A 576,716-nucleotide genomic window follows, 5' to 3' on the forward strand; every position below is an offset into this window, starting at 1 on the left:
AGTGTCCTCTGATCATATCTTTTTTTCATTCACTTGGGCAATACGACTCTCTTTCACCTTGCACCTTATCCCTTTTATTATTTACTCTGTCCTGCTTTCCACCCTATTACACAGTTTAATATAAAATCAATATGTTGCAAATGCTGGAAATCTGAAATAAAAACAGAAAATGCTGGAAATACTCAGCAGGTCTGGCAGCATCTGTGGAGAGAGAAATAGACTTAACATTTCAAGTTGAATGTTACTCTTCTTCAGATATGACACATTGCCATTTGTTCTTTCATCCCTTTCTCCTCCTTTCCCAGCCTCTGTGTTTGCTTAAAATGTGTCACACTTCTAACTGCTTTTAGTTCTGCTGCAAGGTTATTGACTGAAATGCTAACTCTGTTTCTCTCTCCACAGATGCTGCCTGGCCTGCTGAGTATTTTCTGTTTTAGTTCAGATTTCCAGCATTTGCAGTATTTAATAATTTGCCTTCAGCTTTAGCTCAAAGTCTCTTAAGAGGAACTTTATAAAATGCCCTCTGGAAGTCAATATAGATAACATCCAGAGACAATCCTCTGTCCTCTACTTTAATTATCTCTTCAAAAAATTCAATCAGGTTCATCAGCTTTGATCTACCTTTTACAAATCCATGCTGGCTTTCTCTGATCAGCTGAAAAAATGTCAATGTTTATTTGCCCTATCCTTAATTATAGACTCGTCATTTCCCTGACAACAGATATTAGGCCAACTGGTTGTAATTCCCTGGCTTTCCTCTTGTACATTTCTGAAATAGTGATAATATACACAATTTTCCAAACAAAATATCTCATTATAACCTTGGTCCAAATATGGACAAAAGAGCTGAATTCCAGAGGTGAGGTGAGAATGACGATCCTTGACATCAAGGCAGCATTTGTCTGAGCTTTGAGGAGTTCTAGTAAAATTTAATTCGATGGGAATTGGGAGGGAAAACTCCCCAGTGGCTGGAGTCATTCCTAGTACAAAGGAAGATGTTTGTGCTTATTGGAGGTTTTTTTCATTCGTGCTGGCTAGTCCAGCATTTATTGCCCTTGTCCTTCTAGGTGGTAGAGGTTGTGGGTTTGGAAGATGTCTAAGGAGGATTGGTGAGGTCAATCACCTCAGCCGCAGGACATCACTGCAGGAGTTCCTCAGGTCAGTGTCATTGGTGCGTCGTCTTCAGCTGACTCATTAGTGATCCTATCTCCATCACAAGAACCAAAGTAGGGATGGCCACTGATGATTACAGTGTTCTGTATCATTCGCAACTCCTCAGATAATGATGGAGTCTGTGCACTCATGCAGCAAGGCCTGGGCAGAATTCATGTGTGAATTGATAAATAGTAAGTGCCAGGCTGGGACTATCTTCTACAAGAGGGAATCTAACTACCTCCCCTTGATAGCACATCAATCATTGCTATGTCCCACACTATTGGCATCCTGGAGTCACCATTGACAAGAAATGTATATGGGCCAGCCAGCTACAAGAGCAGGTCATGAGCTGGGCATTCTGATGCAAGTGAATCACCTCCTTGCCCTCCAAAGCCTGTCCACCATCTTCAAGGCTCAAGTCAGGAGTGTGATAGAATACTCTTCACTTGGCTGGGTAAGTGGAACTCCAACTGCGCAAGAAGCTTGATATCATCCAAGACAAAGCAACCCGATTGATTGGCATCTCATCTATCATGCACTCCTTTCAACATCAATGCACCGTGGCAACAGTTTGTACTATGTACAATATGCACTGCAGTAACTCACCAAAGGCTCTTTGATAGCACCTTCCAAACCTGTGACCTCTACCGCCTAGAACATAAAAGTGCAGGAGGTGCTTGGGGACACTTGCCAATGGATCAGATCTAAGTTCTGCAGTCCTGCCACGTCCAGTCGTGAATGGTGGTGGACAATCAAACAACTAACAGGGGGAGGAGGCTCCACCAATATCCCCATCCACAATGATGGGGGTGCCCAGCACATCAGAACAAAAGACAAGGCTCAAGTGCTGAGTAGATGATCCATCTTGGCTTTCTCCAGAGGTCCCCAACATCACAGATGCCAGCCTTCAGCCAATTTAATTCACTCCACATGACGTCAAGAAATGGCTGAAGGCACTGGGCCCTGAGAATATCACAATAATAGTTCTGCAGACTTGTGCTCCAGAACTAGCTATGCCCCTATCCAAGCTATTGCAGCACAGCTACAACACTGGTGGCTATCCAGAAATGTGGGAAATTGCCCAGGTATGTCCTGTCCATAAAGAGCAGGAAAAATACAATGCAGCCAATTACTGGCCCTTCAGTCTACTCTCGACCAACAGCAAAGTGATGGAAGGGGTGATCGACAGTGCTATTAAGTGGCAATTACTTAGCAATAACCTGCTCACTGATGCTCGGTATGGGCTCTGCCGGGTCACTCAGCTCCTGACGTCATTACTTCTTTGGTCCAAACGTGGACAAAAGAGCTGAATTCCAGAGATGAGGTGAGAATGACTGCCCTAGATATCAAGGTAGCATTTGACTGTGTGGCACCAAGGAGAATAAGCAAAATTGAAGTCAATAATAATCAGGGGAAAAACTCTCCACTCATGGGAGTTATGCCTAGTATGAAGGAAGATGGTTGTGGTTGTTGGAGGCCAATCATCTCAATCACAGGACATTGCTCCAGGACTTCCTCAGGGTAGTATCCTGGGCTCAACGATTATTAGTTGCTTCATCAATGACCTTCCCTCCGTCATAAGGTCAGAAGGCGAGATTGGAGCGTGGCAAATGTAACTCCACTATTTAAAAAAGGAGGGAGAGAGAAAACAGGCAAATTGGCCTAACATCAGTAGCAGGTAAAATGCTAGGATCTACCATAAAAGATATGATAACAGGATAGCTAGAAAATATCAACGGGATTAGACAAAGTCAAGATGGATTTATGAAAGGGAAATCATGTTTGACAAATATAATGGGTTTTTTTGAGGAATAGATAAGAGAGAATAGCAGAATAGATGAGAGAAACAGTGGGTATGGTGTATTTGGATTTTCAGAAAGCTTTTGATAAAGTCCCACATAAGATGTTAGCGTGCAAAATTAAAGCATATGGGAATGGAGGTAATGAATTGGCATTGATTGAGAATTGGTTAGTAGACAGGAAACAGAGTGGTAATAAATGGGTCTTTTTTGGAGTGACAGGCGGTGATTAGTGGGGTATCGCAGCGATCATTGCTTGGGCCCCAGCTATTCACAAAATATATCAATGATTTAGATGAGAGAACCAAATGTAATATTTCCAAGTTTGCTGGCGACATAAAACTTGGTGGGAATGATAGTGGTGAGGAGGATGTTAAGAGGCTTCAAGGTGATTTATAGAAGTTGAGTGAGTGGGCAAATACATGGCAGATGCAGTATAACATGGATAAGTGTGAAGTTATCCACTTTGGTAGGAAGAACAGAATGGCTGAATATTATTTAAATTGTGATGGATTGGGAAATGTTGAAGTACAAAGGGACCTGAGTGTCCTTGTACACCAGTCACTGAAAGCAAGCATGCAAGTGCAGCAAGCAGTTAAGAAGGCAAATGGTATGTTGGCCTTCATTGCTAGAGGATTGAGTACAGGAGCAAAGATGTTTTACTGCAGCTGTACAGAGCCTTGGTGAGACCACACCTGGAGTATTGTGTGCAGTTTTGGTCTCCTTACCCAAGAAAGGATATACTTGCCATAGGAGCAGTGCAATGAAGGTTCACCAGACTGAGTCCTGGGATGACAGGATTGTCTGATGAGGAGAGATTGGGTGCACTAGGCCAGTATTCACTGGCATTTAGAAGAATGAGAGGGGATCTCATTGAAACATATAAAATTCTGACAGGGCTGGACAAACTGGATGCAGGGATGATGTGTCCTCTGGCTGTGGGATCTAGAACAAGGGATCACAGTCTCAGGATATGGGGTAGGCCATTTAGGATTGAGATGAGGAGAAACTTTTTCACTCAGAGGGTGGTGAACCTCTGGAATTCTTTAACACAGAAGGCTGTGGAGGCCAAGTCACTGAATATATTTAGGAAAAAAATAAAGGAGTCAAGGGGTAAAGGGCGAGAGTAGGAGTATGGCGTTGAGATAGAGGATCAGCCCTGATCGTATTGAATGGCAGAGCAGGTTCAAAGGGCTGAATGACTTCCTCCTGCTATTTTTTATGTTTCTTTGTGCAATCATCAGAATATAGAAACAATATTCAGTACCATTTGCAATTCCTCAGATACTGAAGCAGTCAGTGTCCATTTGCAGCAATATATGGACAACATTCAGGCCTAAGCTGATAAGTGGCAAGTGACATGTGTGCCACACAAGTACCATCTCCAACAAGAGAGAATCTAACCATCTCCCCATGACATTTAATGGCATTACCATCAGTGAATCCACCACTATCAACATCTTGGGGGTTACCAGGAACTGAACTGGACCAGCCATATAAATACCGTAGCTACAAGAGCAGGTTAGAGGCTGGGAATTCTGTGGAGAGTAGCTTCCCAAAACCAGTCCACCATCTACAAGTCAGGAATGTGTTTGTTACACTCTCCACTTGCCTGGATGATTGCAGCAGCTACAAACCTCAAGAATCTCTGTACCCTGCAGGACAAAGCAGCCTACTTGATTGGCACCCCATCCACTATCTTAAACATTCACTCCCTCCACCACTGATAAACAGTGGCATATATAAAATGCCCTGCAGCAACTCACCAAGGGTCCTTTACAGCACCTTCCAAACCCACTACCACCTAGAAAGAAAAGGACAGCAGATGTATGGGAACACTTCCCTTGAAGCCACACACCATCCCAACTTGGAACTATGCTGCAGTTTCTTCACTGTCACTGGATCAAAATTCTGGAACTCTCTTCCTAACAGCACTGTGGGTGTGCCTACACCACATGGACTACAGCAGTTCAAGAGGGTGGCTCACCACCAACTTCTCGAGGGCAACTAGGGATGGGCCATAAATGCTGGCCGAGCAGTAAAAGCCACAGCGAATGAAAGAGAAAAGAACTTCCAGGTGTACAGTGCAACATTTTAGCTTTTGTACAAAGTGAAACTGCTTGGAATTGATGCTTGTTGTATAAATGCCTTTGGACTAACTACTAAAATGTGTTTTAGATGGAGAAATAATTACACTGGGAATTTCCTCCAGGTTTCCACTCACTATCATTACAGCGGAAATCCCATTAAATTCCACTCAAATCACAGCAGTGGCATGGGACAAACCCCAAGAAAATTCTCAATTTTCAGGTCATCGAATTTTATACATTTAAAACAAAGCCAGCTATTTCTTTGTTAATTTGAAAATGTGGAATTGCATTCACAGTCTGACTGCTGCAGTTATCAGAACTGCTGGAGTGAAAATTAAAATTAAAGGAGGACAAAGTGGTTTATTGCCATTTCCTAAATCAGTGCTTTGCAAAACATTATTTCTCTAAGGATTGTAAACCTCTGTTTATAATTCATTTCAGTGAAGTTGTGGCAAAATGTGCATAACACCACAATTTAATACATTTAGCTTCATGGAAGTCAGTTCATAAATAGCCCCCATCTAATCTTTGGTTTCCATGGCAGCATTTTCAGGTATTTAGATGGAAAGACAATTTGAGTTTTATTTTGCCGCTGGAGGGTCAAAGGGCTGAACATTCAGCAGAAGATTCTGATAGGATACGCCCAGAATGCCTTCAGCTGCCTTGGCCCTTTAACTCAGTAATTCTATCCCTAGCCCTCTCTGTTATTCAACCTCTCTTTACTTCTTTAAGATGCTACTTAAAACCTACCACTTTGCAGACTTTGATCAAGCTATTGCTCACCTGTCTGACTCCTTATGTGGTTATGTGTCAAATTTGGTTTGATAACGCTTCTGTGATGTGCCTTGGAATGTATGTTAAAGATGCTATATAAATGCAAGTTGTTCTTTTTTGCAAACTTTTTTGCTTTTCCCAGTTACACCCATCAAGCAAAACACAGGAGAAAAATTTATTTGTGTCGCACTTCTTCAAGTGGTTTGCCACTGACTAGATAGTTTCCTTGGGAGCAGGCAGTGAGTTTCTTCAATGATCTCAATGAGGAATGCTGTGTGGGCTGTGTACTGAGTGGCCTGTAGCACTGCCTGTCCCTGGGGAATCGATGTTAGTCTGCATAGCAGCGCTCTGTGATTAAATTTTCCCCTGACAGTAATCAGCAAAATGAACCAGTGCCTGAATAAATGTTATCCACAAACAAATCACCCTTAATAGCTTTTAACAAGTGTCAGAAGGTTGTGACTCCAAATTTCACTTCATGATATAATCACATAATCCGCACTAACTAACTCTGTGGTGCAACGGTGAAGCTTAATCCCGACAGCAATGTGTAGTCCAGCAATATTACAGCCTACTTCCACCTCCAAAACGTTGTCTATTTCCATCCTTACATTACTGCTTGAATCACTGAAAGTCTCTACTGTTAGACTTGACTTTTCCAGTGGCTTTTTTTGCTGGCCTCTTGAGCTCCACTCTAAACTGCAAACCGGCCACCTGCACAAAATCCTATTCCGACAAAATCCCACTCATTCATCACCCTGATCAATTGTAACCTCCTTTGATTTCCAGTTCACCAGTTTCCAATTCCTCACCCTCATCTTCAAATCCCTCCATTGCTTTGCTTCGCCTGACTTCACTAACACTGTCAAATGTTCCATCCCAACTGTCTCACTCTGATCTTCCAACTCCAGTCTGTGGCACGTAAGTTTCACAATTGATTTTCTTATTGTTACACTTTATAAAATGATATGAACTTACCATTAAAATAGATATAAATGATTAGTTAACTTCACTTGGAAAACATGAAAGGCCCAGCTAATTCTTTTAACTAGTCAATTCAGATAAGTGGTGTCAGTTAAACAGGTTGGTTTTTAGCAACTTGGGGTGGAATTTTCCATTTATGAAACTAAGTGCGCTGGCACTTGGCTTTGAAGGCATCCACCCCGCTGGCTGGAATGGTGGGAACTTGCATCTGATTCCACGTTTGAAGGATTATTAATTATGCACAGGCGAGTATTGGGCCCAATCACCTGGCAGGCTAGAAGCTGATTCGTCCGCCTGCTGTCAGCTAGCGGGGTCCAAGGTCTGGGCGCCATATTGAAAGGCCAGTCCAATGCACAATCTCACTCTCTCCAGTCACCAGAGATGTCCTCCTGCCAGAAGAAGGCAGCCTAGAGCCACCAGAGGAAGACAGCACCCTGCTTCACCCACCAGGCCCTCCAGGCCTTGATCACAGGAGTGCAGCCAGACAGGCAAATCCTGTATCTCAGGGATGGCTGCAGGAAGTGCAGCAGCCTCGCCTCTCCAGCCTGGGAGGCTGTCGCAGAGCAGGCCAGCGCAGCTGGCAACTGCGCCCGAAATGCTACCCAGTGCAGGAAGAGGGTAAGTTATCCTTCAAGTCCCTCCAATTTCAAACTCTCAACATGGCATCATGCACTCAAACAGCTACTCTCTTCAGGGGTCTCACGCAACCAATACAGGGGACACATATCAGCACTCATTCTCTCACCAAGACTTTCATATCTCCACCACCCCATCTATCATGTTGCTCACACTCCATCTTCTGGCCCTTCTGGGGAGGGCTCACAACACACAGGGGACATGCATCTCACCCAATCTCTGCTCCATCCCTGCTCATCAATTCCCTTTCTTCTTTATACAGGCCAAGCTGGCACACAACAGGCACGAGAGATTGCAGAATGGGTCAGGGATAGCCAACATCATTTCCCTCACTGAGTTAGAGAAGGTTAAAGCCAAGCTGGCTGGGGAGGATAGGAATCGCTCCTGTGGGGAAGGGGAGATCCGCCTCTCCCAGCAACCTAGTATGGATCACACCTCCACCACCTCATCAAAACCTGACATTCACAGTGAGTCACATGCAGTCTTGTATAGCTCATGCTCAGTTTAACTGAAACTCTATGTTCTATTTTTTTAGGCACCAGTAGGTAAAGGTCCCCAAGCCAGTCAGGCATCTGTCCGATGAGGAAGCTCCAGAAGAACCATCATGGCAGCTGAGAGACACGCACATCGGTGGGGCACAGAAGTAGATTGGGCTCAGCTTCACTTTCTGAGGAACACCTCACTGACATGTCCTGCAGCAGTCGGAGGCAGGGACAGCCCAGGTCTCTGGCACTCGGAGGGATGCTGGAGACCAGCCACCCGCTCAGTCTGAGTGAGATGATGAGCCTTTGGAAGTGGCCACCAACTCACTGCTGGAGATGCAACGACAGATGGCAGAACATCAGGCGGAGATTCGACTGTCACTCAGCAGACTAAAGTGAATGATGGAGGAGTCCATCCACGTTCTGTCTGAAGTTATGGCTCCAACATGCGAGCACCTCGAGGTCACCAAGGGAAGGCTTATTAATGACCAATCAATTGCTCGTGGTCAGTGGATGCCCTTTGGCCCATTAGGAGTGTCAAATCTGGTGAACATGTGACAGGCCTTCACTGATGGAATGCCATATATGATGCAGCTGTGCCTCCTTCACTATCGCCAGCACTCCCAAATTCTACATTTGTATGTGTTACGCTTGAGATGCAGTAGCTGTGAAGTGAAGCCACTGAGTTCTGAGTAGCCCTTTAGCAGCGCTAATGAAGCAACTGGCTTTCGGTGGCTTTCTTTCTAAGCAGACTCTGGCGGCAACAAGAAGTTAGAGGGCAACCCCAAAAAGGCGCAATTGTGTTCGCCCTTGCCCCTCACTGCCTTTCCACAGCCTTCCTTCCCTTGTGATCGTTGATCCCTTCCCACCCCCTCTGCTTCACAGCCCATCCCTGTTTGAAGTGCAAGTGTTTGAAAAAGGAGTTCTGCCTGACTACTACCGCACAGTGGTGTCCTTGTAGACAACAGTCTCAGCTACAGTCTCTGCACTCCCCAAACCCGGCTACAGCACTGGTCACTGTCCGAAAGTGGAGGGCTGCATGCAAACTACAGCATAGTGCTGTTTTTCGGGACAATGTAGGTAAAGAGCAGGAGCAGACCAACCAAGACCTACAGCCCCAGCAGTGTGTGGCTTTCATTGCAACAAGACTGGTGCCCACGCAATGGCGGGTAGGCTATGTATGTTCCACTCACCTTGAAGTTACGAGTGAACTGAGGTCCAACTTGTGCACGACATCCTTTCCAAACGGGTTTGAGGCCGACGTAATTTCCCGTGACGCAAGATTGGAAGATTGAACAAGATTCCAGCGAGCAGCTGTTTTAATGAGCATTCGTGACATGTTAATGAATGCAAATGGCGTTCTACACCACGAGTCGGCGGAATACCAGACTCGGCATAAACCCGCCATCGGGAGATTGCAAATTGTTTTTACGACAACGGATTTCTGACGTTTTGTTAGCTGCTGGATCCTCTGCTCCCGCCCACCACAAAACCCACCACAGGCGGGATGGGAAAATTCCGCCCATAGTTAGAAACCTGCTGTTAAATTCTTCTGATTTTTGTATCATGCTGTTTTAATTTACCCTAATGACTTTCAGCATTTTGCTTTATTAAAATGATGTTAGTTAAGGATGATAATGATTGAGCACAAACACTGACATGCAGTTTGCTCTTTACCAAATTTAAATTACTAATGGCAGCAAAGTATGTAATAATAATTAGCAAGGCAACACTTAAGTATCATAGACAGAATATTAAAGTAGGCTGTTCAAAGCCATGTTTATTCCCCCAAAGAGGCACTGCTTAAGTTGAAGGAGAGGTTGATGATGAGGAGAGGAGTTGTAACACTTGTGTACAATTTTTATCATAGCATTGGCCTGGATTTTGTGGTTAGCATCAAAGGAAAAACATTCATGATTCAATATGCTGGCAGCTGACCAGAGAGCTTTTGTGGGCTTGTGAGCATAGACTTGTTATCATTAGGTGTCTGACCCAGTATGAAGCTCTCTACAGAGGACCTGTGGCTCCTGGGAACAGGGAAAATAACAAAAAAGCTCTTCAATCAATCAGATTTACAAAACTTTAATGATATTCAGGCTGGGAATATATGGAGCCCAAGGGATCATGCTGAGAGGTGGGGATAGGGGTGGGGGTAGGGTGTAAAATCAGGGGGCATGGCGTGGGTTTGTGTGCCTCTGCATTCCCACTGCTGCTCACATTTTACCAGTAGCAGGGACAATGATGGATGGCCCTCATGTCAAACGAAGCCCTTAAGTGGCCAATTAAAGGCCTCTTGCCTCCACTGCTGGTATTTTACCAGCAGCAGGAGGCCACTTTGCCACAAGAGGAAATTGCCAGTTATACCCTGGCAGCTTCCTATCAGGCTCGGGGGGTGGGACGCTCCTGCTTATAGCAGGAGGGTCCCACCCTGTGACACATGAGGGATCCCCCACCCTGCCAGCAAGGACAGCCCCAGCTGAAAGACCCACCCTCATGAGTTACCCCATCCCACCCCCTTACCAGGGTCTGTCTAATTGCCCTGGGTGATACCATCCTCACTTACCTTAATCACATTGTCTTCAGCAGGTAATTGGCCCTTGCCAACTGGAGTCCCAGGAGTGGCCACCCATCCCAGTGGCACTGCTGAAACTGTAGAGCTGCTAGGCCTTTGATTGGCCAGCAGTTCCTAGGGGTGAAACTTCATCACTTAAAGGGATGGAAGCCCTGACTGCTGGCTCTTCACTGCTTGATGAATGTATAATACATTTAGGGTTTCCATGACTGGCTGAGGCAGTATTGCCCTGACTTTCTGGGTGGTGAATGGGGCCACCACCATCTGATAAAACCCTGGCCATCGTGTCTGAATGAGGAAGTGCAGACCATGAATTATAAATTAAATTTAAATCATGCACAGAAAATTGAATAAAACTAGGAAAGGAGGATGGAATTGAGAGTGATAAAAGAAACAGAAAAGGTTAAAAAATAGTTTTAAAGTTTGTAATACAAATTAAATTCTGGAGGAATGAGACTCGACATATAAAATTATATTTTCAAGGCCAGAAACATTGTTCGGCAATAATTGTAACCTACCATGCCATTAAAAATTCACTGGCACCTAAATGCACCAGCCTTCATTTTTCTGGAATCATTGTTGGATAACAAGAGGTTAAGACTAAATTTCAGCCTCTTCTAATGATTTCAGTTTACACTTGTAGGAGAGACTAGAACGAGGGGGAAGAGTTTTAGAATAAGGGCCCTCCATTTAAGATGAAGGTTAGTAGGAATTTCTTCTCTCAGAGCCTTGTTAATCGTTGGAATTCTCTACCCCAAGCGCAGTGAAGTCTGGATCATTGAATACTGTAGATCATGGCATATAGGTCAACCTCATGTATAAAACATTTTGGAGATAGTGACCATAACTCAGTTAGATTTAGGATAGTTATGGAAAAGGAGAAGGTTGGGCCGGGAATAAAAGTTCTAAATTGAGGAAAGGCTAATTTTACTAAGATGTGATACGATTTGGCCCAAATGGACTGGGAGCAGTGACTTGCAGATAAAATTGTGTCAGAGCAGTGGGAGGCTAGGTACTTTACAGTCTTCCGGACTGAATATTGAATGCAACAACTTTAGGTCTTGAACTCCCTCCTCCATCCCCACCACCTTTCTGTTTCTTCCCCCTTCCTTTTGTTTTTTCCAATAATTTATATAGATTTTTCTTTTCCCAACAATTTCCATTATTTTTAAATCTTTTATGCCCCCCCACCCCCACTAGAGCTATACCTTGAGTGCCCTACCATCCATTCTTAATTAGCACATTTGTTTAGATAATATCACCAACTTCAACATCTCTTTGTTCTTTTGTTCTTTTGTCTGTGACATCTTTTGATTATCTGCTCCTATCACTGCTTGGTTGTCCCTACAACCACACCCCTCCCACTCCCCCCCCCCCCCCCCCCCCCCCCCCCCCCCCCAAGCCAGCTTATATTTCACCCCTCTCTTTGGATTCACCTAGTTCTGTTGAAGGGTCATGAGGACTCGAAACGTCAACTCTTTTCTTCTCCGCCGATGCTGCCAGACCTGCTGAGTTTTTCCAGGTAATTCTGTTTTTGTGCAGGAAACCAACTTTTATTCTTCAGTACAACCGGTTAGTTCTAATTTTAACTCCATTCTGAATATTAAGTATTTAATATGTCTAAATTATCCAACAAGATTTTAAGTGAAATATTTTGAAGGGGGTGCAGGAGCAAAAGGACCTGGGTGTATATGTGCATGGATCATTGAAGGTGGCAGGGTAGGTGGAGAGAGCAGTTAATAAAGCCCAGGATGCTATATGCTTTATTAATAGGGGCATAGAGTACAAGAGCAAGGAGGTTATGCTGAATTTGTTGAAGACTCGTTAGACCTCAGCTGGAGTATTGTGAACAGTTCTGGGTGCCACATTATAGGAAGGATGTGAATACATTCGAGAGAGTGCAGAAGAGGTTTACAAGAATGGTTCCAGGGATGAGGAACTTCAGCAATGAAGACAGATTGGAGAGATTGGAACTGTCCACCTTGGAGAGAAGAAGGGTAAGAGAAGACTTGATAGAGATGTTCAAAATCATGAGGGGGCTGGACAGAGTAGAAGGGGAGAAGTTGTTTCTGCTCATAAAAGGACCAGGAATGAGAGGGCACTGTTTTAAAGTGATTTGCAAAAGAGACAAATGTGACATGAGAAAACACTTTTTCACACGAATGGTTCGGGTCTGGAATGCACTGCCTAGAATTGTGGTGGAGGCAGGTTCAATCAAGGCATTAAGAGGGCATTAGATGAGAATTTGAAACAATATGCAGGGGTACGGTGGAAAGGGCAGAGAAATGGCATTAGATCATAATGCTCATTTGGAGAGCTGGTGCAGACACATTGGGCTGAATGGCGGCCTCCTGTGTCATTAAAATTCTGTGATTTAAAACATGTTTATAAGACATTTAAATCTATCATATTAAAAATGGTAGATGGATCAGGTCATTCCATTTCAACATTAAAATTTATATGTCAAGCTGACCCAATGGAAAATACAAAACTGAACAAATGCATATCTACCTGCAATATGCTTGTGGGTGGCTCTCTGGTGTTTTCTAAAACACATCAAAATAACTTAAACCATTTCGCTGGCAATGTGTAGTTAAACATTTTTTAATATTTACTTTGTTCATTCCTGGAGTCAGTATTCAGGTCAAAATATTTTTTTCTCTAACAATCAAAATATTTGAGATGCATGGCTTTTATAAACAATTCAATATACTCAAAACACTACTGGACAAAGTAATTTTGCAGTCACATGGCATTGAGCCATGTTCTCATTTTCCTGAGCTGCTCTTTATCCCCCATGTTACAAGTACAGTTTTATTTATTTGTCTTATTGGGAAGTTAAAAGAAAATAAAACATTATTAGCTGTCTGCAGTGCGAAAGGAAGACACCACTTTCCCAGAACCAATCATCTATACTTCTTTAATTGCCTTTTAGAGGCCAGGATTGCCTCCTTGAAACAGACATCGCTTCTGTGAAAAACATCAGGGGAATTTGCTTGTGCATGCTTTTTAAAAAAAAATCCATTCTTCAGTACGGGACACAGCCCATTGCTTACACGTTAGAGTGCCAGCATCTCCTAAGTGACTGGAGAGTCACAAAGTACGTATTATTTAATAACCTCTTGCTTCCATTTTATGGAAAATCTTTTGAGCTCCTAGACGTATATCTGCAGCACAGAAGGAGGCCATTTGGCCCATCGTGTCTGTGCCGGTCAACAAAGATCTGGCCACACTCATCCCATTTTCCAGTGCTTGGCCCATAGCCCTGGAGGCTATGGCAATGCAAGTGAATATCTAAATACTTTTTAAATGTTATGAATGTTTTTGACCCAACCATCCTTTCAGGCAGTGAGTTCCAGACTCCCACCACCCTCAGGGTGAAAAAATTTCTCCTCAATTCCCCCCTCAGTTTTCTACCTCTTACCTTAAATTGATGCCCCCTGGTTTTGACCCCTCTACTAATGGAAAACGTTCCTCCCGATCCACCCTATCTATGCCCCTCATAATCTTATACACCTCTATCAGTTCCCCTCTCAGCCTTCGCTGCTGCAAGAAAAACAACCCCAGCCTATCCAATCTTTCCTCATAGCTCAGACCCTCCAGGCCAGGCAGCATCCTGGTAAATCTCTGCTGCACCCTCTGCTGTGCAATCACATCCTTCCTATAATGTCATGACCAGAATTGCATGCAGTACTCCAGCCACAGGCCTCCAGTGGCCTAACCAGCATTTTATACAGTTCCAGCATAACCTCCTTGCTCTTGTATTCTATGCCTTGGCTAATAGAGGCAAATATCCTATATGCCTTATTAACCACCTTATCTCCCTGCCCTGCTACCTTCAGGGATCTGTGGATATGCACACCAAGGTCCCTCTGATCTTCAGTACTTTCCAGAGTCCTACCATTCATAGTGTAATCCCTTGCCTCGTTAATTCTCCCCAAGTGCATTACCTTACACTTTTCTGGATTGAATTTCATTTGCCACTGCTCTGCTCACTTGACCAGTCCATTGATATCTTGCTGCAGTTTATGGCTATCCTCCTCACTATTTACCTCCCTACCAAGTTTCATGTCATCTGCGAACTTCTTGATCATACCCCCTACATTTAAGTCCAAATCATTTATGGACACCACAAACAGCAAGGGCCCCAGCACCGGGCCCTGTGGAACCCCACTGGAAACAGACTTCCAGTCACACAAACGTCCATCTACCATCACCATCTGCTTCTTGTCTCTCAGGCAATTTTGGATCTAAAGTGCCACTTTGCCAGGGATCCCATGGGCTCTTACTTTCTTGACCAGTCTGCCATGAGGGACCTTATCAAAAGCCTTGCTAAAGTCCATGTCGACCACATCAAATGCAATACCCTTATCAACACTCCTGGTTACTTCCTCAAAAAATTCGATCATGTTTGTCAAACATGACCTTCCTTTAAATCCATGCTGCACTATCCCTGATTAATCCGTGTCTCTCTAAGTGCAGATATATTCTGTCCCTCTAGAATTCTTTCGAGTAACTTCCCCGCCACCAAGGTTAGACTGACTGGCCTGTAATTTCCTGGTCTGTCCTTTCCTCCCTTTTTTAATAATGGGACAATGTTTGCAGTCCTCCAGTCTTCTGGCACCTCAACCTGTGGCCAGAGAGGATTTGAAAATTACTGCCAGGCCCCTTGATATCTCTCCCCTTGCCTCCCTCAACAGCCTGGGATACATCTCATCTGGACCTGCGGATTTATCCACATTTAAGGCCGTTAAACCTGCTAGTATCTCCTTTTTCTCTATGTTAATTTCCTTTAATCGTTCACAGTCCTCCACCCTGATGTCTATACCTGCATTGTCTTTTTCCATTGTGTAGACCGATGCAAGGTATTTCATTGAGGATTGTACCCACGTCTTCCGGGTCCACACATAGATTACCTCTATGGTACCTAATTGGCCTTACTCTTTCCCTAGTTATTCCCTTGCTCTTTATGTATTTAAAAAACCCCTTTGGGTTTTCCTTTATTCTACCCACCAATGCTTTCTCATGCACTCTCTTTGATTTCCTAATTTCCTTTTAAAGCTCCCCCCTGCCCTAGGGACAGTGCCGTATTGAGCCCTCGGTATCTGCCAAAAGCTTCTCTTTTTTTCTTAATCCTGACCTTTATGTCCCTTGACATCCAGGTTTCTTTGGAGTTGGTCCCCCACTTTATCTGTACAAGAACATATTTTCCTTGTACTCTTGCTATTTCCTCCTTGAATGCCTCCCACTGCTCTGACACAGTTTTATCTGCAAGCCGCTGCTCCCAGTCCACTTGGGCCAAATCGTATCTCATCTTAGTAAAATTAGCCTTTCCTCAGTTTAGAACTTTTATTCCCAGCCCAACCTTCTCCTTTTCCATAACTATCCTAAATCTAACTGAGTTATGGTCACTATCTCCAAAATGCTCCCCTGCTGATATGCCTTCTACCTGCCCTGGCTCATTTCTGAATATTAGGTCCAGAACTGCCCCCTTCCTTGTTGGGCTTTTTATGTAGTGGCTAAAAAAGTTCTCCTGGATGCAACTTAAGAATTTTGCTCCCTCTCTACCTTGCACATTAAAACTATCCCAGTTAATGTCTGGATAGTTAAAATCCCTTACTATTGCTGCCTTATTGTTCTTACACTTTTCTGAAATTTGATTGATCCTCTATCTCTCCCTGACTGTCTGGGAGCCTATAGTACACACCCAACAGCATGTTTGCCCTTTTTGTATTTTTTACTTCTACCCATATGTCCTCATTTGATGATCCTTCCAGGATATCATCCCTCCTCACTGCTGTAATTGATTCGTTGATCAATATTGTGACCCTACCTTCTCTTCTATCCCCCTTTCTATCTTGTCTGAATACCCTATAACCAGGAATGTTGAGTTGCTAATCCTGCCCTTTTAGCCAAGTCTTGGTCATAGCTATGATATGATATACTCCCACATGCCTATCAGTGCCCTCAGCTCATCTATCTTATTCCTCAAGCTTCTTGCATTAAAATAATTTCCATTTTGCCTTGCTAAATTCACTTCTTTATTAGCCAGCATATGTTGCCTCTGCCTTCCAGACTCACTCACTAGCGTTTTAACTTTTAATTCCATCTCAGCTTCTCTCACCTCTGAACTACTTTTCAGAATCCCACCCCTCTGCCAATTTAGTTTAAATTCGCCCCAACAGCATTAGCAAACCTCCCCGCGAGAATGTTGGTCCTGTTCCTGTTCAGATGCAACCTGTCCAACTTGTAAAGGTCCCACGTCCTCCAAAAAGTTCCCAATGCCCCAAGAATCCAAAGCCCTCCCTCCTCCACCAACTCTTCTGCCTGCATTCATCTGCCCTATCCTTTTAATCCAATATTCGCTACTGCATGGCCCTGGGCGTAATCTGGAGATTGCTACCTTTGAAGACCTGCTTTTCAATTTCCTCCCTAACTCCCTAATGTCTGCTTGCAGGGCCTCATTTCTCTTTCTTCCTATGTCATTGGTCCCAACGTGGACCACAACCTCTGGCAATTCACCCTCCTCCTTCAGAATGCCCTGCAGCCGTTCCGTGACATCCTTGACCCTGGCACCCAAGGAGCAACATACAATCCTGGAGTCACGTCTATGGCTGCAGAGTGTCTTTCTACTGCTCTCACTAACAAATCCCCTACCATTATTGCCCATCCACACTTCTTCTTCCTCCCCTTAGCAGCTGGAATACCCGGAGTGCCATGGCCTTGGCTCTGGTTGGCCTCCACAGAAGAACCATCACTCTCACCATTTTCCAATGCTGAAAAATGGTTTGCAAACAAGATGCACACAGGAGATTCCTTCACTGCCTGCCCGTTCCCTTTCTTCTGTCTGGCGGTCACACATTCCCTCTCTGCTTGCACCCCCTTAAGCTGCGGGGTGACCATGTCCTGAAATGTGCTATCCATGAATCTCTCAGCCTTGTGAATGTGCCATAGTGCCCCCAGCTGCCGCTCAAGTTCCAAAACCTAGAGCTTGAGTTACTTGAGTTGGAGGCACCTCCTGTACACATGGTCATCCAGACCGCCAGGAGCATCTAGGAGTTCCCACATAGCACAGGATGTGCAAGTCTCAGGACTGAACTCCCCAGACATATCTTAACTAAATAGAATATGGACCCTTGCTTTTATTTTACCCTTACTCCTACCTGAGTATAGATTAGATGCTAGACCCTCTAGATAGACTAGATCCTCTAGGTGCTGCTGACTACCTGCCCCAGGGTGGTCCTCTCACACTCTCCTTTAAGTGCTGCTAACTGCCAATCCCAGGGCCATCCTTTCGTGTACTCTTCCTGTGATGAGCTGTGATGAAATAACAATAGAAGGTGATACTTGGCTATAACAGAAAAGCAGTAATGTGAAAAGGAGGACAAGGTACTTAGTATCTGTCAAATACACAATAACATAAACAAATTGCACCTGGATGATGAGCAAAATGCCTGTCTTTTTAATATTGCAAATAGTGTACATGGTGTGATCTTGTGGAGGCTCCTTTATGAGGATTGATTGCACAATTTAAACTTGGCATTGCTAATAGTTTAACATAGCATTTGCAATTCAAAGTCAGGTTGGGTTCTGCTGTTGCTATGGGTGATCTTGTAGACCATGTTAATATAGCCCCACAATCACTCTCATTGTCCAGTTTAATGGCACTACCTTTATAATAATAGAGGGTATGCAGAAGAGAGGTATGATTCTGTATTAAACTGCATTTTTGGTTTCAAAAAACAATTGACCGATTATGGAAAGATCAACGGTGAATGTTAACCTTTAAATATTCATTGAGAGGTGACAAAAAACAAGAGATAATGATATACATCTTCCATTGCTTTAGAAATGATGGGCTGTTTTCACCTGCCCTGATGGGCACAATTGGGGTTGTGATGGAGTATTACCTACTGCCCTGTTTCGTGCTTGAGTGGTGGTTGCTGCTATAATGACTTGGGTGCCAGACCTGCTGAGTTTTTCCAGGTAATTCTGTTTGGGTTAGGACCTGAGTTGGCTACTGCAGCACCAGCATTATTCAAATAAAGGCTCTTTACTGCAGATAAAACTGATTGCAATTTCCAGGGCTGCAGCTCATGGCAGGACCTGCACAAGAAACTGGGCATTGCTACAACCTGCTGGGCAGGCTGCAGGAATCTTACAAAAGAAGGGGGAGCATGGAAGTGACCATATCAAGCTCAGAACCTGCACTAAACCAGGCTCACAAACGTCAGCTTCTCAGGCTGTACTGGTGGAAGCTGAGGGTCAGCCTTGTGGCAATAACTGTGCTGTGCCACCTGCTGCAGTCTAAGCTGGGAGCCTAACTTGCGAGGGCATGCCTTGACAGTGGCCATTAATGCTATGCCCTAAACCCCATTGCCTTTAGATACTTCTTGAAGCAGGTGACATGGCACATATTAGCCAATCTGCCACCCATTGCTGTATTTGGCAAGTGACAGATGCCTTATTTTGAAAGGCCCTTGTTAGGCCCTTCCTAACAGTACTGTGGGTTTACGTGGACTGCAGTGGTTCAAGAAGTCAGCTCGCCACCACCTTCTCAAGGGCAATTTGGGATGGGCAATAAATTCTGGCCTAGCCAATGATATATACATCCTGTGAAAGAATAAATAAACAACAAAACTCTTTGACAACAGAAAGCAGGGACGAACATGAGCAGGCAGTTTGCTTCTTTGGAATTGCTGGCGTCTCTCACATACAAGGGCTAATGGATTGAACACATGTAGCCATCAGGGCTGCATACCATAGGTGTTCAGGAATTCACTCACCAAATGTCCAGTGTGTTTGTGACCAAAACATGAGGGGGGGCTGAGGGTTATAGGGGTATTTCTTGGTTCCGCTGAGGTAGCTGGATGCCACGATATTGTGGATGTCAAATGTGGCACCAGTGTTTCAACAGGATCAATGAGCCCATAGATGGCTGCTGGCTGATGCTACACTCAGACTCTGGCAGAACAATGTACACTCGGTGATGGCAGTACTCAGACTGTGATGAGGTTACGTGATTGGTGTCCGACTGGCTTCCACATGGGAATCCATTGAATAAACCATGCATGCTGTGGAGTTAAAACTCTACAGACCTTGCCCCCACTGCCCACCCTGCCTCAAGAAATCCTGTTCCAGTGAAGATGCCTGGATCATTTGGGAGGAGCCCTCCAATACAAGCAGCACTAAGATTCCCCCATGGTGGTGGAGGCATGCATGCAGTTGACATTCAGTGTAGCTAAAGCATAATGTGGAACACAGGAAGGCAGCCATGAAGAGGAAGATACTGAAGACAAAGATGATGACTCACAGCAGATTGCAGCATCAGCGCTTTTGTCATTTAATCACTCCTGATTATCACAGAGCTACCCTTCTATTCTTTTACTCCACCACTCACATCGCCATCACCTTTGCAACCCATTCTCTGCCTCTGTACTTGCTTAAAAACTGTTAAATCATCAACATCTTCTGGTTCTGACCAAAGGCCATCATCCTGAAACATTGGGCTGAATTTTACTGTGGGCTTCCCAAACCCAATATCGGGACCAAATGGTTCTGCACAAACCTGCACTTGCCAACAGCAGGACTGGCAGACCAGCTTGCCAATTTTACCAAAAGCAGCCTCCAAATTAAGGATAGCGGGTGGGCTCTTAATGTTACCCAATCAGCAACTCTGGAGTATCAATAATGCCACCAGGAGAGGTGGATGCTGCTGAGGAGGCCAGGAGACCCTGGGGGTGTCTTCAGATGGAAGTACCCTGGGGAGGCAAATCTAATTTAAAATTCTGGATGGCGAGGCTGGAAGACCCCTCTGATGTCAGGGCAAAACCACCCAGGGTGGGTGGCACTGATTTTGGGCATGGAGGCTGCCTTTTTTGCCTGCAGCCCTTGCTTTGGGTCATGGAGCCTCTTGCTCTAATGGTCCCCACACCCCGGGCAAGGATGTCCCTTCAATGAGGCTGTCAACCACCCCATGGGCTGCTCTGCCATTGACAAATTGCTGGTGGTGCTGCTTAATGGCTGCTGATACGGGCCTATGTTTTTTTAAATTCATTCATGGGAAGTGGGCTTCACTGGCTGGGCCAGCATTTATTGCCCATCCCTAATTGTCCTTGAGAAGGTATATATCACTTGCAGTATCACTTTAAGAGTGATGTCCCTTTAAGAGGCTCAACATGCAGATGAGTCAGGTACCTGGATGTCATCATGTGACCAGGAGCCATGGTTGGTCATTGCACTGTAATACCCTAGACATCAGGATATGCCTAGAGATTGCTCTACTGCTTGTACTCATTTAGCTGTTATTGAACTCAACACAGATCCTCAAGCAAATGGAATCCACATACCTAATTGTTTTACATTAAGCTGGCACATGGTGTCAAGCGGTGATTGTTCCTTTGAAGTGAAAAAGCAGAACAAAGGATACGAAACCAAGGGGAGAAATGGTAAACAAGGTTAAAAAGCACTCCAGAAATTCCATGATACAGAAAACATATGAAAATAAGCACCAAAAATGGAAGAAACAAGGCTCATGTAGTTTACAAACTGTGAGTACCTTTAGGCTGGGGCAAGTCTGGGCAAGCAGCCAGCTGTCTCGGGATCGCACTACTTAAAGGGCAGTTGGAACAGAGCTGAGGGTAAAGTTAAACACAGAATGAAAAATGGAAAAGGCATACCAAATACAGTGTTGAAGGCACACAAGGAATGAACAAAGTAAATTACAAAGCAAGAGTAAAAACAAAAGGCAGAGAACATAGCATGAACACTGCTGGAGGCACATAAAACATTTCTGCAGTTCTGAAAAGGCAAAAGAACAGCAGAAGAACATTCCTGCATGTCAATGGTTTCTGGAAAGAACAGCAGAAAGATGGATGCCAAATCCCTCAGCATGAACTGGAAGGCCACCAATGTCCTATCGAAATTCAAACTTTTTAAACAAAGAATGCAGCTATGCTTCATAGATGAGCAGTTGCAGAACCAGATAAGCAAGCTATGAAAATACTGATAGCATTTGGTAATGAGGGGTTACATTGAGTCAATACATCTTGGTTATCTGAAAGATCCCACAAAGATATGGAAAGTGCTAGAGGATCGGCTTCAGGTAAGAGTAAATCTTAGAATTCATCAGCTAGAATTGATGTCCTAGATGCAACAGCCACATAAATCAATAGATCAGTTCGTCAGCAGATGTCATTTGAAGGGCAACGAATGCAACTTTTCAGAGACCAAATTGTCGGAGCAAATAGTGGCGTTGATGATTGCCTCAACACCTATCGAAGCGTTCCAAAAAGACCTCTTGCAAAAAGAGGTCACTGCAGTAATGCGCAGCTAGAAGATGTCAGGAAGTACAAAACCATTGTAGCTGGGCAACAGCATCTGCAAGCGCCAGGTGCAGCTAACAGTATCGGCATGATCAACAAGCCACTAAAACCAAGCAAGCTCTGTGATAAGTGCGGTTTGTTGCACCCACTGCGAAGCTGCCTTGCGTTCCAAGATCTGTGCAAGGTGTGTGGTGCAAAAGGATACTGGGCCTGCCTATGCAAGAACCTGGCTCCAGAGATGCAGCTGGAGGACACAACAGGGCACAAACAAACAGAAGGTAGGTGCAGCAGCATGGCAAGAGCAGCAAAGAGAGCACCAGAGATCTGTGCAAACACAAGCTGATATGTGAAGTTCACTGCAAGGCACACCTGAGTCAAGCCCCAGTGTGGGAACAGCTTTCAACCAGAGGATGAACAGGCTTTCCACATTGTGAATGTAACACATTGTGTGGATGAAGTCAGGTCACTGGAAGCTTTTGCCACCATCAACGTCATATGCCCAAAGAAAGTTGGCAAACATAAGCTCAAGACCAAGATTGACACGGGAGCTAGTGCAAATATCCTACTGTTCCAAATCATGAAAAACATGTTGAAAATCAATGGTACAACCAACATTTGCTAAATTGACTTCATACAATGTGTCACCAATCCCCTGCATCGATATGCTAACAATGCAATGCAGCTATGGCAATTCGGCATGAAAACTACCAATATTTTATCTGGCAGACATGAGCAGACCAGCAGTGCCAGGACTACCAGTACGTACAGATCTCAACCTTGTTGAGATCATCAACGTACCAATGGCAGCAGAAGAGACCAAAGACACTCACATCGAGTTGGTCCAGGAGCTACAACAATTGTACCTGAACAGGTTTGATGCCATCGGAGCTTTCAAAGGTGATGCTGCACTGCACCTCAGAAGACGCAATTCTGTCAGTCGACCCTCCCAGAAAGTGCTTGTACTGATTTAGGTGTAAATAAACCTCACCAGAGATTCTCAAGTCCACATACCTCATTTGTATTACATATAGACAGCACGAGGATTATGAAAATCGCCTGCCTGTTTTTGTGCAGTCTGGCCCAACCCCTACTAGCCCTGAGAAACATCCATTGCTGGTGGGACTGTATCAGGGAGCCATCCCAACTGTTACACCAGACCCATGTCTCTGTTCCTGCCCTAGAACCAGTAAAATTCAACCCATTAATTAGCTCTTTTTTTCTGTCCAAAGATGTTGCTTGACTTGCTGAGTATTTCCAGCTTTTTCTATTTTTTTTTTTAATTTCTATTTCAGATTTCCAACAGCCAAAGTGTTTTGCCTTTGTTTTAGCAAGTAGTGGATGGGCTAGACAGCCTTAGATGTGTGGAGGGCTGTAGCATCACCAGTTTAGCTGGTTGTCTGAAGGTACTGCACCCTGAAAACAGATATAGAAAGAAAAGAGAAAAATGCAGCAATCCTGTTGCTGCATTCCTCTTACTTTTTAGATGCTCCAAGGGTGACCTGCACCCAGAATCTCTCAGGCTTTCTGCTCCATCGGTGAGAAGACAATGAAGGGAGACTGGCATCCTTTCTGTTTTCATCCTCTCACAACCATTGTGCCATATCTTGTTCTGCAGATGTATGGCTACATCAAAGGCATGTGAATTAACATGAAGCATGTTGATGTGTGCATGATGCCGGTGACACAGAACAAGCAGTGTAAACTGGCAGGAGGGTGAAATCGCCATGCAGCTGTAAACTGGCAGGAGGGTGACATTTGGTGTTAAGTACATAGTTCCCTAAGCAACCCTGTTACGACAATATGCTGCATGTGCTTGCTGTGAGGGGGACAGCAGTGCTGATGGGGCAGTTGGAGGTGGATAAAGGGTATGGTTTCCATTGTGAATAAGCAGGTGGGAAGAGTGGGGTAAGAGACATGGGAGTGTTTAAGGTGATGTAGGGAGGATGGGAAGTGCTACGAAATGACATAAGGAAGAGTAGATGAGATTGTAAAAAGTTAATCTTACTTTGGCTGAGTGTGTCAGATCACGAAACTTCTATCTACACTGCACCAGTGTCTTGAGGCTGGCTCTGTCGACATACTGAGCTCCCTTTCTCCTTCCTGACCCTCTACTTGTTTGCTTTGGGATGTGAGTGCCATTGGAAGGGAAGAGGATGTTTCTGCCGATCTTCATTTGCTCAGTCAACACTTTCCTCTAAATTTCTTTTTGCCCTTGTCTGTACCGTACCGATTCTTTATTATCTTGCATAGTTCTGAAGACGCTCACTGCAATGTGAAAAGGGAAAATGAAGGGGTCAGAGAACTTTGTTGCTCTGGTGACATCTGTGGATTGAGTAAGTATGAATATTTTAAACTCTGCAGAGTTACTGCATTCATTTCAAAATCTGTTCACAACTCAGTACATATAGACTGAGCAGTAAGTTTTGTAGTTCCATTGTAGTAAATCTTACCTGGTCTGCATCAGTTTTGAATCAAGGAAGAAATTCTTACTTCAAAAGGTTGCATCTAACTTTGAGATGCAACCTTTCTTAATACACTGGGCCGACTGGAAATCCTGCCTCCAACACATCTTTCAATGGATAATGACCCCATCACCCCATCCACTGTGACCAATTCAGCAGAGATATCCCCCAAAGGGTATCTATCTTGATGATTCTAAATCTTGTGCAGTAGCCTCTTCATTCTGCCAATCCCTTTTGGAGTCCTTTTGCTATAATGGAACAAAAAAACTTACTACTCAGCCTATATGTACTGAATTGTGAACAGATTTTGAAATGAGTGCAGTAACTCTGCAGAGTTTAAAACATTTATGTAGTCTGGCCTACATGTGACTCCAGATTAACAGCAATGTGGTTGACTCTTAAATGGCCTAGTAAGGCAAGGCTTAGCCAGGGACACCCACATCCAACATACAATTGGCTTTCTTAATTATTTGCTATATCTGCATGTTAACTTTCTGTGTTCCTTGTACAAGAACAACCAAGTCTCTCTAAACATCAGCTTTATAAGTTTCATGCCTTTTAAAAATATTCTGCTTTTCTATCCTTATGACCAAATTATCTTTGTATCAGCAGCAAATTTAGATACATTACTCTATGGTTGGAACTTTCCGGCCTTATTGGTGTTGGGTGTCATGGAGGGCGGAGGGGGGACAATATGGTGAGAAGACCAAAAATCGGTTTCATGCTGTCGTGAAACCAGTTTGCGATCATTTGCTCCACCCGTCAATGGCGGGCTGCGTTTCCCATTGCTGTATGTCGGGAACCTAATTTCAATACTTTAGCTTCTTATTATAGGCCCTGCCTGCCAGAATCATCCCCCCCCCCCCAAAATGCTGGATCATCCAGGCGCCACGCCATCATATATTTCACAACTGTACATGAACGACATGCATCTGGAAGCTGCACTTCACTCAGGACTTTGAGGTTTGTTTGCCCATCTTGCTTCAGGCAGCACTCACGATCATCAGCACCAGACTTCACAGGCAGCACCACCTCACTTTTAGTGGGGGCTCATGGTCAGGTCTCTACCTACCAGACCAACTGTAAGGTGGGGTGGCTTTTCAATGGCGGCAGGGTTAGGGCTTGCTTGGGGAAGGGGGTAGAAATGGCCACAGGCAAGGGAAGAGACTGCAGGGCAAGGGCTATACTGAGGAGGGTGTTGTAACCAAGGATGTATGTGGGGGCACATGTTGATCTGTGCCAGGTAAGATGATGGGTCAAAATCCTGTATTCCCTTCCACAGGGAGGGAGCAGTGGTTCAAGAAAGCAGCTCAACACCACCTTCTCAAGGGCATTAGGGATGGGCAATAAATGCTGGCCTAGCCAGCGATGCCTATCCCTGTAAAATGAATGTAAAAAAAAAATGAGGGCTGAGGAGGCAGTCTCCACAGGAGATGAGGCCAAATGGCGATGTGAGGGTGTGTGTGAGAGAGTGAGTGATGATGTCCCTTGAGCTGGTAGTGAGTGGGTTGCCAGTGAATGTGTGATGGCCTTGTGAGAGTGAGAGTTTAGAGTGATGAGATGGTTGCCTTACCCTGGCAGCATGGGTGAGATTATTCATTCCTTTTCTGCACTGCATGGCTGACCTCTTATGTGCAGCATTGGCACTGACCGCCTCTGCTATCGCCTCCCAAGCTGGAGTGGTGAGAATGATGGGCCTCCTGTGGCCAGAGTGGTGGTACAGAACATCGCAGTTGGCCCTCACGGCGTCCGGAAGGCCTCCGAGGGGCATATCACTGAATTGGGGGAGCTGCATTCTTCTTGGCTTTTGGGGCCATGTCTTCACCAGAACAATCATTGAGAAGTGTGTGAGTTGCTACAGTTTAAATATGGCACCCCATGTGAGGAAGTGGCAAGGTAACGACGAGGCGGGCAAAGCAGAGGCTGCCCGGCAGTGAGATGGCATATTTCCTGTGGTTGCATAATTAATAAGGTAAGAATGGGACAATAGAGCGTGAAAACCAGCCATTGCGGCCAGTGGGTAAAAAGACTTTTTCCCGCCCGCTACTGCACTTTGTGCAAATCTGAGACGCTTCTGCCCTATGTTTCTTCATCTATATCATTAATATAGATTGAGGCCCCAGCATTGATCCTTGAAGGACTCCATTAATCACAGCCTGCCAACTTGAAAATGATACATTTATCTCTATTTTCTGTTTTATGTCTGTTAACCAATCCTCTATACAGGTTAACATATCACCCCCAACTCCAAGAGACATTATCCTATGTGTTAACTTTTAGTGTGCCACCTGATCAAATGCATTTTGGAAACCTAAGTATGTTACATCTATTGGTTCTCTTTATCTACCCTACTAGTTACATCCTGAAAAACTCTAATAAATTTGTCAAACAGGATTTCCCTTTCATAAAACAATGTCGTCTTGTTCAGTTCATACTATGCTTTTCTAAGTGCATTGTCAAAACATCCTTAATAATAGATTCCAGCACTTTCCTGATGACTGATGTCAGGCTAACTGGCCTCTACTTCCTTGTTTTTGCTTTCCATCCTTTCTTGAATAGCAATGTTACATTTGCTAACTTCCAATCTGCTGGGACCATTCCAGAATCTAGGGAGTTTTGGAAAATCGTAGCCAGTGCATCCATTATCTCTGCAGGTACCTCTTTTAGAACCTTAGTATGTAGGTTATCAGATCCTGGTGATTTATCAGTTTTTAGTCCCTTGTGTTTCTCCAGTACTTTTTCTCTGCTGATATTAATTACCTTAACTTCCTCTTGCATCTTCTACTGTGCAGATAGACACAAAATATTTATTCAATGTTACTGCCATTTCTTCATTCCCGATAATTTCTCCTGTCTCTATTTCTAAGCGACCAATATTCACTTCAGCCACTGTATTCCTTTTCATATACTTATAAAAGCTCTTACAATCTGTTTTTATATTCCTATCTAGTTTACGCTCATTCGATTCTTTTCCTTTTCTATTAACATTTTGGTGGCCCTTTTCTGGTTTCTGAAACACACTGAATTCTCACAAGACTATTCTTTGCAATCTTATAAGCCTCTTCTTTTAATCTAATATTATCCTTGGCCTCCTCGGTAAGCCACAGATTGATCTTTTTTTACTGAGTTTTTGTTTTTTAATAGTGGATTCTGGAACAGCCCTGGCAGATTGGAGTATGGCAAATGTAACCCCACTATTTAAAAAAGGAGGGAGGGAGAAAACAGCAAATTACAGACCGGTTAGCCTAACATCAGTAGCAGGGATAATGCTAGAGTCTCTTATAAAGAATGTGATAACAGGACACTTAGAAAATATCAACGGGATTGGACAAAGTCAACACGGATTTATGAAAGTGAAAACATGTTTGACAAACCTACTGGAGTTCTTTGAAGATGTAAGTAGCAGAATAGATAAGGGAGAACCAGTGGATTTGGTGTATTTGGATTTTCATAAAGCTTCTGATAAAGTCCCACATAAAAGGCTAGTGTGCAAAATTAAAGCATATGGGATTGGGGGTAATATATTGCATGGATTGAGAATTGTTTAGCAGACAGGAATCAGAATAGGAATGAATGGGCCTTTTCCAGAGTGGCAGACGTGACTTGTGGGGTACCGCAGGGATCAGTGCATGGGCCCCAGCTATTCACAATATACATCCACGCTTTAGATGAGGGAACCAAATGTAATCATTCCAAGTTTGCTGATGACACAAAACTTGGTTGGAATGCAAGAAGTGAGGAGGATGTTAAGAAGCTTCAAGGCGATTTAGACAGGTTGAGTGAGTGGGCAAATACATGGCAGATGCAGTATATCATGGATAAGTGTGAAGTTATCCACTTTGGTAGAAAAACAGAATGGCTGAGCATTATTTAAATGGTAATAGGTTGGGAAATGTTGATGTACAAAGAGACCTGGGTGTCCTTGTATACCAATCACTGAAAGCAAGCATGCAGGTACAGCAAGCAGTTTAGAAGGCAAATGGTATTTTGGTCTTCATTGCGATAGAACTTGAGTACAGGAGCAAGGATGTCTTACTGGAGCTATAGAGGCCCTTGGTGAGATCACACCTAGAATATTGTGTGCAGTTTTGGTCTCCTTACCTAAGAAAGGGTATACTTGCCATTGAGGGAATGCTGTGAAGGTTGACCAGACTGATTCCAGGGACGCAGGATTGTAGTATGAGGAGAGATTGGATTGACAAGGTCTGTATTCATGGAGTTTAGAAGAATGAGAGGAGATCTCATTGAAACATATAAAATTCTGATGGGGCCGGACAAACTGGATGCAGGGATGATATTTCCTCTGACTGGGGTGGAGTGTGGAGGCCTAGAACAAAGGGTCTCAGTCTCAGGATGTGGGGTAGGCCATTTAGGACTGAGATGAGGAGAAATGCCTTCACTCAGAGGGTGGTGAATCTGTGGAATTCTCTACTATAGAAGGCTGTGGAGGCCAAGTCACTGAATATATATAAGGAGGAAATAGGTTTCTAGGCTCTAAAGGGTATGGGGAAAGCAGGAGCATGGCATTGAGAGACAGGATCATATTGAATGGCGGGGCAGGCCTGAATGAACTACTCCTGCTCCTATTTTCTATGTTCCTATGTTGACCATTCTTTGCATCAACCTGAGTTCCCTCACATCAGTACTAAATTAATCCTTCATTAACCTGTTTCTGTAATCTTTGTCCTAGTGTCATATACCTTTTAAATTGTATTCTGGATTTACCTTCTCTGATCCTGTTTGTAATCTTGTACAGCACTCTGAGGTTGCCATGCAGTCACTTCTGTCAACAGTAATTAGTACAGATTTGGAATTGCTCACAGCTATAAGTTTTTTTTTGATGAAACACCAGCAAATAATGATGAAAGGTTAGTTACTCAACTTTAGATATAATTATCAGCATTCATGTATGTCAAATAGGGTAGATTACACAACTAGGAAATCAAAGAGGGAGGTCTGTTTGTTTAATTTATTTCCATGTGCAAACCATACTATACGCTGTGTTCGAAGGGTTGGCAGCTACTAAAGTTAAAGCTCTTTTAGCCAGAGGACATGTTTTACTGCAGGGATCAGCGCCATAAATTTTAGTTTCCATTCCCAAAAGATGTTGATGCATTAAAGTATATAATAGAAATAAAAAGAAGCCAACTCATTTTTTTGCTTTAAACTTTTGAATTGTGTGTGGATTCGGCAACTAGGCCAGCTTAAAGTTACTTTCACGGGAATTTGTGGGGTTACTATACTACAATAAATGCCCTTTGGAAGCCTTGAATGTTAGGTGAAAAGTTCAATGTCTGTCAAATTGTATCAATCTGGATTGCTGTCTCTAATGATAAATCTAATGTGGAGTTACTCATTGTCAGAATTGACCCGCACGCCGAAGTGTAAAATGTCATGCAGTAACATCGGGCAACCATCCCGACGTCACCACGAGCCATCACAATATTCCGGTGGGCGGGCACGCGATGATCTCCGATGCACGCCCGCCATTAATTAACCAGCCACTTAAGGTCCTTGAGGCGCCAAGTGACAGTGATTTTTTGGCCCCTGTGTGATCTTCAGGTTGTTGCGCGGGTGCAATGGGCAGTTGGAAGGACGCATTTGTATAAACTTCATTGACGGGCAGGATAAGAGGGCTCAGTGGGGTCGCGAGTGTGCTCTGTCAAATATTGATATTTCAAAGTTACTGATACTTGCTTGTGTGAGTTGCAATACTTCAAAACACATACCAGCTGCTTGGTCTGGACTCACAACCTTCAGTTCAGCACTCTGCAGCGAGGAATCTTTTTTGGGCCTGCAGGTTTCAGGAAGCCTTCTCTTAGCCTGGAAATGGGAGTTGAACTCTCCACTGGAGGCAGCTCCCCAAGGAAAAAGGGAGGGCTAGAAGGGGGAGGAGGCCAGGAGTGCACATTCAACCTCCAGGGGAGCCACCTTTGGGAGGACAGGCGCAGGCACAAGGGGTGCAGGGCCAAGAGGTAGTCCAAAGTGGAAGGGGCCGCAGAAGATGCCACTATCCTGCTGCCAGGATATACAGGCAGCAAAGAAGCTACTGAGGTGCAGTGCCGAAGGAAGCTCGAGGGAGACAGTCAATTACATCTGTCGGATGATTGAGCCTGAGATCTCTGCTAACTGTGTGGGTGGACACCCTATACCAGTGACTCTAAAGGTCACAGCTACCCTCAGGTTCTATGCCTCTGGCTCCTTCCAGGGGTCGGAGGGTGATATTTACAGTGTCTTCCAATCAGCTGTCCACACTTGTGTCAAGCAGGTTACAGACATTCTGTTCAGGCGTGCATTGACCTTCATCCACTACCGTTGGGACCAGGCAAGCCAGACACAGTGAGCCAGAGGCTTTGCGGCAATTGCTGGCTTCCCCTTTGTCCAGGGTGCAATCGACTGCACACGTGGCCATCAAGGTGCCAGCAGGTAAGCCCGGTGCCTTCGTCAACAGGAAGGAATTCCACTCCATGAACGTGCAGATAGTGTGTGATCACAGGATGCTGATTCTACAGGCAGCACCCACGACACCTACATCCTCAGACACTCCCAGGTGCCGGGGCTCTTCAGTGCTCCAGCCTCACTTGATGGATGGCTGCTGGGTTACAAGGGCTATCCCCTCAGAAGGTGGCTTATGACGCCTCTCCGCCATCCAAGAACAGAAGCTGAGCAGCGGTATAATAAGGGCCATGCCTCCAGAAGGGCTGTGGTAGAGAGGGCCATCGGCCTTCTCAAAATGTGCTTCTGATGGGCACTCCAGTAGCCCCCAGATCGTATGTCGCTGATTGTGGTAACTTGCTGTGCTCTCCACAACTTTGCACTGGAAAGGGGGATCCACGAAGATGTAGATCCAGTGGCTGTGGCTGCACACAATGAGTCCAGCAGTGAGTCCGAGGATGAGCACGCACAGGGAAATGCTGAGGGGTTAGACGCTGACCCGGGCATACTCCGGGTGGCAGGGACACCCAAGAGGTTTTGATCCAATGAACCTTCAGCTAGCACATCACATATAGATCTCCAGGACAAGCCTGGGCTCTATACTTGATACCTCTGTGCAATATCTGCCATGTTAGGAACATTAACTAAGGACCTTGTTAATAAAACTGAATGTCCCACAAATCACTCATAACATTATTGGAAACCATCCACCTGCAGAAGAAAAGAGGCAGCCTCAGCCATGGTGACATGTCTGAATTTAATATTGTAACAAAAGGAACTTAAGGAAACAAAATGACAAAGGTGTTAAATATCATACCAACTCATAAAGACCTCATTGTGGGCCAACACAAAAGCACCAGTGATAAACCCATGGTTTGCCTAGGGTGCCTTATGTTTGTGTTTTCAGGTGCTACATCTTGGTGCTGCCCCATCACATGGAGTGACATCTGAGACAGCCTGCTCACTCTGCTGTCCTGTTGGCCTCGATGACCTTGGCGTTGTCCTCTGGTCCATGGAGCCTGTGCTAGCCCCGCCTGGGAGGGAGCTGCCAGTTCCACAGTTGACATCTCCCCAGTCGTCACAGTCTCACCGGATGCAATGGTCACTGGCAGAGGGGCGGAGGAGCTGCCGCCCTCATCCGGAGCACCCTGAGAGGAGCCCGCAGAGACGATAGGCAGCTGCTGCACTGACGTGAGGTCACTTCGGACCTCCCTGCTCACTGTAGGTGGATAGGCACCGAGCTGGGAAACTTGGTGCTCAGCCTATCTCCCACACTGGCACTGACCAGCTGAGGTCAATGCTGATGTGAGGGCTTGCTGGTCCGAGTGCATCCCCAGGAAGCCTTGATTGGTCTCCTGGAGGAGCCTCTCCACGAGAATCGCCACCTTCTCCATGGAGGACGCATGGCGCTCGGCCATGAGGCTCATTGCATTGATGATGGTCTGCGTAGACTCCTCCATCACGGACACCAAGCCAAGCATAGCCTCATGTATTTCCACCAGATGCTCCCGCACACCTGGCCGCGTTTGCTGTGTTGCTGATGACTCCAGAGGCACATCATCAGGTACCAACTGAGCATATGCCTGGTTTCTTGCATTCCTCCGACTGCTGGCGCAATGGGCACTCTCTGTCTCTGCCAACTCCTCCAGCGACTGTGAAGTGCCCTCACCTCCTGAAAAGGAGAGAAGAACATTGATTAGTGCTACTTGTACCTGGATTCTCTTTGTGGACTGCCCACCCCAACCAGAGTAAGACATTGCAGGGCTCCAGTGCCTCCTCACCACGATGCTGCCAGATACTCACACAAAGATGCTAGGCCTGTTCTCCCCACCCTTGGCCAAATGTTGCCTACATCATATTAGGCACCACACGGTCTAACCTTCCATGGCAAGGAGGAGGCGCAAGCATGTGGAGTGCAGAGGGCAGCAGATCGATCGGTGCCACACCACCTTGAAGCTCCCCTCCAAGCATGTCATCACCCTGACTTTGACATGTCCTGGAGTTCCAGCACTGCGCCTAGGTGCAGCTCCTCCAGGTTGCCCCCAAAACAGTAATGTGGGTCTCAGTGTACCACATGCTGCGGGGGCAGAACCCATCTCTTCACCATCCTCTCAGCATGACTCCGGCATGAGCAATATCTGCTGGCCCTCGCAGTGAAGGACACATGTCGTCAATGATTCAATGCAGTCACTACACTCAGACTTGGGGGGCGCCAGGGGGGAAAGACTACCTGCTGGGTTAAGTGACCAATGCCAACATGGTACTCACCCTTCCTGAGTGCAAGAGGTTGTTGAAGCGCTTGAGGCACTGGATCCACATGCGTCGCATCATGTCACGGGAGCTCACTATCTCCGCCACCTTCTCCCAGTAGGCCATGTGGGGGGCCCTCGTCCTCCCATCCTTGGGGTATGAGGACTCCTCGCCGTGCTGCCACCTCCTCAAGGAGGGCAGTAAGACAATCATCAGAAAAACGAGGGGCACAGTGCCCCCCTGCCCTACCCTCCTGCCTGGCCTGCTTACCAGCAGCGCTCTGGGGAGCCCTTCCACTGGCCGTGATTCACAGCCTTTGAAAGGCTGCAGCAGGTTTATAAAACCTGGGTGGCTATTGGACCCGGCTATCATTGCAGTCCTGCCACTGCCTGCCCACTCCCGCTGTCCTCGGGAGCTGCGATTCACGCTGGCAGGCTTTAATTGGCCCACCTGCGTAAAATGACAGTGCAGATCTGATCGTGGGCGGCGACCAGAAAATTCTGCCCATTATCTTATACCATAAATTACTACTACTCTCCTTTTGTCTTTTTCTGTCTCTGTCTCTTTTTCTGTGCAGGCAGACTGAAAGATGGCTCTGAGATATACAGTATAGAGAAGCATCTTCAGTCGGCCACAGATCAGAGTTATGGGTCAAAAGTGGCTTCAGATCATCATTAATCTAATTTCTGTGGTAATAGTCATCTCTCTCCCACTGCATTGACATATCATTCATTAATACTTAGGGCAAAACAATGAGATTGTGATGTGTGAAGGTTGATTTTTGAAGACACACATTAAAGTAACCATGCTGTCAACTCCCCAACAGAAAGGTTCCGGTACAGTACAAAGGCCTGAAGTAATTCATGCAGGGCACTAATTGAAAAATTGTATCATTTGAAGGGGCATTCCTGGGAAATCTTTGAGAATGATTGCAAAATTTCACAAGTTACCTTCAATACCAGGAAAGAATTAAAATGGAACTAAATATAATCCACATAAACAATGCCAACAGCAGGGAGGAAGAGAACTGAAGAGACTCAGCAGGGAATAGCTCTTTTAATGCGATTAGGGGGATGTCATGTAGTTCTTGCTTGAGAAACTTTTAAAGGCCAGCCATCAATTAAGTTTTTTTTAAAGCTAGCTTTTCAATTGAAAGCTACTTTCAGTAAATGCACAGAATGCATTACAATTAAGATGTCAAACCTACACTATATTACCCGCCCACAGGCTCCTTTTTTTTCAAATTTGCTGTTGGCTATTTGTAACGTACCCATCAGAACCTCTTGCTGAAAGTATAAGCACCTTCTGGTAAATCCATTCAATCACTTTATTCAGATAGACACTGCATTGTCTTGGACTTGATTTAGATTGTTGTTTTGTGATTTATTTATTCATTAAAATGTTTCATAGAATGGATGAACTAATTTTATTGAAAGAGACAGCTCCATTTTATCCATAAATTAAGAGTTCTTCATTGATCAGCAGGCATAAGCAATGGTTATATAGCACTGCACTGCTTATTATTGCTTAACCAAATTTCATGCAATCTGCCATTTTCAAAGTCAATCATGTTCAGTGTTTCACTAACTCAGCATTATAACCATATTTTGAACATTTTTATTTTTTAATGTCTTCACTGTAATGGATGTAAATTGTCTTCCTGTCTCACATTCCATTCACTGATTAAGCAGGTGGCTCAATACTTCAATGCTCAACTTTACAGCAGTCTGGTGATAATTGAGTAACCCCTCCATTCTGTGGGAAGCACTTTGTCGTGCACCATCTCTAAATTACCAGGGCAATTATCAGGAATTGGCTACATGCAGAAATGTGACACAAACCCATTTCCTCCAAGGTACAGCTTGCTGCTGGTGTAGGTTGCCGGAAACTCAGCACAAGTGGTATAATATTTGTGTAAGATAAAATTTTTTTTTAAAATTAGTTTAAAGATCAAACTGTATTTTTGATCAAAAATTGAAACTACAATAAAGTTTCTGCTATCCAGCACTCTACCAACCAGAATTCTCCATCAAATGGAATTCTGGGATTGGGTCTGTTTTTTGATTGGAGATGTCAAACTTGCTGGTAATAGTTATTGGCAGCCTGTCTTCACTCCAGTCTCAGCCTCCCATTGTTCTGCAGCATCATCTATCCTTGGCGCTATTCACTCAAATCCCATGCTCCTGCACCTCCCGAGACTTTAATACCCATGTGATCATCCCGGAGCTTTCTTGATGGATGAAAATGTGGAAGTCACCTTACATCTCAGTTAACTGGCAAACTGACCTCCCATTGCCAGAGCATGCTGGATAACAAAAATTTTCCTGTAGTTGAATTTTCTCAATTTGATTAGTAGCCATGTTTCTTTAATGTGAAAAAAAAACAGGTTTGCTCCATATTGCATAGATCAATATGGTTAGAGTACGAGAGTAAGCTTGCAGGGAACATAAAAACTGACTGTAAAAAGCTTCTATAGGTATGTGAAGAGAAAAAGATTGGTGAAGACAAATGTAGGTCCCTTTCAGTCAGAAATGGGGGAATTTATAATGGGGAGCAAAGAAATGGATGACCAACTAACTACATACTTTGGTTCTGTCTTCACAAAGGAGGACACAAATAACATACCAGAAATGTTGGGCAAGGGTTTAGTGAGAGGGAGGAACTGAAAGAAATCAGTATTAGTAGGGAAACGGTATTGGGGAAATTGATGGGATTGAAGGCTGATAAGTCCCTGGATCCTGATAATCTACATCCTAGAATACTTAAGGAAGTGGCCCTAGAAATAGTGGATGCATTGGTGGTCATCTTCAGAGATTCTATAGACTCTGGAACAGTTCCTACAGATTGGAGGGTAGCTAATGTAACCCCACTATTTAAAAAGGGGGACAGAGAGAAAACAGGGAATTATAGACCAGTCAGCCTGACATCGGTAGTGGGGAAAATTCTAGAGTCCATTATAAAAGATTTAATAGCTGAGCATGTGGAAAACAGTGCAGAATCAGACAGAGTCAGCATGGTTTTATGAAAGGGAAATCATGCTTGACAAATCTACTGGAATTTTTCAGGGATGTAACTAGCAGAGTTGATGAGGTGGAGCCAGTGGATGTGGTTTATTTGGACTTTCAGAAGGCTTTCGACAAAATCCCACATAAGATCGCAAAATTAAAGCACATGGCATTGAGGGTAGTGTATTGAGATGGAATGAAAACTGGTTGGCAGACAGGAAACAAAGAATAGGAATAAACGGGTCTTTTTCCGAATGGCAGGCAGTGACTAGTGGGGTACCACAGGGATCGGTGCTGGGACCCCAGTTATTCACAATATATATTAATGATTTAGATGAGGGAATTAAATGTAATATCTCCAAATTTGCAGATGACACAAAATTAGGTGGGAGGGTGAGCTGTGAGGAGGATGCACAGATGCTTCAGTGAGATTTGGACAAGCTGAGTGAGTGGGCAAATGCATGGCAGATGTAGTATAATGTGGATAAATGTGAGGTTATCCATTTCGGCAGCAAAAACAGGAAGGCAGATTATTATCTGAATGGCTATAAATTGAGAGAGGGGAATGTGCAACGAGACCTGGGTGTCCTTGTACACCAGTTGCAGAAGGTAAGCATGCAGGTGCAGCAGGCGGTAAAGAAGACAAATGGTATGTTGGTCTTCATAGCCAGAGGATTCGAGTACAGGAACAGGGATGCCTTGCTGCAATTGGACAGGGCCTTGGTGAGACCACACCTGGAATATTGTGTGCAGTTTTGGTCTCCTTATCTGTGGAAGGATGTTCTTGCTATAGAGGGAGTACAACGAAGGTTTGCCTGACTGATTCCTGGGATGGTGGGATTAACATATGAAGAGAGATTGAGTCGATTAGGATTATATTCACTGGAGTTCAGAAGAATGAGGGGGGATCTCATAGAAACCGATAAAAATCTAACTGGACTAGCCAGGGTAGATGCAGGAAGGATGTTCCTTTTGGTGGGGGAGTCCGGAACCAGGGGTCACAGTCTGAGGATATGGGGTAGACCATTTAGGACTGAGATGAGGAGAAATTTCTTCACCCAGAGAGTGGTGAGCCTGTGGAATTGGTTACCACAGAAAGTAGTTGAGACCAAAACACTATATGCTTTCAAGAAGGAGTTAGATATAGCTCTTGGGGTGAAAGGGATCAAAGGGTATGGGGAGAAAGTGGGAGCAGGCTATTGAGTTGGATGATCGGCCATGATCATAATGAATGGCAGAGTAGGCTCGAAGGGTCGAATGGCCTACTCCTGCTCCTAGTTTCTATGTTTCTATGGTTGACACAGTCATGCAAAGTATCCTTATCCTTTGAGATGTTCAGAATTGCATTTCACAAGATAATTATGGTTGAAGAAAATCTTTCAGCCCACCTTAGTTTACTCATGTAGAATAATCCTAAGCACAGTTGCCTACATTTCCTGTGATAGTTCTCCAGATCTTTGCCATAACTTTGACCTTGGAATGACCTTGGAGAAATAGCTACTTAACCTACTAATGAAGTTGTTTTGCTAATTTCCTGCTGTAGCTATTGCTGGAGATTGGGAGGCCTTGGTGAAAAATCTGTTACAATCCAAGTTGATTCTTAAAGAAACATTATCATCTACAAGATGCACTGCAGGAACTCACCAAGGCCCCTTAGACATCACCTTCCACACCCACGAACGCTAACTTCTAAAAGGACAAAGGCATCAGACATGTGGGAACACCACGACCTGGAAATTCCCCTCCAAGCCACTTACCATCCTGACTTGAAAGTATGTCACTGTTCCTTCACTGTCGCTGGGTCAAAATCTGGGAACTACCTCTCTAACAATCTGTGGGTGTAACTACAAGAAGGCAGCTCACCACCACCTCCTCAAGGGCAGTTAGGGATGGGCAATATATGCTGGCCTAGCCAGTGATGCCCACATCCCATGAATGAATTAAAAAAAATCAATATGTTGACAAAAATGGGAAACACAGAAATTTGAAAACATAAATTAGAGTTAAGTGAATCTCTGACTTAAACATATATTTAATGGGGTACAGTGGCAAGAGTTTTCTTTGAGACCTGGGTGTCATAAAAGCAACTCCTGATTTATAGTGGATGTACAACCCATTTATGGGAGTAATTAAAGGTAATTATCTCTTTTTGTTCATCTCCACCCCTTGTCCAGTTCATATCCTGTTGGAGATGAAGGCCAGATACATGTATCAGTGAGTAGGTAACATGATCATGCAGTAGTGCAAAGCTCATACACAAAAAATGCAGGAAACCCATAAACCAATATGCAACAACCCCTGAACAAAGAAATTAGGGATTGTGCAAGGCTCCTATAGTTTTGCTTTCTTGTAATTCCCCTCTTTTTTCCCAACAATTTCTTCCTGAAGCTTGGTTTTCATGCTTCTCATTCTTTATCTTTCTGCCATTCATTTTCTGGTTTTGCCTTTTTTGGCCATTCTTTCTGTTTTGTGTATCTCCTGTCTCTCTCTCCTCTGTACTGTCCCTTCCTCTTGTTCCAGTTTTGTTCTATCGCCCTTTCTTTCTCTGTTCTGTTCTTTTTTTTCTCTTTCAATGTTTCCTTCTCAATGCTACTTTGAGGTCAGTTTACTTTTAGGAGGAGTTTATAGTCTTCATGAATATTTAAACTATTTCCCCCCACTATCAAGTAGTAGATAAGACTTTTTCAATTGAGGAACTTGATCATTCTCAGTTGGAACTAAATCTGTTTCTTCTGTACTTCTGATTGATTTATTCACCTGTTGAATGGATTAATCTTTTTTTAAAAAAAATGGGTTTTTTTCTGTTTACAGTAGCATCTTGAGGGACTGGGTGGTGGGAGTGGGATGTTGGGATGTGGGTAGGGGGTGGAACTGGGGAGTGTTGAATGGTTAGTGAGGGTTGAATATTTTCAATGCAAAGTAAAAATGACCTCTGTGAGTTGCAATTATAGCACAAGGAATAACATTTCTGGTGCAGTGTCAATCCAGACATGCGTACTTCCAGAATTTTAAATTCTGACTTCAGATTTACAGCTTTTTATTTGCACCATATAATAGTGAGGACTCTCTATACGCATTGCAGTATTACAACCTCTATAACAAACACATTTTAATCAACTAATTGTTTCCCTAATGTTTAAGTTGTCTTTCTAACTATTTAATTGACAAAAAACTGTCTTTCTAATGACAGTTTGAGACAGATTCATATGTAAGGATCTATCCTTGTAGACAAAAAGACAGCAGCTCATCAACTGTGACAATTACTATTAAATGAGACCTCAGCTAGAAAAGCTTCTATTTTCAATCTTGGGTTGCAAATTAATTTGGTAAAAAAATCATCACAAGGCACGAAGCAATGGCACTACACATGGGGCAGAATTTTCTGCCTGTTGGGCGGGCGGGCCCGACCCAATCTCCGGTGGGCAGGGAGCCGATCCCCACCGGAGAAGTGGGCCCTGCTGCCATTTTACGTGGGTGGGCCAATTAAGGCCCGCCCAGCGTGACGTCAGGTGGGAAGCACTATGCGCTCCTGTGCAGGTGGTGGTGGAGGGGTGGGGGGGCGGGCGGGGGTGGATTCCCCAAAAGCGAGAGTGCGCTCTTTCGCAGATGCACATGAAAGAGCGCACATCTCCCTGAGGCAAAGTGCTGCCTCAGGGAGATCGCTGACACTTATAAAAAAATATGAAAAATAGAAAAAAAAAATTCCCTAACATGTCCCCCTCATGTGACAATGTCACATGAGATGGGACATTTTCATAATTTACATAATAAGTGTATTAAACTTTTTAAAACCCTGCATGAAACCTCATCCCACCGGTGGATGAGGTTTCATGTTTTTTCTATTCCCCGCTGGGGCTCCTGGCCTGCTTGCCAACCTTAAGGTTGGGCGGGCAGGTCCTCTAATTGTATAATTGATCCTGTCAATGGCATCAATTGGCCAATGACAGGTCGGCGGGCACACAGCTGATTTTGCTGCGGGCCCGCCTACCTGAAAATTTAAATGGACTGGGATGATGTCGGGGGCTCCACCTGATGTCATCCCGCGTCATTTTACGCATCAGCAAGTGGGCCCTGCCCCCTGCTCACCGACCATAAAATTCTGCCCATGGAATGATTTTTTTTAAAGCTGCAAACAAGGAAAATCTCAAATAAAAACAAACTGGTGGAAAAACAAAGCAGGTCTTTCAGCATCTGAAAAGAGAAACATTAGCTACCCCCACGAAAGAAATCAGCATTCTTGATTTGACTTATACCTGTTCTCTATTATACACTTTATAAGATCTAAACAAAGCAGTGTTGTCCAATGCGTTAGCCTCATGTGGCTAATTAGGAATCCAGATGTGGTGTTCTTTGAAAACTTTTCTTCAGCGACCTATTTTGCCATGAGAGTACCAATGTACCACTTAGCATGTGCCATGTCATGGAAGATGCCAAACTTCAATCAGATCAGGGTCATTTCAGCATCAAAAATGTAGTTTTTGGAAGAGTTACATTTGTATACAACAACAATCTGCATTTATATATTCCTTTAACATAATGTAAGGTCCCAAGGTGCTTCACAGGAGCATTATTAAACAGAATTTGAGAGTGAGCCACAAAGGAGACGGGGAGAATAGGAGATATTAGGAGAGGTGCAAAAGATGAGGCTGAAGCATTTGTAACAAGCGTCAGCCAGAAGTGCCGAGTGGATGATCCATCTCGGCCTCCTCCAGAGGTCCCCTGCATCAGAGATGCCAGTCTTCAGCCAATTTGATTCACTCCATGTGATATCAGGGAACAGTTGAAGGCACTGGATAGTTCAAAAGCTATGGGTGCTGGCAACATTCCGGCAATAGTACTGAAACTTGTGCTCCAGAATTTCTTGTGCCCTTAGTCAAACTCTTCCAATACAGCTACAACACTGGCATCTACCTGGCTATGTGGAAAACTGCCCAATTTTCCAATCCTATTTACAAAAATCAGGACAAATCCAACCTGGCCAATTACAGCTCCATCGGTCTACTCTTGATCAGCAAAGCGTTGGAAGGTGTCGTCGACAGTGCAATCAACTGGCACTTACACAGCAATAACCTGCTCACTGATGCTCAGTTTGGGTTATTTCAGAGCCACTTAGCTCCTGACCTAATTACAGCCTTGGGCCAAGCATGGACAAAAGAGTTGAACTCCAGAGGTGAGGTGAGATTTATTGCCCTTGACATCAAGGCAACATCTGACCAAGTGTGGCATCAAGGAACTCTAGCAAAACTGAAGTCAATGGGAATCAGGGAGAAAACTCACCACTAATTGGAGTCAAATCTAGCACAAAGGAAGACGTGGTTATTGGAGGTCAGTCATCTCAGTCAATCAAACTATTGATTGCTTAAATTTCTTTATTGGTCCCCATGTTAGTTGATATTGTTCCTTTCAAATTTACTGTCATCACCCCTCCTCAAAGAAACTTACAGGTTCTTGATCCCTCTGTACCTACAAGCCACCACCCCACTTGTAACCTCCTCTTCCTCTCCAAAACTCTTGAGCACAGTGTCCCTTTCCAAATCCTTGCCATCTTTCCCACAATTCTATGTTGCAATCCCTCCACTCAGATTTCCAGCTCAGCCACAATCCTGAAATACCCTTGCTAAAGTCACTGACATTCTTTGTGACAGTGAAAAACTATTCATTTTCATCCTTCTGGACCTGTCTGCAACTTCCAACACAGTTAACCACACCATCCTCCTCAAACTCATTTCCTCTGTCATCCAGGTGGCTGGAATTGCCCTAGATTGATTCCATTCTTGTCTATCTAATTATAGATACAGAATTATTCCCACTCTCTCTCTGTAACCTATGTTGTTTCCCAAGGATCTATCCTTGACTCCCTTCTAATTTTTATCTACGTAACTACCCCATGGTGATGTTAGCACATCCTTGGACTCCTCTACTGGCTCTGATTTTTCATACTGCTTGTCTGACATCCAATATTGGATGAGTAGAAGTTTTCTCCAACAAGATACTGGGAAGGCTAAAGCCATTACCTTTGCCCCCACCAAAAACTCCTCCCTGTCCATTGTTTACATCCCTGGCAACTCTCTTATATCTCTGGACTCTGACATTCTCTGAGTTGATGTGCTGCTGAAACCCTCATCCATATGCTGTTATCTCTAGCTTTGACTATTCTATTCTCCAGTTCTCCCTCTCATCTTCCACCTTATATAAAATTCTGCACATCCTAAACTCTGCAGCCTGTATCAAAATGTGATCCAAGTATGATTTACCATCGCCCCTGTGCTTGCTGACCTTCGCTGTCTGGCAACGATTCAGCTTTAAAATCCTCGCCCTTGTTTTCAAATCCCTCCATGACCTTGGCCTGTCCATCTATGATATGCATTGCAGTATTACAACCTCTATAACAAATACATTTTAATCATCTAATTGTCTTCCTAATGTGATCTATGATGCCTCTCCAATCTTGCAGACCTTTGAGAGACCGTAGCTTCTCTAACTCTGACATCCTACACATCCCTGATTTTCATCATTCGCAGTTATGTTTTCAGCTGCTTCGGCCCTAAGCCTTGGATTCCCTCCCTAAACCTTTCTGCCTCTCTATCTCTCTCTCTTCTTCTCGCTCCTAAAACCTACCCCTTTGATCAAGCTTTTGGTCTCTTTCCTGATCTCTCCTCCTATGGCTCTTTTCAAAAAATACCAAAAATTTTTTCATTGCTATTGCTCTTGTTAAGTGGGCTGGGATGTTTTACTACATTAAAAGCATTCTATAAATGTAAGTGATTGTTTTAAAGCACATCCTAAAAGATGAGAGAAAGGTGGGCAGAGAGGCGAAGAGGTTTTTGGAGAGAATCCCAGAGTCATAGAGCCATAGAATTATACAGCACAGAAACAAGCCCTTCAGCCGATCGTGTCCATGCCGGCCATCAAGCAACTATCTATTCTAATCCCATTTTCCAGCACTTGGCCCATAGCCCTGAATGCTATGGCATTTCAAGTGCTCATCTAAATACTCCTTAAACGTTGTGAGCGTTCCTGCCTCTACCACCCCCACAGGCAGTGTGTTCCAGAACTTAGTGTTCATTAGCTGAAGGCACAGACACCAATGGTGGGGCAATGAGAATTGGAGGACCACAGGAGAGCTCTAGAGCTGGGGGGAGGTTACAACAACATTTGCATTTAAGCCTAGTAAGAAGTCACAAGATGCTTCATGAGAGCATAATAATGTTCCCAACAAATGATGTTGCTCTGTTGGAAGGTCCTTTCGCTTTTCTCAAGCAAAAGAAAATTGTGAAGGTTATGTCATTATGGCCCGATCTTCCAAGGAGTGGCAGTCATTGTCGAATTGCCACTCTCTGCTTGACAATTCCTCCAATTCGAAGCTGCTCTGCATTTGGTCCAGGGCCTTCTGAGCTCGGTTTTTCCAGAACTTTGGAGTGCAACATCATTTGGGAACTCTGAAGCAGCGTAGAGTTGGGGGAAGATAGGACAATGCCTCCTTTTTATGGTACTAGCTGCTATATGGTAAGTTTAAATGTCCAGTGTTTGGATGAGTGAATGAGTGAGTGGGATGAATGAGTGAATGGGTAAAGGGGATAGGGTGGGTGTGTGGGTAGGGGGCTAGTTGGAAGGGGTCATCAGGTTGGAGGCTAGTCAGGACTGATCAGGGCAGGGTAGTCAGGTCAGGTTGGGGAATAGTAGGGTGGTCGGGGGGTAGTTGGGTGGTTGGGAGGGGTAATCGGGTCTGGGAGATCACTGAGTGACTGGGGAATCAATTCTGTTGTTACTCAGGTGTTAGACTTGGTTTTAATTTGTTTAACTTTTCCTGGGTAACCATTCAGATAACTGCATTAAAACTGTCAGAAGTCTTTGATTCATTAACTCAGAGTCAGAGACATTTGCGGAGGGGAGCAGGGGAATTGCCCTTCAGAAGTTCAAACTTCCCAGGCAATTGTATGTAGGTCCACGCATAAGGACTTCCACAGGGTCCTGATGCACATCTTTGGTCATACGTCTGGTCTCTGACAATCTGGAGACTGGAAGATTTGGCCCTATAATTCCACGTGAAAATTTGCAAATCAATTTCCTTGCTACCTCCACTGTAAATCTTGTGGCATTTTTTGCCCGCAGTTGATATTTCCATTACCTCTAAATGTAATCAGTTTAATTTCAGTGACACATTTAATTATCAATATAGCTTTCATTTTGCTCTTAGCATTTTTATGGTTGGCACAGAGAAGAAGGTTATAATTTAATCAATCATTCATTTCAGACAATTTCTACTTGAGCTCCAAGAGCTTATCCTCTACAGTAAATTACAGCCTTATGGCTTGGATTCATTTTCAATTATGAATATGCAATGTGAACAACCCTTAGCTGTGTTTTTCACGTTTTTGAGGTTACATTACTTTTGTATTCAGCTGCAGGTATTGAGAGGAGTTCCCATAACATCCTGTTGTCCTTAAACAAGTCTGCTGGAGACCCTTAGTCCAACCTCTGCTTGATACGTTCAAGTATCTGAGTGGGGCTGAAAATGGGAAGCCAACAAAATGGGGTCTTGCTCATAATGTCCCAGTACTCTGCTGTTCTGTTTGTTGGTGCTCCACTATGCTCTGTTAGTATTATTAATACATGTGCCCAGATAAATAAAGGCATCAGGTTATGGATAACATTGGTAAGGCTGCATTCATTGTCTTTCCTTAGTTACCCTGAGAAGATGATAATGTTCTTGTGTCGATTGCAGTATTCATGTTAGTATTAGTTAGGGAAGTTCAGATTCTGACTCAGAAATGATGAAGGAATGATACTTAATGTCCAAACCAGGGTGGTTTGAAGGTTATCTTGGAGGTAATGGGAATGCTATAAACTAGATGTTTTTGTCCTTTTTGATGCTATTTGTCAGAGGCTGGTCAGCATTTTGAGTGGTGATGTGCTGCTGTGCACCTGACACCAGCTGCAAAGAAATGTTTGTGTCAAGGACTTGTGCACTTATTAAATTGTTTTTGTTTCTGTTTTATGAGGGAACTCCATTTGCCATTTTTGCCCTTTTATAATTGGTGTCAGTATTTGCCTGTGGCTGTGCTAGTTTCTGCTGCATAACATTTGGACCCAGAATGCAAACTTGCAATTGCCTTCCATGTTTATTTTACTGAAACAGCCCAATTTAATCCAGTGGCAGATTTCTGAATCTATAGTGCTGGCAGTTCCTTGGGAGTATCGCAGATGAATAAAGAATCCTGTGACTATTGCCAAGTTGTAAACTGTTGTTCCAGTTTGAAAATTGGAGGAGCAGACAGAAGGAAATGTAAGACCAGTAAAGGATTTGAAGGTTAGAGTTCTAAATTGGAGGTATCGGGGGCCCTTGAGCCAAAATAGGTAAACCGTGATAGGTGGGTGAACAGGGTGTAGGCAGCAGACATTTGGATGATTTGAAATTTCCAGAACATGGAGGATAGGAGGCCAGCCAAGAGAACATTGGAATAATCAAGTCTGGAGTTAACAAAGTCATGGATGAGGGTTTTCAACAACCGACAGGCTAAGACAGGAGTGGAAGGAGACACTGTTATAAAGGGGAAAGTGGGTGATCTCTATAATAGAGATATTAAAGGGATTGTAGCTCAGATCAGGGTCAAGAAGGATACTAATTTTGCCAATTCAAAATTAATTGTGGGTAAGTTGCTTGTTCATTAAAAATCATAAACAAATGAACAATCAACAATGAAAATGAAAAGTTACATCATAAAAACTTGAAGAAAATAAATTGAAAGAATGAGCAATGCAAAATCCCTTGTTGCCACAGTGCAGAGCCAAGTTGCAAATCATCTTTTGATGTCATAGTGAAAGTGGAGGTGGTTAGTGGACAGTACAGTTGGAGTCAGATCTAGCGCAGAGGAAGATGGTTGTGGTTGTTAGAAGTCAAACATTTCCGTTCCAGAACATCACTGCAGGACATTGGACTGCTAATCCAGAGGCCCAACCTAATGTCCTAGGGACATGGGTTCAAATCCCACCACAACAGCTGGTGGAATTTAAATGCAATTAATAAAGAATACAAAGCTAGCCTTAATAATGGTGACAATAAGAACCATCACTGATTGCTGTAAAAACCCATCTGGTTCACTAGTGTCCTTTAGGGAAGGAAATCTCTTATCTTTACCCAGTCTGGCCCACATCTCCAGACCCACAGTGGTTGACTCCTAACTGCCCCCTGAAATGGCCTAGCAAGCCACTCAGTTCAAGGGCAATTCAAGTTACGCATCAATTGCTGGCTTTGCCAGCAACGCCCACATCCCATGAAAGAATAAAGAAAAGAAAAGGTCCCACAACATTTTTTGAAGCAGAGCAGGAAATTCCCCCAGAGTCCTGGCCAACTTTTATTCCTTGACTAACACTGCTAAAACTGTTTAATTATAGCTATTTTTCACTGCTGTTTGAGGAACCTTGCTGTGCTCTCTATTACTGTGTCCAACGATCCAAAAGTGACTAGACCTCAAAAGTACTCAATTGGCTGTAAAGCATGTTGGGATATCCTGAGAACTATATCAATGCAAGATCTTTCTTTTCTTTAGAAGCCTAAAGTCGTATCCCATTGTTGCCTCATTATCTTCATTACAAAAATTGCTGATAAATGTCTCTGTCTTGACAATAGAGAGTTTTCTTTTATGTCTTCATAAGCTTGGCAACAGGGAATAGCCTACCATGATCTCATTAACTTAGAAATTAGGAAAAAATTATTATGAGCTCATTAGTAAAGAAAATGAGAAAAGATTGTTAGGATCTTATTAGTTTGGAGACTGAGGAAGGCTCATTATTGGAAAATTCACTTGACAGCAACCTTTTATTTGGTTTCATATTACCCTTATTTTAACCGCCTGACTGCACACTACCACAATTTCGCGACCTCCAAATTATTTCCTGCACTTTGAATTTGACTTACTGGATGAACTAACTGATCTGGCACAACTCAGAACAGAAATCAGAACATGCAAGTTGTAATTCAGTTGGTTTGGGCAGCAACTAGGCTTATTAATTGTGTGAATCAAGGAATGCAGCACCTGCCCACAAAAAGCCTTAATTTTTTCCACTGACGTTTTGCTATGGCAACCGTATCCATATTACCAACACAGAACATTATGTGACAGGAAAGGATAGGCTATTAAAGTAGAGTCTTGTCTGAATATTATGGAGGATTTCATATTTAGCTGAAAATCAAATCCCAACGTTAGCCCGAGCATTAAAATATTTTGATATTGAAAAAAGGTCAAATTTGTTTCTGAAACGCTCATCTCTTACAGATTTGGACTTGATCAGAATATCGACTCTTCTGATGAATGTTATCAAACTGCGCTCCTTTGTGTATTCTACTCTTTAAATAAGCTGAAGGAAAAAGACATTCAATACCCAGGAGCGGCATAAGCAAAACTGACCCTGGCTGATTTTTCATGTAGTGATTAACTGTGGATATATTTCCAGGATACAGGAAAACTGAGTTTGCCATAAAAGGACAAATAAACATAAAATTAAATTGGAGTGCAAATTGCGTGCTCAATTTCTTTTTGCGTGGAACGTGAGGTGTTTCAGTCAAATGAACCCAATAAAACTTTTGGTGATTGATCCTTATTTTATAAGAATAGCTGTGCATGTGCTACTTCAAAAATAACACACAACTTTTTAAACCTCCCTGTTACTAACTCCATCTGTCTCCCTGGCAACTGTCTGAGACTGAACCAAAAAGTTTGCAACTTTGGTGTCATATGTGACCCTGCGATGAACTTCTGACCACATATCCATGTCATCAGTAAGAACACACATTTGCAGCTCCAAGACAATGCTCGACTCTATCTCTCCCTTAGCCCATCTGCTGTTGAGACCCTCATCTCATCCGTGCCTTTGTTACTTCTGGACTTGACTGTTCCAATGCACTCCTGGCTGGCCTCCCACATTCTATTCTCTATAAGTTTGAGATCATCCAAAACTCTGCTGCCTGTGTCCTTAATTGCACCAAGTCCCATTCACTCATCACTCCTGTGTTTGCAGACATGCATTGGCTCCCAGTCAAACAATGCCTTGATTTTAAAACACTCATCATTGTTTTCAAGTCCCTCCATGGTCTCACTCCCTTCTATTCTCTGTAACCTTCCCCAGCCCCATAATCCTCTAAGATATTTGCATTCATCTAATTCTGGCCTCTTGAGCATATCTGATTTTATTTGTTCCACAATTGAGGCTGTGCCTTCAGATATCTAAGCCCTAGGCCCTGGAATTCTCACCTAAACCTCTCCAGCTCCCTACTTCCTTTCCTCCTTTGAGGTGCTCTTTAAATTCTACCTCTTTCGGCCATCTGTCCAATATTGCCTTATGTGTCCAATTTTATTTAATATCACTTCTGTGAAGTGCCTTAGGATGTTTTATTACATTAAAAGTGCTATATAAATACAAGTTATTGCATCTCCAATACATCTGGAATTAGGCAACATCTTGGCACTGAATGCAACTTTGGCTACTATTGAGCCTAGGTAACAGTAACAGGCAGCTATAGAAAAGTCAAAAAACTAATATGTAAATAGAGAAAGGCAAATTTTATGTGGCTGTTTATTGCCAGGTGGTTAGAGTCTAAGAGTGAGGAAGGCTTGTTGAAATTATATAGGATCTTGTTGAGACCATACCTGGAGTATAGTGTACAGTTTTGGTTTCTTTATGTTAGGAAGTGTGACAATGGGTGTTGTTTTTAAAAAATATTTTGGAGGAACATTATGTTATTCTGTGAAGGAGGCTGTGTGTGTGTGTGAGAGAGAATGATATTAAGCTGGGGAAAAGTTACCAGAAGACAGGTCTGGGAGATTTAAGGCATGAAAGAATAGACGGGTTAGGTTTGCGCATTTGTAATAAGATATTATGAGGGGTTGAGATGCAAGTGAATAGGTTAGATCTAAAATTTGCATTTTTAGATAAATTGAGAGTTCATTTGAATATCAAAAGGAAGTCAGAGGTGGCAAGAAACATTTTTGCATCTTGCAGGAGTTCCACAGGTAAATGGAAGAGGGCATGTTACATTTTATTGACCCGAAAGCAGAGACAAAATAGAAATATGAAACATGTTATATTTGGAAGGATTTGAGTTTCAAAGAGATGTGAGAGCAATTGAATCTGAGCTGAAAGGTGGACAAAGGTATTGTAGAGTTACTGTGGAGAGCTTAGGGGAGCTGTTCGCTGAAGCTGTGGGTTATTGGCTGTGTGAAGAAGATCTCGTAGCAACAGCTGTGAGCTGGGAGAAGATGCAGTTTGAATCAGCCATCCAGTCAAGCCAGGAAAGCCTTGGGCTAGGATCTTACATCCCCTCCCGCCCAGTGGGATATTATGGTCCTGCCAAACTGAATGGAAATTTAAATGGCTCCTCGCATCCGCCGGGAGGAGACACACTGGAGTGGGGCCATAAAATCCTGGCCTTGGGCTGCAACAAGCAGGCTTGTTCTAACATTATGCATCTCCACAGCAGAGTGGGAGAAGAGATTAAGAGGTCGTGTGGTATGCCTTTATTAAAGCTACAGTAGTTTGCCTTGGGAAATATTACTGGATTTTTATAGTTAAACATCTATAAGGAAGTATTGCCTGGAAGGTGTTTACTTGTGGATCTGATCAATTAGGGAGTCTTTTAGGGGAATGTTTTGCAAAGCTAATTTTAACTATTTAACTGTAATATTATGTGCTTAAGTTTTCTTTTATTCTTGTTAATGAAACTTTTACTTCTGATTTTTAAAATCCTAGAAGTGTTACTGGGCTTCTTGCTGCTGAGATTAGTCCATTATCTTCGCATTTTCAGAATATGAGAAAAAAGCCAAGTTTCCTTCTGGGATTTAGTTTGCCCAGCAATTATCATATGCTGTGATCATAACAGGAAGGATACACATGCCTTGGAGGGGTGCAGCAAAGAGTTGCTGATTGATTCCTGGGATGAGGGGCTTGTTCGAGGGGCTTGTTCTATGAGAAGAGATGGAGTAGGATAGGCCTATATTCTGCGGAATTGGAAAAATAAGAGGTGATCTCATTAAAACTTATAAATTCAGAGAGGGCTTGACTTGGTAGATGCTGAGAGGCTTTTTCGCCTGGTTGGAGAGTCTAGAACTAGTGGTTATAGTTTCAGGTTGAGGGATTGGCCATTTTGGACTGAGATGAGGAGAAACATCTCCACTCAGAGGGTTGCAAATCTTTGGAATTCTTAATTCCAGCTAGAGAGCTGTAGGTGCTCAGTTTATGAGTGCATTCAAAACTGAGATTGATAGATTTTTGGATACTGAGGGATGTGGGCATAGACTGGGAAAATGGAGTTCATGTTGTAAGTTTAGTCATGATCTTATTGAATGGCAGAGCAGATCAAGGGGCAAGATGGCCTACTCCTGCTCTCATATTTTTATACTCTTAAGAACTTATGGTCTACAGCTTGGACCATTTCAGTGGGATGACTGCAAGTCAAATTATAGAACTTACTGGCAAATAGATTCTTGAACTGGCAGGCATTATTTTAAAAGAGAAAGTCTTGCGGTTATGTAGCACTTTTCATGACCACCAAACATCCTGGAAGTTCTCTATAGCCAATGAAGTACTTTTGAAATATAGTCACCGTTGTAATGTAGGAAACGTAGATGACAATTTGCATACAGCAAATTAAAACAACAATGTGATATTGACCAGTTTTTGTGACATTGATTGAGGGATAAATACTGGCCAGACACCAGTAATAACTCAGATAAAAACAAAAAACAAAAAAACTGCGGATGCTGGAAATCCAAAACAAAAACAGAATTACCTGGAAAAACTCAGCAGGTCTGGCAGCATCGGCGGAGAAGAAAAGAGTTGACGTTTCGAGTCCTCATGACCCTTCGACAGAACTCTGTCGAAGGGTCATGAGGACTCGAAACGTCAACTCTTTTCTTCTCCGCCGATGCTGCCAGACCTGCTGAGTTTTTCCAGGTAATTCTGTTTTTGTTTTACCAGTAATAACTCCCCTGCTCTGCTTGAAAATAGTGATCTAGGATTTTTTTGTTTTACATCCACCTGAGCAGGCAGGTGGGGCCCCAGTTTAATGTTTCATCCAAAAGGTGGCACTTCCAAAAGTGCAGCACTCCCTCAGTGCTGCATTGGGGTGTCAGTGCAGATCTTTTTTGCTCAAGCCCTGGAGTGAGACTTGATTCCTGTGACTCAGAGGCAAGCGTGCTACCAATTGATCCACAGCTGACACTTGAGGTGAAGCTTTGTCTTTTGGCTTTTTGAAGACAAAATAGTTTGCTGCATTTCTACTTTTTGGAGAAGGTATTGGTCTTTTATCTTTCATGACACAGGCCATGTTCGAGGCTATGCTAACTTCTGCCCCTTCACCTCCTCCATTTTACCCCTCAAATTTGCAATATGGCTGATTTAAATGCAGGTAAAACTCCCTTATCAGCTGCTTCAGTTCTTCACCTGGGCCTCTCCTGATAGAAGCCACAGTTTCCCCACTGTAGACAGGTCAGGGCCGTCCTCCTTTCCCTAACCACATTACTGCAGTAATAAAAAGTGAAACCCCGCAGGAAAGCCAGCATCATCTTTCTCTTCCCTCGACATCAGTCTTCATTCCCACAACTGTTCTCCCTATGCTTTCATCTCCTGCTTGTCAGCATGTTGCTGCCCTTTTACCAGCTCTCATCAAGGCATACTGCAGATGTGCCCAGATTTCTGCTTGTATTCTGCTGCCATGCCAGCCTGGTAGAACATCTCAAGCTTATTCACAGGGGAAGGTAAAGTAAACTAAACCAAAAGAGTAGAGAAATTTCTATTGTACTGTCTGCCTCGTGAACAATGGAATTCAACATCTCTTAACTGTAAAATTGACTGATCAATGAATAGTTTGTTGTATTGCTTCACTTCCATTATTTCGAACGACAGTATGAGAAATGTATTTGTTTCCCATTCATCATGGAGATAAATATTATGGAAGAAAGCTCAACAAACAGGTTGTTGCTCCATGTGTCCATCATCACACAAAACTTTACATAACTGTTTCCACAGCAGCATTATACTTGTATTAAAAATTCCACAAAACTCACCACACTCAATCCTGCAGTGTCCAGGCTTCCCTTCTGCCTGCAGCCAATATCGCACCGTACCTTACCCCTCCAAACCCCCCCATCCATGTGTACCTGGCGTAGTCGCCACATATTTAAATTACATCCAACAGGACCTATTGCTGCACTGTGCTGTGGTCAATGTCTGTAAAAGGAAGCCCAGCTTGCTGTTTAATTGTAGAAGAATCAAGAGTGAAAAATGAAAATTCCATGCTGATGCAACTGGAGATGCTTTCCTGAGCTGCATCATCACTGGAGCAGTGCCATGGCTGACCTTTGACCATTCAATATTACCATGCATAAAAACTAAAATAATGACCAATTTTCTCAACTTTATTATCCTTCCAATTGGCACAGTTTAAGGATTAAAACACAAGATGAAGTAAGAATTCCAGCTTGAAGTGAACTATTACATGAGAACAGAGCTCTGTACTGAGTAGTGTCTCAGGGGTGCAGTCGTATCTTTATCCACCTCTCTTCATCACTACCGGATGATGTTAACCAACTAAATAATGGGGAGAATTTTCTCCCCTTCGGGGAGGTTGGGCAGGAGCGGGTGTGGGCAGGAGCGGGTGGCGATCAGCTGCGCGCTGCCATTTTACATGGGCGGGCCAATTAAGGCCTGCCTAGCGTTGTGTGCTCCCTGTGTGGGCGGGGGGAGGAGGCTGAGTTGGGGCCTACGCTCTTTCGCACATGCGCAGAAATCTCCCTGAGGCACAGAGCTGCCCCAGGGAGATTAGTTTGAATTTGAAAATTTTAAATAAAGAAAAAAAAATTAAGACATGTCCCCTCATGTGATAGTGTCACATGAGCTTGGACATGTCCATGAATTTATTAAAATTTTTTTATTAAACTTGAAAAACCTTCATGAAACCTTATGCCCGCCTGTGGATGAGATTTCATGAAAAATGCAAAGGCCACCTGGGCTCTTTGCCTGCCCGCCAACCTTAAGGTTGGATGGGCAGCTTCATTAATTAGTTTAATTAATTATTTAAATGGCCCTAATAGGCCATTGACAGTTCGGCATGCACGCAGTGGAGTCTGCTGCATGCCCATCGAACTGAGGATCAGAATGACACATGGTGACGTTGTTGATGCATGCTTGATGTTACCGCGCATCATTTACGCCTTGGCGAGCGGGGCCCACCCCTACACGCCAACCCGAAGATTCTGGCCAATAGCTACACATTTCAAAGAAATATTAATGTAAAGGTGTATTTAGAAATAGTTTAAGAATTTGAATGTATTATGAAATTAAATTGTACTGTATTCTTGTTTGTCTTTATTGCTGACATGAAATAAATTAGAGCCCAAAGGACATCAAAACACTCTCTCATGTGTTGACATGGAGGCATGTGATGTGTACACATCTTTCCATGTTTGTGCTTACATCTGCTTCAGTTTGTATTTGTGAAATACGAGACCTGTATACAGGAGAACCAATCATGATGCTCTGAGACATCATTTGCTTACGGAACTGATTGTTGAACACTGTTAAGGTGAAGGATTTTCAATACAGGCAAATGATTCATTCCTGGTCTGGCTACTTTGGTGTTGATTACTCTCAGATCAGGCATTGAAATGGTTTGATGCTGCGTCAAGCTTCCTCTTCCTTTGCACCATCATTAATAGAGCACTCTAATCTCAACCTCAGAGCAGGAACCCTTACAGCATCATCTAATATTATTGTTATTTATACAAAGTTATGGACAGATGCTTTTTCCATAGGTCCTGAGTTCCACCACAGGTGTACAGTTCACTTTGTGACAGGCAGGCTATGGCCCTGGTAATTCTTATTCAGACTGAGCTTGTTGACCCAAGATAAATAGCTAAAATAAAATGGTTAGAATTTATGATGTGATTTACAGCCACATTACCACTACTGCCTTGAGCATCTGATAAATTGTCAAAAGTTTGTTTCATAACAAAGCTATCAATTATTTGCTTGTGTAGGGAGGAAATTCTTTGATAGCATATGTGGGCATATGAACAAGGAGCAGGAGTAGGACATTCAGCCCCTCAAGCCTGCTCTGCCATTCAATAAGATCATGGCTGATCTGATAGTAACCTCAAATCTGCTTCTCACCTAGACCCGATAATCTATCAGCCCCTTGCTTACCAAGAATCTATCCACCTCTGCCATAAAAGTATTCAAAGACTCTGCTTCCACCACTTTTTCAGGAAGAGATTTCCAATGACTCACAACCCTCTGAGAGAAAAAAATTAATCTCATCCCCGTTTTAAATGGGTGACACCTTATTTTTAATCAGTGACCCCTAGTTCTAGATTCTCCCACAAGGAGAAACATCCTCTTCACATCTACCCTGTCAAGACCCCTCAGGATCTTAAAGGTTTCAGTCAAGTCGCCTGTTACTCTGCTAAACTCCAGTGGATACAAGCCTAGCCTGTCCAACCTTTCCTCATAAGACAACCCGCCCATACCAGGTATTAGTCTGGTAAACCTTCTCTGAGCTGCTTCCAACGCATTTGCATTCTTCCTTACATAAGGTGACCGATACGGTACACAGTACTCCAGATGTGGTCTCAGTCATGCACTGTATAACTAAAGCATAACCTCCCTACTTTTGCATTAAATTCCCCTCACAATAAAAGATAACATTCTATTAGCTTTCCTAATTACTTGCTGTACCTGCATACTAGCCTTTTGCGATTCATGCACTTCTGCGTCTCAGAGCTCTGCAATCTCTCACCATTTAGATAATATGCTTCTCTTTTATTCTTCCTGCCAAAGCGGACAATTTCACATTTTCTCCTAATCAGCATGCCACTACCATCCCAGGAGTTCATTGGCTCCATCTTTAAACCTGAGCTCGACAGCTAGAAAGCTGAGTCATGTTCAATCCCAATTGGTCAAGTTATGTCAAACCATCCAGTTCTTCACAGCACAACAGACTGGATGCAGAGATGATGTTTCCTCTGGCTGGGGGGCTGGGGTCTAGAACAAGGGGGTCACTGTTCCAGGATATGGGGTAGGCCATTTAGGACTGAGATGAGGAGAAACTTCTTCACTCAGAGAATGGTGAACCTGTGGAATTCTGTACCACAGAAGGCTGGGGGCGAAGTCACTGAATATGTTTAAGAAGGAAATAGATAGATTTCTAACCTCTAAAGGTTTCAAGGGGTATGGGGAGAGCGCGGGAGTATGGCGTTGAGTTAGAGGATCAGCCATGATCATATTGAATAGTAGGCTTGCAGGGCCGAATGATCTACTCCTGATCTTATTTTCTATATTTCTATGTTAAAGCAGTTCTGCCCATTCACAGCTAGACGTCAGTACAGCCACATGTATGGTTCAAATTTGACAGTGCCAAGTCACTCTCAATATCAAGCAACTATATTGCCTTGTAATTGAATTCAAGAAATTTATGGATCTTCATTCAGACAGCAAATAAATTTACCTGGCACTAGCTCTACTTCTTGGCCTAACCCGATGTGACGTGCTACATTCTAATATATTTCGGTTAGTATTTTACAACTTCAATTTCACAATGGGGGAGTTGTTGTGTTCCCTACTCACCCTAACTTTGCACCTATGGATCTTAGGCACGACCAGCAAAAAAGTTCTTAAATAAGGTAAGTTCAGCTCTTCAGATTGGAATGGGTTAAACCAGGTCTGAGAGATGACCAGACAACATACTGATCTAATCCTTCACCCATTCCTTATATTGAAAGTTCTAAGTTCTAGCATGTATCAGAGCAACTTTTGTGTGAATGCTGATGACACCTACCCCTCACTTTCCATCATTTCCTGGGACCGTCTGATCATTCCTTTTCATTGTGTTAGACTGACTCAAACTATAGATGAGCCAAAATTTCCTTGAACTGATAATTTGGAAGACTGAAGCCATTGTTTTTGGCTTCCATCATAAACTCCATGCTTTTCCTCCAGTTCCTTCCCTTAGTACTTGCTGAAACTGAAACTGACTGTGGAACCCCAAGTGCTGAGTTTTCGCTCCCAAATTGGGTGTGCAGAGTTGGGAATATTCCTGGTCTCCCAAAGCCCTCTCAAGAGAAACTTACCTGGACGGGCGGATTTATGTTCTGGAGAGTTGGGTGTTAACTGGAGTTGGGCCTACCACTCATGGAAACAGTGCAGTGGCTGGTTAAAAGTCTTGCCTCAGTCATAATAAAAACAGTGAAGCCCTCTAAGACCTCACCCGTCACACCCCCTAACCCCCACACACACCACCTGCTCCATCCATGCCAATGCATGCAACTCACACACCTCACCAACCCCCATGACGCTTCACACCCTCCATGCCAACCAATGCTCTCGGCCCATCCCCATGGCCTCTCGTAGTGCCTATGCAAGTAGTGCAACTCATGCCAACCAACTGCCCCTGCTCATCACCATGGCCCCGTATAGCCCCTCTGCCAACATAAGGCCAATTTATGCCAACACATGCTCCTGTCACCCACCACCTTTTGCACTTACACCCTCCATGCCAACTCACCCAGTATCTACCATGGGTAGACCTCAGGAGCCATGCTGAGTGAAATTATTTTTATTTTAGGTATCTATGTATGAAATACATCCCACTGCTTTTTCCCAAAAGCCCGCCAAAAATGGTGAGTGCTGGATATAGGGGTGGGACTTCTAGATTTGGGGCTCCAGCTCCATTTTGACTAAGGCACAGAGCCCTCCTGTCTCCATGAAAATTTGGACCTTGGTGTCCTTTGCAGCCCAGAGCTGGCCTTCAACTTTCACATACTCTCCACCTCCAAGATTACTCACTTACACTGTTACTTCATCCTCATTGTTACTGAAATCCATGTCTACACTTTTGTTATTATTGTACTTGATTTCTTCAGTGTCTTTCATGCCAGTTTCCTATTCTCTACCCTTTATAAGCTCTCACTTGTTCAAACCTCAACATACCATAACCTGTACTGCTTGCTTATCATTCCCATTTGTAGTACTGAGGAAGTGCCGCACTCAATGTTGTAATATGCCTTTAAGAGACAGCTGCATGACATCACTAGAAGGGAAGGCTGTCATGCGATTCAGTCTAAGTTTCACTTTTGCATCTGAGCAGGACATATACACACAGCTCTGCTACTGATGTCTTCAAGCTTTCTACCTATGTATAAATATTCCCATGTGCCTAGTCTAAATAAATAAACCTGCAACATGTTTATACAATCCTTTATGAGCGACTGGTGCTGACATCATTATAACAAAGTGGTGGTCAACACAGCGTTGTAGCAAGATGAAGTACAGGTACAACATAGTGAACAGCCTTAGATCATGCTACATGTGAAGGCATGAGATGACCCTCAACATCCTGGTCAGACTGCAATAGAGTCAGAGAGTGGTGAAACTTTAGCATGGTGACTGCACAGAAAAGCTTTGAAGACACAGGGTGGAATTGTCCCTGATTTGCACTAATGCGGTAAAATGATGTTTCACCTGCTGGCCACAATGGGGCATTTTCACACCGTATCGTCCCAAACCCATCGCATTAATTATGCATTCCCGGGAAACACGCTGTTTCCATGGCAGTCTGGCTCTCATTTACCTGCCACGCCATCACCCTGCTGCTTCATCACGCCAGGCACCAGGTTTAAAGTACAGCCTCGCTTAGTGCTTCCAGCCCAGGACTGCAGCAAGGAAGACATGGTCCTAAAAGGCAAGAAGACTGCAGCCCATGAGCACTTTTTGGACTCCGTGGAGGCCAGCTCTAATGTCCTCTACTCTGACTCTGGCTGCAGGAGGGGCAGCTACATTACCAACCTGGCTTGGTAGGCGATGGCAGTAGTGATCAGTGCCAATGTTGCATAGAAGAGGTTGGCCATCCAATGCAGATAGAGGATTAATGATCTCATCCGTGCAGCCAGGGTATGGCAACCATCTCATCACTCTAAACTCACACACTCAAGCCCATCACACATTCACTGGCATCATACTCACTGCCAGCTCAAGAGACATCACCACTCTTTCTCACACACACACCCTCACATGCCCATCTGGCCTCATCTCCCCTGGAGACTGCCTCCTCAGCCCTCACCATCTTGAGGCCACTTGCACAGATCAACATGTGCTCCCACATACCCTGGGATACCCTCCTTCCCCAGTACAGCTCTCATCCTGCAGCCTCTTCCCTTTCTGAGGCCACTTCTGCCCCCTTCCCCAAACAAGATTTTGCCCTGTAGCCAATGAAAAGCTACCCATATATGGCTGATCTGGAAGGTAAGGACCCACCTGTGAGCTCTCCTAAAAGTGATACGGTGCTGTCTGTGAAGCCTGGCACTGATGACTGTGAGTGCTGCCTGAAGCAAGTTAAGCAAACAAACCTGAGTGATGTGCAGCTCATGAAGTGCATGCCTTATATATGCTGTTATGAAACATGCCATCGTGTTTTTCCACCGACGTAGGTGGACGATCCAACGGGTGGGTGAGCCTGGCAGACTGGGCCTATAATGATATGCTGATGTATTACAATGAGGCTTCCACCATCCTATGGTGGGGAACACAGCCCGCCATCGAAGGGCGGAGTGGATGATCACAAACTGGTTTCACAACGTCATGAAACTGATTTTTGGCCTTCTCACCATATTGTCCGCTCAATCCACCGAACAAGCCCGCGCCAACAAGCAAGGAAATCCCAGCCACAGTCCTGGGATGTCGCTCAAATAAAGAGCTTGTAAGCAGATGGATCTGTTGTGGTGAGATGGCAGCGCAGAGCCTGTCAGTTTAGTGAGTGGGGCAGTGTGTCAAGAGGACCAGCACTGGGTTAGCTCAGTTGGGAAAGGCGAGTGACCAGGTGCGGGTTGGATTGCTAGCAAGCAGTCAAACCAAAAAACAACAAAAAGACATCATAAAAATTGGGCCAGAGAAGGTTGAGGTTATAACGAGGGGAACTTCAGAACGGTGTATGAAAGCGGCTACAGCAACACTCATCCCAGGTGCTATAAGAAAAACGTCAAAGGGATATTGTCAGAATGTCCAAAAAGTCCCCAGTTTGAATTGGGATACAGCTGACCTACTAACCAAAGTCAAAATGTTTAAACAGTGTACAGCACTGTGGTTTCTTGAACCAGACAAGCAAGCTACAAAAATTCGCCTCACAATTGGGAATGAACATTCTACACAGGCTGAACATGTCAGGATTAACAACAGAAGAGCTAAAGGATCCCCCAAAGAAATGGACTATATTGGAAGACCAGAATCAGGTTAAACTTCTATGTTCATTGACTAGAGTTCATGTCATTTCGACAACAGCTTAGAGAATCCAGAGACCACTTTGTCAGCAGAGGCAGAGAAAAGGGTACGTTCTGTGAATTTTCAAACGCAGAGCTCACAGACAGAATTGTTAAGTTGGTGATTGCATCCACTCTCTTGGAAGTGTTCCAGAAAGAGCTGCTAGACAAACCCAAAATATATAAAATTGAAGAGCTACTCAAGGGTGGATGTAAGTATGAAGTGATCCATGCAGGTCAACAAAGCTTACAGGTCCTAAGCACCATACCAATTGTTCACACACTTACTAGAACACCCAAATCGATCAAGACATGTGAAAGGTGTGGCCTTTCGCATGCACCAAGGAAATATCCAGCTTTTAATCAATTCTGTAAGGCAGGTAGCAGAGAGGGCCATTGGCAGCAGCACTGCACTACAGCAAATGCTGATGCAGCTACAATGAGCCACCCAAACAAACCATACACAACGGGTGTCTTCATGCAGTAAGAATGATTACATGGTATCCCGTCAGAAACACATACATGAGGTGATTGACAAAGCAGAAATGACGATGATATGCATGACAAGATGAAGAGTGGCGAACACAGGATTCACACCGTCAATCTTTTGGAAAATATAGGTACCGTCACACCGTCTGACGTGTTTGCCAAGATTCAAATTATCTGACCTAAGAAATTGGTAATTATTCATTATTGGCCAAGATTGACATGGTGCAACTGCCAACATACAACCTCTGCAAATTCTAAAAAGACATGCATCCACCGATGTGGAAGGCCATGGTGCAATCTACTACAACGCAACTTTCAGCGCACAATGGTTAATTAATTCCACATGCAGGAATCTGTACATGTACCATGAATCCTTCTGGATGTCACAGATGTTTTATATTGTGGAAACAGAAGGCCCAGCAATTGTAGGACTATAGGCATGCTGTGACCTTGCATTCGTGACAATCCATGGGATCAGTCAGACCTCTCACAGCTGATCAACCTCAGAAATGACTGTGACCACCTCAGTTCATGACCCAACATTGAAATATCCAGAATGTTTCAACAAAATTGGCAGTTTCAAGGGAACTGCAAAATTACACTTGCAGGAGAATGCAAGTCCATCAATTAGTCCACCACTTAAGTGCAGCACCCACATACAAGACAAATTAAAATTCGCAATAGACAAAATGGAGAAAGATGGAATCACTAAAGGAGTACAAGAGCACACGGATTGATGTAGCTCAATGATGTGTCATAAAGAAGGATAGATCACTGAGAATATGCCTCGATCCATGACGTTTAAATGCAGCTTTGAAACATTGTTCTTACAAAATACCCACATTGGAAGAGTTAAATCTGAGATTTGCAGCAGCAAAATTCTTCTTGAAGATTGATGCCAAGCATGGATACCGGTCAGTACATCCTGCGGAGAAGTCCCAAAAGCTTACTACATTTCATACACGATCAATGATACTGTTTTCAATGACTTCCTTTCAAGCTATCTGTTAGGCAAGATCTCTTTCAAGCTCACGGGGGTTGCATCACGTGCACTGGGCCAGGATGCATCTGTATCGCTGATGACATTGCTATTGTGGGAAGAACAAAGCAAGAACATGACCATAATCTGCACTTATTGATGCAAGTGGCATGTCATGAAGGATTGGTGTTCAACAGTCTGAAATTGGACATCAACGTGCAGCAAATCAGTTTTGTCAGTTTGATTTATTCCAGTGCAGAATATGTCCTGATCCAAGTAAAATAGAGGATATTAAAGTCATGCCAACCCCTGAAGACATGGCTGATTTTCAAAGATGTTTAGGCCTCTTTAATTTCTTGCCTGCATACATTCCCAATTTTGCTCAAAAATTGTCATTGCTAAGAGAATTGTTGAGAAGGATATGCCTTTTTTGTGGCATGAAGGCCACCAATACCTCTTCAAAGCATTGAAACAGTCATTATCAGAAGCACCGCCATTGTATTTTTGCACCTTGGGGAGACAACTATCCTGGAGATAGATGCCTCACAGAAGAGTCTAAGAGCATGAAAATTATAAAAAGACAAACCTGTTGCATTAGCATCAAAATCTCTGGTAAAGGAATCCAACTACTCCATTGTCATGGGAAACATTAGCTTTAGTCTTTGGAATTGTGTGTTTTCATATCTATCTATGTGGCAGAAGATTTGTGATAGAGACTGACCACAAGCCACCGGAGATGATTTAGTGAAAACCATTGACCAGTGCACTGCCTTGATAAAGATTCAAGGTTATGACTGTAAGATTAAATACAAGCCAGTTGACTTGATGGTTGCACCAGATACACTAACCCAGCAAAAACAAAAAATATATCCATGGATCTGCAAGCTGACTTCATTGACATCGAACTTGTAGATGTTCTCCAAATTGATCTGGTACATTTTGCACAACGCAAATGTCAGCAGCTACGAGACAAAGTGGCAAAAGATTTCATACTATAGAAACTGTGGAAAACCATCATTGAAGGATGGCTTGATTCAATTCAACATGCCCATGAACACATGAGACTTATTGGCCTTATTGGGATGAGCTAGGCATCTCCTGGGGAGTCATTTTTAAAAGCAGGCAGGTCATCATACTGGAATCTTTGTGACCTGATATTCTTTGACAACTTCATCACACACATGGGCATAGATCAGATGGGAAGACTCACAAGAGAGACTGTCTGTTGGCTGGGTATAAACAATGACATTGAAGTCATTGTCAAGAAGTGTGAGGCATGTCAAGAGCATATGCCAAGTCAGCACAAAGAACTTTGATTCCATGTGAAGTTCCTATCCATCCTTGGACAAAATCACATCTGATCTCTTTCATGTCCAAGGCATTGACTTCATTGTCATCGTTGACTACCAAGTATCTCATCATTCGACAACTGCACAATACGTCAAGCACAACTATTGCACATACACTGGTATGATTTTTTTCAGTTTTATTTTCAGTTTATTTGGTGCACCTAGAGAGATCATTATGGATAATGGTCCACAATTTATTGTAAGCCATTTCAGGATATGTGTGAGAAGTGGAATATCTACCAAACTACTCCTCCTCTCCATTACCCTAGATCTAACGGCCTAGTTGAATGAATGATTCACACAGTGAAATCCCTAGTTCTGAAATGTAGACGGACCAAGCAAGATTTATACATTACAATGTTACATCCCACCTTTAAGTGCAACTATTCCATCACTGGCAGAGCTAATTTTTGGCATACCAATTTACCTACTCTTACCCATTCTACTCTGTCAGAAACCAGAAAGCAGCTTTTAAAACCACAAGAGAAAATGACCAGTGTGCATGATAAAAAAGTAGGTACAGAATTGCCAATTTTACAGTTGGTACAACAAGTTTGCATCTAAGATCCCACTGAAGGTACGTGACAAATAGCTTAAGTGACAAGGATTTGTTCGGAACTAAGGTGTAATGATGAGGCATAACTGAGAACAAATCAGATCCATTCCTGCTCCTCAACCACCTATTGCATAGAGGACAAGATCCCAAATTAAACCAGGAACAACATCCAAAAATGACAAACCCACAGATCACTGTGAGCATTTAAAGAAACCTCCAGACAAGGTTACTATTACAAGATCTGGGCGTACCAGCAGATTGCCTCTTGGCTTTAGAGACTCATAGATTCACCAGTCCTATATGCTGATCTAATGGTAACTAAACATGAACATGTATTGTAAATAGTTATACTCCCTTGGAAGCGGGGAAAGTATCTTTAAAAAGAAAGGGGGTGTGGTAATATACTTTTAAGGGACAGCAGCATGACATCACTAGAAAGGAAGTGTGTCATGTGATCCCGTCTTAGTTTCACTTTTGCTTCTGAGCAGAGCACACATACACACACAACTCGGGTCTGCTTGATGTCTTCAAGCTTTCTACCTATGTACAAATGTTCCCATGTGCCTAGGCTAAATAAATGAAGCCACAACATGTTTACACAATCCCTTATGAGTAATTGGTGCTTATACCATTATAACAACATCTTGTGGATAAGACATTAAACTAAGGCCCCATCTGCCGCTTGGGTGGATGTAAAATATCCCATGTCACCATTTCAAAGAGGAAAAGGGAATTTATTCTTTGTGTCCTGGCCAATAGTTATCCCTCAATCAACATCACTAAAGAACAGGTTATCTACTTACTATCACATTCCTGTTGGTGGGAGTTTGGCTGCCATATTTCCTGCATTACAACAGTGACTGTACTTCGCAAGTTCTTCATTGGTTTTAAAGCATTTGGAGATGTCCATTTTTCATGAAAAGTATTATATAAATTGCAAATATTTCTTTATTTGCACTGAGCTATGTTGACTTGTAACCCTAAATATATTGAACTTGAAATTTTCATCCTTGTCTGTAAAACTCTTCTCTGGCCTTGTGCAATGTATCTTTGCAACCTCCTTCAGCCAAAAAACTTCTTTCATGAAATTTGCACTTCTGACACTGGCCTTTCATGTAATCTTCCTTCATCCTTCATCTCCTCATAGGTAGCAGTGAATTCAGCAGGTAGGGTAAATATAGAGAAGACATTTCTGCTCATTGGGAAGATCAAAACTAGGAACCATGAATAAAAGGTAGTCACTAATCAATCAAATCAGGAATTCAGGAGAAACCTCTTTAGCCAGAGAATGGTTGAAATGTGGAATTCACTATCACTCATTGATGCAGGTCAAACAGTTGCATTCAAAGGGAAACTAGATAAACCTGAGAGGGAGAATGGAAAAGAAGTTTATACTGATAGAGTTGGAAGAAGTAGGGTGAGAGGAGATTTGTATGGAGGATAGATATCAGCTTAGACCTATTTGGGTGAAATGGCATGCTTCTGTGCTGTACTTCACATGTAATTCCATGTTATGTCATGTAATGTAACCTCCTTCAACTCACCATCTGCAAAAACCTTCTCAAAACTTTGTGGTCAATTGTAATATTGCCACCATGGGGGAAGCATGAAGCAGTGAGTTAGTCATCTGTTTTACACTCCGCCTGATTTTCCGGTCACTTTGACTTCAAAGTAATGTAACATAACCATTATGTTACTGAAACCCAGTATTGGTACACTGGCTGTGACTGATGGTGCAGACTTAATACTACTCATGCCCCTCCCTAGCAGAGCATGTGAAAGCTAGCACTCACACTGAAAAAGCAAAATCAGACGGCGATCATTCTCGAGCCCCTCTCTTGCATAACTGGTGCAGGCCTTATAACCAGGATATAGGGGTACCAAGGAAGTGTTGGATAAAATATAATGGAACTGAAAATCCTCAGTCTTTTGATCTGGCAAGTGCCGAAATTGGCCTGCAAGGAATCTCCATTACTTAAGTTGCCAAACTATCTGAGGCTGGAGGGAGTTACCTAATGTGTATATAGCCAGCAGATGACTGCACATCAGTCACATCACTAGCACTTACAGGAAGAGGGAATGGAAAATGTGGTGTTGGCTAACTGCTTGATCCACTGCAAGTACCATCAGCATAAAGCCTTTAAGGGAAGAGGTTGGGGTGGAGGGCATGGAGATGTGGGGCAGGAGTGCAGAAGTGGATAGGCAATCTTTGGAGTCTAGATCAGGAGCCAGGTCCACTCCCTTCCCTGGCCATCCCCCTGCTGATATTCACCAAGGCTCTTTAGAAAGCATCTCCCAAACCCACGGCCAATACCATGTAGAAGGACAAGGGCAGCAAATAGTAGGGAACACCACCACCTGGAAGTTCCCCTCCAAGCCACTCACCATCCTGACTGGGAAATTTATTGCCGTTCCTTCACTGTCGCTGGGTTAAAATCCTGGAACTCCCTCCCTAACAGCACTGTGGGTGTACCTACACTACATGGACTGCAGCGGTTCAAGAAGGCAGCTCACCACCACCTTCTCAAGGACAACTAGGGATTGGCAATAAATGCTGGCCCGGCCAGCGAAGCCCACGTCCCGTGAAGAATATAAAAAAAAGACTCCTCCCCAGATTTATACTTTTGTCTGGCTCAGTGGAAGGACTGCAAGTTTTCTTGATCCCTCTTTCAGAAACAGGAGTCAACAAAAGTAACAAATGCTGGGATAACAGTAGAAAATGATATTTACACTGAGAATATCAACAATAGAAAGTCAATTTCTGGCATTTTCATGCCTTTCATTGTTCGGTGCAAGACATAAACTGATGACTGCTGTATTTGTTGTGGAATTTACTTGACTCATAATGACAGACAATTGGGATTATCTTCATTTTAATGAGTTTTCTTTATTGGAGAAGAAAGGCCAAGTTATTATTCTGAGCCTTATTTATTTAGCGTGTCTAATTTCTTCAAACAATTATGGATGCAAACTTTGCGGTAACTTATTTTTATAGCCTCCAAAGCCCATGCATGTACATATGAAAGGCTGTTGATCTCAGAGTGATTCATTTTTCATTCTGCTTTTTATGTGGTAATTATTAATATTGTGCACCCAAAATCAGTTCCATTATTCATAATTCTTAATTTTGTACAAATATTATAATGACTTATACAAGCAGACATAGAACTTTCACCATTTATATTAATCATCAGTACTCAGGAATATACTTGAATACCAAAGGTACTTGCTGCATTCTCGGTCCTGAACATTATCATAGACTGTATGTCAGATTTAGAGCAGAATTGTCTCAGATTTGCATTCAGTGCAGTAGCGAGCGTGAAAAAGACGTTTTACCTGCCGGCCACAATGGCGGTTTTTCGTGCTGTTTCACCCCCTTCCTGCCTCATAAATTATGCAGTCACGGGAAACACACCAGATCGCTGGCGGGTGGCCTCTGATTGGCTTGCCACGCCATTACTTTGCCACTTTCTCACACCGGGTGCCATACTTAAACTACAGGTGTGCGCACACTTCACAATACTTGCAGCCCAGGATGACTCTGGTGAAGACATCGCCCCAAAAGCCAGGAAGATTGCAACCCCCCAATTCAGTGACACATCCCTGGGACACCTTCTGGATGTCTTGGAGGCCCACCATGATATCCTTTACCCCCGCTGTGACCGCAAGAGGCCCGTCAGTCTCACCAATCTGGCTTGGTAGGCGATGGCACTGCCAATGTTGCACAGAAGAGCTTGGCCATCCAATACAGATAGAAGATGAATGATCACATTCATGCAGCCAGAGTATGGCAACCATTTCATCACTCTAAACTCTCACACTCAAGCTCAACTCACATTCACTGGCATCTCACTAACTGCCAGCTCAAGGGACATCACCACTCTCTCTCTCACACACCCTCACATCTCCATCTGGCCTCATCACCTCTGGAGACGGCCTCCCCATTCCAACTATGACTCTGGTCAGTGCATATCCATGGCTGGCATTCTTCTAATTTGGCCTGGTGTGTGCCTTGCTCGCATTCTCTCCATCTGTCTTTACGCAGGACAACATCATGCACAATCATTGCGAGAGGTCCCAGACCAGGGGTGGAGATGGACATCAAGGTCCTTGCTCCGTTCCAGAGTTGAGCGTTGGAGCTGGCTGGAGAGGACATGGACCATTCCTGCAGTGATTGTGAGGTCGGCAGTGAACACCCACATGAGGATCCTGCACCATCCCTCTATCAGTGACACTCTGAGTCCACTGTTCTGTGTTCAACATGGCTGTCAAGCACTAATGATCTTCACTTTCTCTCTGAGGCACATCAGATATGTCACCCTTAGGCAGCCTTGATGCTGACCTCAGCGCTGAGAGCACATTGGATGAGAACCCTGTGGGCAGCACAATTGAAGGCCCATTACATCGCTCACCCACACCTCCCACCGGCGCAGTGACACACACCTCAGTAGAGTAACCTCGGGATCACAATCTGGTGGGCATGCCACACAGTCTGTTCCACAGCAGGTGGAGGCAGGGACATCCTTGGTCTTGGCACTCAGGGGACTGCTGAAGGCAAAGCATCTGCTGAGTCCAAGTCAGATGATGGACCTCTGGACTCGTTCATCAATCAGTTGTTGGAGCTGCAAAGACAATCTTGGGAACATCAGGAAGCGATGTCCAGTGCACTCCTCAGATTGCAAGGGACGTTGCAGGAGTCTGTCCACCTTCAGTCCAAGGTAATAGCGCTGGCATGCTGATGCACCAAAGTCACTCTGGCAAGATGACGGTGGCATGGCGACCTTGGTCCAGGATATCAGTCCTGCACTGCTGCGTGGGCTGAATCCCATTGTTGACACCATAGTTGGCCTCCAATGGTGTCAACACGAGAGGGGTGCAGAGCAGCTTGATCTCACTCCAGCCCCCCCCCCCCCCTTCTCCTCAAGGAGTCCTCAGGGGCCCTCAGGCAGCCAGAAAGGGGACAACCAGCACCTCGACAACCTGGGGCCATCCACCAGGTGACTCTAGGAATGCCCGGCCGATCCAAATCCCCTCTTCCTATGACCCCAACATCTTCAGCTCCACTAGCTGAGGAGGGTGCAACTGACCCACAGCAGGACAAGCAATGCAGGCCGGGGCCCTCGGACCTCGGCCCTCCAAAGAACGCCTGCCAAAGTCATCACGGACAGGGCGTAACAGTCAGCAGGCTCCCTCCACCTCCACTGTGGATGTTGGGGGAGCACCAGGATGTAGCAGTATGCTTAGGAAGGTTAAGAAGATGTAGTTGCGCAGCCTGGGCATGGGTGCTAATCACATGTACATGATGTTCACTATTGTAAAGAAACTCCCAAGAATGCCTCCCTATCTATGGCTCCTTGTTATGATGAACAGTGTTCGTGTCACTCAGATGTGAAACCTTGGTTCCTGCCCAAGATAAAGGCAGGTGTCTCAGTCCAGGGCCTCTTCCCTGTGTAGTGTGTAACCTTCAGACCAAAGTGATGGTCTGGCCTCACACTCACTGGACACATCAGTGATGCCTGCACCTCGATGGTGCTTGCCATTGCTGTCAGAATGTCCTGGGCAGGCAGCACAGAGTTCCGCCATTCTCTCTATGTGTTCTCAGCACCTTTGAGGGGCTGGCCCCCATCTCTTCAGCATCTGAGTACAGTGCTCTTGCTTCCAGGCTTTCCTGATCCAGGTCAAAATGCATGAAGTTCTTGTGCCTTCGCGAAGATGCTGTCCGTGACCTCTTTAGATACACTTGTGCGTGGAGGCTTGCGAGATGCTGTACAGCTCACCTGTGGAGCCCTGGAAGGAGCCCCTTTCATAAAAAGTGAGCACTGTGGTCACTTCCACAGCCACTGGCAGTGGATGCCCTCCATGTTCCTGTGGTGCCCAATTCTGCAGCAGGTGGCATATGTGACCCACCAATTCCCTAGACACACGCATTCTTCGGCGACACTGGTTCTCGGTCATCTGGAGGAATGTCAGGCGCCATCTATAGACCGTATATCTAGTGAAGCGCCTATGACCGATGGCTTTCTGTGAACAGCAGGCCCTGCCACCCCTTCATCTTGAGGGAGGTGCTCCCCCCTTTGCCGAGCCAGGTGCCTCCACCATTTTCCTCTTCTTCTTCTCTGCTCCCTGTAAGCCATGAGGCACACTGCTAAATCACCAGGCTCCATGATCCTGATGTTCTCCTCCTGCAGGATCAAAGACAGAAATGTGTGGGTGAGCATAGATGTACTAAGAACCTTTATTGGTTAAGTGTGAAAGCCCCTTCGTGCATGCAGGAGAGTGCTGGCCACCACTTGGATGGCCAGTGTGCAGTACGCTCATTGGCTGTCCAAAACCCCACCCACCTCCGCCCTGCTCCACTTGACTGAGTGACAGCAGCTTTGCCCACTGGACTGCATGCTGTGCTCTCAGCTCAGGCACAGGCATTCTCCTAACCCACACCGCAAGGCTGCACTGTTAGCTTGAACCATAATGGATACTGGTCCAAACAAGGGGCTGTGAGCGCCTCCACCAGTGACTGCGCCATGGCCGCCTTTTGCAAGGGGGTTCTACAACTTGCCCAGTCAGCCAATTGCTCTGCTGCCCCTAAACTGCACATTCATTTGCAGTCTGCACCTGAGGGGTGAAAAGCTCTGGAAAATTTGGTGGCACTTCCATGCTTTTGTCAATGGATGTCAAGCATGTCGATGGAGCTGCAGCTGAACGGTCTCAGCTGTGGAAGAATGCTCACTTTTGACAAGCTTTTCCAAGTGCATGGCTGCTTCCCTCACCCTTCCCCCCCACCACCCACCCAATATGTGTACTTCCTTCAGTCTGTGCTGCCTTGACCTTGCCCCCACCCCCGGCCTCACTCGCACTGGAGCCCTTGCCCTGACATTGCACTGAATGCCAGCTGGGAAAAAGTGACATGACTGTGCACCGGTCCACCTCCCAAATGCACGATGCCTCTTCCTTGACATCCTACAGGTGATGCTCACGAATGCTGTGTGCAATCAGCTCCGAGCTCCCCCTCGCCAGGTGCGTGCCTTTTAAAGGCAGTTGTGAAGCACGCTGTTGTGAAGTCATGCCGATGTGTGCGGAAAATATGCTGCTGGGGGTCATTCCGGTGAGCAGGAATTGAGATGCAAAAGCATTGAAATTAGGTTCCTGACATGCAACGGTGGGAAATGTGGCCTGTCATTGTGATGGAGCGGAAGATTGCAAACCGGTTTCACGACGGCATGCAACTGATTTTTGGCCTTCTCACCAGATTGTCTGCTCATGCCTGCCATGACGACTGCTGCCTAAGGGACCGGACGATTCCACCCTTAGTCATTGTTCTAAGTGGGATCTTCATACTATCAGTTAGGAATTCCAATGGGAAAAATTCACACATGTAACATGTTCATATATTGTTCCTGTGCATCCGATTTGCATTCAGGTATTGACTGAATTTTTAAATGGATTTGTGCATCCAGGAAATATTGCACATCGGAATGATAGACAAAGTTGTTAAATATACCACTATTTCGATTCCAAAGAGCTATCATGTTAAACATGAATATTAAGCAAACCATGGTTGAGAAAGAATGAACTTGCATTTCTCTTGCTTTGGTATTGCTCAAGATGTATTGGCTTTGTGCAATAACATTGTAAATATGCTTAACAATTGTGCATTCTTCCCTCTAGTATGTTTAAAAGCAGATAGAATTGTGTAATTTTATCTTTTGAGAAGTTGAAAATTTTACATTCCCTCTTCCGTTCTTGCCAAGGTCAATGGAGTTTTGAATGACTCTCCACTGTTTACAGCCCTGCCCCCGCTGTGGCATGGCAGTAAAATTCCACCCATAATGTTCCAATAATGGACAGAGTTTATGGGCAAACTTTTATGGCCATGTTGCGGCAGGGGCGGGGCTGGAAAATGTGGCGAGCCGCTCACAATTCCATTGACCTCAGTGGGGCTGGAAAATCCCACTGGCGGGAGGGGCAGTAAAATTCCACCCTATGTGTCTCTTAATACCCGAAATCAATTTTGTACAAAAAAAGGTATGTGTTTTCGTACTTGTGGAGTATATATTCCAATCAAATAGTTCAGCAGCAAGCTTTCATGGGTTTAAAATACAGAAGGTTATTTATTCTCACACACTTACCCCGAATTAAATGCATTGTCATATGTACTCTGTCTCAATCACACATCCACACACACACAATCATTGACTTTCACAGATTAGTTATCTCAGTCTCCAATTTACAGGGCAGGCCTGTGGTCTTTTGAATGGTTTGATGATTTAAAGTTGAAGTGAGAGCATTGTAAAGCGAAGGATTCTAGGCAGGTTGTGAGGTTTCTTGTAGTTGAATAGCGAGGAGGTTGGTTCTCAGGTAAACTTTAAACTGGAACAGGTTACATATTCTGGCTACATGATGTCTCACAGTTTGTTTCCGAGTCTGTTTCACAGACTGGCTGATCTGATGCTTCTCATGGCTTTGGTGGAACTGCCATGGCTCTGAGCTGATTTTCAAAAGCAGACCAAAACATGGCTACCTCACCATGAAACTTTCCACAGGCTCAAGTCATTTTCCAAATAAGGGGTGATGTTTTTGTTGATGCCACATCCTGTGTTGTGGTTAAGTACCTCTGCAGTCTACCCAATCTAGTTTGAATGGGGAAAAGCATCATGAAACAATGGGACGGTGATAGGGGCTATTCATTTCCATCTGCAACCAACTGAGTTTCAATCTTTCCTTTCGTTCACTACGAAACAGGCAATCTGGAAAACTCAGTCTTTTGTGTTGGCCCTTCCTTAAATGAAGAGATGTGTGAAGTCCCCAGAGGGCTATGAATATCCAAATTTAATTAGGTATTCATTGAGGCTTGGTACTGTCTGTAGCTCAAACGTCAAAGATGATTTGCAGCAGCTATTTTAATACTTGTTTCTGCCGAGTATTCTTAAATGTACAGCCTGAAAGTTCATAATATGATGTCTCTGTACTAGGCATGATAACACCCTTAAGATTGCTCACTGAGGTTTATAGACCATGTGTTAGTAAATGCACTAGTTTATCCATGACATTTTATTTTCTATTCTGCTTTTCTGCTGTGGTATAAGAATTGAAACCAGTTTCACTTTTTTTTAAATGACCAATCTGCATAATTCACAATTACCTAGCAACAGAGACGAGGGGGGTAATTATCTATCTGACCTGAAGTTGATGGTATCGGATCAGTCGCCCCGTCTGATTTACTAATCGCTTGGGGTGTAGAACAATTGGCTGATTTGACCCCATCACCTTCCTATCGGAGGGGTAGGAGAAAATGCAACTAAAATATTTTTGTCTGTTGGTTCAAAATACATTGGCAATGTTTCAATATACATCCTTGTTCTTTTTTTGAAAAATATACTTTCCAAAACATTTCAAAATCACCATCACAAAAGTGCAATCAGATTCAACTTTTACACATGGAACACGAGGTGCACCGATACAATGAATGAATATTACAATCATTTCAATATGGTCAATGCAGACAATCAGACAATGGTATTGGAGTTATCAACATACATCATGTTGCACATTGAGGTGCTTCAATACAATTATAATACAACTATTATTCAATGCATACATTCATTTTGAGCTGTACAGCCTGAGGGGCTCTAAACAATTCCCAGTCCCTCAGTGCACTATGGCTGAAAGGTCTTAGACAGCGACCTTTCACCATTGCGCCTTTGCAGCGGCTGCTCCAAGCTTTAGTGCATCCCTCAACACGTAGTCCTAGACCTTGGAATGTGCCAGTCTGCAACACTCGGTTGGGGACAACTCTTTGCGCTGGAAGGCTAACAAGTTTCGGGCAGACCAAAAAGCATCTTTCACCGAGTTGATGGTCCTCTAGCTGCAGTTGATGTTTGTCTCGGTGTGTGTCCCTGGGAACAGCCCGTAGATCACAGAGTCCTGTGTCACAGAACTGCTCGGGATGAACCTTGACAGAAACCACTGCATCTCTCCCCAGACCTTCATTGCAAAGGCACAATCCATAAAGAGGTGAACGACGGTCTCATCCCCACCACAGCCACCTCAAGGGTAACGTGCAGAGGAAGTGAGACTCCTGGTCTGTTGGAAGTATCTGATGGGGAGGGCCTTTCTCACCATCAGCCAAGCTACACCTTGGTGCTTGTTGGAAAGTTCTGGCGATGAGGACGTCCTTGTTTACCTGCTTACTTTGTTTATTAACCTTAAAAGGCTGTTTCATTTGGATTGAATTGGATCTGGCAAGCTGGGCCATACACATCATGGTTTTAAAACTATGGCCTGAATTTTCGCTGAGACAGAAGATCCTTGTAAATGGCAACAGCAAGCCATGTCCAGCAGTTGCTGTCCAAACAAATAGTTGTGGTGGTTATAATCCAAAATTGTTGAACTAATTGATCCTGAAAGTTGTGAAGTAACCAGATTGAAAGTGGAGGTGCTGAACCTCAAGCTTCTGTTGAACTTGATTGGGTAATTGGCCTCCACGCTGTTCCAAACTGCATTTGCTCTCCCCGGTGTAAAGGAGGCCACATTGTGAGCAGCAATTACAGTGTATTAGATTGAAAGATATACAAGTATATCGCTGTTTTACCTGGGAGAATTGTTGAGGCCTTGGAAGGCAGGAAGCAAGGAAGGTAGAATGTCAGGCATTGTATTTCCTGCTTGTTCTGCACAGGAAGATGTCGTGGGAAGGGGAGCAGTGTTTGGTTTTCTAAAGAGTGGATCAGAGGGTTGCGGGAGGCAATGTTCCCTTTGGAATACTAAAAGGGGAGGGGCATTTGGTGGCATTGCATTGGATGTGATGAAAATGATGGAGGATGATCATTATATTTGCTTTCTATCTGTTTTGTTTGAACTTCAAAGGAGTTGGAACATGTATTTAAGTAAATTCATTAGTGCTTCTGAAACAATGGCTGGACTCCTATGGAGAGAAAATAATCAACATTCAGGACCATGTCTAGGTCCTGACCCTACTGGTATCTGACCTCCTTACAGCGTTCTTAGGGGAGGTGAACAATTAACTGGTGCAGCATTGCAGGAGACCCAATGAGAGGACCCATAGCACTGGATGGCACTTGGAGGGGTGGTCCTTGCTGAGGCAGGCAGCTGAATCGAGGGTTCCTCAAAATGGACGCACTCTTGGATGGCTGTGGAACATTTGGAACAAGAAGGCCCAGAGCTGTTGAGCCATCAGTGTGAAGGGGGTACCCCAGCAGGGCTGATTGCGGTCACGGCTGTGCCCCTTTCATCCAGACAGTTCTGACATTGGGGGTTTGAGAGGAGACTTTGTTGGCCTTCCTACCTGCCACTGGGTGTCCAGCTCTAAGCAGTTGCTAGGCTCTGAATTCAGCAGGAAGCTCATCCAATGCTGCGAAAGTTCTACTGGCATGGGATAATGGGGATTAATTGAGGCCTTAATTGAATCGATTGGCTGCCTGCCTCCTTGAAGCAGAGGGTCCAGCCAGGAAGCGGGACATTGTCAGTGAGTTATTCAGACAGGACTTTCTGATACTCTCCTGCCCCCCTCCACCTCCATCCCGTCCCCCCAACCCCCATCACCTCTAAAGCCAGAAAACAAGGGACTAGGAAGATTCTGCCCAGTCAGCGAGAGACAAAGAACGGGCTCCATGTAGGGAGGATTACACATCAAGCTTCATGTAAAATCAAAAGATGTCATTGGGCTCACTTTAACTAAGAATTTCAGTGCGGGAAATGTGACTTTTATCTTCATTCCACAAATAAATAGCTCTGATCTATAAATCTGCTGTTATTAGTCTTTGCTACTGTGTTTTTACCAATTTTGAGAGCAAATATATTCACAGCTAGAATATGTGTATATGTTACCACTTTCTGAAATCGGGAAGATGATCCTTTTAGAGCATGTAACAAATCCAATACATTGACTCATCAATATGACCTCCATAGTTATATTTCAGAATTTTAGTCTATACTGTCATGAAATTACCTTTGTAAAAATGACTAATTCTTGGGATGTGGGCATTGCAGGTGAGGCGAACATTTATTGCCCATCTCTAAATACCCTTGAGATGATGGCTTTCTTCGTGAACTGTTGCAGTTCATGTGATGGAGATGCTGTAATGTAGGAATTCCTTGATTTTGACCCAGCAATCATTAAAGATTGGTGGTATATGTCCAAATTGGCATAAAATGTAACTTGGGAGGTGAACATGGATGGGATTCTGCCCTTGTCCTTCTAGCTGTTGGAGGTACTAATGAAGAAGCCAAATTGTTGCAGTGTAATCTATGCATAGTATACATATTGCAGCCACAGTGAAACAATGGTAGAACTAGTGAATGCAGTACCAATCAAGCAGACTGGTTTGTCCTGAGTGATGTTAAATTTCTTGAGTGTTGTTTTAGCTGCATCCACTAGGCAAATGGAGAGTACTCCATTACGCTCCATTCTGCCTTGGAGGTGACTTGACAAGTGAGTCACTTGCTGCAAAAAAGTGAGCAGCCTATTACCTGCTCTAGCAGCCTTGGTATTTATGTGGCAGGTCCAGTTGAGTTTCTGGTCAATGGTGAATCCCCAGAATGGTGATGGTGGTAATGTCATTTGATGTTAAGGGGAGATGGTTAGATTGTTTCTTGTTGGAAATGGTTATTGCCTGCCACTTGTGTGGCATGAATCTTATTTATCAGCTCAAGCCTGAATGTTGTCCAGGTCTTGCTTTGTTCAATCATGAACTGCTTTATTATCTGAGGAATTGTAAATTGGGCTGCACACTGTGCAATCATCAGTGAACATCCCTACTTCTGATTTTATGATGAAGGGAATGTCATTGATGAAACAGCTGAAGTGGGCTGGGCCTAGGACTCTACCTTGAGGAACTCCTGCAGTGATATCCTGGGTCTAAGACCTCCAACAACCATGACCATCTTCTTTTATTGCCACATAAGACTCCAACTAGTGGAGAAATTCCCTCTGTTTTCCAATGACCAGTTTTATGAGGGTTCCTTGGTGCCATACTTAGTCAAATGTTGCCTGATGTCAAGGATATTTGTGCTTGGCTCTCCTGTGAAATCAGCTTTTGTTCCCATGTTTGGACCAAGGCTGTAATGAAATCTGGAGTTGAGTGGATCTGATGGAACCCAAATTGAGCGTTGATGTGTAATTGCCACTTGATAGCACTGATGACTACTACCATTACTTTCATGATGATTGAGAGTAAGGATGATAGGGTTGGATTTGCATTGCTTTTTGTGGACAGGATATATCTGAGCAATTTTCCACACTATTGCTTCGATACCATTGTTGTAGCTGTACTGGAACAGCTACGACACCTTTGTGTAATATATACTATCATGCTTAAATTCAATGACTGTCAGTGCTGATCACCGTATATTAGATTTCAAATGGGGCATTTGATCCATCTTGCTGGCACAATACTAATTAATTCGATATCAGGACCTGTGCAAACACAATGCTGCTGTAACAATCCTAATCATATGAACTCAGCTGTGGCCATCGTTAAGTTAGGCTGTGGATTCTGCTCTTATGGTGGTGATTGTTAAGTTTGACTGAAAGTGACATTGGGGTCAGAACTTTAAAAAAAGAGAAAGCTGTTAAGAGTAGGAAACAGTCAGGTGGTGAACTGCTATGACAGGGTTGAAAAACAAGTGGAAGAGAAGGTTTTTGCCTTGGGTAGTAGGGCAAACGGCACAGGAGGTATTCAATTTGAGTTAAATAAGATCACTAAGGAAACCTGGATGTAATCAAATAGATGTAAATGATTCCATGACACTTTACAAAGAAGAGCCAGGGATTCTCCTGATATTTTCAGCAATATTCCTCTTTCAATGGGCATCACAAAGAAACAAACAATTTTTTTATTTGTTTATGAAATATAGACACGCTGGCAAAGCTATCATTTATTGTCCGCCCCTAATTGCCCTTGAGAAGGTGATGGTGAGCTGCCAGCTTGCATGGCTACAGGGTATATAGTTATGGCGCTCCCAAAATGCTGTTAGGATGAGATTTCCAGGATTTTGACCCAGTGACAATGAAGGAACAATGATATTGTTCCAAGTCAGGATAATGTGTGATTTGGAGGGAAGCTTGCAGTTGGTTTTGTTCCCGTATGCCTGCTGTCCTTGTTCTTCCGGGTGATGGAGGCCGTGGGTTTGGAAGATGCTGTAGCAAGTCCTGCATTGCAACTCGTAGATGATACATATTGCAGCTATGGTGGATAAGTAGTGGAGGGAGTGAAAGTTTAAGGTGGTAAGTGGGGTGCCAGTCAAGCAGCTTGCTTTGTCCTGGATGGTGTTAGCATCTTGAGTGTTGTTAGATCTGCACTTATCCAGGCAAATGGAGATTATTCCATCACACACCTGCTCTTGTGGATTCTAGTTTGTGGAAAGGTTTTGGGGAGTCATTTACTGCAAAATATCCGGTCTCTGACCTGCTCTTCTTGTCATAGTATATATGTGTCTTGTCCAGTTATGTTTTCGGTCAATGGTGACCTCCCAGGATATTGATGCTGGAGGATTCAGCAATGGTAATACTGTTGAATGTCAAGGGGAGGTATTTTGAATCTCTCTCATTTGTGACAGTCATTACCTGACACTTGTTACTTGATACTTATCAGCCCTAGCCTGAATGTTGTTCCGATCTTGCTGTACACAGGCACGGACTGCTTCATTCATTTCTTGTTTGTGGGGCTTTGCTGTCCATTAGTTTATTGGCACATTCACCAACATAAAAACAGTGGCTACTTCAAAAGCAAGTTACTTAATGATATAGGACATCCAGAGATTATGAAAAGTGTCAAACAATTGCAAGTTCTCCATCCTTCCTTTATCTCAAACTGTCTTTCACGTCTAACACAAAGTCAGGATCCTGACTCCAACAAGCCATGTGTCAGATATCTTTTGGCAAGACTGCATTAAAGAAATATTTTTGATTCCATTATGAAAACTAATTTGGTCACCTGGATTTCCTACTGTGTGTGTGCAAAATTGGCAGATTGACAGATTTATTTCTGGCATATATTGTTTCTGCCTATGAAGGGAAAAGTTCATGACTATTTCAGTGCATTTTCAGTTCAAATTTCAAGACTTGTCTGAACTATTTTCATCTCCATCTGCCCTTTACACCAAGCTTCTATCATTGACTTCCTTGTTGAATCAGGCATCTTTCTCTCTTTGAACACTTCAACCACTAGCTGGCAGGCTACTCCAGCAATATTTGTCATGAAATACTTAACTCTTCAAATTACCTTTTGTCAGCAGTTCCCTTATATCCCTTAGTTTTGCACCGGTTTTTCGGAGTTTTTCTACATCCACCTCAAGGTCTCCTGCTGGAACCCCGTTCCCCCATCTTTTTTTCAATAGGGAACCAATTTAATTACACAAGCTTGTATTCATATTTCCTGGGCTTTAAAACTGGTACAGTTTTCGTTGGTCTTCTTTGAACACCTTTTGGTGCCTCAACATTTGTTCATGATGACATGAAACAATAGTCCAAGTGTGGTGTCAGCAATTATTTATAGAGTACCTACATCACTTCCTCATCCTCTAGAAAGTTATTCTGTATGGATTTATTATGAACCTAATAATCTTCATCTTGCCCAAGGATACTGTATAAACTGATGATGCTTTCAGCAGCTCGTCAGTAAAATCCAAATCTATTTCCTGTCCTACTTTTTGTATTTCATATAAACGTTATTATAAAGTCATAATTGACATTTCTCCCATTATAATATATTAGCTTCTATTCCTCAATATTGAATTTCATCTGTGTTTTTTATTTAATGGCATTTCACATCTTGGAACATCTTGCTTACAATATTGTTGTTGTTTGTCATTGAATATTGTACACAATAACCCCGTGGTGGGAGTTGGAGTTGAGGCAACAAATCATCATTGTACAATTTGCCATCCTCTGTTGATGACTATGCAGTTGGGATCATCCCTGGGCCATCTGATATCATGCCGGCCTGTAGCCTGCAAGCGGCACTCATTTTGGGCACTAAGACCCTTGACAAGAACTGGACCTACCTCTTGAGGCAATGGGCAGCCAGCCGGACTGAGGTGGCATGTGTCCCTGTTCTTCCATCCAACAGTTAAGATCCACTTTAAAGACTCCCCTGAGAAAAAGAATTATAATCATGTAGCAGTAAACAGTTGTGAGGAGAGAATCCCAGGCTTGTATGGGGAGTGAGCTAATTTAGACTGAATGATCTCCTCATCAGTACTTCCCTTTTATGAATCAAAACTGACAAAATGTTACCACAGATTCTTAATGTTGTAATCAGTTTATTATAATAAACTACATGGATGATGTGAAATGTATGGGTTGTAGATAAGCGTTTGATGAGATACACATGGATTACAAGGACGCCCTCATGTGGTCAATCTTCTGCCATGCATTTGTTTGTGCAGAATTGTTCAAGAATAGAAGCAACAGCTAAGATAAAATCTGAAAGGTTTTATTCTGACAGCCAGTCTGATGGATTGAGAAAATAGAGCTTGCCATAGAAATTTCCATACAAATGGACATCATCGTGTCTGTGCCAGCTCTCTACCTGAGCAATCCCAAAGTAATCTCGCTGCTCTTTCCCTTAATCCTTTATCTTTTTTTGCTTCAAAGGTATATCATTTTTTACTGAACAGATGCAACAAAATTTTGCACCAACTAATTCTTGTGGAAAATCATTCCATGCTCGAACAAATCCCTGTGTATGGAAATTTCTGTAGCTTTCCTTTCCCTCTGTGACCATTTTAAACTGCTGACCTCTCATTACTGATTCTCCTCTAAGAGGAACCAGGCTTTCCTAGTTACTCTTGTCTTCTCTGAAATTTCCTGTTAATGGAAATGGTCTTGAGTTGCTGCTCATAATTTCAGTTTCTTATCTCTTGCGTCACCTTGGTGAATAGAAGCATTCGGCAGAATTGTCTCAGATTTGAACTAAGTGCAGTAGCGGGTGGAAAAACCCACGTTTTACCCACTGGCTGCAATGGCGGCTTTTCACGCCTTATCGTCCCAAACCCGTCGCATTAATTATGCATTCGCGAGATACACGTCACTTCAATGGCGGGTGGGCTCCGATTCACCTGCCACGCCATCACCTCGCCGCTTCATCACATCAGGCACCACATTTAAGGTACAGTGCTTCCAGCCCAGGACTGCAGCAAAGAAGACTTGGCCCTAACAGGCAAGAAGGCTGTAGCCCTCGGGCACCTTTTGGACGCCATGGAGGCCCGTTGTTGATATCCTCTACCCCCACTCTGGCTGCAGGAGGGGCAGCAACATTACCACTCCCTTGGTAGGCGATGGCAGTGGTGATCAGTGCCAATGCTGAACAGAAGAGGTTGGCCATCCAATGCAGATAGAGGATGAACGATCTCATCCGAACAGCCAGGGTATGGCAACCATCTCATCACTCTAAACTCACATACACAAGCCCATCACACATTCACTGGCATCTCACTCACTGCCAGCTCAAGGACATTGCCACCCATTCTCACACACATACCCTCACATGTCCATCTGGCCTCATCTCCTCTGGAGACTGCCTCCTCAGCCCTCACTGTCTTGAAGCCACTTGCACAGATCAACATGTGTCCCCGCACACACCCTGGGATACCCTCCTTCCCCAATACAGCTCTTGTCCTGCAGCCTCTTGTCTTGCCTGAGGCCACTTCTCCCGCTTCCCCAAGCAAACCCTAGCCCTGCAGCCATTGAAAAGCCATCCACATATGGCTCATCCGGCAGGTAGAGTCTTTCCTGTGAGCCCATCTGAAAGTGATATGGTGCTGTCTGTGAAGCCTGGCGTTGATGACTGAGAGTGCTGACTGAAGCATGGTAGACAAACAAACCTTGAAGTCCTGAGTGAAGTGCATCCCGTCAAGTGCATATCTTATAAATGCTGTTGTGAAATACGTCAGGGTGCTTTCCTGCTGATGTGGGCGAACAATCCAGTGGGTGGGGGAGGATGAGTCCGGCAGACTGGTCTTATAGTGATTTGCTGATGTATTACAATGAGGCTCCTGATGTCCGATGATGGGGAACGCAGCCCGTCATCAATAGGCGGAGCGGACGATCACAAACTGGTTTCATGCTGTGCTGAAACCGATTTTTGGGCTTTTCGCCATGTTGTCTGCTCATGCCACCAGACATGCCTGACGTCAGTGGGCATGGAAAATCCCGGTCATAGAAAATAGGAGGAATAGGTCATTAGGCCTTTTGAGCCTGCTCCTCCATTCAATGTGATCATGGCTGACCCTCTAACTCAACGCCATACTCCCGCTCTCTTTCCCCATACCCCTTGACACCTTTAGAGTCGAGAAATGTATCTATTTCTTTCTTAAATATATTTCATTACTTGGCCTTCTGTGGTAGAGAATTCCTCAGGTTCACCACCCTCTGAGTGAAGAGATTTCTCATCTCAGTCCTGAATGGCCTGTTCTGCATCCTGAGACTGTGACACCTTGTTCTAGACCCCCCATCCAGAGGAAACATCAGCCCTGCATCCATTCTGTCCATCCCTGTTGTAATTTTATACTTTTCAAGGTGTCCCCTCTCATTCTTCTAAACTCTACTGAATACAGGCCTAGTTGACCCAATCTCTCTTCATACATTCCTGCCATCCCAGGAATCAGTCTGGAGAACCTTCACTGCACTCCCTCAATGGCAAGTATGCCCTTTCTTAGATAAGGAGACCAAAGCTACACACAATACTCCTGGCATGGTCTCATCAATGTCCTATACAGCTGCAGAAAGACATCCTTGCTCCTGTACTCAACTCCTCTTACAATGAAGGCCAACATACCGTTTGCATTCCTAACTGCTTGCAGCACCTGCATGCTTGCTTTCAGTGGTGTACAAGGAGACCAGGTCCCTTTGTTCATCAATATTCCCCAATCTATCACCATTTAAATAATTATCTGCCATTCTGTTTTTCCTACTGAAGCGGATAACTTCACACTTATCCACGTTATACTGCATCTGCCATGTAGTTTCCCACTCACTCAATTTGTCTAAATCATCTTCAGAACCTCTTTACATCCTTCTCACCGCTCACATTCCCATCAAGTTTGTGTCATCAACAACCTTGGAAATGTTACATTTGATTCCCTCATCCAAATCGTTGATTTATATTATGTGAAGATGGATGTTGTTGTTTTAATATTTTGGGAATAAGGTACTATTTTGAAAAGAAGGCTGTGTGTATGTGTGTCCATGATTAATTAAACTGGGGGGAACAACAGCTTGTCTGTTGGAACTGAGAGATGAAGGGTAAAGCAGCTAAATGTATACATGTGTACTGAGAGGCTCTGGTGGAGTTGGAATTAGAAGTAAATAGGGTGGGTTTTAAAATTTGCAATAGGTGATAGGTAAGGACTTGACTTTTCAGCTGATAAAATTTCAAAGGGATTTTAAGGGACTTTTACAACTTACAAAGGTTTCATAAGTAAACAAGGGAAGGTTATTAAATTTTATTTGACCCAAAAGTGGAAGCAATGGGAAGACATGTAAGATTTTTATATTTTGGAAAAGTTGAGTTCAAAGAGATGCTGAGGACAACGGAGTCCAAGGTGAAAGAAAAAAGAGATATTTAAGGTAAGATGTTTAGTTGAGTTGTGTTGGCTGTGTGGGTGACCACAGAAGCATATAATCCCAGTAATAATTTTAGGATTTTAAAATTAAAAGATTTATTAACAAAAATAAACAGGAATTTAAGCACACAAGATTAAAATTACACAATTAAAACAGTCTTATAAAAGATTCCCTCAAAAAATTACTTGGTCAGAACACTAGTAAAATTCTTGGCAACAGGTCTCTTATAGATTTTTAACCATAAAAAGCCGATAATTTTAACCAAGGCAAAAACTGTTGCTACTTCAATAAAGTATACCAAATGACTTCTGAGACCAGCTCTGTTTGAGAAATGTTGTGAATTTGAAGCAGCTATCCAGTTTCAAGCCAGAAAAGTCTTTGTTTTCAGAAAGCAGTCTGATTCTGAACTTCTTTGGAGTTCTGCAGCAGAGTGAAAGAGATTGAGAAGTCGGGTGGTGCATGCAATGCATGCATTCATTCCTTAAATATTAGCCATTGCCTATCCACCATCATGCCTTTTAATGAAGTTCCCCAACCTATTGTAGCCATGTCACCTCTCATACTTTCTTAATTTCCGTTGTTTGGATTACCTTAGTTTCAGATTGGACTACTTTACTTTCCATCTAATGAAGAATTCTATCATGTTATGGTCACTCTTCCCTAAAGGATCCAGCACAACAAGATAATTAATTAAGCCCATCTCATTGTACAGTACCGAATCAAGGATAGCCTGTCCCCTAGTTGGTTTCTCGATGTACTGGTCTAAAAATCAATTTCGTACACACTTCAGAAATTTATCCGCCACAGTATTATTGCTAATTTGGTTTGCCCAGCCTATATGTAGGTTAAAGTCACCCATGATTACTGTAGCACCTTTGTTACATGCATCTCTAATTTCTTGTTTAATGCCACCCCCGACCTTACCACTGCTGTTTGAAGGCCTATAAACAACTCCCAGTAATTTTTTCCACCGCTTGTTGCTTCTTATCTCCACCCAGACTGATTCTTTATCTAGATTTCTGAGCCAATATCCTTTCTCACTATTGCACTGATTTCATCCTTAACTAACAACGCAACCCTCTCACCTTTTCTTTTTGCCTGTCCTTCCTAAATGTTGAATACAGTTGGATATTCAATGCACAGTCTTGGTTACCCTGCAGCTATGTCTCCACAATTATATCATGCCCATTTACATCTATTTCCGCTGTTAATTTGTCTACCTTACTACGAATGCTCCATGTATTCAGATACAATGCCTTTAGATTTGTGTTTTTAACATTTTTATGCATTTTTTTGTACTATGGCCCTATTTGCTGATAGCCCTTGTTTCCTCTGCCCTCCACTTTTGCTTCCTACTTTTCTGTCTTTCGTTTCTATCTTTGTTTCCCACTCTTGTGTCTCCCTGCTCAAGCTCCCATCCCCCTGTCAGTTGAGTTTAAACCCTCCCCAACAGTACTAGCAAATACCCCTGTGAGAATATTGGTCCCATTCCTGCTGGGGTGCAACCTGTCCAACTTGTACATGTACCATCTTCCCCAGAATCGGGCCCAATGAGCCCAGGAATCTAAAACCCCTCCCTGCTACACCACCTCTCCAGCCCCACATTCATCTGGCCTATTCTCCTATTCCTGATCTCGCTAGCATGTGGCACTGGGAATAATCCTGAGATTATTACCTTTGAGGTCCTGCTTTTTAATTTATTTCCTAGCTCCTTATATTCTGCTTTCAGGACCTCATCCCTCTTTTTACTTATGTTTTTGGTACCGATATGGACCATGCCCTCTGGCTTCAGAATGTCCTGCAGTTGCTCAGTGACATCCTTGACCCCGATACCAAGGAGACAACATACCATCCTGGTGTCATGTCTGCAGCCTCAGAAACATCTATTTGTTTCCCTTATGCTAGAATCCCCAATCACTATTGCCCTCCCACTCTTTTTCCTCCAACACATGCGGCTGAGCCACTCGTAGTGTTATGGACTTGGCTCTTGCTGCATTCGCCTGAGAAACTACCCGCCCTGCAGCTACCAAAATGGAAAATCTGTTAGAGAGGATGATAGGCACAGGGGGGATTCCTGCACTACCTGCCTAGTGATTTTACTCTGCCTGTTGGTCACCCATTCCCTTTCTGCCTGTGCATCCTTTACCTATGGTGTGACAACCTCAGTATGTGCTACCTATGAAGATCTCAGTCTTGCAGGTGTTCCACAGTGACTCCAATGCAGCTCCAGCTCCGAGATGCAGATTTTGAGTAGCTGCATGTGGAGACACTTCTTGCACATGTGGTTGCCATGGACACTGGAAATGTCCCTGACTTCCCACATCGCACAGGAGGAGCATTCCATATGGCCAAGCTGCTCTGCCATGACTTACCCTTAATTCACTTCCTTTACTTTCACTTTCTTTAGTTTAACGAATATTAAATATATGCTGGTGACCTTAATTTACTTATTATACTTTAAACAGTACTTAATTTAAATTAATCTTATTATGAAGACAACCTTACAGTTACCACTAAATTGTACCAGTATTAAAAGATAAATAAGCAAAACAAGTAAAATAAAAAATGAAAAAACAAAACATATACTCTGTGTACTTTCTTTGGTTTCAAATCCTTGGAAAGTACCTCGGCATTTTCTTTATTTCAAGTTGCAGTCTTAGTAGAGTCTTCCATTGTTGTAAGAAAACTTTGGGTTCAAGCCCCTATCCAGAGATTTGTGTATAAATGAAGGAGTGCTGCACTATTTGAACTCCTGTCTTTTGGATGAGGTTTTAACTTGGGCAGATATGAAAAGTCCCACAGAACTATTTGAAGAAGAACTGGGGAGTCTTCCTGGTTTCCTAGTGAATACTTCTCTGTCAACCAACATTGCAAATCATTTTTCTTATTGCTGTTTGTAGGGTGTTGCTACACACAATTTTACTGCTGTATTTTCCTACATTGCAATATGACTACAATATAAACATGCTTTATATGCGCAAGGTGTTGATTTTAGATCATTGTAAAAGAGAAACATTCATCAATTATATGAAATCAATTGAAAAACAGCAATAAACAGTGGGTGGAGCAGGGAGAGCCACACACTGAGCAAGAGATTGCGAGGAGTGGAAACATGCATCAGGAATTTTCCCGGGGTTTCTCCAGTCCTGCATGAACATCATTGAAAGCCCTGTTTGCATAGGTAAACAGATATTCTGTCAAAGTTACAGTCATGGAGCAGGGGCAACCACTGAGAAATTCTAGCGGAAATTTAAAAAAAAGTGACGATGGGCATAGATTTATACAAGTAAAACAGAGATCTGTGACATGGTGAGGTTCTGCTTGAAATAGTGGAGAGTGGCAGGGGGACAAAAAAAAAATGTAGATGCGTAAAGAGAGCAGAATGAACCAATAGGACAGGAGTTTCTGTGGGTTGTGCTGGTGTCTTCAGTGAAATTAACCCAAATTAGGGCCAGGGAGAGAAATCATGGATCCTGGTCCTTCTCCTGTTTCTGGGCCCTTTATCCCAACACCCCCCCCACACACCTTTAACCATCCTGCTGTAAGAGGGTGCCCCTTTCTCCCTCAGAGACCCTCCTCACACTCAAGTTTGTGACACCAGATTCACAAGTGTATGGCTTGAACAGAATGACCAACAAGACAACTTTCTCCTGATAATTCACAATCGCTTTATTGAATTACCCACAAGCCTCAGAGAAGGGTTGCATCCAGCAATCACGAAATACAGTTACAATTACAGTTACCCAGAACCCTGTTCCATCAGAGACTAAACCTCTACCTTGTTCCTAACTTAATACTTAAATCTTTATATCCTAACTTTATTCTTACAATCACCCCTGGGTTGCTCTTCCAATGGTGTTGTAGTTTCCTCGGTGGAGTTGACCAGACTCTAGCGACTTCCTCGAATGCCTGCAGAAAACAACCGGGTCCTACGGTTTCTGTCCCCAGTTAGACCATTTCTGCTGCTGGCCTGGCCAACTCATTCCAATAGTGGTTAGCACTCTTATTCTATGCATAGTCCAGATGAATATGATCAGCTCATGCTGGCTGAAACAATAGTCTTTCCATGGACAATATATCCCAGATGAATATGATCAGCTCTCACATTGTTTAAACAATTCTCCTGCTGTTTTGAGGCACTTGGCTCCAAGGTCGATGAAGGTTTCAATATAAATGGCATATTCCTTGTGCCATTGTATTGTGTAATCAGTCCCTTAACCGTGTTAGTCAATGGCAGGTAATGGCATTTCCCTGGTACCATTGTTCCATGTTAGCAATCTGTCAATGTCCAAACCCCTTTGATGAGACACTTTTACTAAATGGCCGAATTAACCCCTTGCTGCTTAGACCTGTGCTGTTAGCTGCAGGTTGGTTTCTCTATTATGCAGTAATAAATATGAGGTCAAAACATGTCCGTGGGTTTGGGTTTTATACTCCATAGGTTTCTCAGTTGGTGGGGATTCCGACCCTAAATCCCTCACATCCTTCGGGTGCCAAGAATTGGGAGCCATAGTCACAGAGGGGTCGAACTGTTTCATATAGGTTTAGTAAAACATCTTGGCTTTTGTACTCCATGCCTCCTTTTATAAAACAAAAACAAAAATACCTGGAAAAACTCAGCAGGTCTGGCAGCATCTGCAGAGAGGGGCACAGTTAACATTTCGAGTCCGAATGACCCTTCAACAGAACTAAGTAAAAATAGAAGAGAGGTGAAATATAAGCTGGTTTAAGGGGTGATGGGGTGGGGGGTGGTGGGTGGGACAAGAAGAGCTGGATAGAGGGCCAGTGATACGTGGAGATAACCAAAAGATGTCACAGACAAAAAGACAAAGAGGTGTTGAAGGTGGTGATATTATCTAAAGGAATGTGCTAAATAAGGGTAGAAAGCAGGACGAGCAAGGTACAGATAGCTCTAGTGGGGGTGGGATGGGGGGAAGGGATCGAAATAGGCTAAAAGGTAGAGATAAAACAATGGATGGAAATACACTTAAAAATAATGGAACTAGGTGGGAAAAGAAAAATCTATATAAATTATTGGAAAAAACAAAAAAGAGGGAAAAAAATCGGAAAGGGGGTGGGGATGGAGGAGAGAGCTCATGATCTAAAATTGTTGAACTCAATATTCAGTCCGGAAGGCTATAAAGTGCCTAGTCGGAAGATGAGGTGTTGTTCCTCCAGTTTGCGTTGAGCTTCACTGGAACATTGCAGCAAGCCAAGGACGGACATGTGGGCATGAGAGCAGGGTGGTGTGTTGAAATGGCAAGCGACAGGGAGGTCTGGGTAACAATTGCGGAAAGACCGAAGGTGTTCTGAAAAGCGGTCACCCAGTCTGCGTTTGGTCTCTCCAATGTAGAGGAAACCGCATTGAGAGCAAGGAATGCAGTAGACTAAGTTGAAGGAAGTGCAATTGAAATGCTGCTTCTTTTTCTTTTCCCACCTATTTCCATTATTTTTAAATGTATTTCCATTCATTGTTTTATCTCTACCTTTTAGCCTATTTCGATCCCTTCCTCCCATCCCACCCCCACAAGGGCTATTTGTACCTTGCTCGTCCTTTCTACCCTTAATTAGCACATCCCTTTAGATAATATCACCATCTTCAACACCTTTTTGTCCTTTTGTCTGTGACATCTTTTAGTTATCTCCACCTATCACTGGCCCTCTATCCAGCTCTTTCTGTCCTACTACCCCCCCTTAAACCGGCTTATATTTCACCTCTCTTCTATTTTTACTTAGTTCTGTTGAAGAGTCATACGGACTCGAAACGTTAACTGTGTTCCTCTCCACAGATGCTGCCAGACCTGCTGAGTTTTTCCAGGTATTTTTGTTTTTGTTTTGGATTTCCAGTAGCTGCAGTTTTTTGCTTTTTACCTCCTTTTATAAAGTCCATTGAAAGCTCAGATTTCAGTACGATATACTTTACAACCACTTCTTTGTCAGACAATTACACACAACTTGATTGTTCATATTATGCAACTAGCTCTGCTTCTTTGAACCTGGCCTTTTGCATTAATAGGGCAGCAATACCCAAAAGACTTGAGCCACAAGTGCTGCAATCAACAATCCTATGTACAAATGAGAATATCTTGAGCCAATACTCTATTGGCGCAGGAATCTGGTTTCACTTCCAAGTTTACAAATGGCGAAACCTTCCAGCAAATTAGCAGCAACCAATTCATGCAATGAGGTGGTATTTCTATCAACACAAGTGGGCTTTGTTAGCAGAAAAAATACAATTTGCATTGAGTGATAAATATTTTCTCATTTTAAATTGAAACTAACCACCCTTACAAATGCCCAGCATGGAGTATGTGAAAGGAGAGCAAAGTCCTGGAGATGCTGCAAATCTGAAATATTAACAGAAAATTCCGGAAGTACTCAGCAAGCCGGCAGCATATGTGCAGGGAGAAACATGAGTCAACATTTCAGGTCCACAATCTTCACTAAATCTGATGAAGGGTTACTGACCTCAATTTCTCTGCACAGATGCTGCCAGATGTGTTGAGCATTTCCAACACTTCTTGTTTCTACTGGAGCAAAAACAGCTCCTTTTCCCAGCCTCCAGAAAGCAATTGGACATTTTGTCAGCCTCTCATTCCCCTCAGCAAGAAACCCAGCAGCAGCTGCCTGAGATTTGGTTTGGCACGGCAATGAACATAAATTTAAACAAAAAGTTAGGTCTGAAGAAAGCAAAAACAATGTCGATGTCAAAGCAATAAATTGATAATTTGAAGTATGAGTAAAATTAATTAAAATGGCCATTAAAAACTGCCAAGCAGCAGAGCTAACTAATGGAACCTTTTTTGCCTATTTACTTAAGAAGTGGAGCTAGAGAGACATGGATGAAGCCCCATGTCCTGGTCACCAGGGAAGGGGCAGAGGACATGGGCCAAGCTGAAGAGTTGGGTTTAATTAACATTGTGTTCACCACTGATGGTGCACACTCCAAGCTGGCCTTGGTGTAACTCATACAAAAGTGGAGTTCAGAAGTGAGCTGCCTTTCAGCCTGGGTTTTCCTCCTCACCCAGCCCGGAGTGTGGATAGGTTTTTAGAGAGGGAAGAGAAGGAGAGGAGGACATGCGTGTATATGTTCCTGCATCGAATAGCCTGTGGGTGTATGTGTGTCTGGCTCACTCCCGGTATCAGGGTTCTCTCTCTCACACACGCTGACTCATTCTCTCACACACACACACACACACGCACACACAAATACACACACACACACACACACACACACACACACACACACACAGAATGAGCTTGTATGGGAGAGTGAGTGAGTGAGCGTGTGAGAGAGAGTGTGTGTGTGAGAGAGAGTGAGTGTGTGTGAGAGAATGACTCTCACACACTTGCTCACTCTCTCCCACACACACTCATTCTTTGCCGCTTTAGTGAAAAAGCCCAATCCTCTCAAGATTATCTTCTTAACTCGGCCTCTTTGTTCTTCATAATATCCTGGTGAATATACAATTCCCCTTTCTATTACTTTGATAAGCATTCTGTTTGAGGATGCTCAATACTGCACGGTCTACGGTCTTTCACAACTGACATTTACTCACCCTGGGCCCAGGAGGTTTGTAAATTCTCCCACTGAGGAGGAGTTTGAGATGGCTGTGAAGGTGGCAAGATGCGTTTCCTCTTGGCGCTGTCTAACCCTCCAGTTGCCCCGGGACTCACTGTTGCTGAAACCACCACTTCTCTTGGCCTTCCTGACCGGTTTGGTCAGCTTGATGCTTTTAGTCATTTAGTGGGCTGGCACCTGCACATGAGGGTGAGAGCATAGCTAAGGGTCAATGAGAATGCACCCTAGCTGTTAAAATAAAAATGACCACATGGTCTCAGGCTCTCACCCCAATAACCGCTTCTCCTACAGAACTTTGTGCTGGAGCAGAGCGTTCACCGCGTGCTTGCCTGTGAAAACATTGAGGCAGGCAGGCAGTTGAGAGAGGGGCTAGCACTGTTCTAGTCCGGGCTCCCCGAAGGCTTGGGCCCTGGTAATTAGCACCGTATGCACCCCGCACCCCTCTTTCCCATGCCCTGACCCAAATCAGTGCAAAAGGTTGAGAAATTTCAAGCTGTCATTATATCCAGTGCAAATTGATCTTTTCCAGTTGTTTAGAAAAACATTCACTAGAAACCAAACTCGCCCATAGAACTGACCACATCCTGGATCAAACTAATCACTATTGTGAGTTTCAGCTGATTGTTGCTCTTTGTGAGCCTTCAAGGAAGTCTTACAATTCAGCTGCTTTTTTGTGCGTAAGGACACTAATAGCATTTCCTATTAATTTACTAAGAAGCTGATGATGCTACACCATTGTAACTAGTAAATGGTTCTATGTGGTTTTTAAAAGTTATCTACGGAAGGTTTACTCATAGGTAGTGCACTAGGCACTGATTATGATGCATGTTTCGGCTGTATGAACCCAACTGCAACAAGTTACCACTCTTTAGTTATTTATAACACCACTTTTTAAAAAAAATTATGTTTTAAAATGCTGTCCAATTGCGCTGGTTCATGACAAAAGTTAAATTTGGTGATATGCAAATGAGTTTGAATGGAAACTTAAGGGACAAGAACACTTTTTAAAATGAAAAGGAATTTTGAGGGCAATTTATGCCAATTGCACTCATAGTGGAATCTCAAGACCTCAATGTTAAGGACTGTGTTTACCAAAGCCTTAATAGACATTATCTGTGTAACCTCACGTGACAAATTTGTGACTAAGGCTAATAAATTTCTAATGGCTTTTCATCAGGTGATTCTTTTTCCCCCATAAAGAACAATTTACAAGCTGTTTATTAAACACTATTCAGCTATGATTTCGTACTGTAAAAGTTTTGTGGTTCTACGTTTAATCCTGTTTAAGTATAGAATGAAAATGTAACTTTTCTTCTCATTGATTTAACTTGTCTCTTAATTGAAATGTAGCTTTAAGAAAGAAAGATTTGCACTCGTATCACACTGTCTTGCTACCTTAGGACACTGCTAAGTGCTTCACAGCCAATTTAGCATTTTTTTGAAGTCTAGTCACTGCTCCAATGAGTTTTTCTTGATCAGACGCAGTAATTTACATTGATGCAATGGCTGATATCTACTGTGAATACTTTTCAGTCTTAATGGTGTCAATCACTCCAGCAGTGGTCTGATGTTCATACTTTAAGACAGAATTGCCTTGTTCCCTATTTAGTTGTATCAGAGCATATCCTGAGAGGGTAACAATAGAATCCTCTAAATCAGAAATTTGTGTCTTTTGCATACACGTTTCTTCAATTTCTCTGAAGGTGGACTGCATTAGCATGAGATAAGATGAGATTTAGTTTGAATCCTAAACATATTTACTCCTCGGGATGGTGAGGTGTAGAGTAATAGGAAAGATTCAAGGTACTTGTCTCAACTGATACCACTTGACTTTGTACTCCCCAGATTCTGAGGTCCCATTCCAGCATTCACACTTCCTTAGATCGCAGTGCCAGTGTTTCCTGGCTCTGGGATTGTCCCCAATGCTCCAAGATTCTGAGACATCCCTCCTTACTTCTCCTAGATTCTAAGACCTACCTTAGTGATCCTAGAATTCGCCACCCCACCCCACCCCCACCACCCATCACCCGTTCCCACAATTCCCATATCCAAGGTGCACTCCAATGTTAATAACTTCACATCTCTGACAATACCACCTGGCATATCACCTCATTTGGTGTAAAATCTGGGGCCTATTCCAAGCAATGTTAAGAGAGATCTGCTAGTGATATCATAAGCAGATAGTGTCTGATTAAACTACCATGTGAAAGTATAAAACCCCAATTAATCCCTGAAAAGGGTTATCGATGTACTTAGTCTGGAAACTATGTTAAATTTGACTGTTCAATTTTATCAACACAATCCCTATAATCCATTTCGTAACCCATGTATCTAATTTGTAGTTGATCACAGCTGTGTTTATTTGTTTAAATGGGTTTGCCTGACATATTTAATTTAAATGCTTGCAGAACTCCAGGCACACTCATAGGGCTGAGTTTTCTGGCTGATGTGTGGGTGGCGGAACCTGCACATCAGCACTTAAAATGTCTCGCAAGCGTCCCGACGTCAGCGTGGGACATCGCGATGTTTAGGTGGGCGGGTGTGCTATGCAGCGCAACGCGCATCCGCTATTAATTAAAGGCCTTGTTAAGGCCCTTAAGTTGGCATTTGACGAGGATTTTGAGGAGACTGTGCGAACATCGGCTCAGCGCACGGGCCCAATGGGCAGGCATGTAAGTGATTTTTTTAACAAAACTCATTCACTGGTGGGATACGTGGGCTCAGAGGGGTTGTTCGTGTTTTTTCTGAAGTATTTAATGCAGAAAGTGTTTTAAACTTGCCTGTGTGATTGTTACTAGTTCAGATTGATTTTCAGCTTACTCTGTACTTTGAAGCTTCAGCTCACCAGTCTGCAGACAGTAATCTTTATCGGGCCTACAGCTTTCCGGAGGCCTCCATTCAGCCTGGGTATGGGTTCTGACATCTCCACTGGAGGCAGCTCCTCTGAGGAGGAAGGGAGGGATATAATAAGAAGGAGGCCAGGAGTGGACAATCAGCCTCCAGGGGAGCCACCTTTGGGAGGCCAGGCACAGGCACAAGGGGCCCAGGGCCAAGAGGTTGTCCAAGGTGGAAGGGGCCACAGAAGACGCCACCATCTTGCTGCCAGGGTATACAGGCGGCAAAGCAGCTACCTCAATATGACTGAGGTGCAGTGCCGAAGGAGGCTCCGACTGTCAAGGGAAACAGTCAACTATATCTGTGAGATGATTGGGCCTGAGATCTCCGCAAACTGTGTGGGTGGAACCCCATGCCAGCGACTCTGAAGGTCACAGTTGCCATCAACGTCTATGCCTCTGGCTCCTTCCAGGGCTCAGTGGGTGATCTTTGCGGTGTCTCCTAGACAGCTGTCCACACTTGTGTCAAGCAGGTCACAAATGCTCTGTTCAGACGTGCATTGACCTCATCCACTTCTGCTGTGACCAGGCAAGTCAGACACAGCGATCCAGAGGCTTCGCAGCCATTGCTGGCTTCCCCCATGTCCAGGGTGCAATAGGCTGCACACATGTGGCTATCAAGGTGCCAGCAGATGATCCCAGTGCTTTCGTCAACAGGAAGGGCTTCCACTCCATGAATGTGCAGATAGTGTGTGATCACAGGATGCTGATTCTACAAGTCTGTGCAAGGCACCCAGGCAACTCCCACGATGCCTACATCCTCAGACACTCCTAGGTGCCGGCGCTCTTCAGTGCCCCAGCCCAGCTGGATGGTTGGCTGCTGGGTGACAAGGGCTATCCCCTCAGAAGGTGGCTCATGACCCCTCTCCGCCGTCCAAGAACAGAAGCTGAGCAGCGGTACAATTGAAGCCAGGGCACCACAAGGTGTGGTGGAGAGAGCCATCGGTCTTCTCAAGATGCACTTGCGTTGTCTGGACCGCTCAGGGGGTGCACTCCAGTATCCCCCAGATCACGTCTCTGTGAAAGTGGTAGCATGCTGAGCTCTGCACAATCTTGCGCTGGAAAGGGGGGATGCAGTTGACGTTGAAGAGCTTGACGCACTGGATGAGGCTGCACATGATGAATCCAGCAGTGGTTCAGAGGATGAGGAAGCACAGGGCGGTGATGAGGGGCAGCACACTGACCCGCTACTACACCAAGGAGGCAGGGACACCCGGGACAATTTAATGCAACGCACCTTCAGCTAGCTCCACACACATCGATCAGCAGGACCAGCATTGCCTGGCACTTTCACACGTGGCACTTAGGTGCTACATCTTTCACCTCATCAGATGGAACTAAGGGCTTAGTACAGAAATATCAATGTCCACTCAAACATTCATGAGATGTCTGTGAAACATACAAATGCAGCACAAAGGAAACACCCTCAGCCATGGTCAGAAAAGTGGACTTTATTCAGTCCAACATAAAACACAAGCGTCGCTCTGACATACATAACTATTTTTTCCCTAATCTAGGGCCAACACAAAATTACCAGTGACATACCTGTGGAGTGCCTAACGTCCCTTATGCGGGTGCTATGTCTAGATGCCGCCCCATCGCTCGGAGTGGCTTGTGAGACAACCTGCTGACTCTACTTTCCTGTTGGCCTTGATGACGTTGGCGGCCGTCCTCTGGCACGTGGAGCCTGTGATGGCCCCGCCTGGGAGGAAGTGGCCAGTTCCAGAACTGGCAGCTCCCCAGTTGTCGCAGCCTCAACAGATGCAATGGTCACTGGCAGAGGGGTGGAGGAGCTACTGCCCTTATCTGGAGCACCCTGAGAGGAGCTCACAGTGACGACAGGCAGCTGCTGCACCAACGTGAGGTCACATTGGATCTCCCTGCTCACCGCAGATGGATGGGGACCCAGCGGCAACACTTGGCGCCCAGCACATCTTCCACATTGGGAATGACCACCCGTGGCCAGTAGCGCTGTGAGGGCTTGCAGGTCAGAGCGTAACCCAATCAGAAGATTCTCAATCCGATTGAAGTCGCTCTCCATGAGAGTCGCCAATCTCTCAGTGGAGGAAGCCTGAAGATCTGTCCTGAGGTTCATGCCTTCACTGACACTCTGCCTGGACTCCTCCACCACAGAGACCAACTGAAGCACACCCTCATGCAACCCTGCCAGATCCTCCTGCACATCCTGCCGCTTGTCCTGCAGCTGCTGCATTGCTGACATCTCCAGAGGCACATCACTGCCGGACTCAGCATGTGCCTGGTCTTCTACAGTCCTCCGGCTGCTGGTGCCATCGGCACTCTCTGTCCATGCCATCTCCTCCAGCAATTGTGAAGTGCTCTCTCCACTGTGCCCCGGGACACTCGCCAATGTTATGTTCCCCACCAGAGTGTTTGTTGCTGCACTGGTGTGTGGTTGGCTGAAATGATGTGCCGCAAGTTGCAAGTCTTGACCCTCAGGTGTGGAGGGGAGCTCTGGACATGTTGGGGGCGGCCATGCGGTAGTGATGCTGAAATTAACAACAAGGACAGTGCATCAGTTAGCATTCCGTCAGTAACGCCTTTCATCCCTTCCCCCCGCCCCCAGCCTCATAAGTTACTCACTCTTCAAGAACCTAAGGAGATGAACATTGGTGGGGTGGTAAATAGTCAAGAGGAGGCCCAAACATTACACGCGCATACAAACAGGCTGGTCGGATGGCCTAAGGAATGCCACATGGAATGTTATGTGGATAAGTGTTCGGTTAAGCACTTGGGCAAGACAAACAAGGTACGGGAATACATGAGTAATGGTAGGACCGTAGGAAGTCACAACGATTACAGGGACTTTGCAGGGCAGACCCATTAAGGTAGCAGAACAGGAACATAAGGCATTTAACAAGATCGAAGACAGACTTGCCTTTATCAGCTGAGGAATAGAATGTCGGAAAAGGGAGATTATGTTGCAAGTGCAGAAAATGCTGTTGAGGCCACATCTACACTTCTGCATTCAGTTTTGACCTGCACTTCATGGGAGGGATGGCATTGGAGTGGGGAGAGTGCAGAGCTACCTGACCTGGATGCATGCTGGCCTGGAGAGTTGGAGTTATGAGGAAACATTACATACACTTGCGACATTTGCCATGGATCACAGGAGATTGACAGGTCACATTATTGACCTTCATACCGTTATGAGGGGCCTAGAATAGGTGGACAGAAGGCAACATTTCCCCTTGGCGCAGAGTTAACTAACATGGTGGCATTTATTTAAGTTGCGTGCCATGAGGTTGACGGGTGAGGTGCTGAGGGCCTTTTGGATAGAGTAATGTGGGACGCACTGGCTGAAAGGGTGGTGGAGGTACAAACCCTCCTAAGGTGCAATAAGTCTTTGGATGTGCAGCAGCAATGCCATGGCATGTTAGGCCATGGGGATAGTGTTCACAAATGGGATAAGATGACTTTGGAAGGTGCTAGAGACACGCATCCTCAAGGGGCCACGGGACCTTTGTATATGAGCCGCACGTCGGAGTGTATCTGTCTGTGAATGAGCAGTGTTGCTGCATTAACGATTGCAGCAACCATCAGTGCTTTGGATGGCAGGGAGACAGAGTGGATGGGACTGTGGGTCTCAAATACCTGGCCGCTGCACCCCAGCCTCTCTGACACCTGCCGACCTGGCCCCCTGCCTCCTCCCCAGCTCCATGGCCTGCTCCTCGTAGGTGGTGAGGTACTGCAGCACGGCATGCCCACCACCAGTCCGCTGGTGCTCTCTTAGATTGTGCTCTGTTATTTGCCTGCAGAACAGGGTAGAGGATTTATTGGAGCTGTTTGCTCATGTACTCCACACGCACACGTCGCACCCCAACCGCAGTGGCCCATCTGAGGCCTCCAGCAGCTCCTGTCCACACTACTGGTGATCAGTCCCCAGAAGATAGTACTGCTGGACCCAACCCCTTCCCCCAACGGACACCTTGGACACATTTGGCGTCCATCACTTTGAATAACACACGGGTCTTAGAGCCCACAGCAAGGAGGCACAACTAGGTGCAGCGCTAAGGCCAGCAGATAGCACATGGCCACGACACCTTGAGGCTCCCCTTCCACCATCTCATCACCATCAATATGACATGTGTTGGAGTTCTGAGTATGTGTCTAGCTGCCTCCCCTGCAGGTTGCCCCCAGACTACTCAAATGCCACAAACACCAACATATGCTGCAGGGAGAACCCATCTTCTCAATCACTAAGGCTGGTGTAAGCATGGTCACTATCTGTTTGCCCACCCAGCATGTGCCAAATGCCCAATGCAGTAATGACACTAAGGCATGGGAGGGGGGTGGCCTCAAAGGCTAAGGCTACCTGCTGGGTCAAATGGCCAAGGCTGACATGGTACTCACCCTTCCAGAGCGCAACGAATCATTGAAGTGCTTGCGGCACTGTGCACCGCACAGCGTCTTGGGAGCTAACAGCCTCCACCACCTCCTGCTGTGCCTGCTTGGTGATGTGGGGGGCCCTCCTCCTCCCATCCTCTGGAAACAAAACATCCCGAAGTTTGGACACCTCTTGGAGGAGGACAGCAAGGCAGGCATCAGAGAACCGAGGGGCACAGTGCCCCCCCCCACCTGCTGGCCTACCCTGCAGCCTGCCCCCTCCTCCTGTGCCCTCAAACCAGCATGTCCTTCTCTATGAATGACCATGGTGCACTGCCTCATGGAGGCTGCCTGGTCACTCTTTATACAGACTGCCAGTTCCCCAACATGCCTGCTGCCGATTTGATTTTCCCATTGTACACGGGAGTTGCAAACCCGCTGAGCGGGCCTTAATTGGCCCACCCACGCAAAATGGCTGCGTGGTCCGTTTTGGCGGTGGTGGTCGGCTGCCCTCCTGCCGCCGAGTCGGTTGGGTCCACCCACCCGCCCGTCAAGGGCAAAATTCAGCCCATAGTCTGATTCATACCTTAAATAAAGAGATGTGATCTGACTGTTTAACAGATGAGTGATAAAATCACAAGCTTGACTGATCTACCAGTGGTATAATAGTGATAGTGAAACATGGAGAGCCTTATTGTATTTATGGGCAGGAATTTCCCGTCGGCAAGCGGGGGCAGGGCCCACTTGCTGATGTGTAAAATGACGTGCGGTGATGTCAGGCGCAACTTCCGACATCATCGCGCCCCATTAAATTTTCAGGTCAGCAGGGGCGCAGCAAAATCAGCTATGCACCCGCCGACCTGTCAGTGGCACATTGAGGCCATTGACAGAGTCATTTAATTAATGGACCTGCCCGTCCAACCTTAAGGTTGGCTGGCAGGCCAGGAGCCCTGGCGAGAATTAGAAAAAGCATGAAAACTCATCCACAGGTGGGATGAGGTTTCATGTAGGTTTTTAAAAATGTAATTAAAGTTTCTTTAAAAATTATGGACATGTCCCAACTCATGTGACAGTGTCACATGAGGGGTCCTGTCAGGGATTTTTTTTTTCTATTTTTAATATTTTGTTAGCAGAGCCAATTTTCCTGAGGGAGCACTTCGCCTCGTACACATGTGCAAAAGAGCGCACTCTCAGGTTTAGGGCGCACATAGTGCTTCCGTGGGGACGTCACGCTAGGCGGGCCTTAATCGGCCCGCCCACGTAAAATGGCGCTGCGCCCCCCAATCGGTGGCGCCGATCAGGGACGTGCCTGTGCACACCCACACTTCAACTTCACCCCCAACGGGGGGGAGAATCCTGCCCTATAAACCAAATAAGTAATATTAGTTTCTATACCTATAGTTGTAAAGCATTTCTTTTAAATAATTAAGAGAACTTATATGATGGGAAATATGCCTTTTATGTGAACAAAAGCAAACTGGTGGTTTTGAATTTGCTGGCATTGGCTATCAAACTTGATATTATATTGGCTTCTTATAAATAAAAGGGCTTTATATCAGTTACGTTTTGTGTACATGCAGGAGCAGCATAGTATAATACTATGGCAGTTTTTTTTTTGATTTGTTGAATATGTTAATTCATTACAAATCCTAATTTTGGATTAAGGATTGAATACATTCTATAGATATAAAAACAAAAAACTGCGGATGCTGGAAATCCAAAACAAAAACAGAATTACCTGGAAAAACTCAGCAGGTCTGGCAGCATCGGCGGAGAAGAAAAGAGTTGACATTTCAAGTCCTCATGACCCTTCAACAGAACTTGGTTGAATCCAAGGAGAGGGGTGAAATGTAAGCTGCTTTAAGGTGGGGTGGGGGGGTGGGTGTTGGGTGGGGGGAGAGAAGATCTACACTGATCTAAAGTTTGCAACCAAAATAGCCTTGCAGGAAAGGGGGAAGGGAAATAGAGGGTCTGATAGGAGAAGGGGCAACAGGGTTTTGGTTTAACATCTTGAGTATTTCTGTTTTCATCAGCAAATGCAATGTTCATATTACCGAAAATTGGACAGCTAGTGAATGAGGCAGATGCATAGCCAAAGATAAAACAGCAATAAAATAAAGATGTTAAATCAAAAACATCTCAGTTGGGTTCAAAGGCACAAAAGCATTTTATGAATAATAGATGTAGTGCAATGAAAAGGTGCTTATTGCTATTCAGTGTTTAATTATTTTTTTCAACAAAACTTTGGGTTGCTCTAGCTACATGTCCTTGAAAAGATGGCATTCTAATCAAAGTGCTAGTTAGTCCTCTGCTAAATGGAATAATGTATCTATTTTGCAATGGGAAGACTTCCTTGTTCCTTTCGGTGTAAAGTTTGATTGATCAAAAAATTCCAGATGGAATGAGTGAAGGCCGATTTTAAATTGATTCTGCAATAATGCCAACACCACCGCCTCAGAAGAAAAACTCGTAATAATCTTAAAACATAACCCAATATAAATTGACAGTTGGTTTAGAAACCTCATTAGTGGCTTATTTAATCTCTAATAGGTCACATGAATCTACACTTGGACTCACAGTTTACCTATGGGCCAGAATCTTCTGGTCGGTGTGCAGTGGGTGGGCCCCACTTGCCGATGCGTAAAATGATGCGTGGTGATGTCGGGCATGTGTCCTGACGTCACCGCGCGTCATTCAGATCTTCAGTTCGACAGGCATGCACTGGAGTCAGCTGCACGCCCGCTGAACTGTCAAAAGCCTATTAAGGCCATTTAAAAACTAATTAAAGTAATTAACGGAGCTGCCCATCCAACCTCAAGGATGGCGGGCAGGCAATGAGCCCTGGTGACCTTCGCATTTATCATGGAACCTCATCCACGGGCGGGATGAGTTTTCATGAAGGTTTTTAAAGTTTAATAAAATTTTTCAATAAAATTCATTGACATGTCCCAGCTCGTGTGACACTGTCACATGAGAGGATATGTTTTAAAATTTTTTTTCTGTCTTTATTAAAATTTTTAAAGATCAAACTAATCTCCCTGAGGCAGTTCTGGCGATCAGCTGCACACCCGCCCACACCCGTTCCTGTCCAATGTCCCCCAACAAGGAGAAAATTCTCCCCGTGGTTTTAAAAGCAGACCCATAATGTGCTGCTGCTAGATTCTTGATCTCCATCTTCACATTTAATTTTGTTCTTGCTTCCACTCCAAATCAAGGCTGATTAACATTCACGTAAGGAAGGAAGCTGAGATCCATGGTTTTATATTTGTCAGTTTTGCAGTTTTGGTCATTGGACAATGCACTTTGCGCACTGACTCCCTAGGTTTACATTGCTATAATCCCTTATCCAACCAGCTTTTTCCCATCCCACTCACGGCGAGTTTTTTGGTGAGCGGGAGCGGAGAATCCAGCCGCTGGCAAAAGGTCAGAAATCCGCCGGCTTAAAATCAGCCTGCAATTCTCCCGTTGGTGTGTTTATGGCAGGTGGGTTATCCCACCCGGTAGTGGCATGAACGTCATTTGCATTCATTAACATATCATGAATGCTCATTAAAACAGCTGCTCGCCGGAATCTTGTCAGGCCTTCCAATCTTGCGTCACGCCAGCGAGAAATTACGTTGGCCTCAAATCCATTTGAAAAGAGGTGGCGTGCACAAGTCGGACCTCAGTTCACTGGTAACTTTGAGGTAAATGGAACATAGGGCTGCACCGGTCTTGTTGTGATGAATGCCACACAGCTGGGGCTGTAGGGTTGGTTTTTCCTGATCTTTGCCTACATTGTTCCAAAGAACACCACTGTGCTGTGGTACTCATGCAGGCCTCCAATTGCAGAAACACTTCAACCGGGCATGGGCTGTGAGAAGAGGGTGAGGTTGACGAACGTGAGGGGCAATGGGGAGGAAAGGCTGTGGAATGGAAGTCAGGGGGAAGGGCGAATATGAGGGGGACAATGGGAAGGGAAGGCTGTGGAATGGCAGTCAAGGGAAGGGCGAGGGGGGCCTTTCCTGGAGTCACCCTTTAACCTCTTGGTGCTACAGAAGTGAACAGGAGCCTGCTTAGAAAGAAAGGAGGAAGACCCCCTTGTGCCGAAAGCCACTGACAGCCAAGGGCTTCATTAATGCTGTTAAAGGGCTTCTCAGAACTTCGTGGCTTTACACCACAGCAGTTGCTTCTCAAGAGTAACACATAGGGAGGAAATTTAGGTCAGTGCATGGGCGTGATTGGTGAGTCCGGGATTGGCCAAGGAACGGACCGACAACCTCGATCAGCCCCCGGACGCAATTTCATGCTGGTTGGCCAATTAACACGTGTGCTGAAAGGTTAAGCACTGCCGGTGTAGGGCTGCTGATGTAAGCACGGGCCCGTGCTGAATGAAAGCTCCCTGAAGGCAGAGAACTGCCTCAGGGAGCTGATGACTTTAGAACCAATAAATAAAGTTTTTAAAATCAGGAAAAAAATGCCTACACTTCACAATCGGTCTCCTGAACATATACATGATAAAAATGCTGTCCATAGCTTTTAATTTTTTTAAATTTAATAACTGAAACATCATCCCACCCTTGGATGAGATTTCATGAAAAATGCTAAGTCCGCCTGGCTGATTTGCCTGTCCGCCAACGGTAAGATTGGATGGACCACAAAAGATCGGAGACAATTGCAACTTTAATTACACTAATTGGTCTCTTAATTGTCGGTGCCTGCCGACTGAAATATCACGCGATTTCACATCCGATCAGGTCGGGTGCATGTCTGCATACCGACCTAAATATTCTTCCCATAGGAATGTAGAATTTGGGAATGCAAGCAATAATGAAGGAGGCACAGCTATATCATATATGGCATTCCATCAATGAAGGCCTGTCACATGTTCACCAGATTTGACACTACTAACGGGCCAAAGGGCATCCACTCATTGACCATGAGCAACTGATTGGTCGTTGCTGTGACACATCAGAGATTGGAGCATAGAGCTAGGCTGGGTCATTCATCTCAATTAAACCTTAGCATCCCACACAGGGCTCAAGATGTTACATATCTGTGTTGCCATCTTGGTCACCTCGATGTGTGTGCTAGTGTCTCAGAGGCAGGGCGGCATCAGCCACCATGCAAGTCGGGCAGGAAAAGCTATGGACCCTTACAGTTTCCATACGTTTCATCTTCTGAGTTTCCTTTCCTTTCAGAGAGAAGGCAAAAGCACACATGGATCCAGAGCTCAATGCTGCCTTTGTCAGGGTCCGAATGCAATGGAGGAGGTGAAGGAGGGAGAGGCGCCTCCGCGCGCAGTTTCATCAGGAGGCCAAGCCTGAGTGACATGGTCAAGCGGAGCCAGAGCATGAACAGATGGGTCAGGTGGATAGACCCAGACAACGGGGGTGACTTGCCAGACCTCGGGTTTATGATAGAAGAGCCCCTTATTTACAAATGAGTGAAAGGCCAATGCTGTGCACTTCTCCACTTGTCCTGAGCTCTGGTACATCACAAACGCCACATTTTTCATGAAGACCTGATGCCATGTGGATTTAGAAGGTATCCCCTGCCAGTGGCTCTGAAAGTGAACGCAGCACTAAATTTCTTTGCCTCTGGTTCTTTCCAGGGATCAACTTGACCTGTGCACCATCCCTGAGTCAGCAACACATTGATGCATGAAGTAGGTCACAGATGATGCCCTTTACAGAAAGGCCCATCATTATGTCAGGTTTGCTCTGGATGAGGATAGCCAGGCTGCAAGATTCACCAGCTTCACCACCATCTCAGGCTTCCCAAGAGTGCAGGGTGCAATAGACAGCAACCATGTGGCCAAACAGGCTCCATGGCAGCATGTTGCCATGGCAGCATAATGTTTATAAACCGCAAGGGCTTTCATTCCATCAATCTACAACTGGTGAGTGATCACCGGAAGCACATACTGCATGTTTGCACACGGAACCCTGGGAGTTGCCATGACTCCTACATCTTGAATCACTTCCAGGTGCCTGATGATTTTGAGGGGCCAATACGTTTGTAGGGATGGGATGGCTGCTTGGGGATAAGAGGTACCCACTGAAACGCTGGCTGATGACTCCAGTGCATCACCCTCAGAGTCCTTCTAAGAAGAGGTACAACACTGCTCACAGCTCCACACACTCCCTTATAGAGCAGACCATAAGGCTTCGGAAGGTGCACTTCAGATGCTTGCACCACTCAGGTGACTCACTCCAATAAACTCCCACATCATTGCTGTTTGTTGCACCCTTCACAATCTGGCTATGCAAAGAGGTGATCCCCTGCCAGAGGATGACCTGGAGGAGGATGGGATCTCATCAGAGGATGAAGAACTGGTTGCCCAGGAACCTCAGGAGGCTGATGAGAGTCAGCACGAGTGCAATCACGCCATGGAGGAAGGAAGACGTGGGAGATGTCACCATGATACGTTAATTGCTGACAAGTCCCAGGGAGAATAAATTTAAGTGAGGTCACATGGCCATATCTCTCCTAGCACTCAATGCCATTTACTTTCATCTTGGGATGTCCACCCACTTGCAGCAAGAACGAGTTCTACATTCACACTTGCGCATTCTGGCCTCATGAATCGCCAGGCCATGGTCTTTGCTTTGGTTTGTGGGGCCTGTGAGTGAGCTCATTCTGGACTCGACTGGCCTTTAAATATGGCGCCTGGACCTTTGACCCCGCTAGCTGATGGCGGATGGAAGAAGCAGCTCTCGCCCTGCCAGGTGATTTGGCCCGATACTCGCCTGTGCATAATTAATGACCCTCAAAGTGTAGAATCGGGCACAAGTTCCTGCCATTCCGGCCAGTCCAATGTGGCCGAAACCGCCTGCCACTGCACTTAGCCTCACAAATGGAAAATTCCACCCAGCCTTTCAGAATGCTTGATTCCATTGCTGGGCTACAGTGCTAGATTTTATAACATAAAAGCAGAAAACCAAATCATAGATGTAACTCTCCTATCACAAGAATTCCAAAAGCACCAAATATAAAAGTACATTTAGTTAGAAATGAAGGCCTAATGACAGCATCAGTGTTGGGTCTCCAGAGAATGAGTCATTATATATCAAATGCCATCAATCCTTCCCATCAGTATAAACCATCCTAGTAACAGCCGTATAAGCAGATAGAATATGTTTGCTTCCAGAATGTACATATTAGGCTTAACTTGCTGTCTGATCCACTGTAAAATGAGATTATTCCAGCATCAAACCCCACACGCTTTCTACTTCAATTCGAACAGTTGATCTGCAATATTACTACTATGCTGAACTAAAACTGTGTGACACTGATAAACAACTCCAAAAATTATTGTTGTTCCCCGAGTATGTACTCTATGACTTGCTGTTCTCTTCGTGCAAACACTCTTTATCCCTATCCTTTCACTTGATGCTGGCACAGCAGACGGTAAATGCCCCTGTGCCTGCAATTGTCACCTCCCAATAAGCATGACCACTGTTGACTCCTCCAGAGCAGAGCAATTGCCCCCAGCAGTCGAATCTTTTCCGATTAGTGGGATAGCTTTAACATGTTCCCTAAATGTTCAATTTAAAGTGGTGCATCTACAAGTTATTTTCCAAGAAGACTTCTGTCTGAAAGCAATTTTTCATATCAGTGTAAGTGGAAAATGTGTTCCCTGAGGAAATTGTCAGTCCTAAGGGCCCTCTCATGAGATTGTGAAGGAGGCTTAATTTTACTGACAAATCACATCTCTCACATATAATCACATCGATCTATTGTAATTAAAATCATGAGAGTTGGTGTATCTGGTTCTACTTGGTGCCCTGTTAAGATTAGCAGTATTCAGTGGGTCTGCAGTCTGCCGATCAGAAAATAAACCCATCTTGTCGTTGGGCCAGTTTAAAGGCATCATGATGAGAATGCTTGCCACATTTTTGACTTTGTAAGTTGTAAAAGTCCCTTAAACCCCCCCTTGAAATTTAACAGATGAAAAGTTAAGCCCCTACCTATCACCTAATGCAAAATTTTAAAATCCAACCTATTTACTTGTGAATCCAACCTCACCAGAACCTCTCATTACAAATGCATGCATCCAGCTCCTTTACCCTTTTATCTCTCAACTCTCACAGACAAGCTGTCTCTATGAATCTTCCCCCGCAGCTTAATCAATCATGGACACACACACACACACACACACACACACACACACACACACATCCTTCTTTACAAAATATCACCATAATCCCAAAATATTTTTAAAAGAAATAACATCTACCTTCACAGTGTGTTGTATGGGTTTACCTAGTTGAACAATAGTCTTTAAGCTTTTCGTCATGCTGATGTGCATCTAAGCTCTCTGGAGTTGGGAAGTGTGGTCTGTCCCCACAGGGAGAGTGCAGGCCTCCTGTTGGTCAAGCTTCACTGGTAGGGCTTTTTCAGTAGCTTGGTTTGAAGACTCTTCAGTGTGGTGATAGGTTTTTCCTGAACTAAAATAAGGGGCAGAATTGTTTACATGGTGATTCAGGATAAGAAAGCAAAATAAATCAGTTATGCTTTTTCTAATAAAAACAAAAAAACTGCGGATGCTGGAAATCCAAAACAAAAACAGAATTACCTGGAAAAACTCAGCAGGTCTGGCAGCATCGGCGGAGAAGAAAAGAGTTGACGTTTCGAGTCCTCATGACCCTTCGACAGAACTGTTCTGTCGAAGGGTCATGAGGACTCGAAACGTCAACTCTTTTCTTCTCCGCCGATGCTGCCAGACCTGCTGAGTTTTTCCAGGTAATTCTGTTTATGCTTTTTCTAATGACAGGAATAAGAAATATAAGTTAAAGCTAGCAGGGAGCAAATAAAAGCCTGCTAATATCATTGAAGAATTTGCTTTGCTTTTACCTGCCACCTCTTTTTACTCTAACACGGTTAATGTTAAATATGAAAAAGCCCAAATATTTGTTCAACCAATATAAAAGCGCTATTTTCAGAATTTATGGCACAAAGCCCCATTTAATGGGAGAGCAGATCAAACAATTGGGCGTGGGGATCAGTGCTCCTCATTTTCTGGTTGTTAACTTTAATGATTGGAAAATCAGAGGGCCACAAATCAGCCCCTGTGACCTTTGCACCCATTCACCTAATAGGCCTCCCATTGACTAAAGTTCTGCAACATGCATGTTAATTTATAAAATCTAGCCCTAAGTTTAAGTTTCAGCACAGAAACTCAACTCAACTTATTTGGGTGCATTTCCTTTTTTAAAAAAGTAAAGGTTGAAAATTCCAATGAAGAACATATGCTGCATTCCTGAGAGTGTTCTTTTTACACAGGTGTAGAAATAACACACAAGAGTATAGGATGAGCACATTAAGCTCTGAACAAAATACAACAGCAGCTTTAAAATAATTGATTGAGGTTACAACACAAGTATTCTAGTTTGAAAGGTTAAGAGTTGAAATATTAACCTGTTCCGTCCGTGGATCATAGCTGATTTGCTTTAAATTTGGAGAATTTTCTGTTTTTATTTCAGAATTGGCATTTGCAGTGTTTTCCATTTTATTTAATACAAGGATTCCTTTGTTCATTTATGCTGCTTTTTCTGGTTTCTGAGGGTGATGACTAAGTAAATGAAGAGGGCAGGTTTGATTTGATGAAACCACTAGTTTCTGACTTGATCTTTAGAATTGGGTTCTGGACTAATCTAAATCAGTAGCATGCTTTGGTGATCAGCTTTGTAAGTAAAAAACGTGGATTCTTTATTGGAAGTTAATTCTGTAAGAATCAATGTAATGCGCAGCTTTTTAGTTCCACATCTTGCAAATCTGCAAATGACCCATTTATGCCTACTCTGTTTTCTGTTAACTAACCCATCCTCTTTCCATGTTAATATGTTACCCCCTACATCATGAGCTCTTATTTTGTGTGGTAACCTTTGGTGTGGCACCTTGTCAAATGCCTTCTGGAAATCTAACTACAGCACATTCGCAGGTTCCCTTTATTCATATTGCTTGTTACTTCCTCAAAGAAGATGAAAGGAAGGGAGGAACTTAAAACTATTACAATCACCAGGGAAAGGGTACTGAGAAAATTATTGGAACTAAAAAGCTAAAGGTCCTGAAGGACTTCATCTTAGGGTCTTAAAAGAAGTGCAGCTGAAATGATAGATGCATTGGTTTTGATTTTCCAAACTTCCCTAGATTCTGGAAAGGTCCCAGCAGATTGGAAAATAGCAAATATGACTGCCCTATTCAAGAAAGGAGGGAGACGGAAAGCAGGAAATGGGGACAACATACATATACCCCCAGGCCTCTCTGAGCTGAATGATTAGCTTGTCAGGCGGGTGCGAACATCGGGCAAGCGATACCGGATGGGCATGTGCCGGATTCGCAGCGGGCCTACCAACAATTAAAAGGCCTATTAAGTCAATTAACAAGGTAATTAAAAGAATTATTTTGCTGCCCATCCAACCTTACAGTTGGTGGGCAGGCGAAAAGACCAAGCAGCCTTTGCATTTTTTTGGAAACTTCATCCACAGGTGGGATGAGATTTTCAACAGCAAATAAAATAAACATTTTAAAATTTAATTAATAACATGTCCCTGCTCATGTGACAGAGTCACATGGGAGGGACACGTCTTATAACATTTTTAATATCTTTATTTTGGATTTTGAAAACTGTTCATCTCCCTGAGGCAGCTCCGTGCCTTAGGGAGATTTTCAAGTGCGCACTTGCAAAGTTCCCCGCTTGCCCTCCTCCCCTCCATCACAGAGGCAGCTCTGAGTGCTGCTGCTCGCGTTTCACACTGGGAGGGCCTTAATTGTTCCACCAGTGTGAAATCGCAGTCTGGCCCAGATCGCGGGGGTGGGGGGGCAGTTGGCTTCCCGCCCACACCCACCGAGCCCACCCAACAACAGCAAAATTCTGCCCTCTGTTTCTGAACCCCCTTTAGATTTGTACCATTTTAAAATTATTGCTGCCCTCGTTCTCCCAACCAAAATGTATCACTTTGCACTTCTCTGCATCAAACTTCGTCTGCCATGTGTCCATACATTCCATCAGCCTGCCTATGTCCTCTTGAAGTCTAACACATCCTCTTCATATCCTCATATCTTCACAATCCTCATAGTTCACAATACTTACAAGATTTCTGTCATTTACAAATTTTGAAATTGTGCTTTGTAAACCCAAGTCTGGGTCATAGACCAAGAAAAGCAGGGCTTCTTGTACTGGCCCTTTGGGAACCTGACTATATGCCTTCCTCCATTCTAAAAAACAACCATTCACCACCACTCTCTGTTTCCTGTCCCTCAGCAGGCTTTGTCTCCATGCTGCCTTTTATTTGGCAATTTCTCTGCTTAATATATGTTTTGACATTGTTAAATATTAAATGAATTTATGTAATACTGAATTCTTTCAGTGCATTTCTGGAAAACTAGACCTTCCCACCCACTGACCTATTCTTGGCAATGTTGACTGTTACGGTTTTGCACTCAGCCTTGAGCCTAATAGCAGTGTTTAGAAACTGTTCAGCCTGACTGTATCAGGATTACCCTTCATTTTAGTACGCCTCAGCAAGCAGCAGGAAGCAGAAATCCAGCAGAGAGGGTCATTGTTATTGCAGTGCCTGGGGATTGTGTCCACCTTGTAAACATTTGCTGAAATGAGGGAAAGTAACTATCGGTAAGAGTTATTTCAGCTCTTTTATACTTTCACTTTCCTTTGTCCCACTGTCTGAGTGCTGTTTGCATTTTGTGTATTGCACAGACAGAAAATTACAGACTGAGTGATGTGTTTTGTAACAGCTGGGTGCTGTTTCCAGGATAGTTGCTTTGTTTGTACCACAGTAATTTTAGTTGTGGGCTGTAATGACACTGCAGAAGCTAAATTTGTAAAGATCAGTAGAAAGAGAAATTTTCGGGATAAATTGAAGCTTTAAATGGATTAGAGTGTGCTTTTGGTAGATTGAATTATAATGGTTCCAATGCACTGGATTGGAATGGCTCTCATGAACTGGGTTGGAATGGCTCTCGTGCACTGGATTGGAATGGCTCTCATGCACTGGATTGGAATGGCTCTCATGCACTGGATTGGAATGGCTCTCATGAACTGGATTGGAATGGCTCTCATGCACTGGATTGGAGTGGCTCTCATGCACTGGGTTGGAATGGCCCTGGGGCACTGGATTGGAATATTTCTGGTGTATTTGATTGGAATTGTTCCAGTAGATTGAATTGGGAATTTCTAGTAGATTCGATGGGGTATTTTACTATGTTAAAAGTGTGATATAAATACAAGTTGTTGGTGTAGTCATGAACTCGACTAGAATAGTTTCTGCCCTTGTACGATGGAGCCTTATCTGTTATCCATAAAACATATTTGTTTATTCACTTGTGGGAATGGGGTTGTCAGAAATTATAACATTTGTTGATGGTAAAACGCACGATCGTGGATCAGATTGCCCAATTTCTGTTTTGATTGAAATCAGGTTTAACCGAGCAGCTGACCTGATATCACCTATATTATCAAAATCATCCAATCACAGAATCAAATTGGTCAGCCTAGGATGCTGCATATTGCTTTAACAGTGCTATCAACATAAATTGAATTTGTTTCCAATGTAAGCGCTCTGTTCTGGTGCTGCTGCTGAGTTGTTGTAGTTGAATGGGAAGAATAAAAATCATGCAACGCTTTCCACAAAAGTAAGGTCAGCCAATTTGTAATTTTGCTGCCCTAGTATTCAGTTATTGTATAATTAGGATGAATGTGCCGTTATCACCCTACAAGGAAACACAATTGTATTGTGAAAGAACTTCAAAGTGACTCATTTAAGTGGAAAAGCAGCTTTCATTTTGAGAGCTTGTATAAAATTGGAGTAGAGTTGCTACCAGTTACTTATTGACTAATCTTCATCAACATGACATAACACAACCACTATTAACATACACTGCAGGCATGCTTTTTGTTAAAATAAATTTGGATACAATCTATATTCCACTGTAAGGAACAAAAAAAACACATTACTCAAACCTATATATGTTTAAAGCAATTTTGAGTTCTTTTCCCACAAAGCATGTGAGTATAAAATAGTTTACTCCATAATGTTTGCACCAAGGGTATATTTTTAAAATTTTTCTTCTTGATTCTGATTGGAAATGCACTTTTATGTGAAAGGCACTATGTGATGTAAATTTATTCTTATCTTTTGCCTGGCTACTTTATAGTCCTTTGATCTGAACAATAACTTCAATAACTTCAGACTTTAGCTCATTCATTTTTCAATTTATAATGCTGGAAGATTTGAACTAACTAAAGTGCGGGAACTTTGGGAGAGTGCTTTAAGCCATTTTCACCTCCAGGTTAGAACTTTCCTAATCGCTTTTGCTGCCTTGTGCTTCACACAGCGCACTCACTCAATAGAAGAGCCTTGTCCATTACACACTGAAGCATCATTCCACTTACAGCAGAATGACAGGCTGAAGTGAGTACTTTCAAGTCAAGTCTACAAGTCATGTCCATTGGGAAAACTCGAAGCCCGATTGCTCTTCCCCAACCAAGACCATCGAACTCAACACAGATGAGTGATGGCGTCTGCAGCCTTCCTGATAAAAATGCTTCAGTATCACTCCACCACATTAAACCAATAATAACATTCCACATATAGAGGCTGGATTTTCTTCTTCGGGGCTATTAGTGGGAGTTGAGAAATTACCCGGTTCAGCACGGCTGCTTTGGGAGAAAATGCCGGCAAAGGCAGGATTTCTATTGCATGGGAGCAGGCACGGGCTACATTCGGGTCAGCTAGCCCCGGAAAGAGTTCAGAGGCAACCGCAGGGGCTGTTGGGTGCCGAGGCGGGCTGTGGGAAAGGGCTGTCTCGATGTTGTGGGACTTCATCCCTGTTATGATAAATACAGTAAGGCCCTCTTGGCCTCACTATTAACATCCCCATACACTCCTAATGCCCCATCTCATGCCTCCCACCCACCCGCATGCCCCCTCATACCCCCCATGCCAAGCTATGCCTCCCACCCATGGCCCCTTATTTCCCCCGTACCAAGTTATGGTACTTCATGCCCATTCATCTACTCTATAGAACCAATAAACCTTGTTGGTTTTACTATACCTATAGTGACCATAGGATATGTTAAAAAACTTTAAAATACAGTAATTCGTTTATCACTTCCCACTTTCTTGAAAAAAAGCTCCTTTCACTACAGGTAAATTAAAGTCTCAATCATCCTGACCCTTTAAACTATCAGTAGCAGTAGCTACAAGCAGTTGAAACTTTTCTACCTTGGGTAAATAAACATTGTGTAATTGACAGAGGAGATCAGAGTGCCTGGGCTTTCAGCCAAGCCTCATTGTGTATTCTTGGCTGAGAATCCGAGAATCCAGGGATCCATTTGATTGTTGAAACAGTCGAGCCCCATGGAAAACATTACTTGGTTGACAGCTCTGGCTCTCTGGTCTCTTCTATCAATTGTGACAATATTAGAAATGCTGGTCCCTTTAAGAGCAAGCCAGACCAGCTTCAGAGTGAGTTGAGAGTAGGTGATGCTCATTGAAGCCTGTACTTAAGAGCTAGGATTTTCCCCAGTGAGGGGGATTTTGCTTATGGACAGGGAAAGGATCCAGAAGAGAAGTGTGGAATCTGGTATTTGTACTGAACTATAGATTAACAACAAAACAGTTGTGATTCACTGAATGTTTTCTGTCGCCTGACCTAGTAATTGGATATCCACCTATTAGACAAATTGCGCAATGTTTATTTACACAAGGTAAAGAGGTTTCAATGCACAGTTCCTGCTACTGATACTTTAAAGGGTCTGCATGATTGACATCTTTGTTGGCTTGCAGTGAAAGGAGATTTTTTTTTAATAAAGTGGAAAATTATGAATGAATGCTTTTTTAAAACACATCCTATTGTTACTATAGCGTGCATTGGTTCTATACAGTGAGTGACTGGGTATGGAAGTACCATAGCTTGGCATGGGGTATGAGAGGCCATGGAGGGTGAGTAGGGGTGCATGAGGGGGCATAGCTAAGAGCTTCTGAATTCTCTTTTAAAAGGTTCCCTCATCCAGACTATGGTTCACATTATCTCTGAGATGCCATAAACTACGAGTCCTTTAAAGGTTGGCCTCCATGAAAATTGCAGAGGACCAGGACATGCCTATCCCCACAATGGAGCTGGCCAGTTTGGGCATTCAGGGTGCAGGCTTGCAACCTGAACCAGCCTGCACTCTTAAACGGCATTGTCAAAGATCAGAAACCCCAGGAATGGGGTCAGGAATCCCATAATCATGTCCCAGCCACCATGTTCACCCCACCATGAAACCAGCCCAACTCCATGAAAATCCAGCCCATATTCTCTGCAATGACAGCCTTTGACAGTCAAGTTGCAACTGGGAGTGAACACACAGATGTCACAAATAGCACTGACTTGCCCTCCCTGCAGCTCAATACAGTAAAAGAAGCTGCTGGCTTTCACTATTTAAGCTCACAAGTGAAGACTGGCCACTCAAATTAGGCACAAGAAGTCTTCTAGCAATATTTCAGGTCTGAAATAGAGAAACAGAATTGGGGGTTAGTGGATGGGGGTTGAGGAGGAGTATAAGTTGGGTAGTATTTTGGTATTAAGGATGTTGAGTTTTATGTCCAGTGTTTTTCTTGAACTATTGCCTATTGTTTCAGTGGTGGAAAACTATTCAAAACACTTTTGAATTTGGGGGTCATGTCCTGGAAGCTGCTTGACCATATATGTTCATTAACTTCAAGAAATGCTCTTGCTAATTATCCAGTCTGAGGTTGTTGGTAGAATATTCATTTGGAGATTTTTTGAAGTTGGCAGAACTCAATACTACAAATGCCACCATTGAGATCCTGTCCTGCAGGTTAGAAAACTAATAACGACCATGTTCTGACCCAGGAGTAGGATCATCAATTCTGGTTGTACTTACTCCTGAAGGTGTCTTCACATGATCTCCTGACTCCAGAATGGCCACACCCACATCCTCGCCAGCAATCATCTGACATGTTCATTCTCTTGGTAAGCTGCCTTCCTATCCAATCAGAGAGGAAACAGCTTCTTGAATGATTCTTGACTGTTATTCAATCAGCCAAGTGCTATAACGTGCAGGGCTATGGACCAAATGCTGGAAAGTGGGGTTAGGCTGGCTGGCTCAATTTTTTCCGGCCGGCGCAAGCATGATGGGCCTAATGATCACTTTCTACATAGTAAACTTTCTATGATTCTAAATAGCACTGAAATAAAAATACACATTTTTTTTTATTCCTCTGTGATTTTTTTTCCCTTTGGTTATACACAGCAGAGACCTGGAGTTAAGTCATTAACAATCCTGGAGGGTTGATAACCCTACTTAAGGTAATAAAATAGAGATGTTGATTTATAAACTTTCAATTTAAAGTGCCATTGCAGACCAAGTCTCTGGCTCTACTGTTTCAGGAGTAATCCTGATAATGAACTCTGGCTGGCTTCCAAAATCCAGTCATGTGTGACATTCAAATGTTTTTATCTGCATGAGGAAACATCAGAATCTTACTGGGGAATATAAATGTTCAGTCACCTCAGGCATGGAAAATGCTATTAAGTGAGTATCTTTGATGGCTTTCATGTATTTTTGAGAAAGGTCCCCAGGATGGCTTTAACCCAGGCATGCATTATATGAAGTTACACTCACGCATGAGCTGTAGAACATAAAAAAAATCACCTCAGCTCATTGAAGTTTCCAGGAATTTGGGGATTAATGTAGAACAAGGTAAACCATCAATGAGAAGAATGAAATTGAATCAATGAGAGCCTCAACTGAATGGATTGTTTCCATTTTGTGAATATATCTGTCCTGAACACAAGATAAATTTTACTGTTGTGCCTTTTATTTCATTTTCTTGACCAGTAGTTTTCTGGCACAATGGTGAAGGAAGCATTGCTGGGCCTAGTTCTGGGAAATGAGATGGGTCAAAAGGACCAAGTGTCAGGAGGAGAACATTTAGGGACAATGTCATTGTATCATAAGGCTTTCATTAGCGATGGAAAAAGACAAGGAACAATCTAGAGTAAAATACTTAATTGGAGGAGGGGGCAATTTCAGACGGGTTGAGAACAAATCTCCCCCGAGTAAATTGGAGCGAAATATTGGCAGTAAAAACAGTAAGGAAACAATAAGCTACCTTTAAAGGGGAGATAGATTGGGTACAATTGAGGTACATTCTAGGGAGGGGAAATGTAGAGCAAACAAAGCCATAACCTGCTGCATGATGAAGCAGAACAGGGGTATATATGACAGGTTGATATCACAAGTGAGAGCCAGGCTGAATGAAGAAAATTCAGAGGGCACAAAGTTCAAATTGGAGACAAGCTTCAGGGAGAGTGTGGAAAAAGCAGAGGATGAAAGACATGACCAGATGGCAAAAAAGGAGAGCTCATGGAAGGACAAAAACATCAGTTGACCTCAGGTCATGCTATTCATCTGTGCCAGCTGTGGAAAGGACTGCCACTCACGAATTGTCCTCTAAAGTCACAACGGACGATGTTCAATACAGAAGAGACATACACCCTGGACACAGTCCATCATCTCCTGAGACAGATGGATGCCATTACTGCTATTACAGATGAGAGCCAGACTGAATGAAGAAATTTCATAGGGGAAATGAAAAAGAAGATCGGAGAGGCCAAGAAAGAGCATATGAGAAAAGACTGGTGGCTAATATAAAAGAGATACAAAAGTCTTCCATGGGCATACAAATAGTAAAATGGTATTAAGAGAAGGGTTGGAGTTGAACAGGGATCTAAATAACAGATCTGCTCATGGAAGCAGAGGGCACGGCTGAAGTGCAAAATGAGGACTTTGCATCTATCTTTACCGAGGTCAAGGATGATGCTAGTGTCATATTGAATGAAGAGTTAGTCGAGATACTGGATAGGCTAAAAATTCACAAAGAAGGAGATATTAGAAAGGTTGGCTACTTAAAGGTGACAAGACACCAGGACTAGATGGGGTGCATCCGAGTATACTGAAAGAAGTAAGGGTTGAAATTGAAGAGATATTGGCCATAATCTTCCAATCTTCTTTAGATACAGGGCAGTGTCAGAGGACTGGAGACTTGCAAATGTTACACCCTTATTCAAAACAATAATCTGGGACAAAATTTAACAGTCACTTGGACAAGTGTAGATTAATTAAGGAAAGCCAGAACAGATTTGTTAAAGGCAAATGGTGTTTAACCATGTTTTTTGGTGAGGTAACAGAGAGAGTTGATCAGTGTATTGTGGTCTAAATGGAATTCTAAAAGGGGTTTGACAAAGTGCCATGTAATAGGCTTGCCAGCAAAGTTGAAGCCCATGAAATGAAAGGGACAGTGGCAACATGGATACCAAGTTTGGGTGAGTGACAGGAAACGAAGTAATGGTGAATGGTTCTTTTTCAGAGTGGTGGAAGGTAATCAGTGGGTCAGTACGAGGACCGCTGCATTCCTTAATATATATTAATGATTGGACTTGGGCGCATAGGACACAATTTCAAAATTTGCAGATGGCAGAAAGCTTGGAAGCATTGTGAACTGTGAGGAGGAGAGTGATAGACTTCAAGAGGACATAGACAGGCTCATGGAATTGGCGGACACATGGCAGATGGAATTTAATGCAGAGAAGTGTGAAGTGACATAATTTGGTAGAAGAAAAAGGCAAGGCAATATAATTTAAAATACATAATTCTAAAGGGGGTTCAGGAACAGAGAGATCTTGGGGGTACATAGCACAAATTATTGAAGGTGGCAGGGCAGGTCAAGGAAGTTGTTAGGAAACTATATGGGATCCTGGGCTTTGTAAATAGTGGCATAGAGTACAAAAGCAAGGAAATTATGATGAACCTTTATAAAACACTGGTTCTGCCTGAACTGGAGTATTGTGTCCAATTCTGGGCACCACACTTTTGGAAGATGCAAAGGCAGCAAAGAGGGCACAGAAAAGATTTAGGGGAATGGTTCCAGGGATGAGGGATTTCAGTTTGGTGGATAGATTAGGGAAGTTGGGATTGTTCTCTTGAGAGAGAGAAGGCTGGGATGAGACTGGTTTTCAAAATCATGAGGGGCTTGGACAAAGTAGATATAGAAAAACTGTTCCTATTGGCAGAAGGACCAAGAATCAGTTATTGGCAGAACAACTGAGGTTGGTGGGGAATAAAAGTTAAAAACTCAGTGCACACACCTGAGAATCTCTCAGTTGCAGCAGGGAATCTCTTCCTCTTTAGAATTTTGATATTCTTATCATCATAGTTTGTGTTTTGTGTCATCAGATTTGAATCATGGAGAAGAGGAACAGTACTTCAGTGCAAGTTCAGGCCTGACAGTGGCATGCCTCTCATTCTGGTGCACAAAGCTAGCAAGCTGCAGATTCAATGGTGACTGCTACTGGTTTAGAAACAGGACACTTTGACAAAGAATAGCAACCATTCCATCCTTATATTAGAAATAGACCATGCCCTTTACAGTCACAAAGCTATTTAGTGCAGAATCAAGCTCTATGCTTATTTAATGTGAGAAGCAATCCTGCCTGCGTTGCAGCATAAGACAGGGAGATGTAAAGGACTTGTATAATAATTCCGCATTCCAGTGGCCCAGAATTGTGAATGAATATTTTGCTCTCCTCCGTAAGGAGTATTTGCAGTATGTTGCAGAGGAGTTAGCAGCTGGAGGCAGCAGTGCCATGGTCTTTACTTTCCTTCAGTGACTTTTACAAGGCTGGGTGACAAGGTTAGATTACTTCACTCAGCAATGTACAAGAGAAATGTGCTTCAACCAACATTATTAAAAAGATATTATTTATTCATTTTCTCATTGTTTTTTGTTGAACTATACTGTATGCAAACTGGCTGCTGTGTTTCCTACATTACAACAGTGACTACACTTCAAAATTTGACTAGTAAGTACTTACTTCCTGAGATCATGAAAGACAGGGTTGAATTTTCCCAGAATTGCACTAAATGCGGTAGTGGGCGGGTAAAATAGAGTCCTATCCACCGATGAAAATGGCGGGTTTTCACATCGTATCTGAGCCCACCCCATTATTTATTCACTCCAGCAAAATTAGCCATTTTCATGACGGGTGGGCTCTCATTCGCCCGCTCGCCATCACCCCGCTGTTGCATCATGCCGGCAGCCACCAGCAATGTCTCTCATCGCCACCAGCTCACTGCCGCTGCCTGGGAGACATGGCCAGCAAAGGCAAAAAGACCGCAGCCCCCCACTTCAATGACGGTCCCTCAAGCGACTGCTGGATGCCGTGGAGGCCTGCCGGGATGTGCTGCACTCCAACTATGGCCGCAGGATGGGTAGCAATGTCACCAACCTAGCCTGGGAGGCAGTGGCAGTGGTGGTCAGTGCCAACGCCCTTCAGAAGAGGACAGCCACCTAGTGCTGCAAAAGGATGAATGATCTCCTCTGTTCCACCAGGGTAATTCACTCTTTTCATCATTCCCAACTCCCACATTCACAAACCCATCACACACTCACAGGGCCCTCACTCACTGCCAGTGCAAGGTACATCACCATTCACTCTTTTACACACACCATAAATGTCCTTATCCTGTCCATGGGACCACTCACCACCCACACTGGCCAGGCATGCTTAAAATCTGGCCTGGCAGGCGTCCTGATGCACTCTCCCTATCTCTATCCATGCAGGACAAACTGGTTCACAACAGGAGGGAAAGGTCGCAGACAGGTGGAGGGATGCCGGAATTCAAAGTTTGGACAGAATTTGAAAAGCCATCCAGCTGGCCAGCGATGACTGGGACCGGTCCTGTGCTGATGGTGAGGTCAACGCTGCTCTACCAAGTGAGGATCCAGCAGTGCAACATCCATCAGGCAACCATACTGTGAGTGATGTGTCCTCTTTCACAGGCCATTGCCATACACTAATTATCTCCCCTTGCTTTCACAGGCACATCTGGGAAGCAGCAGATGGAGTCCACGACCTAGAGCAAGCTTCAAAGAAATCTCTGAAGAGGAATCTGAAGGCACACTCCCTGATGTACCATCACAGAGCTCACTCACACCCTCCACCAGCGCAGAGACACATGCCTCGGTGGTACCTAGCTTTACAGTAGCCTCAGGACCACAACCTGATGAGCACATCACACTGTCTGATCCACAGCAGGTGGAGGCACTCGGAGGACTGCTGGAGGCCAGAACATTGCTGAGTCCGAGTCAGATGACGAGCCTCTGGACTCAGTCGTGTCACAGTTGCTGAGGCTGCAAAGGCAAGCTCAGGAACATCAGGAAGGGATGGCCGCTGCACTCCTCAGTTTGCAAGGCATGTTGGAGGAGTCCGTCTGCCTTCAGACTGAGGTGATAGCGCTGGCATTGCAATGCACCGAGGTCAACACTGATGGGATGGCGGCCGCCATGGAGACCTTGGTCCAGGACCTCACTCCTGCACTGCTGCATGGACTTAACTCCATTACTGATGCCATAGTTGCCATCCAACAGTGTATATGTGAGAGGTGTGCTGGGCAGCTCGATCTTACTCTAGCCCTTCCATTCATGGAGTCAGCCAGGGGCCCTTGGGGCACCCATAGGGAGGAGAATCAGCAGGGGCACGCTCTGGGGCCATCCACCCAGGTGTCTCTGGGAGTGATCGGCCCATCTGACTCGACCTGTGACCTCCGCAGATCCAGCTTCACAGGCTGAGGAGGGTGCCACTGCTACACAGCAGGACCCCGAAAGCAGGCTGGGGCCCTCCAAGTCTCGGCCCTCCAGAGGATGCCCGCCAAAGTCATCACGGACAGGGCAACACAGTTGGCAGGCTGCCTCCACCTCTGCTGTGGATGTCCAGAGAGCACCAAGACATTGCAGCAGGTTTAGGACAATTAAGGAGATATAGTTGCACAGCCTGGGCGTGGGTGTTAAACACTTGTACATAATGTTCACTATTCTCAATAAACTCGTGAGATTGTCTCGCTGCCTATGGCTCCTTGTTCTGATGAGCAGTGTTCTTGTCACTTTGAAACCTTTCAGCACAAGATAAAAGGCAGGTGTCTCAGTCCAGGGCCTCTCCCCTGTGCTTTGTGCGGCCTTCAGACCACAGTATGGTCCAGCCTCACACTCCCTGGAAACATTACTGATGCCTGCACCTCGGCAGTGCTGGCGATTGCTGCCAGAATGTAGAGGGCAGGGAGCACAGAACTCTCTCATACTCTCTGTGTCCTTTCAGCACCTTTAAGGTGGGGCTGGCCCCCATCACACAAGCATCTGAGACCAGTGATGTTGTGCACCAGCTCCTGAAGGGCTAAGGTGCTGAAAGCCGACACAATATCAGATGCATCTAAAGTTTCATGGCTGTGTTTCTGAGATGGCCCTGATCATGGAGCATAAACGAGCTGCCCTCGGCCAGACAGGAGTCAGACATTTTCAGAGACTGTGTGAAGATTTATGGAGTGTCCTCACTGCATGTTGTCATCATCCTCCTGTGATCTAGCGACTATTAGGGCCCCCACTGCATTTCCATGAGCATTCTAACAGAGGGTATCGGCGCTGAGATAAGCCAGACTGGAGTCAAATATTCACAACCGCGATGTGAGGATCAATGGGAACACTTCACTGTATGTCATCATCATCCTCCACAAATCTGGCAGCTATAAGGAACTCCCGTGTGCACCTTCCTCGTCTAGCCAGTGCAAGAGCCTCATCTCCATCTTCATCACCACTGAGGATTCCCTCACCCTAATCCCCATCAGCATCCTCCTCATCGGAAGAGACTTGCAGCTCCTCCACCTCCTCCTCAGCCAGCTCCTCTCCCTGTTGCAGTGCCAGGTTGTAAATGGCACAGCAGACGATGATGATGTGTGACACCCTCTGTGGACTATATTGCAGGGCTCCACCAGACCGGTTCAGGCAGCGGAACTGCATCTTCAGCATCCCGATGGTCTGCTCCACCAAGTTGTGAGCTGCTGTATGAGCCTCATTATAGCGTCGCTCTGCTGCAGTCTGAGGCCACCGCATGGGTGCCATCAGCCTTGGCCTCTGCAAGTAGCCCTTGTCCCTAAGGAGCCTGTGGACCCAGGAAGACTACAGGGATCTGTGAGCGATTCAGGATGTAGGCATCGTGCACCCTCCCTGGAAATCGTGCGCATACCTGAAGGATGCGTTTCTTGTGGTCGCACACCAACTGCACATCCAGTGACCGGAAGCCTTTGCGGTTGATGTAGTCCACCGTGTGCAGCGACAGAGAACTGAGCGCCACATGAGTGCAGGCAATCGCACCCTGCACCTGTGGGAATCCCGAGATCAGGGCCCTTGCATCCTGACTGTCCCGGTCCCGGGCGAAATGCACAAAGTTGTGTGCCATGGAGAAGATGGCATCCGTGACCTCATGGATGCGTTTGTGGGTAGCAGGTTGTGAAATCCAACAGAGGTCACCTGTGGAGCCCTGGAAGGAGCCACTGGCATAGAAATTGATTGCCACGGGTACTTTCAAAGCCACTGGCAGTGGGTGCCCTCCATGTCCCCTTGGCACCAAGTCCTGTAGTAAGTGGCAGATGTTAGCCACCAGGTCCCTAAAGATGTGCAATCATCGATGACACTGGTTCTCAATCATTTGCAGGAATGGCAGGCAGCGTTTAGGGTATCATAGCTTCTTCATCAAGTTGCTGCTCTTGCCTTTTCATGGCCAGGTGCATCAGTTACTCTCTCCTCCATCTTCTATGGTCTCTGTAGGCTATCAGGCATACATCTAGGTCACCAGGAGCCATGATCTTGATGTGGTCCTCCTGCAGCATGAAAGAGAAAGAAGGACGTGGTAATCATGGCTGTACTTAGCACCTTTCCTGGCTCTGTGTGATCGCCTCTTAATGCTTCCCGGAGAGTGCTGGTCACCCCTCGGATGGCCAAAGATGAATGCGCTGCATGGCTTCCCTGTCAACCTGCGACATGGGGGACACTGGTCCAAACCAGGATGCTGAGATTGCAAGGGGCTCTGAGCACCCCCAGCAGTGTCTGCTCCATGGCCAGCATTGGTGAGGTGATTGTACAGTGGGTGCTCTTCAGTCCAACAAAGTGGTGGCGGACTCGAAGACTGTGCCGGGGTGGTGGGATGGGGTGGCGGGGAGAGTGGGGGTAAGGTATGGAGCACTCGGTGGCCCTTTGGTGCCTCCGTGTCGCCTGCATTGGCTGGGAGGCTAGGAACCTGACCCCAATCATATCACTGTGGCTGTGCCTGATTTGTCTTAGTTGCAGAGGGATGGTCAGTTTATACAGGTGTCCATAATGCATGGCCATTTCCCTCGCTTACCTTTCTCCCCACCTGTGCACGGCATGCAGCACCAGGGCAGCAATTGACCCCCCCCACCCCCACCCCCTCATCAGCAGTCGCCTCCGAGGTTGGCCAGCAGTTGCCCCCGGCCAGCCCCACCCGTCAGCAGTCGTCTGTTCCCCCCACAACCCCCCAGCACCTCTGAGGCCGAAACAACAAGCAAGCTGTGGAGAACGCTGCTGCTCACTCGCCTCAGTTCCCCCAAAGTGAAGGCTGCCAAATGCACGTTGCCTGAGTGCTGTTGTGAAACACGTTGATGTGCTTTCCCACCGACGTGGACAGACGATAAGGTGGGGGTCCAAGAGCCTGGCGGGATGGCTTTTTAATAATATAATAATGTATTACAATTAGCTGCCTGCCGACCGATGGTGGGAAACACCGCCCGCTGTTGGCAGGCTGAGCAGAAGATCGCGACTTGCCTTCACACCATTGTGAAGTGGGTCCCGCCATATTTTCCGTGCACCCCACCTATCACGCCTGCTGCCAGCGGGCTTGGAAAATTCTGCCCGCCATATCAATGCAAGTTCTTTCTTACCTTATAAAGTTAAACACTTTCCAACATGCGCTCTTTGAGACATCCAAGAGAACTTTGCAACAATAAGAAAGCTGGCTGCTCAATTCATACTTTGAACTGATAAAATGTTGACACAAACTGGGATGCAGCCAAGAAGAAAGAACGTCTTTGCCACAACTCCCCCGACTAAACCCACAGGTGGTGACATTGACACATTCCAGGGTAAGGCACATATCTGCATTTATGAAAAACAAACTTTATTTTAAGAAGTTGAAGCAATCAGAGAAAATAATTAGAAGCAAACAATGTCCTGACTAAATCTCTGGCATGTGGTATTCGGCCCATGTACAACTTGAGAAATTTTCCACTGATGTATTTGACAACACTAGTTTTTAAATATTTTTCACGGATTAGCCCTTATACAACTAAATTAGCATATGTTCTTAGACAAGTAAAATCAGGAACTTCCTCTGCAGCTCATATTATTCTTTAAAAACCCAGAAATCATCAGCTACTATCTGAATGGAAAACACTGCACATGCTGAATATCTGAAATAAAAGCAGAAATTGCTGGAAATACTCAGCAGGTCAGGCAGCATCCGTGGAGAGAAACAAAGGTAATGGTGGAATCTTCTGTTCTGGAGTTTAGGTTTGCTGGTGGGAAGTAAGAGTGATTTCTGCTGGGGGTGGGGATTGTGGTGAACAGCTAACCATGCGTAATCTTGTGCTGTTCAGCTCATCGAATATGTAAATATGTGAGGAGCTGGCCAACTCTTGCAGCAGGAGAAGGCAGGAATTTGCCACCCCCAGTGTTACCTCATGGGGTCAAAGGCCCGGTCACCCTATTTAAAGGGCACCCAGAGAGCCTGCACTGTCCCTTCCACCTTTGCCCGGCTACTGCTCCACCCTTCTCCGCTAACCCTTCCTCCCTTGATCATCCTCTGTGCAACTTGCACTGCCACCACCCAGTCTCAAACATAGGCTGGAATTTACAGCTACTCCCCAAAGAGGACAATGCAGTGGAAGCTCACTATTAATCATGAGTATGTATGACTTGCCAATGAGTGCAAAAGGGCTTCCTGACATTGTTCACTGTGAAGCTCAACCCACCTTTAACTTTCCTTTTAGTTCCCAAGAACTTAATTGCAAAATTTCATCCCGCTGTCGGGAAACTGATTTTTGGCCTCTTATCAAATTAAGTTCCCCCACCCAGCAAGCTTTCAGTTGCTGGTGACCTGGCAGTTTCCGCTCAATGTTTCTGGTCTATTCTTAGTTATATACTTAATTATTATTCATCTTAAGGTTTTTCCCTTTAAATTTGAGGGTGTCATTTTATTCGAGCCCACCTAGGGGCACCAGTTCAATGTGGGAGTTTCTATCTTTTATAAAATCCCCTGCTTCTAGCTCTTTGACCCACGAATTAAAAGAACACAAATTGCTCACTCAAAATGTTGTTATGCTTAATGGGGGTTAGTTTATTTGTACCACAACTACCAATTTAACTTGGACACAGATTTGAAATGGATTATAGGAAAATTAAAATGGTTACAGAAAATGATTACAGATTTAACAGATTCATCAGCACTTAACTAGTTTCTCAAGGCATGCTGATTGAATGTCAAGCTTAAAATTATGTTAAAAGGTCTTTTTTTTGTCCTACAAAAGTCTGGGAAGAAGTAGAGCAATTTAGGGAACTAATCCCAGAGCTTATGCTTGCTTTGGCAACTGATGACATGACCACCAATGATAGTGCAATTGACATCAGGGATGCTCAAGAAGCTAGAATTGGAAGAGTGCAGAGATCTCAGAAGGTTGGTGGGCTGTAGGTGATTACAGAGACAGAGGGACAGGACTATCAATGGATTTGAAAGCAAAGATAAGAATTTTAAAATCATGGCATTGCCAGACTGCGAGCCAGTGTTAGTGAGCACGGGTGATAGAGGGATGAGACCTGATACAGGTAGGATATTGTGAGGGACTAAGACCTCACACTGTAAATATTTATAAAATATCTATAGATATGCATATTGCTCATTGCTATTAAAATTTTAAAACTGAACCAAGACCTTTAAAATGGCTGAGCCTACATCTGTTTGTGACCCCTGAACAAAAGAAGCTACCTGGCAGTTTTGGGAAAACTCGCGCCTCGTTATCTCTGAGGAGCCACTAACCACCCTCTGTGGACTACACAGCTTAAATTCAAAGAGAGCTATACAAAGGCATTTAATAACCCAAGTTGGCCATAAGGAGATCGATCATTTGCTAAGACAAAGGCCTTGTAACCTTCCTTTCAATTCCTAATGCTAAGGCATTTAAAAGTCTTTGGAATCTAGACGATGAGTACACATCCTTTGTCAATGACCCGGTGGAGAGGTGGAAGTCATGGGAAATCAAATCATCTCTTTGTTTACGGATAGGTGGTGAGAAGAAAAATTAGTGCTGTTTAAATTAACTCCATCCTGTCTGTAACAATGTGGACAGCATGGTTTTGGATGAACTCAGGTTTAGAGCGTGCAAAGTAAAATATCAAAAACTGCTAAAAATATCCACAATTCAGAGTTTCTGTCAAAGTTGACGTTGGAAATGGGGAGAACCCTGTGGAAATTCTCCTCCATGAGAGCACACACATTTTGATAGATTTGGGGTTAGGGAGTACAGGGTAAATACAGTGGCTTGGAAATGTTTACCTGGCAACTGCAGCATAAACTAAGGTGCTGGGGTTTGCCACCCTGATGTTTTGCTTGTTTTGCTGATGCGTATTTAGTGTGCAAATGAAATTCCCTCACTGTTTCAGAGAGGTTGTCATACCAGAATGGGACCAGCTCAGGGGAAAACCCCAGCATTTATATATGGAAAGCAGTGGAGTATAATGGAATCCATTTGCGTTCAGGAGAAAGGAAGGATAGTTGCTGCTACAGTTCCATTCAGTAAGAATCTATGGTAGTTTCAAGAACAAATTGGCTCCTGATAAGCAAGTTGGGAATTTTCCAGCAGCTAGTTTACATATGATTTGCATATGAGTGGGTGGACTCAGTAGAGATCTCTTGTCTTCCATCAGGACTTTCTGGGCAGTGTTGCCACTTCCGCGGACTTTGTTGTTTTGCTGTTTTCCATCATTGTGTTTTGAAAGCAGCTTTAAGGGTTCATTGGAAGATTTCCAGTCCCATTTTGCATTAATGTAGACAGAGGAAGTTTTATAAAAAAGCATCCTTGTCAAAAAGTAGAGAAAAGAAAGTCTGTGAGCCTTGTGACATGATTCAGTCATTAATTATTTGGTTCTGTACCACAGTCAGAATTGGATATTTGTTCAGATCCAAACGCTTGAGGAGCAAACAGTTGGAACTAATTATTTATTCAGTTTGGACATTGCTCTTGTGTGTTTTAGCACAATGCTTTTTGAAGCCCAATAGTGTGTCCAGAATTTGAGGATAACATAGGGGTAATAGATAGCCTGAAGTAGATCCTGGTAATCTCTTAAATTTTAGGATTTTCCTTACTTTCCATCACAGTTTGGTTCACTCTTGCCATGAATAGTAGCTGACCATAGAAGAACATACTTTAGGAGAGGATTCCTGTATGGTTCTCCCAATCTCCTGTTATTACTTTAGCAGAAACTCAGGAGATAGAAAGTAAATTATTGTCTTTAGCCATTTATGCTGTTTCTGGGATTTCCATTGATCTTCCACTGAAGTGATAGCAGGTGTTTGGGAGAACCTTACCAAAATTCCAGGTACTTGTATTTGCAAGAAAAATGTTTTCCAAATCCAACCTAAAATCCCCCATGTACTTGCATACACCTTGGGCACGCATGGGAAGATGTGATCCCCACAAGAAATGGAAACTTTACTAAATATCAGTAAGTCGTGAAATGTGGAATGGTTCCAGTGAGGTCAAACTGTCTCCTGATGGCGTAAACATGACAGGAAAACCTTCACTTATCTCCTCTTTTCTAAAGGTGCTAACTTATTCTTAGTAAGTTTTCACTGGCAATAACAACTCCCAGATTCTAGCCAAAGTTACCAGTCTGCTTATGTGAGCACAAACAGTGAAAATTATCAAATCATTTGTAGTATAAAGGGTTAATGTTAAATATGTAAATATGTCATCTACCTCATCAGTGCTGTGAGATCACATGACAACAGAGCATGCAGAGAGATGACTCTGGGCACGATTTTCGGGTCGATGGGTGGGCCCGTGAGTGGCTGGGTAATGGCCTGCTGCCCATAATCGGCCCCCCACTGCAATTTCACGCTGGCTGGCCAATTAACAGTCAGCCATTCGCGCTGAGAGGCTCAGTTCTGCCGGGGTGGGGGTAGGAGGAGGGCGAGTACTGAAGCCAGCGTGGGCATGGGGGAGCGTGCAATGAAAGCTCCCTGAAGGCAGACAGTGGTCTCAGGGAGCTGAAGTATTTTGTAATAAAGTTTTTTAAATTCTGGAGAAAATGTCCACACAGCAGACTCACTCACCTTAATGTGTAGATTTGAAAAGTTCTGCCCCCAAATTTTATTTTTTAAAATTTAATTACAGAAACTTCATCCTGCCCGTGGATGAGGTTTCCTCAAAAATCCGAAGTCCACCTGGCCGATTCGCCCGCCCGCCAAACCGTAACATTGAATGGGCCTCTCAGTTGTCGGTGGGCATGCTGCCAACTCTCGTGTGCGCCCGCTAACAGAAATATTGCATGAGTGCGCGATGATGTCGGGATGAGAAAGGGAAACACTTCTGCTCATCCTGGTTCCACAACAACATTTTAAAAAACCCCTTTTAAATTTAAAAAAATAGACTTTGGGACAATCTGCCAGAGGCTGCCTTAGAATCCCAAGAATTTAGCAAAGAGGGCACATTTATGTATTTAAAACCTGTTTGATCAGGTTGGATGGTTCTCAGGGGCATTTGTCCTCAAAATTGGCCTTCGGCATTCCTTTCATACCTCTTTCATATTTTGAAGGAACTAAGAAGGTCCAGCATTCAGTCAGATTGCAAAGATCATTTCGCTTCTGTGTTGCTAATTATTTTCATCCTTTGACTAAACTAAGAAGCTGGAAATGTTAAAAGATTGAGTTTGCCTTATTTAGGGCATTATTTCAGCATGTTTGCATGGCGTCTGTCCTCCTCCTGGGTTTCGCCACATGATCAATGCCCAACCTGCCTGTTCAGGTAGACACTGAAGAAAAGCGAGATCCCCAGGTGTCCTGACCGACGTTTATCACTTGCCCAACACCACCAAAAATCAGAGTAACTGGTCATTAATTATTTACTCTTCATGGGACCTGACTATGCACAATTGGCTGCCATATTTACCTACATTTGAGCAGTAATTAATTGGGTGTGAAGAGGTTTCAGATGTTTTGAGGATGTGGTGAGATATATTGCATAAATGCAATTCTTTCTCATGTGAAAAAAAGTACCGTGGGCTGTACAAATAATGACAGTACAGAGACTGAGTACAAGTTATTTTTCCCTCACAGCTGTTGAAAGTATAATGCACAAAGCTCAATAGATCTTGTAATGAATGGCTTGTGAAAACTGAGGCCAGCAGCTGCTGTCTGGAATATTACTTCTTTGTTGCAGATATTGATTGCTACCAAGAAAACCCATGAAGAGGAATGGTTGTTTACTGATAGATGGTGGGTGAATTTCCTCAGATTCTCTGCTCTGGTGCCATAACTTCAGCAGCGATTCAGTGGAAACCTTGTTTACGTGTGTAAATGAGGTTTCTGCTAAAATTATAGCAGTGGGATGGAAGAAGCCCTGAGGAAATTTAGAGGAATTATGTTGATAGGGAAGCACTAATTTATCTCCAGTATTTCTGTTTACCTCTTGCACTGCTGGAACTTCTTCTATCTTGACTTGAAGAGAAGAATGCCTTGCATTGATCATGGCCTAAGTAGGTAATTAACCATAGTTCACAAGGGATAGTAGGCATCTTTGTTTATTAGATAGAGACAGTTGGTTATAATCACTTGAAGGGCACTATTCTGCATCAAGCATGGGCAAGTGAGAAGGCAGGCCCCCCGTCTACCTCACCCAAAGCAGGAATTGAACCCACATTGTTGCAATTATGCTGAACCACACACTAGCCATCTAGCCAACTGAGCTAACCAGCCCTCTTCTGATAGCTTAGAAGGGTATGCTTACGGGGTAAGATGAAGTAGATTGAGAAGAAGCTAATGTGGCGTATAAACACTGGCATAGACCAGTTGGGCCGAGTGGCCTGTTTCTATGCAGTAGGTTATATATAATTCCATGTAATACCTTGTATACCAGAGTGCTGCACTATGAAATGGTATTGTGCCCCTTCATGTCTACAAAATAAGTTTCTGAGCTAGGAAAGGGAGAGGGAGAACCTTTATTTTATTGAGAAACTTTGGTGAAGGACCAAGGCCTGTGGTGCAGGTTCCATCATGATTGAAAATAGTAGATGAGAAGAAAAGACAAGATATAGTTATGAAGTGATTATAGATTAGAAGAATGGTTGCTGAGAGTAATGTGGGCCCTTTAAAAACTGATGGTAAAATTGCAAATGAAAATAATGAAGTGGCAGACTAATTGATTAATGGAGTCAATCTTCACAATAGAGGAAAAGGATAATATGCCAGATATTCCAGGGAAGTTAATAATGAATCAAGGACAGGAACTCACTAAAGTTAATGTAAGCAAAAAACTAGTATTAGAAACAATGGGTGCAGTCGTCCCAGATTTGATAACAGTGGTAGCTGGCGGGTAAATTGATGTTTCACCTGCTGGCCATGTTGGTAGCTTTTCACACCATATCGTCCAAAACCCGCTGCATTAATTATGAATTCCTGGGAAACACGCCGTTTCCATGGTGGGCAGGCTCTCATTCACCCGTTATGCCATCACCTTGCTGCTTCATCGCGCCGGGCACCATATTTAAAGTCCAGCCGCACACAGGCCTCTCAGTGCTTCCAACCCATGACTGCTGCAAAGAAGACATGGCCCTGAAAGGCAAAAAAACTGTAGCCCCCTGGTCCAATTATGCAATCTCTCAAGAGCCTTTTAGATGCAGCGGAGACTTGCCTTGATGTCCTCTACCCCCTCTCTGGCCATAGGATGGGCAGCAACATCACTAATCTGGCTTGGGAGGCAGTGGCAGCAGTGGTCAGCACCAAAGCCCTGCAAAAGAGGACAGCCATCCTGTGCCGCTACAGGATGAATGGTCTCATCCATTCTTCCAAGATAATTCACTCTTCTCATCACTCTCAACTCACACACTCACTCTCACATCTCAAGGAACAATATCACTAACCCTCATACATATCCCCACATCTCCATCAGGCTCATACTGTCTTGAGGTTGTGTCCTCATCCCGTCCATGGCTCCGCTCACCACATAAACATCCCATGCAGTGCCATGCGTCCTGCTCACACTCTCTCCATTTGTTTTCATGCAGGAGAAGCTGGCTCACAATAGCAGTGAGAGGTCCCAGACCGATGATGGAATGGCCCACATTCGGCCCCTCACTCACTTTGAGGAGTGTGCCATCACGCTGACTGGTGAAGACATGGATCATGTCTGAGATGATGGTGAGGTCGATGGCAAATACCCTCGCGAGGATCCTGCACCACTCCTCTCTCAACACAACTCACTCTCCTACTTTTGACTCTGCTGCCATGCACTAATTATCTCTACTTTAGTCTACAGGGAGTTCTGCCAAGTGACCGACAACCTCAGTCAGCCAGTCCCTCAGGTCCATTCCAGGTCCTCACCTCAAGCCAAGAAAACACCTCCTCCATTGAAGAGCTGGAAATAAGCAGCCTGGAAGACCCATCACAGCGCTTACCCACACCCTTTACCAGCACAGAGACACACACACCTCAGTGGGTCCTAGATCTAGAGCAGGCTCGGGTTCACAATCTGGCGGTCTCCACACCGACACATGTCCGAAGCAGGAGGAGGCAGGTTCGGCTGAGCTCCCCTGCACTTGGAGGACTGCTGGGGACCAGGCATCTGTGGGGTCTGAGTCAGATGATGAGTCTCTCGATTTGGCCTTCCAATTCATCCTGGAGAGTCAGCAGAAGGCATGGGAACATCACACACAGAGCTGTTGGTAGCCCTCAGCAGAGTGGCACATGAATCAGGTGAGTGCATTAGCCTGCTCTCTGATGAAGTGGTGACCACATGTGCATGTATGGAGGTCTCCATGGGGATGATGGCAGATGCCATGGAGACCCTGGTCCAGCAGAACACGGAGATGCGCACAGACCTGCACTCCATCACGGGGGCCATGGGTGGGCTCCTGCAGTGGCAACGCAAGAGGGAAATGGGGGACCTCGACGTCCCTCCAGGTGTTCCTTCCCCTCAAGGAGTCAGGCCAGGGCCTCCGGGCACCCAAAGGGAGGAGGAGCAGCAGTTGGGTCATCCACTGAGGAATCTCAGAGGCTGTCCTCTCCCTCTGAGTCCCCTTTGCCTGTGAGCCCACAACTTCACCCTCTGTCATCGCAGAGGGAGCAGCTGGCCAACGAGTGATTCTGGATGGAGAAATGTGAGTGTGGCAGGGCCTTTTGGAGCCTCATGTAAGCACTCTCCCACGCACATGTGTCACACTCACCTCAATGTCCTGAGCATTTTCAATACTGCCTGCTGGGGTTCGCTTTCAGTTGTCCATCTGAGCTGACCTGCATTTCCACCCACCCAATGACCATACTCCCATGCAGTACCTGATCTCGCCCACCAGGACTGCCATTCCACTTTCGATTTGGACAGCTTGGTCTGGATTCAGTTTATCGTACACTTCCCCCCCATCTTCTCCCCTCTCCCAGTCACTCATTTCCTTTCCCCCATCACAGTTGACACCCTGGCATAGCCTTCCACCTCCCCTCTGTGACATATCAGCCACAACCCTTTTCCTTCAGGAATGTCCAGGTGAACGTGCACATTTCCTTTCTTCCTGAAAATCCCACCCCCATCCACATAGACCTCCCCGACCTCCTCCTTCCCACCTCAGAGGCCTGTGTCTGCTTCTGGGCCCCCACCAACCACCCTCTACCACTATCATCGAATCCTCACCCTCCCACCCTACTACCTCACTCTGCCCTCAGCCATTCTTGCCATTCCCTCAAACCACACCCACCCTCAATTTGCTCCCCAAGAGGTAATCATGGACCCATCAGACCTCTCCCTTGCACGTTCCCTGATGTCACGAAACTGATTTTTGGCCTTATCGCCATACTGTCAGCTCATGCCACTGAACATGCCTGACGCCAGTGGGCATGGAAAATCCTGGCCAATGAGTGACAAATCCCCAGGATCTGATACTTTCCATTCCAAGGTTTTCAAGGAAGTAGATGAGGAAACTGTAATAATCTTCAAAATATCTTTTAATTCAGCAATTGTACATTTTGCCTGGAATATTGTAAATATAATTCCATTATTTAAGAATGTCAAGAGAGAAAAAACAGGAAGTTAAAGACCTCTGGAGAGAGGAGCAGAGTTAATCAGCTAGATTTCGAGGTCCCATCAGGGGCGGGCACAGAGGCAGGTGCGTGCCAAAAATAGCAATGCCGGCCGACATGCTGGTTTCCTGGCTCTATCCTCCTCTGGGCCATTTTCCCAGTGGCGGAATGGGGAATGGCAGCAGCACAACCCACATGTAAGCGGGGGGTAGCCAACTGAACTGATTAGCAGTCTATGTTGTAGCCAGTCTCCAGATCCCCTCAGGCAGCTGGCGATAGTTTAGTAGCCTGGAGTGACCTCCCAGCAGCAGACTGGGGGCTAACGCTTCAGGTAGACTTAAAGGCCCCTCATGCCTGCCTGGCCACAGCCAAGACTGCAAATCCATTTTTCAAGGTCTTCGCCATCATCCTCCCCGCACACTCCCAAACCAACTCAGTCTACACAATGGTAGCCTAGCTGCAAAGGCTTTTTTAATTTGAAATTTGAAGAAATTTTGCGGGGGGCACCTCTGTTTGGGGTACCCTTTCCCTCACTTACCTGCCATGGCATCCTGTTGCTTTTTTTCTATTCATTCACAGGATGTGGGCTTTGTTGGTTGAGCCAGCATTTATTGCCCATCTCTAATTGCCTTGAGAAGATGGTGGTGAGCCATCTTCTTGAACTGCTGTAGTCCATGTGGTGTAGGTACACCCACAGTATTGTTAGGAAGGGAGTTCCAGGATTTTCACCCAGTGACAGTGAAGGAATGATGATAAATTTCCAAGTCAGGATGGTGACTAACTTGGAGGGGAACTTCCAGGTGGTGGTGTTCCCATCTAACTGCTGCCCTTGCTCTTCTAGATGGTAGTGGTCATGGGTTTGGAAGGAGCCTTGGTGAATTCCTACCATGCATCTTGTAGATAGTACACACTGCTGCTACTGTGCGTCGGTGGTGGACGGAGTGAATGTTTGTGGATGTGGTGCCAATCAAGTGGGCTGCTTTGTCCTGGACAGTGTCAAGTTTCCTGAGTGTTGTGAGAGCTGTACTCATCCAGGCAAGTGGGGAGTATTCCATCACATTCTGACTTGTGCCTTGTAGATGGTGGACATGCTTTGGGGAGTCAGCAAGTAAGTTACTTGTCGCAGGATTCCTCGCCTCAGACCTGGTCTTGTAGCCACAGTATTTATATGGCTAGTCCAGTTCAGTTTCTGGTCAATGGTAACCCTCAGGATATTGAAAGTAGGGGCTTTTCAAATTGGAGGGCCTCCTATTGGCAGAGGTTTCATTCAATTTCCAAGGTGCTATTCCAAAAATTGTCACAAGGGGTGGGGGGCTTTCCCCCGATATCTCAAGGCCCTAACACTTCTGACCCCCTTACTTCTCCAGCAACCAAGAATGGAGACACCCCCATCCTGTCTATGCACTTCAGCAGCTCCCACCTCTGACTTAATTGGCTGCCTCCTCAAAGATCGCCCTCTGGGACCCATCACCTTCAATTGTGGGTTCCCAGCTCGCATTTCATCCCAACATTGGGATGAAGATATGGGAACGAAAATCCTGTCAAAGGAGCTCCAGTCATACCGTCCTGAATGAAATGACCAATCACCATAATGATGCTAATAAAACAGAAAGAGAACGGAGAGAGAAAAAGACTGTGGAGGCTGGATTTGCTCCAGGAACACAAGAGAGGTGTTACAGCCTCCACAGACATGATAGAAGCAGATGAGTCATCACAGCTCACACTTATACACCTCCTCCTTCTCTGTCTGTTAAGATGGTATTGCCCATTGAAGGGAATAAACCTACTCAAGGAGGTGATGAAGAATGGTGTCAACAAAAACTATGAGATGGAGAGAGAAGAATGTAAAACAGAATGTTGAAGATTTTCTGCCTCTTTGTTCAGGAGCCCATTATTTTTTAAAGGGTGGAAAATTTCTGGCTGGCAAATGATGAAGCAGGAAATCTCAGATCATCATGACTTTCAGGAATGTGTCATGTAAAAGGGTAATTTTCCCAAAGGGTGATAAGTGCATTTGGCATTTTAAGGGAATTTGACTCTCTCTTCAAAATGAGCAATATTTAAATACATTTAAACTGGGTTGCAACATAAATTAAAAGCTGCAGGGTCACTTATAAAAGTTTAAATAATTTACTTTTGAATTTTTTGTGTGTTTTGTAATGCTGCTTCATTTTCCACTCGAAGTACAAGAGCCTTCTTTTTACAACATTAAAAATAAATTGCAATGTAATGTTAAAAAGAAAACATATTTCTGTTTATAAAGTGCCTTTCATATCTTCCATGATGAATAAATTACTCTTTGTCACGTCAGCATTGCATTATCTTTGAGAAATTTTGAGTGTCATTAATAAAATTAGAGGTGATATAATATTGTCTCACTGAATTTTGGTAGTAGTTTAATGAGTTTGCAGCCTGGCTGAACTTAATACTTTCCTGCTGCATTTTAAAAATTGGGCAGGGAGAAAGACAGTGACAAATCTTAAAATAATGGGTCAGGATTTTCCCTTCATTGGGCAGGTGAAGCAGGTGGGCCTGGGAGCGTCCGCGAAACAGCCCTCCACCCGCAATCAGGCCCCAACCGCGATTTCACGCTGGCCGGCCAATTAACAGCCAGCGAGCGTGAAACAGATGCTGAGGGCCTCAGCACTGCCGGGGTGGGGGTGGGAGGACCGCGAGCACTGAAGTCTGCACATGCGTGGGGGAGCGCGCACTGAAATCTCCCTGAAGGCACAGGGCTGCCTCAGGGAGCTGAAGGATTTTACAATGAAAAATAAAGATTTTAAAAATAAGGGAAACACGTTACTACACGTGACTCAGTCACATGAACAGGAACATATTAAAATGACGTTTAAAAATTTTTTAAAAATTACTGTTGGAAACCTCATCCTGCTCGTGGATGAGGTTTCCTAAAAAATGCAAAGGCAGCCTGCCCTATTCGCCCGCCCGCCAACCAAAAGGTTGGGTAGGCAGCAAAAAAATACAAATCAATTGCTAATTTAATGGCCTTAATAGGCCACTTAATTGCTTGCGGGTGCAGTGCCGACTCTCGGCGTGTGCCTGCCGATCGAAGAATCGCGTGAGTGCACAATGATATTGTGAAGCTTGCCCCATGTCATTGCACACTATTTTACTCCTGATCTGGTCAGGTGTGCGCCCACCCATGGGACATAAAATTCTGCCCATGGTGTCAGTGTGGGAGTTCACTTGGTTCGAAGCCTGGGTCCCTGTAGATAGCAGGAGGTGTGTAAATAAGTTATTTTCTTCCCTATTTCCTTTGGCCACTCTATATTTCAATGTTCCTCCTTTGCTGCTGCCAACTGGCTGCTCAGAGCTGTATGAGGGGAACCCACCTAGTATAAGACTGGAATCAAGAGCTCAAAGACAGGTAGAATTAGACATGCCAACCAACATCTAACTGGCCCTCCACTTCTTCCTCGAACAGAGGCCCGAACAATCCCCATCCACCACTACTCTCCTCCATCTGGCTGAACTTGTTCTCACACTGAACAATTTCTCCTTAAACTCCTCTCACTTCCTCTAAATAAAAGGTGTGGCTATGGGTACCCGCATAGGGCCCAGTTTTGCCTGTCTCTTTAAGGGGTATGTGGAACAATCCTTGTTCCAGTCCTACTCCAGCCCCCTTCCACAACTCTTTCTCCGGTACATCGATGACTGCTTCAGTGTGCTTCATGCTCTCATCTGAACTTGGAAAAATTTATTAATTTTGCTTCCAATTTCCACCCCTCCATCAGTTTCACATGGTCCATCTCTGACACTTCCCCTCCCTTCCTTGACCTCTGTGTCTCAATTTCTGGTGATAGACTGTCCACCAATATTCATTACAAGCCTACCGACTCCCACAGCTATCCCGACTACAGTTCCTTACACTCCGCTTCCTGTAAGGACTCCATCCCATTCTCTCAGTTCCTTCGCCTCGGATGCATCTGTTCTGATGATGCCACTTTCAAAAACAGCTCCTCTGACATGTCTTCCTTCTTCTTTAACTAAGGTTTTCAACCCACAGTGGTTGACAGGGCCCTCAATCATGTTCGGCCTATCTCCTGCGCCTCCGCCCCCACACCTTCCTCTCTCTCCCAGAACCATGATAGGGTCCCCCTTGTCCTCACTTGACACCCCACCAGCCTCCGCATTCAAAGGATCATCCTCCGCCATTTCTGCCAACTCCTGCATGATGCCACCACCAAACACATCTTCCCTTCACCCCCCCGCGGCATTCCGCAGGTATCGCTCCCTCCGTGACACCCTGGTCCACTCCTCCATCACCCCCTGAACTTCAACCCCCACCCACAGCACCTTCCCAAGCAACCACAGAAGGTGCAACATCTGCCCCTTTACTTTCCCCCTCCTCACTGTCCAAGGGCCCAAACACTCCTTTCAAGTGAAGCAGCATTTCACTTGCACTTCCTTCAATTTAGTCTACTTCATTCGTTGCTCCCAATGCGGTTTCCTCTACATTGGAGATACCAAACACAGACTCGGTGACCGCTTTGCAGAACACCTTCGGTCTGTCTGCAAGCATGATCCAGACATCCCTGTCGCTTGCCATTTCAACACTCCACCCTGCTCTCTTGCCCACATGTCCGTCCTTGGCCTGCTACATTGTTCCAGTGAAGCTCAACGCAAACTGGAAGAACAGCACCTCATGTTCCAACTAGGCACTTTACAGCCTTCTGGACTGAATATTGAGTTCAACAATTTTAGATCATGAACTCTCTCCTCCATCCCCACCCCATTTCCGACCCCCTCCTTTTTTTTCCCAATAATTTATATAGATTTTTCTTTTCCCACCTATTTCCATTATTTTTAAATTTATTTCCATCCATTGTTTTATCTCTAACTTTTAGCCTATTTCGATCCCTTCCCTTCACCCCACCCCACTAGAGCTATCTGTACCTTGCTTGTCCTGCTTTCTACCCTTTATTAGCACATTCTTTAGACAATATCACCACCTTCAACACCTCTTTGCCCTTTTGTCTAAGACATCTTTTGGCTATCTCCACCTATCACTCGCCCTCTATCCAGCTCTATCCCCCCCACCCCCCTAAACCAGTTTATATTTCACCTCTCTTCTATTATTACTTAGTTCTGTTTAAGAGTCACACGGACTCAAAACGTTAACTGTGTTCCTCTCCGCAGATGCTGCCAGACCTGCTGAGTTTTTCCAGGTATTTTTCTTTTTCTTTTGGATTCCCAGCATCCCCAGTTTTTTGCTTTTATCAAACTGTTGGTGATGCTCAACACCAGTATTGCTGAAATTTTTTTTACTACTATTGCATTATCTCCCAAGTAAGTTCAATTCAACTGCTTTACAAGATATATTCAGTTGTTATCTAACTCATACTGTTATCTAATTAATACATTAACTGTTATCTAGATCATTTTAATTTCATTTTCATATTTAAGTTGCCATGTCAAACTGCAGAACATTTTAGCTTCATGGATTTGTGGTGACTTTACATGGGGTGATTTGCATGCCAAATAATACTAAATTAATCATTAGACATGTGAGTCACTTTATCTAAGTGCTTCATTTGGGAGGTGTTGTACACCTTTTAACACTTGTAACAATGCCTGTTCTCTGAAGCAGCATATTTCATTGTTTTTATAACAGAATACTAAAGATTTTCGATAGCTTTTTGTGAATGGATTTTGGCTGATTCTGTCTTGACGATTGGAAATATCATGATTGAAGCTGTTTGCTTTCTTATAGCACATAGTTGTAGCTACTTGCTATTGCATTGTTCAGCTGAGATGCGAGGGACAGTGGAAGGTAGAGGAGGTGACAGCAGTCTGTTGATATGAAGCTGGATTCTGCGAGAAAGGGTGACTTTGGTTCTGTAAATAAGATCAGTGCTAGCTTTTATCTAAAACCGTTCAGCACATTACACTTGCACATTTTTCTAATAAATTGTGAAGAATTTCAAAGTGAACATAATTAGATTAAATTGAAAAAAGAATATAATGCAGTATTTTCCAATTGTTGTAAGTATGTTCTTTATACTGAAGCAACCAATCATGAACTTGTATAACTTTTAGAATAGAACTTGAAAAATCTCAGTGATGTTGGCCCTGATATACTACTCATAACTTGGTAGTGTTGGGCAGCATCAGTATAGACTGTACAGCAAGCTGATAATTGGCACACAGGAAGGATAGTATTGCAATGTGCAGCAGCTTGGTGTAAGTGCAATTTATGGTTATTTTCCAGTTAGAAACACTCAATTTAATTTATTCAGTTTCTGATAACCAGAAGTTCTGCAGCCTTTTGCATGAAGTCAGCGTCTTAAGGAGATCCAACAGATTTAATGTTTAAATATTTGCGAAGTTACAATTTACACCAATAATGCTCAATATTAGGAATACCAACCCGACTAATCTAAACTGCTTTTATGGCAGTCTTCTGAGTTACTTATTTGTTGACTACATTGAAATTTGTAGCTCTGATGTTATGTTTCTTCTAATTTCTTATTGAAGCATATAAGAGGGGACTTGATAGGGTGAATGCTAAAAGGAAGTTTCCCCTTGTGGGAAAGACTACAACTAGGGGACACTGTTTAAAAGTAAGTGTCTCCCATTTAAGACAGAGATGAGGAGAAATTTTTCTCTCAGAGGGTCGTGAGCCTTTGGAAGTCTCTTCCCCAGATTTTGGTGAAGGCAGCGTCATTGAATATTTTTTAAAGCAGAGGTAGATAGATTCTCGACTAACAAGGGAGTCAAGGGTTATCAGGACAGAGGCAAAGTGGAGTTGAGGCCACAATCAGATCAGCCTTGATCTTGTTCAATAGCGGAGCAGGCTCGAGGGAGGCATGACCTACTCCAGTTACTAATTCATTTGTTTGTATGTTCACGTATATTGTTGTACACAAAGTCGTATATTTTATCTGTGATTTGAGAAAGTGAAATATTTATAGTTAACCTCTGTTAACAAGCACCCATGATTTGTGAAAAAGAAACCTGGCTTATATTAAGCAATTGATGACTTTCCCAGTTTTTAATTGATCTCAAGGCTGATCTGTGGAGTTCTTCCCACCACCAACCCCAGCCCCTCAACCTCATTAATGCTTTGAGGTCACATTATTGTTTTAATTCTAGGTGTTTTTACTTCTTTGCTCCAGACCATTTGTATAGGTAAACCCTAGCTGCCTATAGTCCAGAGAGCTTTTTCATTTGCCCAGGAAATAAAAACTGTTTGTTTCAGGTTATTTATTCTTCCATCTTATCTCACCTGATCCTCCTTGTCTGCAGAAGGTTGCATTATAATGACTCCAATAGACTATGGTAAAAACAAAAAACTTTTGATTGATAGGAGCAGATAATCAAAAGATGTCACAGACAAAAGAACAAAGAGGTGTTGAAGGTGGTGATATTATCTAAACGAATGTGCTAATTAAGAATGGATGGCAGGACACACAAGGTACCACTCTAGTAGGGGTGGGGTGGAATAAGACTAACCGGGCATAAAAAGTATAGATTTAAAAATAACGGAAATAGGTGGGAAAAGAAAAATCTATATATAAATTATTGGAAAAAACAAAAGGGAGGGGGAAGAAACAGAAAGGGGGTGGGGATGGAGGTGGGAGTTTAAGATCTAAAGTTGTTGAATTCAATATTCAGTCCGGAAGGCTGTAAAGTGCCTAGTCGGAAGATGAGGTGTTGTTCCTCCAGTTTGCGTTGGGCTTCACTGGAACAATGCAGCAAGCCAAGGATGGACATGTGGGCAAGAGAGCAGGTTGGAGTGTTAAAATGGCAAGCGACAGGGAGGTTTGGGTCTTTCTTGCGGACAGACCGCAGGTGTTCTGCAAAGCGGTCGTCCAGTTTGCATTTGGTCTCTCCAATGTAGAAGAGACCGCTTTGGAAGCAACGAATGCAGTAGACTAAGTTGGGGTAAATGCAAGTGAAAGGCTGCTTCACTTGAAAGGATTGTTTGGGCCCTTGGACGGTGAGGAGAGAGGAAGTGAAGGGGTAGGTGTTGCATCTTTTGCGTTTGCATGGGGAGGTGCCATAGATGGGGGTTGAGGAGTAGGGGTGATGGAGGAGTGGACCAGGATGTCCCGGAGGGAATGATCCCTATGGAATGCCGCCAGGGGGTGTGAAGGGAAGATGTGTTTGGTGGTGGCATCATGCTGGAGTTGGCGGAAATGGCGGAGGATGATCCTTTGAATGCAGAGGCTGGTGGGATGATAAGTGAGGACAAGGGGGACCCTATCATGTTTCTGGGAGGGAGGAGAAGGCATGAGGTCGGATGCTTGGGAAATGGGCCGGACACGGTTGAGGGCCCTGTCAATGACCGTGGATGGAAAACCTCGGTTAAGGAAAGAGGACATGTAAGAGGAACTGTTTTTGAAGGTAGCATCATCAGAATAGATGCGACGGAGGCGAAGGAACTGAGAGAATAGGATGGAGTCCTTACAGGAAGCGGCGTGTGAGGAGCTGTAGTCAAGGTAGCTGTGGGAGTCGGTAGGCTTGTAATGGATATTGGTGGACAGTCTATCACCAGAAATTGAGACAGAGAGGTCAAGGAAGGGAAGGGAAGTGTCAGAGATGGACCATGTGAAAATGATGGAGGGGTGGAGATTGGAAGCAAAATTAATAAATTTTTCCAGGTCCCGACGAGAGCATAAAGCAGCACCGAAGTAATCATCGATGTACCGGAGAAAGAGTTGTGGGAGGGGGCCGGAGTAGGACTGGAACAAGGAATGTTCCACATACCCCATAAAGAGATAGATTTTTCTTTTCCCACCTATTTTCATTATTTTAAATCTATACCTTTTATGCCTGGTTGGTCTTATTCCACCCCACCCCCATTAGAGCTGTACCTTGTGTGTCCTGCCATCCATTCTTAATTAGCACATTCATTTAGATAATATCACCACCTTCAACACCTCTTTGTTCTTTTGTCTGTGACATCTTTTGATTATCTGCTCCTATCACTGCTTGCTTGTCCCTACAACCACACACCCCCGCCACTTCTCTCCCCCCACCACCTCCACACCCACCCCCCCACCCACCTTAAACCAGCTTATATTTCAGCCCTCTCGTAATTTCACTCAGTTCCGTTGAAGGGTCATGAGGACTCGAAACGTCAACTTTTTTCTTCTCCGCCGATGCTGCCAGACCTGCTGAGTTTTTCCGGGTAATTCTGTTCCAATAGACTATGGCTCAGGTTTCAACAGCCAACCACATTTATTAAACAAAAAAAAACAGGCAAATAGTAGCATTAACACATCTCACATTTTGTAAGTACTTACTAAATTTGGTTAGTGCCTTGACTGGTAGAAAATATTAAATAGTTGTGCTGTTGGGATTTGTAAATAATTTTCTAAAATAAATCTCATCAAGCCAAGAGCAAAAACAATTACTATCAAGAAAAACAAGAAAGATTACAGGCCAGTCAGACTCATTTGTGTTTTACTTGAATACATCAGAAACCTCTACAGCAGTCAAAGTGGAAGAAAGGGCTAATTGTCGGAAGGGGATCTTGGAGAGAATAAGAGAGAAAGAGAGCCTACCTGAAGAATCTACAACAACAGGAACTGGTCACTTCTGATGATTGTATGACCACTGTTAATAGCATATTTGAGCTAGATATTGCTCAAGGGTTTACCTGCTGGAAGTAAAGTAACCTATTTGTGCAAAAACAGAAACAGAAATACCTGGAAAAACTCAGCAAGTCTGGCAGCATTGGCGGAGAAGAGCACAGTTGACGTTTCGAGTCCTCATGACCCTTCAACAGAACTAAGGAAAAATAGGAAAGGGGTGAAATAAAATATCTGCCGATGCTGCCAGACCTGCTGAGTTTTTCCAGGTATTTCTGTTTCTGTTTTTGTTTTGGATTTCCAGCATCCACAGTTTTTTGTTTTTAACCTATTTGTGCATTCTGTTGCTAGACACCAGTCAAGAGTTGATTTGCTGGAAGTAAAGTAACAAAGCAGCTGCTGTTTGTATTTTTTGTTATTGTTTTATTTTCTCTTCTTTTCCCAACGCGTTAAATCTGTAATCATTTCCTGTAACCATTTCAAAACTGCCCGTGTTAAGTCTGTAATTGTGGGTACAAATAAGCATTTGTACATTTGTTGTCAAAACAACATTTTGAGTGAGTCAATTTGTTCTCATAACTTGCGGGTCAAAGGACTATAAGTAAGGTGTTTTATAAAAGATAGAAGCTCCTACAGGCCTGTCAAGTGCAAAAGGGCCTCCACACATCTTACTTTGTTGGCTTTACTGCTTATGCTCAGCCTTTTACACATCCACCCCGTGTAATATCAGGGCCTGTGCTGCTATTTATAAAGCCAAGGTTTCCGTATGCTTTTTTTAACAGACTGGTCAGCTTGTCCCGTCACCTTGTAAAGATTCATATATGTGAACCGCCAGGTCTCTCTGTTCCTCTACCCCACATAAGGTAGTACCATTTAGTTGCATTACCTCATTAGTTCACCATTTTCTGCATCACTTCACACTTCCCTTCATTCATGGTTTATATAGATCTTTAAAGAAACAGAATCTGTAAAGTGTTTGCCGCAATATGCAGCTAACTGAGCTTGCAGTGTCACTTGGCAAGCTACAGTATTCTTATTGCATTGGAGGCAGTTCAATCACAGTCTTCTATGTTTAAGCATGATACAAAATTAAACATGACAAAAAGATGAGAGGCACTAAAGATAATTAACCATGGGGTGGTTTTATGCCCCCCCCACCCCCGCTAAAGTATTTGAAGGTGGGGTGGAGGAGAGTTCGTAAAATAAAGCATATGGCTTTCCCACTGCTTTCCCACCCCTCCTGAACTATCTCCCATGTTACAGTAGGTAGGGAAGGGGTCAGGCCACCCTTGGGCCTATTGAGGCCCTTAAGTGGCTAATTAATGGCCATTTAAGGATCTCATTCCACCTCTGCTGCTATTTTACCTGTGGCAGGGGAAGGCACAGGCAAAGCGGGTAGCCCAGAAGCTTTCACTGCATGGGCTGCGGTTGGGCAAGGAGGGGTGGGTGACCTCCTTTGAGGGATCCCCTGTGTCCATCATACCCACCCCTTAACCATACCCCCATGCCTGTCAAACCCGGCCTCCACCTCCCTCATCCTCTGTGCTGAGGTTGAACCTGGCATTGGCTGGCAGCTCTTTAGGGCGGGACTTCCTCCCAGATGGGGGCAAATGTCTCACCTTGAAACAATTAAGGCTGTCCCCTGCGTAAAATGGCTAAGGGGCAGTCGGCTTTTGTTGGACGATTCCGCCTCGTGGATTCATGCCCACCTAATTTACAGATATGATGTTTATATATTATATAAGGTAGAGGATGCTGACAGAGCATCAGTGGAAGCGGAGATGGTAGACCTGATGGATGGGGTTAAAATTGATAAGCAGGATGTACTGGAAAGACTGGCTATGTTTAGAAAGGATATGTCACCTGGTCCGAATAGCTTGCATCTCAGGTTACTGAAGGGAAGTTGGATTGGAGATAGCGCAAGGACTTGCCATAATCTTCCAACCTTCTCTAGATTCTGGGGAGGTGCCAGGAGATTGGAGAGTGGAATATGTGACATCCTTATTCAAGAAAGAGTTTAAGGAAACTCCTGATAACTGCAGGTTGATTGGTTTAATATCAGTGGTGGTTAAGCTTTTAGGAACAATAATCAGGCAAAAAAATCAATTGGAGATGTTTGAGTTAATTAAGAAGAGCACAGCTTTGTGAAAAGCAGGTCATGCTTGATCAATCTGTTTGAACGTTTGATGAAGTAACAGAGAAGGTTGATGAATGGAATCAATGAATGTTGCCTTTATGGATTTTAAGAAAACCTTTGAAAAAGTACCACATAAATTAAGGCTCATGGCATAGAAGGATCATTATTAGCTTGGATAAATAATTGGTTTAAGGACAAAAAACAGCCAGTTGTGGGAAATGGTAATTTTTCACACTGGAGGATGGTGTTTTCCGAGGGTCAGTGCTTGGATCTATATATACATATACGACTTGGACACTAGAATACAGAACAAAATTTCAAAATTTGCCTATGATATCAAACTTGGAGGTGTAGCAAAGAATGAGGGTGATACCAATCGACAGCAACGGGACATAGGCTATCAGAATGGGCAGCTAGCTATACCCCATGTGACAAATGGAATTTAATACAGAGAAGTGTGAGGTGATGCATTTTCGTAGAAGGAATAGGGAAAGGAAAAACAGACTTAATGGCACAGTTCTACAGAGTGTGCAGAGACAAAGGGATCTGGAGATGCACGTGTATAGGTCTTTGATTGGTGGCAGGAAAAATTGAAAGCGTAATTAGCAAAGCTTATGGAATCTTGGGCTTCATAAGTAGAGGGATTGAGTACAAAAGCAGTGAAGTTATGCTGAACGTTTATAAACTCAAGCAAGGCCACAACCAGAGCATTGTGTCCAGTTCTGGTTACCCCACTTTAGGAAGGATGGTGAAGGTCCTTGAGAGGAAATTTACTGGAATGGTTCTAGGGATGAGAGATGTTAGCTACAAGGTTATTTTAGAGAAGCTGGGATTGTTCTTTTTGGAGCAAAGGAGATTGAAAAGAGGTTTGACAGAGATGTACAAGATTATGAAAGGTATAGGTAAAGTTGATGTAGAAAAGCTGCAGCCATTAGCTGATGGTATAAGGACTAGGGGACACAAATGTAAGGCTGTGGGCAAGAGATGCAGGGGGAATGTAAGAAATAACCTTTTTATACAGCCAATGGTGATGATCTGGAATTGCAGCCTATGAGGGTGGTGGAATTGGAGACAATCAATGATTTCAAAAGGAAATAGGATGGGCACTTGAGGGAAATAATTCTGCAGGACTATGGGGATAGAATGGAGGAATGGGACTACTGACTGGATTGCTCTACAGAGAGCTGACAGACTGGATGGACTGAATGGCTTCCTTCTGTGCCATTATGACTGTGGCAGGAATTTTATTGGCATGGCATGGGTACTGATGATGGGCTCAAAAGTAGGGGCAGCCCTGCTTCGAATGTCTGTGGGATCCCTGGCTGTTTTGCCCAGCCATCTGGCTTGTGTTCCTTTAAAAGATGGCGGCCCACCCTCAGGAGCTGCCAGCCAATCAGAGGGCTGGAAGATCTCTCTCAGCAGTGCCACCTGGAGTGTTGGCCACTTTTGAGACTGCACCTAGAAGAGAGGAACCATGGAAGCAGGCAACCTTCTCAACCAGGCAAGTGGAGTCAGGCAGGCCCTGTCAAGGTGGGATAGAGGGTGAGTGGGCGGCGATGAGGGCAAGGCTGGTTTCCAAGGGGCAGCTATTGCTGCTGGGTGCACATCTAAGGGCCATTGGGTACCCGAACAGAAGGCGCCCTGCCCACCCGAAGGTTGCCCAAGTTTACCAGACAGTCTCCACATGATGTGGAGGACTGTCCGTTAATTGGCCAATTAAGTGACTTAATTGACTTTGGGCCAGATGACCATCCTCCACCTTCCCCGCCACTGGTAAAATGGCAGAGTGGCAGAATGACAATAGGCACGCCACCTCTCCCTTCTTTCCTTGCCATTTTATGGATCCCCCTGCCTCCCAGTCCATTGCTGGAGGTCTAGCCTTGTCTCCTCCAACAATGCAATTGATTGGCAGATCACTGCAGTTGGGTCCTTCAAATTCTCTTTGCTCTCCCTACTGGGCCCAATCAGGTCAATCACACTATGCCAGGAATGCACTGTCAACTTAAAGGCACATAACAAAACTCAGGTCCAATAAGTTCACCTCAAAATGATGGGGTTGAATCCAGCTGGGAGACACAATTAGAAAATAAATCAACTCAATTCATTGAAGAACAGATTGAAACCTATATTGATGTAAAAGATTATTTTATGAGACTTTCTAAAGAGCAGGTTGGATGTGCATGTCCTGTGAGTTTGTATCAATGAGTTGCAATGGCAGTTCTGTTGCCCAGCATTACAACATGATCAAACCAAATCATTGTGACAGCTAGGGTCTATACCTGCAGAGCTCTGCAGGCATCATGTGAGTGGCAGGAATGGCATACAAAATGTTGAATCCTCGTGCAAAATGTGAGCAGTTGGCCAGCATTTTATTGATCCAACATTTGGGCAGCAATATACAGAAATATACAGCTGACAGAAAGTTCCAAACAAAAGCCCTGCCATTTGGATTGTTCTAGCATCACAGAATTGTTACAGCACAGAAGGTGGCCATTTGGCCCATTGTGTCTGTGCTGGCTCTCCTAAGGAGCAATTCATGTACTGCCACTCCCCTACATCGCTGTCTAATTTTGTACTTCACAAGTTTTACTGAGGAACATGTCAGAATCCCTACAAAAGCAGGAATTGATAAAATAGAAAGCAGGCATTTAGAGCAGACATGTACATCTCCAAACCAAGGTAAGAAGGTGCTTACAGCAGAGGGCAGTGTTGAAAGGTGTGCTTCACTATTTTAGAAGGATCTGCTCAAAAGCAAACAGTTTAATTTTCCTTATTTAATTCCTGTTAGAGGCCAGATGATGGTCTTCAGTGCCACAAATTTCTATGATTCTCTGCATCAGCTTTGAGTTCATTGCTCAACCTTGAAATGCAAATTTAAATTGATGCTTTCTCTGCTTCTTCCTAACTGTTTGCGCTTCCTAACAAAAACCTAGTGTTTGCATTAAAGTCCCAGTTACACTTAGAAGTGCAGAAGTCATGCACAATTCTCTCCCATGATAATAGGCAGGCCTTTCCCCAAACATAACCCTGTTCAGTCCAGCCCACGAATGACAAGCTCCATTTTCTGTATCCATCAACACAAATCACTACAAACTAGTGCTCGGGTAAAACAGTAATCTGAAAGACTAGGTAGAATGTTGACCATTGACTCGAAAATTGAAATGCAATTAGAAGGAAGTGATGTTGTACAGGGCCTCAGCCAGATCCAGATCTGGAGTATTGCATTCTGTTTTGGACACAGAACTTTGGGAAGGATTTTTTTATCCTTGCAAGGGATACAGCACAGATATTTTGAAAAACACAAGGATGTAATAGGTTAAATTATGAGAACTGGTTGCATGAATTTTTTTAAAAATCCACATGAATTTTGGATTGCCAACACTCCTAGAATTGAAGATTTATCTCCCAGGTACCAGGGCAACCAGGGAGAAAGTAGGAAGCAGAGCTAATGGGCAGTGCCAGTGTACCAATGACAGGAAGCAAAGGTTTCAAAGGTGTGCATAGGCTGTGTTGAAACCTGTACAAGCACTGTCAGCTGTAAGAAGTGTTTGTACTTTGGCTGCCACAGGAACCGTTTTATTTTAGTAATGGTAAAATTTTGTTCTAATCATTTCCTTTTCCATTTGGGAATGATTTTGGAAATGAAGTGGTTGAAAATGACTGCTGGACTTCTTTCTCACTCTGAATATTTTTTTTCCCTCAGTCGTTTTTCATGTCAAGGACAAAATGGCATTTAAATTCCCAGTCTTCAGGTCCCAGTGGTTGTGTGTGCGGTAGGGCTGCCCAGCTTCCTGATTTACTGATGCTGCCTGACATGCTGAGGGTTTCCAGCATTTTCTGATTTTATTTGAGATTACTGTAGACCTTCAATTTCTCAGAGTTGGTGTGGAATCCAAGAGCTCAATGGTCAGGGGAAGGGCAGGGGAAGGACAGAGCTCAACTCTCATGGAGGGGGGAATCAGAGAGCTAAACTCTCATGGGGGTTGGGGGGTGAAATCACAGAACTAAACTTTCATTAGGGATGTGGGAATCACATAGCTAAACTCTTGGTGGGCATCACAGAGCTCACAGACTCCTAATGGGGAGGGGGGGTTACAGAGCTCACTCAGATCTTTGGGGGTTGAGGGTGGATTTCAGAGAGTTGACAATCTCCTTGGGGGTAGGGACTCACAAACTCCTCAGGGGCAGAGGGTCACAGGGCTCACTCAAATCTTCGGGGGGAGGGTGGGTCACAGATCTTACTCAACTCATTGGGTAGTAGAAGGGGGATGGTACTGATGATAGAGCTCAACCTCAGTGGGTGAGAATGAGTTCCCTTGGATGTGGAATGCAACCATCTCTGGGGGCACTCAAGGAATTTGACAATATCCTGAAACCCAGTCCCTGTCTATGAATAAAAGCATTCTTACAGGATTGTGCAGAGCACACACACTCAACGACAGGGGACTCATCCTTTGTAGAGTCAATGGAATGATATTTCCAAATTATATCCACATGACCAAGCTTCACATAAATAAACCTCTGAGAGTGCCTCCAACTCGAGTCGGCAATCCAAGTGGCACTCTGCCGATTTCCTGTCTGGAGGAAGGTTTTACTATTGTGCATTAACGAGAAGGTTAGAGGCTGCAATTTACAAATTGATCCTTGTAACAAGAATTCATTTTACAGCAGATGATTGACACGCATGACCTAAACTGATAGCAGTTTTTTTCTTCCTGTCTGTGATCTGCCCATTGCAGATTTGCTTTAAATGTCACGCTGCAGAAGCCTAAGCAGGCAAGACAGCAAGACGTCAAACAAAATTGATTCTGAACCATGTCCAACATTTTCAGCCACTGTTTCGTGCTTTTATAATTTGAAAGAGATGGCTTCCTCCTGTGTCATCAAAGCGCTCTGTTGTGCTCTACTTGCAGAACACAATGACAGCCAATATATATATATATAAAGTTGTACTGAGGAGGTTCATACCAAATAAAAAATTCAGCAAGTTTTAGAATTTTTAACTGTGTCACAGTCATTAGATAGTTGTCAGTAACACATCTCTTGTGGCATTGCTTATGGTAAACTGCATGGTATGCTGTTTTGAGGCAAAGAACATTATACCCTGTAACACAGAATATATTCTGTTGCTAAGATTCAGTTGTGTGTAACTTTGTGTTCCTTTTAAAACCTTGGGTTCTAATTGCTCTGCCTTCCTGAAGTCGGTTGGAGGCTATTTACTCTCATTGACAGGGGTTAAGGCAATTAGAGGTTGGAAGAAACCCGTAGGAAATTATTCCTTTCACAACTTGAATGTGTAATGGTGTGAACCACCCCCCACCCCCTAATGATTGACGTCTCAAAATCTATTTATATAATTCATATAGTAAAAGCCCTAGGTATTGAAGACACTTGTATTGCTTACAGAAAAGGTAATGTCATACAATTTCCTTCACCCCTGAGTATTGTGCCTGCATACTATTCAAACTGGAGACATTTAAATTTCCCACATACTAGAAATGTGTTTATCTTTCAGTAATCCCAACTCTGAGATTTATTTTTCATAAGATCATAATAGGAGCAGCAGGCCATTCGACCCATTGAGCCTGCTTCACCATTCAATAAATTCATGGCTGATCTGATTGTGCGCTTAACTCCAATGTCTTGCTTTCCCCATTCCTTTGTCAACCAAGGTAGATGATGTTTTGTTCCATAGTGCCAACCCTGTCTTCCACTCTGTCATGATTGATCCAGTCCTTGCTGCATGCTTTCCCCAAATAGCACCCCAGATCTGTCAGCAGAAAAAACAACCTTCAGGCCTAATTCTTGTCAGCTGTCACCCAGAGCCCTATAAGAATGTGACACCTACTGGCCTTCAGCCTTGGCTGCATTTTTAAAAACGTATTGGTTCATGGGATGTGAGCATCACTAGCAAGACCAGCATTTATTGCACAGCCCTTTTTGCCCTTGAGGAGGTGGTGGTGAGCTGCCTTTTTGAACTGCTGCAATCTATGTGTTGTAGGAAAACCCACAACACCATTAGGAAGGGAGTTCCAGGATTCTGGCCCAGCGACAGTGAAGGAACGGCAATATCGTTCCAAGTCAGGCTGGTGTGTAGCTTGAAGGGGAACTTGCAGGTGGCGGTGTTTCCATCTGTCTGCTGCCCTTGTTCTGTTAGGTGATAGAGGTTGTGGGTTTGGAAGATGCTGTCAAAGGAGCCTTGGTGAGCTCCTGCAATGTATCTTGTAGATGGTACACACTGCTGCTACTGTGTGTAAGTGGTGGAGAGAGTGAATGTCAAAGGTGGTGAAAGAGGGCTGCTTTGTCCTGGATGGTGTCAAGCTTCTTGATATTGTTGGAGCTGCACTCACCCAGGCAAGTGGAGAGTATTCCATCACACTCCTGACTTGTGCCTTGTAATTGGTGGGCAGGATTTGGGAAGTCAGAGAGTGAGTTACTTGCTGCAGAATTGTTAGCCTCTGACTTGCTTTTGTAGCCACAGTATTTATATGGCCAGTCCTGTCCAGTTTCTGGTAAATGGTAACCCCCAGGATGTTGATAGTGGGGCATTTAGTGATGATAATACCATTGAGTGCCAAGGGGCTATGGTTAGATTCTCTCTTGTTGGAGATGGTCATTGCCTGACACTTGTGTGGTGTGAATTTTACTTACCAGTTATCAGCTCAAGCCTGAATTTTGTTCAGGTCTTGCTGCATAAGGGAACAGACTTCTTCATGATCTGAGGAGTTGTGAATGGTGCTGAACATTGTGCAATCATCAGCGAACATCCCCACTTCTGACCTTATGATGGAAGGAAGGTTATTGATGAAGTAGCTGAAGATGGTTGTGCCGAGGACACTACCCTGAGGAACTCCTGCAGTGATGTCCTGGAACTGAGATGAAAGATTTCCAACAACCACAACCATCTTCCTTTGTGCTAGATATGATTCCACTTAGTGGACAGTTTTCCTCCTGATTCCTACCAACTTCAGTTTTGCTAGGGCTCTTTGATGCCACCTTGATGTCAAGGACAGTTGCTCTCACCTCACCTCTTGAGTTCAGCTCTTTTGTCCAAGATTGGACCAAGACTGTGAGAGGTCAGACGCTGAGTGGCCCTGGCGGAACCCAAACTGAATGTCAGTGAGCAGGTTATTGTTGTGTTAAGTGCAGCTTGATAACACAGTCAACAACACCTTTCATCACTTTTCTGTTAATTGAGAGCAGGCTAATGGATTAGATTTGTCCTGCTTTTTGTATACAGGACATACCTGGGCAATTTTCCACTTTGCTGGGTAGATGTCAGTGTTGTAGCTGCACTGGAACAGTTTGGCTAGGGGTGCGGCAATTTCTGGAGCACAAGTCTTCAGTACTATTGCTGGAATATTGTCAGGGCCCACAGCCTTTGCAGCATCCTGTGCCTTTAGCCGTTTCTTAATATCATGTGGAATGAATGAAATTGGCTGAAGACTGGCATCTGTGATGCTGGGGACCTTAGGAGGAGGCCGAGATGGATCATCTACCTGGTACTTCTGGCTGAAGACGATTGAAAATGCTTCAGCATTGTTTTTTGCGCTGATGTGCTGGGCTCCTCCATCATTGAGGATAGGGATATTCGTGGAGCCTTCTCCTCCTGTTAGTTGTTTAATTGTCCACCACCATTCGTGACTGGATGTGGCAGGGTTGCAGAGCTTAGATTTGATCCGTTGGTTGTGGTTGGTTGTGTCAAGCATCATCTGTATTCCTACTGACTGTTGGTAATACCTCACGCCAAGAGAGGATTGTGAAAATAAAAGAAGAAAAGATGAAAGTGGACAGAGAAATAATCAGAAATGAAGACCAAGTGAGTGCAGGGAAAAAGAGACAGGTACATAAAGCCATGGAGCAAACAGATACTTCGAAGGTGACAGAGATAGGGGGCTGGATTTTCAATTGCTGGTAGGGGCAGAAACTGGTGCAGGTGTGATTTGAATGTTGCGTTTGCAGTGGGTGGCACTGTACCCTGGCACCTCCAGAACGTGGTACAATTTTCAATGGAGCGGTGGTGTTTGGAGCCCAAGGCACCTCCAATTAATTGGTTGTCCAGCTAATTGTAAGGCTTCACTGGACCACTCTCAGATTTCCAATCAGCATTCACAGGAATACGCAGTGTGTGGGACACATCAGCGTGAACCTGGAGTGCACACAGTTGGGAGCTATCAGGAGCCCTAATGGAGGTATTGGTCAACTCATACAAAAGATTGACAATCATGCTTAACTGCTTAGCCAGTAGCACAGATCTGCCATTACTGGTGCTGAGAGGCATGTATTTCTCAACAGTGATAGGTTGGAGTCCTGAGAGGAGCATCAGGTTGCTGCCATCATCAGGGCAACTGGGGCTGGCAGAAGAAGCCCTGCTGCACAAACATCGGCAGCTCAGGGGCTAGGGATGGGAACAGGTTAGTCTGACATTTTGCAGAGTGGTAAGGAGGAGTTTCAGCAGAGGCACCCTTCTGGTCAGGATGAGCAGTATAGAGAAGGGCTGCAAGGAGAAGGTGGTGCCACCCATGGTATCAGGTAAACCAGCCAAGAGTCAGCTACCTTCAAATGATGAGCGCCAGTGCCAGAGGAGACTGCACCTAGCCTGGCAGACGGTCTTGAACATTTGTGCAATCACTTGATGCCTCATGGTCTCCATGGTAGTTCCCTACCTGCAGCCGTCAAAGTCAACATTGCCCTGAACTTTTTTGCATCCAGGTCCTCCCAAGGATAAGCTGCGGACCTGGTTGGCATCTCACGTTCAGCGCTCAACAAGCCATCAAGCCACTTCATGGATGCTCTATTCCGGAGGGCAGGGGAATACATATATTTTGACTGAGGGGTCAGCGCTGGCACAGAGGACATTGTGGTTTGCCGCTACCTATGGATTCCCTCAATTCCACCCATGTAGCCAACAAGATACCGACAGACCAGCCAACCATTCTTCAACAGAAAAGGCTTCCACTCACTGAATGTCTAGTTGTGACCACAGGAAATGTATCTTGCATGCGAGTGCTCGGTTCCTGGGCAGCTGTCAAGATTCTTTCATCCTGCAAGAGCCCCAGGTGCCACACCTCTTCAGACTCCATAGGTGGCTGCTGGGGATAAGGGTTATCCAATCAAAAAGTGGCTCCTGGCCCCTGTCCGGTACCACAAACGAGAAGTGGAGAGGCACTACAACCAAGCCATCTACTAAAATTAACCTGCATTGAACAGACTATTGGCATCTTAAAGATGCACTTCCATTGCCTTGACTGGTCAGGTGGTGCCTTCCAGTACGAGCCAATCAGAGTGTCCCATATTGTGGCCATTTGCTGTGCACTCCACAACAAGAGGCCTGTAACTGAGCTAGATGAAGAGGAGGGACTGATATACCATTCTTCATTAGAGGAGGACAGGGAGGTGGAAAACGTGGAGAATGAGGAGGACAAGTGGGTGCTGCAGAGGAGCTGGTGCATAGACATTAGAAAGAGGTCACCGACACAGCCTCAGGCCTCATAACAATTGGAAGGCCTATGGCAGATGACTGTAAAACAATTTCCATCTGAAAATAGAGTATCCAGCAAGCACACACATCTGGATCATCCCTTGGTCAGCCAAAGACATAAAGCATGAGGCCTCCACTAGCACCATCACCCCACATCACAGATCAGGTACCTAAAACAAGGTCCACTATCTCATCTTCTCCTTCAGCCATCTTTTCATTCCTCACCACAATTTGCTAACAACTGGAAGTCTGATCAATATAATCAAACCATACAATTGTAACAATATAAATCAAATGAGAAAGAAACAGAAATAACTTCACCCTCAGTGACCCATCAAGTGCAGCTAATGGCATGTTGCCTTGTGTTCATGACAGCTGCTTCACAGTGCCCCCCACCATTTCTGAGTATGAGGCAGAGGTAGCCTGCTCCATTGCACCTGCTGAGATGGCCTTGGCTTCCCTCCTAATCTTTGGGGGGGGGGTACCCTTGGGGGCCCCTCCACAGGCTACTGTGCCTGCCTCATTGCAGGAACAGCCTCTGTCATAGGGCCTTGCTGCCTGATGGTTCCTGAGTTGGGAGGGCCAATAGAGACAGGGATGTCTACAGTGCCCCTGGAGGGGTGGCCCCTTATTTGCCTTGAAAACAGCCTTAGCCCTTTCATGGCATCATGGTCAATGCTGGACAAGACCACTGGCTGAGAGGTAGCTGGCATCCACTTCATGCATCTCTGCCCCCTCAGCAACACTGAGTGTTCAGTGCTACAGAAAATCTCATTCTTTCTGTGCACATCAACACATTGCTCCTGTACCCACTCAGAGGGCTGCTGCATATTGCTCTCCAAGAGGTTGACCACTCTCTCAATAGAGGAGCTTATGCACTCAAATCCCTGAGCCATAGCAGAGAGACTCCTCCATTGTCTGCCCATGGGTCTGTAATGCCTTCCGGAACTTCGAAGATAGGGATCCCATCTGCCTCAATGCTCCATTAATCCTTGTTGTGTGTGACACCCAAGGCCCCGTATCTTTGCCCAGTGAAGCATGGCTGTGTCTGTCCTCTGAAGCAGACTTCCCACAGCTGACCCTGTCTCACTCTTCTCCCCCTGCTCACTGTGTTCCCTGTTCTAGGCTAGATTTTGGTCCCACCAAGGTGAGTGTGTCAGTCCTGGTGGATGTTTGGGAGTTAGGATGTCCTGATGCAGATTCTGTGGAGTCCCCCGCACACTGAGGAGGCCGGTATCATCTATGCTTTTCCACTCTGTGGGTTGTTGGCTGGAGTCACTGTGGGAGAGACAAGACAAAGAAAGATATTAAAGAGAACTCTGACAACTCAGCAGGTGCATCAGCAGAATCAATCCCATAGATGGCAGTGGTTGCAGAGTGACAATGCGCATTGGGCAGGAGTCTCCTCCAAGCCCTTCAGCTGTGGATAGAGCTTTCAGCCTTGTCATCACCGACACTCGCCAGCTTCATCTTCTCCATGGCTGTGAGCTGGTGCAGGTCCAGCATTCCATCCACTGTCTGTGGCATCTCCCAAGTATTTTGAGTTCTCTTCTCCTGCAGGATGAGGAATGAATGCTGCATGAGTAGGCTGCCCTCACTCAACTTGCACAGCATGACATTAACAAACTGCTCTGCTCCTCAGTGGTGCCCCCTTCTCATTTTCACCCCAAATGTGAGGGTGGCTAACGTCTCAGTGATGCAACTGAGCTCTTGCTCTGATAATGTGGGGGAGCACTATGGATACGCAGTCTGCTGACTGCATGTGTATGGTGCTGTGTACAGTGTTAGAGACCTGTGACTTGGGTGTTGCTTGGTATTGATCTTATGAGGTCATTGAAATGCCTACAACACAGCCTTGCCAGTTCCTCCAGTGCTGGCCTGATTTTGATAGCTTCCCTGCAGCCACTTCCACAGCGAGCGGCAGGCCCAGTTATGGCTGCCATCTGCATTTTCAAAGGACCCTCTAGTTCTATGCCCTGCCTCCAGGCTGCTCTTGACACCACCAGTTAGTCCCTGAACTCGCCTCTGGGCCAATTAGCTCATCTAAATTTGCAAATTGTGACACGTCAGTGATGCTGACATAAGACATGATGGTGACACTGAAGTGCTTCTGTGGTAAGGTTCCCGACCCAGATTAGAAAATCCAGCCCTGCAAGACAGAAAATGTATCCTGCAATTTACCATGAACTATCTCATGAGACATCCACCGGCAATGTATTGTGGCTCCAATGCTGCTTTTCATAATGCCTGGGGGGGATGGTGGGGAAAGAAGCAGAGACCCTTCATGCAAGATCTTTTGTTAGTTTAGGTAGTTTTAATTTACCCCAGGATTTCTGAGCTTCCATAGAGAGGCACGGAATTGGTTAAACTGGGAAACCAAGCAGAATTTGGGGCTAGTTTTCCAGAGTGATTGGAAGTGGCTAATGGCACTCCACAGGTGTTCAGTTCTGGGTCCACTTCTGTTCACTATATGTACCAATAACTTGGACAAAGGCCTAAAGGGTGTGCGGTCAAAATTGGCAGATGACACCGATGGGAGGAGGGATTCTTTAGAAGTTCAAAAGAAGCTTCTCATGAAACATCATTAACCTGAAACTTTAAGTTTGTTCCTCTCTTCCCAGTTGCTGCCTGACCTGAGAATTTCTGTTTTTATTTCAGATTTCCAGCATCCACAGTATTTGCCTTTTGTAAACTGCAAAGGTAGGAGGGTTAGTGGACTAAGAAGTGTCAGGCAGGTGGGATTCACATTAATGGTTATGAAGTGAAACATTTTATTAAGAAAGTCAGCAAATATGCTCAGAATAGGAATATGCTTGGTGTTGTGAAAGAACAGGAAGGTTTTGGGGGTATAGGTTCAAAGGGCTCTTAAAGGCAGTTCATCAAGATTATAAGGCTATTAAAATAAGTGAATGCATTTCTAGATTATGTAATGAGATATAGAATATAAAAGCTAAGAGGTAATAATAAACATGCATAAAACCCTAATGACAATTCAGAATATCGTGTGCAGTATAAGTTTCCGCAATTATAGGAGGGATAATTGAGACTTCAGAAGGTACAATGCCAAGATGCTGACTGGTATGAGGAAATACAAATATAAAGAAAGACTTGAAGAAAAAGGGTACATTTTCCATCTGAACAGTCCAGATTACAGGGTGATATGAGAGAAGTGTTTAAGATTATGCAAGTATGGGTCACAGCAGATAAAAGTAGTTAGACTGTTTGGTAACAGGTTTGGAATAGAGAAGAGTTCTTTTCACACAGATAGTTGTGAGGCTGTGGAATTCATTTCCAGGATTGATGGTTGTGACAGAAACTATGCCAACGTTCAAGATTAAATTGGATGGGTAGATGAAGGAAAGGGAAATGCAGGATATGGAAACAGGGTAGATAAAAGAGATTAAGATCATTTGCTCATGTGGAGGATAAATATTGTCATAGAAGTAAGGAATTCTTGTTGCAGTTGTGAAGAACCTTGGTGAGACCACACCTGGAGTATTTTATGCTGTTTTAGTCCCCTTACCTAAGGAAGAATATGCTGGTCATAGAGAGAGTGCAACTAACATTCACCAGACTAATCCTTGGGATGGGGGAATTGTCCTATGAGGAAAGATTGAGGAGACTGGGTCTGTATTCTTTAGAGTTCAGAAGAGTGAGAGTTGATCTCATTGAAGTGTACAAAATTCTTACAGGGCTCGACAGGGTGGATGCAGAAACGATGTTTCCCATAGTTAGGGCATCTAGAACCAGAGGATACAGTGTCAGAATAAGAGGTAGGTCATTTAGGACCGAGATGAGGAAGAATTTCTTCAGTCAGAGGCTGGTGAATCTTTGGAATTCTCCACTCCAGAGGGCTGTGGAGGCTCAGACATTGTTCAAAGCAGATGTCAATAGATTTTTAGATACCAATGACATCAAGGGACATGGGGATAGTGCAGTAAGTTGAGGGAGGTGGTGGCATAGTGGTATTTCAGTAGACCCAGGATAATGCTCTGGGGGCCTGAGTTCAAATCCCGCTACAGCAGATTTGAACTCAATAAAAATATGGATTTAAAATTCTAATGATGACTGTGAAACATTGCCAATTGTTGCAAAAACCCAACAGGTTCACAAATGTCCCTTTAGGGAAGGATATCTGATGCCCTTACCTGGTCTGGCCTACATGTGATTCCAGACCCACAGCAATGTGGTTAACTCTTAAAAAATGCCCCTTGATTGCCAATTAGGGATGGGCAATAAATGCTGGCCTAGCCAGTGATGCCCACATCCCATGAATGAATAAAAAAAATCAGCCATGATCTGGTTAAATGGCAGAGCAGGTTTGAAGGGCCAAATGGTGTACTTATGTTTCTATGATTCTGTGACTGATTTGGCAAATTGCCTATTTCTGTTTTGTTGTACTTTTGTGCATAATTTGCATTTTTTATCCCCTGTATTCTTCCCTTTCTTATCTTCGCAAAACAATGCCTGGTTCATCTTCTACCTTTTCAGCAACTTACCTGTTTGACAATCTTTGCCAATTCCAAATTGACCAATGGATCAAACAATGCTCTCATCTGAAGTCTAAACTGTTAAGTGAACCTGCCAATCATATCAACCTTTAAAGATGCAGACAATAGCATTCTATTTTACATGCTATTTAATTTTTATGTCCTAGAACCAGTACATCCTGGGAATTGTTTTGATGAAAGGGTGAAAAAGGCACTAAATGGGCACCCATTTTAAAGTCTGGTTTGAATAAGTAATTTTGGTCCTAATTGCTAATTACTATAATTTGAACTTGCCTGATGGTGCTAAAACAAAGACACTTGCAAATTTAACAGTCAACCCCTGATTAGATGCAATTTTCATGAAGTGGTATGTGTGGATTTCAGTCATTCATTTCCACTGAAGATGTGGAGGACACAGCAGCATGTTTCAGGATGGTTCAGGTACCGAGTGTGGAAGTGCACAGGTTCTCTGACGTGGCACTGGGGGTCATGGTTCAAGAGGTTCAGAGGAAGAGGGATGTCCTGTACCCAGAGAAACCACCATCCCTTCCAGTTCTTCTCCCCTCCAGCAACTGGTGCTGCAGTGCCTGGTCTCACCGCCTACTCCTCTCATTCACTCCCTTGATGAAGGAGAAACCCTAGCAAGATCCCCATGACCAAGTACTCTTTATTACCTAGTGACCCTGACAAGGTGTCCAATAAGGTAGAGGAGCACCACACTTATTTTCTTTAGTGAAGTCCTCAGATAATTTCTAGAATAAATATTGATAGAGTTAATTGAAGTCTTGGCAACATGTCCCAAAAAGTCTCCTGATGTGTTTTGTAATGACTAGTTAACTCCCAGTCAGTGGGTCGCTGTTAGGACAGGGCATTAGGTCAAGTGCTATCTACCAAAATCCCATGCAATCTCCTTTAGGTCACTCATCTCAGCTCCAGGACATCACTGCAGGAGTTCTTCAGGATAGTGTCCAAGGCCCAACCATCTTCAGCTGCTTCATCAATGACCTTCCTTCCATCATGAGGTCAGAAGTGGGGGTGTTCGCTGATGATAGTACAACATTCTGCACCATTCACGACTCCTCAGATTGTGAATAGGTCTGTTCCCTTATGCAGCAAGATCTGGACAATATTCAGGCTTGGGCAAATAAGTGGCAAGTCAAATTCACACCACACAAGTGTCAGGCAATGACCGTATCCAACAAGAGAGAATCGAACCATCCCCTTGACAATCTAATGGCATTACCATCAATGAATTCCCCTCCATCAACATAAAGGAGGTTACCATTGACCAGAAACTAAACTGGACTGGCCATATAAATACTGTGGCAACAAGAACAGATCAGAGGCTAGCAATTGTGCAAGCAAGTGATTCACTTTCTGACTCCCCAAAGCCTGTTCACCATCCATAAGGCTCAAGTCAGGAGCATGATGGAATTCTCTCCACTTGCCTGGATGAGTACAGCTCCAACAACAGACAAGAAGCTCGACACCATCCAGGACAAAGGCTGCTTGACTGGCACCCCATCCGCCACCTTAAACATTCAATCCCTCCACCACTGTTGCAAAGTGATAGCAGTATGTACCATCTACAAGATGCACTACAGCAACTCACTAAGTCTCCCTCGACAGTACCTTCCAAACCTCTAGCACCTCAAAGGACAAGGGTTGCAGATGCATGGGAACACCACCACTTGCAAGTTCCCCTCCGAGCCACACACCATCTTGACTTGGAGCTATATCGCTGTTCCTTTACTGTTGTTGGGTTAAAATCCTTTCCTAACAACATTGTGGTTCAAAAAGGTGGCACACCATCACCTTCTCAAGGGCAATTAGGTATGGGCAATAAATGCTGGCCTAGCCAGCGACACCCACACCCGTGAAATAATATAAAAAAGAGGAGTTCAAGCGGGCTATTTAAGTGCCATTCAGCTGCCTAATGATTCTACGGGTGGCCATTCCTAGTGCGAGCTTCAACTCCTTCTCCAAGGGGCTCTTTGGAGATGCTTTAGTGCCGAAAGTATTCTAAGCAAATAACACCCTTCCTTTGTGTTACCATGAGCAGAAGAGATTTACTAGTAATACATTAAAAATGCTGTGCCAATGCATTCAAACATCCCACTTTTTAACAGATATAAAATCATTTTTAAAAAGGATAAAATAAGTCAGTTACTATTTCATGGGTGTTTTTACCTGCAGCAGGAACTTGTGAAAACATTCATTTTTGAAAATTCTCAGACCAAACAATACTTAACTAACTTGTGCTTACTTGACAATACTTACATTTTTGAAATGAAGTGGAGTCATTGCCACCTTAGCACAATAAAAGCTTCTGCTTTATGTGGTATTAAAACCCCTGTTATAGAACGGCATATCATCACCTTACCATAAGGAATACTATGGGAGATCCACACCCATGTACAGCCCTCAAAACAAATGAGCACAATTGCTTGTAAAACGTGTTGTCACTTAAACCATTATGCAGGAAATTGGGCTTGCTGTGTTGCTTAAATAATTCTGCATCTGAAGTTGGAATTCTTGGGTTGGAATGTAATCAGTCTGAAGATGAGAGCCAATCTTTCCTCAGTTTTCTTGTTTCTTCTTTGAGCATAAACTACTGCAAAGTTGTAGTGGACCTCCTCTGCTCCAAACCTGATGCATATGTTTAATGCAAGAACATATAATTATTGAGATGTTTTAAATTCAAAATTACTGTCCAATTAATTCAGAAAATTTTACCAGGCCTGTAATTTAGTCTGTACTTAACTTAGAAATATTGATGATATTGCTACCAGAGGAAAGGATGGAAAATGTTCCATTCTCTAATGTTCACAATCCTTACATTAATAATCCTTGCTTTCACATATACTGCATTTTCAGGTTTTTGGAGATTACAGCAGATTACTTGACCTGATTTGTGTCTGGCATCAAGAAACACTGTTTCAATATAAACATGAGGCACAAGTCAGCCGTGTGATTGGATACTTACCACTTGCCTGGGTGTTCAAGAACACTCCTTGAACACCGTCCAGGACAAAGCAACCCTCTTGATTGGCATCCCATCCACCAGCTCAAACATTCACAGTCTACCCCACTGACATACCACGGCTGCCATGTGTACCAAATACAAGATGCACTGCAGAAACTCAATAAGGTTTCCTCGACAGCACCTGCTGAACCCACAAATTCTATGCCTGAAAGAACAAGGAAGCAGGTGCACAGGAACGTCACCACCTGCAAGTTTCATGCAAGTCACACAGCATCGTGACTTGCAAATACATTGTCATTCCTTCACTGTCACTGGCCCAAAATCCTGGAACTCCCTGCCTCACAGCAGCATGGGTGCACTTACATGGCAAGGACTTCGGTACTTTACCACCACTTTCTCAAGGGATTGACAATAAATACTAGCCTTGCCAGTGTTGCCCACTGTTAATTATATGTTAATTGAGTGTTTAATTGTAGTCAGATGTTGGAGGGAAACTATTCACTTGCACTTAGTAGCAGACTGAAACTGTGCTTAAATAAAAGCAAAATACTGCAGATGCTGGAAATCTGAAATAAAAACAGAAAATGCTGGAAAAATGCAGCATGTCTGGCAGCATCTGTGGAGAGAGGCTTCTTCAAAGTCATACACTCAAAACGTTAACTTTGTTTCTCCCTCCACAGATGCTGCCAGACCTGCTGAGCTTTTCCAACATTTTCTGTTTTTATTTCTGAAACTGTGGGTCTTGGGTTTTGGAGGTGCACATTTGTAACAAAAACAGAATTACCTGGAAAAACTCAGCAGGTCTGGCAGCATCAGCGGAGAAGAAAAGAGTTGACGTTTCGAGTCCTCATGACCCTTCAACAGAACTAGGTGAATCGAAGGAAGGGGTGAAATATAAGCTGGTTTAAGGTGGGGGTGGGGGGGGAGGGTGGCGTTGGGGGAAGAAGTGGAGTGGGGTGGTGTGGTTGTAGGGACAAGCAAGCAGTGATAGAAGCAGATCATCAAAAGATGTCACAAATAAAAGAACAAAAGAACACATAGGTGTTGAAGTTGGTGATAGTATCTAAACAAATGTGCTAATTAAGAATGGATGGTAGGGCACTCAAGGTATAGCTCTAGTGGGGGTGGGGGGAGCATAAAAGATTTAAAAATATTTAAAAATAATGGAAATAGGTGGGAAAAGAAAAATCTATATAATTTATTGGAAAAAACAAAAGGAAGGGGGAAGAAACAGAAAGGGGGTGGGAATGGAGGAGGGAGTTCAAGACCTAAAGTTGTTGAATTCAATATTCAGTCCGGAAGGCTGTAAAGTGCCTAGTCGGAAGATGAGGTGCTGTTCCTCCACTTTGCGTTGGGCCTCACTGGAACAATGCAGCAAGCCAAGGACAGACATGTGGACAAGAGAGCAGGTTGGAGTGTTAAAATGGCAAGCGATAGGGAGGTTTGGGTCATTCTTGCGGACAGACTGCAGGTGTTCTGCAAAGCGGTCGTCCAGTTTACGTTTGGTCTCTCCAATGTAGAGGAGACCGCATTGGGAGCAACGAATACAATAGACTAAGTTGGGGGAAATGCAAGTGAAATGCTGCTTCACTTGAAAGGAGTGTTTGGGCCCTTGGAGGTGAGGAGGGAGGAAGTGAAGGGGCAGGTGTTACATCTTTTGCGTGGGCATGGGGAGGTGCCATAGGTGGGGGTTGAGGAGTAGGGGGTGATGGAGGAGTGGACCAGGGTGTCGCGGAGGGAACAATCCCTACGGAATGCCGACAGGGGGGGGTGAAGGGAAGATGTGTTTGGTGGTGGCATCATGCTGGAGTTGGCGGAAATGGCGGAGGATGATCCTTTGAATGCGGAGGCTGGTGGGGTGATAAGTGAGGACAAGGGGGACCCTATCATGTTTCTGGGAGGGAGGAGAAGGCGTGAGGGCGGATGCGCGGGAGGTGGGCCGGACACGGTTGAGGGCCCTGTCAACGACCGTGGGTGGAAAACCTCGGTTAAGGAAGAAGGAGGACATGTCAGAGGAACTGTTTTTGATGGTAGCATCATCGGAACAGATGCGACGGAGGCGAAGGAACTGTGAGAATGGGATGGAGTCCTCACAGGAAGCGGGGTGTGAGGAGCTGTAGTCGAGGTAGCTGTGGGAGTCGGTAGGCTTGTAATGGATATTGGTGGACAATCTATCACCAGAGATTGAGACAGAGAGGTCAAGGAAGGGAAGGGAAGTGTCAGAGATGGACCATGTGAAAATGATGGAGGGGTGGAGATTGGAAGTAAAATTAATAAATTTTTCCAAGTCCCGACGAGAGCATGAAGCAGCACCGAAGTAATCATCGATGTACTGGAGAAAGAGTTGTGGAAGGGGGCCAGAGTAGGACTGGAACAAGGAATGTTCCACATAACCCATGAAGAGACAAGCATAGCTGGGGCCCATGCGGGTACCCATAGCCACACCTTTTATTTGGAGGAAGTGAGAGGAGTTGAAGGAGAAATTGTTCAGTGTGAGAACAAGTTCAGCCAGACGGAGGAGAGTTGTGGTGGATGGGGATTGTTCGGGCCTCTGTTAGGGGAAGAAGCTAAGGACCCTCAGACCATCCTGGTGGGGGATGGAGGTGTAGAGGGATTGGACGTCCATGGTGAAGAGGAAGTGGTTGGGGCCAGGGAACTGGAAATTGTTAATGTGACATAAGGTGTCAGAGGAATCACAGATGTAGGTGGGGAGGGACTGGACAAGGGGAGAGAGAAGGGAGTCAAGATAACGAGAAATGAGTTCTGTGGGGCAGGAGCAAGCTGACACGATCGGTCTACTGGGACAGTTCTGTTTGTGGATTTTGGGTAGGAGATAGAAACGGGCCGTCCGAGGTTGGGCGACTATCAGGTTGGAAGCTGTGGGAGGAAGATCCCCAGAGGAGATGAGGTCAGTGACAGTCCTGGAAACAATGGCTTGATGTTCAGTGGTGGGGTCATGGTCCAGGGAGAGGTAGGAGGAATTTGACGCTCAGCCTCCGCGAGGTAGAGGTCAGTGTGCCAGACAACAACAGCACCAACCTTGTCAGCAGGTTTGATGACAATGTCAGGGTTGGACCTGAGAGAACGGAGTGCAGTAAGTTCAGAGAGAGAGAGAGATTAGAATAGGTGAGAGGAGCAGAGAAATTGAGACGACTAATGTCACACCGACAGTTTTCAATGAAAAGATCAAGAGAAGGTAAGAATCCAGAGGGAGGGGTCCAGGTGGAGGGAGAATATTGGAGGTGGTTAAAAGGATCCGTTGAACGGGGAAAGGACTCCTGCCCAAAGAAGTGAGCCCGGAGACGAAGACGGCGGAAGAAGAGTTCAGCATCATGAATCCCTCTACGTCCAATCCCTCTACATCTCCATCCCCCACCAGGATGGTCTGAGGGCCCTTAGCTTCTTCCTCGAACAGAGGCCCGAACAATCTCCATCCACCACTACTCTCCTCCGTCTGGCTGAACTTGTTCTCACACTGAACAATTTCTCCTTCAACTCCTCTCACTTCCTCCAAATAAAAGGTGTGGCTATGGGTACCCGCATGGGCCCCAGCTATGCCTGTCTCTTCATGGGGTATGTGGAACATTCCTTGTTCCAGTCCTACTCCGGCCCCCTTCCACAACTCTTTCTCCGGTACATCGATGATTACTTCGGTGCTGCTTCATGCTCTCGGTGGGACTTGGAAAAATTTATTAACTTTGCTTCCAATCTCCACCCCTCCATCATTTTCAGGTGGTCCATAACTGACACTTCCCTTCCCTTCCTTGACCTCTCTGTCTCAATCTCTGGTGATAGATTGTTCATCAATATCCATTACAAGCCTACCGACACCCACAGCTACCTCGACTACAGCTCCTCACACCCCGCTTCCTGTGAGGACTCCATCCCATTCTCTCAGTTCCTTCGCCTCCGTCGCATCTGTTCCGATGATGCTACCTTCAAAAACAGTTCCTCTGACATGTCCTCCTTCTTCCTTAACCGAGGTTTTCCACCCACGGTCGTTGACAGGGCCCTCAACCGTGTCCGGCCCACCTCCCGCGCATCCGCCCTCACGCCTTCTCCTCCCTCCCAGAAACATGATAGGGTCCCCCTTGTCCTCACTTATCACCCCACCAGCCTCCGCATTCAAAGGATCATCCTCCGCCATTTCCGCCAACTCCAGCATGATGCCACCACCAAACACATCTTCCCTTCACCCCCCCCCGTCGGCATTCCGTAGGGATCGTTCCCTCCGCGACACCCTGGTCCACTCCTCCATCACCCCCTACTCCTCAACCCCCACCTATGGCACCTCCCCATGCCCACGCAAAAGATGTAACACCTGCCCCTTCACTTCCTCCCTCCTCACCGTCCAAGGGCCCAAACACTCCTTTCAAGTGAAGCAGCATTTCACTTGCATTTCCCCCAACTTAGTCTATTGTATTCGTTGCTCCCAATGCGGTCTCCTCAATATTGGAGAGACCAAACGTAAACTGGGCGACCGCTTTGCAGAACACCTGCGGTCTGTCCGTAAGAATAACCCAAACCTCCCTGTCGCTTGCCATTTTAACACTCCACCCTGCTCTCTTGCCCACATGTCTTGTTGCATTGTTCCAGTGAAGCCCAACGCAAAGTGGAGGAACAGCACCTCATCTTCCGACTAGGCACTTTACAGCCTTCTGGACTGAATATTGAATTCAACAACTTTAGGTCTTGAACTCCCTCCTCCATCCCTACCCCCTTTCTGTTTCTTCCTCCTTCCTTTTGTTTTTTCCAATAAATTATATAGATTTTTCTTTTCCCACCTATTTCCATTATTTTTAAATATTTTTAAATCTTTTATGCACCCCCCATCCCCACTAGAGCTATACCTTGAGTGCCCTACCATCCATTCTTAATTAGCACATTCGTTTAGATAATATCAGCAACTTCAACACCTATGTGTTCTTTTGGCTGTGACATCTTTTGATGATCTGCTTCTATCACTGCTTGCTTGTCCCTACCACACCACCCCCCTCCACTTCTTCCCCCCACGACCTTCACCACCCACCTCCCCCCCACCCCCCCCAACCCCCCCCGACTCCGCCTTAAACCAGCTTATATTTCACCCCTTCCTTGGATTCACCTAGCTCTGTTGAAGGGTCATGAAGACTCGAAACGTCAACTCTTTTCTTCTCCGCTGATGCTGCCAGACCTGCTGAGTTTTTCCAGGTAATTCTGTTTTTGTTTTGGATTTCCAGCATCCGCAGTTTTTTGTTTTTATCTCTGTGCACATTTGTAATGTGTGTTTCTTTAAATAAAAGCATAAGTATGTAAACACTAGGCTCCAATTTGATCCTTCACTACCTGGCTATCTGAAATATAATATCCATAATGAATGAATTTTTTAAAATGACCTTTGCAATCCAGAAGGATATCTCCATCCAGTGGATTCCAGGGTTAGCTCTGTTGTCTATCCACTTCACAGTCTCATGGCTATTTGACATGCATAATATTCAGGTTATATTTTTTTTATTTATTCAAGGGATGGGTGTCACTGGCTATGCCAGCATTTATTGAGTGTTTAATTGTAGTCAGATGGTGGACACATTGCCATGTGATGAATGTGCCAAGTGATGAATAGTGTCCACATATTGCACATCCCTAATTGGCCCTTGTTTAGGAGGCATTTTAAGAGTTAACCACATTGCTGTGAGCCTGGAGTCCCTTGTAGGGCAGGGCAGACCATGATGGCAGATTTCCTTCCCTAAAGTACACTAGTAAAGCAGATGGGTTTTTATAACAATCAACTATGGTCATCATCAAATTTTATTTATTGAATTCAAACGTCACCATCTGCCATGGTGGGATTATGAATGTAGGTCCCCAGAGCATTACCTGGTAATCTCTGGAATACCCACCACATCCAGTGACAATACCACTACGCCACCACCTCCCCTATTGTTTTTAATGTATCCAATCCTTTTCTTTCAACAAGAATGAAACAGAATCTTTGGGTTACACGATGTTGGGGAGGATGATTTTTTTTTCCCTTGGAAGCCAGAGATGATCTGAATCAAAGTTGGGAATTTGAATGCTAAAGATTGTTTATAAATAACTTTGATAGACTCATTGTGCTAAATCCATTTATGATCTTAATTTACCTGGACTATTAATCTGTATATTGTTTTCATGGGGCCTGCAGAACCAGTTGCCTCCAAACTAGAAAGCTGTAAGTCCACATTGCAGGCTATCTGTAAATTGGCTGCAATATTTACGTACAACACAAGGGTGATTATTGATATGCTCCAAAAGCGGCTATAAAATACTTTGGAATGTCCTGAGGATCAGAAAGGTGCTATGTAAATGTAACTTCTTTCTTTCTCAGCATATCCACCACTTCGATCCTTGCTAAACTTCTATTGCTTGGAGAAAGGTTTGAATTTCACAACCATCTTACTGTGGAAACCAAGACCAACCTGTCCTGCTTCCTAAATTGCTTCAGTGGCAGTGCCATTGTTAAACTACTCATATTGTTGAAGTTTCAAGATATTGCCCAAATACTCTATGCTGCTGTAACTGCACCCCCACCCCCCACTCCCCCTGCATGAGATATCCTGACATACCACACTCCTCTCAGAGTGGCTGTTTCAGGGAAAGCACAGTCTAATACATGACCCCTGACTATGCTCCCTCCAATAACAGTGATGAAAAAGTGACAAGTTTGTGGAAGCTGCAAAGTGCCCCAAATCAGCAGCAGAGAGAATCTATCAGAAGATATTACAACCTGTGGTTCTTGCAATTGACTGTCCTTTTGGGGTTCCCTTGAGGCATAGCCGTGGCCGAATTGCTTGCATTTCTTTTCATCTTACCTGCTTCAACGCTTTTACTGCTCACAAAGCATTGCCTATTGCTTCAGGTCAAGGGTTCAAATGATTTTAAAAGTGATAGAGTCTGACGTGCAGAATCCCACGCAGAGCTGTCTGAACTAACCATGATTCCCTGGTGAGATGAAGTTATAGCTGGTTGATAAACTTGAAACTGAGAACAACGAAGATGACCCTGACAACATTTCAGATGAAAGCTATTTGCCTTCTGTTTCTGCATCCCTCTTGCTCCTTTATGTCTGTTCCTATAGTAAGGAAATGAATGGAATAGATGACATACAGGATAATAGATTTTTGTGAAAGAAGAACTGAAATCCATAAAGCATAATCGCACTATTCTATCCATACTTTCAAGTTGAAGTGAAACATCTGGGCTCTGCTGGTTAGTTTTAAAATAAAATAACATAAATACAGCTATCATATGGAACAGGCTGCTAAGCGGTATTTAGAGTTTGGTTGGATGTTGTTATTAAATAGCTCTTGGTCGTGTATCTGGTTAGAATAGCATTTTGGCTTTGCTGGCCGCTGTCCCTTGATTCAAGGATGCCGTCGACTCAGGGCCGTGAGTTTCCGCCATAGGTCATCATGTGACTGAGCAGGCTGATTCTCGCCACACACATTTTTGGACACATGAGGCAGGACATCCCATGAGGTAGTGGGATCTGGACTGCATGTTTCCTTCCTTTTCTTTCCTTCTCTGCTGCCGTGCTGCCCCAGCATTAAACTTTGGGACTCAAAAGCGTGATGCGGCCTGATGGACAAGTTGTCGCCGTTTTGAATGATTGGTAGCAAACTTCTCCCAATCATTAAGGTCAATGCTGCTGTGCTTCAAGAAAAGTTTCAGAGTGTCTTCCATTTTCTTTGTCCTTCCCTGAAACGTTGGCCATTTGAGATTTGACAGAACAGGACCTGGCAAGGCTCATAAAATGCAATGCATGGCCTATCCACCACCTACCTGCCTGCCTTCTACATGTCTCCCATTTTACAGGAAGGGACCGTGCTAGGGGTTTCAAGTAGCTTAAGCATCTCATCCTGTCCCTGCTGATATTTTAACCACAGCAGGAGGATGCCAGTAGCTTTAGCTGCGTTGGCTGCTGTTGGGCAAGGGGGTGTCCTTTCTGCCCATTGGAGGTACCCCTCTCCCCAAAAGTTATGCCTGCCTTTAAACCTTCTCCCTCCCACCTCTAAATCCAGCCATCCCCAACTCGTTCAGTGTCCTGCCTGCCAGCCAGGCCTTGCCAATAGCCCAGACTTACCTTCAGTCTTGACTATTATCCCCTCTTCTTCAGGGACTGGCTGTAGTCTCAGTCGTGCCACCACTTGAACCTGGCGCTGTTTGGACAACAGAGCTGCATGACTCCGATTGGCTGGCAGCTCTTTAAGGCAGGACTTTTGCCCCAGATGGGGACAAAGTCTCGCCCTTAACAAATTAAAGCCCTGCCGAGTGTAAAATGGCTGCGGGACAGCCGGCAACATGTGGATGCATTCCCTGATGATTCTTTGGGTGGCGGGCGGGAAACTCCGCCACCCAAAAAATCTTGTCCACAGTGTCCAGTCTATTGAAGTTGATTTTGCAGGCAGTTGTTTTGCTGAATTCTTCTGGAGCTGGCTTCAAGAAGGACACTAGCCTTTGTTTGACGGTCCTCCCATTGAATCCGGAGGACGTGGTGGAAGCGTTGCTGATGGAATTTCTCTTGCACTCATGTGTTGCTGATACACAGTCTAGGTCTCACTGCAGTACAGGAGTGTGGTGACAACAACCACCCCGTACACTCAGACTTCTATTGAATTGCGGAGGTTTTTGTTGTCAAGCACTCGCTGCCATAGTTGTAGAAGGCTGAACTGGCGCAGCTGATCCAGTTTTGGATCCCCTCAGTAGGTAGGCAACAGTGCACTGACTGATTTGCGAAGCTGTAATCATGTAGTGTTTCGTACTCTGCGTTGTGGGTGTGTCAACCTCAGATCGAATCCGAGTCATAGCAGAGAGGATTATAGGGGAAAGTACAGAAAGAGATCACCAGATGGTCTGTGGAACATGTGCTTCATATGGACCCAAGACCAAACAAACGTCAGCTACACAGAGCAACTGCCTGAGTTTGAATGCTGGAGATATCGGGATGGATTGATATTCAAAACCTTTGGTAATTGGAAGGGATCATGCAGAATGATACCAGGGCTTAAAATGTTAAATTATGAGGACAGATGGCACATGAACTGGTTTAGTACTTGAGTGAAGAAAGTTGATCTGAACTAGGGGTTTAAAATGATAAAGAAATTCAATAGGATAGATGCAGAAAAAAAAACTTTCTGTGTTTTGGCAATCCAGAACAAGAGGGAATAATTTTTAAATTAAAATCACACCATTCAGGAGTAAAACCTGGGTGCATGGTTTCATGCAAAAGGGAGTGAGGGCTAGATTGTTAGTAGCAATTCTCTGACCTAGATTGCTTTTGAGTGCTGCCCCTGGCTGGGAGTGTTTGAGGGAATAGATATATGGTCAGTGAGGAGGAAGCTTGATAGATTGAACATTTTATCATTCCGTATTTTAGTTTTTTTTATTAAGAAACTGCTCATTTCTCTGATTCGACTGAAAGTCAAAGGATATGGGCTTGATGTGGGGGAGAAGAGAGGTGAAAATGGTTTCTGCACATCCAGAATGAGGATTTGAATAACAAAGGGGGCTGTGTCAGGTTGAAATATACTATCTTTTATTTATTTCTCTATTCTTGGCTTGTGGGCAACACTAAACGGATGGAGGTAGAGTTTCTGCTAGATTGGGCTGGGTTTTTCTGTATAATTCACACAAAATCAGCATAATCCATGTAAAAGATTGCAGAATTTTAAGTGCACATTATATTTAGTGCAAATTGAGTTTCCGTGATCTTTTGTGTTAGTTTAAAGAACATTTCGCTAGAAGTCAGCCCCACCCACAAAAACTCTTCTTAAAATGGGCATATTTCTGTGGGCAATTTGAGCCCGTGTGGACAATTGCGTCTAAACTGGAAACTTTTATTGCTCATCCAGAAGTACTTTGATGGTGCTGAGTCAACCACATGCTGTAGAACTGGAATCACAAGCTAGACAGACCAGGTTGGGGAGGCAAGCATATTGACCGAAGGATGTTATCTTATTGATGCCTTCTTACATCCTTATGTTCTGTCTGGGTACTTCACGTCCACTCTGTTACTCAATGTATTACAGAGCATAGTTTGTAGAAGGACTGATGCAGTAATTTATCAAGACTTTGCTATAACAGAACAGCACACAGCTTAAAGATTATACCTTTTGAGTATTGCTAACAAAAGACGAATTGTTGAAGCTTTTCATCTTGCACTCATCAGGACAATCGCAAGAATACCAATGTCAGTGGTAGCAACAATCTTATACTGTATGAGAACAGAGTGCTGATTGGTTGGCAAGTGGACTCTGATTGGGAGAAGCATTGCCACGGAGAATGCATCAGTTAATGGTGACTGACAGTTTACTGCCAAGGTTTGTTTGAAATTTAAACCAGGCAGCTTGACTCTCACTGGTTAAAGCATTCCCCTGAGGAATGAACCAGCAAATGACTATCACTTGTTTAGCTGAAATAGGCACAGTTAATATATGTAGCTTCCAGTACACGCAAATGTGCCACACTGCGAGCCTGAGTGACAATCTTAAATTGCTTGTCAATGTAATTTTTAGCACACTGAGGATTATTTCTGCTGGACTTGTGTAAGACTGATGAGCTGCCGTATGATATAAATGACAGGGTTCGTCCTCACAGCTGCATCCATGTATGTTTGGGCTGCCCATGACACACAAAAATGATGTCCTTTTACGCTCTATCTTACCTAAGTGATGGCCGTACTCAGGTTCTGTACTACTAAATGACTATTGTACCATTTATAGCTGTAAATATAGATGAGACTGGAGATGATTTTTGTCCTCAGGTCTAAATTACCATTAATTTGGTTAGTAGTGCTTTAATACCAACATGAATTTCAAATGTAAAAAACATTAAATTCTTAATTAGCGCATTCGTTTAGATAATATCACTACCTTCAACACCTCTGTGTTCTTTTGTCTGTGACATCTTTTGATTATCTGCTCCTATCACTGCTTGCTTGTCCCTACAACCACACCACCCCCCCCAACTTCTCTCCCCCCCCACCTTAAACCAGCTTATATTTCACCCCGCTCCTTATACTTGCTCAGTTCTGCGGAAGGGTCATGAGGACTCGAAACGTCAACTCTTTTCTTCTCCGCTGATGCTGCCAGACCTGAGTTTTTCCAGGTAATTCTGTTTTTGTATTAAATTCTCTAGTCTATTCATTGCCACAATTATTCAAAACACCAGGTGCAAACTCCAGATGTGTCTAGAATTTGTTGTGATAGGAGGTGGTGGCGTAGTGGTATTGTCACTGGCCTAGTAATCCAGAGATGGGATAATGCTTTGGGGACCCCAAATTCAAATCCCACCACAGCAGATGGTGGAGTTTGAATTCATTAACAAGTCTGGAATTAAAAGTCTAGTGATGGCCGTGAAACCATTGTTGTAAAAACCCATCTGGGTTTTTTAGGGAAGGAAATCTGCTGTCCTTACCTGGTCTGGCCTACATGTGACTCCAGATCCACAATAATGTGATTGACTCTTAAATGCCCTTTGAACAAGGGCAATTAGTGATGTGTAATAAGTGATGGAGAGAGCTTATCTTGAAATACTGTCACCTCGGCAGGCTATAATGTATTAGTCCCATCATGTGCAGGCAGTCTGAAGCAGCAGTGTTTGAGATCAGACATGTGCCTTATAGCCTCCCAATGAACAATAACTGTACTTAGTCTTAGCTTCAAATAAAGAACCCAGTCCTTGTGTATGATGGGTATGTTTACATTGAGAAGAAAAATGTATCATGGTGACAGCACGGTTTTTGAAGATTTAACTGCACAGTGGAAGAAAAGAGCTGGTGTGAAAGTCAATCAACTATCAGGACTCACCATATACAGGTCTGTAAGGGATTCTACATACACTGTACTTTTGTTCTGGGATTGCACCTCACTCCAGCCAGCAGGCATTGGGTCCTGGTAAGATTGTTTGAATCTGGGAGAACTTAATTCATAAAAGTCTATCTGCTGCAAAGTTTAAGTCGGAACAGAAATTAAACAGCAGACTGCATGTGGTATGACCATAAGTAGAACTCCACAGATGGGAGAATTCATTATTGCTGAAACTAAATTCTGCAGACTAAGCTAAGAAAAATAATCCATCCAGTAACAGGTCCTGCCTGAAGAAGCCTGTAAAAAAAAAACTTTTTTTTTTTTACTGTTTGCTTTCACTTTACAAGTCTGCAGCCATTTTCCCTCCTAAATCACTACTTTGTGAGTGGAGCTTAGAGTTAAACCTGAAAAATCCAAAAGAGCTCAACAGCGCCACTATTGCAGTGAAGCAATAACCTATGACCAGCTCAGGCAGTGGCCAATAAAGGTACTGCAACCAAGAGCTAAATTATGTCCAAAAGAGTTGGAAGAAATATCCTTCGCTGTTAGAATAAAAATTCTGCAAAAGGGTAAAAGATGACCACAAGATTTCCAACACTCAGATGGAAAGCAACAGATCTCCTATTTGAATTTAAAACAAAAACAAAAACAGAAATACCTGGAAAAACTCAGTAGGTCTGGCAGCATTGGTGGAGAAGAGCACAGTTGACGTTTCGAGTCCTCATGACCCTCTGTTGATGCTGCCAGACCTGCTGAGTTTTTCAGGTATTTCTGTTTTTGTTTTTGTTTTGGATTTCCAGCATCCGCAGTTCTTTGCTTTTATCCTATCTGAATTTACCTTGTTTCGACAACATGCTGAGTTGTGTTTTCTGGACCCCAATATTTCTGAACAAGACAAACAGGTCATTCAAATTAAAATTGTTATAGACAATGAAGGCCTCCACAGACAGAACACAACAGGTCTGCCTGACAGCCATCTTATAAATTCAGATAGAATATGGTTAAATATGGTTATGAGTGAAGATCAACTTATGAATACACATTCTGGAATTCATGTCTTTTAGACAACAACTGACAGAGACCATTAACCAATTAATAAATAGAGGCAGAGACAAAAGGCATGACTGCGACTTTATGCAGGCAGAGCTAGTTGACAGAAATATCGAGCTTATGAAAGTATCTATCCCAATGCAAGTGTTCCAAAAATACACCTTGGACCAACCCAAAGGTAACACCGTGGAAGCACTATTACAAAGGGGACGCTAGTACAAAGCCCGACTAATAGGTAGACAGAGTTTACACGCAATATGTAATTTGTCCACTGTTGGCACGATAACCAATGCAGGTAAATGAGTAAGCAAAGTGGGCACTGTGGCGTCATACATGCACCAAGAAACCGTCCAGTTTTTAACACTGTATGCAAGGCATGTGGCATCAGAGGGCATTGGAAATGCCAATGCAAAAGGCAAAGGCCAAAATAAGTTATTTAATATCATGAGTAGCCACAATCAAAAGCCACACATGTACAGCATTCTAAACAACCAAGCAGTGTAAAGACATGATCTACAAAATGTCTAGCCAAGCTACATGGTCGGATGACGAGGATGACCACTCAATACATGACCATTTGGCACTCAAAGTGAGCAGACATTCAGCATGGTGAACATCAAAGAATGTATTGGTATAGTGGTACCAACACCATCCAGATTATGTGTCCACAGATGAAAGGTCAGCATAACCTATATGCAAAACTGGACACCATTGCAGGAGCAAACATCCTTCCATTTTGTACACTGAAGTGTACATACCCACAGACGTGGCAAGGGATGATTCAACCAACCACTGCTAAACTCACTGCCTACAATGGCTCAGAAATTCCGTCCATGGGATCCATTATATTCAAGTGTTGCTACAACAACTCACCCCAGATATCTTGTGGACACCACAGGTCCAGTGATCGGAGACTTACTAGCAGACGAGGACCTGTCCTTGATCACCAATCCATGGTATTGTCAAGACAATGAAGACCACAGACCACAAGGAGCAGCATCTGAAACCCTGTGCCTACACCTAACTCTGCAACTCAGATCATCAGCCAACAGGCTACATGACACTGTTCAAACTGAATATGTATACTCATTCCAAACTTGCAAACTTCATACTGCGGAACCAATGCGGAATTACTATTTAGCAGACAAGTGTGGACAGCATTGCCCAGTCTTCACTCATTGATACTCCCAAAAATGCATGATGCATTATTCGAAAAACAGGGGAAGATGAAAGATGTCCACGACCAGCATACAGGTAATGAACTACCCAACCTAAACATCAGGCAGAAAGTTTGAATACAACACTCAATTGGTGGCACATGGAAACCAGTAGAAATCATCAGCATAGACCCAGAACCAAGATTGTGTCAAATACCAACACTAAATGGCATGACAGAACGATGAAACAGTTACCAAATCAGGACAATATCACAACCAGAAAGGCCAAGCAATCTTATTGCAACTAGAACATGGTCTAAGATGCAGCATAAACAAAGCAACCCTGGACAGCATTCTGAAAACACACAACAGCCTCTAGCAAAGATCACCATAACCAAAGCTGGATAGATAAATAACCCACCAATACACAGAAACATATAAGATAGGAGCAGGAGTAGGTCATTTGGCCCTTCAAGCCTGCTCCGCCATTCAGTATGATCATCTCTGATCCTCTATCTCAAGCCATTCTCCTGTGCTCTCCCCATACCCCTTGATGAGTTTAGAGTCTAGAAATCTATCTATTTCCCTCTTAAATATATTAAGTGGTTTGGCCTCCATAGTCTTCTGTAGTAGAGAATTCCACAGGTTCACCACTCTCTGAGTGAAGAAATTTCTCCTCACCTCAGTTCAAAACGGTCTACCTTGTATCCTCTGATGGTGACCCATTGTTCTAGACCCCCCAGTCAGAGGCAACATCCTCCCTGCATCCAGACTGTCCATCCCTGTCAGAATTTTATACGTTTCAGTGAGATGCCTTCTCATTTTTCTAAACTCCAGTGAATATAGGCCTCATCGACCCAATCTCTCCTTGTATGACAATCGTGCCAACCCAGGAATCAGTCTGGTGAACCTTCGCTGCACTCCCTCTATGGCAAATATATCCTTTCTTAGCTAAGGAGACCAAAACTACACACAATACTCCATATGTGGTTTCACCAAGGCCTTGTACAGCTGCAGTAAGACATCCTTGCTTCTGTACTCAAGTCCTCTTGCACTGAAGGCCAACGTAGCATTTGCCTTTCTAACTACTTGCTGTACCTGCATGCTTGCTTTCAGTGACTGGTGTACAAGGACACCCAGGTCCCTTTGTACATAAACATTTTCCAATCTATCCCTGTTTAAATAATACTCTGCAATTCTGTTTTTCCTACCAAAGTGGATAACTTCACACTTATCCACGTTATACTGCATCTGTCATGTATTTGCCCACTTACTCAACTTGTCTAAATTGCCTTGAAGCCTCTTAACATCCTCCTCACCATTCACCTTCCTACCTAGTTTTGTGACGTCAGTAAACTTGGAAATATTACATGTGACTCCGTCGTCCAAATCACTGATATTTATTGTGAACTGCAAGGGCCCAACACCTGATCCCTGTGATACCCCACTAATCACCTGCCATTCTGAAAAAGACCCATTTATTCCTACTCTCTGGTTCCTGTCTGTTAACCAATTCTCAATCCATGTCAAGATATTTCCCCAATCCCATGTGCTTTAATTTTACACACTAACCACTTATGTGGGACTTTATCAAAAGCTTTCTGAAAATCCAAATGCACTACATCCACTGGTTCCCCCTTATCTATTCTGCTAGTTACATCCTTAAAAAACTCCAGTAGGGTTTTCAAACATAATTTCCCTTTCATAAATCCATGTTGATATTTTCTAAGTGTTCTGTTGTGATAACAGATGTGATATCTTTTATAATAGACTCTAGCATTTTCCCTACAATTGATGTTAGGCTAACTGGTCTGTAATTTGTTGTTTTCTCCCTCCCTCCTTTTTTAAATAGTGGGGTTACATTTGCCACCTTCCAATCTGCTGGGACTGTTCCAGAATCTATAGAATTTTGGAAGATGACAACCAATGCATCCACTATTTCCATGCCACCTCCTTTAGTACCCTGGGATGTAGACATTTCGGAGACTGTAAATTTATTCCTCTGTGTTAAAGTACATTCAGACAGAGAAGTGCAGCTGAAGATGAGTGAAGTGTGAGACTGGTAAAGTGCCTTCCAAGAGGTTGGCAATCACCTGTCAAGCAGTGAAAGTAATCTCTGATATAAGAAGTGCTTTGGACAGTAGCCTCTCACCTGACTATGGCTGGAGTTCTTCAGTTGCATGTATCAAGACCTTCCCAGCTTGTCATTTTCACTGAAGAAGCTGTTCCCACTGAACACTCACCTTGATGACCCTGGTGAGGTATACACACACGTGGAAGCCATGTGCTATTGGGACAGAAAGAATTCAGGGTTAAAAAGACTCCAAATTGGCTTTTCAATTGCCTCAGTTGATTTTCCACCAGAACCATTGGTGCACCCTAAAGAACGTGGAATCTGCCGAAGGTAAAACTGAAAGAGGGCAGGATGACATCAGGAGCCCCACTCAACATCATTTTCCAGGACTTTTCCACGCCACACCCACCTGAACCCGCCTTCACCTGGCTGGGAATATTCTGCCCCGAGTAGCATGAAAAGGTAAGTGACTGCAGATAAAAGGCAAACAAGTATAGAAGTGCCCATATGCATGTTCTCTGGATGCATCATCCACACCCTTTAAATGAATTTCTACATGCAGCTTCTAGTTCTCCTGGGCCATCCATTATTCATTATATGCATGGGTGTGAAGTGCACTTCGCGTTTTGCTTTCATGACTGTCGAAGGCCAGCACACAGAACAAAATAGTGTCACTCCACGCCCACTCATTTTAGAATAAAGCTGTCTATTTTAGGAAGGAACTACTTCTCCTGCTTATTGACAAACAAAAATGTGCACACAGTGCGTACATTAGGCAGAGATTCAGCTGTACAGTTCTCAGGTCTGTGACTTCAGCATATGGCAGTTTACAGGGTAGAATGGAAATGAAAATCAGCTTCCCCCTGCCAAATATTTGTGTGGTGTTTAGCCGCTTGGTTGCACTGTTCAACAGTGTGGAATACAAAATAATGCCGTCTTCAAGTGCAGAATTCCCTTACCGTCAGACTGTATAAAAAACCAATCCAGGCAGAGCACAATGAACTTGAAGCTGTCAAACAATGTGTAATTCACAAATATTTACATCAGCACCGCTTAGTTTCTGAAACTAATATAAAGTACAGAAAATCATAAACTGCCTGTGATGTTCAGATAGTAGGAAGAATTAGAAGATCAAATATAAGTGTTGTTGACCGAGGGAGATATTTTGATATTTATTGAGAGCCTGCTATGTTTTAGGTTTGTATAAAAGAAAGAACAGGACTAGAAAGTAGTATACAGAATGATGGCAATTGAACAAATGCAGAAAGAGAGAGATTGAGGAGACAGCTGGAGATGAGTTAAAGACAGAGAGAGAAAGGAAGATAGGCAAGGATAGTAAAAAAGAAGAGAGCAAAGGAAAAAGGAAGAGTTTGAGGGTAAAAAGCAAAAGTAAAGGACAGATGGATGGACAGGGAAGTAGCACATCTGGAGATAATGGAAGGGGATGATATGGGAATGGGAGAAATATGTGAGATGAAAGAAGATGAGAATGAGGTGAGGAGAGTAATGATTTGAGAAAGAAATGCACATGAGGGTAAAGGAGACAGATTTTGAAGCTAAATAAAAATGGGGAAAGAACTAGAAGAGTGAGAGTAACTGAAGAGAGATGACAACTAAAGTTATTGAGCTGGGTCAAAGGTTAAACAGAATAGAGGGTGACTATCACTTCCTAAGTTCCTTTTATTCCAAAAATATACTTTTTCCATTTTTTTTATTATTCGTTCATGGGATGTGGGTGTCAGTGACTAGGCCAGCATTGATTGCCCATCTTTAATTGCCCTTGTTCATTACTGTGGGTTTGGAGTCATGTGTAAGCCAGACCAGGTAAGGACGGCAGATTTCCTCACTAAAGGACGCTAGTGAACCAGATGGGTTTCTACTAGAATCATCAGACTTTTTATAATTCCATATTTTTATTGAATACAAATTTCATCATCTGCCGTAATGCCAAAGCATTACCCTGAGTCTCTGGACTACCAGTCCAGTGATAATACCACTATGCCACCATCTCCCCATATAACATTTGTAAAATTATATTCCATAACAGTTCAAATTGAACATTACCAAAAGTGCAGCACTGTACAAGTTCTTTCCATACAGCATGATGCACATTGAGGTGCCTCAATACAATTGCAATTACCGTGATATTTACAATATACATTCCTTGACAAAGATACTGCCCAAAGGGGTTTTACACAGTTTCCAGCCTCTTCGTATACTGTGGCAGGTGGACCTTAGACAGTGTACTTTCCCTATTGAGCCTTTGCAGCGGCTGCCTTAAACTAGTGTGTAATCTTGGACCTTGGAATGTGCCAGTCTGCAACATGCTGTCATGGACAACTCTGCACTGGAAGAACAACTTGTTTTGGGCAGACCAAAGAGCATCTTTCACTGCAACAAAAACAGAATTACCTGGAAAAACTCAGCAGGTCTGGCAACATCGGCGGAGAAGAAAAGAGTTGACGTTTCGAGTCCTCATGACCCTTCAACAGAACTAGGTGAATCCAAGGAAGGGGTGAAATATAAGCTGGTTTAAGGTGTGTGGAGGGGGGGTTTGGGTGGGGGGAGAGAAGTGGAGGGGGGGTGAGTCTGTGGTCCTCCAGCAGCAGTTCGAGGAAATTAGAAGGAAAGAAAGAAAATGACTTTTTCCCACTGATGCACTGCATGAAGCCATGGTGTATTTGGAAAGTTGACTTATTATCTTGTTCTCTAGGTCTGGAATTACACTATAACCTAAAAAACCTGAAGTTGAAGTCTTTGAAGCCCATTCAGCAAAATATTGTGGAAAAGATTGTAACTGTCTTAGCCCATTCATTAACAACCCAGTAGAACTCCCATGATAGCAACACATTTACATTATGAAAGAAGAAAATATAATGGCTGGAAAATTTACCTCCGTAATGCCCATAGTTTTGGGGCTATGAGTGCTCTTTTGCTACAACAATAGCGTCTGCATCTGTGCTATGCCTGCATACTCACTAGATGCCATTTTGGTGAAGCTGTTAGTGCAGGTGCTCGGATCATCTGCCACAAGTATGCACATTTGGCAGATCATCTAACACCGCTGTGACACCACCACTGCTATCTTCAACTTTGCTGCTTTAGCTAAGGCCCTCTCTTAACTTTCACACTGGATAGGTTGAGGTCTGTGCAAAGCTTTGTGCCAAGTTGGTGCCAGTCTTCTCCCTACTCCTTAATAGTGACCACAGGGTCTCTGGCAGGCATACTCATGCACTAAGCATTTCATTGTGCAAAGCCATCAGCCTTTTTCTCCACACCGCTCCACTGAAGTAGTTGTCTGAGTCCCTTCTAGCAGAACACGTGTACCAGCTCGCCCTCAGGGAAGTTGGTCTCTGCACGATCCTTTCCGCTGCCCTGGATGCTGGTTACTTGTGCCTCCCCACATGTTGAACCCACTTCTGCATTCTAAAGTACAAGCAGTACCAGTATCTGAGCTGGTGTGATCTAGATTGTGACCCAGTGAATGTGCTTCATCATTGTTAGCCTCTTGTTCCTCTTGAACATAATGTTCCTACACCACTGCCTGACCAGGCACCAGTACTTGGGTATCAGGAAGGAGCCAGCACAAGGAGTTACATTGAGGGGAGAAGGAGAACAAGAGATGCAATGCTTACATCATTTGCAACTTTTAAATCAGTAGAGATTTTGGGGTGATGGATGTGAGAAGGTGGATTAGATATAAACAGATTGCCATCTCCTATAGTTTCAGCCTTACCAGTTATGGCCACTCCAATGATGAGCACCATCTCCTACATTGGGTGAGGGCATGCAGCAGTGCCTGTCCTACGCTGGCTAGGTATTGCTTGCAAGAGAGTGATGTATTTGTGTAATGTTTCTGTAACAGTTGATTGGTGGCAGTGTGCAAGCTTTGAGAAATGGGTATGAGGTTTACAGCAGTTCTAAGTGTGACATGATCTAATGAGCCTTTGGATGTTAGGTATGAACCATGTTTGATAGGGAATATTGGTAGGGAAGTGAAGTGGGGAGGTTAATTGAGCAGCGTGTAAGGCCAGTGCTTTAATTGTAAGGATATAGCATTTGAAGATGAATTCACTGACCTTGATCACTCGTGAAGTCATTGAACTTTTTGCAGAACTGCATCCTGGTCCTTGAGGCTGGACAGCAGGTATTAACCGCGATGACTGTCTGCACCCACATTGTCTGTCTGGAGGGTCTCTTGGCCCCCTGTGGGAAGGAAACCGCTCCCCTTCTGTCCACCTCCTGCACCAAGGCCTCCAGTGCTGTGTCAGAGAACTTTGGAATATTCTGAGAAAAAGATTGAAAATAAGATAAAAGGTGGGGATAAAACAATGAATAAAAATGAAAATAAGTAAAAATAAGTGGATAAAAAATAAAAGTGAAAATGAATGTTGAAAAAAGGGGGTGAGAATAGAGGAGGGAGTTCATAGTCTGAAGTTATTAAACTCAACGTTAAGTCCAGAAGCCTGTAAAGTGCCTAATTGGAAGATGAGGTGCTGTTTCTCCAGTTTGCATTGGGCTTCACTGGAACATTGCAGCAGGCCAAGGACGGACATGTGGACATGAGAGCAAGGTGATGTGTTGAAATGGCAAGCGACAGGGAGGTTTGGGTCATGCTTATGGGCAGACCGACGGTGTTCCGCAAAGCAGTCACCCAGTCTGCGTTTGGTCTTTCCAATGTAGAGGAGACTGCATTGGGAGCAGCGAATGCAGTAGACCAAATTGAAGGAGGTGCAAGTGAAGCACTGCTTCACCTGAAAGGAATGTTTGGGCCCTTGGACAGTGAGGAGAGGGGAAGTAAAGGGGCAGGTGTTGCACCTTCTGCGATTGCATGGGAAGGTGCTGTGGGAGAGGGATGAGGTGCAGGGGGAGATAGAGGAGTGGACCAAGGTGTCCAAGAAGAAACGGTCCCTATGGAATGCCGACATGGGTTGGGGAGGGGGCGGTGTGAAGGGAAGATGTGTTTGGTGGTGGCATCATGCTGGTGTTGGCGGAAATGGCAGAGGATGATCCTTTGAATGCAGAGGCTAGTGGGGTGAAAAGTGAGGACAAGGTGGACCCTGTCATGGTTCTGGGAGGGAGGGGAAGGTGTGAGGGCGGATGCGCGGGAGATGGGTCATAGACGGTTGAGGGCCCTGTCAACCACAGTGGTTGGGAAACCTCAGTTAAGGAAGAAGGAAGACATGTCAGAAGCGCCGTTTTGGAAAGTGGCATCATCCGAACAGATGCGTCGGGGGTGAAGGAACTGACAGAATGGGATGGAGTCCTTACAGGAAGCAGGGTGTGAGGAGTTGTAGTCAAGATAGCTGTGGGAGTCGGTGGGCTTGTAGTGAATATTGCTGCACAGTCTATCACCAGAAATTGAGACAGAGAAGTCAAGGAAGGGAACAGAAGTATCAGAGATGGACCATGTGAAGGTGATGGAGGGGTGGAAATTGGAAGCAAAATTGATAAATTTTTCCAGGTCCAGATGAGAGCATGAAGCGACATCAAAACAGTCATCGATGTACTGGAAAAAGAGTTGTGGGAGGGGGCCTGAGTAGGACTGGAACAAAGAATGTTCCACACACCCTATAAAGAGACAAATTTTCAAACATTTTTCCCACCACCGTCCCCTCCCCCCACCCCACCCCCGCTAGGGCCATCTGTCACTTGTTCATTTTGTTCTTTCCATAATGCTTACCCTTGTCCTGCTATTATCACATTCTGCTTTCTGTCCTTAATGCCACCATCAGCACCTCCTTAAGCCAGTACCACTATCATTAACATCCCTTTACAAAAATAAAAATAAAAATACCTGGAAAAACTCAGCAGGTCTGACAGCATCTGCGGAGAGGAACACAGTTAACGTTTCGAGTCTGTATGACTCTTCAACAGAACACCCCTTTGTTCTTTTGTCCATGACATCTCTGGCAATCTCTCCTTTGCCTCCACCTATCACTGGCCTCCTACCCAGCTTCACCTGCTCCACCCCCTTAAACATTATAAATTTCATCACATCTTTACTTCTCTTTAGCTCTGAAGAAGAGTCATAAGGACTTGATACGTTAACTCTGTTTTTCCCTCTCCACAGATGCTGTTTGACCTGCTGAGTTTTTGCAGCATTTTCTGTTTTTGTTTCAGATTTCCAGCATTGCAGTATTTTGCTTTTATCTTGGAATATTCTCTCTGCCCTGTTACTCCATTTTCACTATTCTTTTAGGTCAGACACTCTTTCCCAGCCACTTCTAGCAACCTGCTGCAGCCTGAATACTCCTCCCTTTAGTTAGTATAGGTGAGTTTTAAGAGGTCCTAACCCCACACAAACTTGGACCCCCTGCTCAGACATGCAGCCACTTAGTAGCATGTTTAGTGTAGAGTTGCATACGACTATCATTTAAATGAGCAGGCAGCATAAAGTTTGTGTGTCACCTGAATTGCAACGAATGGACACAGGTTAATTGTGCATTGTATTCCCCATGCCCATTGTCGAGACTAATCCAATCTTTTCCTCATTGCTTTTCAAGTCTACTGTTAATTTATGGCATTACCAACAATTTGCTGCCGCTCTATTCAATCATCTCTTGACAAAAAGGAATTGAGGGTCAGTAATTGAAATGTGGAGAGTTTGAACAGAGGATTAATAGGTTAGGTAAACATAACTGGTGTCCTACCGAAAGGTTAGATATATCTACACTCCAGTTATATGTGCAATATTGCCTTGGAGACTATTATAAAAATCTGATCAATATTTCAGCAGGATACTGCAGTCAGTACCTTTTCAGAGCATGATTAACAAAAAACAGCTTATATTTATATCAGCAAACTTAAAAGAGGAGAGAAAGGTATAACTATAGCTGAAGCAGCTGATGCAACCATATTTTCCATAAAGGTAGTGTGCATGCTGTGGTGGTAACAGCAAACAAGTATATAGTGGCTGCAATGTGTAAAAATACCCCGAGGTATTTTGCAGAGGCATAATCGTAAGACAGAATACCAAGCCAAAATGGGAGTGATAAAATTTTATTCAAAGAAGAGAGTTCCATTGGAGGGTGTTAACACCAACAACTTGCATTTATATGGTACCTGTAATGTAGCAAAATATCCTCAGGTACTTAACAGGAGTGTTACCAGTAAGATATTTTGACACTGAATCACAGAAGAAGAAATCAGCACATACGACTGAAAGTTTGGTCAAAGAGGTAGATTTTAAGGAGAATCTTAAAGGAGACAGATGTTGAAAGGTTTAGGGAGAGTATTCTGGGGCTTAGGACCAATGCTGCTGTCAGGTCCGTGTAAAAGGCATTTCCTTAAAATAGTCCATGAGCTAAGAATTTATGTTTGTTTCTATATAGCCCCCTTTAACTTGTGAGCAACCCAATTTAAAAATAACTAGCAGCAAAGCTTTAATCTTAGGCAAGATAAAGGTTAGTTCATTACAAAATGCTGCTGTAAGTCACTCATTGAACACATACAATGATTAAATGCAAATAAGGATAAAAATTAAATTCAGTTCAGTTCAATATCGTTTAAGATATTGTTGCCAGCTTGCAGCTTGCAACTGAAGTATTGGTTGCCTAGAGTGAGGGGTTAAAGTTGAAGAGTTGTGTTCAGCAGCTCCAATAGCTTCTGTAGCCAAATAGTCAGAGGTTGCCTTTGTAGGTGGACTCAGCAGGTTTTATGGAGAGAGAGAAGGTCAAAGCAAAAAACTGTGGATTCTGGAAATCCGAAACAAAAACAAAAACAAAAATACCTGGAAAAACTCAGCAGGTCAGACAGCATCTGCAGAGAGGAATACAGTTAACATTTTGAGTCCATATGACTCTTCAACAGAACTAAGGAAAAATAGAGATTTTTCCTTAGTTCTGTTGAAGAGTCAAACGGACTCGAAACATTAACTGTATTCCTCTCCGCAGATGCTGTCAGAGAGAGAAGGTTGCTTGTTCCTCACTAGTTCTGCAGCCATGGCACTTGTAGATTGCCTGGACGCTTTCGACAGAACAGCAGGTGATTTCTGGATACCTTCCTCTTTGTCCTCCCTTGGCCGAAAACCCTCTCAGATGATGTCTCTTTGAGTTCTTCCTAGGGTTCTGCACAAAATGGCATTTACAGCCTATCTTTTTCACAAACCAAGTAAAATGGCTGCTATGTTAATTTCAAACGAGCCATTGTTCCACCAGGCAAAAAAGTTAATTACGTCGAGGTCCTTTGGTGTCCCTTCCCTGTCTCCTGCTCTCTCAGAATCCAAAGGTTTTCAAGCTTTTTAGAAGATTCAATAGACACCCATTGAGGAGGACTCTTTGTGGTCCGCTGTAGATTCTGACAAGATTTGAGCAAACACAGAAAGGTGCCAGGATGTCTGTCCATACTTCCATTTTGCAAAGAGCTTTTAAACTCAATTTAAAGGTTTGGAAGCAAAAATGCACCTTTAAAACAGTTGTCCTTAAAAATCCATAATTTCATGACTACACATTTGTGACACAGGTGGATGTATGGCCAACAATGATGGAGTGATTAAAATCCTGGGTCGGAAAGATGCTAAAATTGTACAGGGGCACAGTGATCTTAAAGACTTTTAGGACTGGGAGAGGTAACAGACTTAGTGAGGGGTGAGCTCATGGAGGAATTTGAAAACAAGGATTTTAAAATTGAGACATTGTCAGACTGAAAGTCATTCTAGGTTAGCAAGCACATAGGAGTGGTGTTGATTTGATTGGTGCTGTGGGAGGAACAGAATCTTGAGCGGAGAGATGCTGGCAATAAATTGAAGGAAAGGTGTGCACGTATTTAGGAGGCAACAACATTTCCAAGGAATTAAGAGTGGAAGGAGGGATTGGCGATGGGGCCTTGCTTTTCAAGAACAGAGAAGTTGAGGGCAAGCTTTTTGAGGGGTTAGGTGATAATGCTGATCTTAAAAAGGAGGGGAAAATACCCAGAGTAAGAAACATTTACAATGTCAGCCAGCATGGGGCCAGGGAGGGAATTTGGGAGGCCAGCAATTTAGGGAGTCAAAGAAGTAGGAGGTGGGTCTCTTTGGTGAGAGGGCGATGGGGATAGAGAAACCAGAGAGATATGAAGTGGTCAGAGGGGGCAAGCAGGAGAGACAGCTGAATGTATAATCTTGATCATTGTCACTAAAATGTTAGAAAGGGCATGGGAGAGGAGTTTAAAGTGACATTTGGCAGTGGGAAAAGGAAGCCAGGTGTTAGGTTTGTTCTCTTGGATGATTCTGGATTAGTGACCAATTTTGGTGGAGATCGATGGGATGCTCAAGTCTACAAATGTTGGACTGGAGGGAAGGAACATTGGGTCATAACAGAAGAATGAGGAGGATGAAAGAAAAAAATAAAAGTTATGCTGGGGACAAAGGCCTAAAAGGTGAAGGTGAGAGCACAGTTGAGCAAACTGACATCTTCAAAGTTACTGTGGTGAATGGAAGGCCAAAAGTTTGGCAATTGGGGGTTTGAAAGTTGGGGACAATCTTTTGTAGAGAGGGATGCAGCCACAGGTAGGATTAGAGGAGAGTAGATTTATGTTTGGTTATGAAGAACGGTAACTAGGAAACATATTTAAGATAATTGGCAAAAATTCCAGGGGCAAATGAGTTTTTTTTTGCAGTGAGCTGTGGCACTCTGGAATGCACTACCTGAGATGGTGGTGGGAGAAAATGCAGTTGTTACCTCCAAAAAGACATTGAATATACGCTGAAAATGAAGCATTTGTAAGGTTATGGGGAAAGAATATGGAGTGGAATTGATTAAATATTTGTTTCAAGGAGTTTGATGTCATAGACCAAATTATGGACAGACATCATGGACTGAATGGCTTCTTTCTGTGTTTTCTAATTCTGTGAGATAGGGCAAGGAGAACCAAGACGCAGATTGAAATCACAGAGGACGAAGAATTGCTCAAAGCCGAGATGCATCAGGAAGGATATCTTAGCGAGAAACTCAAGGTGGGGTTTTGGGCAGTTAACAATTAGGGCCTGAACTTTTCGCTCGATGGACGTGCGTGATTGGTGGGCCCTAAAGCGAATGGGAAATGATCCTCCGGCTGCGATCGGCCCCCAACCACGATTTCACTCTGGCTGGCCAAGTAACAGCCAGCCAGCATGAAATGCGTGCTGATAAGTGCTCAGTGCTGCCGGGGTGGGGGTAGGAAGAGGGCGGGCGGAAACCTAACTGAGGGTGTGGTCTACTGCTTCTCGTGAGCTTCCTGAAGGCAGACAGCTGTCCCAGGGAGCTGCAGACCTCCACAGAATAAAGGAAATGACAAAAGTGCTGCCAAATATGCCCATGTGGCACAATCAAGCACCTGAAAGCATTCCTCATAAAATAAAATCCCTAGATATCTTTCTTTGTTTTATTTCCACACGGAGGTTTCATCCCAGCCTGGATTGAGGTTTGAGCAAAAGTGTGAATGCTGCCTGGGAGAATGGCCTGTCCGCCAACTGTAAATGTGGACGTACCATGTAAAATCGCTGTTAGTTGCATCGTTAATGGGCTTAATTGCCCGCTTAATTATTGGCAGCATGCTTCCGACTGCTGTGCGTGCCCACTGAGCGAAATATCGCTTGGGTGCGAGACGATGTTGGTACGTTTGCCCGACATCATCGCGTGCTATTTCACTTCCACCTGGGCCTGGCGTGTGCCCACCTGTGGGATGTAAAATCCTGGCCTAAGAATTTAAAGATGAGGTAAGAGGGTGTAAAACAAAGCGAGGTGCTCGAAGGAGGCAAAGGGACAAGTGAATTCGGAGAGTAAGCTGTGAAATGGTGATACTGGTCATGCTTCCACTGTGGTGGTTTACATGAGACAGCTTGGTGGAAAGCATAGGCAGAAGGGAAGGTTTCAATAAAGGGAAAAGTGTCACGACTTGTGAGCCGAATTTCAGTCAAATGCAGCACAGTTGCTACAATTGGCAGGTCAGGTGTACCTGTGCAAAGTTTTACATGCTTTTTTGGTGCACTTAATTAAAAAAATATTTTATAAGAACTTACTAATTTCCTTCCTACGTTGGAGTCCTTCCTCCCTCTAATTTAGGAACATTGCTGGCCCAATGCATATCACAGAATCCCAGTAAATAATAGAGGCACAAAATCTGTTATTTATGGAATGGAATTAATTTCACTTCTCTTGAAAAGAAGAGTAAATACCTTCTGTAAGTAATAGCAAATATATTTTTCGGTTTTGTTTAGCAGAAGTTTCTAAAGTAAAGTGTTGCACAGACAGCAGTGAATGGTTGATCAGTCAGTTCTATATTTTTGAAACAGCACTGACATTGGCAAAAAGTGCTGTTTTAGTCCTACCAACTATGGGGAGGGTCTCCGGTCGGCGAGCAGGGGGTGCACCTACTCGCTGCACATAAAATGACGCGGGATGACGTTGGGTGGAACTCCTGACATCACCCTGCGTCATTTCCATTTTCAGGTCAGTGGGGGTGCAGTCGAATCAGCTGTGCGCCTGCCGACCTATCAATAGACTATTGAGGCCATTTAAAAAGTAATTAACCTCATTAATGGACCTGCCTGTCCAACCTTAAGGTTGGCAGGCAGGCTGGGAGCCCTGGCTGGGTTAAGGAAAAGCATGAAACCTCATCCGTGGGCAGGATGAAGTTTTGTGAGGGTTTTAAAATATTTAATAAAAGTTTCAGTAAAAGTGATGGACATGTGTCACATGAGGGGACATGTCAGGGAAATGTTGCTATCATTTGCTTAACATTTTTAAATTTGGACCGATTTCCCTGAGGCAACACTTAGCCTCAGGGAGATCAGTGTGCTCTTAGCGCAATCTTGGCTGAGGGAACATCCGCACACGGCGTGTAGAGCGCTTCCTGGTGGACGTCACGCTGGGCGGGCCTTAATTGGCCCACCCACGTTAAAATGGTGGCGTGCCCCCGATTAGGGGTGCTGATCGGAGTTGTGCCTGCCCGTGCCTGCTCCTGCATTTCCTCCCCTACAACCGGAAAATTTTCACCTATATGTTGACTAGGATCATTGTGAGGAAAGTTTCAGGAAAGAAGTAAGGCAGCTGGGATTTGAAGCCACTGCAACATATGTTTTCACTGTTGAGCATGAAAGCAGCTTGGGGTACGCCCTTAGACCCTAACTCCGCATAGACCTTTTTTTTTTGCTATGGCACCTTCAATTGCTTTTATGGGACAGGTCTGTGAAAATTATATGAAAAATAAAATTCGTGAAAGGATTCCTACCCCTGATAGGCCAAAGTCTTGTGTTCAGAAACATTATTGTTAATTTGTGAAAAAATGTATAAACAAAGAGCATAAGCACTTATAAAATTAAAAGGGGTCATTTTGAAAGGGTTTGCACCAACTATAGAGTCCTACAAAATGACCCCATAACAAAAATATCCATTAGCTGCATTGAAACCAAGCTTTGTTTCAGTTGGTGTGTGTGAAATCATTGTGTAGAATATGATTCACAGTTCAAATGTAACTTGGATGAAATGTTAAAAGGTTTTATAATTATTAAAAGAATATAGAGCTTTTAAAAAGCGTTAATCACATAGCTTAATGGGAGAATGGCCTTGTGGCTTGCACTGTTTATAAAGTCTTTAAATATCAAATGACAGAATAGATTTGATAGACCGAATGGCCCATCTTGTTTCTTTGGGCAGAAATTTTCGCTCAGCGGACGGGCGCATGCCCGACCTCCTCTAGGGTGAAATGGCGCACATTGATGTCAGCCAAGCGTGCCGATGTCAACGCGCAGTCGCGCAATAGTTCTGTTGGCGGGCACACGCCAGAATCAGCAGCGTGCCCGCCAACATTTAAAAGGCCTGTTAAGGCCAATAAATAATCAATTAAGGTAAATTTTTTGCTGCCCGTCCAACCTAACAGTTGATGGGCAGGTGAAAAGGCCAAGCCACCTTTGCATTTTTTGGAAACCTCAGCCACGGGCGGGATGAGGTTTCCAAAAGCAAATAAAAATAAAATAAAAGTTTTGCAATTGAATTAATAACATGTCCCTGCTCATGTGACAGTGTCACATGAGGGGATATGTTTTATTACATTTTTATTTTCTTTATTATTTTTGTTATATCTCTTCATCTACCTGAGGCAGCTCCGTGCCTCAGGGAGATTATGCAGCACTCACGTGCGCGCATGAGCGAAGTTCATGCTCGGCCGACTCGCACTCCCCACCCCCCCTCGCACAGGCAGAGCTCAGCACTGCCGCTCGTGTTTCACGCTGGGCGGGCCTTAATTGGTCCTCCAGCGTGAAATCATGGTGCGGTGCTGATTGCGGGCTGTGGTTGGCTTCCCGACTGCCTCCACTGAGCCTGCCCACCAAGGGCAAAATTCTACTCTATGTCACTGCATGTTACAAAATGGCACCTTCAGTATTACTATTAGTAGTATTTGTAGTATTAGCAGGGAAAAAAACAAAATTATCCTGTTTGCAGGGTGGTGCAGTAAATTTAAATGCATATTTCAGAGGAGTTTGGTTCCTGTTTAACCTTAGGTACAGATGATATTAATATAGAAACAATACAAAAGAAACTTCAGCTAAATTTGTGGCTGGTTCATCATCAGTGGACAAAATCTGTAGGCAAAATGTCATCAGAAAGGACCTCAAGGGTGAGAGGCTCTAATTAAAGCTACAGTACCATTTCCTTTACAATTTGGATGCCAATTTCAGGTCAATTTCATCTACTCACAATCACCTGCCTAGAATTTAAATATGTGTTGGAGCTGATTTGGAAAAGCAATCAGGCAACTGACAGATGTAATTTATATTGAAACACTTCTTCTGAGTGAGTTGATTGCATCCTATTTGAATGGCAACACTCCCAATCGTTTCTCCTTTTTTAAAGGGAGGCCTATGAAAGGTGGAAAATGTAAAGGCCTCAACATTGCTTTAGGGGTTTTTATGTTTTACAAAGAATATGTTTGAGTTGGGCACAAAGAACAAATTTAACCAAAACAGCAATTAATAGTGTTTGTGCTTTGGTTAAGCACGAATTCACTATACCTGCATCTTGTAGCCAGAAATCATTCAGTTTGCACACAAGCTGGCTCACTTACAGATTGTGCTTATACATCAAAGGACATCCTCTGTTACCTCATTATTTCTGTGCTTTTCCTTCTGCATTTTAGTTTATTGGTGCATTGGAAGGGATGTGTGGAAGAGAAGAAAAGTCCTCAAAATTCTCCAGAAAACATAGTCGGCAATGGGCCAAATTTCTCCCCATTGTTAATGAATGGGAAGGAAATTTGGCTTTCAGATAGAAACGGGAGATCCTGTGGATGTGAAAGGAAAAGAAAATCTCAATAAGTTATGGAAAAGATCTGGAAAAGAGACTAGACCAGAGCCTGCAGATATAAGCCTGACAATGATTCTGAACAGTGACTTTAAATTGCAAGTCATATCTTGTGCCATTAAGTAAGCATTTTTTTTTATATATCATCTTCGCTGACAGGGCCCTTGAGGTTCTACAATCCACCAAGGATTTATTGGAGGAAAACTGGCTCAGGTTGCTACTCTTGATTACTAGCCATTGACTGTCACAGGAGTGAGGGCTGATTTTCTTGCCTTCTCACCCCCTTAGGATATACTCCTCAAAAAAAGAGGGCAAGATGTGTTGCCAGTCTACACTCCTTTTATATAACCTTAGGAGTTCCAGGATGTTCCAGGCAGAGCCAGTGTTGGTACCCTTTGCAGCAATGCAGATGTTTATATGCTCCTGCCACATTTTCCACGCTAAACACTTTCTAAGCAGCCTAGTGCATGGAGTTGTTTGACTCAGAAAGCTCTAGCTCACCCCAGTAATGTGAGGTGACCTTGTTGCATAGCCCACTCTGCACTGATATCTATCAGTGGCTCAAGGTAACACACCGAGAGCCTCTGAATGTACCCAAAGTGTTAATTGGTAAAGCTGCAATAATACTGCACAGGAACATTATACAAAGGACCAGCTGTCCAAAATGATAACAAAACCAACATGCTCTCTGTCAATTTGCATTGCTTAAAATCCTGTGAATTTTGATTTTGGATGAATATTTTAATAAGGTAGTGCTATCATTATTACAACAGTGTGTGACCAGAACATCTAAAATGAGGAAAGATGCTTCATAGGATTTATCCTGGATGTTGACTGCAGAGAGATTTTAAGGATTTTCCTTGGATAGATGATAAGCTGATCCATGCTCCAACAGCCCTGAATTATTATTTCTTACTGCCTTAATATTGTTCAGAATCTACACAATAGAGACGCCTTATCCTGTGCAATCAGCAAGCAAAAGTTGAGGGCCACAATATAGCCATAGCAATAAGCAGTCAAGGAGTTCCACATAATAAGTTTTCCCTAGCTGTCCTTCATAGCATGAAAAATATGTGATGAATATGTGGAAAGTTGAAAATAGGAACCTGGAATCAGTGTATTTTAGTAAAAACTGTATGACAAAGATAAAATTGTAACAATAAATGTAACGATTTATTGTTTTTATGATTGCCGTCCTGCCAACATTAACTTTTTTTTATTCATTCATGCGATGGATGTGTCGCTGGCAATGCCAGTGTTTATTGCTCATCCCTAATTGCCCTTGAGTAAGTGATGGTGAGCCACCTCCTTGACCTGCTACAGTCCATATGGTGTAGATACACCTACAGTGCTGTTAACGTATATATTAAGCTTTTTGTTGCAATGGAGTAGAGAAATTTTACTTTCTATCTGATCCTTGCATTTGATTATGAATGTTTGATGCTAATACTAGGGAAAAAGATGTGCTAGTGTGCCATCTCCACCATCAAAATCCTTCACCTTGTACACAAATAAAACACACTTTTTTCTCAAAACAAGAAAGTATACTTAAGATACTTCCTGTTAAATAAGATTAAATGAACTTTTTTTTATTTGGGGTTTACCTATTAATTATTATTTTCAATATAAAGCATTTAAAAAGAATATTAATTAAGTAAAATTAATATTGGTGCCAAACTGTGGTTACTGTATGCTGTGGACTCAGCAATAAGGACATGGGCTGAAACTCTCCAAACTAATTTCACAGGCTCTGTACAGCCAATAGGAAGATGATAAGTGGCGAACAAGCTTTCATCCCATCAGCCTGAGCTGAATTCAAACCTTGGTGCCTGTGGTGAAAGGCTAGTGTCTCACCCACACTTTTTCCCCATATTCAAAGGTGGCTTTTGATCTACACTAATAACTTATATTTATATAGCACCTTTGACATAGTAAAATGCCCCAAAGCTCTTCACATGAGCGCCATTAAGTAAAATTTGACACTGAACCACACATGGAGATCTTAGGACAGACGATTAAATGCTTGGTTAAAGTGGTAGGTTTTAAGAAACATCTTAAAGGTGGAAAGAGTGATAAAGGCACAGACAGGTTTAGGCAGGGAAATCCAGAGTTTAGGGCCTAGACAACTGAGGGCATAAGAATGTAAGAAATTGGAACAGGAGTAAACCATATGGCCCCTTGGATATACTTGGTGATGGAGCATCCACAGCCCTCTAGGTAGAGAATTCCAAAGGTTGACAAGCCCCTGAGTGAAGAACTTTCTCCTCATCTTAGCCCTAAATAATCAACTCCTTATCCTGAGGCCATGCCTCTGTGTTATAGATTCCCCTGCCAGGGAAACAACCACACAGTTTCTACTGTGTTGAGTGCCTTCAAAATCTTGTATGTTTCAGTGAGACCACCTCTCATTCTTCTAAACACCAAAGAGAATAGGTCCTATTTACTTAGCCTCTCATCCCAGAAATCAAACTAGTGAACCTTCACTGTTCCATCTCCAAGGCAACTATATACTCCCTTAGATATGGAGACCAAAACTGTGCATAGTACTCCAGGTGTGGTTTCACCAAAGCCCTACACAATTGTAGCAAGATTTCCTTGTTTTTGTACTCCAGTTCCCTTGCAACAAAAAACATTTGCCTTCCTAACTCTTTGCTTACCTGCATGTTAAATTCCTGTGTTACTTGTACGAATTCATCCAAGTCCCATATTTACAGGTTTCATGCCTTTTAAAATATTCTGCTTTTCTATTCTTATTATGAATATAAATTGCCCACTCACTTAGCTTGTCATATCCCTTTGCAGCATCTTTGCGTCCTCCTCACAGCTTACATTCCCACCTAGATTTGTCTTGTCAGCAAACTTGAACTCGCGGTCTCTTTGTCTAAGTCATTAATTAGATTATAAATAGCTGACCCCCAGCACTGATCCTTGCATCACTCCACTAGTTACAGCCTCCAACTTGAAAATGCCTCATTTATCCCTACCCTCTGCTTCCTGTCCGTTGAATAATCTTCCACTCATGCTAATCTATCACCCCAACTTCATGAGCCTTTATGTTCTGTATTAACCTTGTGCGCAGTGCTTTATCAAATGCTTTTGAAAATCCCAAGTATTCCACATCACTGGTTCTCCTTTATCTACCCTACAAGTTAAATCCTGAAAAACTGTAATATAAGTGTCAAACAGGGTTTCCCTTTCATAGAACCACGTTGACTCTGTTGCAACATATTAACATACTATGATTTTCTAAGTTTTCTAAGCATTGTTTAGATTTGTTTAATAAGAGATTCCCACGTTTTCTGGATGACTGACACCAGGCTAACTGGCTTGTAGTTCCTTGTTTTCTTTCTCATCCTTTCTTGATTAGTGTTGTCACATTTACTCATTTCCAATCCACTGGAACTGTTCAAGAATCTAGGGAATTTGCAACTTCAAACCCAGTGGATCCACTGCCTCTTTTACAACCTTAGGATGTAGGTCATTATACCTTGGGAATTTGTCAGCTTTTAGTCCCTTAGGTTTCTCGAATACTTTTTCTCTGCTGATATGCCCACCAATAGTGGAGTGATTAAAATATAGGATGTGGAAGAAGCCAGAATTACAGGAGTAGAGATCTTGGAGAGTTGTAGGTCTGAAAGAGGTTACAGAGATAGGGAATGATGAGGCCATGGAAAGATTTGAAAACAAAGCTGAGAATATTAAAATCTAAATGTGCATGCTTTGAACACCTTCATCAATATTATCTATATATTTGGTTACCCAACATGCTTGGTTGACTTACAATTAACTAATTTGCTTTACAAGTATCATGCTGTATTCATATCTAGTCTATCCAGTGATGTTAATGAACAAAGCACCAAAAGAATAACATGGCAACATAGCTGTGTCATGGAAAGGTGACTCAATTCTTCTCCTCTTAGGCACTATTCAGAATGTAAAAGCTGTTCTAATTTCTCAAAATGAACGATGTAGGAGACTAATGGAAGTAGTCATTTAGAGGCTCCATCTTTTCAGATTACACACCATCCACTGATTATTGAGCACCTTTGCAGTAAAAGTAGGGAACTTAACAGAATAGCACTTCCCTCTGTCAGCCTCATTCCCCTCAAGGACGATGAAATGACCTGAGCATAACCTATGCAATCGCGCAGTAAATGAGAATGGACTCTAACCCACAACTGAGAGTTTTTCAGATATTCTACTTATTTGATCACAATTCAATTAACCTTTTATTTGAAAATTTGTGTATGGGGAGTTGTGGATATTTAATTGTTTTCAATAGAAAGATCGCTTGCAAGATTAATATATGGAGTGAGATGTGCATTTATTGTAGGTTATGTGATAGGATTATCATGTATACGGAGGGTGTGTGTATAATTATAGTCGTGGATTGGATTTTTATTTGGGAATGATAGCTGTCTGACTATGTGCAGGGCTGGCTTAGATTTAAACTGTTTACGCACTGCACGGGGCTTTCACTGCTTGGATCTGCTATTCTTTTTCCTTCTCATTCATACCAGTGTGAGGTCTAGTCTTGACTCTAGCTTGCAATGTTGTTGATGCTGGGCCTATCCCATTGGCTCATGGCATTCCTCAGTGAAGAGACAGTAATGTTTGTATAGGTTGGAGCCTGTGTCACTTGCTTTTTGTATGTGGAATTAGTTTGTAACAACAACAGTACAAAGTGATTACCCAGTCCCACATACTGAAAGTCTGACTTCCCGATCTAACCCTGCTATGCCATTGTTCAGTCCCTCTGGCCTAGCATCAGAAATGAATTCATTCAATGCCTCCTCTATTCTTCTATGTGTGGGAGCAGTTTGTTGGTTTCTGCGATATCCAAGTCTTCAGGAGAGACGGAGAGAACTGGGTGAGATTCATTAGCATCCTAATCTCTAAATAACTTATTGGAAACATTGGTGGCTGCATAGAAATTGACGATATTTGCATATAGAACTAATGTATTTTATGATGAAGGTTAAAGGGGCATTTTGCTGCACTGGGCCTCAAAAACTGTAAGGCTGACCCTGGTTGTATGTACTAGATTCTAACCATGAGTGTTTATCCTCAAAGATATTGGGGGTAATTATAACTTTTGGCCGTTGTATAAAATGGCCGATAGTAGTTGTGCTGCCTGTCAGACAATCCAACTGATTTTTCTTTCTGTTGAAGTCAAGCCAATAGCGGATGACTAATTCCATACTGCCTGCTTTTAGCCCATGCTGAAGTTGAAAATTATTCCCATTGTGAACAGATGACGAGAATTGCAGTCAAGCTTTGACTTGTCATTTAAATGTGGAATAGATTGGAATCAAAATTTCCCAAGGGACTTACAGTTTATGAGTACTGCTGGTCCTTTACAATAAATGTTTTCCAAAATACAAAGTACAATAGCTACTCTAGTACATTGAAAACCAGCTTTATTTAGCGCTGGTTGGTTGTTTTTTAGGATGTGGGAAGGTTGCATATTTTGCCCATCCTTATTTGCTCTGAGAAGGTGGTGTTGAGTCTTCTCCTTTATGTGATGCTGCTCTCACAGTGATGTTAGATAGGAAATTCTCAGATTCTGACCCAGCAATGATAATGAAGGAATGACGATATATGTCACAGTCAGAACTTGCCGGTGATAATCTTCCTATGACATTTCAACTCCTCTTCTCATTGAGAAGGGAAGTGTGGTTGAAATGATGTTGTTGAATAGCTGCATTGCATTTAGGAATCTGATATACTGTAGCTACAGTTCTGTACATCCTCAATAAAGATGCAAAGTGTTATACTTAAGATAGATCTTTTCCTTAGCTTTTTGTTCTGGGAATGGATCATGTTTTAAATTCACTTCCTGGTGTGACTGAGTTTGTCATAGTTCTGTTTAGCTAGATTGAGAGCGAAACTGAGCTAATACTACTTTTAGCTCTTTTAATTGTTTTTATTGCTTTTAGTTATTGTGGGTTTTTTGCCTCTTTTAGATTTAATTTAGCATTTTTTCTTTTGCTTTCATTTTTCACATCCTATTATGGAAGAGAGTTTGATTCTTGGGTTAATTCTATGATTGTTCACTGCCAATGAGGAAATTAATGGTTGGACTAACAGGGTTAATACATGCCTAAATTTCTGCTGTCATTGTGTGAGGCTTCTCATCATCAGTGCAAGTTTGTAGACTTACCCTTCAATTCCAAAGCTGCAAGCCAATAGAATTGATCTTGTCTTGCTCTTGCCCTCCAGGAGCTAGCAACAATGTCCAGGTGTCAGAGGTACACTGCTCTAACTTCTCCAGAGTTATTTCAAGGAGATTCTTTCAATATTGGTATGGAATTTATGAATACAGATGCCTCCATTTAATTATATATTGGTTGCATATCACCATCAGGATCATCTGATGCAGTGCTGTGAAAACTGCAAAACTACATTTATCCTACAGCAGTCAACATTGCAGTGTTATAGCACTTTTTATAAAGTCTTAAAGCGCATTACAACCAATGAAATACTTTTTGAAGTGTAATCACTGTTGTAATGTAGTAAACATAAAGAATGTAAAAAAACTTTCTTCAAATTAATGCCATATGGGACCTTTCACATCCACCTCAGAGGACAGACAGAGCCTCACTTTAATGTCTCACCAAAAACACAGCACTCCCTCAGTCCTGCACTGAAGTGTCACTCTAGATTTCTGTATCTAATCTCTTGATTAAGACTTCAACCCACAACCTATAACTCAGAAGCAACAGAGTTACCCACTGAGCCACAAGCTGATACCATATGCAGCTTTCAGATGCATCCTAGAGGATCAGGGATACCTTTTGAAGTTGTAACTCATGATACTAAGTCAAAGTCTCTGAGCCATAATTGAAAACAATTTTTAAAGAGGCACTTAAGGATGCTGAAATAAAGGATTCCCCTTCCCAGAGGTGTTCTATTATTAAAGACATTTAAATTAGTCTCTTTTTTAATCAATTTCCACTGAAGAAACAAAGACTTACATTTCTATGGTACCTTTGATGGTTTTACTACACTGCAAAATGCTTTTGTATTGTATTTGGTGGGCAGAATTTTCCACTTATTGGGTGGACATGCGCCCGACCCAAACGAGTGTAAAATGACATGCGATGATGTTGGGCGAGCATCCTGACGTCATTGAGCACTTGCGTAATATTTCACTCAGCGCGCGCGCGCAGGAGTCAGAGCTGCGTCCGCCATTCATTAAAAGGCCAGTTAAGGTCCTTGACAACCCAATTGACGGCGATTTAACGTTGCCTGTGCAATTTTTCGTTCGTCGCATAGGCAAAATGGGCAGGCGGGCAGCGCACAATTTGCAAATCCTTAACAACAGATGGGATAGGAAGGGTCAGCAGCATTGTCAATGTGAGTAGTGAGGAGTTTTGGAGATAACTTGCTGCTGGTTGCTTATTGCTACTTGTCAGCCTAATCTCTGACCGGGGCTTCATTCTTAGCATTTCCACACATCATTTCAGGACTCATTGGTGTCTTCCAGGCTCCCTGAGGTTTCGGACCATGTGGACCCTTCCAGGTATCAGATGGCCTTCCCTTACCCTGGTAATGGGGATTGTGCTCTCCGCTGGAGGCACCTCCTCAGAGGAGGAAGAGAGGGGAGAAGGGAGAGGAGGCCACATGTCCCAATGCATCTTCCAGCGGAGGGACCTGTGGAAGGAGAGGTGTAGGCACAAGGGGCGCAGGGCCTGAAGGTAGTACAAGGCGGAAGGGGCTGCAGAAGGTACCACTATCCTGCTGCCAGGGTTTACGGGCAGCGATGTAGCTACCTCAATATGTCTGGTGTGCAATGCCAAAGTAGGCTCCATCTCTCCAGGGAGACTGTGACGTCCATTTGTCAGATGATTGGGCCTGAGATCAGCTCCAACTGTGGGCACCCCATGCCAGTGGCTCTGAAGGTCACAGTGGCCCTCAACTTCTATGCCTCCAGCTCTTTCTAGTGCTCATTAGGGGACCTGTGTGGAGTCTCGCAATCAGTTGTCCACAGTTGCATCAAGCTAGTGACAGAAGCTCTGTTCAGAAGAGTATTGACTTCCATTCATTTCCATATGGATCAGGCCAGCCAGGCTGAGCGAGCTAAAGGCTTTGCAGCAATTGCGGGGTTCCCCCGCATCCAGGGTGCAATCGACCGCACACATGTGGCCATCAAGGTGCAAGCTGGTGAGCCCGGTGTCTTCGTCAAAAGGAAGGAATTCCACTCCATGAACATGCAGATAGTGTGTGACCACAGGATGCAGATTCTACAAGTCTGTACACGGTACCCTGGCAGCTCCCCTGACGTGTATATTCTGAGACACTCCCAGGTGCCGAGGCTCTTTAGTACTCCAGCCCGACTGGATGGATGGCTGCTGGGTGAAAAGGGCTATCTCTTCAAAAGGTGGCTCATGATGCCTCTCTGCCACTCAAGAACAGAGGCAGAGCAGTGTTATAATACAAGCCATGCCTCCACAAGAGCAGTGGTAGAGAGAATCATAGGTCTTCTGAAGATGCGCTTCCAATGCCTGGACCATTCAGGGGGCGCACTGCAATACTCCCAGAGTGGGTGTCACTGATAGTGGTTGCATGCTCTCCACAATCTGGCACTGGCAAGGGGGAACCTATTGGAGGAAGAGGATCTTGACACAGCTGCACAGGCCCCAGACAATGAATCCAGTAGTGAATCAGAAGAGGAGCACGATGAGGAGAATGCTGAGGGTATGGAGGCAGACCTCGGTAACCTCCAGGGAGGCAGGAACGCTTTGATCCAATGCTCCTTCAGTTAGGCTGCCAAATAGTAACTACAACCTCATGCCAGGGCTGCTGCTTCCGTCCTGGATCACAGAAATGACCCTTTCCTTGGCCCCCAAGATTCACTTAGTGCCTGTGCAATAAAGTTTCAAGCCGCCCACGTCCAGCATTACATAATGGCCTACCCTGCACCTAAAAAACAAATGAAGCATACTCAGGCCAATAACAGAAAAGCAAATGTAATTTAATGTTGGAACTCACATAGTCTTGAACAGAACAATATCCGATGTTGGTAGTCACACCATTAAAGAAAGAAAAACAAAATGGAGGAACAAAAGATCACCCGTGAGCAGCCCCTCTTGTGCTTAAGGTGCGTTAAACTTACATTTATGGGTGCTACGTCTAGGTACTCCCCACTCGTTGGCACCAGCCTTGGAGGGCCTCCCTGGGGCTGTCTGTGCCATTTTTGAACTGGCAGCTGGGCTGCTATTGGACCCGGCAGACAACAGGCCCCCACCCCCTCCCACCCTTTCTCAGATGATCGGCCCTGACCGCAGGCAGCGGTTGGCTTCCCAACTGCTTCCACTTCCCACCGCTGAGCCCGCCCGATGAGGGAAAAATGCCGCCTGCTATGTTAATGTTGGAAATGTACCAGCCAATTTTGCACATGGCATGCTCCCATAAGCAATGATATAATAATGACCAGACCATTTTTCTTTGTAATGTTGATTGAGGGATAAATATGGGTCAGGATGCCAGGAAAAAGACCGCCTGTGCTCTTCACTAAAATAGCGCCATGAGATCTTTTATATCCACTTGACAGGGTAGGCAAGGCCTACCATCTCATCCAGCTGGTGGCACCTCAGGCATTGCAGCAACCCTTCTGGAGTAGGACCTGAACCCACAACCTGCTGACCCAGAGGCAAGATTACCACCAACTATGCCACATTTTAATCACCCCACCATGGTAGCCATATTTTTCAGCCATCCTAAACTCTGCAATTCCCTCCCAAAACATATCTGCCTCGCTATGCTCTCTCTCCTCCTTTAAGATGTTCCTAAAAACCTACCCCTTTGAGCAAGTTTTTAGTCACCTGAGGCTTGGTTTCAAAATGTTGTTTGGTAATGCTCCTTTGAGGTACCTTGGAGCTTTTTAATATATTAAAGGCTGAATATAAGTTCGGATTGCTGTTGTTGAATCATTCACCAAGCAGTGAGTTTGAAGCAACAAATCACGGCGAGATTATTCTTGGAGAGTCAAAATCCTAGAATTAGAGAGGACTGGAAGTCTGATTTCTGTCTGGGGATGGGTGGCGGGGTGGGGTAGAGGGATGGTGGGGGTGTTGATGGGGTTGGGCGGAGGCAGGAATTTTGGAAAAATGTGGTTACACTGGTCCCATATTGACAATTTTAAATTCTAGTGAAGGAACCATAAATAGGTTTTCAGCCCACTTCCTCCATCTAAACAGTGTGTAGCCAGGGTGTTTCCAAGATTCCCTTGGAAATTCCAGCCCATGCATTACCTGATAGGCCCAATAAAACATGCAACAGCTGGGAGTCGGCTCAGCTTCTGTTATGGGCTTGCAATGGACTCAAAATGTAGGCAACTGACCATGAAGGACCTCAGTTACCTTTGCATCAAGAGAGATCTATGCTGTGTCAGAGCAGAACATCCCAGAAATTGATTTTTTTAATATACTCATTCATGGGATCTGGGTGTCGCTGACTAGGTTAGCATTTATTGCCCTTCCTTAATGCCCTTGAGAAGGTGGTGGTGAGCTGCCTTCTTGAAACGCTGCAGTCCAGGTGTGTGGGAACTCCCACAGTGCTGTTAGGGAGGGAGTTCAACCACTGAGAAGTGGAAAGGAGCAAAGTTGAGGATAAATTGCAGCAATAGTTAACGTTACTGTTTACTGGCTCAGAAGCTCAATTCACACAGACTTATTGGATGGAAGTTAGCACATGAGGTACAAAAGGCCACTGGAGCAGAAATAGGAGGAAAAATTGCTAAAAATAATGTTTTTAAAGCCTCATGAGTGACTTCATTATATTGGCATTTCACTGCTCTTCTTCAGACTGAAATCCATCCCTTCCCCAGGATCCCCCGGGCTCAGTGAATACGGGTTGTATAATTGGATAATGTTTTTCTCTCCTGATTGATATTAATAATCCTCTACTGAAGTGAAGAAAAGAGATATTTCCTTAACTAGTGTAAAGACAATTATCAATTTAACCGCCTGTGATCACCTGTGATCTCCAAGAAACAGGGGATCAGGAGTCCCTGAGGGATTTTAATCATTACTGAAAGCTCCATGTTATAGCTTACCTCCCAGATGCCAGGGTAATAAAATTGTTACAAAGTTCTTGAGCGTGAAGAGGAACAGCTAAACGCCATAGAACATGATGGTTGTATTTTCTACTGTACTTGCAGTGTTCAATGATTTTGACCATATCTCTGAAGGATTTTGAGTGCTTTTAGTTCCAGATTACTATACAGTCTGTCACCTAATCATAAACTATTCATGTTATATCTATTTTCTTTTTCTTAGGTAGTCCCTCGATACTGAGGAGGACTTTCTTCTAGGGTTGTGGGTCCTGAGGTAGAAGTGGTGTTTAATGAGGCGGGTGGGTGTGATGCTTGGATTTTGGTATGCTCCTTCCACTGTTTGTGCTTGGCCTCCAACTGGGCCTGTCGGAAACACTCGAAATGGTTGACACTTTTGCAGGTGCTTCCCCAGTTTTGCAGTTTCGAGCAACAGTTTCCCATAAATCGGTGGGGATGTTGCATTTTCTCATGGAGGCTTTGAGGACATCCCTGTAAAGTTTCCTCTGCCCTGCTGGTAACCGCTTGCTGTGACCAAGCTTGGAGTAGAGAGCTTGATTTGGGAGTATTGTGTCAGGCATGAGGACAATGTGGCCCGCCCAACATAGCTGATTAACCATAACCAGTGCCTCGATACTGGGGATGTTGGCCTGATAGATGATGCTGATATTGGAGCACCTATCCTGCCATTGATATTTCTGCAGAAATTTAAGGTGTCTGCTGTATGTTGTCCATGTCTCTGACACGTATAGGAGGACAGGTAGCACTGCAGCCCTGTAAACCATAAGCTTGGTGCCAGGTCTGAGGTCTTTGTCATCAAATACTCTTTTCCTCAGTTTCCAAAGGCTGTGCTGGCGCACTGGAGGCGATATTGAGCTTCATCGTCAATGTCTGTCCTCACAGAGGAGGCTCCCAAGGTAAGAGAAATAATCAAAGTTGTCCAATGGTTTGCCATGGACCTTGATAGTCGGGGGTGGGTGGGGGGGGGGATGGGGGGGGGGGGGGCAGTGTTGTGCAGCGGGAGCAGGCTGATAGAGGACCTTTGTCTTCCAGATGTTTAGCCTAAGGCCCATTCTTTCATATACCTCTGCGAATGCGTCGATGATAGTTTGGAGCTTGGCTGCTTTGCTTATGTGCAAACATTGTCAGCGTACTGCAGCCCAATGACAGAGGTTGGGGTGATTTTGGTTCTGGAATGGAGGCATTGTAGGTTGAGTAGTTTCCCACTCGTCCTGTAGAGTAGCTCCACTCTAGCGGGGAGCTTCATGGAGATGGGGTGGATTGTTGCGGCGAGGAATTTGGAAAAGAGCATTGGTGCGATGACACAGCCTTGTTTGAAACCAGTTTGCACACATACTGGGTCTGTGGCAGCTCCTTTGGTAAGAATCATGGCTTGTATGGCATCGTGTAGCAGGCGGAGAATGTTGGCGAATTTCTGTGGGCAGCCAAATTTGAGGAGGATGCTCTACTGTAAGTCCGGGTTGATCAAGTCAAAGGCCTTTGTGAGGTTAAAGAAGGCTGCGAATAGAGGTTTCTGCCGCTCTCTGCATTTTTCTTGGACTTGTCTTGCTGTGAAGATTATGTCCACTGAGCCTCTTGATGGATGGAATCCGCACTGTGACTCTGGTAGGAGCTCTTCAGCCATGGGAAGAAGGCCATTGAAAAGGATTCTTGCAATCTCCTTCCCTGTGGTGGACAGCAGAGATACCCCTTCTATAGCTACCACAGTTGGTCTTGTCTCCGTTCTTGAAGGTCATGATTACAGTGTCTCAGAGACTGAGGAAAGTGCCTAGGGACTGTCACTTAAGTTATTGCTCAACAAAACAGGGATCCAGGAACCCATTGGAAGCTGGCACAAATGTGAACTGTTTACTATAAGGACTGCAATTCCTTGGGGAATGCAATGTGAGATAAGTTTAAAAGAAGATGCTCCTCTCTGTAGTTTAAGTTTAAGTTGCCTACATAAGACAATTAGCGTTTAGTCAATTGTGCTTTAGTCACTTGTTACAGTAAAATTTTTAAATGTGAAATCTTTCTGCGTCATTCTTTCAGCTAGTCTCTGCAAGTTCGAATCTATTTTTAAAAGTTATTGGTCTTTGTGGAGATCTTAACATTGTCCAAAGTTTTAATTACTGTAATGAATAGCTTTGTTTGGCTGACTTGTGGCAGCCAGTTTAATGGAGACTGAAGTGCCTTGTTTTCTCTCCAAATTGACACGGAGCTTACGCAACATATCAGTCCACACATCATCATCCATAGACTTTGATTAGATTTATTTCTGGCCTCTTCATGTCTGTTGCAATTTTATTTTTTTTTCCTGTACCAGATGGCGTAACAACAGGGTGCAACTGGAGACAATTGAACCAGACAGCTGTCTGATGAATTGATGCTTGTGGTTGGTTGGGGGTGCAAATTCTCTTCTAATAAAAACAATTCAGAATGCCTGGTTTTCTGTGCATTTATTCACCTAATAATGAAATTGAATTTTCTGAAATCACACAATTCAGAGCTGTGCATTCCCATAATTTCATTAGCTGGTCAGCAATCATAGAAAAGTTGGGAAATCTCTTGTTGTTCATTAAAATGAAGGAATCTTGAGCTTTCATAGTATCCTGGAGGCAATTTACTTGGATATTGATACGTAAGTCACAGATTCCTGTAGCTGAGCGCAGGCTTCAGCAATAACAAGGTTGATTCACAACTCTGGGCATGAAGCTCATGCGACAGGATCGCACTCCTTCCAAGGTGTTTGAGTCTTAGCCCTGTAAACTTTAAATACTGGGGCTAATTTAAGCTGCTGTTGAAGTCTGGTGGGAACCTCTTCCATTGCCAGAATCAGCAACGTTTAAATGGTAAATAAGGGGAATGGAGCGGGATGTGGAACTGTCTATTTGAATTGGTTCCCTGCTCCTTTCCTGCCAATCAGAGTTAGTTAAAATTCCCCCTTACGATTCCAATGGGTAAAAGATAACTCTTTCTTTGAATAGCTGCATGCAAAGGAAGGAGGTAGAAGTCTTTCCATTGTCCAAGTGAAAGATTGTGTGAAGTTTTATCTTTGATATTCTGGTGCAGACATCTGAGCTGATAGGGAACACTTAGTTACACCCACAGGATTTATGTTTCTCACAATGTTTCCCCGCCCTTCACAAAAGGTGACAGAATGACTGGTTGACTGGCTGCTGTAACGCTGTTCCATGGTTCTAACTAAAGCAGGGTAAACCAGATGGTGCTTGTTTCATTTCCATCTAAAGATGAAATTCTTCAACATATTGTGGAACGTCTTGTAACGTCATGGATATCAGCTGCAAAAACTAACAGGCTTCGGATACTGAAACTGGCTGGGACTTCAGCTTGTGATCTCCCCAGTGTGAAAAACTGAGCAGCCTAATTTACCAGGCAACAAATTCATTGTCATTTAACACAGCATGAACATTCAAACAAAATCCACCCTTTAAAGTAAAATCGCCATTTCAGGAATTCACTTGAGAACCAGTTAATCCAAAACTGTCAGTTACCAGTTGGTCCAAAAAGGGGTACCTGATTATGTATAAAGCATTTACTTGTGAATGGAATATATTCGATGAAAAAGTAACAGTAGAGTGACATTTAATTACCCCAGGGGAAGATTTCTCCTGTATAATACTTGTAACTAAATGGTAAATGCGTGCTTTATGAACGGATTTATCACTTCGTTAAACATGGGACACAAAGGAAATCTTCATCCTCCAAAGTGCATTGTAGTTATTTCTATAAATGGTTGTTTTGAACTGAGGATTTATTTATAGTCGTTACTTCACTAAGTGTAAATATTTCATATTAGTTTGAGTATATAATTTTGAAAGTCTTAAGAATCCATATGAGACAAGAATCAGTCAGCAGCCTGTTTATGGCAGACTAGTACAGATAGAGTACTGAAAATGGAGTTTGTAAAGAGAGGATGAGCTGTTGAATGCCCAAAAAGAGTGTTGCATTAAAACCTAAATAAATGTATTTTCTTCTGTTCAATCAATGAACCCCATAAGAAGTTTGAAATAAGAGTTTTATAATGATGAATTCCTTGTCATTTTTTTGTATATTTATTCTCAGGATGTGTATGTCACTGGCAAGACTGACATTTATTGCCCATGCCTAGTTATCTTTGAGAAGCTGGCAGTGTGCCACCTACTTCTTGAGCTGCTGCAGTCCAGGTGGTGAAGTTCCCTGTCACAAGGTTTTTGGGCCAGTGGTGATGAAGGAATGACAATTATGTGTCCATGGCTTTTTTTTAATTCATTGGATGTGGGCATCACTGGCTAGGCCAGCATTTATTGTCCATCCCCAGAGGATATTTAAGAGCCAACTGCATTGGAGTCGCATGGCCAGATTATGCAGAAGGTCATTAATGAACCAGATGGGTTTTTGGTCATCATTAGACTTTTAATTCAGATTTTTTTTTATTGAATTAAAATTCCATCATTTTTCATGGTGGGATTTGAACCCAGGTCCCCAAAACAGTACCCTGGGTCTCTGGATTGCAAGTCCAGCAACCATACCACTGTGCCATTGCTTCCCAATGCACTTGTTGCCCTTGTCCTTCTAGATGGTGGAGGCTGTGAAAAACCTTGGTAAGTTGCTACAGTACATGCTGTAGATAGTACACACTGCACTTATGGTATGTCAGTGGTGGAGGGAGCGGAGGAAGTGCTTTATCAAGCAGATTGCTTTGTTCTGGATGTTGTCTAGCTTGAGTGTTGCTGAAGCTCCACCCATCCATGCGAGCGGAGAATATTTCACCACACTCCTGACTTGTGCTTTCGTAGGTAGCAGAGAAACTTCAGTGAGTCAGGAAAAGTTGCTGCAAAGGAGGATTATGAACCCTCAGGTCATCAACTGTAGTGACTCAAAAAACATAGGAAACCGAATTGTTAAAACCTGAGAGAACCAAGTATTAATAATGTCCAATTTGGGAAATTTCAATGTGGGGAGGGGGTCTAAAGCCTGAGAGCGGGGCAGGGTGATCCAACATCTGAGTGGGGGAGGGGGTCGCTGCCGAGACCAGCGGCCCTGCTCCTGTGACAGACCTGGCTGGCCCAGCAGACTCATGCCTGAGAGGGCTGCCGCAGAACCCGACCAGAACATCCTTGCCAATCCCCTCCCACCACAGCGAATCAGGCCTGAGCAATGTCTCTGGCCTGGAATCCCCCCCCCAAGACCTCCACAACCCCTGGTCTACCCCACCCCCATCCGTGCACCTGTTGAAGCCAGGAGGAGCGTGGTGCCACTACTGGCCAGTGCTGAAGCACTGATCCCTCATGGTTGTGCACTGATGTGCATGTGCATACAGCAACCATGATTGGGCAGCAACAAGAAGAGAGGAATCTGGGACAAATGGCGGGACAGGAGTGGAAATTCCTTGACCGTCCTGAAAAACCTGGGATAGTTGGTCATCCTGCCTCTCCTCCCTGGGTTTCCCCTCTCCCCATGGTCTGTCCACCCCGACCCCCCAATTCCCCCACCTCTCCTTGCTGGGGCCTGCTATCCTGGCCTTCCCAACCCCACTTTTTGCTCCCCATCCGGCTCCATTGATGCTGACCACTGGGGACTGTCTGCAGTCCCAGCAGTGGTCACCACTCCCCGTGGTGTTGCTGGGACCAGAGAACTGCTGGCCATTTGATTGGCTGGCAGCTCTCAGGGGCAGGACTTCTTCCCCAGAGAACCCTATTAACAACCTGCCGAGTGTTAAATGGCTGCCGGGCAATAGTTCGAAGAGGGGTTGAGTTAACCCAACCTTTATGCCAGAGGGGCAAGGACCCCAGCGCAGCATAAAAATCTGCCCCATGTGAAACGTGAGTCGAATGTGGTGTTTTGGTGGAGTAGCTGTCCCTGGGACTCATTACAGCATATGTTCTAATCCTGGATTGCAAGTTAATTTTTATCATTGACATTATGGTACAAAAATCACATCAGTACCTTGTTGCTGCTTTTAAAAATTAAAGGCCCAAGATATAACTGTGACCAATTAAATTTGTTAAATGACATTGATTGGAAATTGCCTCAGAGCTCCTCCAACCCGACTGCCAACACTTTGCCAGAAGTGTAGTGAAGCAGTAGCAACTCTGAAGAAATTCCCAGGTCATCATTTCTAAGAAAAACAATTTATTTAATTTCTCTGTGCTTACTAGACCCAACTTCCTCCCTCTTTCCCTAACCATCCACTTTACACTTATGACAAGAGAGCAGAGAGTGGGAATAAAGGGCTGTTATTCAGGGTGGTGGCAGGTGGGAAGTGGTGTCCCACAAAGGTCAGTGCTGGAACACAAGGCTGTTCACAATTTTTCTTCTTCATATTCATTCATGGGATGTGGGCGTCGCTGGCTAGGCCAGCGTTTATCACCCATCCCTAACTGCCCTTGTTCAGAGGGCATTTAAGAGCCAACCACATTCCTGTGGGTCTGGAGTCACATGTAGGCCAGATCAGGTAAGGATGGCAGATTTCCTTCCCTGAAGGACATTAGTGAATCAGATGGGTTTTTACAACAATTGACAATGGTTTTAATTCCAGATTTTAAAAAAAATTTAAATCCCACCATCTGCCGTGGTCCGATTTGAACCCAGGTCCCCAGAACATTACCCTGGATCTCTGGATTGCTAGTTGAGCAACAATGCCACTACGCCATTGCTAAATCACAGTTACACTATCAATTTGGGTTTTGGAATCGAAAACATAGTTTCTAAATTTGCGGATAACACCAAAAAGGTGGGGGTGAGGGCGGGGGAGGTGTTAATAAATACTGAAGGGGACTGCAACATATAACTGGGGGACATTAATAAACTTGCAGAATGGGCAAATAATTTGCAAATGAGGTTCAACATAAATAAATGTGAAGTAGTATATTTAGATAGAAAGAATAGGGAAGTGACTTATTACTTTTAAGGTTGAAGTCTGGGTAGGTTAAGGGATCTTGGAGTACAAGCACATCAATCACTAAAAATTTTGCCACAAATTAGCAAGGACAAAGGAAAAACAAACCAAGCACCAGTTTTATTTCTAGAGGGATAGAATTCTGAACCTGTATCGAACTTTGGTTCAGCCACATTTAGAGTACTGCATATGCTGTTCTGGTCACCATATTACAGAAAGGATATAGAGGCACTGGAGAGGGTGCAGAGAAGATTTAGATTTCCAAGACCAGAAATGCCTGGGTGTATGTATTCGTAAAGAATTAACAGGCTGGGTCTCTTTTCTCTTGACAAAAGAAGGCTGAGGGGTGACCTAATAGAGATCTTCAAAATTTTGAATTTTATTAGAGTGGTTGTAAAGACAATGAGCTGGAATTTCATTTTCGAGGCAGGTCATGGGAGTCAGGAAATTTCCTGTCTCAGCACGCCAGCCTAGGGAGAAAGTGCCAGCAAAAATCGGATTTTTGTTTTGGGCAGGTGGAGGGGGGGAGGTGGAGGACCTCATTGTACATTATTAGCTAAGGGCCCAGACATTCATTACACTATTGAAACAGCTAAGCCCCAGGGAAACCATTGCTTGATTGACAGCTCTTGCACTCTGATCTATTCTGTCAATTGCACATTGTTTATTTCCATAAGATAAAGAGATTTCAAGTACTTGTAATTTCTGCTGTCTAAACTTTAAAGGGTCTGGATGATTCACACTTTTATTAGGCTGTAGTGAAAGGATTTTTTTAAGAAAATGTAAATTTATGAATTCATGACTTTTTAAAAAGTTTGTTTTAACACCTCCTATTGTCACTGTAGGGTTCATTAAGTACAGAGTGTACAGTGGGCAAATGAGCACAGAAGTGCCATAGTTTGGCATGGGGGTATGAGAAGCCATGGGGGTGGGTAGAGGGGCATAATGTGACATGGGGAACATGGGTAAGACCTTTTGAACTTGCCTTTCAAAAGGTTCCCTCATTTAGACTATGATTCACAATACCTCTGAGGTGGTATGAACCATGAGTCCTTTAAAAGCTGGCCCAACTCCATGAAAATTGCAGAAGATTAGGACATGCCTATCTGCGCAATGAAGCAGGCCTGGCCGGGAGTGCAGGGTGTGGGCTTGTGACCTGCTCCAGCCCACACCCTTAACCTGCACAGGTAAAAATTGGGGGCATTGGGAATGGGATCAGGAATCCTGGAATTGGGTTTGGACCACCATTTTTACACCTACATGGAGTTTCCCCAACTCCATGAAAATCCAGCCCAATGTTTGGTCTTGTGGGAAAGAGCATAACTAGATGCTGTCAATATAAGTTAGTCGATAAGGAATTTGGAACAAACTTCTTCACCCAAAAAGTGCTAAGAATGTGGAACCAGCTACCACAGGGGATGTTTGAATTTAACAATATTGATGCATTTAAGGGGAGACTAGGCAAGCATTTGATAGTAGATTTAAATGAAAAAATATGGAAGGCGGCTCAAATGGAGCATCAACATTGGCATGCACTAGTTAGGACGAAAGACCTGTTTCTGTGCCATATATCCTATGTAACCTTATGATGTATCCCTGGTTTGTTGCAATGCCCCTGTAAGTTTAGACCAGGAAATTGATGAGAAAATTCTGGGTTAATGCATCTATCTTCACCTCATCATTGAGAATTACCTTTCTTGATGACATCGCAGACATCCAAGTTTCACTATACAGGGAACTGTACACCTGTGTCCCATCACTTCAGGATCAGTCTGACAGGAACACACTGTTCCTCTTTACTTGGTATCAGAGTGTGTGTTTTGTGCCAAATACTTGTGTAATTAAGCAACTATTTAAAATAAACCTGTGAATTTAACGATGTCAAGTTGAGGGATATTAGGACATAAGAACTTTACATCTTGGACACCCAGCACCTGCGTCAAGCATTCTCAGGTCAGGTATGCCATCAATAAATGCAAGTTAATACTCTGATCTCTATCAAAGGTACCCTTCAACAGCATAGAAATGAGGTCTTGGATTTCCCGGTACCGGCAACAGCATGACAGGTCCCGCTGCAGCGGATGCGGCGAGCCATTCAAACTTCCATTCGCTTTGGCGGGACCAGAAGATCCCACTGGCTGGAGGGGCTGGAAAATTCCAGCCAAGGAAAGGCCTGGTCAATCGTGTTCTAACAATAAATGAAGATAAATGAAGAAAAGAAAGACCTGCATTTCTATTGTATGTTATCATAGGTCCCAAATTGGCGTCTGCGCTTTGTCACCACTGTCAGTGCTCTCAAAAATACCCAGAACACTCTCCTCTTTGATGTGCCCAATCATGACATGTTATCCTGGTTGCCCGTGTTTATTTGTTATTTGCCACACTCCACAGGATTCTAACATGTTCCTTTATACAGAATTGCACCACACAAAATGCCAATTGTTTTTGTATTCTGTTTTTAGTGGTGTTGATTGAGGGCAGAATGTTAATCTAAACACTGGGGAAAGTGTCTACACTTCTTGGAATGGTTGTATGGGATCATTAACTTGCAGAGCAAACATCTAGGAACTCAGTTCTACATCTCAGTCAAAGATCAACACCTTCAATAATGTGACACTCCCTCAGCACTGGAGTGAGCTTCAGCCTGTGATAATTGGAGCCCAAGCCAGATGTTGAAGTACGAAACGAGGCGCAAATCCTTTTATTAACAGTTGGTTTATTTAGAGAATGCAGAGTTACATACGTCTGCTGCTTACTTCCTAACACCCAGTGTCCCAAAAGTCTTTCATTTATGTTCTCTAGTAGTTAACGAATCATTGCCCTCTCCTTGTGTATCTTTTAACCTTGATAATACAATTAACATACAAATATCAACCTAGGTTGCGTGGTCAAATCCTGGAGCAGGGTTGAACCCACATTTAAGAAAGAAATTATATTTTTATAGGATGTTTCAAGGTCTCGGGACATCTCAAAATGCTTCACCGCAGACAATTACTATTGAAGTGTACTTCATTGTGTAGGCAGACTTGGCAGCCAATTTGCACATAGCAAAGCCCCACCAGCAACAATGAAATAAATAACCAGTTAAAATGTTCTGGTAGTGGTGGTTGAGGAATAATTACTAGCCAGAATACTGGGAAAACTTCCCTGCTCTGGGAATGGTCTCATGAGATCGTTTACATTGCTCTGGCGGATAGGGGCTCAGTTTAACATTTCTTTCAAAAAATTACTCTTCCAGCAATTTTGCTTTCCCTCATCACTGCTCTGAAGTCTGCTAAAGTAATTTGACTTGAATCCAAAACATGCCGACTGAGCCAAATTGACAATTTTCTAAACAAAAAGTCTACATACAAAGTGCAGACACAAACATGGGCAATGTACTCATATACTTTCATCTTTAATACTTCAACACTATCATTTTACACTGCACCAAAATACAATCCTCACCTTGCACTACCCACCACAGCATATCTCACACCAGCCTTTGCCAAGAATAGGAGCAGCCTTCAGCAAAGGTTAACCAGACAGCAAGCAGTTCTTTGTGCTGCTGTGGGATGCTTTTTTCTTCATCCCTCTGTCTAGCACTGGACTGGACTGCTTTTGATCTATTCGAAGAGATTCCCTCCAGAACCCAAAGTGTCATTTCACAAGGGAGACTGAGGTCTGCCTGCAGCTCTTTTTGTAGTACTCAAGTGACTTTAAAAGGTTGAATCTGTTTCTATGGTGACCTACAAGAAATGCTTGTTTGCATGGAAGATCTCCCATTATATTATTAATTTGGATGTTTGCTTTGTTTCAGAATTTCATCTGGTGATATAGACCCAGCCGGTATTTTACAGTTTCGTATATACTTATTTCTGTTGCATTCCATTCTCCTTCAGCTATGAGCTATATTTATATCTTAGGAACCATAGAACCATAAAAAAGTACAGACACAGAAAGAGACCATTCAGCCCACCAGCTGAAAAAATAAAAAATAAAAACAAATAAAAAAATCTTACCCAGTCAAACACTCTGTTGAAATAGTGGCTGGGATTTTACAATTGGGACCAAATGTGGGACTTGAAGCTGTGTTGTGGGGGAATTGGGGAGGGTGTAGTGTGACCACAGAAGCAATCTTCCTAGTGGTGGCCTCTCAATTGGCTGCTGAAGGGCTGGCTTTCCACTCTGCTGGCCAAATCAGAGGGCAGGTAGCCACGCAGCCTTGGAACGTCAGTGGTAGAAGTGGCCACTTCAGAGACTGCAAGGGGAACAAGGGGAGGGGAAGACAAATCATTTTTCTGCTGGGGCCTGGCAGGTAGGCCCCAACAAGGGTGCACGCCTTTAGTGATGGCGTGGGGGCTGTGGGACGGCTATTGCTGCCAGGGAGCCCTCCTTGGGCCATGGAGCCTATGGATGCGATGGCCCTCCCTCTTCGGGAAGCCGTTGGGAGGCCGGCTCCATGCAGCTGATGGCCTCCCCATGTGATAGAGGACTGCTCTGCTGCTGCTGTTTCTGCCATTGGTAGAATGGCCCGGCAGCGGAATGGCGTCAGGGAGCCCGCCCAACGAAGCTCCCCCACATTTTACCAAACCTCCCATCACATGGCCTGCCACCAGAGGGCTGGTAAAATCTCTTCCACTACTTTTTTTTTCCAGGTGAGACTACCATATAGTGTCAGTCAAGGTGAATTCTATAACTAGGTTGCATGCTCCCTAACTTTACCATGCAAAGAAGCATCATCAGGAGATCTTGGAGGAGGAATGTTCTCTGGTCCAGCAAGAGGATCACCAAGGGGAGTAGGAGGTAGCTGAGGAACCTGCAGCATGGAACCTTTTGCTGGTTCTGAGAAGTCATCCAAAAGGAAACCTCTTAACTTTACACTGCAGTCACAGCATTAACAGTCTTGTCTGTATTTCACTCAGTGTCTTTAATTTATTTTACACAATTCACAAATCTTCCATTTATTCCACCTTTAACAAAATATGTTCATGCACTTTAGTAGAACAACTTCTGCACATACACGCACATGTAAACACACACACACGCACACACACAGTCCCCCTGGAAAAGCAGTAAGATTAAGCTGGTCAGCTGACCGGAATGGAAGACTGGTTGGGCCTGGGGCTACTCACCAGCTCTCAGATAAATCACAAGCAGTTTCAGCACAATCTCATAAAGAGAAGCTGAGGAGCCTAGAGCAGCAGAAGCTCAGACATTTCTTGTGAGGCCTAGAATCCACAAAGGAATGGCTATGTTTATCTTATGGGTCCTCTTCTTCCTGCAGACCAGGTTCCACTGAACATGGCGGGTTCAAATGTGATTATGGATCCTAATTACATAATCAAACCCTGATGAGCCTCCTATCTGAGCCAGCTGGTATCTTGGCCAACTAAAGACAACCAGATGGCGATGGGCAGAAATCAAGTAAGAAGGAGTGGTAAGTTTTTAGAGGTGATTTCTGCTGAGCGAGATTGGTTAAAATGGCCTTCGATCTTTAATCTCAAACCATGCCACAGTGTCTAGTGCTTTTTCCTGTTTCCCTTGATGAGAGAGTGTAAAGTATATGATCATAGCCTGAGCATTTGTTCAATTGGTCGCACTTTTATCTCTGATTCAGAATGTTATGGGTTCAAACTGCAAACTGCACTCGGCAGGTGAGCACATACTATAAATTAACATTTCAGTGTGGTACTGAAGAGCTGCTGCAATATAAGATGTGCTGATTTTTAAATGAGATATTACATTGAATCTTGGGCTATCCTCTGATCTGCGTGAAAAGCCTGGTGTTGCTCAAGTGGCCGAAGTACTTGAGGTATCTGGCTGCTGAGGTGGTCTTCATTTCCTGGGAGCTGACTCATGAGGGCCAGCTGCCCATTCTGAAACTGTGTAGGTTGTCAGGACGTGTAGATCCTCTAGCACATGCCATCATTACAGTGGATTGGCTGGTTGTGTTGACATTCTGAATTGACATCTTTTTCCTGACCATGCCCTCCTTGCTAAACCCTGACTCATTGTAGCTGGTGCTACCAATGGGATGGAGCCCTGACCCAATGGTCAGGATTCTGAGATCCTGCCAGGGCTGGGATGGAAGTGGGAAGGAGCTAAAGATAGCCCTGCCAGCCAGTGTGCTTATTTGCCAGCTCCAACCCACTCTGTTGTGGAGACAGAATGGGGGACCACAGGGCTACCCATTCCTATGCAGTAGGTAGCCTACATTGCTCATTAAGGGCTATTTAAGACCAAGTACAGGAAACCAACTGAGATGTCCCTGTTGGCCCGCAGGTGGCGGGGGCCAGTTTGGGTGCCTGGAGGAGTCTTCCCGGTGGCAGACCAGGGGGCCAATGCTCCAGGGGCCTAGAAGCTCTCCCTGCCTGGTTGGGTGCTGCAAAAGCCACAAACCCCCATGTAGAGGGGCTCTCCCACACTTCCACCCCATCCCCACCCTTCCAGTGGTGACCTGGCTGCAAAATCCATTCTTTAATTTAAACTTTTTAAAAATTAATTTAAAAGTTTAAGAAAAGGCACATCCATTTTGACATGTTTCTTGTCTTACCCTTCACTGCAATTCTGCAGCACCTTTAAAGCTAGAAACCCGCTGATTGGACCTCCAGCTTCAAGAGCCCATCCACCATCCTTAATTGGCTAGCGAGCCTGCCTCTGGCCATTAATTAGTTGCCCCATATAAAGTCACAATGAGTGATTGTTTCCCCCTTCTGACCCAACATTTCAGCCTGACCCACTGGGTTAAAAACAAAAACAAAAACAGAATTACCTGGAAAAACTCAGCAGGTCTGGCAGCATCGGCGGAGAAGAAAAGAGTTGACGTTTCGAGTCCTCATGACCCTTCGACAGAACTTGAGTTCGAGTCCAAGAAAGAGTTGAAATATAAGCTGGTTTAAGGTGTGTATGTGGGGGGCAGAGAGAGAGAGAGAGTGGGAGGTGGAGTGGGGGTGTGGTTGTAGGGACAATCAAGCAGTGATAGAAGCAGATCATCAAAAGATGTCAACAACAATAATACAAAAGAACACATAGGTGTTAAAGTTAAAGTTGGTGATATTATCTAAACGAATGTGCTAATTAAGAATGGATGGTAGGGCACTCAAGGTATAGCTCTAGTGGGGGTGGGGAGAGCATAAAAGATGTAAAAAAAAATAAAATAAATAAATAATTTTTTTTTTCTCTCTTTTTATAATGGAAATAGGTGGGAAAAGGAAAATCTATATAATTTATTGGAAAAAAAAGAGAAAAGGGAGGGGGAAACAGAAAGGGGGTGGGGATGGGGGAGGGAACTCATGACCTAAAGTTGTTGAATTCAATATTCAGTCCGGAAGGCTGTAAAGTGCCTAGTCGGAAGATGAGGTGTTGTTCCTCCAGTTTGCGTTGGGCTTCACTGGAACAATGCAGCAAGCCAAGGACAGACACGTGGGCAAGAGAGCAGGGTGGAGTGTTAAAATGGCAAGCGACAGGGAGGTTTGGGTCATTCTTGTGGACAGACCGCAGGTGTTCTGCAAAGCAGTCGCCCAGTTTATGTTTGGTCTCTCCAATGTAGAGGAGACCACATTGGCAGCAACGAATGCAGTAGACTAAGTTGGGGGAAATGCAAGTGAAATGCTGCTTCACTTGAAAGGAGTGTTTGGGTCCTTGGACGGTGAGGAGGGAGGAAGTGAAGGGGTAGGTCTTGCATCTTTTGCGTGGGCATGGGGTGGTGCCATAGGAGGGGGTTGAGGATATTGAATTCAACAACTTTAGGTCGTGAGCTCCCTCCCCCATCCCCACCCCCTTTCTGTTTCCCCCTCTCTTTTCTCTTTTTTTTTCCAATAAATTATATAGATTTTCCTTTTCCCACCTATTTCCATTATAAAAAGAGAGAAAAAAAAAATATTTATTTATTTATTTTATTTTTTTTTACATCTTTTATGCTCTCCCCACCCCCACTAGAGCTATACTTTGAGTGCCCTACCATCCATTCTTAATTAGCACATTCGTTTAGATAATATCACCAACTTTAACTTTAACACCTACGTGTTCTTTTGTACTATTGTTGTTGACATCTTTTGATGATCTGCTTCTATCACTGCTTGTTTGTCCCTACAACCACACCCCCACTCCACCTCTCTCTCTCTCTCTCTCCGCCCCCCACATACACACCTTAAACCAGCTTATATTTCAACTCTTTCTTGGACTCGAACTCAAGTTCTGTGGAAGGGTCATGAGGACTCGAAACGTCAACTCTTTTCTTCTCCGCCGATGCTGCCGGACCTGCTGAGTTTTTCCAGGTAATTCTGTTTTTGTTTTTGTTTTGGATTTCCAGCATCCGCAGTTTTTTTGTTTTTGTTCTTAACCCACTGGATTAATCCTGCTTGTTGAGTGAGACACCACAACAAATGGTACCAATGAGATCTGCACCTGAGGACGCAATCATCCGCTCCAATTTGCAACGGGCATCATGGTGGGTGTGGGGTGAATTCAGCAGGAGGGACAGAAATTGGTTTCAGGCCGGCATGAAATTGCAGCGGGATCATCCGATGGTGTCCGCCATGGCAGATTACAAATCCCGCTGGAGGCCGGCTTGGACCCAACTTACATTCTGCTAATGGGATGCAAAGTAAGACCCGACCAGAATGGCCCCCCCCCCCCCCGGCCACCACGCCAGATTTACCGTTATGGAAGATGGTGGGGGCCTAAAGGAACACATGTATCGCGTGCTGGGTGGATCTGCATGCACATGGCCCTGTCACAAAGCAGCCCTCAGAAGATGGGAGGTCTCCATGCAGCAGATTTGACTTTGCTGAGGCCTCAGAACTTCACAGACTTCACCATGGGCTCACACTTTCTCCCTGGGTCCCTGTTTGTACTTTGGACCTGCTTTGGAACTTCACGACTTCGCTATGGACTGGTAAGGATGATCGGCAAAGCGGGAGTGGGATGAGGAAGGTCTAGGCGTGAGTGAGAAAGGAAGGTGTACGGGGGGTGGGGTGAAGTTGGAAGCGGGTGGTAAAGTTTTGGGGGGCTGATCTTGGGAGGAGGTGGGCAGGCAAAGGTATCAGAGAGGGGTGAGGTTGGTGGGGAAGGTGGGTGTCTGGGGGAATGAAGGAGCACGGTGGGGAGAATAGCCCATGGGGGAGGAGGGTATAACAAGGGAGAATGGTGCAAGTGGGGAGGCAGGTGTAAGGGAGGGAGTTCGGAGGGGTAAGGTGTCCAGGGGAAGGAGTGAGTTTGGAGGGGGGAAGGTGTAAAGGGAGGAGGAAGGTGTTAGGTTGGGGGGGTAGAATGATCAGGTGGATGATCAAGGGAGGGGTCTTTTGAATCAATGACTGCCTCCTGGGGAGTGAACTGAGGGTGGATGTGGTAGGAGGGGATGATGAGTATGGTAGGGGGCAGTGGGAGCCATAGGATGGGAGGGTGAGGGTGCATCGGTAGCACCTGGTTGGTGGGGACATGGAGGCGGACAAGGATGCTGGGGGTAGGCAGGAAGAAATTGGGGAGGTCATTGTGGATGTGAGTGGGATTTTCAGGAAGATAGGGAACGTGCATGTTCACCTGGACATTCCTGAAAGATATGGGTTTAGTCTTTAGAGCAACAGCAGAGAGGTCGAAGGTGATGCCAGGGGGCTGGACTGTCTTGGGGGAAAGGACTTGGTGACTGTGGGAGGGGAAAGGATGGGGAAGCTAATCAAAACAACCATCATACTGTGCAAATCAAAAGTGAGTGGATCCTCATGTTGGACGGGTACGGGTGCTGCATGGGAGTGCAATAAGTGAAATGTTTGTCAGCTCAGCTGGATAACTTCCTAGCAGGAAGCATTGAAAGTGCTCAGGACAGTGAGATGAATGTGATGGATGAAGGCTCCACACGCATGGGAGAGTGCTTACATGAGGTTCTGAAAGGCCCTGCCTTACACACACTTCTCCCTCCAGAATCAGTCATGGTGCAGCTGCGTGCAATGGAACTGTCAGTGGGGGGATGCATTGGATGGACTCGCGAAGCCTGTCAATGAAGGTGAAAGACATCATTATACACTATTCCGTGAAAGTGAATACATTTTCAGATTATGAAGTGATAAAATGTGATCATGCAACCATTTGTGATCAGAATTTCTTAACTTTTCTAGGCTTACCACTTCTTCTAGGTGCTGACCTGACATCTGCAGCAGGAGTGGAGACCGCCCGTGCAATAGTTGACCCTGCTGCCTCTGATGACTTTGGTGTGTGTCCTCTGGACAGCCGAGGCTTTTAAGGCCCCAGCTTGCTTTGGCTGTCCTCCTGTGGACCAGCTGCTCCCTCTGCGGTTACTGATGATGAGGAGGTCACATGCAAAGGGGACTCAGAGGGAGCAGACAGCCTCTGAGATTCCTGAGTGGATGACCCAGGGGCGTCCAGATGCCATTCCTCCTTCCTTCAGGTGCCCGAGGACCCAGCCTGAGCCCTTGAGGGGAAGAAGCACCTGGAAAGATGCTGTTTCCCTCTCGTGTTGCCACTGCAGGAACTCACCCATGACTACTGCAATGAAGTGCAGCTCTGCGTGCACCTCCGCACTCTGCAGGACCATCCTTCCCATGGCGATCTCCATGCGTGCATATGTGGGCACTACTTCATCAAAGAGCAGGCAGATGCATGCCTCCGACTCACATGCCACCCTGTTGAGGGCTTCCAACTGCTCTGAGTGATGTTTCCCCACCTTTTGCTGACTCTCCACGATGAGTTGGAAATCTGAATCCAGAAGCTCGTCATCGGACTCAGGCCTGACAGATGCCTCTCCCCCAGCAATCCTCCAAGTGCCGGGGAGCTTGGCTGAACCTGCCTCCTTCTGCTGTGGATGCTTGTCCATGCGGTGACCACCAGATTGTGTACCTGAGCCTGCTCTAGATCTAGGTCCTACCGAGATGTGTATCTCTCCGCTGGTGCAGAGTGTGGGTAAGTGCTGTGATGGGTCTTCTAGGCTGCTTATTTCCAGCTTTTCAATGGAGGAGGTGTCCTCTTGGCTGAAGGTGAGGACCTGGATGGAGCTGAGGGACTGACTGACTGAGGGTGTCAGTCGCTTGGCAGATCTCCCTGTGAACCAAAGTACAGATAATTAGAGCATGGCAGCAGAGTCAGAAACAGGAGTGTGAGCACTCACAGTTGTGTTGAGAGAGGGATGATGTGGTGCAGGATCCTCAGGTGGGTGTTCACTGCTGACCTCACTGTCACCACAGGCACGGTCCATGTCCTCACCAGTCAGCGTGATGGCACACTCCTCAAAGTGATTGAGGATGTCGGCCACTCCACCCCCACTTTGGGACCTCTCCCTCCTGATGTAAGCCAGCTTCTCTTGCACGAAAACAGATGGAGAGAGTGTAAGCAGGACGCATGCCATGGCAGATGATAAGGATGGATGGAATTATTGAGAACGCAAGCTCGAGAGGATATGAGCCTGATGAAGATGTGAGGGTGTGTGTGAGAGTTAGTGGTGTTGTCCCTTGAGGTGTGAGATCCCTGTGGATGTGCGATGGTTTGGGAGTGTGAGAGTTGAGAGTGATGAGGTAGTTGACTTACCCTGGCGGAACGGATGAAAGCACTTATCCTCTTCCTGCACTGGATGGCTGACCTCCTCTGTGCTTCACTGGCACTAACCACTGTTGCCACCATCTCTCAGGCTGATTGGTGACTCTGGTGAACCTCCTGCAGCCAGAGCAGGGGTAGAGGAGTTCGCTGTGGTCTTCTACTGCGTCCAGCAGGCAAACTGGAGAGACATCACTAAATTTGGGGGCTGCTGTCATCCTTTCTTTTGGGGCCATCTGTCGCCTGGAGCAATCCTGGTCTGGAGACGTGAAGTAGGCTGTGCTCCAATGCGCTTTAAATTTGGCACCTAGAGCGAGGAAGCACTGAGCTCAAGTTATAGCGAGTAAATCTCAGCCCGCCTGCCAGCGAGCTGGCGTGTTTCCCGTGCATGCATTATTGATGAGGCGGGATGAGCCGGGAAGTGGATGATGTGGCACGAAAACCCGCCATTGCGGCTGGCAGACAAAAACGTCATTTTTCACTTTGTGCAATCCTGGGATGATTCTGACCTTCGTGTCCAGCAGTAACCAGTCAAAACAGGAAGAAGTAACCCGTTTGTCCCTGGAATCTCAGACTTTTGTGGTACAAGTAACCCTGGCGTTTGGGTTTCTGGTAAGACAGGACTGTTTTGAAGTGTTGCTCGAGATATTTTTGGCATTGCCACACGTGGAAACTTTCGATTGAAAAATCTAAGCTATTAATTCAGCTGTACCTTAACTCTTTTAAACTCCACTAATTTACTGTACTTGTGAAGTCTTTATAGATCTATTTAAATGTATAAAGTTCTCCTAACCTCTAGTTAATTCAACAGCATAATGTTGGAATTGCTCCAGTCTAATTCTGGGTTGAAAGTGGATTGTCACAGGTGCAATGGCTGTGTGGTGTATGTTTTTGAAGGAAATACTCACAATACTCTTTTTTAACATTCCATTTGTGGACTGGAACATTGAAACCAACCGAGACTGATCATCATTTTATATGTTCAATGTCATTCTAATTTGGCGGCAGATAATGTTCTGGTAATTTCCATAAATCCACCTGGCAACTACTTTGAATGAGTACAAAGTCTGTACTTGTAAATATTAGGAAAAATGAACACTGCACATTCATGTCACACAAATATTTATGTGCGTTTATACTCAAAAGAACTCTTATGTAGGTTTGTCACTAGCATTGGATAATGAAGCTAGGCTGGGTTCATGGCCTGTTTTTCCAGGTTTGCTTTGCTATTGATAAAAATTTTATAACCCTATAGAACCAAAGCTTCTGGGGATCCAAACCTAATGCCTGAAGAGAGACAAAGGTTCCCTCTTGAGAGAAATTCTGAATCATTTGTTCCCTAATTCCACATATACTTATTTTCAGCAAGGAAAATGGCACATTATTGGCTGTTATCAATGTCACTCTTCAATCCTTAGGGAAGAAATGTCTCTGAACTTGAACAAATGACACTTCCCTCTTCTATTTTATCCTCTTCCCTGTAAGACAGGGTTCATTGAAAATATCTCCACTTAAAGAAGGTACTGTGTGGGTGACTTTAAGCATGAATGCACTCTTTTGACAAGCCATAGGCTCACATATTGTGAGCTAAAATTATTATGTAAAAACATGGAGAACATGGAGTCTGTAGAAAGCATTGAACATACATAATATATGTAAGGGCTCAGTCCAGGATCCCATTCCCAATCCTACCCCTAACCTGCCCCCCTGTCCATTCAGGTTGGCTGGGTAGGGGAGATCATCTACATAATTTTGCATAAATAATATAGTAGGAAGACAAAGTAAACACTTGTGGTACATAGAGAGTAAAAATAGCTAACTTCAACACCTTGCAACCTTTCTGGTAAGAGGGGGAATGGGACTGATTGGAGTGCTCTAAAGAGAAATGGCATAGGCTCAATGGGCCGAATGGCTCCCTTCTGTGCCATTATGACTAAATGGTTGGAATTCAAAGCAGAAGTGGTGGACCTGCCCACTGGCTGAAAAGTGGGGTTGAGCTACGTCCACTGGCCCAGGAAGCTGCATCCATATTTTATGGTCCTTAAGCAGGCACTTAACTCCCCATGTGAGAGGAGCCCCTGCCTTCAAGAGGTGTCAGTCAATCAGATGTTTGGCAGCTCTTAATCCTAGCAGCACCACCGATGGGTAATGGGCACTGCTGGAACTGCAGTTAGTCCCTCATAAGGAACCACAATGGAAGTCGGACAACCAGGTAAGTGGGGCAGCTTCACCTAGGCCAACCAGGCAAGCCCCAGCAAGGGGATTGGGAAGACTGGTTGTGGGAGTGGTGGTGGGGGAGCAAGCGATGACAGCTGTTGACTTGGGGGTGATGGTCCTTCGAGTGCCTGAATGATAGAGCTGCCTTCCCGGAGTATGCAGTCAGCCCTAGCAGCCATGCCAATTGACATGGACTCCCCCCACCCACCAAGGTAAAATCTCAGTGGAGGCAGGTAGGTAAAAGGCATGGCACCCCTGGCCTGGCACCCAGTTTTACATTCCCTTCCTACCTGCCAGCCTGCCCTGGGGTCAGGGGGAGAGGTTGGCATAAAGTTCTAGCCTATGACTCTAGACATTACATCTGCTGTACCTACTTAAAACACATAATGCTTCATTTAGACCTTAAGCAGTTGTGACCCTGCTAGAAAATCCCCAGAATAAAAATAAAAGTGTATTTTTACAATGACATATCTGGAATATACAAACCTTGTACAAATCCTCATGACTGGGATTGAGAGTTCCAGGTGCCACTTTCTTCATTGACTATCAGAAGACTCAAATTACACTTATGGAGCGGTATTTAATGCCTTCCCGCTTCTGTGGCAAGTTTGGTGGCGGGGGGGCAATTAATTGGGTGAGAGGATGGCAAGTGTGGACCTTGCCACCTTCTTGCCTCCACCCCAATGAAGTCTGTGGCAGGAAGGCCCATGGACAGCCTTTCCACCCTACTGCCAAGTGGGCCCCATAAGTGGGCAATTAATGTCCACTTAAAGGTCCCATCCTGCCGCCACTGGTATTAACCTAGTGGTGGGCAGGGGGCTCAGCATGCAAGGAGCTCAGAAAGCAAATCAATGTGGGTTGCTTGCAGGCTCTGGGGTAGGGGTCTGTAGTAATTATGGTTTTATTTAGTGTGTAATGTACCTTTAAGAATAATACTTGTTAAGGAAGATCACATGATCTTCCAATAGGAGAGTCGCGTGAGCAGTCAGTGTGGCGTTAGAGTTGAATTTGAAAGCACACGCCTAGTTGCTGCTGAGTATACTGCAAATAAACTTAAAGTTTCCACCCAAGAAGTGTCTGCAGATCAACTTTATCATTAGTATACAACTTGGCCACCCTAAAACAGAGTGCGTTGTTCGAAGGCATCCAGTGCCTGAACAAGGGACCTGGTATTGGGAAGAGAGCCATGCTGAGGGCCTTGCTACTGACCCCTCTACCCGTTCCCTGCGACCCCCACCCTGCGATCTGTCTCTGCTATCACTCACTTGTGACCTGGGATTCAGCAATGATGCAAGGGATTGGGTGGGTCTTGTACCAGCAATATCCACCGCCTCTCCGATGGAGCTGCTGTTTGATAGAACTGCCTTCCCGTGATTGGCTGGCAGCTCTCAGTGGGTGGGTCTACTGACCACAGGGTCCTTGATCCAGAGGAAGGCTGGCCGCTGTCCAGTTAAATGCCTGAGTGGCACTAAGTTTGGTGGGCTTTCCTGAAAAGAGGCAACCTGGGTTCTTGACGTAACCTCCATTAAATACCACCATGGTTGTTCATGAATGCAGTTATGATTTAATCAAGGCATTTAAAAGGAATAAAGATTTTGATGGGTAGAGTAAGAAAGATTTGGAACATTTGAGACACACTTTTATCGAATGACTCTTGAAATTGAATTGTTCTCGGTGAGGTAAAATTGCAAAAAATATAACTCAAGTTAATATGCAAAAAACTTCAAAGCACATCTGTGGTACTTTTTTTTTGTTGTTCCTCCCAGTAGTTAGCATTAATATCAGTTGTGAAGTCCAATGCATGTAGTTCCACTGTCTAGTCAATAGAGGAGAATGCATAGGTTTAATTTGTCTTTTGCCACCCTTTTATTTGAATCATAGAAGTTTACTAAATGGATAGAGACCATTTTGATCTTTGGAACCACCAATATTTGTTTAATATCCCAGTCATACTTTCATCATTCACCCCAAGAATCCTCCCTGCACCCATCTCCCTTTTTAATCCCTGAGTATTCCTACCCTCTCTACAATTATTCTTTTATTTTAATGTGTTTTTAAACACACTCACAATTACCTTTTATATTATTTGCTAGCCTTTTTCATATTTCTTCTGGACTCTTCTAATCTTCTTTTCAACTACCCACTGGTTTTGTATGATATTAGGCTTTGCTTTATCATAAGTATTCTTTTCAAATTATGCATCTTTATATTTGTAAATCTGGATCTAATCAATAATCCATTGTTTTACAATAGTTTGTCAAATGGGTTAGAATCAATAGCTAAAATGCAGTGCAGGTGCTTGAACAATGTCTTAAGATCTTTAGACAATATTTACTTGATTGCCTTTTCATTTTATTTGAAGTGATCTAAGCCCTTTTACAATATGCTTGTCCCATGTACTCTCAGCATTATAAATAAGTAAAAAATGATTTTGTAAAACAAAAATTAAAATCTTTTGGGATTTTGTTCAATTTATTTCAGTTGGTTTTAAAGCTGCAAAGTCTAATTATTTAGGTGTGGGAGTGCCTATGGTGGCAAATTAAACAATAGCCATGAGTGAGAAATAATTTGGGATGATACATCCACTTTATCCCAGATTATTCCTACCCAAAAATATAAACCATTCTTGGAGATCAAAGCACATTTATTAATACTATACGTAGCCCTCCCAGTTCCCATGCTAATGAACGACACACTTGGAATTAATGAATAATTTGACATAACAAAGGATTATTTTTCTGCTTTCTTTCCGCTTGACAAGGCAGGATTTATTTTAAAAGGTTTTAGACATCAAAGCTAGCTGTGTTTGAATTGATGACAAAGAAGCTCGTAGTTACCTGTTTGTCACTCATTTTATAGATGAGCAGCCGCTTGTGCTAATGGTTTGCTGAGAATAGAGAGGAGAGAGCGAGAGGGACAGAGAGTGTATGCTTGTACAGGAGTGTGGAATTGCTGCTGTAGGTGTGGTTTGATGAATCTTGCTCATTTCTTGCCTGTCTCTCAGTACCTGGGGTTAGCTAGTAACTTGAAGATTTTGGGTCCTGCTGGATAATGCTTGGATTGTGGCAGATATCCTTCAGGAGTCTGATCCCGGGATCACTCTTTCAAGCTACAGGCCTTTGTGCTGAAAATCAGACAGTTGATTTAAAACATGAGTTCTAAGCATCTCTCTGACTGGATCCCTTACAGGTACTTCTTATCCATCATGTACTACTGTTCCCTGTAATAGAAAAGAACAGATATCTGTTAATATTATACAATGATATTTGAGAAACTACTTTTGCATTTTTAAGTGTGTCTCGTGGCCTGCATTCTAAGCAGTGCAGAAAACAGCATGAGCTTGGTATTGCTTTGTACTCTGTTTAGCAATGATCTTTACCTGCTCTCTTTTAGCCTGTACTGTGTCAGCAAAATTAGTTAAAATGCCTTTTGCAGTTTTAACCTGGCTTCTCTTTCTAGCATTTGCCCCTTCAGGGATTGCCTCTTATTTGAAAGGCATCCTTATTATTAAAAACGGACAAAATTTATTTAGTTTGAGGGGGAACAAGAAAAACCAGAGGAGCCGTGTGTCATTGTCACACAGTGATGTCATGAGCAAGCGACATTACAATGAATTTAGATATTTTAGTCAAAAGTTTTGCCAAATATTTCCAAGGTTTAGTTAGTGTATTCTTTAGGTACAAATGTCAGGAGGTACCTTTTTGCAGTGCTTCCTGCTTGTACAGTTTAATAAAAGCTTGGTTTTGTCTCATTGGATTTCTGTTTGCATGCTCTAAATAAGACCACGGCTCATTAGGGACCATACTTCAAAAAAGTTCTGTATTTTTACTGCATTTGCATGTAATCCTTTATACTATATATGTTTCATAAACACTAATAGGATCCTTGCAAACTCTATGCCCATCATTTTTTAGAATATAATTTGCTCTTCTAAAGATACTGATAATTCCAATCTTTACATCTCAGGGACAAATAAAGTTGTAGATTATTTGCATTGCTCTGTAACATTGTTTTATAATTTTCTAAGAATAGGAAACAGTTGCAGCTGATTGTGTGCATTGGGTATGCATTCCTTGCTGTGCGCTGCTATTGAGGGGGATCTATTTCTGTACTTAGTTTTATCAAACAAAAGTCCAGGAGGAGGCATTTAATTTCTTCTCTTCCTCCCCCACTACACATACAACAAATCATGATGTATGACTGTGTAAGTTAGCATTGCAGCTGAATTGCTGCCATGGAGAAAAGCTAATTGCCATGGCAGCACTGCTGCCGCTGTCATTGGTGCTTGGTTGCCATAAGCCTCGTCTCTATGCTTATTCTCAATGCGTATGCATCATATTTATGGAGATTCTAACATTTAAATGCACTTCCAACCATTGCATGTACATGTGTGTCTGCGCGTGTGTGTTATGTGTGTGTGTGTGTGTGTCTCTGTGCTGTAAATTCTTTGTAATCCTATGTATGCGTATATAATTCTTGATGCTGTTGATTTATAATGATTTAGGGAGTCAGACCCCTGAACCTTACTGTCTTCTGGGCAAATATACTGCTCCTTAAAATGCTTTGAATGTTGTGAACCATTTAGGTCTGGTTATATTTAACCAATTATCTAATCTTTCGCCTGTGGTACCTGAAGTTTTTGGTCATTTTTATTGAAGCATTTATATTGTGTACTTCTCCCACCGTCTCCGCACTTCTCCCCTCTACCGCCAGCATCACTGTAACTTGATTTAGACTGTTTCCTTTTATAGTGAATGGCTCATTGGTGAACCTTTGGTGTGGGGACTTCATTCATTGCTACTAAAATAGATTGTGAAACAGTATTATTTAGCAATAGTACTCAGCAAGGATCATGTTGTTTAGTTGCATGTGCAGGATACTGGATCAGTGTACATCCTGCATCCTGTAAGTTAGCCAATTAAATCTGCTTGGCCTTTTCAGTACTGAATTTCTTTTGCTTTATTAAGAATAAACGTGATCAATCAGTGTTTCTCAAATGCTGGTCACTAAGTTCCTATGCTGAATGCCATAATATAAAGCAATGCAAAGGATTACAGAATATTTTTCATTTGCAATGTAAACTCAGTTATGTGTAGGCCAGTCCAATGGTGACATAAAAGGGAGATTCCCTTTGTATGTCTGAAGGTACTTTTTACAAATAATTGGTCCTGACATAGAACATTGTGCAATGGGTGTTTAAGTAAGGGATTTGAGCATAATGAACAGTGAGCCCCGCTTTTCTCTCTGTTTCATCTATCAAAGCTCCCATTATATATTCCCATCATCAGAAGCTTTTGCCAGATCCTGCTTTGTAAAATCTATCCTTGTGCAACGGAATTGAAACCTTTTTTTTTTCAAATGGCTTTACCAACTTGTTATATTTGGAACACAGAGGAAACCATTCCACTTTCTCATTAGTTGGATAAACATTATGAGGTAAAGTTTCCACTTCGGGCACAAGAGGTGAGCTGGGCATAAATTGAGTTCAAAATTGTGCTAGTTTTCAGAAGTGAATTTTTTTTTTGCTCAAGTTTCCACTCAAATTTATTTGCATATCACTAAATGAAAAATCTACCATGAGCTGGTGCAATCAGACAATACTTTAGAACTCATTTTGCATTGAAAAATACTCCTCAATATATTTAAAAGTGACAATCTAGTACAGTTAATTGAAACAGGGGTTTGTCAGAATAAATAAGCGTTCTGAATCAGAGTAACTGTAAGTAACCTGATTTTAATAACTGAAAAATACTTTTTAAAAAAAGCTAACCAGAATCATTTACTAGTTTCTTTAGTGCATGGTCAATTTCTCAACATATTTTTTTAAAATTAAAAGCTTTTTGGCAGATGCCTATTAGTGTCCTTGCAACTAAAAAAAAGGTAGCCTTCTAAGAACCTCCTTGAAGCCTGCAAATTTTTTTTTTTATTCATTCAGGGGATGTGGATTTTGCTGGTTGGGCTAGCATTTATTGCCCATCCCTAGTTGCCATTGAGAAGGTGGTGGTGAGCTGCCTTCTTGAACCTCTGCAGTCCATTTGGTGTAGGTGGGTATAATTCATGGCAACTTATCATAGTGATTAATTTGATCTGAAGGTGTTGTGGTTGGACTGGTGTCCAGCACTGGATTTTGTGGTCATGTTAAAGCAAGAGGGCTTGCTGCTGATCTCGAAGGAAGTAGCTCACAAAGATCTTGCAATCTCTGAAGTGTGGATTCACCCTTTCCTGGCATCAGTTTGATTCTGGCACCAAGTCATAAGGAACACTAGACATCCAACAATAATTTCATCCAGTAGCGTAAGCAGCCAATCACACTGAAGTATCCCTACAGGTAGCGAAACAGGAAGTAACAACCATTGAATACCTTCACTTTTAATTTTTTAATAGATCATGAAATAAATAATCAATACATGCATTTGAGATTAAGGTAGAAGATAAAATATCATTAACCTTAAAAAAATTTAAAAGTATGTAGAATGTCTTATTGTAATGGAGAAACTTAGCATTCATATAAATGTAAAATTACTTTTTCAGTGGCAGGGAAGCTGTTTAATGGTAATTATGAGCTTGGCACATTGTTAAAAACCTAGTTATGCCTCAGTCAACAAGGTATAACTTTTTCAAGGGTTTTTACAGAGAGATTAAGGGTGTAAGATTGAAAGTTCCCATCAATTTAATGATTTCCAATTGATTGCAGTCTTGGAGGATCTCAACAGTGCACCTCTGCAAAACATATCACTGAAAACAACTTATGGATTTTCACGTTTAACTGTGGCTGCGCTGCCTCTTTCTAAAGAGTAATGACAGTGAGCACTAATGGTTTTCTGTTATTACTACCACAAAACCCAGGCCAATGTTTCTTAAACTCATGCAAAATATTAAGGAAACTCACTTTGAAATTCCTCAACCTTTTGCGCTAGTTTGGCTGATTTTGGGTGAGTTGAACTGAACAGATCAATGCAACCTAACAGAAACTCCAGATCAAATATCCTCACTTATGGGTGTGGCATGGTGATGTAATTTTACCTTGAACAGTTAATGAAACTGTTTAGTAATGGCAACATTCATTATGTAAAAGAGCACGAATTGCTCTGAGAATAGAAATTTACAATAACAGCTATAATCACATTACAGGTGATCAATAGGAGAAAGTGAGTCACACCCTCTCTCTCTTTCTCGTGGCCAATGTGGATGTAGAGCAACAACTTTAATTTTATATTCAGGTGGTCAAGCCAGGTCAGCGTGACAGGAGTTAAGCAAGCGCATCACTTTATATTTATGAATTAGGCATTGAAATCTTGAATTTTACCGTGAGCATCAGGATGAAAAGCAGGTCATGAGCCCGCACTTTCCACCAGCAAGATGGCCTCAGAAATTGAGTCTGGCAACTCTGAAGCCTCAGCAGCGCTACCAGGAGAAATGGCTGTTGATGATGCTTACAAGAGGCTTGGGAGTTGCGCCAAGTGAATGAAAAATTAATTCAGGGGGCCGAGGGTCAGAGGGGTAACCCTTTGGGAAGATCATTGAGGCCAAAAGTGTTGCTTTCTCTGCATCTGGCCTCTTATTTGGGCCATTGTACTTGACACCCCCACCCCACACGACCACTCCCCACTGCCACAGGAACATGGCCTCTACTGAGCTGGCGGTTTCCCCACATGCTGATGAGTCGTCCACATTCAGCAAAATGCCAATGGCCCTGTAAAATGGCCCCTTATTGAGTCTTTATTTGTGCTAATCTCTGAATCCGGTCCCGCCACTGGCTAAAATACACCTGTGCAGGACTGCGTCAAGGAGCCAACCCAACGCAGTTCCCTATGATTTTACAGCTCCCCACCCTGCACCCCCACCACCTCCTTGGGGCCGGTGAATTCCGGGTCTATCTTTCATGGTCTCCTTTGGGTGACCACAGAGTTTTTAATTTTCCATTTGTGTCACGAATGTCACTCCATGAACTGATTCCACTGCGAATTTAATATTTTCTGTCTGTAAATCTAAACTTTAGCACAGTATAGTTTGGGTGTGGGTAGAAAATTTCAATTAAAGAAAGAAAAAAAGCACTGGAAATGTGAGAAAAACAAAATGCTGGAAATACACCAGGTCTGTTAAAAAAAGTGTTATTGGTGCTTTAGATTACAGTTGTTCTCAGAACTAATGAAGAGTTTGTAAGACTCTAAGTAAAATTCTAGCTGACATCTTGTCCTACCACCTAAGAGGTTCAAGAGTCTAGTCTCAACAACTTTAATATTTTATTAGAAATAGAAGGCTAACCTTATAATTTATACATCAAACAAAGTTAGCAAATCCTGCACATTCACTGTAACTTTCACCAGTTTAGGCACTTACAAAAATGACAGGCAGAAAAAGACCAGCAGCTCCGTCAAGTTTGCCCACGCCTCATAATGGCTGGAGCATCATGACTTCCAACCACCTTATACTCCCCCTCCCCTCAGCCTTTGCAGCCATGTAATCTTTAATTTAGGAATCATTCCTATAGCTCTCATCTTGACCTTTTCAAAGGCTATTGTAACCTACCATGGAGGGGAGCAAAACTGGGTGCAGTACTCTGGATGTGATTAACCAGTGACTTGTAAAATGACAGAATGGTATGCTTTGATTTGTATTAAACAATTCGATGTTACAATCCAATACCCTTTTAGCTGTAGCTACAGGTTTTCTACATTGGTCACAAACCTTCAGTGATAACACCTGGATCTCCTTTTTCTCTCAACCTCTTTCAATGTTATTCCCTGCAAATAGGTGTATATTGGTTTGGCCTAACTCCAAGCATGACATGCTATTTGCTTAAGTTAAATTCCGTTTGTCATTGCGTGGCCCACTCTAGTGGAGCATCTAAATCTCCTTGCATTTCATTGCTCTTGTTTATCTTTACTGGATAAAACCTCACATGCATGAGATTCAACTCAAGTACCTAAATCCATGCTTTTCTTTCATTCTTGGGATGTGGGACCCAGCTAGCATGGCTGGAAATTGTTGCCTAACCCTGGTTGCTCTGATACAATTGAGTGATTGCTAGGTCACTCCAATGGACAGTTAAAAGTCAACCATGTTGGAGTGGCTGAGACACACATATGGACAAGACTGAGTAAGGATGGTAGGTTTTATTTCTTAAAGGATATTGGGGAACCAGTTGCATTTTTCTAACAATCTAACATCTTCATGATTACTTTTACTGATAACATCACTTTATTTCCAGATTTTGAAAAACTGCATTCAAAATCTCAAACTGCAGTGGTAGGATTTTTAAAATTTGTTCATGGGACGTGAACATTGCTGGCAAGGCCAGCATTTGGTGGGCATCCCAAATTACCCTTTGTGAAGAATTGAAACACATGTTCTCTGGATTATTAATCCAGGCCTCTGGGTTAGTAGCCCAGTAACACGGGGTAGAATTTATGTCCTGATATGGGGGCAAGAATGGAGACGGGAGAATGCATAATTTTATGTCATCAGTCGATGTGCTGGTTTTCCAGGATCCATACTACCACCAGGCCTTTCCCCGGGTGGTAGAATCGAGGGTGGAAGGGCTTTATGCCTATAAGCAGCGGGTAGCCAATTGAGGCCAATTGTCAGATGCTGACTGGAATTTTCCAGTAGGCTTGCTCCCCTCATGGCATTGGAAACAGGCCAGCTGCCTGGACTGGAGGCCAGCACTCCAGGCAGGTTTTGAGGCCTCCCCTCTCATCTGGCCACATCTGTGGCTATTTCTTAATTCAAAATTTTTAAAAAGTTGCTGGGAAGAAGCCTCAGGATGGAGAAACCCTCGATCTCCTTAGCTGTGATGGCAGGCTGCAATTCCTTCTGTGCTGGAGGGCCCCGTGTTTGTGATCCTGCCCACTGTCCTTAATTGGACAGGGTGTGTGCCCTCTGGTCACTAATTGACCAGTTCAGGGAAAATCACAGTACGGGGTCAGGACACCCATGATGGTCCTGACCTAAAATCCTGCCCATAGCCATTTCAATTCTCCATTCTTACACACAGTAGTGATCCATCGATGTTACTTGTCTTGTGCCTGTGCCTGGTGGGAATCTGCAAAAGCAGCTATCACTTTTCTAATTTGTGATTTTCAAGGGTACATTCCTTGATGCCTGGCATTCAGATACTTTCCTTCATCATTTTCTTATAACCCCTATAGTAATTTGCCTATCGTTCTGTTACGTTTGATGGTTTCACAATCATGGGTATATACACCTCTTGTTGAAAGCTATGTTACAACTACTGACAAATAAAGCTCTGGTCATCTTCTCTTACCTCATTCTGTTTTATCTAGGTATGTCCAAGGTATGTCCTAGGTATGTCCATTGCCTTATCAATGTTGCTTTGTAACCCGTCTATGTTTCTAGCCTACTAAATTCCCATACCTGCTGTTTTGCACTCATTGTATTTTAGTCAGTTTACATTTATACATATTTAAAATCTACAGGGTATACACCTGAAAGTTGGACCAGTCTTTTCTCTCTACAGATATTGATTGAACTGTAGTGAATTTCCAGCAAATCTGTTTCACTATCAGAGATTTCAATTATATTTAATGTCTCGTACCAAAGTTTCATTTGTTAAACGTTTTTTCTTATTATTTATCTTGCTCATCCATGAAGATGAGGGATAGTTTTAGTATAGCAAAGGCACTATATAAATACAAGTTGTTGTTATTCAATGCTGCAGAACACTCATCCACTTTTGCCACCTGATCCCAGGTCAGGTATAATTCAGGAGTAAAGCTGTCTCTGCTCTGCCCCATCAATGTGAATAAACTCCAATTTCAGGATAACATTCACAAATGCACTGGTGGGAAATTTTCAACTGCCACAAATGCAATCCTCACAGAGGCATGATAACATGGGCCAGGATTTTCCAGTTGCCGGGCGATCGGCTCCGCATTGCGATTTCACGCGGGCGGGCCAATTAAGGCCCATCCTGCATGGATCGTGAGTGGTAGCGTTCAGCGCTAGCTGTGTGGGCAAGGGGAGGAGGGGGAGTCGGGTCCAGTGCTCTTTCTCACTTGTGCGTGAAAGAACACTTCAATCAGGTGCAAGGAGCTGCCTCAGGGTTGATTGAAGTGCTTTTTAAAAAAATTAATAAGGACATTAAAAATTTATTGAAACATGTCCCCTCATGTGACTGTGTCACATAAGATGGGACATGTTTTTATTTTCAAAACAAAGTTTTTATTTCATTAGTATTAGCTTTAGGAAACCTCATCCTGCTTGTGGGTGAGGTTTCCTAAAAAACGTAAAGGCCGCTTGGCCTTTTTGCCTGCCCACCAACCATAAGCTTGGATGGGCAGCGTAAATTTCAACTTAATTTCCTTGTTATTGGCCTTAATAGGCCTTTCAATTATTTGTGGGTGTGCAGCTGACTCTGGCGCGCACCTGCTGAATGCAATGTTGCGCGAGTACATGATGACATTGGGATGCATGCCCGACATCATCGTGCATCATTTTACGTTCTGGTGTGTCGGGCACGCGCCCACACACCGAATGTAAAATTCTGCCCATGATCTTCTTTGCCTATGGCACTGCTGCCCTCGGGAGCCAGCTCCCCACTTCATGTGGCACTCAGACCTGTGTATGGTGCACGAGGCTCATTAAGGCCCCAGTGAAATCTAGGTCCCATAATACATTCAGAGGGTTTGAATACTGCACCAAACACTCAGCATCTGTTTAAGGTGTGGAAGACTTTTCACTTCTTTAAAGTTTTTGCTGTCAACTTGTTCTTGCTGAAGTTGTGTTGTTAACATGGAATTTCCAGGGTTTTTGAAAGCGACCTAACCGTGTTTGCCATCATTAGCCCTCTCAGTCTGCTTGGCATTTCAGGATTTATTGCAGCACAGATTAACAAAAATTTTTAGGATGCTGGGGTTTCGGTGGAGAACACATACCCACCGATACTGCCTGTCCCTCAGCCATTTAACACTCCAACAAGTGTTAATTGGCTGGAGGCAGAACTTTCGCCCCTCACTGGGGAGGAAGTCCTGCCTCAGAGAGTTGCTGACCAATCTGACTGGCTGGCAGCTCTCTAGTCCCTGCAGCACCTGAAGCTGAAGTGGACAGGACTGGAACCCAGGATCAGGTAAGTTTTGGGGGTCTCACTGTGGGGTGGGGAGGTTAACTCCAGGGTGGTGGGCAGAGGTAGGCTGCAGCATTGATGGAGAGGCCGGTGGGAAGGGAAGACCATAAAACTGAATCGTTATTTTCTGATTTCTATGTGGCTTTGTGTTGCTTATGCTGCCCCTGTGCTATATTGCTGCTGTTGGAGAAAAGAAGTTAGTGGAACTTATTGGAACCTTACTCTGAGCTTCTTAAAGCTGCAGCATGTGGGCCATCGGTGTCATTTCCACAGGGAACAAAGATCTTCTGCTGCCTTGAAAGTAGCAATATGTATCCTCTTGGCCATTCTTTTTTTATACATTTATGGGATGTGAGCTTTGCTGGCTGAGTCAGCATTTATTGTCCATCCCTATTTGCCCTTGAGAACCTGGTGGTGAGCTGGGGAAGGGAGTTCCAGGAAGGAGCTTCCAAGATTTTGACCCAGCGACAGGGAAGGAACAGCGATATATTTCTAAGTCAGGATGGTGAGTGACTTGGAGGGGAACTTCCAGGTGGTGGTTTTCCCATCTATCTGCTGCCCTTGTCCTTCTAGATGGTAATGGTCATGGGCTTGGAAGATGCTGTCGAAGGAGCCTTGGTGAATTCCTGCAGTGCATCTTGTAGATGGTACAAACTGCTACTACCATGCATCGATGGTAGAGGGAGTGAATGTTTGTGGATGTGGTGCCAATTGAGCGGACAGCTTTGTCCTGGATGGTGTCCAGCTACTTGAGTGTTATGGGGGCTGCACTCACCCAGACAAGTGAGGAGTATTCCATCACACTCCAGATATGTACCTTGTAGATGGTGGACAGGCTTTGGGGACTCAGGAGGTGAGTTGCTCAACACACGATTCCTAGCCTCTGACCTGCTCTTGTAGCCACAGTATTATTATATCTAGCCCAGTTCAGTTTCTGATTCTTTTCTGATTGAAAGTTTTAGAAGAGAAGGTGAACAGGACACATGTCAAACAGATGCATTTGCAGCTGAGGGCTTGTCCTGACCCAGCCAGCCATGTTAACGGGTCCAGAGTTGTACATGGCCAAGTCAAATTAAATCTGCACTTGGAAATTAAAATTCCACCAAGGAAAGTATCCATGAATTTTACAGACTATCTAGCCCCATATGCCATTTTAGCATCAGTGAAAGCTCTGTCAGGGCAGCCAACCTTGAACTTTTTTTTATTCATTCACTGGATGTGGGCTTCGCTGGCTGGGCCAGCATTTATTGCCCATCCTAATTGCCCTTGAGAAGGTGGCGGTGAGCTGCCTTCTTGATCCGCTGCAGTCCAAGTACTGTTCTGTAGGTACACCCACGGTGCCATCCTTTTTGTGGCTTTGTAACGGTCTGTTACAACTGAGTGGCTTGCTAGGCCATTTCAGAGGGCATTATTGCCATGGGTCTGGAGTCACGTGTAGGCCAGACCAGATAAACAGAGCACATTTCCTTCCTTAAAGGGCATTAATGAACCAGATGTGTTTTTACAACAATCAACTTTTAATTCCAGATTTTTATTGAATTCAAATTCCACCATCTGCTGTGGCAGGATTCAAACCCGGGTCCCCAGAGCTTTACCTTGGGTCTCTGGATTACTAGTCCAGCAACAATACCAGTACGCCATCACCTCCCCCCAGCAGGTCATTCCAGGCAGTAACTGATATCCCCAAACAATAGTGCAGAATACTATTATGCAAATAGCAGCTGCCTGGTTTACCCAGGCCTCTCAACTCATCAGCTTCAGCATGAAAAACATACAGCAACACAAGAGACCATCTGTTGAACTCCCCAAACTGCAGAGCATTACTGATGATGCACATGTGACCATATGGGCCTCTGCCCAATGCCACTCCTTTCATGATATGAAAATGATTTTAAACCATAAGGGGGCAATTGATCTATGGCAGCATACCTGCTGATCCGTCACTTGCCATAATTCTTCTATTTTACAACAAACCATGGCTTTACCATTACTTGAAGGCCACAAAAACTGGATGAGAGCCTATTGGAGGACTAAGCATGTACTTTCCAGCCATGGCTACTTATTACCCCATTTAGGAACACAAGGGAAGGATGGGAAGGGCTGTATAATGAGATTCCTGCTGTCAGCCTTTGGCATCCTTGAGCAGATTGCGAGGGTGCTGCAATAAACTCTGGAAAAAGTATTCAAAATTGCTACAGCCTGCAGAATTTTACACCACTTTGCTTGACCAGTAATCAGGGTGAAGAATATCACTGTAACCAAAAGCCAGAAGAGACGTCTACCTAAGTAACTGGATAATTAGCAGGAATATTTAAGCAGTGTCAAGTAAAGGACACAGTCAGCTAACTGCATAACAGAACCAAAGCATAACATTTCCAACAATTTACTAAAATAATTCCTCAATTACAATTACATTTTTCTCTAACTGCAAATATGCTTCATAGAAAAAGAACTGATATCACAGATGAAAATATCTGCAGAACTACATTTTCGTGGATTCCTAACAATTTGTGATGTGGTTTAGAGAGATGCCCCCAGTGCTTCAGATTTCTTAATTTACGTTGGAGGAGATGATGTTGCTGCTATTCCTTCCCTTTTCATCTGTATAATGACAGAAGGCTGACCCTTCAAAAACTACTGCTTCTGAACTCCTGCTCCCTGTCTCTCCATTGTTAATGCCACGTCATTCATTAACCTAAAATTAAAGCACAAGTTTAGTTCATTTTGTTGCCAGTGCACAGTGTGCCTGAGGAACCAATGTGCTTGGAATGCATTATCAGGCTTGTAAGCTCTGTGAGTGAGATTTCCTAATTAATGCTGAATTGTGCATGTTGCCCTGCTATAGAGTTGCTTTGATTAAAAGTTGGGTTGAAGTGACCCTAAGTGATTTCACATGACCTAATACCTAAAATGAAGCTATGATTCTGATCACTCTAAGCAGCAGTAGTATTTCTTTACTCCTGTATGTAATTGTAAGACTGTGGCTGAAACCAGTGGTGTACTAAAAACTCTTTAGTGTACTAATGCCTTACGCAAAGAACAACACTACTAATCACACTTTTCAAATTAATATGTCTCCACCACATGATCTGCAGAAGTTCAAGAAGGCAGCTTACCACTACCTTCTGCAGGGCTATTAGGGATGACTTCTCTGTCCTTGTAGGAAATGATGGGACATCTTTTGGATTAACCTGATGGCACCCTCAGGATTCCATTTAAATGTCAGCTTGGATCATTCAATCAAATCCATCATATCCAATTTTTTACCTCAGGCTGAGAGTGCACCAACTGAGCCAAGCTGACACTCAACAGATATTTCGAGAGCTAAAAGACATTGATTTTAGATAATTCTGAAGACAAGGAATGGTGAATAATGGTTGCATTGTGAGACAGGGAGGCAGTGGCAGATATACATTAAGTACCACCCATTGATATGTAGGCCATTTATACATTTATCAATTTGGCAAGTAATTTAACAATGCAACAACTATTGACAAATCCTTTGATTTTCTACACTCTACTATGTGTTGTGGGATTTTATACCACAGCATCATAATATTACATGAAAGGTCAATGTAAGTGCCAATTTCTGTATAGAGCCAAGTGATAGCAAATGATTTATAAATATCAGTACATTCCTATATAAATGGAATTGGTTAAAACCTGACTTTATAGGAAATTGATTGTTCAGCATTGTCCAGGTGGTTAGCCATATCTCTGTAAGAAACCAGATCAACTTTGTTTGGACTACTCACTAAGATAAAATTGTGGATGCTAGAAATCTGAATCAAAAACAGAAAATGCTCGAAAAACTCAGCAGGTCTACCAGCATCTGTGGAGAGAGAAACAGGTTAATGTTTAGAGTCCATTTACTGTTCTTCCGAGCTCTGAACTTCAGCTCTGAAGAAGGGTCATACGGACTTGGGTCGTTAAATGTTTTTCTCTCCATAGATGCTGCTAGACCTGCTGAGTTTTTCCAGTATTTTCTGTTTTTGTTTGGATTACTGATGTTTAACTGAGAAACATTTTGCTTGTGTAGCCATCCATGTGGTAAATGGAAAGCACCAACCAGAGACTGGGAACTGTTGTCCCTCTCTATCTCTGTAACCTATTCCCAGTTCTACAACCCTCCAAGCTATCTGCACTTCTCCAATTTTGGGCTTTTACACATTTTCGATTTTCTTCATTCAACCATTGATGATCATGCTTTCAGCAACCTAGGCCCTAAGCTTTGGAATTCCATTTTAACACCTATCCACATCTCTGTCTATTTGTCCTTCTTTAAGATGTTCCTTAAAACCTACCATTTTGATTAAACTTTTAGTCACCTCTCCTAATATCTGTGTGTGTCTGGGTGTCAAATTTTGTCTGATAGCTGCTCCTGTAATGTGCGTTGTGTTGTTTTACAATGATGAAGGTACTCTATAAATGCAAGTTGCGTAGGATATAGGGCACAGAAATAGTGCATGTGACCCAACCAGTCCATGCTGGTGTTTGTGCTCCATTCAAGCCTTCTCCCATTTTTTCTTATCTAAATCTTACCATTGTAACCATCTATTCCTTCTCCCAAGCTAGACAAGGCTTGTCTAGCCTTCCCTTAACTGTAACTATAGTATTCACTTCAACCACTCCCCATGGTAGCGAATTCTACTTTCTTACCAATCTTTAAGAAAAGAAGCTCCTTCTGAATTCCCTATTGGATTTCCTGGTGACTATCTTATATTGGTGGTCTCTAGTTATGCTCTTCCCCACAAGAGTAAACATTCTTTCTGAATCCACTCCATGAAAACCTCCCATAATTATAAAGCCCTCTTTTGGGTCACTCTTCAATCTTTTTGCAGGAGAAAAGAGACCCAACCTATCCGTCCTTGCTGATATGTATACTGCTATTTTGTTGATGGGAGAGAGAATAATTGGAAGATTCCCCTTTGGCTGCTACTGTCCATCTTAATGTGGCTGGTTGCAAAGTGACATTGGCAGGGAGCTGTAGCAGATTGTGCCCTTCCCCATTCTGCCAGGTTGGCAAAGTGTGGTAAATATGGCAACCAAGGAAAGCATAAAAATGAGAAATGGAGTTCATGTCAGTATTATTGATTGCTAACCCAAAATTTTCCATCTAAAGCAGATGGTACAATAGTTTGCAGCCGCAGTATTTTGAGCTGTCATATATCTCGTAATCTAATGTCTGACACTTTTAATCAGTGATGAGTTATACTCTATTATAATAACATTCAAAGGATTCAGCTGGTATAGTTCATAGTGAAAGTATAGGAGTTTTTTGGCACTAGTCCAATTGGATGAGATTAGCACCTGGACATGTCTGTTAAAACCTTTGCCAACCCGTCAAAATTGTTGAACTGCAGAGCACATTGGAAATATTCTAACACTCTCAGTGGTGACCAGTGTACCTAGCTGTTGCAATAGTAGGTCAATACCAAATTCCAGCTCAAGTTTCTAATCTGTATGTTGAATTCATAATTCAGTTATACAATGATGATTGAAGAAACCCTAAAAAGTTTACCAAATTGAAATTATGGGAAAAATGTCTTTAGGTTTCAGGAACTTGTCTTTAGATTCAAAAAACTGAATGGATAAACATTATAATTAATGCCAAAGGTAACGTTACGGTTTAAAAATCTTTTTTCCAACATTTATTTGAAAAATTAAGTTAATGCATAATAAACCTTATTTTGTAGTTGTAACCATCCTATGAAAGGTTCAAGGGAACATTTAAAAAAATTAGTTAAATTAAAATTGTCAGGAGAATTTGCACAAATAAGTCAGTATTATTTCTCACTTCATGTTCTTCTACTATATACGCTGTTTAATACTGAAAAGTTCTTGTAAGTTGTGGACTAGATGTATCAGTTGATAAGTATACTGCAGGTCTTCTCTGGTACCTGGATTTTAAACAGTCTAAACAAATGGTATAAAAGTCCCCCGTCTATTTTCTGTAAGGACTCCAAAGGCTGGACCTTACGGGGTGCCACAGTCCCTGCCTCCCCAGCTAAGACGTCCAGGACGGGGGATCCTGCTCAGAACTGTTGCCACACATGAATTAACTGGTCAGTTGGTCATTAAGTGAGTTGAGGCAGGATTTCCGCCCCTCAGGAACAGGAAATCCCATCTCAGAGAGCTGCCAGCTAATCAGAGGCTGGTAGCACTCCAGTACCGGCAGCACCACTGGGACCAGTGGCCACTGCCACTACTGCACCTGGGACTTGAGGATGTGTTCAGCTGCTGGATTTGGACTTGGTAAGTGTTTAGGGAACATGGTGAGGGGAGGAGGGGTCAGGGTTTGAGCGGCCAGGGTGGGATGAGAACCTTGGGGAAGTAGCACCTTGGTGGGGCCCTCCAATAATAAGGAGGACCCCTACCCCCTGCTCGCTACCAGCCTGTGCAAGAAACCTACTGGGCTGGGTGCTTGGTTTGGGCTTCTCTGGTCAACGGTTAAATGCAGGCGGCAGCAGGACGAGACCCTCAGTTGAACATTTGGCCTACTGGCAGGCCTACAGACCACCCTGCCATTGGTATAATTATAGTAGGGGCAGGGCTGGGTGGGTAGGCAACGGGCAGGCTGACAGCTGGGTTTTACATGCCCCCTGCCTTCACAGCCACCAGCGGTGGAGTGTCAAATCCAGCCCTATGTGTCATGAGTTTCAGCAGTTGTTAATCAGTTTCTAGCAGACACAAGTCAATAACACACAAACTAGAGATGGATTATCATTAAATCAACATTCTAATTCAGGATGTTAACGGGGATGATGTGCAGGAAATGAAAATGATGCATTGAGGTAGCAGCGTTCTCTTCTCAGTTGACATTGAAGGACATTATTGAAGAAATTATTTGACCCATGATGAATTTGATCTGGGAGTTGATTGGTGTGATTTGCGCTCCGTATGATGTGATCACTCAGATCCTGATTTATGTAGTACTAGATCTGCCAGCATTGGTTGCAGATAGTAGATGCAAAAATTGCCAAAATATCCGCAGTCTTTATCAGTCCAAATAGTACTGGTGAGTTAAATGCTATAAATGTTACATGTCTGATCAATTTATGGAGGAAATTTTTCTCTTCAGCACCCTGGGTAGTAATTTGGTGGAGTAAATTTCTTGTTCAGAACCTGTCCAGTTTTCATTAATTTGATTTCTGAAGCTATATCACTCTAAGACAGCTTTTGTTTAAGAGAGCTCCTGTTTGGTCTTTTGATATCAGCTTTGTACACAGGAAGGTACAGATCTCTGACATGGTGCCCTGGACAAGTACCAAACAAGGGCTACAAGGAGAAAGGGAAAATCTAATATAAAGTCATGCTTAACAGTTCTTGCTTCCCTATGGTTGCTGAGACGGTGGTGCAGTGGCAACATCATTAGACTAGTAATTCAGAGGCCCAGGCTGGTGTCCTGGGCATGAGGGTTTAAGTACCAGCAAGGCAGCTGGTGGAATTTAAATTAATTTAATAATCTGGAATTGAAAAGCTAGTGTCAGTAATGGTGATCATGAATTGATTGTTGTAAAACTCTATCTGGTTCACTAATGTCCTTCAGGGAAGGAAATCTGCCATCCTTACCTGGTCTGGCCTACATGTAATGCCAGACTCACAACAATGTGGTTGCCTCTTAACCGCCCTCTCAATTGGTGTGGCAAGCCAATCAGTTCAAGGGTAACTAGGGATGGGCAAAGAATGCTGGCTCTGCCAGCAGTGCCTGCATCCCATGAAAGAATAAATAAATAAAGTTCATTGTAGCATAATTAGAGGCCTGGGAGCAGACTTGAGACACACTTATTTATACCACAGGGCGGTCCAAAAAGGAAGGAATTTCATCTTTGAAAGACAAATATGTCGGATTGGAACATTTTGTGCCAATCTTCCTTTTGAAAGTCAACCATATAATTGTGTGATTAAGTGAAAGTTGTTCATTTCACTAGAGGGACACTCAGTTAATTTTTTACCATCTGAAGCTAAGTTCAAGCAGCAAAAAGACGCTGATCATTAAATCTATTTTAGTCATGCTGATCTCATTAGTCCTTTATATTAATCTCAACATCCATCATTCAGAAGAAATGGTTGAATTCAACTTCACAGGTTTAATGCTCTCAGTATGAACAAGCAGCTGGCCTGAGATTATGTTTTCTTGGTAAATGTTTGCAATTCCTAGAGTTACTCCTTAAATGAAGGAGCATTTTCTAATGAAGAAGCACTTAGTGTTATTAAGTGAAAATGAAATAGCTTGCTTTGGAGTTTATGTTAACTGAACAAGCATAAAAATAATGTTCAAAATAAATAGTTTTTCCTTCTGTTAACAGCGTCATATGATTTCTTTGCTTTGGAGACCATGGAAGTTGAACAATATTTAAATCCACTTTTATCTAACAATATTTTAAAGTTTTGTTTGTTAAGGTGAGGCATGAAGGGTTGAATTTTCTCAGTAGGGTGGCAATACCAGATACCAGGTTGAAGTCCAGGTCTGGAACTCAGAAGTGGCCGTGACGTGTCTACAAACACAATCTTTCTGGAGGAGGCCAAATAAGAAGCTGCCTCCAGGAGTCCCATCCAATTAGGGACAGCAACCGATTCCAGGGATCAGGGGGCCAATCAGCTTGCCTGTAGCACAGGACGCCCTAGAGAGATGGGCACTGCTGCGACAGAAAGGCTATCGCAAGGGTGCTTCAACATGGATATGCTTTCAAATGCCTTCTGCACATCGGAGAATGAAAAGGCCCATGCACAGGTAGGCTGGTAGGGCCATCGGTGCAGAAAGGATTGGTTTTGACCTGTGCTGTGGCATTTCTTCCTGGCAGCTCCTTCATTGAGGCACGGAGCCTCCTGCTCCAATGGCTCCCCCAGCCCGCTGCTGCTAGGCTGGCTCCAAGGAGCTGTGGGGGTCCAGGTGCCATTATCAACTTGCCCCCAGTTGGGCCCTTAATGGGTGATGCCGAGGATTTGTGTTGCTGAGAGAGATGCTGCTGTATTGTACCCCATCTCTGGCAAGATCGCTCAGAGGCAAGAGCACCTCAGGCTGCTGACCTGCTTGCTATTTTCTAATATTTCTGCTGGTCTTGCCTCCAAGTTTAACTTTGCGAGTCTGGGAAGATTATGCCCCATGTCTCAAGCCCAGCAATACTAGTGATAGTGCTGCAGAGACGGTGCAGAATTGCAGCTGCATCGGCATTTCCCGTTACTACCATGCTAAATTATATGATCACAGTATTAAGATTGCATAGGAGTCAGTAGCTGGCCATGTGATGTGCCATCTCATTTATTTGCTACCCAATACAAAAAGGATCAATGAAGGAAAAGCATTCTTAAACAGGTGTTCATTGTGTGTGGCCTTTCCTTCCTAGGGCTATTAATAGCTAAGAAGTGTGTTAAATCATCATTTGATGCCATACAATTCCATGTTGCTATCTTTTGCAAAGTTGAGAATTGAATAGTGGACAGGATGTTGCAGAGCAGACAGTAGGACTATGGATTCAGTTTTGCTTTTCTGGCAATAGAAATTAATTGATTAGCTCAGTAATCTTAAAAATGAATATCCTGGTTTACAGAACATAGAAGTTGGAAAGTGTAAAATCCTTGCCGTACATCTTCCTCTGCTCTCTAATTTTAGTGAGTCTGATGTGGAGCTTCCTGCTTTTATACATAATTAATTTTCTGGGGTAATCCTCTAAAAAATGGAAATGAAAGCATTTCATAGAGTTCCACAGAAGATACTGTTAACAAAAATGAGATCATGTGAAATGGAGGCAACTTAGTGACATAGGGAGAGAATTGGTCAAGAGACCTCGGGTAAGGATAATGGGTGGAATTGTTCAGTCCTGTTGGCAGCAGGCATCAGGGCCGACATGAGCAGACAATATGCTGAGAAGGCCAAAAATCAGTTTCACGCCATCATGAAACCAGTTTGTGATCGTCTGTTCCGCTTGCCAATAGTGGGCTGCTTTTCCCACTGCTGCACATTGGGAACTTAATTTTTTAAAGCATTTGTATTTCTTTAGTGTGCCCTCACACCAGAATCATCCCCCCTGTCAAATTTACCTCCTACATCAGCATGTCTTCAGAACAGCTTGATTTAATACTGCCTTTAAAAGGTGTGCAACTGGTGAGCTGAACTTCGAGGGGAACTTGGAAGTGAGTGTACACAGCCTTGCACAACACTTGCAAGCATCACCCGTAAGACATTAAGGAAGATGCATTCGGGCGTGGGGTGGGATAAAGGCAAATCGCTATTTTCCGGCTGGCTTTCAGTGTGGTGCTGGGGTAAAGACGCCAGTGTGGGTGAGGCCAGAGGTTTGGGGGGCAGTGTTGGAGGTAAGACAACACCGACTGAAGGAAAAACTCAAGCATATGCCGGGGATGTGGGGGGAGGGGGGTGGTGAGGGAAGTGAAAGTGCACTTGGAAAAGCTTGTCAAAAGTGAACATTCTGGACCGAGTCCGGACTCTCATCATCTGATTCAGACTCAGCAGATTCTTTGCCTCCAGCCGTCTTCCGAGTGCCAGTGACCAAGGGTATCCCTGCCTCTGCCTGCTGTGGAACAGATTGTGTGCTGTGCTCACCAGATTGTGATCCCGAGGCTGCTCTACATGTAGGTCCCACTGAGGTGTGTATCGCTGCGCTGGTGGAGGGTGTGGGTGAGTGCTGGTTCAGGTTTTCAACGCTGCTGACCTCAGGGTCCATATCCGAGGTTCTCTCAGCACTGGGGTCAGGGACATGTCAGATGTGCCTAGGAGCGAATGTGGAGATGCTTGACAACTGCATTGAACACAGGACAGTGGACTCAGAGTTGTGTTGAGAGAGGGATGATGTGGTGTAGGATCCTCACTTGGGTGTTCACCGCCAACCTCACCATCGTCACAGGGACAGTCCACATCCTCTCTGGCCAGCTCCGATACACAGCTCTCGAACTGAGTGAGAACCTTGATGTCCGGCACTCCACCCTTGGTCTGGGACCTCTCCCAGTGATTGTGCGTGATCCTGTCCTGCATAAAGACAGATGGAGAGAATATGAGCAAAGCGCACGCCAAGCCAAATGAGAAGGATACCAGGCATGCATGTGTGCTGAGTGGAGCCATGGATGGGATGAGGAGGCAATCTCCTGAGGAAATGAGGTCAGATGGCGATGTGAGGGTGTATGTGAAAGAGCGAATAGTGATGCCTCTTGAGTTGGCAGTAAGGGAGATGCCAATAGATGTGTGATGGGCTTGTGAGTGGGTGAGTTGAGAGAGGTGAGATGGTTGACTTAGCCCGGTGGCACTGGAGCAGTCCTGGGCTGCAAAGCATTGAGAACTGTGCAAGCAGCTGCAGTTTAACTATGGTGCCCAGCATGAGGAATTGGCGAGGTAACGCGGTGGCAGGCAGGTCAGAGACCTCTCGCCAGTGATCCAGAGTGTTCCCTGTGACTGCGTGATTTATGAGACGGAAAGGGGACGAAAACCCGCCATTGCAGCCAGTGGGTAAAACGTCTTTTTTCACACTCGCTACCACATTTAGGGCAAATCTGATACTCAGATTGGCAGCAGGAGATTAGTGGTGCTTCCCCAGGGATCTGTGCTGGGGCTTCAGTTTCTCATTATCGTTATAAATGACTTAAATGAAGGAATAGGAAGCCATATACCCAATTTTTCTGACAATATTAAGTTAGGTAGCATGGTAAATCATATAGATGTCAGCAGGATGTTGCAAGGAGATATTGGCAGATTAAGTGTGAGAAAAATTGTGACAGATTCAATTCAATATGGGGACATGTGAGCTTATCCACTCTTGACCTAAGAAAGATAGGTCAGAGTATTTTCTAAATGGTGAGAAGCTAAAAACGGTGGTGAATCAGATGGTCAGGGGTTTGAGTACAGAAATCACTAAAAGGTAGTGGATGGGTATAAAAAACTAATTCAAAAGGCTAATGAAATGTCGGCACTTATCTTAGGGGGCTAAAATACAAAGGAATGGAAGTTATGTTACTGTTATATAAAGCACTGGTTAGATCCCATTTAGTGCACTGCATTCAATTCTGGGCAATGCACCTCGGAAATAGATATATTGGCCTTGGAGCCAATGCAGCACATATTCACCAGAATGATACCTTGGCTAAAAGGGTTCAATTATTAGGACAGGTTGCATATCCTAGGCCTGTGTTTTCTTGAGTATTGAATTAAGATTAAGGTGTGATTGAGATGATTAAATGAGTTGGTGGGGTAGATAGAGAAGAACTATTTCCTCTGTTGAGGGAGTCCAGAACAAGGGGGCAGAACTTTAAAATTAGAGCCAGGCCATTCAGAAGTGATGTCAGGAATCATTTCTTTATACAAAAGTATTGGAAATCTGGAACCCCCTCTCCCAAAAAGCTGTTGGAGCTAGATTAATTGAAAATTTCAAAACTGAGATTGATAATCTCTTTTTTTGTTAGGCAAATGTATTAAGGGTTACTCAGCCAAAGTAAGTAGATTGAGTTAATATACAGATCAGCCATTACCTCAGTGAATGGCGGAGCAGGTTTGAGGGGTTGAATGGCCTACTCCTGTTCCTATGTTTCTAGATAATGCTGCAACCATTTAGCAGGTCAAGCAACCTATGTGGAATGAGAGCTGTAGGTCTGACATGTCAGATGTAATTAAAAATGTCATTCTCTGCTCCACACTTGATGAGTTGAACCATAATTCTATGTTGTGCAGAAGAATTATGTTTCTAGATTTGTGGCCTTAAGTTTTCCATTAATATCAATGATGTCAGATTTCTTCTGTGTGTAAAATTGTCAACAAGTTTATAAACAACAAATATCCAACAGGGGAAATGTTATTCTATTTTAGCAATGAGCATCATTACAGCGTGAAAATTTCCAAGTAATGTGATAACCCCTTTCACATTTCAAGCCATTTGCAGTGAAACCACAAGAGTAAATTAAAATAATTGTGTAATTTATGGATGCAATTTGGAAGTAATTTCTTGTTTACAATGAAAACTTTGAATGGTAAACAAAATAATGAGCTTTTTCCAAATAGCTTTCAGCAATGTGCAAAAAGTAAAGATTTAGAGCAACTTACTGCCTCACCAGAATATCTCAAATAATGAGGAAAAGTCGATGCACCCAAACTCATTGGAGCAGAAAAATGGTCATTACATTTGTTACCCACACCTCAGTAGCTCTGACAAGTCTGTATTGCATTGTGTAGAAAACTACCTCAGTGTATGAATGTGAGGCATTATTTGCATTCCAATGTAGATAAGTAACACATTTGTCAGTAATAATTGCATTCAGATGACATTAATAGATACGTAGATTTCTATCTCTAAATGCTTTCATAAATAACATACCATTAAACAGCTTTCCATTCAATATAGAGACCTTTGATATGGGAGCCTGTTAATTGATTAACATGTCTGTAGCATAGGTTGAGTATGGTAATGGTTGTTTCGACATGAAGCAAACTGAATCCTTGAGCAGTCATTGATGAGGCTAATTCTCCTCCTTATGTTCCTGAAATAGGAGGCATAGCAAATAATTTCTGAGCACCAAAGGAAACTACGGGGGCTAGTGATAAAATGAGGAATGGTGCTAAACTGGTTGATGTGGAAGAGCAGAGGCATTAACTGTGCAGCTCACAAGACATAAAGCAGCAGCTCAAGTAGCTAAGGCCATTAGAAACACTCACGGGGAACAAAAGCAATAGTCCTTAGCATAGGGTAAATGAATAGGTGGGAGTGGGGAGAGGGAATCCTAGAGCAAGATGGAGAGGAAGCCAGTGTTTCCTTGTAGAGCTCAGAAGACTCCTACTCTTGGCTGGCAAGGAAACTTAAATAAAATAAAGGAACATACCTTGTTAGGCTATTCTAACCCTTAGTACAGCACTTGGTAAATTTAGCCTAGCAGGAAAACTACCCCTGCATTCCCACTTAGGCCTTGCATTAAAATGGCAGTTCAAACTCCGATTGAGCCTAAACTGCATAGTAAAGAAATCTTGGGGCAGGTGTCGATGCTGCCTGCAATTTTAAATGTTAGTCGGTCATAAAAGGTAGGAAAGGAGTGGATTATTGCTCCTATTTCATTTCAACTGCTTACCTGCCTGATGAGAAAAGAGTTCACAAGAAGAATGGTCAATGCTTCCTATTTATTTCACCTGTAGAGAGAGACATAAATATACAAGTTGGCATCGCATATAAAATCAAGTTTGTTAGAGGAACATTGACATCATTAAACTGTGTTCCTAAGGCATTGATGGCCCAGCACAAATGAACCTGCGTTCAATTGGATTGATTTGAGCTCCATTCACATGGCTATTTTTCTCAGCTGTATATAGCTCCAAGAGAGTAGCTTCCTTACCTATTACAAATTGACAAACCCTATGGAGTTGATTGGGAGTGCGGTGCCTTTGTATTTGTGATCAACTGAAGCAATTCATTTCTGGAAATGAATGAGAAGGAACTATGCACTGGAACAAAGACACCACTTTGGTAAGACTCAGTCAGGACCCCTTTGCTCAGTAAGCATGGCCTGATAAGGGAATTGTGTTTACTAATAACAAAGCAAGACAATGTAATTTCTCCAAACTTTCAATAAAGAAGCAAAAAAGCAAAAGCAGCTGCCTCATTCCTCTGTGAAGCAATGATGTGTCCATCACATGCTCGTAACTGACTGCTCTTTTTTTGTTGGTGGAGAAGGCTTAATTTCAGCTTGAACTGGAGAACATTCATGTTTTATAGGCATGAGGTACATCCCCAGTCAGAACTCTAATATGTGGTGATATACTTTGATACTATTACTTTCTTACTTTAAAATAGCAGTAAATAATACAGGCAGGAAAATCAGATATGAGCCAGCCAGGGTAGGTGTTGTCCAACACTTATTAGTCTATCAATAAGAAAGTTGAGGGGTTAATGTCTAACTCTGAAGTTGGGGAATGGGGCAGAACCTTCCTTTGGTGGTGAGGGTCTCACCTGCCAGCTGGAGAGCCGATGAGAGAACTGCACTGCCCCTCCTGTGCAAGGCCTGCTGGATATAATGCCAATGAGGCAGATCCGGGGGCACAAGCCGGTGCACCTCCAAAATCAAGTTCCCGGAGCCAGACGTCCCACCCAGCAAGAGCTACCAGCCAATCAGAGGCCGGTAGCTCCTGTAATTTATAGTGCCACGGAGGAGGCTGTGGCTCCTGTCACTCCCCAGAGTCCCAGGACGCAGGAGAAAGGTAAGTAATGGGGGAGGGGGCATGGTTTCCCTGGGTGGAGGTTGTGAGGGGGAGGGGATGGGGATGGGGATGGGGAGGATCTGAAGCAAGTGCAAGGGGATGGTCGTCAGCAGGCACCCCTGTGCCAGATGCCTATGCCCTGAATCAGGCACTGAGTGCCTTTGATCAAGGGACACACCCCTATCCCCCAGGTGACAGGCTTTTACCAGTTAGGTAGGTAGCATGTTGATGGCCCCACCTGGAGCTGGCTTAATCCTGGCAGCAGAGGGGAAAGGCCCTTAAGTGTTCATTAATTGTCCCACAATTTTGTTTCTGTGGGGTTTTTTTTGCATGTCCCAGTCTTAATCTTGTTTTTTGTATTTTTGCTTTTGGTCATGGCTGTTCATTATTCTGCCATTCATACCCACTCTGGGCAAATCTTTTGTTTCTTTATTGCAACCATCATCAAGCCCTTTGCTATTTGTGCCATGAAATATTTTGTCCTTTAATCTCTCCTGCCCTCCACCCTATCACAGACTTCCCTTTTGTTCTTCCTCCCCCTCTCCCCTTTCACTTGCACAAAATCTCCATCATTCTTCAGTTCTGAAGAAAGGCCCTTGACCTGAAACCTTGACTCTGTTTCTTTCTCCACAGATGCTGCCAGACCTGCTGAGCATTTCCAGCATTTTCTGTTTTTACTTTAGTTTGATCAAATAAATTAGGCTTAAAGAGCTTTTTAAAGGAGAGAAAGTGGAGAGGTAGAGAGGTTTAGGGATGGAACTCCAGGGCCAGAATTTTATGTTCCCCCACCCCCGGCAGGTTCTGAAGCGATGGCACGGAGCATGAAACTGCCTCTGTCCAGGATCCCACCTGGCCCAACCTGCTCATGATTTTATGATGGGGTGGGCAGGGCCTCGGACAAGAAGCCCACCCTTGCCCCATTTAAAACCCTTAATGGCCACTTAAGGGCTTTTTCCCGCCGAGCCTCAAATTTTAAGCTAGTGGGCGGATGTCAAATCAGGGGGGCAAATCTGAAAATGAACAGTCGGGGGGAAGTGGGTTGGGTGCTCCCACTGCCAGAAGTCCCCTTCTGACTGGTGGAACCCTTCCCTTAAGGCCTAGTGACCACTGGACCTTTCTCCATCTCCCACACCTGGCCTAGCCGCTGGGACCTCGATCGCCCCCTGGTGACCCCCTAGGCCTTCTCCCCACCCCCACCCTGGGACAACTTTCACTTACCTGTCCCCCGGTTCCTGGCACTTAGTTCCAGACAGCTCCCTGTAGTGCCTCTTTTGGCCATTTCAACGCTGTCCCTGGAGGGACTGGAGAGCTGTCAGCCGATCTGATTGGCTAGCAGCTCTCTAAGGCAGGACTTCCTCCCGGTGATGGGCAGAGATTCTACCTTATTTCAATCAATGCTCGTTAGAGTGTGAAATGGCATCAGGCCTGCAGGAGTCGATGTGATGTGTTCCCGGCCGACTCTTCGCTTGGCAGGGGCTGAGCCCGCACCATCATGAAAATTCAGGTCCAGAACTTAGGACTGAGGCAGCTGAAAGCATGGCCGCCAATGGTGGACCAAAAATGACAGAGAGATTGTGATCTGGTTCAGACCCAGATAAATTGCCAGGGAGAGGACTGGAGTTAGTAGCGAGGGAATGGTGTTTATGGTGGGGTCTGCCCAATATTTAGTTTGAGGAAATTTCTATTCACCCAGTACTGGACGTCAGACAAGCATCGTGGCTGTGGAGAGGTTGAGAAAAATGGTTGTGAGGTAGAGCTGGGTGTTGTCAACGTATATGTGGAATCTGATGTTGTGTTTCCAGATGATGTTGCCCAGGTTCAGCATGTAGATGAGAAATAGGAAGGGATCAAGGATAAATCCTTAGTGGACTCCAGAAGTAACAGTGCAGGAATGGGAAAAGAAGCCATTACAGGTGATTCTCTAGCCATGGTTGGATAGGTAAGAATGGGACCAGGTGAGGCCTGTCCCACCCAGCCAGACAACAGAAGCGAAGCATTGGTGGAGGATGGTGTGGTCGACCGTGTGAAATGTTGCACACTAATTTAGGCAGATGAGGAGTGAAGTTTATGATTGTGAAAGTCACATGTGTGACTTCAGGAACCATTCCAGTACTGTGGCAAAGGCACAAACTTGATTGGAAGGGTTCAAACATGGAGTTCTGGGAAAGATGGGGTGGCAACACGTTCAAGGATTTTGAAGAGGAAAAGGAGGTTAGAGATGGGATGGTAACTTGCAAGGACTGGGGGATCAAGGATAGATTTTGAAGAGGGGGTGATAATGGCAGATTTGAAGAGAGGGAACCTGCCTGAGGAGATGGAATGATTAATATTCAGTTTAGATGGGCATCCGGAAGGGGATTTGGTGGTCAGCAGTTTGTTTGGCATAAGATCAAGGAACAGGATGTGGTCTTAAGGGCAAGATGAACTCTGAGAGGGCTTGATGGGAGATAGGAGAGAAAGTAGAAAAAGATGGAAGTTCAGGTGCAGGGCTGTAGATTTAAAAAAAAACTCCTTCCAAATTAATTTAGAATGGACAAGAAAAGCTGATTCTCACAGTTGTAATTGTGGAGTGTTTAATCAAATTAGTGAAACATCCAAATTTTAGGATCTTTTACTATCTCATGTGCACTCTCTCGCAAACACACTCTGTCTCTCTGTCCAATAACCTATTTTGAGTATTTTAGCAATATACTATGTGATATTCCCATTGATGTGTTCAACCCTTCCAAACCAATCTTTACACTTTTTAATAGAAATATTAATACATTTATTTCACATTGGGTTAACACCCCTGTTAAACCACATTTGTCAGGTCACAGGAAGCTGGATACATTTCTCTTTATGAAAGACACATACATAAATTAACACAGTGCAAATCACCACCTGAACAGTACAAGAAATGTTTCGATGTAGTACAAAATCTGTTTCAACCTACTATTTCATTCATGATAGTGCATTTCACAGACCATGGGCAGAGTATAATTCAGCCCACAGGAGTGGGTTGTGAGATGAGAGGAGGCCATAGAATCAGGAGAGAAGGTGAGTACGGAGTGTCCATCACCTTCCTGACACCGTGCAATTATCTCAGTGGCGGGGAATGTTGAGGGCAGCCTTCCTGCCCAGGAGCCAATTGAAGCCCTTAAGTGGCCAATTAAGGGTTACTTAAAGATGTCTGCCAGTGGCGAGGGCCCCCCCCCCCCCCACTGTGTGGAGACTGCCCAGTGAAAGCTGGCAGCCTTCCTGCTGGCTCGGGGAGGCCCTCCTAATCAGGTACTCTTTGTCCATGGAGGGACTCTGGCAGTTAAAGCTGACCCTGCAAAAAACACCAACCACCCCAAGCTCTCACCAGGGACCCACTACCCCTCACAGTTGCCTTCCCAACTGGCCCTGATGAGCCTGACTGAGCTTCATCTTGGTTCCGGGGCAGCATCCACGAAGCTGTGTTGGGCCAGGTGCTGTTGCTGGGACTGAAGAGCTGCCAGCCTTCCAATTGGGCCAGCAGATGTGGAGGCAGGATCTACAACCTTAAGGAACAGAAACCCTGATACCAGGCAGTTAGTTGCCTGATGGTCACAGAATCGGTTTGAGATTCCTGGAAATGCCCGACACGGAATTGCCCCTGTCTTTGCCGCCTGCTGGCAGTAATATTCAATTCAGCCCCATATCCCAACCAAGCAAATTCCTCTGCTAAAGCTTTCTTCCCCTCTTGAGGCAACCTTTCTCTAAAACATGGCCTTTATTTCTTTGTGAGGATAAAGATTTAATCACCATAAATTCAGACATTGCAAATGACAGAATTGCATTAAAGATACTCAGAGGGGAAGGCATTTCCTCATGCTGAGTTATAAAAACCATCTACTGGGATCAGAGCACTGTCACAGTACATAGTTCTCCTGTAAAGATGCTAAAGGCAATGCTTTAATGTGCAGGATGTTTCATTAACTGTAGGGGAACACACAGAAATCCATAGGAGTTTCTATGCCACTCTTCAGTATAGCATAACAATTTCTCCACATGTAAACAGTTGTTTCAGTAGAAGCTGAAATGTATGCCTCCAGTCCTTTTTCTTAATGTTCTAGCGATGCGTTGGCCTTACCAGAGGAAATAAACACATTAACAAAACTTGACAGGTCCAAACGTTTCTATGTGAATCAAGCCAAACTGTCATTGAAAATAATCTCAGTTCTTTGTAGTAAAATGACCAAGACAAATGTACTGTAAGTATAAGGTTTTGAAACTGATGTTTTGCGTTAGAACAGTGGACGACTGTTTTCTTAACATGATTTTTTTTACTCTGAAGCTTGCTAACTGAAGCTCTCCGGGGCCTGGTTATGTTGCTTGTAGTTTTTTTATCCACTGACGTTGACAGATAGAAAATTGCAGACAATGTACCTGGGATTTTGCAATTGGTCTCCTGTTGCATGTGAGCTGCCATCATTGACATGGGGTTTTGGAAGGTTCTGCCGCTTGACTTCACTTTTTGCCCTTCAGATGCTTTGTGCAGTAGATTCTCCTCCAGGCAGGGGTAACCAATGTCTGAGTCATCAGATATCAGGAGCTGTTGGAGTATTTTCTTTTCCTGGTGTGATAAAGCACTTTGGCTCATCACAACCATCCATCTGGCTTCCCTTTCAAAAATTTATCTGGAAGAGGCAGGTTGGGAGATTTCCACTGACACACTCAAGCTACCTGTGCGTTTTTTGTTATCATGAAGAAATCCAAAAGCTCCAGAAAAATGCAGCACTGTGCATTAACTAACAATAAATGGGAAGCAAATACCTGGTGTTTAGCTGAGGTAAAAAAATAAATTAATTGCAAAATAATGTGTGAAATTCTTAGAAAATTCCCCCAACTGAAAAATTAAAAATCATAGAACTAGAGGGAAAAAGCGGAGGAGTGGGCCTAATTTGGTAGCTCTTTCAAAGAGTGCAGGGCACAGGTATGATAGGCCTAAGGGCCTCTTTCTGTGCAGTATGATTCCATGATACTATTGAGATTTCAGGCCTGGGCCTGCACAATCTATAATATTAAATTCAAGCAGACACATATTGATTATTTGTGCTTGTTTTCCCTCACAGTGTTCTGGATGATGAGGGCAGCAACCTGCGACAACAGAAGCTTGACAGACAGGTAAGGGATAGTGCCGCACACACTGTAGCTAGTAGCATTTGTTTTCCTTGGGCAGAAATTCTTCTCACTCTATCAAGACTATGCTATAACACATTATTTGAATCACCCAATACCCAATGATCGGCAAAATAACCATTTACTATCAGCGAATGTAAATTCTTTGGGTGATGTCGTGCTTTTAAAAATTACTTGGGAAACAAAATAGGGAGCAGTCTTTTAAAAGTGCACAACGTAAAATACTGCAGATACTAGAAATCTGAAACATGAAGCAGAAAACTCTGGAAATAGCAAATTAGGCAGCATTTGCATAGGGAACAGCCAGGTTAATGTTTCAGATGTGGACCCTACACGAGATCTGAATTGTTAACTTTTCTGTTCTTTCCACAGATGCTACCTAACTTACTGAGTGCTTCCACCATTTTCTGTTTTGTTTTAAAAGTGAAAAATAAGAAAAGAAGCAAAAAGAAATCCTGGCATTTATATAAAACTGGATTTTCATCTTTGAGAACAGTAGCGGGAGTTGGGAAATTTCCTGACTTGGCATGCCTGCCTCAGCAGATAGTGTCTGCGAAGACAGGATTTTCGTTCCGGGGGGAGGGTGCTAACAGGGGTCCAGCCCACTGCCCCAGAAAAGAGTTCGGAGGCAGACACAGTGACTACTGGGTGCCAAGGTAGATTGTTAAAAGGTCCACCTTGGTGCTTTGGGACTTTGTCCAGTCATAATAAAAACAATAAGATCCTCTAGCCTCACCTTCACACCTCCTCACCCCGCACATACTGTCCATGCCCCGTCCATGACACCTCATGCCCTCCACCCACCCCATGCTGCTTCCATGCCGAGCTATGACCCCAATTTCCCCCATCACCCCTCATATCTTGCCCGCCAAGCTATGCCCCTCCCCCCCATGACCTCTAATACCTACCTTCCATTCCAAGATATGCCCCTCTATCCATCCCCATGGCACCTCATACCCTTTATGCCAAACAATGGCATTTCCATGCCCATTTTCCCCCTATGCACTTTGTAAAGAACCAATGAACCCTATCGTGACAATAGGATGTGTTAAAAAGTCTTTAAAAAGACAGTCATTCATTCATAAAAATCTCTTTTGTTAGAGCCCAATAAAAGTGTCAATCACCAGACCACTTAAAGTATCAATAGAAGAAACTGTAAGCACTTAAAACGTCTTTGTCTTGTGTAAATAAACATTGTGAAATTGTTAGAATAGACCAAAGAGTCAGAGCTGTCAATCAAGCAATGTTTCCCTGGGGCTCAACAGCTTCATCACCCTAATAGATGTCTGGGCTCTCAGTCAAGACTATGCATTCATGGAAGTGCCAAAGCTTGGCAAGGAGGTTAGGAAATGCCATACAGGTGGGTGGAAGGCCATGGATTTGCATAGAGGGCATATGGGGCCATGGGGGGCTGGGTGGTGGGACATAGCTTGACATGATGGGCATGACTAAGACCTTTTGAACTTACCTTTCAAAAGATTCCCTCACTCCTATCATGAACCACGAGTCCTTTAAAAGCTGGCTGGATTCCATAAAAATTGTGGAGGCGAGGGTATCCTTATCCCCACAATGGAGCCAGGATGTGGGTTCATGACCTGAACCAACTCACACCCTTAAATGGCACTAGTGAAAATCAGAAACATTAGAAATGGGATCAGGAAACCTGGAGTCAGGTCCCGGCTGCCGTTTTCACACCTCCACAGAACCTCCCCAACTCCATGCAAATCCAGGCCAGTGTCTTCATGCCCTCAGGATGTCCCAAAGTGCTTTACAGTTGAGGAAGTACTTTTGCTAATGCAATCATTGTGTAACACTATAGCATGGCAATCTAGACCCGCAACCATTGCGTGAATCAGTATTCACTGAATTTATGAACTCGGCAATTCATGCAGTTGAGTTCAGTTTTGATGACAGCATGTATGCCCAAATAGATGGTGTTGCTATGGGATCCCCTCCAGGTCCAGCTCTCGCAAACACCTTTATTGGGTTCCATGAGAAACGTGTCATCGATGGAATGACATCTAACTTCCTACCCCTCGCATATTTCCGTTATGTGGATGATACATTTGCTATATTTAAATCCACAGCTCCATATAACAATTTCCTTACATGTCATAATGCGCTCCATCCTGCACTCAAATTCACCTTTGAAATGGAGCAGTCAAATAAACTCCCCTTTCTTGACGTACTAGTTGAGAAATCTGCCAGGGGATTCTCTACTACAGTCTACCACAAGCCCACCTTCAATGGTCAATACACGTTTTGGGATTCTTACAGTTTCACACACTGTAAGATTGGTTTTATCAGCAACTTTGTAAATAGACCCCAATCCATTTGCTCACCATGCAAGCTTGATGCTGAAATAGGGCACATCAAAGGCATCCTGCAGGATAATGGCTACCCTGATCAGATCATTTTGCGCTCTATATCACACAAACTAAGGCTGCCATTTTCGGCCCTGAAAAGCGTCCAGTCTACCTCAGATTACCCTGGCAGGGCAAGGTATCTCAAAAATTTGAGCAACTGTTTCACGCTGCTACTATGTGGTAGCAACACAAGTGGTATTCACCACTAACAAGATTCTGCTATCAAGCCAAAAAGACGTTCGGCCTATCACACAAATGAGTAATGTGGTATATGAATTTCAGTGCCAGTGTGATACTAGGTATGTAGGCCATATGTTCCAAATATTGGCTGATCATATCAAACAGCATGTCCCAGCCACTGTTCGCAACAATCAAGTTACAGACTGTACCCAACCAGCCCATGTTTGCAAAACTCAAAACGCAGTGTCCAACATTAGATGTGATTCCATAATTGGACAACATTTGCTAAATAATCCCCAGTGTGTTAAAAATTACACTTGCAACCAATTTAAGATCGTCAGTCAGGCTCACAGTGTGGTGCATTTACATGTACTGGAAGCTGCATGTATTAATTCACAGGGCCCTGTTCTTTGCAGACAGAAAGTACATGTACATGCATTGCACCTGTTTCAGCTAAACAAAATAAGTGACAGCCATTTGTGGCTCATTCTTCAGGGCAATGCCTTGACCAATCAGAGTCAAGCTGCCTGATTTAACTTTCAAACAATGCTTGGCAGTTAACCATCAGTTACCTTCAGTGGTGCATTCTCCATGGCACAGCCATTTGCAAACCAATCATAACTCTCTTCATATACAGTATAAATTGTTATTTTTCCCTTATATTGGTATTCTTGCGAGTGTCCTGATGAGTCTGGTTGACATGAACACTGCTCATCATAACAAGGAGCCATAACCAAGGAGACATTCTTAGGAGTATATTTGCAATGGTCAACATTAAGCACAAGCGATTAACACCCATGCCCATGTTATGCAACTACATCTTCTTGCCCTTGTTTCTAACCCTGCCACAACATCTTGGTCCTCCCTGGACATTCACAGTGGAGGTAGAGGCAGCCTACTGACTGCTATGCCCTGTCAGAGCGTCCTCTGGAGGGCCTTGGCCTGGAAGGCCTTGGCCTGCTTTCAGGGTCCTGCTGTGTGGCAGTGGCACCCTCCACTCCAGCTGAGGAGCTGGAGTTGCTGGGGTCACAGGAAGAGAGGATTCGGATGGGCTTAACACTCCCGGAGTCACCAGAGTGGTTGCCCCTGGGGTTGGGCACATGCTGATCCGCCTTCCTGTGGGAGCTTGCTGGCCCCTGGCTGACTCCTTGAGAAGAAGGGGCAGCTGGAGTGAGCTCGAGATGGCCCTTCCCCTCTCATGTTGACACTGATGGATGCCAGCAATTGCCTCAGCGATGGAGTGCAGCTCCTACAGCAGTGCAGGACCAATGTCCTGGACCAAGGTCACCATGGCACCTGCCATCCTACCAATGTTGACTTTAGTGCATTGGCATGCCGACGCTATCACTTCAGATTGAAGGCAGACAGAGTCCTCCATCGTGCCTTGCAATCTGAGGAATGCAGCGGACATCCCTTCTCGATGTTCCCTGGTTTGCCTTTGCAGCTCCAGCAACGGAGGTATGACCAAATCCAAAGGATCCTCATCTGACTTGGCCTCAGTAGATTTCTGGCCTCCAGGAGTCCTCTGAGTGCAGGCAACCTGGGAAGTCCCTGTCTCCGCCTGTTGTGGATCAGCCAGTGTGATGTGTTCGCCAGATTCTGACCCCATCGCTACTCTAGAACTAGATCCCACCAAGTAGTGTGTCTGTGTGCTGGTGGAGGGTGTTGGTGAGCATTATGACGATTCTTCAATTCCAGTGTCTGAGGATTCCTCTTCCTCGGAGCTGGAGTCGAGGACCTGACTCATGGACCCCCTTGGCTGCCTTCCAGATGGAAAGATGATTAGTGGATGACAGGGGACTGTGGAGCAGGGGAACTGACTCACAGCATTGTTGTCTGATGGATGTTACACTGCTGGATCCTCACTTGGCTGAGTGCTGCCGACCTCACCATTGGCACAGGAACAGTCCACATCGTCAGCAGCCAGCTGGATGACTCTGTTTTCAAAGTCTGTGATTACCTAGATGTCAGACATTCCTCCAGCAGTCTGTGGCCTCTTCCTTCGTTGTTTGCCAACTTGTCTGGCATGAATACAGATGTAGAAAACGTAAGGAGGACACCTGTCAGGCCAGATGAGAAGGATGCCCGGCACGTGTGGTGGTGAGTCGTGCCATGGACGGGATGAGGACACGACCCGCAGGGCAGGTGAAAGTGTGTATAGCGATGCCCCTTGAGCTGCAGTGATCGATATGGATGCGTGATGGGTTTGTGAGAGTGAGTTGAGAGTGATGAGAAGAGTGACCTACTCTGGTGGAATAGAGATCATTCATCCTCTTTCAGCTATGGGTGGTTGCCTCTTTTGGAGGCCGTTGGCACTGACCACCACTGTCACTGCCTCCCACGCTGGCATTGTCACCTTGGATGAGGTTCTTCGCCCAGAGTGGGGATAGAGGACATTGCAGCAGGCCTCCACTGTGTCCAGTATGCTCTCGAGAGAGGCGCTGCTAAATCTGGGCAGCATGTTTCCTCCCTTTGGCAGTCATCAGTTCCCAGCCGCTTCCTATCTCTTAAAGAGTGTTAGTCTGTGCAGCGGTGGCCTTTAAATATGGCACCCAGTTTACTGACGGCCTGAGGTCATGGCGGTGCAGGAGAATCAGAGGCCAACCCGCCAGCGATCTGACATAAAACCCGTGCCTCTGCTTTTTTTCAACAAAGTGTCACACAATACGAGGGTAAAATCCACCATTGCCGTCAACAGGTCAAATGCCAATTTTCCAGCCTGATATTAGACTTTGCTAACTTCTGGGACAATTCCGCCCTAAGTGTTAAGAAAGGTTTGGCATAACCTCCTTACTTTTTCACCCTGTGCTTCCATTAATAAAGCCGAGGATTCTGTATGCCTTTTAACATCTTTCTCTACTTGCCCTGCCGCCTTCAGTGGTTTCTTTTCATGCACCCACATGTGTCTCTGTTCCTGCATCCCTTTTACTTATTTCTCACCAACAGTCCCCCATACCCCCCACCAACTCCTGAGGCATGGATTTTCGACAACCCTCTCTGTCACTGCAAAAATGGCGAAGGAGGCCAAAATCCATTTGTCCCTCCCCCAAACATGGCACCTACTATTTTCTCGTCGTGGGGGTGGGGGGGTTGGGATTTGTGTACGCGCACTTCATGGAGGCAACTACCCATATGAAATAGAAGCTGCCTCCAGCCATGTTTGGTTTTCATTAGCCAGGAGTGGGAAACATGAGGTGTGCAGATTAGACCTGGTAGGAGCAGAGTTCTTTGGAGTGGTAGGGTACCCCTTTGTACATGGTCCTGGGACACCTTTGGTGCGCTTTGAGAGAGGTAAGGTGCCCGTTGGAATTGTTAAAAGTGGGTATGAATGTGGGTAAAAAGATCATTTACTCATTGGACCTGTCAAAAGCAACTGTCAAAAGCAGCTGTCAAATTTAAAATCCTGCCCTTTAAATATTTGAAAAAAACTGTGTGGAGTGTTTAAAAAAAATGTTTGCTATTTCACTCTGTCTGTTGACATAAGTCTGAGGGTTTCCATTATTGGATTAGTACTGCATGACAGATTTCACACCCTTCCATTATCTCAGTGGGATGCCTGCCATTTCACAGTTTGACTGACAGCTACAACTGATTATAGACACTTTGAAGTGGGAGTATGTATTCCAATGCTTATTTTTATGCGGGATTAAACACTTGAATGAAATGTTTGTTTTTATAAGGCATATTACAATTGAAGGAATTTAAATGTAAATGGTTTTTATGAATGAGAAGGGTTTTTTTAAAAGTAAATTCCGAAACAGACAACTAAGAACTTTATTTTATCTCATCTTAGCATGGGTCTTGAGGCCTACCTACAGCAGTTTTATTAGATTGTTTAGATATGTACCAACTGAATTTTGACATTTTCTATGTAAACTTTTGAGATGGAGTCAACATTACGTTTTTAAAGCTTGTACCTTTTGGAGAAACAATCAGTAGATTTTACGTATCTGAAAACCTTTCTTACTTCCCCAGATAAACAAAGCCTATTGTATGCTTTCCATTTTTCCGATCTATTAAATTCCTGAGTTCACATTTAGCCATATGGCTACAGCACCATTTGTGGATTGCTATGTATGTAACTTGAGGTGGTATAGCAACAGAAGGCAATTTTTAAATCGTGAGATCTTATTTATTGGGAAACCAGTTCTGTTGAATGGTCATGAGGATTCGAAACGTCAACTCTTTTCTTCTCTGCCGATGCTGCCAGACCTGCTGAGTTTGTCCATGGTATTAACTCCTTTTGTTTCCTTCTCTCAAACATTCCATGCTCCTAATCCAGTATTTTCTGTCCTTTTGGCTTTCATTCCTCCTTTCTGTATAAACCTTTGTTGCTCCTTTTGTGTTTCTTTTTTTCAGCTGCTGACTTCCTTCTTTCGTACGATGCTTTTCCCTCATATATTGTAATCCCCTTTCCTAATGCTGTGGTTCCTCAAATTGTTTCGGGAACTGCCCGTGAGACCTCTTCCTAATGAATGCATTCTGGTCACTGTGGCTCCCAAGAGCTCCTTACCAGTAAATTAAATTACTGGTAATGCAAATAGAGGTTTGATATTGTTAAGTCCAGGTTAGAGGTCGAAGGACTCCCCTTTTTTCCCTTTCCACCGTTGACCACAGAAGGTTTCTCATTTTGGATAAATTTTACCAATTTTAATGTGTACTTAAACTGTTTACATGCTGTGATAATAAAGGACTAGTCAAGCAGGTTTTCTTGAGTTTAACAAAGAGATTAGTTTATTTATATTTAAACCGATATAAGTAAAAGGTGAAAAATACCCTCCGACTTCTGCATATGCATGTGCACACACACATTTGAAGCTCACAGACACAAATACAGATTTCAGGCTATGGGAGGATAGATTGGCCAAATTAAAATGCATAAGAAATGGAAGAATTTCACAATTTGTACCTAGCTGTTTCCTTAGGTGGAATCCGATGGTCTTGCTTCCAAAGCTGAGGCGGCCCAAAGCTGTATCTGGTATTTCTCCCCCTCTGGAGATGCTCCTGTGGAATTGAAGTTTTTTGTTAAAAATCTCTGTCTACTGAAATGGAGACACAGTCAAATAAATAGACAGGGTCCAAGCTTGTCAGAGGGGTTGAGAGAGAGAGAGAGGCAGGAGCTCCGCTCAGCTCAACTGCTAGTTCTGTTTAGCTTAATACCATGTGCTTAAAACTAACACAAAGAACTTGGCTTGCCATTTGACTTCTCTCCAACTGACAGCAATTTAAACATAACTGTATATTCCAATTATAACTCGATTAGTTTGTCTGGGGAGCTATCTTACAAATCGAGACCTTTTGTCCAAGCAATTAACCTTTGAATGGTTTGTCTTCTACTGTTGAATTCTGTCAGCAATTTCCATAGAAATGTCAATAGGGCAAGAAGGAAGGTCTTTCACAGCCCCTGGGGCGGTCATTGACCCTGGTGACTTTTGCAGACTTGCTATCCCCTCACCATAGGATGGAATGTGGAATGTATAGTAATGTAAATTAGTGTCAGCCATGTTGATGTAGATTGAAGTCACTTCAGTCTGTTTCAAAAAATCTGCCTTTTTAAAGTTTGTTTTTAAATTTCATTCATGGTGATGGTGCATCACTGGCTATGCCTGCATTTATTGCCCCATCCCTAACTGCCCTTGTTTAGAGTGCATTTAAGAGTCAACCACATTGCTGTGGGGTCTGGAGTCACATGTAGTCCAGACCAGGTAAGGACAGCAGATTTCCTTCCCTAAAGGACATTAGTGAACCAGATAGGTTTTTACAACAATCAGCAATGGTTTCATGATTATCATTAGGCTTTTAATTGCAGATTTTTATTGAATTCAAATTCCACCACCTTTTATGGTGGGAATCAAACCCAGGTCTCCAGAGCATTACCCTAGGTCTCTGGATTACTAGCCCAGCAACAATACCACTACACCATCACCTCCCCTGTTTCCAACCGCTGAATTAAAAATCAATATTTGGTAGAAGCATGTATTTATGGGAATATAGTCACGAAAAACACTGTAAACATTTTTTCAGAATTGCTGTAAATGTCTTTTACTTTTGGGAATTATATTGTACTTTTTGATAGCTGGAGGAGATTCCAAAATAAACAAAAATTATTTTTGGCAACCTCAAGCCAGTTCCTTGTTCCATGTTCAGAACTTCTCCCGCAATCCATAACCAGCAGAAAAGACAATGTAAATGTGAAATTTTCTTTTTGTACAAGTGAGGTGTTTAGTCTTAACATTCACAGGCAGAGACTGACTAGCACATCAGTAATGTGAAACATTGAGTAACATTGGGTAAATATCGGATTCAGCTTGAGAATGCACCCAATTCTTCTGGCTATAAATGACCATTCCACTCTTTGCATTTCAAGTAGCGCTCTCTCTCTCTCGCTCTCTCTCTCTCTCCCCACTCCAAGTACCATATCTGTTCCACTGATTACCACAGATGTTTCCACTGGGGCATTTGTAAAGCTACTTTCACCAGATCAAAAATGATTTACAATGGGCGAATTCTAACCCTAAAAACAGGTGGGTTGGGATCAGGTGAGATATGAAAATTTTAAAAACTCAAATCCACTTCCAAGTTGCCCTTTCCTGATTTTAACTGAGGCGGGATAAGGGGCGGTAAATCAATCTGCTCCCATAGGTTGTATTGGCCATTTTAAATATTGTCATGAGGCTGGGAGATTGACAATTTATAGGTTTACCCTGGCTGACTCTGTTTCCTGAGCTTTGGGAAACTCAAATTCAAGGAGTTGAGGACAGCTTTGTGGAAAAGTACGTGTCCACATCACTGCTCATGGGCCAGGTGGAGCAACAGTACTACCCTGGGGAGACAGCGACATAGCGGTAATGTCACTGGGCTAGCGTTCCTGAGGTCTAGCCTAGTGCTTTGAAAACATGGGCTCAAATCCTGCCACGTTAGCTGAGAGAATATTAATTGAATAAAATCCAGAATTGGAATCTAGCCTTAGTAATAGTGACAATGAAGCTATCATTGACTGCTAGAAAAACTCATTTGGCTCACTAATGCCCTTTAGGGAAGGAAATCTGCTATCCTTACCTGGTCTGGCCTACAAATGACTCCAGACCCACAGCTTTGTGACTGACTCTTAACTTCCCTCTGAAATGGCTGAGCAAGCCAATTAGGGATGGGCAACAAATGTTGGCCTTGTCAGTGATACCCACATCCAATGAAAGAATTAAAAAAGTACTCTAGTCCTACAAGCTTTTGCTTCCCACAGCATTTTCCCAACCGAAACTCTGCAGCCCAGCTTGGAAACCCCATCCTTGTTAAACTTGGGGCTGTTGTTATTAAAGTGTATTCACTGTTATGGCTTAGGAAAACACAGCAGTCAATTTAAACACAAACAGATATTTTTTTGTGCGGTTGGTTGATGGATAAATATTGGCCAGGTTACCAAGAGAACTCCTCTGCTCAACATTGATTGTACCATGGTTCTTTTTTACAGCCACCTGACCACAGTTTAATTTCTCACCGAAAAGATTGCTCTTGGGACAATACAGTATTCCCTCAGTAGTACACTGAAGTACCAATGTAGATTATGCACTCAACTCTTTAGAATGAGACTTGGGACCCACAACCATCTGACTCAGAAGCAAGAGCAGCAGCTTCATTTCAGCCTACGAATCTTCCTGACCCAATCCATGGGAATGCTTGCATTTCCAGCAACCAATCTCACAACATTAATCCTAATTTAGCACACAGGTGAAGCAGCAGTATAGGTTTCAGTGAACCAAGTCCAGCTACCCAGAGGAAGCACTCATACTGTAAGATTAAAATGATGCTGCTGTTTGATTTTTCTTTGCGGCTCAATGATATGATGAGTTTTGAGGTGACATGTTCTTAGAAACATTGAAAATTTAGAAGACCATTGGCCCATTGAGCTTGTTTTGCCTGAGAAAGAGCTTTCTAAGGTTAATCCCACCTTCCGGCTCTTGGTCCGTAACTCTGTTAGTTACCGCATCTCAGGAGCATAACCGAGGCCAGGATTTTCTGCTTGTCAGGCGGGTGTGCGCCGGACCCGAATGAGTGTAAAATGATGCACGATGAAGTCGGGCGAGCGTCTCGACCTCACCGCACACTTGCGCAATATTTCGATCGCGGACGCATGTGAGAGTTAGCAGCGTGCCTGCCCGCCATCAATTAACAGGCCTACTCAGACTATTAAAGTACCAATTCAATTAAATTTTTCACTGCCCGTCCAACCACGGGCAGGATGAGGTTTCATTCAGTGATTAAAAATAAAATAAAAAATTTTCAAGCTAACTTCTAACATGTCCCTGCTCATGTGACAGAGTCATGCACGCGTGCGCGAACTTGTGTGCTTGCCCTTCTCCCCCCACCACACAGGCAGCACAGCAGCACGTGTTTCACGCTGGGTGGGTCTTAACTGGCTCGCCAACGTGAAATCGCGGTTGGGCCCCGATTGCAGGTGGCGGTTGGCTTCCCGACCGCTCCCGCCGAGCCCACCTGACGAGGGCAAAATTCTGCCCCAAGTGTTTTTGTAAATGTAAGGAGGGTTTCTGCCTCTACCACCCTTTCTAGTAGTGAGTTCCAGATTCCCATTACCCTCTAGGTATAAAGGTACTCCTCAACTTGCCTTTAATCCCTCTTCAATCATGTCAAATCTGGTAACCCCCCAGGATATTGATAGTAGGGATTTAGCAATAGTAATGCCATTGAATGACATGGGGAGATAGTTAGATTCTCTCTTGGAGATGGTCATTGCCTGGCACTTGTGTGGCACAAATGTTACTTGCCACTCATTAGCCCAAGCCAAAATATTGCAGGTTTTGCTGCATATGGACATGAGCTACTTCAGTATCTGAGGAGTTGTGAATGGTGCTGAACATTGAGCAATCATCAGCGAACATCCCTAATTCTGACCATATGCTGGAGCAAAGATCATTGATGAAACAGCTGAAGATGATTGGATCTAGGACACTAGATCATAGAAAATTTATGGTGCAGAAAGAGGCCATTCAGCCCATTGTAAATGCGCTGGCGAAAAAGAAACTAGCTGTTCATTTTAATCCCACTTTCCAACACCTGGTCCGTAGCCTTGCAGATTACAGCACTACCCTGAGGAACTCTTGCAGTGATGTTCCAAGACTGAGATGATTACCAACCACAACCATCTTCTTTTGTGCTAGGTATAACTCCAACCAATTTTCTCACTGATTCCCATGGACTCCTGTTTTGCTAGGGCTCCTTGACTCTACACTTGGTCAAATGCTGCCATGATGTCAAGGGCATTCACTCTTACCTCACCCCTACAATTCAGCTCGTTCGTCCATGTTTGAACCAAGGCTGTACTGAGGTTAGTGGCCCTGGCAGAACCCAAACTGAGCCTTAGTGAACAGGTTATTGCTGACTAAGTGCCGCTTAATAGCATTGTCAACGACACTTTCCATCACTTTGCTGATGATCAGGGGTAGACAGATGGAATGGTAATTGGCCTGGTTGAAGTACAAGTCTTCACTACTATTGCTGGAACATTGTCAGGGCCCATAGTCTTTGCAGTACCCAGTGCATTCAGCTATTTCTTGACATCACATCGAGTAACTCGAATTGGCTGAAGACTGGCACTGTTGATGCTGGGGACCTCCGGAGGAGGCCAAGATGGATCATCCACTTCGCACTTCTGGATGAAGATGGTCGCAAATTCTTGAGCCTTGTCTTTTGCACTGATGTGCTGGGCTTCCCCATCATTGATGAAGGGGGTATTTGTGGATGCTCTTCCTCCATTTAGTTGTTTAATTATCCACCACCATTCATGACTGGATGTGGCAGGACTGCAGAGCTTAGATCGATCCGTTGATAGTGGGATCGCTTAGCTCTATTGTATGCAGTTCCAATGTTCAGCATATAATTAGCCCTGTGTTGTAACTTCACCAGGTTGCCACCTGTAAGTTTTAAAAGGGGTGTTTTGATAAATTAGGCTTGTTTTAATTCAGCTGTACATGACCTAAGTTCATTTAATCAGAGATATAACCATCAAAGACACTATTACCAAATTGACAAATAGTATCAAAGTTTATTGATTATAAGCAAATTTTAAACAACAGTATAATTGTCAATCAATCAAAAACTTATCAATCAACTACAGACAAAGTAGTCAACTTACTCAATGAACTAAAACTTATCAGTTAACAAATTTCGGAGGGTTATAGGAAAATTATTTATCTATTTAAAATGAAACTGTACCAACTTCATGTTTTCAAATGGGTGATCAATCCAAGAGAAATGGATACACAGCTTTCAACTCCTTGCACCAACAAAAAAAAACATCACTGCCTCCAAGAAGCACTACACCATCCCAGGATTTCGACTGGCAGGCAAGCCATTACTGAACCAGTCCCAGTACTAACCACACTCAGTGCTCAACTGCCCCCAAAGATCTAAACCCGTTCTTCCACTCTTGATGTACATAAATGTGGTTCCTGTAACTCCTTTTTTATACTCAAAAGATGTTGGAAGCCAACCTTAGCAAAGTTGTTGGAAATGGCTAATTAGCCTATAATTTGTCAGTAATGTGAAAAGAGTTAACTCTATTGTTTGTTGCTAATTACGCACATTGTCTTAAAGTTAGAACAAAAGCCTTCATTTAAGCTTTGTTGCTTCTCTCGATGCATTTACAGGAATGCCATTCATTAAGACAGACTTAACAGTCAAGGACAGTGTGTTTTCCTGAGAGGGACGGAGTCCAAGGCTTATGTCATTTTTTTCCCAGCTGTTATAATGCTTTAATTCTGCCATAAGAAATGTTAATAGAGAAATACAGAAAGAATATAAACCGACTTCTAATTAACTACCGATTATTAATTACTTATCCTTCAATTACCAGAGTAATTGAGGTACTTCCTTCTAATGAAATCATTTGTTGCTAGTCAGTGAACATTTTGTAACACAGTTTTGGGTGAGTTTGTTGTAAAAAGTTAACAACATCAACATGGCCTCTTTTCCTGTTCACATGATGTTAGTACAAAATGGCCAAGCTAAGCAAGCATGCAAAATCCTACTAAAATAAAACCTAAAACCTAGGCCAGCTTACACACCTCATTTTTAGGTATGCCTGGTGCTGCTCTTGTCATGCCCTCCTGCACTCTTCATTGAATCAGGGTTGGTCCCCTGGCTTGATGGTGATGTTAGAGTCAGGGATATACCAGGGCACGAGATTACAGATTGTGGTTGCATACAATTCTGCTGCTGATGATGGCCCACAGTGCTTCATGGATACCCAGTTTTGAGTTAGTCGGCCTGTTTGAATTTTATCCCATTTAGCATGGTAGTAGTGCTACACACGCAATGGAGGGTGTCCTCAATGTGAAGATGGAACTTTGCCTCCACAAGGACTGTTTGGTGACCACTCTTACCAATACTGGCGTGGGCAGATGCATTTGCAACAGGTAGATTGGTGAGGACAAGGCCAAGTAGGCTTTTCCTCTTGTTGGCTCCCTCGCTGCCTGCTGAAGGCCCAGTATTGCAGCTTTATCCTTTAGGACTCAGCCAGCTCGGCCTGTAAGGGTGCTACTGAGCCAGTCTTGGTAATGGATATCGAAGACCTCTGTCCAGAGTACATTCAGTGCCTTTACCAGCCTCAGTTCTTCCTCAAAGTAGAGTTCAACATGGAGGAGTCTAAATCATTGTTATATATTACAAAAAGTAAGAGAGCCATGATTGAGGCCCGCAGAAGCACACTGGAAAAAGCCTTCCAGTCACATGAACACCCTCCAACTACTTTGCTTTCTGCCACTGAGCTAATTTTGGATCCAACTTGCTAAATGCCCTTTCTGACCATTTTGCCATGTGAGCTTTTGTCAAAAGCCTTGTTAAAATCCATGTGGACTACATCAGATTGACCCTCATTGTTAATGGGCAGGAGAGCAACTGAACCTTCAGAGAAGGTCTATGTCATTTTTTTCAGAATTCCACTGAGTTCCCACCATGGTTAGAGCCAGAAATCAGGACAGCATGTGTTGTTGAAACTCCAAGCCATTGCAGAATTTCAATCTTGAGTATTACAAATGTTTCAGGCAACCAAGGAAAAGTCCTCTGACTACTGACAATAAGCTGTACAGCCCTCCTTCTCTGTCAAAACCACCCATTGTTCCGGAATCACCCTGAAGATTTCCCTGGCTTTCTCCTCAACCAAGCACTCCCTTAAAACCCTCTCTCCTGGCTGCCCCCTTCAGTTTTCATTACAACTTGAGCACATTATAAAAAGTAATTTCACAGATCCCACACATGTAAAAAGAAGTTGTGCTGTAACAGAGCATGAGTTGGAAAATTGGGGTTGCGCTAAAATAACACCATCTCTGGCCTGCATTTTCTTCATGTGTGACACCTGTGGGATCTTGCAAATGGTGAATTTACTGTATTCATTCAATAAGCATTCAGATGTTTTCTAAAATTTTCTCACTAATCAAAAGAAGCTTTTTTTTAAAATATCCTTATAGGTATATGATAATTAAGACCTCAAAGTCTAAGTACAAAGAAGCCATTGTTCTACCCCAGCAGTTACTTTGTGAATTGAATAGGTCTAAAGTTCAATCAAACCTCAGACAAATTGAAAGTATTTTATGTGAACTTCCTCAATGATTAACAGGCATTTGTTTCTTGCAGCGTGCTTTATTGGAACAAAAGCAAAAGAAAAAGCGGCAGGAGCCCCTGATGGTCCAGTCAAATGTTGACAGCCGATCACGGACCCGCCGAATGAAGCAATCAGAGGAGCAGGCCCCTTTGGTTGAATCCTATCTCAACAGTAACAGCAGTACCATTTATCATGGTAAGTCAGTGCACTCTATGGTGTTTATGCAAACTTTATTTCACATAATCTGATAATTAGAGTTTTTAGCACTAAGTTCCACTTTCCTTTGTTATTTACATTGCTTTATTCAAATTATTGGATAATTAATTTCTTTTAGATTAAAAAATGACTTTCAACCATCAGACTAAAGCTCATCATAGGCAGCACTCGATCAATGATTCACCAGCTGAGTGGAGGAGAGGAATTTGTACAGCATTTCAGTATTATGGCACAGAAATTATGCCACACATTCTTAAGGATATTCACTAAACAGGAATTTATACTGCACATAGTGAGTACGGTCCAATCCAACGGTAGCAAGCTTAATTGTACCTTTCTCTTGGGCCTAGTAAAGAAGCTCGATTTTTTCATATATTCTTTCATGAGGTGTGAGCATCACTGGCAAGGCCAGCATATGTTGCTCATACCTATTTCCCCTTGAGAGTGTGGTGGCAGGCTGCCTTCTTAAACCACTGCTGCCTGTGTAGTCTAATTACTCCCACAGTGCTGTGAGGAAGGAGTTCCAGATTTAGAACCTAGCAACATTGATAGAATGGTGATATATTTCCAAGTCAGGATGGTGTGTGGTTTGGAAGGAAACTTGAAGATGGTGATGTTCCCATGAATCAGCTACCTTAATCCTTCTACATGTAGAGGTTTCAGGTTTTGAAGGTGCTTTTGAAGGAGGCTGGACCAGTTGCTGCAGTGCATCTTATACATGGTACACACTGCTGCCGCTGTGCTTTTGGTGGATGGCATGTATGTTTACTGTGTTGCTGGGCTGCCAATCAAACTGGCTGCTTTGTCCTGGATGATGTTGAGCTTCTTGAGTGTTGTTGGAGCTGCACTTATCCAGGCAAGTAGAGAGTATTCCATTACATACTTGACTTGTGCCTTGTAGATGGTGGACAAGCTTTGGGGTGTCAGGAGGTGAGCTACTCACCCAGAATCCCTAGCCTGTGATCTGCTGTTGTAGCCACAGTATTTATATGGCTGGTTTAGTTCAGCCCCTGGTCAATGATAACCCCCAGGCTGTTGATAGCAGGGGATTCAGTGATGTTAATGCCGTTGAATGTCAAGGGAATTTGGTTAGATTGTCTCTTGTTGGAGATGGTCATTGCCTGACACTCGTGTGGCACAAATGTTACTTGACATGAACTCTCCCATAAACAGAACTTATTGAGTCTACTTGAGTTTTGGTTCCATGTTCCAGAAGCACTTATGAGGGGTAATAAATATTAAGTATAATTTTCTATCAAAACATACAGACCTGGAAATGGGCTCACACTGCACTCATTTTAGGCATACTGCTGGCAGCAAAAAGGTCCAAGATGGTGGCTGCCATAATGAAGATCCACATTTCTGTGCTATTTTAATTTTATTGCAGGAAATTTTACTTTTTGATAGTAGGAAAGCTGATGTTCACAGTGACATTGTTCGTTTCTCTGTTCATATCATCATTAATTGAGTAGCAATGTTGAGAAGCAATCTAGTTTATATATAAACTAGAAGGAAGATTTTTTTATTGGTGGTGAATTCCCAGAAACAAGTTTACAGTTTTAATACCGCCCTTGCCTAAAGTTTCAGGAACTGTTTCAATTATATCCAATCTCTCTTTTATAGTTAACATTCATTGGCTATAGAGTTTCCTGGTGATTAGCTGCAGATTATTGCACAGTAAATTTACAACTTTGACACCACAGTCATTAATCTTTCAGTTTAAAGGCCAACACACATCAGTGACAACAAGGAATCTGACTCATGCAGTCAGCAAAAGAACACTGACCCAAAGCACAATAACTCTTTCCTCCTATTGTAAAAGGAATGGAGTTACAATAATAAAAATAGCATCTTGGGATAATTTTACAGCAAGGTTTTGGAGACTGTCATGAACTGTTTTTTTTGCTGTAAAAAAGAATGATATTCAAACCCACTGGTTAAATTGCTGTTTTATAATCAGGCTTGGTTATCCATTATTCTCTATTTATATTGACTGTGCCAGCCTTTCACTAACCTGCTGTGCTATTCCTTTTTGTTCAACAAATGGGGAGATAGTGGTGTAATGGTAATGTCACTGCATAATCCAGAGGCCCAGGCTAATGACCTGGGAACCTGGGTTCAAATCCTCCCATGGCAGTTGGTGGAACTTAAATTCAATTAATAAAATCTGGAGTATAAAACTCGTCTTAGTAATGGTAACTGTGAAACTATCAACAATTGTTGTAAAAACCCATCTAGTTTACTAATGTCCTTTGAGGAAGGAAATTTGCCATCCTTACCTTGTCTGACCTACATGTGACTCCAGACCCACAGCAATGTGGTTGACTCTCAACTGCCCCCTTAAATAGTTTAGCAAGCCATTCATTTCAAGGGCAATTAGGGATGGGCAACAAATGCTGCCCTTGTCAGCATTGCCCACATCCTATCAAATAATAAAAAACCCCAAATGCAGCATTCTAAACAATATTGATGAATGTTAATGCTTTCTTGCAAACTACAGTTTAAGACAGATGTAATCTCATTTAGCAGATATAATTTTCCATAAATAATTTCCCTAGCTAGGTCATTGACAGCTAAGTTAAAGTATGTTTTGCAATTTCAACTCCACACCTATTAACTACATTTATATATTTTAAAAAGTTATTTAATTCAAATTTCAATGCTCTATTTACCTCAGAATTGCTTTTCAGCTAAAAAGCACCCCTGGTTGAAACTGAATTTTGGCCTCAACATCAAGCTGACAAGCAGATCACTGAAGTTGAATTTTGAAGCTTTAATAAGTTTCCTTGCTCTAAATGGTTAAGCTGATATACATTGTGCAGTGGTTCAGGCACTGTTTCTTAAATCTCTTGAGACTTTGATTTAAATCCAGCTTGAATTGATGAAATGAGAACCTTTTTGCATTGCCATCTGTAAGGCCCCCTTTGTGAAATTATTTCATAGAATTATATTATGTAATCATACACCACAGAAGAAGGCCTTTCGACCCAGTCCATTTGACCCATCATGTATATGCCAATCAGTCCCATTCCCTCACTCTTTCCTCATGACCCCTGCAGACCTTTCCTTTACAAGTACATGTTTTAACTGCTTCTTAAGAGTTAGTATTGAATCTGACCCTGCCACCCTTTCGGGTAGCGCATTGCAGATCGTGGCAACTAACTGGGTAAAAAAAAGTGGTTGATCTCCTCTCTGCTTCTTTTACTTAGTCTTAGTGTTTTCTGCTTACTGACCCACATGCGAATGGGAAGAGCTCTTCCTTACTTGACTGTATCAAAATTCCTTTTAACTGTGAATACCTTTATTAAATCACCCCTTAACCAGCTCTGCTATAAGAAGAATAGCTTCTCCAGTCTCTCCACAGATCAGAAGCCACTAGCTAATTTCCTCTGAACCATCCAGAAGGCATTAAAATCATTCCTGACATGTGATGCCCAGAATTGGATATATTACGACAGATGTTTTATGAGGATTTCACATAACTCCCCTGTTTTTGTACACTATGCCTCAATTTATAAAACCCAGGATTGTTTAAGCTATGTTGATAGTTAAATCAACTTAAACAGGTAATTTTAGGCCTGTTAGCTTAACATCTGTTATTGGGAAAATGTTGGAGTCTATTATAAAAGATGTAATAGCAGGGCTTTTAGAAATACACAACCTTGTCAAGCAGAGTCAGCATGGCTTCATGAAGGGGAAATCATGCCTAACAAATGTATTAGAATTTTTTGAGGAGGTAACTAGGAGGATAGATGAAGGAGAACCAGTAGATGTAATGTGTTTGGATTTACAAAAAGCGTTCAATAATGTACTGCGCATCAGGCTACTTAATAAGATAAAAGCCCATGATGTTGGGGGCAGTATATTAGCATGGAAAGCAGATTGGCTAACTAGTTAGAAGAAAGAGAGTTGGGATAAGGGGGATATTTTCATGATGGCAACCTGTAACTATTAGATTGCCACAGGGATCAGTGCAGGGGCCTCAATTATTTACATACATAAATGACTTAGATGAGGGAAGTGAATGTACTATCATCAAGTTTGCAGATGACACAAAAATAGGTGGGAAGGCAAGTGGTGAGGATGACAAAAGGAGTCTGCAGAGGGATATAGACAGGTTAAGTGAGTGGGCAAAAGCTTGGCAGATGAAGTATAGTGTGGGAAAATGGGAAGTTATGCACTTTGGCAGGAGGAATAGAGGAGCTGAATATTATTTAAATGGAAAAAGACTGCAGAAGGCTGTAGCACAGAGGGATTTGGGAGTCCTTGTGCATGAATCCCATAACATACAAGTTCAACAGTTAGTAGGGAAGGCAAGTGGAATGTTTGCCTTTATTTCAAAGGGAATGGAGTATAAAAATAGGGAAGTCTTGCTAAAATTATACAAGGCAACTAGTTAGGCCACACCTAGAATACTGTGGACAATTTTGGCCCCATTATCAAAGGAAAGATATACTGGCATTGGAGGCAGTTCGGAGAAGGTTCACAAGGTTGATTTGATGGAAAAATGATTTGGATTTATGGACCAGGTCATAATTGTCAGCCATCTCCACAGTCTGTCTAGCTGTTGCAACCCTCTGGCATTCAACATGGGTTCTAACTACTGGAGGAAGTGAATTTTTAAATTCTTCCAGGAGAATTATTTCTCTAAGAGATCCGTTGTATCTGCCTTTAATGCCCGTATCCAACAGTCAAAATTACTTTGCTTTATCCTCTCAAATTCAAGCTGTCTCAGCCAGTTTCTTTATGTTTCCAAATTTTGGCCTGTACACCACAGGGACCAACTCATATGTACTAAGAATAGCCTTTTTTAATGCATCATAATCCACAAAAACCTCATCTAGAAGTGATGCATAAACCTCATGAGATCTACCCACCAACCTACTCTGTAGGAGCAATGTCTAGTTTTCTTTTGGCCACTTGATTTACTTAGCTACCTGCTCAAATGAAATAAAGGATTACTCTGCACCCATTTGCTCAAACTTTGGAAGGGCTTGTACAAGTTTAAACATCTCCCCACTGGGCTTTGGGTTGGAGGTGGTTTTTTCATCATCATCAGGGGGAGATGGTGGCATTGTGATATTGTCCATAGACCCAGGGTAATGCTCTGGGGACTGGAGTTCAAATCTCACCATGGCAGATGGTGAAATTTGAATTCAATAAAAACCTGGAATTAAAAGTCTGATGATGGCCATGAAACCATTGTCGATTGTTGTAAAGACCCATCTGGTTAATTAATGTCCTTTAGGGAAGGAAGTCTGGCCTATATGTGAATCCAGACCCACAGCAATGTTTGCCTCTTAAATGTCCTCTGAACAAGGGTAATTAGGGATGGGCAATAAATGCTGGCTGTGCCAGTGATGTCCACATCCCATTAACAAATAGAAAAAATGTTCCCCATTTCTTTTTTAAATTTTTGTTCTCTTTTTTTAAACTTTAATGAGTGAATTAAACTTTTAAATTAATAGTGCAACCTGTGAAGTACTGGGGCTAGATACAGTGCATATTTCTCCCATCCTGATCATAACATAGATCGGGGCTCTTACAGGTTTGAAACGTGAACAAAGGGTGATTGGCTGTGGTTGGACTTTTAAGCTGGTATTCCATTTCTCGTTCTTTCTCTCTTTCCTCCCTTTCTAACTTCTGTCTCTAGAGATCAAGTTGAAGCTTTTTCATTTCCATTTCCTCTGCTCTCTCTTTTTCTCATATTTCTCTTTCTTTTTCTTTTTCTGTTCTTTCTAATTCAAGTTTTTGCTGTTCCTTTGCTTTTTCAAGTTTACATTTCTCCATGTTTTTTTCATCTTCAAGCTGTTTCATTTGCAACTGAACCCTAGCTAACTCAATTGACTCACCCCCTGGAGAACGTGGTCTCTCTGGTATCCTTTCCAATCTCAAATGCTGCACTATTACCTCAACTAAGTCTCTTTACTTGGCCCTATGGTTAATTCTAACTCCAATTTATCTGCCAGTCCCATTAGCTCAGCTTTGGTTACTTTATATAAACCAGTCAGGGTTAAATCTTCCATCTCTAGAAAAGCCTTAGCAACTTCCAAAGCCATTTTGATTTACTAATGTATAAGAAACCTGGTATCTGTCCTTTCATCCTTTACCAATTATTATTATTCCACATCCAATCACCCGTTGTCCGTGTTTCAAATCCTGCAAGAGCCCCCAATCTATGTTATGACCGGTATGGGAGGAGTGCGCACTATATTTAGCCCCACTACTCCACAGATTGCACCATTAATTTAAAAGTTAAAATTTTAATTCACTCATCAAAATGGCCAATAATTTACCTTTGCTAACGTTAGATCCAGAATAAAAGACACTTTAACGACGCTTCTTTCAATAAAATCAGAAAGTTTGATTTATTATAACATTAAACTTCTTTTTTTAAGACAAGTTGCAAGAACTGATTCACACATAATTTGTAATCTGCAAGTGTAACCATCTATCCCTCCTAAAATTCATTCACACATGTACATGTGCACACACTCTCTCTCTCTCTCGGGCAGTTGAAGATAACAATTTATAAGACAAAGGCCAAAATTTGCAGGGTTTCATCAATGTTCATCTGGAGCTCCTCCATGTAAAGTCAGATTGCTTGTCCCAGTAGATGCCTAAAGGTTCCCACCAATGCAGCTTTGATGTGAGAAAATAGAATCAGATCAATCCTTCTTGTCACAGCCTCTCGAGTTTCCAAAGACAGATAAGTTCCGCTGTGTTGAGGACTCCTAGCTCGATACTGATAACCACTCTATTTCAGGAAAGGCAAGGAGAGTGTGAGCTGGGCAGCTTCACTTTCTCAGTTCACTCCCAACTGAGTTCAATACAAGAAGTTCAAAACATAAAGCTCCTCTGGCAGGTGATTTCCAGTAACTTACCAGGCCTTTGCCTTTAAAACTGTTTTTCTTCATCAATTAGTGATTGCAGTTCAAAAAGCAAATGGTTGTCCCACCTCTAGTGCCATACTGGTCAGATGATTCCTTGGAAAAGGCATGTTTGTTTACATTCCAAGGTGAATTTATGATCTTTTTTAAAGAAATTCCCAAGTGTCAAATAATGCACTGCCCTTGCAAATTTTAAAAGGAAATACTGTCCTGGAAGTTATAGTTCTAACAATTGGTAATTTACCTCAGACGTCAGGACGATTGATCGAAGGACATTAACATTGCAAGTCGGATGCTTTTCTGATGTTGAGGCGGAGGCACTTTGTTGGGACTAAGCAGAGAAATATGTATTCTGCATCCATCTATACAGTACTATGTCTAAGAAAACTTAAATGTTTACAATAGGGGCTAGAAATTGGTTGGCACAATGAGACACAACTTCGACAGTTTATGTTTTGCATCCATATGACAATTAGGTTGGACTATGTTTGAGACTTCCCAAAAGACCATCTAAAACATGCACAAGGTTCCTTACACATGTAAATGCAGGCCCAATGCCTGTTTTAGATTTCACCGCAGAAACTTGGCAGCGATGAGTGGCGCAGGCATTACGTCTGATCTGCTCAGTGTTCTGCTACAGCCTTAGCTGTGTCTGCCAACGCAAGTCTTTTTTAAACATTTAAAAAAAAATCTTCCCTTGGAGGCAGGAGATGCTTCCCCAACTCCACATTAAGCTACCATTGCCCCTCCCCACCACACTTGTTGCCCTTTGGCTCACTGCCACAATTGAAGTTCTAGGTCACCGTCTCAACAGCGATTTATGGGTATCATTACCACTTTCTGTGATGATGAAAGAAGTGACCTACTCCAATTCAAGAGGTCGGGTGACTTGGCAGGGAACTTAGAAGGATGGGTGTCCCATCACATTGCTTGTGTTCTTTTCATTGGTAGAGATCACAAAGGAGGGAAATGCTATCTAAGTAACCTTGTTGTGTTGCCCTTTGCATCCTGTACATTGTATATGCTGCAGCTACTGTAGACTGGTGATGAAGAGGATTGCTATTAAGTCCAGTGGCAGGGTGCCAATCCAATGAATTGCTTTGTCCTAGATGGCACTGAGCTTCTTGAGAGTTGTTGTGGCTATCCTCAAATTCAGTTTTGTAGATGGTGCAGAGGCTTTGAGGGATCAGCAAGTAATCCATTGATCACAGTGAACCCAGTTTATACCCTGCTTGTATAGGCTTAGAATCATCACACAGCCTTATCTCTGTCCTTTAAGGGATAACTTGTGTTTCATTAGAAGATGGTTGGACCAAGGAAGATTCTCTGAGGAACTCCTGCAGTGATGCCTTGGGATTTCAATGACTGGTCTCAGAAAACAGATATGACTTTAGCCACTGGAGAGTTTTCTTTATGACTCCCATTGACCTCTTTTGTGCTCAGACTTTGGTGCCATACTCAGCTGAATACTCCCTTGAAGATGTTAACAATAACTTTCACCAGTGCTCTGGCATCTATGCCTGCATCAGTGGGCAAAGTCATCTATGTTCACTGGCATTGGGTGCGTTTGGTGGCCTGAGTGAATGGCAAGAAGGCCAAAAATCAGTTTCAGTTTACGATCATCCACTCAGCCTGTCGTTGGCAGGCCACGTTTCCCACCGTTGGATGTTGGGAACCTCATTGTAATACATCAGCATATCATTAAATACCTGGCCTGCCAGAATCATTCACCCCTGCTGGATCTCAATCATGCTGACCTGTTTCACAACAGCATATAAAGATGTGCACTTGGCTGGCTGCACTTTGAGGGGAACTTGGAGGTGTGTACACAGTAACGTTGCGGAGAACTCACCTGGGACACCCATTGGACTTCGAGGTTGAGGTGCATTAGGGGGTGGGGAGGGGGGCAAGGGCTGCCCTGCGGTTGAAGGTAGCGCACAAGTACATGTGGAGTGTGTGGGGTGGTGGACGAGGGAAGCGGCCACGCATAAGGGACACCTATAAAATGACCAATCCTCTGCAGCTGAGACAGTTCAAGCACTGCCACATTGATATGGTTGGAGTCAGGTCTCTAGCTTCTCTGCCTTCTCAAGCAACACAGAGGCATCAAAGTGCCACCAAGTGCTCTAGAGCATTTCACCCCTCAGGCACAGACTGCAAAGTACTGCAGAGCGGTTAGGCAACTGGTCACATCGAACAATCTCCTTGCTAAAGCTGGCCATGGAGCAGTCACTGGTGGAGGCGCTCACAGCCCTTTGCAATGTCATCATCGCAGTTTGGACCGGTCTCCCACATGGTTCAAGCTAACAGTGCAGCCTTGCAATGCAGGTTAGGAGAATGCCTGCACCTGAACTGAGCGCACTGCATGCAGTCCAATGGGCAAAGCTGTCGCTAATCGGTCAAGTGAAGTGGGCGGAGGTGGGTGGCATTTTGGGTAGCCATGCAGCGCACTAATCTCTGGCCATCCAAGTGGTGGCCAGCACTCTCAGGGATGTGTTAGGGGGTTTCGTGCTTAGCCAAGAGAGGTTCTTAGTGCGCCCAAGCTAACCCATACGTATCTCTCTTTCATCCTGCAGGAGAAGTACATCAGGATCATGGAGCCTAGTGAACTAGCTGTACACCCTGTGGTGTACAGAGAGCAAAGACGGCTGAGAAGAGAGTGACTGAGGCACCTGGCTGTGCAGAGGGAGGAGCAGTACCCTCTGGAAGAATGGGTGGCTGGGGCTCCCGCACACGCCGCCAAAAAGCCATAGCAAGCTGTCATTGGTCGGCACCTAGCTAGACGCAGGATCTATAGATGCTGCCTTTCATTCCTTCAGATGACCAAGAACCAATGTCACCAAAGACTGCATGTGCCTAGGGAACTGGAATCCAGGAGCTACTGCAGGATTCAGTGCCATGGGGACATGGAGGGCATCTACTGCCAGTGGGCATGAAAGTAACCGTGGCACTCAATTTCTATGCCAGTGACTCCTTTCAGGGCTCCACAGGTGACCTCTGTGGGATATCGCAAGCCTCCACCCACAAATGCATCCATAAAGTAATGGATGCCATCTTCACGAAGACACGCAACATTATGCATTTTGCCCAGGAGCAAGACAGGATGCAAGAGCGTTTGGATTTGCCCAGGTCTTTGGTTTCCCACAGGTATAGGGTGCCATCGACTGCACTCATGTGGCGCTCAGATCTCCGTCGCAATAAGCGGTCAACTATGTCAGCCATGAAGGATTCCATTTGCTGAATGCGCATCTGGTGTGCGACCACCAGAAATGCATCCTGCAGGTCTGTGCACAGTTTCCAGGAAGTGTCCATGATTCCTACATTCTCAGTCGGTCACAGATCCCTGACGTCTTCCAGGGTCCACAGAGGCTAGAGGGGTGGCTCCTCTGGGACAAAGCCTACCCGCAGAGGACGTGGCTGATGACACCCGTGTAGCAGCCTCAGACTGCAGGAGAGCGAAGGTGTAACGAGGTTCGTGCTGTAGCTCGCAACTTGGCAGAGCAGACCATCGGGATGCTGTAAAATAAGGTTCCAGTGCCTTGAATGTGCCCCTCACAACCTGGTGCTGCAACAGGGAGAGGAGCTAGCTGAGGAGGAGGTGGAGAAACTAGAGGTCTCTACTGATGAGAAGGACACCAAAGGGGATGAGGGTGAGGAGGTCTTTGAAGGGTGATGATGATGGGGATGAGGCACTCGCACTGGCGAGATGAGGCAGGTACACTCAAAAGACCCTCATAGCTGCTAAATTTGTGGGGAATGATGATGACATGCAGTGAGGAGACACTATAGATCCTCACATTGCATCTGTGAATGTTTGACTCCAGTCCAGCTTATGGCAGCGCGAATACCCTCTGTGAGAATGCTTCTGTCATGGAGATGCAGTGGAGGCCCTAATAGTTGCTCAGTTGCAGGCAGATGATGATGACGTGCAGTGAGGAAAATCCATAGATCTTCACATAGCCCCTGAGAATGTCTGACTCCTGTCAGGCTAAAGGCAGCTCGCTTGCGTTCTGCCTATCACGGGTCATATCATGGAGATGCAGCCATGAATCTTTAGACGCATCTGATCCTTTGTCCACCTTCAGCACCTGCGCCCTTTAGCAGCACAGCATCAGTGGTCACAGATGCTGAAGAGATAGGGGCCAGCCCCACCTCAAAGCTGCTGAGAGCACAAAGAGAGAATGGGAGAATTCTGTGACGCCTGCCCACAACATTCTGGCAGCAATGGCAAGCACCATTAAGGTGCAGGCATCACTAATGAGTCCAGGGAGTGTGAAACTGGCTATCACTTTGGCCTGAAGTCTGTACAAAGCACAGGGAAGAAGCCCTGGACTGAGACACCTGCCTTTATCTTGTGTAGAAAGGTTTCACATCTGAGTGCTGCTCATCAGAACATGGAGCCATAGGCAGGGAGACATTTTTAGGAGTTTATTTACAATAGTGAACATTATGTGCAAGTGATTAACACCCATGCCCACGCTGTGAAACTACATCTTCTTAACCTTCCTAACCCTGCCGCTACAGCTTGATGCTCCCCGGCTATCCACAGCGGAGGTGGAGGCAGCCTGCTGACTGCAACACCCTGTCTGTGATGACCTTGGTGGGTGTCCTCTGGAGGGCCAAGACCTGGAGGGCTCCGGCCTGCTTTCAGGGTCCTGCTGTATGGCAGTGGCACCTTCCTTGGCCTGTGGAGCTGGAGTTGCTGAGGTCACAGGAAGAGGGGATTCAGATGCGCTGGACACTCCCTGGATGGATGGCCCCTGGGGGGTACATCTGCTGATCCTCCTCCCTGTCGGTGCCCGAAGGTCCCTGGCTAACTCCTTGAGGAGAAGAGTTGGCTGGAGTGAGATTGAGCTGCCCTGCATCCGTGTCACATACACACTGTTGGAGACCAACAATGGCGTCAGCAATGGAGTTGAGCCTACACAGCAGTGCAGGATGTGCTGCACCAAGGCCTCTATGGCGGCTGCCATGCTACCAGTGTTGACCTTGGTGTGTTAGCATGTCTGTACTATCACCTCAGCCTGAAGGCAGATGGACTCCTCCATTGTACCTTGCAATCTGAGGATACAGTGGACATCTCTTTCCTGATGTCTCCGAGCTTGCCTTTGCAGCTCCAGCAACTGTGATATGACTGAGTCCAGAGGCTAATCATCAGACTCAGCAGATTTCCGGTCTCCAGCAGTCCTCTGAGTGCTGAGGACCTGGGAAGTCCTTGCTGCCACCTGCCATGGATCAGACAGTGTGATGTGCTCACCAGATTGTGATCCCGAGGCTACTCTAAAGCTAGGTCCCACCGAGGTGTGTCTCTCTGCACTGCTGAAGGATGTGGATGAGCAATGTGACGGGACTTCTTTGAGGATGCCTTTGGATTCCTCTTCAGAAGTTTCTCCGGGCCTTGATTGGAAGCCCTGGGTCATGGACTCCGTCGACTGTTTCCCAGATGTGCCTGCGGAAGCAAGGAGAGATAATTAGCGCAAGGTAGTAGCCTGTGAAACAGGACACATCACTCACAGCATGTTTGTCTGATAGATGGTCTGCGGTTGGATCCTCACTTGATAGAGCAGCTAAAGTTGCTGAAAACAATTTTTGGTATTTAGGTGTGCTTGGTGGAAATATGGATTACTCCTTTTGTCAGTTTACTGATGATTAGTAGGGGGCTCATAGGGCAATAATTGGCCTGGTTAGATTTTTCTTGAGTTTTGTGGATAGGACATACACGGGCAATCTTTCACATTGTTGAATAGTTGCCAGTGTCGAGCTGTACTGGAACAGCTTGGCTAGGGCAGCAACTAGCTCCAATGCAAGTGCCCTACAGTCAGAGTATTGTCAAATAATAACACAAACATCAGGTAATTTGAAAAAAACTTCATTCACAAGATCTGGCAAGGCCAGCATTTGTTGTCCATCAATAATGCCCTTGAGAAGGTGGTGGTGAGCCAGGTTCTTAAACCACTGCAGTCCATTTGGTGTTGCTACCTCCACAGTGCTGTTAGGAAGGGAGTTCCAGGGGTTTTACCCAGCGACAGTGAAGGAACAGTGATATAGTTCAAAGTCCGGATGGTGTGTGGCTTGGAGGATAACTTATGGATAGTGGTGTTTTCACTCATTTGCTTACCTTGTCCTTTAGGATTTGGTTGTAGGTTTAGAAGATGTTGTCGAAGGAGGCTTGGCGAGTTGCTACAGTGGATCTTGTACATGACACATATTGCTGCCACTGTGTACCAGTGGTAGAGGAAATCAATGTTCAAGATGGTGACTGGTTATCCATCAATTGTGCTACTTTGGCCTGGATGGTGTTGAGTTTCTTTAGGGTTGTTGGTGCTGCATTCAACCAGCCAAGTGGGGAGTATTCCATCATACCCCTAACTTGTGCCTGTAGATGGTGGACAGGCTTTCAGGAGTCATGAGATGAGTTACTTGCCTCAGAATTCCCAGCTTCTGACCTGCTCTTGTAACCAGTATTTATATGGCTGGTCTCATTAAATTTCTGGACAATGGTAATCCCGAGGATGTTGCTGATTCAATGATGGTAATGCCATTGAATATCAAGGGGAGATGGCTAGATTCTCTCTTGTTGGAAATGTCATTGCCTGGCACGTGTATGGTGCAAGTGCTACTTGAATTGAACATCACTGAGTATTAAATGTTACTTACCATTCATATCGCTGGTTATTGAATGTCTCTAGCTGTCTTTCTATAACATTCCTATCCTCAGATACTCCTACTAACTTATATCACTACATATCACCCACAAAATTAGGCATTCTTCTTGTAATGTTTTTGTCATTGTCAGAAGTAAAAGTTAGAAACTGAAGGGGACCTGGAACTGGTCTTGGGGGATATCGCTGATCACCATTGATTACCATCTTCTGTTTCTCTCTTTAAAGCCTATTAACATTCCAATTTGTAACTGCATCTTGAATCCCATGAGATTTGATTTAAGTCATAAATCTTCCGTCTCTCCCCTTCTTGTTCAGTTCTACAAGATTCCAATATTCTCCTCATTATAAATGTGAAGTTAGCAGCCCTTTTCAAGAATTATGCATCAAACTTTTATGAAGATTGCACATTACATTAGCCTTCTAACAGACCTTAGATGCTATACCAATATTCAGTGAGCTTTACAAAGTTTCCACCATGGATAAATTGGTGCCCGTCATGCCCATTTTATTACTAAGTCATATTTAGCCCAATCTGCACCTTATTGACCTTTTGTCACTAGCTCCAATTTAGATGTCGACTTCAAACATATATGGTATTAGCTGTTAATTCACATTATTGTGTTTGTCTTATCTGACCATCTTGTTAGAAGAATAGTCTTTATATTAATTTTCCAGCTTTCACACATTTGACCAAATGATGGGAGTTATGTAATCAGAATACCTTTTGATTAAATGTGCTTTTCAATATGGAGGCAATTGATGCCATCTATGACATACCTTCTATGCATTTTGAAGGTCTAGCTGTGCCTGTTGCTGCTTGACTGATTTGTTAGCTATTCTTATTGAGTTCATTATGATCCCATTCTATTTCTTTTGAAAGCTATAATGGACACTTTGGCAACTTTGATATCTTGACAAATTTCTGGCCAAATTTTACAGCAGTAGGTTCAGGAAATCTTTGGGTGGGGATGGTCTGGTCCTGATCTTGATCACTGTTATTCTCACATTCAACTAAATTCTGATTTCCAATGTTTCATCTTTTCATATTCAGTACCTAAAACAACAGTTTTGTTTATTTGTTAACACAATAAATCATACTGTTATTAGTCCCTGCACAATTGGCATTTACATTTTATTTTTATATTCATTAAGATTCCATGAGTGCAACTCTTCCAAAAATGTCTAATGAATCAGGATATAGAAGCATTCCAGACATTCTCTGCTTGACAAACTATATATAACAATAACAAAAGCATTATTTCTTGATGAATAGGAATATGAAGGCCTGCTGAATGTAATATACAGACCACAGGTTCACCTAATAACAGGTACATGGATGTGAGAGCAGCATTTCAAGGCTGACAATTCTTCTGTATTATTGCGTGGAACCTAATTTCATTCAGAAAAAAGGGTCATAATTGGCATCTGGGTTTGTCTCAGGAGCATCTTAGATACTTGATTATTTTTGAAAGAGGGTTTAAGTTGTTCCAGAGACATGGTTTGTTCAGAGAACCTCTGTTTAACAGATCCAATTAACATACTGACTGAAATTCTTATGGCAGAAAGCTTGATTTGTGCTTGGAACTAGAGCCAAGAACTTGCAATAAAACCATAAGATAAAAGCAAAAAACTGCAGATGCTGGAAATCCAAAACAAAAGCAAAAATAAAAATACCTTGAAAAACTCAGTAGGTCTGGCAGCATCTGCGGAGAGGAACATAGTTAACATTTCGAGTCCGTATGACTTTTCAACAGAACTAAGGAAAATTTTTTTCCTTAGTTCTGTTGAAGAGTCATACGGACTCGAAACGTTAACTGTGTTCCTCTCTGCAGATGCTGCCAGACCTGCTGAGTTTTTCCAGGTATTTTTATTTTTGCAATAAAACCATGGTCCATTGGGAAGCTTCCTTGTTTCTGGCGGCACTGAGGCTTTGGGTGGGGGGAGTGGGGGGGACCGTGGTGTGGCGCTTGTGTGGTGCGGGATGGGTACATGACCATGGGCATATCCAGTGAATATGTCTATGGCAAGTTTCCAAGCTTCCCCATAAAATTTCACCCAGCTGGCCTCCTGATAGGCCCAATTGAACCTATGCCCACTGATGGCAGGAGTGGGTTCCATTACCAGCCTAGTGAAGGAAACGGAGGCCTTGTGGTAATGTCACTGGACTATTAAACCAGAGGCCCAGGCTAATGCGCTAGGGACATGTGTTTCAATCCCACCATGGCAGCTGGTGGAACTTGAATTAAATTAATAAATCTGGAGTATAAAGCTTGGCTCAGTTATGGTGACCATGATAACTATCATCGATTGTTGTTAAAAACTGATCTGTTGACCTTATACTGTCTTGCCTACATGTGACTCCAGAACCACAGGAATGTGGTTGACTCTTAATTGCCCTCTGAAATGACCTAGCAAGTCACTCAGTTCAATGCAATTAGGGATTGGCAACAAACGCTGGCCTTGCCACTGATGCCCACATCCCATTCGTGAAAGAATTCATGAATTCTTACTATTCATGAATGATTAACAAAAAAGTTCCAACCTTTACGAAGGTAAGCCAATTAACCTCCTTCTCAATCATCAAAAAATTTCTTTCAGCATTTTTATCCAGTTTCTGTTGTAATGGCTGTGACTATCAGTGCTTTCCTTCTGGGGTAGGCCACAATGTTAAGCCCTTGAATTTACACTGACAGAATAGGACCCACCTCACAGTTTCAGGGTCACTTTTTTATTCATGCAGCATATTCATGAGCAAGGAAACTCAAAAAATAAGCTCCTCTACTTGATTAGGCATTGAGTTTAATGCTCCAGTTGTTATGCTCCAATCCCTTGTTGAACAGGCTGTAAGGGAACTTATTTGTCATTGTCAAAGCTAGGCATAGACACTTTCTGTGATGAGGTTATTATCCTTAAAAGCTGTTTATGAGCATCTCTACATGACCTATATTCAAATTACTTAAAAGAGACATTTCATTGGAAACCTTTTAGTTGATCTTCATTATCATAAATTGATGCAGAGCAACTTTTTTTTATTGTATCTGAGTAAACTGATTCCTGCAGTTCATGTACATTATTTATATCCTGTGGTGTTTGGTAATGCGAGCCCACCAAATGACTGGATTACTGTTACATTTTCAATCATTAAAGCTCTCTTCCAAGGAATTTTCTTCCAAATCATTTTGCCTTCCTATCTCCCTTTCTTCCTTCCTTTAAAATCCCAATAAAAACCCTTCCCTTCAAATCTACCTTTACTTCGCACTTTTCAAATTTCTCTGTTTTCACATTTTTGCTTTGCAAAGCTTTTGAGGATAAGAAGTAAAACAAAACTGCAAGTGCTAGAAATCTGAAGAAAAAGCAGAAAATGTTTTTGTTAAACATTTTGGGATATTATTTTACATGATGAATCTCAAATAAATGTAAGTTTTTGTATTTCAAACACTGTACATTGTGCCCAGCCAGAGTTTGCAAAAAAGGAAATAGAAATGACAGTTTGTAAAAATTACCACATTTGTAGAGAATTTTTTTCTAAACTGGGAAATGAAAGAATTATTAAGGTATCATGGGGTGGTAAAGGTCAAGTGGAAACAGCATCTTCAGGGCTGGCTCATGTTTGGACTTCGATATGGAGCTCAGGGTCTCTGCAACATCAACTAGCCATTCTCATTTAAAGGCTGCAATTTAAACCCAATCCATCCAGTGGAAAGCGAGCAGGAGGAAAGTTAAAGACAAAAAGATTAGGCATCCCCTTCCTTGAAGTCACTTTCACCTCGTCCATTCCCGAATTTCAGACCACCACGAAAAGGACCCCAAAATTGATCTGGCCACCTACCAGAGCTTGACAGGCTGTAAAAATTTTCACTACTTCCTGAGGACCTCCTACATGTTAGAGTCATAGAATGATACAGCAGAGAAAGGGTCCATTCAGTCCATTGAGCTTGTGCTGGCTCTTGTAGAGTTATTCAGTTAGTCTCACTCACTGCTCTTTCCCCATACATTGTAATTTGTTTTCCTTTCAAGTATTTATCCAATTTTCTTTTGAATGTTGCTAATAAATCTGCTTCCACCACCCTTTCAGGCAGTGCATTCCAGATCACAACGCAATGTGTAAACAAAAATCCTCATTTTGCTTCTAGTTCTTTTGATAATCACCTTTAATCTGGTTAGAAACCCTTCTACTGGAAACAGTTTCTCCTTATTTATTCTGTCGAAACCATATATGATTTTGAACATGAACATGATGTAAAATCTCTCAACTTCCCCTGCTCTAGGGAGTACACCCTCAGCTTCTCTTGCTCTCCACATAACTGAAATCCCCCATCTCTGGTATCAGTCTAGTAAATCACTTCTGCAAATACTCTTTGACATCGTTCCTAAAGTGCAGTGCCCAGAAATGAACTCAATTTTCCATCAATGTTTTATGAAGGATTAGCATAACTCCCATGCTTTTGTACTCTATTCCTCTATTAATAAAGCCAAGGATCCCATTTACTTTTTAATAGCCTTCTCAACATGTCCTCTTACCTTCAAAGATTCCAGTAAAAACACCACAGGTCTTTGTTCCTACACTTACCTTAAAATTTTATCATTTTGTTTATATTGCCTCTCATTATTCCTACTAAAATGTATCGCTTCCCATTTCTCTGTGATGAAATCTATCTGCCATATTTCTCCCTATTTAATCAGTCTGTGTATGTCCTCTTGAAGTCTGTTGCAAGTTTATCACTTGCAAACTTTGAATTATGTCCTGTGTAACCAAGTTTCCTATGTGGTCCCTAATTGGCCCTTCCTTAAGATTACCCTACTAAGGATTTTTATGTTTATAAAATACTTCTGAGTTTCTTTCCGTGTTAGTTGCTAATCTATTCTCAAACTATCCCTTTGCCTTTCTTATGCCCTTTTTTAGATCTCCTTTTGTACTTCCTATAGTCAGTTTGATTCTCCATTATATTGTGAACCTTTCTGTCTCATTTTAAGTTCTATGTATGTCGTCATCAAGGGGGGGGTGGTCTAGTTTTGGATGCTGTTCCCTTCCTCTTCATGCAAGTGTTTCTACTCTGTATCTGGACCATCTTGTCTTTGAAGGTCTCCCATTTTCAATGACTATTTTGCCAGCAGTTTCCGATTCCAATCTACCTTTTCAATTTGCTGAAGTTAGTTCTCCTCTGGTTAAGTATTTTTACATTACAGCACTGTGGGTGCATCTACACCACCTGGCCTGCAGCGGTTCAAGAAGGCAGCTCACCACCGACTTCTCAAGTGCAATTAGGGATGGGCAAGAAACGTTGGTCTAGCTAGCGATGCCTACACCCGTGAAAGAATAAAAAAAAACCTGTTTGCCCCTTGTCCTTTTCATAGCTATTCTAAACCTGATGATATCATGATTACTGTTCCACAAATCATCAATTTTTGCACTTCATTCCTCAGAACTAGATCTAAAACTGGTTCCTTGCCCATTGAGCTGGGAATACACTGAGCATGAAAGTTCTCATATTTCTATTTCAGGAAGTTCTCTCCTTCTTTGCCCTTCACACTGTTACTCTCACAGTCTATATTAGGATAATTGAAATTCCCTATTATCACTACCTTGTTGTTCTTGCATCTTTCTGTAACTTGTTAGCAAACTTGCTCCTTTATCTTGCTATTATTTGGTGGCCAATATTTTACACCCAGCAGTGTAATATCTCCTCTATCATTCCTTAATTCTAACCAAATAGATTCTAACTTGACTCCTCAATGACATAACCCCCTCCACTGCTATAATAGGTTATTTGATCAATACTGCCACCCTTCCCTCCTTTTCTTCTCCATTATCTTTCCTGGATTCCTTGTAGCCAACAAATGCAGCAAGCCACATTGAACAATTGATTATCTGCACAGTTTAAATTCTTCACTGCTGAAGTCATACCTAACATAAATGAAGATGGTTGCGGTTGTCAGACCAATCATTTCAGCCTCACAACAGCTGCAGTGGTTCCTCAGGGTAGTGTCCTAGGCTGTACCATCTTCAGCTACTTCACCAATGATCTCCCGTCTATCATAAGGTCAAACTTAGAACACAGCAACGTGCCCAGGGGAAGACTGGAGGTGGCACAGCTGCAGAAGCTCTCCAAGCACCATAATGACAATATGAACTGCCAGCTCCGTGGATGTCCATCCCAATCTTGCATTGGACTCTTCAGTCATGAAAGGACCCGCAGAAGATGATCGAATCATTTACAGCTTGGATGTACTTGAACGCTGAGGAGCCTACCACAGGCCCACCAGCAGAGGTTGCATACTTCAATGCATGTTGATAAAATAATTTGAAAACAAAAATTAGAAATCATTTACTTATAAATCTGAGCAATTATGCTGTCAACACATACTGATATATGTATAATTATGGTAATTTGTAGACTAAAATGTGCTTTCCAAAGTGCAGTCACATAACACAAATGCACTTTATCACTCATTCACTGTGAAGTGGCCCTTCATAAATTGTAGTAAACAACCTGTTTGTATTAGAACACTGCAGTAACTGTTTCAGTATACAAAAATTTGTTGAAATGCTGCAAAGGATCATCTAGCATTTCTTTTATTTGTTTGTGAATTTTAAACATTCTGTTCGAAGACTAGCTATCTAAAATAGATTTTCCTCTTGTACAGCTAAGAAGGGTGTAAAGCATAGCTGGAATCAGCAGGAAACTCTGAATTGTTTTTCTCAATTCTGTTGGGATTTTAAAATTTATTCTGATTTTATATTTTGTAAACCACTGGTGGGTAAATTGCTCCAGATTTCTTTTCAAAAGTCCGCTATATCAATGTTTAATAATTTATGAAATATTTAACCTGGTTAAATTTATTTTATAAAAACAAAAAAAACTGCGGATGCTGGAAATCCAAAACAAAAACAAAAACAGAATTACCTGGAAAAACTCAGCAGGTCTGGCAGCATTGGCAGAGAAGAAAAGAGTTGACGTTTCGAGTCCTCATGACCCTTCGACAGAACTTGAGTTTGAGTCCAAGAAAGAGTTGAAATATAAGCTGGTTTAAGGTGTGTGTGTTGGGGGGCGGAGAGAGAGAGAGAGAGAGAAGTGGAGTGGGGGTGTGGTTGTAGGGACAATCAAGCAGTGATAGAAGCAGATCATCAAAAGATGTCAACAACAATAGAACAAAAGAACACATAGGTGTTAATGTTAAAGTTGGTGATATTATCTAAATGAATGTGCTAATTAAGAATGGATGGTAGGGCACTCAAGGTATAGCTCTAGAGGGGGTGGGGAGAGCATAAAAGATTTTTAAAAATTTTTTAAAAATAATGGAAATAGGTGGGAAAAGGAAAATCTATATAATTTATTGGAAAAAAAAAGGAAGGGGGAAACAGAAAGGGGGTGGGGATGTGGGATGGAGCTCACGACCTAAAGTTGTTGAATTCAATATTCAGTCGCGAAGGCTGTAAAGTGCCTAGTTGGAAGATGAGGTGTTGTTCCTCCAGTTTGCGTTGGTCTTCACTGGAACAATGCAGCAAGCCAAGGACAGACATGTGGGCAAGAGAGCAGGGTGGAGTGTTAAAATGGCAAACGACAGGGAGGTTTGGGTCATTCTTGCGGACAGACCGCAGGTGTTCTGCAAAGCGGTCGCCCAGTTTACGTTTGGTCTCTCCAATGTAGAGGAGACCACATTGGGAGCAATGAATGCAGTAGACTAAGTTGGGGGAAATGCAAGTGAAATGTTGCTTCACTTGAAAGGAGTGTTTGGGTCCTTGGACGGTGAGGAGAGAGGAAGTGAAGGGGCAGGTGTTGCATCTTTTGCGTGGGCATGGGGTGGTGCCATGGGGGGGGATTGAGGAGTAGGGGGTGATGGAGGAGTGGACCAGGGTGTCCCGGAGGGACTTTACAGCCTTCCGGACTGAATATTGAATTCAACAACTTTAGGTCGTGAGCTCCCTCCCCCATCCCCACCCCCTTTCTGTTTCCCCCTTCCTTTTTTTTCCAATAAATTATATAGATTTTCCTTTTCCCACCTATTTCCATTATTTTTAAAAATTTTTTTAAATCTTTTATGCTCTCCCCACCCCCACTAGAGCTATACCTTGAGTGCCCTACCATCCATTCTTAATTAGCACATTCGTTTAGATAATATCACCAACTTTTACTTTAACACCTATGTGTTCTTTTGTTCTATTGTTGTTGACATCTTTTGATGATCTGCTTCTATCACTGCTTGTTTGTCCCTACAACCACACCCCCACTCCACTTCTCTCTCTCTCTCTCTCCGCCCCCCCACACACACACCTTAAACCAGCTTATATTTCAACTCTTTCTTGGACTCGAACTCAAGTTCTGTCGAAGGGTCATGAGGACTCGAAACATCAACTAAATTTATTTTAACTGGTTAAGCTTTCAAGACTGAAATTTATGATTAATTTGTGAAAATTAGAAGAAGAAAATAGCCAAAGCCCAAGAAAAGGTTTCCTTAGCTCCCTCAGGAATTGCCAAACTAATATCAAATTGTACCTTGAACACTGCTGCTATAGGATCTATATTCTCCCCTTCAGTGGCATTCTCACTGGACCTATATACATTAGGACTTAAAACCTCCCTGAATAACCCAGCACTAACCTCAGCTTAATTCAAATTTAAAGCCTTGCGGTATTCCCATTTCTGATTAGCTGCTGGAAGAGAGAGTGGCGGGTTGAGTGGCCAGGTTTTTGAATTAAATGACTGAAAGCAACTTGCTGACAACACCAAGATATTAAAAGGCCTAGGCCTCAGCAGAAGTTGTCTTTTATACTAAAGGTTAGAAGAGGTCCCTAATCTGCTGAGAAGCTAGGTCTCAGGGTCTGATGGGCTCTGCTTTAAAAGATTGCATGTTTCTCTCATATATATATATATATATATAGCTATAATTATATATAATAAAATACATGTTTTATATAATATATGTTATACATTTTTTTTTATATATATATATATACACGAACAACAGATAATAAACCATGATGTGCAGCAAATAGCAGGTTGGATGGAGGTGCCAGTTCCATCATTCATCTGTGGCACCATGATGGTTAGCTTCACAACATTGCGGGCCACCCTGAAGCGTGTAATAACTCCACGTTGATTGGCAGTGGAAGCCTCCACCATGGAAGCCTCTAACTGGATGTTCAGGCTGTAGAGAGCTGCAGTATCATATTGGGGAAGGTTCTCTTCATCACTGGTCTTGCAAAGGAGCTTCCGAATCCTCAAAAGGAGGATTGAAAATTTTTTAGATAGTTAAACACAGCCTCTTACAAATGCATCACAAGTTTTAATTTCTATTAGCTAATGGGAGACAGAGAGGCACCCTCAATCCATGTTATTTTAGAGAGGAATAGTGATAGTATTTGTATTCCAAGTAATTGATAAAGTAAAGCTATAGATTTTGTTTAGTCCCTGATCTAGATTTACAAGCCATCACTGTCTAACAGTAGTGACAAATATGCCCTAGCAGCCTGTGATCTTAGGAGTATTTATTACACTTGCTTATCGCCCTTAAAAACTGTGTGGAAAGAATTTTTCAGAATGAGTACTAAAGGGCTCACTGCTTACAAAAGCCAATTAAAGCAATTAAATTTAAGGGCAAAATGTTTTGTATTGCATTGTTCATTCAAATATTCATTTCACTTGAATGAAACCAGAGTTGCTGCAAAGCCTGCTATGAAGGTGAAGTTTTATTTAAAGGTGATACACTGCAAATTGTTTCCCATATTTTAATTCTATACTCACGATGGGAAATGCAATCAATGCTCTAATAGCACTGAACCTGACAGAAAAAGACAGAAAAGGCAGTAAATGGAGGTCCATGTTGTCAATAGCATGGTAGACATTCAAATCCGATCATTCTGTTACATAGCAAGTCTCCTGTCTCAATTGCCTTGTATTGGCAGTAGAGATGTGCCCTTGCTGCCTGAGGTTTAGCATGGAGACAGTGAAAACATAGCCATAATTTGGGAAAATATCTAATCAACATATGTTATTCATACTGTGCTGTCCAGGGTGGTCAAATATGGACCTCACTTTTCATTATTCAGGCCCCTCCCAGACTTGGGAACATTTATACCGTTGGCATGCCTGATGCCCACAAATTTATCAAAGAAGTCACAAATATATTGTACAGTAAGATCAATAACTTAATCACCTTGTCATAGAACAGCAACACAACAAGCAATCCTACAGTACAGTTGACTTTCCCAGAAGTAAGGAGGTCAACTATCTGCCCCCATGATCCCATAAAAGTCAGGCTACAGCGTCCTATATGATCCAAAAAAGAATTTTACTCACTTCACAATGATATATGACTACCAGTACAGTATTGTGCCAATCAAGTATAACTTTCCCAGCAGCTTTCGCTGTGCACTCATGTCAAGCTGTTATCTGTTCCATTTTTATTTTAAGGTGAATGAAAAATAGTTCTTTCTGCAGCAGCTATTGCCATGATACCCATGTGCCAGGCAGAGGCAAAATCCAGATACAGCAAAATGAATGCAACAGGCAGAATTATTACTGAATTTAACATTTGGATTTCAAAGTGCCTGTCAATTTCTCTTCCCACACCTTACTGCAGATTTTTCAGGATAATTTGCATCTGCTGCATGTGCCATATCTTCATGCTGAGGCCTCTACATGCAGATGGATGATTAGGCTGGCAAAGCCATACTAAATAAGAGGGTGAATGGGCCAGATAAAAATTAGCAAAAGGATCAACAATGCAGCATGGAAAACTGCTGTGCTAGGCAGTAATTCCAGGATCTGTGCTTCATCATTTGCATTTTTTTTAAATAAAAGACAAGTGGACAAGCCAACTCTGTAAATTAACAAGCCCAAGCCACTTTTGTGCTAAGTTCTTCCAAAAATATCGATTGCGATTTTATAATTGGACATCTGCCAATGTTGTATCCAATGACAAATATACACACAACATAATTTTCAACTCCCACACAGTGCCTTTTCTTCCCTCACTGTCGTGCATGATGTTGGTATTTTGAGCTGGCACAATGCTGCCCCTTGGTGGCTCTGCTTTGATTCAAAAACAACACTATCTTTTTTTTAAGTGATTCTTTAGTGGGATGATTGAGTGTGCTGGCTGGCAGTAGGGATTCTGCTGGGATCCTGGTGGTCCTAGACTTCCTAGCTCAGTATTTCGTGGGAACCCTGCATCAAAGTCAATCAAGGGGCTATGGCCCTGCTTCGTTGCCATGCTGTTTTGGTGGAGTGGAGTATTACCATCAGTCCCGATGTTAGTGAGCAATGAGCAAACATCTCTGCTTCCTACTAATTCAGCTGCTTTGAAATGCCTTCTAAATAACTTATTGAGATCTTCTTTCTTTTGATTTGCAGGCCTGCTATGTGGGAGGATGCAGCTTGAATTTAAACTTTGAGCAGAAACAAAATGTTATGCATATGTTCCTGAATAGCACATGATTTGCATTTTCTAAGCTTAGTATTTCAAAAATGACAATTTTTTTAGTATGCTTTAATGAAGTCTGTTTGTATACAAACTTGACTTGTGATTTCCTGAAACAAACAAATCATTGTGACATGTCCATTGAGTTTTAATTATAGTGGGCATTATTGTGTTATTATGTTTGAAATTTCTAACCTATGCCATAATGGGGAGTGGTCTGTGGTATAATATGTCAAAATGCTACTTTCTGGCTAAACCCAATGTAAAAAGGATTAAATTCATGGCGCAATAGGGCTAAGAGATGTATTGGGATAAAGGTTAGGAGTTTCTGCTAGGTTGCATTGGTAATCTTAGTGCAATCTTTCAGAAATCAATCAAATCAGTGCAAAAATATCATTGAATTTTAAGTGCAAATTGCACTCAGTGCAAGTCGTGTTTCTGTGATCTTTTGCACTACTTTAAAAAAAACATTGCTGTAGAAGCTGGCTCCTGCCACAAAACTGACTAAGCCCCCAAATCAAACTAAGCTTACACTATTTGCAGGCTTTCAAAGAGGCTTCAAATTGGCACGAGGAAATGAATAGCCATGTTTGAAAAGCTTCTAAATTTGATTTCTGAATTTATGAAGAAACTGATTACTACACATCAATGTAACTAATCATACTTTTTCAAAGTCATTTTTAGTTAATTAAAACCCGATTACTCATGTGGCAAACTGACATTCTAAATAAAAATGCCTTCTTTTTTGTTAAACCCGTTTTCTACTGTATCAATAAAACTGCACTAAGTTAGATATGTCAAGGATAATTTAAATACCAATTAAAAAAATATATTTTCTATAGCGCTGTCTGAGTGTGCTGGCTCAGCAGATTTTATGTTTGATGACATGCTAATGAGTTTGAGTGGAAATTTGAGAGAAAAAACTCTTCTGAACATTAGCATAATCTTGAATGCAAATTGCACCTGGATCACTGATTATGTTCAGGAAGGAAGCCATTAGCAAACCAGTGTGATTAAGTCATTAGTTTCACATTATATTGCTTAAAGATACTATGTTGCTGCTTCTCTCCCTTCCCCTTGGCCACCCGGCTGAACTTTCTGCCAGGCAACCTCTAGCCCTGAACCCGCATCTTTCTCTTGTTTATCCTCTATCTCTCTTTGTGCTTTCTCTGAGCTCATCTTGTTCGTTAGCCCTGCCTCTGTTTCCTTTGGCCCAATTCCACTAAGCTGCTGACCAGCCAAATTTCCTTCCTGGCCTGCAGCTAGATGATACTGGAAATGATTCCTTCTCCTCAGGCATTGTCACCTCAAAAAGCGACCTGAACCCCTCTGTCCTGGTAAACTACTGCCCAAACCTCTCCAAAGTTTTTGAATGTGTTTCTTCCCAATCTGGCCCCATCTCTCCCTCAACTCAATGTTTGAATGTATATGTTTTAGTTCCTACCACAACCCTGAACCTGCTCTAACCAATGTCACAAATTATTTCCTTTGTGACTATATCCATAGTGCAGCATCCCTTCTCCTCTTCTTTCTAGCCTTTGGCCACACCATCCTCCTCCAAGACATCTCTTCCAAGGTCCAGCTCAATATGACTACTCTCACTTTGTTTCACTATTACTTATCCAATTGTAGTTTGAGCATATCCCACAATGGCATCTCCTGCCAGCCCCACACTGTTACCCCCAGATCCTCCAATGATCTGTCCTTGGCCCTTTCTCTTAACTACATGCTATCCCCCAGCAACACCATCAGTTGACAATGGGGTCAGCTTCCAAATGTATACTGGTGACATCAAGCTCCACCCGCATACCATCTTTCTCAACACCTCCACTGTGTTGTCTGACGGTCTGTCCCGCATCCAGTCTTGGGTGAGCTTCAATTTCCACCAATTAACTACTAGGATTGGATCGGATCCATCATTTTTGGCTGCTTCCACAAAGACTGCACACTTACCACCAATTCCATCCTCACCCCTCGTCAGCCATTACTTTGGGTTGAACCATAACGTTTGCCATGCTGTCTTTTTGAACCCAGAGCTGAGCTACACAACCTCTCTATCACAACAACCACCTACTTCCAACTCTCTAACATCAACTGCCTCTTCCCCTATCTCAGCATATCCTTTGTTGAAAGCCTCATTCATGCCTTTGTCACCTTCAGACTTGATCATTTCAACATTTTCGTGGCCTCTGTTAACTTCATCTCATTCAAACCTCTGCTGCTGCTATCCAATTTAGCCCTATCCTGTCCTATACTATTCTGTCCTGTCCTGTACTACTCTATTCTATCCTATCCTACATCAAGTCCCATTCATCTATTGCTTCTGCTGCCCTACATTGGCTCCCGATCTCCTAAAGTTTTCAATCTAAAATTTTCATTCACGCATTTGCCTATCTTTGTAACCTCACTTAGACCTATAAGTCCCTCCAGAGTCTCTACTTCTCTGATTCTAACTTCTAGAATTCCCTCCCCCCACAATCCTTACCCAATTGGCAGTCACCAGGGCCCCATATTTTGGAATTCCTTGTCTAAACCCCTCCAGCTATCCACCACCTTCTCCCCCTTCAGGCCTCCCTTTAAACACAGCTCTCTGGCAAAGCTTTTGCTCAATCCTAATTACCTCCTTCTTTGCTTTGATATCCATTTTGCCTGATGCAGCCTTTTTGAAGTGCCTTGGAAATTTTTTCTACATTGTTTATTTGCAAGTTGTTAACAGCTTTCTGACCTATAACATCTGATGAAAATGTTTTAGTGTATTTCATCTTGTAGGCAGGGAATTTATACCAGATTTTATGTGGTATCAAATAAAGGTTGGAATAAAGGTCAATATTGTTGTTATTAATGTTACATTAGGGATAGTAAATGTGATTAAACTTGAATTTAACTTGTAATTAGGCTATAGTAATGGAATGAATGTAATACATGGTTGCTTTGTGCCTTTTTCAAGATATTCTTTCATGCCCTCTGATTATAAAAGAGGAATGTGATTTGAAATATTCATTTCCTCATTAGTTAAAACCTATTAAAACTGTTCCACTGTTTTGCTTTTTCTCTGAATTACTTCCCTCTGCTTTATTCTTATTTCTGCTCTTCCTGTCTCTCCTTATCTCTCTCTCTCTGTTTTATCCAAATATTTCACGCAGCAGTGCAAGAAGCCGAACATGAGGATGTAAAGGTTGTAACAGATGTGCAAGTTCCAAAGCCTTCTAAAAAATCAAAGTCCTCAGCTGCAGGTTCACAAGCTGCCAGCCTCAAGAAGGAGAAAAGGGGTAAACAGAAAGGTCAGCTGGTTATACTAGAACTGCATGCAGACCACTTGTCTCTACATTAAAAAGCATGCCTGCTTGTGATATGGAAATATACTATAGTGGGTTCCTTGAATTATATCTTAAATTTACAATTGGAGGAGTAGGTGATGACTTTAAAGCACGTCCTTAGAGTTCCTACACACTCATCAAAGTCTCAGAGTAGGATCTGTGTAAAAGTGTAAAAGTATCCAATAGAGGGAAGAGTGTCGTTGCACAATGGAATTCATTTAGGTTATGCAAATATATTTTGATTTATGAAATGTGCTACATTGTTACAGTACTAAAAAGTAAAACAATGACAGCGTTATAAAGAGATAGGAGCGTTCCACACTCTATGATAAATTTGTTGGCTGATTTTGCAATTATTTTATCTGCTGTTTATTTGGTAAAAACCATTTTGTAAATGAGATTTATACCGAAAATGATGGCTTACTCTCAGCGTGTGCAAAATAGCATAGTTGGGGTCAAATAAATGTTGTTCTTATGAATACCACTTTACTCAGTGTGCTGAACATTTGGAATAATTTGATAGCTGAGATACTGAAGACAAAATCAGTAACTGCTTTCAATATGATAGGGCTAGATTTTGGAATGGAACAGTTGGAGCTTCAGAAGAATAAACTTTAATGAGCAAATCTGATCTTATTGCCTCAGAGAGTTCTCATGTTCTTAATAAAATCACAGTGTTGACTTTCCACCCACGGTCGTTGACAGGGCCCTCAACCGTGTCCAGCCCATCTCCCACGCATCTGCCCTCACACCTTCCTCTTCTTCCCAGAAACATGATAGGGTCCCCCTTGTCCTCACTTACCATCTCACCAGCCTCTGCATTCAAAGGATCATCCTCCGCCATTTCTGCCAACTCCAGCATGATGCCACCACCAAACACACCTTCCCTTCACCTCCCCCGGCAGCATTCCGCAGGGATCGTTCCCTCCGGGACATCCTGGTCCACTCTTCCATCACCCCCTACACCTCAACCCCCTCCCACGGCACCTTCCCATGCAACCGCAGAAGGTGTAACACCTGCCCTTTTACTTCCCCTCTCCTCACCGTCCAAGGGCTCAAACACTCCTTTCAAGTGAAGCAGCATTTCACTTGCACTTCCCTCAATTTAGTCTACTGAATTCATTGCTCCCAATGTGGTTTCTTCTACATTGGAGAGACCAAATGCAGACTGGGTGACCGCTTTGCAGGACACCTTCGGTCTGTCTGCAAGCATGATCCAGACCTCCCTGTCGCTTGCCATTTCAACACTCCACCCTGCTCTCATGCCTACATGTCCGTCCTTGGCCTGTTGCATTGTTCTGGTAAAGCTCAACGCAAACTGGAAGAACGGCACCTCATCTTCCGACTAGGCATTTCAACGCAAACTGGAAGAATGGCACCTCATCTTCCGACTAGGCATTTTACAGCTTTTCGGACTGAATATTGAGTTCAACAATTTTAGATCATGAACTCTCTCCTCCATCCCCATCCCCTTTCCGATCCCCCCCCCCTTTTTTTCCAATAATTTATATAGATTTTTCTTTTCCCACCTATTTCCATTACTTTTAAATGTATTTCCATCCATTGTTTTATCTCTACTTTTTAGCCTTTTTCGATTCCTTCACCCCACCCCACTCCCACTAGGGCTATCTGTACCTGGCTTGTCCTGTTTTCTACCCTTAATTAGCACATTCCATAGATAATATCACCACCTTCAACACCTCTTTGTCCTTTTGTCTGTGACATCTTTTGGCTATCTCCACCTATCACTGGCCCTCTATCCAGATCTACTTGTCCCCCTCCCCCCAAACCAGCTTATATTTCACCTCTCTTCTATTTTTACTTAGTTCTGTTGAAGGGTCATTCAGACTCGAAACGTTAACTATGTTCCTATCCACATGTGCTGCCAGACCTGCTGAGTTTTTCCAGGTATTTTTGTTTTTGTTTTGGATTTCCAGCATCTGCAGTTTTTTGCTTTTATCACAGTGTTAAATATTACCTGAAGTCATATCCTCTGTGGGACAAGGCTTCAGCTATATATTTGATCTCTGCCAGGTTGGGGCAGCTAGAGTTGGGGGTTGTTCTTAATTTCCTTTTGTAACTTGGTCTCTCCTTGGGTTATGCTTCACTCCTCCTGATGTTTCTCTCACACCATTCAATAAGAGGTATTCTCTGCTTTCAGTGAGCTGCCAATGGAAAACAACAATAGAAAGGGAAGTTATGCTAAATTTATATAAGGCACCTGTTAGACCTCAGCTGGGATATTGAGTACAATTCTGGACATCACACCATAGGAAGGATGTGAACACATTAGAGAGACTGCATAACAGGTTTACAAGAATGGTTCCAGGGATGAGAAACTTCAGTTATGAGGGCAGATTTCGGAGGTTGGGACTGTTTTCCTTGGAGAGAAGGTGGCTAAGAGGAGTTTTGATAGAGATGTTCAAAATCATGAGGGGGCTGGACAGAGTAGATAGGGAGAAGCATTTCCCACCTGTAAAAGGATCAAGAACAAGAGGGCACAGATTTAAAGTGATTTGCAAATGAAGCAAATGTGACGTGAGAAAAAAAATTTTCACACGAGTGTTTCAGGTCTGGAATGCACTGCCTGTAAGTGTGGTGGACGCAGGTTCAATCAAGGCATTCAAGAGGGCATTAGATGATTATTTGAACAGAAACAATGTGCAAAGGCACGGGGAAAGGACAGGGCAATGTCACTAGATCATAATGCTCATCTGGAGAGCCATTGCAGACATGATGGGCCGTGTCATTAAGATTCCTTCTGTGTCATTAAGATTCTGTGAAAATAACTCCTGTGTAATGGTTTACGGTCCTCAGGCATCCTCATCCAAAACTGAGCCCCGAACACAGTTGCTAATGTCCCTCAGTTTCCAAAGCTCACAGATCTTACGGATGGTTAGGTATAAAACTTGAATTTTCAAAATAAATGTGTGAATCGGCTGCTAAAATAATAGTCAGACACAATGAGGCTAATTTTTATTGTGTTTGCCAAGTATTAATGAAAATGGAGTCGGTAAACCATTAACACCTGCAAAGTAGCTTTGAGGCCTCAATTTGGTGAACTCTCTTGGGTGCCTGTTTGACACCCTGAAGCTTGCCTGCAAATTGTAAATAAAGGTGCAACCTCAAAATCGCTGGCTGTGCATTTCACTGGTCATTCACCAAAACTCAAAATTTGCCCCATGATTCTGCTTGTAGAGAATGGAGAGAACTGGTATAGCTTCTGCTTCTCTAGTAAATGGTTAACATCACAAGCATATGATGCTGATGTAATGATCAGCTCCCCCCAGTGACAGTGAAGAAACGGTGATAAATTTCTAAGCCAGGATCGTGAGTTGCTTGGAGGGGAACCTCCAGATGGTGGTTTCGTTCCCATCTATCTACTGCTTTGTCCTTCTATGTGGTAGTGGTCGTGGATTTGGAAGATGCTATTGAAGGAGCCTTGGTGAATTCCTGCAGTACAGGAATGATGCCCTGGACCAATGGCGACTGCCATCCTGCCAGTGTTGACCTCAGTGCATTGCAATGCCAGCGCTATCACTTCAGCCTGAAGACAGACGGATTCCTCCATCGTGCCTTGCAATCTGAGGAGTGCAGTAGACATGCCTTCCTGATGTTCCCAAGCTTGCCTTTGCAGCTCCAGCAACTGTGACATGACCGAGTCCAGTGGCTCATCATCTGACTCGGACTCAGCTACATTCTGACCTCCAGCAGTCCTCCAAGTGCCAGGGACCTGGGAACTCCCTGCCCCCACTTGCTGTGGATCAGACAGTGCGATGTGCTCACCAGTTATGATCCCTGGGCTACTCTAAAGCTTGGTCCCACCGAGGTGTGTGCCTCTGTGCTGGTGGAGGGTGTGGTGAGCGCTATGACGGGACATCAGGGAGGGTGCCTCCAGATTCCTCTTCCGAGGTTTCTTCAGGGCTTGATCGGAGGCCCTGGGTCATGCATTGTGTCGGCTATTTGGCAGATGTGCCTGCGAAAAGCAAGGGGGGATAATTAGTGTATGGCAGTGGCCTGTGAAAGAGGACACATCACTCACGGCATGGTTGTCCGATGGATGTTGCACTGCTGGATCCTCACTTGGTAGAGCAGTGCCGGCCTCACTGTCAGCACAGGGCTGGACCTGGTCATCGCTGGCCAGCTGGATGGCTCTGCTTTCGGATTCTGTCAGAAGTTTGATCTTTGACATCCCTCCACTTGTCTGCGGCCTTTCCCTCCTCTTGTCCTGCATGGATAGAGATGGGGAGAGTGTATCAGGATGCCTGCCGAGCCAGATGATAAGTGTGCCTGGCAAGTGTGGGTGGTGTGTGGTCCCATGGATGGGCTGAGGACAATGAAGGTGTGTGTGAAAGAGTGAATGGTGATGTCCCTTGCACTGGCAGTGAATGAAGGCCCTGTGGATGTGTGATGGGTTTGAGAGTGTGAGTTGGAAGTGATGAAAAGAGTGACTTATCTTGGCGGAACAGAAGAGATCATTCATCCTTTTGCGGTACTGGGTGGCTGTCCTCTTCTGAAGGGCGTTGGCGCTGACCACCGCTGCAACCACCTCCCCAAGTGGATTGGTGACTTTGCTGCCCATCCTGCGGCCAGAGCGGAGGTAGAGCATAACCCGGCGGACCTCCACGGCATCAAACAGTCGCTCAAGGTACCCATTGTTGAAGCAGGGGGCTGCAGTTCTTTTTTCCTTTGCTGGCCATGGCTCCCATACAGTGGTGGTGAGCTGGTGATGATGAGCGCTTTGCTGGCGGCTGCCTTTTTAAGATGGCAGCCGGCTTGACACAACAGCGGGATGACAGCGGGCGGCTGAATAAGAGCCCGCCCACCATGGAAACAGTGTGTTTTGTGGGAGTGAATAAAAATTGAAGCAGGCTCGGGATGATACTGTGTGAAAACCTGCCATTTTCGTTGGTGGGTTGGACTCCATTTTACCTGCCCACTACTGCACTTTGTGCAGAATTTTCCCAGAATTGCACTATATCTCAAGCCCTAGAAGGCATGGAAGGAGTAATATATTATATGTATGACATACTTGTACATGGCTCCACAAGAGAAGAGCATGACCATAGATTTAGAGCAGACCTGAAAGTCTGACAGGATGCAGGCCTAACATTGAATGAAAAATGTGAGTTTGTCAAACCTACAATTAAATTTCTAGGTCACATTGTACGATCCTCTGGAATAACATTGAACCCACAAAAATCAAAGGTGATCAAAGAGTTTCCACAACCCAGGAATCTTGGTGAACTTTAGAGATTCCTCAGAATGGTCAACCAAGTAGGCAAGTTCCTACCAAATTTGGCAGAGGTCAATGGGCCATTGAGACAGCTGTTGAGTCAGAGGCGACAGTGGTGCTGGAATGTGGACCAGCAAAATACTTTTGAGAGAATCAAAAATCTCTTCACTTCCTCTGAAATTTTGGCACATTACAACCCAGAGTTATTGCCAGCAGATGCATCGTCTGCAGGCCTGGGTGCAGAATTATTTCAAGTAGAGTAGACCAGATTACTATGCTTCAAGGTCACTCACTAACAGAGAAATTGAGAAGGAAACATTGGCAGCAACATGGGCATGCAAGAATTCTTGGACTTCATGATGGGATTGCAGTTCAAAATTGAAACAGACCATAAACCACTAGTCACTCTACTGAATGTGAAAGAGATTGCCATAAAGCTGCCTGGAATGAAGTGCTTCAAACAGAGATTAATTAGGTATGACTCTTTAACCAAGTATGTTCAAGGGAAGCACCAGATGACAGCAGACGCTCTATTGAGGATACCAGTTAAAGGAACCAATCTAGAGGATTTACACTTCATCAAGGAGATAGAAGCATATACATCTCTCATTACTCAAAACCTACCAGCTAAAGCAAAGAAGTTGCAGGAAATAAAACAAGTGCAGCAACAAGATGATGGATGACAGATAAGGAAATGCTGTCTGGAAGGATGGCAAGACTATACTCCTAACAATCCAGTTCTACAGCAGTACTTCGAACAATCATTGTTGATCCCCTAGATTTTAATGACAGGATAGTCATTCTGAGAGCACTTCAGCTTGATATCCTTCAAAGACGTCACCAAGGTCACTTAGCAGTAGCAAAATATTAAGCAAGAGCCCAGTAACCAGTTTAGTGACCAGGAATTACTCATTCTATAGGAGAAATGATTTCTTGTTGCCTTACATGTGCAGTGAACAGCCAAGAGCAAAAAGAACCACTATCACCTTCTAATTTTCCATCAAGGCCATGGGAGTGCCTTTATTTGATTTTAAAGGCAAGATGTTCCTTATTGTCATTGATTACTACTCATGGTGGATTGAAATGCACAGATTGCACAGCATCAGCATCACAGCGGAAGCAGTCATTCAATCACTGTAGAAAATTTATATCACTTATGACTTTGTAGTGTCAGACAATGGTCCACAATTTGCTAATTAATTATTCCAAAATTTTGTGATTGAATATGGATTCATTCATGTAACCAGCTCAACTCATTACCATCAGGCAAATGGAGAATGTGAGAGAGGTGTGGGAACCATCGAAGATTTGATGAAGAATGAAGATCTTAATTTAGCTCTTCTGAGTTACTGAACCTCACTGCCACAAAATGGTTTCTCACCATCAGAGTTGTTGATGTGAAGGAGATTGAGAACACAACTTCCAGCTCTGCAACAGAAACTAAATCCTAATATTACCTCAAATGATCATGAAGGGGTAAAACAATGTGAGGAAGAACAGAGAAACATACAATCTTGTAACAATAAATTCAGGCACACAGCACGAGACTTGTCATTGCTGAAGCCTGGGGAGAGAATATGGGTATGAGACCAACAGAATGAAGGCATAATAAGCAGAAGAGCTCCAACAACTGAGATCATACAAGGGAACTATAAGGAGAAATATGCTTGGAAATAAAGTCAATAGAAACTTGGACTTACTACTCAGATCCTGATGGAGATAAAGAAGAAGAAACAAGACAAAGCTCTACAGCCACCCAGGAGAAGGACACTCAAACTGACAGAAGGGAGAAGGCACAAGGTCCCCGACCTTAGAAGGAGATCAGAACAAGATTAAGGAGATTGGTCAAGGCACCTCAGAGACGAACTCAGTGAAGTCTGAGACTTTGAGGGGAGATGTCAGAGGATGTATATAATTGGGATAAAGACTTTTGGAGAGATGTAGAATGAAAAGTTAACACTAGAAGCACATGATGCCAATGTAATGATGACGCAACATCACATGATGGACTAACAGAGATCTGGAGGGAGAAGTTCCAACCTCGTGTAGAGTTCTTAACATGTATATAGTAGCTGTAAATAAAGAGTTATGGTTTTAGCAAACTATAATCTCAAGCAGCCGATTTGAGAAGAGTAGAAAAGCCCCCAAAACATCTAGTATCCGAACAAATGATGAAACACTGCTGAGCCTTTTACTTTACTCACTTCAACTAAAGAACGATTTACTCACAGAGCTAGGTTTTTTCTTCCTTGTTGTATACAGCGAATGTATTGTAATCAATAAAATCACCTTCAAATGACAATGCTTCTGAGTACTGGATGATTCAGTACTTCTGCTCATTGGCTGCCTAAAAGCTGTGGCATTAACCCCAATTTTAACCTAACCTGAGATTTGGATTGGTTGCTGGTTTTAAGGGTAAAATTGTGGGAGGCCTGTGGGGAGATGCTGCCATAGTGGTAATGTCACTGGGCTAGTAATTGAGAGGCCTGGGTTCATGCCCTAGGGACAGGGGTTCAAACCCCAGCATGGCAGCTGGTGGAATTTAAATTCAATTAACAAATCTGGGGTTGAAAGCTAGTTTCAGTAATGATGACCATGAAACCATTGTCAATTGTTGCAAAAACACATCTGGTTCACTAATGGCCTTTAGGGAAGGAAATCTGCCATCCTTACCCAGACTCCAGATCTACAGCTCTTAACTGCCATCTGATATCACCGAGCAAGCCACTCAGTTCAAGGGCGATTAGGGATGGGCAACAGATGCGGGCCTTGGCAGTGACATCCACATCCCATGAAAGAATAAAAAAAGATACAAACAGCTGAACGAAACCCAATCCATTCCTGCCAATTGGATTAGGTTAAAATTGGGGCTAATGTAAATTTCTTTTTAGTTTTCCACATGGGTCTTTGTGTAAGCCTTGTGAATGATTGGTGCAAGACCTGCGTCCAGCCAATTAGTGCTCTTAGGAAAACGCCACTATCCTAAAAATCCTGGCCCATATTGACCTTTCCCTCTCCTTAATAGATACAGATAAACATGTAGTCATTGAGTTGAAGTTTTGCACTAATATATTTCACTCTGCGAAGCCACAAGTTGGCTGGTATAGGAAATGGGAAAATGTCACACTGATGCACTAGAGGGTACTTTTCTGAGGTTGTAGTTGAGCCACATTGTTAGGGCGGAGTAGAGCAAACTTATCCCCAGTGTAATAGCATATCATGCAAGTTCAGTTCATATACAGTGGAATTTTCAAACAATCCTGATGCAAGCAGATTGCTGTCACTGTCCTGTCAAAAATAACTAACAGCATGTCAAATAACAACAGCATTGAATGGATACTGGGTATGGAATTGGAAGTATAGGGATAAGCATTAATATGAGTGATCAAATACTCTGAAAAACACTTTGGGGAAGAATTACTCTAGTTGTGTTATGCAGCAAAAATCATAAATGTATTCAAGTACAACATACTTATTATATTGTTGCACATGGAAGTTGGAACAAACCTTCCTCCTGTGGGCCCAGCCTTTTTGGAATCATGTAATTCCTGGAGCTTTCACTTTTAAATTTTCCTCAATTGTATTTGTGGGGTGGAAGGAAAAATAGAAATTAGACAGTTTTCTCTTCTTGGATATTTTTCATGTGGTCACTACCTTCCTCGAGAGATTAGATAGAGAGGGAAGGATTTATAATGGTGGACTTGGGCACAATATGTTGGAAAGAACAGGCTTAATCAGCTGAGTAGCCTTTTCTTGCTTGAACCGATTCCGGGGACTCCTCAGTACAAGTGCCAATTTAATATCATTTACACAGCAAGTATTGGCATAGTAGTTCTATTATGTGTGGGCCTTGTTATGTGCAGCATTTTATCCATCTCTGCCTATTGTAAATTACTGTATTTATAATATAGCTACTTCAAATAGCTGTCTTTAGTTCAATGCAATGAAAGAAAAAGAAAAATGTGTTATATCCCCTGACCCGAACAAAATTTTCATTTTAAATGACTTGCTCTTAAACTGATTAAATTAAGAGTAATGTCATTTTCTTATTCATTGTCCTGACTGAGAGTGAATTAATTTAATTTTTACCCCATTTTCCAAAAGGAAAATGAAAGTATTTTAATTAATCTTGCACTGATTTTCTTTATAATGCTCTGTTCTCAGTCCTCATTTGCATGCTGGTATAAACATTCACCCAGAACTTCCACTTGCCTGTGGTGGAGGGGTGTGAGGGGGGTGGGGGGGGGGGTGTTGGGGGGGCGGGGGGGGGGGGGTGGGTGATGGTGGTTGAGGGAGGTGAAGATGCGTTGGGCAACTCCCCTGCCCCACCCACCTGGAGGTCCCCATCTTAGGACTGCATGGGTATTGCCTGGGAAGTTCAAACTTTCAATGGACCATCATCCTACACTGGGAACCATCCAATACTCTGTTATAAATCAAAAGCTTTGGATAGTTCTGACTCTCTTGGTGGAATAGTTGCCCAGGAAAGGTTAGAAGGATTAAAACCACTTCTAACTCCTGGGTAAGTATATTACTGACCATCCCCCCATCCCCTCGCCCCGCCCCCCACTGGAACCCTCCCCAACTATCACCCCGACTAGCCCCATTCCCCTTACCCCCCTGACTACCTTCACTATCCCTCCAGCCACCTGACTATCCATCCTACTCCCTAACCCATACTGCCCCCCCACCCCGACCCATTCTACCCTGACCCTCCCCCAAACCCGTCACCCACTTAGCTTACATTCTTACCTTCTCCCTGGCTTCTCAAAGTGGCTGGGACCTTTAAAATTACCTGCTTTATGGTAGCTACTGCTGTAAAAAGGGGGCACGGCTTCATTTCTCCTGATGCTGCTGCCCCGTACTGAGGAGTCCCAGGAACCGGTATGCTGCACATTTCTCTCCAGGACTCAACCTAGTTTAAGTTATATTTAACCATGTTCAAGATATTTAAGAAAGGGCATTAATTGAAGCAGTGAGGCTGAAAATGTTGGCACATGCATCAAAATGGCTTCACCCAAACACACGCCCACACAGGCACAGACACACACACACACACATGCATGCACACACACACGCACGGACACACACACACGTACAAACACACACACACGTACAAACACACACATACGCATTGATCTACCTACTCTTTACGCTTCCAGCACACATTCCTTACACCCACACTAATGCTCTTACTAAGATGACGTTCAGCGCACATTACGCTGGAAGTGTGTGCACATGGCACAGACACCATTTTGGGACTAAACAGCCAAAGGTGCTGAAACTATGGGAGCTACAGAGTACAATTTTGCAGCCTTTATCTTTATTGGTGCATTGTCCAGCATTTTGGATTCTATATTCCACTTTTAAACCAAGAAGGAAAGAACAATTCGGACCAGGACTCTAATTCCCCAGTTTTATTGTTGTTCCATTTTAAATAAGACCAGTTTGGACCGGTATTCTTGTTTCCCAGTTTTTACTGTTTTTTTTCTTCTGGGAAGCAAAAATGACTTATACTGGGGCATTGCAGGCAACTGAAGAAATAAAATTAAGCAGCTGTTACAGGTTATAATTAGTTTAATTTTTATGTTATCGCTAGTTAATAAATAGGGACTGTAAAACAGCAGAATTTTGCTAGTAATATAGCAATGACTTATCCCACAATACCACTTGTTTGAGCCAATAACAGAGTCACTCTAAAGGGAAGTGATAAACTCTAATCTTGAAGCACAGGGCTCATTAAGAAAAAGCTGAAATGAATCTTAATTCCCTTAATTGTCTGCTGTTAATACACAGTGCCAAAACAATGCCTAACCATGTGTTCACCCACCCCACCCTTAACATTTCTGTGCATGATTACAAATTTCTAGCATTTGTGTATGAGCAAACTCTCAGGTGGGGTGGTGGTGGTGCGGTGTCCACAAGGGGTGTTTGCCAGGGTGGGCACTGCTAATATTGCTGCAGCTAATTTAGAAGCTCTGGTGCAAAATAATATTTTATTCTTATATGTTTTTACATCTCCATTTGCACAGGGCTCACGAGCAGAATACCAACTTTTGACAATAAATCAGAAAAACAACCTCATTCAGTTGTTCTCAAGATGTTAACATTTCTTTCAAACCAATTGAATAAAAAAAATTCTCATGGACACAAGCTAAGGATTACTGATACTTGTGAACGTTTCCTTCCTCCCTTGTATTCTCAGGCCTCCTTTTCTGTACGTTTTGATTCCCCACTGCCTCTTCTTCATTTTCCTCTCTTTACATTCACCTTCTTCTGTCTGTCTTAGAATTTGTTTCCCATCTAAGTGTCTTTCTTTCCTCTTTTCCTTCAAGTCACCTCTAGCCTTCCTTTTTTGTTCTCTCTAGCTCGCTCTCTTTCTCAGTCTTTCTGTCATATATTTTTCTATTTGATAATCATTTCCAGTTTACTTGTTTCCCTTCTTTTTGGGGGCTTTTCGCCTATGTCGGCCTAATTCCTAGTTTCACAGCTTAATTCCCTCTCCTACATTTCAACACCATTTTGTTTCTCTCCTCCACATCTGTCTCCTTGTTCTCTTCTTCCGCTTCTTGATTTTCTCTCTGCTCCTTGCTTCTCTTCCCTTTGTATTATTCTTACTTCTTTATTTCTGCCCCTCTCCCTCCCTCCTGTTTCGTGGACGAGGAGAAAATAGCTGCTGAATCAGCTCAAAGCTGAAGCAGTCTTGAAGCTGGTGAAAGTGAGTGCTGAAGAAATCTGGAGAAAGTGAAGAAATGGTCAAAAGCCCTATAGCTGTAGGGGCACTGGAAGGGAGCCAATGAGCATCACTTAACTTCAAATTTGTGCAGGCCGTTATCTTACAGCAGTTGGTAAAGGCTGACTTGTTTAAATTCCAGAGGGAAACCTGAACAGCTGTCATAACCTATATTTTCAATTGGTATGTTTGAGATACAGCTTTGAATTCAGGATTAAAACCACCAAACATCAAGAGGTTTTTTATATTAAACTAAATTAAACATTTATTAATTTAACAACAAATTTAAACACATACACACATCTACAAATTACTACCATAATAACTTTTAAACAAATACACAAATTAATCACTCCCAGATAAATCTTTACCAAGGCAACAATAACCCATCAACTTTAAACAAACACCAGGCAAAGCACATTTGAGCTTATGAATTCAAAATGAGGTTCCTTTCAATTTGTTTTCTTTGTAGACACAGTCCTAGGCTTACAGGTTGGTTAGATCTTGAATGCCTCTGATTCACACACACAAACTCCTTTCAGTTTATACCTTGCTTCCCCTTTGAATGTAAATTTTCCATTGCATTACTAACTTTCTAAAATTTTTACCTCTCCTAACAATAATCCTTCCATTCCACTAATTTTATTAGTAGGCTGAAAAAAAAACACATTGCTTAGTGTTTTCTAGCTAGGTGCAAGATTTTACCCATTCTTTTGAATGCTTTATTCAACAAATGCAAATTGCACATTACCTTTTACTCCTTATGTTTATCTCATTAACATCTCAAACTACTAAACATCAAAGCAGCCAGACTAGCTGGCTTTAATCCAGTTAAGACACACACATAGAGACAAACCTTACTACAATTCCAGTTTAAAAATAATTTCCAATAACATTATAGACATTAATATCTCTTCACGACATCTCCCTCCCTATCGAAAGATGAACCGTCCTAATTTTAAAAGATGGCTTCATTTTTAATAACCCATCTCACACTATCTCCAATATTATTACACTATTACATTACCAGATGCATGAATGAAAAGAACAATATATATACACAGTCCTTGGTATCAACAAAAATCACTCCAGGTCAGTGTCTAGGTTTTTTTTTAAATATCCAATTTTCCCTTTAATCTTCAAATTCTTAATAACGCATCTGCGAACAGATTTTCTCTACCAGCAACATGTATAATCCATAGATTAAATGGTTGTAATAATAGACTCCACCTGAAAAGTCTTATGCTTTTGTCTCAAAATTTGTCCAAAAACTTCAAAGGATTGCGTCTGTATAAATAATTGTTTCTGATGAATTATTTACAACATAAATTACAAAATGCTGCAATGCTAACACCAAATCCAAGGTCTCTTTTTTGATCATTGAGTATCTTCTCTGTTCTACATTCAGCTTCCGTGAAATGTACCCTATCGGTTTTTCAATTCCAGTACGGCCCCAATGCCTATATCGCTTGCATCAACAGCCATCTTAAATTGCTTGGCATAATTGGGTACTGTTGTACAAAAACAAGGTAGCTGTGCTAAATCTTTATTACTGGTTAAGCCCCAGCTGGAATATAGGGTGAAACCTTACTTCAACTGACCCACAAACAGCAGGGAGACCATCAGTCAAAGAGCTTTGCTGTGTCTCTTCAACTAAGCTACGGCATTAGCCCCCCGTTTCCGGGTTCCCTGTCCAACTAGAGAGGATAGGTGGGAAGGGGCGGTGAATCTGTCAAAGGAAAGGTTTCTGATTAAAGGGACCCCAGCATGAATCAGAATGGCTGAGCTGAACATGCATTCCTGAGGCTGCAGCAATTGGAAAAATACATGAAGCTGTCATGGTGGAATGTGATCTAACTTTCTCTGTGTGACTGTAACTCCTGATGCTGCTGTGCCAGGTGCCAGGAACAGTTGTGCATGTGCACTCAGCTGGATCTGCTTCTGCCCATGGACGTGCAGTTTCTCCCACTGCTTACATCATTGGTGTGTGCTCTCAGCCTTTACTGGTTTGCCCCGTGTCGTCCAGTCCGCCACTGAGCTGAGCCCTCGCTGCCTCTCACTCTTGCTGCTCCTTTCTCAAGCCCCTGTCACCCGACTCCTAAGCCCTTACGGTCCCTCTCCCGAGCTCTCGCCACCCTCTGCCCTCGCGCCCTCTCTACCCCTCTCCCAAGATCTCTCTGCCCCTTTCCCAACCCTCTCTACCCTCTCCTGAACCCTTGCTTGCCCCCGAGCCCAGCCTGCCCCTCTCCCAGGCTCTCTCTGCCTCTCTACTGAGCCTTTGCTTGTCCCCCTGACACTCTCCACCTCTCTCTGCCCCCTCACTGTCCCTTCCTGAGCCCTTGCTCCCTCCCTCATTGCCCCCTTCCCGAGCCCTTGCTGTTCCGCTCCCGAGCCTTGGCTTGCCCCCCTCCCAAGCCCTCTCCACCTATTTCCTGAGCTCGTGCTTACATCCCCCTCCCAAGCCCCCAGTGCACTTCTCCTGCACTTACAGCACCAGTTGGAAACAGAGGAAAACACCCTTATGTTGTCCCATCACAAACTACGCAGGAAAAATACACCATGGGCAGAACTTTCCCGTTGGCGGGCGGGGATGGGTCCCACACGCACGCGCGTAAAATGATGCGAGGTGATGTCAGGCGAGTGTCCCAATGTCACCACGTCCCATTGCGATATTTCGCTCAGCGGGCTGGCGATGATGTCCGATGCGCGCCTGCCATTAATTTACAGACCACTAAAGGACCTTGAGGCGCCAATCGACGGCGATTTTTTGCCGCCCGTGCGATCTTCCGGTCGGCACACAGGCGCAACGGACAGGCGGGTAGGACACATTTGTATAAACCTCATCCACGGGCGGGATAAGAGGGCTCAGTGGGGGCGCGAGTGTGCACGGTCAAGTATTTATTTTTCAAAGTTACTGATACTTGCCTGTGTGATCTGCAATACTTCAAAATGCATACCAGCTGCTTGGTCTGGACTCACAGCCTTCAGGTCAGAATTCTGCAGTGAGGAATCTTTTTTTGGGCCTTCAGGTTTCAGGAAGCCTTCCCTTAGCCTGGGAATGGGAGCTGAACTCTCCACTGGAGGCACCTGCTCTGAGGCGGAAAGGAGGGCTAGAAGGAGGAGGCCAGGAGTGCACATTCAGCCTCCAGAGCAACCACCTTTAGGAGGACAGGCGCAGGGCCAAGAGGTAGCCCAAGGCAGAAGGGGCTGCAGAAGATGCCACTCCTGCTGCCAGGGTATATAGGCGGCAAAGCAGCTACCTCAGTATGTCTGAGGTGCAGTGCCGAAGGAGGCTCTGACTCTCAAGGGAGACAGTCAACTATATCTGTCAGATGATTGGGCCTGAGATCTCCGCGAAGTATGTGGGTGGACACCCCATGCCAGTGGCTCTGAAGGTCACAGCTGCCCTCAACTTCTGTGCCTCTGGCTCCTTCCAGGGATCAGTGGGTGATCTTTGTGGTGTCTCCCAATCAGCTGTCCACACTTGTGTAAAGCAGGTTACAGATGCACTGTTCAGGCGTGCATTGATTTTCATTCACTTCTGTTGGGACCAGGCAAGCCAGACACAGTGAGCCAGAGGCTTTGTGGCCATTGCTGGCTTCCCCCGTGTCTAGGGTGAAATAGACTGTACACATGTGGCCATCAAGGTGCCAGCAGGTGAGCCCGGTGCCTTCGTCAACAGGATAGGCTTCCACTCCATGAACGTGCAGATAGTGTGTGATCACAGGATGCTGATTCTACAAGTCTGTGCAAGGTATCCAGACGCCTACATCCTCAGACACCCCCAGGTGCCGGGGCTCTTCAGTGCTCCAGCCTGGCTGGATGGACAACTGGGTTGGGTGACAAGGGCTATCCCCTCAGAAGGTGGCTCATGACGCCTCTCCGCCATCCAAGAACAGAAGCTGAGCAGCGGTACAATAGGAGCCACACCTCCATAAGGGCCTTCCTAAGGTGCGCTTCTGATGCCTGGACCACTCGGGGCCACCCAGATTGTGTCTCGGTGATCGTGATTGCATGCTGCGCTCTCCACAATCTTGGGCTGGAAAGGGGGGGACGCAGTGGACGATGAAGACGTTGACGCAATGGCTGCGACTGCACATGATGAGTCCAGCAGTGAGTCTGAGGATGAGCATGTGCAGGGAAATGCTGAGGGGGTAGACACTGACCCGGGCATACTCCAGGGAGGCAGGGACACCCAGGAGGCTTTAATCCAACTAACCTTCAGCTAGCACACCACAGATGGACCTCCAGGACAAGCTTGGGCTGTAGGCTCCATACTTGATACCTAAGTGCAAAAGCTGCCAGGTTAGGAACATTAACTAAGGGCCTTGTAAATAAAGCTGATTATCCAACCAAGCACTCATAACATTTTTGGAAACCATACACATGCAGAAGAAAAGAGGCACCCTCAGCCATGGTCACATGTTTGAATTTAATATCACAAGCAAAGAAACTATAGGAAACAAAATGACAATGGTGCTCAAAATCAGAGCAAATCATAAAGACCTCATCTGGGGCCAACACAAAAGCACCGGTGATAAACCCGTGGTGTGCTTTATCTTTACATTTTCGGGTGCTATGTCTTGGTGCTGCCCCCTCGCTGGGAGTGGCATCTGAAACAACCTGCCGACTCTGCTCCCCTGTTGGCCTCAATGACCTTGGTGGCCGTCTCTGGCCCGTGGAGTCTGTGCTGGCCCTGCCTGGGAGTGAGTGCCAGTTCCACAGTTGGCATCTCCCTAGTCGTTGCAGCCTCACTGGATGCAATGGTCACTGGCAGATGGATGGAGGAGATGCCGCCTTCATCCGGAGTGCCCTGAGAGGAGCCTGCAGAGATGATAGGCAGCTGCTGCGCCGAGGTGAGGTCGCTTCAGACTCCCCTACTCATCATCGATGAATGGGCACTGAGCTGGGAAACTTGGTGCCCACAGCATCTCCTACACGGCACTGACCAGCTGAGGTCAATGCCGATGTGAGGGCTTGCTGGTCAGAACACATCCCCAGGAAGCCCTGATTGGTCTCCTGGAGGAGCATCTCCACGAGAGTTGCCACTCTCTCCATGGAGAATGCGCTCGGACATGAGACTCATTGCTTTGGTGATTGTCCACATAGACTCTTCCACCACGGACATCAAGCCAAGCATAGCCTCTTGTATCTCTCCCCAGGTGCTCCCGCACACCCAGCCACATTTCCTGCGTTTGCTGCATCACGGACGACTTCAGAGGCACATCATCAGGCACCAACTGAGTATGTGCCTGGTCCCCTGCAGTCGTCTGAAATCTGGTGCCATGGGCACTCTCTGTCTCTGCCAGTTCCTCCAGTGTCTGTAAAATGCCCTCACCGCTGTGCACCAACACTAGCCGATGTTCGAATTCCCACTGAGGTGCCAATATCTGCTCTGGTGCCTGCCTGGCAATGATGATGTAACACTGGTGAGACTTCAGGGCCCACAGGTATGAGAGGGGACCTCTGCTGGTCCTCCTCCCAGCCCTGCTCCGCTGATGCTGAAAGGAAGAACAAGGTCATTGGATCAGTTAACATGGAGACAATGTTAATGTGCATCCCTGTCCCCCGGACCATTATGCACTCATCCTTCCATAAGCAATGGTCAAGCCATGTTGCAAACTTCAATCGCTGAACATTCAGCACTGCCATGGCTGTTGGGGGAATAATGGTGACCGCAGTGCAGGGCATACATACCTGCCCTTGGCACCCCAGCCTCACTGACACTGGTGGACCTGGGCGCATATCGCCTCTCCAGATCCAGGGACTCCTGCTCAAAGTGGCTGAGAATTGCTAACTATGCCTGGCCGCCGCCAGTCCTCACCCACTCGGCGGCATTATGTGCATTCTTCTCCTGAAAAAGAGAGAAGAGCATTGATTAGTGCAAATTGTACATGGACTCTCTTCGCAGACGCCCACCCCAACCAGAGTGGGACATTGCAGGGCTCCAGTGTCTTCTCAACCCGCTGCTGCCGAACACTTACACAAAGATGCTAGGCCTGACCCTTGGCCAAATGCTGCCTACATGACATTGGGCATCACACGGTGTAATCTTCCATAGCAAGGAGGAGCAAGCACATGGAGCGCAGAGGACAGCAGATCGATCGGTGCCATGCCACCTTGAAGCTCTCCTCCCAGCATGTCATCACCCTGACTTTGACATGTCCTGGAGTTCCAGCACTGCGCCTAGGTGCAGCTCCTCCAGGTTGCCCCCGGAACAGTAATGTGGGTCTCAGTTTACCACATGCTGAGGGGGCAGAATCCATCTCTTCACCATCCTCTCAGGGTGACCCCGGCATGGGCAATATCTGCTGGCCCACCCAGCGAAGGACACATGTCGTCAATGATTCAATGCAGTCACCACACTTAGAATTGGGGGGGTGGGGGCGCCAGAGGGGAAAGCCTAACTGCTGGGTTAAGGGACCAATGCCAACATGTTACTTACCCTACCCGAGCGGAACAGGTTGTTGAAGCTCTTGCGGCACTGGATCCAAGTGCATCGTACCACATCGCAGGAGCTCACGATCTCCGCCACCTCCTCCCAGGCACAGTTGGCCATGTGGGGGGGGGGGCCTCCTCCTCACGTCCTGGGGGACCAGGACCTCCCGCCGTGCTGCCACCTCCTCGAGGAGGGCAGCAAGGCAATCATCGGAAAAACGAGGGGGCATATTGCCCCCCTGCCCTACCTTCCTGCCTGGCCTGCTTACCAGCAGCGCTCTGGGGAGCCCTTCCACTGGCCATGATTCACAGCCTTTGAAAGGCTGCAGCAGGTTTATAAAACCAGCCGCCGGGTGGCTATTGGGCCTGGCAGGGCCGCCCACTCCTGCTGTCCTTGGGAACCGCGATTCATGCTGGACGGGCCTTGTTTGGCCTGCCCGCCTAAAACGGCGGCACAGACTGAATCACGGGTGGCGATGGGGTCCATGCCCGCTCCTGCTCACTACCCCCCCGCCAGCCAGAAAATTCAGGCCCATAGATTAGATACAGAGTAAAGCAACACACTGTACATTTAAATTGTCAAAATATCTGCCAGTCTCCCATCAAATCATCAGGTCAGGAAAACGTTATTTTTTGGAGCATTACAGTCATACTTGAAACTGTTTTGTCTCAGGATCCATCACAATCTCAGATGATTATTATCTGATACTCAAATTGCTTAAATATTACCACTTTTATTTAAAAAACAAGTGATTTTTTTTAAAAGAGGTAATAGTAGTGTTGGCAGGTTCCAGTTCAAGGTGTAATTTTTTCAAGTTGGGTCTGCCCCATTTTTGATGCAAAGCTGCAAGAGACATCATCAGCAGTGATGTCAGAGGCACACACAGGAAGTGAGCCCTGTACAACTGCGATATGACCAAACTCAGCCATACAGAAACTGCCTATGTAAATATGTTACACCATCATCCTACCTTCTTGCCTTTGGTGCCTTGGTATCTGCACATCACAATTCCTCAGCCTCAGCTGCAGAGAAACAGCTTATGTTCCAATCAATAGTATCCTCTATTGCCGAAATTTGTCTATATAAGTTTTCTGTTGAACTATATGAATTTAGAACCAAAATATTTCATAAACATAAAAGCAAAAGAAGTTGCTTTAAAAAGGTAACTGAATATATCTATCTGTATATACATCTTATTAAACCATTTTATATATGTGCGTCCTGCTCCAATTATCCTTCACCCTCTAACACTGTTTCACCTAAAGATTATATTCCCCTTAATTCTGAAGGGATAATTTAAATTTTTCTGATAGTGTAAAATAGCCAATATCATACTGTCTGCCTTTTAAACATCAATGGTTTTCTGTTATCTAATATTCTTGCAGAAATGTGCTTTAAGGAATTTTTTAAATTGCTGCTACTGCACCTTTTTATCACTGAATTCCAGATTCAAGTAATTGATAGATACAAAAAGCATTTAATAATTTAGATTCTTGGAAAGGCAAATGCAAAGATGATTTATGGGATGCCATGTTGAAAATGAACTTATTTCAAATAGAGGTCTCCTCACACAAGTTGACTTTGTCTTCAACATGGAAAATAGTGTACAAAAAATTGAGTTTTTAATTAAAATAAACTTTCCTTCCATTTTCATCAAGCACAATCTTTTCCTGGCAGTAATTCTGAACATTACAAGCATTATCAGAAATATTCTTAATAGAATTTGACTAGTCTTACTAATGACAAAGCAAGTTACAAACGGTACTTCAAATGTGTGTGGAAAGAAAGAGTAATTATAAGGCCTTATGAGGCAGCAATGGTTATTAGTGAGCAGGCCAACAAGAAGTGGCTATTTCCATAAAAATAATCGGAACTGCTTTTGACTTTATAATGAGTGAATATTAGGGAGGTGGTATAAAAAAGAACAGCTGGCAAGTTGTAATGGGAGCTGTGGAGAAAGTTAATAATGCATGCCATGTGAAAGCATTTGATTAAAGTCTTGTTATTTTGATATTATTTTGTTGAGAGATTTTACTAGAACATTTTTCTAAAATGAAACTGAATGGAATTCATTTACTTCACCTGCTCTGGTTTATCTCTATTTTGCTTCAATATTACGCTGCTGTGATGATTGACAGCAAACTGATTAGATTTCTTATTTTGTGCTTAATTTCATATTTGCTTTACACAGAATTGATTAGATGTATTAGGGAACAATCAAATATCTCAAGCAAGGTTCTTTTGTATTATTTGTGAAATCGACTAAATAGGCTGGGACAGCTCAAGCTGTTTTGATGCCACTTCTGTTAATACAATGGAAAAGACAAAATTACCATCGTGTAATGTGCTACCATGCCTTTGAGAAATGTTCCAAAGTGTTTCACATGCAGTGAACCACTGGAGTGCAGTGGCTGTAACAAAGGCAAAAAGCTGCATCTGTAAAGAACAGCTAAGTGCACTTTGGCTTTTGAAACCTCATATAGAATGGATCATAATTTGATATGGAAGTGAATCTAATGGTGTTAGACTTGCCCTTGCATGTCTATGTTTTAAATCTTTTTGCATAGCCAGTTACTGAAAGTGCGAGTTGGTAATGGTGAAGAGAGAAAAAAACAACATTTGGGACAACACAAGAATCTGTGTATCTCCTTACAAATCAGATTGAAGGATCATGAGATGAACAGTACAAGGATTGAGAAAGAAGTATAAATTAGATAGTGAGAATTAAATGGTAAATCAGCTACAGAAAAAGAAATAAAACAAGGAAAAGAAAGATTGGATTGAGAGAGAAAAAAGTAAACAATTTTTTAAAAAATTTACATTTTTAATATAACAACCATTAAAACCTGAAGGAATGAAACTCTACATTTATGATAATGAATTTTCAGTGCCTGAGAGGTTGATTGGCAGTAATGAACACATCATTAAAAAGGTACTTAGATTAAAATGGCCAAGACTTAAATTTCTGTAGTGAGCTTAGTTCACATAAATACAGCAAATTCACACCATGAAGATTAGCTCCAAGCTCAGCTCAAAGCCCTGTGCCAAACTGATGGCAGACTCATCATACTTCTTGGCATTGCATGCAGACTTTCTGAAATAAACATTTGGTTGTGTACCTCAACATTGACTCTGGACCCCATGAAGTCTCATGGCATCAGGTCAAACGTGGGCAACGTAACCTCCTGCTGATAACCACGTACCCTCCCCCAGATGATGAATCAGTGCTCCTCCATGTAGAACACCTCTTGGAGGAAAGTGCACAGAATGTATTTTGTGTGGGGGACTTCAATGTCCATCACCAAGAGGGCTCAGTAGCACCACTACTGACCAAGCTGGGCGGTTCCTAAATGACATAGCTGCTAGACTGGGTCTGCGGTAGGTGGTGAGAGAACCAACAAGAGGGAAAAACATACTTAATCTCATCTTCACCAACCTGCCTGCTGCAGATGCCTCTGTCCATGACAGTATCAGTAGGAGTGACCACCGCATAGTCATTGTGGAGACGAAGTCCCACCTTCACAATGATGATGCCCTTCATTGTGTTGTGTGGCACTACCACCATGCTAAATGGGATAGGTTTTGAACAGATCTAGCAACTGAAGACTGGGCATCCATGAGTTACTGTGAGCCATCAGCAGCAGCAGAATTGTACTTGAGCACAATCTGTAACCTTATGGCCCAGCATACCCCGACTCTACCATTACCATCAAGCCAGGGGATCAACCCTAGTTCAATGGAGAGTGCAGGAGGGCATGCTAGGAGCAGCACCAGGCATACCTAAAAATAAGGAATCAATCTGATGAAGCTATATAACAGGACTGCTTGCATGCCAAACAGCATAAGCAGCAAGTGATAGTCAGAGCTAAGCAACATCACAACCAATGGATCAGATCCAAGCTCTGCAGTCCTGCCACATACAGTTGTGAATGGTGCTGGACAATTAAACAATACATTGGATGAGGAGGCCCCACAAATATCCCCATCCTCAATGATGGTGGAGCCCAGCAAGTCAGTGCAAAAGATAAGGCTGAAGCATTTGCTACAATCTTCAACCAGAGGTCCCAAGTGGATGATCCATCTCGGCTTCCTCCGGAAGTCCCCAGCATCACTGATGCCAGTCTCCAGCTAATTCAATTCACTTCACATGATATCAAGAAACAGTTGAAGGCACTGGATACTGCAAAGGCTATGGGCCCTGACAATATTCTGGCAACAGTCCTGAAGACTTGTGCTCCAGAACTTGCCACGCCTCTAGCCAAGCTGTTCCTGTACAGCTATAACACTGGCATCTACCCGGCTCTGTGGACAATTATCCAGGTATATCCTGTACACAAAAAGCAGGACAAATCCAATCTGGCTATGTGGACAATTACCCAAGTATATCCTGTACATAAGAAGTAGGACAAATCCAATCTGGTCAATTACCGCTCCATCAATCTACTCTTGATCATCAGTGAAATGATGGAAGGGTCATCAACAGTGCTATCAAGCGACACTTGCTTAGCAATACCCTGCTGTCTGATTTCCAGATTAGGTTCTGCAAGAGCCACTCAGCTCCTGACCACATTACAGCCTTGGTTCAAACATAGACAAAAGAGCTGAACACCCGAGGTGAGGTGAGAGTGACTGCCCTTGACATCAAGGCAGCATTTGACTAAGTGTGGCATCAAGGAGCCTGAGCAAAACAGGAGTCAATGGGATTCAGGGGGAAACTTTCCACTGGTTGGAGTCATACCTAGCACAAAGGAAGATGGTTGTGGTTGCTGGAGGTCAGTCATCTCATCATTGTAGGAGTACTTCAGGGTAGTGTCCTCAGCTCAACCATCTTCAGCTGCTTCATCAATGACCTTCCTTCCGTCATAAGGTCAGAAGTGGGGATGTTCGCTGATGATTGCACAGTGCTTAGCACCATTCATAACTCCTCAGATACTGAAGCAGTACATGTCCAAATGTAGCAAGACCTGGACAATATCCAGGCTTGGACTGACAAGTGGCAAGTAATGTTTGCGCCACGCAAGGGCCAGGCAATGACCATGTCCAACAAGAGAGAATCTAACCATTGCCCTTGACATTCAATGGCATTACCATCACTGAATCTCTCACTATCAATGTCCTGGAGGTTACCATTGACCAGAAACTGAACTGGACTAGCCATATGCTGTGGCTACAAGAGCAGGTCAGAGGCTAAGAATCCTGTGATGAGTAACTCACCTCATGACTCTCCAAAGCCTATCCACCATCTACAAGGCACAAGTCAGGGGTGTGGTGGTATACTCCCCACTTGCCTGGATGAGTGCAGCTCCAACAATACTCAAGAAGCTTGACACCATACAGAACAAAGCAGAATGCTTGATTGGCACCACGTCCACAAACATTCACTCCCTCCACTACCGACGCACAGTAGCAGCAGTGTGTACCATCCACAATTCACCAAGGCTCCTTCGACAGCACCTTCCAAACCTACAACCACTACTATCAAGAAGGACAAGGGCAGCAGGACACCACCAACTGGAAATTCCCGTCCAATCCACTCATCATCCTGACTTGGAAATATATCGCCATTCCTTCACTGTCGCTGGGCCAAAATCCTAGAACTCCCTTCCTAACAGCACTGTGGCTGTAGCTACACCACATGGATTGCAGTGATACATGAAGGCAGCTCACCACCACCTTCTCAAGGGCAAGTAGGGATGGGCAATAAATGCTGGCCTACCCAGCAAAGCCCACATCCCATGAGTGAATTAAAAAAAAACACCCATTATCCTTCTTTTGTAGATGGCCCATCTGAGTTGCCAATTGAGTGTTTTGCAGTAGAACTAGAGTGCAACTGCACCCTCCCTGGATCTGGCACCTCTGTTATCCTTTCCTCCTGTCCTGGCTCCTGTGCATTTTTCCCTGGTTTCTCAGCATGTGCAGATCCCTTCAAGATGCTATTCCCTCAATTATACAGTGTTAATATCTGAGCTGGTGGTTGTGGTTGGGAAATCAAATTAAGGTGACACTTCATCATCACTGACTTCTTGCTCTTCCTCCACTGCTTGGTAGGTTACAATTGGATATCCGATAGGAAATATCCTAACACCATTTGCAGATTGTAAGTCAGAACAGACTGTGGGACAAAGGAGGTGAAATATGAGAAGGAGGATTTGATATGAGGATAGCATTATCTTCAATGGCTACAGCCCAACCAGTGGCCAAGAGCTCAGCAATGCCCCTTCCAATATTGGCCAGCATTGCCTCCTTCATGAACATGCAAGTACATCTCTCCTGCTCCAGTAAGTTCCTGCTCATTTAGGTGGGTAGGGTTGGGGGCGGGAATGCAGGGAGATGGTGGCATAGTGGCAATGTCACTGGAATAGTAATCCAGAGGCCCAGGCTAATGCTCCAGAGACAAGGGTTCAAATCTCACCACAGCAGCTTAAATTCAATTAATAAAAATCTGGAATTAAAAGCTAGTCTAGCAGTGACCATTGTCAATTGTTGTAAAACCCATCTGGTTCATTAGCATTCTTTGGGGAAGGAAATCTCCCGTCCTTACCTGGTCTGGCCTACATGTGACTCCAGACCCAGAGCAATGTGGTTGACTTTTAACAAGCCTCTAAAATGGCTGAACAAGCCAATCAGTTTGAGGGCAATTAGGGATGGGCAACAAATGCTGGCCTTGTCAGTGATGCCCACATCCCATGAAAGAATAAAGAAAACAAAGGTTGCCTCTAGTTATGTGGCATCTTGCCCTGCTAGAGAAATAGAATTGTGTTAGTGAGCGTTGTGCAGGATGTTGGAATGATGTGACATTATTTGAATAGTTGCCATTGTGTACAAGCTGGGAGATGTGAATGTGAGGTTTGCAAAAGTGCTAAGTTGTGGGAGGGTGAGATGCAGCTGTTGGGGAAAAAGTTAAGGGATCCTTTAGCATGGTGAACTTGTAAGAGCAGAGTGGGTGATGGGGGAGCTACAGGCAAACCAGTAAGAATGGCGGCAAAAGGGTGTTCTTAACAAACCTCTAGCTTGAGCCACTGGGAGGAGAGCACAGGTGCTATCTGCGCATTTAAAGGTCTGAAATACAGGAAAATCTGTGCCCTGGCAGCTAGGTGGGAATGTGTGTTGTGAGGATGATGCAAAGAGGCTTCAAGGCGATTTAGACAGGCTTAGTAGTGGCCAAGATCATGGTAGATGGAATATGATGTGAATATGTGTGAGGTTATCCACTTTGGTAGGAGCAACAGAGGTAAAAAGTATTTCTGAAATGGTGGAAGATTGGGAAGTGTTGATGTCCAAAGGGACCTCAGTGTCTTTGTTCATAAGTCATTGAAAGTTAACATGCAAGTCCAGCAAGCAATGATGAAGGCAAATGGTATGTTAGCTTTTATCGCAAGAGGATTTGAGAACAGGATTAAAGATTTCTTGCTTCAATTGTATAGACTGCAGCTAAGGTATTGTGTACAGTTTTGGTCTCCTTACCTAAGGAAAAATATACTTGTCAGAGAGGAAGTGCAGCGGAGGTTCACCAGGCTAATCCTTGAGATGGCAGCACTGTCCTATGAGGAGAGATTGAGGAGACCAGGCTTGTATTCTCTAGAGTTTAGAAGAATGAGAGGTAATCTCATTGAAGCTTACAAAATTCTTACAGGGTTTGACAAGGTAGATGCAGGAAGGATGTTTCCCCTGGTTGGGAGGTCTAGAAACAGAGATGACAGTCTCAGAATAAGAGAGAGGCCATTTAGGACTGAGATGAGGAGGATTTTTTTTCACTCAGAAGCTGGTGAATCATTGGAATTCCCTACCCCAGTTGCTGTGGAAGCTCAGTTATTGAGTATATTCAAGACAGTGGTCAATAGATTTATAAATACAAATTACATCAAAGGGTATGGGGTTAGCAAAGGGAAATGGCATTGAGGTAGATGATCAGCCATGGTCTAGCTGAATGCTGGAGAAGGCTCAAGGAGCTGAATGGCCTACTACTCCTGTGTTCCTAACAACCTGGGACATGGAGCAACCATCTCAAATATGGGATGGTCCCATAAATTCCAGGACCGTTGGTCACCCTGGTGAGTGGAAGTACATGAATGTTAGGTATGAGTCTTGATTGGTAGGGATTGTTGGTAGGTGACTAATTGGGGTGTGGTGAATCGAGCAGTGGCTGAAGGTAGTGATACAGTTGATAAGGTATGACATTTGAAGACATATTCACTGACCTTGACCACTCATGTGAGGTCATTAAACTTCTTGCAGCAATGCGTTCAGATCATTGGCACTAAACTCCTGACACTTACCTCCACTGCCTTTTCATTGTGTGCCTGGAGGCCTCCTGCCCCCAAGAGGATACAGGAAATCTCTCCTCTTTTTCACCTCCTCCACCAAGACCTTCTAAGCAGCTTCCAGAAAACTTGGTGCCCACTCTCTCCCATCATCAGTCTCTCTTCACTCTTTCCCAGGTTAGATTCAGTTGCAAAATAACTCCCAGCACCTGCTCCAGCCAGAATGCACCTACTAGCTTTGAGTGCTGTAAGTTAGGAACAATAGTGGGCTACCCTGCTGATGCGCTCAACCATTGAACAGTACAGGTAGTGCTGGCTGCATGCAAAAGATTTTATAATTAGCAGCCCGCAAGATATCAGTATTATTTGCATTACACTGAACAGGCACAGGTTAATTGAATATCATAATCCTCATTTTGGTAGCTAACCGAGTTGACTCCTTGATGTTTATCTATCATCTCTTCTGGGCAACTATGAACCTGGCTAGAAATCCATGTGTTCAGCTTTCCCTTTTAGTTCTCCATTTTTAAGAACTCTGATGCAAATGTTTGATCAGTAGAATATCACATCTTGCATTTTCTAGGCTATCCTATTTGCTTTATAAAACCTTGAGCTCTCAAACATCTTGAATTGTTCTTAAAACAGAATTACCTCTAGAAATTTATTGTTTGATACCAGTGTCTGTGCCGTAAGCCAATCCCTTTAACTGCCTATTGCGCTGATGGACAACCAGCAATAGCAATTTCAGCATGTGTGGTGAAGAGTCATTCCAAGCAACAGGACAGTCCTGGTGCTGAAGGATGCAATGTGTACTGACAGAGGAAATGGTTTTGGCCCATGCTTCCAACAATAGCAGTGGCCGAGATGGCAACACATACCTGCTGTTGGAAGTAGACGTGGCCATGTTTCTTTGCTACTCATGAGCTGAGCTGCCCATGGACAGAATTAATTGTCAGAGGCTGTGCTGCTGCCTCTCGCATGCCTGCCGACAATTAAGAGACCTATTAAGGCTTTTAAGCAATTAATTAAATTTAATTCTTCGCTGCCCGTCCAACCGTTCATTTGGTAGGTGGGCAAATAGGGCAGGCGGCCTTTGCATTTTTAATGAAACCGGGCTGGATGAGGTTTCGGACAGTGAATAAAAAAAAGATAAAAATATTAAAATCTCATTTTTAACATGTCCCTGCTCGTGTGACAGAGTCATATGAAAGGACATGTTTTCATTATTTTTGAAATCTTTATTTTTAATGTTAAAAATTTTCAGCTCCCTGAGGCAGTTCTGTGCCTTCAGGGAGCTTTCTTTGAGCCTGCCTGCCCACATGCGTACATTTCAACGCTCGTGTTCCTCCCACCCCCACCCAAGCAGCGCCGAGGTTATCAACGTGCATTTCACGCTGGCTGGCCGCTAATTGGCCCGCCAACGTGATATTGCGGTCAGGGCTCAATCACAATGCAGATCTGCTGCTGTAGGATCTGCCCCACAAAATAAATGGAATTAACACGCCTGGCTATTGTCTTATTTAAAGATTTCTTTTATGAAGATTGATTACAGCTGCTTTTCTGTGATGAAGTTTCCCCCATGTGACTATACTAACTAGCTAATTTTTGTATTTTTGCCGCAACACCTGGGAAATTACCAGAGTTTGTGAAGAAAACGGTTTACAAAAGGGATTGCAGAGGGGATCAATTTTAATTAATTACTATCAAAAATCATATAAAATACCCACATTTCAGATTGTACACTACTGTGAGGGATAGCGCAGACTTCTGGCCTCTTTGTTACTTGTGACCCCTTATGCTCCGTAACTTAGAAAGCTGGTTTAGTTATTTTCTGTTGGAGATAGTTTATCATTGTAATCAGGCAGAGAACTGGCACTCACTACAATACAACAGATATATAATATCTATAAGCACAGAATGGATTACAAAGACCAGACTGAAGGCAGTTAGTCTGATCCGCTTAAGAGCACAGTAGTCAGCTGTCTATGCCTATGTTTTGATGCACGTTCATTGCTTTTCTAAATGACTGCAGTGTGTATTTATTACAGCATCTAATGATTTTTATTTGCAGTGTTATGAAGTAAACCTTTTTGACAGGGCCAAATGAACAAAAGAGCAACTGGTTTATTTTGAATCAGTCAATGTTAATCAGTCAAACTTAATTGAGGAATGCATTGGGCATTCAGCCATTACAACCACTAACAGTAATCCTAATCTCCATGAGTCTTAATGTTTACAATCAGAACATCTTCCAAATATCCAGCAGCTTGATTAACCTCTAATGGATGACACTTTATTAAAAGACTTAAGTATTTTAATTCCTTATTTCTCCAGAAACTACTTAAGAATAGAAATAGTTAAATTAACATAATCCAATCATCAATTGGATTATTGTAGATGCAAATTATGAAAGATTTCAGTTTGCAAGCTAATATGATTAATAGGTTCCCAGTGAAAGAATCTAAGCTTTAAAAATTGAATTGAATTTGCTACAGCTACTTTTATTTTCATATTTAAAATATCTGTAACCCTTCCAAACCCTTCAAAATCCAAATTACGCTACCTGCACAATAACAGAAGGTGGCAAATAAAGGGTCAATTTTTTAAAAAATTGTTGGCAAGAAGGGGCTGGTCTGTGAGGAGGATGGTGGTTGGAGGGGGAGGGAGGAGCATGAAGACTGAAAGGCAGCCCTGGATCTTACTAGAAATTCAGTCTGGTACCTTTAGCAGACATATCTTTATCAATAATTTCTAAGTTGAGTCATGCTGAAAAAGGAGACATACTGTTGAAACTTTTCATCTTGTACTCATCAGGACAGGCACATGAATGCTAAATTTCAAAGGGAACAACAATTTATACTGCATGCGAAAAGGATACCGATTGGTTGGCAAGTTGACTCTGTTTAGTCAAGGTGTTGCCATGGAGATTGCACCAGGGAACTATTGTCCCCCATCTTTTGTTTGATGCAAAAAAGAAACACATGCCTTGACATGCCCTTTTTGCCTGCATAGGATAATAGATCCCTTCCTATGAATATATGTAGCTCCTAGCAAGGATAAGTGAGCCACATTGTGAGCCTGACTGACGATCTTAAATTGATTGTTAGTGTAATTTCTAGCACACCCAGGATTGTTCTGCAAGTGCTATCCAATTCAAGAATCATATCTAACATTAGCCATTATATTGAAAACAAAAATAAAAATACCTGGAAAAACTCAGCAGGTCTGGCAGCATCTGCGGAGAGGAACACAATTAATGTTTCGAGTCCGTATGACTCTTCAACAGAACTAAGCAAAAATAGAAAAGAGGTGAAATATGAGTTTTGCAAGCCCAGGCTGGTTGAGTACGGTCGGTACTCTGCCTGTGGCAAACAACCAAAGAGGCATGCTGTTTGATATGATCTGCCAGCCATTGGAAAATATGGCCTACGTACCTGGCATCGCACTGGCACTGAAATTCATATACAAAATCATTCATTTATGTGGTAGACAGAATGTCTTTTTGGCTTAACCGTAGCACCCTGTTAGTGGTAAATACTACTCATGTTGCTACTGCATAGTGGCAGCCTGAAATGGCTAGCTTTACCTGTCATTCAAATATTTTTCGAGATTCCTTAACCTACCAGAATAATTTGAGGTAGACTGGGCACTTTTCAGGTCTGAAAGTGGCTGATTTAGTCCCATTCATGAGTATGTCCAATACACAGCCATACTCTGATACTCTGATCAGAGTAGCCATTACCCCACAGGGTAACTTTGGTGCGCCCTATTTTGTCCTTCCTACAGCTCCTCATGCTATAAGATTGGCCTCATTTGTCATCTCATAAATGGAGCCCATTTGCTCAATGTACAAGTTTGATGCCAAGATAGAGTGAATCAAAGCTATTCTGCCGATCATATAAACTAATAAGGTGGTCTATGAATTTCAGTGCTGGTGTGATGCCAGGTGCATAGGTCATATATTCAAATGACTGGTGGATCGTATCAAACAGCACGTCCTCGTGGCTGTTTGCAACAGGTAGAGTACTGACCGTACTCAGACAGCCTGGGCTTGCAAAACTCTGAATATAATGTCTAACTTTAGATGTGATTCAACTATTGGACAGCACTTGCTGAACAATCGGGCGCCTGTAAAGAGTTACACTAACAATTAAAGTGGCTCGCTCACGCTCTCTTGAAGATACATAAATTCATGCACAGGCATCTGTCCTTTGCAAGCGAAAGGAGCATGTCCAGGCATTGTGCTTTATTGAATTAAACAAAAGCATTGGGGGAACTTTTGATAAGGTCCCGCATGGGAGACTGATAACGAAGTTAAAAGCTCACGGAATCCAAGGCAATTTGGCAAATTGGATCCAGAATTGGCTGAGTGGCAGGAAGCAGAGGATGATGGTTGAGGGGTGTTTTTGTGACTGGATGCCTGTGTCCAGTGGGGTTCCACAGGGATCGGTGTTGGGTTCTTTGCTGTGCTTTAGACCTCTAAGACTCTATAATAGTTCCCTGGTGCATTCTCCATGGCAACACCTCAACCAATCGGCGCCCTTTTTTCATGCAGTATGAAGTGTTGCTCTCTTTAAAATTTAGCATTCTTGTGTCTGTCCTGATGAGTACAAGATGAAAAGCTTCGACAGTGTGTCTCTTTTGTCAGCAATACTCAGGTTCTGTGCTATCAAGCAACAATTTCTAAATTCACCACTATTGCAAACGGTGCTTTGTCTATTTTAGCTCTTTTACCCTTCAGTAAGAATAATGAGATGGTTTGATGTATAGCAGCTGCATAAATGAAAGCTCCTTTATTTTTCTTGAAGTAATGCCTATGCCACATTGCACTTATATCCTAACTCTGTTTCCACTTGTGTCATAGGCCTATATTCAGTGTTATTTTTGGTCAGCTTTTTTGGGGCATGTGTGCATCTTGAGCTACTTTCTGGAGTGTACTGATCAACTGGCTGTTGTGCCATTAGTAATTTAGTCCTTTAAGATTCAACCCAAAACCATGAAAGCTAAGAAAGTTCTGGCATTAACACTCGGTTGAATTTACAATTGATCCCTTTTGATCCACCAGGGATTGATGGTCCAGCCGCCTTTCAGGATGATGTCCAGGAGGTGGGAAGTCAAATTCAGATTCTCACTGTTGGACAGTCTAGCAATGATGATGATGTGGATACAGACACCGCAGCCAGTGCACAGCAAGCAACAAAGCAGGATCTTCGAGTAACAATGCAGAAGAAAGGTAAGCTAATTTCTTACTTATCAAAACTGAACTGAAACCTTTGGCATCCTCTTCAGTGTACTGAGAATAAATATCCCAATTAAATGACTATAATCCATTGTGAGGAAAAAAAAAACAGGTAGAGTGTAAAATTGGCTAGCGCCTGTTTTGTGCTATTCCAAATTATTCCACGACTACCCCCACACCCCATTCCCCCACTACATATCCACATTAAATTCTACCAGGGCAGCTATAGCACAGATAGATGCAAAATAACGTTCCCTTACCCTGCCCCATCAAACTTCCATTACCTAATTCACTAGCACATTTTTACCATTTTTGAGTTCTTTCAGTTCTGGATTGCATAATTTTTTTTAGTTCTTGGTCCATGAGCAGCACTGGCTAGGTCAGCATTTATTGCCCATTCCTAATTGCCCTTGAGAAGGTGGCAATGTGCTGCCTCTTGACCCACTGCAGTCCATGTGGTGTAGATACACCCACAGTGTTTTTAGGGAGGGAGTTCCAGGATGGGGTGTCGTTCACGAAGGCTACATTTTCTTGATTGGTGTTGAGCCTCTTAGGTGTTGTTTGGAGCTGTACTCATCCAAGCAAATAGAAAGTAGTCCATTACGCTCTTGATTAGTGCCTTGTTGATGATATAAAGGTTTTGGGGAGTCAGGAGGTGAGTTACTGCAGAATTCTCAACCCCTGACCTGCTTTTGTAGCCACAGTATTTATCTGGTTGGTTCAGTTAAGTTTCTGATATCTATTTTATTAGTGATGGAATTATGCTTAAGCCCTATGCCTCTAAGAAGTATGTCAATGTTGCCTAAACTCAAAGCATGAAGGATCATTTCACCTAAGGAGCAGACTTCATCCTATCAGTTGGGCCTGGTTTTTGCCAGCCCAAAGAAGTAAAAGTTACACTAAACCCACTTAACCCACTAAACAGTCCACATCCCCAGCTTCGTTCTTCCATGATCGTTTAAATAGATCTCTCCAATCAAATTTAACCTATAGCTACAAACATTATCAACAGCAAGCACTGAGTAGTCTTTCGTTGTCAGGAATGTGCTTCCTAAGGCAGAACCTACTGCATTGTCTTCAACATGTCAATTTTTATTTAGTCATATGGCAATGTTAATGACATTTACTTTGATTTTGAAAGTGGAAGCTCAATTCTCTTGGTTAACCTGTTTTCTTACTCCTTTTTTAGAATAAGCCTCTAAAGATACACATTGAAAGTTACTACAACCCACATTTTATGCAGCACATCAAATTTCTTCAGATATTGAAGAGCAAATTGTTGCCGACAGGGCAAATCCCTGATTGCAGAGGAGAAAAAGGCTTTTCAAATTTCTTGAGGCAGTATTTTGTGCTTACGCTCCTCCCAAAACATGCTGCAAACTTATGCAACTTAATTTAAACTGATCCCACAATAAACTCCCATTTTGATTCATTGGTTCTTGATTAATTTACAATGGATGCTAATGAGTTTTCAAGGGCTTTGCTGAAGAACTCCATCATTTGAAGTTGGGTTAGCATATGGTAAGGCTTGCATTTTAATTTAGCCAACTAAGCCATCCCCCACTATCTACTTCCTGGGGTCACTATTGGCCAGAAATTTAACTGGATCAACCACATAAATACTATGGCTATAAGAGCAGGTCAGAGGCTAGGAATTCTGAGGCGAGTAACTCACCTCCTGACTCCCCAAAGCCTATCCGCAATCTCCAAGGCGTAAGGTCAGGAGTGTGATGGAAAACTCTCCACTTGCCTGGATGAGTGCAACTCCAAGAACACTCAAGACGCTTGATACATCTAGGACAAAGCAGCCCACATGATTGGCACTCCAACCACCATCTTAAACATTCACTCGCATCACCTCCAGTGCACACTATCTTTGGTGTGTACCATCTACAAGATGCAGTGCAGTAACTCACCAAAACTTCTTCAGACAGCACCTTCCAAACCCATGGCCTCTACTACCTAGAAGAACAAGGCCTGCAGGTGCATGAGAACACCACCATGTGCAACTTCCCTCCAAGTCACACACCATCCTGATTTGGAAATATATCCCCAATCCTTCACTGTGGCAATATTAAAATCCTGGAACCCCCCCCCCTCCCTAACAGCACTCTGGGTGTACTTACACCACACAGACTGCAGTGACTCAAGAAGGCAGCTCACCACCATCTTCTTATGGGCAATTAGGGATAGGCAATAAATGCTGGCCCAGCCAGTCACACTTACATCCTATGATTGAATTTAAAAGGTTTAGAGCTCATTCTTTTCCTGCTGCTTGCTGTTGTTTTCCTTCAAGTCAGTCTCTTTTGATGCCCATCTCCCACTGGAGAGGGCTTAGCACTGCTACACAGCATTTTCCAAGCATGCAGTTTGATGGCACTCATGTTACCACTGGTGTTCTGTCCCATTTACACCGATCCAGTTAGGGGTGGGGGCGAGTGGTTGTTGGTAGACACTTTAGATGGTTCACTCAACCTCAAGGGAACATATATGAGGGAATTGCTTAGCTCCTCTATAAAAATCCCACCTTTATGGGGCCCTCAGTGGAACACACACCAGCTGAGTGTTGTTAGTGAGTTCCCCTGAGGGTCTTAGGAAAGTCCCAGACCTTTACAAAAAATAGGCAATTAATCTTGAAATGAATCAAGCTCCTTCTCCAGAAGGCCAGCTTGCTCCATTGGGAGTGGAAAATTAAAAATGTGAAGGCCTGCAATTACAGCAGATGACATTATACCAATATTCCAACCAGATGTTTAGGACAAACACTGTTGAAGAGGCCTTTCAAACATGACGTGACCAACCTAGCAATGCAAGTGACCTGCCCCTGGTGTGCTATTTGTGCCTTTGGTCATAGTGGGTCTGTCCTGCTGTATTTGCACCAGTGAAGCAGGTTCCCAGGAGTTTCAGTTGCTACTGCTAATTTTCCCCTCATAGTGCCTATTTAACTATCTTGCTTTACTCCTCTCATTGCTGTATTGATTTAAACATTGCCCCACAGCTCTAGTTAACATCCCACGAAGATACTACTCTCAGCTTTATTACAGTATAGGCCATCCTATTGGTGCAGCCAAATCCTGTCCCAGAACAGTACCTGTCCCTGGGATCAGCAAAACACACTCCTACGTCACATCTCTAACCACATAATGTTCTGTCTATTCCAGTACTCCTGTATTAGCTGGTGCTAATACCGATAATAATTTTGGGGTTGATACCTTGGGGGAATTACTTTTCACTTTACTCTGATATTTGCTGGATCTAAATCCTATTCCTGAAATCATTGGTTTTGACTAGAAGCACAACTTTGAGTGGATCCTCCTTTTTCTGTGAGAGCCTTCAAATCTGATCTATCACTTTGCTTCCTCTGACACCTGGGACACATCACACCATTTAGGACTTACACTAGATTACTAATGTGCTGTCTGCTCCCCTCGCTATTAAACCTCTTGCTACCATTGCTTTCTCATCTTTTACTCTGCCCTCTTGGACAAACCATTTCTGTGCTCTTAAAAGTAGTTACAGTTGTATTGATGAGTTTATGCTTTGAGTGCAGAGCTTTGACCTCCAGATGTGCTTGGAGGTAACTAAGTCCTTACGGATTTTCCATCTGATAACTTCCTTTCCCAAATTCTCATTAATAATTCTTGATGCACCTGGAGTGCAAATTCATAAAATCTACCCTCAGATGTTTGTGTGAGTTTGTAATCATGTTTCACTCTTGATGGTCTCACTCCCAACAGTTGCTCAGACCAGTGCAACGTGGGCTTGTTCAACTTTTATAAATGTAGATACCAATCTAAATGTAGAAAAATAAATGTAGATAACTATCACTAGAGAAAAAGTACTAGGGACCTGGTGGGTTGTATCCTAGGATTTTAAATGAAGTAGCTACAGAGAAAGTGGATGCACTGGTAGTAATCTTCCAAAAATCCTTAGATTCTGGATAAGTCTCAGAGGACTGGAGAGTGACCAATGTAACACCCTAATTCAAAAAGAGAGGAAGACAAAAAAACAGATAATTATAGGCCCGATAGCTTAACATCTGTCATTGGGAAAATGTTGGAGTCCGTTATAAAGGGTGTAATAACAGAGCATTTAGAAATACATAATCTAATCAAGCTGAGCGAGCATGGAAATCATGCCTAACAAACTTATTAGAATTCTTTGAGGAAGTAACAAGCAGGATAGATCAAGGGGAACCAGTAGATGTACTATATTTGGATTTCCAAAAGGCGTTTGATAAGGTACTGCACATGGGGCTACTTAAGAGCCCATGGTGTTGGGGGTAGTTTATTAGCATGGATAGAGGATTGGCTAACTAGTAGAAGACAGAGTTGGGATAAGGGGGGTATTTTTGGGATGGCAACCTGTAACTAGTGGAGTGCCACAGGGATTAGTGCTGGGGCCGCAATTATTTACAATATATATTAATGACTTAGATGAGGAAGTGAATGTACTATCACCAAGTTTGCAAATGACACAAAAATAGGTGGGAAGGCAAGTGGTGAGGATGATACAAGGAGTCTACAGAGGAATATAGATAGGTTAAATGAGTGGGCAAAAACTTGGCAGATGGAATATAATGTGGGAAAATGTGAGGTTATGCACTTTGGCAGGAAGAATAGAGGAGCTGAATATTATTTAAATGGAGAAAGACTGCAGAAGGCTGCAGCACAGAGGGATTTGGGAGCCCTTGTGCGTGAATTCCAAAAAGCTAACATACAATTTCAACAGGTAATAGGAAAGGCAAATGGAACATTAGCCTTTATTTCAAAGGGAATGGAATATAAAAATAGGAAAGACTTGCTGAAACTATACAAGGCAGCTATTCAAGGATGATGCTGGGTATGGAGGGTTTTTTTTATGAGGAGAGGTTGAGTAAGTTGGGCCTGTACTCATTGGAGTTTAGAAGAATGAGAGGCGACCTTATTGAAACATATAAGATTCTTAGGGGGCTTGACAAGCTAGATGTTGAGAGGCTGTTTCCCCTTGTGGGCATAATCTCAGAGTAAGGGAGTGCCCATTTAAAACAGAGATGAGGAGGAATTTCATCAGTTAGAATTCTTTACCACAGAGGGCTGTAGAGGCTGGGTCGTTAAGCATATTCAAGGCTGAGATAGACAGATTTTTAATCAGTAAGGGAATTAAAGGTTAAGGGGAAAAGGCAGGAAAGTGAAGTTGAGGATTATCAGGTCAGCCGAGATCTCATTGAATGGCGGAGCAGACCTGATGGGCCGAATGGCCCACTTCTGCTTCTACGTCTTATGGTCTTAATTTTTAGACAGAGGCCTACTGCATGAATAAGAATTAACCCAGCAAGTTGACTTAATGATGATTTTTGCGTCAACAGGTATTTCGAGCAGCATGAACTTCGATGAGGAAGAAGATGAAGAAGATGAAGATAGCTCTAGCTCTTCTCAATTGAACAGTAACACCAGGCCTGGCTCTGCTTCCAGTAAAAAATCTAATAAGGTGAGGATTAGAAATAATTTCTTAACATTTGTTTAAAATTTAAGAGACCGGGAAAGCAAAAGAACAGACCAGGGTCCAAACAGCAGTGTAGAAGTCTTTCTATCTCCAAACTTATGTTTCCCTTCCATGCACATTGACTACATCTTCATTTACAAGACCTTTTATAAATCGTTCATTCCAGTTAAAAGTTGACACAACTATTTTCAGTGAGTGAAAATGTAATTTAGTGTTCCTCCATTTTCTGTCCCATCAGCTGTCACTCTGATCAATGGTTCCTTCTGCCTGTTGAATGTAAGGATACTGTTTGATGTGAATCTGAATAGCAGAGGCTGACAGCATTCAACTGCAAATGATTCAGCACAAATTGTGAGCCTCATTCAGAGTGAGATTGCCGCTGTGGGAGATAGAAATGGTACAGTAGTGCAGTAAAGGGTGGCACAATTACTTCTGCTATATCTTGCAACTGCGGACTGGGCGTTATATGCAAGTGTGTCTGCCCTATTACAGCAGCTTCGTATAATCGCTTTTGAGTATTTTCAGTGCAAGTTGTCTGTTTCTGAATCGAATCAACCTTTGAGTGACCACAAATCCAGCTTTTACTAAGAATTGCTGATCAAGATTAAAGCTAACTTCCTCATCTTCTGTCAGTTATCTGACTTTCATGTTGATGCTTGTTCTGTTACAAGTGTCAGGAACAGAAATGGTCATTGTGTGAGACAATGGTTTACGATCATTGTCCTTGGATAATAGCATTTGCAGTGTCCGTTGGGCAGACTCAAAATATCTGCAGAGAACTGAAATGCCACTTAATGGCCAAATACAAGTAACAGACAATAATGGTCAGCATTGGGTTTCACTGACACTAGAACACTAAAATCATACTAACCCGATGCAGCCCTTGACACGGTTGCCCACACAAAGTTCTTCCATTGCCTCTCCTCCATCATTCAGCTGGGTGGGTCTGCACTTGTCAGGTTCCATTTTTACCTATCCAGTTGTAGCCAGAAAATCATCTGCAATGACTCTCTTCCTGCTTCTGCACCGTTATCTCTAGAGACTTCACAGAATCAGAATCACAGAATCACAGAATCACACAGTGCAGGAGAGGCCCATCAGCCCATCGAGTCTGCACCAACACGTGAGAAACACCTGACCTAACTACCTAATCCCATTTACCAGCACTTGACCCATAGCTTTGAATGTTATGACGTGCCAAGTGCTCATCCAGGTACTTTTTAAAGGATGTGAGGCAACCCGCCTCCACCACCCTCCCAGGCAGTGCATACCAGACCGTCACCACCCTCTGGGTAAAAAGGTTTTTCCTCACATTCCCCCTAAACCTCCTGCCCCTCACCTTGAACTTATACCCCCTTGTGACTGACCTTTCAACTAAGGGGAACAGCTGCTCCCCATCCATCCTGTCCATGCCCCTCATAATCTTGTACACCTCAGTCAGGTCGCCCCTCAGTCTTCTCTGCTCCAACAAAAACAACTCAAGTCTATCCAACCTCTCTTCATAACTTAAATGTTTCATCCCAGGCAACAACCTGGTGAATCTCCTCTGCAACCCCTACAGTGCAATCACATCCATCCTATAATGTGGCGACCAGAACTGCACACAGTACTCCAGCTGTGGCCTCACTAAGGTTCTATACAACTCCAACATGACCTCCCCACTTTTGTAATCTATGTCTCGATTGTCCAATATGCCTTTTTCCCCACCCCACTAACATGCCCCTCTGCCTTTACTGATCTATGGACACATGTGCCAAGTTCCCTATGTTCCTCAGAACTTCCTAGTGCCATGCTGTTCATTGAATACTTACTTGTCAAATTACTCCTTCCAAAGTGTATCAACTGACACTTTTCAGGGCTAAATGCCATCTGCCACTTATCTGCCCATTGGACCATCCCGTCTATATCTTCTTGTAGCCCAAGACAATTAACCTCACTGTTAACCACCCAGCCAATCTCTGTGTCATCTGCAAACTTACTAATCCTATTCCCCACATAGTCATCTATGTCGTTTATATAAATAATGAATAATAGGGGATCGAGCACAGATCCCTGTGGTACGCCACTGAACACGGGCTACTAGTCACTAAAGCATCCTTCTGTCATCACCCTCTGCCTCCTACAACTAAGCCAATTTTGAATCCACCTTATCAAATTACCCTATATCCCGTGTACATTTGCCTTCTTTATAAGTCTCCCATGTGGGACCTTGTCAAAGGCTTTGCTGAAATCCATATAACCTACATCAACTGCACTACCCTCATCTATACACCTGGTCACCTCCTCAAAAAATCCAATCAAATTTGTTAAGCATGACCTCCCTCTGACAAAGCCATGCTGACTATCCCTGATCAAACCTTGCCTCTCCAAGTGGAGATAGATACTCTCCTTCAGAATTTCTCCAATAGTTTCCCTACCATTAACGTGAGACTCACTGGCCTGTAGTTCCCTGGCTTCCCTCTCTACAACCCTTCTTAAATATCGGAACCACATTAGCTGTTCTCCAGTCCTCTGACACCTCCCCCATGGCCAGAGAGGAATTCAAAATTTGGGTCAGAACCCCTGCGATCTCCTCCCTTGCCCCCCTCAGCAGTCTGGGACACAAATCATTTGGACCTGGAGGTTTGTCCACTTTTAAGCTTACCAACATCTCCAATACATTGTCTCTCCCTATATCAATTTGCTTAAGAACCTCGCAGTCTCTCTCCCCGAGTTCGATACCTTCATCATCATCCTCATGGGTGAAGATGAATGTGAAGAATTCATTCAACACTCTAACGATGTCCTCTGGCTCCACCCATAGATTGCCGCCTTGGTCCATAATGGGCCCTACTCTTTTCCTGGTTATCCTCTTCCCATTGATATACTTATAGAATATTTTGGGATTTTGCCTACTTTACCAGCCAGAGCTTTCTCATATCCCCTCTTCCAAGGATTTTCCTCAGTCTCCTCCTAGTTTTCATCTATATACAGCCCCTCGGTAACAAAGACACAATGCTGGATTCCACGTGTACGTTGACAACCCCCAGCTTTACTTCACCACTATCTCCCTTAGACCTTCCATGGTCTCTAATTTGTTACACACTTATCAGACACTCAGTACTGGATGAGCAGAAGTTTCCTCTAACTAAATATTGGGAAACCAGAAGTCGTTGTCTTTGGATCCGTCACCAAATCTGCTCTCTCATCACCGATACCATCGCTTGACATTGCAACTACCTGACATTGAACTATATCATACATAACAACATTAGTGTATTTTACACTGGGATAAGCTTCCGATCACATTTCTGCTCAGTCACCAAGACTGCCATTTCCACATCTGTAACATTGCCTGTCTCCCTCCTTTCTTCAGCCTATTGTTGTTAAAACCCTCATCGATCCCTTTATTACCTATAAACTTGACTATTCCTTTGCTCTCTTGCCAGCCCTCTCACCTTCCACCCTAAATAAAGGAGCTCCTTCAAAACTTTGCTAACTGTATCCTAGCTGATACCAAGTCCTGTTCACCCATCACCCCCCGTGTTCACTGAGCTACATTGGGTCCTGGTCCAGCAACACCTCAATTGTAAATTCCCTGTCTTCTTTTCAAATTTCTCCATGGCCTTGACCCTCCCTATCTCTGTAACCTACTCCAACCCCATAATCCTCCATCACCTCAGCACTCATCCAGTTCTGCACTCTTGCGGGTCCCCAATTTTAATCGATCCACCATTAGTAGCTGTGCCTTCAGCCACCTAGACCTCAAGTTCTGGAATCCCCTCTCTAAAACTCTATTTTTCTTTACCTCTATTAACTCCTTTAAAACATTCCTTAAAGCCTGCCTCTTTGACCAAACTTTTGGTCATCTGTCCAATTATCTCATTTTTCTATTAATTCAGGGGATGTAGGCTTCGCTGGCTGGGCCAGCATTTATTGCCCATCCCTAGTTGCCTTTGAGAAGATGGTGGTGAGCTGCTTTCTTGAACCGTTGCAGTCCATGTGGTGTAGGTACACCCACAGTGCTGTTAGGAAGGGAGTTGCAGGATTTTGACCCAGTGACAGTGAAGGAACGGCGATATATTTCCAAGTTAGGATGGTGAGTGACTTGGAGGGGAACCTCCAGGTGGCAGTGTTCCCATCTATCTGCTGCCCTTGTCCTTCTAGATGGTAGAGGTCATGGATTTGGAATGTGATGTCGAAGGAGCCTTAGTGAATTCCTGCAGTGCATCTTGTAGATGGTACACACTGCTGCTGCTGTGCATCGGTGATGTCAAACTTTGTTTGGTAACACTCCTGTGAAGCACCTTAGGATGTTTTATTATGGGTAAAGGTGCTCTATAAATGCTAGTTGTTGTTTTTCAGTGTAGTATGGAGGATGTCAGGATTCAAATAAGATATTTAACCGAGGTCCCAACTGGCCCCTCTAGTCATTGTAAAGATCCAATGACAACATTCAAGGGGAACAATGGAGTTCTTCTAGTGTCCCAGCCAACATTCGCCCTTTGACAACATCACTAAACAGATTATCTGGTCATTTATCCCATTGCTGTTTGTGGGAACTTGCTGTGCATAAACTGTCTGCGACATGTCCCTACATTACACCGAACATTGGCTGTGAAGCACTTTGGGATTTTCTGAGGATGTGAATAAGTGCAAGTTCTTTCTTACCTTTGGAATTCTGAGACCCTCGCTGTTTTCTATTATTGTAGATATATATCACAGGAACTAAAGAGGATGGATCCCTGAGGTACTGCCAGTTCTTCTCCAACCTGAGCAACAATCATTATTTGTTCCATGTCCATCAACTAATTTCCTATCCAACTTGTCTTACCCTATTCAGACCTGACGGAACCAGCCCCCGTCTCCATCATGCCCTCCCAACCCGCTTCACAATGTAAAAGTTGGGATCGGGTCTGCCCCAACTTGGCTGGCTCACCCCACAGTCATTTAAGGCCGTTGGGCTGTCAAATGGATTGAGGCGGTCCTTCCATGTCCATCAAGGAGGAAGTCACACCTCCAGGAGCTGCTAGCCAATCAAAAGGCTGGCAGCTCTCTAGTGCCAACAGTGCTACCAGGAGTTTAATTACCCACTTTGTTCAATTAAGTAATTTATGCCACTCTCCATTGTAATAAACTTTGACATCCATTGACTGCGAACAGTTGATTGGATGATTGATACTTGTAGCAAAAAGCAGAATATCTGGGATTAATAAGTGGGTAAAAATTCTCAGTAGCTCCATTACTATGTCAATAATTTACTGGCTATCATTTTTTTAGGTTAGCTCAATCAGTGACATTTGCAGAAACCCATCGCTATGAGTCTCCAAATCAAGCTACGAGGAAAGTTAATGTTTGTCCAACATGGTTAGCCACACCATAGGGACATGTCTCACCTGCTTAAGTCCAGGAAACTAGGGTGCAAGTTGGAAAGATATGTTCTTTTTCAAAAATACCTGAATTTATTATTCTTTGCTGGTAGTTTGTTCTGTTCATTTACAGTCATGTGGGAAGGAAGATATATCTTCATCCACATAAGTGCTTTCATCCTGCTAAATACAAATGTTCACAAAACAGTGGGACAGATCTATTGGCTGCATTGTTTCTGGTGAATGCAGCCCATGGAGATATTTTCACATTTCCCTATTACTGAGCACAATTTCTTCCTGTTTTCCAGGAAGCAGCCTCGGTCTCAACCCCTCCAGGAACTGATGCTCTAATAGAGGTGGATGACCTTGAGGAGTTTGCTGTGAGACCAGCTCCACAAGGAATCACCATTAAATGCCGAATCACAAGAGATAAGAAGGGAATGGACCGTGGAATGTATCCTACTTACTACCTCCACCTAGAAAGGGATGATGGAAAAAAGGTTAGTCAATAACATATATTTTAGCACATGTTCCAAGTCATATATTCTGAGTTCAAGTTATGGAAATCTAACATAGATTACTTCATACAGAGTACAATCCTTATAATTTATTTATATATATGAATATTTTATATGTAATATATTTTATATATATATGTATTTATATGCACATCAGGAGATATTCCATGCCCATTCTGACTCATTTTTGCTGTATATTCAAGAAGGGCCCAAACATAGGTTGAAGCCCACATATGTCTAATCTTTCCAAAGAAATTCCTGTTTAAACTGCTGCCCTTCCAAACAAATTCCTGTTTAAATTATTGTCCTTGAAAGGGGCTTCCCACTCAGCATAATAAGAGGTGGAACCTTCACTCATCCCTTGCAAGGCCAGCCATGTAGGCTGGAACTGGAACTGAAGGCAGGGATCCCAGCCTTGGGAAATACCATGTTGCTGACTCCCAGAAGAATCCAGATCAATGCAAAAGAGTCGGTAAGACCAAGATCCAGGCCAGTATCATGGTTTGGACTCCCAAAGCAAAGAGGATAAATTAAGTTAAATATAACTAATTGAGATGTCCACAGAAAGCAGGCTGCTGGATCAGTTTAAATCTTTCTCCGAGGGAACCCCACAATCGCCACACCTTCTGGAAACGGTAAGTAGCCAGGATTCCTGACCTTGCCATCTTGGCAGGTAATTGATGATGTGGGCACTCACAAGTGAGTGGGACATTTTCCCTTGACTTCTTGAGCTTTGATGGGATCATCAGAGACGAGAGAACATTTTCATAATTATGCCAAGATGAATATTTATGTGCCCCACCATTCCCATCTGCTGCAGGCTTTCAATCTTTCAATTCCAGCTGCTAGATTTTGGCTTTTCCTTTTCTCTATGGTAACTGCTATACTGCATTACTACAACTTGTAGTCTCCAGGCTCCTTCTTCAGGAAGACTGCATTTCAGTTGATGTTTCATTTTTGTATGAAAGCTGCACTGCAATTTTCCTATTTATTTTTTTTATTTAGTTAAGTTTTAAATTTTTACCACTTTTCTTTCCTCCTCTCTGAAGGCATTGATTCTTTCTGGCATATGGTTTGAAGAACATGCAGTGTCTTTTAAGCTTTCACCTAAGTGGGTAGTTCTTGATTGCCAGGGAGACAGGGAGTGTATCTGGATGATGGTTTCTAACTGGGAATGGGTTTTGGGGGCTAGGAGGACAAGGCATGTAAAACCCGCCTGATGTCATCAGCTTGAGGGCCTGGCTATCTTAGGCCTCAGTTGCCCTTTATCAGCTGGCTACTTGCCCAAAGAGTGGAAGAAGACATCTGGCTGGCTTCCTTGCAAAAATTAGCCAGTACAGGCCCAAAGGCAAGCACCAAAGTAAGTCACAGGAAGGGCTGTTTTGAGAGTGGTAAGGGGGAACTTGGAGGTACAAAGGCATCAATTTTTGTTGCAAGGCCCAGAGGAGCACTCCTGCTCTTACCAGCCCCACTAAGGAAAGTTCCTGATTTAGTTTATAGGGCCTCCTCCTCTTTCCTACCAGGTTTCACTTCTATTAGGATGTTAATTACATTGAAGGACCACAATTAAGGACCATGATAAGGCCCCCTTCTGAGACAGGCAGACTCGTCAGCCACCTAAATAAAAGACCCCAGTGAAGGAGGCAGCATGAATTGAGAAGAAATGGGGCCATATGTCTTTGTTTGTCCATTTTAACTGTGTCAATCTTATGCCAATCAAACAGGGCAGTTAAGATTCCTCCCAGGTACTACATGGGGACATCATTGTTGGCTGCCCTTCACTTCAAGGATGACATCTACTCAGAGCAATGAGTGTCTGCCATGAGTCTTTGTATGAGTGACAGGCCAATTTTCACCCTGCATAACTTTGGGCATATGGAACAAGACATACCACCAGGGATCCAGAGTGCAGGATTTGCTTCCTTTTCTTCCCTTCTCTGCTGCCTCTCTGCCTCATCATTAATACATTAAGACTCAAAGCGTGAGGCAGCTTGATGGACAAGTTGTTGCCATTTTGAACAATTGGTGGCAAGCATATATCAGGCATTAAAATCAATGCCACTGCACCTCTAGGAGAGCTTCAGGGTGTCTTTGAAGCATTTTTTTTGGCCTCCCTGGAACATTGACATTTGCAAGTTGAGAAAACCGGACCTGGTTGGGAAGCTGGTTTTTGGCCATCCGGACACAGTATCCAATCGATCATAGTCAATTTTACAGTTTTGCCTGATTGCTTTTGGACCTGGCTTCAAGAAGGAAATGAACGTTTGTTCGATGGTCTTCCCATTGAATCCAGAAGATGCATTATAGGCATTGCTAATGGAATTTCCCCAGCACTCTTATATGTTGCTGATCCACAATCTAGGTGGAGGGGTGGCTCTGTTAGTTAATGATAGTATTAGCACAATAGAGATGGATGACCTAAGTTCAGGAAACCAGGATGTGGAAACAGTTTGCGTAGAGATGAGAAATGGTAAAGGCAAGAAGTTACTGTGGAAGTCGTGTACAGGCCCTCTAATAGTAGCCACATGGTAGGATGGAGCAAAAAGGAAGAAATAATGGGAGCTTGTCAGAAAGGCACGGCGATAATCATGGGAGATTGCAATCTACATATAGACTGGAAAAGCCAGATGGACAAAGGTAGCCTAGATGAGTTCATACAAGGTTACCAGGATAGTTTCTTAGAACAGTATGCTCTGGAGCCAACCAGAGGGCAGGCTATACTAGACCTGGAACAAAAACAGAAAATGCTGGAAAAACTCAACAGATCTGACAGCATCTGTAGAGAACAAAACAGAGTTGACATTTCAAGTCTGTATGACTCTTCTTCAGAGCTAAAGAGAAGTAGAAATGTGATGAAATTTATGTTGCTTAAGTGGGGTGGAGCAGATGAAGCTGGATAGAAGGCCAGCGATAGGTGGGGGCAAAGGAGAGATTGACAAAGATGCCATGAACAAAAGAACAAATGGAGAGTTAATGGTAGTGGTAAGGGCTAAGGGAGGTGCTGATGGTGGCATTAAAGTCAGAAAGCAGAATGTGATAATATCATGACAAGGGTAAGCACTCTGAAAAGAACAACATGAACAAGTAACAGGTGGCCCTTGTGAGGGTGGGGTGGTGGGGAGGGGTGGTGGTGGGGAAAAAAGGATCGAAAATGGGATAAAGCGGGGGGATAAAAATGGGGTAAAACACTGAATAAATAAATAAAAATAAAAAATAAATAAAACATGATTAATAAAATAAAAATAAGTAGATGAAAAATAAAAATGAATATTGAAAAAAAGGATTAAAAAGGGAGTGAGGATAGAGGAGACAGTTCATGGTCTGAAGCTGTTGAACTGCATGTTAAGTCCAGAAGGCTGGAAAGTGCCTAATCGGAAGATGAGGTGCTGCTCCTCTGGTTTGCGTTGAGCTTCACTGGAACATTGCAGCAGGCCAAGGATGGATATGTGGGGATGAGAGCAGGATGGGGTGCTGAAATGGCAAGCGACAGGGAGGTCTGGGTCATGCTTGCGCACAGACGCAAAGCAGTCACCCAGTCTGCGTTTGATCTCTCCGATGTAGAGGAGACCACATTGGGAGCAGCGAATGCAATAGATCAAATTGAAGGAGATGCAAGTGAAGCGCTGTTTCTCCTGAAAGGAGTCTTTGGGCCCTTGGACGGTGAGGAGGAAGGAGGTAAAGGGGCAGGTGTTGCCCCTTCTGCGATTGAATGGGAAGGGGATGAGGTGTTGGGGGTGATGGAGGAGTGGACTAGGGTGTCCCAGAGGGTACGGTCCCTACAGAATGCTGTTAAGGGGCGAAGGGAAGATGTGTTTGGTGGTGGCATCATGCTTGAGTTGGCAGAAATGGCGGAAGATGATCCTTTGAATGCGGAGGCTGATGGGGTGAAAAGTGAGGACAAGGCGAGCCCTATCATGGTTCTGGGAGGGAGAGGAAGGTGTGAGGGCAGAGGCACGAGAGATGGGTTGGACACAGTTGAGGGCCCTGTCAACCACAGTGGGTGGGAAACCTCGGTTAAGGAAGAGGAAGACATGTCAGAAGCGCCATTTTAGAAATCGATGTCATTGGAGCAGATGCAACAGAGGTGAAGGAACTGAGAGAATGGGATGGAATTCTTACAGGAAACAGTGTATGAGGAGCTGTAGTCGAGGCAGCTGTGGGAGTCGGTGAGTTTGTAATGAATATTGGTGAACAGTCTATCATCAGAAATGAAGACAGAGAGGTCAAGGAAGAAAAGGGAAGTATCAGTGATGGACCATGTGAAGGTGATAGAGGAGTGGAAGTTGGAAGCAAATTTGACAAATTTTTCCAGGTCTAGACAAGAGCATGAAGCGGCACTGAAACAGTCATCGATGTACTGAAAAAGAGTTGTGGGAGGGGGCAGGTGTAGGACTGGGACAAGGAATATTCCACGTACCCCATAAAGAGACAGGCATATCTGGGGCCCATGCAAGTACCCATAGCCACACCTTTTATTTGGAGGAAGTGAGACAAGTTAAAGGAGAAATTAGTGAGACAACAAGTTCAGCCAGACTGTGGAAAATGGTGGTGGATGGGGATTGTTCTGGCCTCAGTTCAAGGGGGAAGTGGAGAGCCCTCAGACAATCCTGGTGGGGCATGGCGGTGTAGAGAGATTGGATGTTCATGGTGAAGAGGCTTGTATCTGTTGGAGTTTAGAAGAGTAAGAGACGATCTTAGTGAAACATACAAGATTCTGAAGGGTCTTAACAGGGTGGATGTGGAGAAGATATTTCCTCTTGTGAGAGAATCTAGAACCAGGGGTCCCTGTTTAAAAGTAAGGGGTCGGCCATTTAAAAAGGAGTTGAAGCGAAATTTTTCCTCTCAGAGGGCCTTGACTCTTTGGAACTCTCTTCCTGAAAAGGTGGTGGAAGCAGAGTCTTTGAATATTTTTAAGGCAGAATTGAATAGATTCTTGGCAAACAAGGGAGTGATAAGTTATCGGGGGGTAGGCGGGATGCAGATGTGAAGTTACTATCAGACCAGCCATGATCTTATTAAATGGCGGAGCAGGTCTACTCATGCTCCTTACTCGTATGTCCGTAAGTATCACTGCAGTATTGTGTGGTGTGGTGGTGACAATGTTCTGTATACTTGGACTTTTGTTGACTTGCAAAGGTTTTTGTTGTCAAACACTCACTGCTGCAGTTTGTAGAAGGCTGAGCTGGCACAGCTGATCCGGTATTGGATCTCCTCGTCAATGGTGACCTTTTGAGAGAGGTGGCTGCCGAGGTATAGGAAGTGCTCAAAATATTCCAAAGTCTCTCCTTCAATATATATAGGTAGAATATTTGGCTGACCAAGTGTGGATTGATATACGAGTTTTATTTTGGCCACATTTATATAGAATTGAAGAAATCAAGAGTGGCTTTCAAATCTGCTGTAAAGTGGAAAACGACACTGCAGTCATCTGCAAACTGTAGATTATGTACATCTATGGTGGTCGGTTTAGTTAGGTGCATGGGGGTATCACAGACAAACTCAATCCTGACTTCTGTGCAGTGGCACTAACAAGTAGGCTTTCTGGGTATCTTGCATGGAAACTTTAGCTGACTTCTTTTTACCTCGAGGAACAATTAGGCCAATTGTAACACTCCTGCTGCTGCCTTGACTAAGATCAGTTAGACCAGGAATTGTACGCACACCCTTCATGATTTTATATGATTCAGCTACGCTTTGGATAAAATTACAAGGGATGGTAACTCTGGGAGGAATTATCGACCTGAATCATTTCTTTTCATGAAGGCATTTAAAAAAGAAAAGAATAACTAAAGTGAGCATGGGTCCTACAGAGAGTGAGTCTGGGGAATTAATAATAGGAAATAAAGAAGTGGTGGAAGCGTTGAAGGTATTTTGTGTCTGCCTTCATGGTAGTCCCAGAAGTACTTGTAAATCAAGAGATAAAAGGGAGGGAGGAACTGTTATGACCGATACAGTTGGTAAAGCAGAGTTACTTAAAAAAAAATCCCAGAGGGAAACTCTTAACTACTGTCATTATCAATAATTTTAAGTGTTATGTTTGAGATACTACTCTAAACTCAGGAATCAGACCACTAGTTTGAGGCTTTACATTTAACTAAGTGAAACATTTTATTAATTTATACTGGTTAAAATATATGTACACATGGCTACAAATTACTATTATCATAACTTTTAACAAATTCCCAAACTAATCTCCATTAAGGCAACAGCAACCCATAGACTCAACCAGGCACCAGGCAAAGCATTTTCACCTTACAAATTCAAAATGAGGTTCTTTTCACTGTGGAGCCAGCTGGATACTTGCAGCTGCCTTTTGATCTCACGTTGTCTCTTGCCTGCAGTTAAACTACTGAAGTTATACCTACCAGCCCCATTGAATGTTAATTCTCATTATACCAACAACCTTTGAACTTTACTTTTTAACAATGAAACCCCATTCATTGTACCGATTTTATTTATGATATAAACATATTGCTTGGTAGCTGCTAGAAAGGTGTCAAGTTTTCACCCCACTACTCGAATGCTCTATTCAAAAAAAAAACAAATGCACTCCAACTCTCTGTTTACATCTCAAACTAGTACATCAAAGCACCTAGACAAGCTGGCTTTAATCCAATTAAGACATACCCACAGAACAAACCTCTATTTTAAAAGGAAAATATTTTCCAAAATATTATATACATTAATAGCTTCATGACAGGAGCTTCAAACAATTACAATCACCAGGGAGAGGGTACTGAGAAAATTATTAGAACTAAAGGCTGACAAGTCCCCAGGGCCTGATGGACTTTATGCTTGGGTTCTAAAAGAAGTGGATGTGGAGATAGTAGATGCATTGGGTGTAATTTTTCAAGAACACCCTTGATTCTGGAAAGGTCCCATCAGATTGGAAAATAGAAAATTTAACTCCTCTGCTCAAGAATGGAGGGAGACAGAAAGTAGGAAACTACAGGCCAGTTGGCATAACTTCTAATTCTAGAGTTGATTATTAAGGAGGTTATCATAGGGGACTTGGAAAATCTTAATGCAGTAGGCAGAGTCAACATGGTTTTGTGAAAGGGAAATCATGTTTGACCAACTTATTGGAGTTCTTTGAGGATCAAGTGGAATGCCACAGGGATCAATGCTGGGGCCTCGACTATTTACAATCTATATCAATGACTTGGATGAAGGGATCGAATGTATGGTTGCTAAATTTTCTGATGACACAAAGTTATGTAAGAAAGTAAATTGTGAGGAGGTCATAAAGAATCTACAAAGAGATTTATATAGGTTAAGTGATAGGGCAAAAAATTTGGCAGATGGAGGTAAATGTGGTAAAATGTGAACTTGTCCACTTTGGTAGGAAGAATAGAAAAGCAGTATGTTATTTAAATGGAGAAAGATTGCAAAACTTTGCAGTACAGAAGGATCTGGGTGTCCTAGTATATGAATCATTAAAATTAGTATATAGGTACAGCAAGTGATTAGAAAGGCAAATGAAATATTGTGGTTTATTGCAATGGGAATGGAACGTAACAGTAGGGAAGTTTTACTACGGTGGTACAGGGTGTTGGTGAGCACACATCTGGAGTACTGTACGCAGTTTTGGTCTCCCTACATGAGAAAGGATATAATAGCATTTGAAGCAGTTCAGAGAAGGTTCACTTGACTGATTCCTGGGATGAACGGGTTATCTTCTAAGGAAAGGTTGAACAGGTTGGATCTGTATCCAATGGAATTTAGAAGAATGAGAAGCGACATTATTGAAACTTATATGATCCTAAGAGGAATTGACAGGGATTTTTAAAATTCATTTATGGGATGGGGGTGATGCTGGCTAGGCCAGTATTTATTACCCATCCCGAATTGCCACCTGAAAAGGTGGTGGTGAGCTGCCTTCTTGAACGGCTGCAGTCCCTGTGGTGTAGTTATATCCACAGTGCTGTTATGAAGAGAGTACCAGGATTTTTACTCAGCAGCAGTGAAGGAACGGCAATATATCTCCAAGTCAGGATGGTGAGTGGCTTGGAGGGGAAATTCCAGGTGGTGGTGTTCCCATGTGTCTGTTGTCCTTGTCCTTCCAGATGGTAGTGATCGTGGATTTGGAAGGTGCTGCCTGAGGAGCCTTGGTGAGTTCCTGCGTGCCTCTTGTAGATGGTACGTACTGCTGCCACAGTTCGTCGGAGGTGGAGTGAATGAATGTTTGTGGAAAAGGTGCTAATCAAGCGGGCTGCCTTGTCCTGGATGATGTCAAACTTCCTGAGTGTTGTTGGAACTGCATTCATCCAGGCAAGTGGAGAGTATTCCATCACACTCCTGACTTTTGCCTTGTAGATGGTGAACAGGCTTTGAGGAGTCAGGAGGTGAATTACTTGTCACAGGATTCCTAGCTTCTAATCTTCTCTTGTAGCCACAGTACTTATATGGCTAGTCCAGTTCAGTTCCTGGTCAATGGTAACCCCCAGGATTTTGATAGTTGGGGATTCAGCAATGGTAATTGCCGAAGGGTGGCTGAGTTATGCTATTATTGATAGAGTTGATCTGCAGACTCTTCTTGAGTAGAAACTTTAAGTTTATTTACAATATACTCAGCAGCAACTACATGTGTGGCCTAAATAGCCAAGTGGTTATGGTACTGGGTTTGTAACCCCAAGATCAAGTGTTCAAATCTCACAATGGCAAACTATGAAACAATGTAACTTCATCTGAAACAGATGGAAATGGGTTTGTACCCGAAAGAGTTACATGTGTGTTTTCAACTCCAACTTTATCTCTACACTGACTGCTGAGGTAGCCCATGCTACTCTACTATTGGTTACTACAGATCATGTCATCTTCTTTAACAAGTATTATTCTTAAAGGTACATTGCACACTAAATAAAGCCATAATTACTACAGTAATGCTATTGAATGTCAAGGGGCGATGGTTAGATTCTCTCTCGTTGGAAATGGTCATTGCCTGGCAGTTGTGCAAATGGTGCAAATGTTACTTACCACTTGTCACCCCAAGCCTGGATATTGTCCAGTTCTTGCTGCATTTGGACATGGACTGCTTCAGTATCTGAGGAGTCATGAATGATGCTGAACATTGTACAATCATCAGCAAACATCCCTGAGATGATTGACCTCCAACAACCACAATCATCTTCATTTGTGGTAGGTATGACTCCAACCAGTGGAGGGTTTTCCCCTGATTCCCATTGATTCCAGTTTTGCTAGGGCTCCTTGATGCCATGCTTGGTCAACTGCTGCCTCGATGTCAAGGGCAGTCACTCTCACTTCATCTCTGGAGTTCAGCTCTTTTGCCCATGTTTGCACCAAGGCTGTAATGAGGTCAGAAGCTGATTGAACATGGCGGAACCCAAATTGGGGGTCAGTGAGCGGGTTATTGCTAGGCAAGTGCCGCTTGGTAGCCCTGTTGATGACCTCTTCCATCACTTAACTGATGATCAAGAGTAGACTAATGGGACGATAATTGGCTGGGTTGGATTTGGCCTGCTTTTTCTGAACAGGATTTACCTGGGCAATTTTCCACATTGCTAGGTAGACGCCAGTATTGTAGCTGTACTAGAGGAGCTTGGCTAAGGGCGCAGCAAGCTCTGGACCACAAGTCTTCAGTACTATTCCAGGAATATTGTCAGGGCCCATAGCCTTCGCAGTATCCAGTGCCTTCAGCCATTCCTTGATATCATGTGGCGTGAATTGAATTGGCTGAAGACTGGCATCTGTGATGCTTGTGACTTCTGGAGGAGGCCGAGATGGATCACCCACTCGGCACTTCTGGTTGAAGATTCTTGCAAAAGCTTCAGCCTTATATTTTGCACTGATGTGCTAGGCTCCTCCATCATTGAGAATGGGGATATTTGTGGAGCCTCCTGTTGTTTAATTGCCTATCACCATTCATAACTGGATGTGGCAAGACTGCAGAGTTTAGATCTGATCCGTTGGTTGTGGAATCACTTACTCTGTCTATCCTCTGCTGCTTATCGTGTTTGGCACACAAATAGTCCTGTGTTGTAGCTTCACCAGAGTGACATCTCATTTTTAGGTATGCCTGATGCTGCTCCGCCTGAACTCTTCATTGAACTAGGGTTGATCACCTGGCTTGGTGATAATGGTAGAGTGGGGGATATGTTGGGCCATGAGGTTACGGATTGTGGTCGAGTACAATTCTGCTGCTGCTGATGGCCCACAGTGCCTCATGGATGCCCAGTCTTGAGTTGCTAGACCTGTTTAAAATCTATCCCATTTAGCACAGTGGTAGTGCCACACAACACGATGCAGGATATCCTTAATGTGAAGACGGGACCTCGTCTCCACAAGGACTGTGCGGTGGTCACTCCTCCCAATATTGTCATGGACATATAAATTTGCAGCTTACTAACTGTGCCCTTTAGGACTTGGCCAGCTTTGTCTGTGGTGATGCTACCGAGCCACTCTCAATGATGGACATTGAAGACCCCCACGCAGAATATATTCTGTACCCTTGCCACCCTCAGTGCTTCCTCTAAGTGGTGTTCAACATGGAGGAGCACTGATTCATCAGCTGAGGGAGGGCAGCATGTGGTAATCAGCAAGAGGTTTCCTTGCCCATGCTTGACCTGAGACTTCATGGGGGCTGGAATTGATGTTGAGAACTCCCAGGGCAACTCCCCCCTGACTGGATACCACTGTGCCACCACCTCTACTGGGTCTGCCCTGTCAGTGGGACAGGACACACCCAGCGATGGTGATGGTGGTGTGTGGGACATTATCTGAAAGGTATGACTATGTCAGGCTGTTGCTTGACCAGTCTGTGAGACAGCACTCCCAATTTTGGCAGAAGCCTCCAAATGTTAGTAAAGAAGACTTTGTAGGATCAACAGGGCTGGGTTTGCCATTGGCGTTTCCAATGCCTATGTCGATGCTGGATACTCCATCCAGTATCATTGCATTTTATTGGGTTTTTAGCGGTTTGATACAACTGAGTGGCTTGCTAGGCCCTTCCAGAGGGCATTTAAGAGTCAACAACATTATTGCAGATCTGGAGTCACATGTAGGCCAGACAGATAAGGACGGCAAATTTCCTTCCACAAAGGGCATTAGTGAACTAGATGGGTTCATAGACAATGGTTTCATGGTCATCATTCGATGTTTATTGAATTCAAATTCCACCATCTGGTGTGGTGGGATTCAAACCTGGGCCCCCAGACCATTACCCTGGGTCTCTGTGACAATATCACTTTGCCACTGCCTCCTCATATGGGTGGATGCTGAGAGGATGCTCCCCCTTGTGGAAGAGACTAAAAACAGTTTAAAAACAAGGGATCTCCCATTTAAGACAGAAATGAGGAGAAAGTGTTTCTCTCAGGAGTCATTATTCTGTGGAATTGCCTTCCCCAGAGAGCAGTGGAAGCAGGGTCATTGAATATTTTTAAGGCGAGTTTGATGGACTACCTTGTGAATCAAGAATCTAAGGGTACTGGGGCTAGACAGGAAAGTAGAGGCCACAATCAGATGAGACATGATCTTATCAAATGACAAAGTAGGCTCATGGGGCCAAATGGCTTACTCCTGCTTCTAATTCATATGTTCGTATGTATGTTTGTACTGAGAGCTCACTTTTATACAAAACTATGGACCTAAAATTGGGCTCTGTAACACGGGTAATTTTCATGTCTGGGCTGCTTTTGCTCACTCCCAATGTGACTGATGCCAAACTTCATCTTGGTGAGGGCATTAGGGTAGGCATTATAAGTGTACAGTGGAAGTATACACATTAGGCAGAGTGTGACATCAGTCATTGTTTAACACTGATTTGGTGTCTGACCTGCCCTTATGGACCTCACCCTTCTAGTTTATGCTCTTTTATGAACATGCCGTAGCTGAACATGCATTCAGCCACGTAAGAGAGCACACACCAGCACTATTTAAAGGGATCATCAACAACTTGCAACTTAGTTACTGAATACTTCCTGATGGCTATGTTTGGGATTTGTGAAAGCGCTTGTTGTTTGATGGAGTTGATAACAATTGGTAAAGTTTTCAAGGAATGGTGCTGCACATGGGGAAGGCATTACTTTTGACTGTACACCACTTGCTTCCAATCATGAGTGCTATAGTAGCAGGCCCCCTTGGACTGCAGCACGAGTGGAAAATTCTGCAGAACGGCAAAGAGAAGCTGCTCGCAAAGGAGGAAGGGGAAAAGGGCTCCTAGCAGGAGGCCTTACCCACCTAGGGTCTTCCGGGAGCTTTTCTCCTACTTTCACCTATGCTATCTGGTTCAGTAATGTCCTTTAAGGAAAGGTCAGCCATCCTTACCCGGTTTGGCCTAGATGTATCTCCAGACTCATGTGATCAACTCTTAACTGAACGGGCACAGCAAGCCAGTCAGTTGTAGTCAAGAAGGTGGCTCACCACTACCTTCTCAAGAGCCATTGGAGATGGGCAATAAATTCTGTCCTAACCAGCGATGCTCACACCCAGTGAAAGAATTTTTTAAAATGCTGTCCTTACCACTGACTTGAGATTGTGTGAATGGATAAATAAACAAAAGTCTTCAGCACTGGGCTGCATGCCACAATCTTTATAACTAGCAGGCAGCACCCAGCACTGCTTTGAACTGGAACAGGCTGGTCACACATCTCATGTCCCAATTTCAGGGCTGTCTCATTTTTCCCACATTATGCGTAATTGTTTTTTGATGAAACATTTTAAATAACCACAGTTAATGATTTTTGGAGTAATAAGTATTCAATTTGTTTTAGGCAATGTGTTATTCCCATGATTTCATATTGTCAGAAAGGGCCTGTGTTTGGCCTTTAATCAGTAGTAATTATAAATATTTTTGTAAAAGCAAAATTTTTAGTTGTGTTATTGAGTTGATGGTTCAAGGAAATTGAGTTTTCTTGTGGAGTAAGGTTTTGCAGAAATCTTTTTAAAAAAAATCTTTATTCTCCTTGGTTCTTTTAACAATATCATCTTTCATCAACACTCCAGGTGTTCTTATTGGCAGGAAGAAAACGAAAGAAGAGCAAAACATCAAATTACCTCATCTCTATAGACCCCACTGACCTATCACGTGGTGGAGAGAGTTTTATTGGCAAGCTCAGGTAACCCATTATCACAGTTATGAATACTGATGAATTCTGCAGGGAAATCTTAAAATAACAGAAAGAAACACTTTATTTAAAAATAAAAAATAACGTTGCCTAAAATATGCAACCATGTTCTAACATCCAGGCATTTATTGAATGGTGCATGCAATGAGATATTGTAATGCATCTGTCAAGATCCAATTGAATGTTATTTCTGTTGAATGCCCCCAGCAAGTAAACCTTTTCCACTAAAGAGCAAAGGAGAGAGCTGAGTGGGTGGTGCTGACACAAACAGGAAGAATCCTGGCTTCAGTACGTGACTTTGAAGATGCTATCACTGATACCCAGGGCGATATCGACCTCTAGGAGCTGGTTTCAGTGCTACATGTAACTCTCCTGCAGTGACTGTCAATACGGTTGTACTCCTCTCCAGGTTCAAAAATAGATCAAAGCACTTTTCGTGCTGCAGGCAGTAAGCATAAAGGTGCACTGACACTGGGCATATAAACAGTTTCTGACACTTAGTCATTAAAGTTGAACCCACTTATTGTTGATTCCACTGGGCATCTAGAACAGACGTGCACAAGTCTGGGCAATCACTGCGGGATGTGACATTCAGTCAAACTGAGAAAACTGGAGGCTACATCAATTCAACTCAGTATTGGTACCCAACGTAAGCACAAGAGAATGAAATCCAAGTCAGGTGCAGTAGTTTTTAAGAAAATTGAAAATTGTTTTTATACACACAGTTATCTTTTGTTCAGAATTGGAATTCCTTTGATGTGGATTCAAGTTGAATTAAAGTACTAATGCAACAAATAATAGAAACATAGAAACTAGGAGCAGGAGTAGGCCATTCGGCCCTTCGAACCTGCTCTGCCATTCAATATGATCATGGTTGATCCTCTATCTCAATGCCATATTCCCACTTTCTCTCCATACCTCTTGATGCCCCTAATATCCAAAAATTTATCAGTTCTTTTTTGAATATACTCAGTGACTCGGCCTCCACAGCCTTCTGTGGTAGAGAATTCCACAGGTTGACCACCCTCTGAATGAAGAAATCTTTCCTCATCTCAGTCCTAAATGGCCTGCCCATTTCCTGAGACTGTGGTCCCTTGTTCTAGACTCCTCAACCAGGGGGAATATCCTCTCTGCATCCAATCTGTCCAGCCCTGTCAGAATTTTATACATTTTAATCAGGTCCCCTCTCATTCTTCTAAACTCTAGTGAATACAGGCCCAGTTGAACCAATCTCTCCTCATATGACAGTCCTGCCATCCCCAGTATCAGCCTAGTGAACCTTTGCTGCATTGCCTCGATGGTAAGTATATCGTTTCTTAGTTAGGGAGACCAAAACTGCACGCAATACTCTAGGTGTGGTCTCACCAAGGCCCTGTATAACTGCAGTAAGACATCCTTATTTCTGAACTCAAATCCTCTTGCAATGAAGGCCAACATACCATTTGCCTTCCTAATTGCTTGCTGCACCTGCCTGTTTACTTTCATTGACCGATGTACAAGGATACCCAGATCCCTTTGTACAACCACATTCCTCAATATATCACCATTTAAATAATACTCTGCCTATCTGTTTTTCATTCTGAAGTGTATAATTTCACATTTATTCACGTTATACTGCATCTGCCATGAGTTTGCCCACACACACAACTTGTCTAAATCGCCCTGAAGCCTCCTTGCATCCTCCTCACAACCCCGCTCGGTTTTGTCGCATCAGCAAAATTGGAAATATTGCATTCGGTTCCCTCTTCAAAGTCATTTATGTATATTATGAATAGCTGGGGCCCAAGCACTGATCCCTGCAGTACACCACTAGTCACTGCCTGCCACCCAGAAAAAGACCCATTTATTCCCACTCTCTGTTTCCGATCTGTCAACCAATTCTCAATCCATGCCAGTATATTACCCCCAGCTGCTTTAACTTTGCCCACTAGCCTCTTATGTGGGACTTTATCAAAAGCCTTCTTGAAATCCAAATGCACCACACTGGTCTCTCTTATCTATTCTACTCGTTACATCCTCAAAAAGCTCCAGTAGATTAGTTAAGTATGATTTCCCTTTATAAACCCATGCTGACTTTGTCTAATCCCATTAATGCTTCCCAAGTGTTCTGTTACCATGCGTAGAATTTTTCCGTTGGTGTGCGGGGGTAGGCCCTGCACGTCCACGCTTAAAATGACACGCGGTGATGTCAGGTGAGCGTCCTGACGTCACCACGCGCCATTGCGAGACTTCGCTGGGCGGGCACGCGATAATGTCCGATGCGCGCCTGCCATTAATTAATGGGCCACTTAAGGCCCTTGAGGCACCAATTGAGGGCGATTTTTCAGCGCCCATGCAATCTTCGGGTCAGTGCATGGGCACAACGGGCAGGCAGGCAGGACACATTTGTATTAACTTCATCCACGGGCAGGATAAGAGGGCTCACTGGGGCCACCAGTGTGCACGGTCAAGTATTTATTTTTGAAAGTTTTTGAAACTTGCCTGTGTGATCTGCAGTTCTTCAAAACACATCCCAGTAGCTTTTTCTGGACTCTTGACCTTCAGGTCAGCACTCTGAAGTGAATAATCTTCTCTGGGCCTGCAGGTTTCAGGAAGCCTTCGCTTAGTCTGGGAATGGGAGCTGAACTGTCCACTGGAGGCAGCTCCTCTGAGGAGGAAGGGAGGTCTAGAAGGGGGAGGAGGCCAGGAGTGCACATTCAGCCTCCAAGGGAGCCACCATTGGGAGGACAAGTGCAGGCACAAGGGGCGTGGGGCCAAGAAGTAGTCCAAGGCGTAAGTGGCCGCAGAAGACGCCACTATTCTGCTGCCAGGATATACAGGCGGCAAAACAGCTACCTCAATATTTCTGACTTGCAGTGCTGAAGGAGGCTCCGTCTCTCAAGGGAGACTGTCAACTATATCTGTCAGATGATAGTACCTGAGATCTCCGCTAACTGTATGGGTGGACACCCCATGACAGTGGCTCTGAAGCTCACAGCTACCCTCAACTTCTATGCCTCTGGCTCCTTCCAGGGGTCGGTAGGTGATTTTGCGGTGTCTCTGAATCAGCAGTCCACACATGTGTCAAGCAGGTTACAGATGTTCTGTTCATTTGTGCATTAACCTTCATCCACTACTGTTGTGACCAGGCAAGTCAGACACAGCGAGCCAGAGGCTTTACGGCGATTGCTGGCTTCCCCCATGTCCAGGGTGCAATAGACTGCACGCATGTGGCCATCAAGGCGCCAGCAGGTGAGCCTGGTGCCTTCGTCAACAGGGAGGGCTTCCACTCCATGAACGTGCAGATAGTGTGTGATCACAAGATGCTGATTCTACAAATCTGTGTAAGGTACCCAGGCAGCTCCCACAACGCCTACATCCTCAGATCTCCCAGGTGCCGGAGCTCTTCAGTGCTGCAGCCCGGCCTGATGGAATGCTGGTGGGTGACAAGGGCTATCCCCTCAGAAGGTGGCTCATGACGCCTCTCCACCATCCAAGAACAGAAGCTGAGCTTCAGTACAATAGGAGCCACGGCACCACAAGGGCTGTGGTGGAGAGAACCATCGGCCTTCTCAAGATGGACTTTTGTTGCCTGGACCGCTCACGGACTGCACTCCACTACTCCCCAGATTGTGTGTTGGTGATAGTGGTTGCATGCTGTGCTCTCCACAATCTGGCGCTGGAAAGGAGGGGACGCAGTCGACAATGAAGATGTAGACGCAGTGGCTGCGGCTGCACATGATGAATCCAGCAGTGAGTCAGAGGATGAGCATGCACAGGGAAATGCTGAAGGGGTAGACGCTGACCCGGGACTACTCAGGGAGGCAGGGACACCCGGGAGGCTTTAATCTAATGAACTTTCAGCCAGCACACCACAGATGAACCTCCAGGACAAGCCTGGACTGTAGGCTCCATACTCGACATCTAAGTGCAAAACCTGCCAGATTAGGAACAGTCATTAAGGGCCTTGTTAATAAAGCTGAATGTCCAACCAAGCACTCATTATAGTTTTGGAAACCATACATATGCAGAAGAAAAGAGGCAGCCTCAGCCATGGTGACGTATCTGAATTTAATATGTCAAGCAAACCAACTTATTCCAAAAAAAAAGACAATAGTGTTACAAATCAAAACAAATCATAAGTACCTCATCTCGGGCCAACACAAAAACACCAGTGAGAAACCCATGGTGTGCCTAAGGTGCCTTATGTTTTTGTTTCCGGGTGCTACATCTTGGTGCTGCCCCATCGCTCAGAGTGGCTTGTGAGACAACCTGCTTACTCTGCTGTCCTGTTGGCCTCGATGACCTTAGCGGTTGTCTTCTGGCCCGTGGAGCCTGTGCTGGCCCCGCCTGGGAGGGAACTGCCAGTTCTACAGCTGGCATCTCCCCAGTCATCGCAGCCTCAACGGATACTACAGTCACTGGGAGAAGGCGAGGAGCTGCCCCCCTCATCTGGAGCACCCTGAGAGGTGCCCGCAGAGACACCAGGCAGCTGCTGTGCTGACATGAGGTCGCTTCGGACCTCCCTGCTCACCATGGATGAATGGTCACCGAGCTGGGAAAGTTGATGCCCAGAGCACCTCCCACACTGGAACTGACCAGTTGAGGTCAATGCCGATGTGAAGGCTTGCTGGTCAGATGGTATCCCCAGGAAGCCCTGATGGGCCTCCTGTAGGAGCCTCTCCACGAGAGTCGCCACTCTCTCCACGAAGGACACATGGCACTCGGACATGTGGCTCATTGCTTTGGCGAGCGTCCACGTAGGCTCCTCCACCATGGACACCAAGCCAAGCATAGCCTCATGTATTTCCACCAGATGCTCCCGCACACCCAGCCGCATTTCCTGCATTTGCTGCATCGCGGACAACTTCAGAGGCACATCATCAGGCACCGACTGAGTATGTGCCTGGTTCCCTGCAGTCCTCCAACTGCTGGTGCCATGGGCACTCTCTGTCTCTGCCAGTTCCTCCAGCGACTGTGAAGTGCCCTCACCACTGTGCCCTGGGATCATGAGCCGATGTTCGAAATCCCACCAAGGTGCTAATATCTGCGCTGGTGCCTGCCTCGCAGAAATGGTGTGACGCTGGTGAGAATTCAGGCCCCTCAGGTGTGAGAGGGGGGCCTCTGCTGCTCCTCCTCCTGGCCCTGCTCCAATGATGCTGAAAGGAAGAGCGAGGACAGTGGATCAGTTAACGTGGAGACAATGACAAAGTGCATCCCTGTCCCCCGGATCGTTATGTGCTCATCTTTCCATAACTAATGTTCGAGCCATGTTGCAAAATTAAATCAATTAACATTCAGCAGTGCTATGGCTGTTGGAAGAACAATGCTAACTTTGCTGTTGATCATAAATACCTGGCCGTGGCACCCCAGCCTCACCGACACCAGTGGACCTTGGTGCATGGCGCCTCTCCAGATCCAGGGCCTCCTGCTCGAACCGGCTAAGAGTGGTGATCTCTGCCTGGCCGCCACCAGTCCTCACACGCTGTGCCACATTATAAGCATTCTTCTCCTGAAAATGAGAGACAAGCATTGATTAGTGAAAATTGCACATGGACTCTCTTCATGCATGACCCACCCCAGCCAGCGTGAGACATATCAGGGCTCCGGTGCCTCCTCACCCTGCTGCTGCCAAACACTCACACAAGGATGCTAGGCTTGTCCACACCTCCCCATCCCATTCTTGGACATATGCTGCCTCCATCACATTAGGCACTACACCATATATTCTTCCACAGCAAGGAGGCGCAAGCACGTGGAGCACAGAGGGCAGCAGATGGTTAGTTGCCACGCCACCTTGAAGCTCCCCTCCCAGCGTGTCATCACCCTGACTTGGACATGTCCTGAGGTTAACACACGTTGCCTCAGAGTAGCTCCTCCATGCTGCCCCCAAACCAGTCATGTGGGACTCATTTTAACACATGCTACGGAGGCAAAACACATCGCTTCATCACTCTCTCAGGCTGACCTCAGCAAGGGCAGTATCTGCTGGCCCACCAAGCAAAGGACAAATGCCATCAATGATTCATTGCAGTCACTACGCTCAGACTTGCGGGGATGTTGGAGGGGACGGGCAGCAGGGGGGGTAACCCGACCTGCTGGCTTAAATGACCAATGCCAACATGGTACTCACCTTGTCAGAGCACAAGAAGCCGTTAAAGCGCTTGCGATACTGGATCCAGGTGCACCGCACCACGTCACAGGAGATCACCACCTCCTCCCAGGCATGTCTCATCATGTCGGGGGGGCCTCCTCCTCCCATCCTGGGGAGTCAGCACCTCCCACCGTGCTGCCATGTCCTCGAGGAGGGCAGCAAAGCAGTCATCTGAGAAGCGAGGGACTCACTGGCCCCCCCTGCCCTACCCTCTGGCATGGCCTGTCCCACTGGCCTACCCCCTGGACTGGCCTGCTCACCAGAAGCCCCATGGTGAGCCACTTGACATTGTGAGCAGCCTTGCAAAGGCTGCCAGCACTTCTGAAATACATGCCGCCGGGTTGCCATTAGACCTGATGGATAATGCACTCCCGCCGCCACCTGCCCACTCCCACTATCCTTGGGAGTTGCGCATTACGCTGGGCGGGCCTTAATTTGTGGGGGAGAGGGGGTGGGGTTGGGGAGGAGAGCCTGGCAACCTCCCTCCATATTAAAGATAGACATCTGCCTTAGGTTCCCAACCCATAAGACAGCTGGGCACCAAAGAAACATCCAAGTGATATTTCTTCTTGCCAGCCCCATGCAAGTCAAATACAGTCTCAAGAACTGTGCAAACTTCAGCAGGATCAGAGGGTGTCAGCAAGCGTGATTCTGGCACAACCGCTGGAATCTTTGCATGTGGAATTTTGGGGCTATCGTTTTGTCTGTGTAAATGCACACATATAGGCAAGCATTTCTAACCGAGAGGGTTACTACTTGTCAGGTTTTGGAACAGCCCCAGCTTTTCAGTGGTTGTGCAGAAGTTCTTAAATGCAATTTGGACACCTAAGAACTGGCTTCCTGTTCAACTATTAATGAAGTTTGGCTGATTAGGAATTAGGAAATTGAGTGGCTCATGGTTCCCCAATCTCTGTCGCCCACAAGGTTTCTGCCCAGGATGTGCCTCTCTGCTCTTAACTCCTGTTCAGTTTGAACAAGGTCTAATCATGTGCTCATTGAATGTACCAACAAACTTTCTTGTTTCTTTTATGTTGAGGCAGAGGTCATTTTACTATGAAAACCAGGTGTTTAAATTAAATTGTTTAAGATCTAATTTTAAAAGACCAGATGTTAACCTTTGTAGATGGTACACATTGCTGCCAATATGTGTTGGTGGTGGAGGGAATGGTTGTTGAATGTGGCGGATAGGGTGCCAATCAATTGGGCTGCTTTATCCTGGATGGTGAGAAGCTTCTTGAGTGTTGTGGGAATTGCACTCATCCAGGTATGTGGAGAGTATTCCATCACACTCCTAACTTGTGCCTTGTAGAATACTTTTGCCACTATATCGCTGTTCCTTCACTATCGCTGGGTCAAAATCCTGGAATTCCCTTCCTAACAGCACTGTGGGTGTACCTACACCACCTGGACTGCAGCGATTCAAAAAGGTGGCTCACCACCATCTTCTCAAGAGCAGTTAGGGATGGGCAATAAACGCTGGTCTAGCCAGCAATGCCCACATCCCATGAACGAATAATAAAAAAACACATTTTTCGTGTATTCTTTCCAACCTTAATCCTCAGAAAACTTTTAATCTTATAGAGTTTTTTTCTGTATTGTGATATTTTGAACTTGTTGAAAATTGAAGCCAGTATTTAAGTGTGGCAGGGGAGGGATGATGGTTTTGCAACCTCCTCCAAGAACTCGGAATTGTATCACTTTATAACCAGCTGGTAAACTATGGGCTGCATTTACCCAGGCCACTGGAGATGGTCTGGGAGGCAATCCATGACCCACAGAGGGGCTCCAAGGCCTGTGGAGGGTTCACCCTCCAGTTGCCAGGGCCTGCCTTCTCTGGCCCTCTAACATTAAACTAAAAGGCATACCTGCTCTTTGAGGGTGCCACAACACGAAGGCACCCTCTTCTTCCCTCTGCAGTCTCAGTATCAACCACCTCTATCCATGGTGCTGCCAAGCCTGCTGAGCTGTTGGCTGATTGGGCCGTCAGCTTCAAAAGGTGGACTGCATCCTTAATTAAGTGGCGGTCCTGGTGGAATTCCCATTAGGGTCCCGCTACCCACTGCCGATGAATAATCTTGATCAAATCCACACCACCGTTGCACCAGTCCACGTCATTCTGGCTGAGATCAGAAATTCACTGGGTGGAGAATCTTCCAGTTAATGTGAACAAATTCTATTGGGCACTCATCCACTGGGAAACACACATGGAACAATGCTACTGGCTATAAAATTTACATTGTGTGATAAAGTACTGATTTTGGATGAGACTGATACATGGGGCTATGAGATAAACCTATTCAGCAACTTGTTGTTCATTTGCATTGCAGATCAAATCTAATGGGCACCAAATTTACAGTGTACGATAATGGAGTGAATCCAGAAAAGGGAGGTTCAAGTTTAGATGCAACTAACTTGCGTCAAGAGCTAGCAGCTGTATGCTATGTGAGTATTTCATTAGAAGAGCATGTTTGTTATTATATTTGTGACCCGCACCCTCTCGTATAAAGACATTGCCTGAAAGCAGTACATCTCTAACTGAACCATGACCATTTCCATGCAGGAGCAAAAAAAATACACCACAGAATATGTTACAACGACATTTTTTGATTTACACACCTCCTTTGCCACTTCAAACATTTACCCATGGCCAACTTTAAAGCTGAAGGAGTGGCTGATGTACAACAGCTTTTCTTCTCTCCAAGAGAAAATGGGATGGGATTTTATGGGGCAGGAGTGGCCCCCACCCACCGACCAGAAAGTTGAGGAGAATACCACCTTGACTGGTCATAGAAGCCATGATTGGATTTTACGATTCATTTCCTGCAGTCAGGACTTCCGCACCTTTAAGGGAGGATGTCCCACCCCCATGCACTGCTGGCCGATCAAAGGGCTGGCAGCTTTTCAGTCTCAGCAGTGCCACCGGAAGAGGTGCAGGCTGGGCCTTCAGCAGGCCTGGAGCAGCAAAGGTGACGGAGGCCCCAGGTGCAGGTAAGTTTGTGGGGCTTGCCAGGGCGTGCCTGACAGGCCCCGGTGAAGAGGGGTGCAATCGGTCATGAGGGCAGGGGTGTCTTTCAGTGGGTCTGCCCTCGCTGGGCTGCTGTGTGTCCAGTCAGAAGGCCCTCGCCTTCTTACTCCTGCAAGGAAGATGCCAGGGTGTTCTCCCACATGGTGAAGTGCTCAGTCACCACTGTTAAAATACAAGTGTGGTGGGAAAAGGCCCTTAAGTGGACCTTTATTGGCCACTCAAGGACATCCATTGGAGGGTGGGAAGGCCATCCACCACCTTCCCTGCCGCTGATTAAATGCCAGGGGTTGTGGGAAAGCACGAGCACCACAGCCCCAATATTTCACCTGATTTTACACCCCACTGACGCCCAGCATGCTCCCTTGGGCCCCATAAAACCACAGCCATTGTGACAACTTGGTGGAACTGTGTCTTGGGAATTTGACAACAATTTCCACATTGAATAAAGTTAAATTTAACTTTTCCTTGACTTTGCTTAATGTCAGTTTGAAACAGAAGGAGCCAGGATAAGTGGGTGCTGCTCAGATTTAAGAACTTGGGAAATGATGTAACCCAGTGCAGGGCCCATTATTGTTCTTGGTATATACATAATGGTCTGAATCTTCTGTGGATTGGCAATTGCCATCAGGGTTAGTCGCGGGTTACTGGGGGTAAGTCATAGGGTCCACTGGGGGGTCAGGGAGGAGTCACTAGTATAGTTAACCAGGAGTTGGAACTGTTTATAACCTTTCTAACTTTCTCCGTTCTGCACAGAAGCAATACATTGGAACCAAAACAATAATGCCCCCTAAAAAGGGCAAATAGACTCAGTGTGTCTTTGTTCAGCTAATTTTTAAAATTAATTTACGGGATGGAAGCATCGCTGGCTAGTCCAGCATTTATTACCTATCTCTAATTACCCTTGAGATGGTGGTGGTATGCCACCTCCTTGAACCACTGCCGTACTTATGATGTAGGTGTACCCATAGTGCTGTTAAGGAGGGAGCTCCAGGATTTTGACCCAGCAACAGTGAAGGAATGGCAATATATTTCCAAGTCAGGATGGTGAGTGGCTTGGAGGGGAACTTCCAGGTGGTGGTGTTCCCACGTATCTGCTGCCCTTGTCCTTCTAGATGGTAATGGGTTTGGAAGGTGCTGCCCAAAGAGCCTTGGTGAGTTTCTGCAGGGCATCTTGTAGATGGTACACAATGCTGTTCATCAGTCATGGAGGGAGTGAATATTTGTGGAAGGGGTGTCAATCAAGCAGGCTGCTTTGTCCTAGATGGTATCAAGCTTCTTGAATGTTGTTGGAGCTGCATTCTTTCAGGCAAGTGGAGATTATTCCACCACACTCCCAACTTGTGCCTTGTAGATGGTGGACAGGCTTTGGGAGTCAGGAGGTGAGTTACTCACCGCAGGATTCCTAGCTTCTAACCTGCTGTTGTAGCCACAGTATTTAAATGGCTAGTGCAGTTCAGTTCCCGATCAATGATAACCTCCAGGATATTGATAGTGGGAGATTCAGCGATGGTAATGCCATTGATTGTCAAAGGGTGATTGTTAGATTCTTTCTTGTTGGAGATGGTCATTGTCTGGCACTTGCGTGGTGCGAATGTTGCTTGCCACTTGTCAACCGAAGCCTGGATATTATCCAGGTCTTGCTGCATTTGGACGTGGACTGTTCAGTATCTGAGGAGTCGCGAATGGTGCTGAACATTGTGCCCCATGTTCCATGCATTTCCTGAATCCAAAGCCATTAAATCACTCTAAAAATATGCACAACGAGGCAATTCATATACTCACCTACTGATATCACATTGTGAATAAACATCCTTTCCAAATCAATGTGAAAGACAGTGTATGATTGTTCCCTTCTGTAAAAAACAAAGTTAACATTTTAAATTTAAAAAAATGCTTATACCATGGCTATTGCTTTTCTGTCTCAATTTCAAATTATTTGAAATGATTAACTTGCTGAAGCAAATATTTAAACAAAAAACCTAATGCAGGGTAATTGCCCAACAGAAGTTCAAACTTCCTGGGCAATTCGCAGATATCTGATGGCTCCCCCTGCACATCCCCTGGGATACAACCCTCTGGAGAACAGAAGATCTGGGCCAATATATATATATATATATATATTTTATATAGATAAGAGAGGGAGAGACAGAGTGATGATGAGGACTTGGTAATAGTGAACATGATCTATAAATTTGCTATTGACATAAAGATTTGGAAAACAATGCAAATGAAAGAAAAGACTTGAGGAAGCTGTAGATGGGTTAGTGGAATGGGAAAACCGTTGGAAGATGTAATTTAATGTTGAAAAGCATGAGGATAAATAAAAAAATAAGTATATACATTTAATGGAATGAAAATAGACCTAGTGATTAAAATACATAATTTCCTAAAATATGTACACAGTTATATAACGTCATTAAAAAGGCTAACTGCATTTTAGGTATTGTAAATTGGGACAGGGCACGAGAGTAATGTAATAATGATCAATTTGCACAAAATATTGGCTAGGCCACAGGAAGTATACATGTGCCATTTTGGGCTTGCCATTCTAAAGGGGACATTAAAGTCATAGATGGGACATGAAATAGATTCATTGGGATGATGCCTGGGATGGAAATCTATACTCACAAGAAGAGACTCGAGACACTGAGACTCTATCCGCTAGAGCATGTTACTAAAAGGAGATAATGGAGGTTTTTCAAATGATTAAACGTATGGATATGAATATGGAAAGATGATTTCTTTTAACTCGGATATTGAAGGGTCATCAATTTAAAATAGTCAGTGAGAAAGTGAGGGGAGAGATTAGGAGAAATTTCTTTAAGCAGAAAGCATTTGGACCACTTTTGCCAGAGGTTAATCTACTACAACTTATAATGGAAAATTGATTAAGATTTCAAACAGCAGAAGGTAGAGAGATATTGAGCCACAGCAGGGCAATGGGACTAATTTTGGATTGTTACAGGAAAGAGCTCGCACTAACACCATGGGTAGATTGGCTTCCTTCTGTGCTGTAAAAGTCTGTGGTTCTTTAACAACAGGGTAACAGGGCACAGCCAGAGATAACTGAAGCAAGGACAGATTTCTGACAAATTTGACCCTGATAATAAAAGGGCTAGGACAGATTGTATGGAAGTGCCAACAGGCAAGTCACACAGATTGCTTCAGTTTTTTAAAATTATTTACTTCAGCAAGTTAATCGTTACAAATAATTTGAAATTGAAACGGGAAAACTGATAAGTATTTAACAACAGCTATCATATAGCATTTTTAAAAATTTAACATTTTAATTTTTTTTACAAAAAGGGACAATTATACACTATCTTTCACATTGATTTGGACGTGATGCTTATTCACAATGTCAAATCAACAGGAAAGTATATGGATTGCCAAGTGTGTACTTATAGGCCAGGATCTTTGGGTCGGCAAGCGGGGGGCGGGGCCTGCTCACCGACGCGTAAAATGTTGCGGGATGACGTTGGCCAAATCAGCTGTGCGCCCGCCGACCTGTCAACGGCCTATTGAGGCCATTTAAAAAGTAATTGACATAATTAATGGACCTGCCCATCCAACCTTAAGGTTGGCGGGCAGGCCGGGAGCCCTGGCGGGCTTCAGAAAAAGCAGGAAACCTCATCCACGGGTGGGATGAGGTTTCATGAGGGTATTTAAAAATTTAATAAAGGTTAGAGTTAAAGTGATGGACATGTCCCAACTCCTGTGACAGTGTCACATGAAGGGACATGTCAGAGAAGTTTTGTTTTTGTTCCTTTACCATTTTTAAATGTGGAGCCGATCTCCCTGAGGCAGCACTTAGCCTCAGGGAGATGTGTGCGCTGTTTTGCGCGCATGCACAAAGAACGGACTGAGGGAATCCCTCTCCGCCCGCACAGGGAGCACATAGCACTTCCTGGCGGACGTCACGTGGACAGGCCTTAATTGCCCCACCCACATAAAATGACAGCATGCCCCTGATCGGAGGCACGCCTGCTCCTGCACTTCCCCCCCAACAGGGGGAAAATTCTTCCCATAGTAATTTAGCCTGCTTTATGTGCAGGAAATACATAGAACATGAGCAGAATAGCTGAACAAAGACACACTGGGTCTAATTGCCCTTTTTAGGAGATATTATCGTTTTAGTTCCAATGTATTGCATTGAACAGAGAAAGCATCAAGCAGTCTGGACCCCTTTGTTGGAAACTTATAGTACAGATTCCCTCTCACAAACTGCAATACACAGAGAGAGTGACTGGGTAATGCAAATGAGAGTACAGACCACCACTGGTCATCAGTAATAGAAAGAGCAGACTGGTATGTGTTCCATAGATGTTTAATCTACATGGTGGGGGAAGTAACATTTCACCCTAGTGGAGGTATGCACCTTGCATAGATTACATAGAGCTTTCCAGCCTTTTGGCTTGGTTGGTCTAGTGTGAAGTTAATGCTCCACACAAGCCTCCTCTCATCTTTACATTTTTCATGAAACCTCATCCAAGGGTGGGATGAAATCTCCGTTAGAAAATAAAACAAAATGAAATATCTGGGGACAGCATTTTTATGGGATATGCTTTCAGGTGCTTGACTGTAGTGCATGAACTTTTTTTTGTTGCAGCTTTCTAGAGCTTTATTTCATTATCTGCAGGTCTGCAGCTCCCCGTGGCAGGTGTCTGTCTTCAGGGGGCTCTCTCGCAGCGCTCACCCGCTCCCGCGGTGATGTTGTCGCCCGCTCTCTTCCCACCACGTCAATTAATGGCCAGCCACTGTGAAACACACGCTGCAAAGCTCAGCGTTGCCAGGGTGGGGGCCACTGTGAAATTGCGATTGGGGGCCGATTGCGGTTTGGGAGTCTGTTTCCCGGCTGCACCCGGACCCGCCGATCATGTGCGCCCAACGACCAAAAAATTCAGACCAGGTCACAAGATGGTTTGATTAAGTGGTAGGACCATAAGATGTGTTTAAGTGCACCACTCTAGCCACATTCTCTCAAGCATTCATCCAACAGGGATTCATACAAAAACAAAAACAGAATTACCTGGAAAAACTCAGCAGGTCTGGCAGCATCGGCGGAGAAGAAAAGAGTTGAAGTTTCGAGTCCTCATGACCCTTCGACAGAACTTGAGTTCGAGTCCAAGAAAGAGTTGAAATATAAGCTGGTTTAAGGTGTGTGTGTGGGGGGCGGAGAGAGAGAGAGAGAGAGAGAGGTGGAGTGGGGGTGTGGTTGTAGGGACAAACAAGCAGTGATAGAAGCAGATCATCAAAAGATGTCAACAACAATAGTACAAAAGAACACATAGGTGTTAAAGTTAAAGTTGGTGATATTATCTAAACGAATGTGCTAGTTAAGAATGGATGGTAGGGCACTCAAGGTATAGCTCTAGTGGGGGTGGGGAGAGCATAAAAGATGTTTTTTTTTATATAATGGAAATAGGTGGGAAAAGGAAAATCTATATAATTTATTGGAAAAAAAAGAAAAGGAAGGGGGAAACAGAAAGGGGGTGGGGATGGGGGAGGGAGCTCACGACCTAAAGTTGTTGAATTCAATATTCAGTCCGGATGGCTGTAAAGTGCCTAGTCAGAAGATGAGGTGTTGTTCCTCCAGTTTGCGTTGGGCTTCACTGGAACAATGCAACAAGCCAAGGACAGACACATGGGCAAGAGAGCAGGGTGGAGTGTTAAAATGGCAAGCGACAGGGAGGTTTGGGTCATTCTTGCGGACAGACCGCAGGTGTTCTGCAAAGCGGTCGCCCAGTTTACGTTTGGTCTCTCCAATGTAGAAGAGACCACATTGGGAGCAACGAATGCAGTAGACTAAGTTGGGGGAAATGCAAGTGAAATGCTGCTTCACTTGAAAGGAGTGTTTGGGTCCTTGGACGGTGAGGATAGAGGAAGTGAAGGGGCAGGTGTTGCATCTTTTGCGTGGGCATGGGGTGGTGCCATAGGAGGGGGTTGAGGAGTAGGGGGTGATGGAGGAGTGGACCAGGGTGTCCCGGAGGGAGCGATCCCTACGGAATGCCGATAGGGCGGGTGAAGGGAAGATGTGGCATCATGCTGGAGTTGGTGGAAATGGAGGAGGATGATCCTTTGAATGCAGAGGCTGGTGGGGTGATAAGTGAGGACAAGGGGGACCCTATCATGTTTCTGGGAGGGAGGAGAAGGCGTGAGGGTGGATGCGCGGGAGATGGGCCGGACACGGTTGAGGGCCCTGTCAACGACCGTGGTTGGAAAACCTTGGTTAAGGAAGAAGGAGGACATGTCAGAGGAACTGTTTTTGAAGGTAGCATCATCGGAACAGATGCGACGGAGGCGAAGGAACTGAGAGAATGGGATGGAGTCCTTACAGGAAGCGGGGTGTGAGGAGCTGTAGTCAAGATAGCTGTGGGAGTCGGTGGGTTTGTAATGGATATTGGTGGACAGTCTATCACCAGAGATTGAGACAGAGAGGTCAAGGAAGGGAAGGGAAGTGTCAGAGATGGACCACGTGAAAATGATGGAGGGGTGGAGATTGGAAGCAAAATTAATAAATTTTTCCAAGTCCCGACAAGAGCATGAAGCGGCACCGAAGTAATCATCGATGTACTGGAGAAAGAGTTGTGGAAGGGGGCCGGAGTAGGACTGGAACAATGAATGTTCCACGTACCCCATAAAGAGACAGGCAAAGCTGGGGCCCATGCGGGTACCCATAGCCACACCTTTTATTTGGAGGAAGTGAGAGGAGTTGAAGGAGAAATTGTTCAGCGTGAGAACAAGTTCAGCCAGACGGAGGAGAGTAGTGGTGGATGGAGATTGTTCGGGCCTCTGTTCGAGGAAGAAGCTAAGGGCCCTCAGACCATCCTGGTGGGGGATAGAGGTGTAGAGGGATTGGACGTCCATGGTGAAGAGGAAGCGGTTGGGGCCGGGGAACTGGAAATTGTTGATGTGACGTAAGGTGTCAGAGGAATCACGGATGTAGGTGGGAAGGGACTGGACAAGGGGAGAGAGAAGGGAGTCAAGAAAACGAGAAATGAGTTCTGTGGGGCAGGAGTAAGCTGAGACGATCGGTCTACCGGGGCAGTTCTGTTTGTGGATTTTGGGTAGGAGATAGAAGCGGGCCGTCCGAGGTTGGGCGACTATCAGGTTGGAAGCTGGCCTTTTTTTTCTTTTTTTTCCAATAAATTATATAGATTTTCCTTTTCCCACCTATTTCCATTATATAAAAAAAACATCTTTTATGCTCTCCCCACCCCCACTAGAGCTATACCTTGAGTGCCCTACCATCCATTCTTAATTAGCACATTCGTTTAGATAATATCACCAACTTTAACTTTAACACCTATGTGTTCTTTTGTACTATTGTTGTTGACATCTTTTGATGATCTGCTTCTATCACTGCTTGTTTGTCCCTAAAACCACACCCCCACTCCACCTCTCTCTCTCTCTCCGCCCCCCACACACACACCTTGAACCAGCTTATATTTCAACTCTTTCTTGGACTCGAACTCAAGTTCTGTCGAAGGGTCATGAGGACTCGAAACATCAACTCTTTTCTTCTCCGCCGATGCTGCCAGACCTGCTGAGTTTTTCCAGGTAATTCTGTTTTTGTTTTTGTTTTGGATTTCCAGCATCCGCAGTTTTTTTGTTTTTATCTTAGGGATTCATACAGTCTTATATATGATGTATTACTGTAGATGTTGATTCCAAAGTCTTAATAGATGATCCAGTAACTGCCTACTCTCTATTTTAAACCTCTCCAATTCACACTGATACTATAGCTGAAATCAGGAACTTTCTATACAGCAACTTCTGGATCCAAATTTGGTTCCACAAATCTGTGGCAGGGACTATTGTGGATGTTCACAAGTTAGAAACATGATAGTACTTGCAATGCTGCCAGCAATGTCACTATCATCACCACAGCCTCCATGACCTCCTCCCTTAAAGAAAATTGTGGCCTCAATGACTCTAAAAAGCCCCTAAATTTCAGGTTTTTCATAGAGAGCATGAATTGAATAGGACATTTAATTTGGTCACCTCAAGTACGCAGCCATGGGACAGCAGGCTGGCATACACATACATCCCTTAATAATATTTAATAAGTGGTATTATTACATGGATACAATCCCCCTGGTTTGTGCAAAAGACAATTTGGGAATAGATAGGTCATTTTGCATCAGGTAAATCAGGTCCTATTGACTATTTTTCTGAACCTGAACTGGATAGTAGGCTGGTATAACACCCTCTCAGGTATCGCCATTCGCTTGTCATCTTATTGATTGCCTTGACACATCATTTCCATGTGTTGTAGCAACAGCTGCCCCTTAACATCACTTCCAATTACTGCCAGCATGAATTTCACAGCCATTGTTTGCTTGTTCAATAAGTGACTTTATTAACCTAATAAACCATTATGACTGTGGCAATGTGAAGACCTGGCTTTTTTTCAAATTGCTGTACATTGCTAAAATATAAATGGCTCTTTGCTTTCTCCTGCTTAGGAAACAAATGTTCTGGGTTTCAAGGGACCTCGGAAGATGAGTGTAATCATTCCTGGGATGAACATGGATCATGAAAGAGTGTCCATCAGGCCACGCAATGTAAGTTGCAAGAGGCATCCACAGGCTCCATTTGAAATCCACAATCATGTGAGACCTTATTTCATAAAAGGAGGGTGATTCAGTACGGATGTGTCTAATGCCTAAGATGCAACTTCGTGCAGACCTTTCATTACTTTAAAGACTGGATATGTGACTTGTGTGCCAGCATTAATAATGATTTTGAACTCTATGTTGCTATGTTTTGCCAAGTCCCAAGCCAAACTGAAGGCAGAACAGGGGCTGGATCATGGTTTGATGGTCTGAAGTTTTCAAACAGTAATATCAATGCAGAATGAGACAAAGATGTTAGTGGAAAAATTGACTTTTAATTTAGAAACAGCAGAAGTTCTGTATTAGATTTACCTCATAGGATGTTGCAGACAACACACTCAAACTTTGGACTGTCCAGTCCAAAACTGGACAGGTAGCAACTGGGTGAATTTAACAGCAATGCATAGGGTTACCGACCCTCTTGTATTATCCAGGAGCCTCCCAGAAGGGGGCAAGAATCCCCTGGACACTGCTGCTAACAGTCCAGGTGAACTTTGTGCTTTAAATGTCATGCTGCAGTAGCCACCCACACTCCCACTCTGTGAGAGAAGCTGCCAACCCAGTGATTTTACTTACCCTGACACTGCACCCATAGGGTTGGGAAGTGGCTGACAGGGGAGAAAGGGAGACAGCTGGGAGCTTGGGACTCAGGCAGATGAGACTGGGTGCAGACCCCACCACTTCCTGCAGAAGCACGAGCAGCAGCAGCAGCAGCCTGGTGAATGGGAATGATGCGGAGAGAGGAACAGCCAGTGAATGGTTGAGCGAAGCTTGGAGACTTCTCAGAATTGTTACAATGCAGAATGAGGTCAGTCGGCTCATCGTGCCTGCACCAGCTCTTCAAATGTGGGTAAATTGCGAAAGTCTGTTTCTACTGGTGGTTGAATGGTGAATAAGGGAGTGGAGACTGGGGATTCTCATTGGAAGAATCAAAGGGTAAGGAAAAAGGGAGGTTTTTAAACTGAAGGCTGTTAGACCATGGGGTGATTCCTGGTGGCTGTGAGGCATTAACTAGAACGTCTCTTAAAAGAGAATTGGTAAGTATTTGAAGAAGAGGGATAGTAAAGGAATGGAGTGAATGGGGTTCCACAGACACACACACACACACATACACCAGTGACCGAATGACTCCTCTTATCCTGTAATTTCTAATGTTCCATGAAAACATTCCTTTATCCATTCCAAACCCACAGTGTAGCTTAGGAATGTCAAGGCTGTGCTGACTTTTTGATCTGAGAAGTGTCTCAAACACTGAATCCACTGCTCTTTGTACAATCTCACAATTTGGTTTATAGGTCTCAGCAAGTTGATTTTAACGTGTAAAATCCAAGTACAGATCAGTTCTGACTGAGACTCTGGGTTCAGAGTTGTCACCTACGCACAGAACCTGAGTCCAAGGTGGGGAGGTCAGATTAGAATTTGGGCCTGTTAAAAGTGCAACAACTGGGGATCCTGACTGTGCTTTGTGGAGGGAATTGGTCACATTCTTAGGTGTCAGGTGATCAAACCTGAGGAGTAACTTCCACCAGAGTTGACAGCCCTACCAATGCAGTGTGTGCACCATTTTGTGATGGTGGTTGTTATTTTTGCAACTGTTGGTTGACCAACTTGGATACCCAGTGATTTGGTGAAATATTTTAATAAAGGAGTAGGTGATGGCATTGAAAATCAGCTGGGAGATGTAATTATCTATGCAACAAGATCTACACAAAACTAACACATGGAGCCAAACTATTTTTTCCTCTTGGCAAGCACCAAGCTGCTGCCCATTACAGGCACTTTTTATCAGCAAGCTGTTACTATTAGTACTCAAGAGAAGAGATTCTAGGCTAATTGTGATCATTAATTTCTTACTTGGCCGGAGGGAAACATTTTTTAATTAGTCCATCAAGCCCTTTAGCTAGTCAGTCAGGTGGAGGTTGTGCTAACCCTGCTGACTAAGTACAGGCTGCCTCATGGATTTGCTCCTGCTCTTTCAACCACATTAAGGTTAGTTACATGAAGTCATCAGAAACAAATCTGCTGCTGCTTACTTTATCAGCTAATTTGCTTGTTTTTGAGTTCGTTCTTTGTACTGTGTGCAATTTGATGGAGAAGATGGCTTCTATACCATTTAGTCAGCAAGATCTGGCAATGGCTTGGTGCTTATCAACTAATCTTTAAAACTGCCATTGACAGTTGGTGACACAAAAGTCTGCAGCTAATTTCCAAACTTTGACCAGTTGTGCAAACCGACCAGGAAGATAATTTCTCAAATTCGAATTGTGCTTAACGTCAGCAGTTAGGTTTTCTGATTTTGTGAAGACAGTAGATTATTGTCCAATTCCAGTGCTGGTCAATATTCCAAGTTCTATTTTATTCAAATCAGTTTAGTTAAGAAATTGACATCATTGTCTTATTACCATTCATAGCAACTACCCTTCCAATTTGTTTCTTACCCGTGTTATTTTCTCTTGTTCCCCTTTAAAACCTGGTGCTGGTTGCAGAGCGAATGAACAGCCATTCAGGGTTATATGTGACCTCTATCCTCCCCAGTTCAGATAAAGACTGGAATTTTAATGGCCCCAGGGCAACGGGCTTGGAAGCAGGGGGCGGGAGGGGGAAAAGTTGGTGTGGGTGGGGCAGATCAAAATGGTGTGGAGACACGGATCAGGGCAGATCCCTGGGCCAGGATTTTCTGGTCATCGAGTGGGCTCCGCAGGGGTGAGTGGGAGCAGCCGCAAAACGGACCGCCGACCACGATCTCACGCTGGCTGGCCAATTAACGGCCAGCCATTGTGAAACATGCGCTGCAGCGTTCAGTGCTGCTGGGGTGGGGGTGGGTGTGGGGAGGGCGAGCACAGAAGTTTGCGCATGCACACAGTAAAAGCTCCCCAAGGCACAGAGCTGCCTCAGGGAGCTGAAGATTTTTAAAATTAAAAATAAAGAATTTTAAAATGTTAAAAACATGTCTCCTCATGTGACTGCCACATGAGCAGGGACATGTAACATATGAGTACAAAAAGTTTTAATTTTTTTTCTAAATCACTGGTCGAAACCTCATCCCGCCCGTGGATGAGGTTTCGCCAAAAAGGCAAAGGCTGCTTAGCCTTTTCGCCCGCCCGCCAACTGAACGGTTGGAAGGGCAGCGAAAAATTCCAGCCAGTTATTTGATTAATGGCCTTAATAGACCGTGTAATTGTCAGCGGGGGAGCTGCTGACTCCTGCGTGCGCCTGCTGACTGAAATATCACGTGACTGTGTGATGACGTCAGGATGCTCGCCCGACCTCATCGCGCATCATTTTACGCTCATTTGGGTCGGGTGCATGTCCGCCCGACAAGCAAAATATTTTGTCCCTGAAGTCTTCCCCCAAACTGGCCAAATTTCCCAAGGGGCATTCAGGGAGCAAGGCTACACAGGCTGGAGGCAGGAAGCCAACTGAGCCTGTTAAAGAGCCAATTGACCAGGAATTTGCAGTTTTTGCCGTTTTCCATGGGGAACACATGTTCCACGTAGTGTCAGTGGCTCACCTGCTCCAGGGAGGCGAGAGCTCAGTGGCATGTGAGTATTGTCTGAAACTAGCAGCCATTGCAAATAGGCAGACTCAGGTCAGAAAATAGAAGGCTGGGACTTTTAGAGGGATTGCAGTGTTGCTGGAAGAGTGTTTCCCAAGTGCCGTGAAGCCAGCACAGGCAATACAAGGAGAGTCAGAACCATTGCACCATCCTGGCCCCAAATTCAAATGGGAGTTCTGCTCTGAGTTGACTCCTCCAGTGAGGAGGAGAGTGGGAGAGATAGACTGTATCAGCCACTTGGAGGGGACAGCAGCGGGCAGAGGAGCACCAGTGGCATGACTCCACAATAGGACCCAAACAAGGAGGGTGCATTGGGCAATAAGGCAGGCTAATGTTTGAAGGGGACTTTACTCACCTCCAAATGTATACAAACATAGGTTTAGCTTTGTGGAGATGTCAGAGTAGCAGTGTCTCTGAAGACTGTGTCTGAACAGACAGGTGGTTGCTGACCAATGTGGAATGCTGGAGAAGGAGTTGAGGTCAATGGGGTGCAGTGACCATGATGCTCAACATCGCATTGTTCCAAGATCACCTGGAGATCTTTCAGTCAGCTGCCCATCGCTGCATAAGCAGGTGATGGATGTCTTGTTCTAGAGGGCATGAGACTACATCATGTTTTGCACCGATTAGGCCAGTCAGGCCGAGAGGGCACCATGACAGGATTCCCTCAGGTTCCGGGGGTGATAGACTGTCCCCATGTGGGCATCAAGGCTCCCTCATAGCAGCCAGGTGCCTTTGTGAGCAGGAAGAGGTTCTACTCACTCAATGTTCAAAATGATCACTGTAAAAGGATTCTCCAGGTGTGAGCTCAGTTCTGAGGAAGCTGCCATGACTCACATGTCCTGAGACAGCCCGAAATGTCTGAACACTTCACTCCAACCAAACACCTTCATGCATGGATCCTGGGTGACAAGGTAAATCCACTAAAGACATGGCTGCTTACATCTGTGCACAACCCCAACATGAGACAGAAGAAACTTAGCTCAGCTCCCATGTGACTACAGGGGCAACTATCGAACAGGCAAGTGGCCTTCTCAAATTACAATTCCAATGCTCAGCAGATCTGGTGGAGCCCTTCAATACACCCATCATAGGTCTCCTGAATCATAGGAATCTGCTGTGCTCTGCACAACCTAGTGCTCTGGAGGGGAGTTGCACTGGAGACGGACAACCACACTGAGCTCACTGCCTCCTACTCCAAGGAGGAGGTTGAGGGGAATGTGCATCAAAACTTGGCAGCCAATGGCTATATACCAGTGGGACTTATTGCCACTGCCATTGACATGTGTGCAAGGGAGACACACGACTCCCTCATCAGCACACGATTCTCCTGAGAGTCCCTGTAACACCAGTGGATGTGAGACAGGTGTCTTCCTGTGGTAGCTATGGGGCCCTAACTGTGTCACTGGCCCTGTCGAGAGGCCATTCCAAGTCCTGCACTCACCATCGTCCTGCATTTAATGCCCATCATTTCACAACCTCCATCTCAATACCTCAACATCTATTCAAGACCCCCTAGGTAGAAATAAGCAGATGAGTTGCCTAAGTATGCATTTCATCAAATCATAAGGTGCATTCAGCAACTACCTATCATCCAGTGACCCCCAAGTGCCAATAAGTGCCCTTATACAAAAGCTTCTAAAGTACGCTGCTCTGCAGCTGGAGCTGATGTGGGCCAGACTGTGGTCCTTGCTGCTCCAGTGCACGAGGTGCCCATGAAGGACAGTGTCTGGGTGACTGAACCCTGGAGAGCTCCAGCACAGGATGTGCCCCATGCATCTGTGCAGAGGCAGCCTCTGTCCTCTAGATCGTGCAGTGCTCCTGTCAGCATCAAAGCAGCAGAAGCTCAGCTGTCTACACAAAGACAACTTGAGGAATCTGCCCCTCGACCCTTTCATGGCTGACCTGCTTACCAGGAGATGGGCAGCACCTGGCAATGAGCCATCTCACATATGCAGCGCTTGACATTGCTCAAGGATGAGGCCATATTGTTGAGCCTGCTGGATGCCTCCTAGAACCACTCATTGGTCCACTGCATGTGGCTCTCCATGACAGTCACCATTCTCTCAATAAATGGGGCCATGTAGTCATAAGCCAGAAACATGGAATCACTCATGGCATTGATGGACTTCTCCATTATACCTACATAAGAGTGAACATCCTCACTGTGGCTCACTCTGACAGGTAGCCACACATTTCATGCTGCTGCTCTAGTATCTGCCACTTTGATGACGACTCCTGAAGCCTGGCACCTGCAGGAAGTTGAGCATTGCTGGACCTGTCTTCACACCTCTGATGGGGACTGCTGCAGCTGTCACTGTCTCTGCCGCCTGCACCTGTACTCACCAGCTGGTGCCACCCACTCTAAATACGTGTCAATGCCCACCGACGTAAGAGGATCTGCACTGGTCAAGGGTGTGCTAAGCTAATGTAACACTGCCTCCTCAGATGGTGTCTCCTCCTCTAAGGTCTCATGTGACTGTAATGGTGCTGATGATAGCTGATCCACTACTGGCCTGCAGGAGAGAGACAGCAGTGCTACTAACAACTTCCACATCCAGCCACAGCCTCCTACCTGTCCTAGATCAGGAGCTTCCTATGGTCATCTAGGGCCACAGAGGCAACAGTGCTAATACTCGTCAAAAGAAATGGTGTCTGCACCCATTGATTTTCTCTCTCTGTGAGCTCTACCCCAACCTCACGACAAGCTGCCCTGTTGGAACCCATACGATCTCCATCGCTTCCGCTTTCATCTGCATGACCACAGCAATGAAGAGCACGCCACCTTCTGCACATCTCCACTTCCTTGCATCGAGCTCACTTCCACTGCAACAACAGAAATACACAGTCTCACGCTTGTCTCATGGCCCAGCTGTGCTAGTTAGACTGTGCCCCTTTAAATATCTAACATCGCACCACTCAGAGGCCATATGCAAACAGCTGATTTTATTAATTCACAGGATGTGGGCTTTGCTGGCTGGGCCAGCATTTGTTGCCCATCCCTAGTTGCCCTTGAGAAGGTGGTGGTGAGCTGCCTTCCTGAACCGATACAGTTCATGTGGTGTAGGTACACCCACAGTGCTGTTAGGAAGGAGTTCTAGGATTTTGACCCAGCAACAGTAAAGGAACAATATATTTCCAAGTCAGGATGGTGATTGACTTTGAGGGGAACTTCCAGGTGGTGGTGTTTCCATTTATCTGCTACCCTTGTCCTTCTAGATGGTAGCGGTTGTGGGTTTGGAAGGTGCTGTCGAAGGAGCCTTGGTGAATTGTAAATGATACACACTGCTGCTACTGTGCATTGGTTGTGGAGGGAGTGAATGTTTGTGGAAGGGGTTCCAATCAAACAGGTTGCTTTCTCCTGGATGGTGCCAAGCTTCTTGAGTGTTGTGGGAGCTGCACTCATCCAGGCAAGTGAGGAGTATTCCATCACACTCCTGACTTGTGCCTTGTAAGTGGTGGACAGGCTTTGGGGAGTCAGGAGGTGAGTTACTTGTCACAGGATTCCTCACCCCTGACCTGCTCTTGTAGCCACAGTGTTTGTATGGCTAGTCCAGTTCAGTTTCTGGCCAATGGTAACCTGCAGAATGTTGATAGTTGGGGATTCAGCGATAGTAATAGCATTGAATTTCAAAGAGTGATGGTTAGATTCTCTCTTGTTGGAGATGGTCATTGCCTGGCACTTGTGTGGTGCACATGTTACTTGCCACTTCTGCCACTTCTCAGTCCAAGCTTAGATATTGTCCAGGTCTTGCTGCATTTGGACATGGGCTGCTTCAGTATCTGAAGAGTTGTGAATGGTGCTGAACATTGTGCAACCATCAGCGCACAACCCCACTTCTGACCTTATAATGGCCTCTCACCCTTGTCACTGCAGCGAGTACCTCTGACTGACTATTATCCTCCAGTGTGAGGCAGCTCTGTGGCTCAATGCACATAGTGATCCTTGGTGATTACCTTTGTATGGGTCGGTCATCTCAACTCACATCTCATGGCACCATAAGCATGCAGTTCTACCACCTTGCCATTATGCATGTCACTTTCTTTGTCAGACAGCACAAAGTAATTGAATTGCTTCTGGAACTGCACCAATGTTTGTGCAACCATCTGTCTGCTGATTTCTTCAGCCATCTCTAGCCATGTCTTCTTCCTGAGGCTCACTGGGAACAGAGCTTCTCTCCATTCTCTTGTCACCTGCAGGATCACCTTCGGGGAGGTGTCACTGAAACTTGGAGCCACGCTTCCTCTTGCTGCAGCCATTCATCCACAGGTTCCCTTCTGCTGCATTCCTTCCTCTGCCCTCTATGGCCTGAGTTTTTCAGATGTTGTGGTCTCACTTCCAGCCGCCCGAAGCATTCCCCTTTGACTCCGAGTGCCCCTCAGCCATTTCACGCTCAAATGAGCATTAACTGGCTGCAGGTGGAACTTCAGATCCCCCACTCAGGAAGATGTCCTGCCTTAGAGAGCTGCTGGCCAATTAGATTGGACAAGAGCTGTAGTGGACTGGTGAGGAAATGCAGGAGTACGCCTGAGACTAAAGGTGGGATTTTCCAGCCCTGCCCACTGCCGGGATGATCCTTTCCCACCGAAAGCCAATGGAACTTTGGCTGGGCTGCTGAACCTCCCATAGTGGGTCCTACCACAACAGGACTGGAAAATCCTGGGTTAATCTGGGCACCCGAGGCCCAGGTAAGTTTAAAGGGCTCCAGGGTGGGGAGGGTAGGGAAGGCCTGGGGGAGGGCACAGACTCAGGGAGATGCTGGGACAGTGGAGGGTGGGAGGTCCGGAGGCCACCGGACCTTAATGGGGGGCCAGGAGGTGGGGAGGGCACGTGGCTTCAGAAGGGGGTTTTTGATGGAGGAGTCTGCTCCCCCCCAACCCCCCACCACTCCCCTTCCTTCCTGCCAAGATCTAATTCCCTTCATTTTCAGGCTTCCCCCACGTAACTTCAATCAAAAAGTTGAGGCTGGGTGGGAAACAGCCCTTACTGGCCACTTAAGGGCCTCAGTTTGGTCAAGGGCGGGCTTCCTGTCCGAGGCCTTGCTCGGCCCAGCATAAAATTGCTGTGTGGTCAGGGCAGGTGGGATCGCTGAGGGAATCCCGCCCCTTCAATTTCACACTCCCCACACCACTGCCGAAAAACCCGCTGGTGGGGGAGCATAAAATCCTGGCCTGTATGTGTAGCCTGTTATATCAAACTACCTGCTGATATTAGCTCACACCAGCCCTCCGGTCTTGGCTAACTGCCCCTTACCAAATGCTAATTGGCTGCAAATTGGAAGATCGCTAAGGAAGTCACACCACCTGGCTGTATGGCCACATGATCCACAAATGATCTTTGAGTTAGGACATTGAGTTTCTTGCTCCAGGTCAAAATGCTTTGAGAAAACGCTAGTTTTAAATTTAATTGAGAGAACTATTTTATAAATGAAGGATGGGATTGGTGGCAAAGCATTGCTATCTTGTCCATACCATAGTTTGGGTTTCCAAGATAATGTGTAATTTGTTCCCTCGTCAAAGACTGACCTTATTCAGTCATGGACTCTCAACCACTTGCAGGGTTTTTCTAACAAATGTTATTTTCTCTTGTTGATTAAGGAGCATGAAACATTGCTGGCAGGGTGGCAGAACAAAAACACAGAAAGCGTAATTGAGCTGCACAACAAAACTCCAGTATGGAACGATGATACTCAATCCTACGTCCTTAATTTCCATGGCCGAGTTACACAAGCTTCTGTGAAGAATTTCCAGATTATTCATGACAACGACCGTAAGTAGTAAACTCATGGTTGTATGGGAAGTTCTAGAGGTAATTACAATGAATGACCACTTGAACATGGTATCAGCTGGCACATGTGGAACTATACTCCAGCATGAAGGGTTAAACCTTAAATTTTAGTCTCAAAGAACATTTTAATTATCATTTTGACCACTTCCATTCTTCAGAGCATATTATTCTTAACTTTCTGAGTGACTGTAAGATTTCCTTAACTTCAGACGCTGCTGCTTCATGCTGAGAGCCAACTATACGATTGAACAAAACACACATTAAATCAAAGAATGGCAAAACCATTCAAAATTGTACAGCCATTAAAATGTTGATAATACAGTGGAAAAAATGTTTTTGAAAATCAAATTAGGATGAAACAAGATTGATTTGAATGGAGTTTTAACATACATTTTTAAATTTGAGAAAGAATAGCGATACAAAATTCCAGCACTCATATGAATGGAAAAAAGAATTGGCCCTTTCAGCACACTCTAGCCATGACTTTGGTGTGTGTGTGTGTGTGTGTGTTTGGGGGGGTTGGTGGCCACCAGAATTACTATGAAATAGGTTGGGTCCTGGCCTTAAACTTACATTTCCAGTTGGCCATTGATGTAGGAGGGGCTGTGGCTGGGACAGGTTTGGGAACTTTATAGGGACGTGGTGAGATCAAGCATACATTGCTTACCAAAGGGGTGTTTTTTAGGGGTCCCTGGGCAATCCTCCCAACGTGACACTCTTCAACCATCATTTTCACCCTTTTAAGAGCCATAGAACCAAAGGAAAGGTATGGTGCAGAAAGAGGCCATTTAGCCCATCGTTTCTGTGCTGGCCAAAAAGAGAAAAAAGAAACTATTCCCAGTTTCTAGCGCCTGGTCCATAGCCTTGCAGGTTACATCTTCACTACTACACTGAAGTATCGGTCTACAGTATATATTCTAGTCTTCAGGTGGGTCTTGAACCTTTAACACTCTGCTGCAGAGGTGAGGGTACTGCCCACTGAGCTGAGGCTTGCACATTGGCAAACATTTAGAATAAATGAATATTATCACTAAATTGTTGAATAGAATATGTTTTAAGAGATTGATCAGCCCCTCCAGAATCTTTTGCAGGTCAATTTTTAAATACCGTCAGAGTTATTTTAGGGTGAATATGCCAATCCATCCAGGAGTTTTCAGCTGTACCCTGCACTGTTGCATTCATTCAACAGGGTGCGTCCTTTAATCAATCATAGCTATCAGTGCTATTAACAGCTCTAAAAGGCATCTCCCAAAAACATCTGACTACACATTGTGTCACACATTTGATAACAATTACTTACTCTAGTCAGAAAGAGACCAGCAGATATATTTTCATCAGGATCCTCTGTGGGCCAAAAGAAATTGTCAGTGCAAGTGGAAAATTAATTTTCTAGTTTATAACAACACCAACATTTTTGCAAATATTAGCCACTGGAGGAAAATATATGTAAAGGAACATAAATGCTTCTTAATGGGCATCCAATGTCACTGATGAGAGGCCTGAACTATTTTCATACTTCATTGCAGTAAAATTGCAACAGTCAGCTTGTTAATCATGTTGGAAAGCCAAGGTCAGGAATTTGACAGCTCCATTGTGGGCATTAAGCAGGGGTGGGACTGAAGCACAATGCTGGACATTGAGGGGGTGCAATCATGAAAGGACTGTGATCAACCGGCGCAAATATTTATGTGGGGCTAGGAGGCAAAACTGGCTCTTTTGGCATCTTTCTGAGCAACCTTAAGAATGAATGTCGCTTAGTAATCAGCCTCACTGGACAGAGCACATGCTCTCCATACCGGATGTCTTATATTTTCAATCATCTGCCAATCCATTCATGTTGAAAAGTGGGGCAGTTGATGAAAGTTGACCCCAATATGTTGATAATTTTCAGACGTACCAATCAGAAGAACTGTTCCAAACGCATTTAAGTCATTGCTGCAGGTAACAATCAGAAAAGTTTTTTCACCTGAGTTGCTATAGTATTTGTTCCAATACATGTTGTTGTAATTGTTTTGTTGTTCTAACCTCATGTTGGCTCTGTAATGGAAAAAGCTGATGGAGCAATATCTTGCTAATCAATGGTGGAGAAGTTTTAAGAACCTTTAAGAGCCATTGCCAGATAAGGACATTGTTGATCAGCAAAACTATTTCCATTCCATTTTATTATATGGAACTCATGGTTAAGATGTGGCATTTTGCACATAATCCTGATGGAAGCACATTAATTATTTCCAATTGTCTTTATGTTGTAGAATTCCATCCCTTCTGGAAAGCAGTATTACGTTAATTAATTAATTAGTCTGCTTTCCAGATATTATTCGATATCCTCTAATGATGATCAAAATGCATCAAGGTACACCACCAACTGGAACAGAATTCAAAGCTAAATTAAAACTCATCAACTAAAGAAAACAGTATAGATTTTGACAACTAACAAGAAGTGCTTTCAGGATTGTAAACTATTGAAGATTTCATATGACTTTTATAAACTGCTAAAGCTTTGCTTTCATGGTATACATTGCCACCTGAGCTCCGTGATTAGTCTACGGTCTTGTAACTCTCTCCATCATTCCCTGGAAACTTGCTGTCAGCTGGGTTGTACAATTAGTAGAGAGCAGCAGGACAGATGTGAGGTAATTGTGGAACTTCATTCTACAAATTGAAAGGCATTTGATATTAAAAGAATCAATTGTTTGATGTGTTTGTATTTTTTTTAGCGGATTATATAGTGATGCAGTTTGGCCGGGTGGCTGAAGACGTCTTTACCATGGACTACAACTACCCAATGTGTGCATTGCAAGCATTTGCGATTGCTCTCTCAAGCTTTGATAGTAAACTAGCTTGTGAATAAATGGAACATTGGAAGTGTCATACTGAAGGAGCAACATGTGTTTCAAGGACAAGTTCGCTTTATTTGCTTTTATATATTGGTTGCAGATCACAAGACATAATTCATCTTCGGCATCATACGTTTCTTTGTAAGTCTACAGGATGACTAAAATTGCTTCAGGGTTCTAAATACAGTGTAGGACCCCATTTTAAATATTTTAATGAGGCTTGTGCCTATTTTGCTTTTTTTAAAAGTAGGCACAGTTCTTTGCATGACCCAAAAAGGGTAATTTTTAAATACTGACACAGTGATTTTGTGTGGACCTTTGAAACAAAACATTGTCTTCAAAAGAAAATAAAGGAAAAAACTACTAATCTGAAAATGGCAGCTATAGAATCCCAAGGGTATTGAATCAGAACATGAGAGAAATTTCTGCACATTAACCTTTCAAGTACTAATCCATGTTTCATCCCTTATACATAATCAGATTGTTCTTTTCTAAGTACTTTCCACAAATGTCATTATGTTTGTTCTGACAAGACCTTATGCAGCACATTAATAATTAAATGAATGCCGCTGATGTTTGGTGATACAGTCAAGTTTGTAAGAAAATTTCATTATTTCAAGTGATGTGAGGTCGGATTCACAATTAGGATCCATTTTAAGAGGCAAATTGTTAAAAAAAAATCCAATTATTGTTAATTCGCTTTTTATTTTATTGCTTTTTTATTTTATGTGGGATGTTGTTGTCTAAATAATGATATCATTGGGAATGAGGAGGCGTTCTCGTTATATTGGGATTGGATCATGTTCCTGGGGCAGTGTGGAGAGTATTTGCATCTATATGCTGTTCCTCATGTGTGATGGATACCTGATACTGACACTGTGGGCAGGATTTCGCCCTTAGGCCCCGATTGCACCGTTAGAATAAAATGTCGGTTGGAAACCCACAAATGCTGACATAAGGATCCAGAAAAAGTTTTTGGAGGAGGTGGCTAATTATGTGGCCGCCTTTGGGAACCTCATCTAATTAAGGATGGCAGGCAGGCTCCTGAGTCTGGAGGCCAAATAGGAGGCCGTCACTGGAAGGTCAACAGCCCCATCATCAGGGGTGGGAGCTGCTGATGTAGGTTGGTCAATGAGAAGGCGCCTCAAGGTTTCAACCCCATTTGAAGTATTTTCAAAGTTTAATCATTTAAAAAATTGGGGCAGCTGCCAGACCATCATTGTGGTAGGCAATCGCAGTTGTGGTGGGGAGGGATTAAATTGAATGAGACATTGGTGGCCCTCCGGTCTCACATCAGGAGGCCACCTCCATTCATTGGCCTGGCTTTTGATCAGTACCCACAATCGACAATTGGCCTAATTGGCTACTCGCCAGTGGTGGGCAGAGAGCCATTACCACCATCAACCCATCCATTTCCCTCCCCCCCCCCCCCAGATGCAGCCTCCCTCAAAATAGCCTTGAGATGTGACCATTGCAACAGAGCAGCACACTGATCGGTAGCAGGAAATTGCCAGCATGCTTACCCCCAGTCCTGCCTCCACATCCCATAGAAAATTCAGCCCTGTCTGTCAAAAATAGACATGACCTGTTCCTTGCCATGGACTACATTTGGCTAATGAGCACTACAAAATTAATCATCAGTAAAATATAAACTTTTAAAAAATAAGGAAAGAATATTAAAGGTAACTATAATTCTACATGAAAAGGAATTACAAATAAGGTTCTGATAACAAAATATACTTTAAAGAGGGACAGTGCTTCAATCAAATAAATGTGAAAGTATGTGGATGATGACTCGTGATAGTTTCCACCCCAGTATAAAGCTGAACTCTAATGCTATGGAGAAATGGATATTAATGCACATTTTGGCTAGTGGTTACAATGTGGAACTCGCAACCACACGGAGAAGTTGAGGCTACTCACTTAGATGCATTTAAGCAGAACTAGGTAACCAAATTATGGGAAAATGTATAGAAGGGTTAGATGAAGAGGGGACGGGTCTCTTGTGGAGCATTTATATAGCACCTTATTTGACCGCAGGATGTCCCAAAGTGCTTTACTGCCGATGAAATACTTTTGAAGTGAGGTCACTTTTGTAATGTAGGAAACACAGCAGCCACTTTGCACACAGCAGGCTCCCACAAACAGCAAGTGATAATGACCAGATAATCTGTATTTGTGATGTTGATTGAGTGATAAATATTGCCCAGGATACCAGGGATAACTCCCCTGCTTTTCCTCACAATAGTGCCATGGGATCAGTTACATCTACCCAAGAGGGCATATAGGGCATCGATGTAACATCTCTTCTGAAAGACAGCACCTCCAACTGTGCAGCACTACCGCAGTATTAAACTGGAGTGTCAGTCTTGCTTTTTGTGCTCAAGTCCTGGAGTGGGACTTGAACCCACAAAATTCTGACACAGAGGTGAGAGAACTGCCAACTCAGCCATGGCTGACATATCATGATGCAGTAACTATGATAATAAACTGGCTTTGTTTTTTTATCTCATGGTCACACTTATAGCTTAAGGAATTAAATGCTGAACTTTGGCTGTGTGATATTATCATGCAAAGCTTAATGTGTTCATATTGAATTTCTTGATCGGTAGCATTAAACAATGAATTTTAACTATGCTAAATTTTAACTATACTGCATCTGACAAAATAATAGATAAAACCATTTGGTGCAATTATGTTGAGTGCACCAGTAATGGACTGCATATTTTCCAAGCTGAAATTTTTTGATCACAAGTAAGTAAAGGGTTTGTATTCACCATTAAAATGGTTGTGGCATTCCAGCTATTACTGAATATGATATGTGTCACCACATATGACTGGGATGAAATACAACAGATCCCATTTTAGACAATCTGTGTGAGAGTCAACATCACTACAAGAAAAGGGTGTTACTGGATTATATGAGTAAAGCTATTTCAGTTATAATACTGGCCTCTGGCATAGCATATGAACAGAAGAAATAGCAGCAGGAGTAGGCCATACTGCACCCTAAGCCTACTCCACCATTCAACAAGATCTTGGCTGATTTTCAACCTGAACCCCACTTTCCCACCCAATTCCCATATCCCTTGATTCCTTAGAATCCAAAATCTGTTGATCTTGAATATACTCAATGACTGAGTATTCACAGCCCTCTGGGATACAGATTTTTAAAGATTCACAATCCTCTGAGTGAAGACACTACTTGCTATCTCAGTCCTAAATGACCAACCCGGTCTGAAATTATGACTATAATTCTAGACTATCCAGGCAGGAAGGAGCCTCTTAGTATCTACCCTGTCAAGCCCTCTCAGAATCCTACATGTTTCAATGAGATCATCTCTCATTCTTCTAAACTGCAGACTCATTCTACTCAATGTCCCCTCATAGGACAATCCTCTCATCCCTAAAATAAATCTAGTGAGCCTTTGTTGTACCATCTTTAAGGCAAGTATATTCTTCCTTAGGTCAGAGACCAAAACTACTCACAGTACTCCAGGTGTGGTCTTACCAAAAATCTGTACAGTGCAAGATTTCCTCAATCTTGTACTCCAACCTCTTGCAATATGCATATTTAATTGCTTGCTGTATCTACATGGTAATTGTGTGTGCAAGAACACCAGAGTCCTTCTGATTACCAACATTCCATAGTTTCTCACCATTTAAAAAATATTTTTAAAATTCTTCCTGCCAAAGTGAATAACCTCACATTATACTTCACTGTTATTCATTTAACCTATTTGTGTTCTCCTCACAGCATTCTTTCCCAACTAGCTTTCCATCATCAGCAAATTTGGATACATTATACTTGCCCCCTTCATTTAAGTTATCAAAATAAATTGCAAAGAGCTGAGGCCTCAGTATCTTGCTGCACTCCACTCGTAACAGCCTGTCAACCTATAAATGACCCATATATCCTTTAGCCAATCCTCCATCCATTCTAATATATTAGCCCCAATCCCAGGAGTCCTTATCTTGTGAAACAACCTTTTATATGGCACACTAATGCCTTTTGAAAATCCAAACATACTTACATCCACTGATTCTCCTTGATCTACCCTACTCTAATAGATTTGTCAAACACCATTTCCTTTTCACACAATCATGTTGACTCTTCCTATTATGGTGATTTTCTAAGTACCCTGTTACCACTTACCAAAACATTATACGCATTTTTCCAGTGACTGATGTCAGGCAACCTGGCCCGCTTTTCCTCCTTTTTTGAATAGTGTTGTATTTAGTACCTTTCAGTCCATTAGGAACTTTCCAGAATCTAGGGAATTTTTGGAAGATCACAACCAATGCATCCACTGTCTCTGCTGCCACCTCTTTTAGAATCCTAGGATACAGACCATCAGGCCTAGGAGGCTTGTCAGCTTTTATTCGCATTAATTTCTCTAGGCTAAATTACGTTAAGTTCCTCACTTTCACTAGACCCTTGGTTCCCCACTATTTCTGACCTGTTGGTGTTTTCTACTGGGAAGATGGAGACAATATATTAGCTTTATATCTCTGCCATTTCCTTATTCCCCATTATATATTTTTTAAATTATTCATTGATGGGATGTGGGCATTGCTGGCTAGGCTAGCATTAATTGCCTGTCCCTAATTGGTCTTGAGAAGGTGGTAGTGAGTTGCCTTCTTGAACTACTGTAGTTCCTGTGGGGCTGGTACATCAACAGTGCTGTGAGGGAGGAAGTTCCAGGATTTTGACCCAGTGACAGTGATATAGTTCCAAGTCAGGATGGTGAGTGCTTGGAGGGGAACTTCCAGGTGGTGGTGTTCCCATGTGCCTTCCCTTACAGGTAGTGCAGTTGTGGGTTTGGAAGGTGCTGCCTAAGGAGCCTTGGTGAGTTCCTGGAGTGCATCTTGTATTTTTTTCTGTCTTAGCATCTAAAGGACCTACAATTACTTTCATCATCCTGTTTTTTTGCCTCTTACAATCTCTTTCTTTTTCCTGACTAGTTTGCTCTTCTTCTATTTCCTCCCTCTTTATCAATATTTTAGTCATCTGTTGCTTGTTTCTAAAAGCCCTCCAATTGTTAGGTTTTCTACTCTTCTTGGCAACATTCTAAATCTTTTCTTTTAATCTGCCCTTAACCTCTTTAGTAGCCACAGATCATTTTCCCTGTGGAGTTTTTATTTTTCAATTGGATGCATATTTGTTGACAATTAGGAGACATGTCTCTTAAATGTTTGCCATTGCTCATCTACTGTCACATCTTTCAATATAAATTTTCCAATCTTCCTCAGCCAGCTTAGCCCTCATACCTATGTATTTGGATTTACTTAATTTTAAGATTTTAGCTTCAGCCTTAAGTATATCACTCGTGAATACAATGTGAATTTCTATCATAATGTGATCATTCTAAATTACTAATTAACCTGTCTCGTTACACAAGGCAAGATATAAAAAGCCTTTTCCCTTGTTAGTTCCAAAATGTAATTTTCTTGGAAGCTGTCTCAAATGCATTCCATGAACCCATCTTCCAAACTACTTCTGCCAATTTGATTTGTCTAGTCTATATGAAGATTAAAGCTCCCTGTGATTATTGCATTAACTTTGATACAAGCTCCTGTTATTTCTTGATGAATACACTGCACAGATTTTGTTAATCTATTCCCACCATTCGGGCCCTTGTTATTTCTTATCTCCACCCATACTGATTCTACTCGATCTTCTGAGCATTGATGATTCCTCAGCACATACTGTCCTTGTGTTATCCTTAATTATCATGACTACCCTCACTCCCTTTTCCATTTTGTCTGTCTTTTTGAAATGTCACGTACTCAGGAATATTAAATTCCCAACTATGGTCATCATGCAACCACATCTCTGTCATGGCTGTTAGGTCAATGTCACTTGCACTGATGCCCAGGCCCAATTATCTGGATTAGTTTATTGGAAACAAATGGAAAATTAAATTTTTTTAAAAGTTTTTTATTTCTGCCTATTTTCCTTATCCTCTGGTTACAGCATTTTAACCCACAAGCTATTGTCCAACATAGAGGCCGGAGATCGGAATTGCCATGGAAATACTACCCCATTTCTTCAATGTAGTTATGCATGTTCATTACCAATATTCTATAATAGGTGCAGATCAACACCTAACATTGTTCAGAGAGAATGTAAGAACACAAGGCTGAGAAACTTAATGTAATGAACAGATAGTTTGTTTCAGTGGAATTGGGGCACATAGCCAGCATGGTATGGCAGGACCTTCACCTGAATTGTGTGCATGTACATCTCTGAGGCTGCCCGATATCCCAAATTCACAGTCATTTAGAAAACACAAATTAAAATTCCCTTCCATTTGTGGCAGAAATGGCCACCATCCCTAGAAGTGTCTGGAACCACAGACATGGGATGGTTTAGCAGAATGGATCAATGCCGCCAACTGAACGCAATGGACTAGGAAGGATATTGGATTGAAGATGTCAAACCTGAAGAAATCTGCTAAGGTAAATCAAAAATACTGTTGGACAAAACCAGCACTTGCCAAATATAGCCTTGCAAGTAAATATGCCCTCAAAATTTTAAATACTTTTCAATTGAACCACGCAACCTATAAGAGGTTGACCAATGCAGTGCACGTTGCAGTGCAGAGCAACCAGGGATGGGCAATAAATGCTGGCCTAGACAACGAAGCCCACATCCCATGAGTGAAAAAAAAGTATGAGCACAAAAGAACCAGGGAAATAAATGTTTAGCATGAATGAGGATACGAAGAACAAGTGCATATGCTAACCTGTATGGAGTGCAACAATTCTCAAGTGGACTGACACAAGTAGTGCTTGTAAATTAGAACGTTGCTTGTTTAAATTGTATCAAGCTGCAAAACGTTTTCAGTACTACACATAATTGCAATACTTAAGTACTAGGTTTTTTCTTGGTATTTAATCAGCAGACCTATGGATGTAGGTAGGGCGCTAACCAATTCAATATCCAACTCTATTTGAGTGATCCCTTCTGTCATAATTGAATAGTAAAGTACTGAGGCAGTGAGCAATGCTGAGGTTGGAGGCTGCCTTGGCCTCCTAGTCAGTATCATATGGTTCATACTGAGTGACTGTTATTCAGCCACACACTGAAGTTAAGTCACATCACATAAGATGTCATGAAATTAATGTAGTGTTTGAGAGTGGCTAATCGCGACATCATTTTGATATTTTGTTCTTTTTTCTTTTCAAAGGAATACAGGAGCAGAGTGAAGGCAAAGCCAGTGAAAGAACCTCGCAGCTCACAGCAAACCGCAACACACCACTTTTTTCAAGCACCTACACACACACAAATCAGTGTACAGATGATGTATAGGCAAGGAGAGTAAATTGTGTCAAAGCCGAGAAACTACTAGTTTGATGCCTGGTTTCTGCTTCATCTGTACCACTTCCAGCTGCAGATGCCACATGACCTGCTTTGACAGAGATTTCTTTCTTAGCAGGATTGTCCGTCTGAGTAACTTGTCTCTGTGGAACACATACTGCAAACTCTGAGCTATTGTGGAAATTCTTACGCAGATCTACATAAATCCTGGATGAAAGGTTATCTGCACTGTGGTCTGTCATGAAGTAACATGGCAACTGCTATAGCAGCAGCAGCAGAGTCCTAAGCACTGCGGGTCAGAGGCACAGTGGAAACATCTCTCATGAATGCTTACAATGATTATAGAGGAGTTGTGTTCAAGTCTTAAAGATACATTCTTGGCTTAATTTATAATGCCAGGAGATCGGCTACAAAGATTGAGGTAGAGATTCACAAATCTCATAGCTGCTTAAAGTTCAGTTCTTTAGTCATATCAATGGACATAAAGGAGTGACCAGCATGGTGTTTGATAGTTGTAATTTTTTTTATTCATTCATGGGATGTGGGCATCACTGGCTAGGCCAGCAATTATTACCCATCCCTAATTGCCCTTGAGAAGGTGGTAGTGAGTTGCTTTCTTGAACCGCTGCAGTCCATGTGGTGTAGGTACACCCACAGTACTGTTAGGGAGGGATTTCCAGGAATTTGACCCAGCTCCAGTGAAGGAATGGTGATATATTTCCAAGTCAGAATGGTGAGTGGCTTGGAGGAGAACTTCCATGTGGTGGTGTTCCCATATATCTGTTGCCCTTGTCCTTTTAGATGGTAGAGGTCGTGGGTTTGGAAGGTGCTGTCTAAAGGGTGTTGGTGAGTTCCTGCAGTGCATCTTGTAGACAGTATACACTGCTGCCACTGTGTGTCGGCGGTGGATGGAATGAATGTTTGTGGTTGGGGTGTCAATCAAGCGGACTGCTTTGTCCTGGATGGTGTCAAGCTTCTTGAGTGTTGCTGGAGCTGCACTCACCCAGGCAAGTGGAGTGTATTCCATCACTTCCTGACTTGTGCCTTGTAGATGGTGGACAGGCTTTGGGGAGTCAGGAGATGAGTTCCTCACCACAGGATTCCTAGCCTTTGACCAGCTCTTACAGCCACAGTATTTAATTGTAATAGTCACAGATCAATGTCTGCCTTTTAAGCCCGCAGCATATTTGTCTATCAAATATTCTAGCACAAATGACAGTGAAGGTACCAAAAAACAAGCAGAACTAGTAGACAGAAAGGCATCAGATGTGGCTGGCTTGGGTGTAGAATCACTGCAATGCACACCACAAGGAAAGCTGGAGCTACCAGAAGCCCAGCAGGCTAGCAGTGAAATGTTGCAGCCAGCACACTTACTCTTTCCAGAAGAAAATTAGGGGAAGTACTTGCTTAGGAGCTAAACATCAGATACAGTCCATCAGCACAAAGGGGAAGCATTATTGCAAAAGCATGCTAACATCAGTTCCAAACTATACAATGAATTCAATAAATGCATTACACCTGATTCAGATATGGTGCTGAATCTCTGCAAACCATTGGCTAGAATAAAGAAGCAGTACTGCCAAAGATGGGAATAACTGATATTTGGAGAATTGTACATTATTATGCATTTGGAAATATTTTTGGAAGGGCCCGTTTGCAGATTGTATGTTTGAGAATTGGACAACACTAGCATTCATTAAAAAGCTTCTTGAATTAGTGCCTGGTACATCAGCCTTCTTCAGTGCATTCGTGGCTGAACAGTGAATTCCTGACTGTCATTTCATCCTCTCTTCACCTATGCTTTGCTGTCTTGTCCTTCAACCTTCATAGTAAGACATCTTTGCAAGAAGATATAGACAGTGCAGCAGATGTCAGCTGTTTGTAAGACATGAAAAGAGGAATGCACTATCTGAAAGGCACTCCCTGGTAAGTCATGGCATCTAAAGCAATGTGTTAACATTTCGATAGTTTATTAGACTCATTATTGTATGGGACTATGTATCTGGATTCTGCTTCTATCTTGACTGGTACAAGCATGTCATGTAACTTGCTGTAGAGATAACCTCACGCTTCCAAAATCATCCTTTCACTTTTCTTACCTCATCAAATAAAGTTGGAACAGATGATTTATTTAACTGAAGGCATAGTGAGACCTCATGTAGAAACATTATTCTATGTTATCAATTTAGTACCAACTGGATACTGAAAGAATGAAATCCTTGATGGTTAACATATGACATAGCTCTGTGCATGTAGATTGAATGGCATTGTGGGTGAGATTGAGGGGTGGGAGTAGTTGGGGGATCATTCTCTCGTTCTGGTTTGTTCCATCCTATTGTACACTACTTTGTTCTTTAAGGAGAGGGGTCTAGCTGAGATGCTGGATGTTTGAAGAGCACATTGATGAAAACAGCAAATATCTACCCTGTATCCCAGCTAATGTGAGCATGCATTACGCAGAAGTAATCATGTGGTAAGTTTGGTTTATAGGGTCACCTTTCCAAATGGTCATGTGAGAGCAGTTCCAATTTGAAGTGGGAATGTGTATCCTACTGCAGCATGGACATGTAAGTAAAGCTTAGAAAGAGTTTTAATCTGAGGATTTGGTATGCAGCCTCAATCACAGTGTAATTGTGTGAGAAGGAGCAGTGGTCTGCATCCTTTGTTTGTATAATGCATTCCTGAACCAACAGCCAATTTCCTCAGCTTTGTCCCACATTCTCCATAATGGCAGTCATACTGATAGCCAACATCTGCTGAACAGCTTGGACATGTCTTCTGTGAGGAAGTGTCTTTGTTTACCAAAGGGGCAACATTTCCTTGCTGCATTTCTTCCATCAGTACCTCCCAAAGGTCCATCTGAAAGAAGGAGTTTCTCTGTTTCTTTGTTCAGCCATGATTCCCTTTCTGCCCAGTAACAATGCAGCCTCTCTTGAAAATGGAAACTGTATTCTTTAAGAGCAGCTGTTTTGTCCACTTTCCCACTACCCTGCCGGCAGCAAGCTCCTGTAAACAAGCACCATTCAGGCCATGAGCTTGCAATGAATATGGTTAATGAGACTGAATGTGGAAGCTCCCACTAGTTCAAGAAAGTGTGATATTGCCAAGCACTAAGCTCACTACTCTGTTGTCTCACCATGTTAACACCCATAGTAGGAGAAACAAAACACCCAGTGGTGCAAATTGTGCTCAGATTTATTCCTGTTTACACCATAATGACCATCAGGGGAATCTTTGAGTGCATCAGTTGGTACTAGTTTCAGACCCAGGTCTCAGATGCCAATTTAAACCCTACTGTTTATTATGTTATATTATTTGCAAGTAATCAATCTTTCCAATTCTTCCAATCAATTGTTTCCACAGTTAACCTGTGTTCATACCATGTTACATGGTAATTACAGCATGGAAACAGGCTCCACATGAGCTTTTTCCCATCTTTTTATTTTATATTCATTCAAATGATGTGATTGTCACTGGCAAGGCCAGCATTTATTTACTATCCCTAAATACCCTTTGAGAAGGTGGTGGTGAGGTGTCTTCTTGAATACAACTGAGTAGCTTGTTAGTGCATTTCAGAAAGCAATCAGGAATCAACCAGATTGTTACGGGTCTGGTCTCACAAAAAGGCAAGGTTGGCTAAGGATGGCAGGCTGCCTTCCCTGACAGGGATTGGCTTTTAATGACAATCTAAAAGTTTCATGGTCACTATTACTCCAAATTTATTCATTTAAAATTCCCCAGCTGCTGTGGTTGAATTTGAACACATGTCTCAAGATCACTAGTCCAGGCCTCTAGTCCATTAATATCACCACTAATCTACCGTACCCCATACTTACCTATCCACATATCTGAAGATGGCACCTCTGACAGTGCAGCACTCCCTTAGTACAGTACTGGAGTTTCAGATTAGATCTTTGTGCTCAGATCTCTGGAGTGGAAACTGAACCCACAATCTTCTGGACTTAAGAGGTAAGAGTGCTACTTCTGAATCACAGTTGATATACCTACATGTCATGTTGGACTCTTGTCATTTCTAACTTATTGCACATTCAGTTGCAATGTTCATTAAGTAGCAATAGTTCTAAGAAGAGCAAAAATCCAGAATGCTAATAGACAAGCTTCTGAGCCATACTTGTACTCTTTTCATTTGCTTTTAATCAGCCCATCAGTGCAGTCTTCACAGAAACAAAACCAAGGAGAAATACTGGTTTTGATTATGATTTAAGCTTTGTGGAGCTAGAGAGCTCATTTGCACAGTGAATATATATATATATATATATATGGGAGTGGGTTTCATAAATAATAATTTATGACCTTTTTAAAGTGCAAAGGTATAGAAATATGACAATGAATATTTTAGTATAAGATGTTGTGATTTTGGTAAAGCTGTTTAAATCCACTGGATTGAAGTTTAACACCTTTATGGTTGTGTTACATATCTTACAAATTGTCCACAGCAGTCAGCTGACTTTGTTTTGGAAGGTATTAATGTTCAATAATTAAAAAAACAAACATGAATGTCTGTTTTGCATGTGCATCTTATGCACGGTAAGACATGTGCTGCTACCTGCTAACATGCATGGAATGTTTACTGCTGTATTGACTTTTTCTTCATATATGGAGGCCATGTATTCAGATGTTTTATTTCCTGTTATAAATATTAAATAATTGATGTATTCCAATAAATTTAATGTTATCCTTATGTATCATAACTGTGTACAGTGTGATAAAGCTCTAATGTGAAACAATGCATATAGACAAATGTCCCACTTGAGTGAAGGGCCCCCTGCTTTGTCTTGTTGGTGTGTGTGGCTCATGATTAATTTGGCTATGGTCTACAAGATATGGCCTGATTTTTACATCATATTTTATGTAAAATCCATTGATTAAATGCCACGTGTTTCAAATGTGTTTGAACTTGGCTTCATATTTTATCAGGTCACTTGTAATTTCTCTCATGCTGCTTCTCCTCACAGTCTGTCTGCACTATCAGAATGCACCTACACATTTAATATAACAGCTGAGTGTCCCACCTTATTTGCCTAAATAACACGTTGAAAGAATTTAATGACCATTTATTGGGACCATTTTTGTTATTTAATTAAAGACAAGTGACAGTGTTCTATGTCATGTTTAACTTGTTAAATGGAATTTTTGAATAAATAACTTTAAAAATTCTTGCTGTTTTAATTGATTATATGCAATATACAGTAGTCAGTTTCCCATAGCTTTTTCATGGATCAAAATAAAAATAAGAATTTTTTTGTGGTATTATAAAAGACTAAGATATAAACTACCAGCCATTGTTCACATTATAGTCACACAACCTGCAATGAAATCCTACATTTTGTTGTCTATTCTCATGCTTAGTTCCCTTCTTTCTAGTATCAAAAATAAAACATTAAGTTGTGGTGAAAAATAAATATAATGACCATGTCCAGGTAGGAGGTGGCACTCACTCAAAATGATTTTATTACCATTTCAGCCACAGATACAAGGAGTTTTTACACTTTCTTTAGTTAGAAGTGGGCCTGAGCTTAGGCAGGAAACTACAGATGCTGAATTGGGGGACTGGGAGTACTTTAGAGCAGGCAAAAGGGACAATTGGGAAGTGAGAAGTATAAAGAGATTTAGGAGAATGAGGCCTGCAGCAAAAGAGGTGGGATATTGGTTCCAGAGTGCTGGGATCATAGTCAGCCTGGGTGGAGACATAAATGTTGCTGTTTCTTTTCATGTAATTCTCAAAGCACATCAGCAGATACTAACGATGTGATCTATAAAAACAATGTAACTTCTGTGTCAAAGCGCGTTGCTGAATTGGCACATATCAAGGCACATTAGAAATTTCAACACTCAAAACATTCAAGAAAGGGATTATAAAGGTTGGTCTTCCACATACAGTATTTTTATATCCTTGAAATATTTATCTTAATAATTTATTCAAAAATTTTTCCTAATGTTGATAAATTGGAACAAGGCCGGACAACTTTATTGGTGTACCCTGAACTTGTCACGATGAGTTTTTCCTTCCTCAAGAAATCATAAAGAAATTGCTAGTGAGCTTAGTAAACCTTGACCTTCATCTTAATTATTTGGCTCCAGTTTCTGAAGGTTACCCTAAAATTTTAGACAAGCCTAAATCTTAATCCTGAAAAAATGAATGGACAGGTGCCCAATGATGGTATGTCCAGTCCCTCTTAGTGGCTATGATTCCATTGATGTCTAGAACATGTTGTTGCCTATTCTCATACTTAGTTCCCTTTTCTCTAGCATAAAAAATAAAGCCTTAAGTTGTAGTGGGAAATAAAGTTGTAGTGGCAAAGATCCGACTGGATTTGAAGGGTGGTGCCAATGAGATCAAATGGGAAATATGGCACAATGGTATATGGAAATAACACATGAAATGGTGAGTTATAGCAGAATAAGAAGCTATAAGAAATGCATTGACTAACTGTTACAAACCTAGACCAGACCCCCAGGTTTTTGGTTAAGATCTGGTTATGGACCAATAATGTTTTGTTTAAAGTAGACAAACTTTGAGATTCAAGACAATGACTCGGAGAACAAAGCCACAAGATTCCACTGGTTTTGAACAAACAAAAATAAACTTTACTATACAAGGTCAGAAAGATAAAACAATTTACAATATCTGTCTTATACGGTAACATTCGCGGTTAATATAAGGTACATATAAATTAACAGGCAAACTGTGGTCAAACACACCACACTACACAAGTACCAAACATGACCAAAACAGATTCCACAGATTTCTCAATATCCAGGTGTCAGTAAACAAGGACACTGAGTCAGCCAATCTCACCAAAACTCCGTCTCTCTCACGGGAGAATTCCAGTTTTCACCTTTGAAGATCTACCTTGGAATTCTCTCCAAAAGTAGTTCCAACTTGGACAGCTTCAAATTCAACCCACCTCGCAGGATTTCAATCTCATCTCCTGAGATTCCATTCCCCTGGATTTCCAAGTATGCACTCAAGCACCAACTCACAAGCACAACTTCAGCTCTTCAGCTGTGCTGAGAACAGCACTACTGCACCAAAAGGGTGCCTTTGCCCCAATAGCCCGCAGCATGGATTCACCAGCCTTCCACTGCCTTCAAGGCTTCTCCGGAGCCCTCTTCAATTACCGGGTCTACTCCGAGCCCTCTTCACTTAAAGTCTGCTGACCATAGGCCTTATCCTGTTTGGAGTCTGTTTCTCTGCTCTTCTCTTTCTCTTTAACCTAACAGGGACATGTCTCTGCCCCCTTTCTCTGTCTCCTACCTGGAATTCTTCTTTTTGAGAGCCCCTCCCTGTCCCTTGCCCGGGGAAACTTGTTTTTGATGGCAGTTCACTCCCAGTCACCTAACCTAGGTTTTCATGCTGCTTTTCTTCATGTATAAGCGTGTTGGGCCCAGAGAACATAAAAACTGCAGGAACTGTGCAGCTGCAATCCGCTCCCCATGTGCACATGCGCAGAGGTTCCGTGGTCCGTTGGGAGTTGAAGTTCCCAAGCTCCACTCTCAGCTCCAAGGCAAGTTGATTTTCATAACACCCTAACACTTAGAAAGCTTCCCTATAGTGAAGGTTTCTTTATAATGGATTTAATATTTCATCAGAAGTACTTAACATCATAAACTCCTAACAAATAGTTTATTACGCACTATACAGATAACCTTTTCATTTTGTTCCACAATAACACAAATCGTATTATAAAGTTACAAAGCTTTAACCAAGACTAAAGCCAATACATGTAACAAGTAGGATTGTCAGGATTTAAATATCATATAATTATAACTCAGAATCTACCTTTTCTCCTACACTTTTTCTTTAAACTCAAATAGAACACCAACAATTGCATGTTTTTGGCCATAACCTTTACATGGTCAACCAAAGATATTGAAGATACGTTAAAGTTTTCTACGGAAACATCTTGACCAGCCTGTATTTCTATTTTGTACTAGGGTTTTCAACGTTGTTGGTGTAACTGCAAACCAATACTCTGGCAGTCTTCCCCACTTCACATATGGGTGCATATTACTCATATTGGGCTGTAACTTCTGAGCTCCCCAGCATCTTATTGAGGGGGTATCCCAAAGGTGCACTAGGGAATCCCCTTTGAAGGTTCCCAGGTAAGGTTTGCATGGCAATTGCCCAGAAGCGCAAACTTCCCTTGGGCAATTGCCCTGCACTGGGAACCATCCGAAAATGAGATTTAAATCACAAACTTTGGATGGTTTCGACTGGGCTACACCAATAGTTATCCAGAAAAATTTAGAAGGATTAAAACCAATTCTAACTATTGCAGACCGGGTCTATTGTACAGATCCAGACTGCTGCCCCATGGGACTCCCTACAGACCCAGACCTACCTCCCCCACTCACAGGGCTCCCAGACCCCCAACCATCCCCTAACCAAGGGACTCCCCACCCCCCGACAAACCACATGTCTTCCCCTGACTAGCCACTCCAGCATAGGGCTACCCATGCTCCGAGGCCCAACAACCCCTATGGCCCGTTCCTGTCCCCCCTGAGGCCTGACACCCACCTCCAGGCCTGTCTCTCCCACCAAGGCCCTACATCCCGCCCCCCTGAGATCCGACACCCTCAACCACCGGCCCCCTCCAGGTCCAAACGCCACCGAGGCCCCACACTCCCCATAGCCTGACGCCCTCCCCCACACCCCCCCACCCTTCACCCACCCAAGGCTCGGCCTGAACCATGACCCCCACTCCAAGGCCTGACCTGACCACCGACATCCCCCACACCGAGTCACCCGACCCAGCCTGACCCAACACGACCTGACACAAGGTCCCACCCCCTGATTTCTGACCCCCACCCCTTCCACAGACCTCCAACTCCCCCCACACCCCAGACCTCTGACAACCACCACCCTCCCCAGAGCTCTGACCCCACTCCCACCAACCAGTGACCTCTGAACCACACCGCACCCCCAGACCTCTGACCTGGTGCTGTAAAAAAGGGGCCGAGGCCTCATTCACTTTGAACTTGCTTCGACTTCAAAGCTGGGCCCCGGGACTGCTGCGCCGCCTGAATCAGAAGGTAAGGTGACAGACGATCGAAAAACATTGAGGCGTGTAATTGGACATGGAGTGACAATCTGATGCTGACTGCCACTCCGAGGAAGCTTGGGCCCTCTGTGTGATACAAATTACTTCCACTTTGGACTTGAATTTTACCTTTGGCAGGCACAAGTGATCGGCAGGCCCGGGAGCAGTCAGGAAACGGACTCCTGACAACAATCGGCCCCCGACGACGATTTCATGGAATGCACCCTGCAAAGCTCAGCATTGCCAGGTTGTGGGCAGGAAGAGGGCGGGCAATGACGTTTCCGCAGGCATGGGTGAGCGCTGTGGGAAAGCTCCCTGAATGCAGACAGCTGCCACGGGGAGCTGCAGGCCTGAAAATGCACAAGGTTTAAAAAGCTGCAAACAAATGTCCATGCATCATAATCAATCACCTGAAAATACAGCTGATAAAAATGCTGCCCACAGGTATTTATTTTTATTTTATTTTATAACGGAAATTTCGTTCAGCCCTTGGATGGGGTTTGTTGAAAAATGTAAAGGCCACCTCGCCAATTCACCCATCCGCCAACTGTAAAGTTGGACGGGCCACGAAAATTCGGAGACAATTGCAACGTTAATGGGGTTAATTGCCCTCTTAATTGTCAGCGGGCGCGCTTCCAACTTTTGCACGCGCCCACCGGGCGAAATATCGCACGAGTGCATGATGATGCTGGGATGCTCACCCAACGTCTTCCCGCGTGATTTTATGCCTGATTGGATCGGGCGCATGCCCACCCATGGGACATAGAGTTCAGCCCCAGGTTTCTCAACTCTATTGCAGTGCTACTCTCTGTTAATGAAAGCATGCCTTCAGTGGGTTGTTTAAGTTTGCTACGAAAAGTGTGTATATCTGATTGGCAACCAGTTTCAAAATTATCTCCCTCACTCAGTTCTTCCATATCAGACCTTCTCTTTTCAGTGTTTTGATCCACACCGAGGGCATTTTCCTCCCTTTACTCAAGTCATTTTCTAATTTATTCATGAGACATGCAACAACCTTCTGCACATGTTCATATTCTTTTCACTAATGCTTGATAAATGGAACATTCATCTCCACTTTTTTTCACAATTTTATTCAAGTATTTGTTTACTTTCTTATTTTCCAATTCTTTTTCAAGCTTACTAATCTTTTCACTCAACTTAGCAACTGCTCAGGTCTATTCATTTGTCTTTGTTTCAGAGTCATTTGCAGAACCCTTACACAAATATAACCATTTCACATGGGCATTCAGTTCATTTTGGAATATTTCTTCCATGGTTACAGATTGCTCCTTAGACTCTTCAATTAATTCATTAGATCCTCAATCCATTTCCTAAAATTTTACTTATCTGCTTTCAAAGTCTGGATTTGCCCTTCCATATCAGATATCTGTCATGCTGTCCGGATTGCATCGAAGTTCAAGAATTTAATTGTTGTTTACATGATGAAGTTTCCAACAGTTCTTCGGTCTTGGGGCGGAATTTTCCCTAAGCGCAGTAGTGGGTGGGTAAAATGGAGTTCTACCCACCGACGAAAATGGCAGATTTTCACGCTGTATCATCCCGAGCCCGCCTCATTATTTATTCACTCCCGTGAAGCATGCTGTTTCCATGGTGGGCTGGCTTTCATTTGCCAGCTCGCCATCACCCCACTGTTGTATCACGCTGGCCGCCATCTTTAAAAGGCAGCCACCAGCAAAGCTCTCATCGCCACCAGCTCGCCACTGCTGCCTGGGAGACATAGCCAGCAAAGGAAAAAAGACTGCAGCCCCCCGCTTCAACGACAGGTCCCTCGAGCGACAGCTGGATGCTGTGGAGGCCCGCTGGGATGTGCTCTACCCCAGCTCTGGCCACAGGATTGGCAGCAAAGTCACCAGTCCAGCTTGGGAGGCGGTGGAAGCGGTGGTCAGCGCCAATGTCCTGCAGAAGAGGACAGCCACCCAGTGTTGTAAAAGCATGAATGATCTCCTCCGTTCTGCCAGGGTAAGTCACTCTTTTCATTACTCCCAACTCTCACACTCACAAACCCATCACACATCCACAGGGCCCTCACTCACTGCCAGTGTAAGGAACATCACCATTCACTCTTTCACACACACCGTCAATGTCCTCATCCAGTCCATGGGACCACTCACCACCCACACATGCCAGGCGCATTTATCATCTGGCCTGGCAGGCGTCCTGATACACTCTTCCCATCTCTATCCATGCAGGAGAAACTGGATCACAACAGGAGGGAAAAGTTGCAGACCTGTAAAGGGATGCCGGAATTCAAAGTTCAAACATAATTTGAAAACAGAGCCATCCAGCTGGCTGGCGATGACCGGGATCAGTCCTGTGCTGATGGTGAGGTCGGCGCTGCTCTACCAAGTGAGGATGCAGCAGTGCAACATCTATCAGACAACCATGCCAGGCCACTGCCATGTACTAATTATCTTTTGCAGGCACACCTGGGAAACAACTGACAGAGTCCATGATCCAGGGCCTCCAATCCAGCCCTGAAGAAACTTCTGAAGAGAAATCTAAAGGCATCCTCCCTGAAGTCCCATCACAGCGCTCATCCACTCCCCCCACCAGTGCAGAGACACACACCTCGGTGGGACTTGGTCTTAGAGTAGCCTCGGGATCACAATCTAGTGAGCACATCGCACTTTCTGATCCACAGCAGGTGGAGGCAGGGACTTCCCAGGTCCCAGGCACTTGGAAGACTGCTGGAGGCCAGAATGTTGCTGAGTCCGAGTTAGATGATGAATCTCTGGACTCGATCATGTCACAGTTGCTGGAGCTGCAAAGGCAAGCTAGGGAATATCAGGAAGGGATGTCCACAGCACTCCTCACGATGGAGGAGTCCATCCGTTTTCAGGCTGAGGTGATATTGCCAGCATTGCAACGCACTGAAGTCAACACTGGTAGGATGGCGGCCGCCATGGAGACTTTGGTCCAGGACGCCACTCCTGCACTGCGGCGCGGGCTGAACTCCAACATTGATGCCACAGTTGGCCTCCAACAGTATGTACGTGAGAAGGGTGCTGGGCAGCTCAATCTCACTCCTTCCGCTCATGGAGTCAGCCAGGGGCCTTCAGGCACCCATAGGGATTAGAGGAGGGCCAGCAGGTGCATACTCCAGGGCCATCCACCCAGGTGACTCTCGGAGTGACCAGCCCATCTGAATCCCCTCTTCCTGTGACCTCCGCAGCTCCAGCTTCACAGGCTGAGGAGGGTGCCAATGCCACACAGCAGGACCCCAAAAGCAGGCCGGGACCCACCAAGTCTCATCAGGAACACTAATCATATCATCAGCCACCATCAATGATTGATCTGCCCCAGTATCTCTCAAAATATTAATTTGTTTACTTGTTTTGTTGTAGGAATAAGAAAACATGTCTCCCTTTGAGACAAAACTTCTAAAATCTCCAATAATCTGACTCACTTTAGCGGCATTCAAGGAAGAATTCCCTTGGCTATCCTGAGCCATATAGTAGGTTCTAGTAGGTTCAGAAGAAACATGTTTCACTTGTGCCACTGCAATGGTTTTAACAAGCATTTCCTTTTCTGCTACAGCCTTTTCTAAAGACCCCTTAAGCATTCCTATTACTGCCACCAGTTTACCATGTAGTTCCCAACAATGGGCTTTGAGATGCCCTGTCTTATGGCAATAAAAACAGACTGGTTTCTTTACATTACTTTTATTCTTGACACTACCATTGAGTGGAACAGCTTCTGCCTTCTCCATAAATCTAGACTCTTTCCTACTTCTCAAGCTTCCCTGTGGATTTACAAGCGGAGATCTACTGCTTCCCAACTGCCTATGTGATATATCATACCCGCCTGTCAGAACTGCAGGTTCCCATATCTTAGGGCAGAAGTTTGAGGTCATCAGGCAGGCGCGGTGGGTGGGCCCGGGAGTGGCCTGGAAATGGCCTGCCGCCCGAGATCAGCTCCTGACTGCAATTTCACGGTGGCTGGCAAATTAGCAGCCAGCCAGTGTGAAAGGCGCGCTGAAAGGTTCTGTGCTGCCAGGGTGGAGGTGGGTGGAAGGCGAGTGCTGAAGTCAGCAGGGGCGCAGGGGAGCGCACAATGAAAACTCCCTGAAGGCAAAGAATTGCCTCAGGGAGCTGAAGAATTTAAAACCAAAAAATAAAGATTTTAAAATGCAGAAAAAAATGTCCACCGATCAGACTCACTCACCTGAACATATAGGTTATAAAAATTTTGCCCAAACATTTTTATTCTTTAAAATTAGTATCAGAAACTTCATCCTGCCCTTGGGTGAGGTTTCCTCAAAAATCCAAAGGCAGCCTGCCCACCAACTGTAACGTTGGACGGGCAGCAAAAATATCGAGGTTAGCTAATAATACGTTAATGGCCTTAATAGGCCTCTTAATTGTCAGCAGGCGCACTCCCACTGACTGAAATGTCGTACGAGTGCGTAATGACGTTGGGACACTCGCCTGACGTCATCACATGCTATTTTACGCTCAGGCGTGTCGGGAATGCACCTGCAAGCCAAGCAAAAAATCCTGCCCTTAGAATCCGTCCGGTCTCCCAGGTGTGACCTAATAGCTATTGGGAGGCTGTTTTGAAATTCTTCCAGGATTATTAGCTCCCTCATATTCTCAAACTTCTGTTCCAACTTCAGTGATCAAAACCACCAGTCCCACAACATTTCTTTCTCCCTTGCAAATTCTACAAATGTTTTGTGTGTTTTTTCTTTAACGTCCAAAATTTCAACTGATATGCTGAGGGACAAGCTCATAAGCATTAAGTACTACAGGCTAGAATACACATCCGTAGCCTTCCTAACCAAAACACTTCGCAAAATGAGAATCCATATATCCTTTGACCTCTCTAGCTTTGTAGTCCCCTTTTCAAATTAGATAAAATACCTCCCAACTCGATCTTCAGTGGATTTAGGCATTAGATGAAGACTCTTGGTTATATCAAAGCTCAGAGTGGGACTTGATTCTTCATCCAAACTATTAGGTTCTCTTTCACCCCATAACCTAAATTATTCTCTAGCCAGTTCATGCTGTAAGATTTCTTTCTCTCTCTGAAACTCCCAATCCCTTTCCTTATCTCTTTCCTCCCTCTCTCTCTGGAGTTCAGGTCAGGCTTTCACATTTCTGTTTCTTTTGCTCTTTTTCCAATGCAAGCTTTTTCAGCTCTTTTTCTCTTACAAGTTGCTACATCTCTTTTTCAAGCTGACGCTGCTTCATTTGCAACTGAATTCTAGCTAACTCAACTGAATTACCATCTGGATTAACTTTTCCTTCTTCCAATCCCAGATGTTGTGCTATGACTTCAATTACATCTGCTTTCTTAGCCCCTGCTTTTAACTCTAATTCTTCTGCTTTGCTTAATTGATGCAAATCACTCAGGGATAAATTTTCCCTCTCCAGAAAAGTCGTAGCAATTGACAAAGTCATTCTGCTTTTTGATCAGTACAATAAAATTCACTGTAGAAATCTTATCAACCTTAACCTCAGCAAGTACCAGCCACTTGTATTTGTTTGTGGACCTGAAATCCCAACAAGAGCCCCCAATTTATTTTATGATCCTAGACCAGACCCCAAGTTTCTGTTAAGGTTCCGTTATAGACCAAAAACCTTTAATTTAAAGTAGAGAAAGTTTAAGATTCAAGATACTAGGAGAATAAAGCCACAAGATTCCATGAGTTTTGAATAAACAAAAATAGACTTTACTATACAAGGTCAGAAGGATAAAACAATTTACAATATCTATCTCATACTCTAACAATCAGGGTTAATATAAGGTACATGTGAATTAACAGGCAAACAGTGGTCAAACGCACCACACTCTCCCACAAATGCCAAATGCAACCAAAATAGATTCCACCGATTTCTCAACAACCCACCCAGATGTCAGTAACACTGTGAGTCAACCAATCTCACCAAAAATCCATCTGTTTCATGAGGGAATCCAATCCACGCCTTCGAAGGTCTCGTTCCAACTCGGACGGCATCAATGACAGCCCACCTCTCAGGGGTTCAATCTCGTCTCCCAAGGTTCTGTTCCCCTGGATTTCCAAGTATGCACTCAAGCGCCAACTCACAAGCACAACTTCAGCTCTTCATCTGCGCTGAGCAGAACACAACTGCTCCAAAGGGGTACCTTCGCCCCAGTGGCCCGCAACATGGAGTCACCGACCTTCCGCTGCCTCCTTGGATCTTTGGGTCTTCTCCAGAATCCTCTACAATTACCAGGACTCCCCTGGAGCCTCTTTGATTACCCAGGCTTCTCCTGACCCTTCTTCATTTAAAGGCCAGGATTTTCTATGCCTACTGGCGTCAGGCGTGTTCGGTGGCGTGAGCGGACAATATGGCAAGAAGGCCAAAAGTCGGTTTCAAGACGTCGTGAAACTAGTTTGCAATTGTCTGCTCCGCCCGCCGATGGCAGGACGCGTTCCCCACCACTGGACGTCGGGAACCTCATTGTAATACATCATATCATTATAAGGCCAGCCTGCTGGACTCAAAACCCCCTCCGCCTCCCCAGACTGGACCGTCTGCCTACGTCGCAGGCAAAAAACACCGATGTGCTTCACAACAGCATATATAAGGTGGGCTGCACTTCATTCGGCAGTGAGTGAGATACCAGTGAATGAGTGACGGGCTTGAGTGTGTGAGTTTAGAGGTGAGATCATTCATCCTCTATCTGCATTGGATGGCCAATCTCTTCTGTGCAACATTGGCACTGATCACCACTGCCACTGCCTACCAAACCAGAGTGGTAATGTAGCTGACCCTCCTGCAGCCAGAGTGGGGATAGAGAACATCACAGAGGGCCTCCACAGCATCCAGAAGGTGCTCGTGGGCTGCAGTCTTCTTGCCTTTTGGGGCCATGTCTTCTCTGCTGCCGTCCTGGACTGGAAGTACTGAACGTGGCTGCATTTTAAATGTGGTGCCTGGTATGATGAAGCGGCGAGGTGATAGCGTGGCAGGCGAATCAAAGCCTGCCCACCACCGAAATGGCGTGTATCCCCGGAATGCATAATTAATGTGGCAGGTTTGGGATGGTATGGCGTGAAAACCTACCATCGTGACCGGCGGGTAAAGCATTGTTTTACCTGCCCGCTACTGCATTTAGTGCAAATCTGGGACAATTCTGCTCTGCTACCCCAGCCTTTATCCCTTTTGGAAGCTGTTTTTCTGCTCCTATCTTTTTCCTTAACTTAACTGGGACCTGTCTCTGACCTTACCTGAGACTCTTCATTTTGGGACCTCTCCCTGTGCCCTGCCTGGGACACTTGCTTTCTAATGATGCTCCTTTCCCAGTCACATGGCTCGGGTTTCGTGCCGATTTTCTTCATGCATTGGCCTGCTGGGCCCAAAGAATATAAAAATTGCAGAATGGCGCATGCGCAGCCTCTTCCGGTCTGTATGCGCACAAATGCTCTGAGGTCTGTCAGGAGTTGGAGTTCCCAACCTCTGCTCTCAACTCCAAGGTAAGTTGACTTTCAAACCACTAACCTTTTAAAAGTTATTTCAGGTTTGTGCAAAAACGTGTTTCACCTGCACTTGATTTGAAATCTTATCTTCAGCATGACGAGAACAAAATTTGTCTTCTTGAAGCACTGCAGCTGATGGAAATTTAAGGGGATAATTTTAATTTAACCGCCCATCAGGAAACTGACAGGAGCAGGTACAATGCTTATTTTTCACCCTGCCTGACTTTATTTCCTAGTGAAGAATAATATTGGACAAGGTGTAAAACTGGCATTCCCTGATCCCTTGGGATTTCCTGCCAGCTAGTTAGGTTAAAATTACCCCATTTGTATCACTCGGGAGACAGCACGCTGCTTGCAAAAGAAGATAAGGAATAATAAATCTTTTAAATGTTTCTTATTAAGAATAATCTGTGGTTCATTGCCAAATGTCAGCAATTGCTGGTAGCAGGATAATGAAGAACAAATCCGTGAAGATCAATCATATCACTTTGAAAAGGCTATTGGTAGGCCCTTTTTCTGCATACAAATAAATGTTACTCAGAAGAAAAGCAAACATGGCGATACTAATGTATTATTTCAATATTGTTATTTCTGTTCAGTTATAAGATCTGTTCCTATTATAGGATTTCCTTATGACAATAACTGGCTTACAATTGATGTGACAGTTCCGTTTAGATGGATTATACAGGGATCAGGTGCCCCTTTCAATTTTCAATTAATCTTCCAACTAAAAAGCACCCTTCATGGTATTGTATGCTGACACTGGGAGGTCAAATAATGAAAAGTTAATTTGCCACACTACAATAACTATCCTGATTACCACACAACCTCATGCAGATTTATGCATCATCTCAGCAAAAAAATTACAGTAAGTTTTTTTTTTCCAGACACAATGCATTGACTGCAGATTTTTTTCTAATGATGCGGTACAGGTAGGTGAGTAATAATTAATAGTAATTACAGGAGGACAGATGAGCAGTGAGCTTCTACTGATATACATATTAGACTGCAGTCTCCACCATGTGGCAAAATCTAGAATGTAATTGTACTGAGGAGCATTTATTCCCTTGTTGGCTAATAATAGTTATGTAAAAACTCCCAGGCAACACTGAAGGGATAACTTTCAAAAGTTCCCTTTACAAAGCACAACTTTTACTTTTAATGTCTACGTTTTATTTTCAAGGTATTTGTAAATCTATTGCAAATTATCCCGACAATATTACTGAAAATCCAGATTGTGCTGGCTTGGGATTCTAAGCTCTAGTGCTATCCATGACTGGAAGTACATTTGTCTTAACCTGTATTATTTGATTGATTTCTTTCTTTCTGTCAATGATATGTTTGGGGTCAAATACAGGTTCACTCAAAGAAAATGGTCCAACTTGTTTTGACATATCAGCTGCAGAATATATTTTCTGAAGAAGAACCCAAGCCCTTCAATTCAAATATAATCACCTTATAGATTTTATTTATATATACGTTTAATACGCAGGTCATTCTGAGCTTAAGACACTATATTTAAATGTTGTTCCTCCGTCACATTTTGCAAAGTATTGTTGGAATTGACTATTCCATCTGAAGCTAATCAGGGGGAGAGGGGCAGGCCAGAGAGATTCTTTGAATGTTTAACAACAAACTATTGTATATAGTTTCACATTTAAAAACCTTTTATCTGTTCCTGGTTATATTGCAATTTAACACAGCAGATAAAACTTACATTTCTATCTTCTATGGAAGGATAGTTAAGCTGATAACTACTGAAAATCTACACATATCATTTGCTTCTATTAACCTATTAGTACTAAAAATAAGGAGCTTATTCTGCCACTTTCCAAAGACCAGGGAGATCACATGATAAGCGAGAAAACCAGTAGCAGAATTAAAGTATTGAAGTTTTTCTGTTTGATCCTTAGGTTTCCTATAAAGGTACCCAGACTGAGCAGGAAAAGGCACATTCTGAGGTCACAGTGTGAGATCTCACCTGGAGGAGTGGTCACCTACTAAACCCAGGAAAAGGAACCAGAATAAATCCAAAAAAAAATGCGACAGTCCCAGCTTCATATGAGTTCACAGCATGCCGCATAATTTAATCCTTACTAAATCAGCTTCAGCTGCATTCTTTTTATGTCTATTCTAGGTCTAATTTTATAAATATCATTATTTATATCATGCTTACACTAATGAGAGAAGCAATGACAGCGGGCAGAATTTTCCGTGCCCACTAGCGTCGGGCGTGCTTGGTGGCGTGAGCAGACAATATGGTGAGAAGGCCAGAAATTGGTTTCACGCCGTTGTGAAACCAGTTTGCGATCGTCCACTCAGCCCGTCGATGGCGGGCTGCATTCCCCACCATCGGACATCGGGAACCTCATTGTAATACATCTGCATATCATTATTAGCCCAGCCTGCCATGAATCATCATACCCCACCCCCAACCCCCACCTCTCTGGATTGTCAGTCCACGTCGGCATGATTGCATTCTGGTGCAGAACACATCTTGACAAGTGTGACATGTGGAAGTCTGGGCTTACTGCCAGGACCTTGCTTACATTGCGGGCATCCGAGAAGCAGAAGATGGTGGAGCCTGACAGCAATGGGATCCTGGAAGAACGTCCATGACATGCTGGGTGGATTCTCATGGACGTGGCTCTGCTGCGAAGCAGCATGTGAGAGCTGGAAAGTCGCTGTTGAGGGTCTGCTCACAACAGATGATTGTCGAGAGGGTGGAGAGAAAAGTCCAGGTGCTTTTGGGAGAGGAGGGTCTAGAATTGACTGGGAGAGGAAGACATTTCTGGATGGGAAGAGGTTTTGTGGGGGTGGGGGGGGGTGCGGTGACTGAATTGTCGGGAGGGAGATTAGGATGGGCAAGGGAGTACGGGGGAGTAAGGGGTAACAGGAAGACAGCAACTGGGCCGGTAGATGTAAGGGGAGAAGGAAGGTGTAAGCTAAGGAGTTCGGAGGGGGGGGACGGAGTGCAGAGAGGGGAAGGAATAGGGCTAAAGGAAGAAGTAAGGCTGGAATAAAGAGTGGGGTGGGGGGAAGGACTAAGGGTGGTGGAAGCAGTAAGGATGCCTGAAGGAGTCAGGAAGGGATAGGACTAAGCAGGAGTGGAGACTGAGGGGCAAGGAGGGGTTCCAAGAGGGAAAAGACATGTGGAGGGGGCAGATGCTCAGGTGAACGTGCAAGGGAGGGTTCTGATGAGTCCATGACTGCCCACGAGAGAGCGAACTGAGGTTGGGCATGGGACAAGGGAATGGTGAGAATGACTGAGGGAGGTAGGGTGGGAGGGTGAGGGTTCAACTGTAGTGGTAGAAGGGATGGCGAGGATGGTTGGTGGGGACTTGGAGGCAGACACAGACCCTGGGTGTGCGAAGAAGAAGGTTGGGGATATGAATGTGGATGAGGGTGGGATTTTTGGGAAAGAAGGAAAAGTACAAGTTCACCTGGAGATCCCCAAAGGAAAAGGGTTGTGGCTGGTAGGTCACAGAGGGGAGGAGGAAGGTGATGCTCGGTGGTCGGGGGGGGGGGGGGGGGGGGGGGGGGGGGGGGGGTTAACAGTGAGGGGGAAAGGACATGGGTGGGTGACTGGGAGAGGGGAAAAGTCGGGAGAGCGCGTGAAAAACCGAATCAAGACCATGCTGTCTAAATCGAAAGTGAAAAGATAGTTATGGTGGGTGAGATCAGGTGCTGCATGGGAGTGTGATCATTGGGTGGGCAGAGATGCTGGTCAACTCAGATGGACAACTGAAAGCAAACTCCAACGGGCAGCATTCAAAATGCTCAGGACATTGGGGTGAGTGTGATACGTGAAGGATCCGCTGCATGGGAGAGTTCTTGAACGAGGCTCCAAAAGGCCCTGCCATACACAGACTTCTCCCTCCAGATCACTCATTGGCTAGCTGCTCCCTCTGGAATGACAGAAGACGATGTTGAGGGAATCACAGGCAAAGGGGACTCAGAGGAAGTGGACAGCCTCTGAGATTCTTGAGTGGATGACCCAGTGTGTCCAGCTGCCACTCCTCCTCCCTCCTGGTGCCGGGGGCCCAGCCTGACTCCGTGAGAGGAAGGAACACCTGGAGGGATGTTGAGGTGCCTCATTTCCCTCTCGCGTTGCTACTGCAGGAACTCACCCATGGGTCCCACAATGGAGTGCAGGTCTACACACACCTCTGTGTTCTGCTGGTCTAGGGTTTCCATAGCGTCTGCCAGCCTCCCCATGGAGACCTCCATACATGCACATCAGAGAGCAGGCAGACACACTCCTCCGACTCACATGCCACTCTATTGAGGGCTTCCAACAGCTCTGTGTGATGTTCCCACATCTTCTGCTGACTCTCCAGGATGAATTGGAAGACCAAATTCAGAGGCTTGTCATCTGATGTGGACCTCACAGATGCCTCTTCCCCAGCAGTCCTCCGAGTGCTGGGGAGTTTGGCCGAACCTGACTCTTCCTGCTGCAGATATGTGTCCGTGTGATGACCACCAGATTTCGAATCTGTGCCTGCTCTAGATCTAGGTCCCACTGCGTTTTGTGTCTCTATGCTGGTACAGAGTGTGGGTAAGCATTGTGACGGGTCTTCCAGGCTGCTTATTTCCAGCTCTTCAATGGAGGAGGAGTCCTCTTGGCTGGATGCGAGGACGTGGATGGAGCTGAGGGACTGGCTGGCTGAGGATGTTGGTAGCTTTGCAGAGCTCCCTGTGAACCAAAATAGAGATAATTTGTGCATGGCAGCAGAGTCAAAAGTAGGAAAGTGAGCACTCACATTTGCATGGAGAAAGGGATAATGTGATTCACGATCCTAACAAGGGTGTTCGCTGCCGACCTCATCATCGCTGCAGGCACGGTCCATGTCCTCACCAGTCGGCGTGATGACACGCTCCTCAAAGTGAACGAGGGGCCTAATGTGGACCACTCCACCACTGGTCTGGGACCACTTCCTGCTAATGTGAACAGGCTTCTCCTGCATAGAAACAGATGGAGAGAGTGTGAGCAGGACACATGGCACTGCGTGGAACGTTTGTGTGGTGAGCGGAGACATGGATGGGATGAGGACATGAGCTTGAGAGGATATGAGCCTGATGGAGTTGAGGGTGCATGTGAGAGTTAGTGATGTTGTGCCTTGAGGTGTGAGATCCCTGTGGACATGTGATGGGTTTGTGAGTGTGTGAGTTGAGAGTGATGAGAAGAATGAGTTACATAGAAACTAGGAGCAGGAGTAGGTCACTTGGCCCTCTGAGCCTGCTCCGCCATTCAATATAATCATGCCTGATCCTCTATTTCAATGCTATATTCCCGCATTCTCTCCCTTTGATGCCCCTGATAGCCAAAAAATTATCAATTTATTTCACGAATATACTCAGTTACCCAGTCTCCACAGCGTTGTGTGATAGAGAATTCCACAGGTTGACTGACCATCCTCTGAGTGAAGAAATTTTTCCTCATCTCAGTCCTAAATGACCTGCCCCGTATCCTGAGACTGTGGCCCCTGGAACAACGGATGCAACCATTCATCCTGTATTGGCACTGGGTGGCTGTCCACTTTTGCAGGGCATTGGTGCTGACCACCACCTCCCACTCTGGATTGGCAATGCAGATGCCCATCCTGTGGCCAGAGTGGAGTAGATAACATCATGGCCGGCCTCCACAGCATCCAAAAAGTGCTCAAGGAATGTGCCACTGACGTGGGGGGGCTGCAGTCTTTTTGCTTTTTGGAGCCATCCTGTCTTCCTGGGCTGGAAGCACCGAGAGGTGTGTGCGCAACTTGACTTTAAATGTGGCGCCCTGCGTGATGAAGCGACGAGGTGGGCGAATGAGAACCCACCCATCATGGAAGTGGCGTATTCCCCAGGAATGCATAACTAATGCTGTGGGTTTGGGACGATACAGCGTGAGAAGCCACCATTGCGGCCAACGGGTAAAACACCATTTTCCCTGCCCACTACTGCACTTAGTGCAAATCTGGGACGATTCCACCCAATGTCTGAAATGGGTGAAACAGTGATGTGTATTTTAGTTCATCGCTGAGCTTATATGACTAAAACACTGTCAATTCCTAAACTGGCCAACTGACAACTCTTATGGGTTTTAATATAACTCGGTGAAACTGGGAGTAAGGACAGTAAATTTTCTTATTTCAGTTATTGACCTTTAATTATATTGTACTTCCGGACAATTAATATATTGCTAATCTAAGTTCTCTCTTACATCACACAATAATGTATGTGATCTGTTGTTTCAAGCTCCCATACCTGGGTCTGCTATTCAAACAATCTTCAAATCTTTTCGTTCGTGCCCAGGACTAACCTGTTGGCTTTCCATGTCTGTAAATTGTGAATTTTCCCCCTCGTTTCTCCTTACTTTGTTTCCTCAGTTTGTTTTTAACAACCAGTTTTCTCAATTATCTGAACTTTAACCATCCTCAATGCCTTTTTCCTTACTAATTTTTAGCAGTTAGTTTTTTATTGCCTCATGGAAGCTGCTCCAACTGCCACATCCTCCTTGGCAAGTTGAAAAACATTGCACATGGTTAACAACTGATTTACAATTTTGTAATATGGCTTGTTATCCTACATAGTAACATTTTGGGATAATCTGTTTCACATTACTCGTATAATTTACGTGTTAGTAGTACATGGAGGTGATTTCTTTAGTGGATTGGGAGTAGCCAAATTATAAACACCTTTTTAAAAAAAAGACAGACAAGCAATTTTCTTTTTTTTTTACTGCACTGGAATCTCTTCAAGTCTTGATATTCTCCTGAGGATCTGCAGCAATCTCTGTAAACTTAATCGGATCCTGCTGCCCTAGAGTCTGAAAAACTGTCAGTACCGTTCCCATCGCGAGGATAGTTTTACTGGCATGCTGTGATAGACATGATGGTAAGACAACAAATTCAGAAATCTGAACTCAAAATATGCCCTCTCGGCCTCATTTTGTAAAGACTCGTTTGTACCTAACGCCCATAGAAAATCTCCCCCAGGGTGTTTAAATTTCCCACTAAGTGACTTTTAAATTTGAAACTATCCAGAAATTAGTTATTTTCCTCAAATACAAAAACGTCCCCATCCTTAAAGCCTGTAATTATTGTTAAGTACATGGTATGAAATAGAAGCTTTTGCAGAACACCTTCGGTCTGTCCACAAGCATTACCCAGACCTCCTTGTCGCTTGCCATTTTAACACTCCACCCTGCTCTCTTGCCCATATGTCTGTCCTTGGCTTGCTGCATTGTTCCAATGAAGCTCAATGCAAACTGGAGGAACAGCACCTCATCTTCTGACTAGGCACTTTACAGCCTTCCGAACTGAATATTGAGTTCAACAACTTTAGATCTTAAACTCCCTCCTCCATTCCCACCCCCTTTCCGTTTCTTCCCCCTCTCTTTTGTTGTTTCCAATAATTTATATAGACTTTTCTTTTCCCACCTATTTCCATTATTTTTAAATGTATTCCACCCATCGGTTATTTCACCCCACCCCCACTAGAGCTACCTTGCTTATCCTGCTCTCCACTCTTAATTGGCATTCTTTTAGATAATATCACCACCTTCAACACCTCTTTGTTCTTTTGTCTGTGACATCTTTTGGTTATCTTCTCCTATCACTGCTTGCTTGTCCCAACAACCCACCCCCCTTCTTTCCCCCCACCCCTTAAACCAGCTTATATTTCACCCCTTTCCCATTTCTGCTTAGTTCTGTTGAAGGGTCATGAGGACTCGAAACGTCAACTTTGCTCTTCTCTGCCGATGCTGCCAGACCTGCTGAGTTTTTCCAGGTATTTCTATTTTTGTTTTGGATTTCCAGCATCCGCAGTTTTTTGTTTTTATCTTATTATTATTTTAAAGCTCATAGCCTGTCCATAGTTTGAAGGACTGTGGAGACACGTGTTTTAAATGAAGATTGAGTTTTTGTATTTTAACACTATTTGGAAAAGTAATTTGCACGCTTTGAATTGACTAAATTAATAAACCTGACTGAATTGAATTATTTAAAAAATAATTAGATGGTTAATTGTCCTCTGAAGACTATGGTTTGGAAATAGGCTGTCATATGTTCAGTGTTAAAATCATATGGACTTATTTTAAATTGGGCATTTTATAGTCAGATCTGTGTTTATTGCAGGATTATGACTGAAGACTCTTGATGGACTTTATAAATATTTATATTATCCAGCCGTCAGCCATTCAGTTGTTGCTAATGACAGAATATGCAACTAAATCTGAAACAGCTGGTATGTATAAACACTGTCACAGAGACTAAGTGGATATAATTGCAGCATTTGTGCTCGGGCAGAGTATATCATGATAATATTTACATCTTTGATGAGATTTTGGCCACAATTTGAAAGTAACACCTCCTACATGGGTTTCAGAGAATGATGAAACAGAGGGAGGTAATTCAGTCGATCCTGCATGTCTGTGCCTGCTCTATGGAAGAGCCATCTAATTAGTTCTGCTCCACCAGACCCTCCCTCTCTTATAACTCTGCAATTTCTTTCCTCTTCAAGTGTTTACCCAATTCTCTTTTGAAGGACGCTATTGAATGTGCTTCTACCACTCTTTCAATGCATTCCAGATCACAAAATTATTTGCCTAATGTTACTTCTGGTTCTTTTGCCAATCACCTTAAATCTGGGTTCTCTGGTTATCAATCCCTCTGCCACTGGAAACAGTTTATCCATATTTACTTTATTTCTCTCTGGCATTCCTTAGAAGCAAGGAGGACACTTGACACAGAATATAGCCTGGGGCAAGAACTTGCAGGTGGTGTCTTTTGTCCATGGGGTGGTTGTTGAACTACAGTTACTGCAGAGTTCTAGCTGACCAGGAAACTCTCCCGCTCTTGCTGCCTGCCATCAGCATGTTGGAAGGATTTAAAGTTTGATAATTAAGCTGTTTGGCCACATTATGTACGTACCTTCCATGGCCATCAAATTCTGGGGTCGGATTTGAATCCAAAGCTTCAGGCTCAAAGATAAGGACACTACCCACTGAACTACAAGACCTGCCAGTTATGTGATCAAAATCATTTTGAACACCTCTGTCAAATTCCCCCAGCTTTCTCTACTCTAAGGGGAGCAACCCCAGATTCTTCAGTATTTCCACATAACTGAATTCCCTGATCTTTGCTGCCATTCTAGTAAGTTTCTTCTGCACCCTCTCTAAAGCCTTGACATCGATCATAAAGTGTGGGGTGAGAATTGGGCACAATAACCCCGCTGAAGCCTAATCAGTGTCTATTAGAGGTTTATTTATTTTTGTACTCTGCACCTCTATTTATAAAGATTCTGTGTGTTTTTTCAATGGCCTTCTCAATCTGCCCAGCCATCTTCAAAGATTTGGGTACGTACATTCCCAGGCCTCTCTGCTCCTGCAGCCTCTTTAAAATTGCATCATTTAGCTTACATTGTCTCTACCAAAATTGTCACACTCTGTGTTAAATTTCATCTGCCTGGCATCTGTGCAATGTGAATAAAGATTCAATGATCAGAGCTGCTTGCTCAGTCCCTTCTAGAAAACAGTTAGGTGAAAGGCTTACTGGACAGTTTGGAGGACACTGAGAACATCAGGATGGTTGACATGATGACTGCTTCTGATCGGACCTTAAATGAAGAAGACAATCAATATCCAGAGCAGTGAGGGTGCACTGTGGAGGGTGCTGCATGTGGACAACTGAGTCGGGTTGGGGGGGAGGTGGGGTGGAGTTCATAGCAGACTCCAGCCACCCAATAGAGTGTACAGACAGAGGCTCAGCTTCATTGACCTCTTGGAAAAGCAGTGCTTCTGAAGGCTCAGATGGTTTCAGACATCTGCAGTCTCCTAGAAGAAGACCTGCTACCTGTTAGTCCAGGTGGTCACCCATTATCAATGGCTGTGAAAGTCACTATACAGGCTTCATCTGATGAAGGATCCAATGGACAGATGGAGGAGGAAAATGAAAAGGTAGCCCCAACATCAAACCAACTGATTGTAATGTTGCTCGGGATGCCAGTGATGCCCTAATAGCTCAAAAGTCCAGTTAATCACTCACACTGGATCAAAGTAAACATCACATCCCCTGTCCCCTAACCCTCAGTGTTTGAATATCTCCCTTGGCCCGGATCTTCTGCAAAGTGACAATCACTGTCGGGTTGCTGCTCTGACCGTACTTTTTTATGCCCTGATGCAGCTCCACATTTCTGGCTGTGCCTTCCGAGCTTATCTTCTCTAGAAATGTGGAGTGTACAGTTCATTGGAGAACTGCATCACAGCATTAGCGTTTGGGGTTGCGATGGGGTGTTGGTGGGTGGTGACTGGCTGGATACTACAGCACTAGCTGTCCTAAGGCAAGTTTAAATGTCCAGTGTGAATGTTAGTGAATGGGTGAATGAGTTAGTGGGTGAATGGGTACGGTGGTAGCTTGGGTGAAGTAAGTAGGTAGGGTGGGTGAGGTAAGTGGTTAGGGTGGTAGGTGGGTAGATGGGTGAGTGGGTAGGTGGGTCAGAATGGTTGGGTTGGGAGGAGTAGTCAGATTGGGGGCTAGTCAGGTCAGGTTAGGTGGGTTGTTGGGTGGTGGGGGTAATCAGGTCTAGTTGGGAGATTAGAGGGTGCAGTTGGGAGGGGTAGTCAGGTGATCAGGGGTTAGCGTGATGGGAAGGGGTAGCTGGGTCAGGTCAGGGTTGGTCAGGGGGATAGTTGAGTCAGGAGGGATAATTGGGCTCGGTTGGATATCAGGGTAGTTGGGGTGTCCATGGGCTAGTCAGGAGTCAGGGAGGAGTCAGTGGGTCAGTGTGAGTCATTGGAATATCAGTTCTGTAGCTACACAGGAGTTAGATTTGGATTTTTCTGTCCAATATTTCCTGGGTAACTATCCAGGTAAGTACGTCAGAACTGTCCGAGATCTTCGGCTCCAACTCAGAGTTGGAGACTTTTGCAGAGGTCCCCGGCAGCAGGTGAATTTCTTGTCAGAAGTTCAAACTTCCCAGTTAATTCCCATGGAGGTCAGCATGTCAGGACTTCCATGAGGTCCGGACATGCATCTTGGGTTGTACATCTGGGCTCCGACGATCCGGAGAGTGAAAGATTTGGACCCATGGGCAGGATATTTGGATTGTTGGGCAGATGCGGTGGGTGTGCCCAGGAGTGGCCGGGAAACAGCCCCCCGCCCATGATTGGGCCCTGACCGTGATTTCATGCTGGCTGGAGACAGTAGGAGGGGGAGTGCTGACATCAGCGTGAGCATGGGGGAGTGCACAATGAAAGCTCCCTGAAGCAGAGAGCTGCCTCAGAGCTGAAGAATTTTAAATCTAAATATAAAAATTATGAAATTCTGAAAAAAATGTCCCCGTGTAGGACTCACTCACCTGACGTTTAGATAATAAAAATTCTGCCCAAACATTTTTTAAAAAAAATGTAATATTGTAAACCTCATCGCCCTTATATGAGGTTTCCTCAAACATGTAAAGGCCATCTGGCCGATTCGCCTGCCCACCAACCATAATGTTCAACGAGCAGCGAAAAATCCACATTAATTGAAGCATTAATGGCCTAATAGGCCTCTTAATTGTCGGCAGGCACAATGCCGATACTCGTGCGCGCCCACTGACCGGAATATCGCGTGAGTGTGCATTGACATCAGGACACTCGTCAACATCATCGCGCGCTATTTTACGCCCGATCGGATCGGACTCACACCCGCATGCAGAATGTAAAACCTGCCCCATGTGTCTTAAATACCAGAACTGAACACCATTTGATCATGACTTCCTCTGACTTCTTTAAACTGTTTTGACTCATAGTTTGGCTTTATTGATTGTTACTTAGCATTTGTTGGACATTTTTAGTGTCAAGTCTACCAATGTATTTTCCAACCTCCTCTTTAGCTATTACAATGGAGTATGAAGAAGAGGCTGAAGAAGAGTTGTGCTGATTCGAAACATGAACTCTGTCTCTCGCTCCACAGATGCTGAGAGACCTGCTGAGTTTTTCCAGCATTTTCTGTTTTTATTTCATATTTCCAGCATACTTTGCTTTGATATAACAATGGTGTATGTATAGATTTTTCTTTTTCTGACTGGCTCTTGGAACTACAATATTTACATGGCTGGTCCATTAAGTTTCTGGTCAATGGTGATCCCCAGAATGTTGATGGCTGCTTGATGCCACACTCAGTCAAATGCTGCCTTGATGTCAAGGGCAGTCACTCTCACCTTGCCTGTGGAACTCAGCTCTGTTTCCATATTTGGGCCAAGGCTGTAATGGGATCTGGAGCAGTGATCCTTGGAAAACCCAGCCTGTTCACCAATGCTCAATTTATTGAAGAGTAAGTGCTGCTCGATAGCACTTCAGCAACCCCTCCATCTCTTTGCTGATGATTGAGAATAGGCAATAATTGGACAGATTGGATTTGACCTGCTTTTTGTGGACAGGGCATACCTGGGGAATTTTCCACATTGTCAGGTAGATGCCAGTGTTGTAGCTGTATTGAAATGGCTTGGCTAGAGACTTGGGTACTTCTGAAGCGTAAGTCTTTGGCACTAAAGCTGGGATATTGTTGGGACCCATAGCCTTCGCAGTATCTAGTGAGCTCAGTCATTCCTTTAAAAAAAGGAGTGAATCAAAACTGGTTGAAGACTGATTTCCGTGATGGTAGGGACCTCAGGAAGATGACGAGATGGATGGGCCACTTGGCATCTCTGGTTGAAGATGGTTGCCAATGTTTCAGACTTGTATTCTGCACCCTTGTGCTGGGCATCCCCATCATTGAGGATGGGGATGTTCGTGGACTCTCCTTCTCCCGTTAGTTGCTTAATTGTCCACCACCATTCATGACTGGATATGGCAGGACTATGGAGCTTAGATCTGATCGGTTTGTTGCGGGATCCCCTAGCTTTGTCTATAGCAAGCTGCTTCTGCTGTTTATTAATGTTGATCCCATGGCTTGATGGAAGAGAAGGGATATGCCGGTGTTGTGGTGTGGCCTTGTCACCTATTGTAATAGAGTTGATGACAACTTTGCAAGTGGAAACATTAGGTATATTTACATTATAGCCAGCAACAACTACACGTGCGCTTTCAATTCCATCTCTATCTCTACGCTGACTGTGGGAGTAGCCTGTGCTGCTAACACATTGGTTTACAAAGATCATGGGTGGAATTTTGCTCTTGGTGGGCATGCAGGCCCCAGCAGCTCGGCGGCGGGCGGACAACTGACCCCCGCCACCGAAACGGGGCCTGCCGCCATTTTGAGTAAGCGGGCCAATTAAGGCCCGCCCAGTGGCCTGACCGACAGGAAGTGCATAGCGCTTCCTGTGCAGGGTGGGAGGGATTCCCCATCTGTCAAAGAGCGCAATGATCCCTGAGACAAAGTGCTGTCTCAGGGAGAACGCTGAATGTTTAAAAAACTTGAAAAATAGAAAAATTAAAAAACTATTAACATGTCCCATCTCATGTGACATTGTCACATGAGGTGGACATGTTAATAAATATCACATAAAATGTATTAAAGTTTTTAAAAGCAGACATGTGGATGAGGTTTCATGTGTTATCAGAAGCCCGCTGGAGCTCCTGGCCTACCCGCCAGCCTTAAGCTTGGGTGGACAGGTCTTTAATTATCTTAATGAGCCTGTCAATGGCTTCAATTGGCCATTGACAGGTCGGTGGGCGGATAGCTGATTTCGCTGTCCACTGGCCTTCCTAAAAATTTAAAGGGACCGGGATAACGTCGGGGGTTCCTCCCGATGTCATCCTACGTCATTTCCCCATTGGCGAGCGGGCCCCGCCCCCAAATCACCGACGGGAAAATTCAGGCCCATGTGATTTTACATCACAGGACCATTCTTAAAGGTACAGTCCAGCATTAACAAAACCATCATTGCTACATTCCTCCCCCCTTTAACTTTGCTGTACATACTGTATTTACAAGTATACTTATCTCATGATGTTATAATATTTACACAGGTCATGAAATTTACAAGTTTAGTCTCTTAGGTGGTTTCCTGATTCCTGTAGAACATCGCAGCTCCATGACTTCAGATTCTTTTTCAGGAACCACGTTCTCCGGAACTAAGTGCCTTAGTGGGCACTTGCAGTTCAATGTCTGCCACTCTGATAGAGACATCGGACATGTCAGTCCTTGGTTGAGTGTCTTCAACAGGAAACACTGGTTCAGTAATGGTTATAGGTGGACCATATCCTGTTGTGATATTTCTCTTTTTCTTAAATGGTCCACATCCTAATGGGTGATCTGACCTTACACTCCCACATGGTATGATAATGGTCCAGTCACTGAACTTACTTTATCCGGTAACCACTTCAGTCCTCCATCAAAATTCTTCACGTATATTGCTTCTCCAACAGTAACTTGGCTCTCACAACTATGTAAGTCCTGCATAGCTTTTTGGTTTCCTTGACTCTTCTCCACTTTCCCCTCCAAATTTGGAAATATTAGGCTCAGTCTTGTCCTAAGGCAGCGTCTCATCAACAGTTCTGCAGGTGTTGCTCCTGTCGCCGTGTTAGGCAGTCTCCAACGAATCACCTGTTAATGTCTTCATATTTGTCCACAGCATCTAGAATTCCTTCCGGATAAGGATTTGTAAGTAACTTGTACCTCTTTGATTTTATCTTCAGCCTCATCATCCAACAAACCATTGTGTGGGACTGGAATCATATCAAAGTAGGCACAGTTCGATAATTTGTTTATTGCCTCCTTCGAGTGTTTATAGTGCTACCAGCCTCCATTTTACTGTCTTTTCAGAAACTTCTCCCTTTTTGTCGTCTTCTTTCTACCCCAGAGTTTAGTCTCGCCCTTCATTTTGACTACACTGTCGGCCAGACTTCTCTCAGGTGAAATCTTAACCTGTCTTAGTTCAGTAGCTGAGTCACCCAAAACTTCATTATCTGCTCCCTCTAAGAAAGCTCTCCAATTTTAGTTTTCAAAGCATCTTTGACTTCATTTAGCTGATTCTTCAGCTCTTCTGTCTCTTTTTTGTATTTGTTGGCTGCCTCCTGAAAACTTGAACATTGATGTGACTTCTCTGCCAACTGGTTCTTCTGTTTGTTCAAAGAGGTGCTGAATTCTTTCTGTTTCTCTTTGTACTGTTCCAGAGGCACAAACTTTGACCTGAGGGAATCTTGTAGTGTGTGAATGTCTTTCAACAAGTTTTCCTTTTCCTTGTGAAGGTTACTCACTTCGTCTTGAACTCTGTTATTCAGCAGGGTCTTCTTGGGTTTCTTCTGCTGTTCTTTCATGTTTTTGTTTGAGATAGACTGCATTTCTTCAGGTTATTGAGTCCTTACACACTCCTTTTTCATCCTGTTGCAGTCTTTGAACTCTCTAGGCTCTTTCTGCCACACTTTGCCTTGTTCCTTTTTCAAGACATGAACTCTTCCAGCTTCCTTCTGAAATCTCACTTGCCAATGAAGTCTGATTTCCCTTAACCAGTTTTGCCCAATAAGGCTTGGTCCTCTGCCTCTCAATACCATCACTTGTAGCTGAGCCAGTTGGTTTCTATAATGGCTGATAATTTTTACTTGGATTTCTTAATCTGTGTACGTTTTCAGCTTGGCAGATGTTTGTTCCAAATTTAATTGATGTTCACCATTATTCAAATATCTGAAAGTGTGTTCTCCAGTTACAGAAGTGGAAGCTTCCATGTCTACTTTCATTTTTACTGGTTTATCATTCACTTGGCTCTGTCTTACCAACTTTCATGTTAAACAATGAATAGATGTCAGAGTTTGTTGTTTCAGGATCTTCTACACCGTAGGTTTCACTGGGCTTCTCCTGTGGTTTGCAAGCTTGTTTAAATTTCTCTTTGCATTGTCTCATTATATGTCCACTTCTGTGACAAAAGTAACATTCTACTTTGCTAATTTCCAATTTGCCAATTGCTAAAAGACAGATTGTTGCCACATTGATTGAAGTTGTTCTTTGATTTAGCTACTAAATTATTTCTGCTTATTTTTTGGTTAGCGGGGGCTGTTTCCCACTTTGCGGTGGAGTCTCGCTTTTTCGTGCCACTTTCGACTAACTGTTCTCACCCGAGTTGGAGTATGGCACCATTTTGTACCCTTCTATTGCTTGTGAATCTCTTACAGCTCTTTCCATGGCCAGCGCTATTTCTAACACCTTCTTAAAATCCAGATTCACTTCAGCCACTAATCTCTGAATAGTGTCTTCTTTTACACCACATTCTAAACAATCTCTGAGCATGTCGTTCAGAGTCTCACCGAACTTGCAATATTCCATTAGTTGCTTCAAATTTGCCATGTAGCCATTGTCTTACCCGGGGCTCTATTTCATGAATTGAACCAGAACATCTACATTGTGACTGATGGTTTGGGTTGAAAATGTCCCTTCAAGAGGTCCACCAATTCTCCAAAATTCTTTGAACCTGAGGCAGTGTGTGCCATCAAACTTTGAATCAAACAGTAGGTTTTGCTCCCACAAATACTCAAGGGGAACGCTTGGCTCTTCTCTTCCCCCATGATTTAGTTCGCTTGAAAGAAGAACGCGAGGCATTCTATATACTGAGACCAATCATCTGTGGCTGGCTCAACAGGAATGATTCTACCAAATTGTGGCATTTTGGGTAAGTGTATCCTCTGTTATTTTAAACGAACATTGACATTCACAGTCACTGGGCGAGGTACAGTACCAATTCCAATTTATCTTGATTTATCCTGATTTATCCTCATTGCCAGTTTGTTGTAGTATGGCCTTGACACCTATTTGTCATTGAGTTGATCTGCAGACGACTTTCCAAGTGGAAACATTAGTTTATTTACAATACAGCCAACAGCAACTACACGTGTGCTTTTAACTCCACCTCTATCTCTACTAACTGTGGAGGTAGCCCGTGCTGTTAACACAGATCATGTGATCTTGCATCACAGGACTATTCTTAAAGGTGCAGTCCAACATCTAACAAAACCATAATTACTACAGTTGGGCCATGAGGTTATAGATTTGGTGGAATACAAAAGGAATGACATGTGCTGTGGATAAAGGGGACCCAGTGGATATACTGTACTTAATTTCCAGAAGGCATTTGATAAAGTGCCACATCAAAAGCTATCGCAGAAAATAAAAGCTCAGGGTGCAGGGGGTAACATTTTGGTGTGGATAGAAGATTGGTTAGCTAGCAGGAAGCAGAGAGTTGGCATAAATGGGTCTTTTTCCGGTCAGCAGGATGTGATGACTGGTGTGCCACAGGGATCAGTGCTAGGGTCTCAACTTTTTACACTTTATATAAATGACTTGGATGAAGGGATGGAAGGAATAGTTGCTAAATTTGCTGACAACACAAATACAGGTAGGAAAGTAAATTATGAAGAGGATGTAAGGAGGTTACAAAGTGACATAGATATTTTAGATGAGTGGGCAAAGATCTGGCAAATGGAATATAATGTGGCAAATGTGAAATTGTTCATTTTGGCAGGAAGAATAAAAAAGCTTTTATCTAAATGGTAAGAGATTGCAGAGCTCTGAGATTCAGAGGGATCTGGGTGTCCTAGTGCATGAATCACTAAAGGTTAGTATGGAGGTTCAGCAGATAATTAGGAAAGCTAGTAGAATGTTATCATTTATTGTGAGGGAAATTGATTACAAAAGTAGGGAGGTTGTGCTTCAGTTGTACACGGCATTAGTGAGACCAGATCTGCAGTTTTGTGTGAAATACTGGTCTCCTTATTTAAAGAAAGATGTAAATGTGTTAGAAGCAGTTAAGAGGTTTACTAGACTAATACCAGGAATGGGCTGGTTGTCTTATATGGAAAGGCTGGACAGGTTAGGCTTGTATCCACTGGAATTTAGAAGTGTAAGAGGTGACTTAACTGAAAAAGTGACATCACAGGAAAGCTATGATCGATTGGTAGGAAATCTGCACCAAATTTGAAAAAAAACACTGCAAAGCTAATTAATAAATTAATTAACTAAGTCGAGATGGCTGGGCAGGTGAGGTGGGGTAGCTGTATGATATGGGAGCTGGCAGATCCTATTGCGAGACGCAGTGACCACATCTGCAGCAAGTGTTGGTTGCTGGAGGAACTCTGGCTCAGAATTGATGAGCTGGAGTCTGAGCTCCAGATGCTGTGGCACATCCGGGAGGGGGAGAGTTACCTGGATGCTTTGTTTCAGGAGGTGGTTACACCCAGTAGATTAAGTACCTCAAGTTCAGTCAGTGGTCAGGGTCAGCAGGATGTGACTGCAAGTGAGGCAGGTAGAGGGATCCTGTGTTCAGGAACAGAGGAGCCTCAGCTCTTGACCTTGACCAACAGGTATGAGTTACTTGCTCCCTGTGTGGATGAGGAACAGGGCTGTAGGGAGGATGAACCAGCTGACCACGGCACCATGGCACAGGAGGCCATTCAAGAGGGGGGAGCAAAAAGACAAGTGGTAGTTGTAGGAGATTCTATAATTAGGGGAATTGATAGCATCGCTGTAAGCAGGATCGAGAGTCCCACGTGGTATGTTGCCTGCCCGGTGCCAGGATGAGGGACATCTCTGAACGGCTTGAAAGGATATTGGAGAGAGAGGGGGAGGATCCAGTTGTTGTAGTCCACGTTGGAACAAATAACATAGGTAAGACTAGGAAAGAGGACTTGTTTGGGGATTATCAGGAACTAGGAACTAAATAAAAGAACAGGTCCTCAAGGGTTATACTCTCCAGATTACTACCCGAGCCATGTGCAAATTGGCATAGGGATGCGAGAATAAGGGAAGTAAACACATGGCTAAAGGAATGGTGCGGGAAAGAGGGGTTCCATTTCATGGGGCACTGGCATCAGTATTGGAACAGGAGGGATCTGTACCGTTGGGACGGTCTCCACCTGAACCAATCTGGGACCAATGTTCTAGTGAAAAGGGTAAATAAGGTGGTCAACAGGACTTTAAACTAGAAAGTGGGGGGGGGGAGGGAAGGGTAAAACTCCAAGAAGTATGACCAATGGGAAACAAAGCAGCAGGTTAGTGTGTGGGGGGGTGGATTCAACTTCATGGAAAATTATGAAAAAACTGAAAAGAAAGGAGAGCCCAAGAGAGGCTATTAAAGTTCCCAGAACATAAAATAGGACAGAGTGTTTGGAAAGAGCTAGGAATCTGACTTCAAGCACATCAGATAAAGGGACAACAATGAGAAAGGGAACAGGAAATACAGGACTGAAGGTATTGTATCTGAATGCACGCAGTATATGAAATAAGGTAAATGAGCTTGTGGTGCAGATTGAAATTGACAGGTATGATGTGGTGGGCATCATGGAGACATGGCTGCAAGGGGATCAGGACTGGGAGCTAAATATCCAAGGATATATACCCTATCGAAAAGATAGGCAGGTTGGCAGGGGTGGGGTTGCTTTGTTAGTAAGAAATGAAATTAAATCAATTGCAAGAAATGACGTAGGGTCAGATGATGTAGAATCTGGGTGGGTAGAGTTAAGGAACCGCAAAGGTAAAGAAACCATAATGGGAGTTATATACAGGCCTCCGAACAGTAGTCAGGATGTGGGGCACAAGATACACCAGGAGATAGAAAAGGCGTGTAAGAAAGGCAAGGTTACAGTGATCATGGGGAATTTCAATATGCAGGTAGACTGGGAAAATCAGGTTGGTAGTGGATCCCAAGAAAAGGAATTTGTGGAATGTCTATGAGATGGCTTTTTGGAGCAGCTTGTGGTGGAGCCCACTAGGGAACAGGCAATTCTAGATTTAGTGATGTGTAATGAGGCAGATTTGATAAGGGAGCTTAAGGTGAAGGAACCCTTAGGTGGAAGTGACCATAATATGGTAGAATTTACCCTGCAATTTGAGAAGAAAAAGCTGGAATCAGATGTAATGGTATTACAGTTGAATAAAGGCAACTACAGAGGCATGAGGGAGGAGCTGGCCAGAATTGACTGGGAGATGAGCCTAGCAGGAAAGACAGTGGAACAGAAGTGGCAGGAGTTTCTGGGAGTAATTTGGGAGACACAGCAAAAATTCATCCCTAAGAAGAAGAAGCGTACTAAAGGGAGGACAAGGCAACCATGGCTGACAAGGGAAGCTAATGCGATGAAGAGCAGTGGGAAACCAGGGGATTGGGAAGCCTACAAAGACCAACTGAGGACAACTAAAAAAGAAATAAGGGGGGAGAAGATTAAATATGAGGGTAAACTAGCCAGTAATATAAAAGAGGATTGCAAGAGTTTTTTTAGATATATAAAGGGTAAGAGAGAGGCAAAAGTGGACATTGGGCCACTGGAAAATGATGCTGGAGAAGTAGTAGTGGGGAACAAAGAAATGGCGGAGGAACTAAATAGGTACTTTGCATCAGTCTTCATGGTGGAAGACACGAGTAACATCCCTAAAGTTCAAGAGAGTCAGGGGGCAGAGGTGAGTATGGTGGCCATTATCAAGGAGAAGGTGCTAGGAAAACTGAAAGGTCTGAAGGTGGATAAATCACCTGGACCAGATGGATTACACCTCAGAGTTCTGAAGGAGATAGCTGAAGAGATAGTGGAGGCGTTAGTGGTGATCTTTCAGGAATTACTGGAGTCAGGGAGGGTCCCAGAGGACTGGAAAGTCAATAATGTAACCCCCCTGTTTAAGAAGGGAGTGTTGGCACCATCACACTTGTTGTTAAAAAAGAATCGCCATTAGTTGTGGAATTCACAACAGGAAGAAGCCTTTGTGAAGGTAAAGAAACTGTTGCATTCGTTGTGTTCTTCTCAGTTATTGTACAACGCCATATTCAACTGTGGGTTCAACATCATCTGAATTACTGATGAAACGCCACCTACATACGTGGTTAAGCCTGGTGTTCCCAAATTTAGAGGGGAAGGTAGAGCGGAACCAGAGTAATCAAAAATTGAACCATGATATATACAGCAAAGCTCGCACATTCATTGTAGGTGATACGGTATTCGTGCGAAATTTCGGAAGTGATCTTTGTTGGGTTCCTGGAACCATTGTCTCAGAGACTGGTCCATTATCTTTCCAAGTACAAGTGGAAGATAGAATCGTTCATAAGCACATAGAGCATATTCATGCCAAAGAGACATTCCAACAACCATCTATTCCACCTGTGATTAATATCAAACCGTCAATTCCTGAGGTGACAGATTGACCTAGAATAGACATGCCTGACGTCTCTGTAGAGTTGTCAAACCCAGAACCGCCACTTTCTAATGATGTGTCTTGTGCTGCAGTTCCAGATTCTGTTGAGGAACCTCAAGTGGTAGAGCTGCGCCGCTCTAGCCATATAAAGAGAGCACCTCAGCAACTTGATCTTTAATCACCTGAAGTTGTATATATGTAAATGTTGTTGGATATTCAAATGTTTCCCTGTAAATAGAAATTGTAAAAAAAACTAAATGGGGAGGAAATGTCGTAACTGAGGATATAGCCTCTCCTGCTGTCAATCAGGGTCACATGATTTTCTGGGCGGCTCTGACTAATGAGCCCTAAGTGTAGACAATCTGCCAGGTGAGGCTTCCTGATGAGAGTCCTGATTGAGTATGTTGCACCTGAAAAGCTCTCTGTAGTAAAGTTTATCTGTTTCTTGTTGAAACCAGTCCGTTCCACCAAGTCATTATACACTCCCATCTGAATATATGTTCATCTTTCACAAGGGAGTAGAATTTGAATTTGACAAGGAAATCAGAGGAGTTGGAAGGCCCTTTAGGAGAAAACCTGCATTCAATAACTGGAACTATAGTTGCAGTTCTTCTTGGCCTGCAACACAACAGGGACATGAGCACTGACAACATTGAGAGAGGAAGCTGTGTGCAGAGAAAGGAGGAGGAGGGCTTTCAGTAGAAGGCCCTACCCAGCTTAGGTCTTCAGGGAGTACATCTCCTACATCCACTTCACCACACCCAGGAGCAATGACTGATGGGGCTACCTTTCACCAGGATGATGATCACAGGACAGTGTCACTTCCTATAACTGGATCTATATTCACACAGCAGGGTGAGGATAATGCTGTCAGCGGCTGTGAAAATCACAATGGTCCAAATTTCTATGATAGCAGATCCTTCCAGATGGGAGCAGGCAACATTGCCAATGTTGCACAGTTAACCATGCATTATTGCATCAGGGAGATAACAAAAGGCCTTGTAAGCCAGGAGGGGGCCTTTATACCCTTCGTTCTTACCAGAGAGAAACAGGGCGAGCAGGCAGAGGCTTTGCCAAGCTAGTGGGATTCCTAGTGATGCAGGGTGCCATCAACTGCACGTATATGGAACAGCGGGCTCCACATATTAACAGGGAGATGTACCGGAACTGCAAGGGTTACCACTGCATGAATGCACTGTTGGTGTGCAACCACGCACAGAATATCTTGTTGGTGAATGCTCACTATCCTAGCAGCATTTAACATGCTTTCATCCTGAGCCAGTCAGCCATACCCGCCATCTTTGAGCCACCATGATAAGGCAGCCACTGGCTCCTGGTGACAAGGTCTACCTGTTTTGGACCTGGCTTATAACTCCCTTTTGCCATCTGACCACGTATTGCCATTGTGTTTATAGCTAGAACCATGCTGCCACCAGGGACATCCTGGATGTTCTGAAACAATGTTTCAGCCTCCCGAACTACATGGGGCAGAGACCTCCAGCACTTGCTAGAGCTTGTCTTCCAATTCGTATAGGTCTTGGTCCATCACCCCCAACCTCACTCTCATGAGAGTGTAGCCCTTCCCACCAAGCCTATGGAGGGTACCTCAGAAGGAGGAGGAAGAAGAGGAGGAGGAAGAGGAAGGGAGTAGGCATCCAGGACCCCTTTACACGAGATGGGCTGTCCATGAGCAGCTGCTCCAACTCCACTCCCTCTAAAATCTCATCCCTATGTCACGGATGCTCCACAATCACTCACCTTTCCATCTTCTTATTATGGACCATCACAGTGTAACAATCCTGAAATTAAAAAAAAACAACAAAAAAGCCATTCCATACCAACTTTATCCAACAACATTACAATTCAAAGAAAATCAACTATTCACCTTTGTGCATTCCCTCAGTCCTTGCCTTGCGGGTGCCTTTGGCTGACTAGTGCTCCTATGGAGTGCTACCCCACTCAGTGGCTGCAGCAGGACTGGGGGAAGGCTGCTGACTGTCACTGGGGGAAAATGCAGATGGCCTTGCAGGATGCTCCCAAGCAGCTCTTGGCCTTGAGAGCCCAGCCTAGAATTGCGCCACCTGCACAGTTTGGGCTGGCTGGCTGATAGGCAACATCAAGGGCACTGGCAGAATGGCAGTGTTGGGAGCAGAATGATGTCATCCTGAGAGAGGACAGCAGGTTCATACACCACGGAGCTACTGCCACACCCCTGGGCTGACACTCTAATAACCCTAATAATTTGCTGGAGGATGGATTGCCAGGCTGCTGTGAGACCCCACAAACCCCTTTGAATACTGGTATCTACAGCCATGATGGCAGCAATCTGAACCTGCATGGCACCATCTGGGCTTGAAAGCATCAAGCATGACTTAGTGTGAGCTTCCACTGCACAGCTGTAAAATTGGGTGTTTTCTGCCTGTGTTGCAATAGCAGCTCAGTTGTGGGCTACCAGATGCTGCATCACAGTTGGGTCTGTGAATGCAGTCATGGAGTTGACCATTACTTGCACACTGGAAAGGATGGGTTCCCAAGCTCTGCATGAAGCCTGTGCCAAGTTGGAGCTGGAATCCTTCCTGCTCCTTAACAGTGATAACAGGCTCTCTGGGTGGCCTGCCAATGCACCAGGCATATCTGTATACATGCCCATCAGCATTCTTCTGTACACCGCCCTATTAAAGTCCCTATCTGAGTTCTCTGTGGAAAACTCACGTGCGACTTTGGCCTGATGTGAACTAGCACACATGTTACCCTTTCCCGGCCTTGCTGTAGCCCATTTGTGCCCAGTGACTCACCAAAGCACCCACATTGCCAGTAACTGAACTGGTGACTGTGAGTATCAGATCAAGTGACATTGCTACTTCATCAGAGGTCCACTGCTGCTCATGCCCTTCATGGGGAGGTTGCACTGGCTGCCCAGGCAACGGATCTTTGGTATCTGAAAGATAAAAATGTAGAAGGTGAGGGTTGAGGTGAAGGAAGGGGGTTGAGGTGAAAAGCAGAAGGCCCATGATCATGCCATCCACAACTTATGCTTCATGCCAGATGGGAGAGTGAAGTGGGATTTGACAAAAGGTTTAAGCCAGGAACATACCATTATCCTGAATATTCTTGATGATGCCAGATACAATAGCCTCAGTCACTGCCGGCCCTATAGCGCAGAACACAATCTCAAAGATGCAGATGAGCCTGTAGCCCATCGGTTCTATACTGCTTCCAGCAACCTTGTCCTACAGGAGAGAAGGAAGCATATCAGCGAGTGTGCTGCAATGTGTGTGGGTGATGGGGAAGCTGTGAGAGGTGGGTGTGAAGCCCACCAGTGTTTGGGGGTGAGGTGGGGCATCTGAACTTTAGGTTTGAGTTCTGATTGCTGAGAGGTGAGTGAATGGGATGTGGTGCATTGAGCAGCATAGGAAATTCATGATGTGGTAGGTAAGAAGGAAATATCACTAGAAGATACATTCACTGACCTTGGCCACTCGTGAGGTCATTGAATTTTTCAGTACTCATGGTCAGACTGCAGGAATTGATTTCCCTGGCTATGAGCTTCTATTCCTTTTACAAAGGTCCACCTTGAAGATCTCCTGTGGAAACATTACCCCTTTCCTTCCCTTGACCTCCTGTGCTTAAAGACTCCAAAACCATATCAGAAAACCTGGAAGCTTTCTCTCTGGGCTGTGGCTCTGTTTGCAATCTTCTCCCTTCCCCCAAAGACTTTCTGAGACTGTTCAATCAGTTGCTGTAATCTGAGTACACCTCCCCTTGATGAAATTTAAATTTATGCCTCTGGATCATTGGTCCAGGCCTCTGGATTACGAGTCCAGTAACATAACCACTATGCTACCATACCTTGGGTTTGGTTTAGTCAAATACAATGGATGGAAATTGAAGCATATATTCTGTATTTTATGAGACAAATTATTCCCCTCAAACTGACTAATTAACACAGACTGTTAATAAATCACAAATGCTCTATTAAAGCGATACTTAGAATGGTCTATTGTCTATAAATTGACTTAACTCTATCGTCAGCTTAAACCTGGTATCTGATTAATGGCTTGGGGATGACCTATCTTTAACCTTATGGTTATCCTTATAGGGAGGCAAAACCCTCCTTTAAAATGTTTTATATAGCATTGCTAAGTGTGCTCATTAATCCACTTTTAGTTTTAATTAAACCCTAATTTTGAAGGGCTCCATATCAATGAGAGCAGACTAATTGTGATATACAAAAGATAAAGTAACTATAGGGCCTCACCTTTCATCTATGATACAGTTTCAAGATATAAACCTGAATGAAACCCACTTGGAGAAAGTGTTACCCATTTTGGTAAGGGATTGGAGTCGCATGTAGACCAGACCAGGTTAGGATGACAGAATTTCTTCCATAGAAGCCATTAGTGCGTAAATTGGCTCTTTACAATAATCTAACAGTTTCATGGTCACTTTTACTGAAATCAGCTTTTATTACTTAAAGATATTTTAAAAGCAGAATTCAAATTATCAAATTGCCATGATAGGATTAAAACTAATTAGCTAGGATTATTAGTTTATTGCTGAAAAGAGAGATGTTGTCTTGCATTCATCAGGACAAACACAAGATTGCCAAATTTCAAACAATTATAGCAATTTATACTACAGGAGAAAAGAGCAGTGATTGTTTGGCAAGTTGAGTCTGATTGGCCAAGGCCACGGAGAAAGCAATGTGGAACTAAATGCTCCCCAAGCTCTTGGGTAACTCAAAACCAGGCCCAAGACTTGAACACATTCCTTTTGTTTGCAGACAACAGGTCCCTGTGCATGAATGCATGTTGCTCCTAGCAAGTGTAAATGATTCACTTTACAAGCTTGACTGATTATCCCAAATTGGCTGTTAGTGGAGCTATTAGTGCACTCGTGATTATTCAGCAAGTGCTGCCCAATCGTGGAATTGACTAATTTAAATTGAATTAAAAACCCCATATAACTCATTGTCCTGTGATGTCACTTCTTCGCTTTGAAGCAGCTCGATCCTGTTCCACACTAACTCTCAGCTCCCACTCTTTTAAATCTCTGCTGTGACTCGCAGCTCCCCTCTTTTAAATTCACGCTCGAACTCCCAGCTCCCGCTGTTTTTAAATCTCCACTCTAACTCCCAGCTCCCACTCTTTGTAAATCTCCGCTCTGACCCTCAGCTCCCGCTGTTTTTAAATCTCCACTCTAACTCCCAGCTCCCACTCTTTGTAAATCTCCGCTCTGACCCTCAGCTCCCACTGTTTTTAAATCTCTGCTCTGACTCCGTTGTGACTTGTGAGTCACACTTGCATGCTTGTTGTGGAGTAACCAGGTTGGGACTTTAGATGGAGTAGTTCTGCAGACACTCCTTAGGTGGAACACATTCTGTTTATTTACAAGGTACTCAGCAGCTACACGTGTGTGTTTCTGCACCAACCTCTATCTACATACTTCTGCTGCTCATTTGCAGACTACTGACTTTCAACTAACTACTGTCACGACTCACTGGGGATAGTGCGCTGTAATATCAAGCCCCTCTGCTTCCCAAGCAACAACAAATGTGAAAAAGTTTGATCAAACCACCAGATTGCCCCAATTCTACCTAACTGTTTAATTTAGGTTAACAAAATACAAGCGCCAGGTTTGTAAACTTAATAAGTAATTAACTGTTTATTGAACAAACTGTCATTAACCAATGGCAAAAGAAAGAAATATGAACTGCTAACTTCTAACACTATAAACTCTGCCCCCTTCTTAAATCCCTATACACATACACACACGCACACACAACACACATGACACATAAGACACACAAATCATGGATTTTAAGGATGGGATAAAACAGTTCAATGCTATTGAACTATCAATCCAGGATTCGATGGGTTGATTTTGGTTGATGCCTTCCAAATTCCTTTCAGATCTTGTTGATGACACAAGATGGTCTTCCAGCACTTTCAGTATTTAGTTAATTGCTTGAGCACTTGTCTTTCAATATCCCTAAGTTATTTTCCCCTTTGCTTCTTGACAGGGGTTTTCAGAGAGAGAGCAGGTTATAGAGATATGAGGAGAAAAAAAACAGCTTGCTATTATTGTGGAATTACTAGCAGCTTCCACATCCAAGAGAAAGAGGTTTTATGTCTTGTTCCTGTCAGGCTAGGAGCTATTCTCTGCAATGCTTCTCACACAAAACCTGGTCATCTGTTCAGGAGACATTTAAAATGTTGTTGTCAGGCAGCTCGCTTGGTCCAGCACTCCTTTCCAGCACCTTTCATGGCACATTCTCTTCCAGGACTGTAACATTGTATATATCTCACAGCCTGTTCCAATGAACATGTCTTTCAACTTGCAGCCATTGTAGTTTTACTTCACAGAAAATAAAAAGATATGTTCCTTACAGTACTAAGTAACTAAATACAGAGTTAGCCCATGCTACTCCACTATTGGTTACACAAGATAATCTTATCTTCCTTTATAACATTCTTATTAGCTATGAGGAGAGGTTGGAGAAACTCGGATTGTTCTCACTACAGCGACGGAGATTGAGGGGCGATTTGATAGAAGTTTACAAAATTATCAGTAGCATGGACAGAGTAAATAGTCAGAAGCTTTTTCCCAGGGTAGAAGAGTCAATTACTAGGGGACATAGATTTAAGATGAGAGGAGAAAACTATAAAGGTGATGTGCGGGGCAAGCTTTTTACGCAGAGGGTAGTGAGTGTCTGGAATTCACTGCCAGAGGAAGTGGTGGAAGCAAGTACGATAGTGGTGTTTAAGAGGCAGCTTGACAAATACATGAATAGGATGGGAATAAAGGGACACGGATCCTGGAAGTGCAAAATGTTTTAGTTGACGGGCAATGTGATCGGCGCAGGCTTGGAGGGCCAAAGGGCCTGTTCCTGTGCTGTACTTTTCTTTGTTCTTTGTTAAAGGTACACAACACATTAGATGAAACCATAGTTACCACATCCCTCACCCTTTACTCAGAAACATATTTTTACATTTACAATTACAATCTTTTCAAAATAGCAAATTATTTACACTGCTAAGTAATTTACAAGTTCAGTCTTTCTAGGAGTTTCCTTTGGCATGTAGAATATCTCAGCTCTACAACTTCAGGTGCTTTGTTAGGAACCTAATTTTCTGGAGTTGTCTGAACATCAGGTTCTTCGGCGGATGCCTGCAGACATGTCTCCATATGACTCGGCCTTCCACCTTCACGTGGTAAGATAGAGGCCCAGTCACTGTACTTATTTCACCCGATAATCACATTGGTCCTTCTCCAAAGTTCTTCACATATACCACCTCTTGCACAGTAAATTTCCTCTCATGACTATGCCAGTCATGTCCAGTTTTCTGACTTCCTTGACTCCTTTCCATCCTTCCCCTTAAGTTCGGCATTATTAAGCTCAATCTCATCCTGAGGCGATATTTCATTAATAATTCCACAGGTGTGACACCTGTTGTTGTGTGAGGGGTGGTCCTGTAATGAAAAAGAAAGCATGTTAGCTTTGTTGCAAGGGAATCTCCAGGTAAGTTTTTCATGCCAGACTTGAACGTTTGAACTGCTCTTTCAGCCAGTCCGTTTGAAGAAGGGTGCTACAGTGAAGTTTTCATGAGTTATACTGTTGAGGCTGATCAACCGTTGAAACTCAGCACTTGTAAATGCTGTGCCATTGTCAGGTACAAGCACTTCTGGTAGCAAAACTTTGACATAGCTCCTCAATTATAGCAGGAGATGTCAGTGGCTTCACCTCATATATGTTCATCTATTTTGAGTGTGTATCTACAATGAGCAGAAACATTGTTCCCATGAAAGGTCCCACATAGTCAATGTGTAAACATACCCATGGCCTTCCTGGCCACTCCCAAGAGTGTAATGGAGCTGTTGAAGGTAATTTTTGCAATTGTTGACACTGCACACAGTTCTTCACTAAGCTCTCTATTTCTCCATCCATCACAGGCCACCATAGGTAGCCGCGAGCTATGGTCTTCCTTTGGGATATTACTGGATGTGCACTATGTAGTTCAATTAACAATGGCCTTCTTCCCTTTGGAGGAACTATTACTCATGCTCCCCACAATAAGATACCATCCTGGCTGGATATTTCATGCCTTCTGTTAAAGTACGGTTTAATTTCATCAGATACAGGTTCTTGTGACCAACCATAAAGCACTTGTTCTCATACTTGAGATAGGACTGTGTCCCTACTTGTCCAGTCTCTGATATGTCTAGCACATACCAGTGATGAATCTAAAAAAATTAACAATAACACAAGTTCTTGTGGAACTGGGACATTTTCATAATTTTCTTGTAAAGGCAAATGACTCAGTGCACCGGCATTTGCAATTAGATTTCCAGGCTTATGTACAAAAGCATACTCGTAGGCTGTCAAGATCAGGGCCCTGTTTGTGTTTCTGAGTCTTCTTTCGATGGGCCTTCTTCTTTATAACACTGACTTTAATCTCGGCTTTCTTTTCGACTTCCTTATTGGCCAGGCTACTCTCAGATCCAAGCTTGACTTGAATGAACTCAGTGGCTGAATCTCCCAGAATTTCATCATTTGTCTGCTTCTTAGAAAACTCTGCCACTTTTGCCTCCAAAACCTCCTTAGCTTCATGTAGCTGAATTTTCAGCTCTTCCATCTCTTTTTTGTATTTGTTTGCTACCTCCTGGAAATTTTTTTGCTTATTATTCATTCATGGGAGGTAGGCTTCACTGGATGGGCCAGAACTTATTGCCTATCCCTAGCTGCCCTTGAGAAGGTGGTGGTGAGCTGCCTTCTTGAACTGCTGCAGTCTGTGTGCTGTTAGGAAGGGAGTTCCAGGATTTTGACCCAGTGACAGTGAAGGAACAGCAATATATTTCCAAGTCAGGATGGTGAGTGACTTGGAGAGGAACTTCCAGCTGGTGGTGTTCTCATCTATCTGCTGCCCTTGTCCTTCTAGATGGTAGTAGTCGTGGGTTTGGAAGATGCAGTCGAAGGAGCATTGGTGAATTCCTGCAGTGCATCTTGTAGATGGTACACACTGCTGCTACTGTGCATTTGGTGGTGGAGGGAGTGAATTTTGTGAATGTGGTGCCAATCAAGTGGGCTGCTTTGTCCTGGATAGTGTCAAACTACTTGAGTGTTGGAGGAGTTGTGCTCATCCAGACAAGTGGGGAGTATTCCATCAAACTCCTGACTTGTGCCTTGTTGATGGCGGACAGGCTTTGGGGAGTCAGGAGATGGATTACTCATTGCACTCTGACCTGCTCTTGTAGCCACAGTATTTATATGGTTAGTCTAGTTTAGTTTCTGGTCAACGGTAACCCCCAGGATGTTGATAGTGGGGGATTCAGTGATGGTAATGCCATTGAACATCAAGGGGTGATGGTTAGATTCTCTCTTGTTGGAGATAGTCATTGCCTGTCACTTGTGTGGCGTGAATGTTACTTGCCACATGTCAGCCAAAGCCTGGCTATTGTCCAGATCTTGTTGCAGGTCTTGAGCACTGTTGTGTCTTCTCTGCCAGCTCATTCTTCATTTTACTCGAGAAGTGCTGAATTCTTTCTGTCTCTTTTCATACTTTTCCAGTGGTACAAACTTAGACCTGAGGGAATCTTGTAGTGTGAAAGTCTTTCAGCGGGTTTTCTTTTTCCTTTCAGAGGTTGCTCACCTCGTCTTGAACTCTGTCATTAAGCATGGTCTCTTCGAGTTCCTTTTGCTGTTCTACTATGTTCTGACTTAAGATAGCCTACTTCTCTTCAGGTTGTTGTATCTTTATGCACTCCTCTTCCAAAACAGGAACAATTTCAGCTTCATTTTGGAATCTAAGTGACCAATCAAGGTTGATTTCCCTCAGCCAGTTTCGCCCAAGGAGGCCTGGTCCTCTGCCTCTCAGTGCCAATACTGATAGTTTTACTGATTGGCCCCTGTAATGGACAGTAACTCTACTTATGCCTTTGACTTGGATGTCTTCACCCATGAAAGTTTTTACTTTGGCATCAGTTTCTTCCAAATTTAATTTATGTTCACCATAATTCAGTTATTTGAAGGTGCGTTCACCAGTTACTGTAATGGAAGCTCCTGTATCCACTTCCATCTGAATAGGTCTGCCATTCACTTTTACTGTTACATAAATTGGTTCTGTTTTACCTACCTTCAAATTAAATAATGAATAAACATCTGAATTTGTTGCTTTAGGCTCTTCTACACTGTAAATCTCACAGGGTTTTCTCTTTTGCTTGAAAGTCTGCCTGATTCTTTCCTTGCGTTGTCTCATTACTTGTCCATTTCAATGACAATGAAAACATTCAATTTTTTTAAACCGCCAACCGTTACTAGTCTGCTTACTTCCATCTCTGTTGCTATTATTCTTTATTTTTGCTGCTGAGTCAATGCTTTTTATTTTTCTGCTAGCGGTGGCTGTTTCCCACTTCTCAGCAGAGTCTTGTATTTTCGCATCCATTTTGGCTGGGGCTTCTCGCCCAAAGTGGAGGACAGCACCATTTTGTGCTCCCTGTATAGCTTTCGAATCCCTTACTGCGCTTTCCATGGCCAGTGCTATCTCTAGCGCCTTCTTAAAATCCAAATTTGTTTTGGACAGCAATCTCTTCTGAATCGTGTCCTCATTCACACCGCACACGAAACGATCTCTGAGCATATCGTTTAAAGGTGTACCAAACTCGCAATGTTCTGTTAACTGTTTCAAACTTACCACATAACAAACAGCTGTCTCCCCCGGGGCTCTGTTCCTTGATTTAAACTTGAAACATTGCATCGTTACCGAGGGCTTTGGTTGGTAATGAACCTTCATGAGGTCTACCAATTCATCACAATTTTTGAAATCTAGGTGCATCAAACATTGAATTAAGCTGTAGGCTTTATTCCCACATGTAGATAAGAGGATTGCCCACCTCTTCCCCCGTAATGTTGTTTGCTTGGAAATATAATGACACCAATCATCCGTGGCTGAACTGAAATGATCAATTCTTCTGAATTGCAGCATTCTGTGAAGGGATTGACAATTTGGAAATTCTACTTACGATTACCAAGCAAAGTACAGCCCAATTTCGATTCTTTTGATTTCCCCCTTGATTTTACTCCTGGCGTTAGTTTGTTGTATCTTTCTTCTATCCTTGCTTTTTCCTTCTTTCTCCTGGTCCCCGGTTTGTTATGTCCTCATCGCAAGTTTGTTTGGTCTCCGCTTTATCCTCATTTTATCCTCGTTTTATCCTCATCCCATCCCTGTTGCCAGTTTGTTGTGACTTGTGAGTCACACTTGCACACTTAATGCTGGGTGACTGAGTTGGTACTTTCGATAGAGTAGTTCTGCAGCAGCTTCTTAGGTGGACCACATTCTGTTTATTTATAAGGTACGCAGCAGCTGCACATGTGTGTTTCTCCACCAAACTCTGTCTACATACTTCTGCTGCTAACTTGCAGACTACTGACTTCCAACTAACGACTAAGGAACTCAATACAGATTTAGTCCCCACTACTCCCCTATTTGTTACACAAGGTCATGTGATCTTCCTTTATAACATTCTTCTTAAAGGTATATAACGCATTAGATAAAACCATAGTTACCACAGACTCTCAGCCTCTGCCCTTTTTAAATCTCTGACTCTCAGCTCCCACTCTTTTTCTTCCCTTTTTTTGATCCAAAACATGTGGCCTCACATTTACCCGTCAGGAAATATATCTGCCACAATCTTGTCCATTCACTTAATCTATCAGTAGCTCTTTGTAATTTTACACTACCATCTGCACAAATCATTGTGTCATTGGCAAACTTGGATATATAGCTTTCTATTACTTGGTTATATGGCTTTCTATTATGTTATCTAAGCCATTAATCATACAGTGAATAGTTGAGACTCCAGCACAGACCCCATGGGACCTCACTCGACACTTGCTTCCAATTCAAGTACATGCCCAATACCACCTAATCAATCGCATAACAAGGTTAATAATTTGCCTACAATTCGACGAGCTTTAATTTTATCTAACAGTCTCTGATGTAGAATCTTATTGAGTGCCTTCTGGAAATCCATATCAACTGTATCCATGGGGCAGAGTCATCACAGATTTGCACTAAGTCCGGTTGTGGGCTGACAAAGAATGTTTTACCCACCAGCCGCAAGGGCAGCTTTTCACAATGCATCGTCCCAATCCAGCTTCATAAATTATGCATTCATAGGAAACTCACTGTTTTGATGGCGGGCGGACTCTCATTCGCCTGCCATGTCATCACCTTGCCGTTTCATCGCTTCATCACACCGGGCGGCGTATTTAAAGTCTAGCCGTGCGCACACCTCTCAGTGCTTCCAACCCAGGATTGCTGCACAGAAGACATGGCCCCGATAGGCAAGAAGGCTTCAGCCCCATGATTTAACCATGCGTCCCTCGAGCGTCTTTTGGACGCAGTGGAGGCCTGCTGTGATGCCCTCTACCCCCGCTCTGGGCGAAGACCAGCAAGAAAGGTCACCAATCCAGCATGGGAGGCAGTGGCAAGCGGTGGTCAGCGCCAATGCTTTGCAAAAGAGGACAGCCATCCAGTGCTGCAGCAGGATGAATCGGCTTATCCGTTCTGCCAGCATAAGTCTCTCTTCTCATCACTCTCAACTCACACATTCACAAACCCATCACTCTCAACTCACACATTCACAAACCCATCACTCTCAACTCACACATTCACAAACCCATCACTCTCAACTCACACATTCACAAATTCATCACACTTCCACAAGAATCTCATACCTCAAAGAACAACGCCACTAACTCTCACATCTCCATCAGGCTCATATCCTCTCGAGCTTGCATCCTCATCCCGTCCATGGCACCACTCACTACACAAACATTCCATGCGGTGCCATGTGTCCTGCTCACACTTTCTCCATCTGTTTTCATGCAAGAGAAGCTGGCTCACAACAGCAGGGAGAGGTCCCAAACCGGGGGTGGAGTGGCCCATGTTAGGCCCCTCACTTGCTTTGAGGAGCGTGCCATTGCGCTGACTGGGGAGGATGTGGACCGTGCCTGCAGCAATGATAACCACCCTGGTGAGGATCCTGCATCACATCATCCCTCTCTCAACATAAATGTGAGTGCTCTCTGTCATACTTTTGACTGTACTGACATGCACTAATTATCTCTACTTCGATTCACAGGGAACTCTGTCAAATGACCAACAGCCAGCCAGTCCCTCAGCTCCAGCCATGTCCTCACCTCCAGCCAAGAGGACTCCTCCTCCATTGAAGAGCTGGAAATAAGCAGCCTGGAAGACCCGTCACAGCGCTTACCCACATCCTCCATTAGCACAGAGACACACACCTCGGTGGGACCTAGATCTAGAGCAGGCTTGGGTTCATAATCTGGTGGTCACCGCACGGACATGTGTCCACAGCAGGAGGAGGAAGGTTCATCCAAACTCCCTGGCACACGAAGGACAGCTGGGAAAGAGGCATCTGTGAAGTCCAAGTCAGATGTCGAGCTTCGGATTCAGCCTTACAACTCATCCTGGAGAGTCAGCAGAAGGTGTGGGAACATCACACACAACTGTTGGAAGCCCTCAACAGAATGACAAGCAAGTCAGAGGAATGCATCCACCTGCTCTCTGATGAAGTAGTGCCCGCATGTGCATGTATGGAGACCTCCATGGGGAAGATGGTGGACACCATGGAGACCCTGGTCCAGCAGAGCACAGAGATGCAATCAGAGCTGCATTCCATCATGGTATCCATGGGTGAGTTCCTGCAGTGGCAACACAAGAGGGAAATGGGCACTTCAATGTCCCTCCAGGTGCTCCTTTCCTTCAAGGAGTCAGGCCACAGCCTTCGTGCACCTGAAGGGAGGAGAAGCGGCAGCTGGACACCACTGGGTCATCTATTCAGGAATTTCAGAAGCTCTCTTCTCCTTCCAAGTCCCCTTTTCCTGTGACCCCCTCAACCTTGCCCTCTGTCACCACAGAGAGAGAAGCCGGTCCACAGGAGGACAGCCAAAGCAAGCCAGATCCCAAAGGCCTCAGCTCTCCAGAGGATGCATGCCAAAGTCATCAGAGACAGCAGCGCCAACCATTGCACAGGCTGTCTCCACCCCCGCTGCGGGTGTCAGGGCAGCACCTAGAAGTCTAAGACGTTCAAAGGTTACGAACTTCTGATTACAGTTGGTTGCACGGGCGAACACATTTTGTCACTTTACATCTGAAAATATATTCACTTTCACTGAATAATGTGTAATGGTTTCTTTCTGCTACATTGACAGGCTTCACAAGTCCTCCTACTGCATCACCCCACACCCCACTATCAGTTCTGCTGCACGCAGCCGGATCACGAGTGATTCTGGAAGGAGAAGTGTGTGTGTGTCAGGCCTCTCGTAGCCTTGTGCAAGCCCACTTGTGCATATCCTTCCAGCATCACACTCATCTCAATGTCCTGAGAATTTTCAATGCTGTCTGCTAGGGTTTACTTTCAGTTCTCCATCTGAGCTGACCTGCATCTCCGCCCACTCACTCTTCACACTCCCATGCAGCACCTGTTCTTGCCCACCACGATTTTTGTTTCACTTTCAATTTAGCCAGCATGGTGCATCTAACAGTTTTCTTCAGGTCCCCCATCCTTTCCCGCATCACTGTTGACTCTCCTGGCATCAACTTCTACCTACCCTCCACGACCTACCAGCCACAAACCTTTTCTATCGGGGATGTTCAGGTGAATATGCACATTCCCTGCCCTCCCGGAAATCCCACCCCCATCCACAATAACGTCCCCGACTTCCTCCTTCCCACCTCGGGGTCTTTGTCTGCCCCCGAGTCCCCACCAACCACCCACGCCGTCCCTTCTACCGATACTGTTTCGCCTTCACCCTCCCACCCTACCACCTCACTCTGCCCTCCGTCATTCTCACCTTCCATCCTACCATGACCAACCTCAGCTTGCACCCTAGGAGACAGTCATGGATTCAACAGAGCCCACCCCCCAACCTTGCACATTCATCTGGACATCCCCTCGCTCTGGACTCCTTCCCACCTTGGAATTCTTCCCCCCGTGGAACACATTTCCCCCAGACTCCACCCTTGCTCCCCCCTTAGTCCTTTCCCCTTCCTGACTCCTTCCTCCCCCAGGACTCCTTCCCCTCTCTGGACTCATTCCTCCGCCACTGGACTCCTTCCTCCCCCTGGGCTCCTCCCCCACTTCGGACTCCTTCCTCCCACTGGACCACTTCCCCCCCTCTCTGGACATTTTCCTGCCCTGGGACTCCTTTCTTCCCCTGAACTCCTTCCCCTCTCTGGACTCCTTCACGCCTTCGAACTCCTTCCCGTACACCTTCCTCCCCCCTTACACTTACCTCCCCAGTTGGTGTCTTCTCCCCATTAGTCCCTCCTCCCCCATACTACCCCCAATCTCAACCCCCAACACCTTCAGTCCCCCTTCCCAACCTCACCCCTTCCCAACCTCACCCCCTCTCGACACCTTCGTTCCCCCCTCCCAACCTCACATCCTTCAACATACCTTCCTCTTCCAGTCGAACCTAGAACTTCCTATCTCACCCCCCTTGTACATCTTCCTCTCCCAAACACAGCTGAACCTTCCTCTCCATCCTCTTAATGATCATTCATTATGAACAGATACTCAACAATGACTTTTCACCTTCCGTGAGCTGCTTTGCAGTGGAGCCATGTCCATAAGAATCCACCCAGCATTTGATAGACATTCCTCCAGGGTCCTGTTGCTGTTGAGCTCCAGCATCTTTTGCTCCTTGTGAGCAAGGCCCTGATGGTAAGTCCGCACTTCTGCACGTCACACTTGTCAAGACGTGTTCCGCGCCGGCGTGTTTTCCCTCTAACGTGGGCAGACGATCCAGCAGCGGTGGGGGGGGGGAATGATTCTGGTGGGCAGGTCTTATAATGATATGCAGATGTATTACAATGAAGTTCCCAACATGCGGTGGCAGAAAACGCAGCCAACCATTGATGGGCAGAGTGGACAATTACAAACTGGTTTCACGATGTCGTGAAACCGATTTTTGGCTTCTCGTCATATTGTCCGCTCACGCCGCCAAACACGCTCAACAATAGTGGGCACAGACAATTCTGCCCATAGACATTCCCCTTCTATTTCTTTCATGACTTCATCAAAAAAATCAAATTAGGTGTGTTAAATGTGACTTACTCTTTACTAACCCATGTTGGCACTTTCTGTTTTTCAATGTTTAACATTAGCATGAAAGTATTGCCAAAAATTGTGACATAAGAACTAAGATATGTGACGAGGAAGAATGTTCATAAATAATATATGTATTTGTCTACTCCAGAATGCTAAAACAAAATGTGTCAACTAAAATGTCAACAATCTAAATTTGGAAATTCTGATTGGAGAAGTTCCAATGGTGCAGCATTCCCCCTGATTCTCCATAGAAACTAAATTTCACACGTGACACATACTATATCTCATTCCAAAATTACCACTATACCAATCCATGCAAAAATACTATATATTTCACAGTTGGGAAATCTGTTAACAAAGTTGCACACATGCTCTCGGAAGATCTGCCCAAGAAGATTCAAGAAAAATATGCTGTTTGTGGTGTTCCTAATGTGGCCTTATGACTCAGAGCACAAAGTTGAATGTGCTACACCACAATAGAAGAAAATACACCTGGGGCAGGATTTTGCCCTTGGCGGGAGTGCTCGGGAAGCCAACCACCACCTGCAATCGGCACCGCACTGCGATTTTACGTGGGCGGGCCAAGTAAGGCCTAGCGTGAACTTCGCGCATGCACATGAAAGAGTGCTTCAATCTCCCTGAGGCACGGAGCTGCCTCAGGGAGATGAAGCACTCTTTAAAAAAACCTAATGTACAAAATAAAAATGTCATAAGACATGTCCCCTCATGTGGCTCTGTCACATGAGCAGGGACATGTTATTAATTAAATTTAAAAATTTTTATTTTGTTTTTATTTGCTTTAGGAAACATCATCCCATCCGTGGATGAGGCTTCCTAAAAAATGCAAAGGTCGCTTGGCCTTTTTGCCTGCCTGCCAACTGTTAGGTTGAATAGGCAGTGAAAAATTCAGGAAAATTGTTAACTTGATGGTCTTAATAGGCCATTTTAATTGTCGGCGGGCGCGCTGCTGGCTGCAGCACGAGCCCGCCAACCTAACTATTGCGGGACTACACGATACCGTCAGAATGCTCACCCAACGTCATCACGCATCATTTTACGCATGGGTGTGTCGGGCATGTGCTCGCATGCCAAGGGTAAAATTCCGCCCCTGGTTCTCTATGATGTTATTTCAAGGAACGCAGTTCAATCAATCATTTCCACTGTTCCACTAAAATTGAGTACACCTGATAAAGAGTGCTGTTAATCTTTGCTGGTTTCCACTCCTATCAACACCGTTAACAAACTGTGTGCGTTTGTTTTAAAAGCTGATAAACACCCAAAGTGGCTATACTGTCACTTATTAAAATTGGCACTTTTGAATGTACAGGGATGTCGGTGAGCTTGTGCTTGTTATTTATCTGGGGATTGACCACAGCCTATAATATTCTTTGGAATAAACTGCAGTGGCCTTTCTACACTGAAGATTTTATAATAGGATTCTATGTGTGACACACCCTTTTGAACAAGGTTACGGTTAATCATATTTACTGCACTTCCAGAAGCTGTTACAAGTAAAATGTTTCAAAAGCAAAGGCAAGGTGGAGGAATCAGCCTACTTTCAGGCATGACAATCACTAGGCCCTAAATTATGCAGCCTTGAAAAAGTAAGCACATTACTTACTTTTGCTGTAACCTATGGAAATAAACAGATACTACCTTTATCCAGTCGACAAACTGTGATGTGAAGATCATTATGGGACCAGGGAACTATTCAGTGCCTTGCTGTGTATTTCATTCCTTAACAAACACTAAACGTACCTCTAAAGGTAGCATGACAGAATCAGTGCATGGGGATAATTTTAAACTCACTGAGCAGAAAATCCATGGGATTGGCTAGAGTCAATCTGCCTAAAACTACTTCATTGACTTCAATAGTAAGATCAGGCCGTGTAGTAGATCAGCACCCATGATACTGTCAGCTTCACAAGGTTAGATAACATTGCCTCCATTATTCATAGAATTCCACTGAAGGTGCAGCATTCTTTGCATTTGTCTTCGTGAGCTGCATTTGTATAGCATCATCAAAGCAATACAAGTTTCTTGTTCAAGAATGCAGCTGAAAGGATGGATCTAGAGCTGTGCTGAATGAGGTACAAACTGATGGCCTGGTGCATTGCTGAAATATAACTGACAGAATGATGGTGATGGACTTATGCTAGTAAAATGGATGGATCTATGCTGGTAGAAGAAACAACATAACATAAAGTATTTGCAGAATATGAGCTAGTTTATTGATGAATCTGATTAAAAAAGGACACCCTGAACTATAAAGAACATTCTTTTGAAAGAAGTCCCTAATCCAGGAACTCCATAATTTTTCTAAATGTCACATTTGTTCATTTATTTCTATTAAGCCTAGTTGTGAAAAAGTAAAACAAGGGAATTTGGAATTTACTGGGAGTAAATATCATGATTGCACATCATAAGCAATCCTGAAGGACTTTAACTAGTTAAGAGTTCTAAAGTTTACAGGAGCCACATGCTGTTTCCTCAAAGTTTCTCCAAGGCTCAAGACAGGAGGATGATGGAGCTGTTAGTTTGAAGATCTGCAAATCTGCCCCTTAACTGCTGAGGATCAGAATGTAATAATGTTATTCCTTGTGTTTTGTAGCATTGGTGAAAACATGATATACTTTCTCTTTCACTAAGCAGCCTTACAATGAATTATTGTCATGAATAAAATTTTAAAAAGTTGATAGAGCAAAATAGGAGGGTTTAAAGACAGAAGGGAGAGTGCCTAGGTAACAGGCACTCTAGACCAATACATCCAGACCAATAACTATAGAGTAAAATAGATTTTCCTAACAACTATGGAAGATGAAACACTGTGGAAGAGTAGAGTGTGTATTAGAAGATACCTGTCTATTGTATAATTTAACTCACTGGAAGACATGATATAGCTGGTTAACATGTAACAAAGGGATACCATCTTAATGATGCTGCTTACTAGTTACTCTATCACCATCTTGTTGCGCTTTCGCAGTACACCTTTATCTTCGTATGTGATTTTCTGCTGCTGTTCACTGACAGGAATGTCCACATTAGATTCATCTCTGACTTGGTCATCATCATCACTGAGTTTCTCAAAGCTGATGTCAAAATTCTCTGCTATAATAGCTGGGTCATCACTTTCGTGGTCAAAATACTCGCAGTCTTCACACTGGAGGTCTTCTGCTTCAATACTGTCATTATGGCTACTCATACCAATCTGTGTGCTTTGCTGATGGTCTGATACTTGATATTTTTTGTTTTGTCTAATTTTATCTTCCATTGTTTCCCTTGAGGAACAGTCATCTTCTATTGTGGCTATTCTTTCTGCCAACTCCTCTGCAGAAAGCTCACTAGACTCAGAATAATTGGGGTAGGTGTCACACGGACAGCAGCATTCAGATTCACTGTAATTCGGGTATGTTTCCTCAGGATAACCTTAGGAAAAGAAATCCAAAGTTATTGGTATTAAAACTATCGCAAACCTAAATTATTATCTCATTTTGGATAGCATCTAAAGTGCAATCTGTTTTTTCTAACATTTTGCTTGAAATAGGAGCACGTGTCAATGAATTTATAAATTGAAGTGGTCCACTAAAATAAGTTCTGACTCTAGGTAGGTTAAATTGGGCCATGTGGTGCCCACTTTTTTGGTACTATGTCGGTTTCTAAGGCCCAAAAATAGTGGTCAGGAAGCATGTGCACACTGAGTCATATTGGGGAAGGACAAACAAGAAGTGTACTTTACCTACACCTGAAGCAAGAATTAAGCAATTTGCATATGCAAATAATGGACCTACAACCTGCTTCTGGTCACTGCTTCAACTTGGATTTGTCAACCCTAAGCATCAGCCAAATAAAAAAAAGAGTCCTCACCACAATTGCTGCCATTCCCGGTCCCGAGATTCCCCCATGTCCGCACAATAAATTCCTTCCTTTCCCCAAACCATAACAACCAGACCATGCAATCTTCTTTCCCCACCCCTTTCCACAGCAAACTCTACCTCCCTTCCACCCACCCCACCAGCAAATTCAGTGCCCTCCCATCTCCCTCCCCAGCTCCCCCAACAGCAAATCCAAGGTCCCTGATCCATGTATGCATGGGTCCCCACTTCATCATATCCCATATATGGTTACTTACTCTATTAAGCGTTTACATTACTTTTTAATTCTGATAGGTGACTCTTTAAGGCTGTCCTTGTGTGCTGTATGGCACCCCCTGCTTTATGTAATGTGGAATTTGCAAGGCAAATCCAGATTGGGAACTGGAGTTCCATACCAAATGAAGACCATTGGGTTTACCCTAATTGGTACAAGCAAAATTTCACTGTGCTTCAGCCCTAGTGCTGACACTGTGGGATCAGAAAATGCGCCCTTATGTTCACTAATAGTGCAAACCTCCAACTAGACTGCTTCAGTGCACCTACTCTGAATTAGTTTATTGAACATGCATTCATTGCTGTATGTGCTCTAAGTGTTAAAGATTTTTCTCTACCTTCCCAATCCTCCATGTATGGGGATTCCTCTGCCTCTTTCTCAGGGCTGATGCCTTCAATGAGTTTCCCCTTTTTAATGACCCTGGTGATTTCCTTCAGATGTCTCAGTAACTTTTCTTCCTGTTCAGTGGTAACTTTGGTAATCCTTCAGCACATAAAATAAAAGAAAATTGGCATTCTATTAAGACGTGATTCAGTAGCTCACTGTTAGAACATTTCCCTCAACATCCCCAAATATTGTATCGCCTGTCCAACACCAGTACAGCATTAAAGGAAAACAATTTAGATAATTGGAGAGGGCATGGGGTTAGAGATGGGGGAGAAGCTGCAAAGTGATGGTGGCTCGCGGTTAGGATGAGAGTGAGCTGAGAGATAGTTGTGGCAGAAAGGAGAGGGAGGTGACAGCTGCATGGATGAATTTTTGACATAAAGAAATCCATGAACTCCTTCCATTTGGTGATCAAGGTAAGGTGCTGTAGGCCCAAGGGAAGAGCGTCAGGAGAGTCTTTTTAATCACAAAGGGATTGTTGTTGCCCTTTAGGATGATCCTGGAGCCGAGGAGGGTTTAACTTTTTTATGTATTTGCCCACAGGATGTGGATGATGCTGTCTAGACCAGCACTTATTGCCCTTCCCTAATTGACCTTGAGGTGGTGGTGGTGAGCTGCCTTCTTGAACCGCTGCAATGTCTTGTAAGAACGCCCACAGTGCTGTAAGGAAGTTCCAGCATTTTGACCCAGCAACATGGAGGAATGGTGATATAGTTCCAAGTGAGGATGGCATGTGGCTCGGAGGGGAACTTGAAGGTAATGGTGATCCCATGCATCTTCTGCCCTTGTCTTTCCAGATGGTGGAGGTTTCTAGGTGCTGTCAAAGGAGCCTTAGTGAGTTGCTGCAGTGGCTTTTGTGGATGGTACATGCTGCTGCAACTGTGGTGGAGAGACTGAACATTGAAAGTGGTGCTTGGGGGTGCCAATCAATTGGACTTACTTGTCCTAGATGGTGTCCAGCTTCTTAAGTGTTGTTTGAGCTGCATCCATCCAGGTAAGTGGAGAGTATTCCATCACACTCCTGACTTGTGCCTTGTAGATGGTGAATGGGTTCTGGGGAGTCAGGAGGTGAGTTACTCGCTGCAGAATTCTGAGCCTCTGAGTGCTCTTGTAGCCACAGTATTTATATGGCTAGTCCAGTTCAATGGTGACCCCCAGGATGTTGATAGTGGGGGATTCAGTGATGGTACTGCCATTGAATGTAAAGGGGAGATGGTTAGATCCTCTCTTGTTGGAGATGGTCACTGTGAAGAACAAAGCATGATATCCCTTGACATAGTCTAGTCACATTGAATCATAGAATTGTAGAACAGTACAAAAGGGAAGAAAGTCATTCAGCCCAGCATGCCTGTGTTAGATTTCTGAATGGCCTACAATTAGATCCATTCCTTTGAATGTTCCTAATATTTAAAATTATCTTTTTTCCATCTATTTCTCCATTTCCTTTTTCAAAGTTGTGGATTCTGCTTGTAATGTTGGCTCTGGTAGAGAATTTGAAGCCCTAACACGAAAGGAAGACTTGCATTTATAAAGCGCCGTTCAAGACATACCAAAGCCCTTTGCAGGTGGTGAAATACTTTTGAAATATAGTCACTGTTTTTATGTTGGAAACAAAGCAAACAATCTTTACAGCAAGCTCCCACAAACAGCAATTTGATAATGACCAGACGATCTGTTTTGGTGATGCTGTGAAAAGCCTCTTTTGCATTTGGGAATCATTTCAAATTTACGTCTTCCAACTACTAACTCATTGACCAGTGGCAATGATTTCCCCTTATTTACTTTATCAAAACCCTTCATAATTTTATACTCCTTCTATTCCTTTTGTTCTATTAAATCTCCTCCTAACCTTCTCTGGCATAAAGAAAAAAGTCAGTGGAGTATATTTTCATTTTCATTGCCGAGACATCCAGCATTACCTGGATGAAGCACAGAAAAGAATATCTGGCAAGGGGGGTTGCAAACCACTTATGGAATCCATGATTTTTCTTCAATTAGTTCCTGGTGGACTCTGTTCCTGGTACCAGCACATCGTCCTCCTCACCAGACTTCCCTCTCTGCAGTCCACCTGGGTGATGCTTAAAACCCAAGAGGTAGATTAGAAAATCCACCCCAATATTTGTCTAGTCTTTCCTCATGACTGAAGCCTTTCAATACCTCTTAACAATGTTTCTTAAAAGGGAAATGTTTTCTCAAGGGAAGTATTTTTTTCTATCTTAAAACTTATCTTTCACTTTATATTAAAAAAAAGCCCAGCCACCATCATCCTTTCACTGCCTGTGAACTTCAACGTCTTGGACTGTTTGTGGGATCTGCACCCGAAGTGTTAAAATAGCTTTACAAGGATGTTTTGTGAAACAGGCTTAAGGCAAGGGTGTAAAGTGAAGGAAAATGTGAAGATCTTTCATCTACGGCTTGAAGGTCTGAGAATGCAGAACACTGTGGCCAGGATTTTTCCAATGGCGGGCAGGGGCGGGTGCAGAGCCGATTGCAGCCCGCAATCAGCTGCATGGCGCCATTTTACGCGGGCAGGCCAATTAAGACCCGCCCAGCATAATACGCGGCTGGTAGTGCTCATCGCTACCTGTGCAGGTGGGGGGAGGAGGAAGAGTTGGGGCCAGGGTGTGAAAGAGTGCAACCTCCCCGAGGCACAGAGCTGTGGACAACAATTGAATAAATGATGTAAAGATTTATTTAAACATGTCCCCTCATGTGACAGTGTCAAAGAGTTGGGGCATGTTTGTAAATTTATGATAATTTATTTATTTATTTAATAAAAGTTTCAGGAAACCTCATCCCACCCGTGGATGAGGTTTCCTGAAAAACGTGAAAGTTGCTTGGGCTTTTCGCCTGCCCACCAACCTTAAAGTTGGAATAGCAGCACTCTTAAGTGCTTCAATTAATTTCTTAATGGCCTTAATAGGCCGTTGACATTTCGGTGGGCACGCAGCCAACTCTGGCATGCACCTACTGAATGAAACATCGCGATGGCGCGTAATGACATCGGGACGCACGCCCAACGTCATCATGCGTCATTTTACTCGTCGGTCTGTCGGGCCCCTCATGCAAGTCAACGGAAATATCCTGCCCTGTGTTTGTAGTAATAAAGTGATTGAAGAGTTTAAATGGATCATGTAACCATGGTGTTACAATCCCCGTGAGGAAACCCAAAACCAAAATAACCATATTTACTGACTGGTCCCCCAAATGAAGAAATTACCAACAAGATTCCACATTTTGTAGCTTTTACTTTAACATGAATTAGAACAAATACAGATTATATATGAATTAACAGGCAAATGATACTTCAAATAAGATGATAAATTTCACTTCAAATAGTCAACACAACAAAGATGCATCTTACGCATCAACAAGCACTCACCTTACTCCCGCACAAAAGAGGCACTAAGTAGCTACACAGTTCAACAATATGCTATTCTTTATTCATGCAGCGTAGGTCAGGAGTCCTTTCCAACAGCAGCTTTCAGTTTCTAGTGTCATGGGTACAATTATCATCAGCAACACACACTTCTATGAACTCTCGCTGCCTTGCACCATGACAGTCTTGATGGTGTAGCTTTCCAGAGTTCCTTTTCAACCAACCAATAAAAGCGCGGTTCACGATTTGGCCAATTCTGGGAATACCAGCTCTTTGGCGTCACAGAGCTATTCACACAGCTTTCCAGGTTTTAAGCTTTTTTAGCCAGCTTCCACAGTACCTCCAAGAGCTCTTGTCTCCTTTTCTGCCAAACAGAAAAACTGACTATTCCCAAAAGTGACTTGCTTCTTTTCCTCACAAGAATTTTCTGTGTTCCGCTTTGTCTGTCTACTTTCTCTTTGTGTCTGCATCTATGCACTGATTGCATTCACCTTCCAGCTCCTCTGCGTGTAGCTCTCCTTTGTGCCTGTAGTTTTCCTTTGTGTCCTCTTTCTTAACTTCCTTCCTGTTGGTACTACTTCCAGGTCAAGGGTCACCAAGTTCTTGTTATCCATGAAAATTCCAATTGATCCCTTTACAATTGATGCAAATTCTTAAAAGTCTTTTTCAAATATTCTTTAAAACAACTACAGATTCCACAGACATTTTAAAGAAATTACAAATTTTCCTACTGTACTGCTTCCGAGTCAAATTTAATCACAATGATAACAAATATTTAGAAGAGATTGAGATGGGCTAAGTTTATTCTCCTGGCTCTATGCTGATATATCTGAAGTCACATTATGTGTCTTTTGGATGCATTGTGATTTAGTGGTAGTATACATAGAATGTAGAGGTCAAAGGTGGAAATGGGATATGACTTTTGAATAAACCACTGTATTCAGCATTTACACTGGTTTTTTGTAATGTACCCAAGTTCTTATAATGAATAAGGAACTCAATAATAAAGAATTGCTTTATCATACAGGAATCATAAAGTATGATTTGCCTGAGTATCCCATGTTGGATTGTTTAATATAAACTCATTAAAGACCTGATCGTGTGGTTGTTGCAACTGACAGCTATGTGCCTTGGTGCTTAGAGTCGCAGAACAATCTAGAACTGGAAAGCAGTCCCAATATTGGATAGCTCTGCATTGCTTGTATGTTGGCCTGTAGTAACAACAGGCCTCAGCAGTGGATTGAATGGACAAAAAATGCCAGAAATTCTTGGCTGGTGTGGTAGCATCTGTGGAGAGAAAATCAGAGTTCCCATTTCAGGTCATTTCATTAGAACTGAAAGATCATAACCTGAAATGTTAACTCTGTTTCTCTCTGCACAGATGCTGTCTGACCTTCTTAGTATATCTCGCATGTTCTCACTTTATTTCAGGTTTCCAGCATCCCCAGTATTTTCCTCATGCATTCAATGGAGTTTCTCTGTGCTTTTCAAAAGTACAGTGGCTATATTAACATCTAGGACAGGGGCAGGCAGTATCGGCAGCTGCTAGAGGTTTAAGATCAGGAGCAGCATTTGGGGCAGGACCAACGGCTGCAGAGGCCACATGAAGTGGCAGCAGATTTACTCAGAGATCAGGAGGAGCAGTATCTAGACCGGGAGCAGGAACAGCAGAGAATTCCTATGCTAGACTAGCTTTTCACTTAAGTGAAAACTATCTGCAAGTAATAATTGTTCATACCATCCGTTAGGAAACCCAAAAATACTTACCGAAATTGGGAGTTTGGGAACTATAGTTCCTGATGGGCCTCGGGACTTCTACGTAGGCACCTGCCGCAGTATGGCTGCACATGCGCAGTTCATTGAATTCACCGGCTTTCGGCCAGGAGCTGGTCCTGTGCACGTGCACAGAAAATAAAGGAGAAAAGTGAAATAATGTGAAACTGCAGGTCAGATGATCTGAATTGGAGCGTCATTCGAGAGAAGGTGTCCCAGGGAGCAGGAAACAGAGAGGGGGCCAGGGAGAGGGTCCCAAATCAAGAAGGTGGTCCCAAACCATGGGGTGGGGCAGAAAGGAGTCCCAGAAGAAAGTCCCAGGCACGGACAATGACAGAGATCAGAGATAGACCCCAATGAGTCAAGATAAATGACACAAGCAGAGAAAAAAGGGTCCAAGTTAAAGAAAGAGCTGCAGGGTGCAGACTGGAAACAAAGTGGGCTTTAGAGAAGCCCTGAAGATCTGAGAGGGCAACCAAAGGTTGGTGGCTCTGTGCTATGGGCCGTAAGGGCAAATGTACCTTTTTGGAACGATGGTGTTCTGCTTGGCATGGCCGAAGATCTGAAAGTGTGCTTGGAAGGTGAAGCGCGAGTGTACTCGGAGATCTAAAGGAAAGGAATCCCGGAAAGTGAGATTGACACCCTGGAGGTGCATTCTTGTTGAAGCTGTCCAAGTGGGGCGACTTTTGGCAAAAACTCAAAGATGAGTTCTTCAAATGTGGAGATTGGAAACCCTCGTGAGAAAGACAGAGTTTCAGTGAGACTGGTTGGCTCACGGTGTGACAAGCATATTGGTGAGTTGTTGAGAAATCCATAGAATCTGCTTTGGTTGCATCTGTCATTTACTTTGGAGTGTAGCGTGTCTGTCCACAGTTCGCCAGTTGGTTCACATGTAATGCATACTTACCCTGAATATTAGAGTATACGATAGATATAGTAAATTGTTTTATCTTTCTGAATTTGTATGTGTCCATAAATATATAGCTGGGGTGAAGGAATCATGAATATTTGAATCATTTTCTTGTGTTTGTATTGAGATCTTTCCACCCTTTATGTCTGATGTAATATAGTTTTCTTGTTTAATAACCGTTTTATTCTTTGTGTTAAAAGCTCATCAGCAGACTCCTGTGAATTTGTTCAGTAACTTTCCTCCACAGTTTCTAAAAAAACTAAAAGTTAGGATCTATCAGATTCTGGGATCTGACTTGTCCAGTAGTAACAGCTGGAATTGTAACACCATCACACACCACTAGAGGACATTATATGCAAGACTTGATAATGCAAATATTCTGCAAACTGTATGAATAGATCAGTAGAGGGCACTCCAAATAGAACCCTTATTTATTAGTTTCATTTTATGGATCTTCCAGCCTTGTTTCATTAAAGTAAATTGATCTGTCAAATTTTGTTTGATAATGTTCCTGTGAAGCACCTTAGGACTTTTAGTATGTAAAAGACACTATAAGTTGTTGTTGTTCTGAACTTTATAGTGCTAATTGTTTGCTTTTCATTTTCAAATATTCTAATGAATGAATTGTATTTCTTGCTGCTAGTAATTTTTAATGGCATGATAAGTCATAATTATTGACAAAGAACCTGTCTTGCACTGAAAGTTAAGCTTAACAAGTATAGAGTAACATTCCTTTAGATTTTAATTACTATTGAAGATATTAATTATTGTTCAAGATTTTAAAAAATGTATTTTTTACTTTTCCTTTCATCTCTCTCTGTTAATGCAATTTTTATTTTCCCCTCTTTATTTTGCTTTCTGTATCTGATTTAACATTGATTTCATTATTACAACTAACACTTCCTGGTTCAGATGCTGTGCTGCTCATTAAGAATACTTCAATCTGATTGGTTAAGGAGATACACAATTGCTTGCCCTGTTCATATAGATCCCAGGTGCTCTGTAGAGGGTGCTACAATTCTTGACAGCTGGCCGATCAGAAGTTCCAGTAAAAAACGCCCATATAAAGTTGTTAATGGGTAAATGCAAGTGGAACTAACAGTGGCACAAAACCCAGACCATTGTGCCAGGCTGAACCAAGCTGTTTGAAAACTGTCCTATTTGACTCCAGGCTCAGTTTCCAATCCCACATCCTGTCCGTCACAAAGAATGCTTTCTTCCTCCTCCATAACATCACCTACATCCTGGGCTTTATAAATAGAGGCAGGGAGTATAAAAACAAGAATGTAATTGGGAATCTTTATTAAATACTGGATCAGCCTCTGCTGGAGTATTGTGTCCAACTCTGGTCATCACACTTCAAAGAAGGATGTGATGGTGTTAGAGTGGGTGCAGAAAAGATTTACAAGAATGCTTCCATGGATAGATTGGAGGAGATGGGGCAGAGAAGGTTGACTGGAGATTTAATAGAGGTGTTCAAAAATCATGGTCTGGATAGATTAGATGGGGAGAAACTGGTGAAAAGGTCGAGAACCAGAAGGTACCAATTTAAGGTAACTGAGAAAAGAACCAAAAGTGACAAGAGTAAAAAGCTTTTTATCCAGTGAGTGGTTAAGATCCAGAATGTACTGCCTTAGAGAGTGCTGGAGGCAGATTCAAACATGGCTTTCAAAAGGGAATTGGATAATTATCTGAATAGAAAAAAATTGTGGGCTATGAAGTAGTCCATGCCCGAATGCAGCAAGACTTGGACAATATCCAGGCTTCGGTTGACAAGAGACAAGTAACATTTGCACCACACAAATGCAAGGAATGACCATCTCAAACAAGAGAGAATCTAACCATCACCGCTCAATGGCATTACCATTGCTGAATCCCCCACTATTAACATCCTGGGGGTTACCATTGACCAAGAACTGAACTGGACTAGCCATATAAATACTGTGGCTACAAGAGCAGGTCAGAGGCTAGGAATCCTGTGATGAGTAACTCATCTCCTGACACCCCAAAGCCTATCCACCATCTACTAAGCACAAGTCAGGAGTGTGATGAAATACTCCCCACTTGCCTGGATGAGTGCAGCTCCAACAACACTCAAGAAGCTGGACACCATCCAGGACAAAGCAGCCCGCTTGATTGGCACCCCATCCACAAACATGCACTCCCTCCACCACCGAAGCACAGTGGCAGCAGTGTGTACCATTGACAAGATGCATTGCATGAACTCACCAAGCCTCCTTAGACAGCACCTTCCAAACCCACAACCACTACCATCTAGAATGACAAGAACAGCAGACACATAGGAACACTGACACCTGGAAGTTTCCCTCCAAGCCACCCACCATCCTGCCTTGGAAATATATTGCCGTTCCTTCACTGTCGCTGGGTCAAAATCCTGGAACTCCACCCCTAACAGCACTGCAGGGATACCTACACCATGGACTGCAGGAGTTCAAGAAGGCACCACTTTCTCAAGGGCAATTAGGAATGGGCAATAAATGCTGGCCTAGCAACACCCACATCCTGTGAATGAATTTTTAAAAATGCTGAGAGGCTCTTGCAGACAGCCGGCACAGGCATGATGGGCTGAATGACCTCCTTCTGTGCTGTAACCATTTAATGCTTCCATAACTTACTCCATCTACCGTGAAACCCTGAAACAGAATCAATTGCTCCAATGATTTCCTTTGCCAGGATCCAATAATCCCACCTTCCATAAACTCCATCGTCTCCAAAGCTCCACTGCTCATATCTTATTCTGCATCAGGTCCTGCTTACCCATCACCCACTGTACTTACAGATCTACCACAGAACTCCAAAGCTTGAGATTTAAAGTTGTTGTCCTTCCTTTAAATCCCTCCCTACCTCCATAATCTCCTAAGGCCCTACAAACCCCACCCGGCAAAAAGATCTTAGTTCCTCTAACTCTGTACTATTATGCATTCACCCTCTCTTCATTCCATAATTGTCAGCGATCCCTTCAGCCACTTAGGTCCCACTCTTTGAAATGTCCTCCATAAACTCGTCTCCCTCTAATTTTCTCTTTCCTCATTTACTCTCCCTCTTTACAACTCATTTCTCAGATGAGAATTTCTTCTTTGGCTCAGTGCACATTTTCATAATACCTCTGTGAAGCACTTTGGGATGTTATCCATGTTCAAAATGCTATATAAATGCAAATTGTTAAATTGACACACACCCTCTCATATTCTTGTCTTCAGATAATGAAGAATAAGTGCTCTATCAACGTATAAACTAAAGTTCAGGTGTATTAAAAATGAATAGGAGACAGTAATGGAAAATCAGTACTGTAGATTTCCCTTAATTGAAGAACTTTTAACTGCATTTCCTTAGATATAAAATACAAATTCACAACAGTTCATTAGCTCTGTTAGTAATACTAAATATGGACAAGCATCTGTAACAAAAAATTTGTATGTGATGTTTCATATGACTCCTATAAATGTTTTAATCTCTATCTCAATGCGTGATGAAGAACTAGGAACATAATTCTTTTGAAGTTCAAAACTGGAATAAAGGAGGTCAAAAGATGTATTCTATAATTGAATAAAATTTATCTGAATGTTGCCCTGATAAGATCTACAAGCTCATTTTCTTCAATTGGTTATTTCCAGGACAATTTCAATCAAAATGTATTTGCAAATGATTAATGCCTTTGAAGTAACATTTTGAATAACAGATATGATGCATATCTTCTTTAACCTGTAGGGAACCAGTCAGAAAGGGGACACATTCAATTGAGAGATTTCTCCCAGCGTGAAATAACTACATCACATAAACAGATATCAAAAACATGCAGGGTGGAATTTTCCCAAGCAGGTGAAGGCGGGTTTGGGAGTGTATGGAGCAGCAAAATTGCAAATAATGGCAATGGGTCAGGATCCTGATATAATCCCACACCATCCAGCTTTCCTAGGGGGTTCATTGGGAGTGCATTGGGGAACACCTGTGGCCAAGGCAGGAAGCTAGTTGAAGCACTTAAGAGGCAATTAGGGAATCAGCACAAAATCACTCCCCTTTCCCAACAGTGCAGGAGCTCCACGCTGTGTCTGCAACCTGGTAGATTGGAGAAGGCAAGTGCACAGCAGGAAAATAATTTTTGAGTGAAACTGACAAGCTTCAGTCACACTGAAGAGCTCCGGCCATGACCAGGTGCGATGTTGTTGGTCAAAGCGCTCCTTCTGTCAGAGACTGCATCACTGCTTGACAGGTGATTGCCAGCTGCTGGGAAGGCAATTCTCCATCGAGCACTTCACCCACCTTCAGCCACCCTTCCCTGCTGCCAGCTTTCAGAGTGGCACAGGAACAGCTTATGCAGCTCAACCCTGTCCACATTTGCTTATGGCAGGCGGCTCTCCACCGCTAGCTACTTCACCAGCAGCAGCCACCTCCTCAGCGGTCACGTGCCCCTCCAGAGGGCAGAGGGGAAGGCCACCGAGATCTAGCTGGAAGGAAGCGGAGCCCCCAGCACAGTATCTACAGGCAGAGGATCCGTTCTCTCGACATGTCCAAGCATCAGTGTCTCAGGAGGCTCAGGTTCTCATGGCAGCTCACTGCTGACATCTGCAGTTTCATACAATAAGATCAGGTGGGCACACATTGTCAGTGGCTGACAAGGTGCCTGTTGCTGGAGACCCAGCCCCTGCTGTGTCTGCTTCTAGCCAAATTGTGTGCTCCCTTCTCCTTTAAGAAGAGAAAGCAAATCAGTGTGAGTGCTGGTAATGGTTTGTGTGCGGAGGAGGAAGGACACCATTTGTAAAGGGCAATAGACAAATATGTGTGTTAACTGGTGAGATGGGGATGGGAAGTACTTGGAGAGGGAGAAATAAGTGGAGCTGTAAGATGTGTTGACCTGAGGTGTGCCGTGCAGGAGAATGCTGGCAAAGTCAGAGTATGGGACTTGGCGCCTTTCCCACTCTCCTGAGATCCTGGATCCTCCCAGTGCACTGTCCCCAGATTGGAGGGAGCACACTTCTGCTGTTGACTTCCTTGGCTCTTCCATCCATTCCTGCTTGGTTGGCAAGATTATCCTCTTCTTCCTGTCCTTTGGAGAGCTTAGCTCACTGCAGCCTCTCAAATCACTTAGCTGAACCCCCAGTAAGAGTGTGGATAAACGAACTGTGGGTGCTGCAGCCTGAAAAATCCAACTGCTGCTGAGCTTTTCTAAAACATGCTCTGGTCCCTTTAAACAGAAATCTTTCCTCTGACACAATCGTCTGCCCTTCCTGATTGGTTGAGGAGCCTGGAGGCAGCCTCTTCTTCCTTTTGCAACAAAAACAAAACTTGCTGGAAAAACTCAGCAGGTCTGACAGCATCTGTGGAGTGAAAGACAGAGTTAACGTTTCGAGTCCGTATGACTTCTTCAGAATGAACGTTCGTTCTGTAGGAGAGTCATACAGACTTGAAACATTAACTCTGTCTTTCTCTCCACAGATGCTGTTAGACCTGCTGAGTTTATCCAGCAATTTTTGTTTTTGTTTCAGATTTCCAGCATCTGTAGTATTTTGCTTTTATCTTCTTTCTTTTGCTCTGCTAATGAGTAACCGAAAGAGCTCCTAATCCAAAGGTTGGATTGCATGACCCGAAAATGGTCCCACTATTGCTCCGGAGACTAAAGTGGTAAGGTTCTAACCATAGACTTTTGGACTATAACAAATCAATCACACTAACAAATAGGAATAAAAACATAAAAGAATTATATTGCCTGGGCTTTATTGACTAGATTTCCAAGGCATGTGAGCTGCATTTCAGACACCTCTTGATTAAGGATTAGAAGCCCTAGTACATACTTCAAAATGTATTTGAGAATCTTGTTAGCAACCACTGTATTTAAGCAAATACACCTTCAGTACTTTAAAATGATAAGAAGTAATTCAGTTTTTGAAATGTTACTAAAAGACCACTGTAATCATATTAACTTATTATTTCTTACTTGTCTGATTCACTTCCCATTTTCAATACCAATTTCTCCATGGCCACTTCAGTCTCTTTCAGCTTTTCTTGAAGCTGAGCCAACTCGTAATCAGCTGCAAAACATATATCATGTTAGTATGTCATTCCTAGCAGATCTGGCTAAACTATATTCTTGCAGTATTGCTACCAGCTGCTACAGTACAAAGTGGGGCCACCTCCTTAAAGCGCTTAGCCCCTAAATAAATCCTGGACACACTGCTGTTGGCTGTAGCCTATATTAGATTACATTTGGTATACATACTTTTGCTTCATTGGCTAATCCAAATCTAAAGTTAGAATTAAATGAATACTACAAGGTTGTTTGGAGCATCTCTGCTATTGGTGATCTAATGATGGCTGGTCACACTGAATTTAAAGGTGAACTATAAACAAATATGCATCTTAATGTACATAACAAATCAAACTGAAAATGTGATCAGTAATTGATTCTGTCCAGTTCATGGTAGGAAACTGTGCCTCAATTTGATTGATGCTGAGAATGTTAAACAATATATACATACTAATTTTCCGCTTCATGTTCCCAGGTCTTGAACCTGTACATTTCTCCCTTACTTTGGGACTAGAGGTGCTACCTTTGGATGAGATCTGAAAGATACAAAAAAAAAGTTAATGGAAATGTGGAACTATGTAATATTAAAAAGCCTATATCAACAAGAATGCAAAGATCCTTGCTCATGCAGCAATGTGACATTGACTCATAGCAGTTTTTTGCTATATCACATCCTAACTAACACCGTCTTTAGGACTTTCACAGAATGTACAGTCGAGAGAGGACATTTTGGGCCTGAACTCCCATGGAGTGGCAATCAAAGTCGAATTGCTACTCCGCTCCTACTTTCCTACCTCGAATTCTAGGCGATCCTATCTTGCCCGACATTCCGACTCAGGCCAGGCAAGTGAGGCAGCGGTTTCCTGGGGTCCTCTGTTGAAAGCTGCAGAGTTGGACGCAAAGATACCACACCCGATTTTTTATTCCACTGGCTGCTCTAAATCAGGTGAGTTTAAAGGTCCAGCTGCTTGCAAACCAGGGAGAAGATAGGTTTGCAAGGTAAGTGGGTAGAATTTGATGGGGGAGTCAGTGAGCATTCGGTGGGGGGGCAGGGTGGGGGTGTCGGGTTGGCAGTTGTGAGAGGTTCAGGTTGGGCAGATGGCTGAGTGTCCAGTTGGGGCAGTGGGGGAGCGGGGGGAGTCCCCTGGGAGTTTGGAGGTGTCCCGTGGGAGGTGGGCATCTCTGGCATAAGTACTTCGGTGGTGAAGAGACTCTGCTGGAGGTTTGGGGGTTAGGCTGAGTCCCATGGTGGGGGGGGGGATTATAGTCGAGGGTGCATTGGTGGGAGGGTGGGGGGTGTGCCCTGGAGTCCTGTGGGGTGAGGTGTAGTTGGGGGTGGGGTGGGGAGCATCTCCTCGGGGGCAGTCAGAGAGTGGGAGGAGTCTCGTGGGGGGCAGTGTGGGTCTCTACAATTGTTCCCAGAAGCTAGAATTGGTTCTAATTCCTCTAACCTTTTCAGGGTAACTATTGATGCAACACTGTCAGAACCATCCAAATTTTGAGATTTAAATCACATTTTCGGATGGTTTCCAGTGCAGGGCAATTGCCCATCAGAAGTTTGCACTTCCCGGGCAATTGCCGTGCAATCATTACCAGGGAACTTCCGGGGTGGGGGTTCCCAACGCATGTTAAGGATACCCTGCAGGTATACTGCCCTGGAGCTTGGGAGTTACGGCCCTTTATATACTTTGTCCCTGTTGGCTGATCAAATGCAATGGCAGACAGAAGTACTTGGGAAAGTTCTCTTTTAAATGATTTGATTAATTCATTCAGCTAGCCACCAATTTTTTAAACACATTAATGAATGATTACCAGTTCATTAATTTGCACAGCAGCTGATCACATGTTGATTATGAATGAATAAGAACATTAGTTAATTTTATTTTGTCCACCCAGAGAGACATTACAGTCCCCTCACTAAAGCATTTAATTGTTTCTTAAAGGAATTCAATGGTTTTTGCATTCCAAATATTACTAATTATGTGAATAAACAATTCATTATATCAGTTCTAAATTTTCCATTTTACCGTAATTTTTTGGTTTTACTTTTTCCACAATTTTAATACATTATATACCTTTGGGGTATCAGATGAGACATTAAACTACTCTCTCTGGTTAGTGTAAAAGACTTATTTCCAATATCTTGTAGAGCAGCTGCAGAGTTGTCCCCTTGCCTTATGTATACCTCAAACAACATCACTAAAACTGATTATCTTCATTGCTAATTTGTGGGACCTTTCTGTGTGTAAATGAGTTGCCACATTATCCTACATTATAACATTGAATACATTTCTAAACTACTTCATTGGCTATAGACTGCTTTAGGATGCCCTCCAATTGTGAAATGGGTTATGTAAATGCAAGTTTTTATTTTGTTTCTTAAGGATCACTATTTACTCACCTTTTAATGCTGAAAAGTCCAAAATTCTTCAGCGCTTCTTCATATCTGAGATACTGAAGATCAGCCTTCTGGCTCTTTGAAAAGCCTCTAGTGCTTCTTTGATGCCTTCCTTGCAATGGAAATAATACTCAAGGTGTGGTCTGAGTAGAGTACTATGCAGCTTAACATGAATTCCCCTAACTTTGTAAACCACTCTTTTGGATAGGTAGTTCTGAATTCAATTTACTTTACGGATTGCTTCTCTGCAGTGGTTGGACACACTGACTGTGAGCCTGTAGGTCTGATTCAAATTCATCTTCGGTTATTTCAACACAATTCATGGGGTGCATTGTTGCTCATTTTGCTTCTTATGTGTAATTGTTTACATTTGTCTGTATCGAAGTTTCATCCGCCATTGTTCTGTCAACTTGCATGTTGGTTAGGGTCTTGTGCTTTAATACTCATCAGCCTGTTATTTGGTGTGAATTCTTTGTAATGAGCAGAAAAGTATAAACTGGTTATTGCAGAATTGAAAACCTCCATCTATTTTGTCCAATTAATTTTGTGCTTCCTGAGCTGCTGCCTCAGAATCAACTGCCTTTCCTCATTTGCAGATTTGCTAATTTTCAAGTCATTGGTATAAATTAGAAACCAGTAATTGTCCCAGTGGATCTACTCATTCCCCCTCCACCTCTCTTCTCATGCACCCTTCGCTAATATCTGGTGCTTTCTACCTTTCAACTGATTTGTTATCCATTCTTAAACTCCACCACATTGAGCTTAACTAGTGACCTTCCTTGGAACTTTGGCTAATGCCTTTTGGAGATTTCCACAGTCCAACTATGTTGCTACTTCACCAAAAGTCAAGGAGATAAATCAGGCAAGACCTTCCCCCCTCTGAACTCATATAAACTTGTGTTTACCATATGGTATATAGGCTATAATCAAATTTACTCCTGATTATCAATTCCATTATTTTACATGATTTAATAGTAAGACTAATGGTTGTCCAGTTGCTTACATCTACACTATCACACATTTTTTTGAAAAGGGACAGTTCGTTAACCTGTTCCAATGCACTGGTATTTCCTCAGAGTTCAATAATGACTTTATAATAACTAGCAATCCATCTCAAATCTTGTTTCACCTCACTCCAGTAAAAATTATTTTTTATCCTTAGTGTCATGAACGCTGAATTTTACAAGATGGTTATGTTTTGAAATATACCTTTAACTCAAATTAAAACAGAGAATACTGGATAAACGCTGCAGCTCGGAGATATGCCCATGTGATCCGGTTGCCATGGAGAGAAAAATTCAAACAGAAACCCATTGAAGTGGGGGTGGTAGTTTTAACTCCTTTTCCCAAAATTTCAGAAAAAGGACAGCTGCTTTTTGAGAAGCCAAAACAAAAGGGCTACTGCTGTGGGAAAGCAGGGTAGGTTGTTTATGTTAACATCCAAGCAGGATGTTTTTGAGAGTTTGGTTTCTATTCAAAAGAAAGGGAACTGAACACGCAGGACTCTTGAAGATTTTAGGAACAGGAGTCATCGAAGTCTTGCTGGTGACAATCATATCTAGGAAAACTTAAACTGAGTGAAACGATTGTCAAAGGACACTGGGAGTTTCAACTTGGCATGGTAGGGAGAAGTGAACTTCTGTTGGAGAGCTGCAAGTTATTGTGGGACTGTTCCAGTATGCTGCATATCTTCCAGAAGCGCAGTACTCAGTGCAAGGGTTTTGTCAGACAAATTTCAGTTACATTAGTTAATTAATGTCAAAGTTCTTTTTCTTCAATTTGATGTATTAATTGTCCATTTATTAATGTTTGATCTATGTTAATTTTAGTTTATTTGTTGCAGCAAAACGTCTTAAAATGTGAAATCTTGTCCTTGGGTTTGTTCCATCGGTGACTGGGAAAATCATTTCTTTCTAAAAGTTATTGGTTTCTTTGGGGATCACAACAGTGGGGATTTATTTGTTTTGAGTTCTTTATGCCAGTTTAGGACTTTCAACTCATAGTTATTAAAATCATCATTTCTCTTTGAATTATCACTAATAAAGGAACGTACAATGCTCATGTTTTCGCTTTTAAATTTTTGGATGCAATAATCTTTCAGAATATTAACTATCCCATGATTGTCCACTAGTTCAATTATATTTTCACATTTTTTGCTTCTCCTTTTTCCTTGTCCTCTAATCTTTCTAATACTGAACAAAACTTACTGTAGCATTTTTGCATCTGCAACTATGGATGGAATCCTCTCAGAATTGCACTAAGTGGCTGGCATGAAAAATGACATTTTACCCGCCAGTCGCAATGGCAGGTTTTTGTGCCTTATCATTCTCTTCCTGCCTCATTAATTATGCAGCCATAATGTCTCGCAGTCTCGCTGACAGGCGGCCTCTGAATTGCCTGCCATGCTGTTACCTCACAGTTTAAGCATTCCAGGTCCCATTTCTAAACTGCAGCCACACACACAGTTCTCAATGCTTGCAGCCCAGGACTACTCCAGTCAATTTTGAATGCTCGCATCCAACGGTCAAACGCAAGTTGTTTAATTCTCTCAAACTCAACGAAGGCTTGAGTCGGCTTTTTGCGAGAATTCCTAAATCTCTGGCAGCATGCTTCTGGCACTAACTCATAAGCACTCAGCATAGCATTTTTCATTTGTTCATAGTTTGAAGAGCTCTCTGCATGCAACATGGAATAAACCTCGCAGGCTTTCCCTGTTAGCTGACCCTGCGTTTGGAGAGTTCAAATCGCTTCAGATCACTTTAACTTATCTGCAAGCTTCTCAAAGAATATGAAGAAGGCTTCAGTGTCATCTTCTTCAAATTTGAGTACTAACCAGGAAAACTTTAAGAAATCAAAGTTTATCTCTGAGCTAGGGCCATTTGAATTACCAGCAGCTTATCCACTATGCACATACAATTTTTCCCTAGCTAACTTAATCTGTCTCATTTCACTGCCCTTTTGTGCTTGTAACTCCTGCACAAGCTTTTCCCTCTGGAATTCTCTCTCTCCCTTCTCTTTTCCCAGAATTATCTCTCTCTCTCATTTTTTCTTGGAATTCTCCCTCTCTTTCTCCTGCCTTTCCCGTTCCTCTTTCCTTGCCTAAAATTCTAACTCTAGCCTCCTTCTAGACAAATTTTTCCAGGTAACTTGGTCTGTTTCAGGCTCGAAGGCCTGAATTTCACACCCCACCCCCCCCACCCCCCGCCCCACCGGCAGGTTTTTAGGCAGGGGGGATAGTGTGAAATAGAAGGAATGGGCTACCTCTGTGTTCCCGTCCACCCTGACCTCTCAGCGATTTTACACCAGGGCAGGCAAGGTCCAATTACTGGCCCTTAAGGGTCATTTCCCACCCATGAGAGAATTCTATACTGAATAGAGTCCATATTTAAAGTTATGAATGTGACATGCTTATACTGGGCATGGCATGGACCAAAGTGGAAAAGACTCATTCAGGAATGCACCAAACATATTGACAGGCTTAGTTGGAAACATGCAGAGATGCATATAAGGCATCTGAGAGAACACACAAACTTCCAAGCTCCTCATCACCCAACCTTTCAGGCACCAGCTGCCCCACATGTTGCTGAATCTGTAGGTCACACATTGGATTTATTAGCCATCTAAGACCCCATCAAACTGGAATGGTAGCAAGTTATCCTCAATCCTGAGGGACTGTCTAAAAGAGAAGACCTGGAATGACTGGTTACAGTTCATAATAAGAGGCTTGAGAATTTAGAACAACTTTCACTAGATCTGAGAAGGTTAAGAGGTAGAGCTCTTCAAGGGTATGATGGGCTATGATATGATAACTAATGATCGATTGTTTCCACTTATCTGTGAGACAATAGCAAGAGTACAAATTAAGATAATCATAATGTTAGGAAATAGAGATTGTTTAACTAAGTTAGATTTGTATTTGGGTGTGTTAGGAATAAATTATATCTTTAAGTTTAAGCTTTAATGTTTAAGTTTGATTTGTATTTCTGTACTTGTGTGTTAAGAAAAAGGAAAAGTTGAGTTTTAGTTTCACTTTAAAAGATGCCTGCATTTTAATGAAGATTTTATGGCTCTTAAGGGTGTTAAAGCAAATAAATTAAAAAAACTTTGCTGTCGTCTAGCAACAGGGATCCAGAGAGAGGGACCCACAAAGACAGAAAAGTAGTTTCATTTCAATTGTAAGCAGTTTTGGTTCAGTTGATGTCAGATTCCAGAGAGGCTGGACAGCAGAGGGACAGATAGCAAGTCCCAAACTAACTTGAAGCCAGCTGTTAAGAGAGGCTGGACAGGAGAGGAAACAGCAGAAGCAGGCTCCAGAAACTAAAGAAGAAAGTCCCAAAATCCAGGGGAGTGGAACAGGAAAGGTCCTGAGAGGACAGTCTAGTCAAAGGACAAGGGCAGGAATCTGGTAAAGGTTCTGTTCTGTGGAACTGAAAGTAAGGACCAGAGATGAAGGCTCCAAGCTTCAAGCTTAAAGAGAAGAAAGCTGCTGGACACAGATTTAACGCAATATAGGCATGCAAAAAGCCAGAATATCCAAGGAGACAGCTGAAGGTCTGTACCTCTTTACTATGGGCATGTGAAGCAATGATGGTCTGTTGGCATGGCTGAGCATTTGAGATGCAATGAGTGGAAGGAAGTTTGAATGCACGTGGCAATCCAGGGGAGAGCAACATTGGAAGGAGAGTTTGAAATCCTGGAAGTGGACTCTTGTGGAAGGCATCTGAGAGAAAGCATTGTTTAAGAGAGGATTCCAGAGCAAGTTCTTCAAGAGTGGAGATTGGAAGCCCTTGTGTGAAAGATGGAATTCAGTGAGACCGGTTGGCTCACGGTGTGACAAGTGTCGGCGGGGAGTTGATGAGGGATCCATAGCATCTGTTTGGGGTGGCATCTGTCACTTGGGGCTGCATCTCCCAGTCAGCGAGCAGAGGGCGGGGCCCGCTCGTCGGCGCGTAAAATGATGCAGGGTGACATCGGGCGGGCGTCCCTATGTCACCCCACGTCATTTACATTTTCAGGTTGGTGAGTGCACAGCCAACCTATCAACGGCCTGTTAAGACTGTTAAAAAAGTAATCGAAATCACTAATGGACCTGCCCGTCCAACCTTAAGGCTGGTGGGCAGGCCAGGAGCCCTGCGGGCTTCTGAAAAAATATAAAACCTCATCCATGGGCGGGATGAGGTTTCATGAGGGATTTAAAAATTTTAGAATATTTTAAAATAAAAGTTATGGACATTTGAGCCAATCCCCCTGAGGCAGCACTTTGCGCACTCTTGACTCAGGGAATTCCCCCTCCCGCCCACACAGGGAGTGCATAGTGGTGGACGTCATGCCGGGCGGGCCTTAACTGGCCCGCCCATGTAAAATGGCGGCGCCGATTGGGAACCGGTCTGCCCACACCCGCTCATCCCCCCCGACAGGGGGAAAATGTTGCCCTTGGTTTCAGAGTGTGATGTGTCTGACCACATGTCGCATATTGGTTTACATGGACTCCGTACTTACTGTGAACATTAGTGTATAAGATAGCTTTTGTAATCTATGTTATCCTTACAAATCTGTATATATCTGTGAAGGTTTACTTGCGGGTGAATGAGCATTGTAATATAATTCATCTTGTTTAATATATGTTTTATTCTTTTGTTAAAAGTTCATCAGCTGACTCCTGTTACTCTGTTCAGTAGCCAATCTGCATGTATCTAAACAAAAAATAAAAGTAAGGATCTATTGAGCCGGGTTGCACCCTGGGATTTGGCTTGTCCAACAGTAACATCAGCTGGGATCATAACAAAGTGAGGGCTCATCCAGGATTATTGTTATAAAATAGGATCTCTTGTGGGATTGGAAATCCTTGAACATTGGTGGGATCTGTGAATCCTTTTAATGAGTACATGGAGGTACAGAGGTACTAAACAAAGAAATTGGAGTTGCTGTGAGGTATATTACATGGGTTGGAATTCAAAATGGCTTTGGAGGTTGCTCAGACTTTTTAATGTAACCCTTCCTAGTTTACAAAAAGTAACCAAGAGTAAACTAACGGAATTGTCAATAATCTAGAGTTAGAATTACCCATAGAGGGATGAAGAAAACAGACATAGCTGAGATAATAGCACAGCATTTGAGACCAAAGAGACCATGTTCTCCAGGGGGTGAGTCAATTGAGTTAGCTAAGATCCAGTTGCAAATGAAGCAACTTGAACATGAAAATAAACTGAAAAAACTTGAATTGGAAGCAAAAGAAAAAGAAAGAGAAAGAGAAAGGGCAGATAATGAAAGAGAAAGGGCAGAAGGGGAAAGAGAAAGTGATGAAAAGGAAACAGAGACAGCATTTCAAATAATGCAAACAGAAAGGCAGGAGAGAGAAAGAGAGCGAGATAAGATTAGAGAACTTGACGAGAAGTTAGGATTGGAGGAAAGAGAGAAGGAACGAGAAAGGGAATACCAGTTTAAAAGGCTAGACTTTTCTTTAAAGGCCTCGGATGCTGAGGAAGGTTCTGATGGTGAAACAACCACCTCCAAGCCAAAGCCTAGTGGGGAGGTGTTTAAATTTGTACGAGCTCTGCCAAAGTTTGAGGAAAGGGGTGTAGAGGCATTCTTTATCTCATTTGAAAAGATGGCTAAGTAAATGAAGTGACCAAAAGAAATCTGGACATTGTTCTTACAAAGTAGGTTAGTAGGTAGAGCTCATGAGGTTTATGCATTGCTGTCAGAAGAGGTTTCTGTGAATTATGATGCAATAAAAAGGGCTTTTCTTAGAGCCAAGAGTTAGTCTCTGAGGCGTACAGGCAGAAATTTCGTAACTTAAAGAAACAGCCTGGACAGCCCTGTATTGAATTTGAAATGGTAAGGCAAAATAATTTTGACCATTGGCTACGAGCATTAAAGGTAGAGACAACATATGAAGCTCTTAAGGAAATAATTCTCTTGGAAGAATTTAAAGATTCGCTTTCTCCTGTAGTTAGAACTCATGTTGAAGACCAGAGGATAAAAATGGCTAGAGAGGCAGCAGGGATGGCTTATAATTACGAGCTGGTCCATAGATCCAAACCCTTTTTCCGTCATCCCCACAAACCCGAAAGGATAGGAGGTGGGAAGATGAAAGGAAGGCAAGTAGTCAGGGAAGAGAAGGGACAGTTGCAAATTCCAAGGAAATTCCTCCTCAGGCCAAAAAGGAAGGTGCTGAGGGTGGCTGTGACATTTGAAGGCCTAAGTGTTTCCATTGTAATGAGATAGGGGACATCTTCAGGCAGATCACTGGAAACTAAATGGTAGACCTATTTTAGTAGTAGGAATGCACAAGGAATCTGCAAAAAAGGTTACATCTGAAAAGGAAATGGTTGTTAAAACTGTAGCAGTGGTATAGGCGAAATGTGTTCCTTCAGAATCTGCAGGAAAGGGGGATAAAGTCCAGAGAATTCTTCCTTGATTACTGGCAAAGAAAGTCAGACTATGAGAGGTTCTGGATGTTTTATTTCGAAGGGAGAAGCGTTCCCTTACTCCTCCAACAAAATAAGTAGACACATAAGTAAACAGATCTAAATCTTGAGAGATACTGGGGCAGGTCAACCATTAATGGTGGTTGATGATACAATTTGTGTTCCAGATAGTCTTATGAAGGAATAAGTATTAATTAGAGGTATTAATGGAATTTATGAACCTGTCTCTTTGTGTAAAGTCAACTTACAAAGTCACTTTGTAAACGGAATTGTTATTGTGGGAATTATTCCTAAATCACCATTGAAGGGGTAGATTTTATTCTGCGTAATGATTTGGCTAGTAGAGAGAATAATGGGTCGACAACTGTATTGCAGCAGACAATTGATCATTTTGATGTTATCAAACTTCAGAAAAGTACTGTGGCCAAAAATGAAACACTTATTGCTGATAACAAGCAATTGAAGGAAAATCTGATTAATGTAGAAAACCAACTTTCATGTATAAAAGAAGAGGTTGCTAAAAAAGAAAGAGAATTGGTGAGAAAAATTGAGAATCAGTCACAGAAAGTAGAATGCTTGACTGAGAGCTTGAAATGTCTAAATGCTAAACTTGTAGAAGCAAACTTAACAAAGGTCAACCTTCAGTTAAAACTTGAAGAACTTCAAACATCAGAAGTTGCTATGAAATGTCATGGAAAACACCTTGGGCAAGAAAAAGAATTGTTGGTAAATTTCAATAATTGGTTTTATGCAGAATTAAAAGCCAAAACTAATGAACTGTTAGAACTTCATCTTGAAAAGAGCAATGGGATTCTTGAACTTCAGTGCAACCTGGAGAAGATGAAAGAGAATATGTGTGGTATGGAGCGTCACTATTCTGAAGTTGTTCCTATGAATAAAAATTCTTTTCTGAATTGTGGTCCAACTGAGCAAAGAACTGATCCAAGTAACATTACTAATGTATCAACTTCAGTAATGGACAATATGAAAGCAAATGTAACGCCTGCAGAATTGGAACTTAAGAATTGTCAACAAAAAGGACTGAAATTGCAAAATGACTCTTTCAGGTCAATGGCCAGAGACACTGATTTACAAGTGCTTGCTGGTGCTAATACACAAAATACAGCAGTTGGAATCCAGGCAGGTGGACAGTTTGCAAAAGACCATTCAAAACCCATATAGAAGAGGCATGATATAGTTCATGGATTATGCAAAAGAGTTGATTGGTTAGAACGAACTATGAAACTCCACAGGGAGAAAGTAATTGACATTGTTCAAAAAGAAGTGGAAGCGACCTGTTTAAAATGGGATTAGGAGAAACAACAAGATCATAAAAAGTTTAGATCAAACCAAACAGGAGTACAAAAACCCTTTGTGTGAACATAAGAAGCAGCTCAACAACATCCTTGAAACAGCGAAGAGAGATTTTGATCAGAGAAGAAATGAGATGTTAACTCACAAAATTGCCATTTTGACTTTGCTAAATCGAAATAAGAACTTACCACAGTTGAGTTTGCATAATGAACTTGTGGATGAAATAACACCTATAGCTAACAAAAAGGACAATTGGGTTGTGGGCTTAAATGAAACCTTCTTTGCTGAGTTAAAGACTGGAAATAAGCGGAAAAAGAAAAACAGGGGTTGAGTTATGGTAATACTATGATATACAAATTCTGCTAATCTTGGTACATTTATTTCCTTCGTTTAAGTACAATTTTTGTAATGGTACAATATGATGTGCAGCTGTGAAACAAGATGGAAAATGTACTTGTATGGACTGTAATAAGCTATTGTTAGAGGTTTATGATGTTACATTTGTGTGAGATGGATATAAGGCCATTGTAAAGAAACCTTCACTGTGTCTGTGTGTGTGTGTGTGCGTGCCTGTGTATAAAGTGAGAAGTTGTGAACACTCCTCCCCCGGGTTTTGAATGTGAAATAAACTGACCTTCTGAATATATCATAACACAAGTTTGCTGTGGGTTATTGGCAAATTGGATCACACAAACTGAAGGTTTGGGCAAAAATGCCACCAAATACTTTAAAAATAATTCAAAACACCTTCTGCTTAGGGACAGGTGGTGAGAGGAAATCAGTGCAGTTTACTATCACTCCCCTGTTCATAACAGAAATATGGAAGATAGAATTTAATATTATCTACCATAAAATGTTACCGAGAGGGCCGGGGTTAGGTCAGTTGGCTAGCATGTGGTTCAGAATAATAACAACAGTGCAGGTTCAATTTTCATTCTGGCTAAAGTAGACTTGGAACTTGCCTCCTCTGTCCCTGAGAGTGGAAGGCAATGGCACACCACTGCTGATAAAGACTGCTGAGAAAACGGCTCAGGATGATGCATCAGCAGAAAATAAGCCAAAGACCTGCCTTCGGGCAGAGAGTGAGTGAGTGAGTGAGTGAGTGAGTGAGTGAGTGAATGAATGAATGAATGAATGCAATAGATTTGTTAAAAGATATTAAAGAGTTGTTTGAAAAGAGGAATATTAAAGAGTATGTAAGCATAAGACAGGGTTTAAGGTATAAGGTACAAAGTAGGTATAAGGCGAGAGTGACGGCCCTTGACATCAAGGCAGCTTTTGACCCAATGTGGCATCAAGGAGCACTAGCAAAACTAGAGTCAATAGGAATCAGGGGAGGAAATTCTCTGCTGGTTGGAGCCATACCTAGCACAAAGGAAGATGGTTGTGGTTGTTGGAGATCAATCATCTCAGTTCCAGGACATCACTGCAGGACTTCCTCAGGGTAGTGTCCTAGGCCCAACCATCTTCAGCCGCTGCATCAATGACCTTCCTTCCATCATGAGGTCTGAAGTCAGGATGTTCGCTGATGATTGCACAATGTTCAGCACCATTTGCGACTCATCAGAGACTGTCCACGTCCAAATGCAGCAAGACGTAGAAAATATCCAGGCTTGGACTGACAAGCGGCAAGTAACATTCGCGCAACACATGTGCCAGGCAATGATCATTTCCAACAAGAGAGAATCTAACCATCGCCCCTTAACATTCAATGGCATTACCATCGCTGAATCCCCCACTATCAACATCCTGGGGATTATCATTGACCAGAAACTAAACTGGACTAGCCATATAAATATTATGTCTACAAGAGCAGCTCAAAGGCTAGGAATCTTGCAGCGAGTAACTCACATCCTGACTCCCCACCATCTACAAGGCACAAGTCCGGAGTGTGGTGAAATAATCTCCACTTGCCTAGATGTGTGCAGCTCCAACAACACTCAAGAAACTTAACACCATCCAGGACAAAGCAGCTCGCTTGATTGGCACCACATCCACAAACATTCACTCCCTCCAGCACCGTTGAACAGTGGCAACAGTGTGTACCATCTACAAGATGCACTGCAGGAACTCACTAAGGCTCCTTAGGCAGCACCTTCCAAACCCATGACCTCTAGCATCTAGAAAGACAAGGGCAGCAAACACTTGGGAATACCACCACCTGGAAGTTCCCTTCCAAGGCACTCACTCCTGACTTGGAACTATATTGCTGTTCCTTCACTGTCAAAATTCTGGAACTCCCTCCCTAACAGCACTGTGGATGTACCTACACCAAAGGGCCTACAGAGGTTCAGCACCACCATCTCAGGGGCAATTAGGGATGGGCAACAAATGCTGACCTAGCCAATGACGCCCACATCCCATGAACAAATAAAAAAAAATGTATGGAGTAAAGACACTGGTGTAGACTTTGTGGGCAGAAGACCCATTTCTCTGCTGTAATGTTCTACAATTCTCCGAACCGGCTTTCTTCACTGCTGTTATAAAATCTGATTGACAGCCAAACATCATTTCAGGTAAGTAGAAGTATCCAGGCTCTGGAACAGTAAACTGTGTCCTGTTATTGTGTTATTTCATCAATGTTGCATAATTTCCTTAAACTGCAGCAAATAATGGCCACAAAGCAATACCGAATCATACCTGAGTGTTGTCCTGTTCACTCCTCCAAGTATTAAATCAAAGGATCACCAAATAGATTAGATGTGTTATTACACCTAACATACTTCATTTGCACCAATCCCATATTTGCTGGTCTCAGCTTTATTTTATTTCTACTATCCTCCAAAGGTGAGCATCTCTGGGGTATTAAATTCAATCAGCGACATTATTTCTTCCAGACAACATGCACATTGCTGAAGAGGTAGCTTCAGTCTGCATGATATTTTTTTGGCGAACAATAAATGAGCTACATCAGCCTATGGTAAATGCACTACTGTATTTAATCGCAGTTCATCTTTTCTGTTCATCTACATTTCATCCAAATGACAAGATTTCTCTTTTTCTCCACACAATTTATAAACCTTGATTTAATTGATACATTAATAGGGCTAATTTTTAACTCGAGGAGGAAATTGGGGAAGCGAGGGTCACACTGGGTGGTGAAAAGTCTCATTCAATCATGCACGAGGGCCAGAAAATATTAGCTATCAGGTCCTAATTGCGTGCTCCAATTCTGAATCTGGCCCTGAGTAGATGGGATTACATCACTACTGAGAATAGGAACCATAATCGGAAGAGGTTAGACTGTCACCAGGGCTCATGGTAACAGTCCCAGCAAGCTAAGTATGGATTGGGAAGGTGGTGGCATTCATGGCATTGTCACTGGACTGGTAATGCAGAGACCCAGGATAATGCTCTGGGGACCTGGGTTCAAATCCCACCATGGCAGATGGTGGAATCTGAATTTAATAATTCAAAGTCTGATGATGACCATGAAACCATTGCCAATTGTCATAAAAACCCATCTGGTTCATTAATGTCCTTGAGAGAAGGAAATCTGCTGTCCTTACCTGGTCTGGCCCACATGCGACTCCACAACAATGTGGTTGACTCTCAAATGCCTTCTGAACAAGGGCAATTAGGAATGGGCAAAAACCCACATCCCATGAATGAATTTTTAAAAAATTGACAGGTGGTCAACAAGGCCACAATTGATGGGGATAAGCCTGGGGAGCCCAAGGTTTCCTTGTCAGACCAGAATGCTTACTTACCTTGCTCCTAGCCAACAAGAAACCTTCAAAACTTGTTTTTAAAATCACTAACCTGGGCCTGGATCCTTGCTGCCACCAGCATTTTCTCATGGTTAAATTGGCCTTTGTGTCCCAGTTATGTCACTGGGATACAACATTCCCATTTAAATTAGGTCTCTGCTCATCTGGGGCAAAAAGCCTTCCTGTGCCTGAATTCAGGCAAGTAAAAGCGATGAGGGACCTGAACTTGTTGGGAATGTCACCTTACCATTCCCACCAGTGCATTACCCCTGAGCAGGGGAGAGAAGGTGGGGAGGTTAAAATTGGCCCTTTTGAGTGGTCCTTATGTTTATGTTTTTGTGTTCCAATATTTACAAAGTTTTCTTTTTTTTTCATGTGACTGATATGTCTGCACCAAGATGCCATCCAGTCCTGTTGCTAAAAAGATAATTATCTTTGTGTATGGGTGAGAATATCCAATCTTCTGCAGCAGGAGACCAGATACAATAATGCAAACCCCATGCCCCAAAAAGACAATCATAAACTGCCCCGCTTCCCTTCCCTCCCACCCATTTTCCCTTAATTATGCTGCACCTCCCATGCTTGACTTTTGTGCCATTTTATACTACGTCAAACTCCTGAGTATGTTAATAACTTTTGCAAGGGAATAGCACCGTGTAAGAAATAATGAAAACGGAAGCCTGAAACACATGTTTGCTTTGATCTCAGCTTAAACCATAATGCCATAAGTAAACCATAACTTAAATTTACTTAAACCATAAGTAAATAATGCCCACAGTACCTTGAAGAGGATGTACAGAACATACATAAATAATCCAAATCCATACACAGGTATTATCTGGGTCATGATGCTTTTGTTGCCACCTCCACTACTTCCACCCTTTGCCTTGGTGACTGATTCCGCCTGGTGGGACCCAGGAAAATGAGGATGTGCTGACCATTGCTGCTTGTGTTGTGAGACCATTGGGCGCTGCATCATGGGAGAAAATCGATCGAGGTTAGCTGCAAAATAAAGCCAAAAATAGTTAATGTAATATTTATATTGCTGATTTTCAATGGCAGATTTCAATTTGTCCAAGGTATGAATTCTGATGTTTTCGAACCTTTTATGAGAGCAACCAATCCCAAAACCTGTTTTTAAACAGTTGAATCTCTGGGTGCAATTTTTAGTCACATTTGAGAATCAATTACATGATTTAAAATTATATCATGTTGGTGACCTGAAGTCTAGGTTGGTGTGGATAGAGGTAGAAATTAATTGCAAGAATATGCGTTTTATGATAAAATGCAGCAATATCAGTGAGGCAAGTGGTGATTCTTTTGCAGAATCCAAGTCCTGTTTTTGTAGGGATGCAATGGGTCAGAATCAAGATATACAGCAAAGATGTGAGAATTGAGAACAATTTTTTGGCAGTTAATAGTGATGATGAAAGTTCTGAGATGAATATGGATGCTTACAATCAGGTAACACAGGTGATGCAGCTAAAAAAAGCTCTAGTTTAATGACACTTAGAGAACTGTCTCAGTTATGGGCACCACAACATGGGATGGATATATTGGCCTTGGAGGAAATGCAGCATAGATTTACCAGAATAATACCTGGACTCCATGGGTTTAGATTAAGATGAGAGATTACATAAATTATGGCTTTATTCCTTGGCACTTAAACAGCTAAGAGATGATTTAATTGACATTTTCAAGATATTAAAGGGAACAGATAGGGTAAATAGAGCAAAATTCTTTCTGCTGGTTGAGGAGGAGTTTACGATTAGGGGGCAAAATCACAAAAATAGGGCCAGACTTTTCAGGTATGATAGCAGGAAACAATCTTACAAGCAAAGGATGGTTGAAGTTTGGAACTCACTTCCAGGATCAGCAATTGGTACTAAATCTGAGACTGATAGATTTTTGTTAGCCGAAGGTATTCATGGATATGTGGCAAAGGTGAGTATGTGGAATTAGACTGCAGATCATCCATGATCTTATTGAATGGAAGAACAGGCTCGAGGGGCTAACTGGACTACTCCTGTTTCTATGTCCCAATGTATTTAGCTTCTCAAAGATAAAAATAAATATAAACAAGCACAAGTGATGTAATTAGCTTGCTCTAATTAACTGAAAATGTTTTGAAATTAAATTTTGTCTTTTAGGAAAAAAAATCCCCTTAAACAGAAAAATGGTATTTTACTATTTAAAGAGGAGAAGATTTGGGTACAGTCAAGGTCTATTTCCATGAGGGGGAAAGGTAGAGTAACCAAAGCCAGAGATCCCTAGATGACAAAAGAGATAGAGAGTAAGATGAAGCAGAAAAGGGGTGCTAATGTCAGATGTCAGGTTGCTAATAGAAGTTAGAACCAGATTGAGTATAGGAAGCTCAGCAGGGAAGTGAAAAAGGAAATAAGAGAGTCAAAGAGCAAGTATGAGAAAAGACTTCCAGCTAACATAAAAAGGAATCTAAAAGTCTTCTACAGACATATAAATAGTAAAACAGGAGGGGTGCGGTTGCTAAGGGACCAAAAAGGGAGTCTACATGTGGAGGCGGTTATAGTGAAAGACAAGGTTATTCAGATACTGATGGGCTAAAGGTTGATAAAAGAGGAGATATTAGAAAGGCTGGGTGTATATAAAGTTCATAAATCACCAGAAACGGATAGGGTGCATCCAAGAATGCTGAGGGAAGCAAGGGTAGAAATTGTGGAGGCATTGGCCATAATCTTCCAAACCTCCTTAAATACAGGGGTGGTGCCAGACCTCCTTCAAAAATGTGTAAGGACAAACCCAGAAACCTCAGGTCAGTCAGTTTAACTTCGATAGCAAAAAACCTTTGCAAAATAACCTGGGACAGAACGACCATCACTTTGATAAAATGGATTAATTAACGACAGCTAACACGGATTTGTTAGAGGTAAATCGTATTTACTTCACTTTATTGAGTTTTTTCAAGAAGGAACAGAGAGGATAGTGCAGTCAATGTGATCTACTGAGAGGGGCATTTGATAAAGGGCGGAATTTTTTCTGTGCCTGCTGGCAGCAGGCATGATAGGTGGCATGCACGGACAATATGGCGTGATCTGGTTAACGAGGGCAGGAAGGCAAGTCGTGATCATCTGCTCAGCCCACCAATGGTGGGCCATGTTTCCCGCCATGGGTCGTCAGGAAGCTCATTGTAATACATCAACACCTCATTAAAAGGCCATCCCGCAAGACTCTGGACCCCTGCCGGATCGTCCATCCACATCGGCGGGAAAGCACATCGACGTGCTTCACAACAGCACACAGGCGACGTGTACTTGGCGGCCTTCACTTTGGGGGAACCTGATGTGAGTGAACAGCATCATTTACCACAGCTCGCCAGAGTCATCTGTCACTTTGCAGGCTTCAGGGGCGCCGGGGGGCCTGGGTGGTGTCATCCTGCCATTGAGGTGACAGTTTTTTGGGGGGGTGGGGGGTTGGTGGGGAAGTGGTGTGGTGTCCTAGAGCAGGTGCTGCCTGGCCCTGGAGGTCACTGTTTTTGGGGAGTGGTGCCCAGGGGCAACTGCTGCTTGGGCCCAGAGGTGACAATTTGTGGGGTAAGGGGTGGGGCACTGCTGGTGTCCAGGGATAACTGCTGCCCTGCCAGGGTGGTAACAGTTTTCGGGGTGGGGTGGTGTCCGTGGGCATCTGTTGCCTGGCCCCAGAGGTGACTACTCAGGGTGGAGGTGTCCAGGGGAAACTACTGCCCTGGCGTTGGATCCCATGCACAAGCAATCGAGGTGGGGGGCAGGGTGGGCGAGGGAAGTAGCCACGCAGTATGGACACCAGAATAAACTGACCATCCCTCTGCAACAGAGACAGTTCACAGTGATATGATTGGGGTCAGGCTCCTAGACTGAGCAATGTGGAGGCACCAATGTGCCACCAAGCCCTTCAGACCTTATCCCCCACCACCCTGGCACAGGCTGCGAGTCTGTGACCAATTTTTGGACCGCGAAGCAGTTGGACTGCACACGTTGTACAATCTCCTTACCAACATTGGATGGAGCAGTTACTGCTGGAGGTGCACACAGCCCCTTGCAATCTCAGCATCCCGGTTTGGACCAGTGTCCTCCATGTCACAGAATCACAGAGTGCAGAAGAGGCCATTCGGCCCATCAAGTCAGCACCGACACGTGAGAAACACCTGACCTACCTACTTAATCGCATTTACCAGCACTAGGCCCATAGCGTTGAATGTTATGACGTGCCAAGTGCTCATCCAGGTACTTATTAAAGGATGTGAGGCAACCTGCCTCCACCACCCTCACAGGCAGTGCATTCCAGACCGTCACCACCCTCTGGGTAAAAAAATTTTTCCTCACGTCTCCCCTAAACCTTCTGCCCCTCACTTTTAACTTATGTCCCTTTGTGACTGACCCTTCAACCAAGGGGAACAGCTGTTCCCTATCCACCCTGTCCATGCCCCTCATAATCTTGTACACCTCGATCAGGTCGCCTCTCAGTCTTCACTGCTCCAACAAAAACAACCCAAGTCTATCCAACCTCTTTTCATAACTTAAATGTTTCATCCCAGGCAACATCCTGGTGAATCTCCTCTGCACCTCCTCCAGTGCAATCACATCCTTCCTATAATGTGGCGACCAGAACTGCACACAGTACTCCAGCTGTGGCCTCACCAAGGTTCTAAACAACTCCAACATGACCTCCCAACTTTTGTAAGCTATGCCTCAATTGATAAAGGCAAGTGTCCCATATGCCTTTTTCACCACCCCACTAACATGCCCCTCCACCTTCAGAGATCTATAGATACACACACCAAGGTCTTTTTGTTTATCTGAACTTCCTAGTGTCATGCCACTCATTGAATACTTCCTTGCCAAATTATTCCTTCCAAAGTGTATCACCTCACACTTTTCAGGGTTAAATTCCATCTGCCACTTATCTGCCCATTTGACCATCCCGTCTATATCTTCCTGTAGCCCAAGACACTGAACCTCACTATTAATCACCTAGCCAATCTTTGTATCATCCGCAAACTTACTAATTCTACCCCCCACATAATCATCTATGTCGTTTATATAAATGACAAATAATCGGGGACCGAGCACAGAGCCCTGTGGTACGCCACTGAACAATGGCTTCCAGTCACTTAAGCATCCTTCTGTCATCACCCTCTGTCTCCTACAACTAAGCCAATGTTGAATCCACCTTATCAAATTACCATGTATTCCATGTGCATTTGCCTTCTTTATAAGTCTGCCATGTGGGACCTTGTCAAATGCTTTGCTGGAATCCATATTAACTACATCAACTGCACTACCCTCATCTACACATCTGGTCACCTCCTCAAAAAATTCAATCAAATTTGTTAGGCATGACCTCCCTCTGACAAAGCCATGCTGACTATCCCTGATCAAACCTTGCCTCTCCAAGTGGAGATAGATTCTCTCCTTCAGAATTTTCTCCAATGGTTTCCCTATCACTGACGTGAGACTCACTGGCCTATAGTTCCCTGGCTTATCTCTATAACCCTTCTTAAATAGCAGAACAACATTAGTTGTTCTCCAGTCATTTGGCACCTCCCCCGTGGCTAGAGAGGAAATAAAAATTTGGGTCAGAGCCCCTGTGATCTCCTCCCTTGCCTCACTCAGCAGTCTGGGACACAAATCATCCGGACCTGGAGATTTGTCCACTTTTAAGCCTGCCAACACCTCCAATATCTTGTCACTCCCTATATCAATTTGCTTAAGAACCTCGCAGTCTCTCTCCCTGAGTTCAATACCTTCATCCTCTTTCTCTTGGGTGAAGACAGATGTGAAGTATTCATTCAATACTCTAGTGATGTCCTCTGGCTCCACCCATAGATTGCCCCCTTGGTTCCTTATGGACCCTACTCTTTCCCTGGTTATCCTCTTCCCATTGATACACTTAAAGAACATCTTGGTGTTTTCTCTACTTTTACCAGCCACAGCTTCCTGATATTCCCTCTTTGCTCTCCTAATTGCTATCTTAAGCTCCACCCTGCACTTTCTGTACTTCACTAATGCCTTTGCTGATTTGCTTCCCTTGTGCCTGCTAAAAGCCTCTCTGTCATGGCTGACAGGGCAGCCATACAGCACACTCATCTGTGGCCATCCGAGGGGTGGCCAGCACTTCCTGGGAAGCTTTAAGGGGCAGTCACACAGGGCCAGGAATGGCGCTACGTTCAGGCATGATAACCATATCTCTCTCTCTCCTTCATGCTGCAGGAGCACCATGTCAGGAACATGGGTCCTGGTGACCTAGCTGTATGCCTGATAGCCTGCTGAGAGCGAAGAAGATGGAGAGAGTGACTGCAAAGGCAGAAGCAGCAACCTCATGAAGAAGGGGCTGCTGGGGCTCCCGCACACGCTGCCCAGGAGTGACAGCGAGCCATGGCCGGTCAGCACCTACCCACAGAGGCCATGGCTGATGACACCCATGCAGCAGCCTCAGACTGCAGCAGAGTGATACTATAATGAAGCTCATGCTGCAGCTCACAGCTTGGTGAAGCAGAGCATCGGGATGCTGAAGATTAGGGTTCCGGTGCCTGGACCGGTCTCAGTGGCGCCCTGTAATATAATTCACAGAGGGTGTCACACATCATCATCATCTGCTGCACCCTTTACAACTTGGCACACCAACAGAGAGACAAGCTGGCTAAGGAGGAGCTGGAGGTTTCCTAGGATGAGGAGGACACAGCGAGGATGAGGGTGAGGAGACCCTCGGTGATGACGATGATGGGGATGAGGCTCTTGCACTGGCTAGACGAGGCAGGCGCACTTAGGAGGCCCTGATAGGTACCAGATTTGTGGAGGATGATGACAACATATAGCGAGGTGTCTCCATAGATCCTCACATCGCAGATGTGAACGTTTGACTCCAGTCTGATTAATGGCCGTGCCAATATCCTCTGTGAGAATGCTCCTCTCATGGAGACACAGTGGAGGCCCTAATAATTGTTCAATCACAGGAGGATGATGATGACATGCAGTGAGACACTCCATGAATGCTCACATAGCCTCTATGAATGTCTGAATCCTGTCTGGCCGAGGGAGCACACTTGCGCTCCATGATCAGGGCCATCTCAGAGACGCAGCCAAGAAACTTTAGACACATCCAATGCTGTGTCTGCCTTCAGCACCTCAGCCCTTCAGGAGCTGGTGCACAGCATCAATGGTCACAGATGCTGGTGCGATGGGGTCCAGCCCCACCTTAAATGTCCTGAGAGCACACAAGAGGGAATGTGGGAATTATGTGGCACCTGCCCAAGACAATCTGGTAGCAATGACCAGCACCACCGAGGAGCAGGCATCAGTAACGTTTCCAGGGAGTGTGAGGCTGGACCATCATTGTGGCCTGAAGGCTGAACAGAGCACAGGGAAGAGGCCCTGTACTGACACACCTGCCTTTTATCTTATGCAGCAAGGTTTCACATCTGAGTGACAAGAACACTGCTCATCAGAACAAGGAGCCACAGGCAGGGAGACATTCTTGGGAGCTTATTGACAATAGTGAGCAGCATGTACAAGTGACTAACACCTGTGCCCAGGCTGTGCAGCTACTTTTCCTTAACAACCCTAAGCCTGCTGTTACATCTTGGTGCTCCCCGGACATCCACAGCGGAGGTGGAGGCAGCCTGCTGACCGCGACGCCCTGTCTGTGATAACTTTGGCTGGCGTCCTCTGGAGGGCCAAGACTTGGAGGGCCCTGGCCTGCTTTCGGGGTCCTGCTGTGTGGCAGTGGCATCCTCCTCAGCCTGTGAAGCTGGATCTGTGGAGGTCACAGGGAAAAGGGATATGGATGGGCCGGAGTCCCAGAGTCACCTGGGTGGTTGACCGTGGGGTGTGCACATACTGATCTTCCTCCCTATGTGTGTCTGAGGGCCCCTGGCTGACTCCATGAGTGGAAGAGGTAACTGGAGTGAGATCGAGCTGTCTGGCACCCCTCGCATGTACACACTGTTGGAGGCCAACTATGGCATCAGCAATGAAGTTGAGCCCACGCAGCAGTGCAGGAGCGACGTCCTGGACCAAGGTCTCCAATTTGCGCCCACCATCCTGCCAGCGTTGGCCTCAGTGCATTGCAATGCCGGCACTATCACCTCAGCCTGAAGATTGATGGGCTCCTCCATTGTGCCTTGCAAACTGAGGAGCACAGTGGACATCCTTTCCTGATGTTCCTGAGCTTGCCTTTGCAGCTCCAGCAACTGTGACATGACTGAGTCCAGAGGCTCATCATCTGACTCAGATTCAACAGGTTCCTGGCCTTCAGCAGGCCTCTGAATGCTGGGGACCTGGGATCGCCTGTGGATCAGGCTGTGCACTGTGCTCACTATTGTGTGATCTCGTACCTATTCCAGAGCTAGGTCCCACCGAGGTGTGTGTCTCTGCGCTGGTGGAGGGCGTGGGTGAGCTTTGTGACAAAACTTCGAGGAGGGTGCCTTCAGGTTCCCCTTTGGAGGTTTCTTTGGGTGTTGATTGGAGGCCCTGGGTCATGGACTCTGCCAGCTGTTTGGCAGATGTGCCTGCGAAAGCAAGGAGAGATAATTTGTGCATGGCAGTGGCCTATGAAAGAGGACACATCACTCATAGCATGGTTGTGTTATCGATGTTGCACTGCTGGATCCTCACTTGGTCAGCACAGGACCAAGTCATGGCCAGCCAGCTGGTTGGCTTTGTTTTCAAAGTCCGTGAGGACCTTGATTTCAGGCATTCTGTCACCAGTCTGCAACCTCCCTCTCTTGTGCGCCAGCTTGTCCTGCATGAATAGGGATGGATAAAGTGTAAGCACAATGTCTGCCAGGCCAAATGAAAGATGTGCCTGGGCTGCGTGGGTGGTGAGTGGTCCCATGGACGGGCTGAGGACAATGAAGGTGTGTGTGAGAGAGTGAATGATGGTGTCCCTTGAACTGGCAGTGAGTGAGGGCCCTGTGGATGGGTGCTGGGTCTGTGAGTGTGTGAGTTGAGAATGATGAAAAGAATGACTTACTCTGGCGGAACGGAGGAGATCATTCATCCTCTTGCGGCACTGGGTGGCTATCCTCTTCTGAAGGGCATTGACGCTGATCATCTCTGCCACCGCTTCCCAAGCCGGATTGGTCACATTGTTGCCCATCCTGCGGCCAGGGCGAGGTTACAGGACATTCCAGCGGGCCACCACAGCATCCAACAGTCACTTGAGGGACCCGCCATTAAACTGGGGGGCTGCTGTTCTTTTTTCCTTTGAGGGCCATGTCTCCCGGGCAACGGTGGTAGCGATGAGCTGTGTACTGACGGTTGCCTCTTAAACATAGTGGCCCGTGTGATGCAATGGCAGGGTGATGGTGGAAGGGCAAATGAGAGCCTGCCCGTCATGGAAACGGCGTGTTTCCCAGGAATGCATAAATAATGAGGCGGGTTTGGGACAGTACAGCGTGAGAACCTGCCACCGCGGCCGGCTGGTAAAACATCATTTTACCCGCCCTCTACTATACTTGGTACAAACTTGGGAAAATTCCGCTCAGGTTTCACAAAATGGACTTGTCAGCAAAGCTAAAGCCTATGGAATGTAAGGAACAGTGGCAGAATAGTGACAGGAAACAGAGAGATTGGCTGAATGACAAGAAACAGAGAGTGGTGATAAATGGCTGTTTTTCAGTCTGGAGGAAGGCATACAGTAGAGTTCCTCAGAGGTTGATACAAGGACCACATCATTTCTTGATATATATATTACTGACTAAGGCTTAATTTCAAAAATTGCCAATGACAAAAAACTTGAAAGCACTGTGAACTGTGAGGAGGATAATGATAGACTTCAAAGGGACATAGACGGGCTAGTGGAATGGGCAGACATAAGGACGATGAAATTTAACGCAGAGAAATGTGAAATTATACATCATGGTAGGAAGAATGAAGAGAGGAAATATAAAACAAAGGGCACAATTATAAAGGGGCTGCAGGAACAGAAAGACCTGCAGTTTTATGTGTAGAGATCGCTGAAGGTGGCAGGGCAATTTCAGAAAGTCGTTAACAAGATAAATGGTCTCCTGGGCTTTGTAAATAGGGGCATAGAGTACAAAAGCAAGGAAGTTATGATGAAACTTTACAAAACACTGGTTCGACCTCAACTGGATAATTGTGACCAATTCTGAGCATCACACTTTAGGAAGGATGTCAAGGCTTTAGAGAGGGTGCAGGAAAAAATTACAAAAATGGTTCTGGGGATGAGGAACTTCAGTTTTGAGGATATATTGAAGAAATTGGTGTGATCTCCTTGGAGAACAGAAGGCTGAGAGAAGATTTGGTAAAGCTGTTCAATATCATGAGGAGTCTAGACAAAGTAGATAAGGAGATTGATTCTTGATCCTTCTGCCAATGGGAACACCAAAGACACCGATTTAAGGTAACAGGTAAAGAACCATATGAGGTAAAACATTTTTATGCAGCAAGTGACTAGGACCTGGAATGTACTATCTGAGAGTATGATGGAGGCATCCTGGTTTTCAAAATGAAATTGGGAAGACACTGGAAGTGGAAGAATTTGCAGGGCAACAATGTGTTGCCTCCCTGGAACCAAGATTAAGGATGTCACTGATAGGCGTCAGAGCACCCTGCGGGGGGAGAGTGAACAGCCAGCGGTCGTGGGCCACAGTACCAATGACATAGAGGGATGTGGTCCTGTAGTCAGGATTTAGGGAGTCAGGTAGGAAATTAGCAAGCACCATCCCTAACCATTTTCTTCACTGTTGCCATTGCATTTTCAGCTTTGATTTGCAGCTATTTTACTTTGAGCCAAACAGCAAAATGTGATGGAGAAGATGTAAAGCTACTGAAACTATATACTCCAAACAGGTTGAGTGCATTGGCACAAGGCTTATATAAAATATACTTAGTGGCAGTTTTGAATTGAGTAATGATTCCTCTGAGAAAAGTAATAATTACAGCGTAGTGTATTATTGGCAGTGATACTGTTTGTGCAGCTGAGTTGAAAAAAAATTGTAAATTCCAAGATTTTTGACTTTTTGATGCTATCTTTCCTCAGTCTGATTATTTTAAGACTGCCAGTACTGTTAAAAAAAATTGTGCCAGTCCTTAATTAAAGGCCAAAACCCCTTTTGTGTTTTGAAAACGTCTGCAGAAGCTGTTTATTAATGCAATCATTTGCTAGCCAGGTTTATGATGTCAAGCAGGATTATAAGTCATTTGAGACAAATTTAGAAACATAATTTGAAAAATGATTTCAAATGAAAAAAATACAAAGGGGTGAAATAAAGTGGGAAGCAAAAGGTCACAGAAATATTTCACAGTAGGTATGATGGAAGAAGGAATAATGATCTAGACTATTCAAATATCCATTTATGCATGGAATTATGGGAATTTACATGGGCTAGATATGACAACTTTTAGCTATCCAACTTTGTTGATCACAAGAATTATGATATAAAATATCATAAATTAAATTGAATAAATAGAATATACAGAATGTTTTAATTATTTATGAGCAAGGTTTTTTTAAATTCATTCATGGAATGTGGGCTTCACTGGCAAAGCCAGTATTTATTGTCCAAGTCTAATTCTTCTTGAGAGTCTCAATCTGCCTACTTATTCAGGGTATTGTTAAGTATAGTAGTATGTAACTATAAAGCAGCATGTGTTAATTGTTAATCGTAACAATAAAGATTGCAATTTCAGCAGTGCTGAATCCAGTGCTGCATCCAAGATTTTTGATTGCCTTTTTGAAGCACTTGTGAGTGATTTGATAAAGTGGCTATTTTTGTCATAAAGCCGCCATTGAGTTCTTTTTTAAAAGAGTTCTGTTTGAAGAACTGAATTCTTCACTTAAAAAAAGGCTTCAATCAATTTTATTTTAACATCTTCCATTACTGCAATAAACTGTTTTGTCAAGGGTGCATAAGAGAATAAATGACTTGTGCTATAACTAAATGTCGAGATCTGCAATCTGGGCATCTCATCAATACCAGAGTCGCTTAATTATCTCTTAGTTAAGAGGCTGACTGCTTGATTGTTCTCTAAGCTGTTAACTGAGAACAGCAGAGTGGGAATGACGATACTTTGATGATATTACAGTGCTGGCTTTGAAAATATGGCTCTCTGATATAACCCAAGTGAAGTCTGCAGAATTATGAAGGTGATTAGCAAAATAGTTCCAGGAAAGGATCACTACTAGTAATTCACCCTTGGCATTGCTCACAATAAGTTAGAGCTGCAATGTTTTACAAGGACAAGAGTGATTTATTGTGTAACACACAATGAATTATTCTGCTGCTAAGTAGGATCCATGTTAACCAACCCAGAAGCTTTAAGACCAATACAGTCTAATTTCTGTAATAGGCACACTGTGAGATCTAGCTAATTGTTTACTTTTATTTTCAATCTATCTTTTTTGATATCCTATTTGTTTATTGGTAGGTTCCATATGTGATTGTTTGTAACTTGCATTTGTTTTATCAGCTGCAAGTATAACAAAGCATCTGTGATGCTCCAACACGAATACCATCTATTTCCACCTCTGCAACATCACCCAACTCCATCCCATGCCTATATGACTATGACAAAGGTAAGCTTTCCCTCCTCATCCTTCTTGACCTGTCTGCAGCCTTTGACATGGTTGATCACACTATCCTCCTCAATGCCTCTCCGCTATCACTCAGCTGTTCTTACCTGGTTCCATTCTTATCAATTTAATTGTAGCCAGAGTATTTAGTTGCAATGGTTCCTCTTTTTGTTCCTGCGCCATTACCTCTGGTGTTCCCCAAGGATCCATCTTCGGCCCCCGCCTATTTCTTTTCCCTGTCCTATTTCCTCATCTACATGCTGTTCCTTGGCAACATCATCCAAAGGTACTGCATGTGTTTTCATTTGTACACTGCCAATGCCCATCTCCATATCACCGCCACCTCTCCTCCACTGTTGCTAGATTATTAGACTGCTCAGCCAACAGTTACCCAGGAACAAACTATTTTAGATCTAGTACTGTGTAATGAGGTGGGATTAATAAAAGATATCCAAAACAAAAACAGAATTACCTGGAAAAACTCAGCAGGTCTGGCAGCATCGGCGGAGAAGAAAAGAGTTGATGTTTCGAGTCCTCATGACCCTTCGACAGAACTTGAGTTCGAGTCCTTGGACTCGAACTCAAGTTCTGTCGAAGGGTCATGAGGACTCGAAACATCAACTCTTTTCTTCTCCGCCGATGCTGCCCGACCTGCTGAGTTTTTCCAGGTAATTCTGTTTTTGTTTTGGATTTCCAGCATCCGCAGTTTTTTTGTTTTTAATAAAAGATATCGTAGTTATGGATCCTCTAGGGGATAACGATCACAACATAATAGAATTTCAAATTCAGTCTCAGGGCAAGCAACTTAGGTCTCAAACCAGTGTCCTCAACTTAAATAAGGGCAAACACAGGGGTATAAAGAAAGAGTTGTCTAAAGCGGGCTGGGAAAATAGACTAAGGGGAAGGTCAGTGAATGAGCACTGGCAGACATTTAAGCAGATATTTCATAACGCTCAGCAAAAATTTTTCCCGGTCAAAAAGGAGTCGATGAGAAGGATGAACCACCCGTGGTTAACAAAGGCAGTAAAAGAGAGTATCCAATCAAAATCTAAGGCATACAAAGCAGCGAAAACTAGTGATAGGTCAGAGGATTGGGAATTTTTTAGGAACCAGCAGCAGATGACTAAAAAGCTAATAAAGAGGGAGAAAATTGATTATGAAAGTTAATTGGCAAGAAATATAAAAACAAACAGCAAGGGCTTCTACGGGTACATAAAAAGAAAGAAAGTAGCTAAAATGAACATGGGACCCTTGGAGGATGCAACTGGAGAATATGGAACAGGGAAATGGCAGATAATTTAAACTAATATTTTGTATCAGTCTTCACGGTGGAGGACATTATAAACATTCCAAAAATATCAGATAAGCAAGGAGCTAACTGGAGGAAAGATCTTGTAACAGTCTCTATCACGAGGGACAAAGTATTTGACAAATTAATGGGATTAAAGGCAGACAAGTTGCCAGAACCTGATGGCCTGCATCCAAGCATTTTGAAGCAAGTGGCTGCAGAGGTATACCCTCAAAGAACTCTAGCAAATTTGTCAAACATGATTTACCTTTCACAAAACCATGTTGACTCTGTTTGATTGCGTAAAGTTTTTTCCAAATGTCCTACTATTTCTTCCTTAATAATGGACTCTAGCATTTGCCCAATGTCAGGTGTTAGGCTGACTGGCCTATAGTTTCCTGCTTTTTGTCTCCCTCCCTTTTTGAACAGGGGCAAAGAATTCCAGAGCTCACTAAATTACAGGAGGGTCCCAGCATATTGGAAAACCGCTAATGTGGCGCCCCTGTTCAAGAAGGGAGGGAGACAAAAAGCAGGAAACTATAGGCCAGTCAGCCTAACATCTGACATTGGGAAAATGCTGGAGTCCATTATTAAGGAAGAAATAGTAGGACATTTGGAAAAACTTTACACAATCAAACAGAGTCAACATGGTTTTGTGAAAGGTAAATCATGTTTGACAAATTTGCTAGAGTTCTTTGAGGGTATAACAAGCAGAATTGATAAAGGGTAACTGGTAGTTGGTAGTGTATTTGGATTTCCAGAAGGCATTCGATAAGGTGCCACATAAAAGGTTATAGCACAGGATAGGAGCTCACTGTATTGGGGGTAATAGCATGGATTGAGGATTAGTTAACACACAGAAGACAGAGAGTTGGGATTAATGGGTCTTTTTCAGATTGAAAAGACACAATTATTGGAGTGCCACAAGGATCAGTCCTAGGGCCTCAATTATTTACTACCTATATTAATGACTTGGAGGAGGGAGTGAAATGTATCCAAATTTGCTGATGATACAAAAATAGGTGGGAGGGCATGTTGTGATGAGGGCATAAGAACTCAACAAAGGGATATAGGTAGGTTGATTGAGTGGACACAAACTTGGCAGATGGAGTTTAATGTAGGAAAGTGAGAGGTCAGGCACTTTGGTAGGAAGAATCAAAAGACAGACTATTTAAATGGAGAGAGACTCCAAAAAAGTCTCCAAAAAAGAGGGATCTGGGTGTTCTTGTGCATGAAACACAAAAAGTTAGCATGCAGGTGCAGCAAGTAATTAAGAAGGCAAATGGAATTTTGGCCTGTATTGCTAGGGGGTTGGTGTTTAAAAATGGGGACGTCTTGTTACAACTGTACAGTGTACAGGGTGAGGCCGCACCTGGAATACTGTGTACAGTTTTGGACCCCTTATTTAAGAAAGGGCATACTGGCATTGGAGGCAGTTCAAAAGAGATTCACTAGGCTGATTCCTGGGATAAAGGGGTTGACTTATCAAGAACAGTTAAACAGGTTAGGCCTTTATTCATTAGAGTTTAGAAGAATGAGGGGTGATCTTATTGAAACTTACAAGATCCTGAGGGGGCTTGACAGAGTAGATGTTGAGAAGATGCTTTCACTAGTGGGGGAATCTCGAACTAGGGGACATTGTTACAGAATGAGGGGACACTCATTTAAAACTGAGATGCGAAGGAATTTCTTCTTTCAGAGCATAGTGAATGTCTGAAATTCTCTATTCCAGAGAGTTGTGAAGGCTAGATCACTGAAAGTATTTAAAGAGGAGGTAGATAGATTTTTGAAATATTGGGGAGCTGAGGGCTATGAGGAGCTGGCACGAAAGAGGAGTTGAGGCCTGGGGCAGATCAACCATGATCTTATTGAATGGCAAGGCAGGCTTGAGGAGCTGAATGGCCTACTCCTGCTCTTTCTTATGTTTATGCTCTTATGTTTACATGCAGTACTGGATAAGCAGAAAATTCTTCCAATTAAACATTGGGAAGACTGAAGCCATTGGTCCGAATCTTCTGTGCAGTGGCAATCAGATTCATATTGCCACTCAGCTTCTACTCACTTACTGGAAATGAAGCCACACCTTTCTCGCCTAACATTCTGACTCAGGCCGGATGAGAATAGTATAGTGCAGCAGGTGCCAAGGGCCTTCTGTGGAGGGCAGCTGAGTTGGAGGTAAGGAAGACAGGCCCCCTTTTTAAAAGGAACTAGCTGCCATAAAGCCAGTAAGTTTAAAGATACAGTCACTTTGAGAAGCCAGGGTAAAGATAAATGTATAAGTGGATAGGATTGGGGGGGGGGGGCGGTGTGGCAGTATGGTGGGGAGGGTTGGTAAGGTGGTCAAGGGGTCATGTGGTCAGTGTGGGTGGTCATAGGGGTATTCATTGAGGGTGTGGTCAGTGGGGGGGGTGGGGGCGGGGGTGGTGGTCATTGGGGGGCAGAGGTTGGGTGGCCAACGGGTAACCAGAAGGTCAGGGGGGGCGATCAAATGGGGGGTGCGGGGGTGGTGGTTAGTCAATGAGGGGGTGGGTTGGGTGGCCAGTGGTGTGATGGGGACAATAGTCGGGGGGGGGGTGGTGGGGAGTGGTAGTCAGAGGGTAGTCAGGGGTGTGGGACTATTCAGAGAGGTAGATGGGGGGTGGGGGGGGGGGGGGGCGGGGGGCTGTAATCAGTGGGTGGAGAGTGTAATCGGGGGAGGTGTAGTCAAGGGTGGAGGAGTGGTCAGAGGGATAGATGGGGATGGTGAAGGTTGGGGGGGCTGTAATCAAGGGTGTAGTCAAGGGGGGTAGTCAGGAGGTCGAGGTTCTGTGGCCGGAGGGTGGGTGGGTGGGGTGTCGGTGGGGTTGGGGAGGAGGTCACCATCCAATGTTTGCAATTTATATTGTAGTTCTGGATGATTCCCATTGCTGGAGAATTACCCAACAGAAGTTTGAACTTCCCAAGTAATGGGGACCTCGGGTTGGGGTGGTTGGGGGTGGGGGGGGGGGGGGGGGGGGGGGGGCGGAGAGGGGGGGGTGGTTGTGTGCGCATAAGGCAACACATCTTCTGGGTACCCCCCAGGTACAACACCCCAGAGCTCAGATGTTATGGGCCATTGTTTTTGGTCCCTGCTTCAAACTCCATTCCTTAGCTACTGACCTCATCCCTCTCCCTGGTAACAGGCTGAGACTAAACCAGTCTGTTTGCAATCCTGGTGTCATATTTGACCCCAAGATGGGCTTCTGATTGTTTATTCACACCTAAGATGACCTACTTCTACCTCCATATCATTGCTCAACTTTGCCGCCATTTTAATTCATCTGCTGCTGAAATCCTCATTCACGCCTTTATTATCTCTAGACTTGACTATTCCAATGCCCTCCTGCTGGCCTTCCACATCCTACCTTACATAAACTTAAGGTCATTCAAAACTCTGCTGCCCATCTCTCAACTTGCACCAAGTCCCCTTCCCCTGTCATCCCTGTGCTTGCCGACCTACATTGACTCCTGGTCGAGCAATGTCTCAATTTTTAAGCTTTCATTCTTGTTTTTAAATCCCTCATGGCCTCATCCCTCCCTATCGCTGCAATCCCCCCCTCAACCCCCCCACCCACCCACCCACTAACCTCCGAGATATCGATACTCATATTATTCTGTCTTCTTGAGCACCCCCAATTTTAATCACTCGACCGTTGGTTGTATGCCTTCTGTTGCTTCGGACCAGTAGGGTTGCCAACTGTGATTAAATGTATTCCTGGAGGTTTCATCATATGACTTGTCCCCACCTTCCAGCCATTACTCTGCCAACACATCCATCCTGGTGACACACTGCCTTCCTAGGTTAACTGGAAAACAAACTCATTACCAATTTGGATGATGCTGGAAGTCAGCTAAACAGCCTTTTCCCCCCATTTTCAGCATATTTTATATGTGGTAAAGGTAAATTTTCAAAGATAATTACTTGTTTAATGTCCTGATGATTTTTCTCCAGGGTTGCACACAGCAGTGCCCTGGAGATTGATCTTCAATTCCTGGAGACTCCAGGCAATTCCTGGAGGTTGGCAACCCTAGGTCCTAATCTCTGGAATTCCCTGCCTACACCTCTCTACCTCACTTTCCACCTTTAATACACAACTTAAATCTACATCTTTAACCAAGCTTTTGGTCATTTGTTCTGATATCTCCTCAAGTGGCTCAATGTCAAATTTTGCTTTATAACACTCTTATGAACCACCTTGGGACATTTTATTATGTTAAAGTTGCTACATTAAAACAAGCTATTGTTGTTGATGGACATCCCAGGAGCAAAACTAACTAATATCTATCCTAACTAATATGAATATCTATATGTATCATGTGCTGTGATTCTTCTTGTGTAGTATTTCATCTTTAATTTCTAAATTTATCCACACTATTTTCTATTTGACTGACTGATATAAAATATATTCTACTCCAAGGAAGTTCTTCCTATTTATTGGTTGAGATAAAATTTATTAATCTGGATCTACCCATTTATTAATTTGTTATAAACAATTGCTAGAAAGGAAAAACCTAGTCAGTGCAAGCAATCAAATGACTCAAAAATACAACTGGAGTACTGTGTGCAGTTTTGGGCTCCATGCTTTGACAGGGTACTGCACAGATTCACTATGATGCTGCCTGGCATGAGGAATTATAAATAGGTAGAAAAGCTTTAAAGGGTGAGGCAGTTTTCATTAGAACAGAGAAGATTATGAAGTGATTTAATAGATGTATTTAAAATTACGCATGGACGAGAGAGGGTAAATAGAAACAGGCCGGGTGAAAAATTGTGCTTGTCACTGGTCACACTTTAGTGCTCCAAAATGGGCTCCACAGTGCATGTGGGCCAAATCGTCCTAGCCACCATATTGGTGATGATCAGTGCGAGCAGAGTAAATGTCCACTGGAAGTATGCAGTGCAGGCAGATCATGATGTCAATCAGCATGCAATGCTCAATTGACACCAGCAGTGCCATTTTGGAGGTCACAGCTCCATCCAACCTCACATAATAGAAGGGGCATTCAGAAACTGGAAAGACCTCCCCCAAACCTCAGCCCAACAGTGCAATTTAAAGGGATAACCAACTTCTTAGAGGTTAGTTGCTGGTTGACTCCTCCTGGTTGTTGCTACGATTCTAGGAGTTTTTGGTGTTTTCTATAGTTGCCTATAGTTGTTACAAGTTGTAAAAATCTACAGGGAGTGGTGCGACAGGTGCCGAAGGACTTTTGCTGACTTCAAATCTTCTTCATAAATCAATTGCTCTCAGTAATGGGTCATTCCCTTTGGAATACAACATGACTTGGAGAATGAGCAGAGGCCACACAGAACAGGACAAGCTGCCAGAAGAGGGTGAAGAAGGAAAGGGAAGAAGCACTCCCAACAGAAGACCACATTCAACCAAAGCAACTCTCCTCGCTGAACCTCAATGAGGAACAATGTGTGCGTTGTCTACATTCACTGAAATCTGCCAGCTGCTACAGTCACAAAGGCAACATCAGAACCAGTAAAGATCACATTACCAGTGGTTGTGAGGTTGACCATGGCCATGAACATTCATACATCTGGCTACTTCAAGCTGGATGGTACTGGTGATATTTGCAACATCCTATATTTTGCAGTCCGCTATGGCATAAGGAAGGTGACTGAGGTTCTCTATTTGAAAGGAGCAAACCAGAGAGCGGCAGGCAAAGCGAGCATGTGGCTTTGCTTGGAATGCAACCTCCCCATTGTGCCATCGACTGTATATGTGTTTTTTGTGTGCACACATTTGGCATTAGGTGAATTGCTTTTCCCAAGAGCCAGCACAGACATGATGGGTCGATGTCATAGCAGAGAAGGAGGCTGTTCTACAATTCCATGTGAATTCTGCCCTATACCAGAACAGAAAGGGATTCCATTCGTTCAACATCCAGCTGGTGTGTTACCACAGGCTGTGAATCATGCAGGTCAATGACCGGTATTTTGGTAGCAGTTATGATGCCTCCTACCTGCAGCAATCTGTTGTTCCAGCTGTAGTTGAGCCACAACAGAAAACCAAAGGTGGTTACTAGGTGACAAGGGCTGTCTATTGATGACGCAACTGATAACTGTGTATGCACCATGCATACAGTGAAAACCATGCAGCCACATGAAATGTGATAGGGCACACCAGTAGCATGCTGAAACACTTTTTCTGCAGCCTGTATGGCTCTGTAGGAGCCCTGCAGTAACTGCAATCCCAATTCCCCATTTACCAACAGTCCCACACTTTACCTTTTGTCTGTAACTAACAGTAGGGGAGACGTTGGCATAGTGGTATTGTTACTGGACTAGTATTCCAGAGACCCAGGGTAATGCTCTTGGGACCCAGGTTTGAATCCCACCATGGCAGACAGCCTGCATGGTCATGAGGGGCTGAATGGCCTCCTTTGATCCTATAATGATTCGTAGACTTGACTGACTATTCATGTGAGATCATTGAACTTCTTGCAGCACTACATCAGGGTTTTGGGGTTTGACTCCAGGTGCTAACTTTCATGTCTATTTGCTCCCACTGCCTTTTGATCACATGTCAGTCCTGGGCCAGCATTTGCTGTTCGTTACTAATTTCCTTTCAGAGGATGGTGATAAGCCACCTTATTGAAATCACTGCAGTTCATCTATTGTAGGAACACCCACAGTGCCGGAAGAAAGGAGTTGCAGCTTTTTGACCCAGTGACAATGAAGGAACAGCGATATAGTTGACTGAGCCGGGTGTGTCTTTCTCGTTTCCAATGCCTAGGTTGATGCTAGATGGTCCGGCCAGTGCCGGTTTTATTATTTTTCAATTTTTCTGTAGAGGCTTGATATGACTGAGTAGCTTGCTAGGCCATTTCGGAGAGCAGTTAAGAGTCAACCACATTGCTGTGGTCTGGAGTGACGTGTAGGCTAAACCAGCTAAGAACAGAAGATTTTCTTCCTTAAAAAGCATAAGTGAACTAGAGAGGCTTTTATGACAATCTGGTAGTTTTATGATCTCCATTACTGAAACTAATTTTAAATTCCATATTTATTAATTAAATTAATTTAAATTCCACCAACTGCCATAGTGGTATTTGAACTCATATCTCCAAGCCTCTGGATTACTAGTCCAGTGACATTACCACTATGATAAAAGTTATGCTACAGCTATAGGAACCCTGGTTAGATCACACCTGAAGAACTATGAGCAGCTCTGGGCATCTCACCTTAGGAAGGAAATATTGGTAGATTTACCACAATTATACCTCATCTTCAAGGGTTAAATTATAAGAAGAGATTACAAAGGTTGTAGTCCCTGGAATTTAGAAGGGGTGATCTGATTGAAGCTGGAGATAATAAGAGGAGTAGAGAGAGTAGATAGAAACTATTTTCGCTAGTTGAGTAGTCTGAGATTAGAGGGAACAGATATTAGAGCCAAATCTTTCAGCAGTGAAATTAGGAAGCTCTCTTCTGCAAAAGGCAACTGATGTTAAATCAGTTAACTTTAAATCTGAAATCAATAGATATTTTTTAACCAAAGTATTAAGAGTTATTGGGCAAAGGCTGGTATATGGAGTTAGATCACATATCAGGCAGGGTCTCATTGACTGGTGGAACAAGCTCAAGGGGCTAAGTGAACTATTCCTGTTCCTATGTCCCTATGAACAGGCACAGGTTAATTAGACATTGCGATCCCTGAGCCTGTTTTCAGGAACTATCCAATTTAGCCCCAAGGGAACACAGATGTAAGGTTCAATATAAGAAATTTAAGGAAGAGAACAGAAGAATATTTTTCCATCTGTAAGGCACTGGAATGCATTACTTCATACTTGAATCTCTCCAGTCAATTTTCTGTTCTTGCCAAAGCACTGAATGGCCCTAACCAAAGTCAAAGATTGTACCTTCTGTAACAGTGATTGTGGTGCATTATTCCTCCTTATCCTTCTGGACTTCTCTGCACCTTTTGACACAGTTGACCACACCATCCTCCTCTAATACCTTTCCTCCCTCATGCAGTTCAATGAGATTATCATTGCTTGGTTCCACTCTTACATCTTTGATCGGAGCCAGAGCACCTCCAGCAATGGCTTTTCTTTCCATCCCCACACTATTACTCCTGGAGTCCCCCAAGCATCTGTCCTTGGCGCACTCATTTTCTTCCTCCGAGTGCCATCTGGTGACAACATTAGCAATATACATGGGCTTAGCATTCACATCTACACTGATGATACCTCTCACCCCTGCCACTGCCTTTGTGTAGTCAAACTGTATGTCTAACATTGCAATTAAGCATTTGAAAGAACAAAGCCATCTTCTCTGGCCCCATCAAAAACTTCAGACCATTTCTACTGATTCCATTCCATCCTTTGATTTAACATAGCCAAAGCCACTGCTAAGTATAGTATAAAGCTAGTATGATAGCATGTACTTCCTGCCCCTCATAGTATGCTCCCTATATCACATGCTGGTTGTAACACTTTTGTACGACATTATGGTGACAGACTCTTTGACTTGCTTGCACTTCGATTTCACTTTTGATTAATTCAATTTTCATAGTCTCCAGCCTAGAAATTCAATCGCCCCATGCCCTAAAAATACGAGTGTTGACTGCCCAATTTACAGAATGAATGGGGTATTAGACAGGCCCAGAAGTATCTTGTACTCTATGAAGATCAACCAGATTGAAATTTGTGTTCTTTCAATACCCAACATTTGAACTTCTTATTCCGCGTGGCATGGTTTATGTATGTTTCTCACTCAGCCTAAGAGCTAGAGACTGTCCACATTGTACAAATGATGAAAATCATTATTCTGAACCCCCTGCCCAATTGGCAAACATATGCATTTCAAGCTACCTCCATTCTATTCTATTTGAATTCTGAGCTTTTCCTGCCAGAATTCTCTCCCCTCTCTTGAAGACATTGACTCTATGCTGAGATAGTTCCACACAAATTTGTTTCCTTCATCCAAATAACTATTTTCAAGCATGAGTCTTGACTGTTGGCAGACTATTTGGCCTTGGAGAATGACACACTAATCCTTCCCATCCTTAGCTGGTCAATAGTGAAAATCCAGTCACCCCAGGTAACTCAGCATGCAGAGGGAAATTGAATGTGGACTTCTCTGGCTCAGCAATTCGCTGGTTCATCCCAATCAGCCATCAGGAGATTTAATAAAGAATAATAAACAGAAAAATGACTAACCACTCAAGGCTATGTAATCCATGGAGACAATGGAAATATTCAAAGATTTGAACAAGAGAAAAACATTAAAGGGGTATAAGAGAAGGCAAATTTATAAAATTAATGCAAAGTATTCTTCAAGTAAGAAATAGTGAAAAAGAAATCCCAAGTGGAGTATTCTAGCTTTGATTTGTTATCTGTGGTATAATAATAAATAATGAAGCTAAACAGAAACTCACTTACCCACCTGTTAACTAATCTCAGGGTGATGCTGATGGTGGCCATATGGGGATCTCTGTCACTGTTTCCTTACACTACAATGATTAACTGATGCTGAAGAACAACCTTTCAAAAAGAACTCAAACATGCAGCTTCAAATTATATCTTAATAGTGGACGGCTTTGAAGAAGAGAAAAATTTTCTCTTATTTGATCCTCATCCATCTTATGGTTCATTTTTTTGTGCTAAATATAAATGTTTAAACAAACTCCAGAGAGATATCGTGTCTCTCTCATGTAGGAAATTAAAACTTTTTGACTTGTGTCTTATTTCCTAATTTGTGGTAAAAACAAAAAACTGCAGATGCTGCAAATCCAAAGCAAAAACAGAATTACCTGGAAAAACTCAGCAGGTCTGGCAGCATCAGCGGAGAAGAAAAGAGTTGACGTTTCGAGTCCTCATGACCCTTCAACAGAACTGAGTGAATATTAGAAGAGGGGTGAAATATAAGCTGGTTTAAGGTGGGGGGGTGGGGGGGGAGAGAAGTGGGGGGGGGCTGTGGTTGTAGGGACAAGCAAGCAGTGATAGGAGCAGATAATCAAAAGATGTCACAGATAAAAGAACAAAGAAGTGTTGAAGGTGGTGATATTATCTAAACGAATGTGCTAATTAAGAATGGTTGGCAGGGCACTCAAGGTACAGCTGTAGTGGGGGTGGGGTGGAAAGACTAGCAGGGCATACAAGATTTAAAAATAATGGAAATAGGTGGGAAAAGAAAAATCTATATAAATTATTGGAAAAAACAAAAGGAAGAGGGAAAAAATGGAAAGGGGGTGGGGATGGAGGTGGGAGTTCAAGATCTAAACTTGTTGAATTTAATATTCAGTCCGGAAGGCTGTAAAGTGCCTAGTCGGAAGATGAGGTGCTGTTCCTCCAGTTTGCGTTGGGCTTCACTGGAACAATGCAGCAAGCCAAGGACAGACATATGGGCAAGAGAGCAGGGTGGAGTGTTAAAATGGCAAGCGACAGGGAGGTTTGGGTCTTTCTTGCAGACAGACCGCAGGTGTTCTGCAAAGCGGTCGCCCAGTTTACGTTTGGTCTCTCCAATGTAGAGGAGACCGCATTGGGAGCAACGAATGCAGTAGACTAAGTCGGGGAAAATGCAAATGAAATGCTGCCTCACTTGAAAGGAGCGTTTGGGCCCTTGGACAGTGAGGAGAGAGGAAGTGAAGGGGCAGGTGTTGCGTCTTTTGCGTGGGCATGGGGAGGTGCCATAGGTAGGGGTTGAGGACTAGGGGGTGATGGAGGAGTGGACCAGGGTGTCCCGGAGGGAACGATCCCTACGGAATGCCGCCAGTGGGGTGAAGGGAAGATGTGTTTGGTGGTGGCATCATGCTGGAGTTGGCGGAAATGGTGGAGGATGATCCTTTGAATGCGGAGGCTGGTGGGGTGATAAGTGAGGACAAGGGGGACCCTATCATGTTTCTGGGAGAGAGGAGAAGGCGTGAGGGCGGATGCACAAGAGATGGGCCGGTCACGGTTGAGGGCCCTGTCAACGACCGTGGGTGGAAAACCTCGGTTAAGGAAGAAGGAGGACATGTCAGGGGAACTGTTTTTGAAGGTAGCATCATCAGAACGGATGCGACGGAGGCGAAGGAACCGAGAGAATGGAATGGAGTCCTTACAGGAAGCCGGGTGTGAGGAGCTGTAGTCGAGGTGGCTGTGGGAGTCGGTAGGCTTGTAATGGATATTGGTGGACAGTCTATGACCAGAAATTGAGACAGTAAGGTCAAGGAAGGGAAGGGAAATATTAGAGATGGACCATGAGAAAATGATGGAGGGGTGGAGATTGGAAGCAAAATTAATAAATTTTTCCAAGTCCCGACGAGAGCATGAAGCAGCACCGAAGTAATCATCGATGTACCGGAGAAAGAGTTGTGGGAGGGGGTCGGAGTAGGACTGGAACAAGGAATGTTCCACATACCCCATAAAGAGACGGGCATTGCTGGGGCCCATGCGGGTACCCATAGCTACACCTTTTATTTGGAGGAAGTGAGGGGAGTTAAAGGAGAAATTGTTCAGTGTGATAACAAGTTCAGCCAGACGGAAGAGAGTAGTGGTGGATGGGGATTGTTCGGGCCTCTGTTTGAGGAAGAAGCTAAGGGCCCTCAGACCAAACTGGTGGGGGATGGAGGTGTAGAGGGATTGGACGTCCATGGTGAAGAGGAAGCGGTTGGGGCCAGGGAACTGGAAATTGTTGATGTGACGTAAGGTGTCAGAGGAATCACGGATGTAGGTGGGAAGGGACTGGACAAGGGGAGAGAGAAGGGAGTCAAGATAACGAGAAATGAGTTCCATGGGGCAGGAACAGGCTGACATGATCGGTCTACCGGGACAGTTCTGTTTGTGTATTTTGGGTAGGAGGTAGAAGCGGGACGTCCGAGGTTGGGCGACTATCAGGTTGGAAGCTGTGGGAGGAAGATCTCCAGAGGAATTGAGGTCAGTGACAGTCCTGGAAACAATGGCTTGATGTTCAGTGGTGGGGTCATAGTCCATGGAGAGGTAGGAGGAAGTGTCTGCGAGTTGACGTTCAGCCTCCGCGAGGTAGAGGTCAACTCGCAGACACTTCCTCCTACCTCTCCCTGGACTATGACCCCACCACTGAACATCAAGCCATTGTTTCCAGGACTGTCACTGACCTCATCTCGTCTGGAGATCTTCCTCCCACAGCTTCCAACCTGATAGTCGCCCAACCTCGGACGGCCCGCTTCTACCTCCTACCCAAAATACACAAACAGAACTGTCCCGGTAGACCAATCGTGTCAGCCTGTTCCTGCCCCACGGAACTCATTTCTCGTTATCTTGACTCCCTTCTCTCTCCCCTTGTCCAGTCCCTTCCCACCTACATCCATGATTCCTCTGACACCTTACGTCACATCAACAATTTCCAGTTCCCTGGCTCCAACCGCTTCCTCTTCACCATGGACGTCCAATCCCTCTACACCTCCATCCCCCACCAGGATGGTCTGAGGGCCCTTAGCTTCTTCCTCGAACAGAGGCCCGAACAATCCCCATCCACCACTACTCTCTTCCGTCTGGCTGAACTTGTTATCACACTGAACAATTTCTCCTTTAACTCCTCTCACTTCCTCCAAATAAAAGATGTGGCTATGGGTAACCACATGGGCCCCAGCTATGCCTGTCTCTTTATGGAGTATGTGGAACATTCCTTGTTCCAGTCCTACTCCGACCCCCTCCCACAACTCTTTCTCCGGTACATCGATGATTACTTCGGTGCTGCTTCATGCTCTCGTCGGGACTTGGAAAAATTTATTAATTTTGCTTCCAATCTCCACCCCTCCATCATTTTCACATGGTCCATCTCTGACACTTCCCTTCCCTTCCTTGACCTCTCTGTCTCAATTTCTGGTGATAGACTGTCCACCAATATCCATTACAAGCCTATCGACTCCCACAGCTACCTCTACTACAGCTCCTCACACCCGGCTTCCTGTAAGGACTCCATTCCATTCTCTCAGTTCCTTCGCCTCCGTTGCATCTGTTCTGATGATGCTACCTTCAAAAACAGTTCCTCTGACATGTCCTTAACCGAGGTTTTCCACCCACGGTCGTTGACAGGGCCCTCAACCGTGACCGGCCCATCTCCCGCGCATCCGCCCTCACGCCTTCTCCTCCCTCCCAGAAACATGATAGGGTCCCCCTTGTCCTCACTTATCACCCCACCAACCTCCGCATTCAAAGGATCATCCTCCACCATTTCCGCCAACTCCAGCATGATGCCACCACCAAACACATCTTTCCTTCACCCCCCCGGCGGCATTCCATAGGGATCGTTCCCTCCGGGATACCCTGGTCCACTCCTCCATCACCCCCTACTCCTCAACCCCTACCTACGGCACCTCCCCATGCCCACGCAAAAGATGCAACACCTGCCCCTTCACTTCCTCTCTCCTCACCGTCCAAACACTCCTTTCAAGTGAGGCAACATTTCACTTGCATTTCCCCCAACTTAGTCTACTGCATTCGTTGCTCCCAATGCGGTCTCCTCTACATTGGAGAGACCAAACGTAAACTGGTCGACCGCTTTGCAGAACACCTGCGGTCTGTCTGCAAGAAAGACCCAAACCTCCCTGTCGCTTGCCATTTTAACACTCCACCCTGCTCTCTTACCCACATGTCTGTCCTTGGCTTGCTGCATTGTTCCAGTGAAGCCCAATGCAAACTGGAGGAACAGCACCTCATCTTCCGACTAGGCACTTTACAGCCTTCCGGACTGAATATTGAATTCAACATTTAGATCTTGAACTCCCCCCTCCATCCCCACCCCCTTTCTGTTTCTTCCCCCTTCCTTTTGTTTTTTCCAATAATTTATATAGATTTTTCTCTTCCCACCTATTTCCATTATTTTTAAATCTTGTATGCCCTGCTAGTCTTTCCACCCCACCCCCACTAGAGCTGTACCTTGAGTGCCCTGCCATCCATTCTTAATTAGCACATTCGTTTAGATAATATCACCACCTTCAACACTTCTTTGTTCCTTTGTCTGTGAAATCTTTTGATTATCTGCTCCTATCACTGCTTGCTTGTCCCTACAACCACACCCACCCACCCCCCCCCCCCCCAAACCAGCTTATATTTCACCCCTCTTCTAATATTCTCAGTTCTGTTGAAGGGTCATGAGGACTCAAAACGCCAACTGTTTTCTTCTCCGCTGATGCTGCCAAACCTGCTGAGTTTTTCCAGGTAATTCTGTTTTTGTTCCTAATTTGTGGTCCTCATGGGGATCAGAGAACTACTTATCTCAACCCCTGCTATTCTGTCTTTGGTTGCTGGGTTACCATTTTTATAAATAACTATTGCAAATGTTAATCTGCTGTGTCTATTCTTCTATTACCAGATGTGAAGGTATTATAAAATGTCACTCAGTATTCATGGTATTAATCTGCATAAGCACCCAAGAGAGCGGCATTTTAAATAACATAAATTGTATCTGATAAGTTTTCTGCCTTTTTGCTCATCAGCTCTGAATAGGTTAATCATTCTGTACAATTGGCTACATAGCTGCCAACTCTTCCCATCACTGGGGTATTACCCCTCTTATGGCTGTTAAAATAGGCAATAATTCCATGGTGAAATGTATTCCATTATGTGCAAACAGGTAATTGGAAGTTATTGGTTAGCTGTAAGCTGGGTGAGGACTTGACAGTGTTTTTAAAATTGAAAGTCAACAAAAAATAATAACTATTTAAAAAAAGATTCAATGCATTTCAAAGGGCAATATCCCTGTTTGAATGGTTCCATTTACAATTTACAGTCAATTTCATAAATTTAAACTGAACCAGAGACCTTTATGCAGTTGGGTTAATTGTTTCAACAGACTTATCTCTAAACAAATTACTTAGGCTTGAAAGTTGCTTAACCCTTTGAGTTTTATAGAATAACATTTCTGCAAAACCTTAAAAAATGCATTATAGATATCAGATTTCTATTTTTTCCTCAGGCCTCTGCATAACATTCATTCTCTTTTAAGCTTTGCTCTCACCGTGCTCTATTATTCTATAGATTTGGACGTTTTGTAGAACACCAGATGTGAGTGAATGCATTGTGCAAACTGACATTAAGTTTTTTAAAAATCTCTCATTAAAATTGAAAGATTCAGCATGGCTTGTCCTATTTTCTCATTCCTCTATTCGTGTATCTTGTCTATAATAATATAAAAACCTAGCCTCAACTTATCTAGTGGAAAGACTTTTTGATGAATATGAAACCCAGGCCTTTATCCAGTATTTTGAAACAAGGGCTTCTATGCTCAATTTTCAGGAATCTGATAGAATTATTTTTATAGCACAGAGGTGACCATTTAACCCATTGTGTCCGCACTGGTTCTAGGGTTCAAAATATACAGGGGCAGTGGGCAAATTTGCCCTTCAAAGCCCCTGGAAAATTCAATCATGGGGCGACCAGTGAAAGAAAAGTCACCCCCCTACATGGGAGAGACAGAAACTGTGAAGAGTTGCACCTCCAATCACAGGCTGTTTCTCTCCCTCGCTTGCTGTTAATAGGCTCACTAGCCTGCGATTGGGAGCAGTGGGAAGGTGAGTGGTGGTGCACTAGCACGAGCACCAGAGTGGTGGCAGTGAGAGAGGTGCTGCCAATGGTAGGCGGTGAGGAATTGAATGGTCATTATCATCTGTGCAGAGGCTTCAGCCCCCAAGGAAGTGTTCAGGAATCATTTAGGAATATAGATCACAGCCGATTGAGAACAAATGCAAACATAGCAAACTCAGTGTGCAAGGAAATGGTCTCTGAACTTCAAAGCTGCCAAATAAATGCTTTGTGAGTTTGGAGACTGGTCTCCTCAGAGGCAAGAAGAAATCAAACAAAACGTAGAGGAATGAAAGATCAAGAGGGGAGAGATTGCAGGGGTGAGAGAGGCTGTGGGGGTGAGAGAGGCTGCAGGGAGAGAGAGAGGCTGCAGGGAGAGAGAGAGGCTGCAGGGAGAGAGAGGCTGTGGAGGGGGGCAGAGACAGTGAAGCTGAGAGAGGCATTGAGGGGGGAGGCAGAAAAAGGGAGAGAGGCTGCAAGGAGTGGGGAGAGAACCTGTTAACTAAGGAATACTCAGCTAACTGGGAGCCAGGAAAACTTGAAGTCACCGAAGTAACGCATTCCTTGCAAATAATTTGGCGTCTCTAACTTATGGCTACATAAGTTCAGGAGCTACTGCATGGGGAAAAAATGTAGTGGATGCTATTGTAATGAACACTGTGTTAATTGAGAACTTAATACTGAACAGTTTTATTTCATAGGAAACATTTGCATTTCTGTGTTATCACATCCCAAAGCATTTCACATATTGTGAATTATTGAGGTGCAGTGACTATGTTAGAGAAAAACATGCAACCATTTTGCATATACTAAGATCTCTTAATGATCTTAGGCCATTCCAAAGTACTGTCCAATTAATGAAATACTTTGGAGGTATAGTCGCTGTTGTAATGAAGGAAACGTAATGAGGTAAATAATTTAGGGGAGTCTAAGACTAGGGAGCATAATCTTTCAGGAGTGAAATTAGGAAACATTTGTACACACAAGGGTGGTGGAAGATTGGAACTCTCTTCAGCAAACAGCAATTGATGCTAGGTCAATATCAATGCTAGATCAATTGTTAAATTTAAATCTGAGATTGAGATCTGAGATGCAGTAAAAAAAAGTAGTAACTGACTGGGTAAAATCTTCCAGCTTTGAGCCATATGAAATGAAAATGCATTAGCTGTGACCTCACCAGTCCATGGAAGGCATTTTTAGTGTGATGGTTTTTTTGTGTGTAGAAGTATGTCAGTTATTTTGAAAAAAAATCCTTTGTTGCTAACTTATGCTTATTATTTTCTTGTTCCAATTTCAATACTGTTTTCTCTAAGAAAGTAATGCTTTCCTTCTGTGTTGGCTTTAAGTTTAGTGGTGGGCTGATGATTATTGAGGATATTGATGATTTCTCCTAATTCAGCCTCTATGCAAGTCCAAATATCTCATGGGCAGAATTTTCTGCTCGTCAGGCGGACGTGTGCCTGACCCGAACGAGTGTAAGATGACGCGCGACAACATCAGGCGAACGTCCCGACATCATCATGCACTCACGCAATATTTTAAAAGGCCTATTAAGGCCATTAACAATCTAATTGAATTAAATTTTTCGCTGCCCATCCAACCTTACGGTTCATGGGCAGGTGAAAAGGCCAAGTGGCCTTTGCATTTTTTGCGAAACCTCATCCACAGACGGGATGAGGTTTTGATCCGTCATTAAAAAAAATAATAAATTTTCATGCTAATTTTTAATGCGACCCTGCTCATGTGAGGGGACATGTTTTTTAACATCTTAAAATTCTTTATTTTTAATTTTTTATATCTTCATCTCCCTGAGGTAGCTCTGTGCCTCAGGGGGCTTTTCCTGCGCACACTTGTGTGCATGCGCGAAGTCCTCTGCTCACCCTCCTCCCCCCCGAACACAGGCAGCATTGAGTGCTGCAGCACACGTTTCATGCTGGGCGGGCCTTAATTGGCCATGAAATTGCGGTTCAGCTCCGATTGCAGGTGGCGGGTGGCTTCCCGACTGCTCCCACTGAGGCTGCCCAACGAGGACAATATCCTGGCCCATATGTCAACATAGATACAGACAGTAATGTTACTCTGTGACTGCTTCACTTAACAAAGGAGTTAGTGAGAATGAAGAAGGAGCCCCTGAAAACCAAAAAGTAGCCCACAAAAATCAAAATGTAGCCCTTGAGAAAATCTCAAGGAAAGTCCTCAAAAAAAAATTATTTTGACCCCTGACTAGCTCTTTTTACTCAATCCGTATAACCCTGTGTCTTCCTACATTTGGCTAATGTTTCTTTTAAAATATACAATGGCATCTGCCTCAAATATTCACTATAGCAAAACATTCTTTCTCCAACAACTTTCTGTGTACATAGATTTCTCCTAACCTTTCTTGCTACTCTCTCACTGACAATTTTAATTGATGACCTCTTGCCATTGACTCTTTAACGATGGAAAATAACCTTCCCCAATGTAGGGAAAATGCTCTGTAAATTACCTAAACTGTTCTTAAAATGGAGTTTCAGATTAAAAGGGTCCAACAAAATGGAGTCAATAGTTACACTAAATGCTAAGAATTGAAACCAAGACTATTACGGCAACAGAACAATCCCTATTATAAGCACATATATGCACAGTACTAATAAATAGTGCATTAGGTTGATATAAGTATGTCATTCCCTATCTGGTCCTATGCAGCAGCATTTGTTAAAAAAAAGGCAGAGTCAGGAAGAATGAAAAGTCTAGCTTGTTAAGGTATCCATGCCTTATCAGCTTGGCGTATTCCAGGATAAGTATGTGACTGGTAGAAGTGGCTAATGCGAAAGTGTTAAACCTTCTGGCACATGTTTTATCCAGATTGGACAATTTAATTGATTTTTTTTTAAAACTTAGGGTTTACAAGAGAGTGCTTGGCACATTCTTTGGCTTTGTTAGATGTAATTTTCACATTAGAATTTTCTTGAATCTTCTCCAGTCATCTTCTGCAGTAATCTTTACCTAAAGGATGTAGAAGTAGAAAGTGTATTCAGGACAGAGAAGTACACTACAAAAACAAAAATACCTGGAAAAACTCAGCAGGTCTGACAGCATCTGCGGAGGGGAACACAGTTAACGTTTCAAGTCCGTATGACTCTTCAACAGAACTAAGGGAAAATTGAAAAGAGGTGAAATATAAGCTGGTTTCGGGGTTGCGGGGGGGGAACAGGTAGAGCTGGATAGAGGGCCAGTGATAGGTGGAGATAACCAAAAGGTGCCATAGACAAAAGGACAAAGAGGTGTTGAAGCTGGTGATATTATCTAAGGAATGTGATAATAAAGGTACAGATAGCCCTAGTGGGGGTGGGGTGGGGGGAAGGGATCAAAATAGGCTAAAAGGCAGAGATAAAACAACGGATAGAAATACATTTAAAAATAATGGAAATAGGTGGGAAAAGAAAAATCTATATAAATTATTAGGAAAAAAGGGGGATCGGAAAGGGGGTGGGGATGGAGTTCATGATCTAAAATTGTTGAATTCAGTATTCAGTCTGGAAAGCTGTAAAGTGCCCAATCGAGAGATGAGGTGCTGTTCCTCCAGTTTGCGTTGAGCTTCACTGGAACAATGCAGCAGGCCAAGGACAGACATGTGGGCATGAGAGCAGAGTGGAGTGTTGAAATGGTAAGCGACAGGGAGGTCTGGGTCATGCTTGCAGACAGACCGAAGGTGTTCCAAAAAGCGGTCACCCAGTCTCTGCATTTGGTCCCTCCAACAGTTTTAGATCATGAACTCTCTCCTCCATCCACCACCTTTCCGATCCCCCTTTTTTCCAATAATTTATATAGATTTTTCTTTTCCCACCTATTTCCATTATTTTTAAATGTCTTTCTATCCATTGTTTTATCTCTGCCTTTTAGCCTATTTTGATCCCTTCCCTCCCCCCCCACCGGCCTTAAACCAGCTTATATTTCACCTCCTTTCTATTTTTCCTTAGTTCTGTTGAAGAGTCATACGGACTTGAAACATTAACTGTGTTCCTCTCCGCAGATGCTGTCAGACCTGCTGAGTTTTTCCAGGTATTTTTGTTTTTGTTTTGGATTTCCAGCATCCGCAGTTTTTTGCTTTTATTCTAGAGAAGTACACAATACCAGCTAGTTACAGGCAGAGATAAGTGTGACACTTAATTGTGCCACGTTGTCTGAGGTCAAGGCTGATGAGACTTAATCCAGTGAGCTCAGAGATAGTTGTCAGTGTGTGATGTGGATTTAGCTGTAAGAGAGAATTCAGTGTAACTGATACCCTGCCACTGAAGGAGCTCATCAACTGGACATTCCACAAGCTAAAGCCACCATCCCACCCATAACCAATGAAGTGTAGACACTGCTCTGATATAGACAGCCAATTACATGCAGTAAGATCCTACAAACAAGAGTGGAAATAACCAAACAGTAAGTTTTATTGGTGTTGTTTAAAGGCTAAATGTTGACGAGGAACAACTTTGTCAGCTGCAGACTTTCCTTACCAAATAACAATGAAACGCCTCAGTACAGGTGGTTTGGGTCAGTGGCTCGCTTGAATATACATTCACAACAATTATTCTTTGCATTGCCATGCTTGTTTGTTTAAAAGCATTAAAACAAAACAAATAGGAATTACAGTCCCTTGAGCATGCTCCACCATTCAATATAATGGCTATTAAACTTTATTGCAAAGGTGTTAGAGTATAACATACCATTTCCCTTCCTAATTGTTTGCTATTGTTAACTTTGAGAGATTCAGGTTCGAGGACCCCCAAGTTTTTCTGAGTACCAGCATTTCATAATCTCCCACCTTTTAAAAGACAGTCTGCCTTTGCATATGTTCTACTAAAATGGATAATTTCACATTTCTCCAGAGTATACTCCATCTGCCACCTTCTTGCCCACTTAATTAAACCAGCCAATATCCTTTTGTGGCCTCTTTACATCCTCCCCACGGCTTACTTTGTACTGTCAACAAACATAGATTAGGGGACTGAATGTAACATATCTAGGTTATTTATATAGATTGTAAATAGCTGAGCACTATTCCTTGTGCCACTCCACTAGTAACAGTATGCCATCTGGAAAATTAACATTTTTTTCTACTCTGTTTTCTATCCTTTAACCAATCCTCGATCTATGCTAATATTTTACCCAAATCCCATAAGACCTCATCTTGTGTAACAAATCCTATGTAGCACCTTATCGAATGCCTTCTGGAAATCCAACTGTACTTGTTGCAAATATATGATTCCATAATTCGTGTGTTTCAGAGGTATAACATTTAATATTAGTAATTAAAGTGCTAAATGTAGATAAATGGAAACACTTGTTGAGGAGCTGCTCTGGGATGAATGCAGTTCAAGGTTAGAGGAGAGGAGGTGGTGACGGGGAGGCAGTGGCAGAGTGGTATTGTCGTTGGGCTAGAGACCCAGGGTAATGTACTGGGGATCAGGGTTTAAATCCCAACATGGCAGCTGGTGGAATTTGAATTCAATAAAAATCTGGAATTAAAGCCCAATGATGAGGAAATCCACACCGAGAATACCCTACATCATGTTGTGTGGCACTACCACCATGCGTAAGCACCATGTGATAGACATAGCTAAGCGATCCCACAACCAACGGATCAGATCTAAACTCTGCAGTCCTGCACATTCAGTCGTGAATGATGGTGGACAATCAAACAACTCACTGGAGGAGGAGACTCCACAAATACCCCCATCCTCATTGATGAGGGAGCCCAGCACGAATGTAAAAGATAAAGCTGAAGCATTTGCAACAATCTTCAACGATAAGTGCCGAGTGGATGATCCATCTCGGCCTCTACCGGAGGTCCCCAGCATCACAGATGCAAGTCTTTAGTCAATTCGATTCACTCCACGTGATATCAAGAAATGGCTAAAGGCACTGGATACTGCAAAGACTATATGCCCTGACAATATTTTGGCAATAGTACTGAAGACGAGTGCTCCTAGGGACTTGTGCCCCTAGCCAAGCTGTTCCAGTACAACTACAACACAGGCATCTACCCAGCAATGTGAAAAATTGCCCATATATGTCCTGTACAAAAAAAGCAAGACAAAATGCAAACTGACCAATTACTGCCCCTTCAGTCTCCTCTCGATCATCAGTAAAGTGATTGAGGGATCATCAACAATGCTATCAAGCGGCACTTGCTTAGCAATAACCTGCTCATCACACCCAGTTTGGGTTCTGCCAGGATCCCTCAGCTCCTGACTACAATACAGCCTTGGTTCAAACTTGGACAAAAGAGCTGGACTCCAGGGGTGTGGTAAGAGTGACTGCCCTTGACATCAAGGCAGCATTTAACAGACTGTGGCATCAAGGAGCCTTAGCAAAACTGGAGTCAATCGGAATCAGGGGAGGAAACTCTCTGTTGGCTGGAATCACACCTGGCACAAAAGAAGATGGTTGTGGTTGTTGGATGTCAATCATCTCAGTTCCGGGACATCACTGCAGGAGTTCCTCAGGGTAGTGTCCTCACCGAACCATCTTCAGCTGCTTCATCAATGATCTTCCTTCCATTATAAGGCCAGAAGGGGGATGTTTGCTGGTGCTTGCACAATGTTCAGCATCATTCACAACTCCTCAGATACTGAAGCAGTCCATTTCCTACTGCAGCAAGACCTGGACAATATCCAGGGTTGGGCTGACAAGGGGTAAGTAACATTTGCACCATACAAGATCCAAGCAACGACCATAACCAACAAGAAACAATCTAACCATCACCCCTTGACATTTAATGGCATTACCATCACTGAAACACCCGCTATCAACATCCTGGGGGTTACCATTGACCAGAAACTGAACTGAACTAGCCACATAAATACTGTGGCTACAAGAGCAGGTCAGAGACTAGGAATCCTGCGGCTAGTAACTCACCTCCTTACTTCCCAAATCCTGTCCACCATATACAAGGCACAAGCCAGGAATGTGATGGAATACTCTCCACTTGCCAGGATAAGTGCAGCTCCAACAACACTCAAGAACACCATTCAGGACAAAGCAGCCCGCTTGATTCGTACCCCTTCCACAAATATTCACTCCCTCCACCACCGACACACAGTAGCAGCAGTGTGTATCATCTACAAGATGCATTGCAGAGATGCACCCACCAAAGCTCCTTAGGCAGCACCTTCCAAACCCATGACTACTACCATCTGGAAGGACAAGAGCAGTAAACGTATGGGAACACCTGGAAGTCCCTCTCAAAGCCACACACCATCCTGACTTGGAAATATATCACCATTTTTTTCACTTTCAGTGGGTCAAAATCCTGGAACTCACTCCCTAACAGCACTGTGGGTGTACCTACACTACATGGACTGCAGCAGTTCAAGAAGGCAGCTCACCACCACTATCTCACGGGCAATTAGAGATGGGCAATAAATGCTGGCCTAGCCTGCATCCCACAAACAAATATAAAAGTGAGAAAACATAAAACGTGAATGGTCTATTTTTGAGCTTTTGGTAGGGACAGGAGGCCTACAGTTATGTTAGTAAGGGAGTTGGATCATTCATGTAGTTCCCAAGTCAAATAAGCTAAAACGTCTTTGTAACTCAGGAGTTTCTTGGTGGAGAGGGCTGTTACCTCCATTAGATATATAAATTATTCATGTGGGTCCCAGAAACAAAAGTTGGTTTTGCAGGTAAAAGATAGTTAATTTACATTTCTGGTTGGAACATCCCAAGTATGCCACATGGCCATGGAGATGGGCTGTGTCGGGTGGTTCCTTTATTTATCTGTGTGTGTGTGTGTTTGCTCACAGTTTGGAGGCAGAGATCATGACGGGAAAAAAGGGGCCAGATGATTTGCCTAACTTGGAGCTGGAAGAAGAAATCTACAGTAACCCTCATAGAAAACAAACAGTTAGATAAGGCAGAGAGAAAGAGAGAGAGTATGTCTGCCAGGAGCTGAAGAGCAGCTATGAGACCAAAAGCTGTACAGGAGAGTTGAAGCCATTAGGAATCAGGGGTGTTTCTGATTTCTAGATCACTGAGCATGAATGCAGTGAAGCCTAAGCTTGAGCTGAGAAGTCTACGGTTGTGGAGCTTTGAAGAAAAGTTGGAGGATTGCTTAGCCAAAAGCTTATAAATCTCATACCTTGGAGAATAGCTGGAACACTGAGGAGAAATTAAAGTGAATACCGGAAGACTATAGCGTACTTGGTTGGAAGCCCAAAAGGAGGAGTGAATGGATCCTCAAGATCTTGTAACGTATAAGGGAGCCCTTGGGTGGAATTAGGAAGTTGAAAAGGGAACTGAGTTTATACTCTAAGTCTTTACAACCTATAGTGTTAAGTTAGTTGCAACAAAATAACAAAGCTTGCTTTGTTTAATTTTTATATTCGGTAAACGTTGTTTTGTTTAAAAAGGTGAAATCTTGTGACATAATTTCTTTCAGTAAATCACAGAGTGTTCGAATTTCTCTTTAAATGTTAATGGTTTCCTCATCCATTCATTTACCCTCACTTACCCCATCATTTGATCGCAGCTTGATCTGGCTTTCATTATCAGTACTTTAAACACAGAAGCACTTATATATTTTAAAAAATCAATGAACTCCAAGATATTTTACTTTTATCCTGTGCAATAGGTTTCACTTTTCATTACATTAATTCTACATTAATTAATACTTGGATTTTGTAGGCCTTAAAGGGGTAGAATGCCATCTTAGCAGCAGGATAATACATTGTACCGTACGCCTATGTCCTTGACAACAGTGGGGTAGAAATTGGACCATGCTGTGCTCATTTTCTGAATGAAAAATGGGGGAAAATGGACCAATTTCATGGGGCTATGCTCTACGTCTCAAATATACCTGAAATACATTTGACACCATATTAGGTCCGACAATCTTTTGGGTGTCCCTGAAAGTCACCTAAAACAGAAAATCAGCCCGTTGTTTATGTTAAAAGAGGGCATAAAGTCTGTTTTTGGCGCCCTTCCTGAAGTTGGGCCGCTCTGAGTTTAAGATGCTCAGGGCCTACTGTGCATCGGTTTACTAACATGGATGAAACCTCACTTTCATGTGGGATCAGGAGGAGCAAGAGTGCTCCTCCTGGCTCCACTGCACTACCATGGGCCATTGCTAACTGGGTTTACTCCTCATCCGACCTCAGCCCTTGCATTCTCTTTCCTCCTCTGCCCCACCCCGGGACTTACTCACGGGCTGCAGTAGGCAAGATAGATGGTCCAAGTGTTAACATGCTAACTCTTGCGATTTTATCGAGACAGGTGTGATTGCTCAGCAAAATTAAACCTCTCTCAGGGTCTGTGAGGAAAGAGAGAGCAAGCATAAAGATGGAGGCTCAACATAGCGAAAACTTTCCCCAGTTCACTGTGGCATCCCTGCAGGTTGTTCTGCGGGCTGTAAAAGCCCATGCAGAAACACTGTTTCCAGCAGACGGGAGGAAGAGGTCAACTTCACAAGCCAGGGAGGCCTGGCTGGAAGTGGTTCAAATGGTGAGCAGCAGGAGTGGGGTATCTTGCTCTTGGATACAGTACCAAGTGAGGTTCAGTGACCTCATCAGAACAGGAAATGTGAGTGAGGTGCCACATTCAAGTGCCAATCCCTGACACTGATTTTCCCCTGCATTCTCCTGCACAGCACTCTTCAGATTGACACTCTTTGCAACTCCACTTATTCCTCTCTCGAGGCACTTCTTCACTTCCCCATCTGAACAGCTAATACTAACACTCACCATTAACTTATTAACATCCCACGTCCTGCCCTCACAGACACCCTCCATAACTGTTGTCATTCCATCCTCCCAAAACATTCTATTTCTCACATCCACAACTCTCTTCTATCCCTCCTTGCAGGATATGAGAGTGGAGAACACCAGGGAGACTCTCCAATCATAGCCACCTTGACCACCTTGAAGGAAGAGGCCATGGAGATTAGCAAAATGGAGGAGTGCATGGCCACTGGAGATGGAGAGCTGAGAATCTCCTAGATACCAGGTGACAGAATTAGGTATCACAACAGCCACGTGATGCATGACACTCATTCATTTTGACCTGATGTCACCAGTTATTGAAATATCATCCACACAATGATGACTTTGAACCCTTTTCCCTTGTCAGCAATTCACACTTTTCACTTTTCCCACAAGTCCTTCAAGCATCACTGTGGAGGAAGCCAAAGAGTTACATACTCTGAGGAAGCACTGTTACACACCCTATGCCCATCCTCCACCAGTTCAGATACACACACTTCAGTGCGGCCTCCAAGGCAGTAGCTATGTTGGTGAACAGAAGCAGGTGTTGGAGACAGGGACAGCAGTATTGAGTCCCCTTTGTAGCACACAAGACATTTTAAGTTCTGATGGATACAGATGCTTGGCGGAGATTTAATAAGAGTGGGAGCTGAGAGTCAGAGCAGAGATCCAAAAAGAGCGGGAACTGAGAGCCAGAGCAGAGATTTAAAAAGAGTGGGAGCTGGACTTGGGGCTGAAAGCAGCGCAAAGACAGAGCAAGAATTCCGGGGAGACTCGGGGCTGAACAGAGAAGCCAGCAAGAGCAGTATAAAAGGGTGCAAAAAACAGAGGCTAAGACCGGAGAGGAGAGTGGTATTAAAGGGCACAAAAAAACAGAGGCCGAGACCGGAAAGGAGAGGCATACCCTCAGGATCTTCAGGCGGTGGAGTTCGAAGTGACGTCATGATTCAAAAAGTAACGCGATGCATGGGAGGCAAGTGATTGGTAAGTAGGCTCAGGTGAGTACATGTACTTCTTTTTCTACTAATTAACCTGCTGCAGTCCATTAGCTTAAACAAAATAAGGTGAGGACTTCCAACTGTAGTGGGAGTATTTGGAGTGGAATAAGACCCCTAGCATAATTAGTATTCTTTAAAGGGAGAAACTAATGAGCTTAATCCAAAAGGAAGTCATGGCAGCAGAGCTTCACCCGTGATATGCTCTTCCTGTGCTATGTGGGAAGCCGAGGACATTTCCAGTGTCCCTGGCGACCATCTGTGCAGGAAGTGTGTCCAGTTGGAGCTACTGGCTAACCGCATTTCAGAGCTGGAGCTGCGGGTGGATTCACTGTGCAGTATCCACAATGCTGAGTTATCATGGACAGCAGGTTCAGTGAGTGGTCACACCACAGGTAAAGAAAGAGGGTGGGTGACCACCAGGCAATGTAGAGGAAGGCAGGTAGTACAGGAGTTCCCTGTGGCTGTCCCCCTCTCTAACAGATATACCGTTTTGGATACTGTTGGGGGAGACAACTTCTCAGGGAAAAGCAGTAGGAGCCAATTCCATGGCATCAAGGGTGGCTCTGCTGCACAAGAGGGGAGAAGGAAGAGTGGCAGGGCTATAGAGATAGGGGATTCAATAGTAAGGGAAACAGACAGTCATTTCTGCGGCCACAAAAGAGACTCCAGAATGGTATGTTGGCTCCCTGGTGCCAGAGTCATGAATGCCTCAGAGAGGCTGCAGGGCATTCTGAAGGCAGAGGATGAACAGCCAGCAGCCATGGTGTATTTTGGTACCAATGACATAGGTAAAAAAAGGGATGAGATCCTACAAGCTGTATATAGAGAGTTAGGAAATAAATTAAAAAGTAGGATCTCAAAGCTAGTAATCTCAGGATTACTACCAGTGCCACGTGCTAACAAGAGTAGAAATAACAGGATATATCGGATGAATAGGTGGATGAAGAAATGGTGTAGTGGAGGGGTGGATTCAGATTCCTGGGACATTGGGACTGGTTCTGGGGAAGGTGGGACCAGTACAAACAAGACGGGTTGTATCTGGGCAGGACCAGGCCCAATGTCCTCGTGAGGGGGTGTTTGCTAGTGCGGTCGGGGAGGGTTTAAACTAGAATGACAGGGGGGTGGGAACCTGGGCAGGGAGACAGAGGAGGGGGAAACAAGGATAGAAACAAAAGACAGAAAAGTAAGAAGCAAAAGTGGAAGGCAGGAAAAACAAGGGCAAAAAATAAATGGGGTCATAGACCTGAATTTTTCCCGCAATGGGCGGACTCGGCAGGAGTGGTCACGGAGCCAACCACCGACCGCGATCAGCTCTGCAAATCCATTTCACGCCATCGAGCATGCACGTGAAAGAGTGCTTCAATCTGTGCCCCAGGGAGATTGAAGCGGTCTTGCAAAAAATTTTAGACATTAAAAATTTAATGAGACATGTCCCCTCATGTGACTGTGTCATATGAGATGGGACTTTTTTTTATTTTTCATATAAACTTTTTATTTAAGTAGTAAAAACTTTATGCCTTTTCGCCTGCCCACCAACCTTAAGGTTGGACAGGCAGCGTAAACATGACATTAATTACTTTGTTAATGGCCTTAATAGGCCTACCAATTATCGGCGGGCATGCAGCCGACTCTGGCACGCGCCCGCCAAACGAAACATCGTGAGACGGTGCAATGACATCGGGACGCACGCCCAACATCATCGCACAGCATTTTACACGCAGGCGTGTCAGGCCTTCCCACTCCCACATCCCAACTGAAAAATCCTGGCCATAGTGTAAAATAAAGCTAAGATGACTAACAAGGTTAAAAAACAAGTATGAAGACATTGTATCTTAATGCATGGAGCATTTGCAATAGGGTAGATGAATTAACAGCGCAAATAGACATAAACGATTATGATATAGTTGCAATTACAGAGGCAAGGCTGCAGGGTGACCAATGATGGGAACTGAACATCCAGGGGTATTCAACATTTAGGATGGATAGACAAATAGGGAAATGAGGTGGGGTAGCATTGTTAATAAAGGAGGAAATCAATGCAATAGTGAGGAAGGATGTGAGGAAGCTCAGAAAATCATGATGTGGAAGTTGGATGGAGATAAGAAACACCAAGGGGCGGAAAACATTGGTGCGGGTTGTCTATAGGCCCCCAAACAATAATGGAGATGTAAGGGAAGGCATTAAGCAGGAAATTAGAGACCCATATAATAAGGACACAACTATAATCATGGATGACTTTAATCTACATATAGATTGGACAAACCAAACTAGCAACAATACTTTGGAGGAGGATTTCCTTGAGTTTGTATGTGATGGTTTTTTAGACCAATATGTTGAGAAGCCAACTAGAGAACAGGCTATCCTAGACTGGGTATTGTGCAATGAGAAAGGGATAATTAACAATCTTGTTGTGCGAGGTCCCTTGGGGAAGAGTGACCATAAAATGATAGAATTGTTCATTAGGATGCGGAATGAAGAAGTTGAACCCGAAACTAGGGTCCTGAACCTAAATAAAGGGAACTACTAAGGTATGAGGCACAAGTTGGCAATGATGCATTGGGGAATCTTACTAAATGGGGTGACAGTGGATAGGCAATGGCTAATATTTACAAAATGTATGCATGAGTTACAACAATTATTCATTCCTGTTTGGCGCAAAAATAAAACAGGAAAGGTGGCTCAACCATGGCTTACAAAAGAAATTAGGGATAGTATTAAATCCAAAGAGGAAATATAAAATTGCCAGAAAAAGCAGCAAGACTGAGGATTAGGAGCAGTTTAGAATTCAGAAAAAGTGGACAAAAAGATTGATCAAGAAGGGGAAAATGGAGTATGAGAGTAAACTTGCAAGCAGCATAAAAACTGACTGCAAAAGCTTCTATAAAGATGTGAAGAGAAAAAGATTAGCAAAGACAAACGTAGGTTCCTTACAGTCAGAAACGGGGGAAACTATAATGGAGAAAAAAGAAATGGCAGAAGAATTGAACACATATTTTGGTTCTGTCTTCACTAAAGAGGACACAAATAATTTCCCAGAAATGTTAGTGAACCAAGAATCTAGTCAGAGGGAGGAATTGAAGAAAAGCAGTATTAGTAAAAAAAAATGATGCTAGAGAAATTAATTGGGTTAAAGGCTGAAAAATCCCCAGGGCCTGATAATCTACACCCCAGAATACTAAAGGAAGTGGCCTTGGAAATATTGAATGCATTGGTGGCCATCTTCCAAAATTCTATAGACTCTGGAGCAGTTCCTGCAGATTGAAGAGTGGCAAATGTAACCCTATGATTTAAAAAAGGAGCAAGAGAAAACACAGAGAATTACAGACCAGTTGGCCTAATATCGGTAGTGGGGAAAATACTAGACTCTATTATAAAAGACATGGTAACAGAACACTTGGAATGCATTAACGCGATTAGACAAAGTCAGCATGAATTTATGAAAGAGAAATTATACTTAACTAATCTACTGCAGTTTTTTGATGGTGTAATGAGTAGAATAGGTAAGGGAGAATCAGTGGATGTGGTGTATTTGGATTTCAAGGCTTTTGATAAGGTCCCACATAAGAGGCTAGTGGGCAAAATTAAAGCAGATGGGGGTGGGGGTAATATACTGGCAAGGATTGAGAATTGGTTGACAGACTGGAAACAGAGAGTGGGAATAAATGAGTCTTTTTCTAGGCAGCAGACAGTGACTAGTGGTACACCGCAGGGATCAGTGCTTGGGTCCCAGCTATTCGCAATATATATATAAATGACTTGGATGAGGGAACCAAATGCAATATTTTCAAGTTTGCTGATAACACAAAACTGGGTGGGATTGTGAGCTGTAAGGAGGATGCAAGGAGGCTTCGGGGTGATTTAAATAAGTTGTGTGCGGGCAAACACATGGCAGATGCAGTATAATGTGGATAAATGTTGTTATATGCTTCAGTGTGAAAAACAGAAAGGCAGAGTATTACTTAAATGGTGATATATTGAGAAATGTGGATGTACAAAGGGATCTGGGTGTCCTTGTATACCAGTCAATGAAAGTAAATAGGCAGGTGCAACAAGCAATTAGGAAGGCAAATGGTATGTTGGCCTTCATTGCAAGAGGATTTGAGTTCAGAAGTAGGGATGTCTTAATGCAGTTATACAGAGCCTTGGTGAGACAACACCTGGAGTATTGCATGCAGTTTTGGTCTCCTGGTCTAAGAAATGATATGCTTGCCATAGAGGGAGTGCAGCGAAGGTTCACTAAGCTGATACCGGGGATGGCAGGACTGTCGTATGAGGAGAGATTGGTTCGACTGGGCCTGTATCGACTAGAGTTTAGAAGAATGAGAGGGGATTTGATTGAAACATAAAATTCTAACAGGGCTAGACAGACTAGATACAGGGAGGATGTTTCCCCTGGTTGAGGAATCTGGAACAAGGGGCCATGGTCTCAAGATACGGGGCAGGCCATTTAGGATTGAGATGAGGAAAGATTTCTTCATTCAGAGGGTGGTCAACCTGTGGAATTCTCTACCACAGGAGGCTATGAAGGCTGGGTCACTGAGTATATTCAAGAAAGAAATTGCTAAATTTTTGAAAATTAGGGGCATCAAGGAGTGTGGAGGGAAAGCGGGAATATGGCATTGAGATAGAGGTTCAGCCGTGATCATATTGAATGGCTGAGCAGGCTTGAAGGGCTGAATGACCTACTCCTGCTCCTAGTTTCTATGTGTCTATGCAGAGCCTCAGAGGTTGTCAATGAAGAGGAGCAGTCGCAGAATCTGGAGCAGTCGCAGAATCTGTGGAGTTCTGTTAACATTTCCAGAGTCAGTGAGTACCATTGGAAAGAGATTGGAGGAGTCCAACCCTAGCTTTGCCATGATGCCTCAGCAAAGGCCTGATGTCCACTTCCATGGAAAGAATGGCCACCTGCATGGAGAATCAGACAAGTCAAGCCACCAAGTGCATGCTGGCCTTCACCGATGGCCTGCACACTCAGTTGCCAGTTTAAATAGGATGGAGAAAAGCCTTGCCTTGGCCTTTCAGTATCTCAGTGAAGTTCAACAAATTGCTTTTGGCTGGCAGAGATGTATGGGTGGGCCACAGGAGAGAAGATGGAAAAAGAGCATATGGAAATAAGGACTCTGCTCAAGGCACTCATTTCTCATCCCTTGCCCTTGCAGCCATTTCTAGCTCTGCTGAAGCCACGGAGATAGCACCATGTCGTGGTAATAGGCTAGAGAAAAATTTAAGTTTCTCAAAGTCAATCATTCGGATGTCTACAAGAATGTAACTTGTCAATTTTATTGTAAATGTTAATGAACAATAACCTTTACTTCAAATCTCTATTGCTGCCTCTCACATGACGAATGACCATCAGCCTTGAGGAAAGTGGTATAACCAGAGCAGAAAATGAGCAATAAGTGTCAAAGTGATAGAAGAATTATTGACTGTGGAAATGCTTTGTGTTGCAAGGGAGGCAGTGGGTTCAGCATTGATGAGCCATATGGTTTCACAGCCTCATGTTAGTTGGATCATGCCTGTATAAGTCTGTCAAGGGCAGCTGGGTGAGCAGCTGTAGGAATCCTGGCCACATCAGGTTCCTCCTGGGAAGATGCAGAGCTGTGATCATCTTCCTCCTCAAGCAGCTCCAGTCCTCTCTGCAGCACTACATTGTGCAAGACACAGCAGCCCACCACCAATTTGGATAATCTTGCTGATAGTGAAAGGTGCCCCTATATCTGTCTCGGCACCTGAGTCACATCTTCAGCAATCCAATGGCTTGCTCTATGACTGCTCTTGTGTTCACGTGGCTCTGGTTGCAGCTTTCCTGTTCATCAGATGTAGGATTTCTTACAGGTATCATTAGCCACGTCTTTGTCTCCAAGGAGCCATCTGCTGACTCTGTTTGGAGGTATGAAGATCTGTGGGAGGCAGAACAGAAATATCACATTTGTCTTACAGATATGGCGGTCTGGATGACCATGTGTGCAGGAGGTGCTTCCGACTGGAGCAACTTGAGCTCCAGGCTTTGGAGCTTGAGCGGCAGCTGAGGACACTATGGTGCATTCACAAGGCTGAGAGGGACATGGTCACCCCGCAGCTTAAGGAAGTGTAAGCAGAGAGGGAATGGGTGACCACCAGACAGAAGAAAGGGACAAGGCAGGTAGTGAGAGAATCTCCCAAGTTCATCTCATTTGCAAACCGTTTATCAGCCTTGGAAAGTGCTGAGAGTGATGGTTCCTCTGTGGAGGCCAACCAGAGCTAAGGCCTTGGCACTGTGGGTGGTCCAGCTGCTCAGGATGGTGGGAGGAAGAAGTATGGAAGGGCAATAGTGGTAGGAGATTTGTTAGTGAGAGGAGTAGACAGGTGCTTCTGCAGCCCTAGATGTGACTCAAAGATGGTATGTTGCCTCCCGGGTGCCAGGGTCAAGGATGTCACGGAATGGCTGCAGGGCATTCTGAAGGGGGCTGGTGAACAGCCAGTGGCTGTGGTGCATATTGGGACGAATAACATAGGAGAAAAGAGAAATGAGGTCCTGCAAACAGACTTTAGGGAGATAGGTAGGAAATTGAAGAGCAGGAATTCAAAGGTAGTAATCTCCGAATTACTCCCAGAGTAAGTATTGGTACAGAAGGATAGAGAAGATGAATGCATGATTGGAGAGATGGTGCAGGAGGGAGGGCTTTAGATTCCTGGAGCATTGGAACCATTTCTGGGAGAGGTGGGACCTGTACCAGTTGGATGGGTTACATCTGAACAGGAACAGGACCAACATGCTCACGGGGAGGTTTGCTAATGCTGTTGGGGTGGATTTAAACTAAATTGGCAGGAGGATGGGATTCTGAAAAGTAGTTCAGAGCAAAGAGAAGCTGAGATGGAATTAGAAGTTAAAATGCTAGTAAGTGAGTCTGGAAGGCAGAGGAAACATAGGCTAGATAAGAAAGAAGTGAGTTTAGCAAGACTAAATAGAATATATTTTAATGCAAGGAGCTTGAGGAATAAGACAGATGAGCTGAGGGCGCAGATAGGCACGTGGGAGTATCATATCCTAGCTATGACTGAAACTTGGCTAAAAGGGCAGGATTGGTAGCTCAACATTCCTGGTTATAGGGTATTCAGATGAGATGAAGAGGGGGATAGAAGAAGGTGGGGGTCGCAATATTGACCAAGGAATCAATTACAGCAGTGAGGAGGGATGATGTCCTGGAAGGATCATCAAATGAGGACATATGGGTAGAAGTAAAAAAACACAAAAGGGGTAAACACGCTGTTGGGTGTGTACTATATACTGGCTAAAAAAGTTCTCCTGGATGCACTTAAGAATTTAGCTCCCCCCCTCCCCCTTACCTTGCACACTAAAACTATCCCAGTTAATATTTGGGTAGCTAAAATCCCTTACTATTACTACCTTATTATTCTTATACTTCTCTGAAATTTGATTACATATTTGATCCTCTATCTCTCCCTGACTAGATTCCCAAACAGTCAGGGAGAGATAGAGGATCAAATATGTAATCAAATTTCAGAGAAGTGTAAGAATAATAAGGTAGTAATAGTAAGGGATTTTAGCTACCCAAATATTAACTGGGATAGTTTTAGTGTGCAAGGTAAGGGGGAGGGGGGGGAGCTAAATTCTTAAGTGCATCCAGGACAACTTTTTTAGCCAGTACATAGAAGCCCAACAAAGGAGGGGGCAGTTCTAGACCTAATATTCGGAAATGAGCCCGGGCAGGTCGAAGGCGCTTCAGTAGGGGAACATTTTGGAGATAGTGACTAGAACTCAGTTAGTTTTAGGATAGCTATGGAAAAGAATAAGGTTGGGCCAGGAATAAAAGTTCTAAACTGGGGAAAGGCTAATCAAACTGACACGAGCACATACCGACACCAACACAAAAAATCCTCTTGCAGGTTAAAATTCCACCCATTGAGTCCCTAGTGTTCCACCTTTCCTACTTTAGATGCAACTTTGAGGACCTAAATCTGTTCAAACAGCAGAGTCTAAGTGGGAAAGGTGGAGAGCTGGTTTGTGAAATGGATTAGGGTTAGCCATCTATCTTTGGAACTTGGGCTTTAATCCTAGCCTTGGGAGTCCTGGGGTCTCAGTTCTTGTCAGAGCTGGACTCTTGTCACCAGACTAACATCATTTGGCAATTTAACTCCATTGGCTGGTGTGTGAACTAGAAACCATCACCTGAGTAGGTTCACTGACAGGCCAGCAGAGACTTGCAGCAAATTCAGCAAGTGCATGCTGGGGGTGAGCAGCTTTACACTGGGCACTTAGTATTGGGCAGACCTGGCAGTTGGTATTGGGTTGCTCTGAACCTGGAGTCTCAGCTAAATTTGGACAAAGTTTTGAGCAAAGCTATGACATTTGGATAGCCAGTTGCACCACATGTGGAAAGTATAAACATGTTGTAGAATGTGGCATCAAACTTAACAACATAGAAACAGACCATTCGGCATAACTGGTCCATGTCAGTATTTATGCTTCACAAGAGCCTCCTCCCACTTTATTTCATCTGACCCTGTCAGCATATCATTCTAACATCTCTATCATGAATTATGAGCATTATCAGGAATACACTTCCTGAAAGAGTAGTGGAAGCCAATGCAGTAAGAACCTTCAAGAGAGAACTGGATGAATAATTGAAGGGAATTTTTTTTTTTAAACAGGACTGGGGGAAAGAGAAACAGTGCAACTAATTGGACAACTCTACCAAAAAGGCCAAATGGCCTCTTTCTGTGCTGTAGCATTCTACCATGGTGGGAGGGCAGGTCCTTCTCTGACCTGCTAGTGATTAAATAAGCAATGAATGATGTTTATAAATCAACTGTCAATCTATATTGTTTTATGTTTGAAAATAATAGCAACTCATGAATTTTTACCAAATCTCTTGATTTTCATAACAGTTTGTCTCTTGATTTTTTGAGATGATGGAGTTGGTGTGCTTGCAAGTGTAATAGTGAAAAAGAGGTCAGCTGCCTCTTAAGGTGAGGGAGACACAAACAGCTTTCACATTTGTCAAAATGAGGCCCAGTTTCAGTTGAGCCTCGAGCTTCCAGGTTCAGGTGCTTGCTGTTTGTTCGCTATTAGTCATGCACCTGAAAACAAGCCACAACTAATTTTCTCTTCAGTGGATTACTTTGAATATCACCACAGGAAATCTGCTGGTTGTAACTGGAGTGCTTTATGTTTTCTATGTTTCTTCGAGGGATCACTCTAGCTAGCTACCATTACTTGTCCAGTAATTACATTATAAAATATATTTCCATTTGGTAAAATGCCCTGTCATAGCACTGTTTCTATACTTAATGGATTGAGTTATGAACTTCAAATATTAATCTATTTTCTGACTGAGTAATTTTATAGCTTGTAATGAAATAACAGCTGTATCCCCTTCTATAAATTTTGTTTTATAATCTGAATTGGAAAATCATTTGTGCATATTAGTTGATAGAAAATGTATACGTATTTTTAAAGCTTTGACCCACCACTATGTAAAGATGTTCAGTCAGATAATTATAACAATTCACAGATGAGATAATGCATTTCAAATCCTTCAGCTACAGGTCCATATAAAAGGCTCACAAAACTGACACTGAATTATTGTAGTACTTTTTATAGCTGAATGATATGCAACTCCCTATGGAGTACACTTTGCAGTTTAATGAGTGCAGTATGTTGTGCACTTCAACTGTAGCTATTCACAATATTGTGTCCAATGGTTTTCAGTTGAAATAGGGACAGAGGAATGAGACGATAGTTTACCTATGTCAAGTGCACTGCCCATCCATACTTGCATGCATTGGGAAATTCCAGGCATAGATCTGTCCCCTTAAAGGTGCTGGAAAAGATGTGTTCTACAGCTATACTCCATACTACCAAGTTTGCTGCCTTTATAGCTATGTCTGGAATCCTTCCATTCAAGGAGCAGGAAGTTAAAAAATAAATCCACTCATCTGCAAAATTGGGAGTCTGACCAGTATTCCAGTGGGAACTTGGGACAGGCCTTTGCACCAGCTTTTGGGAGGCACCTCTCTCAAGAAGATATAGTGGAATAATGAGGCAGGGGGCAGGAATGCAAGTTCTTCAAATCTTCAAGCACAATGCGAGCTTACTGTTTGTGTGCCATCTCACTGCAGTGGCCACGACGATGTTCTTTTGACAAGTAAAAATACACCAAAAGATCTATAATGTGAATGTCAGTCTTTTGAGCTTGAGCTTTTAACTAGTTAAGTGTTGTCATTCTTTAAATGTGGTCTTTAGCCAATGAAAGAATTTACCTTAAAAAAAACTGCAGCTAGGGGAGTGAATGTTGCAATGGTATTTTTCCTACTTCTGGCATCTTGGTTGAAGTCAAACCAATGAAAAAAATAATCTCCTTTGCTTTCTGATTTGTTTAATTCCATCCACGGGGTGTAAGCCTATCCCGAATTGAGAAATTGGTGGCTCACCACTAACTTGACTCGCTGCAGTCCATATGATGTAGATACACATACAGTGCTGTTAGGGTGGGGGTGCCATTCCAGGATTTTGACCAAACGCCATTGATGAAACAGCGAGTCAGAATGGTGCCTGACTTTGAGGGGAACTTGAAGCTGTAGCTTTGTTACTGTAATTAGTATTATTTTCAGATGACCTGAATATGAACAAAACTTTTCAAAAGTCCAAGGGTCAAGGCACGAGTTTTGCTATTGACATTAGTCGTTCTTATCATAAGTAATATTAATGCTTTTATATTCATAGAACTTCTAATTGGTATTAACCCCTATATAAAAATAGTGCACACAGGAATAGGAGCACCTCAATCTTAGTACTCAAACTTCACTGATTGGATGTTCTATACTTAATATTTGATTATCTACTGATTCTAATCTACAACACTGGTGGTTGCACAGATCTGTGACTGAATGTGTGTGTTCCTTGTTTACATGGATTACTTAAAGCCCGCTTCTGACCAAGCTATTCACTGTTTTCTATTTTCAATAGGAGCTGAAAGTAGTTTCTATACCTGGAGCAGAGTAATGATTTTTTTAATAAAAGCAAAATACTGCAGATACTGGAAATCTGAAATAAAAACAGAGAATGCTGGAAATACTCAGCAGGTCCAACAACAACTGTGGAAAAAAAAGGTAATGTCTCGATTCCGTATGACCCTTCTTCAGAGCAGATTTTTAAAAATTTGGCTGGCGAACAGGTATTTTGTGGTGTGCAAGTCCCATGGTGTTGCATTTTATTCATTTTCTTTTGAAAATGGCCCCAAATGGCTTTATTTTGCAATGATTAAGAATTAATAATTCCTTTTCATGATAGAATGTGGGAGGAATGAGACTTCAAGGTAATTAAATGTTCTGCTTTCACTTTGTGCTTCAAGTAGCCCTAGTGCTTATTCCAGTGAAGGTCTCATATCAGTATAGTCATAAAAATGTGTGGAACCATCACAAAGCATTTCTTTAGTTGTACTAGACTTTGAATAAACAGAGAAACTGTAATTGTGTTGCATTTTTCATTTTTGCTGCAGAACTACTTCAGATCTCAAAGGTTAAAGGGAAAGTAAGCCACAGTCAGAGGACATCTGACATTTTAGATGGTTTTTAAATTACTTTATTCAAGCTAACAAATGAAATACTCCAATGGAGATATTACCCATTTATCAAATCGGAATGCAAGCAGATCATCCCTATATGATTTAATTTAGATACATAGTATATTTAAACGGAGAAAGGCTCGACCATACAATGTTTTGACAAATCAAATTTGTAGCTGGTTGTTAAAGACAGTACTTTTAAGATTGATACTGGATGTTTTTTCCACTTATGGTTCTTAATCCCTCACAATGCTTTATCAGTATTTTAAACTGGATAATCCTTGAATGGCTTACATCCAATTTCACCCCCAATAAATTTGGACCCTTTCATGGACTAGCATTGCTCTTTGAGGGTGTTTTTTTTTAATTGGCATTTAACTTTACTGAATCAGGATTTTTTTAATAATCTAAAATTAACCAGATTCATGTTTTTCCTTTCCAACAGATGAGAAATTTTAAAAATCTGATATGCCAATGGTATTAATATTGAAGGTCTTCTCTTCTTAGGCAGCTCCTCAAAATCAAGAATTATCATTTTCCGCTCTGTTTGGATGGGTTCTAAGATGGCTGATAAGCCCAATGCATGATCTGCAGACTCTGCCACACGCGGGGCAGGTGGTGCTTGGAGGGTTGGATAGATGGGTTGTTTGGAGGTTTGTACACTCACTCCAATGCCTGAACTTCACCTCTGTACATTCCCGAAGTCTCGTGCTGTGTTTGATGCCTTCCTGAGTAAAAACTTTCTCCATTTTGGTCAGTCACAAGCCAGGACCTCCCATGAGTCAGCGGGTATGTTTGACCTCTTCAAGGATACTTTGAGGGCATCCCTAAAGCATTTTGCTTCAATATTGATGGTGCAGCATTATCCAACAGCTGCTACTTTAAAATTATAGAGTATTATTTGAGAATATGCAAGCTAGCCACTGGGTTCCCATAAATTGCTCAAAATGCTTGGTTCAAATACTTTTCTCTCTAATGTTTAATATCCAGCATTAGGTTGAACAAAATAAAAATTTTGCAATAACAAATTTATTCATGGAATTATCTTTTGAGAATCTCAATGCCAGTTATTAAAATTTTTATTTGAAGGTCTGATTCTCCTGAAAGCATAGGTTTGGAGTTAATACTTTTGCCCATAGCTGTAACAATGTTGAAAATAGATTACACAATCCAAGAGACAATCTGAGAGTGCACCTGATTTCCGAGGATGCATCACTGCTGTTTACTCTGTTGTACAAGTGGAATGTTGTGGAACACTTTCCTTAACTTCATTGTGCCTTCTGCCAGTAGCTTTTTGTTAAATAACTTTTGAAAAATGAGACAATTTTGGAAAGCTTTAGCAAAGTAAAATTTATATTATGCTTTTTTTCACAAAGAAGTGAGCATGACAGAAGCGTTCTGATTATATTATACCTCTGTTGTTGTTTTGCTTTGTGTTCTATAATCATTGCAAAGAGTTATGCAAAGAGAAGGACTTGCACTTATATTTGCCTTTCACAACCTTAGGACATTGCAAAGTGCTTTAAATCCAATAATGTACTTTGGAAGTTTGTCATAACTGTAGAAATGTGCCAAAAGACCGAAGAGCAGAGGAATTCTCCAGATGTCCTGATTAATACTTGTCTCTCAATCAGCAACTCTCCATCCTTCTTAATCACCTCTCCCCTCCACTCCCTATCCCCTTTCCTTTCCTCTTTTTACCTTCTGTCCTACTTCTTCCCCTCTTTGTCCTTCTCTCCCTCCTCCCACTCACCCTTTCTCCCAACCTCTTTTTGCACCACTTCCTCTTTTCACCCTTAGCTTCTTTCCCCATCTTTGTTCATCCTTTACTTCTCCTCTTTAGCTTTCTTTCCTGTTCAACTACTCCTGTCATCACTTCTGCTCTCCCCTCCCCACCAAAATCCAATTCTTCCCCACCCTCTAAACCTGCTTGTCCTGAAACACTTGCTCTGGACTCCCTGGAAGTTCCAAAGCTTTCATAGCCGGCTACAGTCCATCATCTGCCTCACCAAGAACACTTTAGGGGTGCTGTGTCTCTCATTGCCAAAACCCACCTTAACCACTCCCCATCTTCTGCCTTCAACTAACTCATCCTCTTCCATCCCTCCCACCTCACTTCAAATCATGATCACTTGCTGCACTCTCAAGCTGTACCTTGACTTCATCACTGATTTCCACCCTCAGCCTGAATACTGAGTAACTTTGTATCCTGGATCTAACTACATCTAAATTCCATTTAGCTCCTCTTGTCCAATTTCACTTACTTTCTGATCTTTCTCGGTCTAACTCATACCTAGATTCACTCTTTGACATCATTTCAGGCAACCCCTCTACCTGAGATTTCAATCATTGATAAGGATCTCTCTTGATATCTTTTACATCTCCTTTTCACAATTTTTCCCTGCTTTTCTACCTCCTACTCCACAGCCCTAACATTATCTCTGGGGGAAAAATCCCCTTCCACCATCTTCCAACTTCCTTTCCTCTCACCTCCATTAGTCACAACAGATGTGCTGTTTTTGACCTGTTCAACGGTTCCCTCATCTTTGCTTTCAATGCCTCTGTTTGTCCCAAATGGCTCATTTTCTTCTACTAGCAAAATTCCAATCTTTGTCCATTAAGTCTGATGGTCTCCAATTCAAGCACATCTGGTATGACTGGGCTAGTCATTCATCACCAGATCTTGCTCAACCATGCACAACCATCTTCACCTCTATCATGTCATGCTTTCATCAGCAAATTTTCCTATTGAGATTATCTTGGAGGGCAAGGATAATTTATGGCTTATTTTCTCCACGATGAATTGCTTTCCACAAACTCATTTTTCTCCCCCTTCAACCCTTACTGCCAACAAGTACAAAGAGCTGACGGATATCTTTGTTTCCAAGAATCAAAGCCTCTACTACCATCCCCTTTCTACTACAAGCTCCTAAACATCTCCAGTCCCCATTTACTCTAGCCCTGGTCCCATCATTCTGTAGTTTTTCTTCAATCTCCCTATATGCCCACTGGAGGCCCTGGGATTTAGATACTTCTTTTTCAGTCCCCTGCCCTGCCATTAATACCACTGACTTAGATTTCCTGGTCCCTATATAGTTGACATCGTCAATAACATTTCTTTCTTGGGCCGCATTGCTCTCCTTTTAAAAATCATCATAATCACACTCTCCATTCGTCTTCTCTAAACACCATCCCATTTCCAACACTTCTTTCTTCTCTTAGATGCAGAAATATGTCATTATGTTCTATTGATACATTTTTAGGATTTTTTGGTTCTTTCTCAAAAGTAATGCCAAAGCCTCTTTGTTTTCAAGAGTATCATCACCAGCTTTGATATCTAGGTAAGCTATTGCTAATGCGCCCATGAGTGCGATCAGAATAATTTGCCCGGACTTATTTTCACGAATACAATTTTTTGCTTCTCAATAGGGTCTGTGTTCAATAAAGACAGAACATCACGTCAAACCACACTCTAGGTTTACACTATTAAGAGAATGTATTTAGCAGAAACACACGAGTAACTATATAAAATTATATATTTACAGTAGATTGCTTCAATCTAACTTGTCAAACTGAACACAATACAAGATACTGATCTAAATGCTAAACTATAAAATTTATAAATTCAGTGTTGCTTTTCATATATTTCTAGTCACTGCTGCAGCTATCGTGAACTGCACTTGTTGAACATTCTCAACTGTGATAGAAACTGCCACAGCTCCTTTAAATAGCTCCAAAAACAATTAGTGATTCCTAAATTTTAAAAACTGTTGACCACATTTGAAAATTACAGTCTATTTTATATATATAATTAATATATCAGCTTGCTAATGTTCTCTCGTATTTTTTATGCAGTTTTCATTGTACTCTCCCCCAACCACCCCACAATTTGATGTTGTCCACAAATTTTGAAATTGTACTCCTAAATCCAGAATCCAAATCTTTCATGTGTTTTGTGAACAGTGATCTGAGCACTGATTCTGTGGGATACTGCTTCCAACCTTTTGCCAGCCTGTTAGAATTCCTTCAGTCCAGTTTCCATCCCGCTGACTGTACTAAAACCTCCTCGGTCAAAGTCATTAATGACATCACCGTGACTGGATCTACAATGCACTATGTGCTTTTGTCTTCTAACATCTCTCCTGAGCACAGTCATAGTCAACTGTGCTATCCTCCACCATTGCCTTGTCTTTGTTTTCCAACACTGTGGGACTGTCTTTGCATGATTCCAATCCTATCTGCCCAGCACATCCAAAACATCTCCAGCAACAGCTTCTTTTGCCATTGATCTCAGAAGTTCCCCAAGGATCTCTCTGCCACCTCTTCTTCACGTACATGCTGCACTTCAGTGGAACAGGAATAGGCCAATTAGTCCCCTCAACCTGTTCTGCCTTTCACAGATCATGGCTGATATGCAACCTAACTCCATATACTCACCTTTGCCCCATATTCCTTAATATGTTAGGATAGCAAAAATCCATGAATCTCTGATTAAAATTTATAATTGATATGGCATCAATTGCCATCTACAGAAGAGTGTTCCAAACTTTTTCCACCTTTGTGTGTAGAAGTGTTTCCTAATTTCACTCCTGGAAGGCTGGTTCTAATTTTGACACTATGCTCCCAGTCCTAGACTTCCCAATCAGTGGAAATAGAGTAGATAAAGAGAAACTGTGTTCTTCTTGATATCTTGAAAACTTCAATCAAATCACCCCTTATCCCTTGCATATAATCTTAGTTTGTATAATCTCCCCTCATAATATAACCCTTGGAACTGGGATATCACCCTAATAAGTCTACACAGCACATCCTCCAAGGCCAATATATCCTTCCGAAAGTATGGAGCCCAAGACTGAACACAGTATTCAATATGTGGTCTAACCTGGCTTTGTATAGCTGAAATATGACTTCTGCCCATTTATACTCTGATCCTCTCAATATAAAAGCTGGTACTCCATTAGTTTTGTAGTTATTTTTTGTACTTTTTTTGCGACATGATCTGTGTACCAGGACCTCGAGTCTCTTTAGACCCCTACTGTTTAGACCATTTAAGTCCAATCCATTTCAGGTCCAATGTGGATGGCCTTACATTTACCCATATTGAAATCTATTTGCCCAAATCACTTAATCTACCAAGATCTCTTTGTAAGTTATGTTTCCATCTACATTGCTTACAATTCCACATCATTGGCAAATTTGGATATGTGGCTTTCTATCCCCTCACCTAAGTCATTAATAAATAAATAGAGTGAATAGTTGAGGCCATAACAAATGTTCTGGAAGAACAGCATGAGTCACATCCTTTCAATTAAAAAGTACCTGCCTATGATCCCTACTTACTGTCTCCTGCTGCTCAGGTCTCCTAGGTTTCCTAACCAAGTCAGTAATTTGTCCTCAATTCCATGGGCTTCAATTTTAGCCAACAGTCCCTTATGAGGAACTTTATCAAATTTTCTGCAAGTCCATACAAAATATCCATGACATGTTCTTGTCCAATACTTAGTCACCTCTTAAAAACAGTCAATCTGGTTTGTCATGCATGACCTATCCTTTACAAATCCATGCTTGTTTTCTCTGATCAGCTGAAAATATTCAAGGTGTTCAGTCACACTACCTTTCATTATTGACTGTAGTAATTTCACAGTGTCTTAAATGATGAGACAGAGCAGCAAAGGAGGAAAGAAAAGGAAGCAAATCCTGTTCTCCTAATCCCACTACCTCATGGGGCATTCTGCCTCATGTGCCCAAGGATCTGACAGTCAAGAATTGGCCTGTTCGGCCACATGGCACAAACTTGCGACTCTGAGTAGACATCATTCTCGAACTGAGGGACAGCTGACAACCATGAGTAATTTCCTGACAAATAATGTTAAGCTAACTGGTCTATAATTCCTTGGTCTCTCCCTCCCCTTTCCTAAAACAGCAGCATGATCTACACAATTTTACAATCTAAAGGGACAGTTCCTGAATCACTAGAACTTCAAGATTATAGCTAGGGAACATGCAATGCTCTCACTTACTTCCTCCAAATCCCTGGATTGGAAGTCATCTAGTTCTGGTGAGTTGTCACTCTTTAGAGCATTATTTTCTTCATTACTGTTACAAGAAAATAAGAAATGGAAGTAGGCCATTTGTCCCATTAAACTTGTGCCGCCATTTAATAAACTCATGGCTGATCTGATTGTGGCCCTTACTCCAATTTCCTCCCTGACTCCAATAACCTCAGACTCCCTTATCAATCAAAAAAAAACATCTAGCTCAGCCACTCTGTTCTGGCAGAGTCTGCTGCATTTTCGACAGAGGAAGACAGTGGACTGAAAATTTAGTTCAATACAGTTGTCAGTATTAACATCTGCCATCTTCATATCTCACTTGTAATGGAGGTATGGATGTTCAGGAGGTCAACCATACAGAAGGTAATTAGATATACAGTTGTCCATCTAATGAACGTGACTGAGCCAGCGCAGATGTCATTAGCTTAGCAATGAGTGTACACAGATGGAATTAACATGCTTCAGGACTTGCGAGTTGGTGACCTTGTCCTGCCAAGATACCAAGGATATGGCAGAGACAGTGAAGGGGGAAACTGTTCAGCCATTTCTCCTGCTTAGCATATGTTGTCCAGGTCCTGCTGGAATACCAGTTTCCCGTGCTTGTTTAGTTCAGGTGGTATGACATCATGACCTGGAGCTTTGCCCATGGCAAGCAAGTCAATAGCTTTGCTAAACTCCTCCACTGCGAGTTCGATATCCAGCCCTGCCATGACAGGCGGGCTTTCTATGGTGTCTCGAGCTTTCTTGGTGAGTGTTCTCCCTACAGTGCAACTCAAGGTAGTGTTCCACCCATCTCTCCAACTGTTTATTGCAGTCAATGACGACTTCTTCTGCCTTAGTTTTCAACAGTCATTTTCTTTGTGGATAGATCTGTTGCCTTTTTGATCACTTTATACACACCCCTAGGATTCCCTGTGTTGAAGGACAACTGGATATTCTGGCAAAGTTGTAACCAGTAGTCATTCGCACACCACTGGCATAAACTCTAGCTCATTCAAAACACAACTGGCTGTATGTATCCTGTCCTGCATCACCCCACTCTTCTAACATTCTTCACACTGTACCAGATTCCTGTCATTCTCAAAAAGTCTTCCATAGCTTCACCCTATTCTACTTCTGCAACCTCCTTTAGCATTATTTCTCTTCAGCTATTTGGCAATACCCTCTGTTCCCTAAACTCCTCCCTTTATGTGTTTAATGTACCCTCACTAACTCATTCACTTTTAATTTTTCTCTCTAAAGAATTTTAGGATGTATTTCTACATTAAAGCTGCTATTTAAATACAAGTTATGGTTCCACTGACGGCAGCCCATCTGCAGCTATCACCAGATGATAATTGACAACAACGTTGAAAATACTGCCATGAATCAGCTTTGCAGCCTAACAGTGTAATACACCAGGCTTTTAATGTGAACATTCATCCAGCATCTGAGCTGCTTCCTATCAAAATACCGAAAACTTGTCAACATTTTAAGAGGGCATGTACCTTTTGCTTCCCTTTTTTGACTTACCCAGTTCAATAAGAGAACTGTCCACACGAGCGCTAACCAGTAGCTCAAAACCCAACATAATTTGCTGGGTTATGTGAACAACCATGGGAGCCGAATTACAAAGCTAATTCTGATTTAACTGAAGAAGTTTTCAAAATTCTAAAATGATTAAGTAACCCAACAAGGCAAACTTCAACTGAGGGGGAGTGAGACACAAAATTGTCGAAGCACAGATTCTAGACCACATGGGGAAAACAGGGAGGATAAGAAACCAGGATGAAAACGCAAACAAAACATGATGGTTGCAGAAATAAACTTTATTGGAAAAGCACAACTCTGGAGATGATGATGGCAACAAATGAATGGTATTTGTGAAATGTGGGCCGGAATAAACAAGAGGGAAGAGAGGAGGAAGGGCGAGGTAAGGGTGGGAGATCAGGCTCCTGTTTGTGTGAGGGGTCGGTCTCTCTCTTTCACCCCTCCCCAATCCCCCTTGATCCTTACCCTCCGGCGGCTGCTTGTCCTTTGTCATTCGGGAAACGAAGACTTTGGGGAAAAGGACGGAGCAACAGAGCACGATGCAGGAGACCATAGCCACCGTCTGTGCGCCGGACGCCATGGCACGGGCCCCGAGTTTCCGCTGAAGGCGAACCCCGGGCTGGAAGCCGTCAGCAACCAGAGGATGCGTAGGGTCACGTGCCGGTAGCTTCCGGTAGCCCCGGAAATAAATATTGCCCCGGAAACGGGAACCGGTCTCTTTCTCGCTCGCTCTCTCCGTGTGTGGAAGGTGCTGGAAGGAGTGGCTTGGACAGGCAAGGTAACGGCGGCCCTGATAAACTTGGAGCGTTTCCCTGCGGCTGTACGGGCTCCACTTTGCTGCAATTTAATGCCGTGCTTCACATGACTTGGTGGTTTCGGCCACTTAATTTTCACTTTTCCTTTTTGATAAAATGTGCAGATTCCTGGTGGAGGTTTTCAAGACATGGCGCTGCCGAGGAACCGGAGACTTCGCCACGTGGCTGCTGAGCCAGGCACTTGACTGACTGGAAAGTGAGATTTGTGAGTGTGGTCTTTCATTTGGGTTTCCTGATGTGGTTCAGTCTCCCACTTCACGCCTTTAATGTGTTTCCAAGTCATGGTTAATTTTTTTTTTCTATCGCTGTGAGCACACGAGGGCCAATGTAAGTGCTTTCTCCTGTTGTGTGATGACCTAAAATCGCAAATGTTTTAATTTCCACAAGGGTAGTCAAGTGCAAAAATTCATGTTTAGTTCCACACCGAACGCAAGTTTTGTGCTCGTGTTTAAAACTTTATAGTCATCTTAAAATAAGCACCAGCAATTAAACTGTACCAGCTTTTTGTAATTAATGATCACTGAGCACGAAATGATGTTTTATCTCACGATGGTCTTCATAGCCTTTTGTGATGAGACTGCCTTAAGGCATTGCTGATTGCTGCTCAGGATTTCATCAAACTAGCTGCTAATCTATTTTGTAAAATTGATTATTTGACGGTGGCTGTTGGAAGATATAAAGTGCAATTTAGTTCATTAAATATCACGACCACCTTTTGAGTCTTACTGCTGTCTCCTGGTTTGAAAAGCAGTTAAACAGTAATTTTAATGGCCCATTTGCATTGATGCTGTTGAGACTGACTATAAAGTTTTCACAGAATCACGGAAATTATACGACATGGGGAGGCCATTCGGCCCATCGTGTCTGCACTCCAAATGAGCATGATGATCTAGTGTCAGTGCCTTGCCTTTTCCCTGTACTCCTGCACATTGTTCAAATAATCAGCTAATGCCTCGATTGAACCTGCCTCCACCACATTTCTAGGCAGTGCATTCCAGACCCGAACAATTTGTGTGAAAAAAATTTTGAAAGCTTATAATGAATACTAAAATAATTTGGCATATGGTTTAAATCTGAATTTGTTCTGAACAATCTATTTACTCTCACCAGATTGCAACTTTCAATTTTCATCTAGTCATCAATCCTGGGAATGTAATGGAAATAAGCCAGGCAATCCAGGTATGTCTTTCGAAGTGTTAAGTAAACCATGCTTTGGAGTGCACTGTGAATAGTAGAAGGAGGTGATGGTGTATTGGCATTGTTGCTGGGCTCGTAATCCGGTGACCCAGGGTAATACTTGGGGGACCTGGGTTTGAATAATGCCATGGCAGATGGTGGGGTTTAAATTCAATAAAAATCTGGAATTAAAAGTCTACTAACCATGAAATCATTGATTGGTGTAAAAACACATCTGGCTCACTGATGCTTTAGGATTGGATATCTGCCATCCTCGTCTGGTCTGGCCTACCTGTGACTCTAGAACTACAGCAATGTGGCTGATTCTTATACATATAGTCAGCTGTACAGCACAGAAACAGGCCCTTCAGCCCATCATGTCTGTGCCAGCCACATGCACCTTTCTGTTCTAATCCCATTTTCCAGCACTTGGCCCTTAGCCCTGTATGCTATGACATTTCAAGTGCTCATCTAAATACTTAAAATGTTGAGGGTTCCTGCCTCTACCACCCCCTCAGACAGTGTGTTCCAGATTCCAACCACTTAAATGCCCACTGAAATGGCCTAACAAGCCACTCGAGTTGTCAGACGTCTGCAGTCTCAATGAAGGAATGAAACTGGATGGACCAACCAGCATTGCCCTAGGCACCGGAAACAATAACAGCCTGACTTGGTCGTCCTCACGGAATGATGTCATACAGATAATGTCCCAGACACTGCCACCTCTGCTGGGTCTGTCCCACTGGTGGGACAGACCCAGCAGAGGTAGTGGCACAGTGGTATACAGTCCAGGAGGGAGTTGCCCTGGGAGCCCTCAACATTGACTCAGGAGCCCATGAAGTCTCATGGCATCAGATCAAACATGGGCAAGGAGACTTCCTGCTGATTACCACATACTGCCCTCCCTCGGCTGTTGAATCAGTCAGTGCTCCTCTGTATTGAGCACCACTTGAAGGAAGCACTTGGTGGCAAGGCCGCAGAGTGTACTCTGGGTGGTGGACTTCAATGTCCATCATAGAGTGGCTCAGTAGCACCATTACTGACCTAGCTGCTAGAATGGGTCTGTGGCAGGTGGTGAGGGAACCAACCAGAGGGAAAAAATATTTGACCTCATCCTCCTCCAATCTGCCTGCCACAGATACATCTGTCCATGACAGTATCAGTAGGAATGACCACCACACAGTCAATGTGGAGGTGAAGTTCACATTGAGGATACCCTCCATTGTGCTGTGTGACACTACCACCATGCTGAATGGGATGGATTTCAAACACATCTAGCAACTCAAGACTGGACATCCATGAGATGCTATGGGCCATCAGCAGCAGAATTGTATTCGAATGCAATCTGTAACCTCATTGCCTGGCATATCCCTGAATCTGCCATTATCATCAAGCCACAGGATCAGCCCCTAGTTCAATGAAGAGTACAGGAAGGCATGCCAGGAGCAGCACCAGGCATACTTAAAAACTGAAGTGTCAACCTGGTGAAGCTACAACACAGGACTACTTGTGTGCCAAACAGCATTAGGAGCCACTGATAGACAGAGCTAAGCAATCCCACAATCAATGGAACAGATCTAAGCCCTGCAGTACCTCCACATCCAGTCATGGATCGTAGTGGACAATTAAACAATTCACTGGAGGAGGAGGCTCCACAAATATCCCCATCCTTTGTGATGGGGGAGCCCAGCATATCAGTGTAAAAGTTAATGTTGAAGCGTTTGCTCCAATCTTTAGCCAGAAGTGCCAAGTGGATGATCCATCTCAGCTTCTTCTGGAGTTCTCCAGCAAAAGTACTGAAGACTTGTGCTTCAGAACTTGCTGCACCCTTAGCCAAGCTGTTCCAGTACAGCTACAACACTGGCATCTACTGGCTATGTGGAAAATTGCCCAGGTATGTCCTGTACGCACGCAACAGGACAAATCCAACCTGGCCAATTACTACCCCATCAGTCTATTGGTCATCAGTAAAGTAATGGATGGGGCCATCAACAATGCTATCAAGTGACACTTGCTTAGCAATAACCTGCTCACTGATGCCCAGTTTGGGTTCTGCCAGTGTCTCTTGGCTCCTTACCTCATTACAGCTTTGGTTCAAACATGGACAAAAGAGCTGAACTCCTGAGGTGAGAGTGACTGCCCTTGAAATCAAGGCTGCATTTGACTGTGGCATCAAGAAGCCCTAGCAAAACTGGAGTCAATGGGAATTGGGGAAAACTCTCCGCTGGTTGGAGTCATACTTAGTACAAAGAAAGTTGGTTGTGGTTGTTGGAGGTCAGTCAGCTCCAGGACATCACTGCAGGAGTTCCTCAGAATACTGTGTTTGGCCCAACTATCTTAAGATACTGAAGCAATCCATGTCTAAATGCAGCAAGATGTGGACAATATTCAGGCTTAGGCTGTCAAGTGGTAAGTAACATTTGTGCCACACAAGTGCCAGACAATGACCATCTCCAATAAGAGAATCTAACCATCACCCCTTGACATTCAGTGGCATTACCATCACTGATCCCCCGCTATCAACATCCTGGGGTTACCATTGATCAGAAACTGAACTGGACTGGCCATATAAATACTGTGGCTATAAGAGCGGATCAGAGGCTAGGAATCGTGCAATGAGTAACATCACCTGACACCCCAAAGCCCATCCAGCAAGGCACAAGTCAGGAGTGTGATGGAATAGTCCTCAATTGCCTGGATGAATGCAGCTCCCACAACACTCAAGAAGCTTGACACCATCTAGAACAAAGCAGCCCACTTGATTGGCATCACATCTACAAACATTCACTCCCTCCACCATTTGATACACAGTAGCAGCCGTGTATTCCATCTCCAAGATGCACTGCAGGAATTCAATAGGGCTCGTTCGACAGCACCTTCCAAACCCACTGCCATTTAGAAACACGAGGGCAGCAGATAGGAACACCACCACCTGGAAGTTCCCTTCCAAGTCACTCGCCAGCCTGACTTGGAAATGTATCACTGTTCCTTCGCTGTTGCTTAGTCAAAATCCTGGAATTTCCTCCCTAACAGCACTGTGGGTGTACCTACACCACATGGACTGCAGCGGTTCAAGAAGACAGCTCACCACCACCACCACCACCTCCAGGGCAATGAGGGGTGGGCATTAAATGCTGGCCCAGCCAGTGAAGCCCAATGCATGAATGAATAAAAAAAACAAGCTCAGCGCTCCCTGCTGGAAGAGAGGTGTTAGGCTTCGGCAAAGGTGTGAAAACCAGTTACTAGAATGTTAATAGAACAAGAGGCGGCTCATCAGCCTGAATTGTTAATTTTCTCCTTATGCTGCCAGACCTGAGCGTTTTCTGCTTTTATTAAAACATTTTTTTCCACCCAGACTGAATAGAATGTGCGCAAAAGCAAATATAGCAAATGCTGGAAATAGTGAACAGGCCTGGCAGCAACTGTGGAGGGAAAATGTTAATGTATCTGATTCGTGACATTTCATCAGACTTGGAAAAGGTTGATGTGTAGAGATTTAATTTAAGCAAGTACAGAGGCAGGGAATAGTGGTGAAGAAACAAAGCAAGGCCTCCATAGGTTAGGAGGCTGGAGAGTTAAGTGACAAAAGAGTGATGGTGCAGACAAAATGAGATGGTAATGGGACAAGTAAAGGAAAAAAAATGCATCTAGATATATAACTGGGAGGAAAAACAGAATTATGTCAACAGCTGTTGTCCAAAAGCAGCAAAAAAAGTGGGGAGGTTGTCAGGAAGGTTGAAAGTGCCGAATTGATAAGAGAAGGTGCTATTCCTGAAGTTTGTGTTGAGCTTCATTGGGACAGTATAGATGGTCGCAGTTGAGTGGAGTGGGACAAATTTAAAATGACAAGTGACCGGAAACTCAGGATGCTGAATGGAGGTGTTCCGTAAAGTGGTCAGCCAATCTGAAGTTGGCTTCCCGAATGTCAAGGAGACCACATCGTGAGCCGCAAATACAGGATGTTAAACTGTCAGAAGTACAAATAAATAAATCACTTTTTTCACATGGAAAGTGCTTGGGGCCCTGGGTGATGAGTTAAAAGGGAAGGTGTTACATCTCCTACACTTTAATAAAATGGGAGCAAATGATTGAAACTAATTAAAATATGCCCATCATTGCCTCAAAAGAATTTAGGTGCATATAGTATGGATGCGTTTAAGGAGGCTAGGTAGACATGAAGCAGGAAGGAATATAAGGGACAATGTTGATAGATGAGGTGTGAAAGGAGGCTTCTGTGGAGCATAATGTTAGACTGAAGTTTCTGTGCTGTGAATGTGAAGCAATATTCACTACTCTCTGCATGATCAAAATAGCCTTATTCTATAGTGTAAATCTTATCGATTAGTTTCTCACAATTTGTTTTTGTTGGGATTTGGCTGCTGAATCTTTTTTTTAATCCTCCTTATGCTAGTATCTGAAAGTTAAATTATCCAGAAAGTTAAATATATTCATGCTTAGAATCAGCTCTAAACAGTTGTTGAGAAATATTGTTTGGCATGTTTTTAACAACAATTGTTTAGGCCTTTTTGTTGGATCATATCATTTCCCCCACCCCCCAAGCCTTAAATCCTAGTATGTTAGTGATGTTTGGGAGACTGGCAGCTTTTGATATTGCAGAGTAAGTTCTTCAGCTATTTCTACTCATTATAAAACGATTGATTCGTGGTTGAACTTTGGGTAGTTGGTGTTTCAGCAGAGTAGCCTAAAGTCCCAGGAGTTTCTTTGTTCTGTTAATAATTGCAATTCCTTTCTGCAATTTTGCTGCTATTTCAAGGGAATCCAAAATTGTATACATTGGTTAAAAAGTGGAGGATTTAGGCTTGTCATTTTAGTGGCTTGTTCCAGACAGCTTCTAAATGATAAAAACAAAAAACTGGATGCTGGAAATCCAAAACAAAAACAGAATTACCTGGAAAAACTCAGCAGGTCTGGCAGCATCGGCGGCGAAGAAAAGAGTTGACGTTTCGAGTCCTCATGACCATTCAACAGAACTGAAGGGCCTTCAACTTATGTTAAAGGGTTATGGAGGACTCAAAGTCAACTCTTCTCCGCCGATGTTGCCAGACCTGCTGAATTTTTCCAGGTAACTCAGCTTCTAAATGACCTGTTCAAGTTTGTCTATCCAATGCGTTGTGATCTTTGTGGTAACGAGGTATGGAGTTGGGTGTTTCAGTACAATTTGTTTAAGCATTTGCTGGTCAATTCGCTGCTTATTTGGCATATTGGTCACCTATAGGCTGCTAGCAATTGGTTTTGGGTTTTGTGTCAGTTGGTTGTGACTGCACAAATGACCTGCAATGGCTTCTCATTCTATCCTTGACTCTGCCTGTATTTCTCAGCTACTTCTGAAAACATTGTGTCAGGCTCCACATGTATGCTAAATACACCTGGCTCTACCTCATCATCTCTGATTTGCAACCAACATCTAGTACTGGGTGAGCAAAAATTCTCCCCGTCTAAATATTGGGAAATCTGAAGTCAATTGTCCCTGGTCTGTGCCACAAGCTAGCCACTGACTATCTTCTATCTGGCACCTAATTGGCTGAACCATCACAATGTTTTCAACCTTGGTGTGTTCTGCTTGACCCTGAGATTATATGACTGCTGTAGCCTTTGCTAATCTGCTGAAATCCTCTTCCATGTCTCTTAACTCAATGATTCCAATGCATACCTAGCTGACCTCCCATCTTCTGCCCTACATAACTTGAGTTCATCCAAAATTCTGCCTGCATCCTAACTCATACCAGGTCTGTTCGCACCCAAACCTCCTGTGCTCACTCACCTGTTCTGAGTCTGGCCACATCTGTTTTATAATTACCTGGAAAAACTCAGCAGGTCTGGCAGCATCGGCGGAGAAGAAAGGAGTTGACGTTTCGAGTCCTCATGACCCTTCAACAGAACTTCATCAGTTCTGTTGAAGGGTCATGAGGACTCGAAACGTCAACTCTTTTCTTCTCCGCCGATGCTGCCAGACCTGCTGAGTTTTTCCAAGTAATTCTGTTTTTGTTTTGGATTTCCAGCATCCGCAGTTTTTTGTTTTTATCTCTGTTTTATAATTGTCATTCTTGTTTTCAAAGCTCTTCATGGCCTCCTTCCCCTCACTATTTCTGTCCCTTCATCCAACACTCCCAGATCTCTCCTGGTTCTGGCCTCTTGCAGATTCCTGATTTTAATCCTGCTGCCATTGATGGCTGTGTCTCCAGTTGCCTAGGATCTGAGCTCTAGAATTCCTTACTGATATCTTTGCTGCTTTTCTCCTTTTAAACACACTCTTTCGAGTAGATATTTAGCCAGATGATCAAAAACTTGTGACTGTCATATTTTGTTTGATAATGCTCCTGTCAAGCACCTTAAGATGTTTCATGATATTAGAAATGCTATAAATGTAAGCTATTGACAGCTGTTCATTTGGAGGAAGGCTGAATATTTAGTTCTGGACCCAAGAATGTGGATTTATAACTTGTTCAGATTTGTTTATTCATTTCTCGCATAAGCTGTTGTAGGGTGATTGGTAAACAAAAAAACTTTTAAATCTGGAAAACTTGATTCAAATCAACCAATGATGTGCTACTTATCGAAGCAAATATTGTTTAAGATCAGGGTGCTAGTTACATTTCAGCAGGCCCCTTTGAATGGCAAATTGAGTCATTGTATCCTTTGAGAAGAATGTTAGTCTGACTAGTAATTACTTCTGTATTGTAGCTTCTAACTTTCAAGTTGTCTTCTAGTCTTCAGTGGTTGCTGTGCAGACACCAGCATTGATTAAGTGACTGAAGTAATTAAGTCCAGAAATTTATGTGGAGGTTAACAATAATAACAAACTGAAATCACATTTACAATTCAAAATATTTGAGATTTTTTTGCATTTGTTTAAGACTAATAATTGATGTCTGAAAGTACCTGTCATGATGAGCTGCAGTGGGCAAGCATATGAGTGCTTGCCAGGATTCAATTTGTAGTGATAGTTAATTTCATGTAATAACATCTGTGCTAGTGTGAATTGTTTCTGCAGAATTAGATCATATTCAAAGGCATTTGTAACCATTGATGGTTGCTGCTGCATTGGAACTGGTTTGTAACTCATAGAAGCTCGCCCAGGGTTGCTGGTGCAGATTTTTAAACGGTGTGGCCTCCTAAAGCAAATACACACCCAAGGTGAAAGAAAATGAGAGGAAATCCTCAGCCAGCAGCTTTCCAAAACTCAATTGTTTGCAGTATCCTATCCTGTTGCAGCAGTGCCTTCTGGGTGCAGATCTGCATTCACAGTCAGCTACATACCCACCAGAACCCTACCAAGTGCCCCAGCTGATGAAAATGTCATTCTTTTGAGGCAAAGATGACAATGGGGATCAAGGGTACTGATTTTTTAAAATCTACTTTTAAAATGCAATAATCAAGCTGCGAATATGTTTACAGATGGGTGCTCTCTCAACTGCAATTGTATGCTGTGACTTGGAGAGTGGAGAAAGTTGCTGGGCCTTTTTAGAAAGAATTAAGACCATGTGTGTTTCTTTTAAATTATAGAAAGCTGTGTTCACTCCTAAAGATTTTTTCAAAGTTAAGGTATATTTGTCCTCATTTCAGTTAAGACATCTTCAGTGGTCTACAAGTGTTTCCTTTTCTACCATTGAACCTTCAAAAAGACTGTGGTGTTCGTTCACCAGGTAGGCATGAGTGCAGTTATCCATATTCTATAGTTGTATTGTTAAGTTGGCAGCATGACTTCAGACACTGGTAACAAGTTGGTCATTCTGGAATTACTGGTGCCACCAAATGTAGATTTGGCTTGGCTATGATGTCTGAGCGGTAGCTTGTCTGGACTACTGTCTGAAGAATGAGCACTAAAAGACAAACCATTCATTTGTGGAATTCCAGGCTGCTAGTGTAGTGGGGGCGTGGGGAAGCAAAAATTGGATCTGGACAGTGACACAAGGATTCCAATTCTGTTCTTCATAGTAACATAGGTTAACTTAAGGCTTTATAAAATGTTAATATTTCCCACTGAAGTTGCTTTTAGCCACTGTACTATAAATGAAATGTCCTGCCCATGCAGGAGGTTATTCTTAGGCTGTGGAATGTACTTCCCCAGTAGGTGTAGATAGAACTGTTTGTATCTATGCTGGCTGCAGTTGTCTGCATATAAGTACATTAATTACATACTCAGTTACATTCTCAACACAGCTCATCTGATCCAGAGTTAAAATGATGTTTATACTCACGATGGTCTTCATAATGACTGTGATGAAATTGCTTTTTAGCAAAGACTGATTACTCTGGGATAGATGGAGCTAATTACAAGTTACAGTGCATGTAATGCATCGCATAAAATGTGCCTGACCTGTCCTTTTTTTATCTAATTTTAATTATTGCATTTGGTCACAATGGTCTTAGTATTTGTCAGAGAACACCTCAATAGTTTTAATAGCTCAGATTCAAATCAAATGGCGTTAGAACAAGTAGACTCAAACTTGTGTAGTTTCATTTGATCGAGCAGTCAATGAGATGTTTTGCAGAAGCATTGTGCCCAAAGTTCTTGTCTATTTCTCTTTGGACAGTCATATAACAAGATCAGCTTTATCAACTACCTTGTTTGGCTGCAATGTGATAGAATTTTCACCTTTCACTATTTCCTGGGTTCTTGCTTACAAGGGACTCTTGCTGATGCAAAAAAAACCCCTTTGTTGTGTGCTTTTTTACAAGGGTCTTAAATGTTGTGACAAAATACTTAATTTGAGCCGATGTCATCTAAGTTAATGCACCCATTCAACATTTTCTGTTCCAGAGACAACTATATGGAGTGAATTGAGCTTTGAAGAGATGCCTTTGACAAAGGGACCTCAATGAAGGGGTCAGAATTAATTTCCAAAGGCTGGGATGCCATTTATGACTTATAAATGTGCTACAAGCACCTAATTTGCACACCTTTGTTAAATTCTCATTTAAAGTAATGTAGAATGTATTCAAATAAAGCTCTTGTTATTTAAGATGTTATTGATGTTTTCTTTATAGTTATTTATTGTGCTATATTTACTTCTAACTTTAATCAATTCCTGATGACTATATTGGATTTAGTCAATAGATCAGTTAGAAATTCTTATGATAAAATGGCATTTGAAACATAGAACAGGTCTAAGCCCTTGAGCCTGCTCTGCCATTCAATGAGATCATGGCTGATCTGTGATCTAACTCCATATGCCTGTCAATGCCTCGTATCTCTACCTTTTCTTGTCCTAGGCCCAGCTATCTGCTTCATCAAAGACTTTCCCTCCATCATAAGTTTAGAAGTGGGGTTATTTGTTGTTGCAGTGTTCAGTTACATTCTCAACTCCTCAACTAATGTGTGTACATGGTAAGCATCTTTTGTGCCACAAATGCCAGGTAATCACTGCCAACAAGACTCTAGCCACCTTCCCTTAGTATTCAATGTGTTGAAATCACTGAAGCCCCCATTAACCTCTTGGGAGTTACCAATGACCACATAAATACTGTGGTTATGAAAGCAATCAGGCTGGACATTGACTCCCCAAAGCTTTTTTGCCATCCGCAAGGCACAAATCAGGAGTGCGACTGAATACTTGAATACTCTCCACTTGATTGGAACTCCATCCACTGCCTTAAACATTTATTTTCTGGTGCACCTTTTGCACGATGCACTGCAGCCACTTACCCAATAACAACTAGACTCTGGGGCAGAGTAGCTCTGATAACACTTGACAACTGTCGCAAAACTTCTACTCTCTTCAATAATAGTCCTTTAGGTATATAAGCCAGTATTCCATTAGCCTTTAATTATTTGCTGTATCTGACTCTCATGATACACGAACCTGGACCTTGAGACTCTTTGGACTTGCACTTTTGCTATTTGGAACTTTTTCACATTTGTCCACATAGAAACCCATTTGCCACAATTTTGTCCATTTACTTAATGTACTAATACATTGCATGGACATGGACAAACTTGGATATGAGGCACTCTCCCATATTCTGGTAAGAATACTGTGAATAGATGACACCACAGATGCTTGTGGGACACCAGTAGAGACATCCTACCAAGTAATTGCCTATTATCCTCAGTGTCACTGCCACTCAGCAAATTTCCTTAAGTCAATAATTTGCCTTCAATCCTATGAATTTCAGTTCTCACTAAACCCCCCTCTGCATCTCTTTCTATTGAGTATTCTATGAAGAAACCTATTACAGTGGTGTGGTATCCTTGTGCAGAATGGAATAACTTTACAGTGCAGAAAGAAGCCATTTAGCCCATTTGAGCATTCACTGGCCCTCAAAAGAGCATTCCAGCTCATCCCAATCCCCTGCCTTATCCCTGTAACCTGGCACATTCTCCCTTTTCCAGGTAGCAATCCAATTCCTTTTTGAATACCTTGATCGAACCTGCCTGCACTACCCTTCTGAGTTTGTTCCAGACTCCAACCACCCTGTGGGTGAAATTTTTTTATCACATTTTACTCCTTTTGCCAATTATTTTGAAACTGCCCTCTACTTATATTCTCTTGAGTGGGAACAATTTTTCACTATTTACCCTATCCATACCCCTCAGGATCTTGAATACCTCTATCAAGTCAGCCTTCTTTCCAAGGAAAACAGTCCCAACCTTTCCAATCTATCCTCTTAGCTACAGTTCTTCATCCTGAGAATCATCCTTGTTCTTCTCCTGTACTTTTTCCAATGCCTTCTCATCCTTCCTCAAATATGCTGCACAGAACTGGACGTGGTACTCCAGATGAGGCCTAACTAGTGTCTTATACAAGTTCAACATGACCTCCTTACTCAATGCCCCTATTAATAAGACCTAAGATAATATATTGCTTTAGTAACTACTCTCTCAACATGCCCTGCCATCTTCAATGACCTATGTACATATACACCAAGGTCCCTCTGTTCCTGCACCTCCTTTAGAGGCTCTCCCTTTATACTGTCACCACATTTTTGCTGCCAAAACATCACCCCTCACTTCTGCATTGAGCTTCATCTGCCACTTGTCTGCACAATCCACCTTTTGTCCTGTCTTTTTAAAGTTCAAGACTATCCCCATCACAATTAACAACATTTCCAATCTTTGTATCAGTTGCAAATTTTGAAATTGCCCTGCACACCACAGTCTAGGTCATGAATATATGTCAAGGAAGAGCAAGGGTCCCAACAGACCCTGAGGAACTCCACTACAATCCTTCCTCCAATCTGCAAAACTATTGTTATCACTCCTCTGTCACTCAGCCAATTTCATATCCAAGTGCCTATTTTCCCTTTTATTCCATGAGCTAGAATTTTACTCAAGTCTGTTGGGTGGCACTGCATCAAATGCTTTTCAAAAATCCATATACAACACATCAACAGTGTTTCCTTTATCAACCTTCTGCTACCTCTTCAAGAAAAGTTAAACATGATCTTTCCTTGATGAACCTATGTTGACTTTCCTTAATTATTCAGCACTTGTTTATGTGATTATGAATTTTATCCTGTACTAAAGTTTCCCTACCACTGAGATCAAACTGGTCTGTAGTTAGCTTTATCCTTGCACCCCTTTTTGAACAAGGGTGTGACATTTGCATTTCTCCAATTCTCTGGTACCTCCCCTGTACTAAGGAAGACTGGATGATTAGTGTATAGTGACAGGATAATCATGTTTATCCTTAACTTGCACAAATGAATAAACTGTCCAATTTGATGGGACGTAGGCAAGTTGTGTGCTTACTGTAGATGGACATCTTCAAAGAAATAATCCATTTGTGCATAATGACTTGCTCTGCAGTTAGCTGGCCCTCAAATGTTGGCTACAAAGATTCTATTCTCTACAAAGTTAATTTGTGCTGCACAGAGTACCTACATACCAGGACTAAGATTCAAGTTTGAATTTTACTCTGCAGGCTGTCTGATATCTCTCTGTACTTCTACATTTTTCATCATAGGGACTAATTTTCCTTAGATGTTGTCTTTTCTAAACAAAGAACCAAATGTAAGGTAGCAAAAGCCATGAATCTGTTCAGGTAAGCTGCAGGCACTATTCAGCCACTTTTGGAAAGTAGCTGAGTTATTTATCCTCCATTTGTTTCCACCATTCCCTGGAGGAAACACCTGACCTTTGGTGTTTTTTCTGAATGACAACTGAGATTGATTTCCATGGTAACATCCAATAGCAAAGGAATGAGTCAACCTGTCAGTGAAATTATTTTAGTGATCAAATTACGAATACGCTGAAGATTTAACAGCACAACCCATATTGCAAACCCCAGGAAGATGACTTGATCAGTGAGTCTTGTTGAGTGTTTTGCCATTTTGAAATCCTTTCATGAGAGCATTCTGACTTGCAAGCTGCATTGGGGTAGTGAGTATAGGATAGAGTTTAGTGGGATAAGTAACAATTGGTTAATCACTATCCAGTTTCTTTGAATTTTTATTTATTATCTCAATTGTCAGTAACATGAAAGAAATCTCAAAGTGGAGTTTGATGCAGGCATTGTGGATGTATTGCCTTAAGCTCGCAGACCTCCTTTGTTCATAAATGCTTCAGAGTAGTTTTTGATCCAATTCAATGAGCAGATGTGAGAAAGAGGAAAGAAAAAGCACAATAGTGAAAAAATTATAAACAAGATTTCAATAGCAAGTCCATATTAATATAATGAGCATTTCCCCTTGAAGGGGATATATGTAGTTTTGTGCTACGCTATACTGAATAGTTCAATTAAAAATGACATTCTCCTATGGATTGGACAGCTGCTTTCTGGGTTATTTCCCTATATAATAATGGCAACATGCTTCTGACATTTCAAAAATTACCTTTTTGGTTTAAGATGTGTATGTCCCCATGGATAAACACTGTGATGTTTCTTTTTTCTGACACATTGTCTGAAATGAAGTGAAGGCATCTCCAAATCCCATGCACAGTTTCCAGTTCTCCAGCCTTTTCATTTTGTTATGCATCGCCAGAATTTAACGAGTAGGCTGAAGAATCCGATCCCTGCATGTTTGTGATAAGCTCTAAATACAGGACTTTCATTGATTGCTGGAATGAAGCATTTTGTATGCAAATGAAGCATGGATTGGCAGAGCTAATGCTGCCAGGATGGAAAATAACAAACATTTACCCCCTTGAATACACTGTTTGCGTAAGCTTCGAATAACTTCGAACAGAAAGTGTTTTGCCTAATTATAATGCACAATGCAAGTTACAGCTTTTATTTTGTAATTATAAATATTGGAAGATGAAATATAACACACTAACACAGAATTTTCCCCAAATAAAGTAACAATAGAACTGGACATTTAAATAAGTGTTATGTACATGCAGAGTAGGTATGGTGAGATGATGTGCTCATTCCTTCAAACACTTGGTGGATATTTGTATGTTTCATAAGTTATTCTCCATCCTCCATCTTTTCCTTCTCCTCACCTAAATGTTCCATCTGAGCAAAAATTACAATTTTTCAGCCTGCCATTGTAATCGCCTCTGAGTTAGATGATTGTGGGTTCAAGTCTCACTTCAGACAATTGACCCATCCGTACTTTGGGCTAACACTTCGGTGTAGTATCAGGAAATGAGGTAAATGCATTGTCAGATACTGTATTTCTGTGAGATGTTATACCAAAGCTCCAGCTACATATTTGGGTGACACTTCAAATTAGAGCAAAGAAGTTCTCTGATGCGTTGACCAATATCTATCCAACAATATGTAGGTCTAGACAGTGGATGCATCGTATCTGAGTTCACTCTTAACCTCATCTGATGCCAATATGTGTAAACTTTCTGCTAGGCTTCACTTGATGTTGATCAGGAATAGACAACCCAGGTTGCTTTCTCCCTCTCTTGACCCAGATGCTAATACCCCTTCCATTGCCCATCTTCAGATCAACAGCATTTACAAATAATTATTTTATATTTACATTGTAGTCTTGCAGCAGTAAAATAGGAAGCAGTAATTTTAGATCCTGTTGTCAAACTTCACACTACAATGATAAATTTTGAAAATGGTTTTTGAAGCTCCAAATAATTTAGGTTCTATTTTTTGATGACTTCAAGCTGTGGGTCACTATTTATAGATGATTCTTTTGACGATTTTCGTGCATGAGCAGAATATAACATACTTCATATTTGTCCAGGTGCTTGGTATTCAATGATGTGCCAATTGCATGTGTATGTTGTCTTAACCACTGCTAATGAGATACATCTGTCATCTCATTTTGAAGTAACAGCAGGGAAAGGTTCAGCACTTCAGAGACTCTGATTGGCTGCCCATTAGGGAATGCTAAATGCCTTCCCCTCTTTCCTGTAGGCTAATACTGACGTTCAGCTCCATGGGCACAAGGTACTCTCTGTGCCCTTACCTAGTAAGCATTTTGCTATTACTTCAAAAGAAGAAAATGATTTGAACACTTTTGTTATCTGGGCATTTTCACTAAACATTCTCTGCAGTCTTTACAATTTTCCATGGTCCTTCAATGCATCATTGGAAACTCCTTCAAGCAATCTGAGTTCTGGTGTGGCTGCACCCACTTGTTTGTGTTGGATGCACCTATCACAATGTCAAGGCTTATTTGCAGTTGGTTCATAGTCTCCTCAATCACATTAGTTTATAGTTGCTGGATGTTTGTGCTCATATTGATTATTAACTCCTGATTTGTGCGTTAACTCTCAGGTCAAATGGGTAATCAGCTTCATGAATTGAAAATACAAAATCCTGGAAGGAAAAGTGTGTAGACCAAATACACCGATAGGTATTAAATAATAGCACTGAGACTGGATAATAAAACTTGCAGGTTAACGGCAGGGTAGGGGGAGGGTAAAGAGTTGTAGTAAAAGTCAAGGGAGATCATGTTAAATGGGGAGTAAGAAAATAACAAAATAATGTCCTCATTAACCTATTCATGCATAGGTGTTGGCGAAGCAGATGGAGAAAAGCCCGATTGTGGTGGGTGAGTGGCAATGCAACACTTGTTGAATGATACTGATTGCAGATGCAGTCTTGGAAAAGGTCTGCTTACCAAGAACAATGATGTATCATTGTTGGAACATGAAGTGGTGAGATTCAAGGTAGCTCTGTATTCTTATTTTGGATCAAACTGGCTCAGCCTGAATTGAGACGGGGCCAGAAAAAACACCTCCTTCATCTATTCCTGGTAAGCTAAACACAACTGACAGTTCATCTATAAATCCATAGTGTGTAAAGTGTAGGGGTATCTGCCTCAAACGTGACTGCTTGTGCACTGAACATGAGACCACTAATGGACAGGACAAAGGGACCCAGTGTGAAGATTAGTAACCATTACAGAGAAGGAATATTGACCAGTTAAATGGGAATTTAATAGCATACATCAGGCTTTTCCAACCTTTTTGCTTGAGTGGGGGGGGCACATTTCCATTTTTTTTCACCCAAGGGACTGGTGAGTCAAAAGAAAAGCAAAATACTGTGGACGCTGGAAATCTGAAACAAAAACAACAATTGCTGGAAAAACTCAGTTCTGGCAGCATCTGTGGAGGGAAGGATATAGTTAACATTTCGAGTCCGTATGATGCTTCAAGTAAATATGTGGTGAAATATGGTGGAACAGGTGAAGCTGGATAGAAGGCCAGTGATAGGTGGAGGCAAAGGAGAAATTGCAAATTATGTCTTAAACAAAAGGTCGAAGGGATGTTGATGGTGATGATACTGACTAAAGGAGGTGCTAATAGTGACATTAAGAGTAGAAAGCAGGATGAGCAAGTGACAGATGGCTCTAGTGGGGGTGGGGGTGGGGTGGGGAGGGGATGATGTGGGAGAAAAGATCGAAATATGCTAAAAGGTGGGGATAAAACAATGAATGGAAATACATTTAAAAAATAATAATAGAAATAGGTGGGAAAATACCTATATACATAAAAATTAGAAAATAAATATTTGAAAAAAGGGGTGAGGATGGAGGAGAGAGTTCATGATCTGAAGTTGTTGAACTCAATGTTAAGTCCGGAAGGCTGTTAAGTACCTAATCAGAAGATGAGGTGCTGTTCCTCCAGTTTGCGTTGAGCTTACTGGAACATTGCAGCAGGCCAAGGCGGACATGTGGGCATGAGAGCAGGGTGGTGTGTCGATATGGCAAGCGACAGGAAGGTCTGGGTCATGCTTGCGGACAGACTGAAGGTGTTCTGCAAAGCAGTCACCCAGTCTGTGTTTGGTGTCTCCAATGTAGAGGAGACCGCACTGGAAGCCAAATTGAGGGAAGTGCAAGTGAAGACTGTTTGGGCCCTTGGACGATGAGGAGAGGGAAGTAAAGACGCAGGTGTTGCACCTTCTGCGATTGCATAGGAAGGTGCCGTGGAAGGAGGTTGAGGTGTTGGGGGTGATGGAGGAGTGAACCAGGGTGCCCCGGAGGGAATGGTCCCTACGGAATGCCGACAGGAGGGGTGAAGGGAAGATGCATTTGGTGGTGGCATCATGCTGGAGTTGGTGGAAATGGTGGAGGATGATCCTTTGAACGCGGAACAAAAACAGAATTACTTTTATCTCTTTGAACGCGGAGGATGTTGGGGTGAAAAGTGAGGACAAGGGGGACCCTATCATGGTTCTGGGAGGAAGAGAGTTTGCGGGCAGAAGTATGGGAGATGGGTCAGACACAGTTGAGGGCCCTGTCAACACCGTGGGTGGGAAATCTCAGTTAAGGAAAAAGGAAGACATGTCAGAAGAACTGTTTTGGAAAGTGGCATCATCGGAACAGAAGCGACGGGAGTGAAGGAACTGAGAGAATGGGATGGAGTCCTTACAGGAAGCAGGGTGTAAGGAGTTGTAGTTGAGGTAGTTGTGGGAGTCGGTGGGCTTGTAATGAATATTGGTGGACAGTCTATCACCAGAAATTGAGACAGAGAGGTCAAGGAAGGGAAGGGAAGTGTCAGTGATGGAGCATGTGAAGGTGATGGAGGGGTGGAAATTGGAAGCAAAATTAATACATTATTCCAGGTCCAGTCAAGAGCATGAAGCGGCACCGAAACAATGTACTGGAGAAAGAGTTGTGGGAGGGGGCCTGGGTAGGACTGGAAGAAGGAATGTTCCACATACCTCATAAAGAGACAGGCATAACTGGGGCCCATGCGGATTCCCATAGCCACACCTTTTATTTGGAGGAAGTAGGACAAGTTAAAGGAGAAATTGTTCAGCCAGACGGAGGAGAGTAGTGGTGGATGGGGATTGTTCAGGCCTCTGTTCAAGGAAGAAGCAGAGCGCCCTCAGACCATCCTGGTGGGGGATGCAGGTGTAGAGGGATTGGACGTCCATGGTGAAGAGGAGGCGGTTGGGGCCAGGGAACTGGAAATTGTTCATATTATGTGGCGCATCAGAGGAATCTCTGATAAGAAGAATGACTGATGAGCCAATTTCAGAAAGATAAGGTTTGGGACAACATTAAACTGAATTTCAAAAAAAAATTGTATTAAGAAACAATTTGCTGAGCAAAAGTAAAGCAATAAATAGTTAAGTTTAAAAAAGAGTAATTAATAAAAATGATCAGCGTGACAGGGTCATTTTTTGTGTGTTAGGCTCACTCCCAGTCTCAGGGTGTTCACTCACTCTCCCTCACCCACTGTGAGTGGCTGAATGTGTTGGTGTGTGGTCCTGAGAGTAAGTGAGAAACTTGAGATTGGGTGTAAGACGAACACACACACACATACTCTCACTGTCACTCCCACGCACACGCTCACGCACCCCCCCCCACCCACACACACACTTTACCCCCACAAACACTCTCAACCTCCCACATATACTCTCTCACCCCCCCACTCACACACACACCCCCTCTTACCCCCACAAACACTCTCTCATCCCCCCCCATACACAATCTCTCACCCCCTCCACACACACACCCCCCCTCAACCCCACACTTAATCTTTCACACTCATCAGCCAGCCTCCTCCCCATGTCCCACCGCCTCCATACCCGGGCTCCACAACCTCTCCTTCCCGGGGCCTGAGCACTCTCACTCCACTCCATCACCCCGCCATTCACAGCACTCTCGCTCTCATCCCTTCTCCCACCCTGCTTGAAAAAAGACCTCTTTCTCCCCAAAAAACTCGCTAGTATTCACTGCTCCTCCAATCACAGGCTGTTTTCCTCCCGCACTTGCTGCTGATAGACTGAGTCCATCAGCAGCAAACGCAGGAGAGGAGTGGCCTATGATTGGCAGAGCAACTCCTTGCAGAATCTTCCATTCCACTTAACTGCTTGACTGGTATTTTGAAAACTGGCTCCGTGGGCCCCATAGAGAGGTTTCACGGACCAGATGTGGCCTGCGAAATGTGGGTTGGACAACTCTGCTAAAAGTAGTGTAAATGCTGATTTGCAAGTGAATATTTATGTGCTAGACATATTCAGTATCAAGGAATTCTTGCGATACAATGATACTGTAATTCCTTTTGTGGGTTTGGGCCAGGTTCTCTGAAAATCCTAAATTTAAATGGAAAAATTGTATTGGCCCAGCTTGTCTTTTAGGCCAGTGCAGATATAACAATCAGGCCTACCTCTAAACTGTAAGCTTTTGGTTCCTATCTCCAATCCCTGGGTCAATTGGACAAGTGAAGTCTCTTTGCAGCCAGGTTCAGTCACTATTAGCCCCCAGGACTGACATCCTAAACAGAATAAGAACAACCAGGATTAAAAGTGTGCTGATGAAGATGCAAGTGAGACATGAGAATGCCAAATGGTGGATTCTCCTGGAGAACAGAAAACTGAAGGAAGCAAAATGCCAGAAAAAAACACCTGAAAAAACAACCTGAATCTCATGATAGAGCATAACTGGGGACTTTTGAAGAATTATAGCTGAGGACAAAATGAAATGGTTTGAAGAAAACACAATTATCAGCATTAGGATGAAGTAAAAGCTCCTGAAAAACAGACTTATGCCAAGAGAATTTATATTCAAGTTACTGCCATGATGTCTTTGAGAGAACTGGTAGGTATCACCAAGGCTTCGAGTCAAAAACTCAAGGCTAACAACAAAGTATCATTGTTGGCACCATGAGACTATTACCATTAACTACAAAAAAACACAGTAGATGCAACAAAAACTGGGCAATTGCCTGTTTAGTATGTCATTATTGGGGGCTAATATTGACAGTATTAACATTACATGTTACTTTATTACAGTAATAACATTACTTACAATGGAGCGGGTTTAGATAGCAAATCTAGGGTGACAAATTGATTTTGAATATGACTTTTGACTTGTACAGAAGACTGTTGGAGGCACACTGGATATACTGCTTTTTTAACATTTACACCTAATATTGGGAATCAAACCAGCTTGCAACATACAGTTTTGGTAGCGAGTACGGAGTCAAGTGTTCTAAACAACAATGAGGAGAAACACCCGGTTCTTAGCTCTATATTTGACACAGCATTGCATTGAACAGTGATTAGTAAACCATGGAAGAAAGACCATTGACAAAATCAATCACCAGCCCATTCTGCCATTCTAAATACCATCGCGGCAAGAAGAGGAAGGAAAAAAAATGGTCTTAAAAATTGAACATGAACCACATATCAGTGGCACTAAATGTTCTGGTATCTACTCTGTGCACTCACAGAAAACCACAGCTTGGAGATGCAGACTGTGCCAGGATGATAATCAGAAACATTGTTCTCAGACATCTGGCTAGTAGATAAGGAACGTCTGTATACAGATGATAATGAAAGTAGGCATCTGTAGTACAGTGTCTTCGAAATTTTTCCTGAGTTTCTGAAAAGGTTTTATTTAGCCCACTGACCTTAATTGAATATTAATTAACTAATTACAGAAATATTGTTCTTCACAAATCCTGAATAGGTGACTTTTTTTTAAAAATGCCATTTTTATTAATGTTTGCACAGCGTATAATTGAATTTTTGTGGCTGCCAGCAGCTGTCAGATACACCTCTCAGCTTCTGCAATAAACCAAATTAAACAATTTTGCTGGGAGTATGATTCATATCACTACAGCAAGCTTGTTGTGGCTTTTGCATTTTATACATTTTGTAAAAAAACAAGTTTTTTTGCTGGTTCACAAATATCAACAAAATGGTTTGCAATCTTCCATGGCATCTCAATGTTGTGAGTGCAGTATAACCTGAGTTAAAGGTGATCAGACCAAGTCAGCTCCACACACACTGACTATGTTGTCTTTGGGATGTGGCTAGTGTTGTTACAGGAAACAGTGTTATGACCATTTTGAGAGGTGAGGTGAAACTAAAATATAATTGAGCAGGCCGACTAACTTTTTTGTATTCAGCAGGAGTCTCATGGTGAGATAGTGATCTTCCACTTGCTTGTACAGTGCCGTTATTTGCAGTACTTTTTCAGTCCCTACAACAGGAAGCACATAAATCCAACAGCCAAGTGGGCTATAAAGAAAGAAAACAAAATACAAAAGAAAAGATGATAAAGAAAAGAAATGACTCTTATCTGCCTTCTGCAACCCATAGGAAATACTGCATGCCTTTTAGCCATGTTAATGTTTATGGTGTTAGTGGACAACTCAGATATATGACCTTAGAATTTGTCAACATTGAAAGCTCTGGATAATGGATGGCTGAACTCAAGTCACTGAGATTGTGATGAATAACTTTCACTGAATTTGCAAGACAGAAATCCAGTGGCAAAAGGGGTTTCAAATAACTTAATAGCCTGTAAAAGGAAAGTTAAGTACTTGAGATTTACCATCCCTTGATTAAATTACTGCCTTTAGTTCACCAAAGTCACCTTTATTGTTTCTAAAATTTACAATGAGGGAAATTATAATCAGTTTAATAAAAAGCATTTACAACTTCACTACACCTAGCACATAGCTACTGTATTGGTGCTGTCACATTACTATTCTATTCCAAAGCAAGGCAGGAAGGAACTGCTTCTTCATACTGTAGGGCCTGAAGAAGTAACTCTGTTATTTTTTCTCTCTTCAGGAACCATATCCTAAGAGGACATTACTGACCATGGACTTCCATGCGTTGGTCCATGGTTATGCTTGACAAGATACTTCAATGGTTTGTCATTGCCTTCTACAGGTTCTGGTTGACCAGGCAACTCTCCTACTTTTACTGCCTGTCATAAGGGTACTGGAAGGAGATACAGGTTGATAATCAACTGTTTAGACAAGTTATGAACACACTTTCTGTGGCCTTCGAGCCCCAGAATGGGACTTGAACACAGAGTTTCCAGATCAGAGGTAGGGACGCTATCACAGGGCCACAAGATACCATCACCGTTATTAATGGATTTTAAAGATTAGCTTTATTATTATACAAGTTCTGGAGTGCTAGCCTGGCTCATTTGGTAGCACTATTGTCTGAGTCACAAAATTGTGGGCTCAAGTTCCACTCTGGACTTTGAGCACTTTTTGTTTTATTTATGGTCATCGTTGGCTAGGTCAGCATTTACAGCCATCCCTATAATTGCCCTTAGCAAAGCTGGTGGTGAGCTGCCTTCTTGAATTGCTGCTGTCCATATGGTGTAGGTACACCCACAGTGCTGTTAGGGAGGGAGTTCCAGGATTTTGACACAGCGTTATTGAAGAAATGGTGATCTATTTCCTAAGGAAGATGGCATGCAGCTAGGAGGGGAAATTGCAGGTGATGGTTTTACCATGTCCTTGCTGCCCTTGTCCTTATAGGTGATAGAGTACGAAGGTTTGAGAGATGCTGTTGCAGAAGCCTTGGCGAATTTCTGTGGTGCAGCTTGTATACAGTACCCACTGCACCTGGTTTACACAGTGTGCTGGTGGTGAAGGGAATTAATTTGTAAGATTTTGAGTGGGGTGCCAATTGAGCAAGCTGCTTCTTTCTGGATAGTATCAAGTTCTTGACCATTACTGGACTGCCACTCATTCGGGCAAGTGGAGAGTATTCCGGCACACTCGACGTTTGGCTTGCAGATGGTGGAAAGGCTTTGGAGACTCAGGAGGTGAACCACTAATTGCAGAATTCCCAGAATTTGATCTTCTTGTGTGGCTACTGTACTTATGTCAAGTTAACCTTTCAGTCAACAATGACTCTCAACTGGGAGATTCAGCGATGATATACCATTTGAATGTCATGGGGAAGTGGTTAGAGTCTCTCTTGTTGAAGATGGTCATTACATTTAACTTAATGTAAGCTACCACCTCAATGCAGTAGTGAGGGGATGTTGCTTTGTTGGAGATCCAGCATTTGGATGAGACACTGAATGTCTGCCAGTTCAGGTGCCAGTAAAGCTTCCATAGCCTTTTTTCTCGCAGAGTAGTGAGTTCCCCCATTGTCCCAGTTGACAATGTTCCTTCAGCCAACACCTTCATAAGTAGATTACTTGATGATTCCTCACTGTTAACTGTGAGAGTTGCTTTTGTAATATTTCTGCGAGATGTGATAGTTGCTATATAAATGCAGCTTCTTTTGTGAAGAAAATAATTCCATTACAATATGAAAGGAAGACAAGTGGAAATGCTAATCTGTGATTTATAGTCCTGCTTTTTACAGTCCTTTTCTCCTGGTCCATGACTTTTTACAGTCTGGGCAGGTGATCTGGCTGTCAGGCACTGGTCAGTGTTGTTCCATGGCAAGTCATTAGAATGCCTGTGAGATTGATAGAGGAGTAAAACCCTCTTTCGTTCTGATTTCCACCCACGCCCCAGAGGAAAATATTTGCCCCATTCATCACTTTACTTATCAGGTTACTGCTTTGTAAGACATCCCAGTGCACTTGGTGTACATTTTATGCACTTTCTCAGCTGGAGTGACAATTGGCCAGAATGTCCCAGGGGTAGAAAGGAGGAAATCATCCAGAGCTACAGCTCCTGATGGCTTAAAGTTGGGTTGCACTGTAAATTGTGGGAGGGGCCTCATCTGGAGTCTCAGTATGGATTGGATTCAGTTATGATAATGCTGACAATAGAACACAGGCAGTCTGTCAGTATTCCTTATTAAGATTCATGCATGAAAATAGCCACATGGATGAGATAGCTGGAAGTTTCTGATGTGTGTGGAACCGTACCTCTGAAAGAGTCAATTGCTTTCAGAAGAGATGGAGAGAAAATTAGCCAAAGTAAATATTCTAGCACATGTTTGGGTGTTTAGTCAAGTTAGCAGAATTAGAAATCAGGCAAGAGAGTGACTTGTGTGTGTTAAAAGATGCAGGTTTGAAATGTGCTTTAGTGATGCAACAAGAATGTCATGTGACATCTGTTCATGTATAACCCCATAGGAATTGCAGTGGATTAGAGAGCTATTTATGCCAATTTATTTGAATGAAAGGATAATGCTCTTGGAAATAGTTAAGTATTATTTGGGAGGGTAGAATTCATAGGCAGTAGCTGTGTTGAAAAGGCAACCAGGGTAAAGGGAATGGACTAGATTTAACGGATATTTTGGACAGATTAGGATAAGCTCACTTTTTATTTCTACTTTGTTCCAAGAGTGTGAATGATAATTTCGCTGCCCAGTGATGTGATCATATGTGGCAGTAAATTATAACTTAATAGTCAAATTCCAGAATGTGTTAAAATGAAACCATGAATCACCTTGAGAAGATAGTTGCAGCAATGTTAATGGTGCATTACTGACATTCTCTCAGTCATGCCAGAGAGTATTAGAATTCATTTGCACCTGTGACTGATAAATTATTGGCCTACTCTCATTTCTGAGAACTTCACCATTAAAATATTTCTCCTTCATTGTGCATTTTCTGTTGGCCTCTATTAAAAGTATCATTCCCACCTAATACTAATTTACATTTGTATTCTCCCTTCCTTCTTTTGTTTCAAATAAAATTTCCTATCCAGAGCAGCAGAGATAGGATTTGATCACAAACATCTGAAAATGTTGCTCTTGATCCAGAAGTAAGTAGCTACTCAAGTATTGTGAAAGGGTGAAAGGGGAAAGGTTTAGGGGCAACATTAGGGGGAACTTCTTCACTCAGACAGTGGTGAGAGTGTGGAACGAGCTACCATCTGACGTGGTAAATGCGGGCTCACTCTTAAGTTTTAAGAATAAATTAGATAGATACATGGATGGGAGAGGTCTGGAGGGTTATGGACTAGATGCAGGTCAATGGGACTAGCGGAATAATATTTCGGCACAGACTAGAAGGGCCGAATGGCCTGTTTTCTGTGCTGTAGTGTTCTATGGTTCTACTGTAGTTTAGAATAAATGTTCCAAGGAGCATCTGCTTTCTGCCATTTTTCTCATTTATTTCCACCTTTCTGCCATCCAACCAGCACTGTAAGCTACTATTTGAAGAATCATTACTGCCCCATTGGAGCTAGACTACACTGCCTACCTCATCCATAAGATATTCCTTATTGTATTAAGCTCTCCTTCATGTTAGGTGAGTGAAAGTAGCTGGAATTCATCAGAAGTAAACATGAATGTTAATTGACAAGCATATAGCTTCAGAGTAAACAAAATAATTTTTCCATTTTCCTATTCACTTATGTGGTCATTCATATGGTCACAATACACAGTGATGGATGGGTGCATAACTCACATTGATAAAACTGATCATCTTACTCCATGCCCCTAGCTTTGGGCAGCGGAACTACTGGAGGAGCAAATAGCCCCCAAGTTAAAATCAGTTTAAATCTGATTAAACAGTCACAACAGGGAAAGATTTAGATTCTGTATCACGTGTTAGGGATATGGAATAAGAAACCAGGCATATGGAGCAAAGGCAGTTAAACAGAGTTAAGGATTTGTTAAGGGAAAATCATATTTAATTCAGATTTGTAACAGAGTTCTCCAGGGGCCTGTGCTGGGACCCTTGCCCTTCCTAATATACATTAATGATCTAGACCTCAGTGTACAGGGCACAATTTCAAAATTTGGGGATGATATGAAACTTGGAAGCATTGTGAACTGTGAAGAGTAGAGTGTAGAACTTCAAAAGGACATAGACAAGTTGGTGGAATGGGCAGAAAGTGGCAGATGAATCTAATGTGGAGAAATGTGAGATGATTCATTTTGGCAGGAAGAACATGGAGACACAATATGGAGTAAAATGTTACAAATCTGAAAGGGTGCAGGAGCAAAGGGACTTAGGTGTATATGTGCATAAGTCATTGAAGGTGGCAGAATAGGTTGAGAGTGCGGTTAATAAAGCATACAGCATCCTAGGCTTTATTAATAGGGGCAAAGAGTACAAGAGAAAGGAGGTTATTGTTGAACTTTCATAAGACACTAGTTCAGCCTCAGCTGAAGTACTGTGTTCAGTTCTGGATGCCGCATTTTAGGAAAGATAAAATGACATTGGAGAGAGTGCAGAAAAGATTCACTTGACTGGCTCCAAGTAAAAGGATCTTTAGTTATGAAGATAGATTGGAGAAGTTGGGACTGTTTTCCTTAGAGAAAAGAAGTCTGAAGCGAATTTGATAGGGGTATTCAAAATCATAAGGGGTCTGGACAGAGTAGATAAGGAGAAACTGTTCCCACTCATGAAAGGATTCAGAATGAGAGGACTCAGATTTAAAGTAATTGGTAAAAAAAGCAAAAGCAACATGAGGAACAACCTTTTCGTGCAGCAAGTGGTTGGGGTTTGGAATGCACTGGCTGAGAGTGTGGTGGAAGCAGATTCATTTGAGACATTCAAAAGGGAATTATCTGCAAAGGGAGAAGGTGCAGGTTACGGGGAGAAAGCAGAGGAATGGCACCAGGTGAATTGCTCATTTGCAGAGCCAGTGCAGACACGATGGGCTGAATGGCCTCCTTCTGTGCTGTAACAATTCTGTGAGGTACAGATCAGCATGATCTAAAATTCTGAGGAGCTCAATGGTCTATATTCCCATAAAAGCCGTTGCTGAGTTTAGTGTTGGTTGTGTTATAATTTCTGAGCACAAGGTGCATTAATTAATCATCTTTTCTGAAAGCCATTTTGTTTTTGGCAATGAAAAAAATGGAATTCTGTCCAGCCAGCAGCAGCACTGTTCACCTTGGGAGTAAATGGAAGCATAAGTGGTTCTGTTGTTGACTTTTGTGGGAAATGCTATGAATTTGACACTTCCTTCAGTTCAGACAACCATACACAGAATTACCAAAAAAAGTACAGCACACAAATAGGCCATTCAGCCCTACTGGTCTATGCTGCACACCAGCCTCATCCTACCCAGTTTCATTTAACTCTACCAGCAATAACTTCTATTCCTTTCTGCCTCATTTGTTTATCTAGTTTTCCCTTAAATGCATCTGTACTATTTGTCTGCACCATGTGGTTGAGAGTTTCACATTCTAATCACTCGCTAGATTTCCGATTGGGTTTACTGGTGACTATTTACATTTATGACTCCTAATTTTTGTCTCACCCACAAGTGACATCTTCGCTGTCTACCCTAATCCTTGCATAATCTTAAAGATCTCTATCCGATCACCCGTCTGTCTTCTTTTCAAGGGAAGAAAGTCCCCTGCCTGTTCACTCTTTCCTGATAGGTATAACCTCACATTTCTTTATCATCTGCATGAATAAAACACCCAGCTCCACATACATGTACACCAAGCAGAAGAGCCAATATTCCCGTTTGGCCTAATCAGTTGTGTGCAGAACTCAGTTCCATTATGAGTATAAAATAGTTTAGGTTGCTCGAACAATTTGTTTAGTGACATTCTTGAAGCAGATATTATGACTACCACATATAGGTTCTGCCAATTAGAAATATATGATATGTGTACCTTTGCTATTTCTGGGCCCCTGGAAGCGACTGTGAATTACATTCCTGTAAACTGAAATGACAGTGATTGCAACACAATTGTTGATGTTTCAGTCAGACATCATCATCATCACCATTACCTGTACTAAATGCCAGTTAGTCAAGTAAAATGAATGCAATGTGACAATCTGCCTAATTGCAACTATTATATAAGAAAATATTTAGCTCCATAGATTGCACCAGGTTGCAGTCTCATCCTTTTATTCAGACAATTGCTACTATGTAAACTGCAGAAGCTTATGCTACTTTCTGACATTTGGAGGAGACTGCATTCTTGGTTTCCCTGAGTACTCTCTTGTGTTCTGCTGTTTACTACATAACGTCTGTCTACAAATTGAAAAATTTTCAAAGTTAAATTTCCAGTAAAATTACAGTTCCATCATTCTGAAACTTGCTGGGATCGAACAGGCTATAGGGAAGATTCTCACCTGCCTAATTGTAGCCTAAACTTGCTTCTTGATCACCAGAGGGGCAGTGACAAATTGTAGATTGTATGATCAGGGCAAAGTCAGGAGCAGAGGTTTAAGGGTGCGCTAGATTAACTACCAAAATAAATCTTTTAACTTATAACTTTGATATGGGGTTCCGGGGCATTACATTTTCATGAAAAGAATTATGCATTTCCCTGTGATTTGCACTTCTTTTGTTTAATAATGAAAATATGGTAATTATAACTTGTAAGTAGGCCATTGTAAGTAGGCCATTCAGCCCAAACAATTTGTGCTGGTATTTATCCATGTGTTTCTGTATCACTTTATTGCTTTATCCTTCAACCATCTTATCTGACCTATTCCTAAACGTTGGCATGATCCATCAATCACTATCTCTGGTAGTGCAATCTGTTTCCATCTACTCTTCATAACTTTAAACATTTCTATCAAGTTACCACATGATCACTTCATTTGCAGTGAAATCAGCCCCAGTCTAACAAGTCTTCCTTCATATTTGTGTTTTTTATACCAGACTGCCACATCCTTTTGAATCTGCTTCAAGATCCATTCTTGGAACCCAGAACTGCACAGAGTACACCAACTAAGGCCTTTCTCAGGATTATCTCAATTAACCAATACATCTAGGCTTTGATACCCTATATTTCTTGATATAAAATCCAGTATTCCATTAACTTTTCTAATTGCCTTATACACTTAAATTGTTACTTTTAATGCCGTGTGAACCGAACCCCCAAATTCCATTCATTTTTCCCGATTCACGGTATATTGCTTTGAGTAGTTTGTTTGCAATTAAATGGCCACCTCCAGTGTTGTTAAAATCTACGGTAGCAGTGACTGAGCTTATAAGCACCCGTCTTAACAATCTGGCTGTGTGTAAAGTGGATGATGGAATTTCATGTAAAAGTGGCAATTGAAAATATGTTATGTGCATGTGTTGCTTGCTAAATACTCCTGTTGTTGTAAAACAGACTATTAGCTTGCTGTGAAGAGAGTTATGGGTGATCCAATAGTTCATATATCCTGAGGGGTTTTTTTTGGCTCTTCACTTTTCTGGCCTTCTCCTGAAGGCACTGGATCAGATTGCTGCAGACAGCCTCCCTCCAGTGTGCCAGCCAAATGTCTGTTCTTGTTGTAGCGGCTTCAGCAGGGTCTCTGGGATGTTATAGCTGTGTCCAATCCTATCATTAGTCAGCACCCACCGTGAATGCTGATTGGAAACAGGAATCCTGGCTCACCAAGGGGTGCTGAGAGTAAATGTAGCACCCATCCGGTCATTCATACTGCCTCCAGCCAATTCAGCATTAATTGGTGCAATTCCATGTTCAGAAAAATTGTCCTGAGAGCTGCATATGCTTTACAGTATTACAGTTATCCTTTAATGCTATTTTTTGAAATAATTAATTCACTATGTTTTCTCCACCAAATTACTCAGCCATTTTTTCAATAAGTATAGCAATGTTTCTCAGCACATAATGAGCAAGTGTGTTTGTCACAGCAGCTAATATGGGAACTCTTTGCATTAATAATTAAAGTGCTGAACTGTTACATCTAAACATTTTAATTAATGCGCCTTGTGTAAATAATTAAAACATTGCACAGTTACACACAAAATTCGGACACTTTAATTTATGTGCCCTGCTATTTCAGGAGTGACACCAAATTGCACAAAAAGAGGCAAAGTCATGGGGCTGTAAATTCCGACTAATGTCGGGAAGTCCTGGCCCGCAAAAATTAAAAGAAATAAATGCACACTTTCCTAGTCTTGAAAATTGCCAAGGCCACTTCCATTTGCTGGAGCTGCTTGGGGCCTGCATCAAAAGACTCCTCGCAGGCCCCAGTGAAGTCTAGATCCAGCCTTTTCAAGGTTGGGGGTTTGAGGTCTGGGCAATGGGCCGGAAGCGGGGGGAGTGGGGGGGGGGGGGGGGTGTGTGTGTGTGTGTGTGTGTGTTGCGGTGGGGGGAGTGTTGGGTTCCGAAGTCAGGGAAGGGCTGAGGTCAATGGGGTTGAGGAAGGTGGGGTTGTAGGAGATCGGGGGAGAGATGGGGGGGGAAGTTCCTTGGGGTCAATCTGGGCCTTTATAATAGTTATCTAGAAGTTAGAAGAGGTTTTAGTTCTAACTTTTTCTGGGTAACTATTGGTATAACCCTGGCGGAAGCATCAAAGTTTGTGATTTAAACCGCATTTTCAGATGATTCCCAGTGCAGTGCAATTGTCCAGAGGAAGTGTGCACTTCTGGGAAATTGGTGCAAACCCTTACCTGGGAACTTGCCAGAGAGATTCCCCAGCGCATCTTTGGGATACTCCCCCAAATCCGACACTGGGGAGCGCAGCAGTTACGGGTCATGATCAATCGTGGTGTGCGAAAATTTCTGTTATCCGGCACTCTACCAACTGGCAACCTACTAACTCTAGTAACCACAATTTCTATCAGGTCTGTTTTTTGACTGACAATATCTCTCATCCCTCAGAAGCTGGCACTAACACTTGTTACCTGTCAGTCCCACTCTCACACAACCAATAAATTTATCAAACTCATAGGTAGTTGTTATCGGTAGCCTGCCCTTGTTCCAGTTTCTGCTTCCCCCTGTTCTGCAGCCCCATGTTCCCTCGACCCCACTCAATATATTCACATGCTCTCGCACCTCCTGCAAGAGCTCAACAGTCGTATCACCACAAGACCACCCAGCAGCTTTCTGATTGGTTTAAAATGTGAAGCTCTCAGGTAACTGGCATTTTTAATTAACCGGCACAACCCATTTCCCACGCAGGCCGGATAATAGAAATTTTACTGTGTATGGTTTAGATCCCATGATTAGCTAACATGATGACTAACGGGGCAGCATGATTTTATTTTCAGTCAGGGTCAGGTCCTGGAGGAGTCAACAATAGCCTACTCTAAAACTCAGACTTCCATGTAGTTGCTGAGAATAATGTGTTAAAGACACAACAACTAGAAATCTAGGCCAGAGCCCATAGTATAGGGCGCCATCAATGTTCAGATACACATGTCAAACTTAGTGACTGGCCTGTATATGATTATACAAAACTGTGAGCCACCATACAGAGAAAAACAAGGCCTCTCAGACATGGAACTCACATCACCTAACACATCCATCTTCATGGAATACAGCTTTCCACACCAATTAGAGAGAAGACAGACTCTTCAACACTTGATTGGATGATTTTTGACTCAGCCCTTTTCCCCAACTCTATCATTTTTATAACAAATAATCAAAAAAAGTTTTTAAAAGATGAAAAAAAAACAATTGATTTTAATACTCTGATGATTTTTCTCCCGGTTGCTCAAAGAAACGTCCTGGAGATTAATCTGCAAATCCTGAGACTCCCAGGTCAATTTTGGATGTTGGCAATGCTAGTTGAGCTCCATGTGTGCAAGTAGCCTTCCAGTTACTTGCTCAAGTGAGCTTGCATTTATTTTTACTTGCGTGAACTTATACAGTGAGAATCTGATCTATTGTCGTTAGACAAATGTGCACCTGGCAGCAGGAGTTACTGAGCCAAGAAATGAAAAATCCTTACTGATTTTTTTCCTTCCCGAGCACAGGAATGTTAAGGTCAATTCTAGCTCCCTTATGACTGCCTTTGCTAAAGGTCAGCTAATTTAGCACAGACCAGAGACTGAACTTGGGAAGTTCCTGCTCTGCATTGCTCATTGTCCCATCACATAGTGCATTTATCCATCAAGAAGCTTTTTAACTTTTTTTAAATTGCTGGGTAACTGCTGATTTTACTTTATAGAAAAGAGTTATAGATTTAATATACATGTTCTTTAAGAACTCCTTACCCCTGAGGACCTATGCAGACCTTCAATCCATTGATCTTCCTTTCAGCTGCAGCCCTTACTTCCTGTATTCTATGCACTTATTCCTCAGGCAGTGCCTTGCTTGTTTTTGTAGTTATGTTAAAAATGTTTCGGAAGACATCCTTCATTTATCCTGCTTATTCGGAACTCTAATGTTCATGCTTTGTGAGTTTGCCAAGGTCATCTTCTTGTGCTGCAGGAGCACAGAGGGGTGAAAGGCTGAACCGGTGCCTCTAATGTTTACATTTTACAGCTAAGTGCACTTACTGGCTTTATCTCGATTAACATTAAATCTCCTCCTCTTCTTCCACTTTCCATTTGATTGCTATCCTACAATTTTAAATGATTGACAGGAGTTTATAACTTAACCCTTGTTGCATTCCCAGACAAGATTTTCCAAAATTAATAATGTGTTTGATATCACGAAAGGAATTGTAAATTTCATGCTAATTTGTTCAATTAGGATGCAACTTGTTCATCAGTGAATGGGAATGAGAATTGAAGATGGCAGGTATGCTCTGTTGTTACCGTACTGGACAAAAACAGAATGGTGTCTTCAGGCACTGAGGTGTTGGTTTCAGAAGTAAGTAGCATCAAATCCCGCGTCCTTGTCCAAAAAGGATTTTCCTTTTTTTCCCTAGCTTCCATTCCTGAGGTTTAGAAAGGCACTATATAAATGCAAGTCTTCCTTTTTTGAAGCTGGTGACACCATGCTGAGGCAAAGTTGCTAGTTGTCCTCTGAAATCTCTGAGCTATTCTTCGTGCGTGGATCTACACACTGGGAATCAGCAAACTCTTCGACTGTTGGGGAGCTGAGCCTGATTTTCTGTTCCCAATATCCATCTACTGTATTTGTAATTAAGATCACTGCATAGCAATTGATAGTGGAAACACTTACCAATTTATTCCCCGCTACCCCAAGAATTCTGAGACTGAGACCACCACCCTGGATCAGATCAGCTAATGCAGTACAGACTGGGAATTAAACCTGTACTGCTTCACTCACCAAACTGCAGAGAAAAGTCATAAGCAAGGAAGCTGGAAGGAAAGGCTTCTTTAATTAAGTAAAAGCAGTCTTACCATGAGTGCTTGTCAAATGCTTGTCAAAAGAAAAAAACCCAGGAAAAAAAACTAAAGAGCCATTACCCATTACTTAACCTTTTAGACAGCATTCTTCGACTAAAGGTTATATGTATTCTTCAGAAAGATAGCTTCCCATTATTAAAATTCTCTTTTAAAGTGCACTCTTTGTGCAAAACTTTTAGGCTTGTTGTTACTCGTTATGATACACGACGACACAAATCATACTGAATCACGTTCCACCACTTGCATATGTTGATATCAAGATTCATTTTTCTTCTCCCTTCTCAAACATACACAAGGTTTGCCACAAATATTATGATGAAGACATTGCCTGTTTGAAAGCCTTTCTTAAGTTATAATTTAGAAGCATTTCAAGTCTTTCCTGCTGATATAATGCATTTGTACAAAATTCCTCGCATCGTAGCCCATACAATTTTTTTTTATAGAATAGAAACAATTGCTACTCATGAAAAAATGACTTAAAGAATTTGCTGGCCAGAAAGCACTAAGTTAGTTGTAAAAGGACTAAAACAGCAAACCACTGACCACCAGGGTCAGGTGTCTTTTGTAATTTCGGCAGACTCAGAATTACCACTCACCATCCTGACTCGGAAATGTATTGCTGTTCCTTCACTGGGTCAAAATCCTGGAACTCCCTTCCTAACAGCACTGTGGATATATCCACACCACATGGCCTGCAGCAGTTCAGGAAGGCAGCTCACCACCCCTTCTCAAAGGCAACGTGGGATGGGCAATAAATACTGGTCCAACCAGCGAAGCCCACATCCCATGAATGAATAAAGAAAAACCTCAAGTCTCCAGAAAGTTCTTAATTAAATGACCCTGAGTGGGGTGCCCTCCCTTGAATGGATATGCTTGGGACCAAATCACCTTTTATTGTCTATGGACTTGCCAAAACCCCAAATCCATGGACTCATAAATTCATTGTCTCTGAACTTGAAATTTAACAAAGAGATCTGTAGAGAAACCAGTTCATCATAAGTAGGTGTGAATAGCCATCATCCATCCCCATTGTGTAGCAATGCCCTCTAACTTGAAATCATTTATGTGGACTATGGAAGTATTGATCAGGTGGTCACCTGATTAAAACTGACTTCAGATAACCAATCTTACTTACTCCAAGTACCAGGAAGAAAAAAGCCAGTCTGGAAACAAGCAGCATAGAAAATCCCTGTGTGGGATTCTGTCCCTCTCCACCTATTTTTAAAACATAAACCCTGTCTGCTATTTTAGACTAACCATGTGGCCAGGCAGAGATATTTTTGAAGAAATCAACCCAGCAGCTGTTGAATCCAGAGAAATAGATAAATTATCCGTCTACACCTTTAAACCATCTGAATGTCAAAAACAGAAGGACCACTGAGTTTAGCTTGGAGCCACCCAAGTCATCAACCTACGAGAACAGTACCACTTTGATCTTTATTGGAACATTCAAAATTATCCCTTAATTTACCCTCCCACTTTGTAATTTTTTTCTGTAAGTGTGAACCTGAGCTTGCATGCAAGTTGGAGCATTTTTATTATTTTCTTATGCCAGGTTAAGTAAAATAAAAACTATCCTCTTTTCAAAAAAAACTCAAGAAAAACTGTCTATTTGTGTCTTTAGCAGTCACAGCATGGAAACAATTAAACACAGTTGGCAAGCATAACTTTTTTTAAAAACTGTTGCAGTCAAACAAGGAGTTGGAAAGAGGAGAGCCATTCCATAACACCTCACCTGATCGTAACACAGTAATTGGTTTTCTTAGGTACAAGAAACAACACACCTACTGCAGAAAATTTTCATAGGGGTTACAAATCTTTAAGATGCCTGTCTAGAATTATTTTGTCTGGTATTTTAAATGAACTAATGCCTTTCTTTAAAATAATAGATAATTTAATTTCATTTGGTTGTCTTCCGCAATATATATTGTACAGGTCACTTCTAGGTTGGAAGTCTTCAAAAAGACCTGTTTTTGAACGTTTTATTTTTCACCTCCCAGTTCTTCCAGGTATTGTTCTGGCAGTGAAACCTGGATAAAAAGCTCTTAAGTTGTAATGAGAGTTAAAGAGTCATTCTACCAGCCATGAGATGTATTTTTGCTGTCTTCCTGTTCCCAATGTTTGTCAAAAGTGTGTACAAGAACATTGTAAAATAATCGTTACTCACTTAGAAACTTGTTTGGTAAAATGATAACGTAAATAAGAGCATCTACATCAGAACTATTAATTCAGTATGCATCCCCAAGACCTGTTTTTTTACATTTGAACATCAAATGGGTTTCAAATTAAACCATATAATGTTTAAAAGTTAAATATTCTGAATTTACAGCTGATATTTTCCTGTTTTCCCTGCCACCCACCCCAACCTGCCTACTTAAATGAACTTTTTGCTCCACTTGGCTGCTGACCTATGACATCATCAATTGAATGGATTGTTGACAGGAGCACAGTTGAGATTAATAGTGATAGATGGAATGCGGGAGGGGCAGTTCAGCACTAATGCCTGCCACAGGGCCATTATAATGGGAATGTCCTGCAGGATTTTAGCCTGACCTATTTTGTTCAAGTTAAAATATTGACTTTTTGTGAACCTTGCCTGTTGTGGTGCTCTGATGTGAGGCATGAATCAGCAGCAGTTACTGAGTGTGCTCCTTGCAGTTATCCATTAGTTTCTCATACTGCAGCTCAGGACAGGAGAGGGCACATCAATTTCAAGATTGACTCTTATAGTTTTAATGTTGTCATGTAGAGTTTGTGGGCTTGTCTTTAGATTAGTGAACGTAAAAACATGTTGGCTGATAAGTGAGCAGTAACTCCACTTAGTTATGAAATAGTGAATTAAAGTTTCTGATTCAGTCTATGTTAACATACTGATGGAGATGATATTGAATAGCAAATTCAATATTTCAATATATACCATTTTAACAATCGACATTTATCATCAATTTTAACAATAAATCAGCATTTCTTATATAGCTCACAGATCATGGGTGGAATTTTCCGTGCCCGTTGGCAGCAGGCGTGTTTGGCGGCATGAGTGGACAATATGGTGAGAAGGCCAAAAATCAGTTTCATGATGTTGTGAAACCAGTTTGCAATAATCCTCTCTGCCCGTCAATGATGGGCTGTGTTTCCCGCTGATGGATGTCAGGAACTTCATTGTCATACATCTGCATATCATTATAAACCCAGCTTGCCTGAATTGTCCCTCCATGCTGGATCACCTGAGCATATGTTTCACAACTGTACATAAGCAACATGCATGTGGCGAGCTGCACTTCACTCAGGACTTCGAGGTTTGTTTGCCTACCTTGCTTCAGATAGCACTCACATTAATCAGCATCAGATGTCGCAGGCAGACCCACATCACTTTTAGGGAGACTCATGGACAGGTCTACCAATCAGACCAGGCATAAGGCAAGGGTGGCTTTTCAATGGCTGCAGGGCTAGGGCTTGCTTGGGGTAGGGGGAGAAGTGGACTCAGGGAAGGGACGAGGCTGTAGGGCGAGGGCTGTACTGGAAAAGTGGGTTATCCCAGGGTGTGTGCGGGGACACATGTTGATCTGTGCAAGTGGCCTCAAGATGGTGAGGGCTGAGTAGGCATTTTCCAGAAGACACGAGGCTAGATGGGCACGTGAGGGTGTGTGTGAAAGAGTGAATGGTGAAGTGCCTTGAGCTGGCAGTAAATGAGATGCCAGTGAATGTGTGATGGGCTTAAGTGTATGAGTTTAGGGTGATGAGCTGGTTGCCATACCCTGGGTGCACAGATGAGATTATTCACTCTCTTTCTGCATTGGATGGGCAAACCCTTCTGTGCAGCACTGGCACTGATCACCAAAACCATTGCCAAGCCAGAGTGGTAATGTTGCTGCCCCTCCTGCGGCCAGAGCAGGGGTAGAGGACACCACGGCATCCAAAAGGCACCCGACAGCTATGTCACTAACCGTATGTATGTGAAGCAGAGACAGGGTCAAAGGACAGCCTCTTCATGACTCTGGAGGTGATGCTGTGGTGATTAAGAAGAGAAATGATTGTTGGAGATTCTCTAGCTTTAGTCATGTAAGTAGGAATCAAAGCATTCAATGGCAATCTCAATGATCTGGACAACCTGGGAGAGGTCTTGGAGAAGCAACCAGGAAGAACATATTGTCTCAGTATTTAATGTCCAGAGAATATGTCTTGGATTGTTTAATATACTTTTCTGTCAGATGCACAGCTAAATGAAGCAGTTTAGATGCATGAAATTGGTGGCTAATTTTCTTATTGAGATGTCTTGAAAACTGAAGCCTCTGTATCACAATACAGCAGTGAGTACGATCAGCTGCTACCATGTTTTCCACTGCTCTGCATGGATTTAGGTGTGACAGCTAGATTATCTTCTGCACCCAAGAGTTAGGCAGGGGACAACAGGTTATAGATTCTGTTCCTGGATGCTATCCAGCAATCCTTGCTATATTGGTATGTATACGGACCTCACCGTAGGACAGTGTTGTCTGTGATGCTCCTGCACTCAAATGACCAGCCGATTTTCAGGGGATAATTTTAGTACAATCTGCTCAGTGCTGAACTGATGGGATTGGGCCGACTGTTAACACCCCTACTGATTTACTTTCCATTGGTTTTACTACTACCATCTCACCCCACATACTGAATGAGACCCTTCCTCGCTATCGGCTGAGGTGGACGTCCCAATTTGCCACTAACCCAACCAGTGGAAGAGAATCCAGCCAGAGTGTCTTTGCTAGTTTTTAATTCTGGAGCCCTAAATTGTATTTGTGCTGAACAGAAGTTGTGGAGTGCTACAGATACACATTGAAAACCATGTCCTTATGTGTAAGCAATGGCCGTTTGCTTAGTTGAACATTATCAAGGGTCATTAATAAATGCTGAGTTACAGGAGGAATGGTCAGGGAGTCAGTTAACCCTCGAGTAAGTGGAATTGTTATTGCAGATATGTTTCAGTTCCTGTTGTGTTGATTGATGGCAAAACTTAGTAGTTATTGAATGGCAAGAGCTGTTAGTTTAGACAGAAATGTGCTAAATTCTTAGTACAGTATTTAGTGAAAATAAAGACATGAGAAGAAGCTGGTGACTGATATCTGCTAAGTGTCATTCTGAAAGGAGCTGTGGTTTTATTGAGAAAGATTTGTGATTTATTAAGGCAAAACTCACCTTGGTTTTGGAGAGATGGAGTTTATTATAGGTGTAACTTAATTTTGTGGGTTGGGAATGAGGACAGAACCTGTTTCCACTAGATTCACATTCTCTTCATTCCACTGAAATTTCCGATTCAGTTGGAAGGAACTGAATCCTTTGTCTGTCCCTTCACTAGCATACATAAGCAAATTAAAAAGTGGCATAAGGCAGTGGAATACCCATTATTGCCCCCATTAGACATCATTACACAGACATTAGTGCCTTATGAGCAGATAATAGAGCAAACCTGCCTGGTGAAAGTGATCCATTTAAAGTTGTTTACTCTCTGAGCAACTTCTGTCCATATCTCAGGTATGCTTGCATGTTTGGGAATCATTTTAAAAATTGCTTTGGGGAGTTATGGAGCTACACTTCAAATTTGCAGAGTAAAGGACATGCTGGTAATTAGCACATCTACAATCACCATAGGGCAACATGGGCTTCCCTGTGGCTATTCCAATCTTTGTAAAGAAGGAGAACAAGAGAGACCCAAGAGAGAAAGACAACATAAAAGCATATATAACTAATTTATTACCTCTACAATGAGTCTACAGGCCCTGGAGATCAGATGAGGAGCTGCGCCTCCATTGACTTCGATTCTCTAAGCTAGCCATGGATAGTCCACACGACAATCAGCAACCTCAATTAATAAACTCAACAACTTTAGTAGTAGCTGCCAAAGTCAATACTTCCCTGGATTTAAAAAAAATCAGTTTTATTCCAGTTCCGGACCTGTACCACATCAGCCAGGATATGCCTGGGTCCTATACAAGGCAGGCCCTGACAACATTTTCAGGCAGTAGCATTTTTTCATTCACCGGATGTGGGCATCACTGGCTAGACCAGCATTTATTGTCCATTCCTAATTAGAAGGTGGTGGTTAGCCACCTTCTTGAACCGCTGCAGTCCATGTGGTGTAGGAACACCCACAGCGCTGTTAGGGAGGGAATTTTGACCCAGCAGTGAAGGAACAGTGATATAATTCCAAGTCAGGATGGTGTGTGGCCTGGAGGGGAACTTGTAAGTGGTGATATTCCAATGGATCTGCTGCCCTTGCCCTTCTTTGAGGTAGAGGTTGTGGGTTTTGAAGGTGCTGTCGAAGAAGCCTTGGTAAGTTGCTGTAATACATCATGGAGGTGGTACACACTGCTGCCATCATGCATTGGTAGTGGAGGGAGCGAATGTGGGAGGAGGTGGATGGGGTGCCAATCAAGCTGGCTACTTTGTCCTGGATGGTGTTGAACTTGTGTTGTGGTGCTGCACTCATCTAGGCAAGTGGAGAGTATTCCATCACACTCCTGACTTGTGCCTTGTAGATGGTGGACAGGCTTTGGCTGGGGGTGGGGGATGATGGAGAAAGGTGGTGAGTTACTCACTGCAGCATTCCCAGCCTCTGACCT

At 43.6% G+C, this 576,716-nt stretch overlaps 2 protein-coding genes and 2 non-coding genes across 4 annotated transcripts; 3 read left to right on the forward strand and 1 right to left on the reverse strand.

Annotated features, from left to right (window-relative positions):
- The first annotated feature begins 108,532 nt into the window (after positions 1-108,532).
- Positions 108,533-384,910, forward strand: tub (TUB bipartite transcription factor). The gene is made up of 11 exons (XM_041197977.1): positions 108,533-108,657; positions 254,291-254,342; positions 269,549-269,711; positions 329,760-329,927; positions 335,281-335,402; positions 341,074-341,265; positions 354,244-354,356; positions 362,826-362,940; positions 371,992-372,090; positions 381,296-381,467; positions 384,203-384,910. Exons 1-11 carry the CDS (start codon positions 108,638-108,640, stop codon positions 384,334-384,336), a joined length of 1,350 nt encoding a protein of 449 aa, XP_041053911.1. The 5' UTR covers positions 108,533-108,637; the 3' UTR covers positions 384,337-384,910.
- Positions 384,911-448,331: 63,421 nt separating this feature from the next.
- Positions 448,332-536,904, reverse strand: ric3a (RIC3 acetylcholine receptor chaperone a). Its single transcript, XM_041196639.1, has 7 exons — positions 536,560-536,904; positions 534,532-534,607; positions 477,653-477,873; positions 462,471-462,555; positions 461,930-462,023; positions 449,865-450,010; positions 448,332-448,807 (listed from the first exon to the last, which is right to left on the reverse strand). Exons 3-7 carry the CDS (start codon positions 477,848-477,850, stop codon positions 448,332-448,334), a joined length of 999 nt encoding a protein of 332 aa, XP_041052573.1. The 5' UTR covers positions 477,851-477,873; positions 534,532-534,607; positions 536,560-536,904.
- Positions 536,905-537,435: 531 nt separating this feature from the next.
- LOC121283692 lies at positions 537,436-537,515 on the forward strand. The gene has a single exon (XR_005944338.1). It is a non-coding gene; the product is annotated as a small nucleolar RNA SNORD35 (small nucleolar RNA).
- Positions 537,516-546,282: 8,767 nt separating this feature from the next.
- On the forward strand, positions 546,283-546,362 carry LOC121283693. The gene has a single exon (XR_005944339.1). It is a non-coding gene; the product is annotated as a small nucleolar RNA SNORD35 (small nucleolar RNA).
- The last annotated feature ends 30,354 nt before the right edge of the window (positions 546,363-576,716 follow it).

This window comes from Carcharodon carcharias, chromosome 10, assembly GCF_017639515.1.
Source record: "Carcharodon carcharias isolate sCarCar2 chromosome 10, sCarCar2.pri, whole genome shotgun sequence".
NCBI lineage: Eukaryota > Metazoa > Chordata > Chondrichthyes > Lamniformes > Lamnidae > Carcharodon > Carcharodon carcharias.

Coding starts and splice junctions, on each gene's coding strand:
- tub (XM_041197977.1), top strand. CDS start 108,638: ATGAGGGAAAGTAACTATCG. Junction 335,403..341,073: donor CCAGTAAAAAATCTAATAAG/GTGAGGATTAGA, acceptor CCTGTTTTCCAG/GAAGCAGCCTCGGTCTCAAC. Junction 372,091..381,295: donor TGTCCATCAGGCCACGCAAT/GTAAGTTGCAAG, acceptor TTGTTGATTAAG/GAGCATGAAACATTGCTGGC.
- ric3a (XM_041196639.1), bottom strand. CDS start 477,850: ATGATGCAGCGCCCAATGGTCTCACAACACAAGCAGCAATGGTCAGCA. Junction 462,556..477,652: donor TTCTGTACATCCTCTTCAAG/GTACTGTGGGCA, acceptor TGTATCTTTCAG/ATCTCATCCAAAGGTAGCAC. Junction 448,808..449,864: donor ATACATGGAGGATTGGGAAG/GTAGAGAAAAAT, acceptor TCTTTTCCTAAG/GTTATCCTGAGGAAACATAC.